Genomic DNA, 529,028 nt, shown 5'->3' with positions numbered 1-529,028 from the left:
TAGCCTACCTATAGGTATGCCTAAGAGTTATTCCTGGAGGACTTCTTTTGTTGCTCAGATGTGGCCTCACTCTCTCTAAGCCCAACAGTGCAAGTGAAATCATTGCCCTCCCCACCTAGACAGGACATGACATCCAGGGATGAAAGCTTCCCTGATGGCCTGGGATCAACAATACCATCCTGACTAAAAGGGGGAAAAGTGTAACAAATAAGGTATAAGTGGCTGAGAGAGTTCAAATAGAGTAGAGAGGCTACTCTGAAGGTTGCTCATACGCAAGCTTCGGTTAGACATTGCTACCTACCATAACTTGCCAACCCCCAACCAAACCATTCCTGCCAATCCTAAAGAATGCCTAGGGCACCATATAAATTCTACAAAGCTTCCATGCCCTACAGTAACTTTCCAAAAACCTAAAATTTTCAGATGGGTCCCCGAACCAGATAAGCACTGAAATGCAGAGGGGCCAGCTTCTCCAGAGCATCAACTAGTTCCATCCCCCTATCCCATATTATTGACAGCCACTTCTAACAAGAGAAAGTTAGAATGGGCAATAGGCCAAATAACCCTAAAGAGTGGAAGAAAGGTCAAAGGTGATGGTAGAGTTATATAAAGAAGGTAGGATTTATCAAACCAGTATGATTGCTGAATTATATTTCTTTTAGTCTCCAATATCTTAGAACACCTAGAAGTTAACAACTTAAAACTGTAACCCGTACCAAACTCTGAAATCTGTTCTACAACTAATTGTTGTGATGTGCTTTGAAATTTATTGTTTTGTCTATATGTTATTTTTCACACTCACAAAATATACATATATGTATGTATATATATATATATATTTCTCCTAGCCTCCAGTGTTTTGGAGCAACTAGAAGGAAAAGTCTGTAATAGTGAAATGGCGACCCATAATAAACTCTGAAATCTCTTCTGTAACTACTTGTTGAAGTGTACTTTGAAAATCACTTCAGAGAACAGCTCCTGGGGCCACGTCAGTGACCGGACACACAGCATACCCCAGTCTGGACCAGCTGGACTGGCTGCAAGACCCCCAGAACCGTGAGTTCGCCAAGCCACAGCGGCTGGCGACCCACCCCCACAGGCTGCTTCCCAGAGGGGAAAGGAAAGAGACTTTACCAGCAGCAGAGGCTGAGCCCAACCAAACACCAATTGTGGAATTAATTAACAAATTCTGACTACTAAAAATAGGCTCCCAGCTCCAGTGAACCTGGTCAAAGCAGAGGTCACTCATTTTTGCCCCAGCACCAAGGGGGCAGGGCTGACGGAAAAAGCAAAAAAAAAAAAGGAAGGAAACAGAGGTTTTTGTGGCTGTGTCTCTATGGAGGCTTGGCTGCCTTTGGATACAGCGGCAGGGCTTCTCAGGCTGCAACTGCCCCAGGCATAGGCAGAAACAAGCTCATTTGAGGGCTTGTCTGAAGACTGTATCTTCCCCAGGGGAGGGGTGAAGCCCAACTCAGGTGGAATCCCTCCCTCAAGGAATTTAGATACCAGGGCTTGTTAATTTGAAGCCATTAAAACCAGCCTACAACCCCTCCTCTGTCTCTACCACTCCGCCAGCAGGGAGAGTCTGCCAAAGTTAAAGGTACAGCATCATCTTACGTTGGTGGGATCTGCAGGTAGACCGGTGCCACATACTGGGCAGTATAAGAAAAACAGAGTCCAGAGACTTCACAGGAAAATCTTTGAACCTGCTGGGTCTCACCCTCAGGGAAAACCGACACAGATGAGTCTTCCCTCCTGATAGGAGGCCAGTTTGGTTTGGGAAAATCCGGCTGGGGTCTATAATACCTAAGTTTCCTTCCTAAGTGTGGGGGGAAAAAGGCACCATACAAGCAGGGCAAGAATCAAGAAAACAAGAACTGAAAAATTCTCCTCTGTTAAACAAAACTTAAGCTAGAGGTCCAGATTAAGCTGAACTGAATGTCAAAGAACAGATAGACAACAAATTCATCCAGCAAGAAAATCCTAGGTAAAAGAAGTGAAAGCAATCTCCAGAATAAACTAATTAAGGTAATTAAATGCCTAGACACCAGCAAAAAATAACAAATTACACTAGGAAAATTGAAGATATGGCCCAGTCAAAGGAACAAACCAACAATTCAAATGACATACAGGAGCTGAAACAATTAATTCAGAATATACAAACAGACATGGAAAACCTCATCAAAAACCAAATCAGTGAATTGAGGGAGGATATAAAGAAGGCAAGGAATGAACAAAAAGAAGAAATTGAAAGATTGAAAATCATTTCATTTCCTTTCTTTTCTTTGTATATATGTTATATTAAACAATAAAAAGTTTTTAAAAATCAAGGGTTTCGGGTAGGCCACAATGGCTCAGCAGGCAGAATTCTCACCTGCCGTGCTGGAGAACCAGGTTTGATTCCTGGTGCCTGCCCATGCAAAAAAAAAAAAAAATCAAATGTTTTTTATTACTTAGATTTATAAACACTCACTGAAAGGGCTCTATTAAACTTACTTACATAGATTTACATCATATGTTATTCTGCTGTGTTTCCAAGCCTTTTGCTCCAATGCCAAATTATAGGATAATCTCTATAAAGGTAATTTGTGACAATTAAAGACCACACAGAACCAAAAATGCACAGAGCTCAGATGTAGTGATGGCAGCGTGAACCGCTATGTCCCAGTTTGCACATGAGCAACTGGCCACCAGCAATTTTAAGATGCATTCTGATTTCAGGCATGTTAAATATGTATCTTAGCAGTGGATATCCACTATTATCATTGTTAGATATGTGGCTGCAGGAAGAAGTTTGGTACATTCAGAAAACCAAAGGAAATTCAGTTCAGTTTAGGAGTGAAGTGTATGTGGAAGAAAGGGAGGAGAAATAGAAATCAAATTAAGGAGAGGGTTTGAACCAAGCTGGCATTGGAACAAAAACATCCCCACATTCTCTAATGTTGAAATGAAAAAACAATCTTTTTAAATTGGTGTATTTTCCTTTGACCTTCATTATTGGACATGAGAGTACAATGAGGTACCCAGAGAATCCTCTGGGTTAGCTGTTTTGGTGTTCCCCCACCCCATTATATAAGAGCAACCAATTTCCTTTAGAAATTGGAATTGATCACGTGGTCTGCTATAGTAACCCCTTCTCTGCCTGCTGGTTCAACAGCAGGGTCCCAAAATGTCCAGGGGGCAGTCTCAGCTTCCAATGTAATAAAACAATGTGCTGTCTAGTGGAACTAGTCCTCCTTCAAGGACTAAATACTCCAAACCCACTGAACCCATGAATTCATAAATGAGTTAAGTGTTAAAGTGAGAGAAATCACTCCAATTTTCACCCTTTGGTTCCCAGGCCCATGTATTCTAACTGAAGGGGAGGGAAGAGGAAGAGTAACATATATTAGCTGCTGATTTAATGTATACACCACAAATCCATCACACAGCACTGCAAAGTCACATATTGTCTCTCAGCTGGCACCATAAGCGGGTCTGCAAAAAGTGGTCACATAACAGTTACATCTGAGTGATGGGTACATGGCCAGAACAATGCGTTCCATGAACATGAGCTCTTTGCTCCATTTTTTTCACATAAAATAAGTTCCTTAGTCAGAGCAATGTGTGGGATACCATTGTTGTGGATTGAATTGTGACCCAAAAAAACATGTGTTCAAATTGTAACCTCTGGTGCCTGTGAATGTGATCTTATTGGGAGAGTCTTTGCAGATGTAATTAAAGATGAGGTCATACAAGATTAGGATGGGCCTTTTTCCAGTATGATTGGTGTTTCTTTAAGAAAAAGGAAATTTGGACAGAGACACAGACACAGAGGAAAATGTCATATGAAAACAGACAGAGATTGGAGGGATGTATCTAAAAGCCAAGGAATGTCAAGGGTGCCTACAACTACTAGAAGCTAGGAGAGGCATAGGAGAGATTCTTCCTTAGAGAATTCAGAGAGAGCATGGCTTGATTTCAGACATCTAACCTCAGGAACTGTGAGATAATAAATTTATGTTGTTTGAAGCCATCCAGTTTATGGTAATTTGTTATGATAGTCCTAGAAAACTAATAAAATTATGATAATGAATAAGGCATCCAGGGATGGTGGGGCTGGCCAAACCACTGCAGGTAGAGAAGTCAAATCTATCTATCTATATATACATTTGTGTGTGTAAATATATATATATATATATATATATAGCCATTCCTGGGAGGACAAATCACTGCCCCCTCCATGATGAAAAGGATCCAATGTGTAGTAGAATGATTGCAAAACTGGCCCCAATTCCACCTGTGCTGTATATGAAGATGCTTCCATCAAAAGATGGAGACTACTTCCCAACCCCTTGATTTTGGACTGGCTTTATGGACTGGCTTTGGCCAACAGAAGTGGCAGAAGTGACTGTGTGCTGTTTTGAGAACTTCTTGTTCACTTCTGCTCAAATTTGAAACCACAGCATTACCCAAATAAAGAGCCCAAGCTAGTCTGCTGGAGAGTGAGTGACCACATGGAACAACTGAGTTGACCCAGCTGAGGTCATCTTACCAGCCCCACCCCATCTCATCTGCCAGCTGACTGCTGATACATGAGTGACTCCAAGTGAGACCAGAAGAATCACCCAATGTGTAGATTTGTGAGACATAATTAATAGCTATAGTTTTAATACATTAACTAGGGGGGAAGATTAGCTTGGGGATGTGTGGGCATTGTAAAGTGCTCAAGTAGCCCCTAGGCAGCAACAACTACTGTAGCTACTAAGTCAACTTCACACACATCCATAGATTTGGCCTGTGTGCTGGATTGAAAGTACTGTATACCCTAGAAAAGCCATGATTCTTTAATCCTGATTCAATATTATAGGATGGAAACCTTTGATTAGATTGTTTCCATGGAGGTTGACCCACTCAATTGTGAGTGTGACCTTTCGATTAGATGGAGATGTGATTCTGCACATTCAAGGTGGGTCTTGATTAGTTTACTGAAAGCCCTTTAAAAAGGGAGACATTTTGGAGAAAACTTCAGAGCCAATGCAGAACCAGACATTTGGAGATACTTGGAAGTGCCAGCAGAGAGCTGGAAGAGAGAGTAGATGGCTAGAGAGAGATGTTTGGAGATGCAGAGCCCAGCTGATGTCACCATGTGCCTTCCCATGAGATGCCAAGCAAGCCAGAACCCAGAGTTGTTTCTGGAGGAGCTAAGTGAAGGCCCACTGGCACTTAGAGAGGAAGCCAGTGGCATCAGAAACTGGAAGCAACAGCACCAGGAACAAGGACCAGCAGAAGCCAGCCATGTGCCTTCCCATGTGACCGACATCAGCCTTTCTTGAGTCAAGATATCTGTCTCTGGATGCCTTAGTTTGAACATTTTTATGACCTAAGAACTGTAAACTTGTAACTTAATAAATTTCCTTTTTAAAAGCCATTCCATTTCTGGTCTGTTGCATTCCAGCAGCTTTAGTAAACCAAAACCAACTGGTAAGGAGACAACAAGCACAAATGGATTTAGACAATTTATTATTCAAGGAAGAACAGGCAGCATAAACTTCATGTTTGCATCAGTTCCCCTTGCCACCAACCCCCAACTCCCATAAGGACAATGCAGGTACATGCTATGCACACACTAGATGATGGTCACAACTGAGGAACACTGAACTTAAAACCTTCAATCTTATAAGGGACTGCTAACACATCTGCTTCCTGGAGAGAGACATTATCTTTATTATACTGATTAGGAAACAAATCTGCCTTCTGACCTAGAGAAAGACAATCTTTTATCACCCTGAAACATCCTCAGGACTAGGAGGGAAAGCATAGCTTTCTTACCCTAGAATGTAAGTTAATCCTATCCCTGAGCAACTTTGCAAACATCCCCAAACTAAACTGTCAATGCCATTTGCACAGAAACACCAGAAGTTCTCCAAGCAGTTTGTTACAGAGCAATGGCTAACTAATTTGTAATGTCAATCAATCTCATAAGTAGCTGCCTGGTCCCTCCCTATCCTGTTGACCCTCCCCCTGCCCCTAGAATGCAGAAGCTCAGTATTGGTCTCTTGTGGTCATCAGGTTGGATATATATCAGTACCCAGATCAGCTTTGATAAGAAGTCTATACTGTTAAGTCCCTGCAGAGTGTCCATCCCTGCCACCATGTTCACTTTGTTCAACTCCACTGAGCAAGCATGGGTAGCTAGGGAAAGAAGCTGACTGGAATCCACAGGTTGGATCACTGTGCCCATTTAATTTTTGAGAACCTCTTCTAGAGTACATGCCCTCTGGTGGACATGCACAAGAAATGCAAATATTTTCACCCATTTTGAGAGGTCCATCCACATACCAACTCTCCAGACCTCCTAGTTACCAGTCTTCCATTCTTGTATTTTCCAAGTCTCGGGTCAACCAAGAAGAGATCAGTCCTCCAGGACACTAAGCAAAGCAGAAAAGAGCAGAGAATGGATGGGGTATTTTAGGAGGAGGGATGATGAATAAGTGTTAGAAACCAAAAACCTGGTACAACCTAGTTTAGAAACCAAAAACTAGGATAGCTCTGTGAGGACAACATACAAAAACTTTTAAATCTTTTTTTGTGGTTTTCCTTTGGCTAGAGTGACAGTTATATTTAGGATTCAATTTTAAGTTTTCCTCCACTGACTGTAACTTGCTTTAGTTAGTCCAAGATATCTGAAAAAAACTCATAAACCCATAAAAAATGAAACAGATAATATTTTGAACATTATTAAAATGCTTTTTAAAGTGTGGAAATATATAAATTTTATTCGTTAATTTCACAATGTTTTGTACATGAAATTTATAAGATTGTACATGGTTCTACAGAACTAATCTTAAGGCTCCAGGCAGAACAGTACAACATATATCAGAAATTATGGTATTAGAACTGGAAAGGAAGAAAGTAATCCATTTTTCAGAGATGAAGCAATTGCCAGTCCCACCAAAGAAACTTACACAGTCTATTGACAAAAATCTTTGGAAATAATGAGAGGACTTAGAATGATCACCGGAATAGGTCAATATACAGTTATCTTGTGTGCCAGTTTGATATTTTTGTTGTTGTTGTTGGCTGGGTGTACTTTATTGATGGTACATGACAAGGTGGGGCTCTTAGACCCTCCCCTTCTTGGGGGGTCTGGAATGGAAACTGTGAAGGATAGGTGAGTCTCAGTACTGGGAGATTGAGTGAGGCCAGGACTCCCTAGCAGCTGACAGCCTCTCTTCCTCTCATGCTGTTGCTAGGGCTAGTTATCCAGGGGCTTTTACTCCTTGGATGCCATGTAAACCATAAAGTCTACCCCCTGTTGCTGTAGCCAAATTCATTGTCATACCAGGAAATGAGCTTAACCTCAGTGGTCATTAAAGGCAATGCTAGCCCTAGCATCAAAAGTGGAAGAGTAGGTGTCACTGTTGAAGTCGCAGGAGACAACCTGGTCCTCAGTATAGCCCAAGATGCCCACTGATGCCTGCTTCATCACCTTCTTGATGTCATCATACTTTGCCACTTTCTCTAGCCGGCAGGTAAGATCCATGATGGACAAATTAAGGGTGGGGACGTGGAAGGCCATGCCAGTAAGCTTCCCATTCAGCTCTGGAATGACCTTGCCCACCTCCTTGGCAGCACCAGCACATGCAGGGATGATATTCTGGGAAGCCCCTTGGCCATCACGCCACATTTTCCCAGAGGGGCCATACACAGCCTTCTGGGTGGCAGTGATGGTGTGAATGATGGTCATGAGTCCCTCCACGATACCAAAGTTGTCACGGATGACCTTGGCCAAGGGAGTCATGCAGTTAGTGGAGTAGGAAGCATTGCTGATGATCTTGAGGGAGTTGTCATACTTCTCATAGTTCACGCCCATCACAAACACAGGATCATCAACTGAAGGGCAGAGATGATGACTCTTTTGGCGCCACCCTTCAAGTGAGCACCAGCCTTCCCCATGGTTGTGAAGATACCAGTGGACTCCACAACATATTCAGCACCAGCATTACCCCATTTGATCTTGCTGGGATCTTGCCCCATCCTGGAAGATAGTAATGGGATTCCCATTGATGACAAGCTTCCCATTCTCAACCTTGATAGTGCCTTTGAACTTGCCATGGGTGGAATCACACTGGAACCTGTAGACCATGTAGTTGAGGTCAATGAAGGGGTCACTGATGGCAACAACCTGCACTTTGCCAGAGTTTACAGCAGCCTTGGTGACCAAGCGCCCAATACGGCTAAATCCATTTATTCCAACCTTCACCATCGTGCCTCAGAGATGCAGTAAGCACTGCATGAAGAGGCTGTCCATTGAGTGAGGAGGATCAGAGAGCCTGTAACTTTTATGTACCACAGAAAGTCATGTTCTTTAATCCTGATTCAATACTGTTTAGAGTGGGACCTTTTGATTAGGTTGCTTCCATGGAGATATGACCCACCCAATTGTGGTGGGATCTTTTTTATTAAGTTGTTTCCATGGAGACTTGTCCCACCCAATTTGGAGTGGGACATTTTGATTAGGTAGTTTCCATGGAGACGAGTCTCCACTTATACAAGATGGGTCACTTACTAGTCCTTTAAGAGGGAACCATTTTGGAAAGAGCTCTGAGCTGATACAGAGAGAGACCTTTGGAAATGCAGACAGAAAATGCCCCTGGGGAAGATGTCTGAAACCAGAAGCCAAAGGATCAGCAGATGCCAGCCTCATGCCTTCCCAAATCAGCCTTTCTTGAGTCAGGGTATCTGTCTCTGGATGCCTTAGTTTGGACATTTTTAAGTCCTTACAACTATAAACACATAACTTAATAAATTCCCTTTCTAAAAGCCAATCATTTCTGGTATATTGCATTTCTGGCAGCATTAACAAACTAAAGTATCTTGTGTTTTCATAATTTGTCAGATAAAATGCACTATATATTTTCAATAAAATACTAATAAATGGATCTCTTAAAAAATAATCACTATTTGGAGGACCATTATGTGAATGACAAAGAGTGGTAACTAAAAAATTGGAGGCGTACTACATTAAATTAATGGAATACTTGTTATTGAACTGATTCAAGACATTTCTAATATACTTTACGAAACTTGAAAAGCTGTCCCTGCAAATAATGGGGAAGAGCAGAGCACACATTAAATAAACTACTCAGGGACAACAACAAGGAGAAAGAAAAGGAATGCAGGAAACAGAGGGAGGAGTCCATAAGGTGGCCGGGAAGGTGGGTGGAGGAGGACCCTGAGACCATGGACCTCTAGTTGTTAGCATGCAGATATGTCTTCACACAATTTCATATGACACCTTGGGGGAGAACAAGAATCAGTTCTGTTGTGCTTGCGCCACACCCCATGCTTGCTGATCCTTCTCTTGATAGATCTGCCCTGCTATGGATGGAAGGGACCCATGGTCAGTAAATACAGAACCCATGCCCACAACGGACCTTAGCCAGTCACCCTCCTGGCAGGAGTGCCCAGTGGGAGAGATGCCCATTGACCCTTCCCATCTTTATACACACATGTCTCCCTCATGGAAACCACACCCTGGGCTCCTGGGTGAAAACATAGCACTCTGCTACTCAAGTGAGAATATTCATCTTCAAGGAGAGATGTTCCATGATATTTATGGGGTTCTCATATGCAGTCTCTCAATTCAACTTCAGTAACTTCTGGATGTGTTGGATCTACCAGGCTCCAGGAAAGAGGTAAAGTGGGACAGATTTTAAAACTGCGGTAGGTACTGAGAGGTATGAAGATTCCATGAAGTGTGGATTATTCACCATCTCCAGAGGCACCAATAAGAACAGGCATTACTCTAACTGTTCTTTGGCTCAGGAGATGGTCAGAGAGCCTAGAGTGGGAAAGTATGATAACTTCCATTGGTGTTGGCTTCCCAGAGCCCAGCAGGAACTCTGAGACAAATCATGACTTTGAATAAAACTTCAAGCAATGGGCAGCTTCAGGAAATCACAGAGGTTTCCAGCGGCAGATGCCACTCTCCCTCACCATTAGTGGAATTTTGGGAAGACATGAGACACAGGAACCACTGAAAAATAAAATCCAACTGGAGGTGGGGTGTCTTCCAGGTATCATTTGGGAATGAGGCTGATAACATCAGCTATCTTCAATAGCTGAAGCCCAAGATCATTCAAGAAGTTAACACACAGTCAGCAGATGTGAGGTAAGATCAAGGCTCTTGTATGGGATTTTCAAGGGACAGTCCTCAAGGGTTTCAGTTTCCATTACAACAAAGGTACTGGGATATGTCACTCTTGGCAGGTCCCAGGTGCTGGGCAAAAAGTCACTAAGTGTGAGACTTCCAGAAAAATCATCTTCCTCAATGCCAAAGATTTAAGATGCCAAATATTTGAGTACAAGAGTTCCAAATAACTAAAACATCCCTGGATAACCTTGATAGTTTAGGGAGATAGGCTTCTGAGGCCGAGTAGGCGCCTTCAGTCCCAGAAGGGATAGGTTGTGCTTCTCCTGGCCTTGCTGGTGAGAGTGAGAGCATTAATACGCTCTTCTATTTTGTTTTTCAGTAGGGAAAGAGAGAGGGAGGTGATGGTATTACCAGAAAGGCAAACAACAATGTCCACTTCTAATTTATATCCTCTTAGATGTTTTCTTTCACACCCCTATAAGCCCCACCACCACCTCTTTGGAGGATTAATTGTGTTAAAGTAAATGAGCATTCACCTCCCTAATCATTTTAATCCATCCATAAATATAATGTTTAATTGCTGCATAACACTGCATTATACAGATGGCACTATAACAACTTATTTCCAACTGCTTTGCTATTGTAAGCTAAATGGGTTAAAAATAGTAAATTATCTTAATTGCATTATGGAGTGGGAGTTGACAAGATATTGGAATTATCTTTGTTTGGAAAGTTGTTTAGGAGGGGAGTGAGATCCTGAGGGCACACCTGCAGGCTCCAGACAAAACAATAGGCAAGGTAGCTATACTGGGCCATGGTCTTCTCCTGGCAAATGGCGGGAACAAAAGAGAATTAGTGGAAACCTGACAGGTCTCTAAAGCCTTGGTTTGGAATTAGTACACTGTCACTTCCACACATACCCCATTGGCCAGATTAAGTCATGAGGCCAAATGCTAGATCAGTGGGGCAGGGAAGAATACTCACCCATAGAGAAGTGGCAGGGGTAGGTAGGAAGAAGGAATAGTAAACAAATAAAATCCACTAGTAAAAGGCCCATGTTATGGGAGTGACTGACAAACTTTTAAGAATGCCCAGTATTCAGTTTGAAGTCATTTATGTTTCCTTTACTTACCTATTTATTCCACAGTCTACAACATGCACCGATAGTTCACGAGTGACATTTTTACAAATTAAGAAAAGGATCTGGTGTTAAAGCTCTGTGATCATCATTTAGAATTGCAACAGCATCTAGATTATCCTTTATGCCAATGAATCCAGTAGGGAACAGAGAAACAGGGCTGACCATAAAAACACAAGCTCTCTCAGAATGTGCAGAAATATTGGGGAAGACATTGAGCTTTCCATAATTCATGAAATTGAGATTTTAAGCAATCCAATTTAGATCTTAAGGAGCACAGTAACTCCAGCAAAATAGTGGGTTACATAAATGTTTGAATCTTTATCTCCTTGGAAGCTAATCTCATAAGTGTATTTACTGATCAAAGAGTATGAATTTTTTTTTCAGGCCCTTGATAAATAATCTTGAATTGCTTGAAAGTAGAAATCCAGGATTTTTCCACTCTAAATTCTTAGTCATAGTAAACAGCAAAAAAGGAACCCTAGAATAAGCTTTGAATATATGAAACAAATACAAAGTTATTGAATTATAATGCTCCTTTGAAAATGACTATGCTCTAAGCAATTTTTTATTTGAATTTAAAACTGTCTCAGTATCAATTCCTTAAACCTTGACAGCTAATAATATCATGAGTAGTCGCTGTTAAGTCCAATGTTGTTTTGACTCTGACAAAACAGGTAACTGCCAAAGAAAAGATCTCAAATAGCTGTGGATCATGACTGGATAAATACACACTTATAAAACAGCACATCCATACAAGGAGACCAAACTCTAATATGCCTTTGGATCTCACAGTGAAATTGAGAGCTAAAAAAGAGAAAAACAGTTCCTCAAAAAGTTAAACAATAAATTACTGTATAACTTGGCAATTACACTCCTAGATAAATACTCAAAAGAGCTGAAAAAAGGGACTCAAATGGATACTTGTATACCAACGTTCATTGAAGCTTTATTCACAAGAGCCAAGAGGTGGAACCAACCCAACAAATGAATGAACAAACAAAATGTGGTATATAGCTACAATGGAATATTTACTATTCAGCCATAAAAAGAGATCAAATTCTGATACATGCTACAACATATATGAACCTTGAAAGTATGTTGAGTGAAATAAGCCAGACACAAAAGGATAAATATTGTATGATCTCACTGATATGAAATAATTAGAATATGCAAATTCATAGAGTCAGAAATTAGAATACAGGTGACCATGGTCGGGTGGGGCTGGGGAACAGGAAATGAATGCTTAATTGGTACAGAGTTTCTATTTAGGGTGATGGAAAAGCTTTGGTAATGGATGGTACTGGTTATGGACTTTAGTTAAAAAATATAACTATACTAATATCGGTTCATCAGTTGTAACAAATGGACCATACTTAATGCAAAATGTTAATAATCAGGAAAATTGTGTCTGAAATGGCAGTATACAGGAACTTGGCACTTTCTCTATGATTTTTCTGCAAACTTACAACTGTGCTAATCATTAATTTAAAAGGAAAAAAAAAACAGTTAAAGCAACTATATCTTCCTGTCTCTCCTGCATTTAGGGATGGCCATTCTGTCCCAGTTCTGGCCAGTGAGATATAAAAAGATATCACCAAGTGGGACTTCTCAGAAAGTCCCTTCAAGAGGGGCATATCTACTGCTGAGAAACAAACAATCCAAAATATAGAGGCTTAAAATATCACTATTGGGCGGGCCACGGTGGCTCAGCAGGTAAGAATGCTTGCCTGCCGAGGACCCGGGTTCGATTCCCGGTGCCTGCCCATGTAAAAAAAAAAAAATCACTATTTACTTGGGATTCAGCAATTCAGGCTGCTCTCAGGTGGGCAGTTTTGGGGTTTCTTATTTGGCTGAGTCATCTGGTAACTTGACTAGGCCTTGATGGGCAAAATGGACTCATTCACATAGCTTGGTTCCCCTCACAGAGCCTCTCAGCAGGATAGCCTGATTTTCTTTTAAGGCAGAAGTAGCACTCAACATGTGTTAAGTTCCAATCAATATGCAAGTGTTTATCAAACTTCTGTTTGTGTTACGTTTGTTGTTCCACTGGCAAACAAGTCACATTGCCAAGCCCACTCTGGGAGGCAACTAAGCAGTGCTATTATTGATCAATAGAGTAGCCTATAGGCAGTCTGAGAAGCATTGTGTCAGGTATGGAAACCACCCTGTAATTGATCAAGGAGGTAGCCTCTCGGTAATGCTGGAAGTAGCTATAATGCTTGTCCTCAGTCCAGGACCCCATTAGGACACAGCAAAAGTTATTGTGCTTCGAGAACAATCTCACAGAGTAGCTAGTTGTGAACTTCTCTCTCTCTAATCTCCAACCATTTAACCAACTGTTGATGAATATCGTACCTGGTATTAGCACGGTGTATACATACTCAAGCAAGTGATTAAAAAAATCCCAAAATAAGGTATCATTTATTTACCTTATTTTGGCTAAAAGAGTTCAAATAGAGTCGAGAGGCTGTTCTGGAGGCTACTCTTAAGCAAGCTTCAGCTAGATATTGCTAATTACCACTGTTTGCCAGACCCCAAACAAAACCAATCCTGTTAACCTTAAAGAACACCTAGGGCTCCATCTGAGATTCTACAAAAGCTTCAAGCACTAAGATTACTTTCCAGAAACCTACAACCTCCAGATGGGTTCTAGGCCAGATAAGTCCTGAAACCCAAAGGGGCCAGCCTCTCCCCAAGAATATCAACTAGTTCCATCCCTCTATCCCATATTATCAACACCCTTTTCCAACATGAAAAAGTTAGAATGGGCATAGCCCAACTACCCCTAAAGAGTGGGAGAATGATCAAAGGAGGAGGAGAAGTTCTAACAGAAAAGATAAGATTTAACAAATGAGTATGACTGCTCAATCATTATACTGATATTTCTTTTAGTCTCCCGTGTCTTGGAGCTGCTAGAAAGAAAAAACTAAAGCTTTAGAACTGTAACCCATACCAAACCTTGAAGTCTGCTCTATAACTACTTGCTACAGTATACTTTGAAATGTATTGCTTTTTTGTATATATGTTATATCTCACAATAAACAATGTTTAATTAAAAAAGAAAAAAAAAATCCCCACCAATGAGATCTACTTGATAGATCTCAGGTTTGAGGTTTACCAGTGAATTGTCACTGGTCTCAAGTTAATGAAACTCTACAGCAAAGATTTTCAACTTAAACTGCACGATAGAATCATCTGGGGGAGCCTTAAAAATTCTCTTTACTGAGTCCCACAACTAGAGTTTCTGGTTCAATTTATTTCAGGTGTGATCTGTACCTGGCCTAGACACTGGTGCGTTTTCAATCTCCCCAAGCGATTCTAATATGCAGCCAAAGTTAACAACCACTGTTCTATAGGCTGCCTTACAGAATCTGAGCCACTAAAGAGGGATTGGTAAGATTCTGAGAGAGAACAGATCTTACCAGAGTTGAAAGAGACTTTTTATTATTGAGACTCTAGCAATTGGAAGCGCTAGGAAAGAATTCTCATACCATAGAGACTGGACCTTTTTCTCAAGAGCAAGGGGCAATATGTTTAAAGCAAAAAACAATACTAGGGTACAGGAACACCTCAACAACCCCAAACCTGGAGCACCCAGAGAAGTGGGCTAAAACACTGTTATGAGCATTAGAGGTGACAGTGCAGCCTTGTAAGGAAACTGCACAGTACAGAAAACTCATAGAATCCTCAAGGAATCAGACTCCAAGTCCAAGGGGGAGGTTTTTGAACCTTGGTTGAAACATGCCACAGAGATGTTGCAAGAAGGGCAGGTGTTGAAAAGAGAAAATTCAAATGGTTTGTAAAAGTTCCAGAGAGAAACAGTGGTTATCCCATCAGCAGGGGCAAAGCCAGGTTCCTGTGGGTAAATGCAGTCTCTCCCGATTGGGAGGTTTTTCTACAGGACCTTCTCCAAGGGAAGGGTCTTCCCAGAAAGGAAAAGGAAGCAGAAGTTTGGGTAGGCAGCAGGGTGACAATCTCATTGCAATTTGCCTGGGACCTCCTCAGTGGTGGTATTGGAAGTCCTTGGTCACAGGAAACCAGACAGTTATTCACCGTACTAGGCAGGGAAGGGGACCATCTACTGCAGACCTGGACTTCGAGGAGGATGAGTACCTCCATGTGTTCACCTTAGGGTTAGGCATTGTCTTAGGCTGTGCAAGCAGTTTATTGAGGCATGGCTTTTAGGAGAAAGGAAGTGAGGGAAGTAGAGTAGAACAGAGGAAGAAAGTGAAGCAACAGTTTCTCAGGTGAAAACTGACTTCAGCCTGATCCCATGAGGAAGCTCCAAGTGAGGAATTGCACCAGAGTTGGTTCCTCCATGAGGCAAGGGGCAGTCTTTTGTATTGCTAAACAAGCAGTACGAAAGTAAGGTAGTTCTTGCTACCTGAGGGCCATTCTCTTCTAGAGCAGACAGACTCAAAGCTAAGAGCCCATCAGAATCACCTGGAGGGCTTGTTAAACCAGATTGTGCACCCTCAGAGTTTCTGAGTCATCAGTCTGAAGTCTGGCCAGAGAATTTGTATTTCCATAGTTGCCAGGTGATGCTGCTGCTGCTGGGCCAAGGACCACACTTTAATGACCACTGCTGTAAAGAAGGGAGCAGCTGTGAGGTTTCAGCAGCCAACACTCATAACATCTGTGAGGTTTCAGCAGCCATCACTCATAACATAAAGGGGATCTGGGCAAGCACAGACTGTTGGTCCTAACTCGGTGTCTTCCTCATGAAGGTACACGTGATGAGCTCATTCCATTGGACCACAAGCTGAGACTGGGTAGACTATACATTTCTAGATAAGATTATCTAGATTCATGGTATCCTATGTCATTTTCCTGCTAACCCCCATCTTCTGCCAAAGCATTGCTGAAATATTCTAACCTATCTCAGCCTTGTCTTTGTGCTTTGAGGGAAGCGACTGACAGGTACCCGAGTCTTTGAAGAGAGAGCAGCTACGCCTAACTAGGCAAGTACAGTAGGTTCAGTTGCAATGCATGGAAAAGTCATCAAGGGGAGATATTTGGGGTAAGTCTTGTAGAAGACCAACTCTGGAAGTTCTGTTTGTTTGTTATTATAATTAAAGGAAAATAGCATTTGATGGCAACTTTTAATTTCATAAATTCCACCAGAGCCCATAATAAGCACACACACACATACATATCACCCTTTGCCCTTGAGGATTACCACCAGGTGAAGAGGAATATATAGAAGAAACCGGCAACCTTGGCCCGGAATGGCTTCTCTGAGTAGCGCTCATAAGATATCTGATACCCTTTGGCTTCAATGTCCATTTTCACGCAGTCCAGGAGGTCAGTGATGTCGGGGGCCGCCTTCCAAGGCCCGAACTTGACCACCGATGTCTTGTCGGCCTCCAGGGTGCGCAGGGCCTCAGCACAGTGCACAGCATCCTCCTCGGTGCGGACAGCGCACACCAGCACGCCCGACCTCCGCGCAGCCACCGCCTCGGCGCGAGCAAGGCGCACCATGAGCTCCAGGTTCTCGCTGTAGCCCGGCACCCGCAACACGAACTGCTTCCGAGACACCTGCTCGCCGAAGATCTGCGGTGTGTCCTCCAGGAGCTTTATCATAGGTTTGATATCGTAGAATTGAGCCTCCCGGTACACCTCCTGGATGTGCCGCGTGGGTAGCTGCCCACTGCGCAGGAAGTCCAGGATGGGTCCGAAATACGCGCCAGGGCGATCAATGAAGAAGCGGCCCTCTGCATCCGTGCAGGTCTTGGCTGAGCTGGAGAACATGTCTGCCAGCTTTGAGCCCGGGAACTTTCTCAGGGTGCTCACACTGGTGGTGTAGAACTCACCCCCCACGTTCAGCACCACAACTGGAGATATCTGGGGGCACAAAAGGTAGAGTGAATCAGCAGCGCCACTTCCAGGGAGCTCACCACTAATTTTCATCCAAAGAATAACCTGGTACAGAATTTAGGGGAGCCATAATGACTACCGTCAGCTATGGGAAGGTTCATCTTAATGAAGGGGACTGTATTTACACTGCAGAGCTCCAGAGGGGAGGCATTTTAAGAAGGAAAAGATTTCAGTTTAATACAAGAATACTCATTCAAGCATTTGATCTATCTCCTTTAGGTCACAGAATGTTGGCTAAGAGAGGCTGCTGTGGAAGCAAGTCCCAGCCCTGACCCTTCCAAAGTCTGTGGCCCCTGGCAAACCTTTTCCCTGCCTAGACCTCAGTTTTCTCATTTATGAAATGGGGATATGAAGCTTTTAGGGGTTTCCATCCGAGGGTGCTCAGGTCTAAGAGATAATAAAAGGTGGGGGAGGGGGAGTGGCCTTCCCCGTTCCAGAAAGCCTAAAGAAATCACACTTCTTTTTCATTCAGGAAGCATTTATTGGGTACTGACTCTGTGTCCACACCAGGCATTGGGAGACAGGGATAGGAATTATTTCATCTAGCTCACAAGTTCTGATTACCAGTTGGCTATGCCCTTGATTGATTAAAAAATGGAATTGTTTGATGGATGTTTTTCAAAATATGGGCCCACAGTGAATAAATAACAATAGAAGGAATATCCTTGGTGGTGAGAACTAGTGTGTGAAATTGCTTTGTAAAGTGTGGTGCAAATATAAGTTTGGTTTAGCAGTTCAAAAGAATTTTCAGACAGAAATTCTCTGGCTGGTCTCTGGGCCAGACCCTGGGCTAAGGTCTAAGGATATGGGTGAGACAGAAGTGTTGAGCAGGTGCCCACAGGTTAGTGGGAGAGGGACATGGAAACGGACTAAGTATTGGAGTATACAAAGTGCTGCAGCACAGACCTAACAGAAGTCCCAGGAGACAGGATAATGACTATTACACATGAAATGATACATAAGTTTGTTATTCTCACAAACAGCTTCCTAAACAACGTCTGTCATTTAAAATTCATTCATTCATGGCGGGTACACAGCAGGACAGAATCCTTAAGCTCACAGTTGAGTTAACTATTCAGTGCTTTACATACATTATCTAATTCAACCCTCACAACAATCCTACGAAGAGTGTACTAAATTTTCACTTTACAGATAAGAAACTAAGGTTTAGGAAGGTGAAATAAATGGCCCAAGATCAATCAACTGTATCAAGTGAACACAGGTCAGTTTGACTCCAAAGCTTACACTTTTAATTATTGCGTAATCACCATCCAACCTTCAACTATCTCTATTCTTCATTCACTTCATCTTTCATTTATTCAACAAAATGTAGGGAGGGCCTATTACCTGCAAACCTTATGCTCAGCAGATGAATAGGACACAGTCCTTTGCCCCCAAGGAGCTCACAGGGGACTGAGGGAAACAGATGGCTTAAATATGTAGGTGCTCAGAGGCAAAACTCAAAGTAGGAGGAGACAGCTTTCTCTGAGGATGTGTTGGAGGTTGTCTGGAAAGGTTTCCTAGGGGATGTGATGGCTGCTGCTGCAGAAAAGATTCATGCAGTGTTAGGAGAGCCGGATTTCCAAACCGGAGATTCTAGCTAGATCACTGCAGGCTGGGGGATGGGGACAGGGCTGGGAAAGTCCTTCATTCTGTTAGATATGACCCCATTCTCAAATGGACCGAAGGCTTTACTTCTAAGATTAAAGTACTAGAATTAAGTGAGTGAAAGACCGCCAAACTGCTGGGGAGAATTGCGTTTCCATGGCAACAGCTCCTACCAGGGGACCGTTCTGCTGGCTGGAGGGGAGAAGGGAGAAGGGGAAAGGATGCATCCTGACAGCAGCCAAACAATATAGCCATGAAGAAAATAAGCTCAGGGCTGTGTAGCTTGCTGTTTCTCCCATAAAGCTCAAGGTCCCTTGACAAGATTGTTTGGTTAACCCTGAGATCACCTCTGTAAGGCAAGCAGTTAAATGCAAAGTACCAGATTTTAACCTTTGAATGGATCGATGTGGTCTCAGCATTTCTATCCCATGGAAGGCTCACCGGCTCTCAGGCTCACCCGCTCTCTAGACGTTCCCTTAATACAGATGAGGAAAGCTCTGAGAGAAGAAGTGATTTGTCCAGGGTCACACAGCTAGGAAGTGATGAAGTTGGAGCTGGGATCAAGCCCATATCAGTCTGATTTGGAGCTCCAATGCAGCATGGGGTGCTATCTTACACCCACCGCTTCTAACATCCAATCCCAATTCTGCAATAGTTTGTGGCGTGCCTGGGGAAGTTCACTTTCCCTCTCTGGGGCTAAGCTTCTTCATCTGTGAAATGGGGAGAAGTGGACCAGAAGAACTCTAAGTCGCTTCAGCTCTGAAAGTCCAACAAATAAAAATCACTTCAAATATCCTTTTTGAAGCTAATTTCCGAGGCTTTGCAAAATAGCTTCCTGCCCTGGCGTCCTCAGCTCTATTTCTTTGTTTATCAAACAAGACCTTAGCTCTGTTCCCAAGCTTCTTAATTCTGCCCCTCTTCCCTCCTTTTATCCCCAAACTCCCAATCTGTTTGCAAATCCCAGACCTCCTCTCGCACCCATAAGTACTGCAGTATGTTTCTAGCAGATGAAGACTTCTTTTCCGTCCTTCTTCGGGACCACCTGTCCTTCCTCACGGACCCTCTTACCCACCTTTACACCTGCACACTGCTAAAGCATTCCTGGATGGGAAAGCCTGTCCAGGCCCTGCACTCTTCAGGATTTCTGTCTATGGGTTGGGGGAGGATCTGCTGGATAACTGAAAGGCACTTCTCCCAGGACATTTATTCCACAACCTCAGAAATGAGCTCCTGCTTGATGACAGGTCAGAGCTAGCTATGAGGACACAGGATTGAATAAAATAGGCCAGCTTCCCCTAGATGCAATCTAAAGGGTCTGCACCACCTGCCCCAAACTTTCATACGCTTCCTTAGGTCATCCTCAACTAGGGTCAATGCAGGGACACCTCCACCCAGATATCCAACAAGCTCTTTAGAATCTCTCCCCACCCCACAACCCTAATCTCTTGCATTGTTCTCTATCTCAGTTGCCAGGGCCAGAAACAGAGGCATAATCTTGCTTTTCACTCCTGCCCTCGACCTCTCCCTGCACAATCAATCACCAAGTTTTGGTGATTCTATTTGCCTGGTCAGTTCCAAGTCTCCCTGCCCCCTCTAGGGCCCTCCCCCAATCCATTTTTCACTCTGAAACCAGAGTACCCTTTCCGAAGTGCAAATCTGATCCTGTCACTCCCTGCATTACGTGCTTCAGTGACTCTTCATTCCCTTCCAGATAAATTTCAAACTCCTTAACAGGGTTTATAGTGCCCTTTGCTTCCACCTGCAGCAATCAGCTGCCAGAACCACAAGCTGCCACCCGCCAGCCCCCAGGCCCCATCATGCTGAGTAGGCTGGGCCCCTTGGCCTCCAGAACTTCACTGCCTGCCACCCACGCTCCCTCCCTTCACTTAGCCCACTCATCCTTCAAGTTAATTCCTCGTACAATCTTTCTGGATGGCTCATCTCCTTTGTGATCCCAGAAGGTTACTACTATCATGGAGATATTTCTCTCATAATTCCCTGTTTGTTCATCTGTGTCCTCATTAGAATGCGAGATTCTTCAAGGCAAGGCCTACCCTGGATTCATCATTATGTCACCAGTTCCTGCTACAGAGCTCAGCACACAGGGGATGCTCAATAAATGTTTGTTAAATTGAATTGAGCTTACCCTTAGCCCTGATTTATGGGAACACTTGGCGTTCTGATAAAGGCCAATCTTGCTCTGTGCCCAGGGCTGGCTCCCTCTCTGCCTGGCAATTCACTCGGACATTTACTGAGCACCTAGGGCAGTCCTGGCACTAAGCGGGCAACTGTCACTAGCCAACAATGACGTTATTATCACCCTACTGGAAAAAAGCCATACTCTCCCTGTTACTGGATCTTCTTTCCCTTCCTCCAGGTCTTCAGGATGGCACTTGGCCCAGGGAAGAATGTTCTGCTCCTAGAGTTCACTGGTCTTTTCCTGATCCTGCCTCCACCCCAAGCCCAGGGAGAGGGCAGGTGAGCAGAGGGACTCAGGACCCAGCCAGCAGGCAGAGGCAGACTGGAGGTGGAGTTGGGAGACGTGATCTGCCTGACCCACAGCGGGATCCTTCTCTCCCACCCGAAGAAGGGGTGACAACAGGAAAGAGGGAGAGGCAGAGCAAGAGAGGTGCAAGAGACAAGCCAGGGGACTAAAAGTGGAGCCACACAGAGAGCAACTGAAAGACCGAGACGAGAGGGAGGAGACAAACAAAGGCAGCTAGGGAAGAAGGAGGGAAAGTAGGAGAGGCTGGAAGATCCGGGAACAGGAAAGGTGATCGACGCGCGAAAGGAGAGATCAAAGTATAAAAGGCAGCTAAGGAGAAAACTAAGCTAAGAAGCTCCCAGCCAGAGGTGGAGACAGAGCTCGCCGGAAGCTGGGGGCTCAGACCCGGGGGAAGGACGGACGGGGGCAAAAAGGAAAGGAATGAAAGAAAACAAAGGCGGCGGGATAGTCCAGGGGATAGGCGCGGGGACAGTGCGGGCCCCTGCCAGCCCGGGGGCGCGCACTCACCGTGGGCGAGCCTGCGGGGGACACCGGTCGGCCGGGCCGCGGGGACCGGAGCGCCGGGGACAGGCTCATCGTCCTGGGGTTTGCAGGGCGCAGCCAGGCCAGCGCCCGGCGTCCCGCCCAGCCGCGCCACGTGCAGGGAACCCGCGGCCGGCGGAAGTGCACCTTGCTCCCCGCCCCGGGGTGGCGGAGGCTTGGGCGCCGGGTGTGCTCACAGCCCCGGGCTAGGCCCGGGCTCCGCCGGGCTTGCGGTGGGACCCTATGCAAGGTACTGGCCTTCTCTGGGCACAGGACGAATCGTCAGTCGAATGGGGGAGGCGGTAGGAATTGGCAATTGGCAATGTCACCCGAGACTTGCCGCGAGGTGAAGGATCAGCAGCACCCATTTTATAGAGGAGAAAAGTGAGACTCGGAAACACACAGCCTACCTTCCAGGGCGGCTGGCAGGAGTGAGACGCAGTGATGAAAAGAGTTGACTCGCCACTGAATTGTATACTTGAAAGTGGTCAAAATGAGAAAAAAATTATGTTGTTTATAATAAAATCTAAAATAAATAAAAATCTAAAGACAAAAACAAAACCGATAAACTGTACAACCCAAAGTGTGAACCCTAATGTAAATTATGGACTTCAGATAATAATATCATTATAATAATATGGATACATTAGTTATATAATAATATGGATTCATCAGTTGTAACAAATGTACCACACAAATGCAAAATGTTAATAAAACTGTGTGGATGGGGGGTGGGGAGGTGGGAACTCTACTTTCTGCATGATTTTTTTGTAAAACTACAACAGCTCTTAAAAAAAACTTAGTATCTCTTCTGTATGGTTATTTATTTTTGACAATATGAAAATCCCCTATTTTCTTTTTTAAGCGCAATTTTATTGAGATATATATTCACATACCGTATAATCATCCAAAGTGTGCAACCAATAGTTCACAGTATCATCATATAGTTGTGCATTCATCACCACAATTTTTGAACATTCTCATTAATCCAAGAAAATTTTTTTCAAATAAAAGAAAACCCAGACCATCCGACCATCCCTTATCCCTTATCTTATTTATTTTTTGTCTTTATTTTCTTACTTATCTATCCATACACCAGATAAAGGGAACGTCAGTCACCATGTTTTCACAATCACACAGTCACACCTTAAAAGCTATATAGTTATACAATTGTCTTCAAGAATCAAGGCTACTGGAATAGCTCAACAGTTTCAGGAATTTCCTCCACTAAGAACTGAAAAGTATATCGATACAGTGCGTAAGAATAACCACCAGAATGACCTCTCAACTGCATTTGAAATATCTCAGCCACTGAAAGTTTATTTTGTTTCCTCTCTCTTCTCCTTTTTGGTCAAGAAGGCTTTCTCACTACCATGATGCAAGGTATATACCGTATATGAAGGGATGAAAATGCCACTTTACTTCTGTGATCTTCCTTCTAAATCCTCAAAACCTAGTCTAACCATGAGAAAACCAGTCTCATCATGAGGAAAACATCAGACATTATATTATATTCCAATATAATGGCATCCTATAAAATACTTAACCAGTATTCCTCAAAACTATCGAGGTCATCAAACACAAGGCAAGTCTGTGTGATTGTGAAAAACTTGGGTCTGACGCTCCTTTTATCTACCTTATCGACAGATAAGTAAAACCTATGGATTAAAAATAAAATAATAGGGGGAACAAATGTTGAAATAAATTTAGTAGATTGAAATGCTAGTGATCAATGAAAGGGAGGGTTAAGGGGTCTGGTATGTATGAATTTTTTTTCTGTTTTCTTTTTCTTTCTTTTTCTGAATTGATTCAAATGTTCTAAGAAATGATCATGATGATGAATATACAACTATGTGATAATATTGTGAGTTACTGATTATATAACAAGAATGGAATGATCATATGGTAAGAATGTTTGTGTTTGTATGTTGGTATGTTTAATAAATTTTTTTTAAAAATTAAAAAAAAAACACAAGGCAAGTCTGAGAAACTGTCACAGCTAAAAGGAGCCTGATGACACGTGAAAACTAAATGTAAAGTTGTGTCCTGAATGGGATCTTGGAACAGAAAATGGACATATTAGCTCATTATTGTAACAAATGTACTAATCTAATGGAAGATATGAACAACAGGGAAAAGTGAGTGCAGGGTTTATGGGAACTCTTTGTACTATTTTCCCAATTTTTCTGTAAATCTAAAAATGTTTTTTTAAAAAGTCTATAAAAGTTTGACAGTTTAAAAATGAAACAACATAACCAACTGATATATGATAAAAAAATAAATGAAAAATAAATTTTAAAAAGATAAGGCTTGGGAGTGAGACAAATCGAGGATGGACTCCTGGCCCTGCCACTTACCTGCTGTGTGACCATCTGTTACTCCACCTCTCTGAGCATAAATTGCCTCTTTTGTAAAATACATGTGAAAGTACTTATTTTCCTAGGTTCCTGTGAGGATTAAATTAAGTGAAATAATCTATGGTGTTTCCCAGACTTTTCTGATAGTAATATTTGCCTGAGGTGCTCGTTAGACATCGTTCCTGGACCTAACTCCAGCTACTGAAACCGAATCTCCAAGGGAGGGGCCTGCAGTTTTTAATGTTTTACTTCGAAATAATTTCAAACTAACAGGACAGTTGCAAAACTAATATAAACCTGATACAGAGAACTCCAACATACATTCAGATATCCAGATCCACAAGTTTAACATTTTACTACCTTTGCATATCATTCTATTATCTATTTCCTGAATATTTGAGAGCATTTTGCAGACATCACAATCCTTGAATACATAATACTTCCATGTACATTTCTTACAAATGTACATGGTTCAGTTATGTAACCCCTTAAGTGCAATTATCAAGTTCAAGAAATGTAACACTGATATAAAGCTTGCTTTCTGTATTCCATTTTTCCTTATGTTTCAGTAATGTGTCCTTCTTAGCCTTTTACCCCCATTCTTAGATCCCATCCGGTATTATGTGTTTATTTAAGTGTCATTATCTCTTTAGTTGTTCTTTCTTTTTGTTTAATTGTGGGCAATCCCTGTCCCTCTCCGGGCCCCAATTTCTCTACCTATACATGGTGGAGGTTGGGTGTTGTCTGAGATGGTCCCTGCAATTCCCCTTCTGCTTGATGCTATGGCAACAATAGAATTCAAACCGCTCCTTGAAGTCGCCAACAAAATGGATCTTGTTTCCCCTTGGCCTTATTCCAAGAGCAAGCACTGCTTCCCTTTGCCTTCCTCCCCTCACCTCTCTCTTTGTTCTTCTGGCGGAGACAAAACTGCCAGCCCCTCTCTTCTCTAGGCAGCTGGGCTTTGAGCCAGCCAGCTAAGTGGCAGATGTGACTCAGATGAAAGGGCCCTCAGAAGGCTGCCTGTGGCAAAGTGCCCAGCCCAGCCCAACCCAGGCCTGGCAGCCCCGGGCCCAGCTGTCCCACGCGGCATGCTGCCCACAGCTCCCACACAAGGCTCCCTTTGTGAGTCCCACGGCAGGGGAGACCTCTGCCAATCCTCAAAGACCCTCTTCCCTTCCCTTTGCTCCACACCCACTTAAGAAATATCCAGGTCTTTAGAAAATGGTCCAGGGACTGAACCAAACTGGACTGACATCGTGCCAGGCACTTTGGAGAATTGTATCCCATTTAATTTCCAGAACAACGCTGGTGGATATTGTCACCACCACCAACAACAACAGATATTGTCATTTCCTTCTAGGGAGGAGGAAAACAGATACCTGAATACCTACTACGTGTCCATCATGGTGCTGGGTCCTGGGACAGACCTGTGAACCAGAGTCCAAGAACCCGACCTGGCGGAGCTCACTGGAGCAGGGACACAGACTTTAATCAAATGACAAGACAAATAACTAATCCGTTACACGGTGTGATCAGTGCATTGAGAGGAAAGAGCAGAGAACGATCACATCCATCATGGTGGACCTGTTAGTGGCGAGCAATCGAAGGCTGGGTGGGGCTCCTCTAAGGGTCGGGAGGGCAGCGCAGGGGAGTTGAGGAACTGGGAAGGTGAAGTCCTGGACAGGAGAGAAGGAAGAGTGTCTGCTTTGACCACCTTTAGCTGCAGGCAGCCTCTTGATGGGAAAAGCCACATTGGAAACTCCAAACAATCTAGGGCCTCAGTAACAAATTAGTGTGTGTCCTTCACCCTGCCCAGCCTCCCTCTGGAAATTCTGTATTTAGGAGCAAGTCCCTTTACCTCTGGAAGCCTCACATTTGTCACCCATAATGCCCCTGCAGAGTTTCAGGGAGGAATCCAGGAGGCACTGTTACAGTTGGTGCCAGACACAGCCCAGGTACAAGAATGCCCATCCCTGGAGACCTTTATGGGGCAGGAAGTATGGTGGGCTTCCTTTTGAAGTCCTCCACCTGATTAGACCCCAGATCCAGCAAGCTCCCCTCTGAAGGGAGGTGGCAGCAGGAGCTTCTGGGTCAAGATTAGAACCCATTCAGTTTGGCCTTGACTGGAGGGGCAGAAACAATGGCTGGAACCCAGGTAGACCCTGCTTAACCATCTCATGGGCCTTTTAACCCCTGTGGATACCCTGTGCACGGAGCAGGAGTCAAGATGCCCAGATTGGGGCATGGTAATAAAAGCTAGCTTTTGTTTCACAGGCATTATCCCATTTAATCTTCACAGCAACTCTATAAGGAAGATTCAGGGAAGATTATTATCTCTGTTTTCTATGTGAGGAAATTGGTTTCAAGAGTCATACAATTTCTGTCTCCATCTTCAAATGGTCTGCCTCTCTGCTTGTCTGTGTCTCAAAACTCCCTTTCCTTTCTCTTACAAGGATTTGGTGCTTACACTAAATCCAGGATGATCTCATATCGAAATCATTAATTTAATTACATCTGTAAAGACCCTTTTTCCAAATATGGTCACCATCAAAGGTTCTAGGGGTTAGAATGTGGACATACCTTTTCTGGCTCCTTTTGGGGCCACCATTAAACTCACTCTACCTTCCCTGACCACTCTATTTGAAGGAAGTCACCACTGGTATTCTTTATCATAACACTGCGGTTCTCCTTCATGACATGAATTTGTTTGTTTACTGTCTGTTCCATCTGTTAGATTTCAAACAATAGGAGGGCTGTTAGTCTCTGTTCTAGTTTGCTAGCTGCCAGAATGCAATATACCAGAAACAGAACAGCTTTTAAAAAGGGGAATTTAATAAATTGCTAGTTTACAGTTCTAAGGCTGAGAAAATGTCCCAATTAAAACAAGTCTATAGAAATGTCCAATCAAAGGCATCCAGGGAAAGATACCTTGGTTCAAGAAGGCCAATGAAGTTCAGGATTTCTCTCTCAAATGGAAAGACACATGGCGAACACAGTCAGAGTTCCCGTCTCATCTGGAAGGGCACGTGGTGAACACGGTCAGGGTTCCTCTCTCATCTGGAAGGGCACATGACAAACACGGCGTCATCTGCTAGCTTCTTCTCCTGGCTTCCTGTTTCATGAAGCTCCCCGGGAGGTATTTTCCTTCTTCATCTCCAAAGTGCTGGATGATGGACTCTCTGCTTCGTGGTGCTGCAGCATTCTCTGCTCTCTCTGAATCTCTTATTCTCCAAAATGTTTCCTCTTTTATAGGACTCCAGTAAACCAATTAAGACCCACCCAAATGGGTGAAGACACATCTCCCCTAATCCAGTTTAACAACCACTCTTGATTGGATTACATCTCTAGGGAGATGATCTGATTACAGAGTCAAACATGCAGTATTGAATATGGGATTATTCTGCCATTTTACGAAATGGGATTTTGATTAAAACATGGCTTTTCTAGGGGACATACATCCTTTCAAACCAGCACAGTTTTCATATCTGTTTTGTGCACAAGTCTCTTCCTGGAGCCTAGTACAGTTGTCTGCTATATACTAGGCCCCAAAGGAATATTTGTGAAGTGAAAAAGGAAAAGGACTTTGCAAAGTCCCCTTGGGGGACTGGGGAGAAAGGAGGAAACAGTCAACCTCCCCATTTGGAGAATTTCTGATATTCTCACAAGCAGTGGGGACAACCAAATAGGCCAAGCTCTTGATCTTGGGTTTGCCCCTGTGAAACTTATTCCTGCAAAGGATAGGGTAAGCCTACTTAAAATTAGGCCTAAGAGTCATCCCCGGAGAACCTCTTTTGTTGTTCAGATGTGGCCTCTCTCTAAGCCAAATCAGCAGGTAAACTCACTGCCCTTCCTCCTATGTGGGACATGACTCCCAGGGGTATAAATCTCCCTGGCAACATGGGACAGAAATTCCGGGATCACCTGGGACCCAATATCAAGAGACTGAGAAAGTCTTCTTGACTAAAAAGAGGAAGAGAGAAATGAGACAAAATAAAATGTCAGTGGCTGAGAGATTTCAAACAGAGCCGAGAGGTTATCCTGGAGGTTATTCTTACACATTATATAGATACCACCTTTTTAGTTAAGCTATAATGGAGAGGCTGGAGGGAAGTACCTGAAACTGCTAAGCCGTATTCCAGTAGCCTAGATTCTTGAAGACGATTATATAAAGATATAATGTTTACAGTGTGACTATGTGATTGAGAAAATCTTGTGTCTAATACTCCTTATAGCCAGGGTATGGAAAGATGAGTAAAAAATTGTGGATAAATAAATAATAGAGGGGACAAAGGTTAAAATAAATTGGGTAGATGGAAATATTAGTGGTCAATGACAGGGAGTGGTAAGGTGTACAATATGTATGAGTTTTTTCTTTTTATTTCTTTTTCTGGAGTGATGTAAATGTTCTAAAAAAATGATCATGGTGATGAATATATAACTATGTGATAACATTGTGAGCCTTGATTGTACACCAGGTATAGAATGTATGTGTGTGAAGATTTCTCAATTAAAAAAAAAAAAAAAAAGGAAAGGGATAAACTATTGAATGTCTGCCCAATGCCAGGCATTTTACAGTTTATCTCATTTCGTCACAGCAATCCTAGGAGGTACATATTGTTATCTCATTTTATCTAGGATACACAACAGTATGTATCCTAGGAGGTACATATTGTTATCTCGATGAGGAAACCGAGCACAGAGAGGGAGTGTGACTTTCCCAAAATCACACAGCCCAAAACCAGGGTGCAAATCTCAGTGCCCTAATGCCACAGTTGTGTTTGCCCCACAGTACCCTCTGCACCCCACACAGAGGCTCACTGCAGGGGAACAGTTGGCAGAGCTGATCAGATGAACTCGAGTGAATCATTCCAGGGCAAGCAGAAACTGCAGGGAGCAAATATTGTGTGCTTTGGCTACTCTGCTGGGACAGGTCACTCTCAGACCCTGTGGGATAACGCCCTCCCAGCCTAGCCAGGAAGTGCTCCTCTTCCCTGTTTAACCTAAGGCTTTGGGCCCAGTCCCTATCCCTACGTCCCGGGACACTCTGCAAACACCCTTCCTTGTCTCTCTTAGCAGGGTTGCCGGTGACTGATAATCCCCTCACAGCTCCCAAGGGTCTGCAACTTCAGGATGGCCCTGAACCAGTGGGTAAGTACACTTCTGAACCCCAACTGTGGGCCAGTTCATAGGTTGCCGCTAATAAAGCTGGGGGGCTCTCTTACTGAGTCCTCAGGACTACACATCAGCCCAGGGTGGTACCTACAAGAATCTTTTCCTTCCTTCCCCTTTGCTCTCAAACCCTGCCCATTGTTCTCTTTAATATCACTGCCTCCCAAATGGGGGACTTCTAGGATGCTAAGTAATGTCACCTCTATTGTGCTGGGTACCAGTTATATAGGTTTGTTTACATTCTGAAAAGTACTTGCAAGTGTTGTGCTGGTTTGAAAGGATGCATGTCGCCTAGAAAAGCCATGTTTTAATCTAAATCCCATTTCATAAAGGCAGAATAATCCCTATTCAATGCTGTATGTTTGAAACTGTAATCAGATCATCTCCCTGGAGGTATGATTTAATCAAGAGTGGTTGTTAAACTGGATTAGGTGACGACATGTCTCCATCCATTTGGGTGGGTCCTGATTAGTTTCTGAAGTCCTATAAAAGAGGAAACATTTTAGAGAATGAGAGATTCAGAGAGGGCAGAGCAGAACGACAGCCATGAGAAGCAGAGTCCACCAGCCAGCGACCTTTGGAGATGAAGAAGGAAAATGCCTCCTGGGGAGCTTCATGAAACAGGAAACCAGGAGAGAAAGCTAGCAGATGATGCCATGTTCACCATGTGCCCTTCCAGCCGAGAGAGAAACTGTGACTGTGTTTGCCATGTGCCTTCTCACTAGAGAGAAACCCTGAACTTCATCGGCCTTTTTGAACCAAGGTATCTTTACCTGGATGTCTCTGATTGGACATTTCTATAGACTTGTTGTAATCGGGCCTTAGAACTCCAAACTAGCAACTTATTAAATTCCCCTTTAAAAAGCCATTCTGTGTCTGGTATATTGCATTCCAGCAGCTAGCAGACTAGAACAAGTGTTCATCTCTATGTAAAGTTATACTTCAACAAAAAGTTTATCCAAAAACAAATTAAAAAACAAAATCATTGCTATCCACTCCTGCTCCTGGGCTCCCCTACCACACCAGCCATGGAATGGGGTACCATCTCCCCAGCCATCCTGCCTCACTACTTCCCAAACATACCCTTACGTCCTTCTCATCAAAGGGTTTCTGATTAACTCCCACACAGCAAAGATAGAGCAGGAGAAAGTGACCAATGTGGGCAGTGCCCCAAGTCCTAGAACTTCCAGAATCCTCAGGCACCCTGCTCCTGGGGAGCAACTGCTCCCTTCTTCTGTGAGACATCTCTTAAAGTCCCAAAGGCCTTTTGCTTAGTACAAGGGAAAGCTTAGATACTTTCCCCACTCCTCCCCAAGTCCTCTTTCTCAGGGCAGGATGATGGCCCCAGGCCTGCAGGAGCAATGCTCAGGTTCCAGGCACCATGTAGGGCTTGTTATTGTTTACCAACTGCCCATTGTCACTCAGAAGAGCACCTCCCATGGCCTATACCCAGGACCTCTGCCAGATTATCCACCTTGGGTTCCTGGAGAGGAATTTACTGTCTCCCATCTACCTCCACATTCACTGGCTGTCCAGCCCAAGGATGTGAACCCATCCAATTACCCCCATAATACCGTCTCACAAAGCACCCAGGACACCTTGCTCCAAGAGAAGGGGAGGAGCCCTGCATCCTCAGTAGATGGTGGTAGCAGAATTTCCCGCAGCTGAACACAGCAGGAGGATCGGGCAAGGCTCCTGGTGGCAAGCAACAGAGACCAATGCCAACTCCTATTTAATGGAAAAATTTTAGAAGACCATCAATGTTCATGGACTCCCACAAAGGAAGTTGGGGGACCAGGAGTTCAGAGGGTCCAGAGGCAGAAGCCTGGCCAGGCTGACACTGCAGGACCTGGGCTGACTTCTGCTGTGGTGCTAAGTTGGTCTTCACTCAGGGAGGGAGGGAGTGTGTGATTGGCCCAGCCTAGCTAGGCAGGTTCCTGGCTATACCAGAGGTAGACAGAAGACAACAACCACCAGGCTTCTATAGTGGGAGCAGGAACCAGGAATTATCCCCCTGCCAAGGCTTCAGTGGGAATTCCCCCAAAAGGGAGGGTATGGAAGGGGACAGGTTCTGGATTTTAGATAGCCAAAATCCAACTGTCCCTTACCACAGGGCTGAACTGAACTGAACTTCAAGAAGATTTTGATCTGGGATAAAGGTTGTCCTATCCCCATTACTCCATTACCTACACATCTACTGAAAAAATTTGAATCATACTTTTTTTTTTTTTCGCATGGGCAGACTCCAGGAATCAAACCCAAGTCTCCGGCATGACAGGCGAGAATTCTGCCACTGAGCCACCATTGTACCGCCCCCTACCATTTTTTCAAATTGTGACAAAATATATATATATCATAAAATTTGCCATTTTAACCATTTTTAAGTGTACAATTCAGGGGCATTAATTACATTAACAATGTTGTCCAACCATCACCACCATATTTTCAAAAAAATATCATCACTTCAAACAAAAACTGTGCCCATTAAGCAATAACTCCCTACTCCCTCCCCCACCAGCCCTGGAAACCTCTAACTTACATTCTGTCTTTATGAATATGTATATTCTAGGTATTTCATATAAGTGGAATCATACAATATTTGTCCTTATGTCTGGCTTATTTCACTTAACATGATGTCTTTGAGGTTCATCTAAGTTTTGCATGTATCAGAACTTCATTCATGTTTGCACCTGAATAATATTCAATTGTGTATATATACCACATTTTGTTTATCCATTCATCTGTCAGTGGACACTTGGGTTGCTTCCACCTTTCGGCTACTGCTACTTTGAATAGTACTACTATGAACACTGGCCTACAAGTATCTGAGTTCTTGTTTTCAGTTCACTGAGGGTATATAACTGAAAGGAAGATTGCTGGGTCATATGGTACGTCAATGTTTAAATTTTTGAGGAAAGAAGCATACCATTTTAAAGATTTCTTTAAACATATACAGGCATTCCTAGGAGAAATTATAGGCCCAGTTCCAGACCACCGCAATCAAGCAAATATCACAAAAAAGCAAGTCACAAGAATTTTTAAATTTCCCACTGTATATAAAAAAGTTATATTTACACTATACCATGCATTATAGTTTGCTAGCTGCCGGAATGCAATATACCAGAGAGAACGGTTTTTAAAAAGGGGAATTTAATAAATTGCTAGTTTATAGTTCTAAGGCCAAGAAAATGTCCCAATTAAAGCAAGTCTATAGAAATGTCCAATCTAAGGCATCCAGGGAAAGATACCTTGGTTCAAGAAGGCTGATAAAGCTCAGAGTTTCTCTATCAAGTGGAAGGGCACATGGAGAACACAGTCAGAGTTTCTCTCTCATCTGGAAGAGCACATGGCAAACCCGGCGTCATCTGCTAGCTTTCTCTCCTGGTTTCCTGTTTCATGAAGCTCCCTGGGAGGAGTTTTCCTTCTTCATCTCCAAAGGTCACTGGCTAGTGGACTCTGCTTCTCATGGCTATGTCATTCTGCTCTGCTCTCTCTGAAAGTCTTTCATTCTCCAAAATGTTTCCTCTTTTACAGGACTCCAGAAACTTATCAATACTCACCCAATGGGTGGAGACATGTCGTCACCTAATCCAGCTTAACAACCGCTCTTGATTAAATCACATCTCCAGGGAGATGATCTGATTACAGTTTCAAACATACAGTATTGAATAGGGATTATTCTGCCTTTACAAAATGGGATTTAGATTAAAACATGGCTTTTCTAGGGGACATACATCCTTTCAAACCAGCACAAAGGGGAATTTAATAAGTTGTTAGTTTACAGTTCTAAGGCTGAGAAAATGTCCCAATTAAAACAAGTCTATAGAAATGTCCAATCAAAGGCAGTCAGGGAAAGATACCTTGGTTCAAGAAGACCAGTGTAGTTGAGGGTTTCTCTCTCAAGTGGAAGGGCACATGGTAAAAACAGAGTTTCTCTCATCTGGAAAGGCACATAGTGAACATGGTCAGGGTTCCTCTTTCATCTGGAAGGGAACATGGTGAACAAGGCATCATCTGCTAGCTTCTTCTCCTGGTTTCCTGTTTCATGAAGCTCCCCAGGAGGCATTTTCCTTCTTTATCTCCAAAGGTCGCTGGCTGGTGGACTCTGCTTCTCATGGCTATGTCATTCTGCTCTGCCTTCTCTGAATCTCTTTCATTCTCCAAAATGTTTCTTCTTTTATAGGACTCCAGAAACTTATCAAGACACACTCAAATGGGTGGAGAAATGTCGTCACCTAATCCAGCTTAACCACTCTTGCTTACATCACATCTCTAGGGAGATGATCTGATTACAGTTTCAAGCATACAGTATTGAATAGGGATTATTCTGCCTTTATGAAAAGGGATTTTGATTAAAACATGGCTTTTCTAGGCAACATACATCCTTTCAAACCAGCACATCTCCCTAACGGGAGACACATCCTTTCAAACCAGCACACCATGGTTTAAGTATTCAATAGCATATGTCTAAAAAAATAATGTACATACCTTACTTAAAAAGTACCATATTAGGGAGATCTGATTTCAAGTAGAGGTATCAATGAGGTTGATTTGGAAAGGACTAGGGTAAATCAGAATACAGGGCAGAGGAAGATATTGTCTATATTTTAAAACTTCAACTTCTGTGTGAGACCAAAGGGAGAAATGTTTATACTGGGTAATGCATTCCCTAATTTAATTGGTTTGGTCAATTTAGTTGAACACCATAAGTACATGGAATCTTGAACAGGGCGTGAGACTGTTGGTATGTCCATGTTAGTATGATGCCCTCATAAATTCCACAGTAACGTGAGCAATGAATAAAGAAGTATCTGCAAGGCCTCCTTGGGGCATTGAGGAGAAAGGAGGAAATATTCAACTTCACCATTTCGAGAATTTCTGATATTCTCACAAGCAGTGGAGACAACCAAATCAGTAGGCCAAGCCCTTGATCTTGGGGTTCACCCCTATGAAACTTATTCCTGCAAAGGATAGGCTTAGCCTACTTAAAATTAGGCCTAAGAGTAATCGCCAGAAAACATCATTGGTTACTCAAATGTGGCCTGTCTCTCCAAGCCAAGGTGGAAAGTAAACTCACTGCCCTCCCCCTCTATGTAGGACATGGCTTCCAGGGGTGTAAATCTCCTTAACAACGTGGGACAGAAATCCCAGAATAAGCCAGGACCCGGCATCAAGGAATTGAGAAAGCCTTCTTGACCAAAAGGGTGAAGAGAGAAATGAGACAAAATAAAGTTTCAGTAGCTGAGAGATTTCAGAGTATAGAAGTTATCCTGGAGGTTATTCTTATGCATTATATAGATATTCTTTTTTTAGTTTATGGTGTATTGGAGCGGCTGGAGGGAAGTACCTAAAACTGTTGAGCTCTGCTCCAGTAGCCTTCATTCTTGAAGATGACTGTATAACAATACAGCTTTTACAATGTGACTGTGTGATAATGAAAACCTTGTATCTGATGCTCCTTTTATCTAGGTTATGGACAGATGAGTAAAAAATATGGATAAAAAATAAATAATAGAGGGGACAAAGGTTAAAACACTAGTGGTCAATGAGAGGGAGGGGTAAGGGGTATGGTATATATGAGTTTTTTCTTTTCCTCTTTATTTCTTTTACTGGAGCGATGCAAATATTCTGAAAATGATCATGGTGATGACTACACAGCTATGTAATGATATTGTGAGCCACTGATTATACACCATGTATGGGATGTTTGTATGTTAAGATTTATCAATCAATCAATCAATAAATGTGTGTGTGTGTGTGTGTGTGTGTGTGTGTGTGTGTGTGTGTATAATATATATATATTCCTTATTAGGGTGCATGGGTGGATCAGTGGTAAAATAGTTGCCCAGCATGTGGGCGACCTGAGTTCAATTCCTGGCCCATGCACCAAAAATAAAAAAGGTATTTTATTGCTAAAAATTCCTGACCATTATCTGAACCTTCAGCATGCCATAATCATTTTGGTGGTGGAAGATCTTGCCTCGATATTGATGGCTGTTGAGTAACATGGGTGATGGTGGCTAAAAATTGGGACAGCTGTGGCAATTTTTAAAAATAAGACAATAATGAAGCATGCTGTATCAACTGACTTCTTTTCATGAATGATTTCTCTGTAGCAGTGATGTTGTTTAATAGCATTTTATCCACAGCAGAACTTCTTTCAGGAATGGAGTCAATCCTCTCTAAATCTGCCACTGCTTTTATCAACCAAGGTTATGTAATATTTAAATCCTTTGTGGTCATTTCAACGATGTTCTCCTTGCACTTTTATGAGATGGAGATGTCATCTTTCCTTAAACCTCATGAGCCAACCTCTGCTAGCTTCAAACTTCTCCTTTGTAGCTTCCTCAACTCTCTCAGCCTTCATAGAATCGAAGAGTGTTAGGGCCTTGCTCTGGATTAGGCTTTGGCTTAAGAGAATGTTGTGGCTGAGCTGATCGTCTAGCCAGATCACTATAACTTTCTCCATATCAGCAATAAGGCTGTTTCACTTTCTTATCATTTCTGTGTTCACTGGAATAACACTTTAAATTTTCTTCAAGAACTTTTCCTTTGCATTCACAGCTTGTTTGGCGCAAGACACCTAGCTTTTTGCCTATCCTGGCTTTCAACAGGCCCTCCTCAGTGAGCTTAAATCCAGCTGTTAATTTAAAGTGAGAGACATCCCATACATCCCATACCCCTACCCCTCCCTCTCATTGACCACTAGTACTGCAATTTACCTTTTTTTTTTTTTTTACCTCTTATCCCCCTATTATTTATTTATTGTCCTTATTTTTTACTCATTTGCCCATACCCTCGGATAAAGGGAGCATCAATCACAAAGTTTTCACAATCACATGTGTGCCACCATTTTTTTCCAAATGAAAGGTGATTTTTATTTTATCATCAACAGCCATTCTTTAAGCATGAACATGCATAAGCAATATTCTACACACACATCACAGTTTTTAATGTTAGTTAATAAAAGTTAAACCCACAATATACATCCTTACAAAAAAGGTCAAAATGCAAACTTAAAATTTTAAACAAAAGTCTTACTAATTAAAAAAAGTTTGTGTTGGGTACCATTTTGTACAACACAGTCAATTTAAATGTTTTCCTTTTGGCTGCACATGAAAAAAGCAGCAGAAGAAAATAAAGTCAGTGAGGGTTTTTAAATAGCAGAATAGGCAGTTTTGCCATGCAGGAGAAGCCATATTAAATATTAGTTTTAAAAAAAAATCCACATTTAAAAATATTTAGTTCAAGACACAGAATTTTTCTCAGTAGAGACCCCAATGCAACGCATAATTAGCTGCCTTAGATGGCCCGTTTGAAAGGACAATATCCCTTCAGGGTGTAACTTTATGATTTGGCACAGAAATGAAGTCTTAAGAACTAGAAGAACATGATTTAAAAAGAGGGGAGAGGAAGAGAGGAAAGAAATAAAAAGCAAGATTAAATGAGATAGTAATTGCAATCACTAAAAAACTGTGCATTTTCAGTCATTGAAGAATATTGTCTTCTTTCTACAGCAGGTGCTTATTCCAGAACAGTTATTGCAGCATAGATTTAATTTGCTTGGAGGTAGTCTCATCATTCAAATGTTTGGTTGTGTACCTGAGAGCATTTAGAAGACCTTCTACACTATTAGGAGGTTGGTCCTTAAGAACTTTGATATGACCTTTCATATCAATTTTTGAAATTTTGGCAAAGGCTCCCACTGGATGTATGTGGCCATAGAGTATTATGATGTCCGCCATGGCCTGCAAGCAGAACGACACGTCTCCTCATTTGGAATCTGCTTCTGTACTCTGGCGTCTTGAGCATGACTCTGCACACACTAGCCATGGTGCTTAAACAAACTGTAGTATTTTCTATTGGTAAAGTTTTGTTCTCTGATACACATTTTGTTGTGTCATCACTTAAGGCTTTCAGCATTGGAGTGGCCTCAGCATAAAACAAAAGACATTTGATTTGCCAGTTCATTATTTACTTCATTTTCTCCTTTTGCTGGAACATTATTAATCCTCATACGACTCAATGTTCTTCTATAATAGCTGAAGTCATTCCGTATGGCAGGATTTGTCATCTTGAGTTCATCAAACCAGAGTGTGAAGTGATAAATTTCTGCAAACTGTTTAGCAAGAGCCTGCTCGCTCTAGATGCTGCGAGGGAGAGCTCCCAGAAGACCTCTTCATGCTGCTTCTAACCTCTGAGAAAATGCATAAGATTTCTTTAATTTGCCTACTACTGGAACAACTGCACCCCATGCCTTCTCTTGCAACTTCTCACCTGCTGGATGATGGATTGCCTCTCGTATTCCGTGGCCAGCTCCTCTATATGACTGCAAGTCCTCCAAGATGCCTTCCGCATCTTTTAATACTACATTCACCTGCTTATAAATTTCCTTCTCAGATTCGGTGGGCTGGACATTTTCAAAATCAAGGAAAAAAGTTGGCCCCTGCTCAAGGTTCGTGCATTCAAAACTTTAAGAATATTCCTCATGTTACGGAACCTTCAGCCAGTGCTGATGGTTCTGTCCTTGACCCTCTATCCTCCGCTCAAGCCTCTGGGTCTCTCAGGCCCACTCCTCCGCCCTCCTCGAGCTGCAGCGCCGGCTCCTCCACACCTGCGCCACCATTTGTAATGGCTACATAGCATTCCCTCATATGAAGGTATCTGAAATTAAGCTACATTTCATTCTTCTTTCTTTCCTTTCTTCCTTGTTTCTATTTTCTCTCTATTGTAAATAGCACTGCAATGAACATCTTGCATAACTAAGGTACTGCACAAGGAACACTCACTTTTTCAAAGATCTTATCCCTTGTTGCCAAAATGCTAGGAAGGCTGCGCCCACTACTTGGGCACACAGGGTGTGGTTGCTCCTGTTTATGTTTTTGTCCCATATTCTGAGTCTAACACCCCACAGGCTGCTGCAGGGCTGCAGGCCAGGGCTGAAGAGCCGAGTAGGCATATGGCCAAGGCCTGAGAACAAAGCCAAGGTCGCCTCCATCACCTGAGTCTTCCTGGAACTCAAAGCATAAGCATTGTTTCTGGACTGATCTAAAGTACTGATCTAAGGTACTCAGCCCGCTTCCCCCTGCGTGTTCCCCTCTCTTCCTTCTCCTGTCTTCCTGCTTTCTTCTCTCTTCCTTCTCTCCCCTTCCTCTCTCTTTCCTCTCTGTGCACATTCTCCCTCCTCTTCTCCTTTCCATGTCTTTCCTCACTTTAACTCTGGCCTTTTTCTTCCCTGTCTCTTTTCTCTCTGTGTGTCTCTCTGCCTTTTCTTCCTCTCTTTATCCTTCACCCTTTGTCCTGGAATCCAGCCTTAGTCTGTCTTTCTCTTTCTCCTCAGTGGCTCTCCCTAACTAGTCCTCCACCCACCACTCCCATTGTATGAGTCTTAATTTTCCCAGGAAGGTAAGGCAGGCTTTTTCTTGATAGACCTTGATTTGAATGAGACGTAAATTTGCCTCCCACAGTGGATGGAGCCAAGAGATCACCAAATTGGTAGCTGACTGGTAACCAGGGTGACTCAGGCACTCTGGATTGAGAGATGTACATTTCATCACGCTTCCTTGAGAGGCTTTGTCATCCCAAGGCCAGTGCATTGTGCTTGATGACTCACCAGGAGGGCCCTGACATGGTGGTAGCAGGCCTGGGTAAGAGAAACCCCAGTTTATGTTGCCGCAGGGAGCAAACACACTCTGCGTGGGCAGGCTCAGGGCTGGATGCCAGGGACCCAGGAAAGCAGCTGATTCAGTACCCGCAGCCAATTGTCTCATTGTGCGGTCTCACAGAATAATCAGAGAGGAGTTTTTAAAATCCAGTTTCCTGGGCCCCAATTCATCCTTATTAAATCAGAACCTCTGGGGATGGAGGCCAGGAATCTTCATGTTAAAGGTAATTGTGAAGTACAGGCTGTTAAGTATTTGTCACATGTTTAAATTCACATCATCTCTGTCTTAGCAGCCCCGCTCCTCAGATTTTCATTTACCAAAATATTCCCACATGTATTATATATGAGAATATTTGTTGCTGTACTGTTTGTATTATAAAAAACTTGGAAACAACTCGAACGACTATCAGTAAAGAATGGTTAAATAAATGATGATGTCTGCTTACTGTGAACAATATTCAGCCATTAAAAATGAATCAGGTTGAATTACACAAACATGGAAAGATGCCCAAGACAGATTGTTCAGAAAAAAAGGAAATTGCAGATCGATATGTATAGTGACAACTCTAAAATTCTGTGTGTGTGAGTACATATAAGCCAGGAAAAGGCAGTGAAGAACCACACCAGGCAGGGGAGGGGAAGAGACATTCTCATTTTGTTCTTTTGATGATACCCAAAAGAAGTGGTGGGATTATGAATGATTTTGACTTTCTTTTTGGTGCATTTCCTATTAAAAAAAAATTAAACACATGCAATAAAACAAATACTACCCTTGACCTCAAAGAGCTCAGTGTCTACTGAGGAGACAGATAAAGTAACAATCACAACAGAAGGGACATGACTTGTGAGAGGGCCTGTGGGATCAGAGTGAGGGGGCACCTAAACCAGCTTGAGACGGTGTCAAGAAGGCTTCCTGGAGGAGGTAATATTTTGTCTCTGGTTTTCAAAGGCCCAAGTGTGTCTGGACAATAAAGGGTTGAAGCAGGGGAATGAAAGATTTGTGTTTTGGGTGGATCCTCTGGTAGGGCTGCTCCTGGGTCCAGCCTTTCTCCCCTCACAATGAGAGATGCAGTGAATGGCTCTAAGGCAAAGGCTGGGAATGATGCCAGAGTTGCTGACCCCAAAGCGAGATGCTGGCCCACAGGTGTATAGGACTCCCAGAGAAGGAAAGGGGGCAAAACCTACCTCTTCACCTACCCCCAGCCTCAGAGAAAAGGTTGAAATCCCCCTAGGAACTTGGAGCAGCTACAGAGGATTTGGTTGGAGAGAGCTGTCAATGCACCGCGCCTGAACCACAACCCACACCTCATCAGGGAATGGAAGGGGCGGCTCCCACCTCACCTATTCGTGAAGCTCGATCCGCGTGCCTTGGAAGTGGAGAGCGGAAGGAGGAGGCACCCCTCTCCACCCCCCACCTCCACCCCTTTTTTAGGGTTACTGCAGCTGAGTGATCTGGCTCCTCCGAAAAAGCTTCAGCGTTTGGAGTCTGCCACACCCAGAAAGCTCTGAAGTAGTTAGAGCTTCCCGAGCCTGACTTCCACCCGCCCTCCCCCTCCCCGCAGCGCAGCCAGGGAAGAGCCCGAGGCACCCGGGGGAGGGGCAGGAGGCGCCGGAAGGAAAGAAGCTGTCCCCATCCCCCTTCCCCAGTCAGCAGGTTTCCCAGCCAGAGATGGCCTGAACAGGGGGAGAGATTCAAAACTGAGTAAGTCTAGGGGTTTGCTGTCACCCTGGCCTGGACTTACATGATCTACAAGTTGAAGTTATTACAAGATAAACAGGACACTCTCAGAGAAGTCACGGAACCTGCCGAGATTTCATCCAGGAATAGTGAAGCACAGTAAAAGAACAGCACAGGGTCCGTTCACAAGGGCCAGAGCAGAAAAGAAAGAAATCTGCTTAGTGTTTTACTTGCTAAATCAAATCCCTTCAATAAGCCAGCTGCAAAGCATTAATGACACCTATCTGGTGCGTGATGTCTAGGAAAGATGACAGGATGTTCCTTCCACTCTCTCCCCCTCGGCCAACCTTCTAGTACCTTTTGTGGCACGCCGGGGCGGAGCCTGGAAACTCGAGCATTCCCCGCAGGCGTAGCGCGGATTCGGAAGCGTGATGGCTGCGCGGGCGGAGCCGAGGACCTGGCGCTTGCCCGGCAGCGCCCTCTGCTGGCAGCCGGAGCGCAAGCTGCAGGCGCAGTCGCAGTCCACCTCGAGGCCAAGCTCTGGGGATAGAATGGGGTCAGCCTTCAGGAGTCTGCGGTATTTTGGGAGAGGCATACCTTAATGAATTAAGCTACAAAAGGAGGTGCATACTTGCAGCTGTAATGAAAGCGTATAATATAGAGGGAGGAGATGCGGTCAGAAAGGACAGGCATGGGAGGAGAGGCTGGACACAAGGGAGGAGAGTGTGAGAAGAGTGGGAGAGTGTGGGCATGTTTGGGGCTCATCAGTCTTCTTTCTTCTTTCCTTTGGTCTGTTTACAGAAGAATCATGCAGAAACTACAGAGTTCCCATATAACCCCCCATACACCCAGTTAGTATTCTCTTTTGTGCCTCTCAGCTTCTCCTTATGCTAGTGCTTCTGCCTGGAAAACATTTCCGCTCTTATTCTCTTTGTTATGGGTGCTTAATACATTAAAAGAATTTAGAGAATGAATATATAAATATCCATGTACCCATTACTCATCATGAGAAATAAAACCTAACAGATATAAATTGATCTGCTTTCTTTCCTTTCCCCTCTCCCTCCCCAGAGATGGCTCACTAAATTAGTGTTTTTTATTCCCAAGTAAGTTTCTATTTACTACATGTGTTTATATTCACAAACAATACATAGATGCATGAAGTTGGAAAAATTGCAATAGGCATAATATACTTTATGACACATTCACACTATATCCTGTATTTATCTTTTTACAATTTTTTTTACCCTTAACATGCTGCTTTTAAGATTCTTCTCACCTATCTCTGCTTGCCTAACTCTGCAAAGCTACCTTCAGGAAGTTTCCCTAAAGCCCCAGGTTGGGCCAGGTACTCTCTCTTCTATGATCCCCGCGCTTTTGTGGTACTTACCACACTAGGTTGAAATGAACTGTTTTGTTCATTTTGTTAGCCCAGTGATCTCCAGAAATGTAAGATAATAAATTTGCATTGTTTTGAACCACTAAATTTGCGGGAGTTTGTTATAGCAGCAGAGGAAACTAATGCACAGAGCCATTGGGGTTGTTTGAGCAGGGAAGGAATGGTGTCTGTGTCTCAACTGCAGGAAGACTGGCTTGCGCAGTCATGGGATGCTGGAGCAGGAACCTTGCCACTGTGAACTGCAGGCCAGAGGAGGGAAGAAGGCCCTAAAAGACAGTTGGGGGTGGATGGAGGCCTGGGATGCCCCAGAAGGCCTACAGGGGGGGGTGTTCATGGGCTAGTTTTTGTCTGTAAGCTCATGGTTCTTGATCTGGGTTTCCTCTTCCCCCTTTAACTCTCCCTCAGGACCTGTCTAGACTGGGGAGGGGGTGCCTAATCACTTCCTGGCCTGGGTCCCAGGAATAGCTCTCCCCAGCCAGGGTGCTTTATAGGGTTCCTCTCAGCCATCCCGGAAGGAGGCAGCTGAGCCTGGGTCCTACCTAGTTCCCTACAGAACTTTCTGGAGTCCCGGAGCTGGCACTGGCAGTCTCCTGGCTGAGTTCCCTCTGTGGCCAGGCCAGCAACCAGCAGCATTTCCCCAGGGCCAAACTCAGCAAAGGTGAGTGGAAATAAATGGAGGAAGGAGTGAATAAATAAGTTGGAAGCACATCAAGGGCAGAATGATTCTCAAGGTTTTTGTTCATTCCTCCTTTCAGTCAACAAAGGAAGATTTCCTGAGCTTCTGGGCATGAGTCAGAACTGGTTCTTGTCCTCCAGGGGCAAATCGGATAAATGAGAAAACAAATGAGTTATCTGTATGAGTGACCCATCTTGTCTGGCCACAGAATTTTTTTTTAAATTTTTAAATTAAATTTTTTTAAATTTATGAAACATAACCACACACAAACACAAACATTCTTACCATATGATCATTCCATTCTTGCTATATAATCAATAACTCACAATATTATCACATAGTTGTATATTCATCATCATGATCATTTCTTGGAACATTTGCATCAATTCAGAAAAAGAAATAAAAAGAAAACAGAAAAAAATTCATACGTACCATACCCCTTACCCCTTCCTTTCATTGATCACTAGCATTTCAATCTGCTAAATTTATTTTAACATTTGTTCCCCCTATTATTTATTTTTAATCCATGTGTTTTACTCGTCTGCTGAAAAGGTAGATAAAAGGAACATCAGACACAAGGTTTTCACAATCACACAGTCACATTGTAAAAGCTATATCATTATACAATCATTTTCAAGAAACATGGCTATTGGAACACAGCTCGACATTTTCAGGCAGTTCCCTCCAGCCTCTCCTTTACACCTTAACTAAACAGGTGATATCTATTTAATGTGTAAGAATAACCTCCAGGATAACCTCTCAACTCTCTTTGGAGTCTCTCATCCACTGACACTTCATTTTGTCTCATTTTACTCTTCCCCCTTTTGGTCAAGAAGATTTTCTCAATCTCTTGATGCTAAGTTCCAGTTCATTCTAGGATTTCTGTCCCACGTTGCCAGGAAGGCCCACACCCCTGGGAGTTATGTCCCACATGGAGAGGGGGAGGCCAGTGAGTTTGCTTGTTGTGTTGGCTGAGAGAGAGAGAGGCCACATCTGAGCAACAGAACAGGTTCTCTTGGGGGTGACTCTTAGGCCTAATTTTAAGTAGGCTTAGCCTATCCTTTGTGGGGTTAAGTTTCATATGAATAAACCCCAAGATTGGGGGCTCAGCGTATTGCTTTGGTGGTCCCCACTGCTTGTGAGAATATCAAGAATTCTCCACTTGGAGAAGTTGAATTTTCCCCCTTTCTCACCATTCCCCCAAGGGGACTTTGCAAATACTTTTTTATTCACCATTCAAATCACTCTGGGATCTATGGGGCATCACTCTGGACAAACCTACAAAATCTCATGGCCACAGACTTTTAAATATAAATGTTTATTTTAGTTTAAATATAAATTTTTAAATAATTAAAAAATAAAATTTGAAACATTTAAAAAGCCTTATAAATAAGTGATATGTATGGCAGACAAACTCCTTCCCAGGGAGTGAACAAACATGATGGGAAATGTAAATCAAAACCTCAGTTCTCGGTTTCCTGAAAAGAAAATTGCAGTCGGCCATCTTGTGTTGTTGAGGCTGAGGACTGACTTGGGTTCTGAGAGGCTCCCTGTCCCGGACCGCAGTGTTAAAAGACCTGAATAAAGTCTGCTCAAACCTCCTGCTGTGAACCAGTAAAACAGAACCATTTTTCAGTGGTCAAAAGTTTGAAGGTTTGAGACTTCCGGAGAAGATGGCGGCTTAGTAAGACGCGCGGGTCTTAGTTCCTCCTCCAGAAAAGCAACTAAAGAAACAGAAACAATACGAAACAGCTCCCGGAGTCACGACAGAGACCAAAAAGACAGCGTACCCCATTCTGGAACAGCTGAACGGGCAGGGAAAATCTGCTGCGGTGAGATACCCGAGGGGCGTGCGTTTTCCCGGCCGGGGCGGCTGGCAACTGGGGTCCCCTCCACGCACGTGGCTCCCCGGTCTGACTGGGAACGTTGGATAGCGGGGCCCTCCCGTCACGCTTGGCGTTTCAGGCCAGCTGGGCAATTAGGACCGGCACTCTCCCAAGCCGCGGCCAGCAACCCCTGCCTCCACGCACGGTTTCCTGGGCCGACTGCAGTGCAGACAGATGAGCGCCACGAGCGCCACCTACTGGGCAGGAAAAGAAAAACAGAGCCCAGAGATTTCACAGAAAAACCTTTCAACCAGCTGGGTCCCACACCCAGGGAAATCTGATCAAATGCCCAGACACCAGCAGAAAATAATGGATGACGCTCGGAAAATTGAAGATATGGCCCAGTCAAAGGAACAAACCAATAGTTCAAATGAGATACAGGAGCTGAGACAACTAATGCTGAATATACGAACAGAAATGGAAAAACTCTTCAAAAACCAAATCAATAAATTGAGGGAGGACATGAAGAAGACATGGGCTGAACAAAAAGAAGAAATAGAAAATCTGAAAAAACAAATCACAGAACTTATGGGAGTGAAGGACAAAGAAGAAAAAATGGAAAAAACAATGGATACCTACAATGGTAGATCTAAAGAGACAGAAGCTACAATTAGTGAACTGGAGGATGGAACATCTGAATTCCAAAAAGAAACAGAAACTATAGGGAAAAGAATGGAAAAACTTGAGCAGGGGATCAGGGAACTGAATGACAATATGAAGCGCACAAATATACGTGTTGTGGGTGTCCCAGAAGGAGAAGAGAAGGGAAAAGGAGGAGAAAAACTAATGGAAGAAATTATCACTGAAAATTTCCCAACTCTTATGAAAGACCTAAATTTGCAGACCCAAGAAGTGCAGCGCACCCCAAAGAGAATAGACCCAAATAGGCGTTCTCCAAGACACTTACTAGTTAGAATGTCAGAGGTCAAAGAGAAAGAGAGGATCTTGAAAGCAGCAAGAGAAAAACAATCTGTCACATACAAGGGAAACCCAATAAGATTATGTGTAGATTTCTCAGCAGAAACCATGGAAGCTAGAAGACAGTGGGATGATATATTTAAATTACTAAAAGAGAAAAACTGCCAACCAAGACTCCTATATCCAGCAAAATTGTCCTTCAAAAATGAAGGAGAAATTAAAACATTTATAGACAAAAAGTCACTGAGAGAATTTGTGACCAAGAGACCAGCTCTGCAAGAAATACTAAAGGGAGCACTAGAGTCAGATACGAAAAGACAGAAGAGAGAGGTATGGAGTAAAGTGTAGAAAGAAGGAAAATCAGATATGATATATATAATACAAAAGCCAAAGTGGTAGAGGAAAATATTATCCAAACAGTAATAATACTAAAAGTTAATGGACTGAATTTCCCAATCAAAAGACATAGAATGGCAGAATGGATTATGACCCAGCAATACCACTGCTAGGTATCTACTCAAAGGACTTAAGGGCAAAGACAAAAGGGCAAAAACACACCAGTGTTTATAGCAGCATTATCTACAATTGCAAAGAGATGGAAACAGCCAAAATGTTCATCAACAGACGAGTGGCTAAACAAACTGTGGCGTATACCTACGATGGAATATTATGCAGCTTTAAGACAGACTAAACTTATGAAGCATGTAGTAACATGGATGGACCTAGAGAACATTATGCTGAGTGAGTCTAGCCCCAAACTAAAGGACAAACACTGTAAGGTCCCACTGATGTGAACCGACATTCGAGAATCAGCTTGGAATATATCATTGGTAACAGAGACCAGCAGGAGTTAGAAACAGGGTAAGATAATGGGTAATTGGAGCTGAAGGGATACAGACTGTGCAACAGGACTAGATACAAAAACTCAAAAATGGACAGCACAATAATACCTAAGTGTAATGTAACTAGGTTGGAACACTGAATGAAGCTGCACCTGAAATGTGTTTTTTTGTTTGTTTGTGTGTTTGTATCTTTTGTTTTTGTTTTTTTCTTTTTCCTTTATATATATATATATATATATATATATATATATATATATTTTATTAGTATTATTATTTTAATTCTCTTCTCTATATTAACATTCTATATCTTTTTCTGCTGTTTTGCTAGTTCTTTTCCTAAATCGATGCAAATGTACTAAGAAATGATGATCATACATCTATGTGATGATACTAAGAATTACTGAGTGCATTTGTAGAATGGAATGATTTCTAAATGTTGTGTTAATTTCTTTTCTTTTTTTTGATTAATAAAAAAAATTTAAAAAAAAAAAAAAAGAGAAAATTGCAGGGTGGGCCATGGTGGCTCAGTAGGCAGAGTTCTCACCTGCCATACCAGAGACCCGGGTTCAATTCCCCGTGCCTGCCCATGCAAAAAACAAACAAAAAAGCAAACAAAAGTAAATTGTAGGTGTATGGTTGCAGAACCCCCTTAGTGTCTTCCAGCTAGACATTTGTGGTTGGGTTGACTAAGGAGCACTTTTTTGACATGTCAGACCCTTTCTCTATTCTGCAAGCCTAGAATCCTTTAGGCTACCCGGGAGTTGTGGCAACTGGAGGAAGGATGGGTCTTCCCAGCCCTGGGGGAGGGGAGTGATAGGGAGGACGCTGGACGGCAGCTCTGGGTGGGTCCTCTCAGGTCAGCCCTTCTCACAGAGCCTTTGTAACAGTGAAGGTTACAGAGAATTCCCCGAACAGCAGAAATACCCATACTTCTGAGTAGGACAAAAAAGGTCTGGACCTCTTTGGGGTGATCTATGGACTCCAGAGAAGGGGTCTTGAAACTCCCTCAAGTAGCTGTGTCTTGGCTGGTCATTTAGCTATTGATGCACCAAATCCTCCATTCGGAGGAATTGTGGTCTTTAACTTCAAAGAGCCTCCATCTAGTTCAGCGCCTAGATTTTCCAGATAGGAAATTGAGGCCTATGGGGATGGAGTGACTTGCTTAAGGTCACCCAGGGAGTTAATTGGGCCTTTAAGAAGACTGTTCTGTGATCATTAGCATTTGCTGTCCTTTTGCCTGGGAGCTCTCCAGAAGCCGAGAATATTCAGGTCTCACATGGATATTTCCATCTCTGGTTTTCTAGGGTAATAGCCATGTTCGGAGTGAATTCCTGCCTGCCTGGTCATAGACATCCCCTGGGGATTTTGTTAAAAAGCAGGCTATGATTCAGTAGGTCCTGGGTGGGGCCCAAGAAGCTGCATTTTGGATGAGCCCCTGGGTGATGCACATGCTGCAGACCACATTTTGAATAGCTAGGCTTGTAACTAAGAAATTAGGATTTAAGGGATGATTATGATTTTGATTGCTGAATCATTCATTATATAGATATTCCTTTTAGCTTTCTGGTATATTGGAGTAGACAGAGGGAAGTATTTGAAAATCTTTGAATTGTAATCCAGCTGCCATTATCTCTGATGGTTGTATAGCCTTTATCTTTTGCCCTTGTGATTTTAAAATCCTTGTGACTCACCTTCACTTGTACCTACTTATCCAGTTTTTTGACTTTAGCATTTGGGATCACTAAAGACAGCTCCTAATGTTTATTAATGAAGGGTCCTGGTCAGTCCAGAACTACCCCACCCCAAGTTCAAAGTTCCCTTGATAACCAAGACTGGATCTAACCAAAATGGGTCCGCTGCACATGTGCAGTAGCTTAGAATATAGCCTATAGGTCACCTATACCTCATTATAATACTAAAAATCACACCCATCATCATATTAAGGCCGCCGTTTTCTTACATATGTTCTGTGACTAAGCATGCTCAATAATTAAATCACCTCTAACGACATCATCTCATGCCATTGTACTCATTATTCTAAAACATGTCCATCTTTTGATGCTATAAACGATCAAAATTGCTGCAGATTGGGGAGACAGATTTAGGGCTGATAAGGTATCTGATTTCCTACTACATGCCTGGTAATAAAATTTTTCTCTTTGAAACCCTGGTGTCTCAGGATTGATCATATGAGCACATCAGGCAAAAGGATTCACCACCTTTGTCCAGTAACAGGCTCTAGCTCGTTACCTTATTTTATCAATAGAACAGGTCACAGTGTGATATATTTATCTGTGATATGTTTGCTGGGGGTCTCTCCTCAGTAGATATAAACTCCCTGACAGCAGGGACATTTTCCAACTCTGTTACATCTTTATGCCCAGCACAGTGCCAACACATACTAACTCTTACATGAGCTCCCCTGGGACAAAGGTTCTGGAGGGCAGAGACACTGTCCTATTTTCTCCTGTCTCCTCACAGCCCAGCAGGGAATTGGAGCCATAGCAGAGGCTGAGTGACTATGGGGGAAAAAATCATGCATATTCAGCTGCCTATACTTTTATTTTTTAAAAAAAACTTTTTTATTTTATAGTATAACATATATACAAAACAAAGAAATAAAAAAGCAATAGTTTTCAAAGCAATCTTCAACATACAGTTACAGGACAGGTCCCAGAGTTTGTCATGGGCTACCATACGATCCTCTCATATTTTTACTTCCAGCTGCTCCAAAATATAGGAGGCTATAGGGCTTAAATATTTTTTTACCATCACAATTGACTTTTTTTTCCTTCTTTTTTTGTGAAAAATAACATATATACTAACAAGCACCACAATCAATTGTAGAACATATTTCAGACTTTGACATAGTACAATTCCACAATTTTAGGTTTTTACTTCTAGCTGCTCTAAGATACTGGAGGCTAACAGAGATATCAATTTAGTGATTTAGCATTCACATTCATTTGTTAAATCCTATCTTCACTTTATAACTCCACCATCACCTTTGATCTTTCTATCCCTCTCTTTAGGGGTGTTTGGGTATGGCCATTCTAAATTTTTTCATATTGGAAGGATCTGTCACATCTGGGGTAGGGAGATGGAAGTATTTGATGTTCTGGAGAGGCTGGACCCTCTAGGTTTCGGGACTTATCTGGACCAGGGACCCATCTGGAGGTTGTAAGTTTCTGGAATGTTACTCTGGTGCATAGAACCCTTGTGGAATCTTATATATTGCCCTAGGTGTACTTTAGAATTGGCTAGAATGGTCCTGGTTGGGGCTTGGCAGGCTATGAAAGGCAGCAATGTCTAACTGAAGCTTGTGTAAGAGCAATCTCCAGAGTAGCCTCTCGATTCTATTTGAACTCTCTGCCACCGGCTCCCTATTCTTGACTCCCATATGATCCCCCAATGGGTCCAGAACTAAATTGACAATGCAAAGAAAATACCTGGGGCTCACACACAGACACCAGGTGGTATGTACGTGTATATAAATCATTTTTTTAACTGAAAAACTTGTATGAGGTCATTCTTATACAAGTGTGACTGTCTAAATTCAACCCAGCCAGGGTTACTGGGGATCTGGCAAGCCTACGGCACAACTTGTTCATCTTACCTCTTGCACCACATTTCACTCCTTGTTCCTGGCTTGGCCTGGGCCCTCTGTAGCCAATTCAGTTTGTCCAACTTGGGGCATTCTGATTCCCTGAGGGTGAGAACACAAGTAGCTCTGCAGAGCCATTCTAGTAAAGTTCCTCATCCACCTTCACTTTCCCCATCTGCAGGAGGGAAGACTTGGGAAAATAAATGAAGCTTGAAGTCTAGTCCAGCTTCTGCTATTTCCCTCCCCTCCAGTGCCAGGATTTCCTACCTGCAATGGCCCAGCTGTACTAGATAACATTTCAGTCTTCAGATGTGGTATCCTGAGAGCAGAAACAACTGAGTCCAGTGGACCCTGCTGAACAAAGAGCCATCTCTCCAGGCCCCTGCCCTGCTGCCCCCTGAGATGACCCCTAATACTTTCTTGCCTCTGTCCTCTCCCCATTCTAAGAAATTGCCTGAGTCCAGCCTGTTCTTTCAGACTCCTGATGTCTGTTTCCTAATCTGATATGTGGCTGGCAATATATGTATTTTTTATTGCAAAATATAACATATATACAAAAAAGCAATAAATTTCCAAGTACATTTTAATAAGTAGTTATAGAACAGATTTTAAAGCTTGGTATGGGTTACAGTTTCATGATTTTTTGTTTTTTCTTCCAGCTGCTCCAAGACACTGGAGACCAACAGATGTATCAATATAATAATTCAGCAGTCATACTCATTTGTTAAATCCTATCTTCTCTGTTATACTCCTCCTTCTCTTTAAATAACATATATACATAAAAGCAATAAATTTCAAGGTACATCGCAACAATTGGTTGTAGAACAGATTTCAGAGTTTGGTACGGGTTACAATTCCACAATTATAGGTTTTTATATCTAGCTGTTCCAAGGTACTGGAGGTTAAAAGAAATATCAGTATAATGATTCAGCACTCATAGTCATTTGTTAAACCAGACCTTCTCTGTATAACTCCACCATCACCTTTTATCTTTCTCCCATTCTTTAGGGGTATTTGGGCTATGTCCATTTTCATGTTAGAAGGGGCTGTCAATGATATGGGATGGGGTATGGAACTAGATGATGTTCTGGAAGGGCTGGTGCCTCTGCATTTCAGGACTTATCTGGTCCAGGGACCCATCTGGAGGTTGTAGGTTTTGGAGAAATATCTTAGTGCATGAAACCTTTGTAGAATCTTATATAATGCCATAGGTACTCTTTAGGATTGGCAAGAAAGGTTTTGGTTGGGGTTTGGCAAGTTACAATAGGTAGCAATGTCTAACTGAAGTATGCTTAAGAGTGCCCTCCAGTGTAGCCTTTCGACTCTATCTGAACACTCTCAGCTGCTGATATCTTATTTGCTACACTTCTTTCCCCCCTTTTTTGTCAGGGTACCATTGTTCATCCCACATTGCCAGGGCCAGGCTCATCCCTGTGGGTCATCTCCCATGGTGCCAGGGAGACCTTTAATCCCTGGATGTCATGTCCCATGTAGGGGGGAGGGCAATGATGTCACTTTCAGAATTGGGCTTAGAGAGAGAAGGGACACATCTGAGCAACAAAAGAGGTTCTCTGGAGGTGACTTTAGGCATACTTATAGGGAGGCTAAGCTTCTCCATTACATACAAAAGCTTCACAAGAGCCAGCCTCAAGTTCAAGGGCTTGGGGCTGCTGACATTTTATGCAGAGTCTTCTGTCTCCAAGGCAGACCAGGAGGCCATCTGGGGTTCATGGCCTGCTGGTTGGATGACGCTGGCAGGAGGGATCCTCTCCTCACTCCTTCCTTGGGGTCTTCCTGGCTTTCAGCACAGGTTCAGGCACACAGATAATTTATTCACCCAGTTATCAATTTGTTCACTCTTTGCATTTTTCATTAACACACTTACTCACATACTCAGGTGCACACTCTTAATCCCTCTGGGCCACGCCCAGGAACTCATTGGAAAAAGGCTGGATGGAGATGGTAAAATGTAGAGGGAGAATGACAGCAAAGCACAGGGTTGCCCCAAGCCACTGGGTAAGAGAGCCAGCTGCCCGTGGGAGCCCTGGGCCTGCTAGCCAGGTCTGTCTGCAAGCAGGACACCGTGTTTGAAAGTTCTGAGCCAGAGATCCTTGGCTTGGGTTAAAAACACAAGAACATAGGCAGGGCAATGCCCTTTGGGACTCGAGCATGGGTTCGGAAGGAGTTATACAATCAGAACTAGACGAGTCTTTCCTTCGGAGACCTCCAAACCATTCACGCTACTGCCATGGACACTGGAGTCCAGTTACCTTTGATATACGGTGGGCCTGGTGCAGCACCAAAACCCAAATTAACAGTGTGCCACCCCTGTGGTTTAGGTGGTACCCACTGCACAGAGATCCTGGATGCCTGATTTTCTTAAGGAGAAAACATTTTAAGAATTTTTTTTCCAGAAAAGGTTAAAAATGAACAAAAATATTTTTTAGGGCTAGAAATAAATTAACAAATGTTTGCCTATTTGTTTAATACTTAAAAATAATAAATTCTTTAACATAATACACTAATTTAGAAATATTGCTTTTTCCACTCCTATTTTAGGAAACTATTTTATGCAAATTCTTCACACTTAGGAGGAAATTTTATGCAAATTCTTCACCCTGCTGACTGTCAGGGTGATACTGGGCTACTGTGTCTTGCTTACAGTTTTGTTTGCAGAAGTGGGAAAGTGCCCTGTACAATGAAGACTGTTAGTCCTTAGGTATGTCACAACCTCGTCTTTCTGAGGAGTAATTGTGGGAAAGAACCTCACTTTAGAGCAGGCCCCTGAGGAGGTTCTGAGCACCTGCTGTGGCACACTGCTTCTAGATGGTCATGTATGTCCTTTTCTAAGCTGGAGGCCTTGCCCCTCCTCCCACCAAGCTAGGGATCGTATTTTACAAGGTGACTGGAGATTATAATCAAAGACTCTAGAATGGATTGAAATACCAGTGGTCAATGAGAGGGAGGGGTAAGGGGTAGGGGATGTTATTTCTTTTTCTGGAGTGATGCAGTTGTTCTAATAGTGATCACGGTGATGAATACACAGCATTGTGATGATATTATGAAACATTGATTGCATAACTATGGATGGACTGTGAAGGTTTCTCCATAAAAATATTTTTTTAAAAAGATGCTAGATTCTACCAGGTGAATCTAATAATAATCATTCAACCAATATTTACTGAATATTAGCAGTGCTGGGCCCTGGGACAGGGTAGAAGGAACTGAAATGTATTGTGATGAATCCTTGCCTGGAGGGCTAGATGAGGAGACAGGGAGCACAGAGTAGGAAAGGGGAAGGGGCTGGGAGGTAGTGCACATTTAAGGTCCTGACGTATAGGATATTTCACAATCATCTATATTCCTCAAAACGACCCGTGGGTAGGAAATATTATACACCCCAACTCTTCCGTGCCTAGGAGTTAATGATGTGTGTTCTCTTGGGTTTACTACTTTACCTTCCTAGGCCTCAATTTCCTCATCTATAAATGGGGGACGATAATACCTACATATGTGATTGTTGGGATGATTAAATGGCTCTAAGCATATTGCATATATTAGCTTAGAATAGCAAACCCTCAATTAATGTTAGTTATTATTATTATGACAAATGAGGATGCCAAGACTCAGGAAAGAGCAGTAACTAGCCTAGGGACACAACCAGAAGAAGAGCTGACCCAGGGCTGCCTGTTCCACTTTACAACCTGCAGTACTGAAAGGGTAAAAGCAGAAGTTTGTGCTTCACAGTGGGTCCAGGGCCCTCTAGGTTTGGCTGCCCTCGCTGCCCAGGAGAGGCAAAGTCAGTTGCCCAACACAGGATGAAGGGGGGCTCAGGGTAACTCCAGGTCACCTGTGGCTATGTACACAGTCAGCCCTGAGGTTTGGAGACAGGGACAATCTCTGCTTTCTTCAGAGATCTGGTAGATCTGAGCTGCACCTGTCAAGTCTGAGCTGTGAAACCTTGTCCCAGTAACTTCCTCTTTCTGAGTCTCAGTTTCCTCATCTGAAAGGAGGGAATACTAATGTTTTTCTGCCTCACAGGGCTGTTGTGAGAATTGGAGTTAAAGTACAGGTAACAGCTTTGTACACAATCCTGTTGTGCTAATATAAACACAGTGAAAGCTAGTGACTTTGGGTGGGGTGGATATTATAAGTTAACAGGGATGGGTTACAAGAGAGTGGAATTCAGTTCAATATAAAGATGAACTTTCTCACAGCTCTGGCCACAGGAGTGGAAGGAAATGGAAGACTGTCAGGGGGTTGCAGAGGGGCCCCCTGCTCTGGGGTGGGGGTAAGAGTGGCTTAAGGGAGACGTCCTGAGGTCCTGCTCAGTTTAAGATCCTCTCCCCTGATGTCCTCCTCCTCTTTCCTCCCCTGCTGGGGCAGGAGGCATCATCACCTGGCAGTCTGATCACCTGAGGCAGGATTGTGAGCAGAAACTGAATCAGAACTTGGAAGGTCTTGTTCTCAACTTTATTCTGCCGTTAACTTGCTGTACAACTTTGGGTCTCTCCCATTTTCCCAATAACCTTGTAAATTAACATAATAAATGTAGTTTGTAAACTCAGATGATATGACTATGCAATGGGTTATTATTATCTTCCAAGATGGTTGGTCAAAGGAATAGGTCAATGTAAAGCAGAAGCTTTGTAACTTGTGGTTTGTAACTTACTAGTTAGAATTGTAGAGACCTTACCAATAATCTAGGATCCACATGAATGACATATCAAGGAACTGTGCTTGTAATGTATAAAGCATTTTGCTGGTTTTATCTTATTTGATCCCCACAACTCCTCAAATTTACAGATGACAACACGGATTCAGTTGACTCGTGTGATTTCTGTAACTTCATACACCAATCTAGAGGTGGCAGAGAGGTGGTCCTGGGCTGGTAGTGACTTTGCACTAGTTACTTTAGCTGTCTGCACCTTGGTTTCCCCATTAGTAAAACAGCAATATTGGGAATCCATTCATCATAGGTTTGTGGTGAAGATGAAATAAGATAACCCATGAAAGAGCTTAGCACAGAACTTCAGGCAGAATAGGTGCTCAGTAAATATGAGCCTGCAAGCAAACAAAAGACAACTACAGGGCGGCACTAGGTTTCTGACTCCTACTTCAGTACTCTTTGGCCCCTACTGAGCTGTTCCATTTCACAACCCTCCTTCCTTGCTCATTTCAGAGCTGAGGTGCCCCAGGTTAAAGGAGTGAGTTGTGCATTAAGAGGTTACCCTAAATAGTAAAGTTTATCTCTATATTAACATTTTATATCTTTTTCTGTTGTGTTGCTAGTTCCTCTAAACCGATGCAAATGTACTAAGAAACGATGATCATGCATCTATGCGATGATGTTAAGAATTACTGAGTGCATATGTAGAATGGTATGATTTCTAAATGTTGTATTAATTTCTTTTTTTTTTCTTTCCGTTAATAAAAAAAAAAAAATAGTAAAGTTTACACTATAGTAGGGCAGTGTGGTTTCAGATGACCTGAAATAATGCCGAGTCAATTGTACCAGTTGCTAAAGGAAAAGCTTCTTTCTAACTGGCCCAGCAAGCTGACAGAGGAGCTGGGCTCTTGCTGAGGCAGGCTTGCAGTGGTGACATGACAAGCAGAAGGCTGGTAAATCTGTTCCTGGGCAGATGAATCACCTGATACAGATATGGGAACCCAAGCCTTAGGACTGGCCCACAACAGGGCTGTAATGCCCACTGGCTGGGCATTGGCATCCTGTCAACCTGCCATCAGATCAAGAGCCTAGAAATAGTGCCAGGAGAGTCTGCTGGACTCAGTGTGCAAGAGGAGGCAAACATGCAGGTGCTAACCAAGCGCTATCCCCAAAATTGCCTGCTGACTGTCATGGACTGGTATTCGGCAACGGTGCGCAATATGGAGCAGGTGGTGATGATCCCCAGCCTCCTGCAGGACATGCAGCAGAGTGGGCACCGGGGCCAAGCCCAGGCTCAGGCTGGTGCCCCTGATCTCTACAATTACTTCACCATGCTTAAGGCCATCTGTGTAGACATGGACCACGGGCTGCTGCCCCAGGAGGAATGGCAGGCCAAGAAGGAAGGAAATGAGGCTGATAAAGCTAAGAATGAAGTTGCCGAGACAGAGGAGGCCAAGGAGGAGAAGGTATTGTGGGAGCTGAACCTGGAAGCCCAGTTCTACCAGCACTGCTCCAGCCTACATCACATCCTCACCCACCTTACCCTGAAAGCCGAGGAGGTGACAAGGAAATACCAGGAGATAACAGAACAGGCTCTGTAGACCTCATACTCTAGGGAAGGTAATGATGGCTATGCTAGTGAGCATAAAAATCGAGCCAGGGGACATTCCAGGGGAGGAGAGGGAGAAGTGGTGCAATCTAGTGGGAGAGGGAGAGGCTGGCTCTCAGAGCCACCCTTACTTTAGGGTATTGGGACCACAACCTGGAAGGAGCTAAACCAGGCCTGCCTTATTGTCTTTCTGACCCAGAATTGGTGAATAATAGAGACAGAAGGGAAAGTGCTTGTTAGGGTGTACCCTGTATTCACATATATATGTGTTTGCGTATGTATGTTGTTCTAAGTACATTAAGGCTTGCAGATATCTGAATTGAATGAGTATGTTCTCACTATTGACTTCTTTAAGAATCTGATTAAAGCTATTGACCTTCACTCCAGTGTCCAAGTATACATACACATAACTATACCTATAATTTCAGGGGATATGCCATCAAAGTCATCCAATTGATCCTAAGATAAGTACCTTAATTTTGTGTATTGATAATAGCTTCATCTGAGCACATAGTAAATGTCAGACTAATTCCTAAGTCTTGACATAGAATTATCTCAATATTCACAATCATCCTATGAAGATAGGTTTTACTATTTTTACTTTATAATTGAAGAAACTTGCCTGAGACGTGTTTTTACTGTGGTGTGCATTATGAATTCTTTGTTGGTATGGCAGTGCTTCCTAAATCATGGAACATGGAATAGTATATTTATATGGCACATGGAGACACGGGGGTTCCCTTAATGTCACGTATTAATAATAGCTTCATCTGAGCACACAGTAAGTGAGGCTGCTCAGAGTATCCCTGCAACTGGTTTTCTGGTCATCCCAGGTTTCAGATGGCTTAACAGAAAAGCAAGGTATTGCTTCCTAGGCACTCTAATCCAGTCACAGCACACCAGAGCGAGGAGGCATGCCCACTGAGAAGCCCTGCTATGTGTACATATGCATATATGTTGGAATCTGAGCCTGTATGTCTATGCACAGAGAGGCTGGAGTTGTGCGATGTGGATGAGCAGCAGGCTACACAAGCAGGTGGTGGCATAGGGTGGAGGGTGGGAGGTAGGAAGGGGACCTAGGACAGTCATGGTAGGTTATTTATGGGAAAGATTGAGAGACACTGGGCCATAGCACCTGCTAGTCCTGCTCTCATGAATTGGCTTTATCAGTTATAAAGCACATCCATGTCCAGTGGAATCTCAATACTGCTTGAGGTAGGGATGTGGGGCAGGACTTTTATCCCCACTTACTGGTGAGGAAATTAAAGCCAGAGAGGTGAAGTGACTCACCCCAAATCACACAGCTAGTAAGGGGAAAAAAGCAGGACTGGCTCCACCTTTGAGAGCATTATACCCATGCTCTGCCCTCTTGTGCTACTACATAAACTGCCTTAAGGCTGTTCTGTCATAATGAGGAATATAAACGGACCCAAACAGACAACAGACTTCAGCTCCAGGTATTTTCTCAGCCATTTTTCTTTCCCTCACTTCAAACCCAAACTACTAACTTCAACCCTGCATCCCCTTCCCATGAGGCTCCCTGGGCCATCTTTCAGAAGTTCTTAAATGAAGCTGCACTGGGTCAAAAGTCCGGGGTTCAAATCCTTGTTCTAGCACTTATGAGCTGAGAGGCCTTGTGTAAGCACTTCACTTCTGTGGGCTTGTTCTTCACTGAATAGTAACAGTAGTACTAAAAATAGCTGGCATTTAAATAGTGTCCTATACTTTTGAAAGCATGAGACCATCAATTATTTAATGGAATTATCACCATTTTACAGTTGAAAAAACTAGGGCCCAAGAAGTAAATGAGTCCAAGGTTGTTCAGTTCAGTAAATGGCAGAGCCAAGATATGAACCGTGTCTAACTTGAGTCTAATTCCTTCCCTCTATACTAGTGGATTTTTCTATTTTCCTTAGAGCCTTTACGATCCTGCAGCCTGGGCTGGAGGTGGGAGTTGGGGATGGTAGGGTAGGTGGAAGTTCCACACCTTGACCAACCAAACTACTTCAAAGACTAGAGCAACAACTCTGCCCCATAATGTTTCAACACACCTTACCTCAACTGATTTTCATCCACAGATTTGGTACTGTACAACAGGAGCTAAAACATCTGCGCTCTTGTCCTAGCTCTAGCACTGGCCTTTGTATGCCTCTGGGCAACTTATTTCACCTTTCTGCATCTCAATTTCCCTATTAGTAAAATGTAGAGGTGAAACCAGATGAGTCATTTCAGCTCTGTTATCCTGAACTGAAACGACTCTTTCTGAGGAAGATACATCCTGCCAGAATTATCCTACAGCAACACTGAGCTTTCATTCTTTTTCCTAGTTTAATAGGCATGTGATAGTACCTTAGTTAAATTTATACTGACTTGGCTTTTTTTGTCACTCCACAGATCACTTTACACAACAGAAAGCAGACACAACGACAACACAGAGCAGTCTGCTAGCAGTGATGACTAGACCAGAGAGGCCTGGAACTGCAGCTGGAAGTGAAGGCAACTCAGTTATTTGAGATGCGTCCCTATCTTCGTTTGAACATCCAATTCATGAACTCATCACTGGCTCACCTTTAAGATGCTTGCTGCTATTCACAACTCCACTTGCTCCTCTTATCAGCTTGAGATGGTGGCCAGAGGTCCATAAGGGAATAGGTAGTTGCCTGTCCATAGTAGAATGGTAGAAAGAGCATAGGTGTTAGCATCTAACCTAAATTCATATCCTCTTGGCAGTCATTCGCTGTGCAAACTTGGGCAAATTGTTTAACCCAGTGGAGATTAGATGCATACTGCCACCTAATTTGAAATTATATGTAAATAAAACAATTTATTAATCTCCAAAAATGAATTTGATTATAAAATCCGAGCTTATGAACAATTTTTTTTGGTCAAGTATTTGGATTTGGAAAGCCATAAAGACATAGGTCTCTTCCCAATTAGGTGAAAGGTCTTTCATTTCTAATTACACCAAGTTCCACTGTAGATATTATTAGCTACTGAGCCCACTTTCTCTAGGATGATCCACCTACAACCAAAGACTCCATTGCAGTATCAGATTCCTGTTCTTCCTGTCCCGTTTCCTTCTAAACCACCCTCCATACTGCTGCAGAGAGCGCGCAGAAATCAAATTTAATCATTTCATTCCCATTTCTGACTCTTTAATGACTTCCCAATACCTATAGGATCAAGTCAAGGTTATTTTGCATGGCACACTAAACTATCCATACTCTGGCTTGCTTTGTACCCAGAGACTAGAATAAGAGCAGGAAAACTTTTTCTGTACAGGGTAGATATTAAATATTTTAGTTTTGCAGGCCATAACGTTTCTATCACAACTACACAACTCTGCTGTTGCTATATGAAAACAACCATAAACACCAAGTAAACAAATGAGCAAGGCTGTGTTCCAATAAAACTTGGCATTTGGTCCATGAGCTGTAGAACTAGAACTAAACTCCATTTTAAAATATGTCAGACATCTTAAAATTGGGTGAATGGTAACTGACCACTCTTTGATGAACCATTTTTTCTTATAATAAAAAGGAGTCAACTCAAATCAATAGGCCAAGCCCTTGATCTTGAAGCTTGCTCTTGTGTAGCCTATTCATGTAGCAGAGAAGCTTAGCCTTCCTATAGGAATGCCTAAGAGTCACTGGAGGACCTCTTTTGTTGCTCAGATGAGACCTTTCTCTCTCTAAGCCCAATACTACAAGTGAAACCACTACCCTCCCCCCTACGTGGGACTGACATCCAGGGGTGAAAGTCTCCCTGGCAGCATGAGATGACCCACAGGAATGAGCCTGGCCCAGGTACATGAGATCAACAATGCCATCCTGACCAAAAGGGGAAAGAAGTATAACAAATAAGGTATCAGTGGCTGAGAATTCAAATAGAGTTGAGAGGCTACACTGGAGGTCACTCTCATGCATGCTTCAGTTAGACATTGCTACCTATCATAACTTGCCAAACCCCAATCAAAACCTTTCCTGCCAATCCTAAAGAATACCTATGGCATTATATAAGATTCTACAAAGGTTCCATGCACTAGGGTAACTCTCCTAAACCTACAACCTCCAGATGGGTCCCTGGACCAGATAAGGACTGAAATGCAGAGGGGCCATCCTCTCCAGGACATCAACTTGTTCCATCCCCCATCCTATATTATCTACAGCCCCTTCCAACATGGAAAAGTTAGAATGGGCATAGCCCAAATACCCCTAAAGAGTGAGAAAAGATCAAAAGTGATGGTGGAGTTATACAGAGAAGGTCTGGTTTAACAAATGACTATGAGTGCTGAATCATTATACTGATAGCTCTTTTAGCCCCCCGTACCTTAAGGCAGCTAGAAATAAAAACATAAAATTGTGGAATTTTACCCATACCAAACTCTGAAATCTATTCCACAACTAATTGTTGCAATGTACTTTGAAATTTATTGCCTTTATGCATATATGTAATTTAAAGAGAAGGAAGAGTATAACAGGGAAGATAGGATTTAACAAATGAGTATGACTGGTGAATCATTATACTGATATAATGTTGGTCTCCAGTGTCTTGGAGTAGCTAAAAGAAAAAATGAAAAGTGATGGAACTGTAACTCATACCAAACTTTCATATCAGTTCTATCAATATTTGTTAAAATGTATGTGGAAGTTTACTGCTTTGTTGTATATATGTTATATTTCACAATTTAAAAAAAGTTAAAAAAAAAAAAAGAGCCAGAGTATTCGTGATGATCATTTTAATTATAAGGTGTCAACGAACAGATTAATACAAACTCGAGATGTCATGGAAATTTGTTCCATAAAATTCAGAAAATAAGTATCAGTGAAACCAAAGCAAGCATTTTGGATACTTCAACGTACTGGATGGAATTCTTCAAGAATATCACCATAAGTTTTCTTATCTGTAGGAAGAAAGATCATAACAGTAGATTTATTTGTAATTTGTTTTAAAAATGGTATTTCCTAAAGAAAAATTAATATTCAACATTCCTACAGATGGAAATCCCTAAGAATTTCTTATTTTCTTGTCCTCAACCATGGCTTGGCAATTACAAACATTTTGCTTCATTGAAGAATAACTTCGGAGGAATCTGTAGTAATATCTAGATGGCTACCAGGAGAGGCAAGGAGTTAACAGGGTGGTGGAAGGAATGAACAAGGAGGGGCTGAGGTCAGTTAGTAAGGGACAGAAGTTGATGTGTCAAGCTCTCCATGCTCCTGCTGCCAGTGCATGTGGCTTCCGACAACTGACAGTGATTTGCTGCTCGGAGACAGAATAAGCCCATGCAGTTAGATGCACTCCTGCTGCCAGGGGCACAAAGGAAATATGTGCAGGTGAAGAGTCAGAAGGTCTGCACTACAGACAGCTCAGTCTTGGGCCTCACTCTTAGGAATCAATATTTCCAAGATTCCTTCCAGCTCTAACATGCAGTGGCTCTAAATATTCCCCATTCCCTGACACATCTACTCTTCAAGCTTTGTATGAGTCTTTAAACTCTTCACAGTCAAAAAAGCTGTAGCATTTGATCCAACCACGCAACATCACATATGTGATTGAAGATCATGAGAATATAAAATAGAGTAATAAAATATTACAACAAGCTAGGACCTTGGAAATCATTCAATCTAATAAAATTTAAATGTTTTATGGAAAGTTATTGTTTAATGGGTAAAGAGTTTCTGTTTGGGGTGATGATGTTTTAGTAATGGAAGGTAATGATGATAGCATAGTATCTTAAAGTAACTAATGTCATTGAATTGTACACTTAAAAATGGTTAAAATGGCAAATTTTATGGTATATATGTGCTGGTTTGATTCTATTATGTATCATAGAAAAGCCATGTTTTAATCCTGACCCAATCTTGTGGGGGCAACCGTTTCTTTTAATCCTGATTCAGTACTATAGGTTGGAAACTAATTATTAGATTATTTCCACAGAGATGTGACACACCCAATTGTAGGTATGACCTTTTGATTAGATGGAGATGGGACTCCATCCATTCCAGGTGGGCCTTGGTTAGTTTACTGGATCCTTTAACAGTGGAAATGTTTTGAAGGGAGTTTAGAACAGAGACATGGGTGTTTGGAGGTGTGTGGAGCCCAGCAGATGTTGCCAAGTGCCTTCCCATGAGATGTTAAGCAAGCCTCAACCTGGAGACAGCAAGGGAAGCCAAGAGATGAAAGCCAGTAGTGGAGAAACAACACGAAGAAACCCCACAGAACAGAGGCTGAAATCACCAGAGCCCAGGAGCAAGGGATTGCTTCCAGCTGACAAACATGTTCCAGACTCATCAGCTTTTCTTGAATTAAGGTATCTTTTCCTGGATGCCTTAGTTCAGACATTTTTATAGCCTTAGAACTGTAAACTTATAACTTACTAAATTCCCTTTTTAAAAGCCATTCCATTTCTGGTATGTTGCATTCTGGAAGCTTAGCAAACTAATACAATAAAAAAAATGTAACATGTTTTACATTAAACATTTATATGACTGAGAAAATCTATTTATGTATTTATAACTCCAAAAATTTCCTACACTCATTTATTCATTCACACAGTTAATAAGGTTCTGTGTGCCAAACACTGTGTATATCTGGGAGAGACAAAAGAGTGTCTTATTAAGTTCCCAGCCTACAAAGAGCTCATATATGTGCATATCTGTGCTTTGTACAGGTATGAAGAATACAGACAAGAACACAATCATATTATTATGTGATTAATATAATGTAATTATATAATGTCTTGTATAATTACATTCATAGTTTGTACAGAGATCAGTAGGTAGTACTGAAGGTGTCCCTGACTGTAACTGGGTGAAGGGTTCACTGACATGATGAATTTTAAGCAGAAATTTTCTAGGCTGTCAGAGTGGGAACAGGCGCAAAAGGAGGAAGAACATATAAAGAGGATACTACAGGTACAAAGTGATATAGGGTAGGTTCAGGACAAAGCACTTTGTAAGGCACAAGATGAGAGATGGAAAACGAGGTTAGAGAGCCAAGTCTGAGCCAATCTTGCAGGGCTCCATGCACTTGAGATCACTATTATTTTTTAAGTGCCTCTATAGGCTCTGTGCCAGAAATTAGGGAAACAAAAATGAAGGAAGAATCAAGGTTCAGAGAGGGTCACAGACATATGCATTCAATGTGGAGGACAAGAGGTATTGGTGGGGTGTTTCTGTCAGAGGACAGGAAGGGAATTAGCCTAGCTAAGGGAAATAAGCCACCCTAAGGATTCTGGATTTTATCTTAAAAGCAATGGGTAGCTATTTAAACTGGAGATGTGATCAGATTTGGTGTCAGCAAAACTAAGACTGAATGAAGGCAGAGACAGGATAGAGTCAAATGTAATTTAACTGAGCCAGGGTAGTGGCAGAGGGAGAAATGAAAGAGTTAAAATCTGAGAAATATTTAGAAAGTAGAACTGTTAAGACTTAATGACCAATGGGAAGTGAAACAAAGATGATTCTTGGGCTTCTGGCTTGAGAGTCCAGGTTGAGAGTAGTACCATTCACTAAGGGAGGACAGCGAGAAGGAGGTTTGGAAAGGCAGAAGGTGACATGAGTATTGTTTGCTGTACCTCAAGGGCACAGGATACTCAGTCAGAAACTGGATATATGAATTCAGATCTATAAAGATTTAGGTGTTATCAGAATATAGAAGGTACCTGAAGCAACAGGCATGGATAAGATTAATCAGGGAGAATGGTACAGATTTAAGACCAGAAGACTGAAATACCTTTTTCAGGAAAATCCTCTGGATGTGACTTTATATATGCAATCATATCATGGTCCCTCACAGCATACATATAGTCTTGACGTTTTAAAAGATAATATCCAACAAAAATAAAGGAAGTAATATATAGAAGCTGGCGATGTATACCTGAAATTCAAAGAAGCAAAAATCAGTTAATGTGTATTAAGAATTACAATTTTTACATCTTACATTTCAGATACATATTGTTATGGCACGTCTTCCAATATTCCATAAAAACAAACAAAAAAAACTTTACTATATGGTTATAATTGAAAAACCAGCCTTCACCTTTAGACAGCCAACATCCTCCTAAAGAAGTCTGGCAATTATGAAAAGTAACCCTAAGTTTACAAATGCAACTACCAGAAAAGAATAAACGTTTTTTATTTAGGTTTTATAAAATTCTGTGTGATAAAAGGTGAATAAGTAGAAAATCCTGAATGCCGGATTAAGCATAGAAGAAAAAAATCTTTTTCTCTTTTTCAATACATTATTATTACAGCTAAGTTAACTTGTATTCTACAACCTGCTCAGGCTGTGATGAGACTGAGGTAAAGTCCTCTACAAATGTTTTAAAAGTAGTTTGCTTTGTCTCCATATTCTGATTTATATTTACACATTTATTTATTTTTAAATTAATTAAAATTTTTTTTAAATACCAAAAAAAACCCACACCAATAAATGCAAACATTCTAACTTTTGATCATTCTGTTCTACATATATTATCAGTAATTCATAATATCATCACATAGTTGTATATTCATCATGATAATTTCTTGGAACATCTGCGTCTATTCAGAAAAAGAAATAAAAAGAAAACAGAAAAAAATTCGTACATACCATACCCCCGACCCCTTTCCCTCATTGATCACCAGCATTTCAATCTAAATTTATTTTAACATTTGTTCCCCTTATATTCATCTTTATTCCATATGTTTTAACTCATCTGTTGATAAGGTAGATAAAAGGAGCATCAAACACAAGGTTCTCAAAATCACAGTCACACTGTGAAAGCTATATCATTATACAATCATCTTCAAGAAACATGTTTGAACATTTATTGGTTACTAATACAGCCATTTATCTCATCCTTTTTTGACTGAGATGGTATAATTTAGGAATGCCTAGAGTGTACAATGATAGTGACTAAATATACAAATTTTAAAATGTGTTTGCATGAGGAAGAACAAAGGAATGTCAATATTGCAGAGTGTTGAAAATAAGTGGTCATTCATAATTTAAAAACTTTAATTTCTGTGTGAAACTAAAGCAAGAAATGTTTATTTAGTGCAAAATTTATATTCAGACTACTGCATTTTCTAATTTAACTTATATGGAACCTTGAATCGGGCATGAGATTTTGTTGGTTTGTCCAGGTTAGTGTGATGCCCCAATAAATCCCAGAGTGATCTGAACAGTGAATAAAGAAGTATTTGCAAAGTGCCCTTGGGAATAGGGAGGAAGGGGAAAAAATTCAACTTTCCCATATGGAGAATTCCTGATATCCTCACAAGCAGAGGGGACAATCAAATCAACAGACTGAGCCCTCAATCTTGGGGTTTGCCCCTATAAAACTTATCCCAGCAAAGGACAGACTAAGTCTACTTAAAAATAGGTCTAAGAGTAACTCCTAGAGAACTTCTTTTGTTGCTCAGACGTGTTCTCTCTCTAAGCCAACACAGCAAGCGAACTCTCTGCCAACACCCCCTCTACGCTGGACATGACTCCCAGGGGTGTAACCTCCCTGGCAGTGTGGGACAGAAATCCTAGGATGAGCTGAGACTCGTCATTAAGGGATTGAGAAAACTTTTTCAACCAAAAGGGGAACAGAGAAATGAGACAAAATAAAGTGTCAGTGATTGAGAGATTTCACAGTTGAGAGGTTATCCTGGAGGTTATTCTTACGTATTATATAGCTATCTCCTTTTTAGTTTATGGTATATTGGAACAGCTAGACAGGAATACCTGAAAATGTAGAGCTGTGTTCCAGTAGCCATATTTCTTGAAGATGATTGTATAATGATATAGCTTTTGCAATGTGACTATGTGATTGCGAAAACCTTGTGTCTGTGGCTCCTTTTATCTAATGTACGGACAGATGAGTAAAAAACATGGATAAGAAATAAACAAATAATGGGGGAACAGAGGTTAAAATAAATTGAGAGTAGACTGAAATACTAGTGGTCAATGAGAAGGAGGGTAAGGGGTATGGCATGTATGAGTTTTTTCTTATTTCTTCTGTTGGAGAGACACAAAAAAATGATCATGGTGATAAAAACACAACTACGTGATGATACTGTGAGCCATTGATTGTAACCATGTCAAGAATGTTTGTATGTTGTTTACAATAAAGTATTTTTAAAAAAAAATTCCTTTTTTGTCTTCTCTTTTGTACCTTCTGAATTTTATATCATTTGCATGCATCTCCTATTTAAACCTAAACTGTGTTTTTTTTTTTTTTAAATCATCCTATTATGAGACACTGGAGATTAAATTACATGATCTAGGGAAAACCAAAATTTAAGATGTGAAAGGGAGATTCCAAGATGTGAATTCTATATAAGGAAATATATTTTGCAAAAGGCTAACTACAGGTTTGATTTTCTAGCTATGCCCCAGAATTTCATCCTAGCTTTCTTCTCTTCTTATCACATACTCAATCTTTTGGAGAATTCATTTAATCTGATAATTTTATCTAACATTCATACGCTGATGACCCATAGTATGTCCAAACCAAATATCCATATTGGATAATATGTATTGAAATGTTTGAGACATGTCCAGTTGAATACCAGAAACGAGCTCATTTCCTTCCTATTTGGAGCTTTCTCACATCTCAGACAATGATAGGGCCATTTACCCAGGAATCCAAATCCTAAACAATTATTACCCTTTTTTCTACCCTCTTCCCCCAAATACAGTCACTGAGTCCTTTCAATTCTACCGTGTAAATATTTCCTTTCCTTACCTTAGGGAACTTATCTGTCATTTATAATAACTGGCTAACACACCAACATTCATAATGGATTGCTTACTTTATCTCTTCAAATCGAGCAGAAGCTCCTTCAGGGCCGGGGTGGTATTCATCACCCATACACCCACTATGTTACACAGTGCCTGGCACAGAGAAAGAGGTTAGTAAATGTTGGACAAACAAAGGCATGGCAAACTGTGTGTAATGAGAGATAAGGAAAGGAAACTTTGTCCAGCACTTTCTGTGTGCCAGGCACTTTACCTATACAATTTCACTTAATTCTTACTACAAATACAAAAAGATTAATTCTCTTCATTTTACAGACCAGGACACTTTGGCTCTGAGAGGCCTGACCAAATAAGTTGCCCAAGGTGACAGATGGGAAGCAGTGGAAGAGGGCCATTTAGTTCCAAATGTTTCATTATACCAAGTGACAGGCTTGGGCAAATGTGCACTAGTGATCAAAGGGAGAAAATCCCATGTTCCCAGAGGCAGAAGTATTCAAAGATCACTCTTTTCTGTGGTGAGGGTCTTGTCTAAGGGAGATGGGATTTAATTACTATTTGAGCACTGCAGGTGCTGGGATTTGGTGGACTGGGAGCTGACTTCCAAGTATGACATCCAGCTGGAAGGAGGCTAAAGAGGCACAAATGGGTGAACTCGGATTGCCTAACCATTGCATTAGCTTTCCTTCCTCACTGGGCTCCCTCAGTCCAATCCATGCTTTACGTTACTGACAAAGTTTACCTTTTAAAACTACACTCCCCCCATCTCTCAAAATTTGCAAGGTTTCTGCCTGCCTAGGGAATGAATAGCTTTAACTTACCTTCTTTGTCACTCTAACTCTGAACACATACTCAAACCATCAAACTGACCCCATTCATAGAGGCCCTTGCCTACAGATCAAAACTAAATTCAAAGACATCTCTTCTAAAGCTTCCCTCCCCCTCTCCCTTTGGAAAACCATACCCCATGCACAGCTACTGTGCCAGCTATTACTAGGATACTCAGTCTCTCCCAGTAGTTCAGTGACATCTTTTAATTTTTTTTAATTAAAAAATATTTTTATTGTAAAAACTTAACAAACATGCAAACATTCTTGACATATAAACATTCTGTATATGGTGTACAATCAATGGCTCACAATATCATCACATTGTTGTGTGTCCATCACCATGATCATTTTTTGAATATTTGCATCACTCCAGCAAAAGAAATAAAAATTAAAAAAGAAAAAACTCATACATACCATACCCCTTACCCCTCCCTCTTATTGACCACTAGTATTTCCATCTGTCCAATTTATTTTAACCTTTGTTCCCCCTATTGTTTATTTTTTATCCATTTTTACTCATCTGTCCATACCCTAGATGACAGGAGAATCAGACACAAGCTTTTCACAATCACACAGTCACATTGTAAAAGCTATTATCATTATAAAATCAACTTTAAGAAACATGGCTACTGAAACACATCTCTACAGTTTCAGGTACTTCTCTCTAGCCACTCCAATACACCATAAACTAAAAAGGGGATAGCTATTGTATATACATACATACAACTATATAACTGTATATATATATATATAAAACTATATATGTATATATAACTATATATATATATATATATATATATATATATATATATATATATATACATAAAACCCGTAAGAATAACCTCCAGACTCTTTGGAATCTCTCAGCCACTGACACATTATTTTGTCTCATTTCTGTCTTCCCCCTTTCGGTGAAGGTTTTCTCAATCCCTTGATGCCAGGTCCCAGCTCACCCAGGATTTCTGTCCCACATTGCCAGGGAGATTTACACCCCTGGGAGTCATGTCCCATGTAGGGGGGGATGACAGTAAATTCACTTGCGGTACCGGCTTGGAGAGTGAGAAACCACATTGTTCAGCGACATCTTACTAAGCAAAATAGCCCACAGGTTTAGAGCCAATTATTCAAAGTGCAACCCAAAGACCAGTAGCATCAGCAATACCTGGGAGCTTGGGAGCAAAAGACAGACTATCAAGTCCGTCCCCAGACTTACTGACTCATAATTCACATTTTAACAAGCCCCCTAGCTTATTCATACGCACATTAAATTTGAGAAGCAATGGTTTCCAATACACTGAGGTCTAAAAGCAGGCTCTGCTACTTCCAACCATGTGACCTTGAACAAGCTGCTTTAACATCTCTAGGGTTCAGTTTCCACATACGTGGGTAACACCTCCTGCTAAGGTGTCCTGAGGATTAAACGCTATGATATACGCGGTGTCGGCTGTGCATGGACTGAACGTTCATTTCTGCACACACCACAACGCTCAGCCTAAGAGGGAAGCAGGTAATCCAGGCGGGGGTCCTTCACAGACTCACTGGGATCGTGGGTTAAGGCCTTGCTTCGCTGCATTAGTTTCCTAAAATGTGAAGTGACGCTATAGCACTAGCTGATTCGGAAGAGCTAACGCGGCGCAGACACCCCAGGGAGGCGAGGGGGGCCAGTTAGGCGAAAAGACTCCAGAAAGGCGCAGGCACTACAGGAGAGCCTGTAGAAGGGCCGGCCCGCACCCCTACGAACCCCCTCTTGTCCCGGCTGAATCCCGCCCGCGCAGCCCTCACCAGCCGACAGCACCGGCCTCCGCCGGATCGCGTTATCAATCAGGCCGGTACAGTAGCCCATGAATCCCGTGTAGAGGAGCCGCGGATCGGTCAGCTTCGGCGGGGGCAGATTTCGGGCTTCGTCTGGCAGGAACTTTAAGGGCTCTCGGCCCGGCCGTCCGTTCATCATGGTGCTGCCGTTCCCACCTGAGGCCTGGCCTCAGCCGCCAACTGCAAGAAAAAAGAATACGACTACCGCCCGGGCCTAAACCACAAGCTTTCTCCCCGGAGCACCGAGGTGAAGGGCATCGCGCGAGGCAGTGCGGCTCACAAAGGCTTCCCCGCGTGCGCTGCAGCCGACACCCCGCACGCAAGGTTCCGGGCTACTGAATGGTTCACCCTTGCTCTCCTGCCGCCCGCTCGCGTTCATCCTGCTGGTGGGAGTGGGAGATCCGGGGCCTGGTACCACGGGATCGAGGAGAAGGCCAAACGAGGCAAACTGGGCGAAGATTGGGAGACACGTTTTCTAGCTTCCCCCTTCCGGAATTGCCTCTCCCTTCCCCGCTCCCGAATCATCTTTGCATCCAGCACCAAGAAGTGGTCATGATGGATAGTTTTGAAAAGATTGAAACCTCATAAGAGCTAGTTTTCATTTTCTGGGTTTCCATTTGTTCATTTGCCCAGGCTTACCCTCCAAAACCTAAAATGAAGGTGGGACTCCGGCCAGCAACAATGAATTCAGAAAACCTCAGGATTGGATCATTTAGCTAACTCGAAATCCAGTCTGAGCTGTGGCGCCCTGGAACGTTTCACTTCTGGTTCTTCAGGTACTTGTACGGAGTTGAGAGAGGAGGGACTCCCTGAAGGTTTGAGGAATGCAGGAAAGAATAAATTTATAGTATTCTGCCAAAATAATTGTCCAGTCTGTTCACCTAGCTGCAACACTTGGGGGAGTTTCGAACTTTTAATAGCTCTGTCTTTAGAAAGCCCTTTCGGACTTTGAGCTGAAATGTATTCCTACCGTGTTCACTCATTAGTAGGATTAACATTTTATCTAGGTGAATGCCAATTAAGCCAGAGGTTAGTGTGAAAAGGCACGTATTTATATACCAAGTGGAAGAATTAAAAGTCAGTTGAGTGATGAAGGATAGACCTTTCATGCCTATAAAAAGCACTCCCTGATCTGTGATGTTTCAAGTTAGGATTTTCCAAAGGAGTGTTTTTGGGAACAATTTCTGAAATCGCCTTTACCCAACCCCCTTTCTACTGAAATAGTCTCTTCCCTACTTGTTTGGAAAAAAGTTTGCATTTATTCTGTTTGAGCTCCCACCTCTCCCTATTTATTCAGAGGAAGTTTGCTTCACTTCAAGAAAAGTTACTCTGCCTGAAAATGTAGAGCTGTGTTCCAGTAGCCATGTTTCTTGAAGATGGTTGTATAATGATACAGCTTTCACATTGTGAATGTGTGAACCTGAAAACCTTGTGTCTGATGCTCCTTTTATCTACCTTATCAACAGATGAGTAAAACATATGGAATAAAAATAAATTATAGGGGGAACAAATGTTAAAATAAATTTAGATTGAAATGCTAGTGATCAATGAAAGGGAGGGGGTAAGGGGTATGGTATGTATGATTTTTTTTCTGTTTTCTTTTTCTGAATTGATGCAAATGTTCTAAGAAATGATCATGATGATGAATATACAACTATGTGATGAAAAAAAGAATGTTCATATTGTATGTTGATTGGTTTTATTAATAAAAATTAGAAAAAAAAAAGAAAAGTTACTGTTTCCTTAACCTATGCAGCAACTGAGAAGGCGGGTTCTAACCAGCCTGAGTTTAGCCACTGAGCATGCTAAGTGTTCATGTTAAGACCCGACATGATTGGCAACAAAGCCTGTTCCGCTAAATACCACCTTTTAGCCTGCCTTTTCCCCAACTGGATTAGTCCACGTCATCTCACCCCATCCTTAGCCACTCCCTTTAGCCCACCTTCTCCAGACAGTATAAAACCCACTCCATTTAAAAAAAAAAATTTTTTTTAATGGGAGACTACTGTAGGGATTTTCCTCCTGTCTCCTTACTGGTTGACTATGCAATAAAACTCTTTCCTCAAAATCCTGGTGTCATGGCACTGATTTCGGTAAAATCACCCCAGTTTTGGTGGCAACATTGTGATGATAAAAAAGTATTTTAATTCCATCCTGACCAAAAGGGGGATTTTTGCACATTAATTTTATATCCTGCCACATTGCTGAATTTATTAGCTCAAGTAATGCTGTTGATTTCTCAGGATCTTCCAAGTATAGTATCATATCATCTGCAAATAATGAGAGTTTTACTTCTTCCTTTCCAATTTGGATGCCTTTTATTTCTTTGTTCTGCCTGATTGCTCTAGCTAGAATTTCTAGCACAATGTTGAATAATAGTGGTGACAGTGAGCATCCTTGTCTCTGTCTGGGGAAGGCTTTCAGTCTCTCGCCATAGAATATGATGCTGGCTGTTGGTTTTTCATATATTCCCTTTATCATATTGAGGTAGTTACCTTTGATTCCTATCTTTTGGAGTGTTTTTATCAGAAAAAGATGCTGAATTTTGTCGAATGCTTTTTCAGCATCAATTGAAATGATCATGTTATTTTTCCCTTTTGATTTGTTAATGTGCTGTATTACATTAATTGATTTTCTTGCATTGAACCATTCTTGCATTCCTGGTATAAAACCCACTTGGTCATGGTGTATAATTCTTTTGATGTGCTGTTGGATTCAATTTGCTAATATTTTATTGAGAATTTTTGCGTCTATGTTCATTAGGGAGATTGGCCTGTAGTTTTCCTTTCTTATAGCATTTTTACCAGGTTTTGGTATGAAAATGGTATTAGCTTCATAAAATGAGTTAGGTAGAGTTCCTTTTTCCTCAACTTTTTTTTGGAAAAGTTTGAGCAGGAGTGGTGTTAGTTCTTTCTGGTATGTTTGATAAAATTTCCCTGTGAAGCCATTTGGCTCTGCACTTTTCTTTGTAGAAAGATTTTTGATGACTGATCGAATCTCTTTACTTGTGACTGGTTTGTTGAGATCTTCTAGTTCTTCCTGAGTCAGTATAGCTTGTTTGTGTGTCTCCAGGAATTTGTCCATTTCATCTAAGTTGTTTAATTTGTGGCATATAGTTGTTCATAGTATCCTCTTATGATTTCTTTTATTTCTTCAGGGTCTGTAGTAACACACCCCTTCTCATTTCTGATTTTGTTTATTTGCATCCTCTTTTTCTTAGTCAGCCTTGCTAGTGGCCCATCAATTTTATTGATTTTCTCAAAGAACTGACTTTTGGTTTTATTGATTCTATTGTTCTTTTGTTCTCCCATTCATTTATCTGTGCTTTAATCTTTGTTATTTCTCTTCTCCTATTTGCTTTGGGGTTAGTTTGCTGTTCTTTCTCAAGTTCTTCCAGATTTGCTGTTAAGTCCTCAATTTTTGCGTTCTTATTTTTTAATATAGTCATTTAAGGCAATAGATTTCCCTCTCAGCACAGCCTTTGCCACATCCCATAAATTCTGATAAGTTGTATTCTCATTTTCATTCATCTCCGGATAGCTACTGATTTCTCTAGCAATTTCTTCTTTGACCCACTGGTTATTTAAGAGTGTGTTATTTGATCTCCATATATTTGTGATTGTTCTCATTCTTTGGTGGTTATTGAAATCCAGCTTCATTGCATTATTATCAGAGAAAATGCTTTGAATAATTTCAATATCTTTAAATTTATAAAGACATGTTTTGTGCCCCAGCATATGATCTAACCTGGAGACTGTTCCATGGGCACTAGAGAAGAATGTATAACCTTGTGCTTTTGGGTGGAATAACCTATATATATCTGTTAGGTCTAATTCATTTATCAAGTTATTTAACTTCGCTGTTTCCTTTTTGATCTTTTGTCTCGTTGTTCTATCTATAGAGGAGAGTGGTATATTGCAGTCTCCTGCTATTATCTTTGAAATATCTATCACTCTCTTCAGTTTTGCCAATGTCTGTCTCATGTACTTTGGAGCTCCTTGATTGGGAGTATAAACATTTATGATTGTCATAGGTTCTTGGTGAATTTACCCTTTAATTAGTATATAGTGTCCTTCTTTGTCTCTTATGATGTCTTTACATTTAAGTCTATTTTGTCTGACATTAGTATAGTTACTTCTGCTTTCTTTTGCTTACAATTTGAGTGGAAAATCTTTTTCCATCCTTTCACTTTCAATCTATTTGTATCCTTGTGTCTAAGATGAATCTCTTGTAAACAGCATATAGCTGGATTATGTCTTAATCCATTCTGCCAATCTGTATCTTTAATTGGTTAGTTAAGTCTGTTAATATTCAACATTATTACTGAAAAGCATTTCTTGATTCCACCACCTCATCTTTTTAAATTTATTGGTCAGATCTATATATTCTTATCCCTCTTTCTCTTTGTATTCTTTAAATTACCCTTAGTGGTACTCTTCAATTCTGTGCACTCCTCCAGACCTCTCCTGTGTTTTTTTTTCAGCCGGCAGAACTCCTTTTAGTATTTCTTGTAGGGCCGGTCTCTTGTTGATGAATTCTTTCAGTACTACTTTGTCTGTGAAAACTTTCATCTCTCCCTCAATTTTGAAGGACAATTTGTCTGGGTACAGAATTCTTGGCTGGAAGTCTTTCTCTTTCAATATCTTGAATATATCATACCAGTGCCTTCTCAGCTCCAGGGTGCTAGCTGAGTAGTCTGAACTCAGTCTTATTTTCCTTGTATGCAGTAGCTTGTTTTTCTCTTGCCGCTTTCAGGATTTTCTGCTTCTCTTCAACATTTGAAAGACTGATTAGTATGTGCCTTGGGGAAGGCCTAATAGAATTTATTCTGTTTGGAGTCCTTTTGGACTTTAACTTGTATATTTATGTCCTTTATGATGGTTGAGAAGTTTTCCCCCTTTATATCCTCAACTACTCTTCCTAGTCCTTTACTCCTCTTTTCTCATTCTGGGACACCAATGATTCTTATATTTGAGCACTTTGTTTTGTCTATCATTTCCCTGAGTTCCCATTCAATTTTTTCCATCTTTTTTGCCATTTGCTGTTTTGAGTCTTTGTTCTAGTTTGCTAGCTGCTGGAATGCAATATACCAGAAACAGAATGGCTTTTAAAAAGAGGAATTTAATGAGTTGCTAGTTTACAATTCTAAGGCTAAGAAAATGTTCCAATTAAAACAAGTCTATAGAAATGTTCAATCGAAGGCATCCATCCAGAGGAAGATACCTTGGTTCAAGAAGGCCAGTGAAGTTCAGGGTTTCTTTCTCAAGTGGAAGGGCACATGGTAAACACAGTCAAAGTTTCTCTCATCTGGAAAGGAACATGGTGAACATGGTCAGGGTTCCTCTCTCATCTGGAAGGGCACAAGGCGAATACAGCGTCATCTGCTAGCTTCTCCTGGCTTCCTGTTTCATGAAGCTCCCCGGGAGGCATTCTCCTTCTTCATCTCCAAATGTTGCTGGCTAGTGGACTCTGCTTCTTGTGGCTATGTCGTTCTGCTCTGCTCTCTCTGAATCTCCATTCTCCAAAATGTTTCCTCTTTTATAGGACTCCAATAAACCAATCAAGACCCACCCAAATGGGTGGCGACATGTTGTCACCTAATCCAGTTTAACAGCCACTCTTGACTAAATCACATCATCCAGGGAGACGATACAATCACAGTTTCAAACATACAGTATTGAACAGGGATTATTCTCCTTTTATGAAAAGGGATTCTGATTAAAACATGGCTTTTCTAGGGGGCATACATCCTTTCAAACCAGCACAGTCTTTGAAGTCAATTATCCTGTCCTCTAAATCACTTATTCTTTCTTCTGTTTCTTCAAATCTGGTGTTGTGTGCCTCTAGTATTTTTTTTTTATTTGGTCAACAAAGTCTTTAATCTCCGTGATTTCTGCTATTTTTCTGTTTATTCTTTCAAATTCTTCTTGTGCTCTTCTTCTGTCTTCTTGATCTTCTTTACGTCATTTGCTACCCCACTTATTTTATTAAGTAGAGTTTTATGAACATCTTTGATTAGTTGTTTCAACATCTGTGTCTCCTCTGGTATTTTAATTTGGTCATTAGGCAGGGCTATTTCTGTCTGTATTGTGATATACTTAGTGATCTTCTGCTGCCTTTGTTGCATGTAAATATCTTGATTGATTTACTTTGGGAGTTGGTTTCTTTCAGTAGTCAAAGGTCTTGTATTTGCGGTATGGTTGTACAGCAGGGAGCAGGGCATGGGATGGAGAACTCAGTATGGTGCTTTGTTTCAGGGCAGGTCTGGGTGCAGGTTGGGGATGTTATGCTGATGCTTGAGAACATGGGCGCCCAGCGGCCAGGGAGGATGTAGCCGTGCCGGTGAACCGGTCTGGGGGGCGTAACCCTGGTGTGCACTGCTCTAAGGCACGGGGCCCTTTGTGCGTATGAGTAGAGCTGTGGCAGCAGGTTGGCATTATGCCTTTGTGGACTGGGGGGCAGATGTGACCCGGCTGCGCAAACTGGCACTTTCTCAGAGCTGCGAAGTGAGGCTGAGTGCTGTGCATATGAACAGTTGTAGGACTGCTGTGAAGTGCAGTTCCCAGAGCTGAATGATGTGCATGCACAGAGGCCTGGGAGTGCCATAAAGGGATGCGCTGAGCTCAGGGAGGGCAGGGTGAAAGTGTGCGACACTATGGGCAGGGGGCGGGGTAGCCTAGGTATGGAGGTTACTGCCTGCAACCTTTATACGCTGGCAACAGCCTGCAGGGAACAGGGAAGGGGAGGCAGTGCTCGGGAGGTGTGAAGGAGAGGTGGGTTGGGCTATACTTGGGGTGGCGGTGTGGGGCAGGTATGTGCACTGGGGGCTGGTGGGGTGGGGGCACTAGGGGTGTGGGGAATGGGAGAGGGTGACAGGGTTCAGGTGTGTAGGGTGTGGGGTGAGTCGCTGGTCATGGGGCTGCACTGGTGAGGGCAGTGTGCCCAAGGAACGAGACCTGGCTTACTTCCTAGTCCTGTCCAGTCCGTGCACTTCTGTGGGCTCTGCAGCTCTGCACCCATGCACTCCTGCAGCAGGCTCTAGCCTTCTGTCTTCTGTCTCTCAGTTCCTCAGCCTCCGCCACCAGGGCTTCCACATGTGGTGCAGAAGGCTCTCTCGGGTCAGCTGCACTCCTGAGTTGCCGCCTCAGTCATTCTCTTGTCCCCTCTCCAACCTTTCCGTAGAGCAGGGCTAATCTCGAGCCACTCTAGTCAGCCATCTTTCCAGAAGGGATGTAAACCTAGTGTATTTCTGTAGTTCACTCCAAAAAAGTCTTTTGGCATTTAGGTGATCCAACAAACACAAACTGGATTGAGTGCATAACAGTTGTTGCCAACAGTTCTACCATGGTCTTTTTTTTTTTTTTTAACCCCTGGGGGATCTTTCGTATGCAGCACCTTCAGCAGGCTGCCCTGAGTTTCTGCGGTCCTTGGCTCCTGTACCCGGATAAGCATGGGGTTCTAAGTCGCTCCTGTGAGTAGCTTTAAAGTCTGTGCCTGCAGTGGGAGGTCTCAGGTTGCTGCCTATGTGCAACTCCCAAGTTGTTCCGAACTGAGTAGCGGGGAGGGAATGGATTGGCAGGTCTGGGAGAGAAATTTTCAAACTGTTTTTTCCTTTTCTTCGATTCAGCATTTGTGGAGTCCTTCTCCAGTCTCCATCATCCTCCAGAGTTCTAAGCAAGTGGGATTTGTTCTTTCATTTGCTGAATCTCTGCGGAAGTTTTTTTTCAGGGGACGTCTTATGCCACCATGCTGATGATATCACTCTCAAATGATATTAATGGAATCATGCTTGCTAGTTTGAAACTGTTACGTACCCCAGAAAAGCCATGCTCTTTTAATCTAATCTTGTAGAGCGGGCCTATAGTGGGTAGAAACTTGATTCGATTGTTTCCAAGGAGGTGTGACCCATCCAATTCAAGGTGCGTCTTAATCCTTTCCTAGAGTCTTTTATGAGAGTGAGCTAAGAGAAACTAAGAGAAAAAGAAAATGCCCCAGGAGAAGCCAGAAAGACCACAGGACCTGAGAGAACCATTTTGAAATCAACCCCAGGAAAGAAGGACCTGTAAAAACCTTCCCATGTGACAGAGAAACACCAGACACCATCAGCCTTTTCTCAGTGACAGTATCTTCTTGTTGATGCCTTTGCTTGAACATTTTTATGGTCATAAAACTAGATTTGTAACCTAGTAAATCCCAGTTTTCATTTGCTAAAGCTGCCATAATGCAATATACCAGAAATGAAAGGCTGTTTGTGCTGGTTTGAAACTATTATGTACCCCAGAAAAGCCATGTTTTAATCTGACCCAATCTTGTGGGGCCAGACCTATTGTTTAGGGTGGGAAACTTTGATTGGATTGTTTCCATGGAGATGTGGCATACCCAATTGTGGGTGTGGCCACCTTCAAGGCGGGTCCTGATTAGTTTATTAGAGTCCTTTAAAAGAGGAAGTATTTTGGAGAAACCTCAGATGCAGGCACTTGGAGAACAGTTGCTTCAGAGCTGGCAGAAACATGGATGTTTGGAGATGCTTGGAGTGCTGACAGAGAGAGCAGATACCTAGACATGAGCAGAGCCCAGCAGATGTTGCCAGGTTCCTTCCCATGAAATGCTAAGGACACCAGAACTCCTGGAGGAACTAAGTGAACTAAGTGAAGGCCCACAGATCCTTAGAGAGGAAATCACTGATATCAAAAGCTGAAAGCAGTGGAATCGGGAATAAGGACCAGCAGACACCAGCCATGTGCCTTTCCATGTGACAGATATGGGCCTTTCTTGAATCAAGGTATCTTTTCCTGAATGCCTTGGTTTGGACATTTGTCTGGCCTTAGAACTGTAAACTTATAACAATAAAGCCGTTTCATTTTTGGTAGATTGCATTCTGGCAGCTTTAGCATGCCAAAATGGCTTTTATAAAGGGGATTTATTAAGTTGCAAGTTACAATTTTAAGGTCATGAAAATGTCCAAATTAAGGCATCAACAAGAGGATATCTTCATTTAAGAAAGACCAATCAGGACTTCTGGAGAAGATGGCGGCTTAGTAAGACGCGCGGGTCTTAGTTCCTCCTCCAGAACAGCAACTAAAGAAACAGTAACAATACGAAACAGCTCCCGGAGCCACGACAGAGACCAAAAAGACAGCGTACCCCATTCTGGAACGGCTGAACGGGCAGGGAGAATCCGCTGCGGTGAGATACGCGAGGGGCACGCGTTTTCCCGGCTGGGGTGGCGGGCGACTGGGGTCCCCTCCACGCACGTGGCTCCCCGGTCTGACTGGGAATGTTGGATAGCGGGGCCCTCCCGCCACGCTTGGCGTCTCGGGCCAGCTGGGCAATTTGGACCGGCACTCCCCCAAGCCGCGGCGGCCGGCGACCCCCCCCCACTCCACGCGCGGTTTCCCGGGCCTACTGCGAGATTCGGATTGGCAAGTTAAAGGAGCCACAGCATCTTTTACTGGTGGGACCCGCAGACAGACGAGCGCCACGAGTGTCACCTACTGGGCAGGAAAAGAAAAACAGAGCCCAGAGATTTCACAGAAAAACCTTTCAACCAGCCGGGTCCCATACCCAGGGAAGTCTGATCAAATGCCCAGACACCAGCAGAAAATAATGGATGATGCTCAGAAAATTGAAGATATGGCCCAGTCAAAGGAACAAACCAATAGTTCAAATGAGATACAGGAGCTGAGACAACTAATGCTGAATATACGAACAGAAATGGAAAAACTCTTCAAAAACCAAATCAATAAATTGAGGGAGGACATGAAGAAGACATGGGTGGAACAAAAAGAAGAAATAGAAAATCTGAAAAAACAAATCACAGAACTTATGGGAGTGAAGGACAAAGAAGAAAAAATGGAAAAAACAATGGATACCTACAATGGTAGATCTAAAGGACAGAAGCTACAATTAGTGAACTGGAGGATGGAACATCTGAATTCCAAAAAGAAACAGAAACTATAGGGAAAAGAATGGAAAAACTTGAGCAGGGGATCAGGGAACTGAATGACAATATGAAGCGCACAAATATACGTGTTGTGGGTGTCCCAGAAGGAGAAGAGAAGGGGAAAGGAGGAGAAAAACTAATGGAAGAAATTATCACTGAAAATTTCCCAACTCTTATGAAAGACCTAAATTTACAGATTCAAGAAGTGCAGCGCACCCCAAAGAGAATAGACCCAAATAGGCATTCTCCAAGACACTTACTAGTTAGAATGTCAGAGGTCAAAGAGAAAGAGAGGATCTTGAAAGCAGCAAGAGAAAAACAATCTGTCACATACAAGGGAAACCCAATAAGACTATGTGTAGATTTCTCAGCAGAAACCATGGAAGCTAGAAGGCAGTGGGATGAGATATTTAAATTACTAAAAGAGAAAAACTGCGAACCAAGACTCCTATATCCAGCAAAATTGTCCTTCAAAAATGAAGGAGAAATTAAAACATTTATAGACAAAAAGTCACTGAGAGAATTTGTGACCAAGAGACCAGCTCTGCAAGAAATACTAAAGGGAGCACTAGAGTCAGATACGAAAAGACAGAAGAGAGAGGTATGGAGTAAAGTGTAGAAAGAAGGAAAATCAGATATGATATATATAATACAAAAGCCAAAATGGTAGAGGAAAATATTATCCAAACAGTAATAATACTAAAAGTTAATGGACTGAATTTCCCAATCAAAAGACATAGACTGGCAGAATGGATTACAACCCAGCAATACCACTGCTAGGTATCTACTCAAAGGACTTAAGGGCAAAGACACAGACGGACATTTGCACACCAGTGTTTATAGCAGCATTATCTACAATTGCAAAGAGATGGAAACAGCCAAAATGTACATCAACAGACGAGTGGCTAAACAAACTGTGGCGTATACCTACTATGGAATATTATGCAGCTTTAAGACAGACTAAACTTATGAAGCATGTAATAACATGGATGGACCTAGAGAACATTATGCTGAGTGAGTCTAGCCAAAAACTAAAGGACAAATACTGTATGGTCCCACTGATGTGAACCAACATTCGAGAATCAGCTTGGAATATATCATTGGTAACAGAGACCAGCAGGAGTTAGAAACAGGGTAAGATAATGGGTAATTGGAGCTGAAGGGATACAGACTGTGCAACAGGACTAGATACAAAAACTCAAAAATGGACAGCACAATAATACCTAAGTGTAATGTAACTAGGTTGGAACACTGAATGAAGCTGCACCTGAAATATAAAAAAAAAAAAAAAAAAAAAGAAAGACCAATCATGTCTAGGCTTTCCCATGTCACCATGTCACATGGGAAAGCACATGGTTACATCTGCTGTCCCCCTCTCCTGGCTTCTGGTTTCAAGTGACTCTCAGCTTCAGGTGTCTCCTGGGACATTTCCTTCTGCATCTCCAAATGTGTGTCTTTCGGTTTCATCTCTCTGCCCTCTGAGTTGGCCCTCCAAGCATATGTCTTACTCCAAAATGTCTCCCTCTTAAAAGACTCCAGTAAATGGATTGAGACCCAACTTGAATGGGCATGTTCATATCTCCATGGAAACATCCTAATCAAAAGGTTCCACCCACAGTAGGTATGCCCCCACAAGACTGGATTAGAAGAACAAGGCTTTTCTGGGGTACATAAAAGTTTCAAAGCAGCACAATCCCCTTTGAAAAAGCTGACCCATTTCTGATATATTGCATTCTGGCAGCTTTAGCTAATTGAGACACATGCTGTAAGCATACTTTCATCAAACTAGAGAAGAGCAAAACATCTTTCTCAAAGGTGACATTTTATTGGAATTTTTTTTCTTGTTAACTGTAAACAGAAGTTGCATAGACTTTACATAGTGGGTGCCATGGTCAGGTTCATATGTCAGCTTGGACAGGTGCTGTACCCGCTTGTCTGGGCAAGTGCTGGCCTGTCTGTTGCTATAAGGACATTTCATGGACTTAAATTACTGCTGCATCCACAGCTGATTGATTTGTAATCAGCCAAGGGGACTGTCTTCTGCAATAAGTGATGATTAATCCAATTACTGGAGGTTTTTAAGGAGGGTTCAGAAGAGACAGTTTTTCTCCTTCCTTCATCCAGAGAGCCTCTCCTGTGGAGTTCGTCCAGACCCTTCATCAGAGTCATCAGCTTCACAGCCTGCCTTACAGATTTTGGACTCTTCCATTCCCACGGTTGTTCAGCCAGCCTCTCCTCAGAGTTCACTGAGGAACTTCATCGGAGTTACCAGCTTGCAGCCTGCTGTCCAGACCTTGGACTCTATGTTTCCATGGATATGTAAGACACTTTTATAAATTTTATATCTATGGATATTTCCTGCTGATTCTGTTTCTCTAGAGAACCCTAGCTAATACAGGGGGCAATTCTGATATTGGAGTGCTTTCTTCAGAAAGAGAGATTTCCAGATGAAATTCATTAACAAGGAAAACAACCCTGTGTTGGGCTGGAATGACGGTGTATCGTACTCTTGCCTCACCATTCTGACTCTATCCCTCTGCCTAGGGAAAGGAATAGTGACCAAGATACCAAGTCCTTCTTAACTTCCTTTTCTTGTATATGGTTACATTTGGTACCCTGCATATAAATTAGATAACAGTTAAGAAATGAATTGTTTATAAGTTATTTGTTTAAATTTTGATGGTAGCCTTAGCTACTTCTTGACTGAGCTTAATTTAGGATTTCAAAACATTTTGAAACACCATTTATTTATTCATAACTGAAACCTAGGAACTTCAGGCTGTTGTTAAAAAGCCACGTACGGGTGGAAGGAGGTTCCAGGTCAAGATGGCGGCTTAACAACGTGCGCATTTTAGTTCGTCCTCCAGAACAACTGCTAAATAACCAGAAACAGTACAGAACAGCTCCTGGGGCCACGTCAGTGACCACACACAAGCGTACCCCAGTCTGGACCAGCTGGACCGGCTGCCAGCAACCCCCAAAACCGTGAGTTCCCAAAGCTGTGGTGGCCAGCACCCCTCCCCCACAGGCCGCTTCCCAGAGGGGAAAGGAAAGGACTTTACCAGCAGCAGTGACTGGGCACAATCAAATGCCAATTGTGGAACTAATTAACAAATTCTGACTACTAAAAATAGGCCCCCAGCTTAGGTGAACCCGATCAAAGCAGAGGTTGCTCATTTCTGCCCTGGCACCAAGGGGGCAGGACTGACAGAAAAAGGGAGAAAAAAAAGAAGGAAACAGGTTTTTGTGGCTGTGTATCTACAAAGGCTTGACTGCCTCTGGATACAGCGGCAGGACTTTTCAGGCTGCAATTACCCCAGGCATAGGCAGAAGTGAGCTCTTTTGGGGCTTATCTGGAGCCTGTGCCTTCCCCAGGGGAGGGGTGAAGGCCCACCCAGGTGGAATCCCTCCATCAAGGAATTCAGACACCAGGGCTTGTTAATTTGAAGCCATTAAAACCAGCCTACAACCTCTCCTCTGTCTCCAACAACCCCCCAGCCAAAGTTAAAGGTACCGCATCATCTTATGCTGGTGGGACCTGCAGTCAGACAAGCGCCACATACTGGGCAGGATAAGAAAAACAGAGTCCAGAGACTTCACAGGAAAGTCTTTCAACCTGCTGGGTCTGACCCTCAGGGAAAACCGACGCAGGTGACTCTTTCCTCTTGATAGGAGGCCAGTTTGGTCTGGGAAAATCTGGCTGGGGTCTATAATATCTAAGCAGACCCTCCTAAGTGTGTGGGGGGGAAAGGTACCACACAAGCAGGGCAAGAAACAAGAACTGAAAAATTCTCCTCTGTTAAACAAAACTTAAGCTAAAGGTTCAGATAAAGCTGAACAGAATGTCAAAGAACAGACATTTAATTAAGGTAATTAAATGCCTAGATGCCAGCAAAAAATAACAAATCACACTAAGGAAACTGAAGATATGACCCAGTCAAAGGAACAAACCAACAATTCAAATGACATACAGGAGCTGAAACAATTAATTCAGAATATACGAACAGACATGGAAAACCTCATCAAAAACCAAATCAATGAATTGAGGGAGGATATAAAAAAGGCAAGTAAGGAACAAAAAGAAACTGAAAGTCTGAAAAAACAAATCACAGAACTTATGGGAATGAAAGACACAGTAGAAGAGATGAAAAAAACAATGGAAACCTACAATGGTAGATTTCGAGAGGCAGAACATAGGATTAATGAACCGGAGGACAGAACATCTGAAATCCAACAAGAAACAGAAACTATAGGGAAAAAAATGGAAAAATATGAGCAGGGACTCAAGGAATTGAAAGACAATATGAAGCGCATGAATATACGTGTTGTGGGTGTCCCAGAAGGAGAAGAGAATGGAAAAGGAGGAGAAAAACTAATGGAGGAAATTATCACTGAAAATTTCCCAACTCTTATGAAAGACTTAAAATTACAGATCCAAGAAGTGCAGCGTACCCCAAAGAGAACAGATCCAAATAGACATACTCCAAGACATATAATAATCAGAATGTCCAAGGTCAAAGAGAAAGAGAGGATCTTGAAAGCAGCAAGAGAAAAGCCATCCATCACATACAAGGGAAGCCCAATAAGACTATGCGCAGACCTCTCAGCAGAAACCATGGAGGCGAGAAGACAGTGGGATAATATATTTAAATTATTAAAAGAAAAACTGCCAACCAAGAATTCTATATCCAGCAAAATTGTCCTTCAAAAATGAGGGAGAAATGAAAACATTTTCAGACAAAAAATCACTGAGAGAATTTGTGACCAAGAGACCAGCTCTGCAAGAAATACTAAAGGGAACACTAGAGACAGATACGAAGACAGAAGAGAGAGGTGTGGAGAAGGGTGTAGAAAGGAAGACTATGAGTAAAGGTAAAAAGAAGGAAAATTAGATATGACATATAAAATCCAGAAGGCAAAATAGTAGAAGAAAGTACTACCCATACAGTAATAACACTGAATGTTAATGGATTAAACTCTCCAATCAAAAGACATAGTCTGGCAGAATGGTTTAAAAAACAGGACCCATGTATACGCTGTCTCTACTCAAAGGTCACGAGGCCAAGGACACAAATGGACATTTACATGTTTATAGCAGCATTATTAACAATTACCAAGTGATGGAAAAAGCCAAAATGTCCATCAACAGACAGTTGACTAAACAAACTGTGACATTTACATAAGATGGAATATTATGCAGCTGTAAGACAAAATAAAGTTATGAAGTATGTAACAACATGAATGGACCTTAAGGACATTATGCTGAGTGTGATTAGCCAGAAATAAAAGGACAAATACTGTATGGTCTCACTGACATGAACTGACATTAGTGAATAAACTTAGAATATTTCCTTGGTAACAGAGACCATCAGGAGATAGAAATAGGGTGAGATATTGGGTGATTGGAGCTGAAGGGATACAGATTGTGCAACAGGACTGAATATAAAATCTCAGATATGGACAGCACAATACTACCTAACAGTAATGTAATTATGTTAAAACACTGAATGAAGCTGCATGTGAGAATGATAGAGGGAGGAGGACTGGGGACATAAATGAAATCAGAAAGAAAGATAGATGGTAAAGATCGAGATGGTATAATCTAGGAATGCCTAGAGTGTATAATAATAGTGAAATGTACAATGTAAAAATTTAAGAAATGTTTTTGCCTGAGGAAGAACAAAGGAATGTCATTATTGCAGGGTGTTGAAAATAGATGATAATTTATACTTTAAAATGTCACCTCATGTGTGAGACTAAAGCAAAAAATGTTTGTTACAAAATTTATATTTTGACTAGAGCATTTCCTAATATAACTCATGTAGATAGTTTGATTGAATGTCATAAGTACTTGGAATCTCAGGTAGCACATGAGATTTTGTTGGTTTGTCCAGAGTGATGCCCCGATGAATCCTAGAGTGATTTGATCAGTGAGTGGAAAAGTATTTGCAAGCCCCCTTCGGGGAATGGTGAGAGTGGGGAGAAATTCAACTTCCCCAAGTTGAATTCTTGATATTCTCACAAGCAGTGTGGACAACCAAAGCTATAGGCTGAGCCCCCAGGCTTGGGGTTTGTTCACATGAAACTTAACCCCACAAAGGATAGGTCAAGTCTACTTAAAATTTAGGCCTAAGAGTCACCCCCAGGAGAGCCTCTTTTGTTGCTCAGATGTGGCCTCTCTCTCCAGCCAACACAACGAGCAGTCTCACCACCCTCCCCCTCTCTGCGTGGGACATGACTCCCAGGGGTGTGGACCTTCCTGGCAACGTGGGACGGGGATCCTGGAATGAGCTGAGACTCAGCATCAAGGGACTGAAAAAAACCCTAGAATGAGCTGAGAATTAATATCGGGATTGAGAGAACCTTCTCGACCAAAGGGGGAAGAGTGAAATGAGACTAAGTGTCAATGGCTGAGAGATTCCAAACAGAGTTGAGAGGTTATCCTGGAGGTTATTCTTATGCATTAAATAGATATCACCTTGTTGTTCAAGATGTAGTGGAGAGGCTGGAGGGAACTGCCTGAAAATGTAGAGCTGTGTTCCAGTAACCATGTTTCTTGATGATGATTGAACAATGATATAGCTTTCACAATGAGACTCTGCGAATGTGAAAACCTTGTGTCTGATGCTCCTTTTAGCTACTATATCAGCAGAAGAGTAGAACATATGGAATAAAAATAAATAATAGGGGGAACAAATGTTAAATTTAGTTTGAAATGCTAGTGGTAAATGAAAGCGAGGGGTAAGGGGTATGGTATGTATAATCATTTTTCTCTGTTATCGTTTTATTTCTTTTTCTGTTGTCTTTTTATTTCTTTTTCTAAATTGATGCAAATGTTCTAAGAAATGATGAATATGCAACTATGTGATGATATTAAGAATTACTGATTGTATATGTAGAATGGAATGATTCTTAATGTTTTGTTTGTTAATTTTTTTAATTAATAAAAATAGTTTAAAAAAAAAAAAAAGCCACGTACGAAGTTTAAAGAGAAACTATGGTGCTTTGGAATGAGTCCTGGGCTGAAAAGAGGAAGCCTGGGCTCTCATCTGCATTGGGACCAATGAACTATTTCTCAGTTTGGAGCCATTTCCCTTGTGGTAATATAAAGAGGTTTACCTGATCAGAGGTTCCAGTTCTGACATTGTATCATGTGTACAATGACAACCTACAAAGCATAATTAAATTTGTCGTTACTGAGAGGAATCCAAATTAATCTTCTAATTTTACAATTTTTTTCCTTGTACATCAATTGGCAAAGATGTGAGAACGGGGCAGGCAATGATGCAGTGGCAGAGTTCTCACCTGCCATGCGGGAGACCCCGGTTCGATTCCCAGTGCCTACTCATGCAAAAAAAAAAAGCAAAACAAAACAATGTGAGGAATGACATTGGGTCACTTGCTTAAATGCTTGCACTAGTAGCCATTTAGATTTTTTTTATGGCCTGTGTGGTGTGCATCATTTATTCAAGTGTACTAAACACTAAGGATACCAAGACACAGTATGAGCTTGCTGTCAGGTTGCTAATATATCCTAAGAAAAACAGATAAACAAGAACAATCAAGCATAACAGCTATTAATGGTAGAAACTGATTCCTGGTGCAGTGAGAGCACATGGTAGGAGTACTCAATTCAGGGGGCAGGGTGGGGCTGGGGGGAGTGAAGGAGAGGATAGGATTCATAAAAATATCAGCAGATATTTGTTGAAAACTGTGTGCAGGTAGTATTCTCAAGACTTTATGTGACGATTTTTGAGATGAGGACATATGGCAAAAGAAGTTTAAATAACTTAACTATATATTAAGAATGATAGAGGTAGGATTTAAAACCAGGCTGTATGATCCTAGGGCTCCTGCTCTTAATCAGTATGCTGTACTACCTTTATAGTCATAGATATGGGAGCAGAGAAGTCGAATCTTGAGAAAGTAGGTACCACCAGATAATAGGGTAGGAGAGTCTGCAGAGAGAGGAGAGAAAAAGCAGCATGAATGAAAGCAAGCAGAAATATGAAACAGCATGGCATATTGGAAAGTTTAGGTTGTTAGGACAGCTGGAACATTGGGTATAAAGGAGACTGTGGTCAGGCTATAGTCCTTGACCCCACTGGCAAAACCCCATTTTCATCTATCTCTACAATGATAGATTCAAGAAGACCAGGAAAATAGATGGACTTAAGAAATGGGATAACTAGATTTAGTATCCCAGGATGTGACTAACCGTGGACTCTCTCTAATCTTGTTAAAGGATAATGAGTTAAAAACGTGAATAAATCCTTGTTTCATGTAGAAAAACTTTAGCTGAATCTGATGTGCAGCAGATATTGTGCAATATCTGGAATCCTGGATAAAAAGTATTAAGTACTATTAAGGAAGGGAGATGACAAAACCAGGCTGAAAAACTTTAGTTAGTTCATGTGGTTTTGAAGCATAAGCAAAGGTTTGAGAAGTGGTAGCCTTATCACAACTGAGTTACTTACTCTTAGAACAAATGAACCATACTAAATGTCTTTAACCAAATATAAGAGTAGCTATATATTGTCATCCCTGCTGCCTGGTCAGACCCCCTCTAGCTTTGTCAGTATGTCATTACATAATTTCAACAGAGGAAAAAAAAAGATCTCCTGGAACAAGGTGTACAGAATGAGAACAGTACACCATCTGTTTGTGTGCATGCCAATAAGAAATGCAGATGCTGGTAATGACCCAAAAAAATTTTTGTGAATATAAAAATTTTTTTATTTACATTTTCCTTAGTACATGATTCTAATTATGCTTTATAGCCTCACACTGGTTACAACAAGCGACAAATAATTATACCACTGATCAGTACTCATTGTTTGTCTTGAGCCAGCAGAGCAGTGTGAATAATCACAGACAATTTTAACAAGGAAGGAGAGATTTGTTTTCAATGTGTTTCACTGCTTATGGAGGGCAGGTGGCTTTTCACCATGGTGACACTCAGGTTGCTAGGCTGGGCAAGGCCAAATTTAGAAGAACTGTCCTCTAAACAGACCGACTGAAACAAATGCCTCATGCCACCAGCAACTTTCTTCAACTTCTGATTAATTTTCCATGCAATAATTGCTTGGAATATATCCAAGCAGGTTCTTTATTCATGCTTCTTTGTCTTAATAGGAGGGTCAGTCAAAACCGAAATATATAGTTTGAACCAAGCATATGTTATACCCACTGCACAATACACTGAGGTCAATAACAAAGGGATGAAGGGGTACTTTGGCTTCCAGGAGGTAAAAGGGAATATAAATTCACAGCAGACTTCCAGAGGTCCCAGGCCAAGGAGGTAGAAAGTTTCCAACCAGTTAAAAAGAGGTTTTTCTTTTCTGAAGAAAAAAGGATAGAAAAATCTGTCATCCTGATTAAGCAACATTTCCCAGCTAAAGCTTCCCCACCTGCACTGTCCTGATAAGAAGTTCAGCCAAGGCCAGACAGTCCAAAGAGTGCTTTAAATGTCAAATTTAGAAAAAATGATAATGATAGACCATTATCTCAATATCCCCAAAATACCCAATCATTCATCTGTCACTTGACTCAAACTGTCACTTAACTCAAACTGCTTGGAGAGAATTAGCTCTGCATTTAGGAGAGGGAAAGAGGCTGCATGCTGTGATACTGGAATAAGAACATGGTAGACAATATGTAATTGAATTTTTATATACATGAATATATAATATGAGTTTTTATGGACACAAACAGATATTAACTATGAAAAAGCTTTTAAAAATTAAAGAGATATTATAAAAAGTTTAGAAGAAAAAAAAATTCACCCATAATTCCACAATAAGAATCTTTATGTAATAACTTGTAGTTTTTTCCATATGCATATGTCTTCATGTGGTATTTTACTCATAATGTACTATTTTATATTTCATTTTTAGTTTTTATATTATTTTAATTTCATATTAGGTTTCAAAACCTAAATCTGTTTTGTGCCTAAGTGATGGGATTATGGGTAAGCTCTACCTTTATTTATCCATTTTTTGTTATTAAATGTTATTAAATTACTGCTACAACTTAAAAACAATTTTTAAAAGAACTAACTGATCATTTAGGAGTAAATGCTTTACAAGAGTACATACAATTTTAAATGCACTTTTTTGGATTACCTGAAAAGAGTCTTCAGTGAGGAAATACTATAGGTGGTGAAGAGTAACATGAGCAAGATTTTAATGGGGAACTCTGTTAAAAGAATAAAAAAAAATCCAGATGATAATAAGAGAAAGCTTTATGATACATAAAGTAATACAGTCACAACGGCAAGCTATATTATGCATTTTTGTGACATCTAAAGACACTAAGGATTAGGGATAAATTAGGGGTCTTATTTAATAGATTGGATGGAAATTTCTCCTTCCAAGAAGATTTTAAGGTTTTTGAATCAGATAATATTGATCTCTGGGCCCTGCAGAAAGGGGCATGGCCATCAAGTATATCTCTCTAAAAAGAAACTGTTTACCTGGTGCAGTGAAGAGCAGAGGGAAGAGGGAATAATGTCCTGTTGTGGTCAGTATCAGAAAAATCGAAGCATCTGCTGCTTTTCCCACAGACAAAAGGCTAAAAATAAAAATTCTTATAATCCTTAAAACAACAACTAAAATTTAAACTTGCAAATAGCCTGAGTAAACTACATCCATCATTACTTCTAAGCTGGCTTAAACAGAAAATAACATGCTGATCTTTGCAACAAGTTCAATTCAATTGAGAACATTAATTTTTTTAGTGGAAACATTAAGCAACTGATAGACGAATAAACCAAACTGAATTGGGGTGTGTCCAAAAAAAGAATCTTGCTTCCCTGAGTAACTGTCATATCCAAAGAAAGGGATGTTGTGGTATTGGGTGCTGCCTAGTGGTGGTAGCTAGGGAAATAGGACTTGGAGTTTTATTTCCAATTCTATAGTTCACCTTGTGGACAGTGACCTGCATCGGCTGGTGTTCAGTAGGAATTTAGACAAAAGATATTAAAGTTTTGCTCTACTTTCTAATTTGGAAACTCTAAGTTACTAAATGAATGCAGATAAACCATATACTGATCTGACAAATTTGCTTAATGTTCTTTCAGAGTCTCTCAAGATTTTTAGAAAAAAGGCTAATTCTATTATTATCTATCAGTACGGTTTCAGTTAAGCAGAAAACAAACATTAAAACATTTAATGTTTTTTCAGTATGGCATAGTGAAAAGATGACAAGATTCAGGTTCAGGTCCTAACTCTGATACCTGCTAGCTCTGCAACTTTGGACAAGTCACTTAAACTTAAGCCTTAGGGATTATACCTATTTATCCTAATTATCTTACTGGCTGTGTTGTGAGCATTAAATTAAAGAGTATAAAAAAATAGTTTTGGAAAATCTCAAGTGCTATACAAATATTAGGTATCATTCCTTATCTTGACTAGCCACATTTAACAAGGAACCATGTGACTTTAGTTTCACAGATGTGATGACATCGAAGTTCAGGCTTTTTCTACACTATGCTGCCTCTCGCTGTCCAGATCTACTACCTGGTGTTCTGCTGGTTCTTTTTTTTTTACATGGGCAGGCACCGGGAATCGAACCTGGGTCCTCCTCGGGCACGGCAGGCAAGCATTCTTGCCTGCTGAGCCACCGTGGCCCGCCCTGTTGTGCTGATTCTTAATGACTTCAGTTCCACTTACCAAAAAATGTACAAACAATACACACAATTTTGGAGACCTCAGTCTCTGTGGGCCTAAGGGCCCCAAGTTAAGTATTTCTACCCTGCCCTATTAGGAAATCTGTTCTTGTACATCTTTGCCTCTGCCTGTCTGATTGAACATGTCAAAAAGGGCCAGATCAAATGGAAGACAATAAGATCACTGTGAAATATGCCAGAAATGTTGACTGACTGAGCTCTCTGCTTACCTCATTGGGAGAATGGCTAGAAGTATGGCTTTTTCATGGACATGCCACCCAAACATGAAGGAGCTCAAGGCACAAAGAATCAGACATCGGAGAAAGCCTTTGGGCCCTTGGGGTTTAAACCAAAGACAGAAAATAGAGGGCTAGAAACAACAGGCAAAGATAAAACTTCAGTATTTTAAACAGGCTTTTCAAAACAGTATTCAGGTGAATATATTGCATCATCTCTGAAAAACAGATCTTAGACAATTTGTCATTAAATTGGGCAACTGCTTAAAGCAAAAAAAAAGACATCCGAAAACATATTTAACTCATTAAAATTAATTCTACTCACCAAAAGTTACTAATGAGTGTGATAATTAAGTTCTAGGAAATCCAGTATAATCCATTATATTACATATTCAAATTTAATTAACTTATAGCCACTTACCCTGTTAGGTCAAATCACAAATGCTTATAGATATTTTGGGGCTAATAATATGTTATATTTCACCATATTAATAAAAAAACTTACCTAGCTTTGTGTGTTGGAGCATCATTTACAATAAAACTATGGCCTTTAATATACAGCTTAAAAGGCTGAGATTTTTAGAAAAAAGGTTTTTACCTCAGCTAGAATACGTGAACAAGCAGGCCAGCAGAGTTCACTTACCTACACACCATTAATGCCACATATTTAAGTGGAGTCAGGTGTCTTGCTAGTAGGCTTATCTTTTAGAAACCAAATTAAAACTGAGTATAGTTATTAATACAAATAAGTTGTTTATATTGAAATCGAGTAAAATGATATCATGAGTTGAGAGCATCATGAAGGCTCACTGACAAAAACAACTATGAGTTGCCTATAAAAGCATCATCTCACTCATATTAGTACCTTATCTAAAAAAGAATCCTATCTGGTAGTAGTATACCCATTGTGGATCCTCTCAATTCATTATCATCATCAATATAAAGTGTCCATATAGCCCACACACATTTAGATTTTTTGATCATTAGCCATAGATTAAAAAAAAAAATAACCCAAACACCCACATGTCCCCGCCACAAACATTTTCTCCTTTGCCACACAGGTTGGTCCATGCCCCTCATCCCTAGGGTTTTCCTTTTTCCCTCAGAACAAGGTTAACTGATGGTCTAATAGCCACTGGAAAGAATCCCTCTTACTAGTAATCCTGTCTTGTGATGTTTTAAATTACTCTAAAAATTGCTGAGAAGAGTCTCAATCTGCAGGATTATAGGAATTTATCCTACATTTTGAAAAGCTTAAAAGTTGCAATTCAATCAGGTACACCAAAGAAAAGCAGAAAGACTCAAGAAATAAGTACCATCTGTTGAGTTCTTACCAGTATGGCAATCAGAGTGCAGATGAGGGTTGCCAAGGGAGTCACTGAGGGAAGGACTGTGTGTTGGAACTGTTGAACCAAACCACTTGTCATTGAGGCCTTGGGAACCTTGTTGGGATCAAGAAGTTCCAATTTCAAACCTATTGAGTAAGTAAAACATTTCATTTTGTTCTATTTTTGTCAATAGAAGACCATATTACAACAATCAATGCCTTGGGGAAAAAAAGCTACCAAATCTTACTGCTGATTAAAGGTCAACATTTTATTAACTCAATTTTGTATCACTACCTAAAATGCCTATGATGTTAAGATTATACTACAAAAAGCAGTTGTGTGCATCGGGACAAGGAGAGTCTGAACATCTATCCTGTCTTTTGTCTAATGCCACTCAGTCAGTGATGTGTGGAAAAGGTATAAACTATCAAATATTTTTTTATTTTCTATTTATTTACCTCTTTCCCTTTTCCCTTCGGTCTGTTGATTTCCTTAAAGCTAATAACTATCTCCCTGAAACACACAGTTGCCTAGCCTGTCAATGATTTTCCAAGTAAGGTGTAAGGTATCTTTGAGGAGACAGATATGTAACATAAAGTACACTCAGTTTCCTGACTCAGGCAAGGCCACTGGCCTTGTGCCTTATACTATGCTGGCTCTTTATGGCCTTTTTTTTTTTGTTTTGAAATATAAATGCTAAGAAATTACTGTGTAACAACAATATGTACATATGTCAATGCTAGATTCACAGTGGGTGAGGGACACCAAATTTATCAAATTATAATTTCCTACAAGTATGCATCAAAAACAGTAATTGTAGCTTTAGTTATACACTAAGCATCTACCATGTGTCAAGGGCTATGCAACCATTACTTTTAGCCCCCTGAGGCACAGAGGAATGGAGTAATTTGCCTAAAGCCACACAACTAATAGGTGGTAAAATTGAGCCCTGGTCTGTCTGGCTGCAAAGCCTCTGCTATGTTATCCTAGCATTTCTTTACTCTTGTATTTGCTCCTTATAACACACTATGTGGAAAGAGATAAAATACTATTATCCCCAAATAACAGTGAAGAAAGTAAGACTGGAGGAATCAGATGACTGCTCAATACAGCACAGAATACAGGTTATACAGATGGGCCTCCAAACCAAGTCATTAGACTTTAGATCAGGGGTCCACAAAACATAGCCCAAGGTCCAAATCCAGTCTGCAGCCTGTTTGTGCACAACTCTGAAGCTATGAATGTTTTTTACATTTTTAAAGAGTTAGGAAAAAAACACCACCACCACTGGAAGTGGTCTACCAAGCCTAAAATATTTACTATCTAGACTGTTATAGAAAAAGCTTGCTGACCTCTGCTCTATTTTTCCACCAAGCCAGCCTTATTTACAAATAAGAGACTGAGTTATTCCAAAATGTGTTATAATCAGTGGAACCATCACAAGGCATAAATTATTTTTCATCACAACCCAAATTTAAAAGCACAGCCTACTCCAAATGTCATCTGCCCTTTTTTTGGAGCTAAGGTGTCTTTTTCTGGATGCTTTAGTTTGGACATTTTTATGGCTTTAGAACTGTAAACGTGCAACCTAATAAATTCCCTTTTTTAAAAGAAGAAGAAAAAAGCATAGCCTAGGGTTTTCTGTTTCTTCTCATCTCATGCTAAAATACATGCCCATCATTTTCCTTATTGGTTCAGTACCCAGAATCACAACTTACTTATTGTTTTTTGTTTCTTCATATGTTTATATTTAAAAGTAGGGTAAATTCTGCAGAACCTTATTTAAGGCAAAAATTGCCTTTTAAAATGTGTTTAAAAATATTTAAATATTTCATTTTCCCCAAGGAAATCAACTTCTTTACTACAAAGAGCTCTTATAAGGTATGCCATCAGCATGCTTTTTACTGCACTGCAGCCTGAGTCCCAAGAACTGTTCATCTTGAAAACTGAAACACAGGACTGGAAAACAAAACAGTTCAGTCATATTCAAAACACAGAGTATATTTTTCCATTCTAGAAATGATTAATTCTTTCAATATTATGGTCTAAGTAAAAGGCTTGTTACTATACCAATGACAGATAGCACTTTGTCTAAAGCATTGTACAAAGCCCAAAAATTTGGAGCCCAGTATGCATGGCAGAGGCCCCTCTTGAAAGGGAAGAGTCGTGAAAAGACTTGAGGCAGCTGGTTCTGTGGAAAAGAGAAATGAAACCAATTAAACAGTGATCAATCTTTTCCAAATTTAAAAAGAGAAACAGGAACTGTCTATGGCATAATGCGTAGGAAGTTACTAGTTTTGGTTCCCAGTCTTTACTTCTTAAATAAGTAGTTTGTGATCCTGAGCAGTCCACAGAACTTTTTTTTTTAACATGGGCAGGCACAAGGAATTGAACCCGGGTCTCTGGCATGGCAGGCGAGAACTCTGCCACTGAGCCACAGTTGCCTGCCCTAGGATATCTTTTTGTCTAACCCTCTCATCTGTTCGAGTGTGGCAAGATAATGAACATATTTTGAATACCAGTCAAGTACTGCTAGGCAATAAATACAATGGAAATATTTACAAGGGGCAAGAAGAATACAGACAAAAGCTCATCTAAATCTACTGGAGAGAAAGAAAGACTTTACAAAAGATGCAAAGCTTTTTTTTTTTAATTAATTTTTAAAAATATAACAACAAATGCAAACATTCTTAACATATGATCATTCCATTCTACATATATAATCAGTAATTCACAATATCATCACATAGTTGCATATTCATCATCATGATAATTTCTTAGAACATTTGCATCAATTCAGAAAAAGAAATAAAAAGACAACGGAAAAAAATTCATACACACCATACCCCTCCCTTTCATTGCTCACTAGCATTTCAATCTACTAAATTTATTTTAACATTTGTTCCCCCTATTATTGATTTTTATTCCATATGTTCTACTCATCTGTTGACATAAAAGGAGCATCAGACACAAGGTTTTCACAATCACACAGTCACATTGTGAAAGCTATATCATTATTCAATCATCATCAAGAAACATGGCTACTGGAACACAGCTCTACATTTTCAGGCAGTTCCCTCCAGCCTCTCCATTACATCTTGAATAACAAGGTGATATCTACTAACTGCGTAAGAATAACCTCCAGGATAATCTCTCGACTCTGTTTGGAATCTCTCAGCCATTGCCACTTTGTCTCATTTCACTTTTCCCACTTTTGGTCGAGAAGGTTTTTCTTAGTCCTAATTTTAAGTAGGTTTGACCTATCCTTTGTGGGGTTAAGTTTCATATGAACAAACCTCGAGAGTGGGGACTCAGCCTATTGCTTTGGTTGTCCCCACTGCTTGTGAGAATATCAAGAATTCTCCACTTGGGGAAGTTGAATTTTCCCCCTTTCTTACCATTCCCCCAAGGGGACTATGATGCAATGCTTTTTAATTTTAGCAGGAAGTAAAATAACTTACATTGATTTCAGAGTAAGGGAAGAAAAGAAAAAATATTTCTTGAAAATCTGTAGCATTCTAACCACTTTTGGTACAATCTTCACATCTGGACCTCACCACAACACTATTCTTTTATCATGTGGACAAGAATACTCAAAGAAGCTGAATACAAAAGCATCCTTCATATGCAAATTATTCAGGCTCTAAATTCAGATAGTAAGTTTGGGTAGGGAGGGATAACTATAATTTGTCCACTTAGGAAGTAAAGAATCCAAAATTCAAATACTGTTCTAACTAGAAAGCTCATGTTCTTTCTACTGTACCATGCAGCCACTGTTGGGATAGTATTACATACTAGACCTGGGGGAGTAGAGGCAAAGGACAACACCCTATCTTTACTGCCAGCCCCAAATAAGGCATCATCCTTAACTTTCCAATTTAGTATTCAGTTGATGAGACAAATATATATGAAATGACAAAAAAGATCTCAGATGAAAAAATAACATTGTAAAAACACTAAATAACAAAAATGATTAGAACTTCTGTTTATTAACAGGCACATCCCAGGTGTACACACCTGAGGAGCAGAGACTGCTAGATTACTAGCCCTTCCTCAATATCACTTTCTTCTTTCTTCCTCAGTAACAATCTTTAACCATGGCTGCCCTAAATAAACACTACACTTTCCCACCTCCCTTGAAGTAAGGCAGCCACGTGACAACATTCTGACAAATAGGATAGAAGCAGAGAATTGTATATGGTAGCTTTCAGAATGGTTTTTTTTTTTTTTTTTTTTTCAGAATGGGTTTGTTTTTAAAGGAAGAAGCATGCTCTTCTCTCTTTCTTTTCCTACTGACTAGAATATGGACATGATGATGGCTGGAGTTGGAGGAGCCAATGTGGGTCATAAGGTGACTTTGGGAATGGAGGTTACACATGGTAGAGCAACAAGATAGAGGGAACCTGGATCCCTGACATCATGGATTGCCATGGCGGAATGAATGTCTTCTATGTTTAAATGACTGGGGTTCTCCGTAGTTATAGCCAAGCTTAATCCTAAATGATACATACCTTGTAAAATGATACATTTTATTTAATCCTCACAACAGTCCTAAGAATTAGTTCTCACTTCTGCTTTACAGATGCACAAACCAAACCTTAAAGAGAGATTAAGTGACTTGCTCAAAGTCACACAGCAATGAGATAGATGGCAGTGCTGCAGTTTAAACTCGGGTTGGATTGTAGAGCTCCATATTCATAACCACTACCACTAATCCCACACAGGCCATGCTTCTTAAAGCACTTTACTAGATCTAATCCGAGAGACAAAGGAAAAAACATTAAATTCCTACCATCTTATCTCTACTTTCAATTTTTACCCTCTTTTTCTCTTAAGAAAGCCAAGCTTCTTTCAGGTCAGTGGAAGTCTCTGGCTCCATTTCCTTACTTCTCAGTCACCTCTCTCCTCCCTATAGTCTGGCTTCTTCTCTGACCCCTCCACTAAAACTGCTCTCATACAAGCAGACCAAATCCATTTCAGTTTTACTCTGTTTGAACTTTTAGGAGCAACTGATATGGCTGACAATGTCCTTCCTTTTCAGAACACTTTCCCTTTGACATTCATGGCCCAACACTCCTGGTCCCCTCCTACTTCTCTGGTGGCTCCTTTTCTCTTTTGTGGTGCTGTAGGTTCTACCTCTCAAATCTCTCTCAAATTGCCCACTCTCTCCATGCCCTTGATCTCTTCCCCAGCCCAGACCATCATCATTTTTTTTTTTTTTTTTTTTTTTTTTTTTAAAGAGAGAGGGAGGAAAGGAAGGAAAGACAGAGAAGGAAGGAAGGATGGAAGGAAGGAAGGGAGGAAGAAAGGGAAACATTTTAAAACATTTTCTTGTTTTATTATATTTTGTTTGTTTGTTTGTTTTTTACATGGGCTGGGGCCGGGAATCGAACCGGGGTCCTCCGGCACGGCAGGCAAGCACTCTTGCCCGCTGAGCCACCGCGGCCCGCCCCCATCATCATTTTTGACTCTTCAGCAGTCTCTTGGTTCCCTATTTTCCCTCCTGCCCTCCTGCAATCCAGTCTCCATACAGCAAGCCAAGTGATCTTTCTAAAACACAAATCTTATCACCTCTTTCCCCTGCTTAAAACCCTTCAAGGTTCCTACTGTCCCAGGAAAACTCTTTAATATATCCACTATCTGACCCGTATCTACTTTTCTTATCCAGCCTCATCTTTCACGACTCTCTTTCTTGCACTATTTGCAGTTCTATGCTTTCTCACCTCAGGACTTCACAAGTTTTGGCCTGGAACTCTCTCTCGTTTTTTTCACCTGCCCTTCACCTGATTTAATTCTACTATTCATCATTCAAATCTCAGCTTAAATGCCATCTGTTCTAGGAGCACGATTGCCTGGCTCCTAGACTAGGGGAGTGCTCTGCTTCATGTGTTTCCATAGCACTTGATTTCTATTTCAGTATGCATCATTCCTTACAGCTGTTACTTACTGAATGCTTTCCTTATTCACTAGAATTAAAGCTTCACAAGGTGGGCTGGTTTAAAATTGTTATATACCCCAGAAAAGCCATGTTCTTCTAATCGACTCCTGTGGGTGGAAACCTCTTGTGGATAAGACTTTCTTATTAGATTTTTCCAAGGAGATGTTACCCACCCAATTCAAGGTGGGCCTTAATCCTTTTATTTGAGCTCTATATGAAGAGAATAAAAGGCAGAAAACATAGAGCACAGAGCCAACATAGAGAGAGCTCAGAGACAACACAGAGAGCAGAGAGATGAAACCAAGATACAGACGTTTGGAGATGCAGAAGGAAATGCCCCAGGAGATGCCAGAAACCGAGAGAGCCATTTGAAACCAGAAGCTGGAGAGAAGGAAAGCAAACGTCACCGTGTGCCTTCCCATGTAACAGAGAAACACTAGATATCATAAGCCTTTCTTGAGTGAAGGTATCCTCTTATTGATGCCTTAATTTGGACATTTCACAGCCTTAGAGCTGTAAATTTGTAACCTAATAAAGACCTTTGTAAAAGCCAATCCATTTCTGGCAGCTTTAGCAAACCAAAACACAAGGGTAGCAAAATTCTGTTTTTCACTGTTATGTCTACACAAAGCATGATACAAATAAGGTGTGCAATAAATATATGACAAGCAAATTAATTCAGAGTGAATTAACTTTAATAGCAATGGTACATTATATTTGCAAAGCTCACTATGGTTTACAAAACACATCCCATATGTTAATTATCTCAATATATATAATTAAGTATTATATTGGGTCTTTGGGACAGATCTTTTTATCCCCTTCTAGAGTTGTGAAAACTAAGGCTGAGAAATGAGTCTTACCCTGCTCAACTTTGCAGGTAAGTAACAGACCTAATAGTTCAAGTTCAGTGCTCTTTCATACCAGTTACCTTCCTAGAGCTCATCAGCAAAAGCTGATTTAAAACATAACTTTTTAAAACATAAATTGCTTTATTACTATATTATATTCTGCTTCACGTCTGTAGATGGAAATGCAAGTCAACTCAATCTCTGTACAAAAGATATTTGTACCTTCCATAAAATTTGTCACTTGCTTGGAAATAAATATTCCAATCTATAAACATTTGCAACACAGACTTAGAAAGAACACCAGATATGACCACGAGATTTCTGGCATATTTTCACTCCCAAACTCAATGGACAATTATGTAAACACCTGGGTCCTGGTATACCAGGTTTGATTTTAGAGTAGAACACCTTTTAAAGTGAGGATTAACAAATTCCAATCAAGTTGTTATTAAGTATAATGCCAACTATCTAAGGCAATGGTTCTAGCTCTAGGTGGGCAGGAATCACCTGCAGAGCTGAAAGGGGAAGGAGGGTAAGCAGAGATGCCTGGGATTTAGCCCAAACCCACTAAATCAGAATCAAGGGGAGAATTTTTCCTTCTTTTTATTTTGATAAATTTCAGACATACAGAAAACAGAATAGTATAATGAGTCCCTATGACATACTACCCAGTTTCAATAATTCGCAACTCAGCCGACCTTGTTTCAATTTCATTTACTTCACCACTCACTTTCCCAACCCCTACACTATTTCAAAGCAAATCCCAGACACTGTCATTTCATCCATAAATATTTTAGTATGAGTGATGGTTAGGTTCAGGTGTCAACTTGGCCAGGTGATGGCGCCCAGTTGGCTGGTAAGGCAAGAACTGGCCTAATCATTACTCCAAGGATACTTCATGGCTGGCTGATAAACCAAAAGGTTGGTTTATTAAATCATCAGCTGATTGCATTTGTAGCTGATTACATCTACGAACAACTAAGGGTGTGTTTTCCCCAGGGAGCAAATCCAATCAGTTGGAAACTCTTAAGGGAGAAGAGAGAATTTTCATTTCATTTTCAGCCAGCCAGCTTCTCCTGTGGAGTTCTTCATGGACCTTCATTGGAGTTGCTAGCCTCGTGGCCTGCCCTACGGATTTTGGACTCTTGCTGCATGAGATACTTTTATAAATCTCATATTTACAGATATCTCCTGTGGGTTCTGTTTCTCTAGAGAACCGTGACTAATACAGTATGTATCTCAGTCTAAATGATATAAGAACCAATGGGTTAAAAGAAGGCATCAACTATAAAATGATTCAGGCACTCCTATTCTTAGGGCTCTCTTTCCTTTCAGGTTTTAGGTATGGGCTTAAGTGCTTTAGATGCAAGGGAAAAGTGACCACTTCTGTGCTAGTCTATTTTATCCATTAACCTGGGTTAGAAGTTAACTGATATGTTAGCTCCTTTTGGCCAAATTTTATGAAGTTCAGAACTGCAAATTCTACCTTGTAGTAGTTTGAAGTTGTCTGTTTCCTAGAAAAACATGTTCTTAAAGTTAATCCATTCTTTTGGGCATGAACCCATTGTTAGCAGGGGTGATGAGGTTATTGAGTTAAGGTGTGAACCACCTCAATCAGGATGAGTTTTAATCCCATTACTGGAATCCTTATAAGTGGTATCAAATTTAGACAGAGTGAGAAAGGAAGGAAGAAGCTGAAATCAATGAAACCCAGAAGAGAAGAGACAGATCAATAGAGGCAGCCATGCACCTTGCCATGAGAAAGAGGAGCAGCCAGTACTATAACACTGGTCTAATGGAAGAAAGCATTGCCTTGATTTGGACATTTTCCCAGCCTCAAAACTGTGAGCAATAAACTCCCGTTGTTTAAGAAGACCCATTTTATGGTTTCTGCTTTAAGCATAACAACCTAGAAAACTAAAACTCACCTCCAAGTCAATAACAAGCAGTCTGAACTCAGCACACTTTCTGCCTTGGCCCAACGCATGAAATTTGTGGAAAGACGATGTGCTAAACTAAGCGATGTTCTTGAAGTTTTCATAGAACTCTGTGTGGACAGTTGTGTGTGATATATATACATATTTTTACGTTCTTTTTTTTTTTATTTATGACATATAACCACATACAAACACAAACATTCTTACATATGATCATTCCATTCTTGTTACATTATCAATAACTCACAATATCATCAAATAGTTGTATATACATCATGATCATTTGTTAGAACATCTGCATCAATTCAGAAATAAATAGACAACAGAAAAAAATTCATACATACCATACCCCTTACCCCTCTCTTACATTGATCACTAGCATTTCAATCTACTAAATTTACTTTAACAATTGCTCCCCCTATTATTTATTTATTTTTAATCCATGTGTTTTTCTCGTCTGTTGACAAGGTAGATAAAAGGAGCATCAGACACAAGGTTTTCATAATCACACAGTCACATTGCGAAAGCTATGTCATTATATAATCATCTTCAAGAAACATGGCTACTGGAGCATAGCTCTACATTTTCAGGCAGTTCCCTCCAGCCTCTCCATCACACCTTAATTAAATAGGTGATATCTGTGTAATGCGTAAGAATAATCTTCAGGATAACCTCTCAACTCTGTTCGGAATCTCTTAGCCATTGACACTTTATTTTCTCTCATTTAGCTCTGTCCCCTTTGGGTTGAGAAGGTTTTCTCAATCCCTTGATGCTGAGTCCCAGCTCATTCTAGGATTTCTGTCCCACATTGCCGGAAGATCCACACCCCTGGGAGTCATGTCCCATGTAGAGAGGGGGAGGGCAGTGAGTTTGTTTGTCATGTTGGCTGTGAGAGGCCACATCTGAGCAACAGAAAATGTTCTCTTGGGGGTGACTCTTAGGCCTAATTTTAAGTAGGCTCAGCCTATCCTTTGCAGGGTTAAGTTTCATATGAACAAGCCCCAAGATTGGGGGCTCAGCCTATTGCTTTGTCTGAAAATGTTTTAATTTCTCCCTCATTTTTGAAGGACAATTTTGCTGGATATAGAATTCTTGGTTGGCAGGTTTTCTCTTTTAGTAATTTAAATATATCATCCCACTGTCTTCTTGCCTCCAGGGTTTCTGCTGAGAAATCTACGCATAGTCTTATTGGGTTTCCATTGTATATGATAGATTGCTTTTCTCTGGCTGCTTTCAAGATTCTCTCTTTCTGTTTGACCTCTGACATTCTGATTAGTAAATGTCTTGGAGTACGTCTATTTGGATCTATTCTCTTTGGGGTACTCTGCACTTCTTGGATCTGCAATTTCAAGTCTTTCATAAGAGTTGGGAAATTTTCAGTGATAATTTCCTCCATTAGTTTTTCTCCTCCTTTTCCCTTCTCTTCTCCTTCTGGTATACCACAACACATATATTCATGCACTTCTTATTGTCTTTCAATTCCCTGAGTCCCTGCTCATATTTTTCCATTTTTTTCCCCTATGTTTTCCTTTTCTTGTTGGATTTCAGATGTTCTGTCCTCCAGTTCACTAATCCTATCTTCTGCTTCTCGAAATCTACCATTGTAGGTTTCCATTGTTTCTTTCATCTCTTCTACTGTGCCTTTCATTCCTATAAGTTCTGTGATTTGTTTTTTCAGACTTTCAGTTTCTTCTTTTTGTTCCTTCCTTGCCTTCTTTATATCCTCCCTCAATTCATTGATTTGATTTTTGATAAGGTTTTTCTTGTCTGTTCGTATATTCTGAATTAATTGTTTCAACTCCTGTATCTCATTTGAATTGTTGGTTTGTTCCTTTGACTGGGCCATTATCTTCAATTTTCTTAGTCTGATTTGTTATTTTTTGCTGGCAACTAGGCATTTAATTACCTTAATTAGTTTATTCTGGAGATTGCTTTCACTTCTTTTACCTAGGGTCTTCTTGCTGGATGAATTTGTTGTCTATTTGTTCTCTGACATTCAGTTCAGCTTTTTCTGGACCTCTAGTTTAGGTGTTGTTTAACAGAGGATAATTTTTCAGTTCTTGTTTTCTTGTTTCTTGCCCAGCCTGTACGGTGTCTTCCCCCCCCTCCCCCTCTTAAGAGGGTCTACTTAGGTATTACAGATCCCAGCTGGATTTTCCCGGACCAAACTGGCCTCTTATCAGGAGGAAAGAGTCTCCTGTGTCAGTTTTCCTTGAAGGTGAGACTCAGAAGGTTGAAAGACTTTCCTATGAAGTCTCTGGACTCTGTTTTTCTTATCCTGCCCAGTATGTGGTGCTTGCCTGCCTGCAGGTCCCACCAGCATAAGATGATGCGGTACCTTTAACTTTGGCAGACTCTCCCTGCTGGGGCATGGTGGAGACAGAGAGGTTGTAGGCTGGTTTTAATGGCTTCAAATTAACAAGCCCTGGTGTCTGAGATCCTTAAGAGAGGGATTCCACCTGAGCTGGGCTTCACCCCTCCCCTGGGGAAGGCACAGGCTCCAAACAAGCCCTCAAACAAGCTTGTTTCTGCCTATGCCTGGAGCAGTTGCAGCCTGAGAAGTCCTGCCGCTGTATCCAAAGGCAGTCAAGCCTTTGTAAAAATGCAGCCACAAAAACCTCTGTTTCTTTTTTTTTATTTTTTCCGTCAGCCCTGCCCCCTTGGCGCCAGGGCAGAAATGAATGAACTGTGCTTTGACCAGGTTCACCTGAGCTGGGGGCCTATTTTTGATTGTCAGAGCTTGCTAATTGTTTACCTGCTGCTGGTAAAGTCTCTTTCCTTTACCCTCTGGGAAGCAGCCAGTGGGGGAGGGGCGCCGGCCGCCACAGCTTGGGGTCTTATGGTTCAGGGGTGTGGCTCGCAGCCGGTCCAGCTGGTCCAGATTGGGGTATGCTGTGTGTCCGGTCACTGATATAGCCCCAGGAGCTGTTCTGTACTGTTTCTGGTTATTTAGTAGCTGTTCTGGAGGACAAACTAAATCGTGCACATTGTTAAGCTGCCATTTTGGCTGCTGCTCCATCAGCCTACAGCTTTGGTTGTCCCCATCCGTTGTGAGAATATCAAGAATTCTCCAGTTGGGGAAGCTGAATTTTCCTCCTTTCTTACCATTCCCCCAAGGGGACTATGCAAATACTTTTTTATTCACTGTTCAAATCACTCTGGGATTTATCGGTGCATCACTCTGCACAAACCTACAAAATTTCATGCCCTACTCAAGGTTCCAAGTATTATGGTGTTCAATTAAGCCGTCCACATAAGTTATATTAGGAAATGCACTATTCGAAATATAAATTTTATACCAAATAAACATTTTTTTTGCTTTAGTCTCACACATAAGTTAAAATTTTAAAATATTAATTACTATCTATTTTCAACATCCTGCAGTATTGACATTTCTTTGTTCTTCCTTATGCAAAACATTTTTAAATTTGTATATTTAGTCACTATCATTATAAACTCTAGGCATTCCTAGAGTATACTATCTCAGTCTTTATTGTCTATCTTTCCTTCTGATTTCATTTGTGCCCCCAGGCCTCCTCTCTCTATCATTCTCACATTCAACTTCATTCAGTGTTCTAACATTATTGTATTATAGTTAGGCAGTATTGTGCTATCCGTTTCTGAATTTTTACAATCACTCCTGTTGCACAATCTGTATCCCTTCTGCTCCAATTACCCAATATCTATCCTATTTCTATCTTCTATGGTCTCTGTTACCAACTGAAATTCTCCAAGTTCATTCACTAACGTTAGTTCATATCAGTGAGACCATTGTGGGTGATATTTTAAAGTGAAAAACTCTCATGTCCAACTCTCCACTGCTAAAATTGAGAGTAGTGGAAGACTTGGGAGAAAAGATTTTCACAATTCAGTAATGGTTTGTTATTTATATAGATATTTAAAATCTTTGAGTTTGACTTGTTTGTCAGTAATGTTTGAATCTTACCAAATTGAGACAATTCCCACAAGGAAAACAACAAAGAAAAAAACCAGATAAAATGGACTTCATCAAACTTAAAACTTTTGTGCAAAGGACATCAACAAGAAAGTGAAAACACAACTTACAGATTGGAAGAAAATAAATGCTAACCATATATCTGATATGGGTTTAATACCCACAATATATGAAGAACTGCCACAACTCAACATAAAGACAAATAACCCAATTATAAAATGGGCAAATAACTTGAATAGACATTTCTCCAAAGAAGATATACTAATGGCCAATAAGCACATGAAAAGATGCTCAACATCAATGGTCATGAGGGAAATGCAAATCAAAGTCACAATGAGATACAACTTCCTACCCACTAGGATAGTTATTATTAAAAAAGCAGAAAACAAATCCTGAAGAGGATATGGAGAAATTAGAACCCTCATATACTATTAGCAGGAATTTAAAATGGTGCAGCCACTATGGAGTCAGTTTGGTGGTTCCTCAGAAAGTTGAACAACCATGACCTGGGAATCCTACTTCTTGGTATACACCCAAAAGAAGTGAAAGCAAGAACTTAGATATCTGTACATCAGTGTTCATAGTTGCATTATTCAAAATAGCCAAAAGGTGGAAACAACCCAAGTGTTCATCAACAGATGAATGGATAAACAAAATGTGGTAAATATACAAAACAATGTAATATTATTCAACTGTGGAAAAGAAAGAGGTTGTGATACATGTGACAACATGGATGAACCTTGAAGACATGCTGAATGAAATGTCAGACACAAAAAAATGTACTGTATGTTCCTGCTTACATGAAATACCTAGAATAAACAAATTTAGAGACAGGAGATTACAGGTTACCAGGGGCCAGGTGTGGTGGTGACAGGAATAGGGAGTTATTGCTTAATGGGTACAGAGTTTCTGTTTGACCTAATGAAAAAGTTTGGGTAACGGATGTTGGTGATAGTACAATATTGGGAATGTAATTAATACCACTGAATTGTACACCTGAAAGAGGTTAAAATGTGAAATCTTGAGTTGTATGTTACAATGAATTAAAAAAAAAAGCAACGCGTAAAATAATTTACACAGTATGATTCCAATGGAGTTTAGGAAAAAAGTGCGTGTGTGATATACAATGCAGTAGACACATATGTACATATACGTATTTGAATATGCACAAAAAAGATCAGAAAAGATACCATCCTTTCTTTAGGGAGTCATAATGGAGAGGAGAAAGAGAGGGGTAACTTTTATTTCTTATATTCCTGACTTTATTTTTTCCCAAACAATAGCAGCAACAAAATACATACATTACTTAATTATTATTATTTTTTATAAAAAGGGCTTACCAAGGCCAGGAAAGGACCCAATGAAAGAGCAGAAACTAGGAAAACAATCAGTCCCAAGGAAATAACACGGACAAAGCTGAAACTGTTCCATCGAATGGATCCATCTACAGAAAAGGAACACTGTCATTAAGCAGGGGCATGGAAAGCCATAATATATAATATATGCTAAAATTAGAAGTATTCCCCAGTGGCACACCAAACTTTATGATGTAGCAAGAGCACAAAAAGTCAGAATAGGTAAAGGGATTATAGGGTCAGTAGCTGTGAGAAATTTGTTGTATGTCATAAAACCCTCTTGCTAAGCCAGCAACCAAACCATTATAACCAGGGGAAAAAAATAAAAAAAGATTTTGCTACATCCTAAAACTTGCCTGGTTTATCTGCAGTGAAACAGTAAGATCGTAGCAGATATACACCATAAGCTGGTGCTACGTAGAGGAAGATGTGCTTGAAATGTAGGAGAATGGCAAAGAGAAATGCTCCTTCCATATGCCTTTTCTAGGAGATTTAAAAGGAAAATATCACTTTAATATTCAGGGTAAACTAAATGCAGTATGTATTCTGGATTGGGTCCTGGAATAGAAAAAAGCCATTAGTGGAAAAACTGGAGAAATTTGAATGTATCAATACAGGTTTCTTAGTTCCATTTACCATGGTTACACAAGAATGTTAACATTAGAGGAAACTGGGTGAGGGATATACAGGAATTCTTTGTACTATCTTTGCAATTTTTCTGTAAATTTAAAATTATTACAAAAAGTTTATTAAAAATAAAATTATATGTATCTCTTAAGACATATTCTAAATGCTTACAAATGAAATATATTTGGGATGTATGTTTCAAAATAACTGTGCACAAGTATGCATAGAGAATCTCTGAACTATTTTCTCTGCTTCTGTACATGATTTAAATTTTCTATAATAAAAGTTTTTTAAATTCAGGTTAAATATTCTACAGGCAAATAAGAATAGAAGCAAGTGATTTCAGCTGGATTTTATACCGAGTTTAGTAGTTTAAACCTTCAGTGTTTCAACAAATATTAAGTACTAAGCTCGAAGCTGAAGTATAGCATGTCATCAATTAACACCACGCTGTAAATTTTGCCTGACGGAGCTAGAGCACCGATAATTCAATCACATCCAACTCCTTCCAGTTTTACAATTGCTGGAGTTGATTTCCAAAGAGGAGTTGAGAAAAAGGGTATGAATGAATACATACAATGGTATGCTACCAAAGAATCATTTAAATTTTTTACTAAATTAAACCTTATATAGCAATATATGAGGCAGAAGGCACCAGGCATAGCATTTGATCCTAACAAACTACCTTGGAGAACTAAAGCTATTTTGATTTTTTTTTTAGAAAAAGAGTTAACTATAACTAAATAATGTCTCAATTCTACCTACCTTGTAGGAATTTTGGAAAGATCAAATGAGATAATTATCCTGGGGTACAACAAAGGAAACTGCCAAAGGGACCAAAGAATCATCATGTGTGGTCTACAATAGAAAGGTTTAAAAATAGTAAGAATGGGATGCTTCCAGGTTTCTTTTTACCAATTTTATAATTTATTTAAGATCTAGATAAGACCTAGCTGATTCTAGAGTCAAAACTAAGTGCATTTGTTCAACAACCATCTAACAACCATTCATTGAACACCAGTTATGTCCTAAGCACTTTGCGGATTTTTATGGTTAAAAAAAATTATCCAGATATTTACAGTTAACAAAGAACTTTAAAACAGATTATCGTGTTTGATCTTTCCAAAGTCCCTGTGATGCACATAGCACGATTTTTCAAATAATATTAAGGATACATTTCTTTTTATTTTTCAGACAAGAAAACTGAGAGAGAAGGTTAAATGACTTGCCTTGGGTTAATAGTTTTCAAACATGATTGTGATAAAAATTCCCTAAGGATTCCTAGGGCCCAATGCTACAGTTTCTGATTCAGTGTACAAAAGGGTGGCCCAGAAATCTGAATTTCTGATTTCCAGCTCTATAAGAGAAGAATAATTACAGATACCTCACTGAATGGTGTTAACAATATTATCTCACAGTAGGATGTTATATGCAATGTACCTAATCTGAAGTAACCATTATATGTAATGTACCTATCTGTATGAGTCACATAGCTCCTTAGGGTTAGTCAGGATAGGAACTGAGGTCCTTTGATTCCAAATTCTGCATGTTCCTTTACCCTATGTCATATGCTTCTGAAGGTAAACACCACCATCACAGCTATTATACTGTAAAAGCTGCTGGAGATTTCATTCCTAGATAAATAACCCCAACGAAACATAGAAATTCAAGTTTAATGCATGTCTGCCACACTATAACAACTTTTTAGAGGCATACCTTATTTTATTGCACTTCACTTTATTAAGCTTCACACATATTATGATTTTACAAATTGAAGGTGTATGGCAACCCTGTGTCAAGTAGGTCTACTGGTATCATTCTTCCAATGGCATGTGCTTACATCATGTGCTTACTTCTGTGTCACATTTTAATTTAGGTATGTACTTTTTTTTTAAGCATAATACTATTGCACATTTAATAGACTACAATGTAGTGTAAGCATAACTTTTATATGCACTGGGAAAAAAAATTCATGAGAATGGCTTCACTGTGATATTTCCTTTATTATGGTGGTCTGGAACTGAATCCACAATATCCCTGAGGTATGCCTGTATAATCATCTCAGGTGTAAAATGAGGAATATTATTGTCAAAAGAGAAGATGGTATTCATGAGAAATATCCAATGAAAGCATCTATAGCACTTGGCAACTCAAAATGGGCAAATAAATTTACTCATCTTCCATTACACCGCTGCCTTTACAAGCTGAAAACCACATTTAAGGGGGGAAAAATCTAATTCAACAATTTTGTGTTTACCTGAAATAATCGTGCAATGGAGAGTAGCATTAATCCAAATAAAAAACCATTGTACTGGAAATGAATATCTGGACTGATATCAAGGAAAGAGAACAGAGGATACCAAAAAATTGACAATGAACCCATGTTGAACAAACTGAATACAGATATTAAAAATGCTTTCTTAAAAGGTAAGTTAAAGACAAAAACATTCCTGCCAGCTTGGATTTCTCATAAATGTGCTTTCTATAAACAGAATCAAATCCTGGACAAATTCTTTAATTAAAATGTCTGTTTAAGAAAAAAAAAGGAAACATTCCCATTTTCCCTACTCTAAATATACAGCAAACTATTTTTAAAAAGCAAGAAGTTTTTGCTGTTGTTTTAAAGATAAATTTAGAATTGAGCATTTTTTTTAGAATTAGATTTTTTTTAGAGTTTTTTGGAATTTTTATAAAATTTAGAATTTTTAAAGAATCTTTAGAAAATGGGAAAAGTTCTGCTAATATGCAGCAATCATGGTTTATACTACATACATAGTCTTAAGCCTCTGAATGAATGAACCTGAGAGGTAGGTAGAATCATCATTTTCATTTTGTAGATAAGAAAATTAGAGACATTAATCTACTCAAAGTCCTAAAGCTACTGCAACATATTTAAGTTTGAGTCAAGGTCAGTCACAAACCAAAATCCAGGTGCTTTCCTTCATACCAGTTTGCTTCTAGAAAAACCATAAAACATTAGGATTCTATAATTAGGATTTTAATTGCATTCATTTCCTCTGGATTTTAAGAACTTTGCCTGTAAATATGTGGCAAACCAAGATAGCGGAAAAGCAGGAAGCCCTACCTGTTCCTATATGCAACATTGTGATAGGCCCATTATATGTAAAATATTTAGAATAATGGGTACCAAAACTATTAAAGATATATGTATTTGATTAATCTGAAGACTGTTAACAAATCCCAGTACATTGCTTTTCTGATTATTTTACTGATTTTCACATATCACAATTAAATTTTCAGGGACAAGGTGCTCTAACAACCAGAGTATAGTAAAGGTGAGTAAAGACCACAGTTTTAGGAGCCCACTAACCCACCCTATACCCATATTCAGAAGCTCACATTTCTATGCACTGCAGTTAACAGCAATATTTTAATATTCTTTCATCAGCAGTAACAAAGATATCACACCAATATTATGGGTCAATAACAGAGAAGGATAAAAGGTATGGGAAGGACATGAGTTTTCTTTTCCTTTTCTGGAGTGATGAAAATGTTATAAATTTAATCATGGGGATGTATGCACAACTATGTGATGATAACTGTGCATCAGTGATCGTATACTTTGGATGGCTTCTATGGTGTGTGAATGTATCTCAAAATTGCATTAAAAAATTTAAAAACTGCAGTAAGAATAAAGTCAAAACAGCAAAAACAAAGAGAACTCACTTTCATAATCATCATGATAGGGAGACTTAATCTTCTACATGGTAGATATCAGAACAAGTAATGGAAAAGTACATAAAATGCAAGGATACGGTCCACAATTAGCAACCCAAAGTTCCAGAGTAGTAAAACTGATATGATAAACTTGGGCTTCTCTGTCAATTCTTTACCTGCTTTTTTCCCATCAATGCATTTACAGCACCTAAAATGAAATACAAGGAAAGAATGAGAAAGAACTCTGATCTTCATTAGAACATCACAATACTTCTGCAGTGCACAGTATATTTTATTAGCCATTCCTGACAAACTCTCAACCCCTTTTTTTCCTTTCTTGTGAAAATAACATATATACAAAAAAGCAATAAATTTCAAAGCACACTGCAACAATTAGTTGTAAAAAAGATTTTAGAGTTTGGTATGGGTTACAATTTCACATTTTTAGGTTATTACTTCTAGCTGCTCTAAGACACTGGAGACTAAAAGAAATATCAATATAATGATTCAGCATTCATACTCATTTGTTATACACTACCTTCTCTGTATAACTCCACCATAACCTTTCATCTTTCTCCCGTGTGTGTGTGTGTGGGGGGGATGGTAATGATTTTCCTTGCATAGCTGGGCTTAGACAGAGGGAGGTCACATCTGAGCAACAAGAGTTTTTCTGGAAGTAACTCTTAGGCATAACTATAGGTAGTGCTGCCACCTTTTTAAGAATTCATGTGCTTAATCAATTTAGGGGTTGACAGAAGTATAACTACTAAAGTATCGGTGGCTGAGAGGGTTTATCAAATAGAGTTGAGAGGCTACTCTGGAAACCACTCTTACGCAAGCTTCAGTTAGACATTGCTACCTACCATAATTTGCCAAACCCCAACCATAACCATTCCACCAATCCTAAAAAACCAATCCTATAACGCCTAGGGCATTATATAAGGTTCTACAAAGGTTCCATGCATCAGGGTAACTTTCCAGAAACCTACAACTTCCAGCTGGATCCCTGGAACAGGTAAGTCGTGAAATGCAGAGGGGCCAGCCTCTCCAGAACATCAACTAGTTGACAGCCCCTTCCAACATGAAAAAGTTAGAACTGCACAGTCCAAATACCCCTAAAGAGTGGGAGAAGGATCAAAGGAGGAGGAGGAGTTTTAAAAGAAAAAGTAAGATTGAACAAATGAGTATGACTGTTGAATCATTATACTGGTATTTCTTTTAGTCTCCAGTGTCTTGGAATAGCTAGAGGGAAAAAACTGAAATTGTGGAACTGTAACACATACCAAACTTTAAAATATGTTCTATAACTACTTCTTACAATGTACTTTGAAATTTATTGCTTTTTTGTATATTTTTTATTTCATAATTAAAAAAAAAAAGACAGCAGCAGAAACAAAGACCTCAGGGTCAGCTCTACTCTTTCTCAGCTATGCTGATTTGAAAACAGCCCTCATTTCACAAAAATAAAACAAACAAAAAAAACAGCCACCAAGAATCCAAAAGTAAGAATTTTGAAAACTGAAAGGACACATACTGCTTCAATCCTTAGACCAGGATAATATAGAACTCTAAATTATATATCATCATATGAGCCAAATTAAGAATACAGCTGTAATGTGCATCTCCCAGTTGTCCAAATAACAGAAAAAAACTTTACCTAAAAATGTCATTTAAAGGTCAATATATATTATTAAATCACAACAGCAGGTAACAAAACAGTGGGATCCCATTTTTATTTTGTAAAAAGTACATTAACACAAAAAAAGGCTGAAATAACAGGTATCAAAATGTTAATAATGATACATAGCTATAGTTAGGGGGGAATGGGTCATTTTTACTTTGTGTATATGTGCTTTTCTATGTTTTCTAAAATTTCAATGAGGATGTATTATTCTGTAAAAATAAGATTTTAAAAATATGTTTCATTTTAATATAATTCTAAAAACAAAGAAATCTAAAACAAATAATAGACACAATAAAGATGCAATTTAAGAAGGGCTAGCAAAAGGTGTCTTGCATTTTCCTCACTGAGCCTCGGTTTCCTCACAAATAGGTAATAATCTTATAAGGTAAGTGAGAAAATTAAATAAGTTAATAATTTATATATAGAGCCTGATTCTGGAAACGGACCCTTAAGAGTTTCAACATTTTATATCTTAATGGCTCCACTAATGGGAACAGAGTCTATTCCCTCTCAGTTCTGCCTACTTTCCTGGGAGCCTGAATTACAAAGTTTTGGGTTAAAAGGAGTACACTATCAATCACCTTCCCTTTCAACCCTTGCCAGGTTAGAAACAGATTAAAAGGTTAAAGTGTCAAACAGGAATTACTCAATGAGAATAAGCAGGGGTTAAAGAGTTCCCAAAGGCTCTCCAGAACAGGGCCAGGGTTTTGTATGGATGGCCTCACAAACAGAAATGATCAATTTATTACAAGGGTCACTGAATGGACAGTTACTAGTCTGTCACAATCATACCAATAGGCTTAAGTATTAGGATAGGATGGAAATCAACATTAACTGAGAATCTACCACTTGGAAGTTACCATGCAAAACATCTATTTATATGTACTTGATAACCTAAGGACTCTGATGGTAACTTTGGTAGTTGGTACACTGTATATATGTGTGCAACTGTGCATGTGGTGTGTGTGTATATCCCAAAGAACAGGATATGTTATGGCAGCCGCTGGGGGCTGCTGTAAGCAAGGAAGGAAAAGTATAAGTAGTCATTTTGAGTGGGAAAAGTGGCCATGGAATTCTATCAGGGACTATGTCTCAGCTTCACAATCTCTTGTTCTCCCTGCCCTGTAAACCCACCTCACTCACATTTTCTTCCAAAAGTTTCAGTCAGACTTCTCACTGTAATTACTCACTGTACAGTTTAATATTTTCTCAACATCTTTCACACAAAATGACATTCCCCAGACTTACTCATGGACAGCATAAACAAAGAGTGTATCTGTAAAGATGACAGAAAATCTCTGGAAAAGTAGGGTCCTTGAGCTGGAGTAATTCAGGTTATGAACATTTAGCATCTCTTGATCAAAATATTTGGCAACATGTGACAGAATATACTCAAACCATGCAAAAAAAGGAGGGTAATCCAAGGTCCATTCTGAAGTTGCCTGTGATAAAAATAAAAATAAAACATATCTTAAGTAACTGAATAAACAAAAAGGATACAGAGAATTTCAAATATTTCATCTCTTCCATTTTTTAAAAAACACAATGAATTAGGAGGAAGGATAAAAGTTAAGGGGAGGGGAGGTGCAACAGTGACTCAGCAGGCAGAGTTCTTGCCTGCCATGCCGGAGACCCAGGTTTGATTCCCCGTGCTTGCCCATGTAAAAAAAAAAAAAAAAAAAAGAATTTAAGGGGAGGTTTGGACTTTGTATTTGGTGAGGGTGTGTTTATCAGTTATTTTTTCCTTTGGAGCAATGAAAATTGTTTAAAATTAAGAGCGATGATGATATTACAACTAAGTGAGGATAATGTGAGACATGAATTGTTGACTTTGGACATTATACATGATGCTAAATGGATGGAGGTAGCTGAAGAATACACTGAATGAGAATTAGAATTGTGGTGTATATATATGATGGAATACTGTACGACTACAGAAAGGAGCGAAGTCATGAGGCATGCAATAAGGTGAATGAACCTTGGGGACATTATGTGGTGCAAAATAAGCCAGAAACAAAATAACAAATATTGTATGGTCTCTTTCAGAAAATGCATATAAGAAAATTGGGGACTAGACTGTAAGTTCTTATAGCAGTCACATTAAGTCCAGAGCTGTTATTATTTCTGGATTTTGAAATGCTGTGCTATATATGTATAACCTGGAACTTTGGCTACCTGTGTGACACCTAAGACTCAGAGTTGGAGTTCTGCAGCTTTGAAAGTTAGCAATGCTACACACAGCAACTGCTAAAGAAACCAAAAAAGAAATCAGCCTTCGTTTAGAGATAGGAATGGGACTAAGGTAAGTTGGAATACAGGGGTAAGGATGACACGTTTATATTTAAGAATTTCACCTACTGCCTGAGACCAAAGTAAGAAAGGTTTATTTTGTCCAAAACCTAAATTTTCTGTATCACATAATCTAACTCAACCTGTCTGGATAGATCATTTAAACAATCCAAACACATGAAGCCCAGAATGGGAATGAGGGCTTGTAATTCTGTATAGTTTAATTTAATACCCAATACACTCCAGAGTATTTTAGGCAGATAATCAAAAAGTATTTGCAAAGTCCCTTGAGGGACAGAAGAAGAAATATGGAACTATTAAGGTTTTCTACCGGGGAAACCCCTGATACTGTCTCAAATATTAGGGACTCCCAAGTCAAGAGGCCAAGCCCTTGATCTTGAAGCTTGCTTTATTATTTTTCCTTTATTTTATTTTTAATTTTAATTTAGTCTCTATAAATTTATCATCACAATCCATTTTTTTCCTTTTTTTGTGAAAAATAACATAAATAAAAGTAATAAATTTCAAGGCACATTACAACAATTAGTTGTAGAACAGATTTCAGAGTTTGGTATGGGTTACAATTCTACAATTTTAGGTTTTTACTTCCAGGTGCTCTAAGATACTAAAGACTAAAAGAAATATCAATATGATGATTCAGCAAACGTACTCATTTGTTAAACCCTACCTTCTCTGTATAACTCCACCATCACCTTTGATCTTTCTCCCACTCTTCAGGGGTATTTGGGCTATGCCTTTCTAACTTTTTTAATGTTACAAGTGGCTGTCAATAATATGGGATGGGGGATGGAACAAGTTAATGTTCCAGCCTCTGGAGAGGCTGGCCCCTCTGCATTCTACGACTTGTCTGTTCCAAGAACTCATCTGGAGGTTGTAGGTTTCTGGAAAGTTACCCTAGTACACGAAACTTTGTAGAATCTTATATAACACCCTAGGTGTTTTTTAGAACTGGTAGGAATGGTTTTGGTTGGGGTTTGGCAAGTTATGGTAGGTAGCAATGTCTAACTGAAGCTTGCATAAGAGTGACCTCCTGAGTAACCTCTCAACTCTATGTGAATTCCGTCAGCCACTGAAACATTATTTGTTACACTTTTCTCCCCTTTTGGTCAGGATGGCGTTGTTGATCCCCTGGAGCCAGGGCCAGGGTCATCCCTGGGAGTCATCACCCATGCAACCAGGGAAACTTTCACCCCTGGATGTCAAGTCCCATGTAGGAGGGAGGGCAAGATTTCATTTTTAGAGTTGGAATTAGAGAGAGAGAGGTGAGGCTTGCTTTTGTGTAGCTTATTTCTGTAGCAGAGAACTTAAACCTACCTATAGTTATACCTAAGAGTTACTTCCAGAAAATCTCTTTTGTTGCTCAGATGTGACCTCTCTTTCTCTAAGCCCAATTCTGCAAGTAAAATCATTAACTACCTCCTACGTGGAACATGACATGCAGGGGTGAAAGTCTCCCTAAGCAACATGGGCCATGACTCCCAGGGATAAACTGGCTCTGGCACCATGGGAGCAACAACGCTTTCCTGACAAAAAGGGGGAAAAGAAATGTAACAAAATAAGGTATCAGTGGCTAAGAGAGTTCAAATAGAGTCAAGAGGCTATTCTGGAGGCTATTAGCTTTAGCTAGATATTGCTAATTACAAGGGTTTGCCAAACCCAACTGTGCCAGTTTGAAGTTATTATGTACCCAGAAAAGCCATGTTTTAATCCTGATTTGATCTTGTTGGGGCAGCCATTTCTTTCTTTACTTTTTTTTTTTTTTAAATATTTTTATTGCAAAAACAAACATACAAACATTCTTGACAAAACATTCTTGACATCGTTACAATCAATGGCTCACAATATCATTACAGTTGTATATTCATCACCATGATCATTTTTTTTTAACACTTGCATCTCTCCAGAAAAAGAAATAAAAAGAAAAAAGAAAAAACTCATACATGCCATACTCCTTACCACTTCCTCTCATTGACCACTAGTATTCCAATCAACTCAATTTATTTTAATCTTTGTTCCCCCTATTATTTACTTCTTATCCATATTTTTTACTCATCTGTCCATACCATAGATAAAAAGAGCATCAGACACAAGGTTTTTTACATGGGCAGGCACCAGGAATCGAACCTGGGTCCTCTGGCATGGCAGGCAAGCATTCTTGCCGCTGAGCCACCATGGCCCGCCCAGAGACAGACACAAGGTTTTCACAACACAGAGTCACACTGCAAAAGCTATATCATTAGACAATCATCTTGGCAGCTATTTCTTTTAATCCTGATTCAATACTATAAGATGGAAACTTTTGATAGATTTTCTCCACAGAAATGTAACACACTCAATTGTAGGTGTGATCTTTGGATTAGATGGAGATGTGACTCCAACCATTCTAGATGGATCTTGATTAGTTTACTAGAGTCTTCAAAAGGGGAAACATTTTGGAGAATCCTCAGAAACGACAAAACTGATAGAAACTTCAGAGCAGAGCTGACAAAGATGCTAGCACTTAGAGAACAGAGAACCAGATGTATGGAGATGCCTGGAGCCCAGCAGATATCACCTTGAGATGTTAAGCAAGCCAGAACCTTGAGAGAGCCAGGAGAAGCCAAGAAAATGAAAGCCAGCCCTGGAGAAGCAAAGTGAGGAACCCCCACAGGAACAGAGGCTGAAAGTAATGGAACCCAGGAACAAGGGACCAGCAGATGCCAGCTGGTGCCTTCCCAGCTGACAGAGGTGTTTCTGATTCATCAGCCTTCTTTGAATTAAGGTTTTTCCCTGGATGCCTTAGTTTGGGTATTTTTATAGGCTCAGAACTATAAATCTGCAACTTATTAAATTCCCCTATTAAAAGGTGTATCATTATATCCAGAATTTATAAAGAGATTGTTCAACTCAACAACAAAAAGACAGCCAACCCAATTACAAAATGGGAAAAAGACTTGAACAGACACCTACCAGAAGAGGAAATACAAATGGCCAAAAGGCACATGAAGAGATGCTCAATGTCCCTGGCCATTAGAGAAATGCAAATCAAAACCACAATGAGATATCATCTCACACCCACCAGAATGGCCATTATCAACAAAACAGAAAATGACAAGTGCTGGAGAGGATGAGGAGAAAGAGGCACACTTATCCACTGTTGGTGGGAATGTCAAATGGTGCAACCACTGTGGAAGGCAGTCTGGCAGTTCCTCAAAAAGCTGAATATAGAATTGCCACACGACCCAGCAATACCATTGCTGGGTATCTACTCAAAGGACTTAAGGGCAAAGACACAAACGGACATTTGCACACCAATGTTTATAGCAGCGTTATTTACAATTGCAAAGAGATGGAAACAGCCAAAATGTCCATCAACAGAAGAATGGCTAAACAAACTGTGGTATATACATACGATGGAATATTATGCAGCTTTAAGACAGGATAAACTTATGAAGCATGTAATAACATGGATGGACCTAGAGAACATTATGCTGAGTGAGTCCAGCCAAAAACTAAAAGACAAATACTGTATGGTCCCACTGATGTGAACGGACATTCGAGAATAAACTTGGAATATGTCATTGGTAACAGAGTCCAGCAGGAGTTAAAAACAGGGTAAGATAATGGGTAATTGGAGCTGAAGAGATACAGACTGTGCAACAGGACTAGATACAAAAACTCAAAAATGGACAGCACAATAATACCTAAGTGTAAAGTAATCATGTTAAAACACTGAATGAAGCTGCATCTGAGCTATAGGTTTAGTTTGTTTGTTTGTTCGTTTTTGTTTTTTTGTTTTTTTTTTTTACTATTATTATTACTTTTATTTCTTTTCTCTATATTAACATTCTATATCTTTGTCTGGTGTGTCACTAGTTCTTCTAAACCGATGCAAATGTACTAAGAAACGATGATCATGCATCTATGTGATGATGTTAAGAATTACTGATTGCATATGTAGAATGGTATGATTTCTAAATGTTGGGTTAATTTTTTTTTTTTTCCATTAATTAAGTAAAAAAAAAAAAAAAGGTGTATCATTTCTGGTATATTGCATTCCAGCAGCTTACAAACTAAAAAACCAATCAAAACTATACCTGTTAACCCTAAAAGAAAACCTAGGGCTCTGACATTCTACAAAAGTTTCATGCACTAAGATTACCTTCTAGAAACCTATAACCTCCAGATGGTTCCTAGGCCAGATAAGTCCTGAAACCCAGAGAGGTGAGCCTCTCCAAGAACATCAACTAGTTCCATCCCCCTATCCAATATCGTTGTCACCCCCATCTAACAAAAAAGTTAGAATGGGCATAGTTCAAATACCTCTAAAGAGTGGGAAAACCATTAAAGGAGAAGGAGAAGTTATAACAGAGTCTTAGTTTAACTGCTGAATCATTATACTGATATTTCCTTTAGTCTCCAGTGTCTTGGAGCAGCTAGAAGGAAAAACCTAAAACTCTGGAACTGTAACTTATACTAAACTTTGAAATCTGTTCTATAACTACTTGTCACAATGCACCTTGAATTTTATTGTTTTTTGTATGTATGTTATATTTCACAATACAAAAAGTCTAACAAAACAAAAAAACAAACAAAAAATGAAATTTAATTCCCTTTAAAATATGTCCTAAATTAATGCCAGGTAGGACTGAACAGAATACTAAAATCTGTCTTCTAAGCTATTTAATATGGTCATCAGTTTCCCTAAAAAGAGTCAACTAAACCTCAGAGATAATTAATCTGAGACTTTAGTAATAAATCTGGTTATGACATAGTTCTACTTACCTAAATACAAAAGGGAACTATAGTATAACAAATGATTCACTACCTTGGGTTCAAATTCTGTCTCAGAGAATCAATTTCCCCATTTGTAAAATGAGGCAGTGTGAGGATGAAACACACCTATTAAACATTAACTCTCCATTACCTTCCCCTAACCTGGCCTCTAGAAATCTTATCTCTATATTCTGTCTCTATAAATTTATTTATTCTAGCTATTTCATGTAAACGGAATCATACAATACATGTTTTATATCTGGCTTGTTTAGCACAACACGATAATTTCAGGGTTCATGCAGGCTGTAGCATATATCAGAACATCACTCCTTTTATGGCTGAGTAATATTTCATTGCCTGTATATACCACATTTCGTTTATAAATTTATCAGTTGATGGATACTTCGGTTGTTTCCACCTTTTGGCTATTGTAAATAATGCTACTACCAACACTAGTGTATATTTACTGTTTTCCATTCTTCTGTCCCTGCTTTCAATTCTTTTTGGTATATACTTAGGAGTGGAATTTCTAAGGAACATGGTAACTCTATGTTTAAACTTTCGAAGAACTGCCAAATTGTTTTCCGTAATGGTTGCACCATTTTACACTCCTGCCAATAACATACAAAGGTTTCAATTTCTCAGTATCTTTGCCAACACTTGTTATTTTCTGTTTGTTTAATAACAGACATCCTAATGGGTGTGAAGCGGTATCTCACTGTGAAGAACACAATTGTTATAAAGATTAATTAAAACCTAAGATCACATGGAAAATTGTTTGAACGTCAGTAATACTTATGGGGTTTTATACATCATCTTAAAAATAAATTTAAAAGTAAAAATTAAAACTCACCTCATAATACCATTGTGATATTGGAAGACTGTGAGTGATAGCAAGCCAATTTCGGTGTACTTCAAAATCTGTGGAATGACTACCAAAAACAATTAATTAATAAAATAAGATCTATTAACATTTATCAACTTCATTATTTCCATAATTATGCTTTTTAAAAATACAATTTATTTGCTTTTGACAAAATATACATAACATAAATTCTTTGACATTAAGTATACTGACAATACTGTATAACTTTCCCCACTGTCTATTTTCAATTTGTATTATCCCAAACCAAAACTCATACTTATTTAACAATAACTACCCATTCTCCCTTCACCCATGGTAACCACTATTCTGTTTTCTGTTTTTATTAAATTTGCTTATTCTAAGTATTTCATATATAAGAAACTATACATTTGTCCTTTTGTGTCTAGCTTAACTCAACATGTTTCAAATGCCCACCCATGTTGTAGCACATACCAACACTTCTTTTAACAAGGGTGCTAAGTCCATCCAATGGGAAAATAATTGTATCTTCAAGAAATAGTGTTGGGAAAACATGCAAAAGAATGTGATGTGGATCCCTATCCTTCCCCATATTCAAAAATTAATTAAAAATGGATCAACAACCTAAATATAAGAGCTAATACTATAAAACTCTTACAAGAAAACATAGGGAAATATCTTCAGGCCCTTGTAGCAGGCAATGAACTTTGAGATTTTAAGCTAAAAGCACAAGGAACAAAAGAACAAATACATAAAATGGACTTCATCAAAATTAAAAACTTCTGTACATCAAAGGATATTATCAAGCCAAAAAAAGACAACCTACAGAATAGAATAGATTTGGAAATCATATATCTGATAGGGGTTTAATATCCAAAATATATAAAGAACTGCTATAATGCAACAACATAAAGACAAATAACCCAATTATAAAATGAGCAAAGGACTTGAATAGACATTTCTCCAAAGAAGATAAATCGATGGCCAAAAGGTATCTGAAAAGATGCTCAATCTCACTAGTCATCAGAGAAATGCAAATTAAAACTACAAGATAACACTTCACATCCACTGTGGTGGTTATTATAAAAAAATAACAAGTGTTGGCATGGATGTGGAAAAAACAGGAATCCTTATACATTGCTGGTGGGAATGTAAAACAGTACAACCACTGTGGCAAGTGTGGTGGTTCCTCAGAAAGTTAAACATAGAATTACCATGTGTCCTGGTACTTCCTCTCCTAGGTACATACACCCAAAAGAATTGAAAACAGGGACTTGGAAAGATATTTGTAGACCAATGTTCATAGCAGTATTATTCACAATAACCAAAAGGTGGAAGCAAACTAAGAGTCCATCAACAGATGAATGGATAAACAAAATGTAGTACACAAATACAATGGGCTATTACTCAGCTGTAAAAAAAAAAAGACGTGAAGTCCACAAATATGTTTTAAACTGGTACAACATCCCTTAAGCAGTCACAGATTACTATCCTATAAAGACATCAATAGGGAGTGCACAATCCTGGAACAGTTTACTTATTTAGAGGTCAGGTCTCCTTCTGGAAAATCTGGAAAGCTGGGACTCTCCAAGTAAGAGAAAAGGGTCTTGAAGCTATCTAAAGGGCTGACAAAAAGCCATGATTTTTCTTAGGGGTTGCTGAGAGGTGACTTATTCTTGTTCACATATAATTGTAACAAGAATTATTATTTAGAAAAGGCCTCAAGGACAAGTTGGATCTTTAGGGATGCACAGAAGTTCACCAGACAGAAAGGAGGGAAAAGGTCCCTGCCCTATCTTTCCTGTATCTCCCAATTCTCTGTCTATTATTTTCCCCCTTCAATTTTTTTTTTTTTTGCATAGGCAGGCACCGGGACCCCTTCAATTTTTTAAAATAAATTCAAGCATCTCCCATTTTTTAAAAAAAATTTATTTTTATTTTTTATTTTTATAGGAAAAAAAATCCTATTCGTCCACTGCTGTGCCTCCTTTGTATGTCTAGAACAGATGTATAGGCTCAATAAATTCTTACTCAATTTAACTACATGCACCAAAGTTAGTAAGTTTCATAGCCAAACCCAATTTACACTTTCCAATAGTTTTATGTGACTTTCTGGCAGTGACTACTCTCTCCTGAATTTTCTAGTCAACCCCTTTTCAGTTTCTTCATGATCTTCTCTTCCTACATGTATCAGGTAAATGTTCCTATACCCCTAGGCTCAGTTTTTAGTCCTTTTTATGCAAATTACTCTGCTCTGGACAATCTTATTCACACTTACTGCCTCCATTAACAACTGCATAATGATGATTCCCAAATCTCAATATGCAACCTTGGTCTTTTTCCTGAGTTCTAGAGACATACATCTCCAACCGTCTCTTGTCAGTTTCACCTATAATGCATAGATTCCTCAAATTCAAAACTGAACTGATAACCCAGCAGTTCCATTCCTTAGGTATTCTCAACAGAAATGCATACACATGTTCATCAAAGGACATACACTGTAGAAGAATATTTGAAACAGCATTACTTTTAATAGCCCAAAAGTGGAAATACCCAAATTTCTATAAACAGAATGACTAAATAAATTATGATATATTCATTACTAGACTACTACAGAGCAGCAGTTCTGAGAGTCCTAGGAATCCCTTGAAAGTTTGAGGCCAAAATTATTTTAATACTACTACAGATAAATTTGACCTTTTGCATTCTCATTCTTTCAGGGGTGTAGAGCATTATTTCCAGAGGCTACCTAACATCTGATGATGTCCTCACTCTGATGGCCAATGTAATGTTTTGTGAATTTCTGTTTTAACAATTTATTATAATTTCTAAATGGTAAATCTCTCTTTCCATACATATACATAAGGGATGTATGTGCATGTGTGTATTTGTATGTGTATATATATACATATATAAAACATAAATATGCTCTTTAGAGTCCTCAATGATTTTTATTCAAAAATTTTGAGAACTGCTGCTATATAGCAGTGAGAATGAACAAACTATAATTACATGCAATAATATACAAACTTAATGCTGAGTGAAAGAAGCCAGACCCAAAAGAGAATATACTGTAAAATTCCATTTGTATAAAATCCCCAAAGTATACAAAACTTAATCTATAGAGTTAGAAGGAAAAATCACTATATGCGGCAGTGGGGAGGAGCCTAGTGATGGAAAGGATGTATGAGGGGCTTCTGGCTTTCTGATAATATTCTGCGTACTGATTTAGATACTAGATCAACTAGGTGCTAGTTATACAGACATACTCATATTGCAAAAATTCACTGAGCTGTACACTTGATTTATGCTTCTAATGTATTGACTCGGTATAGAATTTTATGTTGAAATTACTTTCATGCAGAATTTTTAAGAACTGCTCCAGTTTTTTGTATACAATATTGATACTGAGAAGCCTCATTCCTCTGAGATTTCCCCTTCCTCTACAGGAAATTTTTTACTCTATTTATCTCCAGCAGTGTGAAATTTCTAGTGCTAGGTACTACTGGGAAATTTTATTATTTGTTAATTTCCTCCTTTCTATTTTATTTAATCTCTGAAATGCTTTTTAGTTGGATGCTAGGCATTCTAGATTGACTATCTAATTCTTATCTTTTCTCTCATATTTCAAGATTTACTCAAATTTATCCTTTTAACAACTACATTTTCTATTTTTTAAGTACCCCTTTATTCTCATTCTTTTTAATAGTATCTGTTCTTGTTTTATGGATATATCTTTTTGAGCTTCTCTTAAGATAGCATTTAAAAGGTTTGAGGGAGTTTTTAGGCATTTTCTTTTGTTAGCTGCATTATATCTATTTCCTTCAGTCTTTTTATGTTTCTTTCTGTTATTTTGTTCTTTTCCCTGTTGGCTTTACTTTATGGAGATCAGGTATAGAGCTGAGTTTCACTAGGGGCTCCCCAAGTGCTTTCCTCTGTGGTTGTTTCCAGTTTTTCAGAGAATAAGCCTTTGATTTTCTGCTTTTGTACTTGAGTTGAAAGAAGATATTGGGTTGGGGGTTCCGAAGAGAAGAGGGAAGTCTATCATTCTCTACAGACTTCTGATTATTCTGAGTTTTCTGCCCCTTTCCTCACTTCTGCCTTTCATAGAACCTAGTACCTCTGAATCCAGAGCTTCCTCTATATAATTTCTTCAGAGAAGAAACCTCACCTACAAGAGGGATAGATGCTTAGTTGTCAATATTATGGGACAGCAGGCTTTTTTTCCCTTTAGTTTATTGATTCACATCAAACTCCCACTTTTTACTCCCATATATCCAAGTCTTGAGGTGCTCTGGAGTTCTGCAAGGCATAAAGAATTTTTTCTTATCCATATCCCTCTCTGTAAGCATGCTGAACTGAAGCCAATTGTTACCATTCCTTCTCCTGATTTAAAAAACCTTCTTGAGCTTTCTCATGTATCTTTTCATTATGTTTATAATTATGTCATTTTAACATCACTTTAGTCAGATCTTAAGAAAACATAAGCTTTAGTAACCAGTTACCTTTAATGTAACTTGTCAGTTTCCCCAGCATGGACTGTAAGCAATCTGAGAGAAAGACCAGTCTTTCAATTTGATGTCCCATGTTTACTCAGAGCCGAGAACATAGCAGGTCTTAATAAATGTTTGCTGATTAATGATGAATGGTTGAATAAATGAGTGGGTGGATGGAGGAAAAGAACACATGAATGACAGGCCAAAGACCCCAGAGACACCCTTCTGTACTTCACTGTGAAGTGAAGCTAGTAGTAGGTAGTAAGAACTAGGCAGAAAAGATAGCTTGATGTTAGACTGAAAAGAATGTTAGTTTAAAATGATCACAATGGATCCCCAAGAAAAGGTTAAATTTTATTGTGTACAATCTAAGGCACAGAAGTTTAAACTAAGAAGAACAGAAGTACTTTTTTTTTTTGTATGCTATATGGCGGGGTCACACTTCATTCTTTTTCTATGCGAGAATTCCATTATTGTAGCACCATTTGTTGAATTTTCCCTTGTTTTTTGGGGGGAGGGGAAGCGCATGGGCTGGGTAAAAGTACCTTTAACTTGCTGAAACTGTATTTGGAAAAAAATACAAAACTGAGGAAACTACAGACATAACACCAAATATTAAGTAACTGTTTTCTTTTTTAAAATTGTATGAAAAATACTAGCATCATTTCTTATCTGTACATCCAGTTTCCTAACTGAGCTCCTCATATTATTTCTTGCCTTTCATTAATCTATCCAAGATATTGCACATAAAGTAATTTTTCTAACACAAAAATGTGTGGTCACTTGGCCCTGTGGAAAACCTTTCAGTTGGACTCTGCCCTATAGATAAAGTAAAAATTCCTTAACGCTGCTTAAAAGATCTTTCGGTGGCCCACGGTGGCTCAGCAGACAAGAATGCTCGCCTGCCATGCCAGAGGACCCAGGTTCGATTCCCGGTGCCTGCCCATAAAAAAAAAAAAAAAAAAAAAAAAAAAAGATCCTTCTCGATCTGATTATCCACTCATCTTCCCAGCCCATTTCTCACTACCCTCATATCTTGCCTTGCCTTCTATGCTCCAGACATTCTTTTCCCTCTGCCTGGAACACTCCCTGTGAGGTGGGTACTATAATTCTTACAATTTTACAGATGAGGAAAATAAGGCCTGTGCCTTAGATTAGGTGGCTTGCTCTAAGTTATGCAGCTAGTAAGTGGCAAAAGCAGATTTCAACCCAGGCAATCTGATTCCAGAGTTGTGGCTCTTTAACCAACAAGTACCTCCAATTTAGCTGTCATTTTCTCTGGGAATCCTTCCTGATTTAAGATTGTCTGTGATCTCTACATCCAATGTAAATCTTCACTCTGTCTACTTTCTACCCCGATTGCCACCACTCTGGTTCAAGTTACCATCATCTCTTACTTGTACTTCTTCAACATCCTTTAAATGGCCTTCTTGGTTCTACTTCTTCCTCCTCTAATTATTTACATAGCGATCTGAGAAATATTTTATAAGTGACAAACCATTTAGACTGATCTCAGAATAAAATCCAGACTTCTCATCCTGGTTTTATAAGCTCCTGAATGAATTGATCCCTGCCTATCTTTCCAATTTCATTATGCATGTTACCTGTCCTGCTACTTATAACATTCACACTATATTGGTCTTATTCCAATCGCCCAAACTTGCCAAGTTTTTCTCACCAAACGGCCTTTGCTCATATAATACTCTCTTATAGGTATGTTCTCAACACATAGTTTTGCATGGCTGGTCTCTCATTCATTCTTTAGGTCTCCAATTATATATCAGTTCCTCAGGTACCTTCCCTGACACCCAATTTAAAGGAAGTACCCCTTGCTAGACTCCCCTGTAGGATCCTGCTTTTTCATAACACTTAATAGTTAATGTAACTATGTTGTTTCATTTCTTACCTCTTATGCTTACTAACTACACACTTCATAGAGTTAGAGATCATATCTATTTTGTCTTTCCTATAGTACCTAATCACAGTGGTGTGACATAATAGCAGTTAGTAAACATTACTTTGAATAAATTTGCATGTATCCTGTAACTTTGCTCTTATAAAAAGGAGAGCATTACATAAAACTTTCTTAGTCATAGACCAACAGCAGTGTTCAAAATAAGAACCCTGAAGATGCACTTATAGGCTAAAGTAACTGAAGCAAAAGATATCACCTTATACACACAGACCTATACTTAAAAAAAATTCCCATTCATTCTAATTTGAAAGGAATTTCCTACATCTTAGTAAGATTTTTCAAATTAGTTTTAAAAACAGAAAGCTGTGTCTTACTGCTTTCAGTTATGCAGAAAGTTAAACCAACTAATCCCCTTTTCCCAAATCTCCATAAGTCATTTTGCTGAACCTACATATACATTCCATTGCCTACAGAATTACATATACACCTGAGTAGGGACATACCTTCTATACATACAACTTTCCCATTACTTTAACAAGAGGCCAACAAGAGCGTGAATCAAGACACCAATAAACCAAACCGTAACTTGGGGGTAAGGAGACCTGGAGGGAAGGGAGAAAAGGGAAAATGGGAGAAAAAGGAAAACTCAAGAAGTGAGAAGAGTTACGTGAATTTTAGGCAGAAGCTAATATTAACAAATACTGAGTATTTGTTAATTTATACACACCTCCATTTGGTGGTTGCTTCCTAATTGGTTCCCATGTTTTCAGTCTGGGCCCTGCATCCCCTCTCCATACAACAATGTAACAATGACCTTCATAACGCTGAATGATCTGGCCACTGCCTATCTCATTCAGTGCCACTCTCACTTCTCCCTTACTATTCTTCGGCCACAATGGCTTCTTTCGGTTCCTAGAAGGCTCCAAGTTCTTTCCCACTACAGTACCTTCGCACTTGCTCTTTCCTATGTCTAAAGTGCTTTACACATTGGTGACTTTTCTCATCCTTCAATTTTAACTCAAACAGTACATCCTAAGATTAAGTCCTGCCACTTACTCCCTATTTTCTTTATAGACTTTTTCCATGCTGAAACTTTCCGTTTATCTGTCCCCACAAACCCCACGAGGGCAAAGACCACACTGTCTTGCCTACCACTCTTATTTCTAGGACTTAGAACACTACTTGCACAGTAGACAGTTGATAAATACAGATAAATGAATGGTGGAGGTGGGTGTTCTACACGTGCATTAAGAATGAGGACCCGGAGGTTCATAAACGTTAAAATGGCTCGCCCAAAGTCAGACTGCGGCAGACCTGAAACCAGCTACCTAGATCTGTGTTCTAATTTTCGCGTCAATAAACAATTCCTGAGCACAGTGGCTGATTAGCAAACACGGCCTCAAGCCCCTTCGCCTCCTCACACTCAGGGACAACGACACTTCTCACGCCCGCCTCGACAAACCGCGGAGCCTCTCTGCCCAGACCCTGGATGTGTATGTCCCTTACTAGGTGGGGATGAGAAGGCATTTGAGAAGAGTCACCCCAAGCGCCAAAGCCGAAAACCAATGGACACCACCAGTCGCAATTCCGAGCGCCGCCATCGCAGAGACCCGCGCGATTCAGTTCAACCAATTCTACATCCGGGTTCTCTGCGCATGCGGGGTAGACCCTCGGAGACGGCGCCCTGCGTTGTGCGCATGCGCTCACTTTGCCGTTGGAAAGAGCTCGGACATTTAAACCTCTCGCCTAAGTCTTCTCCCAGACCTGCCTGACCCGGCTTCAGAGGTCTTTAGTGCGCCTGCGCTGGTCTTTGCCGGCGAGAGGTTGGATTTATACTTCTGCTCATATCAGGGCATCTGCTCTGGGGTTTGATTTTGCTTTTGCCTGCATTGGAATTACGTGAGCGAGAAAGACGCTAGAGATATCCACATGATAGCAGAGGAGACAGACCCGTAATCTGAGAGTTAGTTACAGTAGCTAAAGTAGTTGAGTGTACTGTGGAGGCGCCTAGCTCGGAAGTCTGAACCCGGCTATCGAAAAAAGGAAAAGGGTTTGTCAAGCAAATAGGGGAGGGGGCAATCTAGGCAGAGAATGGCAATGAGCAAAGAGAGGTGAAAAACATTCCGTGTTTCAACGGCTAGGCTCTTGGCGCAGCACCTGCCTCGGTGAATCTCATTTAGAGGCAGGCTAGAGTCTAGCGTTTCACACACTTAAAGTAACAATAACCCAGAAATCTTGTTCAAATTCTGATTCTGATTCAGCAGGCCTGGGGTGGAGTACGAGATTCTGCATTTTTAACAGACTCTCCGATCATGTCAATGCTGCCAAAGCACAAGCAATGGAATGTCTTGTTTCTGTCATTAATTATGATCGTGGAGAGATTACTTAATCTAAGCCTCGGTTTCTTTTTGTTAATTGGAGATAAAAATACTTTTTACCTCATGAAATGATTGTGAGGATTAAATGAAGAGTATGTAAATTATTTTGTAAACGACATAACAGAATATATGCTCAATGTTTCAGAGAACTTAAATACTTGCTGAAGGAGGCACAGCAAGTAGGTAGGTGGCAGTGTCACTTTCCTCAAATGAGCTTATACCTTCCCACAGTTTCAACTGCCACCCATGTAAAGATGACTCACAAGTTTGTATATCTAGACCAGCACTCTTCTCTCACTTCAGACCTTTATATCCAATTGCCTACCTGACATCTCTTAGATGTCTTAAAGGTACCTCAAATATGCAAGACTGAACTCATGATCTTCTTTCAATTTTCCCTGCTCAGAGAATGACACCACCATGCAGCCGTTCAAGTCAGTAACCTAGGAATCATTCTTTAAGAGAAAAATTTAAATAATATATTTTATTGAATCCAATATATTAAAATACTATCATTTCAACATGTTATCAATATAAAATTGAGATATTTCAGACTCTTTTTCTTATTAAATCTTCAAAGGGCAGTGTGTGCTTTACACTTAGAGCAATCATAATTGCAATATTAAAGTTTCATTGGAAACTTTTTTTAAAATGTGAATAAAAGTTTTTATTTTTTCAGTAAATCCAATTTTAGTCTTTTATCTTAATCAAATTGGATAAATTTTATTTTTTTGCTGCATTAAGTTGACAAAAATATTCTCCCACATTACACTAAAGCATTCCTCGTTTTATTTCCAGTGCTCAGATACTTAAGGAATAAAACAATTTTAATGGTTCTCTTTTAATTAACTTCTTCAAATACACATTGTCTAAAACTTGTCTAAGTTAATAAAGGTTTATCCTGCAGTCATCTATGCAGATTCTACCCAACTGTTCCAAGTTCAGTAAAATTGAAGTCTTCCTGAGTTTAATGTTATGGAATTACTGCCCAAGCTTTTCCATTGTGCCAATAAGTCTTTATTAAAATTTTTCCTCTGCTTGTTTGCTGCTAGACTATTTGAGCTGCTATAACTGCTCAATGGTTTCAGAAACAGTACACTTTCCATGTACCTTACTGTCTTTTGAAGGGATACTAATACTGCCACTGGTTTTCTCTTTTTCACCAACAATTAGGATGAAGTTATTTTGTGCCTACTATGCATTTCTGATTTTCTTATTCAATGTGCAGCGTAGATCCAGATCAATGTCTGCCATAAATTTAGCATCGTGGAATTGTTGCTGTAGCTTTTACTCATATTCATCACATGTGGGTCCCACTGGAACCACCATTATCTGGCAAAGAAACAGTCAGAAGGCCCATTTGCCACCATAGTTTTCAGTGAGGGTAGCAATCATTGCACCGACCCCAAGATGGCTCAATGAACAATCACTGGCCTTTTCTTATCATCACAAACATGGCTTACAAAAGTAAGATTAAATCTGATGGGCAACTGAAAATCCAGCTGAACTGTTGCACACTGGTGGTAACAACCAATTGCATCTTTAATCTGTATGTCGCTCTTTGTGCCATAGAAAACTCCATCTCCAGTTTTTTAACTTCCACTTTTCACTAAATTAATTCAGGCTGTTTTCAAGTTGTTTCTCAGCTTGATTCCATACTTCAGTATCGCCAAAGAACTTCTCTGGGTGGGTAGAAAGATTGAGTTTGAAAGAAAATCCAAATACACTATGTACTGTCTGTAAAAAATCCAGACAATCTTTTATTTCATCCTTGATTTGCTCCATGGCACAAAATATGTGAGCCTCATCCTACTGGAATCTTCGTACTCAGGTGAGTCCTGGGAGTGCTCCCAACAGCTTGTTCCTATGAAGTACCCACAAATCAGCTACCCACAGAGGCAACTCTCACAAGGATCTTGGCCGGTGATCAAACATGAGGCAGTGTCCTGGGCAGTTCATGGTTTCAGAGCAAATAACTCCTTCTCTACCTTAGATGTTTGGGGTGACCACTTCTTGGAATCCTTGTTTCCTATCACTCCTGATAAATTCAATAAATGCAGACTCCCTTTGGCAAGAAAAAGCAGCTTCCAGGGCTGAGTTCATGGAAGAACTACAGTTCTTAGTCCCTCCCAATTTTCCTATGGTCTTGGTTTTTAGCTTCCTCTTGGAACTTCTCCCACTCTTTCAACATTTTAGGATCTGAGAATGAAATGCCATAAATTCTTTGGAGAGTCTCCATATCTGCTTCCCAGTATGTGGAGGAATTTTTGTGTATTTTTTTTTTTTATTAATTAAAAAAAGAATTAACAAAACAATTAGAAATCATTCCAATCTACATGTACAATCAGTAATTCTTAATAACATCACATAGTTGCATATTCATCATTTCTTAGTACATTTGCATCAATTTAGAAAAAGAAATAAAAAGACAACAGAATAAGAATTAAAACAATAATAGAAAGAAAAAAAAACAAAAAAAACAAAAACAAAAAACCTATACCTCACATGCAGCTTCATTCAGTGTTTTAACATAATTGCATTACAATTGGGTAGTATTGTGCTGTCCATTTCTGAGTTTTTATATCCAGTCCCGTTGTACAGTCTGTATCCCTTCATCTCCAATTATCCCTTCTCTTTTTTTTTTTTTTTTAATTAACGGAAAAAAAGAAATTAACCCAACATTTAGAGATCATACCATTCTACACATGCAATCATTAATTCTTAACATCATCACATAGATGCATGATCATCATTTCTTAGTACATTTGCATTGGTTTAGAAGAACTAGCAACATAACCGAAAAAGATATAGAATGTTAATATAGAAAAAAAAATAAAAGTAATAATAGTAAAATCAAAACAAAACAAAACAAAAACCTATAGCTCAGATGCAGCTTCATTCAGTGTTTTAACATGATTACTTTACAATTAGGTATTATTGTGCTGTCCATTTTTGAGTTTTTGTATCTAGTCCTGTTGCACAGTCTGTATCCCTTCAGCTTCAATTACCCATTGTCTTACCCTGTTTCTAACTCCTGCTGAACTCTGTTACCAATGACATATTTCAAGTTTATTCTCGAATGTCCGTTCACATCAGTGGGACCATACAGTATTTGTCCTTTAGTTTTTGGCTGGATTCACTCAGCATAATATTCTCTAGGTCCATCCATGTTATTACATGGTTCATAAGTTTATCTTGTCTTAAAGCTGCATAATATTCCATCGTATGTATATACCACAGTTTGTTTAGCCACTCTTCTGTTGATGGAGATTTTGGCTGTTTCCATCTCTTTGCAATTGTAAATAATGCTGCTATAAACATTGGTGTGCAAATGTTCGTTTGTGTCTTTGCCCTTAAGTCCTTTGAGTAGATACCTAGCAATGGTATTGCTGGGTCGTATGGCAATTCTATATTCAGCTTTTTGAGGAACCGCCAAACTGCCTTCCACAGTGGTTGCACCCTTTGACATTCCCACCAACAGTGGATAAGTGTGCCTCTTTCTCCGCATCCTCTCCAGCACTTGTCATTTTCTGTTTTGTTGATAATGGCCATTCTGGTGGGTGTGAGATGATATCTCATTGTGGTTTTGATTTGCATTTCTCTAATGGCCAGGGACATTGAGCATCTCTTCATGTGCCTCTTGGCCATCCGTATTTCCTCTTCTGAGAGGTGTCTGTTCAAGTCTTTTTCCCATTTTGTAATTGGGTTGGCTGTCTTTTTGTTGTTGAGATGAACAATCTCTTTATAAATTCTGGATACTAGACCTTTATCTGATATATCATTTCCAAATATTGTCTCCCATTGTGAAGGCTGTCTTTCTGCTTTCTTGATGAAGTTCTTTGATGCACAAAAGTGTTTAATTTTGAGGAGTTCCCATTTATTTATTTCCTTCTTCAGTGCTCTTGCTTTAGGTTTAAGGTCCATAAAACCGCCTCCAGTTGTAAGATCCATAAGATATCTCCCAACATTTTCCTCTAACTGTTTTATGGTCTTAGACCTAATGTTTAGATCTTTGATCCATTTTGAGTTAACTTTTGTATAGGGTGTGAGAGATGGGTCTTCTTTCATTCTTTTGCATATGGATATCCAGTTCTCTAGGCACCATTTATTGAAGAGACTGCTCTGTCCCAGGTGAGTTGGCTTGACTGCCTTATCAAAGATCAAATGTCCATAGATGAGAGGGTCTATATCTGAGCACTCTATTCGATTCCATTGGTCGATATATCTATCTTTATGCCAATACCATGCTGTTTTGACCACTGTGGCTTCATAATATGCCTTAAAGTCAGGCAGCGCGAGACCTCCAGCTTCGTTTTTTTTCCTCAAGATGTTTTTAGCAATTTGGGGCACCCTGCCCTTCCAGATAAATTTGCTTATTGGTTTTTCTAATTCTGAAAAATAAGTTGTTGGGATTTTGATTGGTATTGCATTGAATCTGTAAATCAATTTAGGTAGGATTGACATCTTAACTATATTTAGTCTTCCAATCCATGAACACGGTATGCCCTTCCATCTATTTAGGTCTTCTGTGATTTCTTTTAGCAGTTTTTTGTAGTTTTCTTTATATAGGTTTTTTGTCTCTTCAGTTAAATTTATTCCTAGGTATTTTACTCTTTTAGTTGCAATTGTAAATGGGATTCGTTTCTTTTTTTGTGTGTATTTTTAAAGTTTTAATTTGGCCAGTGTTTCTAACGTGTAGATCCTGGCAGAGATCTATCAAAGGGCCAGACCCTTTCTTATTAATTCTAATATTTTGTCTGTAGATTATTTTAGAGGCAATCTATCACCTGCAAAATAATGACTCTTTCCTTCTTTCCTTATCAACCCTTTGTTCCACTTGTCACTTTTGTTCCCCTTATCTCTTTTGTGCATTTGTGGTACAATGTTTAATAGTTATAGCAATAGTGTGTATACTTAAAATATTTCTGTTTAAACAGAATGCTTTTAGTTTAACATCCATTGTTAATTATTACTGTGTTTCTCTTTTTATTATTATTTTTAAACAATTTTTGTCACACACCATACCATCCATCCAAAATGTACAATCAATGGCTCTTGGTATAATCACATAGTCATGCATTCACCACCACAATCAATATGAGAACATTCTCATTTCTCTGGAAAAAGAACAACCCATCTCTTTATGCCCCCTTTTATTGATGCTTAGCTTTGGTATAATGCCTTTGTTATGACTGATGAAAGAATATTACAATGTCAGTGTTAACTATAGTCCATAGTTTGTACTAAAATAATTGAATTTTCCCCCATATACCATCCTATTACTAACACCTTGTAACAGTGTTGTGCATTTGTACTAGTTCATGTAAGAACTTTATTATATTTATATGAATTAATCACAGCTATACTCCACTATAGGTTTCACTACGTCATACAGACCTATGTTTTATCCTCTAGCTTTCGTTCTAGTGACATACACGACCCCTTCCAACCATACTCACACTCAGCATTGTTAGTTTTACTTACAATATTATGCTACCATCACACAGTATTGTGCTACCCATAGGAATCATTCTTTTTAAAAAAATATTTTTACTGAGAAATCTTTACATACATACAGTCCATCCATAGTACACAATCAATGGCTCACAATATCATCACCTAGCTTTGTATTCATCACCATGGTCATTTTTTAGAACATTTGCCTCACTTCAGAAAAAAGAAATAAAAAGGAAAAAGAAATAACTCATACATCCCATACCCCTTACCCCTCCTTCTCATTGACCACTAGTATTTCAGTCTACGCAATTTTTTTACCCTTTATCCCCCCTATTATTTATTTATTTTTATACTTATTTTTTATTTTTTTACTAATCTGTCCATACCTGGATAAAAGGAGTGTCAGACACAAGGTTTTCACAATCACATGGTCACACTGTAAATACTATACAGTTATATGATCATCTTCAAAAATCAAGGCTACTGAAACACAGTTCAACAGTTTCAAGTATTTCCCTCTAGCTACTCCAGTACACCATAAACTAAAACAGGATATCTATGTAATGCATAAGAATAACCTCCAGGATAACCTCTTGACTCTATGTGAAATCTCTCAGCCACATAGTTTATTTTGTCTCATTTCTCTCTTCCCCTTTTTGGTCAAGAAGGCTTTTTCAATTCCACGATGCTGGGTCCTAGCTCATCCCAGGAGTTCTGTCTTACACTGCCAGGGTGATTTATACCCCTGAGAGTCATATCCAACATAGGGGGAAGGTCAGTGAGTTCACCTGCCGAGGTGGCTTAGAGAGAGAGTCCACATCTGAGCAACAAACGAGGTTTTCTGGGGCCAACTCTTAGGCATAATTATAAGTAAGCTTAACTTCTCCTTTGCAGAAATAAATTTCATAGGGGTAAATCCCAAGAGCGAACATTCAGCCTATTGAATTGGTTGTCCCCACTGCTTGTAAGAATATCAGGAATTCCCCAGATGGGGAAGTTAAATATTTCTTCTTTTCTCCTCTGTTCCCCAAGAGGACCTTGCAAATAATTTTTTATTCTCTCCTCAAATTACTCTGGGATATATCTGGGCATCACACTAACCTGTACAAACCAACAAGATCTCACACTATTCAAAATTCCAAGTACGGTGTTCAGATAAACTGACCATACAAGTTAAATGAGACATTGTGCCACCCAAAATATAAATTTTGCATGAAATAAACATCTCTCCCTTTAGTCTCACATACAAGTTGAGTTTTAAAATATGGACCTTATCATCCTTTACCCTGAATTCTGATTTACCTTAGTCCTATCTGGGTCAGCTTCATTCATATCTCTAGTCAAAGTCTGATCACCTTCTCAATTTATTAAACTGTCGCTGTATGGAGTAATGCTGACTTTCATAGCTTCAGTGCTCTAACTCAGAGTCTCAGATGTGACATAAATACCCAAAGTTTCAGGGAATGACCAGGTTAGACACAACCAGCTCAGTATCTCAGAATTTAGAAATAACAGTTACAACTCCCAAGTAGATGCGACTGCTATAAGAGCTTACAATCTAGGACCTTTCATAAGAGGCCCCAACCTGATAACCCATGCTCTTGACTTCAATTCTCTGAGTTTTGTATTATAGTCAGTCCAAAAAGTGATGCATGATATTTGTCTTTTTGTTTCTGCCATTTCATTCAACACACTTTCCTCAAGATTCATTCACCTAGTTGCATCTCACAGGAATCTTTCTTGACAGATCCCTCTCCTATACCCCATACTCAATGTGCCATTCACTGTGAATTGTCCGACACCGATTTCCATTTCCTTCTTCCTTTTCCACTTCTTCTAAAGAGTCTGGAAAAGTTAAACAGTCTATTTTCACTTCCTTTGCAGCTAGAAGTAGTCCCATGACACATTTCTATTTAGTTAGATTTAAGCAGAAGTCTGCTAGGGGTGTTTCTCAGAAAGGTTTTCATTTTCTAATAAAACAGATAGTTACCCCCGTTCTCATTCCTGCCTTGGATTTGACCATGAGATCTGGAGCTGGGCTCAGTTGTGAGGATAAAGCACCTGACTTCTTTGTGCTGCTATACAAATCCCAGCAGCCTCCTACCTCCAGACTTCTTATCCTGTGAGAAAATAAACAAAAACCACCCTTATGTGTTTAAGCCATTGTTGGTCAGGTTGTTTGCTGATCAGCAGTGGCTTAAACAATTAAGTGGCTTAAACACATTGCATTCCTAACTACCATTACCAACTCCTGTCTATTTTGCCTCCTAGAATCTCTCACATTCATCCACTCATCTCCATCCACCCCCTCAATCTCTTCACTGTAGTCACACTGACCTGCTTTTAGCCGCTTGTATGTGCCTTGTTTCCTCCCGCCACTGCACCTTTATGTAGGCTGTGCCCTCTGTCTGGAATGTTCTCCCTTCTCCCCTTAGGTGAGTTAACTCTACATCCTTTAGTTCTGAGATCAAGCACCACTTCCTTAGGGAAACCTTCCCTGACCTCCCCTTCTCCTACTCTGTGCATCTCTGGGCTGAGTGCAGTTTGACATTTGTTATTTGTTTGTATAATTATCTAATTCCTTTGCTAGGTATTCAATCCACGAGGGCAGAGATGTTGTCTGTTTTCTTACTCACTATTTCAGCAGCAGCAGCTGGCACAACATGTGCACTCAATACATCTTTGTTCAATGGCATGAATATTGGTCAAGTCTCCTATCCCTTAGTACCTGCTCTTCCCCAGCAATGCACTGGCTCCAGAATGGGTAGATTTGGGTTGAGGGAGAAATTGCAGAAAAGGGCCTGTTCTAGTTTGCTAGCTGCCGGAATGCAACACACCAGAGATGGATTGGCTTGTGATAAAAGGGGATTTATTTTGTTGGTTCTTCAGAGGAAAGGCAGCTAACTTTCCACTGAGGTTCTTTCTTACGCGGAAGGCACAAGATGGTCTCTGCTGGTCTTCTCTCCAGGCCCCTGGGTTCCAACAACTTTCCCCGGGGTGACTTGTTTCTGCATCTCCAAAGGCCTAGGCTGAGCTGCAAGTGCTGAGATGAGGAATGCGGAGCTGCTTAGGCTGTGCTACATTGTGTTCTCTCATTTAAGCACCAGCCAATTAAGTCAAATGTCACTCATTGCAGCAGACACGCCTCCTAGCCCACTGCAGATGTAATTGGCAACAGATGAGATTCACGGACCGTTGGCTTATGCCCGCAGCAACAAGATTAGGTATGCTCACCTGGCCAAGTTGACAACTGAATCTAACACAGGGCCATATCAGTTTTATAGGGTTTCCATATTGGAAAACCTGAGCAGATGGAAAAAAATTATATGGTTAGGTGGAGAAAATTTTCATAAACCATGACACTTGGCCTCTTTTCTTTTTGAGGAGTTAATTTATTCTCCTCTCAGCTCCTGGTCTTATAAGACACTAAAAGATTCTCTCTGAGAGGGAGAGTGCTGTGATTTCGATTATCCCATAAACTGCAGCAGTTTTATGGGTTGCAAGAGCCTAGAGACTTGTTTTTTAGATTTTATTTTATTTTATTTTTCATCACATAGCTATATATTCATCATCATGATAATTTCTTAGAACATTTGCATCAATTGAGAAAAAGAAATAAAAAGAAAATAGAAAAAAATTCATACATACCATACCCCTTACTCCTTCCTTTCATTGATCACTAGCGTTTCAATCTACTAAATTTATTTTAACATTTGTTCCCCCTATTATTTATTTATTTTTAATCCATGTGTTTTACTCGTCTGTTGACAAGGTAGATAAAAGGAGCATCAGACACAAGGTTTTCACAATCACACAGTCACATTGCGAAAGCTATATCATTATACAATCAGCTTCAAGAAACATGGCTACTGGAGCATAGCTCTACATTTTCAGGCAGTTCCCTCCAGCCTCTCTATTACACCTTAACTAAACAGGTGATATCTATTTAATGTGTAAGCATAACCTCCAGGATAACCTCTCCACTCTGTTTGGAATCTCTCAGCCATTGACACTTTATTTTCTCTCATTTAGCTCTCCCCCCTTTTGGTCAAGAAGGTTTTCTCAATACCTTGATGCTGAGTCCCAGCTCATTCTAGGATTTCTGTCCCACATTACCAGGAAGCTCCACACCCCTGGGAGTCATGTCCCACGTAGAGAGGGGGAGGGAGGTGAGTTTGCTTTGGCTGAGAGAGAGAAGCCACATCTGAGCAACAGAAGATGTTTTCTTGGGGGCGACTCTTAGGCCTAATTTTAAGTAGGCTTAGTCTATCCTATGCAGGGTAAGTTTCATATGAACAAACACCAAGATTGGGGGCTCAGCCTACTGCTTGGTTGTGAGAATATCAAGAATTCTCCACTTGGGGAAGTTGCATTTTTTTTAATTCAATTTTTTTTTTTTTTTTTTTCGGCATGGGCAGGCCCCTGGGAATTGAACCCAGGTTTCCAGCATGGCAGGTGAGAACTCTGCCACTGAGCCCACATGGCCTGCGCTAAATTCAATTTTTAAATTTAAAAGTTGAATTTCCCTTTTAGAGACTTGTTTTTATTTCTAATTCTTATATTTTGGGAAGATGAACCAAAGATTAAGATTAATCCAGCAATACTATATGATTTTATACCTTTAGGATGGTAGTTCATAATGTCACTTGAAGGGCAATTTACGTCAGAAAGAAACAACCAACTTCCAAGTTCAAAAATAAATAGCACACACCTGGCATATAGTTGGCCATCTATTTATTGGGTGTAGTTTGTCCTCCCTATCAACAATCTTTGTCCCTCATATACTTATCCTAATAGAGCCTTTGAGATGTGCAGAGCCTGTGTTAGGCAGTGGGAATTTAAGGGTGAATAAGAACAAGGGCAGCTGCACCTGAGAGCTAACATGTGTGGCACCATGCTGAGCATTTCTGTTCTTTTCATCCTCACAATTAGCCATTAAGGTAATCACCATGATTATCTTCCTGGCAGATGAGGAAACTAAGGCTCAGGGAGGTTAAGTAACTTGCCCAAGGACACTTGGGTTGCAGAGGTAGAATTTGAATTCAGGATGTCCGATACTATATTTTCCTGCCACCTACATGGTTCTGGCCTTTGTGGAACTTAGAATCTCCCAACGCACACGATGCATAACCAGTTGCTGACAGAATGTGATGACTACAGCAATTAGAGGTATAGTTCCAGTACTAAGGGGTACAAAGGGGGAAATAATCAAATCCCAAGGCTGCTGCCAGATCACCACCAGGGATGTCTTCTATAATATGGTCTGACCCTGTGGCTTGCTTCCTCCTGGAGTTCTTGAGGTTCCACATGGGCTACAGGGACAGATAAAGGTGGATTCAGACCCTTCAGGATATGGCCCCTACTTGCTTCTCCAGCTACACCTCACTCTGCTTCCTCCCACTCAACATATCCTTGCCACAGGGAACTTGTCACTCTTCTCTGAACACTGTGTTCTTTAAGCATCTGTGCCTTTGCATGAGCCACTTCCTTGTCTCAAAATGCCCTTTTTCTCTATTCTGACAAACTTTCACAAATTCTACATGAACCAAGTCAGATGGTCTATGAAATTTTCTGAAAGCACTTGGTGCAGATTTCTTTTATAGAATTCACCAGTGGCTGTGGTAAATGTAACCCTGATGACAGTTAGGGCCACTAAGATTCTTGAAATCAAAGTAAAATTGCCTTTGCTCAATTATTTACTCCAAATTTTATGGCCTGTGGAAGCAAAACCCTTCCTTCTATTTCTAAGGGCTTATATTCTCATATCACCTCTCTTCTCCTGGACTTTCTACTTCCTTACTTATTGCCTATTGTCATGGTCAGGTTCATGTGTCAACTTGGCCAGGTGGTGGTACCTGTCGTCTGGTTGGGCAAGTGCTGGCCTGTCTGTTGCTATGAGGACATTTCATGGACTTAAATCATGATCACATTGGCTGCATCCACAGTTGAGTCCATTTGTAATCAGCCAAGAGGCATGTCTTCTGCAATGAGTGATGCTTAATCTAATCACTGGAAGCCTTTTAAGGAGAATGCAGAAGAGACAGGCTCTCTTCCTGCTTCAGCCAGGGAGCCTCTCCTGCGGCATCTGTCCAGACCCTCCATCGGAATCGTCAGCTTCACAGCCTGCCCTACAGATTCTGGACTCTATGTTCCCATGGTTACATGAGACACTTTCATAGATTTTATATTTATGTATATTTACTGTTGATTCTATTTCTCTAGAGAATCCTAACTAATACACCTATGTTCTAATCTGATAACCCAGATAAGGAATTCAGTTTCTTCACTGTTTTTCTTGCAAAATCTGCTTATACAGATTTAGAGCATAGAAGACATTATTAAAGAGCTGGGGGTCACAGAGAAAATCCTTAAAAATCTCTAGGAGTCAGTCTGGCCTTCTTCAGCCCTCTCTAGGTATTTGCCTTTTCCTCGTGCAGAACCAGGCTTTCTCCCTATCTCTCTTGCCCTCCGTCATCCTAGCACAAACCTCTTCCACAGCTTTTGTAATGCAGAGCACTTCCAGGGCACTTACTGCTCTTGGTCTCCTTCTAACCAAGAAACTATCAAGGTACCCAAACAAAGGCAATTCCTTTCCAAAGAGGAATTTGGGGGCTGGCAGGTAAGAGAATAACTTCTCCCTTATCCTTACCTAATTATGCAATTGTACGAGTGTTTCACTCACTTGTCTGAATTAAGCCTTCCCTGATTTATTTTGATCACCCTATCTCCCTACACAGAGCTTGAAAGATGGTAAGTGCACAGTAAAAGCTGTCAAAGAAATGAATAATTGACGAGAATAAGTGAAAAAATGAATAAAATAAATAATTGGTTGATGTTAACTCTACCTGATGTCCCTAAGGCTCTGGAAGGAAGTTGACTGAAGATCTAGACCTAATTCTAGTCCTAGTCTGTTTCTAATTTGCTGTGTAACTGTTTCTAATTTGCTGTGTAACCACCAGTGGGTCATTTTTCCTTCTGGGACGCAGCTGTAAAACAAGAAGTAGGCTTCTAGCTATGGATCCTATTCCTTCCTGTTCTGCCAAGCACACCTCATTTGTTCTAGTCTCCATCTATCACCTGAGTCTTCAGAGTAGGGACCTGGCTAGCCTGTTGGATAGCTCATTATAAATACTCACCTGCCTAGCTAAAAAGTGCTTTCAGAGCACGGGGGCCAACCTGGAATTGCTCCTGCCTATGGTTCTTATTCAATGACACCAGACTTCACACCTGAGTATTCCTCCAATGTTGTAGTAAAACTGGATGTTACATGAATTTCTTCTCATCCTTCCGCAGTTGTATGTAGTAAGTCCCATTCATCATTTCCTATACTCAACCCTTACACAGGAATGTGTGTGTATGTGCATCTATGAGAACACTCACACTCACTTCCTAAATTTTCTACAGGATTTCTAAAGGAAGTAGGGACTCATGTAATATTCTCGGCAAGGTTTTGGTCACAGCTGCCTTTTTGCAGCTTTTGGCCTTACAGCATGAACTACCCACTGTGATTCCTCAGAGGCAGGGGTTTACAAGGAACGTCAGATCAATTTTCATTTGTTCCCTAGCTCAGAAGTATCACTGAGTCACTGTGTCACTCCTAGTATTTTCACTTGAGTGTCAAGGGATGTCCCTTATCTCCTTTCCTATTATGCATGTTGTTCCTGGGACCAGGACCCCCAGAATATTTTATTGGAGCTTAGCTTTCTTTGAACTAGGATATGAATAATAACAATTATTCAATTATTAGCATATATTGACCATATGTCAAACACTGAGATAAATGTGATAAATAACCTGTCTCATTTATACAGACATTATGAAGAAACTGAGCCATGGGGAGGTTAAAAGAACTCGTTCAGATCCCACAGCTATTGAATAATGGAGTATGGGATTCAAACCAGGAGGTCAGATGCGAAAGCCTGCATTTATAATCACTACACTGCTTCTTTCTCCAAGCTCCCAATTTTATATTCTGAAGGATTATATAAGGAAGAGAAAAACCTCTTCCTCTCTTTAGCCCCTTGACTTTGCCCTTGATTTGGAAATGTTTCTGTGGGGGGTATCCTTCTACCTTGTCTTCATGAGTGTTCAGTATCTTGGGATGCTCTGCTCATAAGCCCAGAGGAGCCCAGACTTAATTGTGCATCTTGATGTTTGGATCCTTCTTCTTGTCCACATCAGAAGGTCATACTAACATCAACATTCTATAGCTCCTGGGTATCAACCAGGGGAAAATGAGAGAAATAAAAAGAAAGGAAGAAGCATTTATCCATCAGCTTCCGTCTCCCATTGGTCAAGAGTGGCCCTAGGGAGCATTTAGAGTTCATGTAAATGAAGGCCACACAGTAAGAATTGGTAGAGTCAGGATTTGAACACAGGTCTGTGAAATTCCACATCCTGTGTTATAAATTTGGAAGATGGCATTGCACAGGGGTTAGGTTTGAATACTTCAGTGTCAGATTGTGTCCAAATTCTGGATTTATTGCTGTCACTTACTGCCATCATGCCTACCTAAGTGGCTTCTGAAGATATTTTGCCATTTTATTGGAGACAAAAGCAATGTTGTCAGTTGTGGGTTTTTTCTTTTAGTATTGCATAACATTAACGTATTTTATCTTTTAATACCATAAATATACACAATTTCTTTTTTAAAGTTAAAATAAGTAAAAAGTTAGTTTGCAAAAAGAATGCAAAAGCCAGTAGATGACATATAACCTTTGACCTACATATAGCTTAAGAACAAATACTTAATCCAAATTTTATAATAAGATATTGTAAATACCCCATAATAGCAAATGAAAAAAATTCAGACTTCTTCTTTAGTACTAAAGGAGGGCCAAAATTTTTATGCAGGTCTTCCAGATCACAGGGGTGCAATGCCCCTAACATCCACAATGTGGAAGGGATAACTATAGTTTCTCCTGAAACAAAATTTCTCTACAGTCACCCTCTTTTTGTTGAAACATAACCTCAAAAAGATTATTCTTAATTATAAAATAAAGCTAGTTTCATTCAGTTTAGCCTGACTACATACATAGGTGCAGCAAGAATGGTAATTTTTTTTTTTAATTGGGCAGGCTCCGGGAACCGAACTAGGCCTTTTATTTTTAATTGAGAAATCTTCACATACATACAGTCCATACAGGGTGTATACTCAATGGCTCACAACATCATCACAAAGTTGTATATTCATCACCTTGATCATTTTTAGAACATTTGCATCACTGCAGTAAAAGAAATAAAAGGAAAAAACTCATACATCCCATACATACCCCTTACCCCTCCCTCTCATTGACCACTAGTATTTCAATCTACCCAATTTACTTTACCCTTTGTCCCCCTCCCCCATTATTTATTTATTTTTTAACTGTATTTTTTACTCATCTGTCCATACCCTGGATAAAAGGAGCATCAGACACAGGTTTTTACAAGTACACAGTCACATTGTAAGAGATATATCGCCATACAAGAATTAAGAATCAAGGCTACTATTTAGAACCACACATACTCTTTGAGACCAATGGAAGAAAGGTTTATTTGGTCTGGAAATGAAATTTCCTGTAGGGCATAATCTAACTCAACCTATCTGTACAGTTCATTTCAACAACTGAAACACAGGGAGCCAGAATAAGAAAGAAGTTGTTTATCCTGTATGGATTATTATAATACCTGGGTACATCCTAGAGTATATTAAGCAGATAATCAAAATTTATTGGCAAAGTCCCCTGAGGGATGGGAGAAAGAATATGGAACTATTAAACCTTAGCATCAGGGAATCCCTTGATACTATGTCAAACTTAGGAACACCCAAATCAATAGTCCATGCCTTTGATCATGAGGCTTACTCTTGTGAAGCTTATGTAGATAGCTAAGAAGCTTAGACTACCTATAGGCATGCCTAAGAGTTATGCTGGACGACTTCTTTTGTTGTTCAGATACGGCCTCACTCTAAGTCTAACTCTGCAAGTGAAATCATTGCCCTTCCCCCTACATGGGACATGACATCCATGGGTGAAAGTCTCCCTGGAGATGTGGGAGATGACTCCCAGGGATGAATTGAGCCCTAGCACTGTGGGATCAACAATTCCATCCTGAACAAAAGGGGGAAAAGAAGTGTAACTAATAAAGTGTCAGTGGCAGAGAGAGTTCAAATAGAGTCGAGAGGCTACTCTAGGGGTTGCTCTTATGCAAGCTTCAGGTAGACCTTGCAACCTATCATAACCTGCCAACCCCCAACTAGGGCCATTCCAGCCAATCCTAAAGAATATCTAGGACAATAAATACGATTCCACAAGGGTTACATGCACTAGAGTAACTGTCCAGAAACCTAAAACCTCCAGATGGGTCCCTGGCCTCTCCAAAATATCTGATAGTTCCATCTCCCTACCCCATATTAGTGACAGCCCCTTCCAACATGAAAAAGTTACAATGGCCATAGGCCAAATACCCCTGAAGTGTGGGATAGAAAGATCAAAAGTGATGGGGAGTTATTCAGAGAAGAGAAGATAGGATTTAACAAATGAATATGACTGATGAACTCAATAAACTGATATCTCTTATAGTCTCTAGTATCTTAGAGCAGCTAGAAGTAAAAACTAAAATTGTAGAATCGTAACCCATGTCAAATTCTGAAATATGTTCTGTAACTAATTGTAGTGCTGTACTTTGAAACTGATTGCTTTTTTGTATATATGTTATTTTCCACAAAAAAGAAAGAAAAAAGCTGACTGGGTGATAAAAAAAAGATTTCTTCTAGCCTTCTAAATTCTGGAGCGGCTAGAAGGAGAAATCTGAGCGGTTCGTATGGTAGCCAGTGACAGACTCTGGGATCTGTCCTGTAACTTTTTGTTGAAGAATGCTTTGAAAACCATTGCTTTTTATTTATTTGCTTTTATATATGTTATACCATACAATAAAAATTTGTTTTTAAGAAAGCAAAGTTTATTAATTTGGGTACAAGTCTAATTCCACTAAAATCATAATAAAACAGATATTATGAAAGCTCACTAGCCAGAGAAATGGATATAAGACCTCCAAAATGCACATAACTTACATACAACAAATATGGATTTAACTCAGTATCAGCAATGAAAAAATCCATACAGTCTATTAGTAAAAACAAAAACTCTGGTACACCACCACTCTAAAGTTTAAACAAACCTAACGATGCCTTATAATAATTGTATTGAGACGTGAATAACCATGAAATAAGACCAAAATTCCTACCTGTTTGAAGCTGTTCTTGCTGAAGTTCTGTTTGTTCTACTTGGTGAGGTTGACTGGAAAAGCTCTGTTTATAACTAGGCTGGTACTAATTTTGCTGCTTTAAAGTTTCTGGTTCATTAACAGAAGGAACTGGGGCATTCATATTGAACACCTGTAAATGAATAAAGGAAATGAATAGTTCATCTCTTTAGATGTTAATAATTTCCCCACTTTGAAATTGGTATCTCAATGCCGGTTTTACCACAAACATAAAAAACATTACAAAAATCTCAAACACACACCACAAAACTCAACTGGTGAACATCAATGTGGGAGAAGTTACATATACCAGATAGCACTTAGTAAAGGAGAGAATAATGACATGCTTGCTATGAAAGAGAATCAGGAATTAAAAATCTAAAACAATGTTTTCAGTGGCCTCAGAAATAATATATATTAAAACCCTTTTTAAAAGGTACAAATCCCTGATACAATACCACTTTCAGAAATTTATTCTACAGACTGAATCGAATATTTAATTCACTGATTTTAATTTTCAATTTTATTGATAATTTGACCAAAAATTAACACTTTAATCATATCAAAAGGGTGAAACTATGGAGCAAGATATAGGTACCTAATTTGTAAGACTCAGATCTATCCCTGGGAACTAAAATGATCAGTCTAGTCTATAGTCAAATAAATATATGCCCTATAGTTAGTGGGGAGGGCAGTGGGTTCACCTGCTGAGTAGGCTTAGAGAGGACACATCGGAGCAACAGAAGACAATCCCTGATTTGCTCAGGAATCTAACTCACCATATTCTCAGCCCCTGTTCGGCAGGGCAGCCCCCATCACCAGCAGGCAATCTGTGTCCAGGCCAACCAGTACCTGGCACATCCCTGACATCAGTAGCACATATTCACATAGGACCAGTCAGAGCCTCTAAGCCTCAATTTTTTCTATGACTTTTGCCTGAGCTAAGGGAGAAGTGGATTTCTTTCTTCCCTGGGACTTGGACCTAGGAGTACGTAGGCCAAAGCTGTAGCAGCTATCTTGCCACCATAAGGGGAGAGTATGACCAAGAAAGGAACAATAACAACAACAAAAAATAAGAAATAAAAAATAAAGAAAATGAAAGAAAGAAGGAAATGCTGTGAAGTTCTGGTGATACTATTTGAGGCCCTCTATCCAGCCATGTATGAAGCTAGCGCTTCCTCTGAACTTCTCTGGTACATGAGGCGAAAAACTCTCCCTCACGTGACTCCCAGGGGTGTGGACCCTCCTGGCAACGTGGGACAGAAATCCTGGAATGATCTGAGACTCAGCATCAAGGGATTGAGAAAAACCCTAGAATGAGATGAGACTCAGCATCAAGGGATTGAGAAAAACTTCTCGACCAAAAGGGGGAAGAGCTAAATGAGACAAAATAAGTGTCAATGGCTGAGAGATTCCAAACAGAGTCACCAGTTATCCTGGAGGTTATTCTTACGCAGTAAACGGACATCACCTTGTTAGTCAAGATGTAACCGAGAGGCTGGAGGGAACTGCCTGAAAATGAAGAGCTGTGTTCCAGTAGCCATGTTTCTTGATGATGATTGTATAATGATATAGCTTTCACAATGTGACTGTGTGATTGTGAAAACCTTGTGTCTGATGCTCCTTTTATCTATCTTGTCAACAGATGAGTAGAACATATGGAATAAAAATAAATAATAGGGGGAACAAATGTTAAAATAAATTTAGTAGATTGAAATGTTAGTGATCAATGAAAGCGAGGGGTAAGGGGTATGGTATGATAATCTTTTTTTTTCTGTTTTCATTTTATTTCTTTTTCTGTTGTCTTTTATTTCTTTTTCTGAATTGATGCAAATGTTCTAAGAAATGATGAATATGCAACTATGTGATGATATTGAGAATTATTGATTATATATGTAGAACAGAATGATCATATGTTAATGTTTTTGTTTGTTGTTAATTTTTAAATTAATAAATAAATAAATTTTAAAAATACACAATAAAGAGGAAGTGAAAAATAAAAAAAAAAACCCTCCCTCTTTTGCTTCATCCAGTTTGAGTTGTGTTTTCTAACACTTGCAACCAAAACAGATGTGACAAATACAGTTTTCTAGGAATTTTTATTTTATCCTGTAGGTGATGGATTCAATTAAGGGATTCATATGTGGTAGTGAATGAATCCATCTGTGTGTTGTCAACAGTATTCTGGCATCAGGTGGGGAAACAAATTCTGGATTTATATTCATCATTTATTAACTCTGATCTCAGGAAGTATCGTGGTTAATTTTATGCGTTAACTGGCTACGTTATGCTGTCTAGTTGTTTGTGCAAACACTGACTTAGTTGTTGCTGTGGAGGTATTCTGTAAATTGGATTAGTATCTACAATCAGATGACTTTAAGGAAAGGAGATTAACCTTGATAATTTGTGTGGGCCTCATCCAATCACTTGAAAGGCTTAAAGGCAAAGACGTGGAGGTTCCAGATGGATTTTATTCAGAGAAAAGAAAAATTTCTGCCTTGACTATACCATCTATCTCTTGGAATATTCCCTCTTAGAAGCCAGCAGCCATCCAAGAAGTCTGACTGTTTTAAGAACATCATGCTGTAAGAAAGACCAACTATGTGGAAAAATAAAGAGACCAATAGAGACATCCTCTGACACCAGACATGATAGTAAAGTTTTCTTGGACTGCCTGGCCCAGCTCAGCCACCAGCCGAATATGCCCAGCCAAGGTCACATGGAACTTCCCCATTCAAATGAGTCGACACAAGCTCCTAGCCCACACAATCTTGAGCAAATAAACTGGTGGATGTTTTGGTCACTGGAACAAACAAATTACATCATCTCTTCCTCTCCAAGTTTCCAGCCTGCTGGCCTTCCCTATGGATTCCAGATTTAAGACCTCAACATCATTCTTAATAAAATTTCCTGCCTGCTGGTTTACCTTGCAAATCTCGGGATTGCCAGCCCTAACAATAGGGTGAGCCAATTCCTTAAAATAAAACTCTTTATATACATATATATCCTGTTGGTTCGGTTTCTCTGGAAGACCTTGACTGATAAAGGATGTCATTTAATACCTTTAAGTCTTAGTTTCCTTAGCTATAAAATCAAGAGACTGATATTTACTTACCTCAAATATGAAGAAAGCAGAGCATAGTGTTTCACACACAATAGAAGCTCCATTTATGAGAATTAGTATGAGGACACTAGAGCAGTCTAGAAGAGCTGGGTTTGGTTTGGATAAGTATATATTTTTCCCAAACTTGATGCTTTCTAAATAGAAGGAACATATATACATGAGAAAAAAAAAATCAAACCATTCAAACTGATAGTTAATGAAAAGCTAATCTCCTTTCTATTTGACATTCCCAGGTCCCCTCATAGGAATTAATCATGGTTGATAGTTTCCTACATATCTTTCCCAAATTTTGTTCTATAGGTACACACACACACAAATACTTTTTTTCCCCCTTTCCAGCTTATTTTTTCCTTGCATCTTGCATCTTTAACTTTATCTATGGGACTGTTCCTTTGCAACATATACAAATCTGTTTTTTAAAAGGTAAAGCAGATTTTAAAGAAGACATTGCCTGCATTTTAGAACTTCACCTACTCTTTGAGACCAAAGGCAGAAAGTTTTATTATGTCCAGAACTTAAATTTTCTGTAGCACATAATCTAACTCAACCTGTCTGGATAGATCATTTAAACAATCCAAACACAGGGAGCCCAGAATAAGAATGAGAGCCTTTAATCCTGGGTAGCTTAATGTAATACCTGGATACATCCCAGATTTTACTAAGCAGATAATCAAAAAAGTATTGCCAAAGTCCCTCGAGGGATGGGAGAAAAATTATGGAACTATTAAACAGTACCGTTGGGGAGACCCTGGATACTGTGCCAAACATTAGGGATACCCAAATCAATAGGCCAAGCCCTTTATCTTGAAGCTGGCTCTTGTGAAGCTTATGTATGTAGCAGAGAAGCATAGCCTACCTATAGATATGCCTAAGAGTCACCTCCAGAGGACCTCTTTTGTTGCTCAGATGTGGCCTCTCTCTCTCTCTCTCAGCCCACCTCTGCGAGTGAAACCATTGCCCTCCCCACTATGTGGGACTTGACATTCAGGGGTGAAATTCTCCTTGGCAATGTGGGAGATGACCCCCAGGGATGAGCCTGACCTTGGCACCATGGGATCAAGAATGGGACCCTGACAAAAAGGGGGAAAAGTGTAACAAATAAGGTATCAATGGCTGAGAAAGTTCAAATGGAGTTGAGAGGTAACACTGGAGATCACTCTTACATATCTTCAATTAGACATTGCTACCTATCATAACTTGCCAAACCCCAACCAAAACCATTCCTGCCAATCGTAAGGAATACCTAGAGCATTATACGAGATTCTACAAAGATTCCATGCACTGAGGTAACTCTCCTAAACCTACAACGTCCAGATGGGTCCCTGAATCAGATAAGTCCTGAAATGCAGAGAGGCCAGCCCTTCCATAACGTCAACTAGTTCCGTCTCTCTATCTTATATTATTGCCAACCCCTCCCAACATGAGAAAGTTAGAATGGGCATAGCCCAAATACCCCTAAAGAATGGGAGGAAGATCAAAGGAGATGATAGAGTTATACAGAGAAGGTTAGGTTTAACAAATGAGTATGAGTGCTAAATTGTTATATTGATTTTCTTTTTAGTTTCCAGTAACTTAGAGCAGCTAGAAACAAAAACCTAAAACTGTGGAATCATAACCCATACCAAACTCTGAAATTTGTTCTACAACCAATTGTTGTGACATACTTTGAAAGTTATTGCATATATATATATATATATATATACACACACACATATATGTATATATGTAATTTAAAGAGAAGGAGGAGTATAACAGAGAAGATAGGCTTTAACAAATGTGTGTGACTGCTGAATCATATAGGTATTTCCATTGGTCTCCAGTGTCTTGGAGCAGCTAGGAGAAAAAATGAAAAATCGTGGAACTGCAACCCATACCAAACTTCGAAATCTGTTCTATAACTACTTGTTAAAATATACTTGGAAATTTATTGCTTTGTATAGGTTTTTTGTATCTTTAGTTAAATTTATTCCTAAATATTTTATTCTGTTGGTTGCAATTGTAAATGGAATTTTTTTCTTGATTTCCCTCTCAGATTGTTCATTACTAGTGTATAGAAACACTACAGATTTTTGAATGTTGATCTTGTAAACTGCCACTTTGCTGCTGTGGATTTTCAGGGTTTTCGACATATAGTATCATATCATCTGCAAACAGTGAGAGTTTTCCTTCTTCCTTTCCAGTTTTGATGCCTTGTATTTCTTTTTCTTGTTTAATTGCTCTGGCTAGAACTTCCAACACAACGTTGAATAACAATGGTGACAATGGACATTGTTGTCTTGTTCCTGATCCTAGGGGGAAAGTTTTCAGTTTTTCCCCATTGAGGATGACTTTAGCTGTGGGTTTTTCATATATTCCCTTTATCATGTTGACGAAGTTCCCTTCTATTCCTATCCTTTGAAGTGTTTTCAACAAGAAACAATGTTCAATTTTGCAAATGCCTTTTCTGCATCAATCGAGATGATCATGTGGTTCTTCTGCTTTGATTTGTTCATATGGTGTATTACATTAATTGATTTTCCTATGTTGAACCATCATTGAATCCTGCTTGGTCGTGGTGTATAATTCTTTTAGTGTGCTGCTGGATTCGATTTGCAAGAATCTTGTTGAGGATTTTTGCACCTATATTCATTAGAGAGATTGGTCTGTAGTTTTCTTTTCTTGTAATATCTTTGTCTGGCTTTGGTACGAGGGCGGTGTTGGCTTCATAGAATGAGTCAGGTAGCCTTCCCTCCTCTTCAATTTTTTGGAAGAGTTTGAGCAGGATTGGTACTAATTCTTTCTTGAATATTTGGTAAAATTCACATGTGAAGCCACCTGGTCCTGGACTTTTCTTTTGGGGGAGCTTCTTAATGACTAATTCAATTTCTTTACTTGTGATTGGTTTGTTGAGGTTGCCTATTTCTTCTCGAGTCAATGTTGGTTGTTCATGTCTTTCTAGAAAGTTCTCCATTTCATCTACATTGTCGTGTTTATTAGCATAAAGTTGTTCATTCCCTCCTTTATTTCTGTGGGGTCAGTGGTTATGTTTCCTCTTCCATTTCTGATTTTATTTATATGCATCCTTTCTCTTCTTTTTGTCAACCTCACTAAAGGTCCATTAATCTTATTGTTTTTCTTATAGAACCAACTTCTGGTTTTGTTGATTTTCTTGATTGTTTTCACGTTCTCAATTTCATCTTTTTCTGCTATAATCTTCATTATTTCTTTCCTTTTACTTGCTTTGGGACTAGTTTGCTATTCTTTCTCTAGTTTTTCCAAGTGGACAGTTAATTCCTTGATTTTCGCTTTTTCTCCTTTTTGGATAAAGGCACTTATAAATTTCCCTCTTAGCACTGCCTTTGCTGCATCCCATAAATTTTGATATGTTGTGTTTTCATTTTTATTTGCCTTGAGATATTTACTGATTTCTCTTGTAATTTCTTCCTTGACCCACTGGTCATTTAAGAGTGTGTTGTTGAGCCTCCACATATTTGTGAATTTTCTGGCGCTCTGCCTATTATTGATTTCCAACTTCATTCCTTTATGATCTGAGAAAGTGTTTTGTATGATTCCAATCTTTTTAAATTTATTGAGACTTGCTTTGTGACCCAGCATATGGTCTATCCTTGAGAATTATCCATGAGCACTTGAGAAGAAGGTATATCCTGCTATTGTGGGGTATAATGTTCTATAAATGTCTGTTAAGTCTAGTTCATTTATTGTATTATTCATATTCTGTGTTTCTTTATTGATCCTCTGTCTAGATGTTCTGTCCATTAAAAGTGTGGAATTGAAGTCTCCAACTATTATGGTAGATGTGTCTATTTCTCTTTTCAGTGTTTGCCACATGCATTTTGGAGCATTCTGGCTTGGTGCATAAATATTTATGATTGTTATGTCTTCTTGCTGAATTGTTCCTTTTATTAATACATAGTATCCTTCTTTGTCTCTTTTAACTGTTTTATATTTGAAGTCTAATTTGTTGGATATTAGTATAGCTACTTCTGCTCTTTTCTGATTGTTATTTGCATGGAATAACTTTTCCCAACCTTTCACTTTCAACCTATGTTTATCCTTGAGTCTAAGACGTGTTCCCTGTCGACAGCATATAGATGGGTCCTGTTTTCTAATCATTCTGCCAGCCTATGTCTTTTGATTGGGGAGTTTAATCCATTAACATTCAGTGTTATTACTGTAAGGGCAGTACTTTTTCCTACCATTTTGCCTTTTGGATTTTATATGTCATGTCTAATTTTTCTTCTTTTTACCTTTACTGACAGTCTTCACTTCTACACTCTTCTCCACACCTCTTTCTCCTGTCTTTTTCTATCTGTCTCTAGTGCTCCCTTTAGTATTTCTTTCAGAGCTGGTCTCTTGATCACAAATTCTCTCTGTGATTTTTTTTGTCTGAAAATACTTTAATTTCCCCCTCATTTTTGAAGGACAATTTTCCTGGATATAGAATTCTTGGTTGGCAGTTTTTCTCTTTTAGTAACTTAAATATATCATCCCACTGTCTTCTCGCCTCCATGGTTTTTGCTGAGAAATCTATACATAGTCTTATTGGGCTTCCCTCGTATGTGATGATTTGCTTTTCTCTTGCTGCTTTCAAGATTCTCTCTTTCTCTTTGACATCTGACATTCTGATTAGTCTTTCAGAGTATGTCTATTTGAATCTATTGGATCTATTCTGTTTGGGGTATGCTGCACTTCTTGGATCTGTAATTTTAAGTCTTTCATTAGAGTTGGTAAATTTTCAGTGGTAATTTCCTCCATTAGTTTTTCTCCTCCTTTTCCCTTATCTTCTCCTCTGGACACCCAAAACACATATATTTGTGCACTTCATGTGGTCATTCAATTCCCTGAGTCCCTGCTCATATTTTTCCTTTCTTTTTCCTATATTTTCTTTTACTTGTTGGATTTCAGATGTCCCATTCTCCAGTTCACTAATCCTATCTTCTGCCTCCTGAAATCTACCATTGTAGGTTTCCATTGTTTTTCCCATCTCTTCTACTGTGCCTTTCATTCCCATATTCTGTGATTTGTTTTTTCAGACTTTTGATTTCTTCTTTTAGTTTGTTCCTTGCCTTCTTTATACCCTCCCTCAATTCATTGATTTGATTTTTGATGAGGTTTTACACATCTGTTCAAACATTCTGAATTAATTGTTTCAACTCCTGTATCTCATTTGAATTGTTAGCTTGTTCCTTTGACTGGGCCATATCTTCAATTTTCCTAGCATGATTTGTTATTTTTGGCTGGCGTCTAGGCATTTAATTATCTTAATTACTTTATTCTGGAGATTGTTTTCACTTTTTTTTACCTAGGATTTTCTTGCTGGATGACTTTGTCGTCTACCTGTTCTTTGACATTCAGTTCAGCTTATCCTAGACCTCTAGCTTAGGTTTAGTTTAACAGATCAGAATTTTTCAGTTCTTGTTTTGTTTCTTGCCTTGTCTATATGGTGCCTTTTTTTCCCTCCCTTAGGAAGGTCTACTTAGGTATTGTAGACCCCAGCCAGATTTTCCTAGACCAAACTGGCCTCCTCTCAGGAGGAAAGAGTCACCTGGGTCAGTTTTCCCTGAGGGTGAGACCCAACAGGTTGAAAGGCTTTTCTATGAAGCCTCTAGACTCGGTGTTTTTCCTATCCTGCCCAGTATGTGGTGCTTTTGTGCCTGCGGGTCCCACCAGCATAAGGTGATGTGATACCTTTAACTTCAGCAGACTCTCCCTGCTGGGAGGGTGGTTGAGACAGAGGAGAGGTTGTAGACTGGCTTTAATTGCTTCACTTTTCCAGACCCTGGTGTCTGAATTCCTTGAGGGAGGGAATCCACCTGAGCTGGGTCCCACCCCTCTCCTGGGGAAGGCATAGCCTCCAGACAGACACACTCTAGCAAGCTTAATTCTGCCTATGCCTGGGGCAGTTGGAGCCTGAGAAGCCCTGCATCTGTATCCAAAGAGCTGTCAAGCCATAGAAACACAGCCACAAAAAAGAAAGTGAAAAATCCTTTTCAGAGCAGGAACCCTATACCTCAGATTTGCCAATCAAGAGCTTAAGTTGGTATATTGCTTTGTGTATCTCCTGTTCCTATGTGTCCCTTACTTTCCTTCAGGGCCCAGACCTTTTCAAGTATTACGTGGTATCCAATCCCAAAAACCTCTTTTTTTTCTTTTTCTGTCAGCCCTGCCCCCTCTGTGCCAGGGCAAAACCCAGCAACCTTCACTTTTACTCGAGATTCAGCTGCGCTGGGGGCCCATTTTTAGTAGTCAGAATTTGTTAATTAATTCCACAATTGGAGCTTGTTTGCACTCAGCCCCTGCTGCCCGGGAAGTCTCTTTCCTTTCCCCTCTGGGAGGCAGCCTGTGGGGGAGAGGCGCCAGCTCTGCAGCTTGGGGAACTCATGGTTCTGATGGTTCTGGGGGCTCGCAGCTGGTCCAGCTTGTCCAGACTGGGGTACGCTGTGTGTCCGGTCACTGACATGGCCCCACCCATTGTTTTGTATTGTTCCTGGGTATTTACTAGCTGCTCAGGAGGACAAACTAAATCCCACACCACACTAAGCCAGCATCCTCAAGCAATCAATTTATTGCTTTTTGTATTTAGGTTGTATTTCACAATTAAAAAAGTAAAAAAAGTTGCATTATGCACTAAGAGTGGGCAATAATGCACAACCTCAATCTAATCATAAGAAAACATCAAAGATAACCCCAAATTGTGGGGCCTTCTGCAAAATAACCTGACAAGTATATTTCAAAAGCATCAGAGTCATGAAAGACAAGGAAAGACTGAGAAACTGTCACAGATTGAAGGAGACTAAGGATGCATGACAACTAAATGAAGTGTGGGGTCCTGTATTAGAACCTCAGTCAGGAAAAAAGGACAGTAGAGTAGCTTAATTAAGAGTATTATACCAATGTTCATTTCTTGGTTTTGATAATTAAATTATGGTTATGTAAGATGTTAACATTAAGGGAAGTTAGGTGAAGGGTATATTGGGACTCTGTACTACTTTTGTAATTCTTTTGTAAATCTAAAGTGATCTCAAAATAAAAAGTTTTTTAAAATGGCTGTCAAGTGTTCCATAATGTGGTTAAACAATAAGTGACCTCTTTAATCAGTCCTCAACTGATTGCTATTTAGACTGCTAACATGTCTTGCTGTTATAAATAACATCAGAGTAAACATTTTTTGTACATACATCTTTGCATAATGTGCAAGAATATCTGTAAGATAAATTTCTAGAACCAGAAATATTGCATTAAAGACTTTGCACATTTGAAATGTCAACAAGCAATGCCAACTTGTCCTCCAAAGAGACTGCATTTGTTTATAACCCCATCAATAGTATATGATGGTTCATGTTTCTGAACTCTGTCATGAATTCTGCCATCCTGGAATTAAACTTCTTTTTTTCCTCTTAATATACCAAAACACACATTTAAGAAAACAGGCATCATAAGATCATTTCTCTGGGCAAAAGCTACAGTTTTGAGTTTTATCTTTCTGATAGCAGAGTCGGGTCTCCTGTCCTTTGTTCCACAGCCTGAGGAACTGGGGCTGCTGACCTGACCACAGGCCTCCATCAGAATAGCTTCAGTTCACCAGGCTAAAGGGTAGGCCAGACCCTGGACTGGTGTCCTGCCAGATGATGGAAATACAAACAAGCCAAGTTCTATTTTAGAACACAGAGCCATTGTCGGGAAACCATAAATTGCTGACTTGCTCCTGCAAACAATCAATATTCAAAAGCCAAGTCCAGGAATTCTAAAGATGAACCCTGCATGAAGGGCTGAGTGGAAGGACCAAACTCTTTTGGAAAATAGCCCAGCACCAGCCAGGTGATACTTTCTAGAGAGGTACCAGGGTGGCCCTGTGGCCCCTTCACCACTCTCCCTGATAATCCTGGAACCCTAGGCTGCTAGAGCTGGAGAGACTCTGGGATATTGTCCAACCCTAAGAGAGTCCAGGGAGAGTCAGAGGAGTTCCATGAAGCAAGTGCTCCCTTCCAGGAGGACAGTTGCAGGGCAGTGGTTAGTGGGTATAACTGGGTTCAAATCCTGACTCTGTCACTTACATCTCTCCAACTTGTACACATGACTTCACCTCTCTTAGCCTCAATTTCTTCATCTCTACAATAGACACAACCCCTATCTCAGAAGGTCATCGTGAGGAACAAATCGAATGACATGTAAATGACTCAGCATGATACCAGCTCTTAATAAAACATACCTCTTAATATAAAGGCTTAATGAATTATTCTTTTTAATATTGTTATTCAGCTTAGGATGGCGAAACTAATGGAAAGCTTCCTGGAGGAGAAGCCATTTGAGATGCATCTTAAAGAATTGGGAAGATATGGCATGCTGGGATGGATTAAGCTCCCTGGATGAGTATAACTTCAAGTGCAAAAGGCTCTCATACCCTTCTGGGCCTGACTGGGGGCATGCTGGGGCCTCAAGAGTAATATGAAGGATCTGGATGACATGACTGTAGATTGTACTGGGCTCATAATACACCCCAGGAGTAAGCACTGGATGTCTCCCACTGAGCTCAGTGGGGGGTATATATATATAATTTTATTTTTAAATATTTTCAAACTTATAGGACAGTTAAAAAAATAGCACAACCTCCTTAAAGAGAACTCCAACATACTGCTATACCCACTGATAGCCAGATCCTCTAATTTTAAGATTTTGCAACATTCGCTGTACAGTTCTATGTATCCATCAATCTATTAGTCCCTTTATCCATCCATCTATCTATTAATCCATTTCCTGAAGAATACTTGAGTGTAGGTTGTACATATTATGCTCCTTTAACACTTAATACTGCCATGTATATTTCCCAAAAATGAGGATATGTAAACATCTTAGGTGAAGTTATCAAGCTCAGGAAATTTAACAGTGATATACAGCTTACAGTCACCTCCTGACCTCATTTGCCTCTCCAACCAGGGAAAGGAAGCTGCCTCGCTTTTCTCTTAATTTCCTTTACTTGTTGCTCCCCCCCCTACCCCCGAACTGGTTGCTCTCCTGAAGCAGGGACCACATCTCACACCTGGGTCTCCCTTGCCATCAGAAAGGTCCTTCATTCATGTTTGTTAAGTGAGTAATTGACCCCCGCTGTTTCACATTCTAGGAAGCCAGTTCAGAGAGGCAAAGGCATTTGTCCAAGTCACAAGGTGAGAGAAAGAGCCAAGGCCAGAACCTAGATTCCTGCCTCTCAGCCTGCTCTCTCACACAGCACCCTCTCTGCACATGGAACATTTGGAAAAGCTCTTGTGCATCTTTGAGCCTCTCTTAATTCTGTCTCACACCTCACCCCAAAGAGTGCTTCTTTGAGAGTACTGGTGGGAGAGGAGTTTTGGCAAGTCTTGTCTGGGAGTCATGAGGCAACAGGGAAAAACAGACAAACAATCCTGGGGTGTATTTTGCTGACCCAGTCCTTATAGCAGAACAAAATATTCCACACTCAAGCTGGGGCCTCTGGCCAGCTGGGCATCAAGTCAACTTGAATGGAATTCTAAGTGGATTCACTTTTTTTTTTCTTAAAATGGTGGAGCCTTTGGAGAGGAAGTGTTTTCCAGTTTGTCTGGATTTTCTTTAAGATAAAGCAAAAAGCACAACATTTCACAAGGCCCTGGAGGCTTCCAAACATAAGCTCCAGGCATTTCTATTACCTTTTCTCCCTGCCAAATGCATCCACCAAGTCCCAGGCCCTGAAACTCTCCCCATAATCTCGTCAAAGAAGCTTGGAGAAAGAAGTGACCACAATCGGAAAAATTAAAGACATTATCAGGGAAACATCAAAAATTGTTTTTAATAACTCTCAACTCCTGGCTTGTGTGCAAAGATAGCAATGTAGTAGTGGTGAGAACACAGGCTTTGAGACAGCAGATCAAGGGGTCTTACTACTTACCAGAGGTGTGACTTTGAGCAAGTTATTTACCTTCTCTGAGCCTCAGTTTCTTCTTATCTCATAGGGTGTCGTGGGGACTAAACACTATAATGCAAGTAAAGTACCCAGTATAGTACCTGATACATAGTGAATACTTGATATGCGCTATCATTATTTGCACAGCACATCCCTTACGGCTGGAATGCCCTTCTTCACCTCTTCTGCCTAGAATGCGTCTACTTATCCTTCAGTACCCATCGTAGGGGTGTCCTCCTTGGTGAGCCATCTCTCACCATTCCATCTACCTAGTTTTCTTGGCTCCCCCCGCCCCTCCCACCCCTGCCTTTGCCCTCTATCAGTGTGTTGATCTCATGGTGTTGATAGCATTTGTTTACTTGCCTGTTTCCCCCAATAGGCCATGCCAGCCAAGAGGACAGACTCAGGTCAGTGCCTGCAGGGCCTAACTGTGCCTGCCCACACAAAGGGGCTTGAGAAACGGTGCCTAAATAATAAGTATTAGAAACACTAGGAGGTTTGGAAAAGAGGAGCCTTGTAGGACTGGGGGCTGTACAATCCAGGGAGCATTCTATTATTTTGTGTGAATGGAGCCCTATGAAGTGGTGCAATGTGGTGGCTTTGGGCTTCTGGATCAAACAGTCTTAGTCTAAAATCTTAGCTTTGCCACTTTCTGGCTTCCTTCCCTTGGGCCATTTAATCTATGCGGGTCTCAGTGTCTTCAGTGACTTCTGACTTCCCTAGATTGTTGTCAAGGTTAAATGAGATTAAATGTTGTATGTATTATATATAATTCCTTATCATGAGTACTGAAGGATAAGCAGAACTAGAGAGCAACACTCCTGATGGTGCCTGGTATATATCAGGGGCCTGGCCAGTGGTAACTGTTACTTACATTTGTTCCTTGGATTTTTAATGACAGGATTCACACTAGGGATGAGTATCAGACTGGTTGTCTCCATGGTATGATTCTGAGGTAGTGTGAAGAGGCAGAAAGAATAGTGCTCTAGGAGTCCAGAACCGTGGGAACAAGGAGTGTGTGTGTGGGTGGGGGTGGGGTGTGTGTGCACATGTGCATGTGCATGTGTACGTGCGTTTTGCTTTTAGCTCCCCCACCATAGTCCATCTTCTCCTCTCTGACCCCAGGCCCATCCTGGTTTGACACAGCACGCTTACTGGAAGAATCTGAGGCAGAGGAGCCACTAGAAATCCATGGAGGCTGGCCAGGCTGCCTGGGTGCCGAGAAGCAGGAACTACTTACGGTAGTGGCACTGCTTTGGCTGGAGTCAGAAGGTCTTTGCAGATGAAGTCGTGCTTCAGAGCCCAAATGCCTGGGCCTCTACCTAGCTGTTTCATTTTTCTTTGGCTCAGCTATATGAGGGGGTAGTAAATTGTTCCTACCTCACAGGGCTTTGGTGAGGAATACAGTGTTGATAAAAATAAAGCACTTAGGATGTTGCTGGCACTGGCTTCTGATAAGAGTTCAATAAATGTTAGTCATTATTGTTGTCATTCTTACTACTCAGAATTTGCAAGCAAGAGCCCTTTGCTGGGCCCAGGGGAGGGAGGCAGAAAGGAGCAAGTTAGCAGGTCTAGCTCACAGGAAGTTTACTAGCTCTGCCACTGACGAGCTTTGTGGCACTGGCCATTTTTCCTCTCTGTATAACAAAGTGTTGGGCTGGAGGTAGTGAGCTCAGAGGGAAAGTGAGCCTTGAGGGCCCAAACAGCCCAGGGGAGACTGCACGGCTCTGCACTGGCCAGGCAGTGCTGATGTTCATATAATCTAAGGCTATTTCAAGATACCTTTATTTTATGTTCCACTAAATAAGAATAAGTGCTGTCAATTACTGTCAATTCTTCAGATTCATCCTGATTTCAGAGATGATTTGAAAAAATATGTGTCTTAGAACTGATGAAAGACAGCATATCCTATTTCTTTGCTTTTGGCAGTGAGGATTTACAAAAGGGGAGCAGGCAGGCCCATTTGGCCTGTAGCCTCAGATTCTGGCTGCTATTAGTCAGATTTATGCAGGGAAGAAGGGTGAGGCACCATTTCAAGTGGGATTCTGCGCTTGCAGAGCTTAATCCATGGCTGGGAAACAAATCCAATAAGCTGCTAAAGCCCCTTTTAAGCATCTTGAAATGAGCCCACAGTTTGGAATCTGAGAGACTTGGGTTCTTGTTCCTAAGCTCCTACTCACCAACCAAGAGGTTGAGAGAATGAAGAAAGATTTCAAAATGCAAAGAGGGCTTTGCCAAAGGTTGCTTGCACAGGGTAATGTGCAGGGGAGAGAAGGCTGGGAGTCAGGGATCCTGAGGTCCTATCTTGTTCTTCCTTCATCAGCTGTATAACTGGGACAAAATCCTCTGCCTCTCTGGACCTGTTTTCTCCTGGGCAAAACTATGGTATTCAGTCATTCATTCAACAAATGTGAACTGATGACCTTCCCTCCAAGGCACTGTGCTGAGGGCTGGGGATATAAAGGCATGAGAGGTGCCCTCTTTTTCAGGAGAGACCTCAGTCCAGTTCAAAGAAGCAACAAGTCAAAGAGAGCAAAGAGGAGGAAGCCAGGCACTATCCATGCATTTTCTCATTCAATCCTCATAGCCACTATATGGTAGGAATACAAGTATTTTTATCCCCATTTCAGAGATGAAGTCATTGAGACTGAGAAAGATTGCAGTGCAGGCCAAGGTCACGCGACAGCAAGGGCAGGGCCAGGATTTGGACCTGGGTCTGCTGACTCAAAGCCAGTTTTCTTTCTTCTTCACTACTGATAGTCAGTCATAAGTTTCCATCCAGCACAACACTCTCAGACCTTATGCCAAAAAAAAGAAGAAAAATAGCCAACAGAGGTCACATTCTGACAGTCCACTACAAGCTTCCTTCTCTCTTTTAGTAGCCCAATAAGGGAGATCTTTTCTTGACTCAGGCATGATGGTAAGCGGGGCATGGAGGCCCAGCCTGACTAACCACGGCTTCTCCTCAAAGGAGGTAGAAAGCACCATGTTTTAGCCTTCCCTTCCACAAAGCTTCCTGACTATACTTACAGCAGTGTCAGCAGTGGGAAGTGCCATCTGAGTGATTCCTCTTGTGGGTTTATCTCCAGCACCACTTTAATAGAGTCCAGAGTTTCACACTGGAAAATACAGAAATCACAGGACTGCTCCATCATTTAGCATTATGTTCACAGGCGTGCGTCATAGGAAGAAAGGATGGGGGAAGAGACTGGGTGCCAATTCTGTGCCTGCAGCCCCCACGACAGCTCATCAAGGGGTTTTCTAGCCTCTGTCTGCACATCTCCAGGGATAGGGGGCTCACTTTTCCCATTCACCTCTGGCTAGAAGAGGCTTTTTAGCTGGTAGAGCTGAACTCTACCTTGCTGCATTTTGCCTAGGAAGCCTCCAGGCCCAGGTTGGTAAAGTGATTTGCCCAAGGTCACCTGAAATATTAGTGGAAGATCTGAAGAGCCTATATCAGAGTCCAGGAACTGGCATCGCAGTTGAATGAAATAATCCTGAAGGAGGACTTAGATGGAGTCCTCATCCCAACCTGGCCACTTAACTTGAATTAAATGACATTTAATGAACATTGACCAAAGGCCTATCATGTACCAGGCACCATACTTACACACATAGTGATCCCAGGCAGTCATTTCACCTCCCTGACTCAGTTTCATCCTCTATGAAATAAAAAGAAAAATATCTCCTGGCTACTTTTCTTAGAGTGTTCTTGTGAGGATTCAGTGAGAAGAAAGAGGAAAAGTGCTTTGCAAACTGTAAAGTGGTGTGCCCACTGAGCATTCATCACAGCTTTGTGGTCCCCTCTACCTGGAGCAGACCTCCACCTTAGCATTGTTCCCCACACTGGATGTTTTCCTATCTCTCTCCCTGATCAGACTTCTCCAGGGAGGAATGGTGCCAATTCATCTCTGATTCCCCAGAGCCCAGCCCTGGGCCTGGCATATGGTAGGTACTTAACAGAGTTTGCAAATAAAAAGAACATGTGATGAAATCCCATCCTCACACATGAGGAGGTGCCAAGTGGACGCACTGGAAGACCGGAGGAGGAAAGGCTCAGTAAGAGGGTGGGTGGAGGGTGAGAAGGCTTTACACAGTGGATACACTGGGTTTGTTTGGTGGAGAGGAGACACTGGGACATGCCAAGCAATAGAAAGGACTTGGATGAAGGTCAGGAGATGGAAGTCTATGTGGACTTTGTAGGAGATGCAGAGAGGAGTGGGCAAATAGGACAGCAATGAAATACGAGGATAGAAAATAATAATAATTTATAATACTTAACACTTGCCATGTTTCAGATAGTGTTCAAAGAGCTATAAGTGTATCATCTCATTAAACCCTTGCAACAACCCTATGAGGTGGATACCTGTTTGCAGACAGGTAACAGGGAGGTTAAGTAACTTACTCAAGGGCACACAGCCACTAAGTAATAAGGCTGGGATTTGAATCCAGGCAATCTGACCCCAGAATCTGTGCTCTTAAAATACATTGAGGTCTGTTTGTTTGTAAAAAGCTAGGGACTTTGAACTTTTTCTTACGCTATAGGAAAAAATTTGAGCATGACTTTTGAGCAAGAGGGAATCTGAGTGAGAGAGGACATCACAGGGATAAAAATGTCTTACTTGACAGGTAGCAGGGGTTGCTTAAACATGTATTGAGCACTTTCGGTGCACTTGGCACAGGCAATACAGAATAGTAAGATAGAGCCCATGTCCTCACAAGCTCACAGCGGGTGAGAGACACAGTAGTGGAATGGAACTGGTTCATTCTGGCTCTCCAGGACCCATCGTGAGCATTTCTTAGCTTGTCAGTGACATCATGCTGGTAGCTTGAAATCAACCATGATGAAGAGCATTTGCACCATGGAAATGGGTCAGTGCTACAAATTGCAGCTCTCCCCCTCCCCCCGACCCCCAGAAAGCAGACTGTTAATTACTTATCAGCAAAGCACCATTAGAGAACAACTGCAAAAGGGTGATAAAAGTCCTCTCCATGGTTGGCACAAAGGTGTTTGGAACTGACTCTTCTTGGTGGAGTCATGGAAGCAAAGTTTATATAGAATGCTGAAAGACGAGCAGATGTTTGCTATGAAGACAAAATAGGAAAGGGCAGCCAAGGTAGAGGTGAAATGGCACAGCCTGCTTTATGGTTTCCTATCAGGAAACCATACATGTGAAGGAAATTGACAATCTATAAGTTGCTAAATAAAAGTGTGTTTAATACGTAAATCCAATATATAATTTACAAACTGAACTAACTGGGGTTGGGAGCAAGTACCCATGTTATAATACATTAGCCTTAATTCTTTTCGTTGGCAGTTTCCCTAGAGGATTTCAAATGTGGCTCAACTGGGTCAAGTCCTCAGTATAAGGGAACCCAGACTTTAGGGAGGCACCTGGCACAGGGAAGAAAATGGGCTGGAACACTCTAGGGCTACAGCTAACTGGACATATTGACAAAGACTTTGAAAGTCCCCATATATTGGGTGGGAGTGGGGGTGGGGGCAGGCAGGTTGGTAGGAAATGGGACCAGGAAAAGGGGCTGAGCGTCAGATATACTAGGATGAGCACATACTTCTTGACCGAAGAGCCAGAGCTGGACTGCATCACGGCAAAACTTGTCATATTATCCTTTGCTGTTGAGTAGGGTTCTGGGTGTTATGGGGTTGCTCAGTGATCCTCTGGCTTCCCAGACTTTTCTCCTCAGTATGCCCTTTGGTCCTTGTACCCTAGACTGGTACAAGCTTATGTTAAGTCACCAGTCTGTCTCCATACCTCTCCTTGGTGCCACACAGTCCTGAAGGTTCTGAAGGAGACTGAGGTCAGCCGGGTTGTCTGAGCAGATGGAGCAGCCACAGCCAGGATGCCACAGGGTTTGGAAATGGGCCCTGGCCCCTCCCTTTGAAGGGCCTGTTATCTTTACTCTGCGAGATAATCAAAGGGCCTCGTTTCCCTGCCAACCACCACCATCAACCCGGAGTCCCCTGGGACACAAGCAGAAACAGGAGATCAGGGTAAAGAAACCACAATTCAGGAAAGGGATTGTTGATGTTTTGGCCACATGGGCCAAGAAATTGGTTCAAGGCTGACCTTAGCCGAGTTTCAACTCACAGTAGCCTGTCTTAGGAGTTCTTTGTAAAAGAAAGCTGGAATTGGAATTTTTAGTAGAGCACAAGGGCAACTAGTTGCACAAGTACTCTGTTTTAGGCTACAAAGCAGAGAGGTTACACCTTGGCTGGGGGCTGCATTGAGCACTGATTTGTGAGCAAGGGGGACATGGCCCGAGCCTCAGGTGACCAGGCTCACCCCTTCATAGGGAGCCCAGGCTGGAGGCAGAACAAGAGGGTCACAAGACTTGACCTGTTCTTGAAAGGGCAAAAGGCTTTTGGTGGTTTTAAGGCTATACACCCTGCAGGACTGTGTTTGATGATGGGTCTCAGGAAGTGGGACCACATACAGGGCAGGAACAGAGAGCCAACAAACTGATGTGTGCCTGAATTGCCCCTTCAGTTGGGAAGAAGCTCTCGGCAGTGTAAGAGACAGGGGGTCTGGCTGAGATCGCCCTCGGTCTCCCTCAGGGCAATGAGAGGTTCCCAGGTCACAATCAACTTAGTTGTCCACTGACTGGAGCAGTCTGCCACCTCCCAGTGTTCTTCCTCCCATCTTTGCTAAGCAGAGAGCCGAACTCGCCTAAGGCAGATGTGCACACGGTGAGATTATGCCCAGTATGCCCCCTGTCGCACCCCTATTGCTGCACCCAGACGTGAATGCCCACCCTTCTTCTGCTCGTCCTCTGCTTCCTGGTTTCCAGGCCTCTGTGCCAGCTCTTTCTAGTGGCCATGGTGCCCTCCTTAGCTTATTCTGCTAATATCCAACGTATCCTCTAAGGCCCAGTTTATCTATTCATAAAGCCCTGAGAAGAATTAAGCTCTTTCCCTAAACTCTACACATAACAAGTGCTCCAAAGGGCATGCTAAATTGTACTGTCTTGGAACTGCTTAGTCCCGGCACACCAGTGAATCGTTACTACCTCTCGAAAAGCAAGCATTTATTGTGCTCCTATATGCCAAGACCTAGCCAAGAAATTTCAACAAACACTAACTCATTTAAATTGCAGAACACTGGAAGGTGGGAGTTGTCTGATGAGGAAACAAACTCAGAGAGGCTCAGTGACTTGTTCAGGGTTAAAAAGCAAGTGATAGAACCAGGATTCAAACCCCGGCCAGTCTGAATCCAAAGTCAGGGCATTTTCCCTCATCAACAGACACAAAATAATAATCACTTATCATTTATACTGCATTATCTCATACATTACTTCATTTGATCCTCACAACAGCCCTGTGAGGTAGGTAGGATTACGTATTTCTGTTATGCTCATTTCACAGATAGACAAACTATGGCTCAGTGAGGGGAATGACTTGCATAAAGTCACATGGCACGTTAATGGCTTCATAGGTCCTCTACTTTTTCTAAAGCCAAGCTGCTTGAATTAGGAAGCACCGAAAAGACGGAGAAAGAGAAGCTTTAGGGAAAGAAAAAAGGTCAGTGGCAATTTACAAGGTTTCTCCTCCTAACTGTGTTTCTGCTCTCTGGTCTAAACTGGGTTCTCCTGAGGGGTGTCTCCGAGTACTTTCGGCCTGGTGGCCTGGCTCAGCTATCAGGGAGACTCTGGGGTCCCACTAAACCAGAAAAAGGCTTTTATTGACTAAGGGACTAGCCTTGTCAAAGGTTCTGTGTACACCCTCCCTACTCCCAGGGTGTACTCAGGGGAAGCCCCTTCTCTGGCCCATCTCCAGTATCTCCTGTGTCACCAGGCTTCCCTGGCTTTGTCTTAGGGCCCCTGCCCAGTAGGGAAGTTGGTCACTTCTAAGGCCATGCTTGCTCCAGGGATGAATCATATTGTACAGTTTTGAGGCCTGCATTGCTAAGCACCACTGAGAAGTGGTGGCTTGGAATTTCTTGTTTTAGATCTCACCCCAAGGAGGCCCATGGGACAGTTATGACCACAATCAGTACCACAGGGGAAGGCCACCCCATTCAGAGCACTGTCTTAGGGGCTAGAAACTTACTCCAAGAACACTGCTTTTGTTTAGGCCACCCTAGACTCCTTGCTGCACACTGCTCTCTGACACCCTGGTCTCCTCCCTCTGGATCACCTCAGCAGCAACAAATCTTCACCCTCCAACAGAAAATAGTCAAAAGGTATGTGGAGCTATGGCTGGCAAGGAAGGTGGGTGAAATGGGGGTCACAAATGAGGCAAAGACAAAACAAAATGGATTGACTTATAGGGGATGGAAGGGAGCTAACTTGGTTCTGAAGATAGATCAAAGGGGAATCCTAATTCTGAGTAATAATATTTTCAGAATTAGTGTTTGCCTCTTTAGGTAACTATTTTGAGGAAGATGATACAGATTTGGGTGTGAAGGAAGGTCTAGAACCAAGACCAGCAAATGGGTGTGGCAGGAGGACTATTTTGGCCTCACATAAGGAAGAACTTTCTGATAGCCAGCATGGGGCTTATGAGTGGATTGGGAGTGGGGGAGGAATAAGTGACCTTTGAATTATTTTCCAACCCTGAGATTCCATAATATATTTGTTTAAAATGACCTATTTCAATCATACTTCAAACTCTGGGGAAAAGGATTATTAGTCAGTTAACAGGCCAGACTGTGAAGCGCCTTTGTCACATTGGCTCCATATACTTTCAAATCTTTGCAAGGACAGCAGCCCATTTCTGAAGCCCAAATGCCTAGATTTGGCCTGATCAAGAGGGACATCCCCATCTTCTGAACACTGTCTTCTGCTCAGTACTAACAGGTCATGCCACAGCTCCAATCTCTCTACTAGTGTGGCCATACACATAGCTCTGATAACTCACTGCATTTCCAAGCTATCCCCTGGGCAAACACTTCTGAAGTCCTGGATGCATCCTAGGGATGGAGGAGCAGGTGTGGTGATGGGACTCTCTGGGTACTTTGTGTCCTTAGAAATTGAAGTGAGCCCCTTGTTCTCAATTCAGGGGCCCCTTTTATAGATGGGTAAGTGAGGCACCAGCTAGTGGTACATAGAGAAATGGAGTCAATGGTCACTGCTGTTCTTTTGACTCAGCCAGAAAGTCCTCCTGTGTCCTCCCTTTGTATACGTCAGCGGACTCTGGTCATAATAACCTGTCCAACTCCAGCTCAAAACGGCAAGAAAAAAAGGCGCTTCTGTTCAGAAGACATGTGGATTCCAAAAGGTAGACTACATCATGGGGGAAGTCAAGTCTTGCTACGTAATTAATACATATTAGTGTAGCACTGCCTCCACCATTGGTGAGACACTTCAAGATCTTGGCTGATATGGAGCTTCCTGGGACCCCACTCTTCTAGCGGTGCTGGGTCCTTTTACCTGTATCTTATTAATCGGATAATCTTATTATTCATAAAATCCAGAGCATGTGGGTGAGAAGAATCAATGCAGAAGCCATCACTCAGAGCAATTTTCAGCACCTCCTCCACGAAGACCTGGAAGCTGTTGATCTGCTTGTTGGCAGGCACCACCCAGAGCCTCTTGAGGTTCTGCTTGGTGTACTCCTCCTCTGGCAGGCCCTCCACATTGGCCACCCAGTCCAGAGTCAGGTGGTTGGGATCCTGCAAGTGGCTGGTAATGGAGGAGAGGTTACCATTAGAGCAGTAGAAGAACTTGGAGCCGAGAAGTTTGAGGAAGAGGCAAGAGGTGCTGAAGATGTTGGCATTGAAGACCTCCATGCTGGAGGAGGAAAGGCTGTAGATCTGAGGGGCCTCGCGCACAGTGAAGTGGACCATCTGCACATGCTGGTTCAGTGTGATGTTGAGCATGGCATTCTTCTCTGCCTTGGAGAGCTCCACCTCCTTTTCCTGTAAGGCCTCAATCAGGGGCTGCACCTGGTAGAAGTCGGCCTCCCTGCGGAGCAGCCCCATTTCCTGGAAGTCCTCAGGCAAGTCCAGGTGGGAGGTTCGCAGGAAATTGAGGATGTAGCGGAACACTTTGCCATCACGGTCAATGAAGCAGTTTCCCTGGCTGTCTCTCTTTGTGGGCATTTTCCCACTGAACATGGCACCCAGCATGGAGTCAGGAAAGCTGGTCAGCGTTGCCAGAGAGGTTGTATAGAGTTTGCCCCCGACGTTCAGTGTGATGGGGTCAGACATGGCAAGATGATGGAGCGCTGGGAATTCTGCCTAGAGGAGAAAGGTGAGACATGAACATTACCCAACCATGTCTAGGCAGTTAGAGTTCTTAATTCCTTATTGTAAATCAAGCCTCAACTCCTTAGGGTTGAAATAAATTAATACTTAATGAACAAATGTATGGATTGTAATTACCTCCTTATCTAAAGCCTGTTAGGTTCACTAGGGAGTTAGAAAACAGAACAAAAGAAGCCTGGGTCCCATCTTCCAGAGATTCTGTTTTAGTTGGTCTGCAACATGGCCTTAGCATTTGCACTTTTTTTTTTTTTTTTAAATTTCCTTGGTGACTCTAAATGTTTGGTTAGGATAGAGAACTTACTAGTCTAAAGGAAGAAAGAAAATGTGCCCGGGTTGAATACTATGTTTCATACTTTTACATATATTTGTTTACTTAATAATCACACCATCCTTTGACATAGACAATACCATCATCCATCTCTGTTTTGCAGATGAGTAAACTTGTGCCAGGATTTATTCCCCAGGTTTAAAGAGGTGAAACACCTTGCTAGGATTCAATCCCAAGTCCTTTTATATGAATGAAAAATGTGTAAATGCTTACTAGCCAAAGACTGGTACACTCGAAGTAGTCAACACATGCTCTGGGATTTGTTTATGACCCCCTGCCCCCTACTAGTGTTGTCTCTGAATTAAATTATTTTTCTATCTCAAAAAATTTTTAATGACTGATTAGTGTCACTTCCATCTATCTATGAGGCCCACAATGGGTCACTAAATCCTCTGAACTTCAAATGACAAATCTTTTCTCTTTCTTACTCCCATGTCAACTTGCCTTCCCACGAAGATGCTCTTGGCTCCTGGTGGAATGTCCTTTCTTGTCATGATGGCAACCCAACCTTCTCTGAAAGCTGGTGCAAGGTCAGGGAAAACTGTGGGACTCTGACCCACAGCACCCTTTTCTTGAGGGCTTCTTACCCCCCCCCCCCTTTTTAATCGAACATTAAAAAAATGTTACTGCAGTAAACAAATATACAACATAATATTTCCCATTTCAACCACTTTTAAATAGACAATTCAGTGGTGTTGATTACAGTCACAATATTGTGCTACCATCACCACCATCCATTACCAAAACTTTTCCATTACTCCAAACAGAAACTCTGTACCCATTAAGCATTAACTCCCCACTCCTGCCACACTATAATCTGAGTCTGCTTATTTAAGGCATTTCATATAAATGCGATCATACTATAGCTCTTCTTTTGTGTCTGGCTTATTTCACTCAACATGATGTCTTTAGGGTTCATCTACATAGCAGAACATCATGCCTTTTATGGTTGAATAATATTCCATTATAGAAATATACCACATTTTGTTTATCCATTTATCTATTAATGAAACTTGGGTTGTTTTCACCTTTTGACTCTTGTGAATAATGTTGCTATGAATATTGGTATACAGGTATCTGCGTCCCTGTTTTCATTTCTTTTGGGTATATACCTAGGATGGAATTGCTGAATTATATGCTAATTCTATGTTTAACTTTCTGAGGAATTGCCAAACTGTTTTCCACAGCAGTTGGCCCATTTCACTTCTCCCACCAAAAATGTGCAATTGTTCGTATTTTTCTGCATCCTCACCAACACTTAATTTCTGTTTCTAAATAGTAGCCAATCTTGTGGGTGTGAAGTAGAATCTCACTGTAGTTTTGAGCTGCATTTCCCCAATGCAGAGCATCTTTTCAAGTGCTTATTGGCCACTGGTGTATCTTCTTTGGAAAAATGTCACTTCAAGTACTTTGCCCATTTTATGCTTGGGTTGTTTGTCTCTGGGGTATTGAATTGTAGGATATATATATCCTACAATTATATATATATATATATATATATACACACACACACACACACACACACACACACATACATACATACACACACACACATATATTCTGGATATTAAAACATTATCATATATATGGTTTCTAAATATCTTCTCCTATTCTGTGGCTGTGCTGATTTGAAGCTCTTATGTACCCCAGAAACAAATTTTTTTTTTTATTAATTAACGGAAAAAAAGAAATTAACCCAACATTTAGAAATCATACCATTCTACATATGCAATCAGTAATTCTTAACATCATCACATAGATGCATGATCATCGTTTCTTAGTACATTTGCATCGGTTTAGAAGCAAATTCTTTTTTTTTAAATCAACCATTTTTTATTGAAGTGAAATTTATGTAAAATGAAACTCACCATTCTAAAGTGAACAATTCAGTGACATTTAGTACATTCACAATGTTGTGCAAACACCATCTCTGTCTAGTTCCAAACATTTTCATTACCCCCAAACAAAACCCTGTACCCATTAAGCAGTCACTTGTCATTCCCCTCCTCCCCTTAGCCTCTGGCAAGTAATTTGCTATCTCTAGGGACTGACCTGTACCTCATATAAATGGCATCATACAATATGTGACTTTTTGCATCTATTTCCTTTTATTTAGCATAATGATTTTGAAATTTATTCCTGTTGTAGCATGTATCAATAGTTTATTCATTTTTATAGATGAATACTCCATTGTATAAATATTTATCCACTCATCTGCCAATGAACATTTGATTTGTTTACACCTTTATAGTTATTGTGAACAGTGCTGCTATAAGCATTCATGTAAAGTATTTGAGTACCCGTTTTCAATTCTTTGGGGCATATACCTAGGAATGGGGTTGCTGGCTCATATGGTAAATCTACGTTTAACTTTTTGAGGCACCACCAAACTATTTTCCACAGCATTTGAACCACTTTACAATCCTACCAACAATGCATATAAGAGTTCTAATTTCTCCACATCATCGTAGTCAACCAACTTTCAAAATTTAAGAAACTTCATATAACTTGTCATTAATAGAAAATGTTAAATTAAGTACAAATTCCTAACTTTTTTTAAAAAAAGTTTTGTTTCTGGAGAATCAGACATTTAAAAAACTTGCAATACACCATAAGGCATAGAGTATTTATTTATCACAAAGATCAAGCCTAAGCTTTTACTATACAAATACTTGAAATGCAGGCCAGAAAAGTACAGAAACTTGCTCAAAGTCAAAGCGAAAGGATGCTTCCAGCCAGTTGGGGCTAGGAGAGAGGAAAATATTTTAGTAGCATTCTTTAACTCCATTCTTAGATCTACTCATTCCAAGTATCCCTTCAAGTTGCTGAGGCCAAGGTTGTTTCTATCCTTTGATGAGTAAGAATCCCATTAAGTGGAAGAGATATGGCTTTTAAATGGGAGATAGCATGCTGTGTATATCACAGAGCAGTAACTCTGTGATATGATAGAACCAAGTTCTTTTAACCCATTCTTGTGGGCACGGACCTATTGCAGGTGGGACCTTTTGATTAGGTTGTTTCAATTGAGATGTGACCCACCCAATTCAATGTGGATCTTAATCCTTTACTGGACTCCTTTATGATGATAAAAGACAGAAATAGAGAGAGAAATACCCAGAGAAGAAAGCAAAGGCCCACAAAAGCTGAAAGAGCCAGAACCTAAAGCAATGAAACCTGGAGTGAAGGATCAAGCAAATGCTGGCCATGTGCTTTCCCATGTGACAGAGGAACCTTGGATATGAGGGTCCTGTTGATGCCTTAACTGGGACATTTTCATGGCCTTAGAACTGTGATTTTGTAATCTAATGAATCCACACTGTAAAGGTCAACCCATTGCTGGTATATTGCATTCTGGCAGGTTTAGCAAACTGAAACAGTAAATGTCTCTTCATTTTCTTGATAATGTTGTTAGATGCATAAAAGTCTTTAATTTTGATGAGATCCAATTTATTTCTTCTTTTGTTGCTCATGCATTTGGTGTAAAACCTAAGAAATCCATTTCCCAGTAAAAGGTCCTGAAGATATTCCTCTATATTTTCTTCAAAGAGTTCTACAGTTTTAGCTCTTATATTTAGGCCTTTGTTCTATTTTGAGGTATTTTTTATAGATGGTAAGAGGTAGGGGTCCACTTGCATTCTTTTGCATGTGGATATTGAGTTTTCCCCACACCATGTGTTGAACAGTCCCACTGAATGGACTTGGAATCTTGGTCAAAAACAAAACTGGTCATAGATGTGAAGGTTTATTCATGAACTCAATTCTGTCCCATTGTTCTATATGTCTCCACCACAATGCTCTGATTGCTGTAGCTTAAGCTTTGAAATTGGGAAGTGTGAGGCCTCCAACTTTGTTCTTCTTTTTCAAGATTATTCTAGCTATTCAGGGCCTCTTGCCCCTCCATGTGACTTTAATGACTCATTTGTCCATTTCTGTTAAGAAGGTTGTTAGAATTTTGATTGGATTGTATTGAATCTGTAAATTGCTTTGGGTATTACTGACATCTTAACCATATTCAATCTTCTAATACATGAACATAATATGTCTTTCCACTTATGCAGATTTCCTTTTGTTTAAATAATGTTCTGTAGTTTTCTGCATACAAGTCCTTTACAACCTTAAATTTATTCTTAGATATCTGATTCTTTTAGTTGCTACCATAAATGGAATTGTTTTCTTAGTTTCTTTTTTTGATTGTTCTTTGCTGTTATATGGAAACACTGATGATTTTGGCGGTACCCTGCCACTTTGCTGAATTCATTAGCCATAGTAGTTTTCACGTAAATTATTTGGGATTTTCTATTTACAGGACCATGTAACCTGTGAATAGGGATAGTTTTCTTTCTTTCTTTCCAATCTGGATGCCTTTTATTTCTTTTTCTTGCCTAATTACTCTGGTAGAACTTCCAGTAAAATGCTGATTAATAGTGGTAAAAGTGGGCATTACTTGTCTTGTTCCTGATCTTAAAGGGAAAGCTTTCAGTCTTTCACAGTTGAGTATGATGTTAGCTGTGGAGTTTTCATATATGCCCTTTTCACACTGAGGAAATGTTTACCTCATTCACTCTAACAACCCCCCACACTAATCTCACAGCCTCCTGTACTCAGGGTTCATGAGTCTCCTTCAACCTGAAGTCTTAGATTCTAACTTCTCTTTAAATTTCCCCAGAAAGTGAGGTGTATAGACTCTTAGCTTCCAACATGATACTTTTCCCAGAAGCCAAACTGTGGAGTAGATTCAGCAAATGTCCTGTGATATAGGGGATAGGGATACAGAAAGGAATTGGCCCCGGTACAGCCCTTGAGAAGAGCTCAGGCTGGTGGGGGAGAATAAGAGACAAGAAGAGTGAGCCTGCATGTCAAGAGAGGTATACTAAGAACTGTGGGAGTAGGTCAGGAATGAATCCCGACACATCAAAAAACATTTCAAAGAAAAAAAAACAAAACAAAACATTTCAACAAGTATGGGGAGAAAGGTCCAAGAGGGGGAACTTCCCCAGAGTTACCCAGCAGGGTATGCAGGCCAGAGCACTTCTTACCACATCTGCTTTCTGAAGTGGCTGACTGTACCAAACCTTCCTTTCTCCAGAGGATGGAGGCCATGTTGGGTACAAGAGTTTTGCCCCTACCAATTCCTTCCCTGTATAATGGGGCACTTGAAAATTGCAGAAAGGCATTAACCATCTGGAAAATCTGAAGAGAAAAGTCCACTGTGAAGTTATAAAATTGCCAGTGAAAGCCTGGAGAAGCTGGGCAATGAGGCAGTTAGGACGTCCAACAGAGAGGGGCGAGCTGCTAGAAGAAGGTAAAGTTACTGATTAAAGACCAGTTTTAGGAGACAGCAGCTGTAGACGGAGATAGTACTTAGGGTTTAGGGCTGAATTTGCCAATTTTCTCTCCAGAGACCCCAGGCAGGAGCTGGGCCCAAGAACAGACCTCCTGCCATTTTGAGAATCTTCTTTTCCTTCTAGGTTTCAAACAACCACCTTCCCAGGACTCTAGCCTTCTACTGACTAATTTGCAAATCCTAATTTTCCTTTAAAGCCCAGTGCCTGTGAAGTGGTTCCACTCCACAAAAAAGAGTAGGCTTAGGTATCTGAAAGGCTGGGCTGGCTGTCTTTCCTGACAGGTTCTTTGGGTTCCCTCTGTGCATTAGTGTTGAAGCGCTAAGAATAACGGGGAATGAGAGGGAAGGGTAGGCCAGTGCCACACCCGAGGGCCCTTGAGTGAGTACTCAAACTCCTGTTTCTTTGCTTGCAATGGAAGCAGAGCCCCTTCTTTCCTGCCGCCATCAGCCCCTGAGGTGGACATAAGGTCCTCCTGGTCATGAGTTAGACAGTTCACAGGGGCAGAGCTTGGGTTAGAATGTGAGTTTCCTAAACTCAGTGTAGGGGTCTGTCTGTGGTACTTCTCCCCATTTCCCTGAATCACTGAGCTCAGCAAACCACACTCCTATTTTCTAATCACGGTGCCACTGCGTCCATACCACAAATCCACAAGCCCTGCTGTGAAATGTGCAGATATGCAGGGGTAGGAAAGTGGCCTGATTGGGGTGAAGCTGGGGCTGAGGAGCTTCACAGAGTGGTGGTTTGCTCTAGCTCAGGTAGAGATGAACTAACATTCCAGAGCTACAGTCCCTGAAGTGTACCTAGCTTCTCCTGGACATTTCCACCTGGACATTTCATGGGTACCATTGGCCTAATACAAAATTTCTCTTCCTGAAAACATGCTGTGGATTTATGTCAGCTACCCAACTGCCAGAGCCCAAGACCCAGAAGGCTGCCCTTACTATTCAACTCCGAAATTTCTCTAGACTCTGTGTCCTTGAACCCATCCCTATAGGTACTCTCAGAACTTGGCCCTCATCCCCTTTTCACCCACATCTTCATTTGGCTCTCTGCCTTCCGTCCATCTTTCATTCTGACCTAAAGACTGATCTTCCTGATGCATTACTCCCATGTTGTTTCCCTTCTCAAACATTGTCCGTGTTGCTCCACTATTTAAGATAAGCCATACTTGGTTTTCCGGCTTCTTAACCATATTGCTCTTCCAATCTCTTTCCTAACACTGCTCCTCTACAACCCCTCTGCTCTGGCTCTCCAGATACCACTGAACATGCCCTTATGCTGCCACACTGCTCTCCCTGCCCTTGCTCTGCTTTCACTGCCCTTACCTATCTTTCCCACCTTCTCTGCTGTCCCTTCAGAGCCCAGTCTAAGAGTCATGGCCTCATTAAGGCTGTGTTCAAATTTCCCCATCTCGGTTAGTAGCTTACCTCTTAGGGATCTCCAGTACCTTGCACAAAGCTCCCTGGCAATGCCCAGTGTTCCATCATATAATGATCTGCTTTGCATATAGTCCTCATTCCAGGTTTTATCAAAAGGCAGATCACTAAACATCTACACAGAAAAAAAGAACCTTGACCTATATCTTGCACCATCTATGAAAATTAACTCGAAATGGGTCAAAGATCTAAATAAACAAAAAACTATAAAACTGAGAGAAAACCTTGTGACTTTGGGTTAGGCAAAGATTTCTTGAATAGTACACAAAACACACAAACCATAAAAGAAAAAAACTGATAACTTGTACTTCATCTAAATTAAAAACTTTTACTCTTCAAAAAACACTATTAAGAAAATTAAAAAAAAAAACAAGTCAAGACTGGGAGAAAATATTTGCATAACATTTATGTGATAAAGGGTTGCTAGCTAAGAAAAGAAACAATCAATCAAACAACAACAAAAATGGGCAGAAGATCTAACACTTCACCAAAGAAGATACACAGATGACAAATATGCATATGAAAGATGTTCATCATCATTAATCATTAGGACATGAAAATTAAAACCACAATGTGACACCACTATCTATATACCTACTAAAATGGCTCAAATAAAAAAAATTGACAATACCAAATGCTGGTGAGTATGCAAAACAACTGCAACTCTCATACATTGCTGGTGAGAGCACGAAATATACAACCACTGTGGAAAACACTTTGGCAAGTTTTTATGAAGTTAAACAGTTAGTATATGACCCAGCAATCCTGCTCCTAGATATTTATCAAAAATGAAGACATTTCCATACTAAAACTTGTATGTGAAAGCTTATAGCAGACTTATTCATAAACGTCTGAAACTGGAAACTAAAATGTAAAAGATAAATACATTTTGATACATCCATATAATAGAATACTATTTAGCAATATAAAGGAACAAATTACTGATGCACACCAATATGTAGATGAATTTCAAAAGCATTATACTAAGTGAAAGAAGCCAGACACAAAAGGTTACATAGTGTATAATTTCATTTATATATAATTTTTGGAAAAGGCAAAACTATAGGGACAAAAATCAGATCAGTGATTGCCAGAGCCTGGGGGTAGGAGGAAGAGAGGGGCCAAGACAATATTTTGGAGTGATAGAAATATTCTATATCTTGATATAGTGATGGTCAAATGACTACATAAGACTGTAAAAACTCATACAGTTGTCTTCCCAAAATGGGTTAATTTTGTTTTATGTACATTAGACCTCCATAAGCTGGAAAAAGAAAAGTCATGACCTTATAATGAGTCATGGAATCAATATAGTGGGTCATGACCAGTATATATATATTATGTTGTGAAATTTGTTTCAGCTGTGTGTGTTTTTGTATATGAAATGGATTATGATAAAAAAACCATCATATTGTAGGTTGTGATAAAAATATTTTGAAAAGCACTGCCTAGATTCAAGCTCTTTGAGAGAAATGAGGTGTTTCATATCTCTGCATATTCAGTGTTAACCATGCAGTAGATGCTGGTGGATTATGGGGGAAGAGGGACAAGAGAGGGAGTGAGCAAACATTAACTGAGCAAACATTAACTAAGCATTTTTCTACATTCAAGGCCTTTACACTCATCACCCATTTAATTCTTATAGCAACCCTAACAAAGTAGGCATCATTCTCCCTAGCTGGTAGATGAGGAAAATGAGACTCCGAAAGACTCATAGCCAGCAAGCAGAGAACCCTTCCCACACATGGGCTGTCTAAGAGTTGTAATATCAACAAAAGGTTATAATAGCTTCAAAAAGTTTGAAGAATCAGAAGAAGCCTTAAAAAATACTTTATTGCTCTGCAGCTTGCTTGGCAAGACAGCAACTGCCATCTGCTGAGCACACACCCGCTTTTAAAATGAGAGGCACTTCATATTGCACTTGGTGACATTTCACTTATTTTTAATAAAAAAAACACAGAAAAGCAAACACACACACACACACAAATTCTGCTGTACTACATGTGTTACATGCATTACCTCATTCAGTATCTTCATGACTACCCTGAGTAATAGATACTATTATTATTTCCATTTTACAGACAAGGAAACTAAGGTTCAGAAAGATTTAAGAAACTACTCAAGATCACATAACTAGTCAATAGAAGAACTGGGATTTGAATCCAGATCTGTCTGAGTGCAACAGCTCTGATTGTTCTCACTTCCCAACCCAGGGTCCCAATGTGAGCAAGGGAAGCACACACCCTAATTCTCTCACCAGACTAGACTGAGGTAAAGTCCTTCAGCAGCTTGTCCACCGCCAGGCTGGGCTGCTCACATATGTGGACAGGATAGGATCCCAGGATGGCCCAGAGCCCCCTCCACAGTCAGTGGACACAGGGCAAGTTCACAGAGAGGTCTAAACCCTTCTATTTCAACCACAACTCATGATGTCTCATGATAAAGCAGCAAAACACAAAATGCCAGGTTTTTAAAAGCCAGACTTAGAAAAGATGAATGGAAATGCAAATTGAACCAGGAAGTAGAAGATAAAAGAAACCACATCACTGTGTCTGAATGAATAATTTTCTGCAGTTGGAGCCTTTCCCAAGAGGTATATCTAAAGTTCCAGTTTGGTTCACAATTTGAAAGAAACCAGGATAAAAATATCAGTCCCGTCTCCCTCCCTGAGAAAATCACTGGTATCAAACTAGGAGAGGATGATGTACTATTCCTTGGCCCATATGACGGGAGTTAGGGGAGGCCAGGGAGCCTGGGTACCTGGAGTTGCAGCTAGAGTTTCCTCCTCCCTGGTAGGAGTGTAGCCCAAGTGTGCTGGAGTGAAACTGTTCAATACCCCAGGAAAGATATGTTCTTCAATCCTGATTCAATATTGTTGGGTGGGATCTTTTTGCTTAAGTTCTTTCCATGGAGATGTGACCCACCCAATTGTGGGTGAGACCTTTTGATTAGGTGGTGGTGTACTTTGCTAGCTTCCAGAATGCAACACCCCAGAGACAGATTGGCTTTTAATAAAAGGGGATTTATTTTGTTAGTTCTTCAAAGGAAAGACAGCTAACTTTCCACTGAGGTTCTTTCTTATGTGGGAAGGCACAGGATGGTCTCTGCTGGCCTTCTCTCCAGGCCTCTGGGTTCCAACAACTTTCCCCAGGGTGATTCCTTTCTGCATCTCCAAAGGCCTGGGCTGAGCTGTGAATGCTGAGATGAGGTATTTAAGCACCAGTCAATTAACTCAAACATCATTCACTGCAGCAGGCACACCTCCTAGCTGATGCAGATGTAATGAGCAACAGATGAGGTTCACATACCATTGGCTCATGTCCACAGCAACAGAACTAGGCACCTTCACCTGGCCAAGTTGACAACTGAATCTAACTACCACATGTCCACCCCTTATCAACTTGGCAACTACGTGCATCACCTTAAACAGGTACAAAAAATTCTCTTCTGGCTGTGGACCTGTCAATCTCAAAACAAGTTATCTGTTGCCAATATGCAAAGGAGGAAAGTCACAGGATCCATAGGGAGAAACTGGAAGGAAAACCTGCAGGGCAAACACCATTGGATTTCAAAGTCTGAAAGTCATTTATCCTTCAGCTTTAGAGAGTGGCAGCCCCACCCTTTCCAAGGGCCTATGCAGTGGCCCGCCTCTTTTCCAAATCAACCTTGGGGAACACTGAGGAGACCACCTTTTTTTCGGCTCCACTCTCTCCAGGCATCAAGGCCACCCCTGGGCTCTCTGTCATTTCCGGGGCACACGCTCAACCCCTCCATGTGGTGGCAGCCAGGCTCTCCCCAGTCCCCCAAGGAGCATGCTCTACCTTCTCCAAGGCCTGAGGCTGCATGACTCTTCCACTGCAACAAGGTGGGAGGCTCATCCTCGCCCTTCAGGGTAAACTCACTCTCTCCATGTATATGGGTGGGTCTATTCTCCTGGCTGAGGTTTCTTGGCTTCAGACCCAAACTTCCATGGTTCTCACTCTGCAAACTCCAATTTGTTCCTTTTGAGTCCCCCTTTGTCCAGACTGGCAGAGGTTCCATTTACACCAACAGTCTCTTCAAGCACTCCAGGACTTCTTCATCATTCTTTTCACAGTTCCTCCAAAATCTTCCCCTTAGCCATAAAAAAACTGTTCCAACATATCTGGTATTTACAAACCGCAGTAACACCCCATTCTCCAGTAGCAAAATATATTAGTTAGTGTTCTCTAGAGAAACAGAATCAACAGGGAACACTCACAAATATAAAATTTATAAAGGTGTCTCACGTGACCAGAGGAATGCAGAGTCCAAAATCCGCAGGGCAGGCTGTGAAGCTGGTGATTCCGATGGACGGTCTGGACGAAATCCACAGGAGAGGCTCACCAGCTGAAACAGGAAGAACCTGTCTCTTCTGAATCCTCCTTAAAAGGCTTCCAGTGATCAGATTAAGCATTACTCATTGCAGAAGACACTCCCCTTTGGCTGATTAGAAATGGAATCAGCTGTGGATGTAGCTGACATGCTCATGATTTAATTCTATGAAATGTCCTCATTGCAACAGACAGGCCAGCACTTGCCCAACCAGACAAAAAGGTACCACCATTTGGCCAAGTTGACACATGAACCTGACCATAACAGGTGGTTTCCATGGACATGTATCTTCACTCATTCAAGGTGGGTTGCTTTCTGGAGCCCTTCAAGAGGGAACTATTTTGAAAAAAGCTTCAGAGCCAACACAGACAGAGACACTTGCAGATGGAGCCAACACAGACAGAGACATTTGCAGATGCAGAAAGAAAACAGCCCTGGGGAAGCTGTTTGAAACCAGAAGCCAAAGGAAAGAACTTGCCAGCTGCGTGCCTTCCTACCTCACAGAGGTGTTCCTGACCCATTGGCCTTTCTTGAGCCAATTTATCTGGATTCCTTTGGCATTTTTTATGGCTTTAGAACTGTAAACTGGTAACTTAGTAAATTCTCTTTATAAATGACAACCCATTTCTGGGATATTGCATTCTGGCATTTAACAAACCAAAACACCAAGTGAGAGGGAGTTTTATGGCTTAGCCTGGCAACATGGGAAGGGCAATTCCTCTCTAAGGCCCAAAAATCATTCTGTTGTAACTTTTAATTGTGACTCAAAAAACAGAAATCTTTTAGAGGAGAGGTCCAAAAGGAAGGGCAGACAAGACTAGAGATTCCCTAACTTTAAAACTATGTCCTGGCACCCTTGCTGTCCCTACAAACTTCATGAGGGAAACACCTAATGCTCACTGAGTACTTACCAGGAACTGTGCTGGGTGCTTTATACATATTAGCTCATTTAAACCCACACAATCCTCAGTCAAGGAAAGTCTCATCTCCATTTAACAAATGAGAAACTGAGCTCAGAGAGGTAGGTAACTTGCCCAAGGCAGCAGCAGAGCCAGGATTCAATCTTCGGTCAGGCTGAATGCAAACTCTGTGCCCTGAACAACGACACTTGCCTTTTGTGCATTCAGCAGTAAAGATCCTAGGAGAGGGTCCCATTGTTCCCCCTCTACTTTACCAGGTGCTCTCACTTCTGTCATCTAAATTTGATCCAGACCAATTTAAAGGCCAGGGATCAGAGGAGCAACATTTACTGAGCATCAAAAATATGCCTCGAGGTATATGAGACCTCTTTCTGTAGATTATTTCATTAAAATACCACACCGATACTGTGAGGTAGGTACAATTATCCTCCCAATTCTTAGATTATGAAACTGAAGCACATAGTAGTGAAGTCAGTTGCTTAAGATCACACAGTTAAAGGCAGCAGAGCCAGAATTCCAAAAGAGATCTCTCTTCAAAGCCTGTATTACTCCAGTAATAGCTGTTATGACATTTTATAAACAGGACTGGAATAGAGATCTCGGATGCTTTTGAAAGGAGGGCGAAACTGTTCTTAAAGTTGTTCTTCTTAATTAATTTTAATTGTTATTCTCTCCCAATCCAAATTCTAATAGTGTTTTTCTCAAAATATTTTTTTCTAAATCTGGAAAAATATGAGTGATCATCTGAAAGAATATCTGAAAAAGAGTAGATATCTTAGTGTAATCTACTAAATCAGTTTATAAGGCAACACTATTTCAAATTATGGTATTAAAACAATGAAAAGAGGAAGGAATTTTGCTGAATTTGTTGAGGAGATTAGATAATTAAAAAAACAAATAAACATATTACATATTGATCCTTACAACAACTTTGTGACCCAGAGAAGACAGATCACATTATCTTCATTTCACAGACGACCTAAATGAAACTCAGAGAAGATAAATTCCTTGCGGCTTCACGTCCATTTTTCTAATATATATATATATATGTAATATATGTATCTAATAAATATATATCTATTTATTAGAGAAGTTGTGGGTTTACAGAACAATCAAGCATAAAATACTGGATCCCATACACCACCCCACCACCTTGTACTGGTGTGGGACATTTGTTACAATTGATGATAGCACTTTTTGTAACTGTACTATTTTTTTATAGCAGTAGTTACCTTTGTTACAACTAATCAAAGATTATTAAAATAGTTTTATGAGTAGTCACCGTAGTTTACATTAGGTGTATTTTTCCCTATACACTACCCTAATATTAACACCTTGTATTAGTGTTGTACATTTGTTATAATTCATGAAAGAACATTCTCATACTTGTACTATTAACAATAGTCCATCGTCTATAACAGGGCTCATTATTACACAGTCTTATGTTTTCTCTTCTTATTTTTATTCTAGTATCATATACGACTGAGGTTTCTCCTTTTAACCATTTCAACTATATAATTCAGTGCTGTTAAGCACACTCATAATAATGTGCCATGATCACCAGCATCATTTCCGAATCTTTATAATCAACCTAAACAGACATTCTGTACAAATTAAGCATCCATCCCCCATTCTCCACCTCCAATCTACCCCTTGGCAATCTATACTCCATACTCTTAACTCTTCTAAGTAAGCTGTGTACTCTATTAAGTATATGGTAAGTTTGCTTACTATAATTAGTTCATACCAGTGAGAGCATATGGTATTTGTCTTTTTGTGTCTGGCTTATTTCACTCAGCATAATGTTCTCAAGGTTTATCCATGTAGTTGCATGCATCAGGACTTCACTCCTTTTTACAGCTGAATAATATTCTATTGCACATATATACCACATTTTATTTATTCATCTTTGGTTGATGGACACTTAAGTTGCTTCCATCTTTTGGCGATTGTAAATAATGCTGCTATGAACATCAGTGTGCAAATGTCTTTTTGGGTCCCTGCTTTCAATCCTTCTGGGTATATACCTAGAAGTGGGATTGTCAGGTCATGTGGTAATTCTATACTTACCTTCCTGAGGAACTGCCTAATTATCTTCCACAGTGGGAGCACCATTTTACATTCCTGCCAGCAATGAATGACTATTCCTATTTCTGTGCATTCTCTCCAACACTTACAGTTTTGTTTTTTTAATAGTAGCCATTCTAGTGGTATGAAATGATATCTCATTGTGGTTTTGATTTTCATTTCTCTAACAGTGGTGTTAAGCATCTTTTCATGTGCATTTTAGCCATTTGCATTTCCTCTTTGGAAAAATGTCTGTTTAAGACTTTTGCCCAATTTTTAATTGGGTTGTCTTTCTGTTGCTGAATTGTAGAATTTCTTTATATATTTAGGATATTAAACTCTTATATCCTATGAGGTTTCGAAATATCTTCTCCCAAAGATTAAAGTGTCTTTTCACTTTCATCCAAAGATGAACTTCTGTTGCACAGAAGTTTTTAATTTGAGGAGGCTCCATTTCTCTATTTTTTTGTTGTTGTTGTTGCTTGTGCTTTGAATGTAAAGCCTAAGAAACCATTGTCCAATACAAGAGCCTGAAGATGCTTCCCTACATTTTCTTCTAGGGGTTCTACAGTCCTGGTTCTTATATTTAGGTCTTTGATCCATTTTGAGTTAATATTCGTTATATGGTGTGAGATATTGGTCCTTGTTCATTCTTTTGCATATGGATACCGAGTTCTCCTAGCACCATTTGCTGAAGAAATTGCTCTGTCCCAGTTGGATGGTCTTAGCAAACTTGTCAAAAATCAATTGGTCATAAATATGAATCTATTTTTGATTTCAATTCTTTCGATCAATATCTCTATCCTTGTACCAATACCATGTTGTTCGACAACTATCTTTGTAATAGGCTTCAAAGTCATGAAATGTGAGTCTTTCAACTTCATTCTTTTTTTCAGGATGTTTTCGGCTTTGGGGGGCACTTACCCTTCCAATTAAAATTGATAATTGGCTTTCCCACTTCTCGAAATAGGCTGTTGGTACTTTGGTTGTGATTACATTGAATCTGTAAATCATTTTGGGTAGAACTGACATCTTTAATGATATTCAGTCTTCCAATCCATGAACATGCAATGTCCTTCCACTTATTTATTTTTCATTTATTTTAGCAATGTTTTGTAGTTTTCTGGGTACAAGTTCTTTACATCCTTTGTGTCCTTGTTTGCTAGCTGCCAGAATGCAATATACCAGAAATGGAATGGCTTTTAAAAATGGGAATTTAATAAGTTGCTAGTTTATAGTTCTAAGACTGAGAAAATGTCCCAATTAAAACACATCTATAGAAATCTCAAATCTAAGGCATCCAGGGACAGACACCTTGGTTCAAGAAGGCCGATGAAGTTCAGGGTTTCTCTCTCTTCTGAAAAGGCATGGGGTGAACACAGCATCATCTGCTAGCTTTCTCTCCTGGCTTCCTTTCATAAAGTTCCCCAGGAGGTGTTTTTCTTCTTCATTCCAAAGGTTGGTGGCTGGTGGACTCTCTCCTTCTTGTGGCTATGTAGTTCTGCTCTCTCAGAATCTCCAGCTTTCTCCAAAATGTTTCCTCTTTTATAGGATTCCAATAAACTAATCAAGACCCACCTGAATGGGTAGAGATATGTCTCCATCTAATCCAGTTTAACAACCACTCTTGATTGAGTCACATCTCCAGGGAGATGATCTAATTACAGATTCAAACATACAGTACTGAATAGGGATTAGAAGAAATGGCTGCCTTTACAAAATGTGATTAGGATTAAAACATGGCTTTTCTAGGGTACATACATCCTTTCAAACCAGTACACTTGGATAAATTTATTCCTAGATATTTGATTCTTTTAGATGAAATTGCTTAGTGGATTTTTTTTCTTGATTTTCTCCTCAGATTTCTCATTACTAGTGTATAGAAACATTGCTGATTTTTGGATATTGATCTTATACCCTGCCATTTTGCAAAATACGTTTCTTAGCTCTTGTAGCTTTGTGGTAGATTTTTTTGGAACTTTCTATATACAGATCATGTCATCTGCAAGTATTGAAAGCTTTACTTCTTCATTTCCAATCTGAATGCCTTTTATTTCTTTTTCTTGCCCAACTGCACTGGCTAGAACTTCCAGTATAATATTGGATAACAGTGGTCCCAGTGGGCATCCTTGTCTTATTCCACATTTTACAGGGAAAGCTTTCAGTCTTCCACCATTAAGTATGGTGTTAGCTGTGGGTTGTTCATATTTGTCCTTAATCATGTTGAGGAAGTTTTCTATTCCTATTTTTATGTTGTTTTTTTTTTATCAAGAAAGGATGCTGGAGTTTATCAAACACCTATTCTGTTTCAATGGAGATGATCATGTGTTTGTTTCCCTTTGTTTTGTTAATGTAATGTATTACGTTTATTGACTTTCTTATGCTGAACCACCCTTGCATGCCTGGGATAAAACTCATTTGATCATGATACATAATTCTTTCAATGTGCTATTGGATTTGATTTGCAAGTATTGTATTGAGGATTTTTGCATCTATATTCATAAGAAAAATTGTTCTGTAATTTTCTTTCTTTAAAGTATCTTCAGCTGCCTTTAGTATTAGGATAATGGTGGCTTCATAAAACGAGTTACGTAGTGTTCCTTCCTCTTATAGTTTGTGGAAGAGTTTGAGCAGCATTAGTATTAATTCTTCTTGGAATGACTGACTGAATTCACCTGTGAAGCCATCTGGTCCTGGCCTTGGCTTTGTTGGGAAGTTTTTGATGACTGACTCAATCCTTTTACTTGTAATTGGTCTGCTAAGGTTTTCTATTTCTTCTAGAGTTAGTGTAGTGTTTTCAGGCATTTGTCCATTTCATCTAGGTTGTCTAATTTGTTGGTATACAGTTATTCATAGTACCCCCATATGATCCCTTTTATTTCTGTGGGGTCAGTAGTGATGTCCAATCCCTTCATTTCTGATTTTATTTATTTGCATCTTCTTTTATTTTTTTGTCAGTATAGCTAAGAGTTTGTTAATTTTATTGATTTTTTTTCAAAGAACTAACTTTTTGTTTTGTTAATTCTTTCTACTGTTATTTTATTCTCAATTTCATTTAACTTCTGCTCTATTCTTTGTCATTTCTTTCTTTCTGCTTTCCTTGGGGTTAGTTTGCTATTCTTTTTCTAGTTCCTCCAGGGTGCAGTTAGGTCTTTCATTTTCACTCTTCTTTTAAAATTTAGTTTAGTGCTACAAATTTCCCTCGCAACACTGTCTTCACTGCATCCCACAAGTTTTGATATGTTGTGTTCTCATTTTCATTCATTTCATGATATTTACTGATTTCCCTTGCAATTTTTTCTTTAACCCACTGATTGCTTAAGAACAGTATTTACCTGTCATATATTTGAGAATTTTTCACTTCTCCACTGGCTACTGATTTCCAGCTTTATTCCATTATGGTCAGGGAAGATGCTTTATATAAGTTTCAATATTTCTAAATTTACTGAGATTTGTTTTATGACCCACAATGTTCTATCCTGGAGGAGGATCCATGTACATTTGAGAAGAATGTATATCCTGCTGTTTTTGAGGTGCAATGTTATGGTAAGTCTAGTTCAATTATCATAGTACTCAAGTTCTCTGCTTCCTTATTGATCTTCTGTCTGGATGTTCTATCTATTGATGACAGTGGTGTATTGAAGTCTCCAGCTATTACTGAAGAAGTGTATTCTATTTTCCTTTCTGTTTTGCCAGTGTTTGCCTCATGTACGTTGGGGCACCATGGTTATGTGCATAAATATTTAGGACTGTTACTTCTTAGTGGGTTGCCCCCTTTATTAATATATGGTATTCTCCTCTGTCTCTTATACTAGTTTTTTCTTTTAACATGGGCAGGCACTGGGAACCGAACCTGGGTCTCTGGCATGGCAGGCAAGAACTCTGTCACTAAGCCACTGTGGCCCGCCCTCTTATACCAGCTTTTGACAAAAAAAGTCTTTTTTGTCTGATACTAATACAGCTACCCCAGCTCTGTTTTAATTATTATTTGCATGGAACATCTTTTCCAACCTTTCACTTTCAACCTATTTGTGTCTCAGGTGAGTCTCTTGTAAACAACAGATAGTTGGATCATGCTTTTTTTTTTTAATCCATTCTGCCAATATGTGTCCTTTGATTGGCAAGTTTAATCCATTAACCTTCAGTGTTATTACTGTAAAGGCAGTACGTACATTTCTGTTTATACTTTCAAATTCTTCTTTATTCTCATACATTTTCTTCTTAATATCCTTTATTGCTTTATGCATATTTTTCTTCATCTGGAATTTTTTTGAACTTCTTTGATTATTTCTTCCAAATTCTGCATCTCCTATGAAATTTTAACTTGTTCCCTTGACTGAGCCATGCTCTCCTGGCTATTAGTACAGCTTGTCATTTTTTGCTGATACCCAGGCATCTGATTATCTAGATAAGTTAACTCTGAAGGTCAGTTTCCCCCTCTTGTCTAGGGTTTTATTGTTGATTGCCTTTGTGTGAAGGCTCTTTTGTGATGCTCGGTCCAACTTATTCCGATCCTTTAGAAGAGCCCAAGTTTAACTGATTAGGCTTTTTCTGCTCGTTTTCATCTAATTCTTGGCCTGGATATGCAGTGCAATTTTTAAGATAGCATTTTTTTTAATGTAATTGTTTCATGTCCAGGAGAATGCTCCCTTTTCTCTGGGACTTCTGATCTTTTCTGTTTTTTTTTTTTTTTTTTTTTTTTTTTGTATAGAATTTTCTCCCCAGCTCCTGTGATTTGTTTAAATTATCATCTTCATTCAGTGCCCCATTTTCTAACACTTTTCAGTTCTGGGACCCTTCTGTCTTACAGTAATTTAATTTAACTTCTTCCCACCTTTTTTTTTTTTCCTTTGTGAGGCATTTTGCCCCTTGCTTCTTCTCTGGTACAATATCCCAACCCAGGGGGCCAAATGGGATCAATCCAGAAAGGTGGATCACTCCAGAAAAGCACATTTTGCATTTAGGTGACCTAGTTGACAGTAACTGGATTGCATATACCACTTGGCAGATACCATTCTACCGTGGTCTCTTCTCTCTTTTTTTCCCCACTGGGAACCCTTTCTGTATGTAGCCTTCCTCAGTGGCTTTTATTCTGCCATGGGTCTCTGTGGACTTGGGTCCCTAGTCTGATATATGTGGTGTTCTAACTCACTGCTGTGAGTGGCTTTATAATCTGTTTCACCAATGGGAGGTGGTAGGTATTTTGGTTTGCTAAAGCTGCCAGAAGGCAATAAACCGAAATGGACTGGCTTATACAATGGGGATGAATAAGCTTACAAATGTAGAGTTCTAAGGCCATGAAAATTTCCAAATTAAGACATCATCAGGATGATACCTTCTATGAAGAAAGGCTGCCAGCACCTGGAAAACCTCTGCCACATGGGAAGGCACATGGCTGGTGTCTTTTGGTCCTTCTCTCTCAGGTTTTATTGCTTGCACCTTCTGGCTTCAGTGGCTTCCTCTGTCAGCTCCTGCAGGGGCTTTTTCTCCCTGAGCTTCTGGCTCTTTCTTTTATCTGCTCATAAAGGTCTCCAGCAAAAGGAATAAGACCTACATGCTGCTTTGAAAGGATTATACACCTTAGAAAAGCCATGGTTTAATCCTGATCCAATCTTGTAGGAGCAACTGTTTCTTCTAATCACTATTCAGCCCTTTAGGTTGGAGACTTGATTAGATTATCTCCATGGAGATGTGACTCACCCAGTAGTGCATATTAAGTAGAGGGAGATGTGACTCCACCATTAGTTTACTGGGATCCTTTAAAAGAGGAAGCATTTTGGAAAGAGTCCCTTTTTTAGAGCCACGAGAACCAAGAGAGCCCATGCAGCCATCTCCATCACCTTTGGAGATAAAGGAATATGTCCCCAGGGGAGCTTCATGAAACAAGAAGCCTGGAGAGAAATCTAGAAGTCTTTGCCACGTGCCCTTCTAGCTGAGAGAGAAACCTTGAACTTCATTGGCCTTTCCTGAGTGAAGGTAACCTCTTCTTGGTGCCTTAATTTGGACATTTCTATAGGCTTGCTTTAATGTGGACATTTTCATAGTCTTAGAATTGTGTTCTAGTTTTTTAGCTCTTGGAATACAATATACCAGAAATGGAATGGCTTTTAAAAAGGGAAATTTAATAAGATGCTAGTTTACAGTTCTAAGGCTGATAAGATGTCCCAATTAAAACACGTCTATAGAAATGTCCAATCAAAGGTATCCAGAGAAAGATACCTTGGTTCAAGCAGGCTAATGAAGTTCAGGGTTTCTCTCTCAAGTGAGAAGGCACATGGTGAACACAGTCAGGGCTTCTCTTTCATCTGGAAAGGCTCATGGTGAACACGGGGTCATCTGCTACCTTTCTCTCCTGGCTTCCTGTGTCATGAAGCTCCCCGGGAGGTGTGTTCCTTCTTCATCTCCAAAGGTCACTGGCTGATGGACTCTATACTTCTCACGGCTATGTCATTCTTCTCTGCTCTCTCTGAATCTCCCTTTCATAGGATTCCAGTAAAGTAATCAAGATCCACCTAGAATAGGTGGAGACACATTTCTACCTAATCCAGTTTAACAACCACTATTGATTTAGTCACTTCTCCAGGGAGATGATCTAATTAAAGTTTCAAACATATAGTACTGAATAGGGATTAGAAGAAACCTTTACAAAATGGGATTAGAATTAAAACATGGCTTTTCCAGGGTACAGACATCCTTTCAAACCAGCACAAACTGTAAACAAGTAACTTAATAAATTCTCCTTTTTAAAAGCTGTTCTGTTCTTGATATGCTGCATTCTGGCAGCTAGCAAACTAGAACAACCTACCTTGAATGGGCTGGGTTACATCTCAATTGAAATAACCTAACAAAAAAGTACCAACCAAAATAGGTCTGCACCCACAAGAATGGATTAAAAGAACATGGCCTTTTCTGGGGTACAAAACAGTTTCAAACTACCTCAGAGGAGTCTGGGATGCTGCCTCTGAGCAACTGCCAAGCTATGACGGACTGAGTGATAGGGAGGGAAGAGGACCAGTGGGTCTGGGATGGTAGTTTCTTATCTGATACTTTTCTCTTTCTTCCATTTAGCATTTGTGGAGTCCTTCTTCAATCTCTGCCATCCTCAGAGTTCTAAGCTAGTGTGATTTGTTCTTTTATTTGCTGAACATCTGGGAAGGCTTTTCGAGGGGATGTCTTACATTGCCAAGTTGATGATGTCACCCTTCATGTTCATTCTTGACCTCTAGGAGCGTTCTAGTTTGCTAGCTGCCAGAATGCAACACTCTAGAGACATACTGGCTTTCAATAAAAGGGGATTTATTTAGTCAACGTATAGTTCTTCAGAGGAAAGGCAGCTAACTTTCAACTGAGGTTCTATCTTCTGTAGGAAGGCACAGGGCGATCTCTGCTGGCCTTCTCTCCAGGCCTCTGGGTTCCAACATCTTTCCCTGGGTGATTCCTTTCTGCATCTCCAAAGGCCTGGGTTAAGCTGCAAGTGCTGAGATGAGGTATGCTAAGCTGTTGTGCTATGTTGAGTCTCTCATTTAAGCACCAGCCAATTAAATCAAACATCATTCATTGCAGCAGTCATGCCTCCTAGCCAACTGCAGACGTAATCAACAACAGATGAGGTTCACATGCCATTGGCTTATGTCCACAGCAATAGAACTAAGCACCTTCACCTAGCCAAGTTGACACTTGAATCTAACTACCACAAGGAGGTTCCATGTTTGGGTACTATTTAGTTTGCTAATATTGCTGGAATGCAATAGACCAGAAATGGATCAGCTTTTATAAAGGGGTTTTATTAAGTTACAAGATTAGTTCTAAGGCCATAAAAATGTTCAAATTAACATAGCAAGGGAAAGATACTTTGATTCTGAAGAAAGGGCTGACTGGTGTCCAGGTTTCCTCTGTCACACGGGAAGGCAAGTAGCTGGCATCTGAAGATCCTTTCTTAGCTTCTCCAGGCCAAACGCTGGATTTCTTCTCTTAGTCTCCCTTGGCTCTCTCCAGGTTCTGGCTTTTCAGTACTGGGATCCCTGCTTAGCATCTCATGGGGAGGCACATAGCAATGTCTGCTGGGCTCCTCTTGTGGCTTCTGGTTTCAAATGGCTCTCCCAGATCCTGTGGATCCACCTAGTGTTTTCTTCTGCTTCTCCAAATGTCTGTGTCTAAGTTGGTTCTCCAAGCATTACCAAATGTCTGTGTCTGTGTCAGCTCTTTAAGGGCTCCAGTAAACCAATTAAGACCCACCTTGAATGGGGCAGAGTGACATCTCCATGGAAAAAGTCTAATCGAGAGGTTCTACCCTAAACAATACTGAATCAGGGTTAAAAGAATATGGCATCTCTTTTGTTGCTCAGGTGTGGCCTCTCTCTCTGAGCCAAATGGCAGGTGAACTCACTGCCCTTCCCCTTCCCTTACATGGACATGACTCCCAGGGGTGTAAATCTCCATGACAACATGGGACAGAACTCCTGGAGATGAGCTGGGGTGGCATCATGAGATTGAGAAAGACCTCTTGACCAAATGGAGAAGAGAAAAATGAGATAAAATAAAGTCTCAGTGGCTGAGAGATTTCAAACGGAGTTGAGAGGTTATTCTGGAGGTTATTGTTACACATAATATAGATATCCCTTTTTAGTTTATGGTGTATTGGAGTAGTTAGAAGGAAGTACTGAAACTGTTGAACTGTGTTCCAGTGGCTTGATTCTTGAAGAAGACTGTATAACTATATAGCTTTTACAGTGTGACTGTGTGATTGTGAAAACCTTGTGTCTGATGCTCCTTTTATCCAGGGTATGGACAGATAAGCAAAAACAGAAAAAAGAAAAAATAAATATGGGAGATAACGGACAAAAATGGGGTATATTGAAATACTGTGGGTCAATGAGATGGAAGGGTAAGGGGTATGGGATGTATGGGTTTTTTTTTTTTCTTTTTTTTTTTTGAGTGGTACAATTGTTCTAAAAATGATCATGGTAAGAATACACAACTATGTAATGGTACTGTGAGCCACTGATTGTATAATATGGTTGGACTGTATGTGTGTGGATAAAAACATATTTTTAAAAAAGGAATATGGCTTTTCTGGGGTATATAACAATTTCAAACCAGCAGACACCCTTTGGAGAACCAGTCCTGGGAAGCAGCCTGGGGTCTTCTCCAATCATAGTCTTGAGTAGGAGGCTGAACTCAGTCACAAGAGTTCCTAGCTAACAGCCTATACCCTCATGGAGCCCTGGGGGTTTGGCAGTAAGCATGGGCTCTCTGCATGCAATTTCTTTTTTCCAACTTTACCAGCCACTGAGCTTCCACAATGAAACTACTTCCCGTACAATCTACCCACTTTGTACTATCAGTGAGGACCAGCCATTATAACAACGAGCCTAGTAAGTAATGGTAATTATCTACCCTACCTACCTATCTGCCTACCTACCTACCTACCTATCCATTTACTAGCTCTCGTCACAGAAGGAGCCTAGAGCTAATAATAACCCAGTAGCAATGAGCACACCTGGATCTTGGTATCTAAATGCCATGAACTATAAAAAGAAACCAGGGCTCCTTGGAGAAGTAGATGGTTCCAGGAATTGAACAGGAAAAGCCCAAGGTGAGCCTGCAATATCTCTTGTCAGAAAACAAAGATGCCATCAAAGACTAATGAGGTTACATCAAAAGGATAAAAAAAAAAAAAAAGGACACAGGTGCTCACAGAAGGAACTCCCACTGGCCAAATATGGGATCATATGACTACCAAAAAAAATTAATGATGGTAATGGATTATAACACTGAATAATAATAAAAAAAAGTAACCCATGACTCCATAATGTCACTCTACAAAGAAAAAAGAGAGGGAAATAGAGGCAGGAAAAAATTCTTCTATAAAGAAGAATGTGCCAGCTAATATAGAAGGGAATAGAAGAATTACAAAATTGCCATTTTGTAATAATAAAAGTAACTGATTCAGGCAAAGATCTTCAATGGATGTTGTGCTGATTTGAAAAGATGTATGTACCCTAGAAAAGCCATGTTTTAATCAAAATCCCATTTCATAAAGGTAGAATAATCCCTACTCAACACTGCATGTTGAAACTGTAAGCAGATCATCTCCCTGGAGATGTGATTTAATCAAGAGTGGTTGTTAAGCTGGATCAGGTGATGACATGTCTCCACCCATTTGGGTGGGTCTTGAAAAGTTTCTGGAGTCCTATAAAAGAGGAAATATTTTGGAGAATGAAGGAGATTCGGAGAGAGCAGAGAAAGTTGCAGCACCACGAAGCCAAGAGTCCACTAGCAGCTCTTTGGAGATGAAGAAGGAAAACACCTCCCAGGGAGCTTCATGAAACCAGAAGCCAGGAGAGAAAGCTAGCAGATGACACCGTGTTTGCCATGTGCCCTTCCAGCCAAGAGAGAAATCCTGACTGTGTTAGTTGTGTGCCTTCTCACTTAAGAGAGAAACCCTGAACTTTCATCAACCTTCTTGAATCAAGGTATCTTTCCCTGGATGCCTGTGATTGGACATTTCTATAGACTTGCTTAATTGGGACATTTTCTCGGCCTTAGAACTACTGTACACTAGCAACTTATTAAATTCCCCTTTTAAAAAGCCATTCTGTTTCTGGTATATTACATTCCAGCAGCTAGCAAACTAGAACAGATGTGTAGTGAAAGGTTATCAGGAACGAAAAATTGCAACAGTCTTATAGACTCACTTCACAGATTACTTACTAATTGTAAAGGGGAAAGATTTACCCTTATAATGGAGAGAACATGCTGTCACCATCTTAACCAAGAATCAAATACATTCATGGATAGTAGGACCCTGATATCATATGCCTCCTACTGTAATGTAATAAGAAGTACACGACATTGCCAAAAAAAACAAAATAATACACATAAACCCCCCAAGCTAACCTAAATATCATCACTGATGAACTCACACAAATTAAAAAAGGTGGAAGGCACTCCATCTAGAATAAATAAGCTGCTTAAATTCACAACTAAATACAATACATGAACTTTCACTGGAATCCCCAATTTAGAAAAAAAACAAAAAAAACTTTGGAAGATATTTTTGGGCAATCGTAGATATTTGAATATCAACTGTTTATTAGGTAATATTGACATGTGCTAATTTTCTCAGATGTGATAATGATGTTATGTTATGTAGGAAAATAACCTTGTCAGGGAATGCATGGGGAAGAATTTAGGGGGTCAAGTTTCAAGACATCTGTAACTTACTTTTAAGTAGTTTGTCAAAAAATGTATATATGTGAACAAAGGTGTGTGTGCAAAAGCAAAAACAGCAGAATGTAAATTGGTAGCTAGTAAAGGGCTACTTTTCAAATCTTCTGTAGTTTTAAAAAAGTTTTAAATATTTTTATTTTGAAAGAAGGGGAAATAACAATCCTCTTATGGGGCATAAATATAAAGTTCCAATAAGTGTCCAGCAAGAGTCCACATGAAGCCAAGTGTCCACTAGCCAGCTCTTTGGAGATGAAGAAGGAAAACACCTCCCAGGGAGCTTCATGAAACCAGAAGCCAGGAGAGAAAGCTAGCAGATGACACCTTGTTTGCCATGTGCCCTTCCAGCCAAGAGAGAAACCCTGACTGTGTTTCTCTGATCCCAAGTGATCAATCAATAAATGAGAGATTTTTTATTACTACTAAGAAGCACTGAAATCTCCTAACTGTTCTCCCTAGGCTTTGCTGCATTCTGGAGGTAAGGAAGGCAACCAGGGCAAGCTAAAATGACCTAGAATTGGTGGAGGAGTTAGAATTTCAACTTGGGTGCGCTTTCAAGACAGAACCCACAGAAGCCACAATACTAGGCCTGTATGTACCCTGTGCTGGGATCCAAACTGGAACAAGACGGCAGTTCACACCTGGTCTTTCTTGCTTCCTCCTGAATCAAGAGTTTTTGCTACTGTAGTAGGAAAGAAACTCCCATCATAGCTCACTGAGAATGTTCACAAAGAGGGGTCACTTCTGGTCTCTAAAAATGTTGAAGATAGACAGAAAGAACTGGCGAGGCTATGGGAGCAGAAGAAAATGCATGTTTTTTGGCATCATCTCTACATGGGTTTGAATCAGAAACTTGCTAGCTATTTGGCCCTGGGCCAATTCTTGGGCAGCGGATGATGATCCTTACAACACAATAATGAAAACGGGTAACATTTATTGTACAGTTACTACTGTGCTAGGCACATTACACATGTTATTCTCCTTTAATCTCATAGTTGAAGTAGATACCACTATTATCTCTACTTTACAGACCAATCATAAAAGGCCCTCATCTTCCTCTGTGATTTGGTGTCTGCCATCCCCTGTGCCTAAACTATGAACAAAAATCCCATTTATCTGCCAGGCTCCCTAGTTAGAATTCCTCCCTTCCTCCTCTATATCTCCAGGGCACTTTGTTCTCATCCCTTCCCATGGCCCAATACTTAAGTAGATGGGTGGGAGGTTCCTATTGGGTAATGTTAGGTGTGCTGGTTTGAGAATGTTGTGTACCCCAGAAAAGCCACATTGTTTCAATCCTAATCTACACTTGTGGGGGCAGACCTATTGTTTAGGCGGGATCTTTGTGATTAAGTTGTTTCCATGGAGATGTGACTGACCCAGATGTGGGTGGGACATTTTGATTAGGTAGCTTCTATGAAGATGTGTCTCCTCGTACTGGAGATCTTTAAGAGGGAATTATTTTGGAAAATGCTTAGAGCTGACATAGACAGAGATGTTTGGAGATGCAGAAAGAAAACACCCCCAAGGAAGCTATTTGAAACCAGGAGCCATAGGAGCAGCAGATGCCAGTCACGTGCCTTCCCAGATGACAGAGGTGTTCTGGACACCATCAGCCTTTCTTGAGTCAAAGTATCTTTTTCTGGATGCCTTAGTTTGGACATTTTTATGGCCTTAGAATTGTAAACTTGCAACTTAATAAATTCCCTTTATACAAGCCAACCCATTTCTGGTATACTGCATTTGGGCAACATTAGAAAACTAAAACACTAGGTAAAGTAAGTAAAGTGTCTTCCAGCTGGAGACTTCTCTACCCTCTTCAGTCAGATCTATGAAGATAAGGACTCTTCTCCCCAATTGGTGGGATATGAATCCCAGGGGTGTAAATCTCCTTGGCAATGTGACAGAACTCTCTGGCATCAAGGGATTAAGAAAGGCTTCTTGACCAAATGGGGGTAGAGAGAAATGAGACAAAATCAAGTTTCAGTGGCTGAGAGATTTCAGAGTCAAGAGGTTATCCTGAAGGTTATTCTTATTCCTTATAAAGATATCCCCTTTTTAGTCTATGGTATATTGGAGTGGCTGGAGGGACGTCCCTGAAACTGTTGAGCTGTGTTCCAGTAGCCTTGATTCTTGAAGACAACTGTTTAATGATATAGCTTTTACAATGTGACTGTGTGATTGTGAAAACCTTGTGTTCTGATGCTCCTTTTATCCAGGGCATGGACAGATAAGTAAAAAAATATGGAAAAAAAATAATTGGGGGGGATAAGGGGTAAAATAAATTGGGTAGATGGAAATACTAGTGGTCAATGATAGGGAAGGGTAAGGGGTATGGGATGTATGAGTTTTCTCTTTTTATTTCTTTTTCTGGAGTGGCGCAAATATTCTAAAAAATGATCATGGTGATGGATACATAACTATGTGATAATATTGTGAACCACTGATTGTATACCATGTATGGAATGTGTGTGTGTGATGATTTGTCAATAAAAATATAACAACAGCAACAAAACACCCAGGTGTGGAAGTAAGAGTCACCTGCCTTCAAGGAAGCCCACTTGTATCATTTGGGTGTTTGGAGCTGCAAGTAACAAAAATGCCAAACACAAACTAGGTTAACAATAAAATAGGGAAATATGTTATCTTGCATAAAGGAAGTCCAATGAATTGTTTCATCTTGATACTGCCTTTCTTTGGGTATCAGATCAGTCCCTCCCATGCTTACCACGTGGCTGAGCAGCTAAAGCAGTCACATCCAGACAAAGCACTACTCAGAAGGAAAGAGGACCCTCTCTTTCAAGTGCCTCTGATTTAGGAGCAAGGAAACTTTTCCTAGGATACCCTAGAGACTTCTTCCTCTAATTGTCCAAGGAAGGTAACACACACATTCCAAAGCCAACCCGGGCTAGGGACTGAGATGACAGTGACAAATTCCTGTTGGAATGGATACTGGAGAGTTAGCACCATGACCATGAAGATTTGGGCAATGAGCCTCTCAGAGACATTATTAAGAACAGAAGAAATGGATGGGACTCAGAGCCAAATTTAATTTTAATTTTAAAAGATAAGGAAATGTAACATTTTTGTACAGTTGAGTTGGTGGAGTAAAATGAACACAAACTATAAAAGAAAAGAAAAGGACTCTTTGGCCCACAGACCTGGGGACTATGTAGGGGCACTGTCCCTATCCTCTCCTTCCTGACCTCCCTACATACAGCAGTTCAATCTCTAGCCCTGTCATGCCCAGACCATATCTGCAAGAAGCCTACGGACTGCTCCATTACCTCCAAAAACCACACAGCAAAGGGAAAAGGTAACCCCTAAGTTTAGGAGATGCACACAAACCCTAGAGTAGGCTGCTCAGCAGGGGATGGGAAGGGGAAAGGTAGGCTGGAGTAGGGATCCACCTGACTTCCATACTTATACAAGAAAGTATTCTCTCACCTGGTGGCAGATACCAAAAACCACCACCATCCTCCATCCTCCTCTAGAATTTTCCTTCATCCTTTCAGCTCATTCGCACACTTTATTTTGTGGTTTTTCACAGGCACAAGCCGCTCATATCCACTGCTCTGGTTTTGGTCTTTTTGCTTCTTACAACAATTGAAATTTACAAAGAAAAGACTTCCAAATTTTTCTTTTCATTTCACCCTCATAATAACCCCGGGACAGTTGCCTTGCAGGTCTGCATTCAGAGGGTTTAGGGAATTGGTCTCCTTCATACAATCTGCAAAGGACCCTGCCTGGCTTGTAAACTGAACTCAAGACATCAAAACTCTGGTTTCTTCCCTGCCACCCACTCCAGACTAAGCTCCTGCCACCCTGCAGTGCAGGGGGAAAAGCAGAATCTTTGGAGCTGTAAGTACTGCGTGGTTTTGGGCAAGACACTTCACTTCTCTGAGCCTCCTGTTCTTCACCTGTGAACAGATACGGTGACGCCTTTACAGGGTGTGAGGGTTGAATGAGCTCATGTGTGTAAAGTAATGAGCTCAAGGGACGGGTTGCTTTTTCTAGTCACGAGGAAAGGAAGGCAGTTCTGGGTAGTTTCAGGCCCTTTCCCACTCGGGCACACCATTCCTCAAACCTCATTTGCTCTGGGTTCGCCAGGCTAGAAGGGTCCCTTTCATCTTTGTGTCTCATTCTTTTCTGTCCACCCTACCCAATTTAACCCAGACATTCTGAGTTGGCTTCCTCGACACCCTTTCAGTCCTGGAGCTCCCACCTTAGCTTTGACGGGTGACCCCTTCATACCTCGACACTCTGCCCCTCCTTGCCCCACCCACCAAAGACTCTTCCCACACGCCCGACCCCCCCATCCGGGCTTTTCCTACCATCACTACCCATCCGGGCTCCTCCCCGCATCCCTTCCCTCCACTCTAGCCCCGCCTCCATGGTTTCACTCGTAGCAACCAGTACCCCTTACCCTGCAGCCACAGGTGTGGTCATCCCCATTTCACAGATGAAAATGGCGAGGCTAGGGTAGATGACATTTTATGGTAGAACATCTTCCCTGAAAGGCCCGCGTCCCCTCACAGGCTGCTCCCTTGCCCCGCACCCCGGGCCCACTGCACCCACCTCGCTCTGTTGCCTACCCTCCGCGGGCGGCCAGCGCAGCTTTGTAAAGGGGTGGAGGGCTGGAGCCCAGCCGAGGGGCGTGGCGGACAGGGGGCCGCGCGTTGCTCTCCGGGACTTTTAGTTCTCACTGAGTCCCTCGTGGCTCAGCGCGCAGAGCGCGAACTCCACTTCCCAGGAAGCATTGCGGCGAGTCACCCAGCTCTCCGCCCCGCCTCCGCCATCGCCCAGGCCGGCTAGCCTTAAAGGGGACGCGCCAGGAGTGGCGACTCGCGCGGTGGCCCCCACTCCGGCTCCGCCCCATTCCCGCACCTCGCCCCTCCCCCGCCGCGTCCCGCAGCCCAGCGGCCGCGCCGCAGAGTCGGGCTTTCTAGGCACAGGTTTGTGCAGATCGGGGTGGAGAGATTGGTCTTTGTATTGGAAAAGCATCCCTGCAGTCTGGAACCTGGCGGAGGGCGTCCCCCACCCCAGGGGGAGCAGAGGACCCGCCCTGACCTAGCTCGGCCCTGCTTAGTTCAGCCCGACCTGAGTACCCCGCGCGGCAGCCGGCTCTGAGGCTGGGGCCACTGGGGTCCGGAGGTAAGGAGGTCGGGGGGGGTGGCGTGTGTGCGGGATGGGGAGGGGGTGTCTGCACCCTGGCAGTTCGAGAACCCCGGACTGATGCGTAGGGCCCTGAGAACTCGGGCCTGAGAGGCAAGATGTCTGGGTACATCCTAGGCCTCGCTGTGTGACCTTGGGCGAGTAGCTGTCCCTCTCTGGGCCACAACCTCCTCCATTTAATGTGTATCTGGGTGATTCCCCCCTACACTCCTCCCGGGTTGAGGGCTCCCTCCCTCCGGCTGGGGCACTGGGACACTGGTATAACTGAAGGAAGGGGTTGGGTTGAGCTGGGGCATGGACTAGAAGGCCCAGAGGCTGGAGGCCACCACTGCTGGGAATGGTTTTCCACCACTCCCTGGGTACTTTCGCTACAGTGACTCTTGTATGTAAGTCTGACATGTAAGCCTGGTGCTTGTGCTTCCAGAAACCTGGAGGTGGGGATAGATGTGAGAGTGTCCCTTAGAGGGGAGGGGCAAGGGCGGTGGGTTCCTGAGGAGGGAATAGATGTTCCTGCTCTCTTCCCACCTCTCTGCTCCCTTCCCCTTCAGTAAAAAAGCAATTGCTTTTTAACCAGTAAATCCTTTCCTTTTCAAGAGACAGCTTGGTGACCCAGACAAGGGCCCCTAGAAGTAGGGTGAGGAACTCCTTCCCAGGGCTGCCTTGGGTACCCATTCATTAAAAAATACCGAGAGATATTGCAGTCCAGAATCCTGGGGAGACAGGAGGGTAGGGATGGAGAGCTCTTACTGGTGTGGGGAGGTACCCCCAACCCTCGCTCTGGCAGTTCTGGGAATCAAAGGAGGGAGGCCTGTCTCAGCTGGGTTTGGGGGTCAGAGAGGAGAGGGAATTAGCTCCCTAATTCTTAGGTGCTGAATAGGGGCTCAGGGAAGCTCTTCCACCCTGGGGTAGGAAGAAGTTGATGAAACCTTCTTGGAGCCTCCTGCCCATCCTATGAGATTCTATGAGCTTTTGATTTCAGATCAACCTGGAACATTTTTTTTTTTTTAATTTTTCTTCAGCTTTAGTTGTTTGAGTCATTTCTAGAATGGTGAAGGCTTACTCAGTCCAGTCTAGTGATAGCTGTAGGGGCTTTCTTGGCTGAAAGTTAAGATTCTCAGGGTTCAAGATGGAGCTCTTTGATTAACCCTGGGCAGAGGAGGGGACTGTGATTGGACCAAGGTTTAGACCAGTTTCTAGAAGGTACTTTTCTGGTCGTATCCCTGGTTTTACTTCATCTTGCTGTTACATGTCTCATCAGTCACTTGGCACACCCTCCTGGGCACGGCTGGGCAGTGCGCACAGAGAGGAGGACTGGACCTACTTCCTGCCCGGGGTGATCCTAGCTGGTGGGGGAGACAGACATGGAATCTAGTTACACTGCAGAGGAATGAGAGAAGCTAGGAGGGGTGTGGGAAGCCAGAGCTCAAAGACTCAAGTTGCAGAGAGATAAGGAAAGGCTTCCCAGAGGAGGAAGCCTTTGAGCTGGGCATTGATGGATGAGTCTGGATTTGTCAGAAAAAAACAAGGGAGACGCCCCTTCCCAGCAGAGAGGGCATTACCTTAAAGTGGTAATCAGAACCAGGGCCCAAATTCCTATCGACTCTCCACTGAACAGGGTTTTTCAAGTTCATCTCCATACCTTCTCCACCTCAGCTTAGGATCACAGAAAGGGCTTGAGTACCAGACTCAGGGGTTTGGAGATTATCCTTAAGGGGCTGGGGGACCTTGAGAGTTCTGCGCAGCGGCATGGCAGGGTGCGTTTACTACGTAATGAAGTTGATCTGACAGTGTTCGCTGGGTGGGCTGGAGAGGCCCGGGAGGGATGATGAAGACTGAGTTGGGGCCATGGTGTGGGGGTAGAGCACGCACTGGAGCTGTATGCGTGGGCACACACACGCACGCACACATGCACAGCTAGTAGGGGTATACTGTTGGGAGGCAGAGCAATATCTGAGTTACCACTCATGATAGGGAGCTGGTTGATTAGGACCAGGATGGATTAAAATCAGAAAGTACCAACTGAATATTTGCTTCTGACCCAGCCCCATGCTGGGCCCAGTGGGAGGGCTGGAGGAGGATCTTCCTTCCTCTCCTGCTTTCACCGCTTTTGTTCAGAGGCGTCTCAAGGACAGGGCCCATCTCCATGGCCTAGATGGCTTGGATAAATACTGCAGCCGGTATAGACCTTCAGTCATTCAATAAATGATTGTGGAATACCTACTGTTCTAGTTCGCTAGCTGCTGAAATGCAATATACCAGAAATGGAATGGCTTTTAAAAGGGGGGATTTAATAAGTTGTTAGTTTACAGTTCTAAGGCCGAGAAAATGTCCTAATTACAACAAGCCTATAGAAATGTCCAATCAAAGGCATCCAGGGAAAGATATCTTGGTTCAAGAAGGCCGATGAAATTCAGGGTTTCTCTCTCAAGCGAGAAGGCACATGGCGAACACAGTCAGAGTTTCTCTCATCTGGAAAGGCACATGGCGAACATGGCCAGGTTTCCTCTCTCATCTGGAAGGGCACATGGTGAACAAGGCATCATCTGCTAGCTTCTTCTCCTGGCTTCCTGTTTCCTGAAGCTCCCCAGGAGGCGTTTTCCTTCTTCATCTCCAAAGAGCTGGCTGATGGACTCTCTGCTTCGTGGTGCTGCCGCATTCGCTGCTCTCTCTGAATTGCTCTCATTCTCCAAAATGTTTCCTCTTTTATAGGACTTCAGGAACTAATCAAGACCCACCCAAATGGATGAAGACACATCTCCCCTAATCCAGCTTAACAACCACTCTTGATTGGGAGATCTTCAGGGAGATGAGCTAATTATTGAATAGGGATTATTCTGCCTTTATGAAATGGGATTTAGATTAAAACATGGCTTTTCTAGGGGACATGCATCCTTTCAAACCAACACACCTACTATGTGCAGGACATGCCACCAAGAATGGGACAGGTAAAGGATGTGGGCCTGTCGAGGAAAGGACTAGTTTTCCTATGGGCTACTGCGTACCCTGGAGCATGAGAGATGTTGCTGGGACCCCCAGAATGTGATGCCAGCAGAGTCAGGGTTATATGCCAAAGGCTTGGGGAGGAGCAGCAGCCTTGGCTAGGAAAGGCTAAGGAGGGGGCAGGTTTTTGGTTTCAGAGGCTCAGAGATGTGAAGGAACACCTACCTTCATGGTGTTTGCAGGAGGCAGTGGCTTGACTAGATCCAAAACCAGGACTCTATTCTTTAGGACACACGCCTCTTTCAGAGGCTGAACTGAGGGAGGGAATGAAGAGCTCAGTGAGGAAGCCATTGTACTAGTCCAGGTAAGAAGCATTGATTTGCTGGTCGGGGCTGGAACCCAGGGAGAGAGAGTGGAAATGTAAAATATGAAGTTGGCAGTGAGGGCTGATGGATGAAATTCATCGTAGAATCAGCCAAATCAGGATTCTCCTTGTCTCTTTCCCTCTGCCCCCTCAGTGCCCAGACCGTTGCACATTCAACCCAAGAGTAGCTCATGACTGTAAGGAAACAGTGCTGTCTGTTGCTGCGTTGTGTGGGAAGGCTGTCTCTTGGGTGAGAGCCAGCATCCACAGACCATCTGCTCACCTGGGGCCTAGAGGGGTAACCCAATCTCCCCTAAGGAATGCTGGCAGTCTATTTTTCTCCCCCTACCCCACCCCAGAGAGGCTGAATGCAAGTTCTAATCCCTGCTCTGACAAAAACATGTCCCTCCTTCTCTGAGCCTCAGCTTCCCCATTCATGAAGTAGGGAGGTGAGGTTGAAGCCTCTAAAACCCTTTTGCATGAATGTGGCCAAGATATTATTGACTGGTTTTGGTGACCATGAGGACCGCTGACCTCAAGCTGCCTGTGTGGAAGTGGGGGCCGCTAGGCAAGGCTGTGGGGCCAGGCCCAGTGGCAGGTCAGAAGCAATGGTGAGATGCTGTGCTTCCATGGTGGTGAGGGCTTTGAATCCACACAGTACCAGAACTATGTGATCTAGCTGCAATGGAGGATGAGGCCACAAGCGGCCGGGGGAATTAGGGTGGGGGATGGATTATGTCTGGAGGACTAGGGACATTCTCATTGAGGACAGGGTGTTTGAAATGGGTTTTAAAGGGAAATAAGTGTTTGCATGGAGCGCCTGTGTGGTGGTGGTGGAGGTCTTGGGAGATGGAAGATTTCTGGCAAGTTACAGCAAGCACAAGAAATGGAGGTTTGTTAAGGTGTAGATCATTGGGGAAAGGGTAAGAAGATGAGTTGGGAAAAAATGAAGTATGCTAGGATACCCAAGAGCCCTCCCTCCCTGGAGGTGTGACTTCTTTGTGCCCCTTTTCCTCCACAGGACTTGACAAATACTTTGGACAATAGCTTCTAGATCTAGCTTCTGGAGTGGATAAGGTCACCCAGGAGCCTGGAACAGAGGGGTGGGGAATAGGCTCATATGTTGCTTTTGTGCCAATTAGATAAAGGGGCCCAGCAGCAATTGCTACAACTCACTGCAGCTTATGTGCCAGGCATTATGCTTTACCTCATCATGATGTTATCATAGTGAGGTAGGTATCATTCCCCCATTTCACAGATGGGGAAACAGACCCAGAAAGGTTGAGTTGCTCACTCAAAGTCTCAGCACGCAGGGGCCCACAAGGGGAATTGGACAGTGGCTCATGAGGCCCACAAGTTGTCGGGTAAGAGTGTGACCCCACTCCCTGTCCCCTGCAGCCCAGCCGCCATGGACAAGATTCTGGAGGCGGTGGTGACGTCGTCGTACCCAGCGAGCGTGAAGCAAGGGCTGGTGCGGCGCGTGTTGGAGGCGGCGCGGCAGCCGCTGGAGCGTGAGCAGTGTCTGGCGCTGCTGACGCTGGGCGCGCGCCTCTATGTGGGTGGCACCGACGAGCTACCGCGCCGTGTGGGCTGCCAGCTGCTGCACGTGGCCGGCCGCCACCACCCCGACGTCTTCGCTGAATTCTTCAGTGCGCGCCGAGTGCTGCGCCTGCTGCAGGGTGGCGCCGGCCCGCCGGGCGCCCGCGCGCTCGCCTGCGTGCAGCTGGGATTGCAGCTGTTGCCCGAGGGACCCGCGGCCGACGAGGTGTTCGCACTGCTGCGGCGCGAGGTGCTGCGTACCGTGTGCGAGCGCCCGGGGCCCGCGTCTTGCGCGCAGGTGGCGCGCCTGCTGGCTCGACACCCGCGCTGCGTACCCGACGGCCCGCACCGCCTGCTCTTCTGCCAGCAGCTGGTGCGATGCCTTGGCCGCTTCCGCTGCCCCGCAGAGGGCGAGGAAGGCGCGGTGGAATTCCTGGAGCAGGCTCAGCAGGTGAGCGCGCTCCTGGCGCAGCTGTGGCGCGCGCAACCCGCAGCCATCCTACCCTGCCTCAAGGAGCTGTTCGCCGTCATCTCCTGCACAGGTGCGTGTGCTGGCAGGCCTGGTGCCACGCTCAGGTCGTGGGTGGGTGCCTGGGCAAGTGTTTTTCCACGCAGGTTCTTCTGCCTGTGTGTACCCACGGTAGTGGTGTGGCACATGTAGACAAGGGGCAGATGCACAGGTTGGGGAATGAGATGCACCTTCATTTAGTAAGCTAACCTATAGCCTGAGTACCTACTGTGTTGTTCATACCCTGTGCTGGGTGCTGTAGATGGAGAGACGAGCAGGTTTCCTGGACATAGGCCAGTCTGGCCAGAAGGAGGAACAGGGGGCTGAAGGAGACAACAGGAAGCAGCTAGTCATGCCCCTTGGGTCAGGCAGGTTTCATAGAAGTGGTGGTTTTGGAACCAAGTCTGGAGAGATGGGTAGCACCAGGCAATAGGAGCAGGGTGTGGAGACACCATGGAGCCTGCAAGTGTCAAATCTGAAATGTAAAATCTTGGCCCTCCATGACAACTGAAAAATTGGACTACAGTGTAATGATTGAGAAGATCTCCACCTTCCTTGATTATAGGGCTGTAGAGGGGGACAGGAAGAGAATGTGTCAGGCAGGAAGAACCAGGGCTGTGTATAAGGATTTGGATCCTTATACAATTTGACAAAGAATTCCATAACTAAATGCACTTTCTTACCTCTAGGCTTCTGTTCATGTGGGGCCACCTGGAGTGCCCCTCTCCCCCACAGGCCCACATAGTCACTCCTACCTGCGGGGGCCTGCTCCTATGTTGCCCCTTCTAAAGACTTGCCTGTCTACCTGCAGTTGGGGATCAATGCTTCATCTCTATGCCCAGCACAGGGCTGGGCCCAAAGCAGTTCCAATGAAGGTCTGTTGAGTGAATGAGTTCACATAGAATCAGAGGCTTTGATGCTGTAGGAGGCAAGGTGATTCCCTGTGTGCTCTTGGCAGAGGCTGGACCTAATTCCTCAGCAGCATAAGGAGGTAGGGTGGGGGAGAAGGGGAGGTGCCCACCTGCCCTGCAGAGCTCAGCACAGCCCCCTGTTCCAGAGGAGGAGCCACCGTCTAGTGCCCTGGCCAGTGTGGTCCAGCATCTCCCACTGGAGCTCATGGATGGCGTCGTCCGGAATCTCAGCAACGATGACAGTGTGACGGACTCCCAGATGCTGACTGCCATTAGCAGGTGGGGTGCTAAAGGCCGAATGGTGGGCAGGGTTGGGGCGCCTCTGTTCCTCCCAGAAGCTCTCTCCACTGGTGGGGAGATTTAGAATTAAAGGGCTAGGTCCTCATGCTTATTCATTCATTAATCCTTTCTTGCGCCCCTCTTTGTGCCTGGCCCTAGGCTGGATTTGGAGGCACAGAAAGCCTGCCCTAATGAGGCTGGCAGGCTATATGTGATCCTGAACAGGCCAGTGAACAACCTGAACCTCAGTTCCCTACCTCACCTCCCACCACTGTAAAAGGAGAGCTGGGTGGCGGTATAAGAAGTTGTCAAGGTTCCATGGGGTTGTATACAGAAAGACCTTATGAAATGCTTTCTGACTTTGTCAGATATAATGAACAGAGTTTGGGGATTTTCAGCTCACAGAGCTCTTGCACATTCCCACATCATTTGAATGTCATCGCACTTGTGGTCTGGGCACATCTGCCTGACCAGTGATCCTGGAATATGCCGTCCACCCTCCTGCCTGCAGGCCTTTGCCTGTGCAGATTCCATCCACCTCGCATGCTTCCCCTGCCATTCTTTACACATCTGTGTCAGATCCACCTCCATAGTGCTTTCCTGGTTTCCTTGTTTTTTAATAGTTAAAGACACTATAGAAGTAAGCTCTAGAGGTAAACTGCCTGAGTTCAAATCCTGGCCCTACCACTTCTTGCCTCTGTAACTTTGGGCAAGTTATTCAATCTATGCTTCCTCATCTATCAGGTGAAATATAATAGATCCATCTAATAGGGCTGTTGTGATGATTAAATGAGATAAAATGAAATAATAATATAAAGTCCCCAGAACAGTGCCAGATATGTCAGCTATTATTATAGCTGCTGAATCCAAAAATATAATAGTGACATTTTCCTAAACCCCTACCATGTAGCATCTTCATGCTCAATCCATATAGGCATTTTGTTGTGAGATCAGATGAGTTATGTGTAAAGAAGATAGGGTCTACCTGGTGCTGATTGAATACTAAATAAGTGTTAGCTAGTATTATCACTTTTAATCCATACAATACCCTGTGAGGTAGGTGTTGTCCCCATTTTACAGAGGAGGAAACTGAGGCTTAGAAAGGGGAAGTGATGTGACTTGCTACAGATCCCATAGCAGGGGCTTGCTGGAGCCAGAGCTTCTGGCCTAGGGACAGTACTCTCCTGCCATGGGGCCCCAGGATCCAGACAGAAGCAGCCAAAAGCTCCCTTCTGCCACTGTGGCCGCAGTGTGGTAGGGTGAGGTATGGGGTTCTTTGAGGGCCCGGCTTCCTGCCTGGTGGGGTGTGAGCCTGGGTTTCTCCCAGGTGTCTGCACTGGTCCCATTTGCATTTCCCAGAGGTGTCATCTTCATCCCCCAGACCCCAGGTTGCCCTGTGCAGGCTCGAGTTAATGTTGGAACTCAGGACATTATGGCTAGTCCTTGCACTGCCCTCACCTCGGCGTTTGGGCTCCCTCGTCCCTGTGTCACCGTCACTCCCCTCACCAGGATGATCGACTGGGTGTCCTGGCCCCTGGGGAAGAACATTGACAAGTGGATCATTGCACTGCTGAAGGGCCTGGCTGCCGTTAAGAAGTTCAGCATCTTGATCGAGGTTTCGCTCGCCAAAATTGAGAAGGTTGGTGGGTTCCTGTCCGTGCCCAGACTTATGGCCTTTTCTACCGGTCCCCTGTCAGGGGCAGTGCAGGTCTGGGAGGCAGAGCACCAGGGCTCGCTGTGTGACCTGGTCCAGTTTAGGGCCCCTCTTTGGGCCTTAGGTTCCTCTCCTTCATCCCTCTGACTGCTCATGCAGATATGTCTGTGTCTCTCACATTTGGTCTTTCCATCCATCTGTCAGATAGCTACCTGCTTGCCATCGTTTCTCCAACTGTCCATTCACCTCTGTGTTCTTGCTTCTGCACGGGTCTGCTGATTCAACTCTGGCATGTCTCTGCCTGGGACTGGTCCCCATCTCAGGCCTATGGCTGTACTCAGACTTGGTGGCCCAGGCCTGAGAGATTCCTGACCAGGGATTCTATTCCAGGTCTTCTCCAAGCTGCTGTACCCCATTGTCCGGGGAGCTGCCTTGTCTGTCCTCAAGTACATGCTCCTGACTTTCCAGCACTCCCATGAGGCCTTCCACTTGGTAAGGGCCCCTGGTTGCTGCCCTCGGGGGCCAGGTGCTGTCTTGCTTGGGGGTAGAGGAGTTGGGACTTTAAGCTAGGACCTTGAAGCCCTGGAGCTTAGGACTGGAAGAGTCTGAGACCCCATTTTACAGAAAGGAAACCAAGACCAGAGACTAAACATGGCCTCCCCATGGTACAGAGTAGAGGACAGAGCCTGGAACAATGACAGCTCACGTTCTTGGGGTAGCAGCTGTGTGCTAGTCGTGGTGCCAGAAATACCTACGGTAACTCATCTAACTCCCAGAAAACCCCATGAGGGAGGTTTCTGTCCATTTTTCTATGAGGAAACTACATTTAGGGAGGTTATCTTGTCCCAGACACAGCTGGCATGCGGTACAGGGAAAATTCAAGCCAAGTTGGTCAGACACCCAATTCTGTGCCCTGCTGCCCACTAGAACCAGTGGCCTGGCTGCCAGTCAAGACCCTTTCTGCTCTCCTCTGGGACCTTCTTGGGTGGGATGGCCCGAGTCCCCAGGAAGCTGCCTACCTCATCCTGCCTGCCTTCCCCGACAGGACCTGCAAAAGTGGCCCTGGATTCTCAAGTCCTCTAATCAGGGCAGTAAAGCTTCATACCTCCAATTTGTTGCAATGGAAAAAGCATAGAACCAGGGAATGTTGTACTTGGGGTCGAGTTCCAGCTCTGCCATTTGCCAGATGTGGTGGCCTTGGGCCAGGCATTTAACCTCTCAGGGTCTGGAACAGGGTAAACTCCTAGCGTGTTGGGAGAGAAGATATTTGTCAAAAGTCTGCAACACATTGGGGTTTTGACAAATATTTATTCTCTCCCATCCTTCTCATGGTCTCCCCTGCCCCCAGCTCTTGTGGCCTGACTCTCTCAATTCCTGGGACGTGATGGTAAAGCATCCTCATGGGTTTGAGAGTCAAAGCTCTGTAGTGCAGGGGAAAGAAATGGGCTTAGGAATCAGACAGACCTGGTTCAGATGTCAGCTTCTCCCATTACCCATTGTGAAATCCTTGGCAAATGATGTAACCTGTCCAACTTCAGTTTCTTCATCTAGAAAATGGTGATAATTATTGCTGTGGCATAAAGTCCTTGTGATGATGAAGGGAGATGGTATAGTTGAAGTGCCTGACATGTAAAATGTTTGTTGAAAGAATTTATCCGTAGAGGCTGCTTCTTGTGTCCTGTCAAGGCTGTCCACCCAGCCGGTCCTGCTTTGGCCACACTACCACTCCTAGCAGACAGAGTAGCTCTGGCCACTCAGGCCTTCAGGCCTCAAGGGCAGGGCCATTGTTGAGGCTAAGCAGCTGGGACTTGGACTCAGACCTCCCTTCAACCCTGTGAGGAGGGCATGCTTTGTCCCATTTTATAGATGAAGACTGAGGCAGGGTGTCCAAAGTCATATGCCTTGTAAAAGGAATCTCTGCCTGCAGAGCTCTGAGCTGTGGTGAAGGGGACAGTGGGCAAACCTCTCTGTCTCAAAGAGCTATGGGTGTTCCCAGCAGTGTCCCTATTCCTACATCTCAGGTGAATAAACTGGTTCTGAGCCTAACCCTGCTCTGCTCTCACAGCTTCTTCCTCACATCCCCCCAATGGTGGCCTCTCTGGTCAAGGAGGACTCAAACTCAGGAACCAGCTGTCTGGAGCAGCTGGCGGAGCTGGTCCACTGCATGGTGTTCCGGTTCCCGGGCTTTCCAGACCTGTATGAGCCCATCATGGAGGCCATCAAGGTAAGTGACAACTCCCACTTCTCCCACACCATGTTCTGATAAGGGCACTGGACGTCACTCCAGGCCACACTACTAATTGGTGGCAGCCCCTCATCTGCCTCCCATCACCTCCCCGGGACCATCCTGTGCTTCAGGCACACTAAACTCCCTGCTGTTCCTCAGAGGGGTCATCCTCTCATGATTGCCCTGAGCAAACTGTTCCCTCTGACCGTACATTCTTTGCTTATTCTGCCTGGATAGTTTCTGTTTATCCTTTTAGGTTCTGCTCAAATGTCACCTCCCCCAGGAAGCCTTCCCTAATAACCCTGAATAACACTTCTCCCCACCTCCACGACCAGGTTGAGTCAGGGCCCCCTTTCCTCCTCAGACAGACAGTGAGCACTGCAAAGCAGAGCCTGTGCGTGGTTGTTCACATGACGGTCTTTACTGATGCCCCGATTTGTGCCAGGCCTAGGCTGGGAGCTGGAACATAGGCATAAGGCATACAAAGACTCTGCCATTGAGGAGCTCACAGCCTAATGGGGGTGACAGATTTGAATACAAGTAACTCTGATCTTAGCGCCTGTGCAGAAGTCCATGAGGGTCAGCCCAAGAACAGTGAAAAATAAAATAAGAAGGAGGCTGCGAGGAAAGTCTAATCTGGGCTTGATTGCTAGAATCTGGCCAGTGCGGTGGCTGACATTTGTAGATTGTGCTACATTTGATAGTTGTTTTTCCCAAAGATTTTGTCTTCTAATGTTAACAAGAACACTATGAAGCAGATATTATTGATATTATTATTTTAATTTCATTAGATTAGATAAGGAAAATGAGACTTGAGAGAGGTTTGGTGACTTGTACGAAGTCACAGAGGTAGTATGAGACAGCTAGGGCACTGGATTGCTGAGCCCGTGTCCTTTCCCACTGCCTGATAGATAAGGCAGGTCTGACCATGGGTGAAGATGTCTAGCTATGTGGTGGCGCTTTTGGAATCTCTGATCTGACTTCCGTTTCTGCAGTAGGGCAGAGTAAAACCTGAAAAGAATCTGACTACAAAATACCTAGAGATGCTTGCTAAAATATAACAGACATCTTTTTAAGCACATAGCTGAGCTTGCAAGAAAGTAAGGGGGAACCCCCAAGGGGCAAAAAGGAAGAGAAAACTGAATTCTACAACGGTAAGTGAGAGATGGTGCTCTTTGGCCCTGGGGCTGGGAGGGAGGGAGGGTGAGATGGCCAACTTCAGCAACCAAGCTTATAGCCTGCACCAAGTAGAGAGTTGGCTGTAAGAGTCCCATGTAAGTCCGGGTCCCAAGAAAGGCTTTACTGTTAGTGAAACAGTAAACTAGAAAAAATATATATGCTAGTTCCAAACAGACATTAAGGAGATTTTTTTTTCTGGCTTGATCTGGGCTCTGGATTGGGAAAAAAGGAATTTGTAATCAGTGGCTTGCTCTCTTGTGGGTTTAGAGGTTCCATTTATATCATCTTTGGGGTTGTGGGATTCCCCACATTCAGTAACTAACATTAAAAGTAGTCACAACCTTGTAATACCAAAGGGTTGCCTGGTAGAAACAGAAACAAACCTCTTTAAAGTCACGGCAGATAAAATCCCACTGAAAATGAGTTTATAATCCCCAAACGACAAACAGAGAACAATCAACCTTGAATGAGAGGTAGTAGATAAACAAACAACTTCTGGCACTTACTTGTGGATATTTTGTTTTTCAAACTTAACATGAAAGAGAACATGAGTTATCCTACAGTGGAAGGGGCTGTCCTGATAGGTCATGAGCTCCCTGTCATTGGAGGTAGATGAGCTGTCCTCATAGGTCATTAGCTCCCTGTCATTGGAGGTAGATGAGCAGAGGAGGTAGGACTTGCACTTGTAGGGGATGTGGCCCAAGGTTTTAGGCATCATAATGGAGGTGGATCAAGTGTTCTGAGATTCTGTAACTGATACTATCTCCTGCTTGATTGTGAGCATCTGGGACCCTATCATGTTGATCTATGTCCTCTGTGCCCAAAAATGTCTGTGAGTGAATGAGTGAGTGGAATACCATTGCAATGTGAGTGTACTGTGAAGAGTGTTATAGTACTAGAGTGTGATCAAAGAGGAGAGTATATGGCCCTGCCCTAGAAAACTCACACTGACGGAAACCCAAGATGAGTGAGACCCACGCTTTTCATCTAGTGGCTGGTGGTCTGATCCAGGGAACAAGGTGGGTCTGCAAATACCTGTACCAGTAGGTACAGAGAGTTAGGTTTTAAGACAGGTACATATATCATGGGGACCCCACTTGAGAAGATCCTGGGAAACTTCATGAAGAGGGGATATAAAAGTTAGACCTTGGCAAATAAGTTAGACCTTGGTAGGAAGATACTCCAGATGAGTCAGAGGGAAAGGCATGGAAGTGGGAAAATGCAAGTCCAGTATGGTGGTAAGGTGGCAGCAGAGTGGAGGGGAGATTGGAAAAATGAGCAGAACAGAGGCCCTTGAAAACCAGGCTGAATCACCACTCTATCCAGTAGATGCAGGCTTCTCAAATGTTTCCACCAAAGTGCTTGACATCAGAGAAGGGGACTTTCCCAAAGCAGGCTCACATGGTCTCAGAGTTTCTCTTAAATTTCATTTTATATTAATGATATATGTAAGTATTCATTTTAATATATGCATACTTTTCATCCTTGACTATTAGAGAATATAGCTCTAGGAAGATGTACTATATTTGTCCTGTGACTTTAAATAATCTTTGGTTCAAACCTGCTTTGTTTGAGAGGCAAGGCAGCAAATTATCTAAAGGGTTTTATTGTTTATTAAATCCTTTCATATGTATTCAGTGAGTATACAATTCTTTGTATACATGCTCTTTTATAAATAAGTCCTGGAAAGCTTTCTTACTTAAGCAGTCGTGTTAGGTTATGGCAGTTTCTCTGGGCGCTGTGATCCTTGCTAAGGGAGCCATCATATGTAAATTTCAAATTTTAAATTTGAGAGCTATTCAGGAGGTTTTTGTTTGTTTATCCCTTTCTAAGAGTACAGTGTTACCTTTGAGAAAAAATGGCATTTATTCTGTTGAGGGTATTTTTGCATCTTCTGTGTGTGTGTGTGTGTGTGTGTGTTTGTGTGTGTGTGTGTGTGCCTTTCTGGCCTTATTTGTTCATTTTATGGGGGGATTGGGTAGGAGACAATAGAGAGTAAAAAGAAGTAACTTAAAGAGAAGATACTGAGGGGTGGGCCGCGGTGGCTCAGCGGGCAAAGTGCTTGCCTGCTATGCCGGAGGACCTCGGTTCGATTCCCGGCCCCAGCCCATGTAACAAAAACGGAGAAACAGAATACAATAAAGCAAGAAAATGTTTAAAGATGTTTCCCTTTCTTCCTTCCTTCCTTCTCTCTGTCTTTCCTTTAAAAAAAAAAAAAAGAGAAGATACTGAGCTGCTATCTTTCTTATCTCCTCTCTGGAAGTGCCATTGTCTTTATTATCTGTGCAAGGTGACTGATTAATCTCCTAAATTATCTGATAAATGATCCTGGGAAAAGAGCCAGAGTTTAAACCACTGCTTGAGCAAGACCAAGACCTCTTGTAGTAGCCACATGTGCACTGGGGAGACCAGGGCTTTGGATGCTAAAGTGGTTTGAAACTCTGGAGCCTTGGACAAATCTAGGGCATTGTGCTCAGGGTCTGGAAATAAGAATAGGCCTACAAGGACTGTTGTTGTTAATGTTTCTTATATCTAAGATAACACTACATTGTGCTTAGGTGCTCTCCTTTAAAATATATCATTGTTAGAACTAGCGCTTGGTAATATTCTTTTAGGTGAAGCTGCTTAATGTGAAAAAGACAGTGAGTGGGGAAGCATGCTAATCCCTGATTTCATGACCAAGGACCCATACCTCAGACCCCTGGGATCCTCCCATCATCCTAACTGTGGGATCAGGTTCTGGGAGGGTGATTAATTCGCTTGAATGCTGATTCTGCAAACCTAAAAGTCGAAGATGAAAGCAGGAACATCATTATGTGCAAGCACCGTGAAAGTATAGAATGCCAAACTGATATAAGGTAGGACAAATGAGGAAACTGAGGCCCAGGGAGGCGAACTGAGTCAATGATCATGGCCAGACAGCTAGTGAGGACAAGAGTCTGGACTAGAATTGAGATCTTGACACTATTGGAACTGGGCCAGTTTTGTCATTACTTAGGGTTTATCATACCCTGGGCTCTTTTCAGAGCTTACAAATTCTTCACTTACCGATATGACCCTGGGAAATTCTTTTCTCTATCTGAGCCTTAGTTTTTTAATCTCTAAAATGGGGATCATACCTCCTTCTTAAGGCAGTTGAGACAGTACAGATCATGTAAAAGGCCCACATGTCAAGATGAGAACCTGGAATTTATAAGTAGGGGGGCTGTGCATACACATCTCTAGAGCATTTGTGGGTGGTGTGATCGGGAGGCTGTGGGGTAGCTGCAGTCCAAGAACGATTCCCAGAGAAGGTGATATTTTTAGACTTGACCTTGGTGCCTGCTTGCTCTCTCCCCAGGACCTTCATGTTCCCAATGAAGACCGCATCAAGCAACTGCTGGGGCAGGATGCCTGGACCTCACAGAAGAGCGAGCTGGCTGGCTTCTATCCCCGGCTTATGGCAAAGTCAGACACGGGCAAGATTGGTTTAATCAATCTGGGCAACACATGCTACGTGAACAGCATCCTTCAGGCCTTGTTCATGGCTTCTGAGTAGGTCCTACTTTTGAATTTTCCATCTGCTGTTGCTCCTCTTCTTTGGGTTCCGTGGTGACAGGTGGAAAGGTGTGGGGGTGGGAATGGGGTTCTGGAGAGGGTGGGCCTTGCCTTGTATTGTCAGTATGATTCCCCAGGGTCTCCTGGTACTTGAAGGGCAGATGAGAGGCCCCCATAAGGCCCCAGGCCATAGTCAAGGGCTGTAGGTCAAGACAGGGTGGGGACTCAAGATGGGCTTGGGGGCCAGAGACCACAGGAATGATGGGGAGGCATCTGCTCTGGGTTGGTTGGCGTCACTGACTTTTCTCCCAGAGTGGATTGTGTCTTCCAGGGCAGAATGCCTGCTCACCCTGGTGTTAGATATCTCTTTTTAAACAGTCAAAATGAAAGTAAGCTTTGATTCTAGCTTATAGCATGACTTCAAGTAAGTTTCTTCTCTTTGGGTTCCTCATTAGTAGAAGGGATTAGAGCTGATCTCTAGGACTCCTTAAGGTGCTGATTCTTGTGCTTCTGAACCTGTCTGTGGTGAAGGACTAGCTTTTTTTTTAATATTGAAATTTTTTTTTCTTATTTCCAGTCTGTTGTAGACCATTACATTTGTAAAATACAATAAAAATGACTTACAGAAAAATGAGTCATTTGTATGGTCAGAGCAAAGTCCAATTGCTATGAAAGATTCTAAGTATTTATTCAATTTTTGAACTGATCTTGTTGCAGACCAGACAAGCAGACCACACTTTGAGCAGCCTTGTTTCACACAGTGGGCTTACTTTAGAGAAATTCATGACCTGCCTGCCCATAGTTTCTTGTGGGAACAGAGAAACTGGCTTGTTCCAGGGAATGTGGATGTTAGGAAGGGGCTCCCTCCTGTTGCCATAAGATCAGTTTCCCTGTAAGGAGAAACCAGTCCAGCCCTGCCAGTGTCCCTTTCCTTCAGTATATCCCCACAATGACCCTGGCCATCCTCATCTGAAGGCAAGGGAATAACTGGGGATGGCCCTAGGGGGAGGGGCAGAAACTCTGAGCAGGGGCTATTAAGAGTGAACTTGGGGGCCAAGGTTGGAGCAAGGCCTCTGGCTCTGGATGAGTCTGAATACTGTTTCCTGGGGAAGTAGCTAGAAGAGTATGTGAATGGCTGGTGTGGCTGGCAGTGATATTGGCACAGTTTCTGGGGCATGCTAGAGAGTTCAAATCTTAGTACCTGGGACCACAGGACCTTAGAACGTTTGAATCTTTGAATCTTTGAGTCTTGGGTGCCAGAGCTTGAAGGGACTATTGGGGTCACTAGTTTTGTACCCCTTTTTATCCAAACCAAGGCCATTGTTGTGTCCTTGACCTCAGATACTCCAAGCCAAGGTGTTTGCTTGCTTCTCTTGCCTGGCCCCTGGCCTCTGGCCCAGGCTTCAGCTACAAGTGTTCGTTCTGCCCTTTGCCTGGAGGCTCCGGGTTGCCTACAGTATGGGGGAGTAAAGGCTCCTTGGGTGACCTGGGCTTACCCTGGGTATTCCTGCTTTGTTTTGAAGCTTTAGGCACTGTGTGCTCCGTTTGACAGAGAACAACTCACAGCCCTTGATGACCAAGCTGCAGTGGCTCTTTGGCTTCCTGGAGCACAGTCAGGTGAGTGCAGGGCAGGGGTCAGGCACCTAACTGATACCCTACAACTGATACCCTTCCCTTCCTCAGGTTCTGCCTGCATCTGTATACAAAAGCTCCCACTTCCTGGATGAAGATGCAGAGCCTCAGTTTGGGGTGGGCAGGAGGGGGAGTGGGCTGTGCTGCCCAAATCTCTCCCTTCAGTGACTCAGTCCTTTGTATTAAGATGCTGCTGTATTCATTTTGTTATTTTTTGAGCCAGGCACCCTGAGGGGTGTTGAGAGTACACTGGTGAACAAAACAAATATTGTCTGTTCGTTCAGGGAAGCTAAAGCCTTTGGTTAGGCATTATAGAAGGCCTGTGTGGGGGCCCAGAAATGGGCAAGCCATGGTGCCTGCCCTAAAGGAACTCCCTTCTGATGAGAAGACAGACTTGCAGGTGACAATCTAGTACTCTACGAGTGAAATACAGCATATTGCGGGTATTCAAGGAAAGGAGAAATTAATTATGCTGGAGGAAGGGGGCATGGGGAAGACATCATGAAACAGGTGACACTAACTGCATCTGGGACTTGAACTCTACAGGTAAGATAGGAGAAGAGAGGAATGGCAGGGAGCAGAGGCATGGAAAGAAAGTGTGAAGTATATCTGGAAGAGTCCTAGAGGGTTGGCCCATGCTTGTTTACCTCCATGAGGTAAACTCTAATCATAGAATGTGTATGTTTGGTGGGATGGGTTGGGTCAGGGACATCACGAAGGGGGGAAGAATGACATGAGGGGCAGTAAATCCCCAGGTAGAAGCCTCAGGCCGAGCACGCCACAGAGTTCATGACCCTGGCTCCTGCACCTGACTCCTGCACTTGACCCTTTGGTCCTAGCGGCCTGCCATCTCCCCAGAGAACTTCCTCTCTGCTTCTTGGACTCCCTGGTTCAGCCCTGGCACCCAGCAGGACTGCTCGGAGTATCTGAAGTACTTACTGGATCGGTAAGGGATGCCAAGACCTGTGGCTCCACTCAAGGGTTCTGGGTTGGGAGGAAGTTCCTGGGGGAAAGGTCGTATCTCTGGAACTGGTTCCAGCTTCCTAGAAATGGGGTTGCTGCATCATACTAGTGCAAGAGGTGGAGAAGTTGTATGTGGTAAGGGTGGGGCTGGGGTAGAGTGTGAGGGAAGTTTGGGATATGCTGAACTGAACCACCAATCCTGGGAGTAGGGCAAGTGTGCATGTGCACTGTGCTGTGCTTGAGTGCATATGTGTATGTAGAGATATGTGGATGTGTATATTTTGGTGTCACTGTTCTGGGAGCACTGCACATATATTTGGCATTTCTTTATGTAGCATGCTTGTGTGCCTGGCCGTGTGAGGGGGTGTATGTTTTCATATGCTGCTTTGTACAGGCATGTGTGTGCCTGTGCGTATTTCTGCATGTGCAGACATGCTTAAAGGTGTGGCCAGTAGAGTAAGATAGGTGGACATGAATTTGGGCAAGTACACTAGAAATGGATCCACGTGTATGTATGTAGACCCTGTGTTCTTTGCGCCAGGCTCCATGAAGAGGAGAAAACGGGGGTAAGGATCTGCCAAAAGCTCAAGCAGTCCAGCTCACCCTCCCCACCCGAGGACCCCCCTAGCCCAAGTTCAACCTCTGTGGAGAAAATGTTTGGCGGCAAAATTGTGACTCGAATATGCTGTCTCTGCTGCCTCAGTGTCTCCTCCAGGGAGGAGGCCTTCACGGACCTTTCCCTTGCCTTTCCTCCCCCTGAGCGCTGTCGCCGCCGCCACCGCCTGGGCTCAGTGATGCTCCCTGCAGAGGACGTCAGGGCCTGGGACCTCCCACCATCATCCCAGTCCCAGATTCCAAACAGGGAGGGTCCTCGGAGGCAAAGGAAGCACTGCATCACAGGGGATGCACCTCCCGCCGCGCTGGACATAGAAGGCCTGGGCTGTCAGGAGCCAGAAGGGCAGGGCGGCCAGGAGGAGAAGGCAGAGAGGGAGAAGGAAGTGAAGGAAGAGAGCGCAAAGAAGGGGGATGAAGAAGTCGGAAAGGAAGAAGAGGAGGAGGATAGGATGAAGGAGAAAGAGGAAGAGAAGGTGGAGAAGGAGAAGGAAAAGGAGACAGAGAATGAAAAGGAGAAAGAAGAGGACAGCCTGGGACCAAGGTCTCCTAGGGAGACTGCTGCCCCCTCTGGGGAGCAGAGGTGTGGCTCTGAGGGGTCCCGCTCTGTCCTGGACCTGGTCAACTACTTTCTGTCTCCTGAAAGGCTGACAGCTGAGAACCGCTACTACTGCGAGACATGTGCCTCTCTGCAGGATGCTGAGAAGGTGGTGGAGCTAAGCCAGGGCCCGCGCTACCTCATCCTGACTCTGCTGCGCTTCTCCTTCGACCTGCGGACCATGCGCCGCCGCAAGATCCTGGATGACGTCTCCATACCCCTGCTGCTGCGCCTGCCGCTAGCTGGGAGCCGGGGCCAGGCCTACGACCTTTGCAGTGTCGTGGTGCACTCTGGCGTGTCCTCAGAGAGTGGTCACTACTACTGCTATGCCCGTGAGGGGGCTGCCCGCCCACCCCCTTCTCTGGGAACTGCTGACAGGCCAGAGATAGAAAACCAGTGGTACCTGTTCAATGACACTCGGGTGTCCTTCTCCTCCTTTGAGTCTGTCAGTAATGTCACCTCCTTTTTCCCCAAGGACACGGCTTATGTGCTTTTTTATCGGCTGCGGCCGGAAGGGGCCGAGGCTGAGCTTGGCTCCCCTAGAATCCGGGCGGAGCCCACTTTGCACAAGGACTTGATGGAGGCCATTTCCAAAGACAACATCCTTTACTTGCAGGTAAGCAGACCCATCAGAATCTTGAATCTCATTTCTGGGGTGAAGGGAAATCCGATCCCAGCTCAACCACCAGCCTTGGATAAGTTATTTCTCCTCTGAGTCCTTCCTTTTTTTTCTTTTATCCATTCATCCAGTAACTTCTCAGTGCTGATATTGGTGACCCAGATAGACATAACTCCTTACATCAGATAAATAATTCACTATGCAGTTATTTAGTAACGATTTTGGTAAGTGTGCTGCAGGAGTAGACAGTAGGTAGGAGTGGGTAGATCTTTCACCGGCACCCTTCTACCCCAGATGAACTTCTATATAACTGTGCCTTGGACTCCACCCTGTAGAGTCCAAGGTGGTATTTGAAATCTTTAGTAACTGCAACAGCAAGGGTTCTGACCTACTGGGATGAGTACTAGCTATAAACAGTAGAGTGGCCAAACCAGAACCTGTAGACACCAGTGCCTGAAGCTGGTATGCTGTGTGGGGATGACAGCACCTGGGGGGGTTCACCAGGGCTGGGTTTTCATTTCTGTGGGCTGTCTAGGTAGGGGACGCAAAGGCAGTGCCAGAGCCCGGTGGTAGGCAGTCACTCAGGGGCAGTCCTTAGGTCAGCAGGAGCAAGAACTTTCTCAAAGACAGAGGCCAATCTTAGTGCCAGTGAGCTGGATGAGCGCTCAGGGAGCCTGTGGGGCAGTTCCTGTGTCGAATGAGTGATTCTCAAAAATCCCTGATCTCCTACTTCCTGGTGCCACACCAGGCCCTTGTCAGTTATCCATGGCTTAGTATGACTGAGTTCCTTTCCTCCAAAGGGCTAGGATTTTCTACTGGGGACGTAGGAAGAGAGATTTTAAAGCCTAGATATGAGGTGAAAGGGTAGGTCTCTCCCACCCAGCCTTCCACAGAACTTGAATGTCTCAGGGTAGAAGCTGTGTTTGGTTCCTCTGTGTACTGGCCCTGGGGACCCAGAGTGACACTCAGAAGTGCACTCAGATGTGATGTGCTGAATGGCATTGGGGGAGGGAGTGAAAAGAGGGCTCTGGCTTCAGAGTCTGATTCTGGAGTGTTCTCCAATCTCCCCCACCCTAATCTGTGTTTTCAGGAACAGGAGAAGGAAGCACGGAGCAGGGCAGCCTACATCTCTGCACTCCCAGCATCGCCACACTGGGGGAGGGGCTTTGATGAAGACAAGGATGAGGATGAAGGCTCTCCAGGGGGCTGCAATCCTGCAGGTGGCAATGGTGGCGACTTCCATAGACTTGTCTTCTAATGCAAACCCTGCCCCCCCAGCCTGTTCCCTTTGGTGGGGGCACCACAGCCAACCTCATGCGAAGCCTTGACCCCTTCCTTCTGGGAACCAGGTGGGGAGTGCAGGACCTGGGCAAAGATGCTCCGCCACATGAGACTTGACAGGAGCTATGGAGGCAGGCCCAGGCTTGAGCGTCTGGATGGAGGCAGGCTCTTCCAAGGGCCAAAAGATGGAGAGGGAGCGTCTGGGACTTCAGTCCGCAGTCTGAAGGGTAGAAAGAGACACTCTGATGTGAAGGTGAGACCTGCATCTCTTAATTTGGACCTTAGGCCCTGATAAATGGGATCAGGCCCATTTAAGATTTTACACCCAAGTGTCCTGGTCAACTGGAAGCAGCTTAATGAATGCCCCTCCTCCCCTACTTTCCCTCTCTCCCATCAGGCTACTTGTACTGGAATGCCTGATTAGGTTCAGGGAAAAGAGAGGGCTGAACTTAATAGTTTTCACATTCTGCCATCAAATAGCATTTCCCTTCCAGCTCCTTTCAGACAACCCTATTACTCTATGGTATAAAAAGCAGAGCAAATTCCAAGCCCTTGCACAAAAAAGGGGCTGGGTTTCATGCCCCTGGCCTCCTCATTTTTCTGCCTCAATCACATCCAAATGGCTGGGCTAGGACACCCTGGGCCACAGAGGGGGTTTCAGAGGCAATATATGGGGTGCCTTATGTGGACATGTGCACCATTTGTACTTTTCTGAGAGGAATATAGGTGAGAAACAGCATGTTACAGGATCAGAGACTAAGAATCTCATCTGGCCTAAATCCTTTACCGCTCCCCTCCCCTACACCAGTGTCATATCAAGGGGAGGATAGTCCCCCTCATAGTGGCACTTAACCCCCCAAACCCTTTCTTCCCTAGCCTGCCTCAGTGCCTGAGAAACCACCACTTGCATCCCCCTGTGGTTAAGATAGAGTCCTATTTTACTGCACATATGTTTGTGTTTCCCACGAGGTCATCCTCCATTTTGAGGAAAGCTGGCTGGCTCAGCTTCTCTAATAATTTGTTCATTGTAGCAGTGAGACAGGGCTGGGGCTGGAGGTGGGGCATTAACGGCAGTCCCTGAGGGCTGGGCCTGGTGAAGAGCAGATGACCTCATGTGCCCTGATACTGCTACAGCCCCCTCCAAACAGAGAGGAGAAATCCATCTTCTCAGACAGGAATAAAAATAGCTTCTCTGAAGTCTTTCAAGACGTCATTCCGTCATTCTTCATCCGTCTCGGTGGCTTTGGTATCCTGCTTTACCCTTGGGTTTCTGTACTGTTTCTGGGCAGCAAGGAGGGTGTGGTCCCCTGATGGTGACTGAAGCTCTATCTCTCATTCAGCATGACCTGGGGACACTCCCCTTTTGGACCCGAACTTCTCATCAGTAAAATGAGAATATACTTCCTGTCTCAGTTGACTTGTGAGACGCCCTACGGAAGTTGAAAGCCCTCTGTAACCTGAAGTGCTATGTTAATAAAGATGTAGACCTTACTAGTACCAGCACTGCCGAGAACCCAGAGGGTAAAGTTGGGCTTTGCAGTGGGACATATGGGTTGTGGCCATGGCAGAGGGAGAAGAGCATTCTCACTGCAATGGTGGTGCTGCCCTGAGCAGCTGTGGGGAGCCTTCTGCCTCTTGAGGGATGGGTGTACAAGCTGGGGGCCACTTAAAACGATACTGTGGAGGGGATCTGCCTGTTGGGGGAGCTGACACCCCAATGTCTTGGGAGTTTTCAGACTCTGAGAATTCTGGACTGCTCCAGAAATATCTGTTGCCAACACATTCCTCTTTCCTTCCCTCTAAGCAGCTGGTGTGTGTGTGTGTGTGTGTGTGTATGTGGCAGGGGGGTGAGGAGCATTGTGGCCTAGCCTAAGCTGAACTTGGACATGGTTCAGGGAAGGCACCCCTAAGTTGCTCCAGAACGTGCCCCAAGCCCTCAGGTGCCATCCTATTTAGGGCCTGAAACCAGCTCTCATCACATGGTCCCCTTTCCATCAGCTGTGCCTGTCCTCCATGGAAGAACAAAGTAGGTGGGAAGGCAGAGTCAAAGAAGGAAGGGATCAGGTAGCAGGGACATCAAAGGTGACCTGCTTGTCCTATGGGAGAAGAGTTGAGTCTGGGTCCACACATCATTACCCTCAAGATGTCAGACTTTAGGAACCAGCGGAAGTGGGCCTGAGGTGATATGGTCTGTCAGAAACCAGGTCACGCTAAGAATGCATCTTTAAACTCCCAGTTCAGTGTACTTTCCAAGGAGGATGAATTGGCAGGTGATACAATTTCCTTTTACAGATTAAGGAAACAGGTCTGAAGTAGAAAGGTTTCATCCTTGCTCCCAGCCAAGAAAAGTAGTCAACTTGTTTCCTATTAAAATGAAAGTGAAGCAAATTGGCACATCGGCTTTCCACGGATCATGAGAGATGATTCTGAAATGATTTTGTCAAGAGACTACACATCATCGTAAGAAAGGACTAGCAGCTGTCTGTCCTCGGACCTGTGCCCATGCTGGTATGTGAGTCTGAATGGATTCCGTTTCCCAGCCCCTCAGACAAGGCAGACTCCACAGCCTCTCTGAGTTAATTTCTAATGGACTTTATTGTTGTCCTGCTCCAACACCACAATAAAAAGGGACCTGCAAGCTCCAGGCCTGTACCATATCTCACCACAGCAAAAACACCACCCACTAACATAGTCCCACCCCACCCCCAGACCTACTCACAGGATAAATAGGTGTTACAATTTTTTTTTTAAAGAAAAAAGAATAAATTAATAACTTAAGTGATTAGGCACCAACAGTGACTTGAAAAATTAAATGTCAATTTTAAATGGCAACAGGACAAGAACTTAAGATTGGGCTTCTCTTAGCCCATTTTCAGTTCCCAACAAATAGTGACAGTTCTGCGTGAAATGATTCTAAAATTTCAAGACACGCATAACCAACAATTACACAAGAATACACACCACCAAATATCACATGACTGCCTGAATCTCCCAATGGGCCCCTTCGGCAAGCATCCTACCGTGGCCCCAGGTCCTAAAGAACATGGCTGAGTATCAGAATGATGGCCCTAGTGGAAGGGAACCTTTAGAGCTCATCCGGTCAGCCTTGCTTCCCCTACATTTTGTAGGCGAAGGCGCAGAAAGGGGAAGGAGTTGCTAATTTGCCTCTGGTCCTGCACTCTTCTTCCAGAGATCTGCCAAAGCAGTTTGGGAGGGGTTAGGGTTGGCAGGCCAAGGCCAAGGCTTGGACTGAGGTCTTATGCCTCATGGTAAGTAAAGGGGCCAAAGGGCAGATGGGGGTTGAGTCCATGCTCCAATAACTTCAGAATAGTTGTGCTTCTGACCTAGGAATGGGGTACATTTAATGGTTTCAAACTTGGAAATTACCAAAGTCAAGCTAGAGAGGGGACTGGGTTAACTGGCTAATGTCCTGGGTGCTGCCCATCCCTAGTGATCTAACCTGTGAGAGAGAAGTTATATAACAGAGTCCCCACTTAAAACAGCTGAGTGTCAATTGTGGCAGGCGCTTCACAGACCATCTCCCTGTACTACTCACAGCTGCTTTTCCAATTGTTCGTGTTCTGTTCTTTTCACCTTGCAGAGGTGGAGCTGGAAGTCAGTGAGGAAGGCACATTCTTTAGGAAGCTCCAGGCAGGATGAGTTGTTGTATGTGCTATGCTAGGTGAGAAGGCATCACATTCTGGGGTCTCAGTCCTAGCTAGACCACTAGGGGAGCTAAACTTTGATCCACTTGCTAGGACAAAGGACCACCTTTTAAAATTGAACTGACTTTTCCTTTTTTGGGGTGGAGGAAGCATACTAGACATGGCTAGTAGTTTGAAGGTTGTGAGCCAGAGTCTGTTCTCAAAAGGCTAAATTCCTCTTCTCTAGTACTTCCTTCTACCTCACTTCCACCCTAAGGGTTTTGGCAGTTACAGAAACCAAGTGCTGGACAGAGGCCTCCTTGGAGATTAGATCTGAACACCTCAGTCAGTGAAGACTCCAGTGGGTTTCATTTATATTACAAGAGACTCAGAAAATGCTCACACACTAACTGAAGGTATTAAGATCTGGGCCCACCTGTAGGTTTCTGGGGCACAAGAGAGGCACCAATTAGAAAGCTCTGCTATACAGAACCCCTCAAAGAGGGCTTTAAAGGGACTTGATTAGGGTTGAGCAGAGTAAGTCAGCACTCTGCAAACCCTGCTCAGGGTAGGCCACTGCTACCACTATCATTTTACCCACTGTTTCTCAGGGGCTAGACCTATACTCCCCAAAGTCTTTTGTCCAAGTCTCTTCTTCCTTTTACCTCCAGTACACCTGGGTGCTGCCTTCCTTCCCTGTAAAAATCTGATCAACTCTAAGGCCCTTCTCAGGTATTCCCTTTTCCTGAAAACTTCCTTCCCTGATCTCCACCCCATCCCCATTTCCCACCTCCCTACTCAACTTCCCTGAGTTGTCTTTGCTTCCTCTGTACCCCATCAGCACTTTAGGTCTCTCTGTACTATGGCCATCACCTATATTTTATGTCCTTGTCTTTTTTTCCACTTGACTGTGGCCTTCTCATGTACAGGGACAAGGTCTAATTAATTCCACTACCCTCAGCGCCTAAGCCCAGAGCCTAGCACTCATTGATAAATGCTTATTATGTTGATGTGAATTGATGGCAGGAGGAGAGGGGCTACTACTGAGAAAATAACTTCTCCCAGGATGGGACTTAGCAAATGGTCAGGTCATTGGTCTGGGGAAATGTGTGTGTGCATGTTTGTTCATGCATACATGCACAGGAGCTGAAAGGGGAGTGGTAGTCAGTTCCACTGAACATGGTGGGAAGTCATAGGATGAAATGTCTTTGCCCAGTTGCCCCTGAAACTTCAAAATTTGGACAAGAGCTTTCAACATAAAAATTCAGATATCCCCCATCCCTAGGCTTAGGAGAAAGAGTCTGAGGAGACGCGCTACCTCCTAACACTGGCAGGGATGGGAGGAGTGAGACACTGATTTGACGGCCTTCAAGCTACTAGAGGAGGATTGGTCTCTCCTGTCCCTGTAGCCAAGTTTGAATCGGTTTGGCACCTGGAATACTAGGAAGTAACAGGCCTGAGGAGCATCAGGTGAACTGAGAAAACACCGTAGGCCTGGTACCAAGCCAGATTTGTATCTGCTTTGAAACCTGGCACAAAACCCAGCCAACTGACACAAACCATTAGCCATACCTGTAAGCACACCTCTAGACACGGTTCTACCCTGTTCTCTCCCTCACCAGTCCTTACCATTGTTCATTAATCCTTGGAGCTTCCCTCGTGTCACTCCACCATGCATACTACTACCCTTATGCGACATCACTCCCTCCCTCTGCTTCACTCTGCATGCCCCACAGAACTTCCCTGAGCATTCTATTCGGCCCTTTAACACTAGCCTTACCCCCTGCATCTCACAAGCCACTACACTGCTTTTGTGTCCTCCCCTTGCTATACTGCCCATCTTGCTGAAACTCACTTGCTGCACGGTCCTCAATGCACTGCCCAACGCACTGCCCTGGGCCTTTGCCCATTGCATTACTCTTACAGGATTACCCCCAATATCTGCATCACCTCCAGTCTACAACATGTTCCCCCTACTCCCTGCACTCTGCATTTATTTCCAAGAGGCCTCCAAAATTAGCCTCCTCTCACTGCACTGGTACTCCCTCCCACATGCTGCATTACCCAAATAAGTCCAAGCCTTTTCCGGAGTGGTATTCCAGGGTGGTGGGTAGCTCTCAAGGAAGGATCTAGGGAGGAGGAATATCTCTGTTCCAGAGCAGCATCAGAGAACAGCAGAGGGGACCTCTAGTTCCTAAGTTCTAGGGGCCCTGATCCCATGGTGTCCTTGTCACAATCTCTTGGGCTGCAAGCCCTGGTTCTTGTTCTTGGTTGCCCATCATGAATCTTCCCTTCCTTTTGTCCTTTACTCTTCTGCCTCTCCAACCCCACAGCAACACTGTCATGTTCTTGGCCTGAGAGTTGGGGACCACTATATACATAAACTTCCCTTCTATAGCTCAGGATCCAATTGCTTTGCTCCTCAAGACCACCTGTGCCCTTTCTTCCTGACTTTTTCATATTTGGTGGCCTTATCCTCCCCCCTGCCAAGAAAGACAGAGGTGAAAAGTCCATGTCCACTTGGTCTGCTGTTCCTTGGCTCCCTGGGTCAGCAAGATGATCTGTCTTCTTCTAGGACTCAACGAGAGGTAGACCAGGTAGCCGGAGACAAGAAGGTTGAGGGCTGACCAAGTGAGAGGTGTGGAATCTGGCTCAGAGCCCCAACTTCTTCCAACATCTGGTAGATACTCAGGTCTAAAGGACAAAAAGAGCTGAAAGATGCTTTTGGCAATAGCTCCTATTTAAGATGGGTTGGAGGCATGGCCATTACTGATAACAATCAAAGGTGGGCCCAGAGTGGGCAGAGGAAGTGCCTCAATCAGGCCCTCACCTCCCAGAGTAGATTTCAGGGTCCCTGATGTCAAGTGCTTTGAAGGCCAAGAGTGGCAGAGTGGAGAGGAGGTTAGGAGAAGGCAGTGGGAAGGAGAAGGAAGAGGGGATGGGGAGGAGCCAGCTTTGGAGCCCCTCCCTGAGCTTGGTGGCCCTGAATCACAGCTTGGCACCCTTAGAAGGCTCCGAGGACTGCCGCACGTCTGTCCACTCCTGCATGGTGTTCTGCAGGGCCTGAGTCTTCTCTTTGTCTACTTGAACATAGTCCACCTTCTCGTCAGAAGTGACAGATGACGTGGATGGCTGAGGAGACAGAATGGGAAAGTGGAAGTGGCTGTGAGTAACCAGTGAGGTGCAAAGGAAGGAGAATGGGCTCTTTCCTAGCTTCTTCAAGAGGAGAGGAGGTGAGACTCAGTTTGCTACTGCAAGCCACCTCAGAAGCCTGTACTGTTTTTCTGAATGGGGCCTTTAAAACCTGAACTCCAAACTCATCACCCCTCCTGTCTGATGCAATCAAGTATCTCCTTGGCCCTCAGGATAGGTCCAGGCCTTGATCTCTGTCTCCATCAACCTCCCTCTGGCTACTCACCCAGGGGAAAGACTTTACTAGGTACCAAAAAGCACCAGCCAAAGGCTTTATATGTGTTCCCTGGGCAAATCCTCACAATCACCTTGTAAGGAAGGAACTGTGCTGAGGTGGCACTTCCTGCCCTTCTGTCTTGACTGGTTAGCTAAGTGGGATTCTTGGGAAGGGCTTTCCTAGACACAGAGGTTAATTCAAAAGGACTGTGGGACCCATTCAGGCAGTGAATTCTCAACAAAGAGCTTGGGACCAGGATGCAGGGTTCCTGAACCTTGGATTTGTCCCTGATTTCTTTTATAACCTTGAGCAAGTAATTTTTCTGTTAGAACATCTTTTTTTCCCATGTGTACAATGAGGAAAATGGACTGGCTGATTAGAGTCTAGGGACCTAGGTTCCTGTGCTCTGAGACAGAGGGAATATAAGCCTTAAGATTTTGACTAGCAAGGTCAAGCCATAACTGCTGGGTACAGGAATGGGAGAAAGAGGCTGAGTGCTGCTGTTCTGTGTAAGGCAGCCCGACCTCTGTGGATTTCCCCAGGGTCCCGAGATCGCTGACACCCCCCCCCAAAGGCACCTTGCGGTGGGGGCTTGGGGAACTTGGCTGGAAGTCCAGGGCAAGATAATCGACGCTGCCAGTGCTCTTCTTAGGGGCTGGACTGTTGGTGCCACTGGGAACAGGAGATGCAGACACTGGGTTTTGCTATCACAAGGAGGAGAAACTATTAGTAAGTGAGTTTAAGAAACAGGTTTCCCACCACCCAGAAAACACACCTCTGGGAATATGAGCTGCCTGCCCTGTGCACCATGTACTGTGCTAAAGACTTTTCACTTTATCTTGCTTAACCATTCTATGATATAGGCATTATTACTATTCTTATTTTTAAAAAATAAAAGATGAAACTGAGAGGTTCAATCTGTTGTACCAAATCTGCCTTTCTGACACTCCCTAGAGTGACGGTAGCCATATCAAAGAGCAGCTTGCTCTCTCTAGCTCCAGGTCCTCAGTGATCTGAACAGATGCCTCTACTAGAGGCTGTACAAAGCCCTAGAGCCTTCGGCAGATCTTCAAATGATACATTCTAGGGTTCTGTCTCCGTTCAGTCATCTTGTCCAGGATTTTCCCAAAGTCTTATTCTAATGAAAAAGAGAATAGTCTACCTGTTTTTTTTTGGTTGATTGATTAGTTACTTGATTCATTCTTAAGTCAGCAGCTAACAGGTTCTGGGCAGCTATGCCCTTTTTTAGAGAAAACTTCAGGGAGAAGATGTACCATGTTTTGCCTGTGCTTTTACCTCTATTATGGCCTCTCAGGAGCATGAGTGATGTCCATGTCTATTTCCCCACCACTCAATGAAAGCTTACACTCCCTTATTTGGTCATGGTCATGGAAACAAAAGGATAGGAAATGAAGAGAAGATCTTTTACTTTTTAAAGACTTTAACAGGATAGAAGAAGTTAACTTTAAAGGACACTTTTGTCATTCTCTACAGGATCCCAGAGACCATTCTAAAATACCTACCTTAATGCTTTGCCTGCTTGGACTCCCTCCTGCTCACAGAAAAATCTAAACTTCCTAAGATAGTATCCAGGGTATAGCCTTATCCCTGCCTACCCTAACTTCAGCCATAGTGAACTACCTGCTCATTATTCTCCATGCCCTGCACATTTTCTTTATACTTTCCCCTCCCTCCCCTGCAAGGCTATCTTCACCTCAGGGTCTTCTCTTTTCCCCACCCACTATGACCACCTGTACTGCAGTTGTATTTCTATAACACTGCCTCTCCAAGGACACTTGATCATGCCACCTTGTATGTCATGAGAGAGCTTCTCTTTAAAACTATGATTTCTTTGAGAGCAAGGACCACATCTTCCTAACCTCTGATGACCCTGACTGTGCTTCATGCATGTGTCCAAAAAGGATTTGCAGTATGGGACTGAATCACATGTAATGTGGTGTGCCCAGGGGCTCTGATTGGAATCATTCCTGAGAACCCTAAATGACTCACCATAGGGACGTAGTTCTCTTCACTGTCTCCCGAGTCCGTGCTGGTGATGCTCTGTGTGGAGATGGGGCGGCAGTACTGGGAGGAGTTGGAGTTGAAGGTGTGGCTATTGTGGAAAGTAGATGAAGAGTAAACCTTGAGGAAGCCTCACAGCTGCTGTTGTGTTTACAGGTCCAGCCTGGCTCCTAACCCTCACACACCCAAACTTCAGCTCTCAGAGCTTCAGATTTCCTTATTAGATTAAGATCTGAAAAAGCCTTTTGGGTATTGACAGGACTAGTATGATTATTTCTCCTTCACAAATGGAGAACCCAAGCCCCAACAGAGCAAAAAGACATGATCAGCTAATGACAGCATGAGCACCAGAATACAGCTTTCTCCACTCACAGGCCAGGGAACATTCCACTCCTTGTTTCCCCTAACAGCCCTACATCAAGCTCCCTCTTCCCAAAATAAGACACTCACATGGCCCTAGACCAAGACTTCGTGACAGGTGATTTGAAGGGGAGCTCATCAATGACGGTGTTGTTTCTCAGGTCAAGTGGTGTTGGCTTTGCTGGATCAGGAACAAAAAGTAAGCAATCAGCCAATAATAACAATGCCACACATCCATACACTTATATAAGATACATACACCTATTTATAAATGCTTTCACAATCATTCCAGTTTTACATAGAGAAACTGAGGTTCAGCAAGGTTATATAATTTTTTCCCATAGTGATAAGGTATGAAGTCAGGTTTTCAGATTCCAAATTTTATATTCTTTCCATAGTATCTAGGGTAATCATATTTTCAGAATCCAAAATGAGGACACATGATCTGACAGCAAATTTTTCTCTCCAGATTTGTGACTTCATCTAAAAAGGGACAGTATTTGACTGTCCCCTACTGCTCCGGGACCAGGGTCTGGAGAACCCACAGTGAAGGACGGTGAATGCCATGAGGCTCTGATGCTTCCATGTACACACTAAGATTTGAATTTCCTCCTGGCCAGACCATGGGGTCTTATCTCTACCTGGTAACCATCCTCTTCCCTTGAATCTACACCCTTGATCCCAGGCCAGCAGAATGAGATAGTGGCAAATCTGAAACTTGAACCAGCACTTCTTCCTGATCTAAATGCTAGCAGGTACAGATCTAACTTTACTGAATACCTGACATATGTCAGAGTCAATATCCTGGATACTGTTCTAAACAACTCTGGGGCAGGAATTACTATCCCCATTTCATGGACAAGTAAACTGAGGCTCAGAGAATTTAAATCATGTGCCCAAAATCATAGAGCTAGGAAATGCTGGATAAGGATACCAAACCACATCTCCCGGGTTTGTTGAATTGCTCAGGCTTTTCTATTAGATCACGGTGTGTCTCTTAGTAGACTATTTTCTCAGTTCTTTCTGCCTAGCTCTAAATCTTATACTAATCTCTTGTCCTTGTATAGAAATTTAAACATTACAAAGCACTCTGAAATCCATCTAGGTCCTTTAATGCCTCTGGGAGAGAAGACCTATACTTTCCATTTCCCAAATGAAGAAACAAAGTTCAGAGACATTAAATGATTTGTCTACAATGACATATTGGCAGGTGGCAGAGGTGAAACCTGAACCTGTCCTGTTCTTCCAACTTCTGCACTCCTTCTGCTCACCAGGGGTCTTCCAGCAGCCGGGCCCTAGGGGGCAGACCATCGGGAAGAATTTGAGAAATGTTTGTTGTATGTCTGGTGGGTGGTGGTGGTTTAGACCCCAGAGACTAACCCTTCCTTGTACGAAAAGTCTAAGATTCACCTCATTCCTAAGCAAATGTAAACAGTCCCTGGTATATTCCAGAGATGGAATAGGGGAAAGAGTAGACTCACCTTTCCGGTCAGGTTTGAGGTTGCGGTTGACAGGGGGTGGCTGAATCTCACTTCCTCGGCTGGGGCCTCGGTGCTTAGGAAGGGCTGTGGAGGGGTAGCTGAGTGGGTCAAAGTGATGGGGCCCTGGGCTCATGGGGATATAGACACTCTGGGCATTATCACTGGCTCGCTCCATGGCAGGCAGCGAGGAGGAACCTGGGTTCATGGGTACGTAGTTGTCTTCAGAATTGGTGCTATCCGATCGCCTCACAACTGCTTTCCCTGGCTAGGGAGAGGGAGAGTGAAAGAAATACAGCTGTTACTAACCAGAAGAAACAAGAAGGGGTGAGATTTTACATACAAGGCAATAAATGTCATGACTAAGCTGCTCTGTGAAGGTTTAAGGTAGACCTTGGGAAGACCAAATAGGAAACCAGAACAGAAAGAAATGAGTGGGTCCCTTCTAGCATCCATGATACCTTCAAATCCACTTATAAGTTATGATAAATCTATAGTGTAAAATATCCTTGGTGGCTGGGTCTACTAAGATTTCTGGGTGGCTCATCTAGGTAGAGGGTATCACAGGAGGCCATACACTGTATAGTTTTGGTTCAAGGCCCACCATCCACCTCAATTCTAGGGTCACCATTGAAAGATCAGTCTCTCAGCCTTGATCAGGATAAAGAGTATGTCAGAAGTCTTGGTGTTGGCAGGTGAGGTTTAGGGCCAGTTGCGCTTCTAGTCTGGCTTCCAGGTGTTCACTAGGCTGCAATGAAAGCTGTCATAGTTCTGCAATGTAGCAATCCTTCTTCCAACACCTGTCCTGTCTGCCGAGACATACAACTGACCTTCTTTGGCTTTGGTTACCTAATTTTTATAGTCTTCCCAGTGAGCCTGAAGCCTGGCCTTGGGTGGCTTGGGTGGGGCCTTGCACCTTGGAGAACTGAGGCCAGCCCTCTCTACAGGATACCCTGGGATCCTGAACTCAAACCATGATTGTGCTGCCTGACTCTGAGTATTGCCCCTACCTGGAGTCTCACACCACAGCAGTCCTCTTCCAAGTGAGACTTCATAGGTGGGGATGTTGCCTTAGAAGATCCACCATCCCAGATCTTGGGTCCTCTACAGTCTAGACCCCCTCTACTTAACCACATGCTTGGTGAGCCTTAGCTCAGTCTATCTAACTATACACATTTCCTCCAGACAAGGATACCTATATCTTGTCCAAAAATTCAATCTAGGGTTAAGAACTAAGATAAGAACCAAGGCAGGGTGCCAAGAAGGAGATGCCATCACTCTTTTGGGGCTGTGCTTTTAGATACATGTGGTGTGATCTTTAACCCATGTGAGCCAGCCCAAGAACCCCTGGCTAAAATCCACTCACCAGGAAAGAATTAACCCCATCACTCATGGACTCCACAGACCGGCCTGCACTCTCTCCACCACGCTGGGGATACTCGTATGTATCACAGGAAGAGGCTGTAATAGAGGAAGGAAGATCCATAGGCACACATAGTTGATCCAAGTTTTGACACTTTCCCATACACCTACCGGTGTTACTCAGAGTCTTACTAACACTCTAGAAAACACTGTTCTCAAGCCCAAGTGCTAAGATTTTGCTTCTATCATATCACTCCATTCAAAAACTTTTTCCAGGCTTCCAGATCTCACTCCAGTGTTAGCATTTACAGAGAATCCCTCCTTGACTCCTGCCCTCATTTATGTAACTCTCCTTTAAGACCTATACTGTTTACTGTTTGTTCCACTCGTTCCAGCTATCTCCTAATATTAATGCTTACAGTAATAATATTTACATTGACCTATGAATGTTGATTTCATCTCCCCAACTAGATGTGAGCTTCCTGAAGTGCAAGGATGTGTCTTATATATGCCTCTATCATCCTAGTTCCAAAATGCAAGGCGACTGCTTAAACTGCTGATGAACTGAAAGACTGTGAAGAGTACCGAACCAGAAGGCAGGACATCAGGGTCTGAGTCCCATTTCTGCCAGTGACTGACTTTACCACCCTGAATACGTCTCGTCACTATCACGGGCCTCATATGAAATGGATAAGATGATACTTTTCCCACCAAACTCTCAGGATCACTGCATACCTCAAACAACAGGATGGATAAGAAAAGGCTTTACAAGATATAAAGCAATATGCAAAATGAAAGGAATTAATATTACTTTATGTTTTCATCTAACAGAGGAGGTTATATACAGAGTTGGAATACTCTCAGTGGAAAATAAATGACAGAATTGAGATATTTCAAAAAGAAGTTCAGACTTCAACCAGAGACCAAAGTGTGGTTTAGAAAATATTCTGAAGACTACTGTTTTAATAGTCTGTTAGTCCACATGGGTTTGGCCCTAATTTAGACTGGTCTTCCAAATTTATTTTTTAAATCTTTGGTTTGCTTTAAAAATGAATAAAATACTATGAGTTGGACTTCCAAACCCATAGTATGTTGCACTGTGGTTAACCAAGAATGTTCTATCTCCCTTAGTAGAATATTAAATTTTCCAAGGCAGGGTTGCTATATTCTTGCTATTGGGGGTGTCTACTAATAGCTTCTGGTTCTGGAAAGACTACCTGGTAATAGATCTGGATAGATGGTGCCTATGTATCTCAGTGACCTGGGGGGTACTTTAACTATCCCTTGGCCATGGATGAGTGAGGATTAGCAACTACAGAGAACCCCTGCATTATCTCCCTCTCCCTCTAGGTTCTCCACCAGGGCTTACACTGACCTCGGTGTAGTCGGCTGTTGTCCATTGCAGGGAGGGTATTCCGCCTGGGAATGGTGGCAGCAACAGAGACTGATCTGCTGTTTTCACTGATTGGAGGTCTCTGCTGAGGGCTGCCCCGTCGAGGTGTTTCTGCCTGACTTGGCTTTGGGGGCCGGGGTGGGGGGGCTATGGCTGAGTCCCCAGGAGTGGCCACTGCCATGGCGTTGTGGTTCTTGTCCAGGGTGAATGTCCTAGGGATCTGGTAGGCTGAGAGTGGGGTGGCTGGAATGTCCATATTGTCCACCAGGAGGTCCCCAAACTCTCGGCACAGGGTGTTGCTGGGAGTCTTGAAGGTGTACACATCCTCGTTATCTGTCTCAGAGCCTGTGAGGCTGCCCTTGGCATGGCCATGGGAGGCCAGGCTCCGGGGGAGGTCGTAGGTACTGTCTCTGAATTCTGTATTGTGCCGGCTTGGTTTGGGAAGGCTGTAGAAGCCATGGACTTGACCACTGACACCATTGACGCAGTGCCCATTGCCCTGGGCAAGTTTCTGTACGGCTGTGTCACTTCTCATGAGAAACGAGGCCCTGGTGCCCTGAGAGAAGCTGGCACTCCTAAGAGAGAGAAAGAAGGGAAGGGGCAAGGGGGTCAAATGAGGCTGGGACTGCCACCAAGAGGCAAGCTGGTATGTTGAAAACCCTATGCAGCTAGCTGGTGTGGAAAAGGTAAAGGCTGAGAAGTCAGACAGACCTAAGCTTTATCTCAGATGACCATTTTACTAGCTGTGTGAGTTTGGGTAAGGCCCTTTCTCTTTCTGAGCTTCAGTTTACATAGTACAAAATGGTGATGAAAAACACACTTTGAAGGTTGTTTAGAAATTAGAATCCAGTATATGGAGTATATATAGAAGTTCAATCAATATTAGCATTTATCCCTCCCCCCTCCACCCAAATGGCTATGATGAGCAGTGGTCAGTCTTATCACTTCATATCCCAAACAGATATCAACAGGCAGTCATGCTGCCCACTGATTAATAAGCAATGTAATCAAATAAAAATCCCCATTTGTTTTAAGCTCAATTGAACACAAAGGCTGTGAGACAGTGGAAAGAACTCTTGAATCAGTATCAGAAAACAGCAGGTAATTAATTGTATTCCTCCGAGGCTCAGTTTTCTCATGTAAAATATAGCAGCTCATGGGTATCAATGTCATAATTTATAAAGAATGAGTTGTTCAAATATAAGCTATAGACTTAATTTGTACCATGTATTTGGTATGTTGAGAGGCATGTAGAGGGGGAAATTTCTATCTTCAGAAGTCTAAAAATCTATAGGAAAAATAAATTTCTGTTTACAAACTATATTCAAAATAGAAAACACTTTTATTATTATTTTTAAATTTAGGTTTTTGGGAAATAAGGCAAGATTGGGCAGTAAAAAGAGCTGCAAGTGGAGAGATTTGTGTTCAGGTCCAGTACTGCTACTGACAGAGCTCTGTGAGTCTCACCAACCCCCTGTCCCAGGTGTGATCTAGGGGTCTCAATGATTCCAAAGGGTCCATTTGCCTTTGAATTTCCCTAACCTTGGTGCATTACAAGAGGGGCTTTCAAACTGTATTCTGTGTTTAATGATGTTAGTCCACATAGGTTTGGCCCTAAATGAGACTAGAAGTTGAGTTTCTGAGCAAGCAGGGATCCAGGCCTGCTTTTCTATCACTTACATTATGACTCTTTATAAGATTTCATTTGGGGAGAAAAACATTAAGAATCGCTGTTCTACAACAACCCTTTGTTCTAGATTCTCGGCCTTTTGAAGGCCTGTGCTGGTTTGAAAGGATATATGCCCCCTAAGAAAAGCCATGTTTTAATATAAATCCCATTTCTTAAAGGTAGAATAGTCTCTATTCAATGCTGTGTATTTGGGACTGTGATGGGATCATCTCCCTGGTTGATGAGATTTAGTTAAGAATGGTTGTTAAACTGGATTAGGGGATGACATGTCTCCACCCATCTGAGTGGGTCTTGATTAGTTTCTGAAGTCCTATAAAAGAGGAAACATTTTGGAGAATGAGAGATTCAGAGAGAGCAGAGAATGCTGCAGCACCACGAAGCAGAGAGTCCTTCAGCCAGCGATCTTTGGAGATGAAGAAGGAAGATGCCTCCCGGGGAGCTTCATGAAACAGGAAGCCAGGAGAGAAATCTAGCAGATGACGCCGTGTCTGCCATGTGCCCTTCCAGCCGAGAGAGAAGCCCTGACTGCGTTCGCCATGTGCCTTTCCAGATGAGAGAGAAACCCTGAACTTCATCGGCCTTCTTGAACCAAGGTATCTTTCCCTGGATGCCTTTGATTGGACTTTTCTATAGACTTGTTTTAATTCTCGGCCTTAGAACTATAAACTAGCAACTCATTAAATTCCCCTTGTTAAAAGCCATTCCGTTTCTGGTATATTGCATTCCAGCAGCTAGCAAACTAGAACAGATTTTGGTACCGGAGAGTGGGGTGCTGCTGCTGCAGTTTGCAAATACCAAACATGTTGGAACGGCTTTTTAAATGGATATGGGGAAGATTCTGGAAGAGTTGTGAAAAGCTTGATAGAGAAGGCCTAGAATGCTTTGGAGAGACTGTTGGGAGAAATGTGGACTCTAAAGATACCTCTGATGAGGCCCTAGACAGAAATGAGGTCTGTGTTATTGTAGACTGGAAGGAAGGCGATCCTTGTTTTAAAATGGCAGATAATCTGGCAAAATTGACTGGTAGTTTTGGCTGGAAGGCAGATTTTAAAAGCCATGAACTTGGATACTTAGCAGAAGAGGTCTCCAAATTAAGTGTTGAAAGTGCAGCCTGGTTTCTCCTCACAGCTTATAGTGAAATGCGAAAGGAAAGAGATAAGCTGAAAACTGAACTCTTGAGTAAAAAGAAACCAGAAACTGAGGTCCTGGAAAATTCTGGGCCTACAGAAAGGGAGACTACAGAGTATAGTGTGGATTTAACCAAATGTGGAACTAGCCAGCCATTTCAGAGAAAGTCAGGAACGGACATGGAGTTATCCAGGAAGGATTTGTGGAAACTCCTTATGTCTGATGGGCATGATCCAAGGCTACTGCATAGAAAGCCAACGAGAGTGCTGTGGGACCTGTATAAACAGAGCTGCTGCCAGTCTGGACTGAGGGGTTCAGAGAAGGCACACATTGGAGGAAAAATAACTTCAGAGGCAAAACCGTGGAGGCTGAGGTCTGAAGTCAAGAAGCCTCGGGCCAGGAGAGTGGACCCACCCAAGCCCATGGAGAGGGTGAGTTTGCCCCAAAGGCAGAGAATGGGCCTTCCACCTCATTGCAGTGGAAGAGTCATGCCGCCTCAGGACTTGGAGAGGGTGAAGCACGTTTCTTGGGGTTGGGGGAGAGCCTGGCTGCCACCACATGGAGGGGCTGAGCGTGTGCCCCAGAGATGGCAGAGAGCCCGGGTGCGGCTCCAATGCTTGGAGAGGGTGGAGCCGAGAGAAAGGTGGTCTCCCCAATATCCCCCAAGGTTGCATTCAGAGAGAGGCAGGCGTAGGCATTTGGAAAGGGTGGGACTGCCACTTTCTAAAGCCCTGAGGATAAATGACTCTCAGACTTTGAAATCTAATGGACTTTGCCCTGCGGGTTTTCGAAACTGTATGGGTCCAGTGACCCCTGTGTTCCTTCCTCCCTATGGAAATGTGTCTGTGTATCCTGTGAATGTTCCTTCTTTGTATGTTGGCAGCAAATAACTTGTGGATGAGTTTTCAAAGGTCCAGAGCAAATGAAGAGAATTTTGCCTTAGGACAGACCATGCCTGTAACTGACTTAATGAGATTTTATACTGTCTCTAATTTTTTACTTCATTGTATTGCTACTGATAGGTTTAAGGTTTCTAATATTGTTATGAAATTAATGTATTTTGTATTTGGGAAAAACATGTCTTTTTTAGGGGCCAGAGGGTGGAATGTGCTGGTTTGAAAGGATATATGCCCCCTAAGAAAAGCCATGTTTTAATATAAATCCCATTTCTTAAAGGTAGAATAGTCTCTATTCAATGCTGTGTATTTGGGACTGTGATGGGATCATCTCCCTGGTTGATGAGATTTAGTTAAGAATGGTTGTTAAACTGGATTAGGGGATGACATGTCTCCACCCATCTGAGTGGGTCTTGATTAGTTTCTGAAGTCCTATAAAAGAGGAAACATTTTGGAGAATGAGAGATTCAGAGAGAGCAGAGAATGCTGCAGCACCACGAAGCAGAGAGTCCTTCAGCCAGCGATCTTTGGAGATGAAGAAGGAAGATGCCTCCCGGGGAGCTTCATGAAACAGGAAGCCAGGAGAGAAATCTAGCAGATGACGCCGTGTCTGCCATGTGCCCTTCCAGCCGAGAGAGAAGCCCTGACTGCGTTCGCCATGTGCCTTTCCAGATGAGAGAGAAACCCTGAACTTCATCGGCCTTCTTGAACCAAGGTATCTTTCCCTGGATGCCTTTGATTGGACTTTTCTATAGACTTGTTTTAATTCTCGGCCTTAGAACTATAAACTAGCAACTCATTAAATTCCCCTTGTTAAAAGCCATTCCGTTTCTGGTATATTGCATTCCAGCAGCTAGCAAACTAGAACAAGGCCTTAAGCCACTTTTTTAAGGATCTGATAAAATCTCTTGGCGCTTCTCACCAGAATAAAGCAAATCTCATACACATACACATTTGCATACTATTTCTACGGTGTCAGGATCCTTAGAGAAACTTCTCTCCCTTACAGAAGCATTCTCATCTTATCGGGAGATTGTTATTTACAGAAGCGGCCACCAGATGGTAGTAGACAATGGGGTCCAGCCACTCAGAAAGAGAGAGGGAAACAGGCTTCCTCTTGCCTACACATGCACCTTAACAGCTGGCAGTTCCATTTCAGCCCCTGCTCTCCTCCCTGGCCACTGGTCTTCCTATTCTCCCTTTCCATTCCATTCTACACACACAACCAAGCCAACAGTCATGGGCCTAGATAACTGACCATCTAGTCTTAAGAAGAGGTAGGGCTTAGGGCAGAGGGTAGGAGGAGCCATCGGTAGAGCTGCAGAAACATAGGTATTCACATTATTCATATTTGTCTTTAATGCCTTTCATTCTGCCTTTTGGCATTTTCATCTCTCTGCTAGATGCCCCCATCTGGATTTGTTCAAGGGGCAAACTTCTACTGACATCCTACTTTCAATCTGGGTCAGACACAGTGGATCCGGAGGTGTCCCCTGCTCTGCGGAAGGCAGGTCACAGTGGAGCTGCTAACATACATGCAAATTATCACAATCAAATGGGGTGAGTATGTAGCTATTGACAGATTTATACACAGATATATTAACCCTCCCTGATGCTGGTGGTAGAGAATATCAGGGAAGGCGTCAAAGATATTACATGTGAATCAGTCTGGAGGGATAAGCAGCAATTGGCCAGATAAGACTGGCAAAGAAAGAGCAAGGATAAGGTGTTCCAGTTAGAGGCACAAAGAAGTAGAACACAACCCGACAAGTTCAAGGAACTGAAAACTTCTCAGGCTGGACCAAGTGTGTTAGAAAGTAGGGCTGTGAGATGGGAGTGGGAGGGTACAGGGCCAGGTCAGGGCTGAAGGGAGTAGGGAGCCTCTGAGTAATTTTATATTGGGGGTGAGGGTAGAGAGAGCATCACAGGTATCCTTCAGTAATCTTAAAGATTCAAGAATGGACTCCTCTTTCTCCTGAGTTATCCAGGTTAATGATTTCTTGCCCATTAACCCATCAAGTCCTCTTGATTTTTCTTCCGGATTAATGAAAGGCCTAGAAACTAGTTTCCCTGCCATCTGCCCAGCTGCTCTGAGATCCTCTCAACATACTATTGATATTTACTTTTCTAACCTCCCAGCTTAACATTTTCAATACTGCTTCATACTTTTAGGACTAAGCCCAAACCCCTAGATTTATTCCAGCTCCAGCTATTCTCTCTGACTTCTTCTCCCTAGCTTTTCTTTCCACTCTAGGATTCTCTCAGACCAAACTTTCCAGTATTACCAGTATGCCCCACTTAGTCAAGCCTTTAGACCTTTACTGTGTTGTATAGTCTGTCTGGAAGGCTTCTTACTTCAATCTGGCAAGTTCCTACTCCGATTTATGCTTCAAACTCGGCTCAAATGGCACATTTTTAAAAACCATTTCTTACATCTTCTAACTCCAAGCATGATTAGTCACTTGTCCAATTCTTCTAGCAGATAGCAATTTGCTATCAGTATTGTGTTCTACTGTTACCTATCTTTTCACCAAACTGTTTCATTGAGGAAAGAAGCTGTCATTAGTTTTTCTCTCCTGAATACCCAGATTAGTGCTTGCCACATAGCAAATAATGCATAAATGCTTGTTGGATGAATAAGCAAATGAATAAATAAACAAGTGCATAAAGAAAAGTATTAGTGCCACCATCCCCGTGGCCCAGTGCTGGAGCAGCAGATAGGCATCCTTCCCTTTTAAAACCTATTAGCTTATGTTCCAACCTCCCTTTGTCCCATCATCCTCTACATGTCCCACATATTCTAAACTCTAATCCTTGGCTTGCATTATTCATCTCTCTCTGAAATGCTTCCTTAAAGCTTCAAAATCTAACACAAAGTTCAGAAGAAGACTTTTCACTCCACAAGGTTTTATAGGTCCTCTAATTCTCTTTTCCATATTTAATTACTCCTTCTATGCTACCATCATAACATTCAACTTACACTGCTTTGTGTTAAAGTTACTTGGGTCTGTGGCTTTCCACTTCTACCAGACATGCTCCTAGAAGGCAGGGGACCATAACTTGTATCCTTGCATAGTGCCTGGCATCCAGTAACACCAGTGCATGCTAAAGGAGCCTGATCATTGCTTCAGGCAGCAGATACAAGGAAGAGGTAGCAGAACTGGTTCTACTGCCCAGGTCTCTGCACTCCCTGCTCAAAGTCCACATTGCAACAATGAACTTCCTTTGGGCAAGAATCAAGAGGGGGAAATTCTGAGAACTCAGAATTCTTGTGACGTTTACTACTTAAATATAAACCTTTAAATGTGGTTTGGGTACCTAGAAAGCAGTAGATGTGAATAGATGGATTTTAGAGACTTCTCTTCCAGGGCTGTGGACTAAAACAGACCTCATATAATGGGCAAGGCACTGTATTGTGACTGAGAAATTAAGAATTAACAAATGTTTATGCTTACTGAATCATTATATAGATGTTTTTTCTTTCTATATCATAGAATGGCAAAAAAAAGTTAATACCTGAGATTACTGAAACTCAGCTACTCTAAGCTTTGTTTATACTTAACTATTGTTTGGTTATTCTAGCCTGTGTAGACTTATCATTGTAATGGCCATTCTAGCTTAGTCTCAGCCCTATTTATACCTGATTTTGTAACGAGAACTACTCCATCTCTTCTTGTATGAGTCCACAAAAACTCTGAACTCCTTAGATTAGGGGATACAGATTTTGGGGCTGATAGACCATCTGATCTCCTGTTTCGTACTTAGCAATGAACTCTTTTGCTCTTTTAATCTCTGGTGTCATGGATGGCTGTTTGTGCACTGGGCAGAGAACTCTGCATTTGTTCGGTATCAGTACCAGGCATGTGACACGTGATGTCACTTTTAATCCTCCTAACAGTTCTGACAGCTATTACCTTTATGTATCAGATGAGGAAAACAATAAATAGCAGAGTTTGTGCAGGAAGATACTTGAGTACAAGTGTGTAGGGGAGTGTCTGGGACAGAAAGCATTTGGGAGAAAATACTTTCCTGCGCCAAACCAGCAGCTCAGTGTCTTTTTTCCTGTTCCTGGCTGCCTGCTGCTCCAGAAGCTGTTGGTGCATGAGTTATCACACCAGTTCTTACATAAGCTTTGGGCTTATTATCAATTCAACTCTACCTTGGCTTTTAGGAATAGTTTCCTAGTTTTTCTAGCCACTTCAGTTTATACTTGTTCTTTTGCACATTTTCATATAATGTCATCTGAAGTTTTCTATAACTATTACTACTAGATGTGTTTGTTCTTTTCCAATTTGCTAGACTCTAAGCATCTTAATATTAAGGGCCCAGTTTAATTTTTTATATTCCCATTTAAGGAAATCTAATATAAAAATGCTTGTAAGTGAATTACCCGCCATTTAGAGTTCTACAACTCACTGACTATCTTAGGAGGTCATTTGGATCATCCTCCTGCATTTGACCCATCTCAAATGGATCCTTCCTATGATGGAATAAAACTTGGAAAGAGTCTTTAAGAAGTGAGGCAATTTTTATATCTCAAACCCCTCTGGCTGCAATTTTGAGCCTGCTTTCTCTCTGAGGTGACAGAGCAAAGGTGTTTATCTGAAACCGAATAAAACCAAAGTTCTATATTCTGCCTCTGAATATAGGCATGAGGTGAATGTATCAAGGAAGTCTGGGAAATGATTAATCATAGGCAAACTCTCCACTGACATTTCTGATTTTCCCTTTTACCAACCATCTGACTGTAGAATGTTGTTACTGAGTCAATGATGCTTTCATTCTGGTACCTCATCACGTGACATTTCAACCCTCCCACAACCCTCAGAATAAAGGCTTTCCAGGGCATGTGATTTGCCTCAATATGTATAAACCTGTTATAGGTTTCACAGCCTCCTTGAACTAAGGTGACAGAGAATGGCTAGAATCTAGACTGAGGCCCCTAAGGCTGGATGGCAAAAATAAACCCAGTGGAACTCATCTGTCTTCAAAGAGAAAAAGGACCTTGCTTGCCTTGATGATGTTAGTGCAGAACTCTTCCCATTAGCATCACCATTTTGAATAAGCACTTATTTTAGCTCAGTGGAATTGTAAAACTGAAGTCATTTGAGCAGGAAGACATACATCTAGTACTTGAAGGAAGAATAGTGGCTATTAATGCAGTGAAAGTAATGATAAATAATTCATAGCTTTATCTTAATTCATTGTAAATTTATATCAGATTCCTCCAAAAACGAAAAAGGAAAATGATGGAAGGCTGATATGTATGAAGCTTCAGTAAATACTATTTCACTACATTAATCCTTTGAGACATATTTATGACTACTCTGTGCTAGGGAGAGATGAATGCTCTCGTTCTCTTTTCAAAGTCCCTACTCAAAAGTAACTATACAGGATTATTTTGGAGATAAATGAGATATCTACTGTAAAAGTGCTTTGTAAATTGTAAAGCACTATTCTTTCTTTTCCAGAACACCGACTATATCATGTAAATTTCAGTAGGCTCATCCACATCCACACCAATACCTGGCACTGTTAGTCTTTTTTATTTTAGCTATTCTAGTAGTTATGAAGCAAAATTTCATGCAGTTTTTAATATGCATTTCTCTGATGACTGAACATCATTTAATGTGCTTACTGGCCAATTCTGTATCCTATTTTTTGTGTGTGAAGTGTCTGTTCAAATCTTTTGCCTATTAAAAAATGTAATGTTTATCTTCTTTCTATTGAAAGAAGTATATGTTCTCTATATAATCTTTTTTTTTACATGGGCAGGCACCGGGAATTGAACCTGGGTTCTCTGGCATGGCAGGCAAGCATTCTTGCCTGCTGAGCCACCGTGGCTTGCCCTCTCTGTATAATCTTGATATAAGTCCATTGGGAATTATTTTCTCACATTCTGTGCCTTACCCTTTTATTTTCTTAATGGAGTCTATTGAAGAGCAAAAGTTTTAATTTTGATAAAGATTACTTCATCTTTCTTTTCCTTTTATGGTTCTTGTTTTTTATGTCCTACATAAAAATCTTTGTTTACCCAAAAAAACAGATGTTTTCTTCAAGAAATTTCATAGTATTAAGATTTTACATTTAGGTCTATGATACATTTACGTTAATGTAAAAATGTTATATAAATATAAAAAATCCTGGGCTTTCTTTGTTGGGAGGTTTTTGATTACTGATTGAGTCTCTTTATATGTTATTGATCGGTTGAGATCTTCTATTTCTTAAGTCAGTGTTAGTAATTTGTATCTTTCTAGGAATTTGTCCATTTCCTGTGGATTATTTAATTTCTTGGCAACAGTTGTTCAGAGTATCTTTTTATAATCCTTTTTATTTCTACAGGTCAGTGGTAGTGTTCCTCACTTTCATTTCTGATTTGGTTGACAATTGTTTTCTTTCAGCGCTTTAAATATTTTGTTCCACTGCCTTCTGACCTCTATAGTTTCTGATGAGAAACTGGCAATTAATCTGACTGGCACTGTGCTCTAGAACTTTCTGTTACGATGGAAATGCTCTATAACTGTGTTGTCCAATATAGTAGCCACTAGCCACACATGACTACTGAGCACATGAAATGTGGCTAGTGTAACTGAGGAGCTGAACTTTAAATTTTATTTAATTTTAATTAATTTAAATCTAAACAGCCACATGTGAATGGATAGTGGGTATTGTATCAAACCGTGCAACTCTAGAGCAATAGTGTGATATGGATTTGTTCAACAATGTTAAAATTTTAGCTTTACTCTTTCTTTTTTACTTGATGCTTTATTTTGAAATACTTTGAAACTTACAGGACAGTTACAAAAATAATACAACCCCCACACAGAGGAGAATATTACTGTACTCTTAAGGCCAACAAATAAATTAATTTTGTTCTTATAATTTTGAAACTCTAGCCCCAAATCAAACAAAATGTTTCTTTCTTTTTTTTTTTTTTTTTGGCATGGGCAGGCACTGGTAATCGAACCTAGGTCTCTGGGCATGGCAGGTGAGAACTCTGCCGGCTGAGCTGCTGTGGCCCACCCAAACAAAATGTTTTTATAGTATAATTTTTGATAATGGAAGGTTTCTCTGGAACCCAATTATCACTTTATAGTAATAGAGACAATTAAATGAGAAGGCTAAATAAGAAACAGACAAACAATGAATATTTTGTTATATATCTGTTTGATCACCTAAAAAGATATTGTTTTATTCCTTGTCTTTTTAAATTAAAAAACAGGATCTGAAAAGTAGTAGGGGCCATGAGTGGTCAAATTACCAGCTAATGCCCAAGGCAGTCTCCTACCTTGCATTTTCTGCTCTCCGGCTTATGCACTGGTGCAAGTAGAGATACTCCTGAGGAGCACTGGTGGACAAGGTGGGCTGCATATGGTTTGACACAGGGGGTTCAAATGTGAACAAGGTTGGCTGGCTGGAGTGTGATGGGGCTGAAGATTTTCGTTCTCGGAGAAGATGCTGATTGGAGATGCTGAGCTCAGCTGGAGAAGAGCGGGGGCCATGACTGGCTGAGGAAATATTTCTCAGGGAGTCTGTTGAAAAGGAGAAAGAGTTCTATGAATAAAAAGGAAGGAAAGGTGTTCTTATTCTAAAGTGGGTTGTCAGAAGAAGAAAAAGTATTAAGAGCAAAGGGGCATGAATACAGCAGCACCATTTTCTTCCTCACACACACTTGCTCCCTCTGCCCAACCAAAGAAGAGGGTTGGAGCCTCTTGACCTAACTAGTTAAAGAGGAGATGTTCTCTATGTCGGTGACTATCCTTGGAGGAGCATGTAGGCCATGCTCTATCATGACTCAACCAGTACCTACCTGTGCTGGTTTGAAAGGGTATATGCCCCCTAAGAAAAGCCATGTTTTAATATAAATCCCATTTCTTAAAGGTAGAATAGTCTCTATTCAATGCTGTGTATTTGGGACTGTGATGGGATCATCTCCCTGGTTGATGAGATTTAGTTAAGAACGGTTGTTAAACTGGATTAGGGGATGACATGTCTCCACCCATCTGAGTGGGTCTTGATTAGTTTCTGAAGTCCTATAAAAGAGGAAACATTTTGGAGAATGAGAGACTCAGAGAGGGCAGAGAATGCTGCAACACTACAAAGCAGAGAGTCCACCAGCCAGCGACCTTTGGAGATGAAGAAGGGAAATGCCTCCCGGGGAGCTTCATGAAACCAGAAGCCAGGAGAGTAAGCTAGCAGATGACGCTGTGTCTGCCATGTGCCCTTCCAGCCGAGAGAGAAACCCTGACTGTGTTCGCCATGTGCCTTTCCAGATGAGAGAGAAACCCTGAACTTCATCGGCCTTCTTGAACCAAGGTATCTTTCCCTAGATGCCTTTGATTGGACATTTCTTTAGACTTGTTTTAATCGGGACATTTTCTCGGCCTTAGAACTGTAAACTAGCAACTCATTAAATTCCCCTTTTTAAAAGCCATTCCGTTTCTGGTATATTGCATTCTGGCAGCTAGCAAACTAAAACAGATTTTGGTACCGGAGAGTGGGGTGCTGCTGCTGCAGTTTGCAAATACCAAACATGTTGGAACGGCTTTTTAATTGGATAAGGGGAAGATTCTGGAGGAGTTGTGAGAAGCTTGATAGAGAAGGCCTAGAATGCTTTGGAGAGACTGTTGGGAGAAATGTGGACTCTAAAGATACCTCTGATGAGGCCCTAGACAGAAATGAGGCACGTGTTATTGGAGACTGGAAGGAAAGTGAGCCTTGTTTTAAAATGGCAGATAATCTGGCAAAATTGACTCATGGCTTTGGCTGGAAGGCAGATTGTAAAAGCCATGAACTTGTATATTTAGCAGAAGAGATCTCCAAATTAAGTGTTGAAAGTGCAGCCTGGTTTCTCCTCACAGCTTATAGTGAAATGCGAAAGGAAAGAGATAAGCTAAGAACTGAACTCTTGAGTAAAAAGAAACTAGAAATTGAGGTCCTGGAAAATTCTGGGCCTACAGAAAGGGAGACTCCAGAGTATAGTGCCCTGAGTGTGGATTTAACCAAATGTGGAACCAGCCAGTCATTTCAGAGAAAGCCAGGATTGGACATGGAGTTATCCAGGAAAGATTTGTGGAAACTCCTTATGTCTGATGGGCATGATCCAAGGCTACTGCATAGAAAGCCAACAAGAGTGCTGTGGGACCTGTACGAACAGAGACGCTGCCAGTCTGGACTGAGGGGTTCAGAGAAGGGACACATTGGAGGAAAAATAACTTCAGAGGCAAAACCATGGAGGCTGAGGTCTGAAGTCAAGAAGCCTCGGGCCAGGAGAGTGGACCCACCCAAGCCCGTGGAGAGGGTGAGTTTGCCCCAAAGGCAGAGAATGGGCCTTCCACCTCGTTGCAGTGGGAGAGTCATGCTGCCTCAGGTCTTGGAGAGAGTGAAGTACGTTCCTTGGGGTTTGGGGAGAGCCTGGCTGCCACCACATGGAGGGGCTGAGCGTGTGCCCCGGAGATGGCAGAGAGCCCGGGTGCGGCCCCAATGCTTGGAGAGGGTGGAGCCGAGAGAAAGGTGGTCTCCCCAATATCCCCCAAGGTTGCATTCAGAGAGAGGCAGGCGTAGGCATTTGGAAAGGGTGGGACTGCCACTTTCTAAAGCCCTGAGGATAAATGAGTCTCAGACTTTGAAATCTAATGGACTTTGCCCTGCGGGTTTTTGAAACTGTGTGGGTCCAGTGACCCCTGTGTTCCTTCCTCCCTATGGAAATGTGTCTGTGTATCCTGTGAATGTTCCTTCTTTGTATGTTGGCAGCAAATAACTTGTTATGAGTTTTCAAAGGTCTAGAGCAAATGGAGAGAATTTTGCCTTAGGATTGACCACGCCTGTAACTGATTTGATGAGATTTTATACTGTCTCTAATTTGATACTTTGTTTGTATTGCTACTGAAAGGTTTAAGGATATCTGATATTGTTATGAAATTAATGTATTTTGTATATGGGAAAAACATGTCTTTTTTAGGGGCCAGAGGGTGGAATGTGCTGGTTTGAAAGGGTATATGCCCCCTAAGAAAAGCCATGTTTTAATATAAATCCCATTTCTTAAAGGTAGAATAGTCTCTATTCAATGCTGTGTATTTGGGACTGTGATGGGATCATCTCCCTGGTTGATGAGATTTAGTTAAGAACGGTTGTTAAACTGGATTAGGGGATGACATGTCTCCACCCATCTGAGTGGGTCTTGATTAGTTTCTGAAGTCCTATAAAAGAGGAAACATTTTGGAGAATGAGAGACTCAGAGAGGGCAGAGAATGCTGCAACACTACAAAGCAGAGAGTCCACCAGCCAGCGACCTTTGGAGATGAAGAAGGGAAATGCCTCCCGGGGAGCTTCATGAAACCAGAAGCCAGGAGAGTAAGCTAGCAGATGACGCTGTGTCTGCCATGTGCCCTTCCAGCCGAGAGAGAAACCCTGACTGTGTTCGCCATGTGCCTTTCCAGATGAGAGAGAAACCCTGAACTTCATCGGCCTTCTTGAACCAAGGTATCTTTCCCTAGATGCCTTTGATTGGACATTTCTTTAGACTTGTTTTAATCGGGACATTTTCTCGGCCTTAGAACTGTAAACTAGCAACTCATTAAATTCCCCTTTTTAAAAGCCATTCCGTTTCTGGTATATTGCATTCTGGCAGCTAGCAAACTAGAACACTACCCCACTTCCAGGAGATATGGATAGCTGTATTGTTGAGCAGTATGACCTTGGACCTTAGTCAAGTACAGTTTCTGGAAACCATAAGTGTCATTGCCTTTCTCCTCTTTGATGGCTCCTGCCATCACCACCTTACTGAAACTGGAAAGGCCTTTTCCCTCAAAGCTAAGGCTGGCTTTGGTAAATGATGCTTTATGTGATGATTCATTAACTGAGGTCCTGGATTGTGCCTTATTGTATTAATGACAAAAACACACATACATTTGGAGCTGTCCCTTAAGACTGGTCCCCAGGCTCCTGTAGCCTGCCCTTCCTAATCCTTTTAGGACAGTTATCTTCCTCCACTTGCTGACTCTATTGCCCACTACTTACTGTCTATTGGTCTTTTTTCCTCTTAACTTTCAATTTAATTTCTCATCTGTTATGTTTGAAAGGAAGTGAATATTAAAGACAGATAACGGCTTAGAGTGCTACACCCCAAGCCAAAGGCATTATTCATTTGCCTGGCTCTCTAAGCTTAGTCCAAATTCCTTAGCATAATATACAAGACTTTTCACAGTCTGACCTATTTCCTGCTTTTCTCCTCCCATACACAAGGCATCTGGAAGCATCATCAGTCCCTCAACACAACAGTCTCTTTTATGCTGTTCCTTCTACTTGGATTTTACTTCTACACTGTTGGCAAACTCATATGCAGACTTTAAGACCCTACTAGATATCACATTCTCTCTGAAACCTTCCTGGACTCATTCCTTCTTCTGGGTGCTGAGAATACTTGGCCCATGTTTCCATTATATCCACTGTCATTCTGCTTCCTTGTCTAGCCCATGGGTTTCTGAAAAGAGTGACTCTGATGTTGTTACCTCTACAGTTCCAGCATTTACCTCATCAAAGACCAGGTACATGGAAGGTTCTTAGTCCATGTTTGTAGAATACGCAAAAACATTCATTCACCATTCAATAATTCTAACCTTGGAACTTCTCGTTCAAAAGAGAAAAAATGTAAAGATTTAATTTCAGGCCATGTGACAGCTGGTGGAGGATAATGTTTGGTGGGGGTGATAATAATTTTCCAGCATTATTCAAATCCTATCAGAGAGGACACAGTTCTTTTGCCACTTGCTGTTTTCTGACCTATTTTAGGCTGTACCCTTCTCAGGGCCCAAGGCAGGATCACCAGCTCATTAATGTTCCACAGCATTAATTACTCTCCGATCTTTTCTGATGTTGGGCAAGGACATCTTCTGCCAATGTAAAACAGAAAAAGCCCACAGGCTCCTGGGGAAAACCTGTTCCATTGACAGCTGCATTGACTTCCAAAATGAATTCCCATTACAGGTCTCATAGTGAACGGAATGCTTGTTTTGAACTTGCTAATAGCAGAGGAGAAGAGAGGAGGTTACTGCTGGAGGATGGAAGTAGCCACGGTATCAGGGAATAAACATAAATCACTGCCTAAAGAAAAGTCACATGGAAGATGCAAAGAGAAGGCCTCTGGTGGGATTCTCCCTTCTCAGTTGTCCTTTTGGACTCCTCTTCTTTGCCCACTCTCTCAATGGGGGCATTCTTCAGGGTTCCACCTTAGACCCTCCTAAATTCTAACCTTACTGTGGAGACTCTTGTGGAATACTCTTGTCCACTCCCACAGCTTCAGTTACTACCTATGTGATGATAGTTCTCAAATCTAATCTCCAGCTCAGTTCTCTCTCCTGGGCTCCCTGTCATAGATCCCTCTGCCCAATGGGCATCTCCATTCAGATGTCCCACACAAGCAGGTCAAGCTCAATACTCTAAACTGAACACTTCCTCTTCCTCTTTTTTTTTTCCTTTCTCAGTTAAGTACATAAACATCACCATCCAATCAGTTGTCGAAGCCAGGAACCTAGAGGTTACCTAGGCATTACTTAAGCTTTCCCCACCCTTTCACATAAACCGTGTCATGTCTTTATGTCACTGCCTTGCTTAAAATTCTTCAGTGGCTCCCTATTATCCTCAAGAGGACTGGCAAAATTTGCACTCCCTTTAAAATCATTTTTCTGTTTATTTCTTCTACCTTCTTTCTCACCAACACTCCTTGTGTTTTGAACAGAATTCCAGGAAAATGTCAAACTCTCTCTCATCACAATTTGTGACACAACTCAATAAATGTGTTGATAAGCGAAAATCCTTGTTCTTAGGAAATGTACATGGAATTTGTAAGTATTCAAGGAGCACGATGTATAAAACCTACTCTCAGATGTTCAGAAAATTGATAAATAGACGGGTGGCTGGATAGATAGATAGATAGATAGATAAATAGATAGATAGATAGATAGGTAGAAAGAATAATACAGAAAATATGGCAAAATGTTAAAATTGGCAGATCTGGAAAATTGGGGGTAAAGGGTTATGGGGTCTGTATTAGTTTTGCAACTGTCCTGTAAGTTTTAAATTACTTTAAAATAAAAAGGTTAGAGAGAAAAACAAATACATACTGATTAAACAAATGAAATACATAGCACAGTCAGTACTCCCTCAATAACATGCACTGGCTCCTCACTGATTCAGAATGAAGTCCAGGATCCTCAGTCAGACAAGGCCATGCTGTTGTAAGCTACTTTTCCTGCCTTGTCACCAACACATCCTTCGTGTCCCCTATGCTGAATGCTAGAGCTATGGGTATTTATAAAAGAGGAGTGATCGTTCCTCGTCTCTGGAGTCCTCTGCTAGAGCTCAGGCTGTGCAGACAATTTACATGTAGACCTGGGGAAGTCACTTCACCTCTCTGAGTCTTAGTTTCCTTATTTATAAATCATCATGGGGTGATTATAAGGATGAAAGGCATAAGGGATCTAGACAACCTTGCACATTTTAGGTACGAAAAGCATGTTCTGTTCGCTTCTATATCCCCCCCAGTGCCCAGAACAGTCCTGGTGCACAGAAGCAGTATTCATGACATATTTGCTGAATGAGTAAAATAATTTTCCTGAGCACAAAAATACAAATATGCCGGTTTCTTGTGTTCAAAATCAGAGAGATTTTCAAAGTCTGATAAGAAGATGAAGTAGGGGTTAAGATGAGCTGGACTTACTGGTAATTTCATTCTACTACCATAAAACCATGTTTATGAAACTGGCCAGATCCATTTAATGGTTAGGAGTCTGAGAAGTTTCTTTTAAATCTGTTTTAGCATGAAATCTTACTAAAATCCTGCTTCTGCTTGCAACTTCCAAGAATTAAAGAATTTTCAGTTTTTAAAGTTTTAAAGAATTAAATTCAACTTTGTCTGAATGATGTGATCATTCCTTGGTGTCATAACACCTAAAACTTCTAACCAGTTTTTTTTGCATTATAACAGGAAAAAAAATTACAAGTTGAACTCAGAGGCAAGTTTTCTAGAACAAGATTTTCCCATTTTAGACTGAGAAGGCACAGTACCCCTGCCACCCCACTCCTGTTATCTCTCCCCACCCCCATTCTGATGAGCAGTCTGCACCCTGACTAGATGGCCTTCTGGGGAGGCACTACATCACGTTACTCACCAGCTGGAGGCAGGAGCTTCGGCTGACTTGGGTTCCATGCTATCTTATTTTGCTCACTAAATGAGCCTCCCTTCAGGTGGCAATTGCCTGTAGTAAGTGGTATGCATTTATATCTACATCCTAGAAAGGACTGATTCTCAGGCCTGGTGTTTCTGGGATTTAAGTCTATCATCACACAGAATTATACTTTAAAATTTTCAAATACATTTCAAATATTTCGAAGAACAGAAGCTCTGGTATATGTAACAGAAAATGCAGTAGGCTAGCAGTCAAGAGACTTGGCTGTGTTCTTGGATCTGCCTTTAGCTTTCTATTTGACCTTGGGCAAATCACTTAGCCTTTGAGAGTCTCAGTTTCCTCATCTATAAAAGGGACTATTATCACTTGCCCTGGTTGCTGAGAAAATCAGATGAAAACACACACATACCAAATACTTGTATATGAATGTATTAAGAATGAAGTACTGGTACACGCTACAACACGTATTAATCTTGAAAACATTACACCAAGTGAAAGAAGCCAGACACAAAAGACCATATATTGCATGATTGCATTTATTTGATATGTTCAAAATAGATAAATCTATAGAGACAGAAAGCAGATTAGTGGTTACCAGGGATTAGAGGGTAGTGAGGGAAGAGGGGCCTAGGGAATGACTACTAATGGGTACAGGGCTTCTTTTCTGGGGTGATAAAACATCCTAAAAATCAGATTGTGGTGATGGTTGCCCAACCCTGTGAATATACTAAAAAACACTGAACAGTACCTTTTAAATAAGTGACATATGGTATGTGAATTATAATGCTGTTTTTGAAAAAACATAAACATATACAAATCCTTTGCAAAGTATGAAGTATCAAACATATGCAAGAGATTAATAGTGGTCTATTAAATACATTTAACCTTTTTAGTTTTTCTTTTTCCTATGAAGAAAACAATTGAACATTCAGTAAATATGAATTCCGAATAGAGTATATTGGATTAAGAGACATTTACCCCTTCCTATCTTCAGTTCCCCAAATCTCAGTCCTACTCTCCTCCTCTCCCACTGTTCAGGCCTTCACTCCATAATTACAGCAAAGCAATGTGAGTTTCAATAAAGCAAGACAGGAAGAACCCAGAATTTTAGAGTCAAAAGACTGAAATGGGTTGAAATTCTACCTTCCAGGAGTGGACCTCATGTATGAGACAGGAGTCCAGAGACTGGGGATCCAGTTCCCACTCTGCCATTACCTAGTTGTGAGATCATGGGTATCTGGAAGTTTGGAGCTGTTACGTACCCTAGAAAAGACCACATTCTTTTAAACCATTCTTGTGGGTGCAGGCCTATTATGGGTAGGACTTTCAGTCAGGTTGTTTCAATTGAGATGTGGCCCACCCAATTCAAGGTGGGTCTTAATTCTTTACTGGAGTCCTCTATGAGAGGAGAAAGGGTAGAAACAGGGAGAGAGTTTAGAAAGAAATGCCCTGGAGATGCTAAGAGAAAACCCACTGCTGCTCATAGGGCCCTTGGCATCAGAAGCTGAAAGCAACGAATCCCAGGAGCAAAGGAACAGCAGAAGCCAGTCATGTGCCTTCCCATGTGACAGAGGAAACCCAGATGCCATTAGCCTTTCTTCAGAGAAGGTATCGTCCTGTTGATGCCTTAACTGGGACATTTTCACAGCCTTAGAATTGTAAATTTGTAAACTAATAAATTCCCACTGTAAAAGCCAACCCATTTTTGGTATTTTGCATTCTGGCAACCAAGACACTGCCTCTAAGCTTTGCTCTATACCTGTCTGTAAAGTTGGGCAGATAATCCCTGGCCTGCTTTTCTCACTGGACTGTTATAAGAGTTTAATGGGATGATAGGTGTGAGAAGAAATTCCTGCACACACAAAAAATGTTAATAAGATTTATTTCTTTTTATTACCTGCGCATTTCATGTAGGAAATATGAATTATTTCTATATATTTCCAGTATATGAAAGCATAAATATTGAAAAATGTATGACTTGCAAAAGTGAATCCTAATGTAAATTATAGACGTAAGTTACAAATAATCTATCAATATTGGTTCACTAATTGTAAAAACTGTACCACACTAATGCAAGATGTTGTTAATAGGGGAAATTATGCATGTGTGTGTGTGTGTGTGTGTGTGTATAAGGTATGGGAACTCTGTACTTTCTGTGCAATTTTTCTATAAACCTAAAACTGCTCTAAAAATAAAATTTACTATAGAAAAAAAAAGAAGCAGTATGGTGGGGCTGTTTTTGATACTCAGCGTAAGGCTGTTGAAATGAGGTGCCCTGGGTCACTACGAAGGTCAGCTGTACAGCCAGAAGAAAATGGAGGCTTCTAGGCTCCCAGCCCAGGCTTCTATCTCCAAGTCTAGACTAAAGATAATGCCAACAAATGCCTGAGTCAATTTGTTTTCTTTTCAACAGAGTTTTATTTTTTTCTCTTCTTCCTGGCTTCTTTTTAGGGCCCTACAAAATCACTCCCCTTCCTTTCTACAATCACCCTTGGGAAGCTTGCCCAGCATACAAACACTCCTTCCACCTCCCTGCAAAACCCTAGAACAGGAAAGCTCTGAAGGATTCCAGGAGAGGAGCCCAGCCCAGCCCAGCCCAGCCATCAACTGGCTAGTGATAACACGAGCAGGAAAGGGGAGATTGGCGGGAGTTTCTGGGAAAGATGACTGGTCAAATAACGACTAGTTCTCTTATCTCAATGCCCTTTTAATCTTTATCCCCCTTCTCCCCCAAACATCCCCACCTTCAATCTTCAGGGGGTCTCAGTACCCCTAGGCTTTAACAGGTAAAGTGGTAGATCAAACATCGTGTTGGAGCTCAGGCCAGATTCAAAGCCTGGCTCTGTTCCCTTCCTTGCTCTGTGGCCTTGGACATGTTATATAAACCTTGTCTACATTGTTAAACAGAGATAATGTAGTGAGAATTTACAGATCACTTTATATAAAGCATTTAGCATAGAACCCAGCCATTCTTATTGCTCTATCTTTGGAGGACACGCTGTGTTGAGGCCTTGAGACTGGCCAAGAAGTATAAGTTGTTCTTTAAGCCATCACGGATACACAAAGGTAACTGCCACTGATGTAGTCACAACCATACCTTGTGTCACTGTCTACGTGGGGAATGTCTGAGAAGGGTACGGACAATGCTGACTGTAATAATCACAACTGCCAGTCACTGAGTACCTACCACGTATCTCTAGTCTACCCCACATTATCACTTCCATACAAATGTGGAAAAGCTGAAACTCAGAGAAGTTAATAATGTTCTCCTGTGTCACACAACTAGGAAGTGGCAGAGTCTAGATGTGAAAAATGTCTCACTGACTTCAAAGTCCATTCTTTTTTACTGGTGGAATGATGAAGGTATTCTAAGGATTCTAAATGGGAAGAAAATGATTTATGAAAGAATTTCTAAAACAGAATGGTATAGGATTCTAAGGGGTGAGTGGTCTCTGTAGAAACATAATGAAATACAAGAATCAGATGAACGAAGAATTCTAAAAACAAAAGCACATTGCTAGGTCCTGAAGGCAAGGTTGGATCAATAGCTCCAGGTTATTTTAACTTAAAATCACAACCTTGAAATTATTTAAGAAGTGATCTTCAAAATCTTTTGGTACACATCATAACTAGAGGAGCTATTCATGAATTAAGGCTAAATATAAAATGACTCCACTCTACACAGTAATTCACATACAGTGGCAATCAGAAGGGGTCTTGTCAAAACTGCCCCCCCCCACCCCACAATCTTTCATTTACAGTTGGAAAAACTGAGGCTCAAAAATGTGAGATTACTTGTCTAAGGTTCACGCAGTAGGTCAGAAGTGAATCCTGGAACCAAATTCAGATCTCTTGTCCAGGGTGTCTCCCACTGAACCAAAATGAAACTGTATGGATATGAATGAAGATGTATTCTCTCTACTGTATGTGTGGGGACAATTAAGTCATGACATCGGATCAACAGGAAGGACACTGGCTTACTGCACCAGCTATTTTGTTGTGAGTTTACAATGTTACTCACATTTGCATGGTAAGTAAATATTTGCTGGATCAAACTTCTAAGGACTAGTATAAATAATTCCCTAAATTCAGAAATATGATTCTCCAAGTGTTTATGGAACTATAAAAAGCAAAGGAAGAAAAAAGGGGAGACAGAGGCAGTAACATGAGATCCTATGAGACCTTTTTGGGCTTCAATCCCCCACCCCCTCCCAAGGAAGAATTTGAGAAAGAATACCAACTGAGCTTGGGAGAGCAAAGTCAGAACATTCTGACCTTGTGCATATGATCTCTTGGTATACCTTAGCAAAAATCGATTCTGTGAAGGGCTCAGAGGAAATAGAGTGAGCGGCTACAGCTTAGAGGCATGTCACAGTCCCTGGTCGTGCATCTTTACATAACCTCTGTCTTAGGACATCTCACTTTGGAGATGGGAAATTAAGACCCAGAGCAAATGCTGTGCCTTGCATAAGACCTTTAGTTAAATTCCTTCTTTCAAAGCTTTGTAATATTTAACTTTGTCATCTATTTCAGTTGGGACTTCGCAAATTTGTCATACAAAACTAGACCTTCAGTGTTAGAAATCAGGACCTAGGCTATCTTGTTCTCTCTGATGGCATTTAGCATAATGATCTGTACCTAGTAAATGTTCACATTAGAATAAGGAGGTGTTCGATAAGCATACTATTGCAATTAGTTTAGTCAGAATCTTTCCCTTCTGGTCACAAGACTGAATGGATCCAAATGCAAAGTGTTCTTTAGGGTGGAAAGAATTGTCAGCATGTGAGGCTTTCCAGATTGTGTGTGTTTTGTTTTGGCATAGCATTTAGCTATGCATTGTTCAGTTTACTTTAGAGTTCAGGTTAAAAGCTTCAATTTTTTACCTGATACACCTACTGGACACCTTAGTTGTTGCAGGCACTTTCCTGTTCATTTGTATGGGACTTAGGTTGGCTGGGTGGTCCCCCTCAAAGAGTTAATTCACATTTGGAATGAAGCACTCTTGTCATTTTCTTAGAGTTATGAGTACTTACGGAAGGTGTTATGTTAGAAACTGCAGGCCAATTAGAAAGGTTTGATCTTGTCCTTGCTATGAGCTTATACTGCAGTTGGAAAGAGAAGATTCATATTCAGGTGGGGGGGAGAGCATTGCCACTTCTCCCTCATCCCAAGGAACTCTGGCACCCCATTAGTATTCCCATAGAAATCAATTCATCTGATGGGCACCACAAATTCACGTCAATGATGCATTTGACTCTGTGACTTCTCCACAAAAATATAAAAAATTTATCACTGTATTTTTAAGATAACCAACTTTATAAGAAGTAAGCTTTCCCCTTTGTCCTCTTCTTTTACAGTGACTTTCACTAAGAAACAACTAGCAATCAGTGTAAAATACAAGTGTCAGATATCATGTTGGGAGGGACAATGGCTTCTCAAGAATCATCAGTACTGGCAATAATAATAAGAATAATACCTTAGACTTATATAGTCCAAATGGTGAGGCTGAGAATTCTAAGAGTTCCAGCTTGCTTAGGGAATTATAAGATCTGCACTTACATGAAGCAGAACATAGGCTTTAGGAGAGGCAGTGTGGTATAGGGAAAGAAACATAGGCTTTGGAGCCTGATAAGACTGAGAGTGAATTTCACTTACTCACTGCGGCTCCCAGGGATGGTAACTGCATCTAAGAGTCCTAATTTGCAAAACCTGTCAAATAGCTACCCGTAGAGTTGTTCTAGGGATTATGAAAATGCCAAAGTCCTGAGCACACAGGTACTGCGCAAACATTAATTCTCCATCAGCACTACACTATGGGAGGTAACCTGGTAATCTGAACTTTGTGTTGACAGACTTTCTCTGTTTGACCAGAGCCAGAGCCCATACTGGTCCCAGAGAGTACAAATGGGATCAGTTGGCTTTTGTATGGTAAACACAGGACAACAGGGTAGAGAGCCCAGCAGGATCCAAATTTTAGCAAGCAAGTCCTTCTTAGCCACTGCCCCCACTGGTGGTGTAGCAACAATCTCCTGGCTTCATACCTGTAGCTTCCTTACTAATCTTCCAGCCTTGTGTTCTGATGCCTCAGTATTTCTAGGGTTTTTTCCCACTGGTCACAAAAGGGAGAGTTGAGCTGTATTCTTAACACCATTGGGAGGGCCAAAATACACTAAGGTCATATATACATACGTCCCAGTTGGCCTGCCAAGCAAGGCATAAATGACGAATATTATTAGACTAGAACTGGAATAAGCAAACTGCAGCCCATGGGTTAAATATGGTCTGTTTCCTATTTTGGTAAATAAAGTTTTATTGGAACACAGCTACACCCATTTGTTTACGGCTGCTTACTTGATACAACCACAGAGCTGTGTAGTTGTATCTGAGAACACTTGGCTGGAAAAGCCTAAAATATTTATTTTCTGGCCCCTTACAGAAAAAGTTTGTCAATTCCTGGACCAGAAGGTCTCATTCTGGTTCGTATAATCATGCCCCCTTTCAAAACATTAGCACTTAATTTAAGGTCATCACTTAGGAGACAGAAGTAATTTGAAACCAAAACCAGTGAATCCCAACTTATGTTTTGAAATAATCAAGAGGAGGAATGACAAGAATAGCCAGTCTGGGGAGTCTATCAGTATTATTACAAGAAATTATATTCATTTCCATTATAGCACATTTTGGGGACAAACAACATACTAGCTGCTGGTTAGGATATCAAGTTAGAATGTTCAAAAGAATAACATCACAAACTTGTACTGATAGTCTTGAAAGAAATCACCAGATTGTTCTTTCTGATCTTTAAACATTTACCCTTCTACCATATCACAAAAATAAAGGTCTGGAAATGACCCAAGGGTTCATTCATTTAATACTTTATTTTGCTGATAAGAAATCTAAGGTCCTCAAAAAGGGGAAAAGAAGTATAACTAATAAATTATCAGTGGCAGAGAGTTCAAATAGAGTCAAGAGGCTACTCTGGAGGTTGCTTTTATGCAAGTCTCAAGTAGGCCTTGCTACCTATCATAATCTGCCAACCCCTAATCAGGACCATTCTAGCCAATCCTAAAGAACACCTAGGGCAATATATAAGATTCCACAAGGGTTCCAGGCACTAGAGTAACTTTTCAGAAACCTACAACCTCCAGATGGGTCGCTGGTCCAGATAAGCCCTGAAACCTACCCCAGTCTCTCCAGAACATCAGATAGTTCCATCTCCCTACCCCATATTAGTGACAGACCCTTCCAATATAAAAAATTTAGAATTGCCATAGCCCAAACAACAAAGAGGGTATGGAAAGATCAAAGGTGATGGTGGAATTATACATAGAAGATAGGACTTAAAAAATGGTTATGAATGCTGAATCATTAAATTGTTATCTCTTTAAGTCTCCAGAATTTTAGAGCAGCTAGAAGTAGAAACCTAAAATTATGAAATTGTAACCTATGCCAAAGTCTGAAATATGTTCTACAATTAATTGTGGTGCTGCGCTTTGAAATTTATAGCTTTTTGGTATATGTTATTGTTAACAAATAAAAGAAGGAAAAAAAGTTGACACTGATGATAAAAAGTTTAAGCCCTCTAGCTGCTTATATTCTGGAGCAGCTAGAAGGAAAAGTATAAGAGGATCATATGATAGCCCATGACAAACTTTGGGACCTAACCACTTTTTGAAAAGTGCTTTGAAAACTATTGCTTTTTATTTTTTTGCCTTGTATATATGCTATACAATACATATACTATACAATAAAAACAGTCAAAAAAAATAGGGGCTCTTCAGAAGCTCTTGAAAGAGAAAGAAAATAAATAAATAAATCTAAGGTCCTGAGAGACCAAATTATTTTCCTGCCAGTGACTAAGGATAGGCAAGGATGTCATCTCTTGTTTCTCAGTTCAGAGCTTTTTCTAAGACTACATCTAATTGTAGGAACAATAAATGTTGTAAATTCTGAGTATGCTTTTCTACTTCTGAGGAAAATGAAAAGAGCTTTTCATCTCATAATCTGACTGGTTCCCTGAAGTTTTCTAAAAGCTCCACATTATGACTGAAAATGCCAGAATTACTGATATATTCTTTGAATAAAATAGTAATATTTTCATATGTATGTATTGTTGTACTTTCTAATTTGCTTTGATATCAGTTACTACCAAAACAAAACAAAACAAACCTCTGGGATTATGACTGAATTTAGACTGAATCTATAGATCAACTTGAGAGAACTGACACATTAACAAAACTGAGTCTTCTAATCCATGAACATGGTATATCTCTCCATTTACTTGGTCTTCTTTAATTTTTCCCAGTAATGTTTTGTTGCCTTCATTTAGAGAGCTTGCATGTTTTGGATTAAATTGATTCCTAAGTATTTTGTTAAAAAATTTATTTGCCAACTGTAGGCTTCTTTCAACAACTTTATTTGATATTTACAACAGCCTTGAAAAGTTGCCAGGGCAGTGATTTTTACAAATTCATTTAACATATGAAGAAACTAAGACTCAGAGAAATAGAGACTTACTTTATGGAATACAGCTCTTAGTAAATGTCCAAACCAGAATTAAAACCCAAGTCTTTTTCACCCCAAGTTCAGGGATCGTGATATTAAATGGTTTTATATGAGACATAGAGGCTACAGGAAAAGCAGGTACTTTCAAAATATTACACAGATATCCAGCAGAATTAAAAAATAACTATTTTAATACGACTAATAAGGAAATCAGGGACCAGAGAGGCCTTTCCTGACCATCTGACCAAAACAGTTTTTGAATCACTTCTTACAAGGATCATCTCATCTTATTTCATCAAAGCACTCATCCCTATCATTTAAAATTTCTGTTTATAATTTTTCTCCTCCAAGTAAACTATAAGTCTGACTCCTACATGTCCTATTCACCACTGATACCTACATATGATGACCACAGAAACATACCACTCAGATATCCTGTGGAGGATAGCATAACTGACAAGCAGCCTTGGCTGCTGTCCCTCTGGATCCTTCCAACTCCCCTATCTGCATGAAGACCACACTTCCCAAGGGCTGTTCTCTGCCATGACTAAGAATAATATAGTGGTACTAATATAGGCCCACTCCTGTGAAACAAGGGCTTCTTTCGTATCTGACTTTAGTGCTCCCTTTAGTATTTCTTGCAGAGCTGGTCTCTTGGTCACAAATTCTCTCAGTGACTTTTTGTCTATAAATGTTTTAATTTCTCCTTCATTTTTGAAGGACAATTTTGCTGGATATAGGAGTCTTGGTTGGCAGTTTTTCTCTTTTAGTAATTTAAATATATCATCCCACTGTCTTCTAGCTTCCATGGTTTCTGCTGAGAAATCTATGCATAGTCTTATTGGGTTTCCCTTGTATGTAATGGATTGTTTTTCTCTTGCTGCTTTCAAGATCCTCTCTTTCTCTTTGACCTCTGACATTCTAACTAGTAAGTGTCTTGGAGAACGCCTATTTGGGTCTATTCTCTTTGGGGTGCGCTGCACTTCTTGGATCTGCAAATTTAGGTCTTTCATAAGAGTTGGGAAATTTTCAGTGATAATTTCTTCCATTAGTTTTTCTCCTCCTTTTCCCTTCTCTTCTCCTTCTGGGACACCCACAACACGTATATTTGTGCGCTTCATATTGTCATTCAGTTCCCTGATCCCCTGCTCAAGTTTTTCCATTCTTTTCCCTATAGTTTCTGTTTCTTTTTGGAATTCAGATGTTCCATCCTCCAGTTCACTAATTGTAGCTTCTGTCTCTTTAGATCTACCATTGTAGGTATCCATTGTTTTTTCCATTTTTTCTTCTTTGTCCTTCACTCCCATAAGTTCTGTGATTTGTTTTTTCAGATTTTCTATTCCTTCTTTTTGTTCAGCCCATGTCTTCTTCATGTCCTCCCTCAATTTATTGATTTGGTTTTTGAAGACTTCTTCCATTTCTGTTCGTATATTCAGCATTAGTTGTCTCAGCTCCTGTATCTCATTTGAACTATTGGTTTGTTCCTTTGACTGGGCCATATCTTCAATTTTCCGAGCGTCATCCATTATTTTCTGCTGGTGTCTGGGCATTTGATCAGATTTCCCTGGGTGTGGGACCCAGCTGGTTGAAAGGTTTTTCTGTGAAATCTCTGGGCTCTGTTTTTCTTTTCCTGCCCAGTAGGTGGCGCTCGTCTGTCTGCACGGCAGTCGGCCCGGGAAACCGCGCGTGAAGGCGGGGGTCGCTGGCCGCCGCGGCTTGGGAGAGTGCCGGTCCTAATTGCCCAGCTGGCCCTAAACGCCAAGCGTGACGGGAGGGCCCCGCTATCCAACGTTCCCAGTCAGACCGGGGAGCCACGTGCGTGGCGGGGACCCCTGTCGCCAGCCGCCCCGGCCGGGAAAACGCGCGCCCCTCGGGTATCTCACCGCAGCAGATTCTCCCTGCCTGTTCAGCTGTTCCAGAGTGGGATACGCTGTCTTTTTGGTCTCTGTCGTGACTCCGGGAGCTGTTTCGTATTGTTTCTGTTTCTTTAGTTGCTTTTCTGGAGGAGGAACTAAGACCCGTGCGTCTTACTAAGCCGCCATCTTCTCCGGAAGTCCAAGGGCTTCTTTAATGGGAGACTTTGGTTTGAGAACTTTCATGGACCTGGAGTGAAACTGTCTTAGAACTGCAGTCTAATATTTCTTCTGCCATCTCTCCTTCACAGGTGTCAGACCTGCATCCCACTCTGAAAGCTCTCCCTGCCTTCTCTGGCTCCCTTCCTTTATCCCTCATAGGTGTTCATCCAATAAATTTCTTTTTTTTTTTTTTTTTTTTTTTTTTTTTTTTTTTTAAAGGAAAGACAGAGAGAAGGAAGGAAGGATAGAAGGAAGGAAGGAAGGAAGAAAGGGAAACATCTTTAAACACTTTCTTGTTTTATTGTATTTTGTTTCTCCGTTTTTGTTACATGGGCTGGGGCCGGGAATCGAACCGAGGTCCTCCGGCATAGCAGGCAAGCACTTTGCCCGCTGAGCCACCGCGGCCCACCCCCCAATAAATTTCTTGCACTTCTTGATGTCTGTTTCTCAGAGAACCCACACAAAGTCAGTGTCCAAAACAGGGCTTGATGAACATAAGATTTGTCCAAGTTCACAGTGCAAGTAAACCAAAGACCCGGAATCAGACCCAAGTTTCTAGTCCCTCAGTCCAAACCTTTTTCCACTCTGATCATCAGTGATTTCAGAAATCTATTCTTGCTGCTCTGATGAATCTGAGGGGAAAACATGTCCACAATGGCCAAGCCCCATTGCTGGCCTCTCAAGCTCTGTTTATAATTCTGTGGACTCTAGCGGGCGTGAAAACATCTGTCTTAGATTCAGAGAAGACTGAACTATGGTTTAGGCCCGTGGAGAAAAGCTGGCTTAGTTTGAAATTAAAGGCAGCGAGAATGTGGTGTAACACCCTCCTAAAGGAATGCAGGGAGAACAGCTATATTGGGAAAGCCAGAGAAAGTCATCACAAAAGAACAGAGACAATAGTGGATCTTTCCAGGTCCTTGTGCATGCATAGAAATCTCTTGACAGGCACAGTGATAGAAAACTAGCATGGTATACCTATTCAAAGCGCTACTGTAAAGATCATAGAGAAGGGAGCAATACATGAAGCAGATATTTAATGTGCACTTACCATGTGCCAAATACTATGCTAAATAGTTTAAATGCACATGTATTTAATCTGTGTACTAATCTTGTGAAGAATGTCTTGTTTCTATTGTACTGAAGCAGAAAGTGAGGCCCAGTAAAGTAAATCAACTTATCCAAGATCATATCAACTTGTCAACTACATGGGTCATATATGTATAATTTCAAAATACATGCTCTTTCTACTAAATTGGCCTTCTAAACTAGTATTTTAAAATATATTAAGCACTTTATAAGTATATGGCCTGATACACATGTAATACATTATCATCCTCAATATCATCTGGAACATTAGCTGAAAATCAAGAAACCTGGGGTTCTAATTCTAGCCCTGCCAGTAAGCTGTAAGATTTTGAGCAAATTAGCTTCCTGTCTTGACCTTGGTATATTTGCCCATTCAGGATGTTGGAACTAAATCCTAAGAGTCCTTCAAGATCTCATATTCTAGAATTCTCTCATTCCATGAAATCTATTCCCTTCTTTGTCTTGAATGAGTGTTTCGGCCCATATGATTTAACAGACATGAAGAATTTTATTCACTGACATCATCCAGAAAAGGGGTAAGGGAATGGTGAAGAAAAGTAAACAATAAACAAATGGTAAACATGAATAATAAAGTTTAAGTCTCTGGCATCCCTATCTTTTCAGTCTAGTTGGTACCTCATTCATTTTGAGTTGTTTTCTTAGTTTTCTGTTTTTCATTCTACTTTATTCCATTGTTTCAACATACACAATTTCAGGAGTCTCAGACCAAATCTCCTATGAATAAGGTTAGGATGTCTTCGAAACTTCTTTTGCTTTCTCTTACCAACAGTAAATTTCTCAAGATGATTATATTTGAAATTTTTAAACTGTAGTTTTGTTTAACTATCTATATAGTCATAATCAAATACTGTAACTAAATCATTCATTTGGATATATACTGGGCAGGTACTGTGTGCTACTCTATTAATGTGGGATACAAGATGAGCAAGACGTATTCTTTCCCTTAATTGTGCTTAAATGAAATGCTAGAGAAAACATTATAGAACAGGTAACATTTGATTCTGGCAGTGAAGGATAAGTACAAATGATCTATCCAGATAAGGGAGTATGTAGAGGACAGAATATGTGGCAGATAAAAGGAACAGAGTAAGCAAAACATGGAAAGCGGTGAGCCTAGAGACTGGGGAAGGTAGGGGTGTAGCTAAAGATGAGGTTGGAAAGGATGACCAGAGCCAGACTGCAAAGTACCTCATGTGCTGTGTGATGGGGTATAGACTTGCTCAGCAGGCAATAGGAAGTCAAGAGTTTTAAAAACACCTTTTTTTTTTTTTTTAACACCCTGTTACCTTGGGTTCTCTGACATCAATTCCTCTTGTTTCTGCTCACCTCACAGTCATCCTGGGAACTAATTTCTCCTCTGCCTGCTTCCTCAGTACTGTTGGCCCTCACGGCTTTGCTCCATGCACTCTCGCTTTCCTAGTTGATCTTGTCTACCTCTGATTGCAATTAGGTCCAAACAAAAGATTTTAAAACTTTAGGGTAAGAGTTACCTAAGACACTGACTTAAAATGTAGATTCCAGGACCTTATCCCCAGAGATTCTGATTCAGGAGAACTGGGGTGAAATCTGGGAATCTTGGAAGAAGGTACTTAGAATTTCAAATACCTTAGGTAATTCTGATCCAGGTGGTCACTTAACATGATTAGTTATTTCTTTCATTTTCCCCTTTCCTTTCCCTTTAATTTTTGCTGCTCTGTTTTCTAGAACTTAGACAATGGCCATGCAATGTTTGAAATGTTTAAAAGTTAAAAAAAAAATCATAAAATATGGTCATGTATCCAAACACACTATACATACCTTTGCATACAGATGTGAGTATAAAGACAAATAATATACAGCTTCCCAGAAAACCAAATAAAATGAGAAGGGAAAGATAGCCACTTATGAATCAGGAAACAACAGAATATCCAAGGCTATAATATGAGAAAAATTTTCTGCAGTCCTGAGGACCCCAATTTCCCTCCTAAGCTTCTATCTTATATATATGATTATATAACAGATACCTCCTTACAGATGTCCCACAAATACCTTAACTTCTATACATCTAAAGTAATTTTATTACCAAATCTTAACCTGCTCCTCCTTCTTTATGGGTTCCATATATTAAATGGCACCCACTATCAACCTTGTTACCTAAGCCAGTGTCCTTTTCTTTTCTTAATTAGCTTAAAAAAAACTTCAATTATACTTTCATTAAAATATACCAATTATAAATGTACAGTTTGTTGCACCTGGGTAACCAACATCATAATTGAGATAAAGAATGTTTCTATAATTTAAAGTACCTATGGCACCATTTTGAAATCCTTTTTCTTCATAAGTTCCACCACCTAAAACTTTCTCAAATTTGTCTTATGCCCACTGACATTCCTTTGGTTTAAGCCATTTTTTTGCATAACTTATTGCAACCGCCTCCCAGCTGGTCTTCCAACCTTCTCTCTTGCCCTACTACTATGTAACTTGAGTTATATTTATAAAGTTAAACTCTAACATTCTTCCCCTTTTAAAATTTTAAATGGCTTTTACTGTCATATAATAAAGTCCAAACTCCCTCACATGGCTTACGAGGTCCTTCATGATAGATCTGTTGTTCAGTGTTCCAGTCTCTCACTCATCTCCTCTTCCATTCTAAAACTCTGTACTCCAGCCTCACTGAACTTTTTACAGTTCCTCTGAAAACTCAAATAGCAACCCAGGGAGAAATCAAGGGAACCTTAATTCACTGGGAAAATACTGTACTGACCAGGTTTACCCTGAGTTGACTGAAACTTCAATTTTTCCCCTGGCCATATGAGGGCTTGAAAATGAAGCTAAATTCAGAAATTAAAAAAAAAATTATTTTTCATAGTTGAAGCTAATTTCATTTTTTTTTTTACCTGCTACATATATCTTGGCATGTAACCAGGCATGGTTCAGTTAAAAGCAGGTAAATTTGGTGAAAACTGTGGGGCCTGGGCACAGATGGGGCAGACATCACTCAGAAGGGTTCCAATGGTAGTTTGGCTGAAAGAATACAAACTGGAGAACATGACAAAGACCATGAGTTAATGTACAGTAGGCTGTGTTCTATGTTCTTCTTCAACACTTGCCCCTGGAACAGGGTTTGGCAAAAAACAGGTATGTGTGACACACTCTGGTGTGTTACTGAAAACAGAAACAGAAACTGGGACGTCACTTAGAAATGTGGGCAGCAGAGACCAAGAGGAGCAGGAAACATTCAGGAAAAGCAGAAGCAGAGTTTCTTCAGAAATTCAGACAGACAGCCCACCGCAACAGTGAAGTCTGCTGGGGGCAGTGGGGCCCTAACCCCTAGGGTGTGATAAGACTCTGGGCTCTGAGAGTCACTAAAAAAAAACAAGACACGCATCCAGTCCTAGGTAGAACCTAAGACTACAGGTAGAGTAACAGGGCAAAGATGCAAGAATAGGAAAATCAGGTGAAATCCTAGTGCTGGCTCTAGCACACAAAAGAAGGGCTGGAATTGAGCAAAGGGAACAAGGGACCCCAGAGCACTGACTTCATGTTGGGGTACAGCCTGGGCCTGAACTTGACTGTGGTGTTCAAAGTTCTCTGGCCCTGAGTACAGAAGCAGAGTTTGGGAACCAGGTGATTCTGAACTTCCAGCTCACTGTTTCTCAGACTTTTCCATTTCATGAATGAGTTAAACCAATGCCTCTTTGATTGCTCATTTGTGTATTTTTAGAAACCGAAACAGATGCCAATTTTAAATTATGTCAGATATGGAAAAACGATCATTTACTATGACTGTCATTTCACAAAAAAAAGAACATTTTAACATACACATGTGTGTTCACACACACACAGAATCTGTGAATAGAGTGAGGTTTTTTTAATGTGATAGCATTTAGCTTTATGAAAATTGACTCTATCTTCCTCGTGTTTTTCATCTTGTATGGACTGAAGAAAATTTTTCATAGCTCAGCATTGGCCTTCACACCCTGTTCTGAGATATCTGTTAGACCAATATTTCACACTGTTCCAGCCTTCCCAGGTTACCAGCGGTGAGAAGAAGGGGCAGCCAGTTTGGGTCTAGTTGACTCTCCCGTCTGCACTATTCAGAGCGGCTCCCTCTCACCTGTTTTACATATGATGTTCCATATAAGATTCTGTTAAAAAACAATGCTTAATAGAAAAGGTTTGCAAATCACTGCTTGGTTGAAGTCTCCTAGTTTACTGTATAAGAAGTTAAGATCTACACTTGGACTCAGTAACAAAGTTGAAATTAAAAAAAAAAACGGGACTTTGCTTCTCAGTTCAGATCCTAGGGCAGATGACCATAACTACTAACTCTGTAGGTCAGAATCCTATGTAGAGCTGTAGATAACTGGATGTTTAACATAATCAAGATCTTCAGAGATCCAAGGTGACCTTTCTACTAAATTCAAAATGTTGGCTCTGCCTATAATAAAAAATAAGAGTTGGACTGGGCTCTGGAATTTGGTCTGGGACCAATTACCCTCTTTCACTAGAATAATCAGAAGCAATAAAAGAACAAAAAACAGGAATAATAATAATAATAAAAAAGGGTAGGGGAAAGTTCTTAAGAAATGTTTGAGGAGCTGGGAGGAGATGCTCCCATGTCTAACAGACTGTGTGTGGGTTTTGGCAGGTAATACTAGACTTACTCTGTAGTGGTGAGGGGGAGTGTCTGGTTTAAAAGGGAAAGCAGGAAAAAGGATCATGGCTTAAACAAAGAGAAGAGAGTCGGGTTCCTCCCCCATCTCCTTTTCCTCCTCCAGAGGGTCTGGGTTTCCCTTCAAGTTGGTGCTGTTCTAGGACAATGTAGAAGGGTCTGTGGGGATTTTATGGAGTTCTTGTACCAACTCTAGGCCTGCTCTCGGGGTGACCAGACACAGCTGTAAGTAAGAAAAACAAACAAATGATTGAGGAGGAAGGTCTGATACTTCAGAGCTATTTAAAATCACATTTAAAAAATAAAGGCATGAGGATTTCAAATCTGGCTGGAAACTGGTCTGGACGTTTATCTTTCACATTGTCTCAGTGGAAAAAGGGTGGGTGATTTAGACAGCAGCCTCCGCCTCTGGGTTAGGCCCCGGGTCAGACTCAACTCTTTTTTGCCCCTCAAGAGACTTGTCTCAGCCAGGGGAGAAGCTGCATGTTACCTCCCACATTTGCTCTCAGATTCCAAAAAGGGCTCCTGGGAGAAGTACAGGGATCTTAGCTCAGTTTGAAATAACAAAAATATCAAAACCAAAGGTGGGGGAGGGAAAAAGAGAGGAGAAGGCCCACCCAAGGATCAGAAGAGAGAAAGGGTGAGGTCTCTGAGAAGGCGTCTTCCCTCCACCCCACTGCACTCCCAGCTTCTCCCCTCGCTCTCCCACTCACTTTGCGTCATGGAGGAGGAACAAGGTCACCAGAGGCAGCAGAGCGGACTGCATGGCTCCACCACAGCTCTCCCTGCTGTCAGAAATCCAGCTGGAATAAGGGGTTCTGACCTTTAAGGCACCAATCCTTCTCTCTGGAGAGGCAAGATTTGTTTGAAGATCCCTAATAACACTCTGTCATTGAATGTTGAAGATTTCCCCAAAAGCATTCCTATGGGTATCATTTGACCCCAGATGTCAGGACCCAGGACTTAAAATAATTCTGCTGTTGAGTTACTTGGGAAACCCAAGGACTACTAGCAGTTTAAATATTTACAAAATATTTAAAGTGGCAGCCTCAACCAAAGTTTTAGCTGATAAAATTTAGACATAGGGCGTCTGTGAAATTCCTGCCAGGGAGTTCAAGAAGGAAAAAAGCTAAAATAACAGAGAGGATATGGAGGAGGCTCTGGTCTATTTCAAAATCACTGAGAGTTATAAAATGGGACCTAAGTTCCCTCAGCTCTAGTTCCCAGTTTGTTAGCTACTCTGAGACAGACTGTGTTATCTTCCTACTTTAGCCCTTAGAGATTAATATTAATGTATAGATAGTACTTTCCCTTCAAAATAATCAGTTCTCAATGATTTACAAACTTCTTGTTTCTCTTCTTCCTCTTAGCTGTTCATCTTTTGGCTATTTTGTGACTTAGAAGCAGTCATTGTAAACACGTCTGTGATAAAGGGTTAGTACAAATGAGGAGTTAGAGCACACAGGCCTAGAGTGGGGTCAGAGCCTTGGATTCATCTGATAGGGCCTTTAAACCAGTTTCCTTACTTTCCAAACAGAAATAATGCTAGCAGTTCCCTGCCTCTTCTATACTATCCCTGCCTTTATACTCAAATGAGGCTGTAGAAGTGTTTTGCAGACTCTAAGATTCTCTGAAAACACCAGAGATTTAAATCATATCTCATTCATTTTGTTGGATAGATATAATTGCTACTATCACTACAACCACTCCATGGAAAACAGTGAAATGAATAGCTACTGTTTAACTGTGCACATATACATTTTCCTAGCTTTATGTATATAACCTGATGTAACCCTCTCAACAACTCTGTGAGGGAGCACCACCTCCATTTTATAGAAGATAAAACCTCAAAGAGGTAAAGGTATTTATTCAACATCATACAGCAAATAAACAGCAGGGTTGGGACTCAAACGCAGCTAGCCTGCCTTTCAGAGTCCATGTGATAGCGGCTGTGCAGGTCCTGGAATGACTACTGAATAAATGAAGGAGTGAGGGGATTAAAAGAGGAGTCCTCCGCTTTGAGGATTCAAAAAGGTTGAGAGTTTCCCTAACAGCAGATGACTCCTGAGGCCATGAATAATTCATCAAAGCTCTCTGCTGAGAGCTGGTTCTTTTTGTGTTTAGTACATCTGGTCAGGGACAGCTGCCCAAGACTGGGCCACAAATGTGAGGACTTGGGTCCACCTGCTCATAAACACAGCTCAGAACAGCCTCTGCTTCCTTTACTCTGAGAACTGTATGCTATTTTGATTCCTGAGGAAGGTACAGTTCTGCTTGTACAAATGAATAAAAGAACTACACATGATTTGAAATCGTCTTGAGATCTGTTCTTGAAATTGCTTTTCCTTCTTGAGTATCATTTTGGTTTCCTTTTGGAAAAAGTTCTCTATCAGGAGGCTGTTGCTTCCTCCACCCTTATGTCGATATTCAGACTCAGTTTCACTCGTGGTCTGGTTTTAATCCTGCAGGTTTTATCCAAGACATTTTGGCTGGGATAACTGGAGGGTGGCAGTAGAAAGAAGAAGCTGGGGGTGGCAAGAAGAAACAAAAATATGAGACTCCATCTGCCACAAAAACTCTTCCAGTGGAAAGCTAAAAAACAGAAGTTTTTTATGGGTCCCATCACAATTTTTAAAAACAAAAAAGGCATGTTTGTCTTAAGGAGGCTCCTCGTATAAGGGAAACTCCACAGGGCTGTGCAGAGAGCAGGGATTTTGGATTGCACAACTCCAGTGGCTCCCTTTCCATAAAATATAAAGTGAATGGTCCTTTGGTAAATGTGCAAACTGAGGTACTGCTAGTGGGACTAATGGCTGTCTTTTGTCCAAGGAGAAGCAGAGTTAGCAGATTAGAGTGGAAAGTATTTTCATCCCTATTCTACAAGAGGAAATTGAGGTTCAGATTAGGTGAGTTGGAGTTGTGATTTGAACTGACCCTCAGCCGGCAGACTCAGCTAATAGGACCCAGTGACTGGAGTAACACCACAGAAGTTACTACATTAGGGCTGCTCCATCCCAAAGACTCGAGCAACATGGACTGGTGAAGAAAGGAAGCCTGAGCCAGCTGTAGGGCTCCAGGTGGAAGGGATTTTGGGGAATTCTAGCCTAATGCATAATGTCCAAAGGAACAAAAATATTCAGGCTTGGTTCTGGCAGATGCTCAGATTCCAAGAAGTCAGGGACAAAGAAACAACATATTACAGTGCAAAGCTAGACCTAGATTCGAATTCTGGATCTGTCATTTTCTAGTTGTGTGAGCTTGGGTTAAAATCATTCCTACTTCAAAGGATTACTGCTAATTTTTAGTATTTATATAAAGTTCCTATTTTACATACAGTAAATGCTTAGCCCATAGTTGCTATCATTTCTTTTTGTTGCTATCAAGGGTTAGGTATAGGGTGCTCCTCACATTAGGCAGGTAATGGGCACTAAGGTCTCAGGTGAATGGACTGTTCTCAACAGGCCCCAGCGAAAGGAGAGCGGAGTTGCATTAAGGAAAGTCTTCCTTACTTGAAGGCTTTATAGATGTAACCCATATTTAAGAAAGCCATTAAATTCAAACATACCCCAGAGAGTTGGGCAGCTTGTCTGAGCGCAGCCAAGGGTGGGGGTGAGGGTGGGGGGAAGGAGTAGACAGAGAAGTGTCTTAGTCCTGGAGGAACACTGGAGTTCTAGGCAGGGAAGAAAAAGCATTTAGTTTCCTTCTTTGGAAAATGGAAATAATGCTGATAAAGTGATTAAGTGACAAAGTATTTAAGAGAAAGTTAACCTCTTGCGGGAGACCTGGATTCAATTCCTGGACCATGCACCCAAAAAAATAAAGTTAAACTCATGGTAGTTAGATTCAGGTGTCAAGTTGGCTAGGTGAACGTGCCTAGTTCTGTTGCTGTGGACATGAGTCAATGGTACGTGAACCTCATCTGTTGCTCATTACATCTGCAGTCGGCTAGGAGGTGTGCCTGCTGCAATGAATGATGTTTGATTTAATTGGCTGGTGCTTAAATGAGAGAGCTCAATGTAGCACAGCCCAAGCAGCTCTGCATACCTCATTTCAGCACCTGCAGCTCAGCCCAGGCCTTTGGAGATGCAGAAAGGAATCACCCTGGGGAAAGTTGTTGGAACCCAGGGGCCTGGAGAGAAGGCCAGCAGAGATCACCCTGTCTCTTCCCACATAAGAAAGAACCTGAGTTGAAAGTTAGCTGCCTTTCCTCTGAAGAACTAACAAAATAAATCCCCTTTTATTAAAAGCCAGTCCATCTCTGGCTGTTGCATTCCGGCAGCTAGCAAACTAGAACAACCTCCTTCTTGTTTCTCCTCAGATCCTGACTCGCAGCTAAAAACACTGACTTAGGTAATTAAGTTCTAGTTCCTTACTTGAAGGCTTTATAGACGTAACTCACGTTTAAGAAAGCCATTAAATTCAAACATACCCCATTTTGTGGGTGAATCTCTTCACTTATCAGTTCCTTCTCTTAGAGGGAAGAAAAACCTGTTGTCTTCATAAGAAAGATGGTACAAAGAATCCCAAACCTTTACCATAGACAGTAACTAATATCTTTGGTCTGGTAATTAAAGCATTAGACATCTTGTAAAATAATCCCCTTAAAAAAAGTTTAAGGGAATATATTCCCTAGTAGACAAAGCCATTAACAAAATATTCCATCATTTGTCACTCCCTTAATGTTTTCCACCTACTGAGCTGGCAGCACATATTAACATCTCCTTCCCTGATGAGTCTCAGCACTTTGTTCATGCCTCTTTTATAGCCCTCCTCTGAGACTGGCTGGTTCCACGTATGCCCCTCCACTATGTGATTTTTTGAAAAGGTATTTGCACAAGGACAGTTTCTGTTACAGCTCAAGGATATGTTTTGTATGTTGGGAATACCTCTAATTCTACAAAGAAATAATTCAATTAACAGTAATTTTCTTTCTGCTTAAGAAATGAAGTTGAGGTACTCCTTGGATCCATTTCTCATATTTATGAAAGCTTTGTTCACAATTAGGAAATCATGAGACTGGTAGGTTTGAGGTTTTTTTGGTATTTTTTTTTATTCCTTTTGTATCTCCTTCCCCACCTTTTTGTGCAAAGAGTATACATTACTACTAATCAGGAATAAAATAAAGAGGAAAACAAAATCCATGAAGCCTGTAAGTGATAAAAGATTTGGGGAAAACAGGAAATTCCACACAGGAAGCCAAGATTATACCAAAGAACTTAAAAGTAAATGGGGGCTCAAAAACCTACCAAAAAAGAAAAGTCCAGGACCACATGGCTTCATCAGTGAATTCTATCAAACATTCAAACCAAGAATTAATAACAATTCTTATCAACCTCTTTCAAAAAATATAAGAGAAGGGAACACTTTCTAACTTATTCTATGATACCAGCACTACCGTGATAAAAAAGCCAGCTAAAGATAAGAAAAGAAAATTACAGACCAATTTCCCTGATGAATATACATGCAAAAACGCTCAACAAATTATCAGCAAACTGAATTCAACAGTGTCTTACTGAATGAAGCTCAATGTGAGTTTGATTGAGAGAGAAGGGCTGGGGGCACATATGAAACCAGAAGGAAAGATAGAGGATAAAGACTGAGACGGTATAAGTTAGGAATGCCTAGAGTGGACAATGTTGATTATTTAAAGGGACAAATAAAAAAAAAGTTTTTGCATGAGGTAGAACAAATGAATGTCAGCATTGCAAGGTGTTGAAAATGGGATGGCATACAGGAAGAAGTATATGTAATCATATAAGTCAATGTAAGATAGGGCCTACAGTCAACTGTAACATTGTCATATGCTTCCACGGAATGTAACAAAGGCATTGTGCCAAAACTAAATGTCAACATGCAGGGGGCATGGGGGAGGGGTATGGATTCTTTGTGGAAGAAAGGAAATGTCTTCATATAGATAATGTGGCAAAGGCGTGTCTATTTACTTAGGTTAGATTGTATGATGTGCGGATAAAACTGTTTAGAAATGAACAGAGAGAAACAAATGCTAGAGAAAATGTGGAGAAAGAGATGTATCTGTTCACTGTCGGTAGGGAAACCGAGAAGCACAGCCTCTTGGAGGAAAGTGTGGTGGTTCCACAGGAGGCTAGGGGTGGGGTTGCCACACCATCCTGCCACCCGGTTGCTCAGTATATACCTGGAGAAACTGAGTGTAGAGACATGAATGTCCATTTACACACTGGTGTTTATGGCAGCAGTGCTCATGATTCACAATGGATGGAGATGGCCTAAGGGTACAATGATTGAGGGAAGGAAGGGAGAACCCCATCGGACTACTGAGCATTCACAAGAAGGAATGAAGTTGAATGAAGTTGTGAGGCATGCAACTAGGTGAATGAACCTTAAGAACTGTATGTTGAATGAAATGTTAGAAACAAAAAGACAAATATTACCATGCCTCACTCATATGGACTAACTATAATATAAAAACCCAGTGAATTGAAGTCGAGAGCATGGGTTATCAGGTTGAGGCCTATTGTAAAGGGTCCTACATTGTAAGCTCTTACAGCAGTCACAAACATTCGGAAGTCGTAACTGTTATTTCTAAATTCTGAGATACTGAGTTGCTTGTATATAACCTGGTTGTTCCCAGAAACTTTGGGTATTTATGTGACACCTAGGACTAGAGTTAGAGCTCTGAAGCTATGAAAGTCAGCAGTATCCTAGATAGAAATTGTTTAAAAAGCTGATAAAGGGATCAGACTTTGACTAGAGATATGAATGAAGCTGATCTGGATAGGACTGGGGTAGATCAGAATACTGGGTAAAGAATGATATCGTCCATATTTTAAAACTTCAACTTCTGTGTGAGACCAAAGGGATAGATGTTTAGTTAGTGTAAAACTTATATTTTAGGTAGCATGTTACCTAATTTGACGTGTATGGTCAGTTTAGTTGAAAACCATAAGTACATGGAATCTTGAACAGGGCGTGAGATGTTAGTTTGTCCAGGTTAGTGTGATGCCCGATATAACCCAGAGTAATGTGGGCAGTGAATAAAGACATATTTGCAAAGTCCCCTTGGGGGACTGGGGAGAAGGGAGGAAATATTCAACTTCCCCACTTGGAGAATTTCTAATATTCTCGCAAGCAGCAGGGACAATCAAATCAATAGGCTGAGCCCTTGATCTTGGGGTTTGCCCCTATGAAACATTCCTGCGAAGGATAGGTTAAGCCTACTTAAAATTATGCCTAAAAGTTACCACCAGAGAACCTCTTTTGTTGCTCAGATGTGGTCTCTCTGTAAGCCAACTCAGCAGGTGAACTCACTGCCCTAAACTTACTGCCCACCCCCCTTGTGGGACACGACTCCCCGGGGTATAAATCTCCTTGACAACATGGGATAGAACTCCCAGGCTGAGCTGGGACTCAGCATCTTGAGATTGAGAAAGTCTTCTTGACTAAAAAAGGGAGGAGAGAAATGAGACAAAATAAAGTTTCAGTGGCTGAGAGATTTCAAACAGAGTCAAGAGGTTATCCTGGAGGTTATTTTTATACATTATATAGAGGTCCCTTTTAGTTTATGGTGTATTGGAACGGCTGGAAGAAGTACCTGAAACTGTTGAGCTGTGTTCCCATAGCCTTGATTCTTGAAGACTGTATAATGATATAACTTACAATGTGACTATGTGATTGTGAAAACCTTGTGTCTAATGCTCCTTTTATCCAGGGTATAGACAGATGAGTAAAAAAATATGGATAAAAAATAAATAAATAATCGGGGGGATAAGGGGTAAAATAAACTGGGTAGATTGAAATGCTAGTGATCGATGAGAGGGAGGGGTAAAGGGTATCAGATGTATGAGTTTTTTCTTTTTTTTTGTAATTTATTTTTCTGGAGTAATGCAAATGTTCTAAATATGATCATAGTGATGAATACACAACTGTCTAATGATATTGTGAACTACTGATTGTATATCATGTATGGACTGTATATGTGTGAAAATTTGTCAAAACATATATATTATACACTATGACCAAGTGGGATTTATCCCAGAAATGCAAGGGTGGTTCAAAGTTTAAAAATCAATTGAAAAAAAAAAAACACCCTTTATACCTGTTAGCAGTCACTCCACATTCCTTCACCCTCACTTCAACTCTTAGAAACTACCAATTTACCTTATTTCTCTATGGATTTGCTTATTCTGGACATTTCAAGTAAAATATGTGGTATTTTTTGCCTCTGTTTTTTCACTTAGCATAATATTTTCAAGATTCATCCATTTGTAGCATGTATCAGTAAGTACTTCACTCCTTTCTACAGATGTATAATATTCTATGTCTATATCACGAATGGACATTCGGGCTGTTTCTACTTTGGGACTATTATGAAAAATGTTGTTATAACCATTTGTGTACAAGTGTTCATGTGAATATATGTTTTCAATTATTTTGGGTATATGTCCAGGAAGGTAATTGCTGGGTTATATGGTAACTCTATGTTTAACTTTTGCTGAACAGCCATATTGTTTTCTGCAGCGGCTGTACAATTTTACATTCTCACCAGCAATGTGTAGTAATTTAAATTTCTCTACATCCTTGTCCACATATCCATGCCTTGTTATTGTCCTTTTTTTTTGTTTTTTTAATTACAGCCATCCTAGTGCTGTGAAGTGCATCTCACTGTGGTTCCAACTTGCATTTTCCTAATAGCTAATGATGTTGAGCATCTTTTCATGTGCTTTTGGCCATCTATAAATCTTCTTTGGAGAAATGTATATTCAAATTCTTTGTTAATTTTAAAATTGGATTATTTATCCTTTTTGTTGTTGAGTTGTAGGAGTTCTTTATATATTCTGGATGCTAGACCATTATCAGATATATGATTTAAAATTATTTTCTCCCATTCTGTAGAGTGAAACTTTTTAAAACTATTGATTCCTCAGCCCTATATCCAATCTACTGAATCAGGATCTATAATTTAGGAGAAAGTTCTTCAGGTGATTCGGATGCACTGCCAGGTTTGGGAATCAATAATTCAGACCAGTGCCTCTCAAACTTTAATGTGCACACAAATCACCTGGGGATCTTGATAAACTGCAGATCTGAAGGAAATAGAAAATCATCATGAGAACACCACAATAATAACTGCTACAGACACGATATATTGGTGAATGCAAAACTTAAAGGAGATATAGGATGTTTATCATCAAAGTGTCTCCCCCCAAATGTTTATTCATTACAAAAGCAAAGATAGTAACTTTACAGTGAGGAAACTGACTTTACCAAGTTATCAAGGTTAACATGGCCAGTGATAAGATGTTCTGACTCCAGTGCCCCCTGGTACAATTCACTGAGAAAGGCACAGCATCTCTGTGGTAGTTTTCTCTAAAGCTGATAACCTCACTGTAATCATGAGAAAACATCAAACTTAAATTGAAGTGACAGTATACAAAAAATACCTGACGGGTACTTTTTAGAGGTGTCAGGATCATGAAAAACAAGAAAGACTGAGAAATTGTCAGACTGGAGGAGACACATAGCCATGACAACTAAATCTAACCTGGTATCCTAGGTGGAAGCCTGAAGAGAATAAGGACATTAGTGAAAAACTGTGAAACACAAAGAAAGTCTACAGCTCAGTTATTAGTATCATGTCAATGTTAATTGCTTAGTTTTGATAATTGCACCATGGTTAAGTAAGAGGTTTGCATTAGGAAAATCCGGGTGAAAGGTAAACTATTTCGTAACTCTTTTGCAAAAGTTATTTCAAAGTAAAAAAAATTTAAATATGGATACTCTGAAATAATATTTCTGCATAGGAACACCCGATTCTGCATTTCTAACAAGGTCACACGAGAGGCTGGTGCTGTGAGTACAAAATTCCACTCTAAGTAACAAGAGTCTAGGTCAAATTTGAATGTGCATCAGAATCATCTGGAGGGCTTTTAAAAACACAGATTGCTGGGTCCCACCCACAGAGTTTCTGATTCAGTAAGTCTAAGGTAAAGTCCACAAATTTGCATTTCTAACAAGTAACAGATGATGCTGATGTTGCTTATAAATTAAGAATGGTTTTTACATTTTTAAACAGCTATAAAAAATAAAAAGCAAGAATGTGAAACAGAGATCATATGTGGCCCGTAAACTATAATATTTACAGAAGATGTCTGCTGACCCTTGGATCCTTGCTACTCAGAATGAAGCTTTTACAAAATGCTAATGCTGAGGTCCGACACTGCTCAGAGATTCTTAACTGATCTGGCATCACTATTTTTAAAATGCTCCTCCTTAATTCTGATGTGCAATCAGGTTCAAGAATGACTGATTTAGACCATTTACCTCAGAAATAAACCTGTTCCTTCTCAGCCATCCCAGACACTTGGGTATGAGCCCCAAACAAATAAGCAAAAGTACTTTTTGCAATTTAAAATTCATTTCAAAAATTGAGCTACTCTTTCTTGAGGTTTATCTAAACCCAAACATCCTCCCATCACCCGCCCCCTCCCAGGTAAATATGAATGAATCCTGGATTATACATTAATATTAATTACAAGCAACCACCAAAAAAAAAAGTGGCAAGTTTAACTGTGTAGCTGTCTAAGGTGAATTGAAAAAGATGGACCAGAGAGGGGCTCAAGGGCGGATCTGTCTATGTGATGGTAATGGGGCACTGAGAGCTGAGAGCTATGAGGGTGCAAAGCTGAGAAACAGGGGTGGTGTTGAGGTATCCGAGCAACCATCACAAACTACCTTTAGCTTCCTTACGACCACAACATTTTTTGGTTCCCTATTTGGTCATAATTGAGGCTGGGGTCCCTCTAATATTTGGAACTCTTTTATTTTCCTTTCTTTACAGAATGGTTCTCAAGGCAACCCCTTCACATTCTCACTCTTTGCCTACTGTTCCTCTGTGAAGGAGGAAAGCTTAGCTACAACCTGGTCTCCCTGCTCAAGGAGTCAGAGGGCCTCATCTTAGCCCCAAGCCAAGTCTCCTTCTACAAGAAGCATCTCACTCCTTCTGAGAAAGGTCTGTGTTTGTTCTCCTACCTGTGCTCTCCTCAGCCTGATTGAAGCCACAGATCTGGCAGATGCTCTGAACCCACTTATTCATGTCTTCCTCTGTCTCAGCCACCAGGTAAAAGGTGCGCTCACTGGTCTTGATGTCAAACACAAAACTATCCTGCAGCTCCTTCTTGTTGAAGGTCAGGCCTGCATCCACCTGCTCACAGAAGTTAAGGTTGATGATCCGCAGGGGCTTTTTGGAGTGATCGTTCTTGTAGTATTCTAGGACATCTGGGTCACCACTCATCCGGCCACTCCGCAGGATAAACCAGCGTTTCTTCCAGGCCTGCATCCCACCAGGAAAGAGTAAGAAGAAAAAGATCATTGGTTATTTCAAAGCTTTTAACAGCTCCTTTGAAACCACTAAGCTAAGGATGGGGCTATCTGACTTTGCAGGCTGAATCAGACCTATGCATTCCTAACATACTTCCCCGTAGCTTCAAAATTGGAGGATCGTGTTAAAATATATTTAGTACAGTATTTCATTATGGAAATAGGGTCTTATTACTGTAAATAGGGTCTTGCTTTCCCACTTTATAAATCTGGAAGTTAGACGAGGACTAAAATACTTTATAGCAACAACTATACATAGTGTTAGATATAGTATTATATATATAAATGGAAAATTAGCTCAAACTCGTAATGCTTTTAGGCTGGGTAAAACTTGTAAAACCATAACTCCTCAGTTTACAGATGGGATCTCTACTGAGTCACTGAATTGAAGCAACAATGTCACATACAGCAAGTAGCAGAAAAACAAGTTTCCTGATTTTTCATCGTTATATCCCTAGTGCTTATAATGGTGCCTTGCACACACTAAGAGCTCAATATATATTATTGAATGAATAAACTCCTTATACCATTCCATACTACAGAATTTAACACTTGATTACATATTCCCTTACAATGTCTTCTACATTTCATCTCTTCAATAGGAAGAGATCATACAAAATGATAAAAAGACTTTACATACAATAGAGGGCTTTGCAATGAGTCTATGCTTTGCTACTCACTTGCTGTGTGATTTTATATTCAGTCATTTACTTCTTTGGATTTTGTCTCATTTATATAATGAGAATCACCACCACCTCCTGACCTACCTACTGTATTAAGGTTTTTATTATGCAAACGAACTCCAAAGCACTTTTTATACAACCCTAAAGCACTGGAAGGATGTGGTTTTTATTTCAGTCCTCCACTCAATATTCAATACTCTACTGGGATCTGTACTCCATTGGTCCTACCACCCTTCCATTCTCATTTTCCACCTCTTTTTTCAGTTTGTTTCCACGGGTTATCATTACAATCATTCTCTTGCTCTTTTTTCCTTTCCTCTTATTTACCTAGAAAAACCACAACCCCTGACTAACCTTTTCAACTTGTTCCTATAGCTGGAGAAAATCATACAACTATGCTTGCTGGTCTCACTTTAAAGTCAAGGTGGCTCTTATGCTAATTAAAAATTCCACTACCCTAACCTTGTCCATAACAATCTGCTGCCCTTTGGCAATGATCTCAATCTCTTTCTCTTTCAATCCCCAACATTACCTTTCCCTTGAAAAATATAAGTAAGCAAAGAAAATTTACACATGCTCCATCATCACACTTAGATACATCTGCAGCCATGCACTCCATTACTTGGGAGCATGGACAGTACATCCAATTTAAGGCCAATTTTCTTCCATTTATGCATTAAATTCCGCCCCCTCTCACTTAGGTAGGGACGTCACTACAACAATTCTCCCTCTCTCTGGAATAAATACACTTCTCTCCCTACAAAGATCATTCCCATCAGGGTACTAACATTTCCCATCTTAGAAAACAAAATCAAAAGCTTGATTTGATCCTGCTTTTCCTAACCCTCCTGACCCAATTTTTCTACTCCCCTTTACAGTAAAACTTCAAATATTAATATTCATTTCCTTCCCTCTCATTCTTTTTTTTGAAATTACTCTATAAGGCTCCCTGCCCCCTTTACATCACTGAAATAGCTTCACCGAAGACTTCAATACTGCTAAATCAACTCTTGGGACTATCTCACTTGACCACTCAGCAACTAATAACAGTTTATTACTTTATCCTTCTTGAAACACTTCTTCATTTGGCCTCAGGGCCTGCTCTTAATTCTTCTCTCTGGCCTCTCTTTTCAGTCTCTGGTACTAGCCCCTACTCATAACCCTGACCTCTGAACATTGGACTGCCCCAAGGCTCAGTTCTCAAACTCTCTTTTCTTTCCACCCCATTTCCTTAGGTCATTTTTATCACAGTTTCATGGCTTCAGAAGTCATTTAACTGTTGCATTTTCTAAACGTATATCTCCAGCCCAAACCTAACCTGAACTCCAGAATCTTAAACCCAAATTTCTACAAATAGCCATCTCAAACTTAGTATGTTCAAGACTGAGCTTCTAAGATTCCAAGGACAGGTTCTTCCTGGTCTTTCCCATATCAGTTAATAGTGCCAACAGCCTGCTAGTTGCTCAGAACAAAAATTGTGGTGTCATCACCGATTCCATTCTTTCTTTCACACTCCACATCTGATCCACCAGCAAATTCCATCAGTTCCAACAGTTTAAAATATATCCACAATCTGATCACTTCTCACCACCTCCACTGTTATTAACCTGGCCTAGTTCCCCATTTTGTAGTGATCCTGCTTCCACCCTTTCATCTTGACATCTGCTCCCAACACCAAATCCAGAAAGCAGGCATCACTTCTCTGCACAAAACTTCCACAGCTCTCCATCTCACTCAGAATAAAAGCCAGACAGCTCACAAAAGCCGATAGGCCTAAAAAATTTTTTTCATTAAAAAATTGCCCCCATCCTCCATCTCTCACCTCACCTCTGTCATACTCCATCTGGCCCATTCTGCTCTAACCACACAGGCCTTAAACACTAACAGGCACACTTCTGCCTCAGCGTTCTTGCTCCAGTAGTTCCCTCTGCCTGGAACATTCTTCCCTCACCTATTTTCACTGCTTCCTTCAAGTATCTATTCAAATGTCACATTATGAGAGAGGCCTTTCCCAGTCTCCTAACCCTCACACTCTTCTTTTCCCTCCCTCTGCTTTACTATAGCACTTTTACCAGCTATATTATTTTTATTTATTTTTGTTTATTGTCTACATCCATTCCCTGGAATGTAAACTTCACAAGAGTAGGGACTGTTTCTTTTATTCCATGCTGCACCCTTAAGACTTCAGAACAGTGCTTGGCACATAATCAGTAATCAGTAAAAATGTACTGGATTAAATAATGAATCATTTTCTTACATAAACTCCTTACAGCATTTAGTATGCCAAAGATGCATAACTGGTATCCAATAAGCTTTATCAAGGTAGAGCCAGAGAGAATGGAGATAAGGAAAATAAAAATAAGTACTATTTATTTCTGTTCATCTAAAATATTGCCCAGGCTACTGCTTACAGAACACTGCTTGTGTGGGTGCATGCTGCAGGCACATGCTATATACATATAAGTGTGTGGGTAGCAAGGTGCATCTTAAAAAGGTACTGTCAATAGTTCAACTGGTGTCTCAGGTGATATATCTATCACCTTCAGTGCTTGTCTATAGAAAGAGCTGTCTCCAAATTACTAGTGTGCAACTGTGAGCATAAACACACACAAATATAATCACGAACAAGAAAAAGGTGTTTGCTATAGATAACATCAGAACCTGTCAGATTCAGCTCCCAAGGAAGCGGTGAAGGCTTATAAATGGTTGCCTATAATCTGCTACTAAATTTATAACAGAGCAGGCAAGGCTGCCTACCCTTAAAATCACATCTTTTTTTATGCCACAACTTTTCTCCAACTCTACACTTTTTAAAAAAACAAACAATTCAGAACTAAATAAATCCAGTGACAACTTTCTTGATTCTGTCAGCTGAAATGGACTTGTATTTCCTCTGAACCTTTTTTTTTATGTATTTTTCATGGCATGTACTTGTTATTTCTCCAACTGACCATCAACACCAGCCCCTCCCATTCCTCTTTGAATCTCCATGGTGGGCATTTTGTAACTGTCACTCAGCAAGGCTCTTTATCACTGAACCCTTCTTACCTTTCTGGTCTCTTTTACATACGTATCCTTTCCTGTTTCCTTCCTTCCTTCCACCCACCCACCCACTTACCCACCCACCCACCAATCCACCCACCTATCCATCATCCATCCACTATCTGCCTGTCCATCTGTCCATCCACCTGTCTATCCATCCATCCCACAAATATTTATTTAGTGCATACTGTGCTCCAGGTATTATTCCAGGTACTGAATAAAACAAGCATGAATAAAACCAGATCAATATTTGTTTGTATGAACTCACAAGGGTAAAGAAAATTACTTATTATTGTCCAAATATGTCACATAATTTCATGTCTTTGCAGGATGTTTTTTACCTTACCTCATCCATCTAGAAATTTCCCTTGTCCTCTTAGGGCCAGCTCAAATATTACTTCCCTGGAAGGCCTTTATCAACTTCCCCAGGTCGAGCTTGTGCTCCTGCCTCGTGTTCCCCTAATAACTTGTGTTGCCTCCCATTTTGGCTCTTCTTCCCCCTGTTTTGGCATCTCAATTGCTTATGTTTTTCTCCTCTTTAGTTAGGGACCTGTATATCCAATAGCAACTTGGCAGAGTACTTAGAACATAAGGGAATCCAGTAAAGATCTGTTGACTTTTTATTCAATCAGTGTGTTAATTTATTCAAACTAATAAATGCAATGTTAAAATATAATTAAGCTTACACAGTAGGAAAGTAAGAAAAGAAGACAGGAAGAGGATTACAGAAAAGAGAATCAGAAAAGAAAAAGACTTGCAGTGGGTTCTATATGACCTGAGTTCTTATAGCATCTGGTTCCCTTCATTCTGATGAATACAGTGACCATGTAAATATTTATAGGGAGGTGTAGGAGCTTCCGCTAAAAAGTGCTCCATGACACAGAAATTACTATCCTGGAGAAAATACAGATACTACTGTTGTATTAATGACCTATAGTGCCAGAAGAATACAGGAACATGAGTTTTGATTATATTATTTAAAAAAAACTTTCCCAGGACCTTTTCAAGTAAATCTCTGGAGAATTACATTGAGTAAAAAAAAAAAGGCAATCCCCAAAAGGAACATACTGTGTGACTACCTTTATATAACATTCTTTACATGATAAAATTTTAGAATGGACAATTGATTAGTAATTGCCATCAATTAAGGTGGGGGTTGGGACAGGGCAGAAGTGAGTGTGGCTTTAGAAGGAGGAACATAAGGGATCCTTGTAGTGATGGATATGTTTGCTATCTTGACTGTATCAATATCAATATCCTAGTTGTGATATTGTAGTACAGTTTTGTTAGACGTTACCATTGCAGAAAATTGAGAAAAGGGTATATGGGATTTCTCTGTATAATTTTTACAACAGCATGTGAATCTAATATTATCTTAAAATTAAAAGTTTAATTAACAAAATGATCCACAAGAGAATGTAAATATTCATAGATATGAAAACATATTTAAAAAAAAAAACATAAGAAGGAGAAACTTAATATTTCCTGCTAATTGTCGGCTAATGATTATAACCAAATCCAGTTCACCTCAATCTTTCCCACTCGGAGATGGAAATGAGATCTTACGGAATCACACTGTGAAAATAAGAATAAACTTCAGAGTTTCAGGCTCTTAAGCAGGAGAACACAAAATGGAATGAACTAAGACTAAGACTATTTATGTCTCTATCTTCCTACATAACAGCCTTAGGGAAATCTTGGCATGATTCCCTGCCTTAGGGAATAAAAGTTCCCAGAGGGAAAAAAAAAAGTGCCAGCCAGCTTCCTTTATTATTCTGTGTAGTAGCCAGCCTCGAAGATGGCCCCTCATGAGTCTCAACAACTAGTACAGTCTTATGTAGTTCCCTCCCACACTGGATAGGGATGGCCTGTGTAACCAACAGGATACTGCATTATAGTGTGTGACCTCTAAGGCTAGTTTACAAGAGATGTTGTAGCATTTGCCTTGCTTTCTTTTGGATCAGTTACTATGTTGTCAGGACACTCAACCAGTACTAAGGAGATGTACACACAGCAAGGAACTGAGATCTCCTGCCGGCCATGTGAAGGCACTCTGATGATATTCAAAAGCAGTCAAAATTAATTTATAGTGATAAAAGATGAAACAGTGGTTACCTTTGAAGCTCAAAGTGATGAGGGTAGTTTCTGGGTCCTGTTAATTTTTTGAGCCTTGACCTGGGTATTGGTTATATGACTGTGTTTACTTTATTAAAATTAATTGAGGTGTAAACTTATGATTTGTGAACTCTTCTGTACATGTTTTACATACACACACACACACACACACACACACACACACACACACACACATATATATTTTTGCATGGGCAGGTACTGGGAACTGAACCTGGGTCTCTGGCATGGCAGGCGAGAATTCTGCCACTAAGCCACTGTCACACCGTCCACATGTTATATTTTAATAGAAAGAAGAATAAGTGGCAGACTTAGTCAGGTTTTGCAACCCCCAATCGCATAATTGATTCTGACAAAGGTCATCAATGGATTCTAAAATCAACAGGCAAAAAAGGCTGTTGGGGAGAGGATATTCTTATGATCTTGAAGTTCAACCCCATGGATTTCATCTTAATTACAGAGGGAAATATACACCTTTGTAACAGGAAGATCTAACAACGGTCCTTAACCAAGTAATCACACTCATCATTACCAAATGTGGTATCATATACTTTCTGAGGTGATGAAATACAAAGTACACATTACCTATATCATGTTCTTGCTAAAAATGTCTTACCTGAATCTAATCATGAGCAAAACAATCAGATAATCTGGGATGTAGAATATTCTACAAGACAACTGGCACAGACTCTTCAAAAATGTCAGTACCATGAAAAGGAAAAAAAAGATGGGCAAATATTTTTAAGCATATTAAGACTAATGAGATATAAGCAAATGCAATGTAAGACCTTGATTGGACACTGGATCAAACAAAGACCCTTCCATGTCTATAAAAATCATTTTGCAGACAATTTGGAAATTTAAAAAAAGATTTGCTAATTTTTCTACATCATATTCTTTCTAGCATATTCCTTTCTTCCTGCTTTCCTAAGTTCAGGTATTGGTTACTTGAGTCTGGAATATTGTGAATAATTTCCTAAACAGTTATCTTAATTTTCTTAAAGCAAAGCTCTGATCCTTTTACTCCCCCACTATTCAAAAATTTAGCAGGTTCCATCATGTGTATAACCAAGTCCAAATTCTTGGGTCAGTTTTAAGACCCTCTACCATCTAGTGTAAACCTCCCTTTCCATCTCGTCTTCACTCCTATACATATATATATATAGTTACTATTCAAACCAAGTAGAATTTTTGCAGTTTCCTTAGCAAGGCTTGTGTTTTTCTATCTTCTTTTGTCTGAAAAGCCTCCCTTGTCCAATCTTTAATGCTATTCTGTCATATCACCATTCTCGTTCATCCTTCACCTGACCTTCTAAGACCCAGAGCTCTTTCAGAATAAGTCTCAACTTCCTCTTCTCCAGAAAATCATACATAGAGCCTTCTTTCTGTGTATGAATACTCGTTTATCTAATTAAATAAATTAACCAAATCTCATGAAAATATAGGTTTGCTTAAAGATCTTGTTATGAAACTTTTTTTTGATTCAATAATAAATTCTCAAATTATTAAAAAATGTCAAATAGACAATATTAAGAAGTAAAAAGGAGGTCATTTTTTGCTAGATTCCTGGTGTAACCCAACCCAGGAAGAAGAACACTATTCAAACCAACAAAAATCCAAACCGAGGCGCATAAATACAGAGAAATAAGGAGAGTAGAATGAAATAGATAATGCAGTGTATGGTGAGAAAAGCTTGTGATTAGAGTGAAAAGACTTGAATTACAGCCCTAGTTCTTGCCTTATAAACTTGGCAAATTTCTTACCTTCTCTAAGTCTCAATAACCAAATATGTAAAATGGGAAAAATACTACTGCTGTGAGAATTAAGTAAAATAAACGTAAAAGCACCCAGGACAAAACCCTGCACAATAGGTGCTAAATATGTAGTTACCGAATTTAACCCAATCCAAGAATACGTAGGCGGCATTATTTCAGCCTTCTTTTTGCCCCACCTCCAAATAAAGAACTCTGAGTTTGGCCTTTTTTGGTTAATTTGTGTCACCATTATCCTAGTCTCTCAGATTCAACACCATCTACTCCTACTCAACTCTTCCTGCTACTTCGCTTCTCATGCCAAATCAATGCAATCCTTCTGTAATATTCAGTAAAACAAGCACAGATTCTTTTGAATGCTCTGGGGGATAAAAGAAATGAGGCAAGACCCAAATACCCCTTTCAAGTAACTTATAAAATTGTAGGAAGATAAGATGTTAATACACATCAGTAAAATAAAAAGTAGATTTTTATAAGAACATAAAAACAGACATGCTATTAGATCATAAAAAAGGAATCATACTTTCAGCGAGTGTGTGTGTGAGAGAGAGACAGAGAGAGAATGAATGAATGAATGAATGAATGATTATGAACAATGAGGAAGGTGGGGCTGCCATATGTTTTGAGGAAGGAAAGGGAAAGGGACACAGGGTGGCCAAAGGCCTGGACTTAGGAAAGGATGAGCAGCAGGCTTGTGAATGTGGAAAAGAAGGAAAAGAAGAAGGAAAAAGAAGAGATTGGTGATCCTGGAAAACCTTGAATGCACCCTTAAGAAGTTTTGACTTTCCTCTATTGGAGCCACTGAAGAGGACTGATTAGCAGGGAAATGATAACTGGTGCTGTGCTCTTATCTGGCAGAGTCAGGAAGGTGAACCAGGCAAAGGAAAAATAAGAGTCAGGGAAACTAGGAGGCTTTTGCTAGTCTCCAATAGTAAGAGAAGATGACAATCTAAATGAGGATAGTGATAATGGAGACAGAGAAGAAAAGACAATGCAAGACACTTTACTCCACAGTAGGGCTTAAAGAAGTATATAGCATATAACCTATTCTCAAGAAGGTTATAACCTTCAATTTGTGTATATGATCAAGAGTATGCCATCTTCTCTGATGAAACAGAAGTGTCTGTTTTCCTTTCATATCTAAATCCAATCTGAAAACAAGCCATTTCACAACCATCCAGACCACAGACATGAAATGTGGGTGCATATGACCAGAAGTTGCATCACTCCTAGTTGCTGAGCAGAGAGTGTATATACCACATGAAACTGTCTCTGTCCTTTGGATTAGATTCCAAGGACACCAAGCATGTGGGTCAAGGCCATGACTTCTTTCTATTGTTCTTGGCACCCAGAAAACTTACGTGGGCCCTGTTTGGCTTTACAATGGTCATACTAGGAGTTCTATGTTCAGTTCTGGTCGTGCTGAAGGGACCTAATATTCTATTGCATCAGGATTCAGCAAGGTTCTGTTATAAAGAGCTGATACATGGAAGAGCATTTTGATTTATTTTAGGTGATTCTACACAGTAAGGCTTAACTACTTCCAACAGGGACAGGATATGGAAAAGCAGATTTTGGCCCAGTATAAGTAAGAACTTTCTAAAAGAGTGGTCCAAAGCTGGTCTCTTAGAAACTGGAAGACTATCTAGCATTGGAAATATTGAAGAGGACAGAGTCAAGGGGTGAGCAAATTTTTTTCTGCAAAAGGTCAGACAGCAAAAATTTTTAGGCTTTGAAGGTAAAATAGCCTCTGTTACAACAGCTCAACAACTCAACTTTGTAGTGGCATGAAAATAGCCAGATATCTTCTATAAACAAAGGGATATGTGTTTTTTTAAAGAGTTGGTGTAAGATTTGTCTGTTGACCTCTGGCCTAGGCTATAACAAGTAGGGAAGAATATCGTAGGGGGACTCAAGGAGTGGATCAAGTAGATGGACAAGAGACTGAGGTCTCTTCCAATGTTGAGAGTCTCATGTATTTTCAACCAAGAAAATCTGATATGGTAATACCTCACTTAACCAGATTACTCAGATTCTTGGAACAGAGGGATGTGGTCTTCTGAATAACCAATCACTAACTAGAACCCCTTTTTGGTTTTAGCCTTGACAGTTAAAGATATTTCTTTTCCTCTGCCCTGCTTTAGGTATTATACGAAAGATAACAGAACTTTTGATGACTAAGGACTTCTCAGGTCTTCAAACCTTCTTTCCAGATATCAAATCTCACATGCCCTGGCGCAAGCCATTTCTTGGAAGAAACATTTGTGTAACTTCTAGAAATGGGTGTATCCTTTTAACTTCCCTCTCTCTGATGAGGGTAAAGTAAAAAATGGCCAACAAACCAGGAGAATCCTGTCAAGTGAGGATTATAGTTACTCAGAATCTAGTGAGGTTACTGGATGATAGCAATAAATTGAACTTATTAGTCAAGTATATTAAGAACACAAATCTTGAAAAGCTCTTTGCTTTATTAAAAACAAACAAGTCTACCACCACTACCAACACAGACACATGCAAATACACACTCCTTTTCTGAGTGAAACTCCCAGGTGGTGATGTGGTTTGAGTTGTAGCCCAATCACAGAGACACTGGAGAATTTGATCTGACTTTTGAAGTATAAATATATCCTAATACATTGAAGTGTGACATATACTAGGTCAAGTCTTATGTTCCATGAGTGTTAGGAGCAAACAATAATACAGTCCAGAGGATGGGGTCATATTAAAGACACACATTTCCAGAAGAACACTTCTTGAGTGAGGAAGGGCTTTCCTGTTTTCTTTTTCTAAGAATCATTCAACTACTCTGGACCAAGTGAATTTACTCTCTTTGAGGGAATGAAAGAAATGAAATTAGCTGAGTTGCTGCTACATGACATGTGCTTTCTATTGTTAAGTAAAATAAAATGGCTGCCTGTATTGGGCATTGCTGAAAGGTATCCTTTCTGAGAAAGGATTTTCCAGAAAACAAAAACAACTGACCTGCAGGAACTTTCAGAGAAAATGAGATAATGAAATATGCGGATAAGCAACACCTGGTATAAAACAGTTTCAGTCCAGTAGAGATAGTGTATCAGAAAGAACAAGCATACCATAGTAATCTACGAATATCTGCTCTCCACTTTGTAAGACCCTGTCCCCCCACTTCATAAAATGGAAACAATGTAAACCAATCAGAACAGTTTCCTGCTTGTTTCTGCATTTGCCCTATATAAATGCTTCCCCTTTCCATTCCCTAAGTGGTCTTCTCTTCTATTTTCTGGATGGGAATACTGCCCAATTCATGAATCACTCAACAAAGCTGGGATACTCTAAACTGTATAAACATTTTTTCTTCTAACACTATTCATGATCACATTTAATTCCATGCTGCGAGGTGTGGTAAATGAAGTTCACAGTTTCAACAATTTGCAGAGATCCCAGCCCCAGATCTTCTAGTTCAGAGGGTCAGGGGTAGGGCCAGAAAGCACTTGAGGTGATACTAATGCAGGTGAACTGCTGACTATGATTTGATAAACTATGGCCAGAGAGCTTATGTCTGTCTTCAGGTTCACAACTAATTGGTGATGGCACAACAGGACTAGAATCTAGGTCTAGGCTACTAATCCAAAATCATTTCCATTACTCAAATCCAAATTCCTAGGAGAGGGGCAGCATAGTTAATGCTCATGACTTGTTTATCTACATAATAAAGCTTCTCTCTGACTCTTAATGAAGTTTATTGTTCATAGGGCATAAGTATGAACTGCTACATTCTGAGGTCAGGGGACTTTGTATTTCTGGTGCTTAGCTCAGTACCTGATACATGCTATACACTATATAACTCTAAGTTACATCAAAGGAACAAAAGAAAAGAATATCTATTTGCTTCTTTTTTGGTAAACAAATATACAAAACTTTTAAGTCAGATGGCTTGCTAATTTAATATAACATTTGGAAGAGCTCTTAACACTTCTGGATTTTAAGGTCCCTATGCTATGTAAAATGGTATACCGGTATCATAAACACCAAAGATCACTTAGAAAGGCCCATTTTTTTTTTTTTTTTTTTTTTTTTGCGAAGTTGATTTCTATCTTAGGCATCAGGAGTTTTATCATGGGAGCCTAGACTAAATCACTGAGCACATTCCATCCTAGAGGCCACCAGGATTGGTTTAGTGATGAACACATGATTCACACCAAGTCAAACAGAGTCCTAAGGAGGCTACCATTTGGAGCCAAAGCACAACCAGCTCAGAAAGAACAATTAAATGATGGATCCTGATGAAATGTGAGTCAATTTATATTAAGTTGATTCTGAAATCAGGTTTTCCCCTTAGATTTTCTGGCTTAGGTGACTCAAACTCCTTTCTCATTTAAGACTATTTAAATCCATACCTAAATCAATAGTGGCTTTGAACATATGTCCTATGCTAAGATCCAGAACCTGTTAGCTACCAAAGAATAACTCAGAGGTCCTTCCACACCCCGGGGTCATATTCATTTTCACTTTCTGTTTCCTTTGCTTTGAATTTCTTTTCCCTTAGCATTTACTCCCTTCTACACATAGCCCTTCACCTTCCTCCTCTCCAGTCATTCAATAAAGACTGCCAAATCTATTAGTCCCAGGTCCGTGAGAACCTCATAGTCTATGAAAACTATAAACAAATGCACATGTAACTCAGTACACTGAGGTCAGGGTTCCAATAGTGGTATGAACACAGGTTTGTGGGTCCCAGAGGAGAGCGCTTACCTTGTGCGGGAAGAGTCAGGGAGAGTTTTCAGCACAAGCAACAACTGATTCGGTCTTAAAGAATATGAGGAGCTTTGCTAGTTAAAAAAATACTGGAAGGAGGGCTTTTTTAGGTAAACAAAATACTGACTATATGAAAAAGCCTGGTATGCTCAAGTAATAAAGCTAAGTTTGGTGAAGCTGAAGGGGAAGGGATGAAAAACGGACAGAAAGGAAATCTTTGAAGATAAGGAAAGGATGTCTGAAACTATTTTAAGAAAGGCCTCATACACTAGGTTTTACTTCTTTTCTACAGGTCAATGATTCTCAATATCAAAAATCTTTTTTCTTTTTTTCACATGGGCAGACACTGGGAATCGAACCCAGGTCTCCAGCATGGCAGGCGAGAACTCTGCCACTGTACCACTAATGCCTGCACAGTAATATACTTTTTATTATTTATTGGCTGATAAAGAAAAACTACTATGCCTTCATTAATTCAATTATTTTATTAATCAGAATATTGACAGATTTTTTAGGAAAAAAATTACAAATACACGCAAAACACTCAGTCCATATGCAATGCTTGGTATAAGTGTGTGTATATGTTTCCCAGGATCCAGGAAATGGTAGCCCACCATGTGGGAACCACTCTCATGTAACCTGGAAGTCAGTCCAGGCCCTGAAGAAGAGATTATAACTCATAGGAGGATCTGACAAGAGGTCATGGCAGAGCATAGCTAACAAAAGGGGAAGTAACATAAGGGGGAAGGCAGGGACAGATCATGAGGGGCCCTGTAGGCCATTTTATGAAGTTCAGATTTTATCTTAAATTTTCAAGATCCCTCCATAAGGGCACAATTAAATAAGGTGGTATGTTGAAGAAACATGCTTAACAACAATGTAGTATGAGTATGATCCTTATTTATGTTAAAAATTCTGTATGTTATATATACATACATACACATACAACCACATATAGTATATATGTATATAGACTACACACATATCTTTACAAATATTAGAAAATATTTGTAATATTCCCTTTGGAGGGAATAGGTATAAAAGAGAAAAGATACAAGGGAATTTTCACACTTTAATTCATATACTTCTGTATTTCTAAATAATTAGAACATGAAGCCAAAAAATTTTAAATGTCTTCATATTTACATTTTTTAAAAGGCTCATTCTGCCATGTGGGAGACCAGGGTTTGATTCCCAGACCATATACCTCCCCCCTCAAAAAAGCTCACTCTGGCTTGTGATAAAGGGAATGAAGAGGGATAAGATCATGGGTAGGGAGCCCAAACAGACTACTGAACAGGAAATAATAGCAATCTAGACAGGAAGGTTATAAAGGACATATACACTCAAGATACATTTTAGACACTGAAATGACTTAACCTTTTATGGACTTGAGTATGGAGGACATGGGAAAAGGAAGAATAGGGAGACTTCAAGATTTTCTGCTTGTGCAAGTGTACTAGGCTATCCTATAACTTATTGTTATGAAGGGGAAGAGAATCACATCTCTGAGCAAGCCTCCATAGTGCATACCATCCATTCTTTGCCTCTATTGCATCAAAGAAAAAAGGGTAAAGTGAATTTGACATGAGTGAGAGGAGAGGGTCACATCTGGGAAGTCAAAGAGCCTTGTAGCAGTAATTACACTGAGTGCATTCTATGAGATTGATTCCCCAAAGACCAGGTCAACCTTTCTGCAGAGGACTCAGAGAATCCATTAGTGGAATTACCTCTCTCATTGACAAAACAACAAATGAGCTGTTGCCAATTCTTTGCATTCTGAAGAAACAAAGGTCACTCCATTGAGGGATCTCACTTTCATGTCTTTGAAAGCTCTGATCTAAGTTGTATTTAAAACACTGAATTAAGTAAAGGTTACCAGGGAAAACCAGGACAAAGCTGGGGGAAGGGTAGATAAATGATACCCGTGAATATAGTTAAATGGCTTCCTTTCCTTTAAGACAAAGGCTTCTTTCATTAACCACTCCCCACTACCCTCACCACCACCACTTAATGAGAGAATAGAAGGTTCATAGGGCTTCACTTCCCTAAAGACCTGGTTCCATATTTTCTTATATATACACCTGATTGTGTTATTTCCTTGCTTTAAATCCTTTATCATCTACCCACTGTCTTCGGCAGTGGTATTAAACTTTAGTGTGCATCAGAATCACTGAGACATTTGTTCAAAATGCATATACCCAGGTTCCAACCTCAATAGAGATTCAGATGACTCTAGTACAGAACATCTAAGGGCTCCATTTTGAGAAATACTGCGTTAAATTTTTAACTATGGTCGATAGGATGTGGTTTCAATTTAGCAGTCTCCAGTGAGCAACACTGGAGGAATAAGTGGATCAAGAGTTTGGATATCTGGGTTGAACTTCAAACTGTTTCTGGTCAGCTAGCTGGTTATGTGACCTGGTGAGTAGGAGTAGGGGGACTTTCTTGCTCTTGGTCATGGTTTCTTCATTTATAAAGTATAAGTGTTGAATTTGTTGATCTCCAAATTCCCTTCAATTCCAACATTTTAATACCACAGGAAAAAACAATGGGTTGGGAATGTCAAGGATGGCTATTGGCTTTATTTTACTAGACTGAATTCTCCCTGAGGTTTCCGGATTGGGGATATACATGAAGGAGGCACAAGCTCAGTGCTTTCTGGAGCGCTATCATTACCCACTTGGAGTTCAATACACAGTGGAATTTGCTGGTTGTGAACAAATATCCTGAAAAGATGCTCTAAGATGAGGATAAACTTAGAAGGGAGTCCTTCAAGGGCCTGGCTTCTCTTTCCTACTCATGTCACTTAATAAAATGCAGGGAAGGAGGACGAAGGGAGAAACTGAACCTAATTTCGAAGATGTACCCAGGAGATCAAGTAAAAATGGTTTGTCTGCCTCCTGGGAGCCCTAATTTATATAAATACAACCGCCTGAAGTATTTATATCTGAAAAACATTCCCATACAGAGTCTATTCCATGGCCTTTCTATGATCTAGTAAAAAGGTTTTTCTTTAATTTATAAGGCGAAGTCAGTATAGAGGATTAGAATACTGACCCCTGGGTAGATCCCTCCTGTTTTCTCTTTAATCAACATTACAGAGATGTAATTTATATACAATATAATTCATCCATTTTAAGAGTTCAGGTTGATGAGTTGTGACAAATGTATACACTATATAACCACCATCACAATCGAGACACAAAACATTTCCATGACCCCAGTGAGTTTCCTTGTGCCCTTCTCAGCTTAACATTCACTTTCCATGTTGGGGCCAGGCAACCAGTGGTCTGCTTTCTATCACTATAGATAAGATTTGTCTTTTCAAGAATCATAGGAATAGAATCATGCAGCTTGTATTCTTTTGTGCCTGCCTTATGTGCAACATAAATTTTTTATGATTCATCAATATTGATGCATGTATCAGGAGTTTTAAAAATTGCTGAGTAGTATAGTATTTTATGGAGGTACAGTAATTTTTTTATCTACTCACATATTGATGGACAATTAGGTTGTTTCCAGTTTCTGGCTATTAAGAAGAAAACAGCTATGTTTATTAGTATATAGGTCTTTTAGTGTACACGTTTTCATCTCTTGTGAGTAGATACCTAGGAGGAATGACTGAGTCACACAGCAAGTGTATGTTTAATCTTATAAGAAATTGTTTTCTAAAATAGCTGTACCAGTTTTACATTCCCACCAGAAAGGATGAGAATTACAGTTCCTTCACACTTGAACACTGTAATCATTCTAGAGGGTAATGTGATTTTAATTTGCATTTCTCTGTTGTCTAATGATGTCGACCAACTTTTCATTTGCTTATTGGTCATTTAACTTCTTTTCTGATGTCTGTTCAAATATTTTGCCCATTTTAAAGTAGAGTGTTTTTTCTATTATTGAGTTGTAAAAGTTTTTTTACATGTTCTGGATACACATCTTTGTCAGATACACACACACACACACACACACAGAGTGAGAATGAATATTTTCTCTCTGATAGCTTGCTTTTTCATTTTCTTAGGGTGTCTTTTAAGGAGCAAATGTTTGAAATTTGTTAAGCCCAATTTATTAATTTTTAAAATAGTTCAAGCTTTTGTGTGTCTTATCTTTCTTATCAAAGAAATTTTTGCTTACTTCAAGGTCAAAATAATTTTCTGCTTTGTTCCCTTCTGAAAGTTTTATAATTTTAGCTTTTATTTTTAGGTCTATGATCCATTTTGGAACAGAATGTGGAGGCTCATTTCTTTCCATATGAATATCCAGCAGTTCCAGCAGCATTTGTTGAAAACATATAGCCTTTCCTTATCAAATTATTTTTGTTAAAAACCAATTGCCCAATCATAAATGAGATTGTTGTTTCTACGTTTATAAAATTGGGCAGGTAGAAGACAATCTTAAAATCTTAAAAAAAAACACAGAAATCATTCAAGAGGCCTGGGATGCTAATTATGGGAACCAATCATGGCTATCTTCATTTCTCTCCTATTTCACTTCACTGCTAAAATTATTTCCTGTATCCCTTATAACACCATTACTAATATTGTTTTTAGTACTCTGGCCTTTGTCTCTTATAGCTCTTCTTTTGGTTCATACATGGAGTCATCTGGTCAACAGTTCAAGACTATGTGAATGATGCCTCTCAATACGAGAAGGAGCAGAAACAACTTTTTCTCCTGCCCCATGGCATCTCCAGTCACCTCCCAAATTTTTCCCCTTAGGACGACTATGCCCCATTTTCAGCTGGAAGCAGTTACAGAAAACAGACTGTCACCCTATTCTCCCTATTACAAAAAGACCACAATGTTAGTCCTGGAGGACAGGACCCCTTCCCCCATGATGTGACCTACCCTCTGGCAAATGTTTCAGAGAGCCTCTCCCATACCAATCCATGCTAACCTACATCTTCTTCACCCTCCAGCAGTTGCCCTCTTGAGATAACTTCCCATTACTCAACCTTTACCCTCTGGCAATGTATTCTTGCATTAAACTCCCCTTACTCAACCTCCACCCTCTGACGTACAACTCTTAGTTATGTCGCATAACTAAGGCAGCATTTAAATTTTAAACTTCACCAATAGAAGGCTGCCAACTCCCAAAAAACCCACCAATGAATATCTGCCTAACCCCTATCCCCAACTTCCTACCCCAAGCCATACAAATCCTGCCCCCTGCCACCTTGGGGCAGCCATTTTCTTGCTCTTGAAACACTGCCCAGGTGGATCTGTTTCTCCCTGAAATAAAACTTTGCCAGAAAAAAAAAATTACCCAAACATATGTAAGTCTATTTCTGGACTTTCTATTATGTCCAATCAATCTCTCATTATCACTTTATATATACTTATGCCAGTAACACATTGTACTGATTACTGCAGTTTTATAATAAGTCTTGAAATCAGGTAACTCTAGTTCCTTTGCATTTTTTTTTGTTCTTTTTTTTTCATTTTTTCATTTTTTAATTCTTTTTAGTTCCTTTGCATTTTTATACACATTTTAGAATCAACTTGTCAACTTCTATTTTAAAAAGTTCTGGTAAGTCCCTTGAGGGATGGGAGAAAAAATATGAAACTATTAAATTTTACCACCAGGGAAACCCCTGATACTATGTCAAACATTAGGGACACCCAAATCAATAGGCCAAGCCCTTGATCTTGAGGCTTGCTCTTGTGAAGCTTATGTATATAGCAGAGAAGCTTCGCCTTCCTATAGGTATGCCTAAGAGTTACTCCTGGAGTACCTCTCTTGTTGCTCAGATGTGGCCTCACTCTCTCTAAGCCCAACTCTGCAAGTGAAATCACTGCTCTCCTCCTTACATGGGACATGATATCCAGGAGTGAAAGTCTCCCTGGTGGTGTGGGAGATGATTTCCAGGGATGAGCCTGGCCCTGGCACTATGGGATCAACAATGCCATCCTGACCAAAAGGGGGAAAAGAAGTGTAACAGATAAGGTATCAGGGGCTGAGAGAGTTTAAATACAGTTGAGAGGCTACTCTGGAGGTCTCTCTTATGTTAGCTTCAGTTAGACATTGCTACCTACCATAACTTGCCAAACCCCAATCAAAACTATTCCTGCCAATTCTAAAGAACACCTGGGGCAATATATAAGATTCTACAAAGGTTCCATGCACTAGGGTAACTTTCCAGAAACCTACAACCTCCAGATGGGTCCCAGGACCAGATAAGTCCTGAAACCTAGAGGGTCCAGCCTCTCCAGAACATCAGCTATTTCCATCTCTCCACCCCATATTACTGACAGTCCCTTCCAATATGAAAAAAGGTAGATTGGGTATAGCCCAAATACCCCTAATGAGTGGGAGAAAGATCAAAAGTGATGGCGGAGTTATTCAGAGAAGATAGGGTTTAACAAATGAGCATGATTGCTGAATCATTATATTGATATTTCTTTTAGTCTCCAGTATCTTAGAGCAGCTAGAAGTAAAAAACCCTAAAGTTGTGGAATTGTAACCCATACCAAACTCTGAAATCTGTCCTACAACTAATTGTGTTGTACTTAGAATTTTATCGCTTTTTTGTATATATGCTATTTTTCACAAAACAGAAAAAAAGTTGATTGTGATGATAAAATATATATATATTTCTCCTAGCCTTCAATGTTCTGGAGCAGTCTAGAAGGAAGAATCTGAGATGATGGAATGGTAGCCAATGATAAATTCTGGGATCTGTCCTGTAACTACTTGTTGAGGAGTGCTTTGAAATTTACTGCTTTTCTTCTTTCTTTGCTTTGTATATGTTATATTATACAATAAAAAGTTTTAAAATGCTGGGATTTTGATTGGGATTGTGTTGAATCTAGAGATCAATTTGGGGAAAAACAACATGGTATTACTACCTTCATTAAGTGTTTGATAGAATTCACCACAGAAACCATCCAGGCCTGGAGTTTTCCTTGTGGGAGATTTTTAATTAGAATTCAATGTCTTTGATAGAGACAGGGCTACTCAGATTTTTACTTTCTTCTTGTGTCAGTTTTGATAATGTGTCTATATTATAGAAACTATCAAATTTACTCAGGTAAAATTGTTCATATATTCTATTATTTAAAAAAAATTGAGATATAATTCACATACCATAAAATTCAGTCACTTACAGTGTACGATTCAGGGATTTTTAGTGTATTCACAAGGTTTTGCAACCATCACCACTGTCTAATTCCTGAATAATTTCATCACCCCCAAGAGAAAATCTATTCCCATTAGCAGTCACTCATTCCTTCCTCCCCACACTTCCTGGCAACTACTAATCTCTTAAAACCCCTTTAATGTCTGTAGTATCTTTAGCAATGGCCAGATCCATTTTGGGGGGTACTCTATGTTGGCAGAGACCCAGCTCCCAATGTTTCTAAAGACATGAAGTCACATTACATCCTAGGACTATGAAGAGATGGGAAAAGAGATTTTTCCTGAAGCTTGATAACCAGGATCCTTATTGCCTATAAGTGCTTTCAATCACTGACAGTGTGCCAAGTTATTGCAAACTATTGATTTATTCAGCACTCAGGGAGGATGAAGTCCTTGGGCCAGTCACCTCTGGTCATAAGCTATCTGCAGTCTGCCATTAAATTAATATAAATTTCTTTGAGTAGTATGATATGAAAGGGTTTGGGAAGCACTAATATACAATATCAAGTCCAAATTACTCAGGATAGCATTTGAGGGCTTTCTTTCATTTGTTTCTAAACTACTTCCTGCAACTGCCTTCTACACCCTCCCCACCTTCATTCCTATTTTAAGCCTCACAAAGATACTATATTCCAGGCAGAATAAACCGCTTTAAAATAAAAGCCCTATAATTGATTACCTTTGTGATATTTTCTGCCAAAATCTTATTAATCCTTCAAGATTCTACTCAAATGGCCAGAAGCCTCCTTTAATCTCTTTGGAAAGTTAGGGATCATGCCTATCCTTCCCTTCACTAAATAAGAGTTGAGCAGAATGCCAACTAAGGACCCAATACTGATGAATTATCAGAATATGACTCTCTTCTTTATATTTTCACAATTGCCTTATGGAGAGTACAAGAAAGCGATTATCATCCTTTTTATATCAAGGAACAGGGATCCCAAAAATAGTAATGATCTTATCCTAACCTCATACATAGAAATCAGTGGCAGAGCTGGGATAAGAACACAAATTTCCTTTTTTACCTTACTATTTTCCACTATATGTCTTTTTGTTTGTTTTTAAATAGGACCCAAAGTCTTTTATTCTAAAATGAGTCTTATCACTTAAATTGCAAAAATTTCCCAGGAGAGATTTAAATAACTTACATTTACTTTAAAGTATAAGACTGACAGCAGATTGGAGATCAGGGCTGAGTAGGGGATGAGTCCTGAATACTTAGGTAGACAGAGAGAGGGCTCCACAGTGGGGAGGTGGCACAGTAGGATATGGGATGCTCTGAAGCCTTCTTTCTGTCTTTATAATCTAGTGTTGGCCTCTTGCCTGGTTCATATTTGTCTCTGTAAGGAGGTGGGTGCTGATCACTATAGGAAATAGAAGTACCGGGAGATTTTTTTCTTAAGAAATAAAAACTACCTCATCTTTTTATTTCTTGGCACCCTTCTCTGCTTGTGTCTGGGTGAACAATGCAGCTGAATAAATATCAAAGTTGAAACTCAGTTTTTAAATATATTTTCCATCTTGAGGCACCCTGACTCTGAGACATAGGACACTCTGGGGCCCTGGATATTTTCCCAAGGTCTCAGTCTCTTCCAAGACTTCAGAGCAAAAGTCTGCAGATTCCAGCTGGTGCACTATAAAAACCTCAAGAAATCAAGTATCTCCTAGGGTTAACTCTGGTGAAATTCTAAATGAAACTCCATGACTGAAAAAGGCATTTCTGAATTTAATCCTTCTCTGAGAAAAATAAATAAATAAATAAAAAAGTTCTACTGTAGCAATAAAAAGTACAGAACCAGGTCCAGCAGTTTAATATTTAGAATACATCCCTTACATTAAAACCTCTATTCCCACTTACGACACTTGAAATAGAAATTTGGCACCTTATTTTTGCTAGAACATTCTTCTGTACTGTACTCCAAATTGAAATGAGCTTTGAATAAACCAGAGTATAAGCTGATTTACCGATCTGAATAAATCAATTCCAATCAAATCCAAACCCATGTGTTTTCTAAAACTATCAAATAGAGTCGAACCAGATAGAAATTTTTCCTGAAAGGATATAATATTTCATTTATAAGCAGTCCTTCGGTTTCTAGCTATATAAGTTTCATCATGAATGTTATTTATGTTATTTTAGATGCACAAGTGATCTTTAAGCTTCTTTAAGGCAAAGACTCAAATGCATAATGCAGTGGGAAAACACAGGATTTAATATCTGAGGATCTGGGTTCAAATTCCAGTCATCACTTAGTAATGTGGCCCTAATTAATCACTTAACCTGCTGTGAGCCTTAGTTTTCTCATCAGTGAAACTGACCAAATTCCATCTGCCTCACATAATTATAGAGAGGAAAACATGAGTTAAGGTATATATATATAAAAAATTGTAGAAGTATAAACTTAATCTTCTAATTGTTTTGAACGTGTACATCCTGACACTTCCATCTTTGGGCATAGTTCAGTGCAAGAGACCATAGAAGGTAACAAAGAATATTTCCTGATATCTATGTAGGTGAAAGTCTTAGTGGCCAATAAAACTGCATCTAAGAAAATTTAGGTACAGCACTCACCTGAAAAAACTTACTTTCCAACCTAGTCTCTAATAGGGAGCCTGGCAGCAGCAGTGCTTTTGAATACCAGAACTCCTAAGTTTCCTACAGTGCTGGATGTGGGTTTTTATATTATTCTCCTACAAAGGAATGAGAGCTCTTTGGGGTTGGGAAGTTAATTCCATGTTGTGAAGAAAAAAAAATTATTAAGTTAGGTCTGAACATGCTGTTTATTTAATAATAAAAGCAAGGGTGCTTTAATATATATCGGAGAAAAAAATGTCAGGAACTGCTAAAAGTCAAAAGGAGTGGATTTAAGAGCCTCTCATTGGCAAGTTGTAAGATTTCAAGTTTAATTTGAACCTGTGAAAATATGAATTCACTGTATTCAAAGAAACAAAGTGTACAAAATGTTAATACAAAAAGAAAGGTGCTTATAAATAGATTTGTCTGATATTTTACTTTAATAAGAAGGGGAACAAATACATTGGATATTTTATTTCCTCTACTAAGTAATTTATCTGATAAAAAGTATAATGGGGTACTTGTTTCTATTTGTATACACAGAGAAAGAATCAATACAGGGAACAATAAGTAAGAAAGAAGTACAGGAAAAGAAGTATGTAGAAATTATACAAAGACTAGAAAGGACAGATCAGCCATTGGTGATCACACATAATAGTCAATGAAAAGGAAGACGGAACAGTTAGAAAGCACTGGTGGTCATGTACATAAGAAGAAGAGTTCAACTGTACATTCCAAGATGAACTCCTAGAACCTCACCCTCTAGTACAACGGTTCTCAAACTTTAGCATGCTCAGAATCACCTGTAGGGCTTGTTAAAGCACATATATCTGGGACCCTTCTCCCAGAGTTTCTGATTTAGAAGGTCTGGGAGTGGTCTGTATTAAGAATGAGTATTGCCAAAAAGTGTCTAAGGGAAGCTGATGCTGCTTGTCTTGGGACCATACTTTGAGAAGAAGGGATCACACGTGCATCACTAAGTAATGTGATACTGTTGAGACGTAAGTAATAAGTTCTAATTAATGCTACCATTCAGGTCTCTATAATGACTGACAGTGTTTAATAACTCTAGCTAAGTAAAACTCAAAAAGATTCTTTATTTCAAGGTAAGAAATTAGATTACAAAATAAATAAATAAAACATTATGTAAGAGGCATATGCTGGTTTGAAAGGAGTATGTTCCCTAGAAAAGCCATGTTTTAATATGTTTGAAACTGTAATCAGATCATCTCCCTGGAGATGTGATTTAATCAAGAGTGGTTGTTAAACTGGTTTAGGTGACAATGTGTCGACACCCATTTGGGTGGGTCTTGATTAGTTTCTGGAGTCCTATAAAAGGAAACATTTTGGAGAATGAAAGAGATGTGGAGAGAGCAGAGAATGCTGCAGCACCATGAAGCAGAGAGTTCATGAGTCAGCGACTTTTGGAGATGAAGAAGGAAAATACCTCTCGGGGAGCTTCATGTAATGAGAAGCCAGGAGAGAAACAGCTAGCAGATGATGCTATGTTCACCATGTGTTCTTCCAGATGAAAGAGAAACCCTGACTCTGTTTGCCATATGCCTTCTTACTTGAGAGAGAAACCCCGAACTTCATCGGCCTTCTTGAACCAAGGTATCTTTTCCTGGATGCCTTAGATTGGTCATTTCTATAGTCTCATTTTAATTGGGACATTTTCTCAGCCTTAGAACTGTAAAGTAGCAACTTATTAAATTCCCCTTTTTAAGAAGCCATTCTGTTTCTGGTATATTGCATTCCAGCAGCTAGCAAAATAGAACAATGGGTTTTTTTTTTTCTTTTTTGTCTCTTTCTCTGGAGTGATGCATATGTTCCAAGCATGGTCATGGTGATGAGTACACAGCTATATGATTATGGTATGGGCCAATGATCGTGCACCACGTATGGACTGCATGTGTGTGAAGATTTCTCAATAAAAATATATATAAAAAAAACTCGTCTAGATGAGTTGCAGTGATTATAATAAGGAAGTTGTTTACATTTGTGTGCAGAGCCAAAAAACACAAATGGTGTAAAACTATCCCCGTGTTCACCATGTGCCTTTCCAGATGAGAGAAAAACTGACTGTGCTGGCCATATGCCCTTCCACTTAAGAGAGAAACCCTGAACTTCATCAGCCTTCTTGAACCAACATATCTTTTCCTGGATGCCTTAGATTGGACCTTTCTATAGACTTGTTTTAATTGGGACATTTTCTCGGCCTTAGAATTGTAAACTAGCAATTTATTAAGTTCCCCTTTTTAAAAGCCATTCTGTTTCTGGTATATTGCATTCCAGCAGCTAACAAACTAGAACAGGCATAAACTGAACAAAGAAAGTCATCTTAATAACTGAAGCTCATCTAGAAAAAGGAAGCTCAGACTGGTAGCCACTGGCTGGGAGTTGAATCACTGTGAGAAGGCATCCAAACCATATGTCCCAACAAAGCACCAATTAGTTGATAACCTGGATGCCATAATCTTGCTAGTCTGAGAAGGTGTTTTTTTTTTTTTTTCTTTCAGTCTGGTGAGGTTATTCTAACTCTGTGAAACTCAAAATTAAATAACTTAAATCTTGGGATGATTTTTATATAAAGTATAGCAACACCTAGGAGAGCATACAAACAAATATAGAAATAATGAGGAAATTAATTAAATCCACAGTGTTGATGTTTTAGAATATTCAATTTCACACCTACAAGAATGGCCATTATAAAAAAAAAATCACAGAAAACTCTAAGTGCTGGAGTGGATGTGGAGAAAGAGGTACACTAATTCACTGCTGGTGGGAATGCAGAATAGTGCTACTTCTCTGGAAGGCAGTTTGGCGGTTCCAGTTTGGTGGTTCTTCAGGAAGCTAAGAATAGAATTGCCATATGATCCAGCAATCCCATTACTAGGTATATACTCAGAGGAACTGAAGGCAGGGACATGAGTAAATATTTTGTATACCAATGTTTACAGCGGCATTATTCATGACTGTCAAGAGACAGAAATAGCCCCAACGTCCACCAATGGATGAGTGGTTAAACACTCTGTTATATACACATGATGGAATATTATGCACCTATAAGACAGAACAAAATCATGACACACTTAACAGCATGGATAAATCCTGAGAACGCTATGTTGAATAAATTAGCCAGAAACAAAAGGACAAATACTTTATGGTCTCACTAATATGAACTAACTATAATGAGTAAACTCTGAGAGTTAAAAACAAAGGTTATCAGGAGATAGAAAGAGGATAGATATTGAAGGAGTATAGAATGTCCAATAGGATTGATAGTAAAGATCCAGAAATACATAGCACAATACTATCGGATGGTAGCACAATACCATAAGTATAATGAACAATGTTGAGTGTGAATATGGTTGAGAGACGAAGGTTAGGGGTATGTATGACACCAGAAGGGAAGAGAGAGGATAAATACTTGGACAGTATAATTTAGTGAAATCTAGCGTGGACAATGATGGTGATTCAATGTACAAATAAAAGAAAGGTTTTACATGAGGGAGAACAAATGAATGCCACCATTGCAAGTTGATGAAAATGGGATGGTAGATGGAAAAGATACAGTCAATGCATGCTAGGTTCTACAGTTAACACTAAAATTGTAATATTCTTCTATTAATTGTAACAAAGAATATAACAAATCGAAATGCCAGTAAGAGGGGGATATAAAGGGAGGGAATGAGATTCTTGTTGTTGTTTTGCCATCTTATTTTTATTTTCTTTATTTTTTTGGCATGGACAGGCTCTGGGAATCGAACTCGGGTCTCTGGTATGGCAGGCGAGAATTCTGCCACCGTGCCACCATTGCACTGCCCGTATTTTCTTTATTTTTAATTTTTTCCTCTTTGCAAAAGAAATGGAAATTCTCTCTGATAGACTGTGGTGGTCAATGCAAACTGTGATTAAGCAGGGAGTCATTGATTGTTTACTTAGAATGGTTGTGAATAAAACTGTTTAAAAAATAAACAGTAAGATACAAGTGCTGGAGATGTGGCAAGAGATATATACCTATTCATTGTTGGAAGGGATGTAGAATGGTGCATAGCCCAGCAGGAGGGCAGTGGAGTGGATCCATAGGAGGCTAAGTATAGGGTTGCCATATGATCCCGCAATCAATGGGTATATACTTGTAAGAAATGAAAGCAGGGGAGTGCAAGGGTAGTTCAGTGGTAGAATTCTCTCCTGCCATTCAGGAGACCCAGGTTCAATTCTGGGTCTATGCACTACCTGGCTCCTCCAAACAAACAAATTCAACAAACAGTGCTGCAATAATGGAATACTCACAAGGAAAAAAATAATGAAATGTGACCCCACCATACAGCATAAAAAAAAAAGAAAGCAGGGACAGTGAATAGACATTAGCATACTGGTGTTTATGGCACCATTATTCACGATTTGCAATGGAAGTAGGTGGCCTAAGGGCACATCTAGGAATAAATGCAAGGACAACCTATGGTATATACATATAGTGGAATGAAGACGTGAGGCATACAACTAGGTGAATGAACCTTGAGGACATCATGTTGAGTAAAATAAGTCAGAAACAAAAGGATAAATATTCTAAGGCCTCACTAGTATAAACTAACTAAAATGAGCAAACACTGAGAATTGATTCTGAGAGCATAGGTTATCAGGGGATAGACTGTGGGCGGATATTAGGCAACCGACTAAGGAGTTGTGCCAGTTTGAAGCTATTATGTTCTGTAGAAAAATAATGTTTAACCTTGATGCTATCTTGGGGCAGCTGTTTCTACTAATCCTGATCCAATATTGCAGGTGTGAACTTTTCATTAGACTATCTCCACAACGATGTGGTATGCCTAATTGTGGGTGTGACCTTTTCATTGGATGGATATGAGACTCCATCCATTCCAGGTGGGTCTTGATTAGTTTACCAGCATCCTTTAAAAGAAGAAACATTCTGGAGACAGCTTAGGAGAGATAAACATATGTTTGGAGATGCTTGGAGCCCAGCAGATGTTGTCATGTGCTTTCCCATGAGATGTTAAGCAAGCAGAAAGAAACTGGAGAGCCAAGGGAAGCCAAGAGATGAAAGCCAGCCCCAGAGAAGCAATTAAAGAACCCCCACTGGAATAGAGGTTGAAAGCAACAGAGCCCAAAAGCAAGGATCCAGCAGTTGCCAGCCATGCACATTTCCAGCTGATGGCGGTTTTCTAGACCCATCCGCCTTCCTTGAATTAAGGTATTTTTCCCTGGATGTCTCAGTTTGAACATTTCTATAGGCTTAGAAATGTAAACTTGCAACTTATTAAATTCCCTTTTAAAAAGCTGTTGCTATGTGATGATATTAAGAATTACTGATTGCATATGTAGAATGGAATGATTTCTAAATGTTGTGTTAATTTCATTTTTTTAATTAATAATTAAAAAAAAAGCTGTTCCATTTCTAGTATATTGCATTCCAGCAGCTAACAAACTAACACAGGAGTGCAGAATGTTTAATAAGGCCTATCGCAAAGTTCCTAAATTGTAAGCTCTTACAACAGTCACATCTATTCCTGAGTTACAACTGTTATTTCTAAATTCTAAGATGCTGAGCTCTTTGTGTATAACCTGGTAGTTCCCTGGAACTTTGGGTATCTATGTGACACCTAAGACTCACAGAGTTCTACAGCTCTGAAAATCATGTTATTCCATACAGCAACTGTTAAATAAGCTAAAAAAGAGATCATTCTTCAATTAGAGATATGAATGAAATGGACTTGGTTAGGACTATGGTAAATCAGAATACAGGGTAATGGATGATATTGACTATAGTTTAAAACTTCAACTTCTCTGTGAGACCAAAGGAGGAGATGTTTATTTGGTACAAAATTTACATTTTCTGTAGTACATTCTCTAATTCAACCTATATGGTCAGTTTATTTAAATAAATAAACATTAAACAACATCATTACATGGAGCCTAGAATACGGAACAAGATCTCATTATTCTGTACAGGTTAATGTAATATCCTGATACATCCCAGAGTATTTTGGGCAGAAAAAAAGTATTTGCAAAGTCCCCTTGGCCTGGGGGAAAATGTGGAAATATTAAACTTCCCCATCTTGGGAATTCCAGATATTCTCGCAAGTATTAGGGATTCCCAATTTAATAAGTCAAGCCCTTGATCTTGGGGACTTCTCTTAGGAAGGAAAAGCTCCACTTATAATTATGCCTAAGAATCAACCCCAGAGAAGCTCTTTTGTTGCTCAAATGTGGCTTCTCTCTTTCAGCCAATGCTGCAAATAAACTCACTACCCTCCCCACTATGTGGTACATGACTCCCAGGATGAGCCTGGCACTGGCACTATGTGACTGAGAATGCCTTCTTGAACAAAATGGGGAAAATAAATGAAACAAAATAAAGTTTCAGTGGCTAAGAGACTTCAAATAGAGTCAAGAGGTCATTCTGGAGGTTATTCTTATGCATAACATAGATATTTCTTTTTTTCTAGTGTATTGGAATGACTAGCAGGAAATACCTGAAACTGCTGAACTATAATCCAACAGACCAAATTCTTTTTATTTATTTATTACTTTTTATTTTGAAATAATTTCAAAATTACAGGACAGTTTCAAAACAAATAAAAACATGTAAAGGAACATAACCCCCATCCAGATCCCCATGTTCACCAAATTTTTGCACAATATGTTTCATAAACCAGTTTAAAATTAGAGCAAGCAAGGAAAAAAATCTATAGATACAGATACCAGAGTTTCTTAAATTCTAAATATTAAACACCATCTTAAATACTGTTTGATTAACTATCAAAACTGTGTGCCTTCTCAAAATATCAAATAAAAAGTTATTACAAATATCAAACTTTGCTATAGTAGTGAGCTATGTTACTAAATATTTTCAAATTTTTTATTTCAGGAATTTATCAGACTGAATTTTTGATCATGACTGTATAACTATATAGCTTTTATGATGTGATGTGATGCTGTGATTGTGAAAACCTTGTGACTGACAGTCCCTTTATCCAGTGTATGGGCAGATGAGTAATAAAATAAAGACAAAAATTAAATAGGCAGGGATAAGGGGGATAGGATGTTTGGGTATCCTTTTTTCTTTTTCTTTTTTTTCTTGGAGTAATGAAAATGTTCAAAAATTGATTGTGGTGATGAATGCACAACTATATGATGACATTGTGAGTCACTGATTGTATTCTTTGGATGAGTTATATGGCACGTGAATATATCTCAATAAAATTGCATTAAAAAACAATAATATTTAGCATAAGTATAAAAATAAGACTTGGAGTCATTGCAATTGTGTGTTTTATATACTCTTTAGGGTTTTTTGTAGCATTCAAGAGAACCAGTTCAACTAAACTTCTAAGTACAATTATATTTTAAGAAAATTTAAACAAATTGGTAATTCATGTTTAAATGGGCAAGAAAAATCACTTTGCAAAGGTCTGAAATTAAGCAACAGCAAAATTTGATGAGGGTATTCCTCTTCAGGCACAAAAGTCCCTTGGAAATTCCAAATACCTGATAGATTGCTCACATACCAGAAATATGACCTTCAGGAAAAGTTTCAGAGAGAAGTTCCAGAGTAAATAAAGTAGCTTACATTGCCAATTTAAAGGTGGAATGCTGTCATCCCCAAAGAATTCAACCACAGAACTGAGCATATCCACTACAGAACTGAGCATCCACTATGCAATGTGGGATAGAAACTAACATTTATTGAGTATCTATTTTGCACCAGCCCAATTTTAGCACCTGGCTCACATGTGCTATTATGTGTTAGCCTAATATATGACATATTGTAAGTAGTAGAAAGGAAAAAAAGGAGGAGGGAGAATAAAGAATTGTGGAACACAATAAAGAGACTAATTTACTCAGTCTTGAGGAGGGAGTCAAAGAAAATGCTGGGATGGAAGGGGAAGAAGGGATTTCAGAGTTTAAACACATGCAGACAGAAATACATGACAATTTCTGGAACTGTCCTATCAACATCCATTGATGTGTTGATAGGAAAGGATGTAGGGGAAGAGGTCATTAGAAATAAGGCTGGAGAGGTGGGTTAAGAAGAGATCATGAAGGGTCTTGACTGTTGTCATATCAAGGAGTGTGGACTTGATCATGTAAGGACTGGAAGAAACAACATCAGATCTTATGTTTTAATAAATTACAACTGACCTATGCACAACAGCTACGTGAATGAATCTTATAACATAAAGGTGAGAGAAACACAAGAATGAAAATATGATTTCATCTACAGTAAGTTAAAAAATAACAATATTGCTTAAAGGTACAGACACACATGGTAAAACCATAAACAAAAACAAGGAAGTGATTATCATAAAATTCAATATATTTGGAAGGGAGGACAGGGGTGGAGTAAAATGATGCTAATTGGAAGAGACAGCATCTGCTACATCTGTTCTATTTTCTGGCCTGGGTATAGTTAAACCGGTGTTTCCTTCATTGAACTGTATGTTATGTTTTATACATGTTTGAATATGTATCATATTTCACAGTAAAACGTTTTAAAAAGAAGATATAATTGGAAGCATCTTGGAAGTACAATGAGGGTGAGCAGAGTCTGGAGGCAGGAAGAGAAATTAAGAGTTGGTTACATGACAATGTTCTAAAATTGATTGTGGTAATGAATGTACAACTATAGATGATGATGTTATGAGCCATTAATAGCATACTTTGGATGGATTATATGGTGTATGAATATATCTCAATAAAATTGCATTTAAGAAAAAGAGTTGATTACAGCAGTACAGGCAAGGGAAAAAAACTTGAGCCATATCACTGGTACAGACACCTCTCATTGTGCTTCGCTTACATTTCTTACATATTGAAGGTTTGTGGCAACCTTCTGTCAAACAAGTTTATCTGCATCATTTTTCCAACAGCATATGATCACTTCTCGTCTCTGACACATTTTGGTAATTCTCACATTATTTCAAACTTTTTTATTACTATATTATCTGTTGTGATGATCTCTTATCAGTGATCTTTGATGCTACTATTGTAATTTTGGGGTTGTCACGAACTGTGCCCACATAAGATGGTGAACTTAATTGATAAATGTTGTATGTGTTCTGACTGTTAGCCAGCCATTCTCCCATCTCTCTCCCTCTCCTAAGACCTCCCTGTTCTCTGAGACACAAAATATGAAAGGGGCCAATTAATAACCCTACAATGGACACTAACCATACAAGTGAAAGGAACAGTCTGCACAGTGAGGAAAACATGTTAAAAGCCAGGCATGCCAAAAGGCTAGGCCTCTTGTGTCAAACAATAAGCCAAATTGTGAATGCAAAGGAAAAGCTCTTGAAGAAAATTAAATGTGCTACTCAGTGAACATATGAATGATAACAAGGTGTAACAGCCTTACTTCTTATTTCTCCTGAAGAGAAAAGCATCAAGTGAAACTGGGCTGATGTGTAACAAGAATAAACAGAAAGCATGAAGGTTTGTCATTCATAATTAATATATTAAGTGTCAGAAGGTCTCCTTTGATCAAATTATTTATTTATTTATTTTTCTTAAAATACCAAAACCCACAAACATTCGTAACTTTTGATCATTCCGTTCAACATATATAATCAGTAATTCACAATATCATCACATAGTTGCATATTCATCATCATGATCATTTCTTGGAACATTTGCATCTATTCAGAAAAAGAAATAAAGCGAAAACAGAAAAAAATTCATATATACGATACCCCCACCCCTCCCCTTCACCGATCACCAACATTTTACTCTAAATTTATTTTAACATTTGTTTCCCTTATTATTCATCTTTATTCCATATGTTTTACTCGTCTGTTGATAAGGTAGATAAAAGGAGCATCAGATACAAGGTTTTCACAATCACACAGTCACATTGTGAAAGCAATATCATTACACAATCATCTTCAAGAAACATGGCTACTGGGACACAGCTCCACATTTTCAGGCAACTCCCTCCAGCCTCTCCACTACATCTTGACTAACAAGGCGATATCTATTTAATGCATAAGAATAACCTCCAGAATAACCTCTCGACTCTGTTTGGAATCTCTCAGCCATTGACACTTTATTTTGTCTCATTTCACTCTTCCCCCTTTTGGTCGAGAAAGTTTTTTCAATTCCATGATTCTCAGCTCATTCTAGGGGTTTTCTCAATCCCTTGATGCTGAATCTCAGCTCATTCCAGGATTTCTGTCCCACGTTGCGAGGAAGGTCCATCCTCGTAGACAGGGGGAGGGTGGTGAGTTTGCTTGTTGTGTTGGCTGGAGAGAGAGGCCACATCTGAGCAACAAAAGAGGTTCTCTTGGGGGTGACTCTTAGGCCTAATTTTAAGTAGGCTTGACCTATCCTTTGTGGGGTTAAGTTTCATATGAACAAACCTCAAGACTGGGGGCTCAGCCTATAGCTTTGATTGTCTGCACTGCTTGTGAGAATAGCCTTTGATCAAATTTTGGAGTTCAAAGAAAGATCTAATAAATAATTTACTGTAAAAGCAAACAAACATTAACAGGAGTTTGGAAGAAGTTGATTCTAACCCTCATGGATGACTTTGAGAGATTCAAGACTTCAGTGAAGGAAGTAAGTACAGATGTGGTGGAAACAGCAAGAGAACCAGAACTAGAAATGGAGTCTGAGATGTGACTAAATTGCTGCAATCTCATGATTAAACTTCAATGGATGAGAAGTTGCTTCTTATGGAGGAGCAAAGAAAGTACTTTCTTGAGACGGAATCTACTCTTGGTGAAGACGCTGTGAACATTATTGAAAATGACAATACAGATTCAGAATATTCAATAAACTTAGTTGACAAAACAGTGGTACGATTTGAGAGGATTGACTCCAATTTTGAAAGAAATTCTACTGTGGGTAAAACGCTATCAAAAAAGCAGCATCACAGGCTACAGGAACATCTTTTGCGAAAAGAAGAGTTTATCAATGCGGTAAACTTCATTGCTGTCTTATTTGAAGAAATAGCTACAGCCACCTCAACCTTCAGCAGCCACCACCCTGATCAGTGAGAGCCATCCACATTGAGGCAAGACCTTCTGCCAGCAAAAAGATTATGACTGGCTAAGACTCAGATGATGGTTTACACTTTTTAGCAACAAAGTACTTTTAAATTAAATTAAAATGTGCATATTATTTTTTTAAACATAATGCTAGTCACACTTAATAAACTACAGTATTGTGTAAACATAACTTTTATATACACTGGGATACAAAAAAAATTCATGTGACTTGCTTTATTGCAATATTTGCTTTATTGCGGTGGTCTGGAACCAAATCCACAATACCTCCAAGGTATACCTATAGTAGGGACAGAAAGATAATTACTTAGGAGTTAGGTCTAAGGGACCCATTAGACCCATTAGACTGAAGAAGAAGGAAAAGCAGAAAATGATTTTAACATTTCTAAAACTTTGGGAAATGTTTGGGAAAGTTTGGGAAACTGGATGATAGCTGGGGAAAATACCATCACTACCTAATTCCTGAACAACTTCATCATCCCCAAAAGAATCTCCATACCCATCAGCAGTTACTTCCCTTTCAGTAACCCTCTCTTTCACTAATCCTCATGTGATTTAAGAGAATAGAAATTTGTGGGATTAAAACCTGTCATGACAGAGTAACAATCACATTTAATAGGTAAAGCAGCCCAATCCCCCCAAAATTTTATTTCAGAGCTTTACTTTGTCTTTCTACTTCACAAAGGAGGGAGCTCTAGGGAAGCTGAAAGGCGTCTCTTCTCAAGTTGTGGAGGGGTAAATCCCCATTCTTAGTTTCATTTTTCCTTACTCTTCGTGGATAGGGACTAAGTCGACAGGAATCAAGGTGGTCCAGACAGGCATCAGGTTACATTGGCTTTCAACCAGTGGCTGTACCATCTACCCTCCAGGGAGCCTTGGAAATGTGTATGCATGCATGTGTGATGGAGGGATGTTGTCACAATGACCGGGAGAACTACAAGCACTAGAGGGCAGGGAACAGGGATACTAACTCCAAACAATAAGTGAGACAGTCCTGAATAACAAAGAATTGTTCCACCCCAAATTCCAATAGGCCCTCCCCACCACCCCCTTTGAAAACAATGGGGCAGAATTCCTATTATTTCGGCAAGTATGAAAAGCAAAATGGAATGCTATGATCTGTAGACGGAAAAAAGCCCAGGGCCAAAAATGTTTGGTTAAGAATAGCTTAGTGAACAGAAGATTTAAATTAGCTCACAGTGAAAAGTGGATATTTATAGAATCCCAGATATTAATAGTGATGAATAGCAGTTAGCCAAGGGGGACCCATTCACTGTTCTCTTGTATCTATACTATATATTAGGGCTGCAACTTCAGGTATGAGAAAGGGTCAAGATTAGACTCTTGTATTTATACCCTTGTCTGGTATAAACATTAGAAAGAAGATCTTGGGGGCATGCCTTGAAATCCATCTTAGAATAATTAAGAAGGCCCATTAGAGAACTCTATATACAGGGAAGGAGTTTGATTTGTCTTCCCCCTAAAACCTTTTTTTCTCTATACATTGATTTCATATGAAATTCTGCTATTGGTCATCCTTTAATCCAGGCATTGAAGGACCCTGTTAAAATCGGCAATTTGCTTTTGTTTCAACATTTATTATGTGTTGAGCTCCAGGAAACATAGGTATCAGTATGAGATAGTCTGTAGATTAAAAGGACTCCCATTTAATAGTAAGTTAAAATGTGGACACAACTAAATAAAATATACCAGTATTACATGTTGAAACAGAAATAACCTGATGACTGAAAAGTAAGTTTTGGGGTCAGCTTCACAACTTATGAACAACATAAACTTGGGCTCTTTCGTATCACCAAAGCCTCAGGGTCCTCAACTATAAAATGCAGGTGATAATCCTAAAAGGTCTGCTGAGAAAATCAAATTAGGTAACAGAAGTGAAAGTTGTTTTATTTTTTCAAAATAAAGAATTTATTTTTGATTCTACAACATCCTAGTACAGAAGAGGGAGAATTTATGTTTGATTTGGTAATGATTTAACAGAGGAGGCAGCATCTGAACCGGGCTTCAAATAGAGGGTTATGATAGTAAATGTATTATACCAAAAGTACTAATTTATTTGACCAGTAGTCACTGAGTCCCTATTCTGTGTCAGGCCTTGCTTATGTATTGCTTTTACATTGCCTCAATATATTTGTTTATTCATTAATTCTTTCCACAAATACTTAAGAATCAATTAGTTTATCAAATAGCCAGGGGGTAACCGGACCCAGGGAGAGGCGGGGGTCAAGTGGTCAGACGGAAGGCAGTAGGCCCCAGAGGAGGTCAGTTCATGCAAAGACCAGACATGTGTGACCCTGCGGCCATGTAGGAGACAGAAGGAAAGAGGCAGGGGAAGAGTTCTCCTGACACAATGTTACCTGATATTGCTATTCAGTGCTGAATCTATTGATAGAAATCAGCTGCATGCCTTTCTGCAAATGACAAAAATACCATGCCCACCCCCAAATCTAGGCTTAGAAACTACCTTTTTCATGTCTATGTCACAAAGCAGAGCTTTAGGCAAGGTGCCCTGAACTGGGGCCACAACCAACTGAATGCCCCCTGGCATTTACTCTAAGCTCTAAGCCAGGCTGTCCTGTGGAGTAAAGGAAAAAGAAGAAAAATATAATAAATAATAGTTCATTTCCCTATAATTCTTTCAGTAAGAAAGTAGGCAGAAATGAGGGGGAAGATTTGGGGTGTCTCTAAGCTGTGTGGTATTTACAACACACAGAAATCACTAAATACATTTGCTCTGTCAGGAGCTGTACTAAGCACTTCACACATATCAACTCATTTCATCCTTACAAACACCTTATGAGTAGTTATCATCATCAACCCATTTTAAAGATTGAAGAAACTGGGACATGAAGAGGTTAGTGACTTAACCATAACTATAAAGTGATGAGTGGCAAGCAGGGACTCCTGACTCTGACTTCTGGGTTCTTTTTGCTAACTAAGGCTTCCTTTTATAAACTCAAACCTGCTGCACATATCGGCTACCAGACTACTGTAACTTTCCTGATGGTCTGAAGCATTAAGCCTCACGGAGAGGTTGGCAGATGTAGGAATGGAAAATAAGAAATAATTATGTGATACAGTGTGTCAAGTTAAATCTTAGAATTAGAGAATCTTTGATTACTGATTTGCCAGAAACCCTGGATTCAAACTTCAGTCTGCTACTTATTATGTGACCTTGGACAAGTTCATGGACCCCTCTGAGTCTCCTGAAGGTAGTATCACCTGCCCTATTTATCTTACAGGGTTGTTATGAGGCTCAGATGTATATCAGCTTTCATGTGTTGGCATTATGACCATTCTGAAGATTTTTTTCCCCTAACATGTTATTTTGTGTTCCTCAAATCGTTTGAATAGATGCAGCTGCCAGATAAAATGTCACCCATCACAATAAAGCAAATAAACCTTAGACTGGATCAGAATTCTCGATTGTTAAGAGTATCAATTGCCACTCCTGCTTTAAGTGTGAGTCCTATGTAAAACACCTCATGTGATGTCTGACTCAGGCACGCAATGAATAATAGTTCCTTTCATTCCCATCCTGGGTTTGGGCTTGTATGGCCGAATTGCATGGGACTTGATACTAAGTATCAAGGAGTTAGACACAGAACAAGAACTCTTGGTTCTGTTCTCCCACTCTTTTACTCATCTCAGGATTACCAGGGATCATGAGCAAGACCCACAGACAGCCTCCCAATGATTCAGTTTCCCATCCCCCAAACAGGCTGATTCATTTGTTCAGGGTACACAATGGAGTTCTGCCAAATGCAAATAAACTGTCAACGGGGCACGTGCCAAGCTTTGCTGGGAGCTGGCTCATTACTGCCAGTCACTACAACAAATAACAACAAAAGCCTCTAGGTACAAATTACCACACAATAAATTTAATTTAAGAAACACCGAAGAGACCCTTAGTTGCATTTTAATTTACACAGCACCATTTATCACACAAGTGCCTGAGGTTTCTACAACTTGAAAAGAAGACATCAGTACAGATTGGCTTCTACTACGCCTCAGTGAACCTACCAACTTAAATCTACTACCACAAAAAAATGTGAAAAGGCCATGGGAAAGACTGTAGGAAGCATAACTGAAAGGAACTCATGGTGTGAAAAATTTGTTCTGTTCCTACCTGGATTATTCTTTAGTCCCTGGATTAGAAGTATCAAGTCCTGTGTAATTTCAGCCATACAAACACAAAGACTGGGGTGGGGTGGGGGTGGGGGTTGGACCCTATTCTTTCAGTGCCTGAGTCAGGCATCACGAGGTGCTTTACATAGATTTGCATGTAAAGCAGGAGTGGCTATTAATATTCCCAAGAATCCAGGGCAAAAACATTGTGATGGTTCTTGCAAGCCTCTTTTCCAAAGTAACACACAGTGTGTTATTCACAACAGTGAAAAGAGCACCAGATATAGAGACAAATTATAATTTGTCTATAGAGACTAAATCCTGTAGAGATAGCATTTAAATACAATGTGTCAGTACTGTGCTAATTTTTCACTTGCATGCATTATTTCATTAATACAACCACTTAAGAGGTAGATACTATTAACTTCATTTTATAGGAGTTTCTTGAAGTGGTTAAGCATCTTGCCCAAAGTCAGTCACCTAGATTCAAGTTCCACTTTCATCTCCTTAAAGCACTATGACCTGAAGCCAAATCCCTCAACTTTGCTGTGTTTTAGTTTCCTAAAAGTAAAATGGAGATGAAACCAGTTCTTCTTGCCCTTCACTGAATGTTGCAAGACCACCTTATACGAATACAAAGGTATAAAATGTATATTGCCTTCTGCCAACTACACAGCAATCATTGGCAGGCAGAGAACATGTCACGTGATTTTATAAAAATCCCTGAAAGACTATACTGCATACGCTGACTGAACATGCAGATGAACAAAAACCATTTGTCCAGTCATCTCTTTAACATGGGTACTGAGCTCCTACCTCTGTGGTAGGCATTTGTGCCCCAATGCCACTGGGGAAGTAGAGAGGAATATGTGACCCCACCCTCAAGAGGTCTTGGACAAAGATAGTACTAAAGGCAGAGTAAATCAGATGACTGTGGTGTGTAAAGGCATGGTTTGTTCCTAGAGCACTGAGAACTAGCACAGCTCAAGAACAGGAAGAAAGTGACAGCAGATAAAGCTAAGAAAACAGGTTGGGAATAGCCTGTAGAAAAGCCTTAAATGACCCCCTTAAAAGAGTTTCAAAAGAGATGGCAAATTAAAAGGGCTACCCAGAGAAATGGACAGTCAGAGGAGGATGAAGGAGAGTAAAAGATCAGGAGAAAGGCTCTGAAGCCAACTCTAACACACTACAAATTTCTGCTCAAGACTAGCTGCCTATGCAAATCTGTTTTTTTCACCCTTCTCTCTCTGTCCATCTTTCTCATCTTGTACAATAAATGGCCTTTTTCACCTTCGGCCTGTCAATTTTACTAAAATTACCAAGGTGCCTGGTTTTAGGGATGACCTTAGGGATATTTAATATTTCAACTACTGTTTTCTCAGGTTTAACAGCTCCCAAGATTATAGTGCATATAAAATGGCATAACATATATAAAGCACCTAGCAGAGTGAATGAAATCCTTTGATGCAATACTAAAAGATCCTAAAGATAAATCTCAAGGTTCTTTTTACGTTATCTAAGGAGTTCAGCGCCAACCAGGTCCCCCAGTTCTGCCATTAAATCTGCCTGTACAGCCCAGTAGAAATTCCTTCCATCACCAGGTTTTGGTTTTATCAATCATTAAAAAAAAGGAGGGGGGGGGTAAACCGCGCCATATTCCCTTCCAGCTCTAAAAATAAGAATACAAGGGAGGCTGCAGAGTTTAAGAATAGGGTAGCAGGAAGGAAGGAAAGGAAGCATTTTAAAAATATTTATTATGTGCAAAATATCATGCTAAGGTTTGGGAATTCACAAATACAAATGTACAAAAGGAAGGTGATAATTTCGGATTTAGGAAAACAAAAGCAGGAATCATAACCTCGTGTGCAGGTTCTACTGCAGGTTACAGAAACAGGAGAGTGGGAGGAACTGCTAGGGGGACTCCAGAACAAAGTCACCAGGAGGTGATAACTGGGAGCAACAGAGGCAGAAAGGCAAACCTGGCAGAGTGAACAACAAAAGCTCATTCCAAAGAATACATGCACTAGTTATTGTGCCAGAACATTCCAGAGGAGTGGGGGGGGGGGCCAGTCTAGAAGGGCAGTTTGAGATGTAATTGCTGAATGCCCAAAAAGCTGAAAAAAGGAGTTTGGTTTTTATCCTGAAGGCAGTTGGGATCCACTTACAGTTTAAACTAGAGAGTGACAAGATCCACTGTGCATGCTAGAAATACCACTTTGGCAACAGTGTAGACGAGGGATGAAGGGAACCAGGAAAGTACTGCCACAGCCCAGACAAAACAGGATGAGGGACTGAGAGAAGGCAGTGGTAGTGGGGAAGGAAAGAGGGAAGAAAGCTCTGCTTGCCTCAAGCACTCTGATATAATGGCAGGAATGATACATGAACTGTAAAAGGTTGGTTTTATACACCATGGACCTTGAACCACTTTCTTATTTTTAAACAGTTTCTGACTAATTTTGAATGTCCCTAGGTCCATGGCAATCACTCAAAGGGAGGAAACTGGCATAAAAGTTAATCTGTTTCAGCTGCTACATTATCCCCCATCCCTTCTCACAGAAATAATGGGAGGCAGCATTGGAAAAAAGGAGCATCTGGCTTCAGTAAAGACCCATCCCTTCCCGTGCTGGAGCTATTGGCTCATCCTTGGAAATCACAACAATCAAGAATGGAGAATCGTTCTTTTCATCCCTTCTCACAGCATTATCCCAGCAACCTCATCCCCTTACAATGATGTGGTTTGTGTTATGTTTTCCCTCCATCGGGGGCCCTCCTCAGCACTGTACAACAGAGGTGCTGTACCCCAGAGGCCACTGAAGCTGCAAACCCATAACCACTGAACAATCTTTTAAGAGTAAAATGCTGCATGAAAAATCAGACTGAAAAGATGGACCAAACATTAATTAAAAGGAATGCGCAAGAAGCATTTTTCCTCTAATAAATTAGCAAAAAAGATTCTAATGATACTTCTCAATGGTAGTTAAGAGTGTGATAAAGCAGGCACCCTTTTACATTGCTTAAGGGTATTCGTTGGTACAATGCATTGGCAAAACCATTTGATAGCATTTCAAGAGCTTTAAAAATGTCCGTCCCCTTTTACCCAATAATCTCCATTCTGTCAACTGACCTTAAGGAAATAATTCAAAGGAAGGAAAAATATAAATACATGACTATATATATTGCAGTACTACCTAAATAGTACAGTAGGGGAGGGGGAAGCCCTACAATTTCCCCCCAGTGTCTTCCCCTATAATTTTCTCTTAAACTTTTGTAATGTTAATCTCTATGGTTTTGACAGAACTAGATATAATGAAAGAACTTGGAATCGCTCATCCTTGTATACAACCTAAAGAAGGTTTGCTTTAAGAATAATTTACTACATGACCAACCAAACATTCCAAAGAGTTTCATTAGAGGCCTTTTACTCACTTCACAGGATAGCAAATTATTATTAAAAATTCATTTAATAAATAATGAACTCATTTACACATTCAGTTAATAAATTATACTGTGTACCAGGAACTGTGCTAGTGGCTGAGTATAGAGCAGTCCTATTTATTAGTTCTGGTACTGAGACTTTGTTTGTGGTTATCCATCATAAAGAACCTGCCATAACTGAGAAGTGATGTCTGTCATGGGTGGAGAGGGGGAGCTTGCAGCAGCCATTCCATGTATTTGCCACCTCTGCCACAATCCAGTGCTCTAACTTATATACAGCCAGAGAGGGAAAATGATTTTCCTGACTTCCTATAGTGAATTAGTGGCAGAGTCAAGAATAGAAGTCAAATAACCTCCCTAGCCAGTGATCTTTCCATGACAGCACAGCACAGAGACCATGGGTTGAGGCCCTCACTGACTTAGCTAGCATCTCTCTCTCTCTTTTTTTTGACATGAGCAGGCTCCAGGAATTGAACCTGGGTCTTGAGCACAGCAGGTGAGAATTCTGCCACTGAGCCACCGCTGCTCACCTGCATCTCTTTTAATATCTAACATCATAGTGACAATGACCATTAAGCAAGAATGTTGTAGAGAGGGCATTCAAACACAAAACGAGTGGAGGACTAGAATGAATTTCTGGTTCTTTCAGCCCTGCGAGTTATGATGCTAGGCTTCTAAGAATTCATCTCAGATTTACTTTCTTCCTGACAACAAAAATACTACCAACCTGAAGTGTGGGATTTCTTAGAACCTTACATCATACATCATGACTTAGAAACACCTTGACAACAACTACCTCATGATTTCGCCAGAGAATTATTGATGAATTTAATAATATCATCAATAAAAAAGAAAAATCACAGTAGTCTATTAAAAATGTCAGCAGAGAAGTATTTCAAACCATTCTTGTTCTTTTTAAACATGGATTTTTAAAGAAGTAATATGGCTCAAATATTAAGAGATGTAAAACGGCAAACAGTAAAAGGTCTCTTCCAATTTTAGTGCCAGCCATTCTGTTTGGTAGAGATAATCATTTTTAGCAGTTTCTTGGGTTTCAATTCAGAGATATTCTATGTTCATAACAGTAAATACATACAACATGTCCTTCTTTTTATATATGATGATATAGTATCTTTATCATAGTATACTATATGCACCTTGTTTTATTCCATTTAAAATTATAACTTAGGGCTTATTTCCTATCAGTATGTTAAGAACTTCATTAATTTTTATGGAAGATGATTCCAGCAACCTTGTAAGATAGAACACTTGCTAACCTCATTTTCAGATAAATATCTTATTCAAAATCCTATCACTATTCTCAAACATTTTTCAATATACGTCGATTTGATTTAGAATAGTTAACATTTCACAGGAGGCAACTATAGTGCTATATTTTACACATAATATATTATCTTGCTAAATATGTTGACTATTATATATGTATATCATGAATTTTTTCTCATACTGTATTTTTCATTCACTGGAATCCATCAGGTTCACGATTTCAAAGCAGTGTTGGACATCAGCTAGGACAGTTTGGGTTGTCAGCTGGGGCATGAAAAAATAGCTTTATAATGCAGAACAGAATATTATATTAATTGAAATTGGATTCTAGCTATTCAACGAATTTCTAACAGATTAATTTAAATAGTCCCCCTTACTGTACTGTGCAGGATTTGATGTGTTTTCTATCTGTTGCAAGGTACTTGGTTTTATTTGATTGCTGATGAAAAACACTACTTTCAAATGCCTTCATGGTTTTGTCCATGCTAGACTTTGATGTTTTTTTATCCCCACCCCTATGAAACTATCATTATCCTAAAGTAACCTTTCTGAGGGATCTATTTGCTGGGGATCTTGACCTAGATGACATTAACACTGTCTTGGGAGTTGCTGACACCAATAAACTGAAATAAAACAAAATGCATGGTTTAAAAAATCAAACCACAACTTGAGGGCTAACAAACACAAAACCACTTAAAAATTAATTGAGCTCACATTAAGAAATTTCGAAGGGAACTTAGATTTTGCATTTATTTGAGTTTCTTTATAAAATGAAATGATACATGGTGGCCACAGGTCAGGAGGATAAGAGTAGTGAGCCCTCCTGAATCAAAATTTGTATTATTATTTTCTGTGAATTTAAAAAAGGTCAAATGAAGGACAAATAACTGACCATTACGTGGTCATGGAAGTGTTTTGAAGGGCTATAGGATAAAGAAATTGTTACCTTAAAATTTTCTGGCCTACTGAATTCCAAAAATGACTTGGGTTATATACCATTATTTGTCTGTGAATGTGTCTACACTCTACTATGGCTTCTTGAACGATTTGTTCATCTTTGTATTCTCAGACCTTAGAACATCACAGACAATAGAATCTGTCAGTATCTTAGAGCAGCTGGAAGTAAAAACCTTAAAAGGGTAGAATTGTAACCCATAAAAACTCTGAAATCTGTTCTACTACTAATTGTTGCAACGCATTTTGAAATTTATTGCGTTTTTGTATACTTGTTACTTCTACAAAAAAGAAAAAAAATATTTCTTCTATCCTCCATTGTTTTACGCTTTTTTTGGGGGGGGGCAGGGTGCATGATTTGAGAAGCAAATATCTTCCAGTGTTTTAGAGCAGTTAGAAAGAAAAATCTGAAATAGTGGAATGGTAACCCATAACAACTTTGAAATCTGTTCTGTATCTACTTGCTGAAGTGTACTTTGAAAATCATTGCTTTTTTTCTTTTCTTTGATTATATGTTACAATTAACAATAAAAAACATTTATAAATTTTTTTAAAAAAACTGCAAAAAATGATGAGTATGTTTTATTACACTTAAAGTATGTTTGTTTTTCATCACAACATTATTCAAAACTTTTTAGCAAACCTTGTTCAAAACATTTTAACTTCCCCATCCTGAGGCAACCGCTAATTTACTTTTCTGTCCCAGTTGATTGGCTTATTCTAGATTTTCCGTGTAAGGAGAATCATACACTATGTGGTCTTTCTTTCATGATTACTGTTTTCCTTTGGTATGTTTTCAAGGTTTATCCATGTAGTAGCATGTGTTAATACTACATTTCTTTTTATGGCTGAATAATAGAGCATTGTCTAGATAAAGCACATTTTGTTTATCCATTCATTAATCGACAGAAATTTGGGTTGTATCTACATTTTGGCTATTGTGAATAATGGTGCTAAAAACATTCATATAAAAGTTTTTGCGTGAACATGTCTTTTCATTTCTCATGGGTATATACGTAGGAGTGAAACTGCTGGTTCACATAGGGACAAAGTATTTAAATTGTGAGGAATTGCCAATCTGTTTTTTAGAGTGACTGTATCATTTTGCATTCCTATAAACAATGAATATGGGTTCCAGTTTTTCCACCTCCCAAGACTTGTTATTGCCTGACTTTTTGATTACTGCCATCCTGGTGGGTGTGAGGTGGCATTTCATTGTGTTCTCATCTGTGTTTCTCTTGTGGCTAATGATGTTGAGCATCTTTTCATGTGCTATTGGCTCGTTTTTACAATCCTGTTTTGAGAAATACAATTTGCTCATTAAAAAAAAAAAGCATATCAGTAACTTTTGTTGAACAGATGAAACAATATTATGGAGAATGTCTAAATCACCCGAAAACTATCGCAGTTTGCTAACTTCAAATACTCCTGAAACAGACACAATTGTGATCTACTAGGGTGAAGCCTAAGGAGAAATTGGATAGACATTTATTTGGACAGAGATCCCTTCCGAGCTCTTCAACTATAGCAGGTAAGCCTCCATTTTACTCAAGATCATTCCTACTTAGCCCAATGTACAATGTCTATCATTCAGTAAAATTCTGCAAATATGTGCTGAGCTCTGGTGCTGGATACACAGTGAGAACTCAATAAATCTATACCTGAGTTAATTTTTATCCTATGTTATGTTATCACCACTTTGTATATGTCTGATTCCCCTATTAGACTGTAAGTAACTTCAAGGGATCATACTTTAATCATCTCTGTATCTGAATACAGAATGTTCTTCTGGGTTCTGAAGGTCAAATATATGAACGGAATAGAGATCCATGCATCTTAAATGCAGTTGGGAGGATTGATCGTGGGATGCTTAATGGAGAGTAATATCTGAGATGAGTCTTAAAGAATGAGGAATATTTCCAGGGGCAAATTTTGGCGACAAGTAGAGATGAACAATGGCAGAAAGAAAAATATTCTGAATACAATGGGGACGACATCATCAAAATGCATGGAAGAAGAAATATTCATGTAGTATTTGGGAAATAAAATACAACAGAGTGTTTCTGAAGCCCAAGGGTAAAAGTTGAGAATGGAAAGGTAGATTTGGTCACAATCACAGAGGACTTTAAATTATGACTTAAAGAAAATTATGACTTGAAAAACAATGGCAAACCACAAAATTTTTAGTAGAAGGAATGTGATATAAAAAATAATTAGTACTTAAAGATTAGAATTAGGATTTAGGCAAGACAGAGTGGGTTTATATCTTAAACTCTCAATCATTTGCAGTGTGATTTTGGGCTTCAGTATTTGCTCTGTAAGATGGGTCTAACATATATATCTTACTAGATTGAAATGAAGAAGAAATAGGTATAGAGCTTTATAAATTTGCAAGTACAGCATAAATATAATTGTTGTTATAGTCGAGTTGTGCTTTGAGAAGAAGTCTGATAACCTGAAGACAGAGGATTTAGTGGAGGTAAGAAGATAACCTAGAAGTAGAAAAACCAGGAAGTGATGGTCGTGGGGTGATAATTTCCTTGTACAGATGAGGACAAAGCTCTATCACTCTCACTTGTAGACCAAAGGAACTGATTTTGGAGTCTTCCTTAAGCAAGCCTTTCAGGAATGGAGTTACATACAAAGTACTAGGCACTCTTGATTCCAATTTATTTGAGAAATAAATCTTGAGTTCACATCTCGATGCAAAGTGATTCCTTTGGCATTCCATTGCTTTATCCTCACAGAGAATGGAGGAAGGTATTTACAGGTAACATCATATTTGCAGTCTTGTCAAACAGTAATCCGTTAAGCAGTCAGCCAAAACCACTAAGCCAGAGGGGCCATAAAAAAAGGCACTACATGTAAGATGTTAATAATACGGGAAACTGGATATAGGGTATATAAGAACTCTCTGTACTGTCTTCTCAAATTTTCTGTAAATCAAAACTGTTTTAAAAAATAAAATAGTTAAGAAGGGACATTATGAGTTCAGAGCAGCTTTATATAGCTGCAAACTGATGGATTTCAAAAACACCATGCTGGGTGAAAGAAGCCTTACACAGGAGAGTACATACTGTAAGATTTCCACTGATATGAAGTTTTGAAACAGGCAAAACTAATCTATGATGGAAAAAGATCAGAATGGTGGTTGCCTCTGGATGATAGAGACCATCTAGCAAGGAGCAAGATAAAACTTCCTTGGATGATGATAATGCTTTATAACTTCTTTGGTGTTTGATTTACACAAATGCTTTCATTTGCCAAACAGCAGCAAAAATTCACTTAAGATTTGGGCATTTCATTTCATGTAAATTTTATTTCAAAAAAATAAAAAATAAACAAATACTGAACTCTAGATAATGACATAGATGCTGAAGTATTTAGAGGCATCAGTACATTTGGACTGATGTCTGCAATTTACTTTGAAATACTTTAAAAAAATAAGATGGATAGTGAGTACATGGATAAAGGTATGGATAGATGAATAGGGATTTAATGTAGCAAGTACAGTAAAATAATAATGGCAAAATTTAGATGGAGGGTATACAGGTGTTCACTGTAAAATTCTTTCGACTTTGCTGTATGTTTGAAATTTTTCATTTAAAATAGAAAAAAATAAAGAACATTTGGGGTCTTGTGCGTGGGTTGGATGATTGAGAGAAAAAGATGACAAAGTTTTTAAGGCCAGGCTTGTGGGCTTTTAACTTTAATAAAAATCCCTTGTACTTTATATGATGGAGATATCCGTTTAATAATCATTATTTTATCCCTCCAATCTGCTTTATATACCTCTCATCAGTGTTCTTGAACATATTTCCATTTTAGCATTTGCAATATTTTGTAGCTACTCTTCATCTCTGCATCAACCACCCCCATTAGACTACTAAGAACTCTGAAAGCAGGGCCTAGTCTTTTCCGACTTTGTATTTCCTTTGCGCTTCACAGATCTGACCTATAGTGGGCACTCATTCACACATTTGTTGACTACCTCCCTCCGTTACAGGTGGGCTGGCAGGGGCAATTGGCCTCTTTCTAGGTCATGGGGAGACAGAAGATTTCTCAAGAAGAAACATGATCCAAAATGCATTTATGGAAGTGATTCTGCCCTTGGAAGGTTATAATTACATGCAGTGGACTCAGGATTTTCTCATCCAGCTTTTATCCCACCATATTGCTACCTGAAATATATTCTAGCTGCAGCTGGTGTGGCAGACAGTATGGGTTTGGCTCACTCAACCTCCACTCTACTCCCCTTCTACTTGGAAATGCTTGAAAACTAAAAAAAATCACTGTTACCAGATTTGCTTGCAGTTAATCTGCCAATTACTGCATTCATGCAAGACTTGTAAGGTGGAAGTGAGATGAAGAATACTTTTTTGTTCGCTTTTGGCTGTTTCTTGTTTCTCTGGCAAGCAAAGGAAAAGAAATGTGAGTTTTTTATGCAACTGAGGTATTCTTCGTCCCACTTCCTGAGCGCCAAGGGGCAACTGCAGCAGCGGCTCCTCAGATATTATCTCCCAAGCTCTAGCACACAGCTACAGAGTGGGGGAGGGATGTTAAATTCTAGTGGGAGTTCTAGACCCAAACATACATATTTAGGTCTTCCTACTATTTGGTTAGCATCTAATTCCTTGTATTAAATCCTTTCCTGCTTAAAGGATCTGGAGTAGTGTCCATTTCTTGCACTGATTCCTGGGTTTAAATATCAAGAAATTAGTTTGACTAGGGGCAGGGCAATGGTTGTGAAAGAAAATATAATTTTACAAGGGGCTGCATTTCAGGGTTTCTCACAATGAGTAAATATTTCAAGTTATTATTGAACCCTACATTGTGCCAAGCACTTGGCAAGGGGATGGCTTCGAAAGACGATGGTTCTACAGTTTGCTTTCAAACAGGATAGCCATATTAATATGTGAAATTAGCAGTCACAGTGGTGGTTAACTGAGGGAAGGAAGGAGTGATCAGAATGAGAGTCCAAGTGAAGGGGTAAGTTTAGGGGGGAAAGAAAGGGTTTACTCTCAGACCTCAAAACAAATAGTAACTAACATGCTTAGCATTTTATGCATAGTATATTCATGCATATTATTTTTAACACACCTTCCCCCCCTTGTTGGTTAACATTTAAGTACTTTCTATGTGGCAGGTATTTGACATGTATATTCTTATCAAGCTTTGGAATGCCCTCTGAAAAGGGAACTGTTATTAAGCCCACAATTTGCCTAAGGTATCACAGTTATTAAATAGCAAGGATGCATCAAACCCACATCCTTTGATACAAAGTCTACATTCTTAAGGGATAACAAAGCCAGAATTTCAGTTCCTCAAAAGATATAACATGTTTAAAAACTAACATTGTACAAACATGAAGAATTATCCTTATCATGGAAACTCCCTTTTCAAGTTTGAAGTCTTCAAGGTAAGAGGAAAAGTGCCCATGCTCCTCCAACTTTAAAAAAGGGATTAGAGAGGTCTTCGTCCAGCTCAAATCAGATCAAACTTACCATGGACAAATGGAGTGGGGGGGTGGGGTGCAGAGCCGAAGAAGGAAAACCAGTTGCTGCCACCACAGTCTCATCACTAAGGCAGCTCTTTATTTCCTTCTACACTATTGTTTATGGCTCAGAGGACACCATCCGGACCTAATAAATGACAGTGTCCATCGGGAAGGGGAAAACACATACACATGCTCTTCCACACACAAAAGGACATTTGTGTCAGGCAGCCTAAAAGGCTGACATACACCAATGGCTTGCCCCTCCTCCCTTCACCCCTAGAAACAGACAAGAAAGACAGCTTTCTGGTATTCCACAAAGGGGGTAGGCTGTAGCAGGGAAGAGAACAAACACTCTCCAAAACTGCTGTCTTGATTCATCCCCAAACTGACACAATGCTGAGAGGAAGACTTCAGGAAATGGGCAGATTCTGTGCAAGAAAAGATTTCCTCCAAGCAGTTAACGGGAAACTCACATGAAAAGCAAGGACTAAAAATACACAGGCTAATAGAAGTTAGTGGCAAGGACTCCTAGTTCTTCAAGGAGTGGCTGAGGAAGCTACTAGGCTTGGGGCTCTCCCTGACAAGCAACCTGGTGAGATCAATTTAGCATTGGCTTTATTCACTGGAAAAGCTTATTTGGCACCCCGAGTAAGTTTCAATTTAGCATTTACCAAGTCCTCAGTGTGTTCTAGACTCTATTCAGTTAAGTAATTATCGCATAGAGGGTAAAAGCAATACTAGGAGACCAAAAAGTATCTCTTAGGGAGTGCTGATTTATTTTGAGAAAGAACCTTTCTACAGGTTCTTAGAAGCAGAAAACAGGCCCAAAGAATTCCCTTCATGCCCTAGGGCCTGAGCGGAAGTTTGAAGAGGATGGAGTATTTTCAGAGCCATCCTCCTCTGAGTTATCTTTTATCTCCAGATGCCTAATTCTGCCAAACATTTATTGAGCTCTAGCATCAGTGCACTCCCTACAGCACTCAGCAACAATGAAACAAGGACCTCACAGTCTAATAGGTTAAAAATAGACAAGGGTGGGGCAAAATTGGGCTTTTATTTCAGAGCCTTCCTGGACCCTGGCATGTCTTTTGAAGGTCTCATCACCCTGCCACCCCATCAGCACACTCATGGTGTAGCAGTTTATAAACCACACACAGAGAAATTTTGGGTTCTTGCTTCAAAGGAAAATCTTATTATCCACCATCCTCCAAACAGACACATTGTAGTCCTTCTTCCAGTACTACAATGAATAATTTTATGATTGAACCCAAAGATCTTTCAGTGTCATATTTTTATTACCAATGGGAGCCAGATGTGAAGGTACCTTGGGAAACAAAATGTAGGTGGTCCGATTAGAGTCGAGGGAGGTTGGGTAGAGAGAGCTGCATGTTTTTCACTGTGGATGATCTAAGACTTCTTTTGTTATAAAATCCCATGGATATTTTTGTTGTTGTTGCTCTTACCTTTGCCAACTTCTTGCAGCATTTGAGGCAATAAAGCACTCCTTTTTTTCTTAAATGCTGCTTCCTTAGATTGTCTGACACTGCCTTTTTCTGCATCTCTATATTCTTTCTCAGTTTTGCATGAATTCCTTTAAGGTCTATAATCCCCATGATTTCATCCTTAGTCTCCTCTCTTCTAATTGATGATTTAGATTTCTCTTACTGTGCAGAAGACCTCTAGACTTACATATACTGACCATACTTTGGAAGCCACTGGGCAGCCATGAGTGAAGTCAATCAATGCCTTTACTTCCTTTGAATTCCTTCTTTCTACCTTTTGCATCTAATAAGAAAGGAAGAGGGAAAATTAACTGGCATACCAAATATCTAAAACCTTGGTGAACTGCCTTGTAATATAAATAGGTAATAATTAGGATTTTGCATTGTCTATGGATGTTTGAACATTAAGTTTATTTTAGAACTTGGAAATGTGGGTACCAAAGCTGGTATTTCATGTGCTATATTTAAACTACCACCACCACCAAACAGTGAAAAATGTGCAGGAATAATAGTATGGGCAAATTAAGCTAGCCAAAGTGCACGTAAAACATAAAACATAAGAAAATTTGTGGTAGCTACGTAATTGGAAACAAAACAAGCAAAATAATTGGAAGTGATATGAATTTAACTAAAATATGTCAGTATTTCCAAAATCTCAGAATTATGAGAAAGAGAAGAGAGCCACTGGATTCAGTTTGCTCAGAATTGTGGCTGTGATTACTCTTGCATCCACCTTTCAGCTTCACTGTGGACTTCTGAGAACTATAGCATTAGCAGGGAACAATGTTGAAAGAACCCTGGACTTGGCAATAGAGTTCTCTAATTGGCTTTACCACTAAACACTCCTCATTAAACATTCATCTAATACCTTCAGGTTCCAAGATCCCTACACATTCTTAGCATTTGTTCTCAGCAAAGAATCCTTGTAAACTTTAGTTAATGGGTTTGATTTCCTTACCCAATACTCTTTGCCTCTAAGTCAACTCAACAAAAACAAAACAAACAAACAAACAAACAAAACAAGGACAGTGGCAGAGTATGCAAATGCACAGACAAACTACTTTTTAAGGATTTCCTTTTTTGCTGCTTGCTATCTCAGTGATAGCAGTGAGATGGACAGGAGTTTTTGCCCTAGTTTCTAATCCCACAGCTAAAATCAGAATCATGATTTAGGAATAGGCTGGAGAACAAATAAAAACAGAATGTTATACTTCATCCCCTAACAAGTAACAGCAAGCTCTTGAGGTGAAAAGAGGAAGGGGGAAGTTGGACAGAGAATGATGGGGGGCTGAGCAAAAGAAAAGAAAATTCCTCTTCCAAGAAGAGGAGAGTGTCATTCTAATTATTACCTAGCCTTACCCTACCTCAAGTTCAGCTAATGTTGAGAAGTAGAAAATTTTCTGTCAATAAATGAATAGCAATCAATTCCTCCCTAAATTCCATAGGGCTTACTCTATGTAGACTCTGAAATTAAGACACATTGAACTTAGCTAAGAAGCCATGCATATTTTAAAATTATAAAGCAGCAAATAAATATGTCATAAGTGATATTAGGAGTGTCACAGTTAGGTGAGCAACTGCTGTGGTTCTGGGTGATCTGAGAAGACAAAGTAAGCAAGAAACCTGGTGTTGGCCAGGTCAGTGTGAAGGAATGGGCTATGCTATCCCTCCTTGTTGACCTTTCTCCTTTGTATTTTCTAAGCATTTAATAACAATCACCACCAATAAAACCCTTATGTAGACAAATAATACCACTTCATAAAGTATAAAATGCTATATATCACATCACATGAATCTTCAGGCCAGTACAATGAGGTGGGTAATCCATCACCATTATCATAATCATAATAGCATCGAGAATTAATTGAATGTTGTGGCCGACACTACATTGTTGGGTGGATAACATAATACCCCTTCACAGACTCCATCTGCCTTGTTTGCCTTCATTACAGAGCCTAGAAAAGCAAAACCCTTACCTCCTAGATTCTCTTCTAACTGGAGGTTTATTCATGTGTCATAGTGCTGAACAATAAGACATAAGCAGAAATCTTCTGGGGGCTTTCTGGGAAAATTTCTGATTATCTTGCTACCATAAAGTTGAAAGCCAACATGCTATGGATAGCTGGGTGGAAAGATAAAGAATAAGCTTCCCTGACTGCAAAACTGAGCTGGTAAAAACCGAACGCACCAACTTTGTATTCAGACTTCTCGTAATGTGAGAAAAACAAACTATTTGTTTAAGCCGCTGTCAGTCAGCTTTTCTCTTACATAAACTGAAAGTATTCTTGAGATAACTGCTTATCATGTGCCTAGACAAGGTTATAAAATAGGTGACATAAACAGAATTCAAGCTCATGTCTGACAGATCCAAAGCCCAGATTCTTAATCACTATATTGACAAGGACAAACACAGTGCTATGAAAACTTGGGTCTCTTAAAGACCAGTCTTGTGGTTGTTTTGGTTTGAAGGACCAATCATCTTGTCATGGTCATAACCATTCTGGTCATAAAACTATATGTTCTGGCAAATTTGAACATTACATTATAAAAAATGTTGACTCTCTGATTCCACTGGCTCTCAGACTAGGGGCAAAGGAACTCAGCTTCTTGATTCATATCAGGTACCTTCTCCTGATTTCCTTTTTCACAATTTTTCGACCCTTCTTTCATTGTGAATTTCATATTTGAAATCCAGAAAATTCAAGATTTATCTACAGGAACTCTACTCTTCCCCATTCTTTCTTCATACCCATTTCAAGATGGCCACAAACTACTTTTGCCACTGTTTTCTACGCAATAGACAAGTGCCATTTCAATAAACTAACCATCTGATGACACTTAAAAAAATAACAACAGTAGACTATTTCAGGAGAGTTACTTACTTCCTTACAATAGAGTGAACTGGAAGATCATGCAGAAATATTTAAAGCCCAAAACAACCCTGAGCTGATGGTGGCAATGATCAGCTGTTAGCAGCTGTTACGGTTTTCATGACTTTACTCTCAAGTGAAATGCACTCCTCATCTGTGGTTATGACTGGTCATTACATAGGAGGATTAATGGGGCTGCTTTGGGCTGTCATGGAAAGCTTAAGATATGTTCTTAATGTGGATCCCTAAGAGCAGACATCCCCTCTACACGACTGGTAGGTCATTTCCCTCAACCAATTAAGCTAATTGTCTGAAATCACTCCTGATAGATCCAGAAAAATTGTTTTATGAATGAACTCTGTTCATGCAGAAAGCAAGAGCCTTTTGTTTCCTTTTGAAGACCCTACTCAACTCTAATTTTGTAACAGCAAATTAGTGCTTTCTTTTGACTAATGGAGTTTTTTTTTTTTTAAGAGAAAAAACTGTTTTCTAAATTTAGCTTCCTGACTGTGCCAGGTGTGAATTGGTAAATAAAAGAACAAGCAGTTGGGTTAACCATCTTTGGTTGTTCCCTTCGAAGCTCCCCAGACTGATGTCATTTTAGATGTTTTCTATTCTGCTGACCAATTTTGTCTTACTAGAAAAATCTGTACACTGATTGCCCAATTTCAGTCAAAACATAGTATCAAATTATAAAAGGTCAGAGCACTCTGGGAGATTGGTAGCTACTTTTCACTGAATGAAGAGAGGTGAATGGCCCCTTTGTTTGTGGTTAATACTAAGAATAGGAGACTGTTTTCATCTTTAGTTTCCTGGGATGAATTAAGATGGGCTGAGAATCAATCACCTCATACTGAGTGACAAGGCACCTGAACTTAAACCATTTGCATACTGCCTATCACTGACCCTTATACTCCTGCTTCCAAATACAATATTATTTAATTCAGATTTCTGCCCTCTCCTATGCCATTCCCCCTACCTCTTAAATTCCACAAATGACACATAGACAAAGGAAGGGGCAATATCCCTGGTATCTAGGAACACTAAAAGAGCACTATTAGAAATGTGATGTAAGAGATATATTAAGGTGGAGAAGTTTTTAATGTGTTGAGATGAGAGTAAGAGCAAAAGGAATAAAAGTAAAAAGAAAGTGTACTTAACATGTGACAGATACCATGCTAAGAGCGTCGACATAAATTCTCATCTATACCTTATAACAGACTCCCCTGGAAAAGGCAGGTATTATTCTCTCAAAGCCTTTTACCAGTTTAAGAAATTTGCCCAAGGTTACAGAGCAAACAAGAGGTAAATCTGGATTTCAAACTCAGATTTGGCTCTAAATCATCTTTTTCCCCCATTACATTGTTATAAGCAATGGCATGGAGGCAAGAAAGGCCAACCTCATGTAGGGAACAGGGAACTGAGCCAATATGGTAGGCAAGAGCATAGCAGGTTCTGCAAATTTGCTCTTTCGGAGTCACTATTTAAAGAAAAGGATCCGATTAATCAGACCTTGAAAATGGCATTAAGTGTAGCCAGAGTGAAACTGTGACCATTTTGACAAGATGAATCAGAGTAGGTATTAAGTCATATTCCTGGAGCTGATAACCCTACCTCAGGACCACAATGGTGGCTTCTTTCATTGTCTCCATTTGGCAACATATTTTAATTCAATTTAAATGCTGCCTGAGGGTGGGCCACGGTGGCTCAGCAGGCAGAGTTCTTGCCTGCCATGCTGGAGACTGGGTTTGAGTCCCAGTGCTTTCCCATGCAAAAAAATAAAAAATTAAAAAAAATTAAATGCTACCTGATGGTGATTCTGATGTCCACTAGTGATTTGGCTCAGCTTACCCAAAAGACAGTTATTCAAGGAGACCACATGGACACTTCCTGTCATGACTACATTTAGCATGCTATATGATTTCCCAAATATATCTCATGATCTTCCTCCATCTACCAACATGATCCTGTTTCTCTATTCACTGGCTCTGAAATAAGGCCTAGAACTTAGCAGTTGGTCAATAAAAGTTTATTGAAAAAATGACACACAATAGACAGATATTCAATCAATGTTTGCTGAATGAATAATAAATGAACCAGATATTTTTGTTAGAAGTAGATGAGAGATGTTATGCTACAGAATCAAGATTTAAGTAATGGGGTACAATGTAGAGTGAAATGGTAAACACAAGCTGGAGCCTACAGAAGGGCTGTGGCCACCTTGAATGCCAGGCATAGGAATCTGGCTTTATCCTAGGGGCAAGAAGAAAGAAAGCCACTGAACGTTGCTAAGGATGAAACAAATCTTGGGCATGGTGATAGGGAGAGGGGTTTTAGATTATCAGAGTACCAAACAACTGTTGAGAGAACAGCGACCTCCCAAAAGTGAGAAAGCCAGAAAGATAGATGGAAAGCAGAATTCTTATCTCTATTTCACAAAACTCTTCACATTTTCATGATGATACCAAAGGTCTAATTTCCTCATTAGGAAATTCTATCCTCATTAGGAAATTATATCCTCATAGTAAACTACCCTTTACTCTCTTTATTCTTCCCTTCAGAAATCCTCTTCCTCTGATTCAGCCTCAAAATTTCTGATCCAAGTCATCACCTGATTGAAAAACTGTGGCTCAGCTTCAGGAGTTAAAAAGTCCTCAGAGTTTCCAGCCTTTATGGGAGGAAGAGAAAAATCAGTGTATATTACAAACTTTGCCTACTAAATTCTGAGTGGAGCCAAAACCAAGTGAAATTATTTCTTTCTGCTTTCCCTATCTAAGCAGAGCAGAAATGTAAATATGAGGACATGTGAATAAGTATACTCATAGAAACAAAAACTTCAACTTACAATTTCAAATTTCCTTGTCTGTTGCCTACACTCTAGTAAAAGCGTTACTGGCTGATCTGTCCAGAACCCAGCTGTACCTTTGCTGAAGCTCATCCTCACACTTAATGTACACCACCCCCCACCTCCCTCTTCTACTGCCTTGAAATTATACTCTTCCTTCAAATCCTACCTTAAATACCTCATCCTCCATGCTGTTTTCCTTGTTCTTTTAAGTGGAATGCAAACCCTCCACTATCTAAACCCTTTCAACATCTTATCTGTACCTCTCATTACATACCACAAAGACAGTTGTGTGGTATTTTTTTATGAATATCTTTTATCTTCCACTCTATTTCCTTCAGGAAAAAAATGAATTTTGAGGCAAGGATGAGTCTGTATCATATGGACATCTTTTACAGTACTCAGTATAGAGCACATAAACTTAGTATATGCAGGAGGCTCTCAAACACTTGCTAAAATGAATTAATGAAAATACTACTTTCAAGGATCTTTCATATATATTACATCAAGGCATGAGTACAACAATTTCACAAATAAGGAAATGAAGTTTCAGAAAAGTTAAGTGATTCAGAAAGAGGTCATGTCTTCCACAGAAGCTGTGATAAAGAGGCCCATCTAAGTAGAATCAGCTGTGAATCTTGGTATCTCTTGGGTAATTGCTCCTGTCTTTTACTGGATAATCCACTGAGAACATAAACTGATTTTGGGAATCAGTTTGTCAATATGTATATCAAGTGCCTTAAAGAAATTTACATAATTTAAACCAGTAAGTTTACTTCAGAAATCTATCTTCTATGCACTCTTTCTGAAAAAATTTACCTAGGATACTTAATACAAAATTAAAGAGGATTTTAAAAAAGAGGATACTATGAAATACAAGAAAGGAGATCTAACCTAGGACTGCAATGAAATGGTAGCAGGCCTTGAAATTAGAACAGGAGTTCTATAGACTTAGAAGAATGAGTGAAGAGGAAAGTCAATTCCCTATTATGAATAGTATGATTAAGAAGCTAAGGGGTGCATGGGTGGTTTAGTGGTATATTGCTCGCCTTCCATATAAGAGACCTGGGTTCAATTCCTGGACTATGAACCCCCCATCTCCCCCCCCGCCAAAAAAAAGCTAAGTGATCTTAATCATAAAGTGAAGGCAGACTTCTTTCTTTAATCAGGAAAAAAAGGCAATTAGATGCCCCAAGAAAAACAGTAAGTATAGACAAGACATAAATACGAAGTAAACAAAATGTGGCAATTGATGGAATATAGAAAGAGAATCTGATATTTGGAACATGCTCCTTTAAAAGCCAGAACTTTAGTTTCAGAGAACTACATCTTCTTTCTATGGTGCAAGTTATACAACTCAGTTTTGTAGTGAATAATTATGCATTTGTAATATTGCAGAATATTGGTTTTTAATTCTTAGAATCAACCAACAGAAAAGATTCAACACCTAGTTATTTTATAGAACAGAATGTAAATATCATTCATCCATACAATATATTCCTTCAGATAAGGAGGTACTAATTTTCTTATCTTATTTTTGGGGAGACAAAATATTCTGAATTCAGTTATGAGGAAAAAACTGAATTTTAGGCATGATGTAGAAAGCCTCACAAGGTAAGTCTGGCTAAAAAGATAAATGATACCCATTTCCTCGTCTAGGAACACTAAGGTTCCAATGTTCTATAGGTAGAAGTGGTTTAATGAGCAAGTCACATTTCAGCCATTAACAATTACCCTCAAAGTTTATAATATGCATTTTAGAGCTTATAATGTTAAGTGAAATAAATTGCATATAAAATTGTAATGATGCATGGAGCCTGGGAAAATGGGATGAAATCTGGGCTACATGTATATATTAGAAGAGACTTGGAATGTAGTTGAGGAGAAAAAGGACAAAAGTGGTACAAGGAGCAGGTAAGTGTAAACTGCTTGGTGTTTGTGTCACACCGTTCTACCTTTGTAACCATGTCCTTTCCCCACAACACACACAGTTGGAACTCATTAAATATTCACAGATTTATATTCTCAACCTGAATGATTTAGGGTGGCTATGAACCATCAAACTCGGCAGTGTAGTCAAGGGAACTTTCTTGGTGGTGCTAAGTCCTAAACTGTATCTCAAAGGATGTACAAATCTGAAAATGGTGGTTAGGAAGACTGCAGAGTCCTTGGTAGGCCAAGGGAAGCAGAGGTGAGCCCCCTAGACTGAAATGCAAAGGAGGCTCTCAAGGAAGAGAGGAAGATGAGGACAAGTGTAAGGAATGGTAACCAGAAAGAAGATAGAGAAACACTGACTTGTTCCAATCTTGCTAACTGACACAGAGATTGATATTTCTCAGGGCTGCTTTTCAGAAGATGGAAGAATAACTCCCAAATATGTTAATTGAGTTCCTCTCTCCATCCCACCAATCTATATTTGATCCTCTCTGAATTAGTTAGCCAGACTGTCTTTTCTCCCCTATCCCTTTCCTAATTCACATTTCTGCCCATAATATAAGCTTCTCACTAGCAAAGCACATCACAGATGGTTGAGTTTGCTTCCAGAGAACCAGGATAATCTATTTGGCAGATGCAAGGAAAAAGCAGGCAGACTGACTAGAATGGTTCAGTCTCCACTGTTGGACTTTGAAATTAGAATGCCCAGATTGAACAACAACATGCCCAGATTGAACAACAACAACAACAACACACACACACACACACACACACACAAAGCAAAAAAAAAAAGCAGTGTATTTATTAAGCCTCCTTAGATAGGGCTTTTTAAGTCTCAAATCCCCTCTTATTCACACCTTTTATGAGTATCCCACTTTCTGACTCCTCAGAAAGAGATCTAACAAAAGAGAACAGAAATAACATAAGCATAAGCCATGTGCCAGAAGCAGTTTAGGTATTTTCTAGCAAACCCATCAGGTAATTATTCTCATTTTACAAATGAGGAAGTTGAACTTCATAGAGGTTGACTGATTTGCTAGCTAGGTAAAAATTGGAGCTGAGATTCAAACCTAGGTACTTCTTACTCTAAAGCCCCAGGCCCTTCTCCCTACACCAGCTGCCTCACAGAAAGAAAGGAAGAAAATGGAATAAATTTACCAAAGCTACATTGTTGAGAGGCAAGAATAAGAGAGGGGTACAAATTCTCTTCTTATCCTCCCCACATTTTTTTGAAGAAACAAAATAGTCCTATTCAGTAAGACTTGGAGACTCTTCTAAGATGACAAACGCCTTAAATAGATTTCTTTTTAAAGAGGGACATTAAGTATCAGAGGGCAGGGGACTTCTGCCTCTCACATGATTCTAACACGGGTCAAGGGAAGTTTTAGGGAAAAGACTATTCACCTAGTGTAACCATGTATCTAAGAGAACCCAGAAGGGGTGGTGAGGAAAAGAGAGAGAGGGAAGAGAGCCTGACTCACTGTTTGTTTTCAAAAGCTAAAAATGTAAAGCAAACACAGAGGGACTCAGCCATCAGGCTGGGTGCTCTGAGGATTAACTGTCTGTGGCCAGCCACTTAACTTCATATTTGTGATGGACCAGCTGTACAAAGGAAAAAGAACTCAGAATAAGGCGCCTTGTCAAGAGAGCAGCAAGAGAGTTGTATTTATAGCTTCTGAGATACAGACCTAAGCAAATGGCCTGACATCGAGCCCTCTGGGCATCGCTCCCAATATTCCTGCTGCGGCTGACGTCCTAATATTGAGTTGGGGGATCTGAATGTTCTCAGAATGGCAGGGCCATCTCATAACTTTTATATCCTCCTCACAGCATACAACTGGACATTTTAAATGTAGATTCTAATTGAATGTTGAAAACAATGTGCCAGCATAACAGGGTAGAAAGAACAGGGGCTTTGGAGCCAGGCAATCATGGCTTAAATCTTAGTTGTATGACTTGGGCAAATTGCTTAATTTTCCTGAGACGCGTCTTCCTTATCAGTAAAACGGAGATATATATGTGTCTCAGAACATTTATCTAGTGAGTTAAATAAATTTTCTGATACATAATAGGCACTCAAAAGATAAGTTTCATATTAACCCTACCTCATACCATATATAAAAATTGTAGACCCAAGTGTGAAAGCTAAAATGAAAACCTCCCAGAGGAAAAGACAGCAGAAAACAATCTTTGTGACCTTAAGGCAGGTGAACAAAAAGCATAAACTACAAAAGAAAAATAGAAAAAAATGGATTTCATAAAAATGCAAGGCTTTTGCTCTTCAAATGGCACCATTAAGAAAATGAAAAGGCAAGCCACAGACTGGGAAAAAATATTCACATTTTTACAAACTGGAAGAATATTTCAACATATTCATATTTTGCAAAGTATTATCTAGACTACATAAAGAAATCGTATAATGCCATAAGAAGAAAATAACACATTTTTTTAAAGGGGCAGGAAATATGAACAGATACAAAAAAGTGCTCAACATCATTAGATACTGGGAAAATGAAAATTAAATCGCAATGAAACACCATTACCAACCCATTAGAATGACTAACATTTTAAAAACTGACTATACTAAGCGTTGATGAAGATGTGGAGAAACTGAAAATTGCATATATTATTGGTGGAAATGTAAAATGGTATAGCCAGTTTGGAAAATAGCTTAGGAGCTTCTTGAAAAGTTTAACAAATACCTACCATATGACCCAGTCATTCTACTCCAAGGTGTTTACCCAAGAGAACTGAAAATACATACGCACACAAAGACTTGCAAACTAGCGTTCATATCAGTTTTATTTATAATAGCCAAAAACTGGAAGCAGTCCAAATGTCCATCAACAGGGGGGATATCCATACAATGGATATTCAGCAATAAAAAGGAATGAACTATTGATATATGCAACAACGTGGATACATCTAAAAATCATTATGCTAAGTGAAAGAAACCAGACAGAAAACTGTACATACTGTATGATTCTCTTCACATAAAATGCAAACTAATTTGTAGTAGCAAAGCGTAATCAGTGCTTGCCTGGGGGTGGAGTCAAAGGGACAGAGAGATTGCAAAGGGGCATAGGAATCTTTAGGAGATGATAGAAATGTTCTGTATTTTGAATGTAGTTGTTGGTTCGCAGGGACAGACAACTGTCAAAACACAAAATAATTTAAATTGATGTCACTTACTGCATGTAACTTATTCCTTAAAGTTGATAAGGAAAAAATTAATTCCCTTTGTCATTTCTTCTGCCAGCAGAATCAAGTTAATAAGCTACTGTCTTCCATCTCATGGTCACTGGGAAAATAGAAAGCTGTATTTATGTGGCTGAGGAGATGAGTAGTATTGTAAAATAAAAATAATAACAATTTATGGAGTATTAACCAGATGTTCAACAATGTGCCAGACATTTTATGTGCATCTTCTTATTTAAGTCTAACAAATTTGATGAGGTAGCCACTATTATAGATGAGGAAACATGGCTTAGAAAATTTAGGAAACTTATCAAAAGTCACCTGGATGGTGTATGGTGGATTTGAATTCAAAGATGATTCTTGAATCAAACCAGATAAACTTAACTTCAAAGACAATGCTATTATTTCCCACAGTGCTCAGATCATCCTCAGAAAGGCAGGGCTCTGATGGCCAGAGACAGGAAGAGTGCCTGGAGATTTCCTTCATCGGGACTGGGAAATCCTCCTAAGTGTGGGAATTTTAGCAGCCTTTCTCAAAGGCGCCTGAGGAGAAAGGAGTGCCTCTGCTGTGGGGCCAGGGAGAATCCTCTCACTTGGCTCCAATGTCTGCTGGTATTTTGTTAACTCTTGGCTCCTCCGTATTCACCCACCCACTGGTTTCCCATAGTAAAAAGAAGCCAAAATACCTTGGCTGAACAGGCGAATGGGTCACAGATGACAGAGGTAAAAAAAAAAAAAAAAAAATCAAGAAGTTCTGTAATATGTTTCTTTTTAAAGGCAAAAACAAATTGTACACTTCCTTGTTCTGCATTTTCCTTATTCTCTTTGAGTCGTCTGTCTTGTGAAACATTCTGTTGTCTGTATTTCCACTCCTCACAGTGGAAAAAGTTAGACAAATGGGTCATGCTGAAAGTTTAAGTAAATTAATGTCTTATTTCAGACCAGCTGTAGCCCATATCCCCTGAAGTCAGACCAACAGGCCAAAGGGATCATGACTTGAGCTGTAGAAATGGAGTGCACAGAGAAACCATGGGAAACCACGATCTGAAGGGCTGGTCAGGATAGTGACCAACATGTGGACAGGGTAAAGAGACCTGGGTTCTGGGATTAACACCCAGGTCTAATCACCTGTGAGGCTTTGGCAAGTCACCTTTCCCCTCAGAGACTTAGAGGAATGGATTGGATCAGAGTTCGTCAACTTTTAACAAAGGCCCTTCATTTATAACCGAAAATAACCTTCCCCCAAATCCTTAAGATTTTCATACACTTCCTTTTTGGGAATTGCTCTGTTGTCTGTTTATTCCCAGGAGCCAAGTTTTACTTTCTGAAATTTGTATTACAAAAATAGGTATCTTTTAATTTTCCCAGTATAAATAATAATACCAAATAAAAACTTTAAAAAGTATATACAAACCCATACAACATTTAAATTCTGACATAATCCTGTGTGTGTGTCATTGAGAGTCATGGATTAAATGCTCCAAGGCAAATTATGATGTTTTTGGTTGTTCCTCTTCTTCCATTTCTACATTCAGCCTGAACTGAAATTTTACTAAAGCTCCTCTGCTCTCCCTTCACACTCATTAAGAATTTACCACAGGGACATGTACATTTGTGCTCATTTTACTAAAGCCTCCTCCCCAGACTATATTCTGCCAAACTGTTTCTGGTAAGCAACTTTGGAAAATAAAAACTCTCTAGAAGTTCTGACCAAGGGCATGAGAGGAAGACACTAAACCCGGCAGAGGAACCGAAACATTCCCCTTTGTGTCCACTTCTGTCCTGGGAGGTTGGGGGGCGGGGGGAAGTTGCGGAAGAAGCCTTTAGAGGAAACAGACTTGCAGGGTTTTTGCCACAAACAATTGAGTACTGTATCCAGCTGTTGACAGAGGGGACTCTCAGCTCAAAACCAGGGAGAGAACAAGGCAATCAGAGTTCTTCCCCTAAAACAGCAGAGTGGTGCACTTCTGTTTCACATGTTATGACCCAGTACCTTTATACTAGCTTTTGAGCTCAGTGTCAGTGCAGAAGGGACCTTTAAAATCATTTAGCCAGTGTTCCTTCTTTTATATATTTTTAAAGAAGTGGAACACTTTATTTTTACAGACAAATTTTGTATAAACACAAAGACAGATAAAATGAGAACTGTGCTGAGGGAAGGGGACACAGGCAGAGCTCTGCCAGCTCAGCTCTCATTTTCTCTTTCATCAGCACCTCCTCTAGAATCCTAGGGCCATAAGGAACACTATTTGATCTAGCGTGTTGATTCTCAACCCAGGATTCAGAGTACCTCTGGAGCTTACAACTAAAGTCATTGATGACCATGTCCCCAGGTTGATTAGGTAGGCTGGGATGCACTTCCTCAGTTTTTTCTCCCTCACATTTTCTCCTTCAATGATCCCAGCAATACCAAGTGCTTCACTTAACCATTATTACATGAAAGATTCTCAAATTGTACATTTTTGGACATGATCTCACTCTGTAGCAAGAGAGCATATCTCTCTTGGTGGCAGGAGATAAGTAGGGATCCATGAAAGTAGTCAGGACCCTGGAACTCTAGTAACAGAATCCAAGCTTTTGGTTCTAGGGTTCTAGTTCTAAGAAGGCTGGTGAGAAACCAGTAGAATGGGGGAATCCTAAGAAACTTGTGTACAAGGCAAGGGCTTGGCTAAAAAGAACCAGCCAAGAGCCCTTTTCAGAACTGGGGGCCAAATTTAAAGGGGCTACCAGCTTTAAGGCTGACTTGATGCTGACTCCCAGATACATGGATCAGGGTTCTTTAAATTTCACTTTGCCTCACCCTCATTATGGGCAGAAATGCTTTATAGAACCTGTCATAAGGTATGAGAGGACAGAGCCAATATGTCTCCACAGCTGAACATATGCTGGCCTTACTTGTCTAGCAAGTTGAAACCGTGTCAAGAGCTAAAAAGACCAGATTCTCCTAATCTTTTTCAGCTCACTGAGATAGACAAGGATCCTTATTATGATAGACTGAGTTAAGCACCCTAGGAAAAAAACATGTTCTTAAGCTTAATTCCATTCCTGTGGGTGTGAACCCATTGTAAATAGGGCATTCTGATGATCTTTAATTAATTAATTAATCTTTAATTAAGGTGTGGCTATTTGAATCAGAAGGGGTCTCAGTCCTAACACTGGAGGCTTCATAGAGAAAGAGCCACAGGGAGGAGCCAGAAGCTTGAAGTCGACAGACCCATAAGAGTAAGGGGAGGATATTGCCAGGTGATGGGAAAGCCAAGGAACCCAGGGATTGCCAGCCAGCCAGAATGCTACTGACCTAGGAGGAAGCAAGCCTTCTAGCCCTGAAACTGTGAGCCAATAAATTCCTGTTATTAAGCCAACCCACTGTTATGGTATCTGTCATAGCAGTCTGGCAAACTAAGACATCCATCAACACAATAGTCATTTCTCCCTACCTCCCTGATAGAAGAACTAATATTCTGTTTAGAGAACTGGTGGGGATCCCATGGTCTTTGGGAAGACAGACCCCTACTTAAGACCCAAGGGTTGAATAATAAGTGGTCAAAAGCAATTATGCAAGTCCCATTTCCCTTTGCAGTGACTGATCTAGAAGTGAGCATGTAACCCAGTTATATTAAAAAAAAGGATAAGGATTTTTCTGGAGCACGAAAGTACTTGAATGGGGTCTTTTTTGTTGCTGTTGTTGTTTGCATACTAATCTTTTCCTTTTTAATTTTTATTAATAAAACCAATCAACACACAATATGAACATTCTTTTTTTATCACATAGTTGTATATTCATCATCATGATCATTTCTTAGAACATTTGCATCAATTCAGAAAAAGAAATAAAAAGAAAACAGAAAAAAAATTCATACATACCATACCCCTTACCACCCCTTTCATTGATCATTAGCATTTCAATCTAAATTTATTTTAACATTTATTTCCCCTATTATTTATTTATTTTTAATACATATGCTTTATTCATCTGTCCATAAGGTAGACAAAAGAAGCATCAGACACAAGGTTTTCACAATCACACAGTCACATTGCGAAAGCTGTATCATTATACAATCATCTTGAACAAACATGGCTACTGCAACACAGCTCTACATTTTCAGGCAGTTCCCTCTAGCCTCTCTGTTATGCCTTAACTAAAAAGGTGATATCTATTTAATGCGCAAGAATAACCTCCAGGATAATTTCTCAACTCTGTTTGGAATCTCTCAGCCATGGACACTCTATTTTGTCTCATTTCCCTCTTCCCCCTTTCAGTCGAGAAGGTTTTCTCAATCCCTTGTTGCTGAGTTCCAGCTTATTCTAGGATTTCTGTCCCACATTGGCAGGAAGGTCCATACCTCTAGGAGTCAAGTCCCACATAGAGAGGGGGAAGGCAGTGAGTTTGCTTGTTGTGTTGGCTGAGAGAGAGAGAGGCCACATCTGAGCAACAAAAGAGGTTCTCTTGAGGGTGACTCTTAGGCCTAATTTTAAGTAGGCTTAGCCTATCCTATGCGGGGTTAAGTTTCATATGAACAAGATTAGGGGCTCAGCCTATTGCTTTGGTTGTCCACACTGCTTGTGAGAATATCAAGAAGTTTCCACTTGGGGAAGCTGAATTTTCCCCCTTCCTCACCATTCTCCCAAGGGGACTCTGCAAATACTTTGTCACTGTTCAGATCCTTCTGGGCTTTATCGAGGCATCACTCTAGACAAACCTACAAAATCTCATGCCCTACTTAAGGTTCCATGTACTTAAGGTGTTCAGTTAAGCTGTCCACAAAAGTTATATTAGGAAATACACCAGTCAAAATATAAATTTTGTACCAAATAAATATTTTTTGCTTTAGTCACACACATAAGTTAAAGTTTTAAAATATTAATTACCATCTATTTATTGAATGGGGTCTTGATGACATGCTTGAACCACTAAAAAAAACGGAAACTTATTGCCTTTTAATTTTCTAATTAACATCAATATCCTTGTGATTTAAGTCACCATTAAACAAATTATCTGTTTGTTAAGTGGAGCTGAAAGTTTTTCTGACTGATCGGTTTATCCATTTGAGAATCAGATTTAAACTATGGACTCTTTATCTTGTAACCCATAGAAAATGAATAAATACACAATATTTTGCCTAGAATTTTAGGAAGTTCACAGATTTCAGGTCAAGAATCCTTACTCTATGATTTGATCAGTGAATAAAAAAATATTTGCGAAGTCCCCTTCGGGGAATGGTGAGAAAGGGGGAAAATTCAACTTCCACAAGTTGAATTCTTGATATTCGCACAAGCAGTGTGGACAACCAAAGCTATAGGCTCAGCCCCCAGTCTTGAGGTTTGTTCAGATGAAACTTAACCCCACAAAGGATAGGTCAAGCCTACTTAAAATCAAGCCTACTTAAAATTAGGCCTAAGAGTCAACCCCCAAGAGAACCTCTTTTGTTGCTCAGATGTGGCCTCTCTCTCCAGCCAACACAACAAGCAAACTCACCACCCTCCCCCTGTCTACATGGGACATGACTCCCAGAGGTGTGGACCTTCCTGGCAACATGGGACAGAAATCCTAGAATGAACTGAGACTCAGCATCAAGGGATTGAGAAAACCTTCTTGACCAAAAGGGGGAAGAGTGAAATGAGACAAAGTGTCAATGGCCCAGAGATTCCAGAGTCCAGAGGTTATCCTGGAGGTTATTCTTATGCATTAAGTAGATATCACCCGTTATTCAAGATGTAACGGATAGGCTGGAGGGAACTGCCTGAAAACGTAGAGCTGTGTTCCAGTATCTATGTTTCCTGAAGATGATTGCATAATGATATAGCATTCACAATGTGACTGTGTGACTGTGAAAACCACGTGTCTGATGCTCCTTTTATCTACCTTGTCAACAGATGAGTAGAACATATGGAATAAAAATAAATAATAGGGGGAACAAATGTTAAAATAAATTTAGTTTGAAATGTTAGTGATCAATGAAAGGGAAGGGTAAGAGGTATGGTACATATAATTTTTTTTTCTGTTTTCATTTTATTTCTTTTTCTGAACAGAAGCAAATGTTCCAAGAAATGATCATGATGATGAATACGCAACTATGTGATGATATTGTGAACTACTGATTATATATGTAGAACGGAATGATCAAAATAGGAATGTTTGCGTTTATTTGGTATTTAAAAAAACCAAATAAAAAAAAAGAATCCTTACTCTAGACCATTGTTCTCAAATTGTGGTCGCTGGACCAGCAGCACCAAACTCAACTGGGACCTTCTTAGAAGTTCAAATTCTCCAACCCTACTCAACCTATTACGTTAGAATAGGCCCTCAGGGAGAGGGCCTAGCAATCTGTATTTTATCAAGTCTTCCAAGTGATCTGATTCATATTAAAGTTTGAGAAGCATTGCTCTGAGCCCAGTACTGTTCAAGAGAACTTTCTGTGATGAGAGAAATGTTTATATCTTTGCTGTCCAGTACAGCATCCATGAGTCATGTGTGGCTACTGAGTACTTGCAATGTGGCTAATGCAACCAAGAAACTGAATTTTAAATTTTAGTTGCCTTTAATTTTTATGAATTTAATAGTTGCCTGTGGTTGGTGGCTACTGTATTGGACAGTTTAGCTCTAGATAAACATAAGGATATATATACACATATGTATATGTATATAATCAGCTCCACAGCTGAACATATGCTGACCTTAATTGTCTAGCAAGTTGGAACCATGTGAAGAGCTGAAAAGATGAAGACCAGATCCTCCTAACCTTTTTCAGGTCACTGACTGAGCTAGACAAGGATTCTTATTATGATAGATTGAGTTAAGTACCCTAGGAAAAAAAAATGTTCTTAAACTTAATCCATTCTTGTGGGTGTGAACCCATTGTAAATCGGGCATTTTGATGATGTTATTTTTAATTAAGGTCTCAATCCTAATACTGAAGGCTTCATAGCGAAAGAGTCACAGGTAGGAGCCAGAAACTTGAAGTGAACAGACCCATAAGAGATATATATATATGTATATGTATATCCTTACGTTTGTTTGAGCTAAACTGTCCAATATACATAAAATAAAATAAAATCGTTCCTTATACTAAACCATACAGTAAGCCAGTGGTTCTCAAACTTAGTGAGCATCAGAATCACTAGAGGGTTTGTTAAAACACAGCTTGTAAGTTCTCACTTCCAAAATTTACGATTTAGTAGGTCTGGCTTGGGGCCTGAGAGTTTGCTTCCTAGTAAGTTCCTAGGTGATGGCTGATGCTGCTGGTCCAGGGACCACACTTTGAGAACCACTAAAGGGAGCAAAACTTGCTTGTGCCTTCCTGCAACCCATATCAAAACTACTTTTCTCGGGCGGGCCGCGGTGGCTCAGCGGGCAAAGTGCTTGCCTGCTATGCCGGAGGACCTCGGTTCGATTCCCGGCCCCAGCCCATGTAACAAAAACGGAGAAACAAAATACAATAAAACAAGAAAATGTTTAAAAGATGTTTCCCTTTCTTCCTCCTTTCCTTCCTTCTATCCTTCCTTCCTTCTCTCTGTCTTTCCTTTAAAAAAAAAAAAAAAAAAAAAAAAAACTACTTTTCTCCAGTTCTAACCAATGTTTTCCTTTGCGTTTATCAAATTAGCAAACAAAGTTCCTTGACAGCAGGAGCTGACATGTTTCAATTCTGTACTTTCCATATTATTCATCAGTTTAGTGCCTTGAGTCCAGCAGGTGCTCGATATTTACTACAAAAATGATGGCTGTCCCCTAATAGAAGAAAACTTTGGGAACTGTCTATTGTATCTCAGAGATTATGATTATCTCCTCATGGTCACTAGGCAGTAGGTTTTTCCATTTCAGAAGAGGGACACAGAAAGGTTAAGTGATTTGTCCCAGGCCCTAGGTCCTATTCCTTATTTTTCTGTATGTTAAAGTATTAACTCATAAATTTTTCGGGTCTAAGCATGTTTGTGGAAGAATATATATATTTGAAAAGAATTGCTGAAACTATAAAATATTCAAGAGTCAAAAAGACTGTTGAAATTGTGAATGTAATTAACAGCACTGAACTATATATGTGAATGTGGTTAAAGGGGGAATTTTAGGTCATATATAAAGTTACTAGAATAAAAATTATAAGAAAAAAAAAAAAGACTGTTGACACTACAATGGTGTTACAAAAGGCAACAGGACTGGTAATCTGGACAGGGCTACGCCTTCTCAAATAACACCACATAGGAAACCATCTATGCCAAACAGCTAGTCTGGCCAGCAATACAGCTTTCAAACATTAATAGGAAAGGCAAGAATCAAGGACAAACACACAGGAGACTTTTTCCTGAAGGTCAAAAAAGCAACAATAAATACCATGCCCAGAAAAGCTTTTAAATCTGACCTTTTCCTCTGCTGAAGCCATTCGCTTTCCAGCATCTTCAATCTAATAGACTGAAGTGGGCTGAAATGGCTCTTAGGAGAGAACTGGGGCTAGTCTTTTTCTTAATGCTGCCTTTCCACCACTACTCTAAGCAGCAGCAGCATTACTGGTAATTACATCATTATACCATAATGGAACACATGTGGTGCAACTGAAATAGTCCAGCAGCTCCCCAGTTGAGGAGAAGAGAAATGGACTCCCCTTCCACTGCTCAATTTCTATTAACCCTTGAGCCTCTGACTAATTTTCAAAGGCAAACTACCTTTAGGTGGTTTTACAACAGAAAGCAATGGAAGAGGATATTAGCTGAAGACCAGTAGCAAGATTAATGAATAGTGTGATGGAAATCCACTGGAATAGGAATTAGGAGGCTTGGATCCAATTCTGGTTTTGCCAGGAACTTCTTACATGACCTTGGGGAAGTTGCTTGAATCTTTTAGGTTTCAGTTTCCTCATCTATAAAACACAACAAAGCTTCTAGGTAGAAGATCCCAAAAGCTCTTCCAGCTCTAACATTCTACTAGCTAAAAAGACTCAACAAACAGGGGAAGCAGAAATCAAGTAAAATATAGGGGGCTAATTTTATTTGGTCTTCAAACAGTTAATTAGATGAGAATTTCTGCCTCTGCTCTAACCCATGTATCAGTGTCAGATCATTTTCATTAAAATCCATAGCAACTCTTCATAAGGCCAAGCCTGGAACTCCTTAAATAATCACAGTCTCTCCAAAGAGAGAAAGGACACAGCAATACAAGGTATACTGGGACAGAGATGAGTCAACTCAGGTTCTAGTTTTTCTGCCCCTGAGCAAGTCATTTAAGTTGGTCAACTCATCTTTAAAACACAATGGTAGGGCAGGGATAAAATAAGACCCTTCTAGATCAGGCAGTCCATAATTTTGTTGTCTCTATATAAGTCTTAAATGCTACTACTGGGTACTGAGGACACAAGGGTAGAGTGGGAGAGGTTGGTAAGGACAACACGCTAACAATGCCAAATCCTGCAAGACAGAAATAAAGTTCTTTATGCTATTCACAAGGTTTTCTCAGAGACGGAGCGGGGGAGAATTTATTATCCAGCAAACCTCAAAGAAAGAATCAAACATATGCACAAAATGATATATTAATTGTTTCATAACTCAGAAACTTCTTTTTCTAGAGTCCAAAAGAGAAGAAACCTCAAAATGTGTTATTTTTCAGTTGTCTTCTGGTCCGCATTTAGAAGATATTAGGTTTTGGTTTACAGCAATTTGATGGTCTAGTTACCCGGAATGACCCTCCCAAAGAAAACAATTTAAAAAGCTAAATAAAATGTTCCTAAAAATTAATTTTTTAAATGCATCATTCTAAGCTCTCAAGAAAGTAAGCAATCTGCAGAGAACAAAAATTAAATGAACACAGAAATCCTGGGAAAAAAGACAACACTGAAGCCAGCTTTTGCCCTGAGGCTATGTAACAAACACTGGTGACCATTGCTATGACGGTTTGGGGTGTGGACAACAGAAGATAAAGCCAATGGCCCACCCTAGGGGGAAAATCTTATGCGAGACCCTATTGTAAAGTTGGGATACCAAAGGACTACACCCACAGTGTAGGGATGAACCATAAATAAATCTGTAGCATTGAAAGAGGCAACAATGAGACTGGCCTGTTTTGACCTTGGTGGTGGGTACAGAAGGAGATGTCTCCCCTAGGAATGAGTACCCAAAAGCTGGCTCTATTGCAAGTTTGTGACCAAATTCATGCTACATCCCCAGCTTATTAGCAGAAGAAACCCCTAACCCTTAGTAGAGCAATACAAGTTTAACTCAGGTCTCAAATAATTTTCACAAAGTCCTAAAGAGCATGCCCACTTAACTCAAAACAATATACATACACCAATGCACATACACACAGCATACAAACACAGAAATAAGCCCCATGAGTGTCAGCCAGAAAATACAGATGGCAGACTAGATCCTCAAAGACTTCAGATGGTGGAATCAGAGATAGAATACAAAGTGCCTATAATTATTATGAGACAGAGGCTTGCTAAAAATGAGCAATGCATGGGGAGTTCAGTAGTAGAATGCTTACCTGCCATGCAGGAGACCCAGGTTTGATTTTCAGACCATGCATCCCCTGTTCCCCCACCTCCCCCCAAATAAGAGCAAGTAATAAGAGAGTATTTAAAAACCCACCAAATCAAGTGCATTTGAAAATAAACCAAACAGAAATTCCAGAAATGATTATTATAATTAAATGAAAAAGTCAATAAACAGGTTAAATAGAAAGTTAGACACAGCTAAACAAATGATGAGTCAACTGGAAGGGCAAGTCAAAGAAATTATAGAGACTGTGACCATGCAATAAAGGGAAGGAAAGTATGAGAGTTTAAGAGACTTGGATGATAGAGTAGGACAGTCTAATACACATCTAATCACATAACTGGAGTTTAAGAATGAGAGAAGATGGAGAAAGGCATTATCCAAACAGCAAATGATTGAGAGTTTTTCAGAATCATTGAAAGAACACAAAACTTCAATCCAGGAAGCTCAATAAATGTCAAATAGGATAAATAAAAACAAAGCCATATCTAGAATTCCTCAAAGAGTAAGCATAAACTTAGCATATGACCTAGTAATTCTACTTTTAAATATATATATCCAAAAGAACTGAAACCAGGAACTCAAATACCTGTAAGGCAATGTCAAAACAGCATCATTCACAACAGGCAAAAGGTATAAACAATTGGCAAAAGGTATAAACAACCCAAGTGTCCATCAAGATGAATGGAAGGACATCGTGTGTGTATATATGATGTGTGTGTGTGTGTGTGTGTGTGTGTGTGTGTGTATATATATGTCATTCTTTTTTATGGATGAAAAATATCCCATTATATATATATATATATAAAGGAATCCATAAAAAGGAATGACATTCTGATACATGCAAAAACATGGACAAACCCTGAAGTGAAATAAACCACACACAAAATATCGTATGATTCCACTTACAGGAAATATCTGGAATAAGCAAATTCACAGAGATAGAAAATAGATTAGAGGGTACTGGTGCTGGGGGTAGGGGGTAGTGGAATGGGGAGTTATTGTATAATGGGTAGAGTTTTTATTTGGGGTGATGAAAAATTTTGGCAATATTTACTGGAAATGGTAGTACCACACTGTAAATGTAATTAATGCCAATGAATGTACACTTAATGGTTAAATGGCAACTTTTATGGTATATATATCTTACCACAAAAAAACAGCACCTAGCTATATTGTAATGACACTGAAGCACACCAAAGAAAAAAAGAGATCACTTTGACAAAAGAATGGCAGCTAGCCTATCAGCTAATTTAACAACAATACTAAACTCCAAAAGACTGTAAAATCATATTTTCAGTGTGCTTAGAAAAAATAACTGTCCATGCAGAAGTCAAAAGCCAATGAAACCAAGGATGTTGCTGGACATGCTAAGTAATCAAAAAGAAAAAAGAAAAAAGAAAAAAAAGCCAATGAAACTTTCAACAGTAAAAGCAAAATAAAGATGTTTTCAGACAAAAAAGAGAAAGATTGCCACAGACAGAACCTCAGTAAAAGCAATGCTAAAGGATGTAATTTAGGAAGAATGAAAATGATCCATCAGATAGAAAGTTTGAGATATGAGAAAACAAAGATGAGCAAAGATACTGGTGAGTATGGGAAAATGTAAACATTGCCAGTGTAAAAGAAGAATACTATTTAATTTGTGTGGTTAAAAAATGAATTAAGATAGAATTGAAATACTTGACAATAAGAGCATAAGTTAGAAGAGGTGATCAGAGTTTAAGTACTCTAAGTTTCTTGAATTATTGAAGAAGGAAAGTGCAGTTGGTTCAATGGTAGCCTCTAACAAGGATATGTCTGCGTTCTAATTCCCAGAACCTGTGAATATTAACTTATTGGCAAAAGATAGGTGAAGGATTTAGGAGAAGCTTGTTCAGCATAAGCTGGGTGGCCCTAAATGCAATAACACATATCTTTAAAAGAGAGAAACAGAGGAAGAACAGACACAAAGAAAAGATACAAAAGAGGAGGAGGGAATGTGGTCTGGGAGGCAGAGATTGGAGTGATGTGGCCAAAAGCCAAGGAGTGCCTGGAGCTAGCAGAAGCTAGAAGCGGAAGGAATGGATTCTCCCCTAGAGCCTTTGAAGGCAGCATGGCCCCGGTAACACCTTGATTTTGGACTTCTGGCCTCCAGAACTGTGAGAGAATATATTTCCATTACTAGAAGCCAACAAGTTTGTGGTAATTTCTTACGGCAGCCAAAGGAAACTAATACAGAGGGTAAACATATTACTTTAGACCAAATTAAAATATATACACTAATAAAGAACTCAATCCTCCCTAAATGAATTATAAATTTAACATGAACTCAATAAAAATACCAACTTTTTTTAAATTAGAAAAAGTGACTGTAAGGTTCGTACAGAAAAATAAATAAGAATAGCAATAAGAGGAGACTAATGCAGCTATATGGTAAACATACTGTAAAGCCTCATTAATTAAAACAAAGTGCACTGCCATATACACAGATGGACCAACCAATGGAATGTAATATATAATAAACACAAAAATAGGTACTAATGCATGAAATACTTAGGTTATGACAGAGATGGCATCTCATATCAGCAGGGAAAAGATTTGAGATGGCATATGACTTAAAATTTAAATAGCATTGTGCCAGAGTTGAATTTGTACCTCTAAGCATATATCAGGATAAATTTAAATGGATCAGAGACTTAAATGAAACATAAAACAAAACCATAAAATAGACTAATATGGCATATTTCTATTATAACTTCTGAGTGGGAAGGTCTTTCTATAACATGATATTCAGAAGCCATAAAAAAGAAGAGCTCATCATTGACTACATAAAAACCTAAAAATCCTATACAACAAAACAAACACACTAATATATACATACATAAATACACACATACAAAGCAGTGGATAAAGTAAGAAGGCAAATGATAAACTGGGTTAAAAGTGATAAATATTTATAAATTTGAAATTCCCATTTTAAAGGGCTGGTATCTTACATCAAGAGTGCCTATAAATCAATAAAAAGGCCATCAGTCCCATTGAAAAATAAGCAAAGGCTATGAAGCGGACTATTCACAAAAAAATAAATACAAATAATTTCAACCACGTGCAACATTGATCATTGCCAACTTATGAAAGGAATTCCAATTAAAACTATACTGAAATACTATTTCTTAACCATCTAACTGGCAAGTATCCAGAAGTTTGATAATTATATTAGCAAGACTGTGGAAAAACAGAAATTCTCAGTCATGCATTACTGTTGAGAGTACAGACAGATATAAATGCTCTGGAAGGCAATGTGGCAAAATTACATATAATCTTTAAAAGTATAATAGTACACATTATAATTTATACTCATGGTATACATGCATACATGTGGTACTGGTAGCTCTAAAAACTGTGACACTAACAATGAAACAAAATGACTGAAAACTGTTGCTTTCTGTACTTTTGCTCAATCTACCAGTCTTTGTAAAAGGCAATATTTTAACACAGGTGCTTCTCAGGTATATACCCAACTGGTCTAGGATGGAGGCTCATCAGTGGACAGATTAAAGAAGAAAATAACATGAAACAATATAATAGTATATACCTCTTTTAATTGAACAATTCCATTCCAGAAATGTATCCCAGAGATAAACTAACATGTGCATGATGTCATATGCCTATTCTACAGATCTGTTTAAAGAGTAAGATTAAACACAATATAAATTTTTTAAAAAACACAATATAAATGTCCATCAATGAGGACATTTAATTACGATTCTAGCAATTAACGGAATATCATGCAGCTGTTTTTTTAAAAAAAGAGCAGGCAAGGAAGCTCTATGTATCAAATGGTAAAAGTATAAAGATATACTAATAAGTTAAAAGATCCTGTTAGAAACCTCCTGATGGATTCCTGGACCAGATAAGTCCTGAAACCTAGAAAACCCAGCCTCTCCAGAACATCAGATCGTTTCGTTTCCCTACCGCATGTTAGTGACAGACCCTTCCAAAATGAAAACGTTACAAGGGCCATAGCCCAAACACCCTAATGAGAGGGATGGAAAGATCAAAGACGATGGTGGAGTTATACAGACAAGATAGGATTTAACAAATGAATATGACTACTGAATCATTAAACTGTTGTTTCTTTTAGTCTCTAGTATCTTAGAGTAGCTAGAAGTAAAAACCTAAAATTGTGGAACTATAACCCATGTCAAACTCTGAAATATGTTCTACAACTAATGGTGGTGCTGTGCTTTGAAATTCATTGCTTTTATGCATATATGTTATTTTTCACAAAAAAGAGAAAAAAGTCGATTGTGATGATAAAAAAAAAATTATGCCTTCTAGCTTCCTATATTCTGGAGCAGCTAGAAGGAAAAATCTGAGATGATGGTATGGTAGTCCCTGACAAACTCTGGGATCTGTCCTTTAATTACTTGTTGAAGAGTGCTTTGAAAACTATTGCTTTTTTCCTTCTTTCCTTTGTATATATGTTATATTTTACAATAAAAAAGTTAAAAAAAAGATCAAGTTGTAGAGAATTATGTGCTTTATATTACCATTTGTACATAAAACGAGGGATTAAACAGAATATCTACGTGTATATTTGTATCTGTATTTATAATGCATATTGGACTATACAGACTAATATATTATAGTGCTAGATATATTGAGGGATTGAAACTGAGCAGATGGGGAAAAAGGGACATTAAGAAGTCTTCTGCACAGCATACTTTTCAAATATTGATGTTTATGTGAATATATTATAAGATTAAAAATGAAATATGTATGCATAAAAATATACAGGATAACAATAACAAAGAGAATATAATTTTCAAATTAGTATAGAGGTAAAAATAAAATGAAGAAAAGGAAAATGATATACTCAATCTAAAAGAAGACAAGAAAAAAAGAAACAAAAATTCAAAATAATATTCAATATAAAGTCAACTATAAATTAATATAAAGTCAAAATAAGTTGACTGAATTAAATCTGAATATTTCCATTATCACAATAAATATAAATTAAAAGATAAATATTATCTGACTAAATTAATTGCAGAAAATGTGAATAAACTCCCCAGTTAAAAGAGAAAGACTGTAAAAGATTAAACAAAATTCCAGTTATATGCAGTTCATAAAAGACACACCTAAAATAAGAGTACAGAACAGGTGAAAGTCAAAAGATGGAAATAAATTACATGAGGTATATTTATTCCTAAAGGACTGCTGCTGTTGACATGACTATCAAGAAAAAAAGAGATATTAAGGCAAAAAAGACAAAGCAGGTCACTTCACAAAGATAAGATGTTCAAAGTTCCAGGAAGATTTCACAATTGCAAAAGTGTGCGTTCCTAATAACATGACCTCGAAGTATATAAAGCAAGAAATTCTATCACTGCAGGTGTAAGTCCACAAGTCTACTACCATAATGGGAGATTTTAAACAACCTCTTGGTAATTGATATAAAAATGATGAAGCTCCTTTTGTTTCCTCAAATGCACTTTCCTTAGAACTGCTAGCTCATCACTTCAGAAAAAAGTCTCTCAAATTCATGAGAAAATAAATTAGGATGGAGAGACATGCTTCTTGCCTGGTTCTGGAGACCAATATTCAAACAGAAATGGGAAGTTAGACATTAGTCACATTGCAACTATTTAGCTAGACATTACAGAAAGGCTGTATTAGCAACTCTATGGGTTTATGCTTCAATTTCTTCAACTCTAAGCTCCTCAAGGGAGGATACTTCTTTCTTACAAATATTTGTATCTATCCTAGCACCTAGCACAATGCCTGGTACATAGCAAGTGTTCAGTAAGTGTTTTACTGAATCCTCTACTACATACCCCTTTTAAAAATTATGTTTTCATTTAAACATTTATGAAACACCTATTGTATATCAGGCCCTGTAGTAAGTATTGAGAATACACATATAAATGTGCATATCTGTTCTGCACGGTTTTACAGCCTTGTCGAATAGAAATAGAAATATTTCTTTTAAAGTATAAATAGAGGTTTGAATTGGGAATTAGGATAAAAGCCTAGAGAAAGTACCTGGAGATCTGACGTAAAGATTCTCAGCTATTTAAATATATTTATTTATAAGCACCTACTGTACACCAGAATCAAGTAGATTCTGGAAAAGGGTAATTTGAATTTAAGTCTTGCCAAAAAGATGTGAGGGTGAAGTCTGGCAGAGGAAACTCCAGGCAAAGAAAAAGAAGAACATGAGATTCAGATGAAAAATGTGATTTGCTCAAGGTCAAACCACTTGGTCAAAGCCTAGAATCTACATTTCCAAGTTTTTTCCACATTGTTTCTTCAAATTCCTTCCCCACTAAGAACCTCTACGCGCCAGTGTAGATTCCTTGCCTAGATCAATGACTTCTGACTACAATCCAGCAAGAAATGCTCTTTAAATTGCCCCCAAAACATCTTTAACTTAAAAATTTCAGGAAATATCCTTACTGTAGTATACAATGCATGCTACTTTCTATTCTGTTTCATTTTTTAAATGATGGTCACAACTCACTACACTGACTATGCCACTCACTAGTGGCTCTTAACCCCATTTGGTAAAACACAAGTCCTGATGCTTATTGCTTGCTATGGTTTATGACATGGTTTTTAACAAGAGGAATTTTTATTTTACCTCCTCATTTGACAACCCAGGAAAAGCTCTCTACAAACATACCAAGCAACTATTATGTGCAGAGCAAATACTGCACTAGGTCTTGAGCTTACTGTAAGTGGTTAAATTCTTTGAAAAGCACAAACCAAGGATATTACCAAATTCCCCGGGGAGACTTTTCCCAAGCTACACAGGCATCATGATTTAACCCCTAAATATTCTGATTCAGTAGATAACAAGTGAGATTGGGATCTGTGAACACCGAGAAAAGCTACCCTGATGATACTGACTTGATGATCTAAGGTTCATCATGATTTTACCCCTAAATATTCTGATTCAGTAGATAACAAGTGAGATTGGGATCTGTGAACACTGAGAAAAGCTACCCTGATGATACTGACTTGATGATCTAAGGTTCCTTCCACTCTTACAAATTATTCGTGTGGAAAAGGAGGTTTAACAAAGGACTAGACATAGACAAGAAAACGAAGTCCAGAAAAAGAGCCTTGCCAGAAGTCACTAAGAAAGCCAGTGGTAGGACATGGATTAGAATCCAGCTCATCTGATTGCTAATCTGTTTTAGAAAGTTCCCACCACAAAACGAAGTCTCTATCAGCGTTCTTTCTCCTTTTGCATTGACCTTTTCTTTGTCAGAAATTCCCCAAGAGGCCTTGGTTTACTAAATGCTAATTGGATTTCCTCCACCTGCTCTAGGATTTAGAGGGCAGTGTTAATGCAGTGCCCTCCTCAGCTAACAAAGCCACTGGCATTCCCGGTATGCAAGGGCTGGCCTCCAGTTCTTTTCGTCAACAGCAATTAAAGGGCCCCTATCCAAAGCCCTAAAATGGAAGACAGAAAAGGGAGGGGTATCCCTTGATCCAAAAAAGTGAAGTACAGTGACTGATTGGGATTGATTGTTACTGCAGAGCTGGGTGGAAACAGGGAAAATTCTGGGAGGTAAGACTGGAATCTGGGTGAAGCAAGCAAACTAAGGACTGCTTAGCATCTTTCTTGCTCCCCTAAGGAATGTTCTTTTAAGAGCCCTCATCCAAAAATGAGTCATCAAAAAGCACTTCCCTTTTTCTTCTTATTTCAAAATACCAGGTCCGAAGTGCTCAGCCAAGAATGGTAAGTTTTCCATAAATCTATCCTTCCCTATCTAGGTATCATAGGTGAGTGCAATGTTTAGTCAAACTGGCCAACTTCGGCCTGGATGTTCAGCCACTAGCTGCCATGTGACTCTGGACAACTCACACTCTTTCTGGACTTTGACATTCTCATTTGTAGCTCCCAGAGTTGATTTCTAGATCAAACAAGACAATGGATATAAAAAATGTTTCATAAATTATAAAGTGGTCTAAAAGCTTTAATACAACTCCTAATACAAACTCAAATCGGAACATTACTGAATTCTAGAACAGTGCTGATAGAGAGTTGGAACACAAACTGTTATAAATATTAGCTGTTAGAGACACAAAAACAAACCAAACAATTATTAGCTATGTGAAAATCACAGCCTAGTGGAGGAAATAAGATCTTCAATATAATTTGACGAGTACTAAGTAAGATAGAGTATGTACAAAGTGAAGAAAGGGGAACAATTTATCCTGCTATTGAAGAGCAGGAGTGAGGTTTATTAAGAATATTTTACAGTCTTGATAGTAAACAGAATACTACTGGAGATGGGGTGGGAAGAAATTACAGCTGCAGAAGAAACTGTTTCCCATCACAGCATGTTCATTACCATCTTTCTGCCTTTATTCACAAAGTTCTTTTTCATGAGAAATTCTAAAATTTTGCCAAAATCAAAGGAATATTTAAATACCTATTATGCAAAATATTATTAAGCAAGTATGCAAAACATTACAAGGCAGGTCCCCGACCTCAATGAGTTTACCATCCAGCACCATCCAGCAAGGGAGATTAAGTCATAGCCTAGATGTGTAATATTAAATTATACGCAATACCTCAAGAGTAAAGGAGAACTATATCCCTCTTCTGAGAGAGTTTAAATTTGAAAGATTCTGCCTTATTTTTCTTCCATAAACTTAGATCAAGAGTCACCAATTCATTCTTTCAATCAATGCAGTGTTCTGTTACTGAGGAAAGAGCAGGGAATAAAACAAATTAAAATCCCTTCCTTCACTTATAAGAAAACAGGGTCCTGGATTGTAAACTCTCGCAGCAGTCATACTTTGTCTGGAGTGGCAATTACTATTTCTGAATTTTTACAGGCTGTTTTATACATGTATAACCCAGGACTCAGAGACAAGAACAAAGGCCATCAGGTCAGGACTAAGGGGATTCAGAACACAGGGGTAAGGAAGACATTGTTACATTTTAGAGTCTCAAGGGAAGAAAGATTTACTTTGTCCAAAACCTACATTTTCTGTAGCACATCATCTAACTCAACCTGTCTAGACAGTTTATTTAAACAACGCAAACACATGGAGCCCAGAATAAAAATGAGGGCCTTTAATTCTGTATAGCTTAGTGTAATGCCTGGATATATCCCAGAATATATTAAGCAGATAATCAAAAAGTATTGGCAGAACTCCGTGAGGGATGGGAGAAAAAAATATGAACTGTTAAAACTTTACCACCAGGGAAACCCCTGATGTTGTCTCAAACGTTGGAGACACCCAGATCAATGGGCCAAGCCCTTGATCTTAGGCCTGCTCTTGTGAAGCTTATGTATGTAGGGGAAGCTAAGCCTACCTATACGTATGCCTAAGAGTTACCTCTGGAGGACCTCTTTTGTTGCTCAGATGTGGCCAATCTCTCTCTTTACGCCCAACTCTGCAAGCAAAACCATACCTTTCCCCCTACATGAGACATGACATCCAGGGGTCAAAGTCTCCCTGGCAGCTTGGGAGATGATTCCCAGGGATGAGCCTGGCTCTGGAACCATGAGATCAATAATGCCAACCTGACCAAAAAGGGGAGAAAAGTGTAACAAATAAGGTATCAGTGGCCAAGAGAGTTCAAATAGAGTTGAGAGGCTACTCTGGAAGTTACTCTTAGGCAAATTTCAGTTAGACATTGCTACCTATCATAACTTGCCCAACCCCCACCAAAACCATTCCAGCTAATTCTAAAGAGCACCTAGGGCAATATATAATATTCTACAAAGGCTCCATGCACTGGGGTATCTTTCCAGAGACCTACAGCCTCCAGATGGGTCACTGGACAAGATAGATCCTGAAGCCTAGAGAGGACAGCCTTTCCGGAACATCAGCCAGCCCCATCTCCCTACCTCTTATTATAGACAGCCCTTTCAACATGAAAATGGTAAAATGGGCACAGCTCAAATACCCCTAAAGAGTGGGAAAAAGATCAAAGGTGATGGTAGAGTTATACAGAGAAGGTAGGGTTTAACAAATGAATATGATTGCTGAATCATTATACTGATATTTCTTTTAGTCTCTACTATCTTAGAGCAGCTAGGAGCAAAAACCTAAAATTTTGGAATTGTAACCCATACCAAACTCTGAAATCTGTTCTACAACTAACTATTGTACTGTGCTTTGAAATTTATTGCTTTTTTTGTATATATGTTATTTTTCACAAAAAAGAAAAAAAGTGATAATAAAAATCTGTATAGGGGTGCACGGGTAGGTCAGTGGTTAGAATGTCCACCTTTCATGTGGGAGACCCGGGTTCGATTTCCAGACCATACACCCGATATATATATATATATATATATATATATATATATATACACACACACATACATTTATTTATATACATATTTGCCCAGGACAAACTCTGGGATCTGTCCTATAACTTCTTGTTGAAGAGTGCTTTGAAAATTTCTGCTTTTTCTTTCTTTGCTTTGTATCTATGATATATTATACAATAAAAAAAAAGTTGGAAAAAATCCTTTCCTTCTTAGGGCACATGTTCTAGAGGTATGAGTCAGAAAAATGTACGAAGGCCCAAGTAAATACAAATAGAAGTGAACCAGTTTGGAGGGTGGGGGTCTATAGCAAATTGAAAAGTATATGGCAAAGGTGGACAGTTGCAACCCAGTTCCAGTTAACTGCTGCTAAGCAGAAATTTGGAAGCTAGAGATGTTATGGATTTTATGTAAAATCTCTCAGTTTTTAATAACCTACAACCAACTAAAATTGTTTAAAATTCTGTCAGCCAAGCAAAACACTGTGTGGATGGAATTTAGGTCAAATATACCAGTTTATAACCTCTGTGTTAGAATATGTATCATGATTTTTGGTTTAGACAATGAAGGAATTGCATATAAATGTTATAAACTAAGTGCTATTGGACTTCAGGAAGGAGGAACCAGTTCCAGCTAAGATTGTCCGAGCAAGCATTAAGGAGGGGAGGGCATTTAGTCTGGGCCTTCAAGTTTTCCCTCCTTCAGAAAGTATCCCAGAGTATTTCAGTTCTTAATTAGCTCATCCTTTTTCCCTTTCTCACAGCACTTGCTGACTACATCAATGTGCTGACACTTGCTTAGGTACTTCCTTGTAAGAATGGCAAAGCTTCTGTTCAACCAGAAAGTCCGCAAACAGCAACATTACCACAGCAGCTGCCCTGCTGGTTTGTCTGGTCATGCAACAGATTAATACTGCTCATTAATGCGATTAATTCCCATCTGCTCTACAATAGGCTTACTATCTGGAAAGATATTCAGAAAAGTTCTGTTACTTCAAATTCTCAAGGGAGGGACTGTATGCAAATTATCCTGGACAAAAATATTACATTTAAAAATATATATGGGAAAAAAATGAACCCAGCTAATCCTCCTGTTACTTCGCATCTCTTTTTCTGAAACAATTTGACAATGTCTGTCAAAATTTAAAATGCAGTGCTTGTTTTGGCAGCACATATACTAAAATTGGAAAGATACAGAGAATATTAATATGGCACCTGCACAAGGATGACACACAAATTTGTGAAGCCTACGATATTAAAAAAATTATATGCACATACTCTTTGATACAGAAATGCTACTAGAAATGTATCCTTTATATAAATCATATTTGCAAATAATGTACGTTTGTTAAAAAACAAACTAAAATCTAAAATAAATAAGAACAAATCCCTATATGCTTAGTTACCATGTAAGGAAACAAATATTTTTATAAAAATTGGAACACATTAAGAATGTTCGTATTGTATGTTGATTGATTTTATTAATAAAAATTTTAAAAAACTGGAACAAAGCATACCATACAAAAAGCAAGAATTCCACTAAAAATTAGTACATAGAAAGTGAGAGAAGAAACAATGAATTATAATAGACACTGGTATTTCAATGAGTACAAGTACATACATAAATAACAGAAGTATACAGCATGGCTACAAACAGAAAAAGAAAGAACAGAAGAAAAAAAATTGCATAGGTTTAAATCTTCAACTTCAAACTCTAGAAAATTATCTTCAAAGTCATTCCCAACACTAAGAAAATTCATCACCTGTGCTGGTATCCAACCAATTCCCTTAACCACTGGCATACACTGCATTAGAAATTTAGTCCCAGGACTAAGAACATTTAAAGTAGGTTCTCTGTGGGTGCACGGGTTGTTTAGTGGTTAGAATACCTGCTTTGCATGTGGGAGACCAGGGTTTGATTCCCAGACTATGCACCCCCCAAAACAGAAAGCAGGTTCTTTGCCCTTTAAAAAAGTTAGTTTGTGGTTTATGTATTAGTGCCTCTACTATTTTTTGAGCCATGACTTAGCATACCAAAATTTAAATCTAAAACATAATACACTAACACAAAATATACCTCTGATCAGCTATGTGGCCTACGGATTCTTTTGGTTACTAAAACTCTAGGATGTGAAACTTGCATCTCTATCATATTCTGTATTTCCCTTCTCCACCATTAGTGGAAACACATAAAGGCAGATCATCTTACAGTTAAATAATTTTTGCATTGGCCCAGGGCCTTCCATTTACAAAACAGTGGCAATGGACATAAGGTGTTGCTGGATGAAAATTTGGGGGTAAAAGGGTAAAGTGGGGGAGGAGATAAACATGTCTTATATGCCAGAAAATTATAGAAGTACAAAGGCATTTTATAAGGATAGTCATTATATCATCTTTTTTTGATAACGGAAAAAACAAAGAAAGCAACATAATGCTTATCAGTCAAAGACTAGTTAAATTATGGTGTACTCACAAACCAGTGCAGTTGTTGAGAAAAACTGCAGTTCATGAGAGCTACCTGGAATATTATTTGTCTAATGGTTATTACGAGGTAATGGGATATGGGAGATTTTTTGCTTTTCTCTTTGAATTTTTTAGCATTTCTTGACTTTTTATAATGAATATGTACCATTTTAACAAAAGCAATAAGCATTCCTTTAAAGAATAAAACAAATGCAAATGATGTATATATGTTCATATGGGACAATTTCCAAAATTTATTTATCTTATAGGTTTGTGGTGCTCACTAATTATAAGAACTTAGAACAGTGTCTGGCACATAAGCATTCAAATATTACTTATTATTATTACTGTTAAGTGAAAAATAACAAGATGCGAAACAGGGTAAATAGGGAAAGAGATTAGGTGGGAACATAATTTGTTTTTCATCAAATACTAACTTGACCAGTTTCCTAGAAAATAGAGTTTACCTACTTTATCAGGCGTTGAAATCCTGGAGCAGAAAGTGAAAAAAATGTTAGCGAGGCAGGTAGAATGCAAACACAAAGCTGTGCATTACCCAAACTAGGTACAGCTTACATGAAAGCACAGCCACTTGCTCGATCATAAAGTCTCCAGAAAGCCTATATAGAACCAGTGTACTTCAGAATGGGAGTGGGTGGAGTTTCAAGGGGAGAAAAGCAGAAAGGAGGGAATCTATCTACTGGCTCCTATCCTTCTCAAGCCCGCAATAGGCACTGGTCAGGGGTGGCCCCAGGGCCCTAACTGCCTGGCTTTTCCAGATTAAGTTACCCAACCCCACTGGACAGTCACTGGGGAAGGCTGCACCCTCCATCTGGTTATGGAAGTGGTGGGAAAAGGCAGAGCCTCCTAGGGTCTGGTCAGCTGGGGGTAGGGAGGCGGGTATGGCATCTGAACTGTTTTTGCTCTCTCCACAAAGTGCACAATAGAGACCATACCAGAGCAAGCTGAGGGAAGCCGAGATAGTCAGCAGCATTAGAAAATAAGGTAAAAGCAGCCGCAGCAGTTGGGAGTTGCCACTGAGATAGAAGCCAAGGACCTGAGAGGCAGGTAGAACCAAGGGAATCCGGGCAGGGTAAACAGGAAAAGGGATGCATTCACTGAGTTCCATTCCATACCAAAGTATTTTACTACCATGTATGCGTTATTATTTTTTTTTTTTACGAAACATTAGTTAGAAAACAGTAGTCTATAATTAGCTGTCTAGTGAGAAGCTAGGATTTAAGGGATGATTGTGATTACTGAATCATTATATAGATATTCCTTTTTTGCTTGCCGGTATATTAAACAGAGGGAAATACCTGAAATTTTTAAACTGTAATCCAGCTGCCTTGATCTCTGATGATTGTATAGCCTTTATCTTGTGCCCTTGTGATTGTAAAAACCTTGTGAGTGACCTTCGCTTGTACCCATTTTATCCGGTTATTTGACTTAGGAGTCTTGTGATCACTAAATACAGCTCTCAATGTTTATTAATTATGAAGGGCCTTGGGTCAGCCCAGAATTAACTCACCCCAATTCAAAAGCTATCTTCATAACCAAGACTGGATTTAACCAAAATGGGCCTGCCTGACTCGTAGCTTAGACTTTAATATGTAAGTGACCTACACCTCATTATAATACTAAAAATCATGCCCATTCATTGTATGAAGGCCACCATTTTCTTAATATGTTCTGTGACTAAGCATGTTATCAGTCTGCACATGCTTAACAAATAGATCATCTCTAATTACATCATCTGGGGTCATTGTGAGCATCCTAAAACCTGCCCATCTTTTAGTACTATAAAATGATCAGAATTACTGCACTTTGGAAAGACAGACTTTTGGACCTTTAGGCTATCTGATCTCCTTCTCTGCACCTAGTAAAAAACTCTCTTTTTTTAAACCTTGGTCTCTCAGGAATTGGTCATTTGAGTGCATAAGGCAGAGAATCCACCGCCTTTGTCCGGTATCATTGGAGCCAGACAGCCCTGAGTTTAAGAATTGCTTCCACCAGTCACTCACTATGAAACTTCAGGCTGGCTGCTCATGTGTGTAATCAGATTACTATCTCCACTGTGAAGATTAAATGAGCTAAGGTGGCTAAAAGGAATATTAGGCTGATTTTTCCTCCCCCATTTGATTCCTTTTCCATGCTTCCCCAGAATGACTTCAGATTACACTACCAACATCATTCTGCCCAGAATTCTTCATATTTAGGATCATTTACTACACTGGGGGCTCCATAAGGAGGGGGTGAGTATTAGAGCTTAAAACTTCAAACATTTTTTTTTTCCAACCACACAGTCACTTTGTAAAAGGTATATACTTATATGGTTGTCTTCACGAATCAAGCCTACTAGAACATAACTCAACAGTTTCAGGTACTTCCCTCTTGCCACTCCAATACACCATAAACTAAAGGGATATCTATATCATGTATTAGAATAACCCCCAGGATAACCTCTCAACTCTGAACGAAATCTCTCAGCCACTGAGACTTTATTTTCTCTCTTCCTCTTTTTGGTCAGGAAGGCTTTCTCAATCCCATGATGCTGGGTCCCAGCTCATCCTGGGAGTTCTGTCCCATGTTGCTAGGGAGATTTACATCCCTGGGAGATATGACCCACATAGTGGGAGGTTGGGGTGGGCAGTGAATTCACTTGTCCAGCTGGCTTAGAGAAGAGGCCACATCTGAACAACAAAAGAGGTTCTCTAGGGGTGACTCTTGGGCATAATTATTAGTAGGCTAAGCTTCTCCTCTGCAAGAATAAGCTCCATAAGGATGAGCCCCAAGATCGAGGGCTCAGCCCATTGAATTGGTTGTCCCCGCTGCTTGCCAGAATATCAGGAATTCCCCAGATGGGGAAATTTAATACTTCCTCCTTTCTCCCTAGTTCCCCAAGGGGACTTTGCAAATACTTTTTTATTCTTTGCCCAAATTACTCTGAGCTATATCGGGGCATCACTCAAACACCAATTCTTAGGAGAGATGATTTCCAAGTAACTATGAGTAAAAGACACTGGAAAGACCAGACCATCAGACCTCCTAAACCTACTCTGACAGCCATTCTGTCCAGAAAGACTAAAAAAAATTAAATAAACAAAGGGTTGAAACTAGATAGATTTGTATTCTAATCCCAGTACCATTCTTTACTGCAAGAGTGACATTTGGGCAAGTGACATAAACGCTCTAAAACCTTAGTTTTCTTAGGTATAAAACATAATACTATATTCTATAGGGATATCGTAAGAAGTGAAAATAAATAATATACATTAGGACTGGTACAGTGTTAATCTATGTTGCAGGGCACTCTGATCCCTCCTCATACCCTTACTCTGACCAAGGCTGCACAATCTACAGCTCCTGTAATTCAACAGGGCTCACCCTTTTCCTAATCTCCAAGAGCACTTTTCTGCAGGAGGAAGACCCAGTGAACCCGGGTAAAGGAGCAAGTTATGTCATCATATTAATGACATCTTTCACTGCCACAGAAGGTTTTCTTACCTATTCGACTCATTGTTTCCTTCTTTTCTGATAACTGTGATGCAGAGACAATAAATGGCCTATTCTCCCTCCTAGGAAAAGAAATTATTTGAAACACTACTTGGATCTTCCAGAACACTGATTTCTTTTGTAAATGTTATTGTCGTGGTTAAAGATAATGGAGATTATAAAGATTCAGGAATAGTTAACTCTGTAGTCTTGACTTCATGGGCCAAGATGACTTTTGGAGTCCCATTTATTGTATCTGCATTCCAGGTAGCAGGAAAAGGGAAAAGAGCTTTCCCAGATGACTAAGGATGAAGGTCATCAGCAAAGCAAAAAGATAGAAAGAGCTTGGTCCCTGATAACTCTGTGGACCATGAATCCACTAGACCACTTTAGACTGCCTAACTGTTAAGCAAGGAAAGGGGCAAAAGACAGGTAAAGTGGAGAGACCGGGTATACGTAACCTGAACAATCCCAGCAATCTAAATGGCTCAGTCCTGGGCACAATGTTATTTAAAGACAGTCCAGCAATCAAAAGTAAAAAAAGAGTAATTCTAGTCTTTACTTGCATTTCTCTATGGGCATTAAAAGGAATCAAATTCATAACCCACACTTTTTATCTTCTCACCTTTTTTTCTCATATACTAACTATAGTAGCTCAAGGGCCTCTTACCAACCTTCAAACCCAGTTTTTAATTTGTATATTCCTTTCTTTTTTCTTTAACTCAACTGTTTATTTTGGAGATTCAGTGTGCCTTCCTGATTTACATTTTCATTCCATTAAGCCAATTACAACAGAGTTCTGGTAGAAGACACAGCAAGTAAGAATCTTTCCACCTTAGAAGCCATGGTAGAAACCGTGAATACTGATGTTAACAATTTTTCTGTTTTAGTCATTATATAAAGTGCCAGATTTAAAGCTGCCACGTGATTATAATGACTCCCTCAAATAAGGGAGCCCAAGCCACAAAATAAAAAGGTCAAAGATTCCAAATGTAGAATAAAAATCCTTTAATACGTTGAAGGGGACTAAAACGAGGAAAACATCCCAAAACATAAATATTTAACACATGTAAATTTCTTAGAACAGTGCCTGGCATATAACAGGTACTCAGTAAAGGTAGATATTATTATTATGGAGCAGATCCTCTTCTTTCCCAGTTTCTTTGTTATTAGATTATTTATAGATATCTCTATGACAGAATTTACCACATTGTGTAGTTGTTCAATTAGGTAGAGAAGCATACTTAAACGCTCCTCTGAGGCAAAGTTCTTTTTTAACTTTCTTTGTTGCCCCAGCCTAGCACAGGGCTTGATACAGAGTTAGTACCAATACAGGCTTTTGAAGGAATTACTTTTAAGTGAAGATGCTTTATCCTGGAAACCTGAGACATCTACATTTAAAAGCATTCCAATCCCAGTTTATCTTCTCTGAGACCCATTTTTGGCAAGAATTTGACAAACTAGAGGGTTTAACTGAACAGATATCATATTATAATACTCAATAAACAGACCAATTTTAGTTATACATTTCGGCAAGTGACTTGTAGATCCCAATAAAGACAAGTAGATCCCAATTTAGTTTCATAATTCAAAAATGCCACTCCCTAAGTGAAGATTTTTCAGGTACTGACTGCTGGATATCTCTCCAATGTTATGACTTTGCCATCAACCCTCAAAGAAAACAAAAAATTTTAAAAGCACAAGGTCTACGATACAAATAACCAAAGGTTTATCTTTTTGTTGTGCCATTTCTGAAGTCATTATAAAATTTTGTCTGTCTAGAACCTAATTGTTTGGAGCAACAAACACCTAATATTACAGAAAGAGCAGGGGTGGGATAGGATGGGGTGGAGGAGCAGACGTGGAGTCTTGGAGTTTAGCTGCAGTTCTGCTACTGACTAGATATGTTAGTCAAATTGTTATGACTCACTAATCACCCACATTTTAAAGTATAAAATGATGATCCATTCAAATATGTGCTGAATGCTTATTATATGGTGGGCATTATGCTGAATGCTAAAAATACAAAGATGAATAAGAATATCCCTATCCTCAGGGCTTTAAAATTCTATTGCAGTGGGAAGGTTGGAGAGAGATCCAAATGCATCTATAAAACAATGTGGTAAGTGCTACAGTGGAAGGCTACACACAGTACTACGGAATAGGAAAGCTGAGGCTTATCAATTCTCTTTGAGATTGGGCAATGGGGTGGGTGCACATTAGAGAACTAAGAACCAGGGAAAAAACATGCAAGGGAATTATTAATTCTATGCATAAAACAGGCAGAGGGGTGGGAAGGGAAACAAACACCGACAATGAAGGTGCTAAATTGGATTTTCAAATGACAACAGCTTAAGTCTATTCTAACATTTGTTTTCACTGCAGCATGATAGGAAAATTCCACTTCACACACAAGGGCATTTATAACAAAGGGAAGAACACAAACTGCACACCGTATTATCCGAGTATATGAATTAAACTACAAAAAATTCTTGTCCACTTCATGAACTTTTAGAAATCAAAGGCTGCAAATATTTGTCTTCATTTTGAAATAGTCTGATTTTTTTTTTTCTTGATCCAGATACAGTTTGAAAAGCCCAAGGCTCTGCTTCTGGTATAAAATATCTTTTTAGTCACAGAGACATAGGGGGAACTTTTACTATAAAAATGTTTAACATGGAAAAAAGCATTAAACAATATAGCCAAGTGGATGGCAAAACTACAATGGCAGATACATAAACAGACCAGCAATTACTAAATAGCTTTAACAACATCTGAACGTATAGTTTGCAATATGCACATTGATATGTAGGCAAAATCTCGAGAGTTATCAATTACAAATGAGTTTCAGATCCAATTCTAGAATCAGGTACTAATTTGAATTGAGCCAGAGAGCCCCAGAACTTAGCCACTCCAAAATCTGTCAAGTTTACATAGTGAGGTTGATATATCCTTCCTTTCCCCTATTTGATTCAGAGATTGATGTGTCTGTCACACACAGTGGTCTTCAGTTTCTCTCCTGGGGCCCTGCAGCCCTGAAACTCTGAAATGCTATCTCCTTTCTGAGGAAGTCAAATTCCATTTCATACAGAAGCTGCATATGCTTCATGGGGTTCTGGTCCCTGCCACATGTACTCAGATCCTCTCCTTCTATCACTCATCTGTCAAATCACTTTCAGTACCTTAGACACAGTAACTCTGTGCACTCCTGACTCATTTGCTTCCATCAGTTTTAGAAACGGAAGTCTGTTTAAACTTGTATGTTTAAATAATCAGTATGGAGGTGTACTAAGGGGAAATATGAGGGAAATGGTTCATCGTACATATGTGACCAGACAGGCAGGGAGAATGTTTCCCCCACAGTATTGGGCTCTCTGGATCATAAGTAATCTACTTCTGCCTTAGATTACAGTGAAATGGGTTTGTTCCTTTGAAAGCTAAGTATATGCATTCCAGATGGGAACCGCAGTCACAAAATGAAGATTCCTAAATAAGACTGCTTTGCCTTCTTCTTCTGCATCAGCCAGAAGAGTCCCTTAATGGTGAATAACAATAAGACTTCTAATAAAGAGAGCTAAGACTTACATTGTACTTACTGTGTACTAGACATTGTTATAAGTACTTTACACATGAGCTCATTTAATTTTCACAGCCAACCGTATGAATTAGGTTCTAACATTAGCTTCATTTGGCAGAGGAATAAATTGAGGCACAGAATACGTTACCTAGTTAGTAAGCAGTGAAGTTGGTATTCAAATATAGGCTATACAGCTCTCACTGCAAGATTTCACCACGTTAAGTAAAAGGATATGCTCAGAAATGTGTTTCCACAGTTTGTTTTTTTTTAAGGTCAATATACAAATATTTCTGTCTAAAAGGTGGGAAACACATCCTTGTTCTCCTGTGGGATAAGATGGATGATCATACAGGTCTGGAAAACCTAGGTTTCCAGTCCTAATTCAGGCTCATGTTGGGGAGTAACTGGAGGAGGAAGGGGGAACAGCACATTGACCAGGTAAGTCTTGCTTTTAGCAGTAAAAACCATTATAATCTTTGGAGTCAAATAGATCCAGCTTTCACTCCTCCTTCTACCATGGTATGTTTTATGGCCCTGGGCTAGTTTCTTAGCCTGAACTTGTTTCTGGCTGAAATGGGAATATAATAAGAAATTAAAATACATACAATAGGCTAATGCATGCAAAAATGACTTATGGCATAGTTAAGTGCACAATAAAATTCACACTCCATTTTGCCCACTCACCACTTTCTCATCCCCCTACCTCCACTCCAAGCAGACTGACCCTGTTTAGGAAGAAAAGCAATACTGAGTAATTGTGAACACTTGTTTTACTGTTCAGTATTCAGTACCATTTCCTCTTCCCTTGGGGAAATGGCTCGTCATGCAATGCAAACTTCATTCTGGAGCTGTTTCACACAGCCTTCCAAGCAGAGCGTGGGAGTGTCAGTAGTGTGCTTGTGACCCATGCCTGATTGACCACAGTTCTCCGTTCTTCTGACCATAGTAATCTGTCCAGGGGTAGAAGTATGACCCAAGCTGTGTCAGGGTCCTCAATCTGGAGTTTGAGGAGTAGAGGCCAAGGCTTTTGGGTCACAGAACCAGGGAGGCTTGGGGTTGCTGGTAATTTCCTATTACTTACAGAAAGCCTGTCTAAAGGAAAAAAGAAAGCCAGTTATTTAGAGAAGCAGTGATGAGACTGGTGAATCCTGGTGGCCGTGAGATACGATTCTAGCACTCAAAGTCACCAGGGCTGCCCTGCTACATAGGCTTCCTTAGTATCATTCCAATGCATTTCTATTTTTTGCTTAAGCTTGTTTCTGTCATTAGTAATTTTAAAAGTTCTTAAAACGTGAGTTTATATTTATGCCAGACTTTCTACAAGGTGCTTTACAGTCAAGATCTCATCCGATCCTCACAGCAGCCCTGACAGGAAGGCGCTGGTTCTCTCTTTCCTACCTAACTGCATTTCTACAATGGGGTAAACCCCTTTAACAAGCCTAGGGTCAGAGTAAAGATAGTCACTTATATTACCTGAGTCATGGCAGAATAAAGGTCCCACATCTTTACATCTCATCAAACAGAATTCACTATAATTGTACTTGCTTAGGACACACCCCCAATGGTGGCCAAAGGGATGGAACGTGTTGACCACCACATTTAAAGTCTAGGGTGGATGGAGCCAGCTTTCCCAGATCTGTAGTGTTATGACAGAAATTAGGGCACTGTTAGGAAGGAGAAAGAGGAAATGGATTCAAGGGAAGGAATCAACAAATGTTCACTACATAATCAAAAGGAAAATTGGAACAAAACAAGACTTCTGAACCATCTTATCAATAACTCCTTCTCTTCACCTTGCTTTCCATTGTGATCTACATTTTTTCAGTTTAATTTAAGTCTGTTGTCCTCTAGAGGCTTCAGCTATTCTCCACAGGGAAGCTAGTTAGTTTATCAATGGCTCTCTAAACTCTCATCGTGAGCACCAAGTTGAAGAGCTGCTTTTGCAAGATTACTAAGAGATCTCAAGGCACTTTCCAGAAACTGTAACATGAAAGACTTGATTAAAAGCATGTACCACTTGACTCAATTAAAATTCCCTTGGCTGTCTCCCGGACTTGGCTTCCTCCTTTGGAAGTATAAATTCAAAACAATAGGAAAAGAAGATAAGACTTTCTATTAGGAAAGCATTTTATCAACCATCTGATCAACAAAATAGGTTTTCTGTGTTGGACTGACAAAAGTAAGCAATTGGGCTTTTTATACAGAAATTTCTGTTGGAATGTATTGAGAAAAAAAGAGTTTTCTAGTTCTAGACTGAGACTCAGTAGAGCTAGCTTTTAGACCCAATTCTCACTAACTGGCTCTAAGATATTGAATAGAAAGACCCCGGGTTTTAACATATAGAGATAGTCATTGCTCACCTTCAATGGTGGGAGAGAAGTTCTGCCTTTTACTATGACTGCCATCTTGTACAAGACCAATCTCCCTCTGAGCATGATATTCTACTTCATTAGACGAATAACAGGATTAAATGAAGGCTAACTGTGATTTGTACGTACTACTTGAACATGCGTTATCTGAATATTTGAAGGGAATATGAATTCTGCTATTGTGGAATACAGTGCCCATTTGGGTTGTTTGCAGTTTGGGACTATTATGAATAAAGCTACTATAATATTGAGCTATTATGAATAAAGGTGTAACAAACATTCTCATACAAACTTTTTCCCCTTTTTCTAAAAAATTGAGGTATAAATAATATATGACAAAATGCACATAACTTTTAAGTGTTCAGATGGATGGGCTTTAGAGAACTTTTTAGACTACTCAACACAGGATACTGAAAATTTCTATAACTACCTTGAAAGTTTTCTCCCATTTTCTTACCAAAAAAATTCCTACCCTGCAACAATTTTCTGATTACTCTTGCTATGGATTAGTTTGGCCTTTTCTTGGAATTCATATAATTCATACAAATGAAATCATCCAGTATGTACTATTATGGCTGGTTTCTTTCATTCTGTATAATGATTCTGAGATTAATTCTTGCTGTTGGGTGTATCAATAGCTCATTCTTTTTTTTTTTTACTGCTGAGTAGTACTCCATTGTATACATGTACCACAATTTGTTTATCCATTCATGTATTGATAGACATAAACAAATGTTCCAGTATTGGCCGTTGTGAGTACAGCTGCTAAGAACATTCCGTATTAATATATTTGTAAATGTGTTTTCATTTCGCTTAAGTACATACTTAGCATTATATTTGCTACATCGCTGGGGAGGTGTAAGTTTAACTTCATAAGAAACTTCAATTTTCCAAAATATTTAACCTCTTCACATTTCCATCAGCAGTGATCAAAGTTCAATTTGTCCATATTCTTACCAATACTTGGTACTGTCAGACTTTTAGTAAGTAGTATCTGACTGAGGTTTTAAGATTCATTTTTCACCAGTATGGTTATCTAGTTGTTCCAGCATCATTTGTTGAAAAGGCTTTCTTTTCCCCACTGAATTTCTTTAGTACCTTTGTTGAAAATTAATTGACCATATATGCACTGGTTTACTGGAATCTTCATTCTGTCCCCTTTATCAATTTGTGTTTTCTATGTCAAGAGCACACTGTCTTGATTATTGGAGCTTTATTTAGTTTTGTCATCTTCAAACTTTGTTCTTTACTTTCAACACTATTTCTGTTCTTCCATGTACTTGTCATTTCCACATAAATTATGGCCAAAAAAGCCTACTATGATTTTTTTTCCTACTAGGATTTTTATTGGGATTGCATTGAATGTATACCTTAATTTGTAGAAATTGACTTATAAACAATATTGGGTCTCTCAACCCATCAACATGATACATCTTTCAGTTTATTTAGGCAGTCTTGAACTTCTCTCAGCAATGTCTAGTAGTTTTAAGTATATAAATCTTGAATATTTTTGTTAAATTTATTCTCAAATATATTATGGGTTCTTATGCTATTATAAATAGCATCACTTATTTCATTTTCTAATTGTTTAACTGCATTTCTATATATACTGGCAAGGCATTTTATTTTTTTTTATTTTTTATTTTTTTAAGGCATTTTATATATTAACCTTGAATCTTGTGATCTTGCTAAAATCACTTATTAATTCTAGTAGGGCTCCTTACGAGTAGATTCCTTAGGAGTTTATGTATATATAATTGTGTCTTCTGAGAATAAAGACAATTTCACTTCTTACTTTATCATCTTTATAGCAGAATTGACACTTTGTGCAGTTAGGTACTGTGCTGGTTTGAAAGGATGTGTGTCCCTTAGAAAACCCATGTTTTAATCTAAATTCCATTTCATAAAGGCAGAATAATCCCTATTCAATACTGTACATTTAAATCTGTAATTAGATCATTTCCCTGGAGATGTAACCCAATCAAGAGTGGTTGTTAAACTGGATTGGGAGAAATGTGTCTCCACCCATTTGGGTGGGTCTTGATTAGTTTCTGGAGTCCTATAAAAGAGGGAACATTTTGGAGAATGAGAGAGATTTGGAGAGAGCAGAGAATGCTGCAGCACCACGAAGCAGAGAGTCCATGAGCCAGCAACCTCTGGAGATGAAGAAGGAAAATGCCTCCCAGCGAGCTTCATGAAACAGGAAGCCAGGAGAGAAAGCTAGCAGATGATGCCATGTTCGCCATGTGCCCTTCCAGTTGAGAGAGAAACCCTGAACTTCATTGGCCTTCTTGAATCAAGGTATCTTTCCCTGAATGCTTTTGATTGGACATGTTATAGACTTGTTTTAATTGGGACATTTTCTCGACCTTAGAACTGTGAACAAGCAACTTATTAAATTCCCCCTTTTAAAAGCCATTCCATTTCTGGTATACTGCATTCTGGCAGCTAGCAAACTAGAACAGGTACATATTTCCAACCTGTGTTATTGCAAAGATTTCAGTTTGTTGCTCTTCTGGAGCCATTTCACAGTCTATAGAAAGCCAGTCTAACATCTTAACATGGATTGAACAGAGTAATGTGAACTAGAATTTAAAACAGCCTGATCCTCTCTCCCTTTTTTTTTTCTTTGCTGCATCTACTGTAAGAATGAAGACATTCTCAGCAACCAGACTGCTGACATTTTCTGGAACACACTGAAGGGACCTACAGTTACTGAGAAGGGCCCCCGAGGGACCCTGCGGTGGGACTTCAATCATACAATGTAGAACTCAGGCTCCTTGGGAAGAAAAAGAAGAGGCTTAGGGTTGAATAATGGTGGGGAAATAGGAAGGAGCTAGCTACAGTTCCCTACTTGTCGTCATGCACAGAATATGATCAAGGGTGTTACACTGGGCTTCAGTCACAAGGTGAGGGCTGTGAGTCTCACTTCCCCTGCAATGCTGTTGTTCAGGAGAGTGGGTCTCTGGGTGAAACCTGAATTTTCTTGGGTGAAAAACACATCTGCAGGGTTCAGAAGAGGTCAGGTGTTGCCTGTTGAGTATCTCAAGCCCAGAAAGATGAGTTAATTCTTGAAGGAAATGACATTGAGCTTGTATCAAATTCAGCAAGCCACAACAGTTAAAAACAAGGATATAAGAAAAATTTTGGATTATATCTGTCTCTGAAAAAGCAACAGTTCAGCAGGCTGATGAATAAGATCTAAGGAGCTGTGCAGCAATGGAAACAAGATGCCAGACCTATTTGTGATTTTAAAGATGTAATAAAGTTCATCTGTTAACAAATAATTAAAATAATAATAAAGAAAATAGTCTGGTGCATAATCCTTGCTGTTCAAACCCTCTTAAGCAACAACATCAACACAAGCCTGTGTTACTAAACCAGAAATCATCCAATGCCTTAACAAGGGCTCATCATTGCTGTGGTCAGCCATCTATCATCTCCATTTCATTCAAGGCAGGCATTTAAGTCTAAGTAGACTTAAACTCATTCTAAAAACCTTTTTAGGAATTCTCCTAAAAACCTACTTCAAATTATCAGACTTTAAAAGTTGACCTGTAATAGTATCCCCACATTTGGCTAGCACATAAATATTAGCCTAACTTCTGAAAAAGGAATTTCTGTATTTACTTACATTAACAGTTTTGAATGCATACATGTATTCTCACATCCCCTCATCATGACTGGAAGGACTTGTCTAAAGTACCTATCCAGGGTAAAGTAAACAAATACAAATTTTAACTTAATACAGTTTGCCCACAGCAGACACCAATTCCATTAATATATTAGCTTCAAGATGTTTGCTGTTTGTTTCCCCAAGCAATCTGCAAGTATCAAAAAGCCTTAATACAGACTGTCATAAAAATTTTCTTATAATATTTATGTATCAATCAACGATTCCTGTTAAACTGTGTCATATCTGTGTGCCAAGGTTTGCTTTATCCCAAGTTCGGTGAATTTATTTTGTCAAAACAACTGGTATCTTGAGCAGTACTGATTCAACAGGACACCAAAATTAAAAGTTAGAGTCAAAGGCATAGTACATTACAAACAAATGATCCTCAGTCACAAAATTATAAATGCAGTTTGGGATGAAGGTAGGAGGGCCTACGTATGTTTCTCTTTATGTTTATTATTCTTGCAATGTGCTGAGCTTCCAGGATCTGTAGAATGCTGTTTGTGACCAAATTTGACAAAAATTTCAGCCAATATTTCTTCAGATTTTTTTTTCTGCCCCATCCTTTCTCTCTCTTCTTCTGGAACTCAATTATATGTATATGTTAACTTCTTGATACCATTCCACAAGTTACTGAGCTTCTATTCATTTTATGTTTTTTTTTTCTGTGCTTTACTTTGAATCATTTCTCTTAGCCTATTATACTCACCGATCCTGACTTTTTCCTTGAATGTTCTAGTACTCCATCCAATTTTTTTATTTCAGATTACGTTATTTGATTCTAGAATCTCCATTTGACTTTTTTCTCCCATAATTTCCTAATCTCTGCTGAAATTCCCTGTCTATTCATATTTATCATAGTTTTTATTTTTAAGTCCTTATCTGCAAATTCTAGTATCTAGGTTGTGTGCGCATCTCTAAAAATTGTTTTTTCTCTTGAATATGTGTCATATTTTCTATTTTCTTTATATGTTGTGGATAATACATTGTGGAGATTCTGTACTCAATCACCTTTCTCTGAAGAGTGATTTTTTATTCTAGCAGGCAATTAAATTACTGAAGGATAATCTTGAACTCGGAGGATTTTATGCTTTGTTGGGACAGTCTATTTTAGAATTGCCTAGGATGATTCCCTTAGTCTGGAGAGATAATCTTTAATTCTGAGTGGTAGCCCTTCTATAATTTTGATGGAAAGCCAAGGTGTTTACCAAGCCCCTCTAACTTGGTAGGTGTCTTAACTGCAAAATATGTCTCCCCTGTGGTGAGTGGCAGTTGAAAACTCATCAGCCTTCCAGCTGTTGTTTTCTCTTCCTGTCCCCAAGAATCTCACTCATGCAAGCTTAATTCAGAAGCCAGTCAAATATTCGAAGGGTGTTTATATACAAATTTTGTGGCTCTACTCTTCAAGGGTTTTTCCCTTTCAACTTCTAGTTGCTTCATCAGTTTCAAACTTTTCAAGTCAACATTCCAGCTTGAGATCTACCACTCTGGGACAGGGGCGAAGGTTACCCTCAGAAGAAAAGTTACATAAATATTTCCCCTTATTTTAAGAGTCACATCCCCTCTAGTTTCTGCCTACTTCTGGCTGCTCTTCAGTGCCTTCAAACAACTGTTTTATATATTTTGTGATTTTGTTTAAAGTATACATTTTCCTGCAGGAGATTTAGTCTGATACAATTATTCCACTATTACTAGAATGGAACTTCTCCGACCTCAAAATTTGAGGAGGAAAAACCCCAAAATCATCCAAGGTAAATCATCTTCAATCCAGACATGAATAAAAACAGAATGAAGAAAAAGTGTTTGAGGTACTCAAATCATTTTTTATTCAATTACCTAACCACTTAATTCTTCCATTATGCTTACTTAGTTCACTGTTACCTCACTAGGCTATATAAAATTCCTCACAAGTGCCCTGGTTTTCTGTTCATCAATTACTTTTATGACTGCATCTCCTACCACACTTTGCCTTGCTCTTTCCACTGAAGCCACACTGGATTTCTTGATGTTGCTGGGACTCTCCAAATGCTCCTCTGACTCAAAGCATTTGCCTGAGCAGTTTCTTCTTTCTTGAAGTCCTGTTCCAGAGACCATCATGGTTCCTTTTCTTACCTCCTTTATGCTTTTGCTCAAATGTCAATTTCCCAGCCAGAGGGAAATTCCCCTTACTTAAAATTGTCCCTCACCTATATACACTTGCTACTCCATTTCCATACTTTCATTTTTCTCCATAGCATCTTCTCTTTCTTATTGTCAATCTTTCCCCCCACTAGCCTGTTAACTTTATGAGAGCAGGGATTTTGTTTCCATTCTCTGGTGTATTCCTAGCAGCTGGAACAGTAACTGATACTTAGCACACATCACTATTTGCTGAACTAATCTTGTTAAGTGATTCAGCTCCTGCCTCCCCTTTATCTTGTCCTTACCCTCACTGCCCCCCATCACTGACTAGAATGTAGCCCCAGGGTTAGGAACCTTGTCTCTCTTGCTCAACTTCATTTTCAGTGCCTGAGATATAGTTCAAATATAAAAGAGGCTTACTAAAAATATTTTTTATGAATATGTTGTCAACTTTTATTATTCATATGTAAAGTACAGGCTTCTTCAAAGGCAGGGATCTTCTTTTCCTCTGCTGCATCACTGGAACATCCTCTGTCGAGGCTAGAAACACAGTGGGGCATAACTGTCTACTTAGTTAATCTAATATTAGATATAAGATAGTACTTAAATACCAAGTGACCATCAGATGCGTCTTATGATGCTTCCGCCTTGATTAGGGACATTTATTATAGATGTTTTGCTGAGAAATACTGCATTTCAGATTTGTTCTCTAACTTTCCATTACTATGGTCACTTATCCATTCAACAAACATGTTTATCTAACCTGGTGAAAAGAAAAACTGGTGAATATGTAAGGTATCTAAATCACTGACAGTGTAAAGGAGTATAACAACAAATATGGGGGATGTAAAAACAAGTTGTAATGAAAAGACTTGAGAAAATTAAAGATATGACTAAAGGGAGTATGCAGAATTAAATCAAAAGTTTCTAAGGACCTTGAATTTTAGTGAGGAAAGAGATGTTTTATTTTAGATGTCAAGTAAGGAACTCATGTAAAGAAAAATGTAAGGCAAACCATTAAAACACAAATAGAATGTGTGAATTCCAAATCATAGAAGGAAGAGAAAGGGGAATGAAGAAAATCAGATGACTACAAAGGAAGGCATGAAAGAGGGGAGTAGGGTCAGAGAAAGCAGGATAAATAGCATGAAATAAGATTGTACATCAAGCAGGCATGAGATAAAACGTAAGGTCAGGTCTCACAGTCACTGTCAGTCAGGCTGCAGTCAGGATACAGTTGTCACTGTATGCCCCTGTACAAGGGTATACTTGATTATAATTTCTGGTGGTGGGACTTGACAAGCACAACCCACAACAAATCATTCAAAGACCATTTCAAGGGGAAATATGAGTCTCAGTAATTGTGAGAAGACTTACTATTAAGATCTTCTGGCAAGAAACTGAAACTTACAGAATAAAAGTATCAGTGACTTGGAATAAAATCTTTGAAGACAATGATGAAACATTTTAAAGAAACATTGCACCATCAATGCTCTTCATGGCATGGAGGTCAAGTATTGAATAGAAAAACAAAGAAGTGAGTCAAAGAGTGATTCCGAAGTTGGAATCAAATATGAAGAAGTGTAGGACTCTTTCACTGATCTGCTTCATTTATATTTTTCTTTTAGTGTAGGCAAGAGAATGACCGATTAAAAACCCACGTCCACGTAAGTCTAAGAGAGTTCTTTCAACACGGTAATTTTTCCTTATTAGTTGTATATAAAATAATGGTGGATATTTGAATAAATGAGTCAATGAACACTGAATAATATTTCCAAGGCCTCATTTGAAAATTGGGTTAATGACTGCCTAATGTTTACAAAACAAAATGCATACAAAGCATAGCATTCAAAGGTTTCTAAAACTTGGCCTAAACCTACCTTTTGCATTGTCTTCTACCTTTCAGGAAGGCTACACACCAAATATATATATGTACATGATTCCTTGAAGATTGCTTACCCTTTTTTTAAATTCAGTGCCTTTAAATTATTTCTTCCATTAAAATGCCCTATCCTTGCCTGTCTCAGCACCTTCATTTATTAGAATGTGATCTTTTTTAAAAAATATTTTTATTGAGATATCTTCATGTACCACATAGTCCATCCAAAATTAAGAAACAATGGCTCACAATTTCATCACATAACTGTATATTTGTCATCATGATCATTTTGAGAACATCTGCATCACTCCAGAAAAAGAAATAAAAAGACAAAAGAAAAAAACCATACATTCTACACCCCTTACCCCTCCCTCTCACTGACCATTAGTATTGCAATCGATCCAGGTTTTTTTTGCCCTTTACCACCCCCCCCCCCACTATTTATTTATTAAGTGTACTTATATTTTTGCTTATCTGTCCATATCCTGGATAGAGGGACCATCAGACCAAAGGTTTTCACAATCACATGGTCACACTGTAAAATATATATAGTTATATGATCATCTTCAAGAATCAAGGCTACTGGAACACAGTTCAACAGTTTCATGTACTTCCCTCCAGCCACTCCAATATACCACAAACTAAAAAAATATATATAAGTATCTATATAATGCATAAGAATAACCACCAGGATAACCTCTTGACTCTGTTTGAAATCTTTCAGCCACCGAAACTTTATTTTCACTTGTTTCTCTCCTCCCCCTTTTGGTCAAGAAGGCTTTCTTAATTCCATGATGCCAGGTCTCAGCTCATCCCTGGGAGTCATATCCCACATAGGGATATGCCAAACTGGCTTAGAGAGAGAGGCCACACCTGAGCAACAAAAGAGGTTCTCTGGGTGGGGGGGGTAGGGGGGTGACTCTGAGGCACAATTATCAGTAGGCTTAGTTTCTCCTCTGCAGGATTAGGTTTCATAGGGGTGAACCCCAAGATCAAGGGTTTAGCCTATTGAATTGGTTGCCCCCACTGCTTGTGAGAATATCAGGAATTCCCCAGATGGGAATTTTTTTTTTAATGTTCTCTCCTTTCTCCCTAGCCCCCCAAGGGGACATTGCAAATACTTTTTTATTCATCCCAAATTACTATGGGATGTATAGGGGCATCACAATAATCTGTACAAATCAATGAGATCTCACACCCTATTCAAGAGTCCATATAATTATGGTGTTCAAATAATTAACCATGTAAATTAAATTAGATAATGCAGTCCCCAAAATAAAAATTTTACACCAAATAAACACCTCCTCATTTAGTCTCACACAGAAGTTGAAGTTTTAAAATATGGACCAGATCATCTTTTACCCTGTATTCTGATTTACCTTAGTTCTATATAGATCAGCTTCATTCATATCTCTACTTGAAGCCTGATCAGTTTTTCAACTTTTTAAATAGTTCCTACATGGGGTACTGCTGACTTTCATAGCTTTAGAACTCTAACTGTGCGTCTCAGGTGTCACATAAATAGCCAAAGTTCTAGGGAATGACCAGGTTATACACAAATAGCCAGCGTCTCAGAAATTAGAAATAAAAGGTACAATTCTGAAAGAGATGTGGCTGCCTTTCAATTTCTCAGTTTTCTTACCTCTGAATTGGGAATCTAACTTTATGTTTGGTTTGAGGATTTAATGAGGATTGTATGTAAAGTGTATAACACAGCATTCAATTAACCTGTGGTCAAGCAGTATTATCTGTGTCTAGAGGATACTTCTCAAAAAAACTAGTGGGTTGGCCAAGGATAAACAGCTTATTTAACAGCAAAGTCAGAATAAGAGACTGGATGTCCTCACACCAAGTTCAGGGCTATCTTCAGGTTAAGGCGATCACTCCTCCATCACTCTTTAAACAAATATTAACAGATCAATAAACAATGTTCTTTTATTTTCCCAGAAAATCTTCTTTCTCTTCCTTTTCCTTTTTTCAGATGTCCTAAACATGCTATTAAAAGGCAAAAAAAAAAAAAAAAAAAAAAAGTTTCCGTGTTTGAACACATTTGACCATGTGTTAAAGTTAAATAGATTTATCATTTCAGAGCATTCAATGGGATTATGTACTTATAGAGTCTTCAAGAGAGATAAATATAGTATGGAACGTTACCTGAATTTACTTGACTATAGAATCAGTGGTTGTTATGTAACAATATGAAATCAGGCCATTAAAACCACACACTCACAGTCCCGGCTGCCTAAAGAATAAAAGCTCTAACTCCTTAACGTAACACTGAAGAGTCTTTATAACCTGGCCCCAAATACCTGCAAGTTCTCCCACATAACCGCTCCAGTCTGATCATTCAACAATGCAGTGGATCAACTTCATAAGGTGTTGGGATGTCTGGGTGAAATACCTTTCTTTTCCTTTTCAGTCCAACTTCTATGGGTTCTCTGGACCTAGTTCATAGAAGATCTCACTGAAGACTTCTGTGATCATTCCTAGTCAATTAGTTGTACCTTCCTCTGTGCTGTCACAGCACTTTATGTTTGTGTGAAGTATTTTTCTCGGTGGATCACAGCTATTAAATGATCCATTTCCTATGAGACTGGATCCCTCAAGGCCAAGGACCGTATCGTATATACCCTTCAGTTGAGGCATCTTCAGTAAAGCCTACTGAACAGAACTGACACTGACACAAGCACCTTTGGCATCTCCCTAGCCCTCCTCTGCTGGGGCCATAGTATTCCAAAACAAAGCTATTCTGGCTCCCAAAAAGAAGAAAAACTGGAGTCAAGTTTATTTTCAAGGACACACAATAGTTTCAAGGACAAACATTTTTTTGCCTAATGTACCTTCCAAGAACAGCTATTATGTAAGTCTCTGTATTTCACAGTCTCCTACACAAAGTTAAGCCACCATACATGGAAATCAACTTATTCCTTCCTTTTCAAACACAGCTGTAATTAGGAGCCTCTTTAAACTTGGTGAAAGAAAGCTGATTTTTCTGTCCAAGGGCTCAAGGCACTGGAAAATAATTTTCTTCCAATTTTGTTAAAGTCCCTGTAGATTTTGGAGCACAAAACATTTATTTTATACGTTTCTGTTACTAACCAAGAACTCCAAAAGGATCAATGGTCCGTTATCAAAACTTGGATTATAACCCACGATTCCTCTACCCATTGCGAAGGTTTCTGGCTTTTCAGACTCTCTAATGTTTCCGAGAAAATATATTTAGTACAACTTTGGTTGTACTTTCGAAATAGTCGTCCAGGAAAGGCAATAAGCCATGCCTGGCAAGTAGGGAACACTAACATTTCCATGGAAATAGGAATGAGATGCAGAATTCACTAGTTCAAAAACTGAAATGCAAGAAACGTCATAGTTGGAAGAAAATAAATCTATTTCTCTTCTTTTCTTCACACCACAATGGCTCTGAGGCCCTACTTACTTCTTGTTTGACACTTTCACACTATTACCTGGGTCATCTTCTTTAGAAATACTTACATTGGTTAAAGTTTTAAAACATATACTAAAAAATGCATTCCTAAATTCTGGGGCACATTATTTTCTCTACTGCTATGAACTAAATTGATTGGCGTGTTCCCAAGTTTTTGTCAAACTCACAGTACCAAGATCTTTTGCCCTGGGTCAGAATTAACTCCAGAGTAACAGTGCTCTCTCAGTGGTGTAAGAAAGCAAAGATTCAGTATGACCAGAAAATGACTTTTTAAATGGCTTGCATGTTATGCAACCAAACTCCAAGATATAGCTAAGAGTTAAAATTTGCCATCATTCACATCCTGCCACTGTCATGTTGTGCAATGTCAGTAAGAAAAATCCATGAATAAGTGGAAGACACCAAGTAAAATGAAATGAGGATTCAATTAAAATCTCCAATACATATTACCAGGAAACAGGATGAGGGTAGAGAATGGAGAGCTGATGTGTAATTTGTGTAGAATTTTTAATAAGGTGGGCTGTAGATGTTTGGAAATAGAAGGAATGGTAGCACATTATCATAGGTATAATTAACAGCACTGACTTGGGTGTGTGGCTGTGACTTAAAGGGGAAGTTTAGGGTTGTGCATGTCACCAGAAGGAAAGCTAGAGGATAAAATAAGGGACTGCATAACATAGCGAACCTTGTTGTGGATGATGAACGTGATTAGTAGCACAAATGTTAAGAATGTTCTTCCATAAACTATAAAAAGTGTACATCAGTATTACAAAGTGTTAATAATAGAGTTGCATATGGGAAAAATATACCTAATGCATATTACGGATTATAGTTAATAGTAATGTTTCATATTCTCTCATTAACTGTAATAATGGCATCACACCAAAGCTAAGTGTCAATAATAAGGGGTTTTAAGAGGTATGGGGATTTTCTTTTTGGAGCAATGAAAATGTTCTAAAATTGATTGTGGAGATGAATACACTGAGAGCCATTGATTGCACACTTTAGATGGATTATATACTGTGTGAACAAAACGCCTTTAAAAAATTAAATGAGGGCACTACCAACAAAAGAAAAAATAGATAAATTGGATTTCATCAAAATTAAAAACTTTTGTGCAAAAAACATTATCAAGAAATTGGAAGGTAACCTGCAGAGGTTGTCTTTCATATATATTTATTTGATAAGGGTTTAACATCCGGAATATATAAAGAATGTATACAACTCTACCACAAAAAGACAACCCAATTAAAAAATGGGCAAAGGTCTGGAATAGACTTTTCTTAAAAAAGATATATAAATAGTCAATAAACACATGAAGAGATGTTCACCATCATTAGCCATTAAGGCAATGAAAATCAAAACCAAAATTAAGATACCACTTCACACACACCAGAATGGCTATTATTAAATAAACAGAAAATAGGAAGTGTGGCAAGAATATGGAGAACCTGGAACGCTCATGCTTTGCTGGTAGGAATGTAAAATGTTGCAGCCACTGTGGAAAACAGTTTGGTGGTTCCTCAAAATGCTTAACAGAGGATTACCATATGACCTGGCAATTTCACTCCAAGGCATATACCTGAAAAAATAGAAATCAGGGACTCAGATATTTGTATGCCAAGGTTAACAGCAGCATTATTTAAATAGCCAAAAGGTAGAAACAACAAACAGATGAATGGATCAATAAAACGCATTATATCCATACAATGGAATATTATTCAGCCATAAAAAGAATGAAAGTTCTGATGCATTGTACAAGGATGTACCATGAAAACATGCTACGGGAATTAAGCCAGACACAAGATGACAAATATTGTATGATTTCACTTACATGAAATATCTAGAACAGTCAAAAAATCATAGAGACAGACAGTAGATTAGAGGTTACCAGGGGCTGAGGGAAAGGGGAATGGGGAGTGATTGCTAATGGGTATGTGGTTTGTTAGCAGTGATGAAAAAGTTTTGGTAATGGGTAGTGGTGAAGCTATTACAACATAGTGAATTTAAGCAATGCCACTGAATTGTGCACTTAAAAATGATTAAAATGGCAAATCTTATATATATGTTACCACAGTAAAATTTCAAAGAAAGAAAAATGGAATTAGGAATTTTATGCACATCTGCCAATCACTCCATATGGAATGGGGGGGCTCTGGAAAATTAGATAACTTGTCTAATTTCATACTTCTATTAAATAGTGGAGTCAGGATTCAAACTCAGGTGTGTCAGGCTCAAGCAATTGTTAATTCTGTAGGGAAGCCAGCCAGGCTCTGCAGGGGTGAAAATCTGGCTCACTTATTTTCTAATGGAGAAATTTTAGCGTATTTCCTAAATTCCTGGCAAATGTGCTAAATTTCCTAAGCCTCAGCTCCTCCACCACAAAGTGGAAAGAAAAATTCCTATCTCTTAGAGCTGTTGTGAAGATTAAAAGAAAGAATACATATAAAGTACTCAGAGCAGTACTTCATATGTAGTAAGTGTTCAATATATGCCTCTATTATTATGATTTTGTTAAAAAAAAAAAAAAGGTTAACTCTTACCTGTCTTAAGCCATACTTCTTTGGAAGAAGTAAGACATTCCACCTACGAGAGAACTGCACTAGGCATATCTTGGTCATAAAAGGTGATTCCTCTTAAAATCAATTTGAAAAGTCTAAGGACGTTAATATAATTCAAGTCAATACTTGGTGAACATATATTAAGCACATGCTCTACAGGTGGTGCAAATATGAACACAAGACTTAGTCTTTGTCTTCAAGGTCCTCAGAAGCTAGCAGAAGAGAGGTACGTATTGCTAATGGGTTCCTTTTGGGACTAAGAATGTTCAGGAATTAAATAATCGTGATGGTTGCATAACTTTATGAACATATTGTATACTTTAAAAGAGTGAAATTTATATTATGTGAATTATATCTCAATAATGCTGTTATTAAAAAAGGAATCAAAGCATTATAGTTGAAGCCCCTTTTTACACTCTCCTCCCCCACCAAATATTATCAATTTCATATGACTTCTCATTATAATACTTTTTTTCCCTCACAAAGTCTAGCGTAGGTCCTTGCACACAGCAGGCATTTTAATCATTTGTTGCATAATAATTTTGCACAAGGATAAGAAAATACTGCTTTGTTCTCTTCAGGATAATACATATTATTTTGTAGCCATCATCACATAAATCCATTAGTTCAGGACCAGGCAGCTTTAATGGTACATTTTACATCAGCACCATGTGCTGAATAAAAAAAAGAACAAAAAGAACATAGCACTCTTCTGGCTCAAAGCTTGCCAACCACAATCCAGCTAAGAGAAACCCCTAATGGAGAAGTTCATGCAAATAAGGAGGCACTTTGCATCTATCCCCTATGCTTAGGGAGGGTTTTGGAACAAATAAAACCAGGTTTGGCAAGGCTAGAACCCACAACAGCAAGTTGTAAACAAGTGATTTCTAATCTGGTCAATTGCAATTTAAATCAAGGCCTTAGAAAGTCTCATAAAAAGACTTGCTTTCAGAATACCACAGTATTGTATTTCTAGTCTTTCTTTTTTTTTGGGGGGGGGCGGGGGGGGCAGGTTATAATCTGAGTGCACACAGAAAGTCACTTGAAGAACTTTTTATACACACACATTCCTGGGGTCCATCCATAAGAAGTTCTGATTCACTCAGACCACATAAGGCTAGCATTTGTATTTTTTTGACCTCTCCAGGTAATTTGGAAACACTTAGTTAGGAACATTTGGCAAGAACAGATGAGAAGCTAGTTTCCATGCTAATCATTCAAACATTCATTTAACATTTTAAACTTGTAGCAGCTGCCAATCAGAAGACTGGTAGTAAATCCTAATTTTATTGAAAGGAAAACCTAGGCCTAAGGATTCATTTGTGGAAGCCAGCAAAAAAGGCCGAGACAGAATTTAACAGCTCTGACTATGCCCCTATATCTTTTTGGTACAAACTTTACAAATTCCTTTAACTGTACTGAAGTTGTAAAAACATGGTTTGGTGGAGGAATCTAGTCTAGAACTTGTAGTTTAGGTCACTTTATTCTCTATTGTATTGTATTATATTATATTGAGAATATAATAGAGAATAACTGTTAAAACATTTTTGAAATGGTTCCTAACTTTGTCCTCTTTTGACAGGAAGTTTCTCTTCAAGGACTCTGTAAACAAAGTGCCTCCTTATTTACAGCCAAGCTTGAGTTGGAAAGGAGGATATGATATAGGAGAAGTCCTGGCTGTTCAGAAGAGGAAGTAAAAGAAAAGTGTGCTCCTTCTGGCTTTATGGGGAAGGTAAGGGATAGAACAAGTGAACAAAAAGATACAGTCCTCATTCACACATATCCCCACCTCCACTCCACCCCCTCCTCTTTCCCACTAAAGCAGGTTCAACTCAGAAATATTGAGACCCCCATTTTTTCAGACATAACATGGGGGTGGGGTTGCAGGCTGTTAAAAAAGTTCAGTAGACAGCTCTGCACTAGTATATACCATAGGAGCAAGTGCTTGAATGTAGCAGCAGGAGGCCAGAAAGAGGAGTCTGAGGCAACAATGCTCATTCCCAAAAGCCTGGGCAGAAAACTGAGAGGTTTCTAAGGGCTTGGTGGACCATCACAGGCTGGAGCAGAGTTCTCACTGTTCAGGGATGCTCTGAAAAATGCTCGGCAGAACAACCTCCATAGTGGGTTCCTGTACATCATTCCTAAAGGAATTAGTTGCAACTCAACAGATAAGTCCAACATACGTTCCAAACTAGACACCCGAAGCAGATGACGTCACTACAGATCTCTTTACAGTTATCCTTTTCCTAAGTTAGTACAAAGAAATAGTACACATCCTGACATAAGCAGTCAGTAACATGTATTAAACATCAGCTATTTGCCACACATTGTTCTAGGTGATGAGGATTTGGAGACAAATAATGCAGATGAATCCCTGTTCTGATCAAATAGATTTGGAAGAGAAGGGGAAGTGGGCAGAACTCTAAAGAATGAGGCATTTACTCAAAAAGTGCTGAACAGGAAGTTGAACTTTAAAAAGATTTCAAATAAAACTGTTCATCCTGAAAAATAAATATTATTGTGGCAATTTTTTAAAATGGTCACAAATTCTTTGACATTCCTTCCACCAAGAGATTGGGGTCTATGTTCTCTTTCCTTGAATCAGAGTAGGCTTGTGGATGCTCTGATTTTTTTTTAGTGCAATTTAACTGGGATTTATTAGATATTCACATACCATATAACCATATGGTTTTACCACCAGTGGTTCACAGTATCATCATATAGCTGTGCATTTGTCATCACAACAGATTTCTGAACATTTTCATTACTCCAAAAAAATAAAAAATAAGAGTAAAAGTAAAAATAAAAGTAAAAAAGAACTCCTGAAACATCCCATGCCACCCCCACCCCCCCGTTATTTATTTTTTGTCTTTTTTTTTCTTACTCCTCTGTCCATACCCTGGATAAAGGGAGTGAAAGCCACAAGGTTTTTACACTCACACAGTCACACCTTAAAAGCTCTATGGTTGCTCAATCACCTTTAGGAGTCAAGGCTGTCGGATTATAGTTCAACAGTTTCAGGTATTTTCCTCTGGCTACTCCAATACACCAAAAACTGAAAAAGGGATATCTATATACTGCATAAGAATAATCTCAATGACCTTTCAACCGTATTTGAAATCTCTCAGCCACTGGAAACTATTTTGTTTCTTTTCTCTACCTGCGTTTTGGTCAAGAAGTCTTTCTCAATCCTATGATCGCAGGTCCTGGCTCATCCCTGGGAGTTCTGTCCACATTGCCAGGGAGATTTACACCCCAGAAAGTCATGTCCCATGTAGGAGAGAGGACAGTGAGTTCACCTGCAGAGTTGGCTTAGAGAGAGAGGACATATCTGAACAACAAAAGAGGTTCTCTGGGGGTGACTCTTCGGCATAATTACAAGTAGGCTTAGCTTCACCTTTGCAAGAACAAGTTTCATAAGTGCAAGCACCAAGATCAAGAGCCTGGCCCATCAAATTGACAGTCCCCAATGATTGTGAAAATATCAGGTCTTCCCCAGGTGGGGGTGGGGGGGGGCGTTCAATATTTCCACCCTTTTCCCCTGTTCCTCAAGAGGACTTTGCAAATACTTTTTTTATTTTCTGCCCAGATTACTTTGGCATGTATCAGGGCATCACACCAACTTGTAAAAACCAACCAGACCTCACTCCCTATTCAGCTTCACATTGAGTATAGAAAACAATACTGTGCGCCTTCTAAGTCTAGGTTATTGAAAAAGCCATGGTCATTAAGACATTCACTTTTGGAGCCCTGAGCTACTATATAAGAAGTCTGACTACTTAAAGGATGTGCATGAGTATCATTTGTAGGTGCTCTATCCCCAACTGAGCTGAACCTTGAGTCATTCCAGCCCAGGTGACATGAATGTGAGTGAAGATCTTTTCAAATGATGCCAGCTCCTAGAAGTTGGATCACCCCCAGACATTTAAACCTTCCTGGTGGATGTCCCAGACACTAAGAACAGAAACAAGCCACCCTTACTTTGTCCTGCTGAATTCCTAACTCACAGTATCTGTGAAAAAAATAAAATAGTTTTGCCACTAAGTTTTGGAATGAATTATCATGCAGCAAAACTAACTGGAACAATAGGGTAGTAAGTGATAATGAAGTAGCAGAGCAGTTATAGAAAATTATGAAGCTACATTTTCTTTGAATGTCTAAGCCTAGTTAGAGAGAAACTGTTATCCTATTGCAGGGGACCAGATCAACTGTAACACTCTCTTAATCGCTAAAAATATCTATTTATCTATAGCTGCTATAAAAGAAAATGTTTCCATTGTTTGGGAGATTCTGGGAGTCCAAATGGAATTTAGGTAAGACACTGCTCTCCTGCCTAGCCTTTCAGTATAGGGCTAGTCCAATGATGCCACTCAGCTTTCCAGGAATCAATTTTCGCTCTTTCTTTGGTGGGTTAGATGGGGTCTGAGGAATCACAGGAAAGGGAAGATATCCCAGCAAAGAGAACACAGTGAGAAAATTTAATAAAGATGGGGAACTGGGGAGCAGAACCTCAACCTTCATTCTTCACCACCCATCCAGCTTCTGTTCTTGATGTTAAGGACCTCATCAGGCCTTTTCCTCAACATTCATGGGCTCACATCTTTAGGCTTTTGTTAAGCTGTTTTCATTACTTGAAATGTTCTTTTCCCACCTGCATGATGAGCTCCTACTCATTCTTCAAACCTTAGCTCAGATGTCATTTTCTCTACAGCTTTTTACGACACTACCCCACGTGAAGGGGAATCAATCACTCTATCCCACTCTCTGTAACTTTCTTCAATCTCTATTAAAGCAGAACACTGTCCATTATGTTAAGTTTAGGTGTTTATTTTTTTCTTGATGAACTCTGAGTTACCTGAGGACAAAAGGATTCCTATTTATCATCTTATCTCCTGTTTGGGTGCCTATGTACTAAACACTAGTTCAGTAAAGAAAACTCACTGCTCTTGAGAAGCCCACCATAATTGGGGAGGGACATTTAAAAACAGTCACGTTCCAATGTCCTAAGAGCTATACAGAGGATTGGGAAGTAATATGGGAACACAAATTTCTGTAAGAAAGAAATCAAGAAGTGGCACAAAGTAGGTTACATTTGAGGTAGGTCTTGAAACCAAACTAAGACCAGGAAGCTGCAAGGGAGAAATCTATGGAAAAAAAAAAGTGAAGATCTCAAAAGGGAAGTGCTCCTTAACAGGAACATCTGGTCATGTCTGGTCAGTCTTTTCCCTCACTACTGTTGGAGATTCCCTGCTCAAGTTAATTCAAGTTCCTTTTTCAAGCTGCTCAATCTTTCCAGTTATATAAATTATCTCTATCAAAAAGTACCTGTGATATGAACAAGAAACTCATTAAAATGAGTCAGTAATATAAGAAAATATATTCAAATGCAGTAACAATCAAATAAATAAAAAAGAAAATAAGGAACTGTTTCTTTACCTATCAAATTGCCAAGTATTTTTAAAAATTATAATATCTAGTATCAAAGAAGAATCAGGAAAACCAAAATTCTATCCTTTCTGAGAGGCAATTTAGTATGATGTATCAAAAGTCTTATAAGTAATCACACCCTTTGAATTAGAAGTTCCATTGTATAGAAATTTATCCTAAAGATAAAAGTCTTTGCTATAAAGATCAGCAGAGCTTTATTTAAAATAATGGGAAAAAAGTGAACTACCTAAATGTCCCACAACAGAAGACTCAAATAAATTTGGCACAGAAATAATGATAATCTTTACCATTTGCTTACAGTGGGCCTGATATTCATATTTAATACTCACAGCAATTTAAAGCAGATATTTACGAGAATGTTGAGGGTAACTTTTGTTACCCATAATTGACAGAACCTACAGCCAAGGACTGTGAGGAAGTAAACTCCTCACAAACTAAAAAGAGCTGTCAACAACTGAGGCTGGACTAATCCAAGGGCTTATTAAGAACCATATAGTATGAGACCTTATAACTCAACCATCACCTGTTCCCCTCCCTCTTTCAGTCCACATAGGAAGCGTAGAGAGAGGGAAGGGGAAACCTTGGAAACCTTGATCTAGTGGGAAGTATTGTATTTTGAGGTAGTACTCACCCTACCTCTTCTGTGGTGACAGACTGGGCTCTAAGAGAATCATTTAAGAGATGGTGAGTCCACCCCACCCTCCAAAAGGGCTTGGGGTAATAATTTTAAAAATAATAATTTTATTGACAAATCTTCACACACATTCAGTCCAGACATGGTGTACAATTTGTGGCTCACAATATCATCACATAGTTGTGTATTCATCACCATGATCATTTTTAAGAACAAAAAAAACAAGAAAAACAAAAAAGAAAAAACTCATACATCCAATACCCCTTTCCCCTCTCTCACTGACTACTACAATTTCTATCCACCCAATTTATTTTACCCCTTACCCCCTCTATTATTTATTTATTATTATTATTTTTGTATGCTCTATGGCAGGGGTCACATTTCATTCTTTTTCCATGTGAATATCCTGTTACCGAAGCACCATTTGTTGAACTGTTTTGTTTTGTTTGCTTTTCTTTCTTTTTTGCTTGTTTGTTTGCTTGGGGAAGTGCATGGACCTGGAATCGAACCTGGTGCTCCCGCATGGCAGGTGAGAATTCTACCACTGAACTACCCTTGTACCCCCTATTTATTTATTTTTATCCACATATTTTTACTCATCTGTCCATATACTGGATAAAAGGAGCATCAGATACAAGGGTTTCACAATCACACAGTCACACTGTAAAAACTGTATCTTTATACAATCGTCTTCAAGAATCAAGACTACTGGAACATAGCTCAACAGTTTCAGGTACTTCCCTCTAGCCACTCCAAAACACCATAAGTCAAAAAGGGTTATCTATTTAATGCATAAGAATAACCTCCAGGATAACCTCTTAACTCTGTTTGAAATCTCTCCACCACTGAAACTTTATTTTGTCAAATTTTTCTCTTCCTTAGGGCAGTAATTTAAAAAATTGAAATGCCTGGTGAATGTCTTACAGATTGACTTACAGGTTCACCCAGCACCAATCTTGACAGAAAAAGGAGAACTGGTGCCAGAAGGAATAGCTGTGCTGTTACCCTGCTGTTTGCAAGGATATGAGACACCTGGGTCACGAAGTCCCCATGGAAAATGCTGGACTTAATTGCTCTTGCCAATTACCCACACAAGTGGGGGGGGGGGGCTGCTCACCTAGCAAATGGACTCCAGCAGCAAAAGGCTGTGGGGTTGGGGGTGGGGGTGGGGAGATAGGCCAGAAAAACACTTGAATAAATCAATACTAGTCTCTTCTTTAGTTCTGTAGACAACGCAATTGGGAAATCCTCTAAAGAACTCAACATGTAGGTGAACCGACACACAGGCAACGAGGAGTCAACAACAGCCAGTTAAGAGATAGTTACCTCTTTTCCTCTCCTTTTTGCTCATCCTTAAGCCCAGAGCAACAAGAGCCTGGAAGTGGAATATCCCAGAGAGATATATCTCCCCCTATTTCCACATTCTCCAAGGTGAAGGAAGGCGAAGAAGAGTAGAAAAATAGACCAAACCTACCTCTTCCCACTTCACATCCCTACAGCCATAAATATGGTCAGTAAGAGAAGCAGGAAAAGCTTTCAATTAAATATATTGAAATTTTTAAATGGTGGGCTTCCAATAACCTAGAGTGACCAGAAAGTTGTGGACTCTAAAGTATTGTATCGGTCAACTAGAGAAACAGGGAGATTTTGACAAAGCACAACTGGTAGTTCTGAAGATAAAAATAAAATCATTCAGGTTTGAATCCTACTAAGTTAACACTGTTCAATAAAACTGGTTAAAGTCAAGATTATTTCCATTTTGCAGGTTAGGATATTAAAGCTTGAAAGATCAAGAAATTTGCCCAAGCCCATGGGAAGCTAAATTTGGATTCCAAGCTAAGGCTAACCTCAGAGTCTATGCTTTTTTACAGTTATACAAGGTTTTTCGTAATAGGATCCAAAGATCTGCAAGTTTAGTATAATTGGTTTTTCAATCTTGAGTTTTCATCTCAAGGATGATTTTTACATACATAAGCATATATTGTAACATCTGAATGATCATTCTACAAGTGAATGCTGCTCCTAAATTGCCAGCATTTGCATTTATAATCATATTCATATGAGATATGGTTCTCTAAGTTTCATACACTATTGGCTAATGAGAAAGAACAAAGGTGACAATATATAAATAATGAGTTCATTCCAATTAAAAGCCAAATGACTTCCTGACTTGCTATACAAACCAAATATAGCCACAGGGTGGGAAAAAAGAAGGGAACACAGTTGAGACAGGTGCCATAGAAAAAAGGGTCATATTCACATTTTAAGCAGCAATTTGATTTCAGCAAAACATCAACTGCTGTTAATGTGAGCTACATTGTTCCTGAAGTTTTATATTTATTTTGAAAATTTGTCTTAGTTTTATAAATGTAGAAGAGTTATTATACCTTGCTATATAGTACCTTGTAGTTGTTTATATATATGTTGGTAACAATAATAAAAATAACTTAATTCAACACAAAGCTGTAAAAATACTTGTATAAAGTGTCGTTATTTAAGCATGCCTGCAAAGCTCTGTGTTATTCCATTCTGCCTATGCAGCCATTAAAAACCATGTATTAGAAGACATTTTGTGACAGAAACATATATCTTGGTAGGAATTACAGTTGTTCATGATTAATATTGTTATTTTTGTGATGTGTACTTATAAGACTTTCCACAATAACTTTATTAAAAAAGTGAAATTTAAGTATTACAAAAAAGTCCAATTTTTAATAGCTCCTCCCACAAGAGCTCCCAAAATCGGATGCTAAAAATCACACTTCGAATTCAATTCCAGCTCAAGCTCTTTCTTCTTTGAAGGAACCTCAAGCAACCCTAAAGTAATATGTGTTCAAAGCTTAAAACCATAAAAAGTACGTTAAAACATTATCTCATTTGGATTTTATAACTATACCTATTTAGTTAACCAGTAACTCCTTGTGGACCAGGTGTGGGGCTTCAAGGATGAACAAAGAACATTATTCCAGCAGGAAGCTACCAGCCCAGTACAGTGGCACTGAGGCATAACAATGCTAGAGGAGAGCAGAGAAGAGGGTTCTTGATTCATTCTGATGGGAAGAGAGGGCCAAGAAACGCCCCCCAGAAGATAATGTCTGAACCAATCTAAGCATACATGAGGAAATGGGCTCGAAAGGTGAAATGGCAAGTTACACAGCAAGTAAAATCCAAACCTGTCTTGTGACACTGACCACACTAGACCAATCTCTTCTGGGTCCTACAGCACTGATCTTTGTCATCTGTGTGGAAGTTAGCATACAGAGTCTGGTAAAATCACTTATTCAAGCTGCTCCTCCAACAAAGACTGTAACCTCTGAGGTGAATATATAGACATTGCCGACTCTTAGTGTTACTGACAGTATCTTTAGAAAGACTTAATAGGCACTCACTCAATACCTTGCAGCCTAGGTGGTATCCAAGAAAAGTATATGTACATCTAGCCTATATCAAGTTCTTCCTCCTGAAAACTATACTAAAAGATCAAAGCAACATAACTCATTTCTACAGTCCTCATAAGAAAATTAGCCTCTTTATACTGTATAAAACTAAACAGCTTCCCTTGCTCTTGCAAGCCAGCAAAGCTCCAACTGGCACATTCTTCCAAGGCAGGCAAAGGATAGGCATACTGCTTGTTCATGAATATCTTCCAAGTGAACTGAGGTGACAGTGATACCTAAAGGGTACAGCTCATCCTCTTCAGTGAAACTCTTAGAAGATGTGCCTCCTATATAAGGGAATAGATCTGTACTGTATATGATAGTGAATAATTGGAAATAACATGAATATTTAAACCAGGGGGAATGTGTACATTAGGTATGGTACATTCACTCACATGATATTTAAGACCACATAGATGTTTAGGATTTGCTTTAAAATAATTCAGCAAAGAAAAAGAAAAGATGAACCAAATGGAGTATTTGAAACTATGTGAATGGGTGCCCATTAAACGATTTTGTCTATTTTTGTGCATGCTTGAAATTAAAAATTGGGAAAAAATACCATGTAAAAGTAAATACTCACAATTATGCTTTGTAGAAAAAAAAGCAAAATACAAAGTGATAGTTCATATTGATTATAATTGTGTAAAAAATAAATGTGTAACTAACAGCAAAGCAATAAGCACTTCTTAGTACCCATAATGGGTTTCTAGATATCATTAAGAAACCAGGACTCTTTCAGAAAATGGCTAATTTCAGGTCTGGGGCAGGAAATGTATAAGATAAATCTGGAACATTTTGTCACACCAGATAGCAAAGAAACTATCAAAGACTGCTAGAGTCTGTCAGGATAACTCAGAAGCCAAGTCGAATAGGTTTTTAAAGGCCAAAGATAGTGCTACCTGAGCATCAATAAGGATAACAACTGTAACAGAGTCAAACACATTAAATGTGTTATATCTACGAGCTTAAAATGATACTAAGAAAAACTGTAATAGACCACTTTGCAGGGAATTATAGGAACCAATTTTCACTAATTGATAATGGGTAAATAAATTAAATGAAGCAAGCATAAAACTGTGGAGGAGGGGTGGTTGTTAAGAATAAATGACAATGACTTTGAAAGTACCTTGCTTATAGTTGGGGCCCAACAAGTGGTACCAAGCTTGAACCAAGCTTTAAGTAAGGTGCTCAAACTTTCACGTAAAGTGCCCAAATATAGCAAGGAAAACAGACAAAACTGCAATGCGAGAATGCCAAACTAAAGGTGAAAATGTGCCATGGAAGCAAGCCCAGAAGAGGACTCACTTTGGAGGGACTTGGAAGGCAGGGAACATTTGAGCTAAGCTTTACTGGAAATATTTTGCATTTTAAATCATTCTCAAACATGGGTTCCAGAATCTCACACATTGGTCCTCACATCCCCCAGCATATCTCCCAGGGACTGGCCAAAGTTATAGCTTCAGAAAAACCCCTCAGATAAATGGACTTTCAGGAGATGTTCAAGAAAAAAATTAACTGCCTAGAACTTGTTGTGATATCCATCTTGGGAATTTCAACGGTGTGTTGACAATGTTAATATACAGAAGACCTCCATCTTAAGTGTTTCAAGGTCCAATGGGTCCTTGAGCAAATGACTTAATTCTCTTAGCCTACTGAATCATTATATTGATATTTCTTTTAAGTCTCCAGTGTCTTAGAGTACCTAGAAGGAAATACCTGAAATGGTGGAAACTGTAACTTATATCACACTTTGAAATTTGTTCTAAAACTACTTGTTAGAATGTATTTTGAAATGTATTGCTTTTCTGTATATATATTTCATAATAAAAAATGTTAAAAAAGTAATCAAAGAAATGACTGAAAACTTCCCAAATTTGGCAGGAGGCAAGATTCAAGAAGCTGAGTGAAAACAAAGAGGAAAAACCCAAAGAAATCCATGCCAAACACATCATAACTAAACTTCTAGAAACTAAAGACAAAGAAAAAGAATCTTGAAAGCAGCCAGAAAAAAATGGCACCTTACTTATTGAGGAAAAGTAACTTGAACAACACTGGATTTCTCAACAGAAATATAGAGAGCAGAAAGAAGTAGCACTTCAAGTTCTGGAAGAAAAGAACTGCCAACCCAGAATCCTATACCAGTAAAAAATATCCTTTAGGAATGAAGGAGAAATCAAGACATTCACAGATGATGGAAAAGTAAGAGAGTTTGTCATCGGTGCAAATATTCCAAAAGAATGGCAAAAGGAAGTTTTCTAAACAGAAAGGAAATAAAAGAAACCTTGGCGCATTAGCAAGGAAGAAAAAAATACAACAAAAATATTGGTACCACAAGACAGGTCTTTTTTCTCCTCTTCAGTTTTCCAAATTATATTTGATGATTGAGGCAAAAAATTCTAACACTCTGATGTGATTCTAAATGTATGTAAAATATAGACAATTATACTGCAAATGGAGGAAGGTAAGGGGACATAAAATTCATATAAATTCCTAAAATAATGACACCAACAGACTTGCATATATATAATGTAATACAGAGCAACCACTAAAAAGGCTAACCAAAGAGATTAACTCAAAAACACCACAGTCAAATCAAAACAAAATTTTCAAAAATGTTCAAGTAGGGTTGCAACGGTAGTTCAATGGTAGAATTCTCACCTACCATGCAGGAGACCCAGGTTCAATTTTTGGCCCATGCACTTTGCCAAACCAAAAAAAAATCAACAACTGGTGCTGCAATAATGGGATACTCATGTGGGAAAAGAGTGAAATGTGACCCACCATACAGGATACAAAAAAAAAAAAAAAAAGTTTATGTAACCCACAGAAAGGGAGAAAAAAGAAAACAGAAACAAACAAAAAACCAGAGAGAACAAATGGAAGTACAAATTAAAATGGTAGACTTAAGCTCTTTTGTATTAATAATTATATTAAACATCAGTTATCTAAGTACACCAATGAAAAGATAGAGATTGGCAGAGTGTATTAAAGCACATGATGCAACTATATGCCACCCACAATAAATCTACTTCAGATAGAACAATATAGGCAGGCTGAAAGTAAAAGGAAAGATAAAGGTATAACATGAACAATAATCAGAAGAAAGCAAGTATGTCTATATATTAATATCAGATAAAGTAGAAGTCACAGCAAAAGAAAATTACCAAAGATAGAGAGGGATATTATATAATTCTAAACAAGTTAGGCCACAATGAAAACAAATTAATCCTAAATGTGTGTGCACCAAACAACAGAGCTGCAAAATATATAACTGATAGAACTGAAAGAAAAAGTAGACAAATCCACAATCATAGCAGGTGACTTCAACAGCTATCTCTCAACAATCGATAGAAAAACTAGACAGAAAATCAGCAAGGTTACAGAACTCTACAACGCCATCAATCTATCTGGCATTTATGGAATACTCCACCCAACAATAGAACATTCTATTCAAGTGCCCAAAGAACATAAACTAAGATAGATCATATCCTGATCCATAAAACAAACTTCAACAGATTTTAAAAAATTGAAATCATACAGAGTTGTGTTCTTTGACCACAATGAAATAAAACGGAACACATGTAACAAAAAGGTAACAGAAAAATCTCCAAATACTTGGAAACTAAACAGTGCACTTATAAATAATCCATGGGACAAGGAGTAAGTCTCAAGTGAAATTTAAAAATATATTGAACTGAATGGTAATGAAAATACAACATATTAAAATTTGTGGGACATAGCTAAAGTTGTTCTGAGAAGGAAACTTACAGCACTAAATGCATACATTAGAAAATAGGAAAAGCCGCAAGTCAATAATCTAAGCTCCCACCTCAAAACCCCATAAATTGTAGAGCAAAACAAACCGAAAGCAAGCAGAAGGAAGGAAATAACAAAGATAAGAAAAGAAACCAATAAAATTTAAAAAAGAAAAATAGAGAAAATCAATGAAACACAAAGATGGTCTTTGGAAAGATCAATAAAATTTACAAATCACTAGCCGGACTGGCAAGTAAAACAAGAAAGAAGACACAAATTGCCAACATCAGGAATGAAACAGGAGCTATCACTACAGACACAGCAAATAACAAAACAGTTATGAGGGAATACTATGAAAAACTTTACAAACATATATTTGACAACTTAGATGAAATAGACAAATTCTTTGAAAAACACAAACTACCGTAACTCATTCAATATGAAACAGATAATTTGAACAGTCCTATACTTATTGGAGAAACCGAATTCATAATTTTTTAAGCTCCCCAAAAAGAAATATCTAAGCCCAGATGATTTCACTGGAGAATTCTACCATATGTTTAAAGAAGAATTAATACTAGTTCTACAATTTCTTCTAGACTCTAGTTGGAAGAGGAGGGCACACTTCCCCATTCATTCTATGAAGCCAATACCAAAACCAGACAAAGATAGTACAAAAAAAGAGAAACTTACAAATCAAAATCCCTCATAAACACAGACACAAAAATCTTTATCAATATAGTAACAAACAAAATTCAGCAATAAAGGGAATTATATTATGACAAGTAGGATTTCTTCCTGAGATTCCAATAAGTTCAAGATTTTAAAGTCAATCAATATAACCTACCATATTAACAGACTAAAGAAGAACAACTATATGATCATATCAATCGAAAAAGCACTGGACAAAATTCACCACACATTCATGATAAATCTCTCAGAAAAACAGAGAAGAAACTTCCTCAACTTGATAAAGACCATCTGCAAAAAATCTTCAATTCTCATTACATTTAATGGTTAGAGACAAAAAGCTTTCTCCGTAAAACTGGAACAGGCAAGGATGTTCATTCACTCTTACAATTCTTATGCAACATATTACTGGAAGGTCAATCCAAATGCAGTAAGGCATTAAAATGAAATAAAAGGCATATAAATCAGAAAGGAAAAAATAAAACTTTCCATATTTGCATATAACAAAATTGTCCATATATAAAATCCCCAAAAATATAAAAAATAAACCAGACTAATGAGTTCAGCAAGATTAGGATACACATAAAAATAAAATGTATTTCTATACACTAGCATGAACATGTGGACACAAATAAAAAATTCATTACTTTTTACAATTACTGGGGAAAAATTCTTAGGTATAAATCTAGTAAAACACATATAGGATTTATACGCTGAAAACTGTATAACACTGATGAAAGAAATCAAAGAATCTAAATACACGGAGAAACACACCATGTTCATGGATTAAATAAATGGAGAGACACACCATGTTCACAGATTGGAAGACTCAACATACTAAATATGTCAATTCTTTCCAAATTCACATACAGATTTAATGCAATTCCTATCAAAATCCCAGTAAAATATTCTACAGACAGAAACTAGAATATTTTTCAATTTATATGGAAAGGCAATGAAGTAAAATAGTTTTAAAACAGTTTGAAAAAGCAGAATAAAGTGTGAAGAATCAGTTCACCCAATTATTGGACACCAACAATTATCGAGACAGTACGGTATTTGTAGAGAAACAGACATATAAAACAGTGGAACAGAATGGAGAATCCAGAAATAGAGCAACATAAATATGCCCAACAGACTTTTGACAAGGGTGCAAAAGCACTTCCCTGGGAAAAGTAGAGCCTTTTCAGCAAATAGTGCTAGAACAAATGGACATCCATAGGCAAAAGATGAACCTTGGCCTACTTCTCACACCCTGTACAAAAACAAACTCAAAATGAATTACAGATTTAAATGAAAAACACAAAATTGTAAAATGGTTAAAAAAAAAAAAAACAGGAGAAACTCTTTGGGGCCTAGGGCTAAGTAGAGTTCTTACCCCTGACACCAAAACCACTATTCACAAAAGTGAAAATTGATAAACTGGATTTCATCAAAATTAAGAACTTTTGCTGTATGGAAGACCTGTTAAGAGTATGAAAAGACAAGCTACAGGCTGGCAGAAAATATTTGTTAAACACATATCCAACAAAAGACAACTATTTAGGATATAGAAAGATTCTCAAAACTCAACAATTAGAAAATACAAACAATTCATATAGAAAATGAGCAAAAGACTTAAGACACATTTCATGGAAGAGTATACAGACGGAAAATATTCATTTAAAAAATGTTTGACACCATTAGCCATTTGAGAAATGCAAGTTAAAACCAAAGGATGAATGGTTAAACAAACAAACCTATACACAAATGTTCATAGCAGCTTTATACAAAATAGCCAAAAATGGAAACAATCCAGATGTCCTTTGGTATATGAACGGTTAAACTGTGGCAAACCCATCCCATGAAGAACTTCTCAGCAATAAAAAGAAATGATCTCTAATACATGCAACAACCTGTATGAATGTCCAGATAATGGTGCTGAGTTTAAAAAAAAAAAAGCCAATACTGTATGAATACTTATATAACATTCTTGAAATGACAAAATTATAAAAATAGGTAACAGATTAGTATCTGCCACAGTTTAAGGATGGGGTAGGGATGGGATCATACCGGATGTAGCTGTAAAAGAGATCCTTGTAGTGATGGAAATGTTCTGTAACTCGACTGTATCACTGTCAAGATTCTGATTGTGATATGTAAAAGAGTTTTGCAATATTTTACCTTAGAGGAAACTGGGTAAAGCATAAAAGGAATCTCTATTTTAGTTTCTTACAACTGTATGTGAAGCTGTAATGATCTCAAAATAATTAAAATTAAAAAGCTCAAAATTTTGGATAAGTCACTTTTTTTCTTCTGGGCCAGAAGGATTAAATTAAGAGATCAAAGAGCTAAACAAAATGCCTGACACAGAGTAAGTACTCAACAGATGGTTATTAAAATGATAATTAGCTTTCAGAGTAATGGCGGTGGTGATGGAGAAATGTGTAGCACAACATATGTAGATGATCGCTTTAATGGGTTTGGGTGAAAGATTAGATGTGGGAATAGAAGGTGACAGGGAGTCAAGGATGATTCCCAAGTTTCTTACTTGCATGATTTACTGAGTACTTGTGAAGTGAACAGGACAGGGATGAAGAGTATAGTTTGGGATGTGGATGAGTTTGTGTTGACTGCGAGCCATCCAAGTAGAGATGCCCAGTTAACAACTAGACAAGCAAGTCTGGAGTTCAGAACACAACCCTGGAATGAAAATTTAGTTTGTTAGTGACCTACATACAAAGGATACTTGAAGCAAAGCTGTTGGATAAGATGGCCTAGTAGAAGAATGAAAAAAAGAGCCCAGGTCACAGCCATGGAGCTATAAAGAAGTTGCAATCTTTAAGGACTGAATAAAGAAGATAGGTCAAAAGAGGAGAAAAATCGGGTACAAATGGTGTCACCCAAGACAAGAGGAAGATGTTTCCAGAAAAAGTGAGTGAGCAACTGTGACCAACAATGGAGAGGTTAACTAAGATGAGGAATTAAAACTCATCCTCTGAAATGAGTGACTAGGTGTCATTGGTGGCTTTCTGAGGATAGCTCTGGTGAAATGATGAAGGAGGTTTCACACTGGAGCAGACTGAGAAGTGAGTAGAAGGTGGAAAATGGAAAACTATAAACAACCATTAACAAATCTGGCCCTGAAGGAAAGGAAAGAGCCTTAAGCATGTTTCAATGTTAATATAAAGGAATAGGTAGAGGAGAAGAAGTTGAGGCTACATGAGAGAAAGAGTAAGTACAGGTAGCAGAATTAACTCAGATAGAAGGGGCACCTCATCTACGTTAAGAAGAAGGAAGAAGGCAAAGAATCCTAAAGATACACCTAAATTTGGAAATCTGGTGGCAGTGCAAGCAAGATAGCTAGCTCTCAACGGATAGCTTTAATTTTCTTTGTGAAGAAGGCAAGATCATCTGCTAAAACTAAAAGGGATGGCTTATTTTTTATTCTCATCATCTCATCCAGCACCTTGAACATGATACTTAATAAATAAGATAAAAATAAACAATCACTGTTTCCCTAAGGTTCACTAGAATCAATACACAACGTTCTTCAAATTTACCACTAGGGGGCAGTGCTGCTGCCAATTTTCTTTCTCCCTAATGAACCTGTGAAATAAACAGAAAACTGCAGTGCACTGTTTGTCAATAAGTAAGCTTTTTACTCAAGAAAATCCCATTTCAGTTATATGCATGTCTATATACACACACACATATATCACACACACATACTGGGAGACTAAGTACTCAATGGCAAAGGAAGATTTTTCAGTTTCTCCTGCCAGTCTCCCACTATAACCATTATCCTGATGCCCGCGGGCAATATTCACAATTTTCCTGAGGTCATTTTTTGCAATTTCTCTAGGGCACTCAGCAAATACCAGACATAACCTTTTACATTTAAATGAGATTAATAAAATAGAAAATATTGTGGGGGGAAATTGCTAAAACCTAATCCCCAATAACATCTGCCATAGCTTCTTCCAGGTTGATTTTTTCCCCTACACCTACCCCTCACTCCAAATTAAACCAGAAATGTTGCTTTTTAAAAAGTAAAAATTAAATAATTTTAATTTATTTCATAAACTGCTTTTTCCCTTAACTCATAAATTTGATATATTTTTATGAGAAAGATTTATCAGTCTACAAAATCACATGTATATTATAGTCACCACAAGCAGCAGCTGTTTTGGAGTTTATGTTAAGCAATTACTCTTTCCAAGTTTGCTTCTAATGAATTTGGACCTCTAATAAACAGAGGGAACTGGCAGAGTTCTAACTTAAAATGGGGTACAGAAATTCTCAACACCCAAAAAGAAAAGGAGATGTAAAGGCAAACTGCTCCACAGGAGTTTAGGGTTAGTCAGAGTGGCTCAGTTTAAACCAGGGGGAATGAATTTCCATAGTGGGAAAGGGTTCCACTCATACCAGTGAAATACACCATGCTATCGGCAGAAACTGCAAGGAAGATGGGAAACAGAGATGGAGATCAGGACTCTAGGGTGTTAAGTAGTTCAAAGGTGTGAAAAGTTTCTTAATCTAAAAGCCTCCAAACTTGGTTATTCTGAGCTAAATCTGCTCAGCAATAAAAATACCCAAGAAATGGGTCTGAAGAGAGTCTGAAGTAGCCACCAGTCAAATATGGATACAGTGTTAAATTGTTTGCAAATTGTTTCAAAACAAAGTTTCAAGGTTTTTTAGGATATTGTTCTAATTTGACAATTAAGGGTCACTTCTCTACTGCACACTATTTCACTGCATAGTATGAAACTTTTTTTTATTGGCAATTTTTAGAAGCTCTTTGAGGACCCAGATTTATATATATATATAAAAATATGCTAACAGGATATTTCTCCTCAACTTAATACAATCAACTTTCCTAATAAGCTGATACAACCCTGAAGATGAAAGAAGTCTCTTTCTTAGTCATTATAATACTTTAGCTACACAGACACCCCTGAAAATGAGATGAACAGTCATTCTCTCAACCCTATTGTACTTTAAATCTATGTCCACTTTCATAAATCATGTGTTGAATCCTCAGATTTTTTTTTCCCAGTAAATGATCTAAGAGCCTGATTTCATATTCTCTCTCTCCCCCACTCTCTTACACACACACACACCTGCACTCCCCAATAACAACACTTCCTTTGAAAAACAGAATGTCACTTCCTCAGTCCAGAGGCCAGAAGTCCCTTGATTCTGATCTGGGGAGCCAAGACAGGAAACTCTGGTAAGCTTCTGCCTCTCCCCCCATGGACAGCCACTGCTGCAGCTGACAGAAGGCAGGGTCTATTCAGAGCTCCCTTGATGCACTGCAGCTGGAAGACAAGCCCTCACTTCCAGACTATGGGAGCAATCCTAGAGCCCAGCACCAAAAATCAGTCGTAACAAGGGCATTTTGTAGGAAGTGAAGAGGGCGAAGATGGGAGACTTTGAGGCATTTTAGCGACCTTACTTCCATTTCCAAACTCCGGCCACAACTCCGGGGCTGATTTCTGCCAAAATTTGTAACGCACCGTTTTGTTCTTTGACCCACCAGGCATACATCCTCGGGTTAAAAAACAAAAAAACGTCCTATCTCCTCACAGCTCAGCACCAGGCTGTACCACATCCCCCTTGATATTGCCAGTTTCTCACGCAGAGGAGAGACGCTGTCCCAGCAATTTCAGTAAACACTGTGGGTTAGCACCACCTGGCAACTGAGAACCTTGATCTCTCCCGACCCCAGACACCAAGGTCTACACAATACAAAACCCAGGCTAGTTACAACGGACCAAACTGCAGTGTCACACTCGGGGGAGGGGTATGCATGTGAGAGACATACGGAGTAAAGGGAAAGAAGGGGAACAAACAAATGAGTCACTTAATACAAGGGCTGCACATGCCGCTGACGCTGCCCATGATGCAGAAGCTCTGGACTGGAAGGAAGCAGACGGCCACCCGGGAGGGGCGGGCAGAGAACGGGAAGAGGGAGAGGGTGTGAGGCGCGTCGCCCTTTGTGCGGGACAAGCCGCGCGGCCACACAGCTTACTCCCCCCTTTCCCACCCACTCCTCCGACCCTGCAGGGGGAGACCGCCCAGGGTTACTGTGCTTCCTAGCCCGGGGAATCAACTCTCTCGGTCTCCCCAAACAATCAATACAAACTTCAACGCTGTGTTTAGTTTACAAGGAGGCTGGCTGGGGAGGTGCCTCCGACGTGCCTGCCCAGCGCAGAGGGTGCCGCAGCCTCAACCAGCCGCCCCGCCCCTCGGCGGCGCACCTGTGACAGGTGTGCAGGTGCCCCACACACCCCGGCGCCGCGGGGCGCGGCGACCACTCCTCGACCCCCGCAGGCCCGGGGGAAGGTCCGCCGTCCCCATTGGCGCGGCCCCTACGGAAGCCCCCACCCCTCTGTAGGCCGCCGGGCGCCCCTAGCTCGCGCCCCCCGCGGCCGCTCCCGCTCGCCGCCTGCACTCACATAGCGCCTCAACTTCTTCTCGGGGGGCGATTTCCTCAGCCAGCCGGTGCACACCACGTCGCCGCCGCCGCTCATGCTGTCGGCGGACTGGAGCCCGCGCCGGGTCGGGCGGACAAGGGCGCCGGCCACTGGGTCAGTCGACCCGCGGTGCGCAGCTCGCGCGGGAGGGAGGGGCGGGGCCGCCAGGGGCCGCCGGGCGAGGACGAGGCGGCGCGGGCCCAGCCGTGAGTGCGCGCACCCGCTCGCCCCCGCCCCCGGCCCGGCCCCGCGCGCGCACTCGCTGCCGGCCGGGAGGGGGCGCCCGGCAGGAAGCGGCCAGCGCGCGCTCGCCACGCCCACAGCCCGCCGCGCGCTCCGCCTGCGGACAACGCCTCGCGGCTGCCGGAGGACCCGAGTCGGCGCTAACGTCCAAAGCTACCTTCGGCTGCGCTCCCGTCCTGGTTTTATTTATTATTGTTTTTCCTTTCCCCTCTGAAGTCTTTTCCAGAAAATCCGGAGGACTGGGGGAGACAGCCGCGCCCTGGAGGGGAGGTGTGAGGGGAGAGGAATCAGAGGGCTGTCGGTCGCGGATCAATTTTTCAAGGAGAGTTGACGGGGAAGGGACCCGAAGGCTGCTCACGTTTCCTGTCCATTCCCAGAGTTTCAGGTTTCAGCGGGTCAGGTTCTGGCTGAAATTAGTGATCCGCTTCGCAGCAAGAGTTTCATTAACTCTCACACTCCCTTGGCGGGAGGAAAAAAGGAAAACACACCTACGAAGTGCCGGATGATTGTCTTAACCTACAAATTGGTGGGCAGTAGTGTTCCTATTTTACAGATAGCCTAAGGTGTCAGCACTAGTACAATGCAAAGCAAGATTTCTAATTCCGAGGAGGTAGGGGTAGGTTTGTGCTTATCTGCTATTTAAAATGGGGGGACTGCTTTAAAGTCTATGAATCAACTTGGTCTTTGTCAGGAAACAAAGTCCAGCAAGCTCCCATACTGCCTCTGGGAAAGTGGCTCAGTAAAAGAACATCTGTATGACTTGAAAAGAACTGACGAAGCAAAAATTAGTCAGTGTATATCATGGCAAATTGGAAGACAGAAAAAAGAAAAATTGGGGCAAAATTCCTCAAGTTCCAACTCATTTATATAGGCTATGAGACCTCTTTGGGACTCATTTGTAAACTGGAATATAATGATACATCTCTCCATGAGCTGTGGTAAGGTTTAACTCAGATAAAGTATGTGAAAGTACACACTTGACAACACCAGCACTTCAGGGGTAGGGTGGAGAAAAACATGAAAATACTTTTGGTAGCTCTTTTTCATTCACAAAGTTCCTTAATAAGCAGCCTTAAGCGCCCCAAGTTGTCTTTCAAGTGGATAGTAACCCAATGGGTTACTGTACTGCCACACATGAACTGGAGAAGCAGCATCTCTTAAAAAAAACACCTTTCAGAAAGCACCTTTCTCTCCCAATCTTAGACTAAAGCTATTTTGTTCACTTCCCTGTCTCCAAGCAGCTAAGCTACTTATTTCAAGGAGCGTGACTTTCATCTTGGTTGAGTTAGACGTTCATCTACTGGGCGCTTAGCTTTTCCTGGCACCCTGGGAGATTTAGAGAGCTGCTCCCTTGACCCCAGTATTTCACTGACTTTCTTCACTGTCCAGTATGCTGTTGAATAGAGTTTAAAGCCAGCACTATAACAATAGCTGGAACCAGAGCTTCCTTAGCCTTTCAGTTCATAGATCCTTAAGCCACATGCAAAGGCCACCACCAGAATTACCTTAAAACTCTAGGAGAACTGAGAATAAAGGGTAACTAGGTCAGCAATTTTCATGTAACATTCTTTGAACCTATCTTAAAATACTATTTAAGTAAATGATCTAATTTCTACATAATTGTTTCACAGAAATGTCTTTTTTGTTTGTTTTTATAAGGTGTTTAAACAAGCTCAGCTAAATTCAGGATCCTGTAGCCACTTTGTGCATGAGGGAGCTTGAATTTAGTGGCTTTCAACATTATTTATGAAGAAAAAAAATAAAGTATCTCATATTGAACGTTATTGTACTGCATTTTTTAATGTAACAGTGCAGATCTTGTTAAACACATGAATCTGTATAATCATGTTAAATGCAAATAAACTGGTTCATGGGGAAAAAAAACCTATGACATAAATATCAAAACACTCAAAGTGCCAGATTGATCAGGAGGCGGTGACTCCCAACCAAAATAAAGTAATCTTACTGACTATTCACATCTGAGTCATGGTGCCAAGTCTCAGGGACTGCAAGGAGTCTGAGAAAACTTCAGGATTTGGCAGCAGCTGAGGTTTATGATGCAAGTCAGGCATCCATATGCCTTATCTTTCCCTAGAAGAGTCGTAAGTCTTCTATTACATACCTATTAATATTTATATGATTCATGACAGATGGGAGATTGCTCAGCAATGATTACTTGGGGGATAGGTCACATTCAGCCAAAACTCTTTAAGGTCTTAGAAGTCTTAGAAGACTTCAAGCTTTTATTTACAATTCCATATGAGAATTATGGCCAATGATGGGAGAGGCCTTAAAATACGAGTTACAGAGTATGGGCATATCAGGAAGTCTGCGAACACCACCCTCCTTCCCCAAAGGTTGGAGAAACACCACCCTCTCTTCCGTGCTCTTCTGTTCCCTCACTTCCCGAATTCTCTCTCTGCACCTTCCTCATCACTTGGCTGCCAGCGCCCAGTACAGGCTGCACTCAGAATGCTGGCTTCACCCTGTGTGTCTCAATCTTCGGAGCCCGGGATGCCTGTCAGGCCTGAAAACAGCTCTCGGACAAAACGTTCCTGTCTGGGCCTTTACTGAGTACTCCCCACCCGCTGCCTTTTTAAAAAATGTTCCCTGGTTTTCGCTAAGGAGAAAGGGAAAACAAATTACTTAAGTAATTTATTTACACGAAGACAGGCGCCACCTACCGGAACCAGTTGGGACGACATTTCCCCCACCCTCCCCGTCGCAACCGGTGCGGACATGCATCGCTAGTCTATAATTTAGGCAATTTCTATTAAAGACCATGGGGTAATTCCTGGGGGGTGGGGGTGGGGTGGATTAATGACCGGCTCCAAGGAGTGTTTTGGGTCATTAATTTCTTATTCTCATTACATTCCAAGGAAATTACAATCTTATGTGTGTGCATGGGGGTGGGGGGCAGGGAGGATCGTGGGGAGGGAGCAGTCACACCTGGGAGGGGAGCATGGGTACCAATTTTTGCCCTACCCCCCTCCACGCCCGGGTTCTAAAGGGTGCACTGTGGCTTTTAGTGTCGTCAGCGACAGCCTGCATCCGTGCCTGTCTGGGAGCTGAGAGTTTGTGGCCAGCGGCAGGTGCATGGCTGGTGGAACGCTCCCAGGAACGGGTTGGAAGGGCTGGAAGGAGAGCTGTCCTCAACTGCACACCAGGCTGGTGTGATTAATACCACCCACGCCAGGCCTGACGTCAGCGATTGGACTGGGGGTGGGGACGGTGTTTGTGTTGTAGCCCTTCTGTCTTTTCTCCCCTTCAGTTTAGTTGACAGGTTAATTTCAGAGCTGCACATTGCTTGCCAAGGTCAGTATGACCAGCTGAGTCACCTCAACAGAGGACTCCCAGGACACTGTTGTCTTTCAGGCATCTTGATATGTTTTGCCTCTTTAACCCCAAGTCACTTAGAGCCCAGTTGGTTCACTCCATCAAATTACCCTCTGATTTAAATCAACTCTTGGATCTGCTGGAACTGAGATCTGGAAGTGGGCTTGGGGTATGGTTGAAGACCTATTTGGATTTCCCTCTCTGTGGATGGCTGCTAACAATATGAGAGTTACACTACATCAGTGGGAGGCATTTTGGTAAAGTTTGTGCCATTTAGTTTCCCATTGTAGAGAATCAAAACCTATGCTAATTGCTTTGTGGCAGGTTTGCTCCTGGGACATTTCTGCTGCTACTGGTCAGCTTGGTAACATCGTGTTGCACTGAACCCACTGCAAAATCAGTTGTCCATGCTCTCCCAAGAGCAAAGACTGTTGAACGCTTTGCATGCTGGCCCCTTATTTTCTTCACAGAGAGAACTCCTATCTCAAATTATATCTTAAACCTGTCAATACTCCCTTTCCTAAAACTCACCCTGCTCATTCCCCAGCACAGTTGTTCATTTTCTTTGTATTCATACTGCACCTAGTAAAAATAAATATGATTATCACACTGTACTGCAAATATTTGTTTACTTGTCAAGGAACTGTGAGTTCCTGGAGGGTAAATCTCTCATATTTTTCCAAGGATATTTTAGGTTGGTGTCAGGCACACAATAGATACTCATTAAAGTTTTGTGTATGTGTGAGAATGAATGAACCAAAATGCTTGAAGGATGACAAGTCCAAGACATCCTTCAAGGGGCTGGGAACCTCTGAAACATCCAGTTCTCTCAGGTGCACCCATAGCAGAGAATTGTATCTGTGAGGATACTTACTATATGACTGGAGTGTTTAAATCTACAGGGACTGGCCTGGATGGAAGGGCTAAGCAGGTGGAGGTAATCATATGCGGTTCCACTTTAAAAAGGTAGTTTTAAAAACTACGGCTTGCCTTCTTTGATCTTTTCTGAGGTTTTTTATTTTTATTTTTTACCCCAGGCTCCAGAGAGCTAATTGTGTTAATTCTTGATTTCCAAACCCTGACACTGACTTACAGAATCTCCTTTCTGGGACTAAATCACTTTGTGGCTGCTCTGATCTGGCTTCATTATGTTAGTACTACAGTGGTTCTAGCACTTAAACCCGTGTATCCAGATCCAAATCAGCTAAACTGAAGAAATCATGTGCATAGACTAAAAGGGGTTTCATCCAACAGATGACCAGGAATTGCGATTTCTTCTGCACAGGATGCATGCAGAATGGCAGCACAAATTTGGTAGTCTTTATTTTGCTGGGATTCAAAGGCCTCAGAACATTATCTCATCTAACTCTCTAATTTTACCAGTTAACCAAGATAACTGATTCATACAGACAGTGGTGTAGTGCTAAATGTTTAATAGTCCGTTTTCTGGGGACTGAAGGGAACCTTCATGTGTAATGCATGCCAATTTCTTTGATGTAAATACTGCCCAATTTCAAGCTATCATTTTCATGTCCTCAAATGCAGATTCAAGGATGTATAGTAGCACACCGTTAGTTAGTATTTCCAAAAAATATACAGATACAATAGATGTAAATAACCCAAAAGCAGACATAATAGTAAAATAGTGATGAGTTTTGGGTATTTATTCCATTTGCTCTTAATATAACTTGCTTAATTATAAGTTTATATAATTTAATTTATATTGAAACATAACTCATATACCATAACATTCACCACTTTAAAGAGTACAATTTAGTATTTTTTGGTATATTTGGAGGTGCACAACCATTGCCATTATGTAATTACAGAACATTTTCATCACCACAAAAAAGAAACCCTATGTTCATCAGCAATCACTCCCCGTTCCTCCCTACCCCTACTTACTTACTCTCTCTATGGATTTGTCTATTCTGGACATGTCATTGAAATGGAATTGTACAATATTTGACCTTTTGTTTTTGACTTCTTCTACTTAACATGCTTTCGGGTTCTTCATTCCTTTTCATGGCTGAATGAGATTCCATTGCATGTCTGTATCATATTTTGTTTATACATTCATTGGGTTGATGGACATTTGAGTTCCTACTTTTTGGCTTTTGTGAATAATGCTGCTTGCTATGAACATTAGTGTACAAGTTCTTAAGTGAACCTATGTTGTCAATTCTTTTGGGTATATATCTAAGAAAGAAACTGCTGGGCCATAAGGCAACTCTATATTTAATTTTTTAAGAACTACCAAACCATTTTACATTCCCACCAGCAATGTATGAGGGTTCCAATTTCTCCACATCCTTGTCAACACTTATTTTCTTTTTATAACTGAATTTTAGTAATGCTAGTTTTTTAAACAACCAGCTCGCAAAATTCATAACCATTTAACTGCTGGCTCTCTAGCACACTACAACACACACACCCCACTAGAGAAAAATCCCACCATCCTCCTGTGTAGTCAGCATCACTTCTTTTTGCTGACAAGAGAAATATTCAACAGATTTGAATTTCCTTCATTTTACAGCCTTCTTACAGAAAACTGAAGCAAAAGTTCTCAGGTTCCTATCTTTTTTAATTAGGAAGATTTTGATTGTTGGAGAATCATAAGGTTTTTAGCTCCCAAATACTCTAGGCAGAACAGGGTGTTTCCCTTCTATTACTGTGCTGAGAAACAAAATGTATCTTCCTGACACCCAGATGTGTCTTCTGGATGAGCTATCACGCAGTTGCTTCAACAGGGTAAACAGCTGTGGTCTGTTTCAACATAATTTGATGTAATTAGGGTTAATTTTGATGATGCAGTAACTCTGAAGACTGTTTTTTAACTGGATTACTGTTGGGTCAACAATCATGTGGCATTACATTTAATGGCTGAAACAAAAGCCAGAATTATAACAGCCCCCTCCCCCCTCCGTCCTCCCCACAAACCGTAAAAGACAGCTCCACTGGGATTAGAAGTTATGCCACACACTTAACACGATTAACTGAAGAAGGAAAGTAGTTGCAGCCAAATTACACGCAAGCTTCTCCAAGGTCCGGAATGTCAACTCAGAAAAAATCTGGAAACTTAATTTTGTTTTTGTTGTTGTTGTTTTCTTTTGCTAGGGTAGTTAGAAACATGGCAGCAATCATTGTAATTTAATATTTTCATAACACTCTAGGAAAAGGCCCCAAGATTTTCCTTTGAAATTTTCTGAATCAGACAAATGATAATTTTGGCAGTCCAAAATCTCCCACCATTTTCTATGCATGTTTTAAAAATGAGTATTTTAAATGAACAATAAGCTCAGGGTGCAGTATGCCAGGGTTGAATGAACATGGTACACAAAGCCCTGTACACATTTGGAATGGTTCTGAAGAGCAGTCTTTATCGTTCTTTGATTTGGCCGTTACTGTTTATGGTCAGCTCAATAAGACAGTCTGGGCTGCTCTAGGAATATAGACTTCTTTAGGTTTTCTGTTTGTTTTGGCTAGTCTGAAGCACAAAGGCCCACAATAACATTTATACAGTTTTGGAAAGTAGCATCTCCAGAAATAGATGCCTTGGGAAGCTGCCAAATGCGTTGATTCTTCAAAACCTCTATAATCCAATATTGTAGTTCCCAAAAGGTCTGATGTGTGTCCAATCTCTCTGTAAATAAGCCTCCGTTCATTTGTTTCTGTTTTTGTGATTTAAAGTATCAAGAAACATGAAAAGCAAAGAAATCATTTATTCTCCTATTGCATCTTATTTTATCAGGAAGTCCCATCCAAATAATTTCCTGATTAACATATATTCTGGGATTATAGATGGGGGTGACTAGTATTGGCACTAAAAAGAAAAAGAATTAGAATTCCTTCTATAAGTCAGATAGGGTCTTAGTTTCTTTTAATTCAGGTATCCATTTCAAATTCATTTCAGCCAAATGGGGAATTTCTTGATAAGAAAATGATATATATCCTTTGAAATCCACGGGAACGTTAAATAACTTGACCTCAGGGAGAGCTGCAACCAAGGACTTAACATGGCAAAAACTAGGCAGTCAGTTTGTCTGTCTGCCTGTCTCTCTCAGGACATATAGTCTTTGAACATCTGCCTTCATTTCTTTCTCTCTGTACACTGCTTTCTCCCTCTCTTGACATGTCTGTCTGCTCAAAAGTTCCTAAGTTCACATGTTTCTGGCTTAATCAACCAGCCCAGATTCTCCAATGTTCTCAAGGAGAAAACGAATCAGTAAGGGAAGCTCAGTATATACTACCAAAAACCCACTGTCTAAGATTGGGGTAGGGGGGTGCGTTAGAAAAATGAATAGACACTTAGAAGTGTTTCTTAGAGACATGAAAACCAATCTTGTTCCATTAGGGTCAAAACCAGTATCAGTTGTTTGAAATTTTGAAAGCACTTAGAAAGAACAAATATTTCTTTTCAAATACATGTGTGACTCAGGAATGGTTAGTTGGTAGTTTTTACTCAATTCTCAGTAGGGGTTTTCTAAGTACATACTACCTTGAGTTCAGCGCAGGGATGCTAATCTGAAAAAGACCAGGGTCTTGAGAAATTCAAGGTCTTTCTGGAGATAGAGATAAGTAGGCAGATAGTAGTATGTGGGCAATGTGATAATAGAGGTATGTTCAAATGTTTGGAGGAAAACAGGAATATTATCAACTGACTGAGGCAGGGACTGAAACTGTAAGAGCTTAGGCTTTGTTTTATTTTTACTTGCAAATTTTTATTGAGATATATTTACATATCATATAATTCACCCAAAGTATACAATCAATGTTTCAGTGTCATCACCTGGTTTTGCAATCATCACATCCAATGTCTGACCATTTTCATTGCCCCAAACAGATAGATACAAAAAAAAAGAAAACCCAAAACACCCCATACCCTTTATCCCCCATATTACTGACACCTAGTATTGGTGTGGTACACTTGTTACTGCTGATGAAAGAATATTAAGATATTACTATTAACTATATTTCGTACCTTGCAATAGGTGCTTTTCCCTCATATACACTCTATTGTTAATTCTTTGTACAAGTGTCATACTTAGAACTAGTTCATGAAAGAACTTACTTATATTTGTAGTGTTAATCATAAACATCATGCACCACAAGGTTCACTGTTATACATTCCCATATTTTAACCTCTAGCTTTCTTTTCAGTGACACACGACTCTAAAGAACCCGTTTCAAACAAATTCACCTATAATTCAGCATTATTACTTATAATCCCAATAATGAGTTACCCTCACCTCTATTTACTTTCTTTTTTTTTTTTTTTTTAAAGGAAAGACAGAGAGAAGGAAGGAAGGAAGGAAGGAAGAAAGGGAAACATTTTTAAACATTTTCTTGTTTTATTGTATTCTGTTTCTCCGTTTTTGTTACATGGGCTGGGGCCGGGAATCGAACCGAGGTCCTCCGGCATAGCAGGCAAGCACTTTGCCCGCTGAGCCACCGCGGCCCGCCCTCTATTTACTTTCAAACATTTAAGTTCAACCTCATTAAAAAATTTATACATATTAGGCAACTGCTCCCCATTCTCTAGCTTCAATCTGTATCTTGGTAATCTACATTCTACATTTCATGATTATGAGTTTACATATCCTAGTTAGTTCATATTAGTGAAATCATATGGTATCTGTCCTTTTGTGTCTGACTTATCTCACTCAGCATTATGTCCTCAGCATTCATCCATGTTGTCACATGCTTCAGCACTTCATTCTTTCTTACCACATTTTATAACTTCATCAGCTGATGGAAACTTAGGTTGCTTCCATCTTTTAGCAATTGTGAATAATACCACTAAGAACATCAGTATGCAAATGTCTGTTCATGTCCCTGTTTTTATATCTTCTGGGCATACACCAAGTAGCAGAATTGGTAGGTCATAGGGCAACTCAATATTTAGTTTTCTGAGGAAATGCCAAACTATCTTCCATAGCAGATGTACAGGTTTTGTTTTTGAGACATACACAGAGTAGACATTAACATTTGTTGAGTAAGCAGCAGCTATACTTCAAATTGGAGGCAAGAAATGTGTCTAGATTTAGAGAATAAGGTACCGAAAGCCACTAACTGAAAATCTGTACAACTCCAACTAAGTTCATCCAGGATTTGCTTCTGAATTTCTTTTATCAAATGAATACATTTGGGTGGGCCACGGTGGCTTAGCAGGCAGAAGTCACGCCTGCCATGCCGTAGACCCAGGTTCGATTCTCGGTGCCTGCCCATGCAAAAAAAAAAACAAACAAAAAAACCAAATCAAATGAATACATTCATTCAACAAATACTTACTGAGCACCTTCTGTGTGCAAGGCACGTGGCTAGGTGTTGGGGGAGATAGTAAACAGTATAGACATATACTTGAGAAGAAGTCTACTAGTCAGTGTCCTCCAGATAGTAACAGAGATCATAAGGACAGATTACTAGCTGAATTCACATAATTACTTTTGATTGCTGACTTCTTGTCCTATGTTCCAGTCTTAGATTTATGCTGGAAGGGCTAGATAATTTTTTTTTTTTTTTGTCATGGGCAAGCACCGGGAATTGAACCTGGGTCTCCAGCATGGCAGGTAAGAACTCTGCCTGTTGAGCCACCATGACCTGCCCCAGATAAAAATTTTATGGAATATTTCAGACACATAAAGGGGGAAAGGCCAGTTTTGGAATTGCTTTTTAAGGAATATTTCCCTTTTTTCTTTTAGTTGCCTCAATGATACTTAATTCATTCAACAGTTATTTAATGAGTACCCACTATGTGCTAGATACTCTCTGAAGGACAGAAGATACAAAGATCAATGCACCCTCAATCTCTGCTCCCACGGAGCTCACATTTTGGCAGAAAAGACAAATGAGAACAAAAGATCATCTGTATTAGTATAAAATGCTGCAGGAGCATAATGAAAAGGGAATCTGGGTGACATTGTCCAACCTTTGATTTCTTGAGGTGCAAGTAATATCAACACTAACACTTGATAATGTAGAATTCTGCATTTTGGAGTGTCACTACTCTTTCAATAAAGGCTTACACATTCAGACAATGTGATTAAAGCTGTTAATGTTTTCACTCTCACTTCACGTGAGAGACTACAGGTGTGTATCCTGAGAAAGCCACCCAAGCCCATTCCAAGCATGTGGAGACAAGTAGTTCTGAGTCAGGGTGCAGGGTACACCCCAACTTGATCAGCACATTAAGAATCCGAGCAGGGAACATTTTAAATTTTCTGTTGAGGCCTGCTAACCCACTGAAAAAAAAATCAATCAATAAAACAAAGTCAAAAAAGTTTCCACATATAATTTTTTTGTGGTTTGTGGATCAATAAACAGCTCAATGAACAGCCCAGTTTCTGAGAAATACCAACCATATACAAAAGCCTTCTGGCTCAAGTTAGTATTAAGTAAAGTAGATATGCTTTCTCCACCCCCAAACAAAACTGGCATACCTGGTTGGGGGATGGATAGGGAAAAGGCAGGAAAGCATCTAAATGTTATGTTAGTAGGCAGAGGAGAAATCAGTGGGGAAATACATGAATGGAGAGGAAAAAACATAAGAGGTGATAGGTGATAGAAGAGAAAGGGTGTGAGGAAAGGAGATGAGAGTTGAGAGGTGTGGTAAATTCTCTGCTGCATGGATATCTATAGTGATATCACTCTGCAGCCCAGCTTTCCCAACCTTGACAAAGAAGCATTAGACAAGCTCAAGAAATGGCATAACAATTAAAGAAGTTTTGTATCTTTTTTAATGAGCAAGAGATTTGGGTAATAATTATTTATTTTTTACTGTAAAAATATTAAACCCCTAATGAAGGTTTTCACACTGTGAAATTAAATCATCTGCATCAGAATCACCTAGAGTGACTGTTAAAAAATACAAATTTGGGGCTGCTCCATCCTGGACCTAATGAATCAGACTTTCTGGGTTGGGACAGGGCAATGTGAATTTTTAATAAGCTCCCCTGGTGATTCTCAGGCACAAAACTTGACAAAGACTGTAAGAAACAGGGAGTCCTTTAGACCAGGGAACATGTCCAATTTATCTCTGTATTCACATTGTCTAGCACTGGCCCTCACACAGTGAGTGCTCAGTAAAAGTTTATTGAACTGCACTAACTACACCAAAAAGATTTTTAAGGAAAAAGACACTTAATTCCACTGTCCTGAAATAGCTGATTTCATTTGTTCATATTCATGGTTTACAGTCCATGTAATTCTAACTAAACTTATAGTTTAAGATTGTTTAATTTTTAAAATACATTTCTTATATTATACCTTTTAATGGCTGTAAAATATTTCATTCAATATCTTAGTTCATACAGATTTTTTAAATTGTTTAAATTAATTGTTAAGTTTTGGTTTTGAAAAGATTTCCCTTAGGATACATTTATGTAGTGCTTTTCAATTTGGGAAACCCTCTTCTCAGAACACTCTATAAGAGAAGCATTATCCCCCTTGTACAGATGGGTATGTAGACTTAAAAGATTACATGCTCAAGTTTCCGCAGCTAGTAAGCAGAGTGTCAGACTTAAAATCAGGATCTTTGCCTTCTAAATACCAGATGCCAGCACATTTCTTTCTGGCAGGAATCAGACCCAGTGATTTCCTGATGCAAAAACTTGAAATGCAGAATGTGAGAGATGGAAATTACATTTAAGAGATCATTGGCTAGTCACATTGTAATTAATACAGGAATGTTTTTGCTTTTTGGGGGTACTACAAAGGAAATGTGAGTATATATAATAGTGGAAATCTTCAGTGAAAGAATATACTGTTCTTCAACAATAATACTGTACTTCCTGCTGTCCATATATGACCCATGCCCATTTCTGCAATCCTCAAAAGAAGGGAGAAGAGATTGCGAACGTCTTGAAAATGTAATGATGATTCTTTAGCAACATTAGGTAGATAGGAAGAGTAACAACTACTACAGGTTGTAAGGCAGATAGGAAGGAGGTACAGGAGACTTTAAAGCTCTTCTAATATCAAGATTGGATTACAGGACATGTGGGTAGCAGCTGAGTGAACAGTGGAGAGAAGCATTCATCTCCCAATAGAAAGACCCATTTTAAGTATACTCTGATGAAAACCTAGAGGAGTGCAGAACTTCAGGAGGACAGTTTGTTCAACTGAGCATATACAGAAATTCTATTGTGGAGAAAAGAAGGCTGAAAAGAAAAAAGTGTTGTTGTGTTTCTACTTTATTGTACTTACATGTTACGAAGAGGCAGGTTTCAGTTACTATTAGGTAGAACTTTCTAAGAATTAGAGCTCTCCGAAGATGGAAAAAGCTTTTAAGGTAGCTTGAGTTCTTATTCACTGAAAGGATAGTAAGGAAGTCACTAGGAATTAAGGAAAAGAGAAAGTTTTTTCTTTTTCCTTTTTTTTTTTTAAATGAATCATAGATGGGAAAGAGGATAAGACCTCTAAGACGATTTTTAAATCTATGATCCTAGGAAAATGCCAATGCAGAAACTCTTGTTGAGCCATGTACAAGGAAAGTCATGTAACACACAGCCCAGGTTCTTCAAAATATACCCCTAGGTTTGCATTTGTAGCACAAAAAGGCATTTGCTAGATGAACCCACCAAATTTCTAGTCAGAGATCACCTTGAAATGTCAAGAGTCAGTCACTTCAGGGAGGATATCAAAGTTCTTTCCCCTATCTTTCTATGTATATTCTAGGATGATCCTAAGAGTAAGGTAGGGAAAATACAAACATTGTGCAGGCAAAAAAATTGAGGCACGGTGAGCTTAAGTACATTGCTGGGTTTAGGACCTTTATATTCTATTTTCAGTTTCTCTTTACTAAAACGCATTTTAACTCAATCATCTTCCTTCACATCTTAAGTCCCTTCTCCCTATGAAGACCAGTGAAATCAAAGGCCAGTGTTTGTTTTGCAACATGCCCAGTAAACTCTGGGACTTAAGATTCAGGATTCTTTGGTTATTAGAGGTTCTGCTGTGCTTTTAGATTCCCTAGAGGCTGAAGGCAGTGAATTTTTTTTTTGTAATTTTACTCTCTCCCTCAATATTAGAAACTCCTAATGACCAATTCTCATAACAAATAGTCTTTCATTAAACTGAACGAATTTGAGACACAGTTAGATACAAAGGAACAAAGTGCTACATATTATCTAATAAAGTTATCAAGTAAGATATGTGAAAATATTCTGTAAAGTGTAAAGCAATGTCCAAATGATAGTCATATTATTAATAACAATTTAGAACAGTACAGGTATAGCAGGAAGTTACTGAAGAGTCAGGAGATATGTTAATTCAATTATCAGCAGCCTGATTCATATACTTAAGAACCACTTAAACTTCTGGCTCCCAGACCACGGTGGCTCAGCAGGCAAGAATGCTTGCCTGCCATGCCAGAGGACCCAGGTTCAATTCCTGGTATCTACCCATGTTAAAAAAAAAAAAAAAATTTCTGGCTCTCTTAAGGATCCTCTAGAATCTACCTACACCATGTGCTAATAATGCCTGTATATTCACTGGACTCCAAGCCAACCTCTGCACAGGAGCTAACTGAAGTCTTTGCTGATCAGAGGGGCAATCTAGGATTCCTGGCAGTTGTACAATGTCTAGATTCCTGGAGGGGTGTTAACCATGGCCTAATAATATGCTGTTTCATGGAAGTCCTAGACCTGAATCATTTTAGTGCTGCACAGTAATTAAGGTAACTTTCAGCTCTTTTCTTAATGCTTTTCATAGCTTTTAATTTAGAATATGAACTGGAAGAAATTATAATCATAGGCCCTCCTACCTGTTTTATTATACATACTTCAGATTGCAGACTGAATACAAATATCGATAAGATGCCAAAAAACCCACACATTGTTTATCAATTCAATCCAGGCCAATCTGTCTTTCAACTCTGCATTTTTATATTCTTGCCTCATGACTTACTAAAATTAACGTATGAATATATAACAATCCAATTCACATAAGCATCTTTCATCTATAATTACCTGAAGGAAGAGATTTAAAGATGGATAAAGTTAATCCATCCCACCAATTTCATCTTCAATGCCTCTTCAGTTATGAATGAATATCTAGATTCAATTTATAGAGAAAATGAATGTGTAACATTGCAGAAGGAGGTTTCTGGCAGATTTTGTCTGAGATGGAAAAAGGTCAAGCAATTCCTTTGAAGTTCTGTGCCAGTCCGAGAATTGGGTCAGAAAGTAGGGGAATTATGCCTAGATCTGGAATGGATCACTTGTACAATTACTTTTTATCAGACCAAAAAACATTACAGGCAACAGGACAGCCGGGTGGAGAATAACTATTTTTTTGCCCACCTGTTTCATAATTTGAAATTAGAATGGGGGCTAATGATAGAAAAAAGCATCTCTAAGTTTTAGAACACACTCTTAATTTGGGTGCCTGGGGTTAGTATTTTGGAGTGATGTTTGGAAATCTTGGGAAAACAGAATCCGATTTTCTCCACATTGGAAACCGGTTACTCCAATAAAAAATTAACTCATTCTCAAATTGCTTTTTAATGTACAAATTAAACCCTAGAAGACTACTACTGTAATATAGAAAGTCACTATTAAATCCATACTTTTATTCATTATACATGGAAATCTTTAAAATGCCTTTTGTATGGAGAATTTAGATATTCATTTATCAGCTGACAAATAGACATTTCAGGATTTTTCCTGTTGATGCCACCTGCAAGCAACATTTCAGTTTGGCATTTTCCTCATCCTTGTCTGAGACCAGTGCTTGTTTTTGCTCAATTATTGGTAAAATATAAGTGCTAATTCAAACACAGTTATCAGGCTTGCTATAAGTGGCAAATGTTTGGCTTCAACCAGATACTCATTATGGGTTGAATTGTGAAGGAAAAGAATAATCAAATAAAAATACACTTTTGGAAATATATTACTAACGACTTTATCAAAAGGGCAAGGAACAGTGTATTCTGAATCCTTGAGAAGGACCTCACCTCACCTCACATACAGAACGCTTAAATCAACCTTCAGTGATTTGATTTCACATTTTCAGACATAATCTATACTAAAATAAAGGACTATGCATCATCTAAAAGTTAGACTCTAAGTCAATTATTATTAGTGATGGTGTAGGACAAATTCACAAAAGATTAAGAGTTAGAAGGATCCTTAGAGTTTATCTACTTCAAAATGATAATCCTGCAGATGAACTAACTGGAGGCCACAAAGGTTATCTTTAGTAGCCTAATGCCCCACAGCTAATTAATGGTGATGCTGGGACCAGAACCTGGGATTTCTCCTAATTTAGTATTCTATTTATTTTTGATGCCATGCTATAACGTCAACATTACAATTCTATTTGGTTCCTCAAGTCATTAGAGGCATAATTCATGAGAACCTTGGAAACTACAGTGCCTCCGGGTTTGGGGTTTTTGACACTTGCTCCACAAGATTAATGTGGTTTCTAAGAGTTGAATGTCAAATGAATACTGGCTGATGTTACAAATGTTTTAAAATGGTTTCTCATTTTGTCTTCCAGGTCTAATGTTAAATATCATCTTTTCAGAGATGCCTTCTCTAGCAAGCTTATCTATGTGTGCCCTGTTCTTTATTTAGCCTCACAACATGTCATATTTTGAAATATATTTGTTTACTTATTTAGTGTGTATTTTCTCCACTAGATTATAAATTCCATGAAGGTAGAGGTCATTTCTGTTTTGTTCATTACTATTTATTTATCATTTAAAATAGTTCTTGGCATATCTCTTTCTCTAAGTCCAACTCTCCTAGTGAAATCATTGCCCTTCCTCCTATGTGGGACTTGACATCCAGGAGTGAAAGGCTCTCTGGTGGCATGGGAGATGACTCCCAGGGATGAGCCTGGCCCTGTCACATTGTTGATCCCATTGTTGATGGGATCAACAATGCCATCATGACCAAAAGGGGGAAAAGAAGTGTAACAAATAATGTATCAGTGGCTGAGAGAATTTGAATAGAGTTGAGAGGGTTCTCTGGAGGTCATTCTTAGGCAAGCTTCAGTTAGAATTTGTTACCTATCATAGCTTGCCAAACCCCAACCAAAACCATTCCTGCCAATCCTAAAGAACATCGAGGGAGTTATATAAGATTCTATAAAGGTTCCATGTACTAGGGTAACTTTTCAGAAACCTACAATCTTGATGGGTCCCTGAACCACAAAAATCCTTAAATGCAGAAGGACTAGCCTCTCCAAAGCATCAACTAGTTCCATCCCTCTATCCCATATTATCAACAGCCATTTCCAACGTGAAAAAGTTAGAATGGGCATAGTCCAAATACTCCTAAAGAGTGGGAGAAAGATCAAAAATGATGGTGGAATTCTATAGAGAAGGTAGGGTTTAACAAATGAGTATGATTGCTGAATCATTATACTGATATTTTGATTACTCCCCAGTATCTTAGAGCAGCTAGAAGTAAAAATCTAAAATTGTAAATGGTAACCCATACCAAACTCTGAAATTTATTCTACAACTAATTGTTGTGATGTGCTTTGAAATTTATTGTCTTTTTGTATATATGTTATTTTTCACAACAAAGAAAAAGTCTGTTGTGATAACTGCACAGCTACATGAAAAAACTTAATGTAATTATGCACTGCATTAAAGAACAGAAATTTAAAATCTTAAAAAATAAAAAAATAGTTATTGACACATAGAAGCTCAAATAATATTTATTGAATAAACAAATTAATTTTTCTCTAACCTACAGTTGGGGCAAATTTATGGAAGTCTTAATTGTCCCTTTTATTCAGTCCTGAACTTGGCTTCTAAGCCCAAGGGATTAGGGCTCCAAGGAAGCAGATTTTAGCTCAGCAAACACTACCAATTGGAAAGATTTAGAAATGGAATGTGCTGTTTTGTGTGATATTGAGCTCCATGTCAAGGAGAGGCTGGAAAACTTAAGTGCCCGGTCTTTTAGCATTGGAGTTGTATTCCAACTTTAAATTTCAATAGCTCTTGTTTTTTATTCCAACTGTTTGATTTTGAAATAGGTTAAAGTATGTATACAAATTCATTAGGAAATGACCAAAGAAAAGTCATCTAATGAGACTTAGAAAATTGATTATGCAAGTATGCGTGGCCTTTCACAACTGAATACGTACAAATTTTACTGAGCATTCAATTTGCTATAGGTCCATATATAAATAACTCAACAAAGACCAAAAAGATCTTAAAAGTTTTAAAAATTTTGTGTTGCATTTCACAATTTTAAACGCACACAATTGGTTATCTTCTCTTGGGAATAATGAAATTTTCTAAAATTGATGACTGTTGAGGGACTGTGGACTTTGGGCATTATACATGATGCCTAAAGAATGCAGGTGGCTGAAGGATGCACTGAGAAACAGACCGGTGAACGATGGTGGATACAGATAATTGAATATTGTGCTGCTACAAAAAGGAATGAAGTCATGAGGAATGCAATGATGTGAATGAACGTGTGGGACATTTGGTGAGGCAAAATAAGTCAGAAACAAAAGAACAATTATTGTATGGTCTCCTTTAGAAAATGTTTATGAGAAAATAGGGGCCTAGATTGTAAGCTCTTATTGCAGACACATTTAGTCTGGAGTGGTAAAAATAATTTCCAGATTTTGAGAGAATGTTTTATATATCTATAACCTGGTATTTAGAGATAAGAATGAAGCTGATCAGGTCGGGATTAAAGTAATTCAGAACATACATACACACACACACACGCGCACAGTAAAAACCATATACACACAATTTCATGTAATCATTATATCAACTCTGTGAGGAAAATAATGCTTGAACTCATGTAGAGTAAGCGGTTTGTCCAAAATCATAATTTTCAAAGCACATTTTAACAAGTAGTTACAAAGCAGATTTCAGAGTCTGTTATAGGATAACATTCCACTATTTTAGACTCTTCCTTCTAGCTGCTCCCTTATCAACGTGAAAAAGTTAGAATGGGCACTGCCCAAAGATCCCTATAGATTGGGAGAAGGATCAAAGGAGAAGGAGGAGTTATAACAGAAAATAGAATTTTAAAAATGAGTATGACTGCTGAATCACTTTGTTGATATTTCTTTAGCCTACAGCGTTTTGGAGTAGCATCATGTACAATGTCCAAAGTCAAGAGCCTATCAAGTCTCAATTTTAAATAATTTCATTGTTCCCAACAGAAAGATAACCAATAAACACACCCTTACCAAATAAAAAATGTAAACCTCCCATTAACTCTTGTCCCTCCCCCTATTACTTACCCCTGGTATTGCTGTAGTACTGTTGATGTTTTCCTGCTAACCATAGCCCATAGCATGCAGTAGCAGTTTTCCCCCATACCCTGAACTTACACACTCTTTGCACAAGATTCATACCTTTGCAATAGTTCATGTAAGGACTTATTTATACTTGGAGTGTTAATTGGTGGGACACCTGGGTCTATACAACCTCTTTCAATCATGTTCGCCTTCACTATGGTAATTTTACTTATAGATCCACCAGTGAATTGCTTCATTCCTATCTACTGCCTTACATTTGAGTTCAATCTCATTAGTTAACTGTTCACCCATTTCTAGCTTCCGTCTTTCTCTAGATCTCCTATATTGTGTATTGTAAGTCTCTGATTTTACCTTTACGATGGTAATAAAAGTAGAATTATACCATATCTGTCCTTTCATGTCTGGCTTATTTCACTCAGTATTATGTACTCAAGGCTCATCCATCTTGTCATGTGGTTCAGGACGTCATTTTGTCTTACTGCTGCATAATATTCCATTATATGTATATATGATTTTGTTGAGCCACTTGTCTGTTGATGAGCACTTGGATTGCTTCCATCTTTTGGCAATTGTGAATAGTGTTGTTATGAACATAGGTGTGCAAATGTCTGTTTGTGTCACTGCTTTCAGCTCTTCTGGGTATATACTGAGTAGTGGTATTGCTGGGTCATAGGGCAACTCAAGATGTAGTTTCCTAAGGAACTGCCAAACTGTCTTCCATAGAGGCTGTACTATTATACATGCCCACCAGCAGTGCATAAGTGTCTCAGTTTCTCCACATGTTTGCCAACATTTGTAGTTTCCTGTTTGTTTAAAAGCAGCTGTTCTTATAAAAGGTGTGAGGTGGTATCTCATTGTAGTCTTGATCTGCATTTCCCTTATAGTTAATGAGAATGAGCATGTCTTCGTGTGCTTTTTAGCCAACTGCATTTGCCCTTCAGAAAAATGCCTATTCATATCTTTAATGCATTTTATAATAGGGTTGTTTGTTCTTTTGTTGTTGCATTATATGATTTCTTTATGTATACAGGATATCAAACCTTTATCCAATGTGTGATTTCCAAATATTTTCTGCCATTGAGTTGGCTGCCTCTACACCTTTTTGAAAAAGTCTTTAGAGTCACAAAAGCATTTGATTTTGAGGCGGTCCCCTTTATCTATTTTTTCTTTTGTTGATTGTGCTTTGAGTATATAGTTTAGGAAGCTACTTCCAATTGTGGGTCTTGAAGATGTCTCCCTACATTTTTTTTTTCTAGGAGCTTTATGGTACTGGTTCTTAGGTATTTGTTCCACCTTGAGTTAATTTTTGTATAGGGTGTAAGTTAAGGGTCCTCTTTCATTCTTTTGGCTATTGACACCCAGTTCTCCCATGCCCATTTATTGGAAAGACTATTTATTCCAGTTCAGAAGATATGGGGAGCTTATTGAGGATCAGCTGGCCATAGATTTGTTGGTATATTTCTGTGCTCTCAATTCGATTCCTTGGTCAGTACTTCTATCTTTACAACAGCACCATGCTGTTTTAACCATTGTGGCTTTATAATAAGTTTTAAAATCAGGAAGTGTTCATCTTCCCACTTCGTTCTTCTTTTTTTAGGATTTTCATTTTTGTTTAGAGGTGCAAGGTCCAGGAATTTTTTAGGTATTCTGGTTCTCTTTCCCTTCCAGATGAATTTGGTAACTAGCTTTTCCAACTCTTCAAAGTAGGTTGTTGGAATTTTGACTGGTACTGTGTTGAATCTGTAGATCAATTGAGTAGAACTGATATCTTAACTATATTTAAGCTTGTTATCCATAAGCAGGGAATCTCTCTTTATTTATTTAGATCTTTGATTTCTTTTAGCAATATTATGTAGGTTTCTATGTACAAGTCCTTTATGTCCCTAGTTAAGTTCATTCCTAGATATTCGATTCTTTTAGTTGCTCTTTTGAATGGAATTTCTTCCTTAATTGACTCCTCAGTTAGACCATTGCTTATGTATAGAAACATTACTGATTTTTGCACATTGAGTTTATATCCTGCCACCTTGCTGAATTTAACTCAAGTAACTTTCTGTAGATTTCTCAAGATTTTCCCAAGTACAGAATCATGTCGTCTGCAAATAAAGTTTTACTTCTTCTTTTCCAATATGGACGCCTTTTATTTCTCTTTCCTGCCTGATTGCTCTATCTAGAACTTCTAGTAAAATGCTGAATAATAGTGGTGACAGACAGCATCTTGTCTCGTTCCTGATCTTAGGGGGAAGGCTTTCAGTCTCTCTCCATTGAGTATAATGATGGCTATGCTTTTATCATATTGAGGAAATTATCTTTGATTTTTACCGGTTGAAGTGTTTTTATCAGAAAAGGATTTTGAATTTTGAATGCTTTTTCAGCATCAATCGAGATGATCATGTGATTTTTCCCTTTTGATTTGTTAATGTGCTGTATTACATTAATTGATTTTCTTGTGTTGAACCACCCTTACATTCTGGCATAAACCCCACTTTGTCATGGTGTATAATTCTATTAATGTGTTGCTGGATTCAGTTTGCTATTATTTAGTTGAGAATTTTTGCATCTATGTTCATAGGGATATTTGCCTGTAGTTTTCCTTTCTTAAAGTATATTTACCTGGTTTGGTATTAAAGCCGTGTTAGCTTCATAAAATGAATTAGGTAGAGTTCCTTTTTCCTCAAATTTCTGGAAAAGTTTGAGCAGGCTTGGTGTCAGTTCTTTTAGGAATGTTTGATACAATTCTCCTGTGAAGCCATCTGGTCCTGGGCTTTTCCTTGTAGGAAGATTTTTGATGACTGATTGAATCTCTTCATTTGTGATTGGTTTGTTGAGAGCTTCTGTTTCTTCTTGAGTCAGTGTAGCTCGTTCATATGTTTCCAGGAATTTGTCCATTTCATATAAGTTGACTAGTTCGTTGGTATATAGTTGTTCATAGTATCCTCTTATGATTTTTAAAAATTTCTTCAGGATCTGTGGTAATGACCTGCCTCTCATTTCTGATTTTGTTTATTTGCATACTCTCTTCTTTGTCAGCCTTGCTAGTTATTGATTTTTTTTTTATTTTCTCAGAAGATCCAACTTTTGGTTTTATTTATCCTTTCTATTGTTCTTTTGTTCTCCCATTCACTTAGCTATGCTTTAATCTTTGTTATTTCTGTCATTCTTTTTGCTTTGGGATTAGTCTGCTGTTCTTTCTCAGTTTCTCCAGCTGTGCTGTTAAGTCCTCGATTTTTGCTCTTTCTTGTTTTTTAATATAGGCATCTAGGGCAATAAATTTCCCTCTCAGCACACCCTATGCCACATCCCATAAGTTCTGATATGTTGTATTCTCATTTTAATTCATCTCCTGATAGCTACTGATTTCTCTAGCAATTTCTTCTTTGACTTACTGATTGTTTGAATGTGTGCTATTTAATCTCCATATATTTGTGAAGTTGTCGTTTTTTGGTGGTTATTGATTTCTAACTTCATTTCATTGTGATCAGAGAAGGTGCTTTGAATAATCAATCTTTTTTAATTTATAAAGACCTGTTTTGTGCCCCAGCATATGATCTATCCTGGAGAATGTTCCATGAGCACTAGAGAAGAATGTATGTACTGGTGTTCTGAGGTGCAACGACCTGTAAATGTCTGTTAGGTCTAATTCATCTATAAAATTATTTACGTTCTCTATTTCCTTGCTGATCCTCTGTCTCATTGTTCCATCTATAGAGGAAAAGTGGTGTCTTGAAGTCTCCTACTATTATTGTTGAAACATCATCACTCCCTTCATTTTTGCCAATGTTTGTCTCATGTACTTTAGTGCTCCTTCATTGGGAGCATAAACATTTTTTATTGTTATTTCTTCTTGGTGAATTGTCCCTTTTATTAATATATAGTGTCCTTCTTTGTCTCTTATGATGTCTTTACATTTAAAGTCTATTTCATCTGATATTAGTATAGCCTCTCCTGCTTTTTTGGGTTACAGAGTGTATGGAACATCTTTTTCCATCTTTTCATTTTCAATCTAATTGTATCTTGTGTCTAAAATGAGTCTCTTGTAAAGAGCATATAGCTGGATTCTTTTTCTTAATCCATTCTGCAAATCTCTATCTTTTAATTGGTAAATTTAGTCCATTAACATTCAAAGCTATTACTGTAAAGGCATTTCTTGAATCCACCATCTTTAAAAAAATTTTTTTTTAACAGAAACAGTGATTTCAGTTAGCAACAGGGGTAACAAGTAATGAAACCAGTAGTTCAGTTAGTAGCTTAGAGACCCAGCTGTAACGGCCAGGGGCTACCAGGCACAAAGAGTGAAAGCCAAGCATATACACAGGACAGAAGAACCTGAAGCCCTCAATAGAACAGCTGGGAATAGAAAAACAGATCAGGAGCGAGAAAACAAAGACATGACTGACAACACCAACTTTAAAGCTTACATTTTGAACCAATGCATGTTTCCCCCACAAGGGATGCACCGTTCCTGGAGATACTGCAATACCAGGTCAATGCGTGGAGTGGACGGAGCAAGCTCCTATTCCATCTCCCTGCTCCAAAAATCCATTTAATATTTTGTCTTCAGATAGAGGATGTATCAGATATTAAACTGATAAGAACGGATACTACACTTGATCTTAGCCAAAAGGCCGAGAAGTGATTGAATCCACCATCGTATCCTTTGGATTTTATTTGTCAGATCTATATATTCTTTTCCCTCTTTCTTTTTTTATCCTTTAAGTTACCCTTACTGGTACTCTGCAATTCTGTGCCCTTCTTCAGACCTCCCTTTCCTGTCATTCTTTCGTCAGCTGGTAGAACTCCTTTTATTATTTCTTGTAGGGTAAGACTCTTCTTGAAAAATTCTTTTAGGACTTGTCTGTGAAAACTTTAATCGCTCCTTCAGTTATGAAGGACAATTTGGTGCAGCACAGAATTCTTGGCTGGAAATCTCTCTCTTTCAGGATCTAAAATATATCATACCACTCCCTTCTCGCCTCCATAGTGCCAATTGGGTATTCTGAACTCAGTATTATTTAGTTTCCTTGTATGCAGCAGATTGTTTTTCTCTTATCACTTTCAGGATTTTCTGGTTCTCTTCAACATCCAACAGACTAATTAGTATGTGTCTTGGGGAAGGCCTATTTGGATTTATTATATTTGCAGTTTGTTGGGCTTCTTTGATTTGCATATTTATGTCCTTTATAAGGGTTGGGAAGTTTCCCCCCATTATCTCCTCAATTAATCTTCCTAGCCCTTTACTCTTCTCTTCTCCTTCTGGGACACTGATGATTCTTACATTTGTGCACTTTGTTTTGTCCATCATTTCCCAAATGGAAAATTCCCATTTCCAATTCAAATTTTTCCTTTTTTTTTTGCCATTTGTTCTTTCATGTATTTGAAATCAGTTGTCGTGTCCTCTAGTTCACTAATTCTTTCTTCTGCCTTTTAAAATCTGCTGTTGTGTGTCTCTCATTTTTTGATTTGGTCTACAGTATCTTTAATCTCTGTGATAGCTGCCACTTTTCTATTTATTCTTTCAAATTCCTCTTTATTTTCTTCTAGCATGTTCTTGATCTCCTTTAGGTCATTAGCCATCTCAATGACTTTAATTAGTAGAGTTATATGAACATCTTTGATTAGTTGTTTCAAAGTCTGCATCTCCTCCAGTGTTAATGTAATCATAAGGGCTATACCTATCTGCATCTTGAAATGCTTAGTGATCTTCTGTTATCTTTGAAGCATGTACATATCTCCACAGGGTTACTTTGGAAGTTGATTTCCTTCAGTAGTCTAAAGCTTTGTATTTGTGGGATGGATGTGGAACAGGATGTGGGCCGTGAGGCAGGGCACAACAGTGTGATGATGGCTTGCAGTGCAGGTATGGACATGGGTTGGGACATTACACTGGTGCCTGTATGTATGTACACTGGTGTGGGGTGTGGGGTTGTGGAGGTGTGGTGCAGGGGCTGTGGGGGAAAGTTTTCTTTCATGCAGCTCAGAAAAGCCTTGTGGTGCAGGAGCAGGGCGTGGCATGGGGGACAGAGGTAGGGTTTGGTAGGAGGCAGACTGGTAGGTCTGTGTGGATGCTCGGGAGCTGGTGCACTGGCAGGATGTGGGTGGGTGAGTGGAGCATGGGGGCCATGGGTATCAGGATGTTAAATAGGTGACACAGAGGTCAGGGTATAAGGAGGGCAGGGCGCGGGTGTGTCCCAGCACAGAGATGAAGCATAGGTCACAGGTATTGCAGTATGTGGGTCAGGGGTGGGTGATCTTGGGTGGCCAGGGTCCTGGTGCAGGTGCATAGGATGCTCATGCCAGAGGGTGGGGCAAAGTTGTGCATGTGTGTGGGGCAGGGGCTTGGGGTGCAAGGGTCAAGAGGTCAGTGGATGGATGCATGAGTGTCTGGCAAGGAGGATGTGGCTGTTTATGTGCTCGCATCTGGACGGCAGGGCCCTGTTGTGCGTGGACCTAAGGTATAGGGCCCTAGTGGGTGTGTGTACAGAGTTCAGGACAGCATCTGTGTGGGCTGGGGGTGACTGTGGCCAGATGTGCAGGACAGTGCTTGCCCAGAGCTGGGATGTGTGGCAGGGGTACATGCACATATGCATGCATGTATCTTGGCATGCCATATGCTGATGTACACGTGCGCAGAGCTCAAGGGGATGGGGCAGAGCTGTGCAACTGCGTGGGCTGGGGGTGGGTGTAGTCCAGGTATGAAGGTGAGCACCTGCACCCTGGATGCACAGGCCACTGCCTATAGGGGGCAGGAAGGGGGAGGTGGGTGGGGGTGAGGGGTTGGCCACAGGTGTGCGGATTGCGGAAGGCATGGGGCGAGACTGTGTGTTTGCACAGGAGAAGTGTCAGGCTGGGGGCAGGTGTGTGTGGTAGGGATGCATAGCAGGGATCTGGGAGCAAGGCAGGGGGGTGACAGGGTTCAAGTGCCTGGGGTGTGGGATGAATAGTGTGTGTGGGCAGGGGCAACGTGTGCAAGGGTAGCATATTCAAGGAACGTGGCTCAACTTACTGCCTTGCCCCGATCTCCCTGTCTGTGCATTTTTGAGGGCTCTGGGCTTCCATTTCAAAAGGGGTGTGTTAGGCTGTTTGCACTAGTTGGCTGGACTCCAGTTCTGTTTCAGTTCTTCAGTTTTTGCAGCCAGGGCTTCCATATGTGGTGTAGAAGACTCTACCAGGTCAATTACACCCTGGAACTGTTGTCCCAGTCACCTTCCTGTCCTTTCTCTAGTTGTTCCTTAGAGCAGGAGTGAACTCAACCTATCCTATTCCACCATCTTCCCCAATCTAGCATATGTTTTATTTGGCCTACAGTACCTTTCATCTCTGTGAGATCTGTTTTTCTATTTAATTTCAAATTCTTTATCCTCTTCTAGTGTGATGTTGATATTCTTTATTTCTTTATAAATATCCTTGAGTAGTTGTTCCATAGTCTGTGTTCCCTCCCATGTTTTAATTTGGTCATTTAGCTGTGTCATTTCTGCCTGGCTCTTCATGTGTTTTATTACTTTCCGTGCATTTGGGGCATTTGATTATCTAAGGTTATTTTGCCAGTTGGTTTCCTTTACTCGTCTAAAGTCTCGTATTTACTTGGGTTTGTGTTGAAGTTTCCCTTTTGCACTTTGTATTTCCCCACCAAAGTAAGGCCTGGATCTCATGTGGGGTATATAATTATACTTGGGGATCTATTAAAAGCTAGGCAGAAAAGACGCACAGCTGCTTCAGTGGCATCACGCCTGCCTGTCATGCAGGAGACCCAGGTTTGATTTTTTGCACACACATGCGCGCACACACACACATACACACACACACACACAGAAAAACACCCTTGAGGGTCTATTAAAAACCAGGAAGGAAAGGGTGCACAGGTGGTTCAGCAGTAGAAAGTGCACCTGTTACGCGGGAAAACCCAGGTTCGATTCCTGGCTCACGCACAGAAAAAAGAAAAGAAAAAAAAATAGTTGAGGGTTCCTCAAACACTAGGTAGAAAAGGTTGCACAGGTGGTGCAGTGGTAGAAAGCCCACCAATCATGCAGGAGGCCTGGGTTCAACCTCCAGCCTGTGCACAAAAGCAAACACAGCAAAACAAAACAAAAAAGAAAGATAGTGGTGCATGACTGGGCTGGCCTCCTTGGCTTGCCTCTCCATCCATGCACACCTGAGATCCCTGGGCCTCTGTGGGTCAAGGGGAGTGGAACTGGGTTCCCACGACCTGCCCTCACCAGCTGGCCCACTGGATTGGCTCTGCTCTGCTTTCCTCTTCCTTCCTGGGGGAGGACCTACAGTTTCCACCAAAACCAGGTGCCCATGGCTGCCTGCCTCAGTGGTGGGGAACAGGCACCTTGTACCCATCCAATAATCCCCAAACACAGGAAAAGCAAAGCTGCCCTCAGTGCTCCCCACGGCACCTTCTGGTGGCAGGTTGCGAGGGAAGACATTACAGGCCTGCTGAGGTAGCAGGCTGGAGCACAGGAGCATGCTGCTATCTTTTTTTTTTTTAATTAATTTTTAAATTAAAATATATAACAAACACATTCTTAACATATGATCATTACGTTCCACATATATAATCAGTAATTCACAATATCATCACATAGTTGCATATTCATCCTGATCATTTCTTAGAACATCTTCATCAATTCAGAAAAAGAAATAAAAAGACAACAGAAAAAGTTCATACATACCATACCCCTTACCCCTCCCTTTCATTGATCACTAGCATTTCAATCTAAATTTATTTTAACATTTGTTTGTCCTATTATTTATTTTTATTCCGTATGTTTTACTCATTTGTTGATAAGGTAGATAAAAGGAGCGTGCTGCTATCTTGAGACCCACACTCCTCTGTGAGTTGTCCGCCCCCTGTAGGCTTACAACTGAGGACACTCACCTGTTCTCTCCGCCCCAGTCTCTTCACTTCAACTGCAGTCCCATTTGTTTATTTTTTAATTTTTTTAAAAACCCTTTACTTGTTGTTTCATAGAGCTTGGATGAAGTCAGCCGACTGTATACCACCATCTTCCCCCTCATTAGCTTTTATCATTAAAGATTGACAGTTATTAAATGTGATTTTTTTTTACCCATTCCCATGAATAAAGATTTCAATTCAGTACAGCAATCTCAACAAGTCAATTAACACCATTTGGATGAAATCCTAAAAAGATATAATTTCTTCTGTAGTGTTCTGCAAGGCACTAAATATAGGATAGGCATTTATCACAGGTTAAATGGCAAGGGAGAAAATATCCAGCATTTTATTTTTAGCTACTACTTGTTTCACAAAGGTTACACAACGGTGGTGAGGTAATGATAAAGACAAAGTAATACACTATCTCATCTTAAGAGTTGCAAAGGACCTTTGAGACCATCTAGTTTAATGTCATTATTTCTTCTTAATTGAAGTAATAGATTTGAGATTCCACTTGCTCTAAGTACTTTTTCTTGGGGAAGTTCATCTTTCCATGAAATGTCTTAAATTTTCTAAGAAAATCATGATTTTTATGCTATATTCCATGACAAGACAATTACATACTGAACATTCTGCATTTCTAAAATTCAAACATGCATTCTGTTACATGCACATTCATGTGCAGTGCCTCTGCCATGGGGTGATTTTCCTTAAGCAATCTTCCAGCTATAAAAGACATGAATGCGTAAATCTTGGAAAAGGGATAACATCTTTGATATTTTGAATTCCTAAAATGCACTGCAGATAGCGTTCAAATCCCATTCCAAAACCTCCATGTGGCACAGATCCAAATTGACGAAGGTCCAGATACCTGTTTTTCAAAAGCAGAGAATCATTATCTATAAATGTTGCATGAGATCATATGATTAGAATTTTGTTTCAAAAGTATTTTGCAACCACTTGTTATTGTCTACCTCATTATAGTAGACCAATGTTTTCCCTTTACAGACAGATGAAGAAAACAGAGAAGTTAAAGTGACCTATCCAAGGTTACCTAACCAGAAGCAGATCCTACAATGCAGTTGAGTGTTTTGATCCTTTTTCTTTTTAAGTTATATATACATTTATGTACAGAAAACTTGCTTCAGGAGGATACAGAGACTTTTCAAATAGGCTTACTAGTTTTTTTGGCAATGCATTCCTTTCCAATGCTAATGGTAATACTCTTTTTTTCCCATACCAAAAATGATATTGTTTGATACTAAGAGGAAATTTTACCTGATATATTTCAAAAAGATACTCCTCTCAATTAGACTGTAAGCTAAATCCGGGAACTGTCTCATTAAACTTTATCTACAGTGCCTGCTATATGAAGGCACTTGGTACATGAAAATATATTGTCTGAAGGACAAGAATATACTCTGGAGTGCTGGAGTGAGAAGAAATGTCCTGTTCTCTGCAATGGTTTTCTGTTGCAGGTCTAGTGGAAGATGTCCAGAGTCATTTTTCTGGGAGGCTAGTCTCTGACACCCATTCATGCACATTCATATTCCTAATTGGGCTATGGGACCCGCTGAATATGTATGTATAAAACCTAAGTAGATACCTTTATCTAGCTGTTAGCCACTAACCTGTACTCTGATCTCTAGGTTCACAGAATTTTGAATCATATAAACTATTACTGAGCACTAGTCACTTTATGACAGACATACCTGTGCTAGATGCTTTCCATCTAAAGGGGGGTATCCCCCATTTCACAGATGAGGAAGTCAGTTTCAGAAAGGTGAAGTAATTTATTTAAGACCACATGGCTAGAAAATGCTAAAGTCATGATTTAAACTCAAATTCTAATACACCAGCCTGAAATATAGTTATTTTAGGAAGGGAACAGAGGGAGGACAATTCTATAAATATTTTTATGTCACTTGGTAGGGGGAAATTCTTGAGTTATATAATATTGATTAAAAAAAGTTTATGCTTCTTGAATGATTTGTAAAATTAGATTCAGAATGAGGCAAATGCCATAGCTGGTAGCCATTTGGTTCCTCAAGGATAAGACTGGCTAACACCTATTTTCCCACTATTTGTATATAGGGAGTTAACATTAAGCATTTATCTTTCTAAAATAAAAACTGAATTGCAACTAGGTGAAAGATCAATATGATAAGGGTATTTATTATAAAACCTCAGGTTAGCAAGAACTATAAAGAATAATGGAAGGAATGCAGTTTCAAGTAACAGAAATGGTTGGTAGCTGAATGAACTTTAAATTTATAAGGCATAGGGACAGGATATATTTTGATTTACTGACAAAATAAGATAAAGGGCACATCAGGCATGTGCCACAAATACCTGCAGGACCTGAGCTGGCTGCTGGAACTACAGTAACAGCTTTAGATAACTCTAAAGTTCTCATACATATAAGTCAAAGCACTGCATAGGGATGCACTGGTAGTTCAGTGGTTAGAATGCCCGCCTTTCATGCAGGAGACCTGGGTTCGATTCCCAGACCATGTATCCCAAAAAGACAACAAAACAAAAACAAACAACACTGCATAAGTGTCTGGAAACTGAATTCAGCAGAGGGAATCAATTCGTAGCTAGTTTTTTGTGTATTTGCTCTGATAGATGGAAAAATCCAATTTTAAGAAAAAAGTTTTCTAATAAATATGTATTTGATTATTGTTAAAACTGATTCTAGAATAGCCAGATTATTTTTAAAAGGTGCTTAAAATTTGTGAAACCAGTAACAGATTTTATTTGCATGTACCATGTAGAAAAAGGAAGTAAGTAAATTCTTCAACACTGGGGTGACTCCATATTATAGTCGAACACTACCAGGCAATACAGATTTGAAAATTTCTAATGTCCCTTCTACCCTTGAAATCTATGATTATCATATAAAAGGAAGAAAATTCAAATAATAAACATTTCTATTTGGAGGTCTTAGGAGCTTGAAGAGAACAGTATTGAAATAATTAATACAGATCAGAAAAACCTAAATTTACTCAATTAATAATTAAGATCTGTATTTAGCTTGTTATCTATGGCCAGTTTTTACATATTATAAATATTATCTCAAGTCAGAAAGTAACTGAGGTAAAATGCATAATCTTGCTCAATCAAGCTTTGTTAGAAGACTCAGAACAAGCAAAGGAAAAGAGAAGGAAATTGGCATTTACTGAGCTTCTACCCTATATAGATACTTTACCTATAATGTCTTATTTCATCCTTCCAACAACTCTGTGATACTGTCACTCCATTTTCTAACCAAAAAAACAAAACTCGGGGAGATTAAGTAGCTTGCCCAAGGTAATTACTGGTAAATATAAGGCTGGCATTCAGACTATTACCTGAACCCAATTTCAGCTTTTTTGCATCTCTGAAATCTAGCTCCTTCATTACTACAAGGCAAGAATGTAATTTGCTCCTTCCTCCTTCTAAGGACAGCAAAAGGATTATTGATATTGTTGATATTATTATCAGACATAATAATATAGATCCTGGAGAAATGTTATTATAGAAATACAAATAAGTAATTTGCATCTATGGAAAAGTACTTGAGAAAAAGATCTACAGAAAGAAAGACAAACAACTCCGGGCAAGTGAATGAATGAATGCAGAAAGGGGTCTTTCCTAAAGTGGCTCAGATTTCTTCAGCTGGTGGAGAACTTATGGATCACTGAGTCCAAACACTTGATTTTACACATGGAAAAACTGAAGAGTAATGGTTAAGAACAAAAATTTTAGATTCAGAGAGTCCTGGAATCAAGTCCCAGCTTGAGGACCTAACTGTATGATTTTGATTAAGTTAGTTAACAACTCGGGGCTTCAGGCCTAGAGGGACAATAAAATGGAGATAATAACGGTATCTTATTCAGAGGGTATTGTGATGATTATTTAAGATAATATACATAGTTATCTGGTATATAATAAGCAATAAATAAATGGTAGCCATTATTATTTTTCAAGGATCAAAGGGAATAAGTAATGTTCTGAGACCCTGTGCATGGCCCTTAGTACTCTTCCCTACTGTATTGGGGTAGTTAAAACTTAAATAAAAGAAAAACGTGTTCTATGTAACATTCAGTCCAGCAACTACAATAATAAGATTCATCAGGGGCCATATTCTTACCATTGGTAGGCTTCTGTCAGTCCTGAGCTGAAAAGGAAAACAAATTTTTTTCAGGGAATGGCAATAAAATAAATACATTACCTATCAAACATTTATTCTGGGTTGTGTGCAAAGAGCTCTATTACAACAAGTCTGTGCCCTAACATAACATGCAATATAGCTGAGGAGCTGAAACCTTATTATATGAGAAGTAATCAACAGTTAAAATGTTACCATTTTATAATAAGTGGTATAAACAAAAAATGTTATAGGAGTTCAGAGGAAAAAAATGCGATCCAGAATCCAAAAGAAGGGGCTCATCTGAGTTGAACTTATTGTCCTGTCTCATAAGAAAAACATTATTATTACTACTTAAGGTTGTTGGAAGGCACACACAGATGGGGGAGGGGAACACAACTTTCATGCTATAACATTAAAACAACAATATGGATTCTTAGGCTGCTTTCACACTGTGGTTGCACATTGGTTCTTGCCTAATTTGAGAATGTTAATAAAATTAAGCTCTTATTACTTATTAAAATTAATTTCAGCCCTTTTAAAAAAGTATTTGTGACCACAATACATCTGAAGTGTTCAGGACTAAAAAATTTCAAATGTACAAAAATAAAGAAAGCATGAACAGAGGTCACAGACAGATCCTTGAGATAGGAAAACACACATATCTGTTTCATCAGGAAAGATAAATTTTGATACAGTCTGATATTAGGTAAACATTTAATATGTTACGAGGAAAGGTTTCCTGAAGGAAGGAAGGAAGCAAGCAAAGAAAACAGACCAATTAGTCTTTCAACAGATGAGGTTTCTTGCCATGTGTGGGTTTTGTGGTGCTTAAAAAACAAAAACAAAAAACAAACAAAAAAAACCCTAGAGAATTCTCAGCTTTTTTCTATCAAAAATGCCTGATTTTCACTTCAATTCCACAATTTCCCAGGTCTTTCTAACACTATTCTAGTAGTGAGAAGTCAGTAGTCTTACTGAAAAAGAGTTTTCCCAGAACCTATTTACTCCTTTCTTCTGGATCCTAACCTAAATACAGTTCAAATGATTGGGATTATAAAGTCAAGTTACCCAAATGATTTATAAGTTGGGATCTTGGAAAACCATCAATTTTTAAAGCACTTCCCCATTAGGAAAAGAAGGCCTTACATATGGCTTACTTAGGATATTTTCAAACTATCATGGCTTTTCCAGGTTACCATGAAATCCAGTATTATCTGGAGAGGATTAGGCCTACAGACATGGGAAAGTCTTTTTTTAAGTCTGTCACAGCGGAAGTAGAAATCATGGAAAACAAAGGTTTATAACCTTAGTTACATTAGGAAGTCGTTGTGGTTTGTTGGCAGACTATGCTTACACAGAGTGGTAGTTCAGTTAGAAACAAGAAATTCCCATCTCTAAAACATTTCCTATATGTTCATGGATTCATTTCCCAGGTCTTAATAAGTTAAAATAAAGTTAATCAAATAGCTAAATCAAGACCCTTACATAGTTGAGAACTTGAAGAAGGGAAAACTGCTTATTCTGAATACTATCTTAGCAGATATTTTTAATAGCTTTCTTTCCCCACCTTTACCCTTTCCACAGTTCAGTCTGTCTGTATAGGACATTGCCAACAGAAAGTTAATAAAAAAGAACACAGAGAAAAGAAAAACAGTACAAGTTTTAATGGGAAATTCCCACCCCTGTTAAAAAAAGGTACTTTTCACAGGGAGGGATATATGCAAATAAAGGGCAAATATCATTGTAGCCCTGTTTTACATAAGTTTCAGTCTTTGGGAAAGGGAAGCTCAGAGGTTAAGTAACAATTTGCTCAAGGTCACATAGACTCTGAGATTCAGGTCAAAGTAAAAAATCCATGTGCTTTTCTCTGTTACTTTGCCATGACAATATCTGAGCGGCTCATCCCCAATTTCTGAACTGTGTTTCTTTTAGCACTGACCAATACCTGGCCAGTCGTTGCTCCAAGAAATGGTACCGTTCTTCTCTGAGGCTTCCTCCAAAGAGCTCCCCAACTCCAGGGACAAGAAGATCAACAGCAGCAACCTAAAAGGAAAAGGAAACCATAAACATTGTTACATATTCAATGTGAATCCAACATTAGTAAGTGTCTCAAGGAAGCCTAACTTTTTTTTTAACATGGGCAGGCACTGGGAACTGAACCTGGGTCTTTGGTATGGCTGGTGAGAACTGTGCCACTGAGCCATCATTGCCCAAGGAAGTGTAACTTTTAACATTTCAGTAACTGTCTATTTAACTGCTTAACAGAATTTTGTTTACCTTATCTATGCTTCCTGTTTCAATATAAAATGCTTAATATTTTTTAGAATGTATGCTACACATAATTGCAGGTAGCCAATTTCCTTTCCCCTATTGCATCCTTTATGTTGTCTGCTTGATAAAAATGTGTTTTCTTCACAAATGTGATATAAATGCTAATTATAAAAAAGATGGCAAGGATTAAAATTATGAAATATAGGGTAGAGCTCAAATTATATATAAACATTTACCAATTTAATTCTCTTATATAATATTATACAACGACTATTTTTCCTACATCAGTAAACCTACTTCACACCCTTCATGTTTTCGTGGCTCTATAGCTTACTGTTTAGAAGTATCATGGCTTATTTAACTGCTTTCCTTTGAACATTAGATACGTATGCTTTTGTTTACTACTATAAACAATGTGGTAATGAAGATGTGCAAATACAGATTTTTCTTTAATTTTAGTATTTTGATAGGAGATGTATAGTACAGTATGTTCTGATTATTAATCAAAGAAGTATAAATTAAAATAATGAAAAATCACTTTGGAGTTCTCAAAATAGCAAAGTAAATGGAAAACAACATAAAGAACATGGATAAGAAAATGGAAAAACCAATACTCTCATACACGGTACCACCGTTCTGGTCAGCAATTTGGCAACAGTTTATTAAAAGCCTTAAAAATGCAATATTCTCTGACTCAGCAATAGTAATTCTAGGAACTAGCTCTAACAAAATAATCAGATGCAAAAAAAAAGATTAATGCCACAGGAAGTTTATGATAGCATTACTTGTATTAACACATTCAAATAGACATCAATAGGAGACTATCAGATCAATTTTAGACATGAGATGGAAAAAGACATCTACATACTAAGATGCTCACTGTGTTAACATTAAGATATGAGTATGGATTTTCTTCTTTTCTCATTTGTATTTTCTTACTTTCTATAATAAAGATCTATTATACAACATTATTAAAAAAAGACCTATTATACTTTTGTAATAAGGAAGCAACAAAAACTTTTTTTTTTCACATGGGCAGGCACCGGAAATTGAACCCAGGTCTCTGGCTCAGCAGGCAAGAATTCTCGTCACTGAGCCAAACAAAAATTTTTAATAGGGGAAAATGGTAGCTTGATATTTAACTTGTATTTTCTCCATTACTAGTAATTAATATTCTTAAAGTTTATTTGTGTGCTGTATTATTTTGTGACTTAGTAACTCTTTTTGGGGGACAAGAGGACATTTTTAAGCTTAAGAAGCTGAAGACACAAAAGCCAAAGAAAGATCCAATGCAGCAAATACAAAATTAGGCATCCACAAAACACATTTTAATCTTTAAATACATGCGTACTATTATTATGAAATATTTTCTTAAACTTTACCTCACTTTACTATTGTCATTCCCTCATTTTTTATTCTAAAACTTTTGATTGATATATGCTTTACAAGTAATTGAAACTGCCCTCCCAAAGAGTTAAGTCACAAAATAATACAGATTGCTAATAAACACTACAGAATTACTAGCAATTGAGAAAGTACAAATTAAAAGATCAAAGAAAGGATATACTAATGAAAGATTATGCCCCCAAAGTTGCATATATCATCCTCGTAACTAAAATTAAAGGGAAAGCATTAGGTATGATTCTGGGTTGAATTAGAGTGAAAGAGAACAGATTCACTAATGGTTTCTATTTTTACTAAATCTCCTGCCATTCAATAAGCTGATGAGTTAAGTGTACAAACAGGTCTTTGTCACACTACCATTCTTTGCTAATTACATCTCAGGCAGTAATTCTTCTATGAACGTGGGTGGGTAGAGACTACAGTGAACATCCAGATATCTGAGAATAATATTTGACGATGCAGACATGAGAGTAGGTGATGAAACCAAATCAGCAGCTTTGGATAGCTAGGCAAAAGAGCATTACTAATACGGTGAGGAAATTCTCATAGGCAATACATGTAATAGATTTGGACTCTAACCAGGACCCTGGGGTTAGCATTTCTATTTCCAGAGAAAGGAGAAGTTTCAAAGGGTGTTTTCATGGCCATAGAAAGACTGGCATTTTTATTTCTCAGAATCTTGCTTTTAGAGAGGGCTAAAATATGCTAGGAGTGAGAAACATGAGGCAAAAAATGTGTTCTTGTCTTCGATCCAGAGTTTTTTATTTAGAAATATAGGCAATTAGGGTTGGAATATACTAGTTAACAGTGACTCTCTGGCCTTTAATTGAAAATATTTAAAGATAGGAGACTCACTAAACCTGAAACAGAGCTTTCCATTCTTTTTAAGCTCTGATAATTAAGGACAGATAAATCCAAAATGTACCATTCAAAGGGTTTCAAAGCAGGGAAGTTTCCATGGAACGAAACAAGGGTGGGAAATGATTGCTTCTGATACTGTAGGTATAGACAAAGCAAGAGTCAGGCTGAAAGGGCTACTGCCTCAAAAAAGATGCTGGACAATCAGTTGTCACGAAGAACAAGATGTGGGTGACTCAGATGAGGTTGGCGGCCAAGTAATTAGATGTGGCAATCTTTGTTAAGTTATTCTCCTTTTTCTATATAGTTCATAATTATCTAATAGATCTATTTCTTGTTTGGTCTTGTTCCTAATTAAAAGCAAATAAATAAACAAAAAAAAACCTCTTTTGGGATCTTAGATGGTTTTGGAGGTCTAAATTGTGCTTATTTTGAACCTTAGTTTTTCAAATGCTATTTTTGGAGAAGTATAGATAACTCACCTGCTTTTCTTTTAATATCTGAGATCTGAGAATTCATTGTGTAACCACATCGGTTTTAGACCTTTCTGCCTGTTTTTTATTCATCTTGATTATTTGTAATTGCACAGTAATAATTGTGAAACAGGAAGATTCTGAACCTTTTCAGCTATCTTCTCTTGCAAAATCTTATACCATGATATGTGCAATACATCCTTTTTGCTTCCTGGATTTCTTCCGAACCTGCTCTCCTAATGACTAGGGTACCTGGCTGGTTATGCCCAACTATTTCTGCATTAGTTATTAAGGTAATAATTATTTTACTGTAAGCAAAAGCTAGGTTATGTTGTAGTCACAACCCCAGAAGCTTACAACATGGTTCATCAGCTTTGACATTATTGACATTTTAGGACAGATAATTCTTTGTTGTGGAAGGCTGTTTTGTGCATTGTACCTGATAGATGTCAGTTGCAATCCCCTGATCTTGACAACCAAAAATGTCTCCAGACACTGTCAAATTACATCTCATTGGGAACCACTAGTTTACGTTAGGCTTTTTTTCATTTATAAAAATGTCCATTGTGGCCTCAAACTGAAAGGACTGCCTCTTTCTGAGGTATTGCTGGTCTTGTGGCAGATGAAAAACAAGAGAATGGAAGACCATGCACTAAAACCCTTTATCCAGAAGCAACGTGGTTTTGTCATGTCTCACAATTCATTGGTCAAGGCAATTCACATGACTAGGCTGATGCCAATGGGGTAGGGAAGTGTAATCCTTCCCAAGGGAGGAGCACAACTATTTGTGCACTTAATAAAACAGTTTACAAAGTTGCCTTTTTCCCATCCACTAGGACTCTTCCATGCCTACTCTTTAACCAGTTCCTCACTTTTAATTGGAATTAAGCCCATAACAGCAGTTCTTCTATTTTCTTCCCCTATAGCCTAGGAGATGAATTTATCAGCAGGAAAGAATTTATAAAAATAGTCTTAGTTGAGTAAAATTTTTAGAAGCCATCTGGATAAAGTCCCACATCATTACTCTATTTCCTCTAATTTTGTGATATGCAGAAGGGAACATATACATTATTTTAACCCTTTCTTTGTCTGAATAGCCTGAAAATTCACATTCTCAGGTGGGTGAGTTTTCTGTTTGTTTTATTAAAATAAAGAGTAAAGTTGCTTTTCCTCTTAATAGAGCTGCACCTCTGGAATAAGGAATTCCTTTACAATGCTCATCCATGCTCCATAACTAAATGGCAGTTTATTAGCAAGGACAGAGTCACCTTCTTTGTGAAGAAAGGTGTCTTTGTTGTCTTCTCTTCCTCTCTCTATAAAAAATTCTTCCTTTTTATTTTAGGTTTAGATTCCCTTTAACCGTATCAGATTCGTATACTTCCTGCTTTTCTTTTATAATTATATCCTCCATTCAACCTAAAGAGTCTACATCATTTTTCAACTACAAATAAAAACATATTTGGAATACACAAAATATACTTTCTTTTGGCAGGATATTAAAAATACTGTATTCCCTAAAGATCACTGGGACAATTCTTTCAATTTCTATACTTATAATTACGGTTGAGATTTCAGGTATGATTCTTTTACCTTGTGTTTCCCTGTGGTAAGTAGTGGGGCTAATTAGTATAGAAACTACCTATTTCTCTAGGGCTCTTATAGAGATAAAAGGTGTATAGAGGGGTGGTGCAACGGGAGCCCAGTGACAGAATTCTTGCCTGCGATGCTGGAGACCCGGGTTCAATTCCCGGTGTCTGCCCATGCAAAAGAACTGAAAAAATAAAAAATAAATAAAAGGCATATAGAGATAAAATACAAATCACGACATAAGTGTCAAAAGAGGGGTATATCCAAAATTCAAAATGTGGAGGGAAATACATAAGCTTTCCCTTGGAGAGACAAGTAATAAAGAAAACTTAATTGGGGGTCCTGTATTTGCCAAGTGATGTGGGTAATGGGGGTGGGGGCAGTTAGATTGTAATAGATGGGGAACAAGCAAGTTGCCTAGAACATTAGCTGTTGATTACAATGTGCCTCTATGGGACGGCCAGTCTGTGGTTTACGAGAAGTTGAAATTGGTTTGAAGAGTCAGGGAGTAGAACATAGGAGGGATTAATCCTTATTAGGGAAAGTAGGGAAGGATCATGGATAAATAAGGTATAATAGTAGCAATTAGACTATCACAAATAATCATAAAGCATAATAGAAAATATTAAGTATCACAAGAAAAACACAAAGTACCATAAATAATGATGCAGATTCACAGTCATTATCAAGAGTACTGATACTGACTGATCACTGATGGCCTTCTAGCTAATTCCAATGTGCCCTGGAGAATCATAAAGCTACTTGAAAAGGTGTTTTGAAATTGGGCTACTGTCAGTACTCATTTTCTGCCTTCTCATGTATTGCGTGCCCAGCCTTCCAAATAGTTGGGACTGTGAGAGTATGTCTTAAGTCTGTTAGAGTACATCATCTCTGTCCCTGCGGGAATGAAGCTGCAGGCTTTTAAATTTCCCTTTAGGAAATCTCTATATCTTTTAATTAGATGATCAAAAGTATACTTATTTATTCCTGTTGATAATTTTCATTTATGATTATTTCTAAGTAACACAGATGATAGGTAATGGCACAGGAACCCCCAAAGTATTCAGCTTTTCTATATTAGTCTTTTTCTTGAAAGCTCGTTAAATCACAGCCAAAAATCTGTCCTAAATTTGAAATTTAAAAATTCTTTCAGATGTAACAACAGCCGGTACTTAATGGCAAAGGACAGGGTTTAAAGAGAAAGAAAATTAAGGCCAAAAAACATGTGAGAGCATATCTGTAGGTCTGGTGGTTTCTGGGAGTAATGATCTAGGTAATGAACAGTAACCAGAGTTAAATCTATTCAGGGAATTCACATGTTACATAGGGAAATGTCCTCTTAATTAAAAGTTGACCAAATTTGAGCCCTTTTTCAATTAAAAATATCTGTTGTGCTTTGATGCATCTTTGAGGAACTTGAAAATAAGTGGAAGGGCTTTAGTTCAGCTGTCCTTTCACTCTTCTCTACAGAAAACAATGAAAGCTATAAAGAATTTACCACACTCTTTGCTAACTTCCCTAGCCTCAGACAAAACCAATTCCACTTTGGATGCCCAGAATGCTTCCTGGCACATATTCCTCTACTGTGTATGAGTTTTGATTCTGCTTAAGTTGCACAGCTGCAGTGGCTTGCTGTCTAGAAATAGTTTGTGTTGGTATTCAAGCTAAACAAATACTGGCCTCTATTTATGACACTCCCTTCTCACTCCTACTTTTTGATTCCAATAAATACACTGAAAATTAAACTCAAACTTGAATTAAAAAAAACAGAGGCTAGATAGGAATAAAGCCTTAAATATATAACTTTTTCTATGCTAACGTCAAAGAGAGGGGAAAAAAGGTTAATGTCCCTTCCTCTGCTGCCTCTCTTCTTACCTATCTCTGTATTTTTAAATACTGATGAAAAACACAAATTGAACACCTCCTATTCACTTTCTCACAGGCTGCTAATAACAACAGACAAACACTGCACACTATTATAAAAAGAAAAAGACATTTTCTGTGAGCTTTTGCTCTAACTGCTGATATAGACAGTATTTTGCCCCTGCAAATAACTAAGGCACAGCTAGGAAAGCAGACCTTCCAGATATGATGGTGAGATGATGCTCATGGCTGCAGGCAGCAATGACTGAAAAAAAGACTTTGGCTAGCAACATTGGCTTTACTACTTATACTGCTTGAAAAAAGACAAAAGTTTTACTGTTTGCAAAGATTTTAATGTCTTCAAAGGATGGAATTCTCACCTTGCTTCAAAATATATGATCCCTTTCCCTCAGGGCCAAGATAAATGTACTACATTTCTTTTTTCCTTAGCGACCTCTAATTTCTAAGTAAACCAGAACAAAACATCAGTTGGGGGCTACACAAAGGTTCATGTGTGAATTCCTTGACTTGAGAGGAAAACATTTCTATAAACAGCTTTACTCTTCTTACAATTAAAGTCTGACTCTAGAAACCATCTTTGACTCCTTCCTCTTCCTTACCTTCTATGTCTAGCCTATTATAAAGATCACTGATTATTCTTTGGGAATATTTCGCAGATTCATCTCTTTCTTTTCATTTTCATTGCTGTCCCAGATCTCATTTCTCATTTCCAAATTATACAAAAGAGTCCTTTAACGCTTCTACTTGTCTTTAATTCTCTTTCCCCAATCTACGCCTGCATCCCACTTGTCAGCTTAATCTTTATCATCTCAACGTCATTTAAAATAAACATACAATGGCTCTCTACTATTTACTTGATCAAGCCCAAGCTATATGTCACATTCCAAACTCTCCATAATTTGTTCCCATCTTGTTTACCTTCCAATAATTCCCCGTTCTTTTTCCCTAATATTCTCATAATATTTTAATTTTCAAAGCAATTTTATAAACATAACAAACCTGTGGTTTACACATGTAGAGTATCTGTTTAAACATAAATTTCTTCATTGAAACTTTAACACAAATAAAATAAAATACACAAATAAAAAAAATCCACATAACAAGTGTACAGTTCTACACACTTTCACAAAGTGAACATATTCATGAATCTCCACCTAGAACAAGAAACTGATATGACAGTATCAGTACCCCAAAAATTCTCCTTATGCATTCTGTTGGTTATTATTCCACTGAAAGTCACCTCTTTCCTGACCTGTATCATCCTACAGGATTATTGTGCTTATTTTCTAACTTTCTATAAGTATTATTTATACTATACTCTTTTTTTTTTTCTTTTTTTTCACATGGGCAGGCACCGGGAATCGAACCCAGGTCCTCTGGCCTGGCAGGCAAGCATTCTTGCCTGCTGAGCCACCGTGGCCCGCCCAATAGTATACTCTTTTTAAAATTTGGTTTCCTTAACACTGTAGTCAGATTCATTATGCTGATACCTATAACAACAGCTTGTTTATTATCATGCTATATGGTATCACATTATAAGAATACGCTATGGTTTCATAATTTTTCTACTGTTTATCAATGTTTAATTTTTTTTTTCTAGTTCTGGGCTCTTAAAAACAGTGCTGCTATGAATAATCTTGTATATGTCTTTTGGTGCATGTAGGTATGTATTTCCCTAAGAAATTGCTGGGTCATGGAATATGTGTATAAATATTCAGCTTTAGTAGATAATTGAATAGATTCCAAAGTAACTGTCTGTATGTAAGAGCTCCAATTTCTAATATTCTCACCAGTTATTAAAATAAGACTTTTCATTTTAGCTATTAGTATGTAGTGGTGGGTTTCTCTGGTTTTAACTGGCATTTCATTATTTAATTTAATATCATCCCTTGAGAATACCAAGGCCAAGGAAGGTTAAGTGGTGGATACTTTCATATTCAAGTCTCCTGGCTATAAGTCTACTGCTTTTTCTGCCATCCCATATGAACGCTTTATTGCATAAAGATCAGGGTTTTAGCAAAGCCCCCAAACATGCCATATTCCTACTTCCACATCTTCGCTCCATCACTTACTAGCTGTGTGATCTTGCATAAGTGATTAAACTGCTACACTGAGATTCAACAGCTTCATCTGTAACAAAGGGATAAAAGTAACTATTGGCACATGGTATGTATTCAATAACATTACTTTCTTCTCTTATATTATATTATCACATAACAGGTGCTGCTGAATTGGAATTTCAAAAATGTAATCTATTTTGTTAAACTTTTTCTTCAATTTTTTCTGCCCATCATCTTAAACATATGTCCTTTCTAATCCTGCAAAGTTGGTTTCTCTTTATTTAATTAAATAAGATGTGAATAAATAATTTCCCAACTCCCTGAATTTCTTTTATTTGCTACTCTTTATAATTCTGCAGCTTCTCCAATACTCTTATTCTACCAGAGAACTTAGGAGGCATGTATATTCACTTTTATCTCAATTGCTTTAACTAAACAAGTTGTTTGGAAACAAAACTTTAGAAATGTATAGTATACACACAAAAATACTTATCCCTCCCTATGTTCTCTATCCCTACAATTCAAAGAACGTATTTCATAAAAAGATATCTGGGGACATTTTAGATAGGCTGAAATATATATTTTCAACTCAGTCATAAATTCCTATAATATCTATTTATCCTAGATAAAGAAAGGTTGAAAATTCCTGTCACTATTTCTATTGGTTTGAAGCTCAAGCTATTTTGATGCAGGTCAGTTAATTAGCCCCAGCTGAGGAAATTCATTAAATACTCCTTGGTTGAGTATAGTCTGTCTCAAGCTGACTTCACAATATACACTCTGAGTACCCATTACATGCTTACATTCTTCTGACTTGCTAGGAAATGACAGAACTTTGAAAATTAAAATACAACCTGGTGATACAGGCATCCAATCTGAAACTGTTGGATAATCACTTTTATTAATCACACATGGCTGGAATGAATGAATGAATATTCTATTCCCCTTCCCTAACTGAACAATTGCCATTTGTCTTTGGAGATTCAGGGATCCAGATTCAGGGCATGTGGCATTTCGTATGTTTGCTTAGATGTGTTTTATTGAGGCCTAGGACCCATTTCCATCAAATGATCAAATATGCTTGGTAACTTACAGGTTATTATATATCCAAATGAGTAAAAATTTAGGCTACATGAAATCAGAGAATCTTAGAGCTGTCTAGCATCTGAAGGGTTATTTTGTCCAATTCTCTGATTTTACAGAGGAAACAATTCAGAGTTGGAGAGAATTGCCTTAGGGTCATATAGGTAACTAGTAAGAAAGTTATATTTCAAACCCAGAACTGCCAACAATTAATCCAGTATACTTGCATTGCACTATAGCACATACTTTTTTTTTTTTTTGAGTAGGTGGAGGAAGAATAGAAAGAAAGAAATTCTAAAAAAGAAAAATGAAACTCTAACTGCAAAAATATACCATTTTACTAATTATTATCTGTGACCCAAAGTCACAAGAGTAGGTTAACAATTTCCTTACTTTTCTCTTTTGACTTCCTAGAAAAGGCACCTGTGATATACACCTATCTTAAATTTTTTAGATTGCATCTCATGCATTGCAAAAACTCTTGCAATCCTATCTACAAACCTGTTACTACAGACCAACTAAAATAAATACACAATATAGTCATCTGGTCCAAAATCTGTTCATCATCATCAGGAAAAAAATGAATTAGGGTAGAAACAGGTATTTTATACAAGTGGGTTTAAAAGAAATCTAGGTTGCTAATGAATCAGTGTTCTAATCTATAGCTAATGTAAATAGTTTAAATAAATTATATTTGAATCATTTAGCTCTGTGAAACTATATGCTATAATATCGTATAATTATAGAAGTATACTAAAGTTCCATTACAATGCCTTCAGGGTTCAAGCAGCAAGATCACAATATCAGCGAGATCATGTCACAATGTAGGTATCCTGTTGTTTCTAAAGGTAATAAATATTTGTCAGTACAATCTATGACAGAACTGCCTTTTAAGAAATTCTATGCTATAGCATGTTATGATGTTGCAGTATACACAATAATATTATAACACTACTAGGCTTTATCACAAACAAGATTTTATAAAATTTAGAAGGAAAGAAGAGAAGATTTAACACTTATCGGCTATCTACTACCCCAAATACTGTGCTACGCACTTTTCATATATCAGCTAATTTAATCACCACAACTCCAGAAAATATTATTTATCAACTCAATTTTACAGAGTGGAAAACTAAGACTCATTAAAGACTTATTAAATGGCAGAGGGCAGTAAGTTTCTTGGCAAGGCTGCCTGAGATTCTTGGCAAGGCTGTCTGAGACTTAGAGATGAGATGGTAGTACCTAAGAATTCAGTAAATGGTAGCTAATATTGCTTCGTTAATGCTATAATATAAAAGAAGAAATACACTCAAATAGAAAACCTAGTATACCTCAGATGGAGACATATTTTTCTGGTGGGCCCCACCTCCATTATTCTACTAGTATTTATCTACACACAAGTGAAAAGTATCAGACCGTTACTAGGTTTAGCTCTGGATCTTTTTTGAGGTGAATGTAATATATGTATTATAGATATATTTTTTTTTGCATGGGCAGGCACCGGGAATTGAACCTGGGTCTCTGGCATGGCAGGCGAGAACTCTGCCTGCTGAGCCACTATGGCCTGTCCTGTATCATAGACTTTTATGATTAACAATATTAAATACATATTCAATAAATATTTTAAAAGCTAGATATATACCTACTTTATCCTGTGGTTAATTTGTAGAGAGAGAAGGAGACATACTAAGAGAAAAAAGGGAAAAAGTGAACCAGAAGGGGGACTGGCCATGGTGGCTCAGCAGGCAAGAATGCTCGCCTGCCATGCCAGAGGACCCGGGTTTGATTCCTGGTGCCTGCCCGTGTAAAAAATAAAAAAATAAAAAAAAGTGAACCAGAAGGGTAAAATAGGTTAAGGTTGAAAAAAGGAGAGGATAAGAAAGGCTAAAGAGAGTTAATAGAGACAAGAGAGGCAGACGTAGAAGAGACAGATGAGAGCTGTGACAGGGAGCATCTGCCTAGACTTTCTCCATCCCTCCATTACCCCTTCTATACCTCCTGCTCTAACAAACTATTCCATCTTCACCCTGATCATGCCACTGGTATTATTTCTTGCTCAGCATGCAGTATTTAACTCGACCTGATGATATTGCTATATAGTGCTCTAGATTACTTCCTCTCAGTTATCTAAAAAACAAAACAAAACAAAAAACCCTTACATTTGCAATAGCTAAACTAAGAAGTACACTTAGAAATAAAGAAGTATGTTTATAGAACACCGGGTTCTTCTTTGGGAATGCTTTTTAAAAGATGTCTTTGAGAAACTTTATCATTTTAAGAAATGAAAAAAACAATCGATATAATTTAAGAAAATATACCAAAGGCTAAGTGAAATTGAATCAAGGGAAAAACCCAGACTCAATATGAAAGTTCTCTAAATCCACTTATTCAGTGTCTTTTCTTACTGTGTGCCAAGGGTCATCTTCATTATCCCTCATGTAGAAAGGCTTGAGTACTAGGGGATAATTAATGACAAAGACTGGTATGTTGCCACAATGCTTCACCAGGTACTTTTCATGTTCAGTGTGTAGATCAACACCCCACTGTAATGAGAAAAAAAGAAATAACTAAAGCAGAAGACAGAGCATTTCAATACCATTAAACCTGCATCAGTTCTAAGGGCTTTCTCTGCCTGAGGTTCAATGATGTGTGGAGCTGTCTGTTGAAGTTACATACTGACTAAACTGAGAGAGATGTGTTATCAGAACATCCAAAGGCCTAGAAAAATGAAAGCTGAAACCAGTAACAGTAAGCTTTCTGTCCTCATCTCAGGAAGCAGTGCTCAGAAGATGAATAGCATCTGCAGGAATACAAAGCACTTTCAGTATATAAAAACTGACTTCGGAATCATAGTTTTTATTAATAATGCCTACAACTTCTTCTACAGTTACTTTCCTAAGACTCAGGAAATTAAATGATGGAAGATAATATTCCAAATATTGGGCCTGTCTTCAGCTAGATGACTTCTCTTCAAGAATTAAAAAAAAGAAAAAGTTAAGAATCCAACTCATATAGCAGGTGCTTTCATGAATATCTGATACCACTTTCATCTATTTATTTACAAATACTAATGTGCCTACCGAATTTCTCCAGTAGGCAATAGATACAGTGGTAAGAAAATTAGGATGGATTTCTGACTTCATGCAGCTTCTAGGGTAGGAGACAAAAATTAAATAAAAAACTGCATGAAGAATTAATTGATTATAAATACAAAAAACACAGGGTGTTATTAGAATTTTCAAGAGGACCTTGACTTAACTGGGGCTAGGGCTGGTGTAAGGAATAGTTTGAAGACAAAAACTATTATTATATCCTTATTCTATTAGGTAAGGTAAGGCAATATCTGGCAATATCTTAATTAAAGGACTAAGAATCAGGAGAACTGGGGTCTGGCCCTGCCTCCAACTTATATATATGCCCACGTACAAGTCATGTGGCCTTTTTGGATCCCATATCCTTGCCAATCAAATACTGAAGTTCTTTAAAAAAAATCGGTGTTTTCCAAAACAGCTCACAAATTAAAGGGCTCTATGAAGTTCAACTGACAATAAAATCTTTTAATATGCTTCCTAAATTTATTTGATCATAAAATAATTTTTCTGTCACCCTTAGCATCATTTAGAAACACTGAACTATCTGATTTCTACACTCATATTCTATGATTAACATTCTTTTTTTAGGATTTTCATCTTCCTAAATTTGGAAAATTTCGTCATAATCTTTTAACCACTACAATTTCAAATGACACAGTAATATTCATATTTTACTTCATGATTATTTTTCATTTAAATTCTGTTAACAGGGTAGAGCAAATATTAGACAAAGCCTATCTATAGATGAACAGATACTACACAATGCTAATAAGAAAGATAAGATTCCTTCAAAAGAATCTTAATGTCATAGGATAACGACAAGAGGGAAACATTTTAACTTATATTAAAAAGTACCCACCTCTGGAGTGAAGGTGAAGATCTGGGATGACTGCTTTAAGATTTCCACAGCTTCAGTATAAGAAATGCTAGAGGAAAACAGGATAAAAACAGAGAAAGGTCAATATAATGTGGCTTTTTTTTTAACTAGTACATCTTAATTCTAGAAAAGGCTATTCCAATATAGCCTGAAGGGCTGTAAATAAGAACTATGTAATCAGGAATTAAGGCTGATCTTATCCTATTAAAGTGTGATTTGCATGAAGAGAAGTGGCGGTTGCTCCCGATCTACATGCAATGTACAAAAGCAGCTAATCACCTAAGTAGAGCTCATCTCTGAATTCATGCCAAGTCAATGTCCTAGTGAAAAGTGTGAAGTACTGAGGCTGAAAAAGCAAAAAGACTTCCCTAAAAGAAGTCATTCACTCAACAAACATCAACTGAGTAACATACTTTGTTACTATGCTAGCTTGTTCAAGAAACAAAAGGTAAGGATTTTAATTTCCTTGGCTGCTCAAGCGAATACCATGCAATGGGTTGGAATTTATTAGCTCAGTTTTGAGGCTAGGAGAAAGTTCAAATCAAGATGTCAGCAAGGTGATGGTTTCTTCCTGAAGACTGGCAAACTGGGGCTGCTTGCTGGAGATCTTTGGTTCTGGGATCCTCTGTCATATGGCAATAAACATGGTAGTTTTTCCGGTCTCTCTGTTTTCTTCCAGGTTCTGATGAATTTCAGCTTTTTACTTCCCATGGCTTTTTCTTCCTCTGTCTGAATTTCATTCCACTTATAAAGGACTCCAGTAATAGAATTAAGACTATCCTGACTGAAGTGGATCACACCTTAACTGAAGTAAGTTCATCAGAAAGTTTTACTTACAATGGGTTCACATCCTCAGAATGGATTAATTTCTGGGGTACATACAACTCTAGATCACCACACTCTACCTTCTGAACTCCCCTCAAAGACATGTTTTTCTACATGCAAAATACATTCATAATATCCATCATAATATCCCAAATGTCATAAATCATTTCACTGACAATGCTAGGTACAGAGTCTCATCAAAATCAATTACAAGTTTCCAGGACCATGAGCTTGCCCCTCCCTTACCCCCCCCCCCCAAAAAAAAAGCAATTACAGGTGTGGTCTGTCCTAAGGCATAATTCCCTTTTGTCTGTGGACCTGTGAAATTTAGAAAATAAGTTACCTGCTTCAAATTTACAATAGAAGGACAGGCATAGGATAGACATTTCCATTCCAAAAGGGAGAAACTGGAAGGAAAATAAGGGGCCCCAAACAATTCTGAAGCCCAGCAGGGCAAACCTCCATTAGATTTCAAGGTCTGAGAGTCATCTATGGATTGATGTTTGGCCATTCAAGACTGATGGAATAGCAGCCCCACCCCTTCTAAATGCCTGCACAGCAGTCATGGTCTCCTGAAATACTGGGGTAAAGGACCTATTCATTCCCAGCAATGGGATGGTGGTTGGGCTCTCTACAACAACTGGGCCACAGGTCCCACGCTCTCTGAATACTGGGGTGGCAGCATGATCCCTGAACAATGGGGTGCAAAGACTGCATCCTTCAGGTACAGGGTAGGCCTGCTTTCTTTGTCTGAGGAGATATCTTTGGTCCAGACCTCAGCTTCCATAGTTCTGCTCTTGAAGTCAATCTTCCTTCAGTTTGACTCGTCTGTTTCTTTTCAGTTCAAGCTGGCAGTGGTTCTACTCATAAATATTTGCAAAAAACTTGTGAGCTTTACATATAGTTCAAAGGGATCCAAACCAAAAGACAATAGGACTTTTCATAGATCTTTCCTAACTGAATTTCCAATCCTGACTTCCACTGAAATGGATGACAGGTTCTATGTTTAATTAAACTTTCACATTGGGACACTATAAGGAAGCCCAGGAGGTTCCTGTAGAGCCACTTCTGGTCCTGGTCTCAGAAAACATTATCTGGATAGACTCAGACTTTTCCAAACCATCAACTTCTGGTTTCTTTGTGCTGAAGAATTCACTTCTCAGTTTACCGCTTTCCTCTAATATTTTACTATAAACCGTAAGGAGAAACCAGGCTGCACTTTCCACACTAAGCTTGGGAAGCTCCTTAGTTAAATACCCAAGTTCACTGCTCAAGTTCTGCCAAACATCTGACATCAGAACTCAATTTCACCAAGTTACCAGCCACTTTAGAACAAGGATCACCCTTCCTCCAGTTTTCAATAACACATTAGTCATTTCCTTCTAAGACCTCATAAGAAGAAACTTTAGCATCCATATTTTTACCAATGGTTATCTTCAAAGCATTCTGGGCTTTTTCTATTAAGCACCCCACAATTCTCCCTGCTTTTACCCATTACCCAATTCCAAACCATTTTTGTATTCTTTTGATATTTACAATAGCAGCACCACACTCTGCTGTTTTAGTTTCTTTGGCTGCTCAACCAAATAGCATGCAATGGGTTGGCTTAAACGATGGAAATTTATTAGTTTATGGCTTTGAAGCTAGAAAAAAGTCCAAATCAAGGTGTTATCAAGTTGATGCTTCCTTCCAAAAGACCAGTTGGGCCTGGGCGCACGCAATCCTTGGTCCTTGGCTCTTCTGTCACATGGCAATGTATGTGATGGCCTTTCCTGGTCTCTCCATTTTCTTCCAGATTTTGACGAATTTCAGCTGCTTACTTCTCATAGCTTTCTCTCTCTCTCTGTTTGAAATTTACTTATAAAAGATTCCAGTAATAGATTTAAGGATTGGTTGGCCTGATTGGTTGGCCACATTTAACTGAAGTAACCTCATCAGAAAGTCCTACCTACAGTGGGTTCACATTCACAGGACCGGATTAAATTTAAGAACATTTTTTTCTGTGAAGCTACTGCTCCAAACCACCACAGTGAATGTGTCTAGACCATATGGAGTAAGGGGGAAAATGTCAGGAAATCAGATAGGAAAGGGAGTCAGAGGTCAAGTCATAGAGGGTTTTCCAGGTCATGATAAGGACTTTAGAAAATAATCCAAGCACCGTAAGACCATTTAGAAAAGTACTGTTGGTTTCCTCAGTAAGAAACCCTCAAGTCTAAAGTAAGCCAACCCAAGGATTTGTTTTAATTTAATTGTGTAAGTTAAAAACAGAATCACGATAAAAGAGAAAGCGTATAAGTTAAAAACAGAATCATGATCTATAAAAGACAAAGTATCTCCCTTCTACCTTGTCCCTCCTAGTTCTTCTCCTCACTCACAATTACTGTTATAGGTTTCTTGTAATATTCTTCCAGAGGACATCTATAACCAAATATTAATATTGGTTCTATTTTTATAGATGGCAGCATACCTTAAATACTCTTTTATACCTTTTCTTAATAACAGACATTGCAGATCTTACCATATCAGTGTACAAAGGGCCCCTTCATTTTTTGAAATATTATATAATATCCAATTTTTTGATGTATCATAATTAGTCTATTAATGGTTATTTTAGCTGTTTCCAAATTTATTACAAATCATGAGTACATATACATCATTTTTGCGATTACAAACAATTCTTACATACTAATTTTGTACACGGAAAAAGCGGAACTGTTGAATCAGAGGGTATATACATTTACAATTTTGATATAGTTTGAAAGATACTGACTAATTACTTCCCTAGTACAGGGTTTTACCAATTTATGCCCATAAGTACTACCCATAAAATGTCAGTTTTCCTTTGTTCTCTGCAAGAATATTTTGGATAATTAAAAATCTAAAACAAACAAAAAACTACAAACTTTGTGAAGGCCCTTGGGCTCACAAAATAACTTACACAGGTCAAACTTATTCTCTGATGCAAAAAAGAAGTTCATAACTATAGTAACTAATAGGAAAATACAAATAACCCCTCTCCCTACAGCTGTTTTGAGTAACAGGTATTTTTCCTAAAATGAATGTTTTATTCAAATTAAAAACTCATATTAAATAATAGCCACAGTAGTAGTGGTGGTAGTAGTAGTAGTAATTTAAAAATTATTATTTTATAGAATGGAAATGAAGCTTAGTGAGCATAAATACCGTGCTGAAGATTAGTCATGTAATAACTACATTACTACTAGTCATATAGTAAATAGTAAATCTTGATCTGCTGGTTCTAGAGTCTACACTTTTAACTGCTAAGATAATGCCTAAACCATTTCGAGTTTCATAATCAAAAGAAAATATCATGGCCTCTCGGTTTTCCCTCTGACTCTATTAGCTATATAAATCACTTCACCTCAGTGAAAGAATTTTTAAAAATTTTGCAATGTACTAAATAAACATGAAAAAATTAAATATTTTTATTTGTAAAATAAGGAGATTGGATTATATTGCCTAAAGATCTTTTCTGTTTAGACATTCTTTTGTTCTATTCCATCAATTATTTGATATGATCTATCCATTATACTGAGAAATAGAAGAGCCAAAATGGAAAGCACTAGGATTTTGTACTCTGGTACGTTACTGTTTAATTATAAAGGAAAAATGACTCTCATCTCTAAATATTCCATTGTTTTGGGTATTCTACCCTACTTCTCCTATACTTTAATTTGAAGCAGAGCCTTCAAGTTAAAATTATAGCTATGACACTTTATATTCTTAAAGGTCTTCATCAATTCTCTACTAATTTTTCTTGATATACAGAGAATAATATTTTTTCTCCTCCCCAGAAACAATTTCAAAAGTGTTTTGAGGAAAGGAGGAAAAGACATTGTGACACTGCATCAGACTACCTTCATCTTTCCAATTATTCATTGTTGAATGAAGAAAATTAGTTCTGAAGCTGTTAGAGTAAAACTGCTAAGCTAAAGATATCTTTAATAGCATTCTTTGTCTCAAAATCACATAGATAAATTAAAAGCAAATAAATAAGTACTCTATATTTTCAAAATTTTAATACTATAAAGGAAATGTAAAATAATTTATTTCTATTTCTGCTTTATAGAAAATAAATTCAACTACTATACAAGCCACTTGAATATATTTCCATACCAAACCATTATAGCCAGTACTATAATTTACTCAAAAGAATACAAATCATATGGTGATGCCACATGGATTAAAAACAGTGGAATCTACAAGGACAAGTTTCTTCATTTTGCTATCTTCCCCTTGTGTTCCTTTTCTTTTTTTTTAAGGACTAACTCAAAGACAGATTCAACTACACCTATATAGTCAGGAATTTCAGAGCCAATGTCTTAAAGACTGTGAAGCAGGGTGTGTGTGAGTGCGTGTATGTGTCAGAGGGAGAGAGATGGATGACAAGGTGGAAAAGAGGGGCATCAAATACACTATTTCTCAATACCCCGAAGAGATTAATTTAACATTCTTATCACCACCATCTACTATTTAGTGACTACTCTTAAAATGTTAACTTGTATAGCCAATTTAACAAGTCTCAAATTAGTATCTCTACCTTCCTTCCAAAGAACACAAGGACTAAAACACTTTAACTATGATCATGCCTCTTTAGTTTTACAGGTTGTGCACTCAGTATGTTAGTTCTAAACTGCAACAATCTGAAGATACTATTTTTTTATTTTTTTGTCATTATTTGAACCTCCTGGGGGGTTTAATCATGCTGTTTGTTGCATTCATTTTTCTCATATGTGGTAGGTTGTTTCCTTGTGTGTTTCAGTGTTTGAACTCTAGGATTATCTTCAGCATTGTTTATTTTGGGGAATAATGTAACACTTGGGTTGAGGTTTACATCCTTAAGATTGGTTTTGTATTTGCTTCTACTGGTACTTCAGGGTTAATATTAACCCAAACCAACCTTTCATTTTAATTGCCTGACTTGAGGATTCTTGGACCACACAGAAAATATAAATTCAAACTCTAGACCCATTAAAGGGCAGACTATGATTGCAAATTCTCAGTGAAGACTTACTTTGTTTCTCCATACCTAAAGCCTAGGCTAAAGCAGAGAAAGTTCTCAGTAAACTCCCTATGCTGCTTATTATTAATCAAGTTAATAAATTTACTATTACGCAAACTCCACAGAAGAAATAATCTACATCTATCTTCGCTACTGATTAGCAAGGTATTCAACTCACAGAAAGCAGTCAATAAATACTTGTTGAAAAAATAAATGAATGGGGACGGTACACTGGGGGCTCAGTGGCAGAATTCTTGCCTGCCAGACAGACTCCTGGTTCGAATGAATGGCTAATATGTAGTGGAGCTAGGAGTAGAATCCAGCTCCTATGTACCATGTACTATGTACCAAATCATAGTACACTATATTCAATGCCTATAGTAAAGAGTGAAGTGAACGAAGAAGAGACCTCAGTATGAGGACCAGCCTAAAGGAGAATACTTTCATCTCCACAGTTACTCAAAAAGAAAGTATCATTCATTTCTTCACTCATCCACTTATTCAATAATTATTTTTCTGAGTAACTATTAGAGGCACTGTGCAAAGGGGGGTATAATAATAAGCAAAATAAATACAGTTCCTGACCTAATGGAATTGATAGACAAAAAAATACACATAAAAATTAAACCCACAATTATGATTCGTGCTGTGGAGAATGAAGAATGATGATGACAGCAATGACTGAAAAGGCACAGCCCATAAAGTCATTTCCCAAATTCATCTTACAGACAAGAGCTACAAGACACAAAAGTTAAGTGGTACTTAAGGGTCAAGGATAGTGGTGGAGCTACAACTACTCTAACATCATATCAGTGCCCTTTCAAATATGTAAAGTAAATATGTAAACATGGGTTTGAATCCCCATTTCATCTCTTACTTGCTTAATCTCTTTGAGCCTTAGACTTTCTATAAACGTAAGTACTCACAGAGTTGTTATAAAGATAAAATGAACTACTAATACATGTAAAGTTGATCACTGTCAGGACACAGTAAATACTCAATAAATGTTGGATATTATTTTTACCTTCTTGGATCTTATTCATTAGATTGGAGTTAGATAACTGTAATCTTCTTTCTGTCAGGAGCACAGACTCCCTGGGAGGCCCAACTTACTTCTTTTCATCTACTTAATTACTACTTTTATTAATATGCTCATGCCCAGAACTCTCCTGTAAATTCCAGGCCTGCATATTCAATTGCCTACCCAACATCTACAATTAGATACCTGGAAAGAATCTCAATCTTAACATGTCTGAGCTTCTGATATCCATCTGCTCTTCCTCCCAATTCTCCCCAAAAACAATGCTGCTACTCATAGCTTTTCCAATCTCAGTTAATGGGAACTCTTTTTTTTCCCAGTTTTATAAGACAAAAGTCTTCAAGTTACCCTTGATGCATTTATCTCTTTCTCACCCTGAGCAAATTCTGTTTGCTCTATCTTTAAAATAATTACAGAATAGGACAACGGCTCTCTACCTTCACGGCCATCATCTTGGTCTAACCCACCATTAACTCTCATCTAGACGACTGTAACACCTCCTAAGGTTTTCTTCTCCCACTCTTGTTCTGCTATAACTTGTACTCAATAAGTAACCAGAGTGATCCTGTTAAACCCAAGTCAGATCATGTCAGCCCTCTTCTCAGAACCCTTCAATGGCTTCCCCATTTCACTAAAGAAAAAAGGAAATTTCTCATAGTGACCTACAAGGCGTCACATGATTTTTTCTCCTTACTCCTCCTTTTTTACTTTAATTTTTCGTTATTCTCTCTCCTTATTCACTCTTCATTATTACTTTAACATGCTAGGCATGTTCCAATTTTAGGGCCTGGGGATTTTCTATTCCCACTACTTAGAATATTCTCTCCCATATGCGTATAGGTAGTTCTTTCACTTTAGATCTTTACTCAAAAATCACCTGAGTGAGATTTTCACTGACCACACAATCTAAAATTACCGTCTCTTCACTCCTTCATACCTTCCTTCTCTGCTCGTTTTTTCCCCTTAGTATTTATCATTCTCATAGACCATACATTTTACTTATTTGTTTTTTGTCTATCACCTCTACCAGAATATAAGCTCAATGAAGACAGGGAACTTTATCTGCTTTGTTCACTACTCTGAGACAACATTTAGATTCTAAAAAAATTTCTGGCACATAATGGTCAATAAACATTTATTAAAGTGAAAGAAAAAACCCTGAAAAACCTTCACTTGTACATCACTGTCCTTCAAGTTTCTATAACAGGGCCCTGACTATATCCTTTTCTAATACAATTCTTGTTGCTTTACTACTTATTCAGACTCAATAGCTCCTTACTTTTGAACTTGTAGCCTACCTCAAACACCTGAAATTCTCATCTCAATTGAATTTGTCAACTGTCTGATATTCTTCTCCTAAAGGATAGGTTGAACCCTTTACTCCTCTGGGAACAAAAGCTTCCTAAACCTAAAGAGAGCAGGTGAAGCATGGCACCAACTTATGATCAGGAAGAATATTCTATTCTTCTGAATATCAAACTTACTTCCTATACACATTATAAGTACCCTGAATACTTAGCTTTATATAAGAAGTGGTTGTTTATTGTGCTTTTCCATAACAAATGTGTGTTTTATAATAAATTATGTAAAGGCACAGCCTGATTAACACAGTTAGTAGAATAAACAACAGTCCTGTATCAAGTATTACTCGAATTAGGATTATTGTGGAAATGAAGCAATAATTATGTTTTACTTAAAACACAGATCTTTAGATTTAAAATCAGAGGTTAAAAAACATGACAAGGATATATTACTAGATTTTAGCAAGTAAAGATAGAGAAGAAAAAGAAAGAATACTGAAAAAGAGAAAAACTGAGGGGCAGACATCACATATATATATATATACATGTATTTACAAAAAAACTTTTTAAAATCAGGCCAAATTTTGATTACTAAAGTTAGTTCTAATTTGAATTCTGGTTATATAGTTAATAATTACTATGCCTGCTTATCTTGATAAGATTTAAATATTTATTTATTTATAAAACAGTGATTAGTAATCATGAACCAGACAAAAAAACATGGTCTTGCCTCAAGTCTTGGGGATCTGGTAAGCAGATACACAAACAAGAAATAACAATACAGGATGATAATGATAAAATATGAACAAAGTTCATTGAAAGCATAATGTCTACTTACATTAAAAAGTTGTTTTTTAGCATATGTTCTAATCTGTCCTTGGTGATAAAAAAGAAAAAAGAGCAATTATTAATTACAATTATAATCATTATAAATAATTAACATATTTTAAAAGTAGATGTTTTCTACTTTAATCACAAAACTAATTACCTTTTGGCCAGGAGCTATGAATCTGTGACAGAGTTCAACATCTTCAGAACAATTTGAGAGAACCATTATTGTTGCAGTCTTGAAAAGTCCCTCCATAACCTTCAGAGAAATGACACAGAATTGGTTTACAAGCTACTTTGTATGAGAAATATGTTCAGGGCTTTTGTAAGATTGTCCTTTAGATTTTCAGCAACTATAAATCCATTGGGCCTCTTAATTTCAGAATGAATTATAGTAAATTAGTTCGGTTTTCCATTTTGAATATAGGAGCCATCTCAGCTTCTTCTGAGAGAGGAAAAGAAAGAAAATGTTTGAATCTTACCTTAGAATTAATACTGGTTATACTGGTATTAAAATAAGATTTCAAATATACAGCTAACAATGATAGATGTCTCTAAATTCTAGTTCCTTACCTGTAGAATCAGGATAATAGTAGCACCAGTTTTACAAGATTGTTAAATGATTGAATGAAATAAACCACATATAAGATTTGGCTTGATTTCCTTCTTTCGGCTATTGTGAACAATGCTGCTATGAACTTTGGTACACAAGTATCTTATTAAAACCTACTTCCAATTCTTTGGGATATATACCTAAGAGCACTAAGAATAGAATTTCTAGTTCATATGGTAATTCTATGTTTAACTATTTTAGGAATCACCAAACTATTTTCACAGTGGCTGCACCATTCTACATTTTCAACAACAAAGAAGGAAGTTTCCAATTTCGCACATCTTCCCTAAGGCTTGTTATTTTCTAATTTTAATAACAGTCATCCTATTGGGTAGAAGTAGCATCTCACTGTGGTTTTGATTTGCATTGCCCTAATGATGCTTAGTATCTTTTCATGTGCTCATTGGCCCTTTATATATCTTCTTTGGAGAAATGACTATTCAAGTGCTTTGCTCATTTTTTAGTTGGTTGTTTGTCTTTTTGTTGTTGAGTTATAGGAGTTCTTTATGTATTCTGAATATTAAACCCTTATCTGGTATATAACTTGCAACTACTTTTTCTCATCCTATAGGTGTCCTTTTGCTTTCTTGGACATGTCCTTTGATGCACTAACACCTGTTTAATCAAAACTAAAATTCTGGTTTGAAATTAATGAGATATTACGTCCTCCAAATGGTATACTCAGAAAGATACACACATTTATAAAGTACAGACTGCTTCAATGTCAGGGATCTTCTTTTGCTTTGTTGCATCACAAGAACACCCTATCAAGGCTGGAAACACAGTGACGGCATAACTGTTTACTGAAGTAATTTCATATATCAGATATAAGACAGAAATGATGTACCAGTGACAAACAGATATATTTTAAGATGCTTCAATCTTAATGGAGAAACAAAAAGGTAACTATGTGGATATCTAAAGCACTGACAATGTAAAATAGGACAAAAAATATGTAAGGTGGAAGAGAAAATGGGAATCAAAAGACTAGACAATGGGGGTACAAGGGTAGTGGAGGGTGTAAGGGTAGTTCAGTGGTAGAATTCTCGCCCACCATGAGGGAGTCCCAGGTTCGATTCTGGCCCATGCATTTCCTAAAAGCAAAAACAAACAAGAAAACAAACAAAAATGCAACAAATGGTGCTGCAATAATGGGATACTCACATGGAAAAAGGATGAAATGTGACCCCCGCCATACAGCATACAAAAAAAAACAAACATCTACATGATATACATAAAGACTAGACAACAGTAAAGATAAAATTGAAGAGAATAGGCAAAGGGCAAAATTTCTAAGGCTCTAGTATTCTGAGGAGAAAGATGTTTAACTTTAAACTGTGAAAGGAACTCATGTAAAAAATGTAAGATAAACATTAAAATATAGAAACAGAATCTATAAATTGTAAACTAGTAGAAGGAGAAAATAAAGAAAACCAGATGAATCCAATGGAAAGGGGTATTTAAGGAATAACTTGACAAGAGAAAAACAAAAGGAAGAAAAATTCTTTACCTTGAGACTATATTACCTTTAATCCAATAGTGAGATAAAAAAGTCACTAAGTAACTAAATGATTTATGAAGGGTCATATCCTTCAATCATCAAACAAAGCTGAAACATATTGAGAGGAAAGAAAGGGCAGGTAGACTGGATTGTAAGCCTATACTGCTGAGGGACACAATAAACCTATCTAAAAAATGAAGACTTTGACCACTTGGGTTGTTAAATTGGTATGTTTCATGAGCTGTAAATTTCCATTTGAACAGAAAATTCATTGGCTTCTTTAACCTTGACTTTCAGACTATGCGCTATAAATATATTTGAAGAAAACAGAAACAACTGAAGAATCAGCTTTACCTGTAGATGTTTTTAAAAATGCTCAATGGCACTAAAACAGTAATACTTAGCTACTTATAATTCATGATGGAAAAAATATTTTGTAATAACATTCTAATTTAATATTTAAGAGATTGCTGTTCATCATGATGATTTCCACAGAAAAGAATTATAAAAGGAAGAAAATTAACAGAAGCAGGAGATTACTTTTGGTGGGGGTGGGAGGTAGATAGTACATTTTTGCCTTCCATTCTGTTTTTGGGGGGATAAATAATCTTTTATTACTCACAGACAACTAAATGAAAGGCTTAAATGCATATTTATGATTAATATACACGTCAGTTGTATTTCTGTAATCCACCAACAGGTTATTTAATTTTCAAAATATTACAGTTAGAATAGCAATGATAATATTTAAGGTACCTAGAAATAAATCTAATAAAGTCAGTGCTAATGCAAAAATTATAAACATTTATTGAAAGGAATTAAAGAAGATCTAAATTAATAGCCAAATTTTCATGAACAGGAAAACAATACGATTAACAGACAATCTCCTAATGACCTAAATTAATTTATAGTCAATGTAACTCCAATCAATACCTTAATAAGGTGTTTCATGTATCTGGTGAAAGAAATTTGAAATAATATTGAAAAGCAAAGGCCCCTAAATAGCCAAGACTTCCCTCAAGAAGAAGAACAATGTGGAAACTCACACTACTAAGTTATCAAGGCTTATTATCAGGCTATAGTAAGTAAAACAGCATAGCACACATTCAGCCTGAAGATATCAAAAACAGATCCATTCAGGTATGAAAACATGATATCTAATATGGCAGGCATTGCAAGTCAGTAATGAAAAGATGCAGTATTCAATATGCTGTTATAAACTGGCAGTCAACATATGAAAAATGAGATAGAATTACTGCCTCATGCCAAATACAAAATCAATTCTAGATGGATTTATGACTTAAATATGAAAGATTATTTTCTAATACTGACAAAGATTATTAGAGAAAATTTTATGACTTTGGTATAGGGAAGAAATTATTTTAAAATCTCAATCAGCATAAAATATTGAATAAAATCATAAGATTGACTACATTGACTTAAAACTTCCCATTCATAAAATAATGAAACAGAAAATTAAAACAGGACAAGCCCCAAAGTGGGAGCCAATACTATCAACACTATTATTGACAGAAAAACAGTGGCCAATATACATATATGAGGATCTTAGAAACTCTAATTTTGATCACTCTCCTAACTTATATGCTTTTAATGACCATTATTTTAGTTCTTTTTCTGTAGCCACATAAATCAGCTATTGTTGTTTTATAGAGTATTTTTATTTTTCCATATAAGAAAAGAAATCAAAAGAAAAAAGTCAAATAATGTATTTTAAATCAATGGGAGTCAAAGACATAAAAAATATATTTTACAAATGAAACACAAATGGCCAATAAATATATAAAAATGCTTCTTATTTACTGTAACATATGGAATGCCTTCCATTTTTAAGAAAAAAGTTTATCTTCTAATTACTTAAACCATTCAACACTGTATGCCTTGAATACCCCTCAGGGAGTAACAAATAAATAACTAAAATAGCAGCAAATCCCTTGACAGCAAAACTTAAATATTAATATTAAATATTCATTCTTATCTGACTTAAGCTTCTATTTATTATTAGCTTCATGAAGGCCAACATGGAGATTCCTTTTTGTCATATAAATCCTCTAACATGAGAGAAAATTGATATTCAGTTTAGGTGACAATTTAAAATTCTGCTGAGTTAGAAATTAACTGGAGATATAAAAGATTTCCTAGAAGGAAATCCCACAGAAACAAATAATTTTCCTAAACAGTATTATTTAGTTGGGATTTTGTTCCCCTGACAGAAATCAATTGACTATAATTTGGCTCTATAAGAGCAATAACCAGCTCTACTGCTCCAAATGATATACTATTTGTGTTGGCCTACCACTAAAGGAAACAGAATTTGCAAACCTTAAATGAAGATACAAAGTCTTACAACAGGGATAGAATATATAAAATCTACCTGAGATTTCTATACCAGAAAGTCTGGAATGCTGGTCATCATGACTACAGACTCATACAATTACAAAGTTATGTAACTATATAAATATATAATGGCTTGTCCAAGCTGGAACACATTTGAAAAGGAAAAGCAGAAATAACAATTAATCCATTTTATTTCTCTACTGGTGAAGCTGGAGTAAGCCCACTATACCTCTCTTTCTAATACTCTGAACACAAATATCTGGACAGAATATTAGAAAGCAACTGTCTAAGGTATCTGAAAATTACAAACAATAGTAGGACTGAGGATGTGACTAATGATCTGCAATGGAAATGAGTTTCACAGTTCCATTTCTCACTCCTTTATCTTCTGACTTTGCTCTGGGGATGAGCAGCAAAATGCAGAACTGTGCAACAGGCATAGTAGGCAAAAATGCTAAGAGAAACTATTTCTAGCTGTAAAACTAAGAAAAGTCCCTGTGGGCTGAAGAGTATGTGGGGGAAATCCCTGAGGTTTTTCTTTTTTCCCCCTACTCTCTTTTCTCTTTTGACTCTACCCTGAAGACAGTTCCAATTATGGAGCTGTATCGCCAAGGTGACAGTGATGCAAGCACCTAAAACTCCAAGAGATGACTCATCTCTACAATCAGAGGAACCAGGAAAAGGGATCTCTGCTGTCTGAAGATGGTATGTTAGGAATCTCCACTATTTTTCCCCCGTCTCTTCTCTTGCCATTTTGCACAAAAGGTAGCCACTGTCACTTGGAAATGAATGGTTAGAGTTAAAAATCTGAGAGAAATCTATCTTTCTGGCCAGAGGAACTAGAATAAGTGGTCTCAGGAAGTCAGAGAATATGATGAAAACTCCAAAGAGCAGGAGAAGGTGATTCCCTAATTCTGTGTATGAACTGACATAAAGCTTGGGCTCACCGCTGAGCAGTGCATGTGTAGAGCAGACCCAAAGAGGCATAGGAAAGGCTTCACGAAATGAACTACAATATAAACCACTGTGCAAGTTTCATACTAACCCCAAGGTGGCAAATACATCTGTCACGGTGAGGTTCATGTGTCAACTTGGCCAAGTGGTGGTGGTACCTGCTTGTCTGGTTGGGCAAGTGCTGGCCTGTTGCAATGAGGACATTTCATAGAATTAAATCATGATCACGTCACCTGCATCCACAGCTGATTCCATTTGTAATCAACCAAAGGGAGTGTGCTGGTTTGAAAGGAAGTATGCCCCCTAAGAAAAGCCATGCTTTAATATAAATCCCATTTCCTAAAGGTAGAATAATCTCTATTCAATACTATATGTTTGAAACTGTAATGAGATCATCTCCCTGGATGATGTGATTTAGTCAAGAATGGTTGTTAAACTGGATTACAGGACCACGTTTCCACCCATTTGGGGTGTCTTGATTGGTTTATTGGAGTCCTTATAAGAGGAAATATTTTGGAGAATGAGAGATTCAGAGAGAGCAACACTACAAAGCAGAGGGTCCACCAGCCAGCAACCTTTGGAGATGAAGAAGGAAAATGCCTCCCGGGGAGCTTCATGAAACCAGAAGCCAGGAGAGAAAGCTAGCACATGATGCTGTATTCGCCATGTGCCCTTCCAGCCGAGAGAGAAGCCCTGACTGTGTTTGCCATGTGCCTTCTCACTTGAGAGAGAAGCCCTGAACTTCATCGGCCTTCTTGAACCAAGGTATCTTTCCCTGGATGCCTTATATTAGACATTTCTGTAGACTTGTTTTAATTGGGACATTTTCTTGGCCTTAGAACTGTAAACCAGCAACTCATTAAATTCCCCCTTTTAAAAGCTGTTCTGTTTCTGGTATATTGCATTCCAGCAGCTAGCAAACTAGAACAGGGAGTGTCTTCTGCAATGAGTAATGCTTAATCTAGTCACTGAAAACCTTTTAAGGAGGATTCAGAAGAGACAGGCTCTTCCTTCCTGCTTCGGCCAGCGAGCCTCTCCTGTGGAGTTCGTCCATATCCTCCATCAGAATCGTCGGCTTCACAACCTGCCCTGCGGATTTTGGACTGTGTTTCCACGGTTATGTGAGACACTTTTTAAAATTTTATATTTGCGAGTGTTTCCTATTGATTCTGTTTCTCTAGACAACTCTAATACAATATTGGACAGACTCAAATAGCATAGCAGAGGCTTGAACAACTGACATGGAAACCAACACCAACAGAAAGTGAGACAGAACTTATAGTCTGAACCTAAGCAAGTTTTACTGCCTGGTAAACAACAACAAAATTCACCATCTCCAAGGCATTTTAAAAAGACCCAGAGTCTGACAGCATGACAGTCAAAATGTCTATGATACAATGGAAAATTATTAGATATTCAAAGAACCAGGAAAATCTGATGAATTCTCGAGAAAACAAAATCAATAGATGCAAACCCTAAGATGACCCAGATATGGGAATTATCTGACAAAGAATGTAAGCAATTATTATAACCTCCTCCATGAGATAAGAGTAAACATTCCTGAGAAGAACAGAAAGAATTTTAGAAAAAAAAACTAGAAAAAAAAGAGAATGTCTTGGAATTGAAAAATAAAATATTACGTAAATATGCCACGATTCCTAGAGCAACCACTAAAAAAGTATGTAAAGCAGCATAGCTGAAAGGTCATATAAATGATAATGTTAAATCCTACATTATCAATAACATTAATAAAATTAAACAGAGATGAAACTTCCTAGAGATCAAAACAGTATGGTATTAGCATAAGGACAGACATACAGATTAACTGAACACAAGCAAATGTTCAAAATCTAGAAATAAACTCTTACATTTATCAATTGATTTTTGAAAACGGTGCCAAGACAATTCAATGTGGAAAGAAACAGTCTCTACAGCAAATGGAACCAAGGCAACGGATATTCACATGCAAACGCACGCAGAAGGCCTCCTCCCTTACTCAACGTATAGAAATTAACTCAACATGAATCAAAGACCTACTGGTAAGAGCTAAAACCTAGAGAAAACACAGGAGTAATCTTTCTGACCTTCGGTTAGGCAATACTTTCTTAGACACAACATCAAAAGCAAAAAACTAAACTGGATTTCATCAAAATTAAAAAATTTTGTGCTTTGAAACATACTATCAGCAAGTGGAAGACAATCACAATATGTGGTAAAATATTTACAAACTACATATCTGAGAAAAGACATATCTATAATATACAAATTATTACAATTCAATAATAAAAGTACAAATAACACAACTGAAAAATGGGCAAAGGATCTGAACAGATATTTTTCCAAAGAAGATATACAACTGGCCAACAAGTTGTGAAAAGAATGCTCAATATCATTAGCCATTAGGCAGTGTAAATCAAAACCATGAGATAACACTTTACAACCACTTGCATGGCTAAAATAAAAGAGAAAATATCAAGTGTTGAAAAGAATGTGGGGAAACTAGAACTCTCATTAATGCATGTTAGTGGGAATGTAAAATGGTGCAGCCACTTTGGAAAAGAGTTTGGTAGTTCCTCAAATGTTAAACATGGAGTTGGCATGTAACCAACAATTCCACCTAGGTATATGCCCAAGAAAAATGAAAATATACACACACACCCAAATTTTATACATATGTTCATAATGGTATTATTCCTAACAGCCAAAAAGAGGGGGAAAAAGCTCATCAACAGATGAATGAAAAAATAAAATGTTGTATATCCATATAATAGAGTATTATTTGGCTATAAAAAAAAAGAATGAAGTACTGATAAATGCTACAAAATGAATGAACCTTGAAAACATTAAGTGAAAGAGGCCACAGATAAAAGACCACAGATAAAATTAGCCCCATTTATAAGAAATGTCCAGTATATACAATTCTATAGAGATAGAGAGTAGATTAAGGGTCGTGACTGTGGGGGTGACTGTAAATGGGCAGGAGGTTTCTTTTATGGGATGATAAAAATGTCCTGAAATTAGATAGTGCTGACAGCACAATTATATGAATATGCTAAAAAAACACTGCTTCTTACACTTTAAATGAGTTGAATTATATGATATGTGGATGTTTCAATAAGGCTATTAAAAATTTAAATAGGAATTAACTAAATACACTAATTAAAATACAGAGATTATCTGAATGAACAAAACAAAAGACCAAACTAATAGGCTGTCTACATGAACCCTACTTTAAATATTATGATGTTACATAGGTGTTTTAGTTTGCTAAAGTTGCCAGAATGCAACACACCAGAGATGGATCAGCTTTTAATAAGAGGATTTGTTTAGTTAAAAATCTATAGTTCTTCAGAGGAAAGGCAGCTTGCTTTCAGCTGAGGTTCTCAAGACACATGGCAATATTTGCTGGCTTCTCTTCTGGTTTTTGGGTTCAAATGGCTTTCCCTGGGGCAATTTCCTTTCTGCATTTCCAAATGTCTGGGGTGAGCTTCAAGTGCTGAGACTGAGCTGCTGAGCTCTGGTCTGACTTTTCTCTTTTAAGCCTCCAGCTAATTAAATTGAACCTCTCTCTTTGTGGAAGGTACTCCCTCAGCCCACTGCAAATATAATTAGCCATAGATGAAATTCACATCCTGATGATTTAAGTCCACAGAAACAGAACCATGGAATATCATCACCTGGCCAAGCTGACACCTGAACCTAACTGCCACACTAGGTTAACAGTAAAAGCACAGAAAATTTTTTACCAATCAAACACTTATCAAAATAAAACTACAATAGCTATATTAATAGCAAACAAGACTTTAAAACAAGGAAAATTATGAAGAATAAAGAATGTACTGCATAATGTTAAAAGGATCAATTTACCTAGATGATACAGAAATCTTAAATGTGAAAAAGGCACCTACCAACAGAGCTCCAAAATTCATGAAGTAAAAATGGATAGAAATAAAGGGAGAAACAGACAAATGACTATTATATTTAGAGATCAACACTTCTCTAGTTGTTGAGAAAACAAGTGAATAGAAAATCCACAAGACTATGGAAGAGCTGAACAACATTATCAACCAACTTGTTTTAACTGACATTTACAGAAAAGCGCAGACAACAGCAGAACACATGCTTTTCAAATTGCACACAGAACATTCACAATGTAGACTGCATTCTGGGGTATAAAACAAACTGTATCAGGAAGAGGCCTCATTTTATGGGGCCAGCATTACATGGTGCTAAAATTAGACAACACATTACAAAAAAAGAAAGCTAGAAAACAATATCCCTCGTGAAGAGAGATGCAAAATCCTCAATAAAATATAAGCAAAATGAACCTAGCAATATCTAAAAAGGATACTATATCATGACCAAGTAGGCATTATCCCAGAAATTAAGGCTGTTTTGACATTCAGAAATCAAAGTACTTCACCATACAAATTGACCAAAGAAGACAACTTAGATGATTATCTCAACAGATAAAGAAAAAGCATTTGACAAAATTCAAAACCCATTCACGATAAAGTCTCCGTAAACTAGTAAGAGAAGGGAACTTTCTTAACAAGTTAAAGGATATCTACAAAAAAAAAAAAATCCATAGTTACTATCATAGTTAATGGCTGATGACTGAATGCTTTCACCCTAAAATTGGGAACAAGGCAAGGATGTCTGCTCTCACCTCTCCTGCTCAACATCATACTGGAAGTTCGACCCTGTGCAATAAGGAAGAAAGGAAAAAAAAAGAAAGACATACAAATTGGAAAGAAAGAAATAAAACTTTCTATCACAGATGAGATATATCTATATAGAAAATCCCAGGTCTGTACTGAAGTTTCTAGAACTCATAAATGAGTCTAGCAAGATCTCAGGATACAAGGTAAATATACAAAAATCAATTATATTCTTATGTACTACTGCTGAAAAACTGTAAAAAGAAATTTTAAAATATCATTTACAAGAGCACCAAAATGATAATAAATTTAAGTATAAATTAAATAAAATATTTGCAGAATTCATATACTAAAACTTATAAAACACTGATTAAAAAACACCAAAGACCTTTAAAAAAGGGAATATACAGTCTGTGTAATGGAATGAAATGTTGCGTATTTTTAAGAAGTCAATTCTTTCCAAACTGATTTAAAAATCCAAAGTATCCCCATCAAAATACCAGCAAGATATAGAAAAGCTTATTCTAAAATTTATACAGAAGGGTACAGACCCTCAAATACTAATACAATGTTGAAAAATAAGACTAAAGTCAGAGGAATCTACCTGATATTAAGGCCAACGATACAGCTAGAGCAATGAGACAGTGTGGTATTAAAAGAGGGATAGACACACAGATCAACAGAACAGAATAGAAAATCCCCAAACAGACCCAAACATATAAGCCATATGAATTTGACAAAGGTAACAATGGATGATGGAGAGCCTTTTGAACAAACAGGACTAGAACAAGTAGACATCCATAGCAAAAAAAAAAATGAAACTTGAACAAAGTCTCATACCTACTGAAAAAATTAACTCAAAATTGATCATGGACTTAAATGAAAAATACAAAACAACGAAATCATTCAGAAAAAACATAGGAAAAAAGTAACAATACTAACTGGTGAGAAAGTGAAAAAACGGGAATTTTCATACATTTATGGTGAGAATGCAAAATTGTAGAGTCACTTTGGAAAACAGTTTGGCAGTTTCCTATAAAATTAAATGCAGACCAATCTCACTGTTAGGTATTTACCCAAGAGAAATGAAAACAAAAACATGCACATGAATGATAACAGCAACTTAATTATTTTCAAAAATTGGAAATAACATAAGTGTATTTCAACTGATTAATGGATAAACAAACTGAGGTTTACATCTGTACCATGAAATATTCCTCAGCAATCAAAAAGAACAAACAATACAACAACATGGATAAATCTCAAATGCGCTATGCTAAGTGAGTAAAACCAAATCCAAAACCCTACATACCATACGGTTCCATTTATATGTCATTCTGGAAAGGGCAAGATGATCTCTAACAGATTAGTGGTTGCCAGGGATTAGGGGTGAAAAAGGATTTATAATACAAAGTAGCAGTGTTGGGGAATTTTTTCTCAGTAATAACCAATTTTTCTGTATCCTGATTGTGGTGGTGTATATAAAGGTCCACATGTTTGTTGAAACTTATATTTTTCTGTACATAAATAAACAAATAAACATCAAAGAAATAAGGATTGTGGAAAGATGGTGGAATAGGAAGCTCCAAGAGTCAGTACTTCAAACAGTACTACTATTAAACAGGCAAGAACTGTCTGAAACAAATACTGTGAAACTCCAGAGGTCGGTAGAAAGGGAAAGAACAGGAAGAGGAGGCTTGAAATTATTGTAAACTGCTCGCTCTCTGCCTCAGTTATTGGGGGCCTATGCCCCAATCTCATGGAGCATGGCACATGGCAGGCAGCCATAGAGTGACAGAAAGGGACATAAAAACCCTTCTCCCCAAGACCAGGGGTGGGCATAGCTGAATGCTGATCGTGGCATTTGATTAGTGACTTTGGCTTACTGGGGGCCCAGCTCGCAGGGTGGCCATTTTTCCAACCTGCCTTGGAGAAAAGCAAAGGTGAAGCAGACTTAAAGATGTTATATTTCCTCAGGGCTGCAGGGGACAGTTACATTAAGGGCTGCATATGCTGAGCAGATAAAGAAAGCTTAGTTCTTGAGAGTCATGAAATATGTTTTTAGTGTTCTTCCTGATCCCTCCCCCAGGCATGCTGGAGCCAGTCTGCATACATTCTTGGGTCTCTAGCCCTGTTTCAGCTGGAATGACTGAACTGGAAAACTTGGCTCTGGTGTGACCTCCCTGATCCCAGAATATAACCTCCAGGAGAAAGTAGCTTGAGGAAACAAAAGAAGTGTAAGAACTATAGAGGTAGATAGTTTTGGGCAAAGGCTGGCCTGCTTTAAACACTCATGAGGGCAAGGTCTGTCTCCCGGGGAATTAAGGGGGCATTCAAATTCCTGTAAACAGGGGAACTCTGAAGCAACTAAAGAGCATAAGCCCAGGAAAAGACAGAGGTCCAAAATAGACAGGGAGGAAACTATGGGCTGCATTTGCCTTGGGCAGATCTTCCTGATAGGATGGCTGAAGCTCAAGAAAATCTGTCTGATCACCACCTGATTACAAAATCAAGAAAAGTGCATTTCAGGGAACAACCCCCAGAGTTAATATTTAGAAAATATTAAAACATTCAATGAGCAATAAAAGACTACAAAACAAAGGAACAGGAAATGATGGTTCATCCAAAGTAAGAGGATAAAAATCAAGACGTTAATGAAGATGAGAATGTAGGCATATCAAACAAAATCTTAAAAAAAAAATCATAAAGGTGCTTAAATAAGAGACAAAGGAAAACAGAAAGAACCGAAGGATGAACTTTCAGGGAAGATGGTGGAGTAGGGAGCTGTAGTACTCAATCCTCCTCCAAAAAGAGCCAATGGACAGGCAGAAATTGTGTGAAACAACTGTTCTGGTGCTCCAGAGGCCAAAAGAACACTGAACAGCACCCAGTGAAGAGTGGGACAAAAGAGCTGAGACACTGAGGTAAAGAACCATGAGTAAAGCACTCAGTGGTGACTGGTAGTGCCCAACCCCCATTCTCGAGGCTAGATACCTTGGTCCAGTTCCTGGCTGCTGCTGCAGATGGAAAGAGATGTGGAAACCCTTGTCCCCAAGAACAGGGTGCAGGTCACAGCCAGTACAGACTAAGGTTTTGACTGCAAAACCATGGTCACTGGGTCTCGGTGGTTTTAGCCCACCCTTGGACAAGGACTGCCTAGCCATTGTTTCAACCCCAACCCTGACTGGTAAAGGTCATGGAAATTAAAAATGCGGGGCTTCCTTAGGGCTATAGGGAAAAGCTTGCCGAAGAGTGCCATCAGCTGGACAGGCAGGAAAGTGTAACTTTGGGGAGCTGTCAAAAGGGCTTTTACTCTCTTTCCTGTGCCTCTCCCCAGGTTCCCTGGGATGAGTCCTTGGCCCCTTCCTGGGTCCCTAGCCCTGTTTTGGCCGAGAAATACTGGCTTGGGAAAGTCCTCTCCAGGGTGACACTCCTCCCAGAATTTCCCTCCAGGCAAAAATAGAGGCAATGAAAGGAGAGTAAAACAAAACAAAACAAACAAAACAAAAAATGAAACACAGAGGCAAAAAGACAAAAATCACACGCGGTGATAGATAGGTTCAGGTGTCAACTTGGCCAGGTAATGATGCCCCACTGTTCTGTTGCTGTGGACTTAAATTATCAACATGTTAAAATTCATCTATGACTGATTACATCTGCAGTCAGCTGAGGGGAGTGCCTTCTGCAATGAGTGACATTTAATTTAATTAGCTGGAGGCTTAAAAAAGAGAGGTCAGAAGAGAGCTCAGGAGCTCAGCATATCTCATCTCAGCACTCACAGCTCAGACCCAGACGTTTGGAGATGAAGAAAGGAATCACCATGGAGAAGGCTGTTTAAACCCAGAAGCCAGGAGGGAAGCCCAGCAGATGTCCCCCATTTGCCTTCCCATGTAACAGAGAAAGCCAGAGGAAAGCCAGCTGCCCTTCCTTTGAAGAACTATAAATCTGTAACTAAATAAATCCTTTTATTAAAAGCTGATCCATCTCTGGGTGTGCTGCATTCTGGCAGCTTTATCAAACTAAAACACAAGGGAAGTTAGGAAATATCTTGAAACAAAGGAAAATGAAAATAAAAATATCAAAACCTATGGGATGAAACAAAGACAGTACTGAGAGGAAAATTTATAGCTCCAAATGCTTAGACTTGAAAAAAGACTTTGGAGATGTAGAGGACAGACTTCAAATCAGAGACCCAATTCAAAACTGGAAGAGCTAGAAGAATAAACTAAACCCAAAGCAAGGAGAACAAAGGAAATAAAGATTAGAGCGGAGATAAACAAAATAGAAAACAAAACAAAACAATAGAGAGAATAAAAAAAAAAACCCACAAAGAGTTGTTTTTCTGAACAGAGCAATAAATTGAGAAACTTTGGTTAGATTGACAAAGTGAAAGAAAGGGAATACTGTTTTGGTTTGCTAAAGTTGCCAGAAGGCAATATATCAAAAATGGGTTGGCTTTTTCAATGGGGTTTTATTTATTAGGCTACAAATTTACATTTCTAATGCCATGAAAATGTCCAAATTAAGGCATCAAGAGGAAGATACCTTCTTGGAGGAAAAGCTGTTGGCATCCAGGGTTGCTCTGTCACCCGCACTGGCACAGCAAACTGTTTTGGAGACACTTCTTCAGTGGAAAATGAAGCAGCCTCTACTAGGAGCAGGGGAAGGTAGCTCAACCAAGTTCAAAGTGAGGCAGGCTAAAGCAGGGACATGAGAGGGGAAAGATGCTTGTGAGCACGGATGGTTAATCAAGGCCAGGAAGGCCTGTGTCCCCACAGACAACCTGCCTGGGGGCCACCCACTTATGGGGAACACTTGGTGGCAGCTGATCCATCTGGAGCCAAACAACTCCGTACCTAAGTGATTTACAGCGAGGGGAACCAAACAACCCCCACTTGAGTAATCATCTATGGAGAAAGGTGGAGTCAACTAACCTAACAAATGCACTATCTGCCATCAAGCACCACACTGGAGAGAAGGAAGGGGAAGAGAAGCCCTCAACAAGGAACAAGACTTCAATTAGAGATATGAATGAAGCTGATCTGGTTAGTACTAAGGTAAATTAGAATACAAGTAAAGGATGATATTGACTGTGTCTTAAAACTTCAGCTTCTGTATGAGACCAAAGGAAGATTATTTGGTACAAAATTTACATTTTCTGTAGCACACTATCTAATTTTACCTGTATGATCAATTTATTTAAACAACATAATTACATGTAACCTTGAATAGGAAATGAGATATTTTTATTTTACAGGTTAATGTAATAATACACTAATAAACTCCAGGTAATTTGTCAGAAAATAAAAAGGTATTTACAAATCCCATTGAGGGACTGGGGAAAAACATGGAAATACTAAACAGCCCCACTTGGGGAATTTCTAATATTCTCATAACCATTAGTGACTACTTACTTACTTACTTACTTCTTACTTATTTATTTATTTATTTACTTACTTACTTTATTTATTTATTTGCATGGGCAGGCACCAGGAAATGAACCCAGGTCTCCACTATGGCAGGCAAGAACTCTGCCTGCTGAGCCACCGTGGCCCACCTGAATGACTATCAATTTAACAAACCACACCTTCAATCTTGGGGCTTGCCCTTACAAAACTTATTCCTGCAAAGAAGAAGCTAAGCCTACTTATAATTATGCCTAAGAGTCACCCCCAGAGAGTTCTTTTGATGCTCACATGTGGCCTCTCACTCTAAGCCAATTCTCCCAATAAACCTGCTACCCTACCCACTATGTGGGACATGACTCTAAGGGATGAGCCTGGCCTCGCATCATGGGATTGAAAAACTCTTCTTGACCAAAAGGGGGAAAAGAAATGAAACAAAATAAAGTTTCAGTGGATAAAAGATTTCAAATAGAGTCGAGAGGTCATTCTGGGGGTAATTCTTATGCATTATACAGATATTTCTTTTCAGTTTGTAGTTTATTAGAAATGCTAGAAGGATATACCTGAAATTGTTGAACTATAATCCACTAGCCTTGATTTCTGAAGATGACTGTGTAACTACGTAGTTTTTACAGTGTGACTGTGTGGTTGTGAAAACCTTGTGACTGACACTCCCTTTAGCCAGTATGTGAACAGATGAGTAAGAAAATAAGGAGAAAAAAATATGTGTGTGTGTGTGTGAGAGAGAGTTAAGGAGTATGGGATGTTTGGGATGCTATTTTTTATTTTAATCTTTGAGCAACAAAAATGTTCTAAAATTAATTTGATGAATGCACAACTATATGATACTGTGAACCACTGACCGTATACTTCAGATGATTAAATGGTATGTGAATATATCTCAATAAAATTCCATTAAAAAACAGCATAAATACAAAGAAGTAAAATCAGAAGAATTGCTGGAATAAAAAGAACTATAAGAGGATACTATAAACAACCCTTTGCCAATAAATTGAATAACCTAGATGAAATGGAAATTCTTAGGCACACACTAATTACCTAAATACTCAAGAAGAAATACAACATCAACAAACCAATTACTAGGAAGGAAATTGATTCAGTAATCAAAAAACCTTCTACCAAAGAAAAGCCCAGGAAGAGATGAAGTTTCAGTTTGCTAAAAGTGCTGGAAAGCAATATATCAGAAATGAATTGGCTTTCACAAAACGAATTTATTAGGTTATAAATTTACAGTTCCAAGGCCATGGAAATGTAGAAATTAAGGTATCAACAACAGGATACCTTCACTAAAGGAAGGCTGACTTCATTTGGAGTTCTTTTATCACACTGGAAGGCAGCTGCTGGTCCTTCGCTCCCGGGCTCTGTAGCTTTAGTTTCCGCGTGTCCTTGCTTGCTTCTCCAGGGACACCTCTCTGAGGTCTCTGTGTCCTGCAGGTCTTCTCTTAGTGTTTCCAAGGCGTTCTCTCTCTCTCTCTGTCCTTTACTTGGTTTCATCTCTGTATCTGTCTCTCTATGTTTTCTGCTTTTACTCTCTTCATAGAGGACTCCAGCAAAAGGGATTAAGATCCACCTTGATTTGGGTGGGACATATCTCCATGGAAACAATATAATAAAAAGATTCCATACATAATGGGCCTGCATCCTTAAGATTGGATGAAAAGAACAGAGTCTTTTCTGGGATACATAAAAGATTCAAACCAGCACAGATGCCATCACAGGGGAATTGTATCAAACATTCCAAGATGAGTTAACTCCAATTCTGCTCAAACTCTTGCAAAAAATTGAAGAGGAGGGACTACTTCCTAGTTCTTTACACAAGGCCAACATCACCTCCATACCAAAGCCATGTAAATATAATACAAGAAAGAAAATTAAAGATCAAATATTGCTTATGAATACAGATTTTTAATAAATCTCAACAAAATACTAGGCAAACAATGCAAAAATATACAACAGAATTACATACCATAATCAAGTGAAATTTACCCCTGGTATGTGAGGTTGGATCAACATAAGAAAATTAATTAATGTAATACATCAGATTAACAGAATGAAGGGGAAAAACTACATGATCATTTCAGTTGATGTAGAAATACAAAATCCAGCACCCCTTCTTCATAAAAACATTTAGAATACTATGAATAGAAGGAAACTTCCTCAATGTGCTATATGAAAAGCCCACAGCTAACATCCTACTTAATGGTAAAATCTGAAAGTTTCCCTCTAAGATCATGAAGAAGATGAAGATGCCCATTGTCACCACTGTTATTCAACACTATAGTGGAAGTTCTTACAAGAGCAATTAGGCAAGAAAAACAAATTAAGATATATCCAAATAAGAATGGAAGAAGCAAAACTTTCACTATTTGCTGATGACACGATCTTATATAAAAAAGTCTCCAGAAAGCAACAAAAAGCTATTAGAGCTAATAAATTCAGCAAAGTGGTGGAATATAAGATCAACATGGAAAAATCAGTAGTGTTTCCATACACAAGCAAAGAACAATTGGAACTGTTCAGGAAAAAAATTCTATTCACAATAGCAATGAAAAGAATCAAATATTCTTTAGAATATTAATAGGAATTAATCTAATCAAGGATGTAAAGGACTTGGACTTGCATACAAAAAACCATAAAACATTGCCATAAGCAATCCAAGAAGACCTAAATTAATGGAAGGACATTCCATGTTCATGGATTGGAAGACTAAATATTGTTAAGATGTCAATTCTACCCAAAATGATTTACAGTTCAATGCAATCCTAGTCAAAGTTCCACAACCTTCTTTGCAGAAGTGGAAAAGCCAATCATCAAATTTATTTTGGAAGGGTAAGGGGATCTGAATAGCTAAAGCCATCTTGAAAAAGAAGAATGAGGTTAGAGGACTCATATCTCTTGATCTTAAAACTTATTACAAAGCCACAGTAATTAAAACAGCATGGTATGGGCACAAGGACAGACATATAAACCAATGAAATTAAACCGAAAGCTCAGAAATCAGCACTCACATTTTCTGAGAAGGGCAAAGATCACTCAACTTGGAAATACTATCTCTTCAATAAATAGGAAAACTGGATCTGCATTTGCAAAAGCCACATGAAAAGATGCTCATCATCATTATCCATCTGGGAAATCAAAACCACAATAAGATACTATTGGCTGCTATTGACAAATTGGAAAGTAACAAGTGTAGGAAAGGATGTGGAAAAATGGGGCAGCCACTGTGGAAGACAGTTTGGCAGTTTCTCAGAAAGCTAAGTATAGAACTGCCACAAGACCTGGCAATCCCTCTGCTTGGTATATAGTCAAAAGAATCGAATGCAGGAATCAAACAACTATCTGCACACCAATGTTCATAGCACCATTACTCACAATTGCCAAAAGATGGAAGCAACGTCGGTGTCCATTTATCAATGGATGAATAAAATGTGGTATATACACACAATAGGATAATACTCAGCTGTAAAAAGGAATGAAGTCCTAATGCATGTGACAACATGGATAAACCTTGAAAGCATTATGTTGAGTGAAATAAGGCAGACACAAAAGGACAAATATGAAGTAATTAAAATAAGCAAACTCAGAGAGTCAGAATCTAAAATATAGGTTACTGGTAGACATGGTAGAAACAGGGAATGGGGAAGTTAAGGCTTTAAACATACAAGGTTCCTTCTGGGAATAACGGAAATGTTTAGGTAATTGATGGTGGTGATAGGAACATGACATTGTGCATGTTATTTACAGCACTGAAATATATATCTGAACATGGTTAAAAGAGAAAATGTTAGGCTGCAAATATGGTAACAGAATAAACATTAAAAAAATCATGAACTATGCTACACAATCATTCACATCATTCCTGGACATTAATCATCAACGCTTAAGAAATTTGGCCAAAAGAACCACCAGTAGAGAATCTAGATTTATCGTGAGAGAAAAAGAATGAATGGAGAAAAAAAATGAAATGGAATTAAGAGATAATATTTCAAACAGTAAAATTAGATCTGGAATGTCCCACTTTTGAACATAATATTTATAACAGGACAAAGAAGTTCATGGATTTGCTGACTAAGCACAAAGCTGAAAATCTGAAACTGAATCCTGTTTCCACCTACTGAAAAGATGCACAGCTTTAACTACCTATTTCTAGATGTTTTCATTAATACGGCTAAGTTATTTTTTTAAATTTATTTATTAATTAAAAAATTAAGAAACAAAATAAAACATCAACATACATAATCAGTAATTCACAATATCATCACTTATTTGCATATTCATCATTTCTTAGAATATTTGCATTAATTCAGAAAAAGAAATAAAAAGACAATAGAAAAAGAAATAAAACGAACACAGGAAAGAAAAAAAAAAGATTATACCTATCATACCCCTTACCCCTTGCTTTCATTGATCACTAGCATTTCAAACTAAATTTATTTAAGCATTTATTTCCCCTATTATTTATTTTTATTCCATATGTTCTACTCCTTTGTTGACAAGGTAGATAAAAGGAGCATCAGACACAAGGTTTTCACAATCACACAGTCACATTGTGACAGCTGTATCATTATTCAATCATCCTCAAGAAACACGGCTACTGGAACACAGCTCTACATTTTCAGGAAGTTCCCTCCAGCCTCTCCATTATATCTTGAATAACAAGATGATATCTACTTGATGCATAAGAATAACCTCCAGGATAACCTCTCGACTCTGTTTGGAATCTCTCAGCCATTGACACTTTGTCTCATTTCCCTCTTCCCCCTTTTGGTCGAGAAGGTTTTCTCATCCCTTGATGCTAAGTCTTAGCTCATTCTAGGGTTTTTCTCAATCCCTTGATGCTGAGTCTCGGCTCATTCCAAGATCTCTGTCCCATGTTGCCAGGAAAGTCCACACCCCTGGGAGTTATGTCCCACATAGAGAGGGGTAGGATGGTGAGACTGCTCGTTGTGTTGGCTGGAGAGAGAGGCCACATCTGAGCAACAAAAGAGGCTCTCTTGGGGGTGACTCTTAGGCCTAAATTTTAAGTGGACTTGACCTATCCTTTGCGGGGTTAAGTTTCATATGAACAAACCTCAAGACTGGGGGCTCAGCCTATAGCTTTGGTTGTCCACACTGCTTGTGAGAATATCAAGAATTCAACTTGGGGAAGTTGAATTTCTCCCCGTTCTCACCATTTCCTGAAGGGGGCTTTGCAGATACCTTTCCACTTACTGATCGAATCACTCTGGGATTCATCGGCGCATCCCTCTGGACAAACCAGCAAAATCTCATGTCCTACCTGATGGCTAAGTTATTTTTAGCTAAGTTATTTTGAAACCCTTTTGTACTGTAAAATAGAATTACAGAGCAAAAATTTTAAACGTCTAATACATTCTGAATTACACACTGTCTTTTTAACCTTTCTTTTTGTTATCAACATTGAGGCAATGGAAATCGAGTCAAAGTAAAAACGGAGGTAAAAGGTGCAGTTCCATTTCTTAAATATGCTCCCTGCCTCTGGGAAATACAGAATTGGATGGGTAACTAAAAGCTGCTTAAGGAATACACACTGCTTCTTTGTGAGGCTCAGATCCTGAGTTCCTACAGCCTGTAACAGGGATACTTAACAGTGGCAAGGGTGACATTTTTGGCTGGATAACTATGTTGTACAACTCTGGACTGTACAATAATATAGAATTGGATGGACTGGATTTGAGGACCTTGACAAAAATCAAGTGACCACAGATCTCAAAATTTCTGAACTTTCAGTTCAATTCCAGTGATCAGTATGTCTATCTTTGTGCCAGTATCATGCTGTTTTGGTCACTGTGGCTTTACAGTAATAGTCTTAAAATCTGGAAGTATAAGTCCTCCCACTTCATTCTTCTATTTCACAATGTTTTTGGCTATGTGAGAACCCTTTCCTTTTCAAATAAATTTGAAAAGTAACTTTTCCAATCTGCAAAATAGGTTGTTGGAATTTTGACTGTTATTGCATTGAACCTGTAAATCAATCTGAGGAGAACTGACATTTTAACAACATTTAGCCTTCCTATCCATGAACACAGAATGTGTTTCCACCTATTTAGGTCATCTTTGATTTCTCTAAGCAATGCTTTATAGTATTCTGAGTACAGATCTCTTACATCTTTTGTTAAGATTATTCCTAGGTACTTGATTGTTTTAGTTGTCATTGTGAATGGAATTTTTTACTGTACAGTGTAGGATACTGAGCAGCTTTCCTGGCTTGTACCTAATAGCTGCTAATAGTAAACATGCTCCTGCCCATTTCCCACTAGTTCCCTAGTAATGACAACCAAAAATGTTTCTAGATATTGCCAAATGTCCCCTGGTGATTCAGATTCAGTGATCTAGAACAATGAGTGGGAGATGTTGAAGGAGTATGTTAGTGGATATGTAGTATATGTAGCAAGAATGCCCTCTCAGGGCCAAGTGTTCATTTTGCTGGGAATGTTGATGCTTCATAGCTGAGTCCCTTTCAGGAATTGTCCAGGCTAATGATGCTGTCTTACTCGAGGCCATACCCATTCTTGAAGCTAGTCCATATCCAATGACTGGCTGATGGGATTAGGTGCAGATGCCTACCCCTTGCCTTCATATGGGACAACCTTGAATGACCATTACAGCTCCAAAGTTCTCCACAGAACTGCTGAAAGCCTCTGTAAATGCATCATAGTTCAACTCTTCCATTTGCCCAATGCTGTTTTGTTCCCTTCCTGGCTTGTTTTCAAGAGAATTTCCTGATAATCCTCCTGCATGTAAATCTTGACTTTAGAGTTTGTTCATTAGAAAAATCCAAGCTAAGATATGGTAATAAAATAATGAGACTACTCTACTTTACCATATTTATTAAATTTTTAAGTAGAACTGGCTCATATACTGGGTGACTAAGAGTTCTACTCTATAAGTGAATAGAAAGATTATAAGTGAATAGAAAAGAGAGCTGATGAAAAGTGCTAAAATAAACATCCTATAATTTCAAATCCAAACTAAAACATTAACCAAAATGGTACTGAATAGAGAATTCACAATAGAGGATAAAAAGTTAATATTTATGGGGTACTTACTAAGTGTCATGCATTATGCTAAGTACTTTATACAGATCTGCGTCATCCTCTCAACTGTCTTATGAAGTATGGATTATTATTCCCATTTTATAGATGAAGAGCCTAAGAAGGCTCCAAAAAATGAAGTCCCCTCTCTAAGGCAACATAGCAAGTAAATGATAGAGCCTTGTAAGAATCAAATCCAGGCCCATCCAACTCCAGAGCTTGTGTGCAGGCAGTATCTAGATTATAGCTACAGCCTTCTATTATGACTCCAGCCCTTATTTTTCTTCCCCTCTAAATCATTCTTCTACAGAGAGGTTTCTAAACTATAACTCTGACCATGGCTTTTCCCAATTTAGTATTCTTTCTCCTTTACCTTTTGGATAGAGTTCAAACTCTGTAGTATGGAATTAAAATCCAAGGTCCTTCATGATAGGACTTCTACCTCTCCAGCCTTATTGCTTGCCCTCCAAACTGAGCTCTGACAGCTCCTGCAGATGCTTTCTAGTATAGCATAAAGATGTTTTATTCATTTGTCTAGCAAATAACAACAATATAAGACCTACTATTTAATGAGATTGATATGTATCAGATATATACTAAGCGCTTTACGTTATAAAATTATTTCATGTACTCCTCATGGTAACCTTATAAGTTAGGTATTATTATTTTCATTTTATAGTTAAGAAAGCTAAAGATCACAAAGGTGGGATATAAACTTAAATCTACCTAACTCTTATACTTTAAGCTATTATACTATATTATACTAAAAGCATTCAATAAATGTTTTCATCTTCTTTCATTCTCTGAGTACCTGCAATTCACACATGTCTGAGGTAAGAATGTATACAGAAGTATTATAATGTCAGAGATGCCTGATATCTGGAAACTATTTTAAAACTTGAGACATACTTGCATGAGATCTTGAAGGCTCTCGACAAAAGAAATCTCTGCTTCGACCATATAAAACTCTGCCAGGTGTCTCCGGCTCTGAGAATTCTCAGCTCGGAATGTTGGGCCAAAGGTAAACACTTTAGTAAAAGCTCTGCAATTCAAGAATAAGAACATAAAAATAGGATTTGCATGATTAATTTTAAGTATTTAAAATACTCAGTGAGCTCTAAAGAAAGAAAATAAAAACCCAATTTTGAGCCTCTGACTTGTTCACAAAGCCACATATTATCTGCTATATTTCTCTAATGGATGATAATAGTTTCATTAAAAATGTTTCATATATAGATACCAATTTATCCGGAAGGAATTTGCAAATGCTTTACAAACCTTATGGCTTACTAAATATAGAAATATAACCACTTCTGGATGTATTCTGCAGCTGCCTTAAACAGCAGGTAACTATATTTCATTGCAATCAAGAACAAAGTAATGGAAAAATACCACAGCTCAAAAACCACACAGAGATTTTAGATAGTAACAGTTAAAACTAGAATTTCATATGGATAAAGTATGGTAACATATTTTTTACGTTTATAAAAAAAGAGGAGAAAATCAGTTATGTATGGCAGTTCATCTTGTTCACAGCCTATTCAAGGCTTCACAACCACCCAAGAGGTTTAATCAATGCTAAATGATTCCTGAAGTTTGGTGGGAAGTGCAGCTATTAAGGCACTGTCTGCTTTATTCTCTGGTTTTCAAGGAAGACTACTGAAAAACCAACCAACAGGAAAAAGTAAATCTTATATTTAAAGCCATGAAGAGAAACAGACATTACATCTTCATTCTCTAACACTATGAATTTCCTTTATATTGAAAAAGGGTAGCAACTGAGGTTAGGTCAAATGTATATGAAGTTATGAATATTTCTCAAGAACTGTCCAATATTTGAATATTAAGGTTTTGCTAGACCAAAACAAGGGGTATGGGGCTCTTTGGTTAGGATTCTGAGCACTCTTCATGTGTCTGTCATCAACCAAATAACAAAGATCTGAAAACGCAGTGCAAAAAACAGATTGATTTTTGTATACAGATGCTAACCCCAATTATTTTTTTTAAGTAAAAATATTCTGGGAAAATAAACAGTAAAACAATTACAGTGGAAACTAAGTTTTATTTTTTCTTTAAAAAGGCTATTTTAGTTAAGAGTCAGTTTGTAAGGAGCTTAGGAACTTATGTGTTGGTTCCATAGCCACTTTTCTGATACCATGATCAGTGTTTAATGCAAAAACAGACAATAAGACAAAACCATCACTATCATTACCTGTCTCCCAAGATTCAGACCTTGCTTTATCTGTTAGAATGCTGTGAAGAACCTGACTCTACCTTGCACAAAATGAAAACTTTTGCTTTGTTCTGAAAAACAAAAACAAATAAATGAACAATTTTGCTTTTCTTTTTACACTGCTCCTATCCCAGTTAATTCTCCTCTCAACCAAGGCAGATCCCCACCATCACCACCATGCACATTGCCCATATCACACTGATGGCAAAATTCTATTGTTTTCATGCCGGAAAACTCAAATCTAGTGACTCTTCTCTCTGTCCATGTTATTGTCTTATATAAACCCTGGTCTCTTAATTGGAAAACTAAAACACCTTTTACCATTGTCTGCCACCTGTCTTTCTTCCTCCAGCCCCAAACTACTGTGAGCTTTCAAACTTTAATCTAATTATGTCAGTCCCAACTTTAAAATTTTCAGTAATCTTAGTAATAGTTAATTTCATGTCAACTGGGCTAGGCTATGGGGTCCCAATGTTTCATCAAACACTAGCTTAGATCTTGATGTGATGGTGTGATTAGCATCCAAATCTGCTGATTCTTAGTAAAGGAGATTATCTTTGATAATGGGGTGGGCTTCACTGATTAGTTGAAGGCCTTAAGAGCAAAAAATTTGAGATTTCCCTGAGAAGAGGAAATTCCTTCTCAAAATTACATCAACCCTTGTCTGAGTTTCCAGTCTGTTAGTCTCCCCTATGGATTTCAGACTCAACATTGCAACATCAGCCCTCTCTGGAATCTCCAGCCTGCCAATCTGCCCTACTAATTTCAGACTTTCCAGGGCCCAAAATCACATGAGCTAATTATTTAAAACAAACTTATCTATCTATCCATCCATCCATCCATCCAGTTAGTTCTGTTTCTCTGGAGAATCCTGACTAATAAAATTCCAAAGGATAAAATCTGAACTTCTAAATCTGGCAATTTTCCTCAACACAGCTTTTTCTCCAGCCACAATGAACACACTTGCCTTACACAGTATGTCCCTGCATACCTCTGGGTCTTTGCATAGGTTGTTCCCTACTTTGGACTGCTCATCCCATCTCTACAAATGGCAAATTCCTATCCATCCTTCAAGAATTGGTTCACCTTTTCTTTGAAACCTTATCATACTCCCAAATTTACTGCTCCCTTTTGCATAATACAATAACACTTTTTCATATACTTATTATATAGCACCTATCACTTTGAAATGAAATTATGTGTCTCTTTCTCCTCCACTAAACTATGACACTTCCTAAGATAGGAGACATGTTTTATTCATGTATGCATATCTGTACCTAAGATAAAACAGGTGTTCATGTTGAATGAGTGAATACTAATGATGATAGGCTTCCTCAGTTATAACCTGGAAAAACACAATGTTCTCACAGTCACATTACAAATAAACATGTACAAAAATACTCAGATATATTTTACTTGGGCTGTAACTACAGTGTGGTAATTAGATTCAGGTGTCAACTTGGGCAGATGAAGGTGCCTAGTTCTATTGCTGTGGACATGAGCCAATGGCATGTGAACTTTATCTGTTACTGATTACATCTGCAGTCGGCTAGGAGGAATGCCTGCTGCAATGAATGATGTTTGATTTAATTGGCTGGTGCTTAAATGAGAGAGCTCAATGTAGCACGGCCAAGCAGCTCAGCATACCTCATCTCAGCACCTGCAGCTCAGCCCAGGCCTTTGGAGATGCAGAAAGGAATCACCTCCGGGAAAGTTGTTGGAACCCAGAGGCCTGGAGAAAAGGCCAGCAGAGATCACCCTGTGCCTTTCCATGTAAGAAAGAACCTGAGTTGAAAGTTAGCAGCCTTTCCTCTGAAGAAGTATATGTTAACCAAATAAATCCCCTTTTATCGAAAGCCAATCCATCTCTGGTGTGTTGTATTCCAGCAGCTAGCAAACTAGAACACCCAGTATCTAAAGTGGGTCAGAATAATGAAATAAAAAATTACAGAGTCCTGAGTTTCCAACCTGTAAGTATATTGTCCCTAGGTAGGTTGGGAAGAGTATATCTAATAAGTTAAATGACATTTTTTTCTTTTACAGCATCAGAAAAAGAAATTAGATATAGAGCTGTTCATTAATAATAAAGGGTATTTTTGGGGGGCAGCAGGGGATATGGGCAGGCTCCGGGGATCGAACTTGGGTCTCGAACTTGGGTCTCCAGCACAGCAGGCAAGAATTCTGCCACTGAGCGACCAGTACACAGCCCAATAAAGGTTATTGTTTTTTTTTTTTTTTTTTTTTTTTGGCATGGGCAGGCTCTGTGAATCTAACCTGGGTCTCTGGCATGGCAAGCAAAAATTCTGTCACTGACCCATCAATACCCAATAGAGGGTATTTTTAAAGATGACTCGTAAATAAACTATGAAATTCTCCAGGGCATACAACCTATGTGGCATAGCTAAAATTTACTTTGGGGGTCCTGAGGATGGCTTCTGAAATATGAACAGTCATCTTCCAAGCTGTTCAACTGAAATGCAAGGAAGGCCAATGAACCTGCAGTTGAAAAGACACATACTATTTACATTAAGCTCCTGGGTATAGAGAAAACTGATTACTAATAAGAACTCCAAATTAAAGTCAAAAGGGCATCTGCTTCTTATATGGGCAATTCTATGTCAGGTGCTCCAAGATAAGTAGAAATACAGATTTTTCATTAAACAATGGTTAATGATTTTCCCTAACTAGTAATGCAGGGCAAACTCTCTATTATAAAACGTAAAAGAGGATTAGGGATTTTATTTATAGTAAGGATCAGGTCCTGATTACATACTCAAGGGTTAAGTATTTTTCTAGTAGGGCAACTAAAAACTGATGGCCATGATTTAACAGAATAATTAATAATATAATAATAACGATTAACAGAATAAAATGAACTGGAAGGTTTGCTGGAAAGTTTTCAATTTCAGGCCTTTAAGTAGATGAATGTCTACATCATTCCATAATGACTGCCCTATGTCAGATTCCAGCGTTCTATTATTAAAGTTGTGGGAGTAGTGATGGTGGTAGTGGTGATGACAGTGGCTACATTTTGAGCAGTCTTTGTCAGCCAGGTATTAAATGTAAGACCTTTGCAGTTAATCTCTTTTAACACTCAACAAAGTAAGTTCTATTGCTTCAACTTTCCAGACTAAGAAACTGAAGTTCAGAAAAGCTAAGCCTTTCTAAAGTCATAGACCTAGTAAGTGGTGTAAGCCAGATTCAAATCCAAATCTATCTCTAAATCTCACAGCCTTAAACATGGTATTAACAGTAATGATGCTAATAATTGAATACTTTAAAAACAAAGAAAATTAAGAAAGAAAAAAATATATATATTGCCCCTTCTCAAAGATAACTAGGTAAGCATTTTGGTATGTTTCCCTTTCTTATGAACAGATTATTTTAGGTGTTAAAATAATCGCTTTCAGGGAGGGCCACAGTGGCTCAGCAGGCAGGAATGCTTGCCTGCGATGCCAGAGGACCTGGGTTCGTTTCCCGGTGCCTGCCCATGTAAAAAAAAAAAAAATCACTTTCTCAGATTGGTGACTTTCTCATGAAAGTAAGAGAAAATTTCATCAATAGTTTGTAACTCGCAACAAGTCATTTAGCCTTTCTGGTCTTCAAATTCTTTATAAAGTGGCATGGGCGAGAGGGGTGGGGTGACAGCTTGGTGTTGATCTCAGTATCTTTTGTAATAATTTAAGGAAGGTGCACTTAGTTCTTTGTAAAATCACTCATATTTTAATTTATGCTGATTTCTTCTCTTTTTCTCTTCCACAGGTGTGAAGTCCATTTGCAGCAAGGCTTAAACCAACCAACTTTTAAAATAAGATCTGAAAACAAGGTTGTTGTTTTCACAGCCAGTACTGCTGTGAGAAGCGATTGGCAGAAAAAGAAAACACTCAGCACGGAAAAACCATTCTCACGCCAAATTATGGAGAGGAAAACTTACATCAGACAAGTCATGAGCTTGGAGTTGATGTTTAAGGTAACAAAAGTACAATCAATATGCAGCTACAAAAATGGCTTTTTAGCACATAAAAACAACAACAACACAAAAATGATTCTATAAAGAACACTTCCTACTTTCTTCTTTGTGTGGAATTTTATGAAGACCTCAGTTGGCAAGCGGACTATTGTAAAATGGTCACTGCTTGCTTGGCCATTTATTCTTTCTGGTTTTGAAAGCTAAGATCAACTCTTCATTTTTTGAAAGAACAGAGGAATTACTGTTTTTTAGGTAGGGAAGAAATAATCATTTAGCATAAAATTGATCAACAACTTTCCCTAAACCCTCTCTCCATAAAACCTTATCATTCCTCTACTGTCCGTTCAGTAAAAGTTCATTGACTGAACTGAACTCACAGCGAGACTTAAATGGCTTTTAAAATAGTCTTTTGAACTTTAAAGGAAAAACAAGGTAAGTGTACTAATTACATTCTGCCTGCCAATTATTATAACCCAGTAAATGTATAGAAGTAACAAGATAAAACTTCTGCTATAGTTTGTAATTAATAACCCCAATATAAAACAGCTATCAAATGTTTTTATTTCTAAAAGTAAATTCATTTAAAATGCTTACAAAAAAAAATTAAGACCTAAAGTGTAAGCTCTTACAGCAATCACATTTACTCCAAAGATTTAACTGTTACTTCTAAATTCTGAAATGCTTTTCTCTTTATATAACCTAATAGTTTCTAGAACTTTAAGTATCTGTGTAACACAGAAATACAGAGTTATAAGTTTCCTAGCTCTGAAAGTCAGCACTACTCCATATAACAACATATAAATGATGCTGATCTAATTAAAACTAAGATAAAATACAATATTGTCTGTATTCTAAAACTGTGAAACTCCCCTACCTGGGGGATTCCTTCTATTGTCTTTAGCAATGAGGGTTCCCAATTCATCAAGCCAATAACCTACCCCCAGAAACTTTAACTCAGAAAGCAAAACTAATTGTCCTCACCTAAGCTCTAAAACTAGGAAAAGGGAAGAGTGCCTTTTTTGTATGTCTCCTACATGTTCATGCAGCAGTGTAATAAAAGTAAAGCTTTCTCCCAACTAAACACCACGAAGAGATACTCAATTTGTTAAATGCCATGATCTTACCAACACAAAATTCTGGTAATTCATTGCCCTGGCCGTGAGAAAAATAATGCTAACATCTCTTGAGAGAATAACTGGGCTGACATGGCAGCCAAAGCTGCAGACCTATTTATTAATCAAGTCCCTTTTAAGCCTTATTCCTGCACCCTTTAACGTAGCACATGCCATCTTATTCCCCCCTTAAACAAGAACAAACTTCCCAGCTAAAATTCACTCTTAAGCCCAAAAGATGGTCATTTCTTTCCCTCTTCCCCAGTCTCACTTGGCTAATACATCTCCTAAGCTCATCCACTTCTATCCTTCTCTTGCTATTAATCAGGCCTTGCATTTTGAAACTCCTCACCAAGTTGTACCAGAGCAGAAGCTCTCACACCAAACCAAAGCCAATGCCAAAATTTTCAAACATTCTAACTGCCCCTCCAGACTCCTTCACTTTCAATTTAAATAAGATACCCAGAGAGTTAGTTCTATGCCCTGTTAGGCCAGGCCTACACCCCTGATAAGCTAGACAAGCTACAGAAGACAGACCATTTTCCCTCGACATCCATTAAAATTAAGGGGTGAGAACTCTCTGAGGGGGAATTTCAGGCAGGCTAGAACAGGGAGAGAGGGAAGAGAGAAAACCATGAAGGAGTCTTTAAACAAGGATGGTTAATCAAAGTCAGCAGGCCCTCTGTCCAGCACAGACACCCTTCCAGGGGGGCTACCCACTTACAGGAAACACCCGGCAACAGCCCACCTCTCTGGAACCAAGCGACCCTCACCTGAGTCAGGCACAGATACCCTGCCTGGGGTCTACCCACTTACAGTAAACACCCAATGGCAGCTGACTCTTGAGCACCCTTCCAATCCAAAACAGGTCTCAGGGAATCCCAAGGATCCCCAGACCATACCTTGAGAACTTCAATCTTAGGCAAGAGCACATAGCCAGCAGTGAGTATTAATCCTGCACTCCACCACTGGAGATTCACATTCAGAAAATCTAGGGAGGTCCTGGGTATGGGTACGTTTAAAAGTTCCACAAGTAACTGTGATATGAACCCCTCATTAAGAACCACTACCCTGGGGGAGGTGCCAAGATGGCGGCTTAGCAACGTGCGCAATTTAGTTCGTCCTCCAGAACAGCTACTAAACAACAAGGAACAGTACAGAACAGCTCCTGGGGCCACATCAGTGACCGGAAACATAGTGTACCACAGTCTGGACCAGCTGGACCGGCTGCAAGCCCCCCACCCACAGGATGCTCCCCAAAGGGGAAGGAAAGAGGCTTTACCAGCAGCAGTGGCTGAGCCCAACCAAACACCAATTGTGGAATTAATTAATAAATTCTGACAACTAAAAATAGGCCCCCAGCTCAGGTGAACCTGGTCAAAGCAGAGGGCGCTCATTTTTGCCCAGAAGCCAATGGGGGAGGGCTGACAGACAAAGAAACAAAAAAAAAGAAACTGAGGTTTTTTTGGCTGTGTTTCTACAAAGGCATGATTGCGTTTGGATACAGTGACAGGGCTTCTCAGGCTGCAACTGCCCCAGGCATAGGCAGAAACAAGCTTGTTTGAGGGCTTGTTTGGAGCCTGTGCCTTCCCTAGGGGAGGGGTGAAGCCCAACTCAGGTAGAATCCCTCCTTTAAGGAATTCAGACCCTAGGGCCTGGTAATTTGAAGCCATTAAAACCAGCCTACAACCTCTCCTCTGTCTCCACCACAACCCCAGCAGGGAGAGTCTGCCAAAGTTAAAGGTACCCCATCATCTTATGCTGGTGGGACCTGTAGGCAGACAAGCACCACATACTGGGTAGGATAAGAAAAACAGAGTCCAGAGACTTCACAGGAAAGTCTTCCAACCTGCTGGGTCTCACCCTCAGGGAAAACCGACGCATGGTAGCTCTTTCCTCCTGATAGGAGGCCAGTTTGGTCTGGGAAAATCCGGCTGGGGTCTATAATACCTAAGCAGACCCTCCTAAGGGTGGGGGGGGCGGGGGAAGGCACCATACAGGCAGGGCAAGAAACAAGAACAGAAAAATTCTGCTCTGTTAAACAAAACCTAAGCTAGAGGTCAAGAAAAAGCTGAACTGAATGTCAAAGAACAGACAAAAAATTCATCCAGCAAGAAAACCTTAGGTAAAAGAAGTGAAAACTTAAATGCCTAGACGCCAGCAAAAAATAACAAGTCACACTAGGAAAACTGAAGATATAGCCCAGTCAAAGGAACAAACCAACAATTCAAATGAGAAACAGGAGTTGAAACAATTCAGAATATATGAACAGACATGGAAAACCTCATCAAAAATCAAATCAATGAATTGAGGGAGGATATAAAGAAGGCAAGGAATGAACAAAAAGAAGAAATATAAAGTCTGAAAAAACAAATCACAGAACTTATGGGAATGAAACGCACAGTAGAAGAGATGAAAAAAAACAATGGAAACCTACAATGTTAGATTTCGAGAGGCAGAAGACAGAATTAGTGAATGGGAGGACGGAACATCTGAAATCCGACCAGCAAAAGAAAATATAGGGAAACAAATGGAAAAATATGAGCAGGACTCAGGGAATTGAATGACAATATGAAGCGCACAAATATACATGTTGTGGGTGTCCCAGAAGGAAAAGAGAAGGGAAAAGGAGGAGAAAAACTAATGGAGGAAATTATCACTGACAATTTCCCAACTCTTATGAAAGACTTAAAATTACAGATCCAAGAAGTGCAACCGCTGTGGAAGGCAGTTTGGCAGTTCCTCAAAAAAGCTAAATAAAGAATTGCCATATGACCCGGCAATACCACTGTCAGAGGACATGAGGGCAAGGACACAAATGGACATTTGCACACCAATGCTTACAGTAGCATTATTTACAATTGTGAAGAGATGGAAACAGCCAAAATGTCCATCAACAGATGAGTGGCTAAACAAACTGTGGTATATATATACGATATATTATGAAGCTGTAAGACAGAATAAAGTTATGAAGTATGTAACAACATGGATGGACCTTGAGGACATTATGCTGAGTGAGATTAGCCAGAAACAAAAGGACAAATACTGTACAGTCTCACTGAAATGAACTGACATTAGTGAATAAACTTAGAGAATTTCGTTGGTAACAGAGACCATCAGGAAGTAGAAATAGGGTAAGATATTGGGTAACTGGAGCTGAAGGGATACAGATTGTATAAGAGGACTGAATGTAAAAACTCAGAAATGGACAACACAATACTACCTAACTGTAATACAATTATATTAAAACACTGAATGAAGTTGAATGTGAGAATGATAAGAGGGAGAAGGGCTGGGGGCACAAATGAAATCAGAAAGAAAGATAGATGATAAAGATTGAGATGGTATAATCTAGGAATGCCTAGAGTATATAGTGATAGTAACTAACTGTACAAATTTTAAAAAATGTTTTTGCATGAGGAAGAACAAAGGAATGTCATTACTGCAGGGTGCTGTAAATAGATGGTAATTAGTATTTTAAAATTTCAATTTATATGTGAGACTAAAGCAAAATTTGTTTATTTGGTACAAAATTTATATTTTGACTAGTGCATTTCCTAATATAACTTATGTAGACAGCTTAATTGAACACCATAATTACATGGAACCTCGAGTAGGACATGAGATTTTGCTGGTATGTCCAGAGTGACGCCCTGATAAATCCCAGAGTGATTTGAACAGTGAATAAAAAAGTATTTACTAAGTCCCCTTCAGGGAATGGTGAGAATGGGGGAAAATTCAGCTTCCCCAAGTTGAATTCTTGATAGTCTCACAAGCAGTGTGGACAACCAAAGCTATAGGCTAAGCCCCCAATCTTGGGGTTTGTTCATATGAAACTTAACCCCACAAAGGACAGGTCAAGCCTACTTAAAATTAGGCCTAAGAGTCACCCCCAAGAGAATCTCTTTTGTTGCTCAGATGTGGACTCTTTCTCCAGCCAACACAACAAGCAAACTCACTACCCTCCTGCTATCTATGTGGGATATAACTCCCAGGGGTGTGGACCTTCCTGGCAACACTGGACAGAAATCCTAGAATGAGCTGAGACTCAGCATCAAGGGACTGACAAAAACGCTAGAATGTGCTGAGACTCAACATCAACGGATTGAGAAAACCTTCACTACCAAAAGGGGGAAGAGCGAAATGAGACAAAGTGTCAACGGCTGAGAGATTCCAAACAGAGTCAAGAGGTTATCCTGGAGGTTATTCTTACACATTAAGTAGTTATCACCCTGTTATTCAAGATGTAATGGATAGGCTGGAGGGAACTACCTGAAAATGTAGAGCTGTGTTCCAATAGCCATGTTTCTTGAAGATGATTGCATAATGATATAGCTTTCACAGTGTAACTGTGTGATTGTGAAAACCTTGTGTCTGATGCTCCTTTTACCTACCTTGTCAACAGATGAGTAGAACATATGGAATAAAAATAAATAATAGGGGGAACAAATGTTAAAATAAATTTAGTTTGAAATGCTAGTAATCAATGAAAGGGAGTGGTAAGGGGTATGGTATGTATAAATTTTTTTTCTGTTTTCGTTTTATTTCTTTTTCTGAATAGATGCAAATGTTCCAAGAAATGATCATGATGATGAATATGCAACTATGTGATGATATTGTAAATTACTGATTATATATGTAGAACAGAATGATCAAAATAGGAGTGCTTGTGTTTGTTTGGTGTTTTTTGGTATTTAAAAAAACAAAACAAACAAACAAAAGTACCACTGCCGTAAAGAAAGTTTGGATTCCCCACTCAATCCAACTTCCAAATGGTTCCTAGGTCAGGTAAGTCCTGAAACCAAGAGGAGCCAGTCTCTCCAAGAACAACAATTAGCTCCATCCCATACTGTCAATACCCTTTTCCAACATGAAAAAGTTAGAATGGGCATCAAATACCCTTAAAGACTGGGAGAAGGATCAAAGGAGAAGTAGGAGTTATAACAGATAAGATACAATTTAACAAATGAATGACTGCTGAATCATTATACTGAAAGTTCTCTTAATCTCCAGTGTCTTGGAGTAGCTTGAAGGAAAAACCTGAAGTTTTCCAACAGTAACCCCTACCAAACACTGAAATTTGTTCTATAACTACTTGTTACAATGTACTTTGAACTTAACTGATCTTTTGTGCATATATTTCACAATAAAATAATGTTTAAAAAGGTTATGATGAAGATTGCCTTAAGAAATACATGTAAAAACATTTTCAAGAGAGCATATATGCATAAAGAAATATTAAAAGAAAAAATAAACCCATCTACAGAAACCTCTATATAGTTTAGGCCCTGAGTCACACAAGCCCTCCCTGCCTCCAAGTGTCCTTTCAAATTGTGAGACACATTTCTAATTAGAAATTTAGCATGCATTGTTAGGCTATATGCACAAGGCTAATAAAATTTCAACTTACATCTGTAATGCAATCTATAGGTTTATTCAATTCTTTCATATACATTAAATCATGGCACAGCTGTATGTTTTATTTGCTGAATATATATTTTATAATGTGCTTAGGCCCCTGGATAGTCAATGTATACACCATATGTATGCCCATTGTATGTAACAAGGACTACAATTCAATTACTTTGAATTCTTATGTGATGTAGATGGCTGTATCTTCATATTTATAACATATTAGTGGTCATATTTCTGATTTATATGAAGTTGAGCTCTTTGTTAAGAGTAAAACCCCTAATTTAAACTAGATTTTTTATGGAAAAATATGATTTTCTTTATGATGATTCACTTTATACTGGCTTCCAGTTGATACAGCTACCCAAGCCATATTCTACCTGAACAGAGTTTGTGAAAATAATAAACCTCTGGAAAATTAAACATAAATAAAATTGGAGAACAAAAGCACAATAGAGAGAATCAACAAAACCAGAAGTTGATTCTTTGAGATCAGTAAGACTGACAAACCCTTAGCTAGACTGACAAAGTAAAAAAAGAGAGAAGATGCAAATAAATAAAATCAGAAATGAGAAGGGAATCATTACCATGGATCCCGAAGAAACAAAAAAGGTCATTAAGATGATACTACATACAACTATATGCCAACAAACGAAGACAACTTAGATGAAATGGACAATTTCTCAGAAACATGCACATCACAGACTGACTTGAGAAGAAAAAAAATACCCCAATAAACCAGTCACAAGTAAAGAAATTCAATTAGTAATCATAAACCTCCCAACAAAGAAAAGCCCAGATGACTTTACAGGGGAATTTTATCAAATATTCCAAGAATTAACACCATTTCTGCTCAAACTCTACCAAAAAATTGAAGAAGGGAACACTTATCTAACTCATTCTATGAAGCTAATGTCACTCTAATAACAAAACATAATAAAAGATAATATAAGAAAGGAAAACTATGGACCAATCTCCCTAATGAATACAGATGCAAAAATTCTCGAGAAAATAACTTGTAAATTGAATCCAATGGCACAATACAAGAATTACACACCATGCCCAGATGAGGTTTATTACAGGCACACAAGGGTGGTTCAACACAAGAAAATCAATCAGTGTAATACAACACATAAACTAATCAAAACAGAAAAATCACATGACTAACTCAACTGATGCTGAAAAGGCATTTAACAAAATTCAGCATCCTGTCTTGATAAAAATTTCAAAATACAGGAATTGAAGGAAACTTCCTCAATATGATAAAAGGTACATATGAAAAACCCACAGCCAACATTATACTCAATGGTGAGAGACTGAAAGCCTTTCCTGTAAAATTGAGGGAAAGGATGCCCCACTGTCACTATTGTTATTTAACATTGTGGTAGAGGTTCCAGCAAAAAAAAAAGAAATAAAAGGCATCGAAATTGGGAAGGAAGAAGTAAAATTTCCATTATTTGTAGATGGTATGATCCCATATTTAGAAAATCCCGAAAATATCTACAACAAAGCTACCTGAGCTAATAACAAAGTCAGTAAAGTAGTGGGATACAAGATCAACACACAAAAATCAGTAGTGTTTCTACATACTAGAAATGAGCTAACAAAGGAGACAATTAAGAAAAAAATTCCATTCACAATAGCAATGAAAAGAATCAAGTACCTAGGAATAATCTTACCTAAGGATGTAAGGGATCTGTACTCAGAAAACTACAAAACATTGCTTAAAGAAATCAAGGAAGACCTAAATAGGTGGAAACACATTCCGTGTTCATGGATAGGAAGGCTAAATGTCGTTAAAATGTCAGTCCTCCTCAAATTGATTTACAGGCTCAATGCAATAACAGTCAAAATTCCAACAACCTATTTTGCAGATTGGAAAAGTTAATTTTCAAATTTATTTGGAAGGGAAAGGGTTCTCAAATAGCCAAAAACATTCTGAAAAAGAAGAATGAAGTGGGAGGACTTATACTTCCAGATTTTAAGACTATTACTGTAAAGCCACAGTGACCCAAACAGTATCGTACTGGCACAAAGACAGACATACTGATCACTGGAATTGAACTGAGAGTTCAGAAATGGACTTCAGATCTATGGTCACTTGATTTCTGTCAAGGTCCTCAAACCCACTGAACTGGGACCATTTACCTTCAGTAAATGGTGCTGGGAGAACAGGTTATCCATAGCCAAAGGAATGAAAGAGGACCCTTAACTCAGACTGTACACAAAAATTAACTCAAAGTTGATCAAAGACCTAAATGCAAGAGCCAGGACCATAAAACCTAGGCGAAAATATAGGGAAACAGCTTCAAGACTTACAGTGACTGGAGGTAGCTTCTTACACTTTACCAAAAGCACAAGCAACAAAAGAAAAAAATTGATAAATAGGAAATCCTCAAGATTGAACACATTTGTGCTTCAAAGGACTTTGCCAAAAGGGTAAAAAAGCAGCCAACTCAATGGGAGAGAGTAATTGGTGACTATATATTTGGTAAGGGTTTGATATCCAGTATATAAAGAAATCTTGTAACTAAACAATAAAAGGACAAACAAACCCATGATAAAATGGACAAACTATATGAAGACACTCCTTCAAGGAAGAAATACAAATGGCTAAAAAGCACATAAGGAGATGTCTATCTTCCTTAACTATTAGGGAAATGCAAATCAATACCCGATAAGATATCATCTTACACCTATAAGAATGGCCACTATTAAATAAACAGGAAACTACAAGTGTTGGAGAGGATGTGGAGAATTAGCAACACTTCACTGCAGGTGGGAATGCAAAATGGTACAGCCACTATGGAAGACAGTTTGGTGGTTCCTTAGAAATCTAAATGCTGAACTGACTTATGACCTGGCAAGTCCACTACTTGGTATATGCCCAGAAGATCTGGGTATATATCTACACGAACAGACATTTGCACACCGAGGTTCACAGTGGCATTGTTCACAAGTGCCAAAAGGTGGAAATAATCCAATTGCCCATCAACAGATTAATGGATAAACAAAATGTGGTATATACATAAGATGGAATATTATGCAGCAGTAAGAAGAAATGAGGTCCTGAAATATGTGACAACATGGATCTATCTGGAGAATGTAATACTGAGTGAAACAACACAAAAGGACAGATATTGCATGATTTCACTAATATGAACTAACTAGATTATGTATACACAGTGTCTTAAAATGTAGAATATAAAACACCTAGAAACAGACAGAAGCTAGAGAAGGGGTAGCAGTAACTTAGTATGTTCAGAATGTATAACGAGGTTGAACTTAAAATGTCTGGAACTAGATATGGGATGAGGGTAGCTGATTAATGGGAATATAAGGAATAGTGCTGTATTACAGATGAATTTGGTTGAAAGGTGTTTAGAGTCATGTATGCTACTGATTAACCTACAAATGTAAATAAGTTTTTGCATGAACTTTTATGTGTGACACATTTTATTATTAAATATTTTATGAGTTAATAATAGAGTCAGATGGGGGAGTACTTATTGCAAACTATGGTGTGTAGTTGACAGTAATACCTTTAAAATTCTTTCATCAACATATGTACCACATAATACTACAGGTCAATAATAGGAATAAGGAATAAGGAAAAAGGGGTGTTTGGGGTTTTCTTTTTGTGTGTCAATCAGTTAATTTTCTTTTTGGAACAATAAAAATGGTCAAAAATTAAGTGTGATGATTGCACAATTAAGTGATGATACTATGAGATATTAATTGTATACTCTGGATGGGATATATGATAAGTTAATATATCTCAGTAAAATTTGCACACACACAAAAGAGTTTGACACTGACATCCACTGCCAAAGAAACACTGACATCCACTGCCAAAGAAACTACTACTTGAAGTTCTTCAAAAAGAAGACTTTTGAAATAACAAAGGAATGTGAGGCAAGAAGAAATGATGAACAGAGAAACTAATAAGCCTTAATTTAAAGCAACAACCATGAAAAAGGATGGTTGGGAAGTGAATCATGTCCCCCATAAAAGACATGCTCAAGTCTTAATCCACGCTTCTGTGTTTGTGAGCCCACTTGTAAATAGGATCTTTGAAAATGCTATTATTAGTTAAGGTGTAGTCTCATTTGTGAATAAGATCTTCAAAAATCCTATTTCAGATGAGGCTAAACTGAAATCAGAGTGCGTCTTAATCCATATGACTAGAGGCCTTATAAAGATGAGAAACTTGGGTGCAATCAGTCAATAAAGGCCAAAAGTCAGAAGAAGTCAGAGAGGATAAAAAGATGCTATGTAATAGGACTGCCATACTCAGAATACTACCAACCTGAGAGAAAGCAAGACCTTGTCAACATCTTGATTTTGGACATCTAGGCTTCAAAACTGTGGGACAATAAATGCTTGTTTTTTAAGCCAAAATCAAAACAAAACAATTGTTTATCGATGTAGGGGCCTATTTCTGAACCCTCATTCTGATTCCATTGGTCAATATATCTACCATGTGCCAGTACCATGCTGTTCTGACTTCTTATATAGCTGTACAATATGACTGAAAGTCAGGAAGTGTGAGTTCTCTAACTAAATTCTTCTTATCAAGATGTTTTTGGCTACTTGGTGCCCCTTAAACTTCCAAATAAATTTTATAATTGGCGTTTCCATTTCTCCAAATGATTGGGATTGCATTGAATCTGTAGCTCAATTTGGGTAGAATTGATATCTTAATGATATTTAGCCTTCCAATTCATAAACATAGAATGTCCTCCCATTTATTTAGGTCATCTTTGATTTCTTTTAGCAATGTTTTGTAATTTCCTGTGTACAAGTCCATTACATCCTTGGTTAGAGTTATTCCTGATATTTGATTCTTTTAGTTGCCTTTTTTTTTTAGCCCATGCATAAAGTTATTAATATTTGTAGTGTTAATCAGTGGGACACATAGGTCTATACAACCCACTTCAATCATGTTCACCTTCAATATGGTAATATTACTAACTGACCCAGTAGTGAACCGCCTTCACTTTTATTTATTCCCTTAATTTGAGTTGAACCACATTGCTACTGTGCATGGAATTTTGTTCTTGATATCTTCTGATCATTCATTGCTTGGGTACAGAAACACTACTGAATTTGGGGTGTTGATCTGTACCTCATAACTTTGCTGAATTCCTTTATTAGCTCTAGGTGCTTTTTTGTGGATTTTTCAGGGTTTTCTGAATATGGGATCATGTCATTGCCAACAGGGAAAGTTTACTTCTTCCATTCCAATTTGAATGTATCTTATTTTTTTTTTTGCCTGTTTTTACACCAACTTCCAGTATGTTGAATAGCAGTTGGCATCCTTGTCTTGTTTCTAATCTTAGAGGGAAAGCTTTCAGTATTTCATCATTAAGTAGGATGTTAGTGTGGGCTTTCACATATACCCTTTATCATGTTGAGGAAATTTCCTCCTATTCACAATGTTCTAAGTGTTTTTACGAAGAAGGGTGTTGGATTTTGTCAAATGTCATTTCTGCATCAATTGAAGTGATCACGTGGTTTTCATCTTTCATTCTGTTAATGCATTGTATATTACATTAACTGATTTTCTTTTGGTGAACCAAACTTACATACCAGGGGTAAATCCTACTTGATTATGGCATATAATTCGGTTAGTATGTTTTTTTGATTCTGTTTGCTAGTATTTTGTCGAGGACTTTTAAATCTATACTCATAAGAGACGTCGCTCTTTAATTTTCTTTTCTTGTGGTATCTTTACCTTGCTTCGGTTAAGAGGGTGATTTTAGCATCATATAAAGAACTAGGGAGGGTTCTCTTCTCTTCAGTTTTTTTGGAAGAGTCTAAGCAGAATTGGAGTTCAGTCTTCTTGCAATGGTTAGTACAATACCGACGTGAAGCTGTCTCATCATGTGCTTTTCTGTGATGGGAGGTTTCTGATTACTCATTCAATCTCTTTACTAGAAATTAGTTTGCTGATATCTTCTATTTCTTCTTGAGTCCCTGTTCTAGTTTGCTAGCTGCCTGAAGGCAATATACCAGAAACAGAATGGCTTTTAAAAACGGGAATTTAACAAGTTGCTAGTTTACAGTTCTAAGGCCAAGAAAATGTCCCAATTAAAACAAGTCTATAGAAATATCCAATCAAAGGGAAAGATACCTTGGATCAAGAAGGCCGATGAAATTCAGGGTATCTCTCTCTTAAAGGAGAAGGTGCATGGTGAACACAGTGAGGGTTTCTCGCTCATCTGGAAAGGCACATAGCAAACATGGCATTATCTTCTAGCTTTCTCTCCTGGTTTCCTGTTTCATGAAGCTCCCCGGGAGGCATTTTCCTTCTTCACCTCAAAAGGTCGCTGGCTGGTGGACTCTGTTTCATGGTGGTACAGCATTCTCTGCTCTCTCCAAATCTCCTATTCTCCAAAATGTTTCCTCTTTTATAGGACTCCAGAAAACTAATCAAGACCTACCCAAATGTGTGGAGACATATCTCCCCTAATCCAGCTTAACCACTCTTGATTAAATCACACTCCAGGGAGATGATCTGATTACAGTTTCAAACATACAGTATTGAATAGGAATTATTCTACCTTTATGAAATACAATTTTGATTAAAACATTGCTTTTCTAGGGTACGTATATCCTTTCAAACCAGCACATTCCACCCTCTGGACCCTAAAAAAGACATGTTTTCCCCATATACAAAATACATTAATTTCATAACAATATGAGAAATCCTTCCAACTACTCTCTACCATTGTGTAGGCTGTCTTTTTACTTTCTTGACGAAGTTCGTTGTGCGCAAAAGTGTTTAATTTTGAGGAGTTCTCATTTCTTTCTTTCTTTCTTCAATGCTCTTGCTTTGGGTGTAAGGTCTAGAAAACCGCCTTCTAGTATAAGATTTATAAGACATTTCTCTACATTTCCTTCTAACAGTTTTATGATGTTTGATATAATGTTTAGGTTTTTGATCCATTTTGAGTTAATTTTTTTATAGGGTGTGAGATATGGATCCTCTTTCATTCTTTTGCATGTGGATATCTTTAGGTGCCATTTATTGAAGAGACTGTCCTGTCCCAGGGAGTTGGCTTGACTGCCTTATCAAAGATCAATTGTTCATAGATGAGAGGGTCTATATCTGAACACTCTATTCTATTCCATTGGTCAGTATACCTATCTTTACGCCAGTATCATGGTGTTTTGACCACTGTAGCTTCATAATATGCCATAAAGGCAGATAGCATAAGACCTCCCACTTCATTTTTTTTTCTCAGGATACTTTTAGCTATTTGGGGCATCCTGCCCTTCCAGATAAATCTGGTTATTGGTTTTTCTATTCCTGAAAAGTAAGTTTTGGGGACTTTAATTGGTATTGCATTGAATCTGTAAATTAGTCTTCCAATCCATGAACATGATATGCCCTTCCATCTATTTAGGTCTTCTGTGATTTCTTTTAACAATTTCTTGTAGTTTCCTTTGTATAGGTCTTCTGTTTCTTCAGTTTAATTTACTCCTAAATATTTTATTCTTTTGGTTGCAATTGTAAATGGAATTTTTCTTTTATTTCCCCCTCAGATTGTTCATTACTAGTATACAGAAACACTATAGATTTTTTTTTAACCTTGCCTAGAATTTTACTTTAATCACTCTGAGATCTGGGAAACAAGAAGAAATTTGGTCTTTACATGGGAAGGCACCTAATTAAATATGGTTGATATGAGCAAATTATGTATACATTTTTATTATTTAAAAAAATTAACTAACACAACATTTAGAAATCATTCCATTCTACATATACAATCAGTAATTCTTAATATCATCACATAGATGCATATTCATCATTTCTTAGTACATTTGCATCGATTTAGAAAAAGAAATAGACAACAGAAAAAGAAATAAAATGATAATAGAATAAAATAAAAATAATAAAAAAAGAAAAAAAGAAGAAAAAAAAAACTATACCTCAGATGCAGTTTCATTCAGTGTTTTAACCTAATTACATTACAATTAGGTAGTACTGTGCTGTCCATTTCTGAGTTTTTGTATCCAGTCTTGTTGCACAGTCTGTATCCCTTCAGCTCCAATTACCCATTATATTATCCTATTTCTATCTCCTGATGGTCTCTGTTACCAATGACATATTCCAAGTTTATTCTCTAATGTCGGTTCACGTCACTGGGACCATACAGTATTTGTCCATTAGTTTTTGGCTAGTCTAACTCAGCATAATGTTCTCTAGGTCCATCCATGTTATTACATGCTTCATAAGTTTATTCTGTCTTAAAGCTGCATAATATTCCATCATATGTATATACCACAGTTTGTTTAGCCACTCGTCTGTTCATGGACATTTTGGCTATTTCCATCTCCTTGCAATTGTAAATAATGCTGCTATAAACATTGGTGTGCAAATGTCCGTTTGTGTCTTTGCCCTTAAGTCCTCTGAGTAGATACCTAGTAATGGCATTGCTGGGTCGTATGGTAATTCTATATTCAGCTTTTTGAGGAACCGCCAAACTGCCTTCCACAGTGGTTGCACCATTTGACATTCCCACCAACAGTGGATAAGTGTGCCTCTTTCTCCACATCCTCTCCAGCACCTGTCATTTTCTGTTTTGTTGATAATGGCCATTCTGGTGGGTGTGAGATGATATCCATTGTGGTTTTGATTTGCATTTCTCTAATGGCCAGGGACATTGAGGATCTCTTCATGTGCCTTTTGGCCATTAGTATTTTCTCTTCTGAGAGGTGTCTGTTCAAGTCTTTTTCCCATTTTGTAATTGGATTGGCTGTCTTTTTGTTGTTGAGTTGAACAATCTCTTTATAAATTCTGGATACTAGACCTTTATCTGATATGTCGTTTCCAAATATTGTCTCCCATTGTGTAGGCTGTCTTTCTACTTTCTTGATGAAGTTCTTTGATGCACAAAAGTGTTTAATTTTGAGGAGCTCCCATTTATTTATTTCTTTCTTCAGTGCTCTTGCTTTAGGTTTAAGGTCCATAAAATCGCCTCCAATTGTAAGATTCATAAGATATCTCCCTACATTTTCCTCTAACTGTTTTATGGTCTTAGACCTAATGTTTAGATCTTTGATCCATTTTGAGTTAACTTTTGTATAGGGTGTGAGATATAGGTCCTCTTTCATTCTTTTGCATATGGATATCCAGTTCTCTAGGCACAATTTATTGAAGAGACTGTTCTGTCCCAGGTGAGTTGGCTTGAGTGCCTTATCAAAGATCAAATGTCCATAGATGAGAGAGTCTATATCTGAGCACTCTATTCGATTCCATTCGTCGATATATCTATCTTTATGCCAGTACCATGCTGTTTTGACCACTGTGGCTTCATAATATGCCCTAAAGTCAGGCAGTGTGAGCCCTCCAGCTTCGTTTTTTTTCCTCAAGATACTTTTAGCGATTCGGGGCACCCTAACCTTCCAGATAAATTTACTTATTGGTTTTTCTATTTCTGAAAAATAAGTTGTTGGCATTTTGATTGGTATTGCGTTGAATCTGTAAATCAATTTAGATAGAATTGACATCTTAACTATATTTAGTCTTCCAATCCATGAACACGGTATGCCCGTCCATCTATTTAGGTCTTCTGTGATTTCTTTTAAGAGTTTTTTGTAGTTTTCTTTGTATAGGTCTTTTGTCTCTTAAGTTAAATTTACCCTAAGTATTTCATTCTTTTAGATGCAATTGTAAATGGAATCTGTTTCTTGATTTCAACCTCAGCTTGTTCATTGCTAGTATATAGAAACACTACAGATTTTTGAATGTTGATCTTGTAACCTGCTACTTTGCTGTACTCATTTATTAGCTCTAGTAGTTTTGCTGTGGATTTTTCAGGGTTTTTGATGTATAGTATCATATCATATATAATAAACTATCAGTGATAGTTCTACTTCTTCCTTTCCAATTTTGATGCCTTGTATTTCTTTTTCTTGTCCAATTGCTCTGGCTAGAACCTCCAACACGATGTTGAATAACAGTGGTGATAATGGACATCCTTGTCTTGTTCCTGATCTTAGGGGGAAAGTTTTCAATTGTTCCCCATTGAGGATGATATTAGCTGTGGGTTTTTCATATATTCCCTCTATCATTTTAAGGAGGTTCCCTTGTATTCCAATCCTTTGAAGTGTTTTCAACAGGAAAGGATGTTGAATCTTGTCAAATGCCTTCTCTGTATCAATTGAGATGATCATGTGATTTTTCTGCTTTGATTTGTTGATATGGTGTATTACATTAATTGATTTTCTTATGTTGAACCATCCTTGCATACCTAGGATGAATCCTACTTGGTCATGATGTATAATTCTTTTAATGTGTTGCTGGATTCGATTTGTTAGAATTTTGTTGAGGATTTTTGCATCTATATTCCTTAGAGAGATTGGTCTGTAGTTTTCTTTTTTTGTAATATCTTTGCCTGGTTTTGGTATGAGGGTGATGTTGGCTTCATAGAATGAATTAGGTAGCTTTCCCTCCACTTCAATTTTTTTGAAGAGTTTGAGCAGGGTTGGTACTAATTCTTTCTGAAACGTTTGGTAGAATTCACATGTGAAGCCGTCTGTTCCTGGACTTTTCTTTTTGGGAAGCTTTTGAATGACTGATTCAATTTCTTTACTTGTGATTGCTTTGTTGAGGTCATCTATTTCTTCTTGAGTCAAAGTTGGTTGTTCATGCCTTTCTAGGAACTTGTCCATTTCATCTACATTGTTGCATTTATTAGCATAGAGTTGTTCATAGTATCCTGTTATTACCTCCTTTACTTCTGTGAGGTCAGTGGTTATGTCTCCTCTTCCATTTCTGATATTATTTATTTGCATCCTCTCTCTTCTTTTTGTCAATCTTGCTAAGGGCCCATCAATCTTATTGATTTTCTCATAGAACCAATTTCTGGTCTTACTGATTTTCTCTATTGTTTTCATGTTTTCAATTTCATTTATTTCTGCTCTAATCTTTGTTATTTCTTTGCTTTTGCTTGCGTTGGGGTTAGTTTGCTGTTCTTTCTCCAGTTCTTCCAAGTGGACAGTTAATTCCTGAAGTTTTGCCCTTTCTTCTTTTTTGATATAGGCACTGAGGGCAATAAATTTCCCTCTTAGCACTGCCTTTGCTGCGTCCCATAGGTTTTGATATGTTGTGTTTTCATTTTCATTCGTCTTGAGATATTTACTAATTTCTCTTGTAATTTCTTCCTTGACCCACTGGTTGTTTAAGAGTGTGTTGTTAAGCCTCCATGTATTTGTGAATTTTCTGGCACTCTGCCTATTGTTGATTTGCAACTTCATTCCTTTATGATCTGAGAAAGTGTTGTGTATGATTTCAATCTTTTAAAATTTGTTGAGACTTGCTTTGTGACCCAGCATATGGTCTATCTTTGAAAATGATCCATGAGCACTTGAGAAAAAGGTGTATCCTGCTGTTGTGGGGTGTAATGTCCTATAAATGACGTTAAGTCTAGCTCATTTATTGTAATATTCAAATTCTCTGTTTCTTTATTGATTCTCTGTCTAGATGTTCTGTCCATTGATGAGAGTGGGGAATTGAAGTCTCCAACTATTATGGTAGATGTGTCTATTTTCCTTTTCAGTATTTGTCCATTGATGAGAGTGGGGAATTGAAGTCTCCAACTATTATGGTAGATGTGTCTATTTTCCTTTTCAGTATTTGTAGTGTATTCCTCACGTATTTTGGGGCATTCTGATTCGGTGCATAAATATTTATGATTGTTATGTCTTCTTGTTCAATTGTTCCTTTTATTAGTAGATAGTATCCTTCTTTGTCTCTTTTAACTGTTTTACATTTGAAGTCTAATTTGTTGGATATTAGTATAGCTACTACTGCTGTTTTCTGGTTGTTATTTGCATGAAATATCTATTCCCAACCTTTCACTTTCAACCTATGTTTATCTTTGGGTCTAAGATGTGTTTCCTGTAGACAGCATATAGAAGGATCCTGTTTTTTAATCCATTCTGCCAGTCTATGTCTTTTGATTGGGGAATTCAGTCCATTAACATTTAGTGTTACTACTGTTTGGGTAATACTTTCCTCTACCATTTTGCCTTTTGTATTATATATATCATTATCTAATTTTCCTTCTTTTTACACCCTTCTCCACACCTCTCTCTTCTGTCTTTTCGTATCTGACTCTAGTGCTCCCTTTAGTATTTCTTGCAGAGCTGGTCTCTTGGTCACAAATTCTCTCAGTGACTTTTTGTCTAAAAATGTTTTAATTTCTCCCTCATTTTTGAAGGACAATTTTGCTGGATATAGAAGTCTTGGTTGGCAGTTTTTCTCTTTTAGTAATTTAAATATATCATCCCACTGACTTTTTGCCTGCATGGTTTCTGCCGAGAAAACTACACATAGTCTTATTGGGTTTCCCTTGTATGTGATGGATTGTTTTTCTCTTGCTGCTTTCAAGATCCTCTCTTTCTCTTTGACCTCTGACATTCTAACTAGTAAGTGTCTTGGAGAACGCCTATTTGGGTCTAATCTCTTTGGGGTGCGCTGCACTTCTTGGATCTGTAATTTTAGGTCTTTCATAAGAGTTGGGAAATTTTCAGTGATAATTTCTTCCATTAGTTTTTCTCCTCCTTTTGCCTTCTCTTCTCCTTCTGGGACACCCACAACATGTATATTTGTGTGCTTCATATTCTCATTCAATTCCCTGAGCCCCTGCTTAAATTTTTCCATTGTTTTCCCTATAGTTTCTGTTTCTTTTTGGATTTCAGATGTTCCATCCTCCAGTTCACTAATTCTAACCTCTGTCTCTTGAAATCTACCATTGTAGGTTTCCATTGTTATTTTCATCTCTTCTACTGTATCTTTCATTCCCATAAGTTCTGTGATTTGTTTTTTCAGACTTTCCATTTCTTCTTTTTGTTTATCCCTTGCCTTCTTCATGCCCTCCCTCAATTTATTGATTTGCTTTTTGAAGAGGTTTTCCATTTCTGTTCATATATTCAGAATTAGTTGTCTCAGCTCCTGTATCTTATTTGAACTATTGGTTTGTTCCTTTGACTGGGCCATATCTTAAATTTTCCTGGTGTGATTTGTTATTTTTTGCTGGCGTCTGGACATTTAATCAGATTTCCCTGAGTGTGAGACCCAGCAGGTTGAAAGATTTTCCTGTGAAGTCTCTGGACTCTGTTTTTTTTATCCCACACAGTAGGTGGCGCTTGTATGTCTGCGGGTCCCACCAGCAAAAGATGTTGTGGGTCCTTTATTAATGCCACTATTGGTGTTTGGTTGGACCCAGTCCCTGCCACTGTTGGAAACTCCCTCCTCTCCCTCCGGGCAGCTGCCTATGGGGGAGGGGCTCCAGTCACCGGCCGCCATGGCCTGGGGAGCTCGCCGATCCGAGACCCACTGCCGGACCGGGAAGCCGCCCATGGGGGAGGGGCGCAGGTTGCCGCGGCTTGGGGTGGCCGCTGATCCGAGACTCGTAGCCTGTCCAGGAAGCCGCCCGCGAAAGAGGGGCGCCGGCCGCCGTGGCTTGGGAAACTTGCCTCTCCGAGACTCTCAGCCGGTCCAGGAAGGAGGGAGGAAGGAGCTCCGGCTGCCAGCCGCCGCAGCCCAGGGAAGCGCGCGCCTCTCGGGGATCTCATCACAGCAGAGTCTCGCAGTCGGTCTAGCCAGTCCAGACTGGGTACGCTGTGTGTCCGTTCCCTGCCCTGGCCCCAGGAGCTGTTCTGCACTGTTTCTGGTCACCTAGTAGTTGCTCTGGAGGAGGAACTAAGATGCACATACCTTACTAAGCCGCCATCTTCGCCCCCTCCAAAACACTACAGATTTTTGAATGTTAATTTTGTAGCCTGCCACTTTGCTATATTCATTTATTAGCTCTAGTAGTTTTACAGTGGATTTTTTTGGGTTTTCAACATATAGTATCATATCATCTGCAAACAGTGAAAGTTTTACTTCTTCCTTTCCAATTCTGATGCCTTGTATTTCTTTTTCTTATCTAATTGCCCTGGCTAGAACTTCCAACACAATGTTGAATAACAACGGTGATAGTGGACATCCTTGTTTTGTTCCTGAACTTAGGGTAAAAGTTTTCAGTTTTTCCCCATTGAGGATGATGTTAGCTGTGGGCTTTTCATATATTCCCTTTATCATTTTGAGGAAGTTCCCTTCTATTTCTATCCTTTGAAGTGTTTTCAACAGGAAAGGATGTTGAAATTTGTCAAATGCCTTTTCTGCATCAATCAACATGATCATGTGGTTTTTCTGCTTTGATCTATTGATATGGTGTATTACATTAATTGGTTTTCTTATGTTGAACCATCCTTGCATACGTGGGATGAATCCTACTTGGTCATGGTGTATAATTCTCTTAATGTGTTGCCAGATTCGATCTGCTAGAATTTTGTTGAGGATTTTTGCATCTATATTTATTAGAGAGATTGGTTTGTACATTTCTTTTTTTTGTAATGTCTTTGTCTGGCTTTGGTATGAGGGTGATGTTGGCTTCCTAGAATGAGTTAGGTAGCTTTCCCTCCTCCTCAATTTTTTTGAAGAGTTTGAGGAGGATTGGTACTAATTCTTTCTGGATGTTTGGTAGAATTCACACGTGCAGCCATCTGGTCCTGGACTTTTCTTTTTGGGGAGCTTCTTAATGGCTGATTAAATTTTTTACTTGTGATTGGTTTGTTGACGTCGTCTATTTCTTCTCGAGTCAATGTTGGTTGTACATGCCTTTCTAGAAAGTTGTCCATTTCATCTACATTGTTGTATTTATTAACATAAAGTTGTTCATAGTATCCTGTCATTTCTTCCTTTATTTTTATGGGGTCAGTGGTTATGTCTCCTCTTCCATTTCTGATCTTACTTATTTACATCCTCTCTCTTCTTTTTTTTGTCAACCTTGCTAAGGGTCCATCAATCTTATTGATTTTCTCATAGAACCAACTTCTGGTTTTGTTGATTTTCTCAATTGTTTTCATGTTCTAAATTTCATTTATTTCTGCTCTAATCCTCATTATTTCTTTCCTTTTGCTTAATTTGGGGTTAGTTTGCTGGTCTTTCTCTAGTTCTTTCAAGTGAACAGTTAATTCCTAGATTTTTGCTCTTCATTTTTGATATAGGCATTTAGGGCAATAAATTTCCCTCTTAGCATTGCCTTTGCTGCTGCATCCCATAAATTTCGATATGTTGTGTTTTCATTTTCATTTGCCTTGAGATATTTACTGATTTCTCTTGTAATTTGTTCCTTGACCCACTGGTCGTTTAAGAGTGTGCTGTTGAGCCTCCACATATATGTGAATTTTCTGGCACTCTGCCTATTATTGATTTCCAACTTCATTCTTTTATGATCTGATAAAGTGTTTTGTATGATTTCAATCTTTTTAAATTTATTGAGACTTGCTTGGTGACCCAGCATATGGTCTATCCTTGAGAATGATCCATGAGCACTTGAGAAAAAGGTGTATCCTGCTGTTTTGGGGTGTAATGCTCTATAAATGTCTGTTAAGTCTAGCTCATTTATTGTATTACTCATATTCTGTTTCTTTATTGATCCTCTGTCTAGATGTTCTGTCCATTGATGACAGTGTGGAATTGAAGTCTCCAACTATTATGGTAGATGTGTCTATTTCTTTTTTCAGTGTTTGCCTCATGTAGTTTGGAGCATTCTGGCTCAGTGCATAAATATTTATGATTGTTATGTCTTCTTGTTGAATTGTTCCTTTTATTAATACATAGTTTTCTTCTTTGTCTCTTTTAACTGTTTTACATTTGAAGTCTAATTTGTTGGATATTAGTATAGCTACTCCTGCTCTTTTCTGATTGTTATTTACATGAAATATCTTTTTGCAACCTTTCACTTTCAACCTATGTTTATCCTCGGGTCTAAGATGTGTTTCCTGTAGACAGCATATAGATAGGTCCTGCTTTTAATGATTCTGCCAGTCTATGTCTTTTGATTGGGGAGTTTAATCCATTAACATTTAGTGTTATACTGTATGGATGGTACTTTCATCTACCATTTTGCCTTTTGGATTTTATATGTCACATCTAATTTTTCTTCTTTTTACCTTTACCAATAGTCTTCACTTCTACACTCTCCTCCACAGCTCTCTCCTGTCTTTTTGTTTCTGTCTCTAGTGCTCCCTTGAGTATTTCTTGCAGAGCCGGTCTCTTGGTCACAAATTCTCTCAGTGATTTTTTTGTCCAAAAATGTTTTAATTTCTACCTCATTTTTGAAGGACAATTTTGCTGGATACAGAATTCTTGGTTGGCAGTTTTTCTCTCTTAGCAATTTAAATATATCATCCCACTGTCTTCTCACCTCCATGGTTTCTGCTGAGAATTCTACACATAGTCTTATTGGACTTCCTTTATATGTGATGGGTTGCTTTTCTCTTGCTGCTTTCAAAATTCTCTCTTTCTCTTTGACCTCTGACATTCTGATTAGTAAGTATCATGGAGTATGTTGTTCTAGTTTGCTAGCTGCCGGAATGCAACACAGCAGAGACGGGCTGGCTTTTAATAAAAGGGGATTTATTTTGTTGGTTCTTCAGAGGAAAGGCAGCTTACTTTCCACTGAGGTTCTTTCTTACGTGGAAGGCACAAGATGGTCTCTGCTGGTCTTCTCTCCAGGCCCCTGGGTTCCAACAACTTTCCCCGGGGTAACTTCTTTCTGCATCTCCAAAGGCCTGGGCTGAGCTGCTGGTGCTGAGATGAGGAATGCCAAGCTGCTAGGCTGTGCTACGTTGCAATCTCTCATTTAAGCACCAGCCAATTAAGTCAAACGTCACTCATTGCAGCAGACACGCCTCCTAGCCGACTGCAGATGTAATTGGCAACAGATGAGGTTCACGTACCGTTGGCTTATGTCCGCAGCAACAAGATTAGGTATGCTCACCTGGCCAAGTTGACAACTGAATCTAACTAACACATATGTCTACTTGGATCTATCCTTTTTGGGGTACGCTGCACTTCTTGGATCTGTAATTTTAAGTCTTTCATAAGAGTTGGGAAATTTTCAGTGGTAATTTCCTCCATTAGTTTTTCTCCTCCTTTTCCCTTCTCTTCTCCTGGGACACCCACAGCACATATATTCATGCGCTTCAAATTGTCATTCAATTCCCTGAGTCCTGCTCATATTTTTCCATTCTTTTCCCTGTATTTTCTTTTGCTTGTTGGATTTCAAATGTTCTGTCCTCCAGTACACTAATCCTATTTGTGCTTCTTGAAATCTAACATTGCAGGTTTCCATTGTTTTTTTCATTTCTTCTACTGTGCCTTTCATTTCCGTAAGTTCTGTGATTTTTTTTTTCAGACTTTCGATTTCTTCTTTTTGTTCATTCCTTGCCTTCTTTATATCGTCCCTCAATTCATTGATTTGATTTTTGATGATGTTTTCCATGTCTGTTTGAACATTCTGAATTAATTATTTCAATTCCTGTATCTTACTTGAATTGTTGGTTTGTTCCTTTGACTGGGCCATATCTTCAATTTTCCTAGTGTGGTTCATTATTTTTTGCTGGCGTTTAGGTATTTCATTACCTTAATCAGCTTATTCTGGAGATTGCTTTCACTTCTTTTACCTAGGATTTTCTTGCTGGATGAATTTGTTGTCTATCTGTTCTTTGACATTCAGTGCAGCTTATTCTAGCCCACTAGCTTAGATTTTGTTTAACAGAGCAGAAATTTTCAGTTCTTATTCTCTTGTTTCTTGCCTTGACTTTATGGTGCCTTCCCCCCCCCCCCACCCTTAGGAGGGTCTGCTTCGGTATTATAGACCCCAGCCAGATTTTCCCAGACCAAACTGGCTTCCTGTCAGGAGGAAAGAGTCACCTGTGTCAGTTTTCTCTGAGGTTAAGACCCAGCAAGTTGAAAGACTTTACTGTGAAGTCTCTAGGCTTTGTGTTTTTCCTATCCTGCCCAGTATGTGGCGTTTGTCTGCCTGCAGGTACCACCAGCATAAGATGATGCGGTACTTTTAACTTTGGCAGACTCTCCCTGCTGAAGGCGTGGTGCAGACAGAGGAGAGGTTGTAGGCTGGCTTTAATGGCTTTAAATTTCCAAGCCCTGGGGTCTGAATTCCTTGAGGGAGGGAATCCACCTGAGTTGGGCCCCATCTCTCTCCTGGGGAAGGCACAGGCTCCAGATAAGCTCTCAAACAAGCTTGTTTCTTCCTATGCCTGGGGCAGTTGCAGCCTGAGAATCCCCGCAGCTGTATCCAAAGGCAGTCCAGCCTTTGTAGAAACACAACCACAAATAAAAAAAAAAAAGAAAGAGAAAAATCCTCAGAGCAGGACCCCGTTCCTCAGGTCTGCCAATCAAGAGCATAAGTTGGTATGTTGCTTTGTGTACCTTCAGATCCTATGTGCCCCCTCCTTTCCTTCAGGGCCCAGACCCTTTCAAGTATTATGTGCTGTCCGATCCTAAAAAACCTCTGTTTCTTTTTTTTTCTTTTTCTGTCAGCCCTGCCCCCTTGGTGACAGGGCAAAAATCAGCAATCTTCACCTTACCAGGTTCACCTGAGCTGGGGGCCTATTTTTAGTAGTCAGAATTTGTGAATTAATTCCACAATTGAAGCTTAGTTGTGCTCAGCATCTGGTGCTGGTGAAGTCTCTTTCCTTTCCCCTCTGGGTAGCAGCCTGTGGGGAAGTGGTGTCGGCTGCTGTGGCTTGGGGAACTCATGGTTCTAGGGGTGGTCGCAGCAGGTCCAGCTGGTCTTGACTGGAGTATGCTGTGTGTCCAGTCACTGACGTGGCCCCAGCAGTTGTTCTGTATTGTTCCTGGTTATTTAGTAGCTACTCTGGAGGACGAACTAAATCCCACACCTCAGTAAGCTGCCATCTTGGCACTCTCCCATACATGCATTTTAGCAATTTAATTTGTTTCCACAAATTATTTAAACACCAAAAAGTAGTTAGGATGGGCAAGCAAAATGGAAGGCAACTTAAAGTAAAATGACAAGATCATATTAAAACTGAAGGGCAGGAATTGATCTCAGTGCTCAAATCACTTATCAGGCCACCAGTCAGTTCTTCAATCTTTCTAACTTTCCCTTCTCCCTGAATGTTCATTTAAAACATTTATATATACCAAGTGCCTATATTTGCCCAGCATTATTTCTGAACTAATCGAAAAAGAGACCTACAAAGAACATATGACATAGTTCCTGACTTCAATGCTGTACAGTCTAGAGGTTATCTAAATATGCATTGTACAATATGGGAGCCTTTAGCCATATGTGGTTAAGTTTAAATTTATTAATTAAATAAAATTAAAATTTTAGTTTCTTAATTTTATTAGCCTCATATCAAGGCCCTAAAAGCCACATGCAGCTAGTGGCTACCATATGGGACAGTGCAGATACAGAACATTTTCATCATCACAGTAAGTCTACTGCCCAGTGCCAAATTAAACTGTTGAAATCTCAACAAATGTAGAGGATAATCAATTGGAAAAAAAATGTACGTTCAGACAAAGGGGCATAAAGAAAAAGATCAACTGAGAATAGAATTGTTGGGTACAGCTTCTGAATTTGGTCCAGTGCCTAGTCATACAACTCTCCTATTTTCCACAGCCACTGCTCTGTCATGCAAGACCTCTTTGTCTCTCTTTCCCGTTCTCATATTTGTTGCAATACAGAACTAGTGCCCTACTTTGTTTGTGCTTCTAAAAAGCACTCTTTTAATAAAATGGTCCTCTTTCTGAAAGGCAATGATAGACACCTAAGAACGAGCTTTTGTATAATTCCCAGAATCATGCTTTTCCAGACTCTTGATTCAACCCTGGGTAAACTATGAAAGATGTAGGTCATCGTCTTTTTATAAGTAATGATGTTGGCTCCCAGAGAAGAAACATTCTAAACAGATACGTGATGAAATACTTAGTGCCTCTATTTTTTTATTTGGTTTTATTTAGAAATATCTCTAAAGAAATATCTTTAAGCATAAAGAAAGAGTGCTGTATATAAACTAACTGAAGAAATTATGAGAAAATCATGAAATGATGTCCCCAAACAAAACCCAGGTATTTATTTTCCCATCTCAACCATATTTCAAATGCTAAACCTGAATCTTAAATGTGAAATTAGGCTTGCTAGGGTTCTGCACATTCTCAAAATTGTAGTTATTTCTGTGATATATATCTATTATCTGTCCCATGCACTTGTTTCCAGTAGCAAAATACTACTTGCACTTTTTTTTGTTTCCGTGTAGGGTATATAATAGGAGATAAAGTGAAGGATGACATCAAGGGAATTGAAAAAATGTAACTATCAACTGATATATGTGACTAAGCTAATTTGCTAACAATTTGTACTAGCGAGAGGCAAAAATTTTGGCTTTCTTCATTGGCAATTCCTACTAAGGAGTAAAGATGAATCTATTTCATACAATCTTTTTTACAAGTGTTCTCTAGGGCCTATAAGGCATTTCTATTAGGTGGCTCCCTAAAAATAAACAAATGAAACACTGGTGAAATCAGAAATTTAATTTGTACCTAGTTATAACCATTAGGGTGACCATCAGTTGTCCAGGTGAGCCCCCAGTTTATGGCCATAAACTGGGCATAAACAATTATTATTAGAGCTCCCTTCTGCTCCCTGAAGTTCCTGGTTTGGACACCTTAACTCTACTTCAATACTGTACTAAGCCTGTTTGGGTGGGTTCCAATGAAATAAAACAGAAGGGTTTCAGTGGTTCCTACAATTCATGCACATAAGTAAACTTTTTAAACTTTTATTTTTTTAAAAGACACTACATAAGAAATATAAATTCATACAAACAGGAAGTCAAATCAGCCAAAGGAGAATATAAAATAAAATTTCATTTTCCCACAGCAAGAATATTTTAAATATCTGGATAGATCCAACAGAATACTACTCTACATTTTTTATTTGATTTTCTGACGGAGGTTTTAAAAAATTTATCTGACTTGTTTTCAAATGGAATAGATTGATGAAATAGGTCAAAAACACAGAAGTAATTCACACCCACAGATCACAGTAGCCAAGAAGGAACGGTTTTGGCAGCTTAGGGCCTATCTATCTATTGGCCATTCCTTCTGACTGGAATGCTTTTTCCCCAGGAGGAACTGGAAGCTTTATTATTTCTCGTGGGTGCATAAAAATTGTGCAGCTACTTTGGAAAAAGGTTTGGCATTTCCTCAAAATGTTAAACATAGTTACCATCTGATCCAGCAATTCTACCCCTAGATATATAACTGATGGAAATGAAAAGGTATGTCCACACAAAAACTTGTACTTGAGTGTTCATAGCAGTATTATTCATAATAGCCAAAAAGTAGAAATAATCCAAATGTTCATGAACAAAAGAATGGATAAACAAAATGTGTTATATGTACGCAATGGAATAGCATACGGCCACAAAAAGGAATGAAGTACTGATATATGCTACAACATGGATGAACCATAAAAACATCATGCTAAGTGAAAAGAAGCCAGATGCAAAAAGCCACATATTGTCCTGATTAAGCAAATCTATAAAGGGGTTGGGAGAAGAGGGAATGGGGAATGACTGCTAATTGGTAAGAGATTTGTTTTGGGGGGGATGAAAATATTCTAAAATTAGATAGTAGTGGGTATGGTACAACTTTATGAATATACTAAATACTAAAGAATTGTACACTTTTAAAAGGTGAATTTTAATTTCAGTAAAGTTATTAAAAGAAATCATTTACTTATCTGTACACAGGACTCTCTCAGAAGATCATCAGATTTCAACAACTATTAAAGCATGCCTTTTCCCCCTCTTTACTATGCTAAACATATCCACTATCATGAACCATTTCTTGTCGGCCAGATGTTCAGAAGCTTCACTCTGGGAAGCTTCCTTCTAAAGTCGGACAGGATACAAAGGAGCAATTTTTCATTACAAAAAATTCGAACTATTTACAAGCTGATACTGGAACAGAATAGAGAAAACAGACAGTTTTCTAGCTTTTGATGATTTAAATAAATAAAATTAATTCAAGGATAATGTATCAAACATGCCGTAAAAGTAATCAAAGGACATTCCAGAGTCATATACAGATAACACGAAAACAGAGTTTTAGTAACTAGACTTCTGTTGTTCCAAGAATAGAAAAGCAAAAGAATCCAAACTAAATATAACAGTCAGTGGCCATTAAATATAAATGACATTTTAAAATGCACTATCGTGTAATCATTCTACTGATAAGGTTACCTCTAAATTCAATTCAGTCTAGACAAGGTTTAATTTCCTCGCCATATGCTCTTCTTGTCCTCAGGATAATGTTTTTATACAGCCACCATACTTGTAATTTTTTGTTTAAAGCCTATCTTGTTTATCAGACTATATGGAGTCACAAGGGTTGGGATCATCTGTCTTGTTCATCTCTGTATCCCAGCATCTGCTCAGTTTGTGGTACATAGTTGGTTCACAATAAATGTTGAATCAAATATAGATTGACTTTTTTTTTTGGGGGGGGGGGTGCCTGCTCCAGGAATCGAACCCGGGTCTCCTGCATGGAAGGCAGGAATTCTAACCACTGAACCTAGATTGACTTTTTTGAGTTCCAGATCAGGCACCATGGTAGTAATAGGAATTAAGGGAAAGAAAAACAAGACTGAGTTTCTGTGATTTGAGGAATTTAAAATCTAATGGGAAGATAAATATGTAAGCAGATAATTTCAATATTTTTTGATAAGTAGAAGTATAGAAACCCTTTTCAACAGGTTCATCTAAGTCTTTATTCAGTGTTAGTGGTAGCATCATAAAATTAAATAAGACAATAGTCCCTAAATTTAAAAAGTTCAGAGTCTAAAGTATAATAAAATAAACTGATTCTAGCTTTACAACATAGACAAGCACAAAGTGACATGGAAATACAGAAAAAGGACATTTAAACAAAAAAGCATGGGTGTTAAAGAGGACTTTCTGGGTGAAATTTAAAAAATTATTACTGCAGTAATGTATATGTAACATAACATTTGCCATTTTAATCATTAAGTGTACAATTCAAAGGCATTAATTATATTCACACAGTTGTGCTCCCATCATCACCATCCATTACCAAAAATTTTCATCACCAAACAGAAACTCTGTACCTATTAAGCAATAACTACCCATCACCTCCCAAACCCACATCCTCTGGATAACCACTAATCTATTTTGCGTCTATAAATCTGTTTAGTCTAGATAATTCACAAAACTAGAATCATAAATGTCTGTCCTTTTGTGTCTCGCTTCTTTCACTTAGCATGATGTTTTCAAGGTTCATCCAAGTTGTAAAATGTATCAGAACTTCATTCTTTTTTATGGCTGAATAATATTTCATCGCATGCATATACTACATTTTGTTCATCTATTCTTCTGTTGATGATCACTTCAGTTGTTTTAACATTTTGGTTTTTGTGAATAACACTGCAATGAACATATATTTGAGCTCCTGTTTTCAATTCTTTGGGGTATACACTTATGTTTGGGATTTCTGGGTTATATGGCAATTCCATGTTTAACTTTTTGAGAAACTACCAAAAGGATTCCATAAAGGATACCTGCATTGCCACCAACAATGCAGAGCAGTTTCAGTTTCTCCACATCCTCATCAATACTGGTTATTTTCCATTTTTAAAATAGTAGCCATCATAATAGGTGTGAATGGTATCTCATGGTTTTTATTTGCATTTTTCTAATGGCTAATGATGTTGAGAATGGGCAAGATCATTTTAAAGCTGAGTTTAGAATAATGGAGAGGGGTCCATTAGACAAAGGCATGGGGAAAGAACATTCCAGGCAGAAAAATGTCATGTGCAAAGGAACACAAATATGTGAAAGAGGATGATGTATTTATGATATTATAAGCAATATAGGACAGATGAGGCAAAGGGAAGTGAACAGAAATGACTGAAATGATGCAAAGAGTATAGAAAAAGAAGAATCTGGGATGATTTCCACATTTCTAGGATGACAATCTGGAAGGACAGTAGTGGTACTGTGTGAGACAGGGAATACAGAAGTAAAAACAGATTTAGGGAATAAGGTAATGATTTAGTTTTGAATATGTTGAGACTGAGAAGATTGTACAAAGTCAATTTGAGAAGACAATTGGCACTTTAGTTTACTGACTGGGAGCTGAGGAGAGAGTCCAAATTAGAGATAAGAATTAGCATTAGAAAAGGATAGGTGCTTGAAAATGTACAGCATAGCCATAATAAAAAAAGGACTGTGAAAATCAAAGAGTATAAAAACAAAGTTCAGATAAGCATCTGAGTACCAAGTAGATGAACAATAAGAAAGTCCTATGAATAGATGGTAAGACAGTCTCACACCCAGTTTAATTCAGGTATACATGCTGATATTCTCACCACAGCTACTTAACAGGATGAGAACATGTGAAGTATGAATGTTTCATGGCTTCTAGGTTCAGCATCTGAACAGAGGAGGCAGCCCAGGGGAATGAGTTTAGGATTGCTCATACCAGTCTCAAACCAAGCAGTTAATCAAATTGGAATAAAATCAACTAAAAAACTCAGTTGGATTTTTCCCCAAAACAGAAATGTTTTTTTTTTTTAATTTCTGATTATAAAAATAATAATTTTTCAAATCTGAAAATAAAGTTTAAGGACAAAAACTAAGAGATAGCCTTTGTTTACAAGTTGAATATTAGTGTATCTTCTTCCACACTTTAAGTCAGGAAATAAATGTAAAGAGATAGTAGCAACATGATGCTTGTATAAGTGAGACCTCAAGCTATGAGCCTTCAGATGACAATATCCTGGATGAATTTTCTCAAACTCAAGAACTGAAGTGAATGATATATTTCTGAGGACAAAAAAGAAATATGGTATTTCCCTTTCAATTAACCATTCCACAGGAAGGACTTCATTGTGTAGTAATTTGCAGCAAGAACTTGGACAATCCCATTTTGTTAAAAGGATATGTGACAATATTCTTTCATCATTTATGGTGCATGCAAGCCAAAATTTACTTGATGTATATGAATAATAAGTAGACAAATACTGGAGGGAACTGTGTACACAGATCTTTGGAAGAAAAAAGATGAATAAATAAAAATAGTCCTTGGGTTGAGCATTGTAATTGGTGTTTACGAATCTAAAAATAAAAATGTTTTACAATTATGGGGCAAAAAATATATATATATGGGGTGGGCCACGGTGGCTCAGCAGGTAAGAGTGCTTGCCTGCCATGCCCGAGGACCCGGGTTCGATTCCCAGTGCCTGCCCATGTAAAAAAAAAATATATATATATATATATGGCCATCTACTCTCTTCAAAAAAATTATGAGGTGTCAAAGTTCTCAGAGCATTTCTTTTTTTTGATGAAAGTCAAAATTGTAATAATTTAAGATCCTAACAAAGGAAAACATCCTCATGATGTCAGGATAGATAAATAATTCTTACACAAGAGACAAACCATAAATCACAGTGTATTAGATTGATAAAACTGATTGTATTTGACAGGGGGGTACAAAGTGGGATGAATGTATCCTTCACACATAACATAGACAGGAATTTCATGACAAGATCTTTAGATTCATTTAATTATATATACACATATATAACCTCAGTATAAAAGGATTATTTTAAACTCCTGACAATACAAAGTATTAACAAGAAAAGCGAGCAAAAAGAACTCTCAAAAATTTCAGATGTGAGTACTAATTGGTACTACCAGTTTATAAAAATGTGTGACATTGCATCATTTAGCTTAGGCTGTTACACTTGAGTGAACCTCCAATTATCAATGCAGCTGTAATGCTCATTCAGGATTCATGTCAGCAGTGTGTTCAGTACAGCTCTTCACTCTGGAACCCAAACTGATGGAGGAACACAAACCTAAAGGTCAAGTACAAAACATACTATGGCTAGCTTAACCCAGCTCTTAAATACACACTCTGCCTTTCCTCTGTCATGAATCTTACCTATGAGAGTTAAAAGGCCAAGCTTTATGTCAATGGGGTACTGTAACATTAATCTGTTAAAGGAAGGAAGACTAAAATATTAAGAATAATAAAATTGATCTCAGAATATTCTATTAAAAATAAAGATTTATATAGCCAATGCACACTGGGTATGCAGTTTTAGCAAGAAACTAATTTTTGTTATGGTTTACCACTTGAGATTAGAGGTCATAGGTTAACACAAAGGTGTTATGTGGAATCTTATGTGGAAAGGTTATGTGGAAAGGGAATAAGGTTACTGCTAAATATTCTATTTAATCCTTTAAAAATTTTCTCTCTCTATTAACTTTTCCAAGATTACAGCTTTATATTCAGTATGATGGAGAACAAATGTGCATCAGTGTTATCTGGAAAAAGGTCTTTACCTTCTTAACTGCTAAGTATTTAAGAGTGAGCTCCTTGTGAGCTATTGGCCTTACTGTAGACTTAATGGTTAAGTCACCAGTGGATTTTGTACTTCCGAAACTGATGAATTTAAATTCTACATTTTCTAGTTTCTAATAGGATGGGAGGGATCATATTTCTAACCTTCGAAACAGAGTCTTCCTCCAATTCTGGTTTTAAATGACAAGAAATAGGCAAAGTTTAAAACATTATATTTCTTATTTACAGATTTTATAATATAGAGCATTTGTAATTCTCTCAGAAGAAATTACCCACTTATAAATTATATTTACACACAAAATACAATATAAACACTTAGCTTTCTCTAATTTAAAAACATATTCAAACCTCTATCCATGGAGAGGGCTTAGAAGTAATGAAATCCCAGTAGCAATAAAGAACTTGGTGGCAAGATCTAGATCTCTAAATAGCACTTTCCGATAAAAGGAACTGAAGCTCCTTGGAGAAATGGCTGATTCTAGGTATAGAAAAGGGAAAATATCAGATAAGCATGAAGCATCTGTAGTACTACAAAGCCAGGAAGTACCCAAAAAATAGACGTAGGAGAAATGATTGTGGCAATAGTTGGCAGAGTAGGGAGCTCTAAGACTCAATTCTTCCACCAAAACAACTATTAAATAGGCAGGAAAGTCTGAAACAACTATTCTGAAACTCTGGAGGCCAGAAGAACATTGTACAGGATTCCAGGGGAGAGCAGGATGAAGAGGATGATAAATCATGGTAAAAAATGGAAATTTTTCTCTCCACACTATGTCTACCAGCACCCATCTGGCCTCTGGCAGCAGGCCGCTGGGGGTAGGGTCTAGCCCTTGGCCAGCTTGCTGGTGACAGAAAATGACATAAAAATCCTCTTCTTCAAGACCAGGGTCAGGCACGGTCAACCACTGGTCATGGTTTCTGATTAGCAAATCTGGATGGCTGGAGGTCTGGCTCTGACAACAGCCACTGTTTCAACCCATGCTGGACAAAGGCAGTGGCAGCCATTGTTTACACCTGCCCAGGACAAGAGTGGCAGTAGTGGAGACTTAAGGACACTATACTTTCTCAGGGATGTGGGGGAGAGTTAGATAAAGGGCTGCATGGGCTGGGCAGGTCAGGAAAGCTCAGCTTTGGGGAGTTGCCAGAAAAGCTTTTTGTCACTCTTCGCAGTCCCCTCCCCAGGGCACTTTGGAGCCAGTCTATGGCTCACGTGGGTCACTGGCAATGTTTTGGCTGAGAAAGGACTGACCTGGGAAAGTTCTCTCTGGTGTGCCCCTCTCCCCAAATTTGCCACCCAGGCAAAAGCAGCTTGAGACTATGAAAAGAGTGTAAGAAAATACACAGGTGGACAGACTGGCAGAAAACCCTAATGATTTCAAATATCCAAGAGAGGAAGGCCTGTCTCCTGGGAAACAGAGAGGACAATCAAACTACTCTAAACTGGAGAACTCCAAAACAACAAGCAAAAGCCCAAGACAAGACAGAGGATCAGAAAGACAGGGAAAATCCTACACAATGCATTTGTCCAAGTGCATTTGCCTTGGACAGTCTTTCTGATAGGAGAGCTGAAGCTCAAGAAAATTTCTGTCTGAAAACCAGTCAGTTACAAAATCAAGAAATAGAAAACTCAGTGAACAAATCTCAGTTAACATTTTAAATACTAAAATGTACTGCATGCAATAAAAGAGCAGCAGACAAAGAAAGAAAGAAGAAATGAAGCCCTAATCAAAGGAAGAGATTGAAAATCAAGAAGACACCACAGAAAAAGTAAAGAATGTGGACATACTAAAAAAAGTCCTTTAAAATAATTACCTTAAAAATGATCAAGGAGACAAAGGAAAACACAGAGAAAGAACTAAAGGATATTCAGGAAAACAGCGAGTGAGCAATGTAAGAGTATTCTAGAGACACAGAAAATTTTAAAAGGAACCAAACAGAACTACTGGAGTTGAAGACTACAATAAAGAAAATGAAAAATTCCCAGGAAAGTTTCAAGCACAGATTGGAGCTGGAAGAAGAAAGACTTAGTGAACTGGAAGACAGACACTTGAAATGAGTCAGGCTAAGGAACAGAGAGATAAAATTATTAAAAGTAAAAAAAAAAAAAAAAAAAATTATTAAAAGTGAAAACTGCCTAAGACAGCTCAGGGACACCTTCAAGCTTAACAATATATGCATTATGGGAATCCCAGAAGGAAAAAAGAGAGCGAGAAAGAGGAATAAGGATCATTCAAAGACAATGACAGCCAATGCACCCAACTTAGCAAAATAGGTGAATACACAAATCCTTGAAGCCTAGAGAACATCAAATAAGATAAAAATGAAGAAAAATACACTTGTGTGGCTGTTATATATTCCAGAAAAGACCATGCTCTTTCAAATCCATTCCTGTGGGTACAGACCTATTGTATATGGGATCTTCTGACCAGGTTATTTCAATGGAGATGCGATCCATCCCATTCAAGGAGGGCCTTATTCCTTTTACTGGAGTCCTTTATGAGAAAATAAAGACAGAAAAAGCCGAGAGAGTTCAGAGAAACTAAGAGTTAAATCTAAGACAAGCTTACAGAAAAAGCTCTAGAGATGCTAAGAGAGACAGATGCTAGGAAAGAGAGACACACAGAAGTTCAGAGAAAAAGCCACAGATGGAGAAGCTAGAGGCTGAAAATAATGAAACTAGAGAGAGAAGGTCCAGTAGATGCTGGTACCATGTGACAGAAGTGTCCCAGATGCCAGCAGCCTGTCTTCAGAGTCCAGGTATCCTATTGATGCCTGAGTTGGACATTTTCATAGCCTTAGAATTGTAAACTTTTAAGCTACTAAGTCCCCATTGTTAATGCAGTCCATTTCTGGTATACTGCATTTCAGTAGCTTTAGCAAACTGAAAAACCCTGTCATATACTGACCACACTATTGAATGTAAAGGAGAAGGAGAGTTCTGAAAGCTGCAAGAGAAAATCAACAGATTACATA

At 39.5% G+C, this 529,028-nt stretch overlaps 8 protein-coding genes, 1 long non-coding RNA gene, 2 other non-coding genes and 3 pseudogenes across 25 annotated transcripts in view; 4 read left to right on the top strand and 10 right to left on the bottom strand.

Annotated features, from left to right (window-relative positions):
- Positions 1–7,255: 7,255 nt before the first annotated feature.
- On the bottom strand, positions 7,256–8,248 carry LOC143643443 (glyceraldehyde-3-phosphate dehydrogenase pseudogene; annotated as a pseudogene).
- A 3,794-nt stretch (positions 8,249–12,042) lies between these two features.
- Positions 12,043–24,922, bottom strand: KCTD14 (potassium channel tetramerization domain containing 14). 2 transcript variants are annotated; one of them, XM_077113468.1, is made up of 3 exons: positions 24,867–24,922; positions 24,150–24,239; positions 12,043–17,123 (listed from the first exon to the last, which is right to left on the bottom strand). In XM_077113468.1, exons 2-3 carry the CDS (start codon positions 24,162–24,164, stop codon positions 16,455–16,457), a joined length of 684 nt encoding a protein of 227 aa, XP_076969583.1. In that variant the 5' UTR covers positions 24,165–24,239; positions 24,867–24,922; the 3' UTR covers positions 12,043–16,454. The 2 variants fall into 2 exon arrangements, with proteins under 2 accessions (XP_076969583.1, XP_076969582.1); XM_077113467.1 differs by lacking the exons at positions 24,150–24,239; positions 24,867–24,922 and adding an exon at positions 21,778–21,913 and having other exon boundaries at positions 12,045–17,123.
- Positions 24,923–36,422: 11,500 nt separating this feature from the next.
- Positions 36,423–37,808, bottom strand: LOC143643442 (CYFIP-related Rac1 interactor B pseudogene; annotated as a pseudogene).
- Positions 37,809–55,789: 17,981 nt separating this feature from the next.
- Positions 55,790–59,093, top strand: THRSP (thyroid hormone responsive). Of its 2 annotated transcripts, none has more exons than XM_077112078.1 (2): positions 55,790–56,120; positions 58,658–59,093. In XM_077112078.1, the coding sequence occupies exons 1-2, from the start codon at positions 55,797–55,799 to the stop codon at positions 58,709–58,711; spliced, it is 378 nt and encodes a 125-aa protein (XP_076968193.1). In that variant the 5' UTR covers positions 55,790–55,796; the 3' UTR covers positions 58,712–59,093. The 2 variants fall into 2 exon arrangements, with proteins under 2 accessions (XP_076968193.1, XP_076968192.1); XM_077112077.1 differs by having other exon boundaries at positions 55,790–56,274.
- A 1,893-nt stretch (positions 59,094–60,986) lies between these two features.
- NDUFC2 (NADH:ubiquinone oxidoreductase subunit C2) lies at positions 60,987–69,935 on the bottom strand. The gene is made up of 3 exons (XM_077113466.1): positions 69,610–69,935; positions 64,001–64,144; positions 60,987–61,166 (listed from the first exon to the last, which is right to left on the bottom strand). Exons 1-3 carry the CDS (start codon positions 69,776–69,778, stop codon positions 61,117–61,119), a joined length of 363 nt encoding a protein of 120 aa, XP_076969581.1. The 5' UTR covers positions 69,779–69,935; the 3' UTR covers positions 60,987–61,116.
- Positions 69,936–70,180: 245 nt separating this feature from the next.
- ALG8 (ALG8 alpha-1,3-glucosyltransferase) lies at positions 70,181–128,816 on the bottom strand. 8 transcript variants are annotated; one of them, XR_013156718.1, is made up of 15 exons: positions 127,887–128,657; positions 120,758–120,836; positions 114,088–114,281; positions 111,254–111,363; positions 109,735–109,802; positions 107,207–107,333; positions 106,836–106,939; positions 94,885–95,005; positions 92,821–92,960; positions 91,481–91,620; positions 90,057–90,154; positions 89,707–89,779; positions 87,463–88,923; positions 86,702–86,750; positions 70,187–70,448 (listed from the first exon to the last, which is right to left on the bottom strand). XR_013156718.1 is itself a non-coding variant. In XM_077113464.1 (13 exons), the coding sequence occupies exons 1-13, from the start codon at positions 128,758–128,760 to the stop codon at positions 88,692–88,694; spliced, it is 1,581 nt and encodes a 526-aa protein (XP_076969579.1). In that variant the 5' UTR covers positions 128,761–128,816; the 3' UTR covers positions 87,405–88,691. The 8 variants fall into 8 exon arrangements, 2 of the variants coding, with proteins under 2 accessions (XP_076969579.1, XP_076969580.1); XR_013156716.1 differs by lacking the exon at positions 127,887–128,657 and adding an exon at positions 128,666–128,816 and having other exon boundaries at positions 70,197–70,448; XR_013156717.1 differs by lacking the exons at positions 89,707–89,779; positions 90,057–90,154; positions 127,887–128,657 and adding an exon at positions 128,666–128,816 and having other exon boundaries at positions 70,193–70,448.
- A 1,786-nt stretch (positions 128,817–130,602) lies between these two features.
- Positions 130,603–134,928, bottom strand: LOC143645118 (threonine--tRNA ligase 1, cytoplasmic pseudogene; annotated as a pseudogene).
- Positions 134,929–166,562: 31,634 nt separating this feature from the next.
- KCTD21 (potassium channel tetramerization domain containing 21) lies at positions 166,563–199,859 on the bottom strand. 3 transcript variants are annotated; one of them, XM_077113460.1, is made up of 2 exons: positions 199,755–199,859; positions 166,563–169,474 (listed from the first exon to the last, which is right to left on the bottom strand). In XM_077113460.1, exon 2 carries the CDS (start codon positions 169,442–169,444, stop codon positions 168,662–168,664), a length of 783 nt encoding a protein of 260 aa, XP_076969575.1. In that variant the 5' UTR covers positions 169,445–169,474; positions 199,755–199,859; the 3' UTR covers positions 166,563–168,661. The 3 variants fall into 3 exon arrangements, with proteins under 3 accessions (XP_076969575.1, XP_076969576.1, XP_076969577.1); XM_077113461.1 differs by having other exon boundaries at positions 166,563–169,470; positions 199,755–199,808; XM_077113462.1 differs by lacking the exon at positions 199,755–199,859 and adding an exon at positions 199,603–199,734.
- A 208-nt stretch (positions 199,860–200,067) lies between these two features.
- USP35 (ubiquitin specific peptidase 35) lies at positions 200,068–222,861 on the top strand. Its single transcript, XM_077113459.1, has 11 exons — positions 200,068–200,330; positions 205,054–205,736; positions 206,760–206,892; positions 208,402–208,531; positions 208,937–209,038; positions 210,612–210,770; positions 215,293–215,486; positions 217,013–217,106; positions 217,961–218,067; positions 218,626–219,910; positions 221,004–222,861. Exons 2-11 carry the CDS (start codon positions 205,064–205,066, stop codon positions 221,169–221,171), a joined length of 3,045 nt encoding a protein of 1,014 aa, XP_076969574.1. The 5' UTR covers positions 200,068–200,330; positions 205,054–205,063; the 3' UTR covers positions 221,172–222,861.
- Positions 222,862–223,766: 905 nt separating this feature from the next.
- On the bottom strand, positions 223,767–408,142 carry GAB2 (GRB2 associated binding protein 2). Its single transcript, XM_077113458.1, has 10 exons — positions 407,995–408,142; positions 280,111–280,411; positions 245,865–246,108; positions 234,845–235,437; positions 233,474–233,568; positions 232,111–232,375; positions 230,720–230,810; positions 230,258–230,360; positions 228,826–228,951; positions 223,767–227,970 (listed from the first exon to the last, which is right to left on the bottom strand). The coding sequence occupies exons 1-10, from the start codon at positions 408,067–408,069 to the stop codon at positions 227,827–227,829; spliced, it is 2,037 nt and encodes a 678-aa protein (XP_076969573.1). The 5' UTR covers positions 408,070–408,142; the 3' UTR covers positions 223,767–227,826.
- Positions 363,154–363,260, top strand: LOC143645355 (U6 spliceosomal RNA). Its single transcript, XR_013157076.1, has one exon. It is a non-coding gene; the product is annotated as a U6 spliceosomal RNA (small nuclear RNA).
- Positions 408,143–431,280: 23,138 nt separating the features above from the next.
- Positions 431,281–431,471, bottom strand: LOC143645398 (U2 spliceosomal RNA). The gene has a single exon (XR_013157108.1). It is a non-coding gene; the product is annotated as a U2 spliceosomal RNA (small nuclear RNA).
- Positions 431,472–433,770: 2,299 nt separating this feature from the next.
- The window catches only part of NARS2 (asparaginyl-tRNA synthetase 2, mitochondrial), a 199,960-nt gene continuing 104,702 nt past the window's right edge, over positions 433,771–529,028 (bottom strand). For 2 of the 4 annotated variants that reach the window (XM_077113454.1, XM_077113455.1), the window contains exons 3-10: positions 487,945–488,077; positions 464,634–464,732; positions 464,484–464,521; positions 455,440–455,506; positions 453,894–454,031; positions 441,814–441,911; positions 439,869–439,895; positions 433,771–436,604 (exon numbers count right to left, since the gene is read on the bottom strand). In XM_077113454.1, the coding sequence (XP_076969569.1) occupies positions 436,460–436,604; positions 439,869–439,895; positions 441,814–441,911; positions 453,894–454,031; positions 455,440–455,506; positions 464,484–464,521; positions 464,634–464,732; positions 487,945–488,077 (745 nt within the window). In that variant the 3' untranslated portion in view covers positions 433,771–436,459. The remainder of the gene's footprint in view (positions 436,605–439,868; positions 439,896–441,813; positions 441,912–453,893; positions 454,032–455,439; positions 455,507–464,483; positions 464,522–464,633; positions 464,733–487,944; positions 488,078–529,028) is intronic. The other 2 variants (XM_077113453.1, XM_077113456.1) reach the window with 2 other exon arrangements.
- Positions 436,351–456,423, top strand: LOC143644446 (uncharacterized). Its single transcript, XR_013156715.1, has 4 exons — positions 436,351–436,814; positions 441,801–441,968; positions 452,268–452,312; positions 456,137–456,423. It is a non-coding gene; the product is annotated as an uncharacterized LOC143644446 (long non-coding RNA).

This window comes from Tamandua tetradactyla, chromosome 8 (assembly GCF_023851605.1).
Source record: "Tamandua tetradactyla isolate mTamTet1 chromosome 8, mTamTet1.pri, whole genome shotgun sequence".
Classification (NCBI taxonomy): Eukaryota; Metazoa; Chordata; class Mammalia; order Pilosa; family Myrmecophagidae; genus Tamandua; species Tamandua tetradactyla.
This window is presented reverse-complemented; position numbering and strand designations above follow the sequence as displayed.

Bases quoted from the DNA above. Each gene is read 5' to 3' on its own strand.
- KCTD14 (XM_077113467.1), bottom strand. From the start codon at position 21,846: ATGAGCCTGTCCCCGGCGCTCCGGTCCCCGCGGCCCGGCCGACCGGTG. The intron at 17,124-21,777 runs GTGAGTGCGCGC...TTGTGCCCCCAG, and splicing joins CCCCCGCAGGCTCGCCCACG to ATATCTCCAGTTGTGGTGCT.
- THRSP (XM_077112077.1), top strand. From the start codon at position 55,797: ATGCAGGTGCTAACCAAGCGCTATCCCCAAAATTGCCTGCTGACTGTC.
- NDUFC2 (XM_077113466.1), bottom strand. From the start codon at position 69,778: ATGATGAACGGACGGCCGGGCCGAGAGCCCTTAAAGTTCCTGCCAGAC. The intron at 64,145-69,609 runs GTGAGGGCTGCG...TTTGAATTTCAG, and splicing joins GAGGCCGGTGCTGTCGGCTG to GTATACATCGCCAGCTTCTA. The intron at 61,167-64,000 runs GTATTTCAGTCT...TTCTTCCTACAG, and splicing joins AGAGGATTTTCCTGAAAAAG to ATAAGAAAACTTATGGTGAT.
- ALG8 (XM_077113464.1), bottom strand. From the start codon at position 128,760: ATGGCGGCGCTCGGAATTGCGACTGGTGGTGTCCATTGGTTTTCGGCT. The intron at 107,334-109,734 runs GTAAACACAAAA...TAAATCTCCTAG, and splicing joins CCATTGCACGATTATTTCAG to AAAAGGCATATGGAAGGAGC. The intron at 91,621-92,820 runs GTAAGAACTCAA...TGTTGTTTCTAG, and splicing joins GCACTCTGATTGCCATACTG to CCCTCTATTTTCTGTCTTTG.
- KCTD21 (XM_077113460.1), bottom strand. From the start codon at position 169,444: ATGTCTGACCCCATCACACTGAACGTCGGGGGCAAACTCTATACAACC.
- USP35 (XM_077113459.1), top strand. From the start codon at position 205,064: ATGGACAAGATTCTGGAGGCGGTGGTGACGTCGTCGTACCCAGCGAGC. The intron at 205,737-206,759 runs GTGCGTGTGCTG...CCCCTGTTCCAG, and splicing joins CGCCGTCATCTCCTGCACAG to AGGAGGAGCCACCGTCTAGT. The intron at 215,487-217,012 runs GTAGGTCCTACT...TTTGTTTTGAAG, and splicing joins GCCTTGTTCATGGCTTCTGA to CTTTAGGCACTGTGTGCTCC.
- GAB2 (XM_077113458.1), bottom strand. From the start codon at position 408,069: ATGAGCGGCGGCGGCGACGTGGTGTGCACCGGCTGGCTGAGGAAATCG. The intron at 235,438-245,864 runs GTAGGAGACTGC...TCTCTCTCTTAG, and splicing joins CGGAGAGCAGAAAATGCAAG to GAGTGCCAGCTTCTCTCAGG. The intron at 230,811-232,110 runs GTGAGTCTACTC...TTCCTGATCCAG, and splicing joins CCTCAAACCTGACCGGAAAG to CAAAGCCAACACCACTTGAC.